The 576,716-nt window shown below is 42.9% G+C and overlaps 4 protein-coding genes across 14 annotated transcripts; 2 read left to right on the forward strand and 2 right to left on the reverse strand.

Annotated features, from left to right (window-relative positions):
* Positions 1–10,551: 10,551 nt before the first annotated feature.
* Positions 10,552–108,986, forward strand: STK24 (serine/threonine kinase 24). Of its 5 annotated transcripts, none has more exons than XM_059721113.1 (12): positions 14,487–14,586; positions 16,381–16,592; positions 29,573–29,803; positions 65,502–65,558; positions 69,761–69,869; positions 69,992–70,149; positions 81,502–81,687; positions 89,094–89,239; positions 95,528–95,651; positions 97,335–97,403; positions 99,642–99,770; positions 100,668–100,756. In XM_059721113.1, exons 2-11 carry the CDS (start codon positions 16,500–16,502, stop codon positions 99,747–99,749), a joined length of 1,281 nt encoding a protein of 426 aa, XP_059577096.1. In that variant the 5' UTR covers positions 14,487–14,586; positions 16,381–16,499; the 3' UTR covers positions 99,750–99,770; positions 100,668–100,756. The 5 variants fall into 5 exon arrangements, with proteins under 5 accessions (XP_006272698.1, XP_059577096.1, XP_059577097.1 ...); XM_059721114.1 differs by having other exon boundaries at positions 99,642–99,764; XM_059721112.1 differs by lacking the exon at positions 99,642–99,770 and adding an exon at positions 105,501–108,986 and having other exon boundaries at positions 14,491–14,586; positions 100,668–100,804.
* A 6,767-nt stretch (positions 108,987–115,753) lies between these two features.
* Positions 115,754–452,398, reverse strand: FARP1 (FERM, ARH/RhoGEF and pleckstrin domain protein 1). Of its 6 annotated transcripts, none has more exons than XM_019486931.2 (27): positions 452,334–452,398; positions 392,725–392,918; positions 215,673–215,777; positions 207,872–207,914; positions 206,350–206,428; positions 199,591–199,688; positions 193,655–193,769; positions 191,897–192,044; positions 189,325–189,420; positions 187,959–188,122; positions 185,726–185,794; positions 184,807–184,882; positions 182,128–182,368; positions 166,056–166,246; positions 162,816–162,905; positions 160,311–160,444; positions 137,983–138,064; positions 134,877–135,114; positions 131,272–131,402; positions 127,924–127,992; positions 124,871–124,960; positions 123,443–123,525; positions 123,010–123,122; positions 122,447–122,610; positions 119,218–119,325; positions 118,194–118,345; positions 115,754–117,389 (listed from the first exon to the last, which is right to left on the reverse strand). In XM_019486931.2, the coding sequence occupies exons 2-27, from the start codon at positions 392,893–392,895 to the stop codon at positions 117,308–117,310; spliced, it is 3,132 nt and encodes a 1,043-aa protein (XP_019342476.1). In that variant the 5' UTR covers positions 392,896–392,918; positions 452,334–452,398; the 3' UTR covers positions 115,754–117,307. The 6 variants fall into 6 exon arrangements, with proteins under 6 accessions (XP_019342476.1, XP_014455858.2, XP_059577094.1 ...); XM_014600372.3 differs by lacking the exon at positions 452,334–452,398 and adding an exon at positions 441,557–441,785; XM_059721111.1 differs by lacking the exon at positions 452,334–452,398 and having other exon boundaries at positions 166,056–166,243; positions 184,819–184,882.
* Positions 445,119–469,057, forward strand: LOC132249391 (rho-related protein racB-like). The gene is made up of 2 exons (XM_059724434.1): positions 445,119–445,354; positions 468,814–469,057. Exons 1-2 carry the CDS (start codon positions 445,119–445,121, stop codon positions 469,055–469,057), a joined length of 480 nt encoding a protein of 159 aa, XP_059580417.1.
* A 12,706-nt stretch (positions 469,058–481,763) lies between these two features.
* IPO5 (importin 5) lies at positions 481,764–559,238 on the reverse strand. Of its 2 annotated transcripts, XM_006272634.4 has the most exons (26): positions 559,001–559,235; positions 549,571–549,651; positions 543,416–543,608; positions 541,800–541,902; positions 541,384–541,480; positions 540,932–541,036; positions 530,154–530,276; positions 529,938–530,058; positions 526,122–526,209; positions 523,154–523,260; positions 520,291–520,415; positions 519,315–519,404; positions 519,059–519,232; positions 518,585–518,803; positions 516,968–517,051; positions 510,454–510,586; positions 510,240–510,361; positions 509,439–509,535; positions 507,368–507,540; positions 506,749–506,860; positions 505,743–505,798; positions 499,822–499,944; positions 499,167–499,386; positions 488,434–488,662; positions 484,207–484,348; positions 481,764–482,540 (listed from the first exon to the last, which is right to left on the reverse strand). In XM_006272634.4, exons 1-26 carry the CDS (start codon positions 559,091–559,093, stop codon positions 482,454–482,456), a joined length of 3,297 nt encoding a protein of 1,098 aa, XP_006272696.2. In that variant the 5' UTR covers positions 559,094–559,235; the 3' UTR covers positions 481,764–482,453. The 2 variants fall into 2 exon arrangements, 1 of the variants encoding a protein (XP_006272696.2); XR_009459215.1 differs by lacking the exons at positions 481,764–482,540; positions 484,207–484,348 and adding an exon at positions 492,200–492,331 and having other exon boundaries at positions 488,556–488,662; positions 559,001–559,238.
* Between the last annotated feature and the right edge of the window lie 17,478 nt (positions 559,239–576,716).

Below are 576,716 nucleotides of genomic sequence, written 5' to 3' on the forward strand. Positions count from 1 at the left end.
TAACATGGTACAAACCAAAAAAAAATAGTGTCATTCATAATGCATACAATTTAATTTTTAACTTCCAAATTATTATTTTTGGCCAGTATCCAGTCACTTGTAGGGCACGCTACTATTCAACTTATTCCTCATATGCAAAGACAGTCTCCAGACAAATGTTTTAGCTCTGAAATAAAACTTGTCAAGAGACATAGTTTTAGGTTGTAGTATCTCATTGGCATTACTGGGTCAACCTTAATGAATCCATTAGTAGGGGTATTTTGCTATCCTGTTGTGTACATATATACATTAGCTCTAGAAAATAACTGATATCCTCATGAAATGTGAGAAGAAAACTACTTTTTTGTTTGCTTTTGCATTTCTTGTGATGGGAGATGAGGAGAGAGGTTTATAAGAAAGAAAGTTTAATAAAAGCATGCTCTTGGAGGGGAAAAGGTGCTGAGCAGTCTAATCAGTCTCTCATGTTTCTTAATGGGTTCTAAGTCCTTATCCAATTTTAATTGTCTGCCTGGAATACTAAAATACTTTCAGGCACTTTATATTCTGCTCATTATTAATAACAAATGTACTGCAGTAGCTTTTTCTTTAATTTCCTGTTATATCCCAGTGTTCACCCATTATAATTCTCAGTGTTCATTTATCAGTGATTTTTTAAAGTAAATAAGGAACTAAATAAGAATCTAAACATAACACTTAAGAAAATATAACTATATGGATAAGATATATATGAGGCAGGATAGACTAAATCATATAGCATAAGCTGTTGTAAGCCCAAGGTCATTTCATCAAATGCTGTACAAGGACATGCACTGAGCAGTATGTGAGCACTATATAGGAGCATATAAAAATTCTGAACACTTTCTTTGTGAGACACACAGTCTAATTATCCATTTTTCTTCAACTTGCAGGATGACAATCTTTTTTTAATTGTAAGCTGTGTTTCTGCAATAGATAAGGTCAGTTTCTAACTAGGTGAATTGTTCTTCATGTCATAATGTAAACACTCAATGATCAATGTCATCGCAGAAGGTAGTGTGAGTCCTTTTGAGTCGTAGAGTCATAGAAAACTAGGGTTGGAAGGGACCTTGAGAGGTCGTCTAGTCCAGCCTTGTGCTCAAAGCAGGACCATCCCCAATTAAATCATCCCAGACAAAGCTTTGTCTAGCTGGGTTTTGAAAATCTTCAAGGATGGAGATTCTACCACCTCTCTGGGTAATGTGTTCCATTGTTTTACTACCCTCCTCGTGAGAAAATTCTTCCTAATATCATATCTAAACTTCCATTGCTGCAACTTGAGACTGTTGCTATTTGTTTTGTCATCCTTCACCACTGAGAACAATTTAGCTTCATCCTCTTTCAAACCCTCCTTCAAGTAGCTGAAGGCTGCTATTAGGTCCCCTCTCAGTCTCCTCTTCTCTAGACTAAATAAGCCCAGTTCCCTCAGTCTTTCCTCATAAGTCATGTGCCCCAGCCCCTCACCATTTTGTCACCCTTCGCTGGACTCTCCCCAATTTGTCCACATCCTTTCTGTAGTTGGGGCCCCAAAACTGAACCCATTACTCCAGATGTGGCCTCACCAGTGCTGTATAGAGGGGAATAATCACTTCCCTTGACCTACTGGCAATACACATACCAGTTCAGCCCAATATGCCTTCTTGGCAACAAGGGCATACTTCTGGCTCATATTTAGCTTACTGTCCACTGTAACCCCCAGGTCCTTTTCTGCAGAGCCATTGACCACCCAGTCAGACCCCAGCCTGTACCGGTGCATGGGATTGTTCCATCGTAAGTGCAGAACTTTGCAGTTATCCTTGTTAAACCTCATGTGATTTCTTTTTGCCCAACCCTCCAATTCGTCTAGGTCACTCCGAATCCTAGCCCTACCCTCCAGCATATTTACTACTCCTCCCACCTTGGTGTCATTTGCAAACTTGATGAGTGTGCACTCCATGCTGTCTTCCAGGTCATTGGTGAAGACATTGAACAAAACTGGCCCCAGGACCAACCCCTGGGGCACTTCACTTCATACCAGCTGCCAGCTAGACATCCAGCCATTGATTACTACTCTGTGAGCCCAATGCTCCATCCAGTTTTCTTTCCACCTTACAGTCCATTCATCAAGCTCATACTTCCTTAGCCTGCTTGGGACAATATTGTGGGAGACTGTATCAAAATCCTTGCTAAAAACTAAGTACACCATGTCCACTGGTCTCCCCACATCCACTGGGGAGTTTTGTGTAAAATTCCTCAGCCATTAATATGTGACATCAAATATGGTTACAGCAAGTGACAGTATCTGCTTGAAGTGTGATAAACAAAAGAAAGGCAATCATACACAAGCTTAATTGAGGTAAATAACTTCTCACTAAAAAAATAGCTAGGTTTCAGAAACAGGACAGGAGAAAATAGTTTTAACTTTGTGGATACCATCACAACAATACTCAGGGAAAGACACTAAATGCTGACCTGACTGGAAAAACACAACTTTTAGGTAGGACAAAGGTTGTTATTGGATTACACTAGCTTGGATCTGTTCAGCTTTCCTTCAGTATAGTAACAAAATGTCACAAGGACAGAAATCTTAAATAGTATAACAAGGATATACAAAGTTGCTTTATTAAAAATAAAACAAAGTTAATGGATAAAAATAAAGTGCACATAATTAAAGTCCACTCCTGTGGAATTTAGGAGTCCTGTAGGACAGCTCCCATGTCAGTGAAATGCTTCATCCCTTTTTGTCTCTGACAAATCAGAATAGAGAGGCATACATCCTTGCTGCCATTCTAAGTCATAAAAAAATTAATGCTAATGGATATAGAATCATAGAGAAGTAAGGCTGGAAGGGACCTCAAGAAATCATCTAGTCCAATGAAGGATTGAACCTGAGACCTCGGTGTTAGTATCATGCATCCTGTACCTCTTATTCTGGCCTTCTAAAGATAATACGGGACCACAGGCCATTTTGGGGGAAAATAGAGAAATGGAGGGGATAGCAAAATTGTGGGCAGACAAATCAAGGAAGTAGATGATGTCTATGCTAAGAGACTGATTTAGCAGCCTGACAAAAAGCAAACTTATGCAACCATTAGCTCTGAGCAGACTGCAGCACTATATAAACAATGCTACAGGTACTCCTCACTTAATGTCGTCCTGGTTAATGATGTTTCATTATTACATTGCTGATCTATTAGAGAACATACTCATTTAAAGTTGCACGATATTCGCTTATAACGTCGTTTGGTCGCCACCTGTTAGTTAGTAACTACTGTGAGGTAATTGGATTTGCTTAACATCGTTTTGCTTAAAGTCACGTTTTTCAAGAACGTCATTACGACTTTAAAGAAAGAGTAGCTGTATTTGGACTGAATGCCCAGCATTGTTAATCAGGATAGGATGGTCACAATTTCAGTTTTTGTTACACAGATAAGGAATGTAACAAATTAAAAGTTCCTTAAAGCTACTAGTATATAGGTTGATGCCAGTACTACTATTACAACTAATTAATTTCAGCTAGTTGGAGCTACACATTCCTGTTTCCCACAGACAGTTTTGGATTATTTCCAAGATTTAAGAAGATATTTTGAGTCACAGGCTGTTAGAATGATCATTGTGGGTGTGTCTACATGCCCCTACAGCGCTATTGTTACTGTGCCATGATTTAGTGCTTCTTTTTAGTACTAAATGATGGTGCAATAACAGCCCATACTGTGAAGTCCATGTAGCGCACAGTTACTTTTAGCCACTGCTGTGCCATAGCAACATGCTATACTGAGGGAGTATGTTGCTACGGTGACATAGTTGCGGCATCATGGTTTTTGCCTGCCAATGCTATGTCGCCGTAGTGTATTGCTATGGCAATGTAGTGTCTCATGTAGACGTGCCCTGTATGTCTTAATGATTGTCAAGTTCTTGTTGCTTGCTATAAGGGGATTATATGGGGAAAGGTAGGTACTTTATTATGTACGTAAAATATATTTATATAAGAAATATAAACATAGGATACCACAAGCTAGATCTTGGGGACCAGCTCTTCTGTTCTGTGTCCCCTGCAGTCTGTGGAGAAGACAAAGTAGCTTTCTCATGAAGGGATCAACATAGCTAGTTTGGCTCCAAGTAGTCTTAAAACTGTGCCAGCTATTACAGCTCCCAGTGTGGCAGCTGCTGAGTGCATTATGCATGAGCTTCCTTTCTCTTGCTATGCTTTAGTTTTAGGGTGGAGAATATTCAGAGTGGAGCATATACAACAATCTATTACTCACAGCCAAAGGAATCCCAGACAAGCTTGCTGAGCTGGCTTTCCATCTCATTTATGTTGCTGTAGCAACAAAGAGCAAATGGAACGGCAGCCAATATCTCTCGCTAGCAGAGAGGGAATCTACTGAAGGAGAGGCTATACTTAGGCCGGTAATAATACATATGTTAGTATGGAGGATATGGTGCAAGCTCACTGAGGTATGTTATCATCAGTAGGGATCCTGGTTTTCTCTGATTTAAAAAAATCCCCAATTTTCAGTTAAAAAAAGTAACCCCAAATCCAAAATGTTCTGTGATTTAAATGAAAAACCACTAATATGTAGATATAAGTATAGCAGTGTTTCATTTTAATCATAGGAAAATGTGGATTCGGGGTTACACTTTTAACTGAAAGTTGGGGATTTTTTTAAAATCAGAGACAACCAGGATCCCTGATCATTGGCACTGAAGTTGGCTGATGCAAAGGGGGTATAGAATAAAGTTGAAGTAGTTTTGTTTCTGCTTTTCCATGCTGTTAGTGAAGAAAAAGGTAAATGATGCTCCTGATTTATAATTTAACTCAGCCTCCTATATATATATTTTTCCCCCCTCCCTATATATATATATATTTCAAGGCTCTCCAGATTTTAGTAGTGGCAAGCATGTGTACCCTCAACATCTAATTTTAACTTTTTTTGTTCAATCTTTGATTACAAATTAACTTAGAGTAGAAATTGCATTAAACAATGTTCTTAATTTGATAGGAGGGTATACACTTTTGTATGGAACTCTGCCCATTTTGTTTATGATTATCAGTCATTTTTTCAAGCTAAGAAAAAATAGTGTGGGACCATAATCAACCTAAAATATGAACTGTTGAAACTTTCCAATTTTCCATAGCTAACTGGTAGACCATTTAATCAGCCTTGCAACTCATAAATTCAAGTGATCTATTTCTGACTTACCATTACATACTTGAAGAAAAACCATTCAGTCTTGTTCCATTTAACCAACTACAAATAAGATTATGAATAATTTTCTTAGTGTTTGAAACACACCATTTCATCTCATACTCCAATAACTCAAAAACAGCTCAACTGATTTTCCTTTAAGATCCAGATAAATTAAACTTTAGCCAGCGAGTAAAAGCAGGAATGTTCAGCAAGTAGTTTACTTTTTGAAAAGCTGTAAGTTCATTAAACTGCCTAGTCAACTAGCTATTGGACCATAGCTATAATATACTATTTGCTATAATGTGTAGGTCTGATTCTTGCCCCTACAAAAGCCAAAATAACATATTCTAGTAAGGCAGACAAGGTTCCTAGGGTGAATCTGATATCTTTTATTAGATCAACCCAAATAGTTGGAGAATAGTTGTTAAGCAAGCTTTCGGGTTCAAAAACCCATCATCAGGCTAAGGAAATTTCATCAGTTGGTGTGTGCTCTTCCTGGATGGAATGAAAAGTAAAGAAGCCAGCAGCTGGGCTGGTATGCATACAAGACAGGTAGTCAGTGAAAATGTAGATTTATCTAATAAAAGATATCAGATTCACCCTAGGAACCTTGTCTGCCTATGTTCTTAGACCAACACGGCTACAACCTACACCCCTGCATATTCTAGTAACACATTGTTGTTCATTAGGAGGGAGTCTACTGACATTAACAGAGTAAAACCAACCTAAAACAGATACAAGAGGAAAAGTGAGCCCATATGGAGCAGGGTCAGACCTACAGAATAATTTCTGTTGTGCAATTTTCAATTGATTTTCCAGAAACTACATATGATAGTCGAGACACTTTTAGCCCCATCCTTTTTAGCCTTATTTCATGTTACTGCTTACTCTTCTCTCAAGGACTTTTCTGTTATTTTCTCTTTCCACAGGCTATTTTTATCAAAAGTTAATACTTGCACTTGCCCTACTTTTTTACCATGATGATTAGATGTAAACTAATTTTGGGAAAACAGGAACACATTGTGGTTGCTATAATCTTTCTATGTTCTAGAATATTAATTTTAAATTATGTAAATTGCTGTGTATCATTTCACATCAAAATGAAATAACAACATTTAAAAAGTTACTTCTGGGTACATGCAGTATAAGACATAAAGTATGATGGCTTTGTTTTGGTTCCATGATCTTTAACTTTATTACTACACCTACTAAGTTTATTAATGGTTATAGTTCTCATGCATTATGCTCCTTAAATATTCTCCGTTTCCTCATCCAAAAAAGATAGTGAATTGTATCATATAGGGTATCTATACTTTTAATTTGCTGGGTATGTACAGCACAAGAATTGTGTTTATTTAGATGCTAAAAATATGTCACACATTTTTAACAGATAGCTACATTGACTATAGCTGCTTCTTTCTGAAAAACACTGGAAAATAGTGAGCAATGCAAGATTTTAGAAACATTTTTGACCTGGGCCAGGTCAATAACAAAAATCTCCTGTGTTTCTAAAAGCTAGCTTTAGAATTTTCTAGTTAACATTCTTCCTGTGTAACTTTTTCACACAAAACCAGCAACATTGCAGAGATTTTGGCTTTAAAGTGTTGGCTGGAGTCAAAAGGAAATGAGATCTAGAAGTCAACACAAAAGATGAGCTGGGTTTTTGCACCCTGGGCATACATCGAGGGAGCGATCTTGATCTCAAATAATGGTTGTTTGGTTTAAAAAAATTTAAAATAATCTCAAATGTCACTTGGGTTGAAATATTAGAATAGTTTATTGCCACAGAATGATTGCATTGCATTTAACAGAAACTTCTTCAAAACTTCCTTGAAATACAATATACAATATAGGTCAAGGTATGTTGTCCCTGGAATGGATTTAGAAATGGACAGAAAAAAATGGCACCAATGCACATAAACTTATACCAGTGGCGTAAAGGCTAAAGAGGTTTTACACATAATGTTTAGATTTGAGAGAGGTTTTATTCAAATTAATGCAGGTGTGGGTGTTTTTATTGTATTTATTTTTTAAACTGAAACTAAAACTAGTGGTGTTTAGCTTTTATTTTCCTATGATAGTTCCAGTCAGATTACAGCATTGTACTAGTACAGAGGTTCCCAAACTTTTTCTTATTGCGTACTCCTTTCCAGGTTTACCAGCTGCCCGTGTACCCCTATCAGCATACGTTTTATATTTTAATTCCTTAAATACCAATTATTATTATAATGAACTGTCATTACACTGTCATTATACAATGTCATTACACTGTCATTATGCATTAAATCTGTCATCACACAATTTTTCCCATGTACCCCCCGGAGATGTTTTGCATACCCCAGAGCTACGCATACCACAGTTTGGGAACCCTTGTAGTAGTGCATATGATAATGGGAATCGGCTATCAATAGCAGTGAGACTAAGTTACTTTTTTATTGCACACATTGAATGGAGTGCAAAAGCATTAAGAGTAGAAAAGATGATAAAAATGTAGCTTTTTTCAAGTTATTTCAGTTTTGATAAATTTGAGTAGATGTACAGCTTTGTCGGCCCTTTGTCAATTCTGTCTCCTTAGTTGTGTACTCTATCCACTGAATGCAGAAAGGTTCTTGTGGAAAAATCAGTGTGAAATCATTAGAACTATAGTGGAACACACACTCAGAAAACACAATAATTAAGGCTGAATAAGCAAATGCCAATCTGGCATTTCCTAAAGTTTGAGCATTTGACTTTTCAACTTATATGTTTCTGTTAACATTAGTGTTTTGTACTTGAATTCATATTTTTTATGGAAAAAGTAAAATGACACACAAATGTTACTAATATATCACTGTAATAGCCACCTTTTCCTTCCATTCCAAAATGTATTCTAAACAAGTTTTCTATCCTAAATTTTAATACCAGGGCACAGACTGTTACCACAAACAAAATCTAGCAAAGAGAAGTCTTCTTTTTGCTAGCTCTGATGTTATGGATTTCTGTGAAAAGAAGCCTGGCCTGGCTTGTGTGCACACTACTCTCCCCTTTACATCACCTTAGGGGATCTAATGGATGGATTCTAGAAGAAGGGATGAGATGCTCTGAACATGGGCTGGACTCAAGATGGACATGGGCTGGACTCAAGAGACCATGTGTGAGAAGATAGTCTGATCTGCTTGTTCCTGCCCTCTCCTTCCCCAAACATGCTGCTACACTTGCTTTGACAGGTTCCGGTTGCCAGTATTCCTTTGGTAGCAGCACACACCCAGCTCTCTACAATGTTTGCAATAAGCAAATAGTCTGGCATGCTGCTCAAAGCTTCCTGAGAAACACAGGCGAGGGGATGGAAATGGTGATTATTAATGTTTTATAATTACACTCACTCCAAATGGACTTTTCATGGGACAAGAAAAAGACAAATCTAACTTATCAGCATTCACTCTATCAAAATTCAAAGGACCAGTGCAAATAGTTGAAGTATTAGAGCTTTGTTAAGAAAAAAGAAACCATCCCCCAAAAGTACCAATCCTGCCCAGAATGCCATGCAATAGAGACCTGTTGTGCATACGCAGAATGCGAGCGCAATTAATACTTCTGATGTTTGTTACTAGCTAATTCATACTAGATTAAGTTAAAGATAGGAAAAGTGGGGCTTCTCTTTAGAAAAAATTAATACATGAGAAAAAATATACATGCCTTTTAAGTTTCTAAATATTTTTTCAAACTCCTGTGACCAGAACAAGACAGGCACAAAACATAGCGAAAAAAAGTTGTGGCATGTTTACTATGTGGTGCCCGGTTTGTTCTGAAAGCAGGTTAGACATGCGCTGTATAGACTAAGATAGATGTAGATGCAGATGTAGCATGAGATTTTGTGGGCGGAAGCTTACTTCATTAGATGCTTGTTCTGATTACCCCGATGAAGAATGTCTTGCGTTCGAAAGCTTGTCTAACTCTATCCCAGCTACACAGTTGGTCCAATAAAAGAGATCACTCCAAGAAATCCTCCCCTCACATAATTTCTGGACAATCCCGGCTACACCACTACTCTTACACAACCAAATGAATGCCTTGCATTTCAAAGCTTGTCTAAATCTATCCTCAACAGTGCAGTTCAGTCAATAAAAGATATTGCCCATAACAACCCTTGCTTTTTGCACAATCCAGGCCTGTCATGGCTACAATATCCCCTCAGCGCTACCAAGTAGCCTTTGCTGCTGGGCTTGTTTGTAATGGAGGGCTGATTTTGCCCACAGTGCACCCTCAGGCTGCCCTTGGCTTCGTGCTCAGTTGGATCGGTGACTGAGGGGGCCAGTTTACCAGGGGTTTGGGGATTCTCCATTACCTCTCAAAAGCCCCTTTGCGGGTGGCTTCTGTCTGATCTTTACAAGAAGGCTGCGTCTTAAGGCCTGCCAGTCCATAGGGGCTGTCGTGCCCGCATGCCATAGTCTTGTTCTCATGGCTGCTGTGCCCATGCGCCATGGTCTCCCTCAGCCAGTGGGCTCCATCTCCACCTGCTCAGCAAGGGCCTCTCCATCCGCCTGTTAGGCAGGGGCAGGGCGCCCAGTCCTCCCTGCCCTGCAGGCCTCCTTCCATTCATGCCAAGGGCCTTCCCTGGACTGGCTTCCCAACCCCACCAGGGCACAGGGGCAGTCATAAGTGCCCCCAGGGGGCTGGTCAGCCTCCTCTGGACCCACCCTCCAGCCTTCTTTAGTGGTCTTTGCCCCCAGATCCACCCCTCCCAGCCCTTTGTGTGCACAAAAGGAGGTTGTGAAGGGAGGTGAGGGGTACACCAGCCAAATACCCCTTATGGGGCAATGGGGGCACTACAAGGGCCCACACAGGGGTTGTTTGAGCATGGCTGTGTGGGGAGTACGTGTGTCCTGCTAAAAATATCTATCTAGCAGGACACACATGCTCCCCACAGGCCCGCCCAAGCAGTCCCTTCATGGGCCCTCATAATGCCCCCATCATGCCTTGGTGTATCATTTTAATCACGGAAAAATGTGGATTTTAGGTTACTTTTTGCAATCCCAAAATTAGGGATATTGTTTCAATCAGAAAAAAACAGGAGCCCTGTTTATTAGACAGGTACTGGGAGGGAGGGGGGGGCATCTCTTCCACCCCAAGACGGCGTCTTCCCGTGGGAGGGGGGCAGGGCTTCGGGTACCCCCAACCGCCGCCAAGGAACGGGGTCGCGTCACTACGCATGCGCTGCCCCAGCGGCCCCCCCCCCCCGGCTGCCCCCGCGCTCGGGAGAGGCGCGGACAGGGTCTGTCGGAGAGGTCACCCCTCCCGTGCTTCCACTCTGAATGATCTGGGAGCGGCGCCGGGCAGGTCTCGGGGGTGGGGCCTGGTGCAGCCGGCAGGTAGCAGGGGGCGGGGCGCGCGGCCGAAGCCGCGCCTCTCTCCCCTCCCCCTTCGGGCTGTTCTCGTGCTGCCGGCGGGGCCCGCGCGAGACCCGGAACGGCCGCGCCGCGCGGGGGATGGGGCGGGCGCCGCAGCGGCTGCAGCACCCGTGACCGCCCGACCCGGCCCGGCGGGGCGCGGGGCTGGACGATGAGCTGAGCGGAGCGGGACACCCGGAGCCGCCGCCGCCGCCATGGCGCACTCGCCGGTGCAGTCGGGCCTGCCGGGGATGCAGGTGAGTCCCACGGCTCCTCGGCCCGGCCTGGCCCAGTGAGCGGGGCAGGGTTTTCCCCGCAGGCAGGCGACCTAAGGAGAAGGAGGGGAATCGTGACCTTCAGGGCCTTCTTGTGGGGGGGTACGTCCGCCCAACGGCCCGCGGGGTCGAGCCCCGGCTTGGGCGAGCCCGCGTGACGTCACTGCTCCCGCTCCCCCGACGGGGTGGTGCTGCGGGGGATGCCTGCTCCTCCCCCTGCTCCTGCTTGGTCCCGGCTTCAGCTCGCCCAGATGTTTTTGTGCCTGTGTCTGTGTATCAAAGCTGGAAAGCCTGTAAGTCTGCACAACTAGATACTCTGTGTATGTATGTGTGTGTGTGGACACACACACACACACACACACACACATATTTATCTACATCTCTAAAAACATGGACAATTGGAAAGCCTACACACACCCCTCCCCCCATATGCATGTATGTATGTGTGTGTGTGTGTATATATTTATTTATTTATTTATTTATTTATTTATTTGTCTGGCTAAAAACGTGGATATCTGGAAAGTCAGTAAGGTGTGCATGTATGTTAGAAATCCTATAAGCCTACACAGATGCACATTAACACACCCAAAACATGGATAACTAGAAAGTCCTCCCCCACACATGAACATATGTGTTGTCTGTCTGCACCCCCCCCCCCCCAATATTTGTAGATTGTAAGGCTGGAAGGGACCTTGGAAGATCATTGGGTTCAGCCGCTTGCACCTGGCAGAAAAAATAACGGGGGCAAGGTAATTGTCTAGTCTCCTCTTGAAGAATTCCAGGGTAGGTGATTGCACCACTTACGGAGGGAGATTATTTCACAGTCTAGACACCCTGACTGGACACCTGGATATATACATATGTATACATACATATATACACATGCATGCATATGTATCTGGATCTAAGAACATGGATAGTTGGAAAGACAATAAAGTGTGCATATGTGTTTGTGGCTTTCCAGCTAGCCATGTTTTTAGGTATATACATGTTATATATTGGGGTGTGTGTGTGTGTGTGTGTGTGTGTGTGTGTGTGTGTGTGTTTACAGGCTACAGCTACTCAGTATCGTAGTTATGTTCTTGAAAAATGCGACTTTAAGTGAAACCGTGTTAACCGAATCCAGTTATGTCACAGTAGTTACCTACTAGCAGGTGGCGGCCAAGCAACGTTATAACCAAACATTGCACAACTTTAAACGAGTATGTTCTCTAACAGCTCAATAACATAGAAATGAAACAGCATTAACCAGGATGATGGTAAGTCAGGAGTACCCTGTATATGTGTGCGTGTATGCATATACACATGAACATGTATAGCTATATCTAAAAACATGTATTGGATAGCTGGAAGGCATATGTATCTCTCTTCTTTCCCCCCTGCAATATATTTAAAAACATAGCTGGAAAGCCTATAAAAACATGTATGTGTACATATATAGATATGTCTGTATCAGTGTGTGACTGTAGATTTTTATAGGTTTTCTAGCTATCCAGTATGTGTTTTTTCAGACACCAGAGGTTTGAAATTAAAACTTCACATTCATGTGTCCTTCACTGGTGACTATCTGGTCAATGTGGCAGTGTGAAAATAGATAAGAAGTAATAAAGAACACGTTAAAATAGTTTGTACAACATATGCATGGCAGGGTTTGTTTATTTTTTCTCTCTTTTTTTTTAACCCTTCAGATTGTGTCCCCTCACTCCAGTCCTCCTTATAAACTGGAGATCTCTCTTTGGGGCCAGCTTCTAGGCCTGAGTGTCCGTCCATCTCCTGTACATACCTTTGAAATCACTCGTTTTTTTAAAGGAACAGTTTTGTGGTTCAGTGTGTTTGATTTTCCCTTTTTTCCAGTAATAGAAGATGTAATGTGTACTATAGACTATTTGAATGTGATGGATGAAATGGGAATTCATAAAAGGCATAAGATAAATTTATTGTTTCATAAAAAACTGCAAATTTAAAGACAATGTTTCAGATTAGGCTCGTAGGATAAACACTTACATGAGCAAAATTATACATGTATGTATTATGCTTGATGTCAATGGTAAAATAAAGCTTTTGCTTTGTAGGTAAAGAGCTCTGGATAGTATAAAGGTGGTATTATGTGAAATAATAGAGACCCAGAAACTTGTACAGTCTCTGCCCACATGCTGTAAGTGTGAATTCCTAAATTGTAAAGCCTCAATTATAACATTTAATTTGTCATAGTAGCGGTTATCAAAATTACAGGCCATCTGCAAATACCATATTTACTCAAATATAAGATGATCTCTCAATAATTAGGTTCTATAGACGCTAAACTTATAAATTTGTTATAATTTTCCAGGTGTAGAATCTAATTATTGGAGGTCTGGCTTGAATTTGTTCCCCACCCTGTGCTGCAGCAGGGAAAATAGATCTTGGGGGTCAGATAGCTGGGTGCCTCACTCTGCTTCCTGTGAGTTTCTTCCTCTTGCACCTCTTTCCCCAGCCCCACATCAGGCCCTGCTCTCACTGAGTACTTGGAAGTACTCAGAAACCTCACCTCCCCAGGCAGAGAAAGGATCCGTGTGCTAATTAACCCTGACACAACTAGAACTAGGTGTTCTTGTTGGGAGTCCTGGGATCCTCCAAAATTTATGTGAAGTTGAGGCAGAAGGCAACATGGTTCAACTTCACCTTATGGAGGATAGGGCCATGCTAATATACAGCAAGCTGAGAGAGGGGGTGACAGGGAATCTGGGTGAACTGTTTGGGCCCTGTTTGGTGATGTTTGCCAGATATTTAAGGCTGGTGAAGAAACAGATAATTGGAAATGGGAAAGAAAGGGGCAACTCAGTTGTGGGAGTGAAGAGTAAAAAGCATGCAGTGTAGTGGCTCACCAAATACAGTCCCCATCAGTGCTGACTGTGCTCGGTGGGGCGCTAGTAAATGTTATTGAGATGGGTTGTGGTAACTCATCCTCAGCCTTTTTGGCTAAGTTCAAATATAGCATTTTTGGCACCAAAGGTCACGGCTGGCTCTGGCCCTCCTGGTGCCAGCCTGGTATTGCAGTACCTTTAAGCCCAGTGCCAGTTTCTTGTGGAGGGAACACACAACCACACGGTTCCCATGAGCATGTTTGTCCAATGTGGGCCATGTGTTTTATAGTCATGCTCAGTGTTGGCTGCATTTAATCAGCTTCATAGCTGGATTCCATTACTGAGCCTATACTGCTTTTGGCAGCAGTTCAGTGATAGGCAATATATTTAATGAGGTTTACTTGTATGTGAATGTAAGATGAGGGGCTTTTTTAAGCCTTGTCTTAAATATGGTAATTTGAGGGTGAAAAAAGGCATCTACTCACGTTTGAATGATTGATTATTTTTAAAGAAGGTAGGCTTATCTTTGGTTAAAAAATGTTGCTGATTTTTCCAAGGAGAAAAACGATGTGTTTTTCCTTTTTAAATAAATAATAAATTCATATACCTCATCTTCATATCATAATGCAAAGTTTTCCTTTTAAATAGAAAAGAGGTAGCAATCAGTTTATCTTAGTATAAGTTTGCTTTCTTTTAGAGGCAAAATTTTCTGGGTAGGGAATAATGTGTGGGGTTTTTTTTATTAAATGCTGTTTAGACATGATTTTTTAAGAACAGTACAAATATTTGTGTATATTATTTTTTAGATAATATTCTTCAGTTCACTTCTTAAACCAAGTACTTGGAAGTTAAGAAAAGCACAAACTGAAGTGGTATCTGTAAATGTCCCACTATTTGTTCCTGGGAACAGACCAAGGTTTGTTTTGGGATAACTACTTGAAATCCTCAGCTCCACTGCCCTCATACCAGACCTCACAAATACAGCAGGGGAGTCTCTGCCAGCTCGAGGTGTCCTCCCTTTGGATTGTGCAGACACTTTTAGGTCCCCCTTTCCATGGAATGGGCTAGCCTGGAATACCTGCCTGGTGATCACACTGTGCCACAGGCAGTCATTAAGGAGCAAAACAACAAAATAATTTATTATATAAAGGGTTCATCCGTCCTGCTAATTCTGCCAGCCCTGATTGCTGGGGACCTAGACTCTTCCAAGGCCTGAGAAAATTCAAAGACCGTAGCCATGTTACTGCCCCCCCCACCAAGCATAGTCCCAGTTTCTCATCCAGAATCCTCTGGAAACTTGGAAACTTTTCTCCCTGGGACATCTGGCATTCCTCTGGCTGATAGGCCATTTCTCTCAAGTGCCTTTGCTATAAAGGAGTTAATTTCTCCATTGTAGGCGGACAATGCCTTGGGTGCCAGACCCAATAACATTCTGCTTATGTCTGGGAGTGGCAGTTGTTTTTGCTTTAGTGTGTGTGCTTGCCATAGCACAGTAGAATCTACCTTTTTCCTCCTTAATTAGGCATTCCTAAGTTCCTCTTATTAAACCACATTCAAAATCAGAAAAGTACCTAAATACTTTCATCATGACACCCTATAAACCTCCAAACCAAAATGGTGTTTGTGACAGCAAGTCTGAGGGGAAAAAGGGAGTCCAGGAGAGCTGGATGTATTTTATGGAGACTGTATTAAGGCTGCAGAAACAAGCTTCCTGATGCAGTGGAAGAATGAGCAGTGCAAGCGGAGACCATCCCGGCTAGACAGCAGTCTCTTTAGTGAGTTGAAACTCAAAAAGGAATCCTATAAAAAGTGGAAACTTGGGCATGTTAGTAGGGAAGAGCATGTAGGGAGAAAATGAGGAAGGCCAGAGCATGATTAGAGATGCAGCTAGAGAGGGCAAATGAATGTCAATAGTAAGAGGAACACCAAAGGAAGTATAGGTCCCTTACTGAAGGCAATCCAGGTACAGATAATGCAGAGAAGTCTGAAGTGTGTGCATTTTCTCCCTACTCCCCCATAGTGCAGCTGCTACCATCTCTTCCTGCCACACAGGCAAAGCCCCCTTCTTCCCCAAAACACCACAGAAGCCCTATGATTCTGTGACCTTGTTTACTTGCTGTCCTACTTTGTGAAGACATTACCAGATGACAAACACAGCTGGCAGCAAAGATAGGAAAGGAGACAGCCTAGAGTAGCAGAAGACCAAGTTAAAGGTTACTTAGAGAAACTAGATCTTCTCAGGTTAGGTTTTTAGGACAGGACTAGGAGCAATGGTTTCAAACAGCAGCAGAAGAAAATTAGGTTGGAGATTAGGAAGAATTTTGCACTGTGGATGATCAGTCATTCAGATGGGGTTCCTATTGAAACCGTGGGCTCTTCATCCCTGAAAATTTCTAGAAGTTAGATGGACTTTTAGCTGAGTTGGTTTAGTTAGAGATGATCCTGCCTTGAGCAGGGGGCTGGATTAGATGACTTCATGAGATTGCTTCCAGCCCTACTTTTCTATGATCCTGTGTTCAGTGTATGAGGTTTTGAATTGGGTGGTGTTAGAACCGAGCACCCAAACTTGTCTGTTTTGGTTTAAGTGATTTTCTAGCACCATTGCAGAGTGGGAGCAGGGGAATTAAATGTTTCCAGGTGTCAATAAACTGCTTAAAGAATGACATCATCCTTTTTCTCCTTTTGACCCCATGCTGCATTAACTATGTAGGTACTGACTTTTGCAACAAATAGAGGTGCATCGATATGTTGGTCCTTATCTGATCAGCACTGATAAAGGGAAAATTGACATTATCGACAGTTCGCTTTTTTTGGCTGGGGTAGCCAATAATGCCACTGATAAATGCTGCCTGCTTACGCACAGCCACAGCATGCACACAGCCAGGAATGCAGCCTGGCAGCTTGGAGACCATCATCCAGCTGGTAAGTCTGTGGGAGGGAAGGGTTGTGGGGGAGCCAGTTTGAGGCCCCCATAGGAAGGGAGGGAGTGGGGCAGGGGCTGCTGGGAGGCGGCGGAGGATGGAGTGGAGCCATGGGTGGCACATTTTGGGGGTGGGGGTGGGAGGGCGACTTCCCACTGCTGTGCGCACCACCTGGGGAGGCATGGAGGCATGTGCCTTCTGGATTTGTGCATGGGGTGATGGCGTGCAGCCTGCTGGTAAGGACCAGGGGCTGTGTTGGCCTTTTCCCGCAGGGGTCTGGGTCGGGGCTGCACTTGGGAAGGGGTGGGCAGCAGCAGTGCCAGGAGGGGAGCTACGCTGGATTTTGGGGTGACTGTAGCCCACTCCGTAGCCCCTCCTCCCAGTGCTGCCCTCCCTGAGCACAGCTCTGGCCTACGCCTCCTGCCAGTAAGAGGCAGGCGCGGCCCCTGGCCATGAGCCCACAACAGGCAGCCTCTCCTCATCCCTGCACAAATTGGGGGGACACATGCCCCTCATACCTCGTCCCCCCTCATCACTGACTCCAAGATGAACATGGGCCGACAGTGCGAGGTCACAGTCGGCAGGGCTAACTGGACCTTATCGTGCATCCACAGGTGCATCTCAAGTAGGTCCAAGGAGGTGATCCTCCCCCTGTACGTGACGCTGGTCAGACCACAGCTGGAGTACTGTGTCCAGTTCTGGGCACCCCCTTCAAGAGGGATATGGACAACATTGAGAGGGTCCAGAGGAGGGCCACCCGCATGATCCAGGGACAGCTGGGCAGACCCTACAATGAGAGGCTACGGGACCTGAACCTGTTCAGCCTTCACAAGAGAAGGCTGAGCGGGGACCTGGTGACCGTTTATAAACTCACTGGGGGGGACCAGAAGGGTTTGGGGGAGACCTTGTTTCCCCTAGCGCCTCCCGGGATAACAAGGAATAACGGCCACAAGTTGTTGGAGAGTAGGTTTAGATTAGACATCTGTAAGAACTACTTCACAGTTAGGGCGGCTAGGATCTGGAACCAACTTCCAAGGGAAGTGGTGCTGGCTCCTACCCTGGGGGTCTTTAAGAAGAGGCTTGATGTCTACCTGGCTGGGGTCATTTGAGCCCATTTTTCTTCCTGCCCAGGCAGGGGGTCGAACTTGAAGATCTACAAGGTCCCTTCTGACCCTACTTCTATGATTCTATGATATAGCTTGTATGTATGGCTGGTAAGGGGGTATGAGCTAGAACTGGAGTAGGAGTGCAGGTTTGGCTTGAATGTGTATCTAATATACAGCAGATTCTGATTGACTCGTCTTCAAAATTAATCATCAGTATGCTTCTTTCTAGTCTCCTTCCTTTCTATTTATGTGGTTTTTGCACCTAGTGGGCTGAGAGAGCTTCTTTCTTACTTGCCTTTGGAAGTTTTGGGAGGCTTGTTCAGTAAAAAGTCCATAGGAATCTACTGAGTAAAGCCCTAGCAATTTTATCTTTGGAGCTGTACTCTATTGTAACTCAAGACCTTACATCAGGGGTCAGTAGTTTGAGAGTGGGGGTGCTGCTTGAACAGATCTTAGTGTTGAGTTTGGGCTGCTTCCACCCTAGTTCACACTGCTGCTGTCACTGCTCTCCCCCCACTGCCACAGTGCTGCTGCTACCATCTCTTCTTGCCACACAGGTGAAAGCCTCGTTCTCCCTCAAAACACCACTGAAGCCCCATGACACTGTGGGCCAGGTAAAATGGCTCCATGGGCCAGGCCTGCAGGTTCCAGGTTGGCGGCCCCCCCCTCCCCCCCTGCAGCTATATGGAAGCTGTTTATCTTGGTTTTGATTTCAGCAGCAAAATAAATATCTCAGCTATGTGGCAGCAGCGGTGCCAACTTTCACTGGCCAAAGGACAGTAGTACTGAGTAAGTAATGTGCTATGGGCAACACCAGATTCTTCTTTCCCTATCAACCTCAGTTTGAACTTCTTATTTTCCTGTGACAGCAAGCAGCATAGGTGGGTCTTGTGGATGATGTTGCTCATGAGCCAACTGTTGAACATCACAGTTGAACAGTCTGAATAGGGCTAACTGAATTTTTTTCAGGTCCTCTTCTCTCACTTCCAAAGGTATCAGGTTAAGTGATGTTTTTCATGTTTGCAGTTCTCTTCTTTTTCCAGAATTTAGAAACCAGGGAATTGAATTGGGCTTTCTCTTCCTGATTAATTATTCAGCAAAAGGTAACTATATAAAGCTGCATGTAGTGTTATAAAAGCAGGCCATAGCAGACTGCATTTAAAAATAAGCCTATAATTGTAGAAACAGAGAACAGAGTGGACTAATTCTTGGTGGGGGGGACAGCTCATTTGTAGTCACACATTTCTTAATCCCTGATGTAGTTTTAAATATGCTTTCCCTTTTAACCTGAAAAATTATAATCATCATTTAGTTTCTGCAGTCATGTGTTCCTGTTGTGGTTGTCTCCAACTTCCTGTTGCATTCCTCGTGTTTTGTGTACATCAAGGTTCTGGTTCTCAAAGCGACTCAGCATGGTGACATCTGGTTTGCGTGGAACTGAGGTCATTGAGGCTTGACATGGATACAAGGGTTCTGTCTTTATGAGTTTTTTGTATGATCAAGATCAAGGCAAACTGGGGAAGCGACTGTCTTTGATTGTACAGGCAACCCGCACTTAACACGGTTTTGCTTAGTGCTATTTCAGTATAGCACTCACTTTAAATGCATACCTGATTCGACTTAGCACTCTTCGAGTTTCGTTATAATGCTCTGGCACGTGGTGCTAGAGCAGCCAGCAGGCAGACGGGGTGCAGAGAAGCGGCAGTGGCAGGTGGGACAATGGGGAAATGGTGGCTGCAGGTGGGGAGATGAGTGGCAGCAGGAGTACGTGAATGTGAGGCATGGAGCCCCTGCTGGTGTCCTGGGGCTAGGGCAGCGGCTGTGGCAGTTAAGAGAAGTGGCAAGTGGTAGCAAGTGGTCAGGCAGGCGCGAGTGTGGGGCCTGTGCTGGTGCCGGGGGGGGGGGTGTGTGCAGAAGTGGCGGTGAGTGCCAGCGAGTTGGCCCTGAGCTACCAGGTAATGAAATATATTCATTTACATTAATTCCTGTGGGAAAATGGGTATTACTTAATGCTGTTCCGCTTAATGCTTGTTTTTTCTGGAACCAATTAAGAGCGCTAAGCAGGGGTTGCCTATATTTGTATTTATCCTAATTACTGGTCCTGGTAATGACTGGGTTTCTTTGGTGAACTATTAAATAGTTTCATAGTAGCTAGGGTCAGGAGGGACCTGAACAGATCATCTAGCCTGACCCCCTGCCACAGGCAGGAATGAATGCTGGGTTCCCAAGACCCCAGACAGGTGATTGTCTTGAATTTGCCCAAGGTAGGGGCGAGGACCACCTCCCTGGGAAGTTGGTTCTAGATTTTGGCAACCCTAACTGTAAAATATTGCCTTCTGATCTCTAACCTAAACCTATTCTCCATCAGCTTATTACCATTGTTCTTTGTCACCCCAGGTGGTGCTGGGAAGAAAAGAGCTCTGCCTATTTGCTGTTGATCCCCCCTGATGAGTTTGTAGGCAGCCACAAGGTTCCCCCTCAGCCTCCTCTTGCTGAGGCTGGACAGGTTCAGGTCCTTCAGTCTCTTCTCGTAGGGCCTGTCCTGCCCTCTCACCAAGCAGGTGGCCCTCCTCTGAACCCTCTCCAGGCTGGCCACATCCCTTTTGAAGTGCGGTGCCCAGTACTGGACGCAGTACTCCAACTGCGGCCTGACCAAAGTCACATAGAGGGGGAGTATCACCTCTCTGGACCGACTTCAGATGCGCCTTTGGATGCATGACAAGGTATGGCTGGCCTTGCTGGCTGCGGTCTGGCATTGGCGGCTCATGTTCATCTTGGAGTCAATAATGACTCCGAGATCCCTTTCCGCCTCTGTGCTTTCAAGAGGGGAACTCCCCAGCCTGTATATAGGCTGTGGATTCTTTCTCCCAAGGTGCAGCACCCTGCATTCGTCTATGTAGAACCCCATCCTGTTCTCGTCTGCCCACTTTTGTAGTCTGTCTAAATCTAGTTGCAGCCTCTCTCTCCCTTCAAGTGTGTCCACCTCGCCCCACAACTTAGTGTCATCAGCAGACTTGGACAGTGTGCTTTCCACCCCCTCATCCAAGTCGCTGATGAAGATGTTAAACAGTGCGGGCCCGAGGACCGAGCCTTGGGGTACCCCACTGCTCACATCTCGCCAGGTTGAGTACACCCGGTCCACCACTGCTCTCTGGGTGCATCCCATCAGCCAGTTTTTTACCCATCCAACTGTGTAGGCATCAATGCTACAGTCGCTTAATTTATTGATGAGAATGGGGTGAGAGACTGTCAAAGGCATTGTTGAAGTCTAGAAAGACTATGTCCACGGCGACACCATCATCCAAGGATTTAGTTACTTGGTCATAAAGGGCAGTCAGGTTGGTCAGGCAGGACCTGCCATTGATGAACCCATGCTGATTGCCTATGTCTAACGTATCTACTGGCAGTATATTTAATATTTTAAGTGTAGATGGAGACCAGTGCAGATGAAGAAAGATCATTTGTGTTATAAGATGAAGTTTTAGGTCAAATGTTGATGTGTGAATATTGTGAATTGCTGAATTCCACTAGGATTTTGTCTCTGGCTATCTAGCTCTTCATTTTACTTGTCATAAATAGTCTGTATTGGGTCTGTTATGTGACATTATATATTTATAGTGTGATGGCACAGGATGGCATAAGTGAAGCATGTTTTAAGGCCAAAACAATACATCTGGAGTAGGTGCTATACCTAATGCCTCAAGTCCAAAGTTTTCTAATACAGGCAGTCCTCGACTTGCAACGTTTTGAGTTACAACGTTTTGCACGTACAATATTTATCAATTGACACCCTGTTTCAACTTTATGATGTCAATTTTCACTTTACAATGCTTGATCTGATGCGACGCCATGCCAGCAAACAAGTTTGCTGCGTTGCTCATCTCCTTGGAGAACATCTGTCCAAACTTCTTTGGACACTTTCTTTAAGAAAGCAGACAAGACTCCAGAAAAACCTGCAGCCAAGTGTCCCGAGAAGACTCCAGCCAAGAACCTTTCAAAAAGTCCAACAAGAGCATTTCAAAAAGTCCAGCAAAATCACCTCAAAGAAGTCTTTCCAAATCAATATGATTGCTATTTACAATATAAATACATTAATGTAGCTATATTACTTCTCTATAATTGATCAAGTACAAAATTCTGGGGTATTTTTAGTGAAAATAGGGGCCTTGGTTCAGGAACCAATCTCCCATTTATAGCATTGTTTTTATAAGAAAATAGGTTCCGAATTACAATGTTTCGATGTAAGACGCGGTTTTCAAGAACCAACTGTGTCATAAGTCCGAGGACTGTGTGTACTCAATGCAACCAATATATTGCCATTCAGCTGTTTTCAGAAGGTCAGATTCATCACGTATCTCAGAAAGGATTTAATACAATTTTCTAATAGAAGCTGGGGTATGTAAACAATACCCATATCCCATCCCCTTTCTCAACGTCAGTTTGTGGGACCATCCTTCAAAAAAGGGGAATCGCCTCAAATAGAGGCCTTTTGATATAACAAAGGATGAAACTTCAGTAAGTTTGCCATTTTTTTCCAAGCTTGTTGGGAAAGAGATAAAGTAGAGCTTATGATGTTGATAATTGAAGGGAAAACATAAATGCCTGTTCAGTTTCCAGCCATTCAGGACAGTTATCAGTGATATTAATCATCTAGTACATAGCCTGACTTACTAAGAAAGCGTTGTGATATTGTCAAAGGTGTGGAAGATGAATGATATCAGCAGGGATCCTGGTTTTCTCTGATTAAAAAAATATTTCCCCAATTTTCCATTTAAAAAAAGGAACCCAAAATCTACATTAGTGGTATGGATCCACCACTATTAGGTATTTCATTTTAGTCACAGGAACATGTGGATTTTTGGATTTCTTTTTTTTAAACCAAAAATCAGGGATTTTTTTTAATCAGCGAAAACCAGGATCCCTGGACATCAGCCTTCACAACGTTGTGTGACAGTGAGTTTCACAAGTTTGGTGCCTGAACAAGAAATTCCTTTTCTTTGTGTTAAACCTGCTTCCTACTACTTTCATTGTATATTCCTTAGTTTGGTATTGTAAGAGATAGTAAATTCCTATTTACTTCCTCCGCAGTATTTGTTGTGTTAGACGTTTGTCATACTCCTCCTACAGTAGTTTTTTCTTTAAGCTCCAAAGGCCTAGCCTACTCAATCTCTCCTCAGAAGGGCAAAAAAGATTCCGTATGTATATCTTTTTCAACATGGTGGGACCAGAATTGAGCACAGTATTCTACCATTGATTTATACAATTGCATTATGATGTTTTCTGTTTTGTTTTCAGTTCCCTTTTTAATTCTGTTCCTAAAATTCTGTTTGCTGCCTTGACTGCTTTTGATATTTGGGATAATGTTTTCAGAGAACTGTTCATAATTTTAAATTTTTTTCCTTAAAAGCATGCAACTTCATCTGCCATTTTGTTGCCCATTTACTTAATTTTACAACATCTTTCTTCAGTTCTTCACAGTCAACTTTGTTTTTACCATCCTGAATAATTTGGTGTCTTCCCCAGATTTGACTGCTACACTTATATGTATCTTTTTCTAGAATGTTATGTTTAAAAGCAGTGACCTTGGGGGACTCCAGTGCTTACTTCCCTGTTGTAAGAACTGACCATTTATATCTAGTCTTTGTTTCTTGTCCTTTAGTCAGTCATTGATCCTACAAGTGATCCTTGCCTTCAGGGTCATGACACCACCTCTTAATTTCATTAACAGTTTTTGGTTTGGGGATTTATCAGAAGCCTTTTATTTTAAGCTAGATGCACTATATCCCCCGGATCACCCTGATCCTTAAATTTTGCTGATGCTCTCAAAGTGAAGCATCGTTATTGTGAGAAATGCCTTTCCAGTACAAACACCATGTTGACTCTTCCCCAACAAGTTCTATTCATCCATGTGATGGACTGTCCTGGGTTTTATCAGTTTGCCAGGATTTGCTTTGGAGGCTATTTAAATATTGGCATTACATTGGCTATCCTCTAGTCAATCTGGTACAGAGGCTGTTGTTAGCAAGAGGTTATATATATACTACTAAAATCAGTCAGTAGAATTGCCATTTTGAATTTGAGCTCTTTGAGGACTCTTGAGTGACTACCTTTTGGTTTTGATATTCCACAGCTTAATTTATCAGTTTCCTTCATAACCTCTATTGACAAATCAGTTTGTATCAGCTCTACTGATTTTGCCCCCTGGAAAGAGTGGCTTTGGTATGGAAATCTCCGTAATGGCTTTCATGGTGAAGATGGAAGCAGAGAACTTGCTGAGCTCTGCAATTACCTTATCCTCCTTGAGTGTTCTTTTTGTTCCTTGATTGACACTGAATCCTTGGCAGGCTTCCAGGTTCTAATGTATTTAACTTATTATCATCATGGTGGTTGTTTCATGTCTCTAGCAAGTTGCCTCTGAAATTCTTTTGTTGGCTTCTTTTAATAGTTTTACGTTTACCTTGGTGTGGGGCACAGCTGTACTGCTATCCAGCACATCCACAGGTTGGAGATAGTAGAATGACCTTTTAGGGAAGGTTAGCTGTGAAATAAGCAGGCATAACTCTGACTAATAAGCAGTCATGGACCAAGGAGCACCACCAGATGTGGTAAGGACGGCAGATGGCAATGGTTTTCCTCCTGAAAAGTCGCATGTATCTTTTGACGTTGCTGTGAGATATTAAGTACAAGTTGCCACTATATAATAAGCCTGCCCAGCCCCTAGCTATGGGTCTGCAAGTCCTCAGTGGCGGAGCAGTTGGAAGAAGATGTTAGAATCTCAATGGCTACAAAGGTAGACAAAGGCTGCAGTGGAACGAGATCCCCAGTTGTCTTGGTCTCCTTGCTGTTGGTCAAGGTCCCATTCTGTCAAGAGCTGCGTGGAAGCTGATGTGCAGCAGCTTCTCTACAAGAAAAATAGTCACACACAGGCATTTTCCATGCCAAGCCCTTTGACAACCAGCTAATGGTGACAGGAGTAGGATTGTGAGGTCTGAAAGCTCCTAGTCATGAACAGTCACAAAGGTGGCAGTTACAAAAATGTTGTCTAGCACTTGGATGAGACAGGAGTGCTATTTAACAGCTGTAACTGCGATTCAGTAGCCCTCTTCAGTATCTGCTCTGCTTACCCTACATAGGATACTAGAAGAAGGTGCCCTAAATATAACCTGTCTAATACTAGTATTCTGTATTTCTTCCTGACTGATCCCAGTGGATGTGGTTATCCACCTTTACTGCAGTCGACAAAAACAATGAAGACACCTTCATTTTTTGGACCTAGACCATCAGGACCTTCATGGATAACCCTAATAGTGAATGTCCAGAGCACTGCATTGCAATTGTGGCCTGAGAACTCAGACAGCGTAACATCAGTGTAGCTGCACTGAGTGATACCCAGTGAGTGGAAGATGGGCAGTTCAAAGAACATGGATGCAGCTATACCTTCTTCTGGAAGGATAAACAGGAAGGAGAATGCTGACTTCACACAATTGGTTTTACTATTAAGCATGAAGTGATAAACCAATTCAATGAGTTCCCTGTTGGAATTAATGAACACATCATGACTCTGTCTTAAACTGGTGGGGAGCCAATATTCCACTATTACCAGTGTGCATGCCCTTACTCTTGGTGCCACAGATGAACCAAGAAGGAATTCCATGCCAACTTTGACCCAAGTCCCTTCTGGCATTCTAGAAGGAGACAGACTTATTCTTCTCAGTGATTTCAGATTTGCCAGAGTCAGAAGTCAAATTTCAGAGTTTGGCTGGATTGATCTAGTTGGGGATGGTCCTGTTTTGAGCAGGGGTTTGGACTACATGACCTCCTGAGGTCGCTTCTTTCTGTGATTCTAAGGGGCTCTGATCTCTGGAATGGAGCCATCGACAAGGAGTAGGAAAGGTTAACTCTAGTGGCATCCTCCCCTAAATCAAATGCATGGAACATGGACTCACCATCACTAACACCCTGTTCTGCCAGAAAACAGGCTCAAGACATCATGGCAACATCCATGATCTAAGCATTGGCACCTGATTGACTATGTCATCATCCATGCCCACGATCACAAAGATGTCTGCATCACTCAAGCTATGCTAGGAAATGATGATTGCTGTACTTATCACCAACTCATCTGCTTGGTTAGGTCACTCAAACTGGCTCCCAAATGACAGCTGCAATAGAAGCAATGCTGATGGCAGATCAGTGTCAAAGGACTCAGGGACCCAAGCAAGTGAGACATCTTCTAGCAGTGACTTAACAAAAAAACAGTGAATTCCAGTCAGCAACAGTGGGAGAATGTCAGCAGCCTTTGGGGTGCTCTCAAGGCCAGTGTCATTTAGCGCCTTTGAAGAGACACTTGAATTCTGTACCAGGAAATGTCAAGACTGGTTTGATGAGAATGACTAGGAGATCCAAGAGTTGATTGATCGCAAGCACAAGGCCTTTTGTGCTTGACAAAATGACACCAACTACAAACAAAAGAAATTGAATTTCCAACAAGCCAAGGCAGAGGTCCGAAGGCAGACACATGAGATGAAGAACAAATGGTGGGAAGACGAGGCTAAGGAGATTCCACATCTGGCTGACATCCATAATATGCGTCCAAGCACTGAGGGACCAACCCCCTTGAAGCTTGAGATGCACCAGTACATCAGTCCATATCGTATTGGCATTGATAAAAGGAAAATTGACATTTTTGGCAATTGTCTTTTTTGACTGATGTGGCTGATTAACGTTGCCAATAAATGCCATATGCATTTGTGCAGCTGCAGCATGCACACGGCCAGGAGTGCAGCCTGGTAGCTTGGAGAGCAGCATGTGGCTGGTAAATCTGTGGAGGGAAGGGGTGTGAGTGCAGATTGAGGCCTCCCATGGTGAGGAAGGGAGTGGGGCAGGGGCAGATGCTGCTCAGCTTGGGTGGGGTGCAGGATGGAGCTGCGAATCATATAGGGGGTGTGGGGAGGTGGGGAAAGGGGTGTGGGGGGTATAGATTCAGGCTCCCTGCAGTGAGGGAGGGAATGGGACTGGAACAGGGGACGGCACTGCCCGGGCAGGGTATAGGACAAAGCTGCAGCTTGTCAGGGGGGTTTGCTCCTGCTGCTGTGCACATCCCCAGGGAAGGTTTGGGGGGCATGTGCCCCCGGGTTTGTGCGTGCAGTGAGGGCAGGCTGTATGCTCGGGGCTGGGGCTGCTCCAGCCTCTTCCCAGTGGCTGGGGTGGCCAGTGATGACACTGGGAGGGGGGCCTGCAGCCACCACAAAATTTGCTGTAGCCCCCCCCATAGTTCTCCCTCCCAGTGCTGCTGCTGCCTGCCCCACCCTGCCTGGCCTGAGCATAGCTGCTGGGAAGAGGCTGAAGCAGGCAGAGAATGTCATCATTGTCTCTCTGTCTGCTCCATGACAGTATGTGAGTGGTGGTTCTCAGTAATGGATCTATTATAGATCCCTTTGTAGTTAAAATGAGCATTAAGCTAGGCTGCCTCATTGCTCCAACACTTTTACAATATTCCTTGCCGCAAGGTTACATCTGATTATCAACCAGCTTCCAGCCAGAGCGGAGCTAAACTACCAAACGGATGGTAAGCTGTTTGACTTCAGCCAACTCCAAGCCAAAACCAAGACCTCCTCCACCAACAAGCTCTTAATGAACAGTCCCAGCTCCAATAATCCAGATCCACAGTGGAGAACATTGAGTATTTCCTGTACCTTGGAAGCCATCTCTTGCAAAAGGCTGACATCAACAAGGAAATCCAACATTACCTCAAATGTACATGTGCAGCCTTTGGATATCTGAAGAAACAGGTGTTTGAAGATTGCGATATCAGATCCAAAACCAAGTTAATGTTTTATCAAGCAGTTATGATCCCCCCCGCCCTTTTGCTGTATGGAGTTGAGACACTGTATAGGAAACGTCTAAACTTGTATGGAGCTGGACACCGTACAGGAGACATCTAAATTTGTTGGAGAAGTGCCATCAACGCTGCCTGTAGAACATTCTCTGAATCCAGTGGGAAGACAGATGCACCAGTGTTAGTTTCCTGCATGTAAACAACATGAGTTATTGGGGCAATGATCATCTGACATCAACTTCGCTGGACCGGCCATGTCATCTGGATGTCTGACTGCAGATTCCTGAAGCAAGTTTTATTTTCTAAGCTGAGCCAAGGTGTACGCTCAAGAGGAGGGCAGAGAAAGTGCTTCAGGGACGTCCTTAAGGCCAACTTAAAAAGGAAAAAAAGCAATATCATTGTCAACTTATGGGAGGCTATTGCCCAGGACTTCCCCAAATGGACAAAGAGTCTGCTGCAGGGATCTCAGTACTTTGAAACCTCAGGACAACAACAGGAGATGGAAAAGCAGGCGCAGTAGAAACAGCGTGTCTTGGAGCCACTGAAAAGTTCAGCATCACCCACCCCACACAAACGTGTCTGAGCTGCAGTAGAGTCTGTTGATCCCAGATAGGCCTCATCAGCCATCTTTGGACACAGATAAGACAAATAATGTGCGACTGCAAGGGATCGCCGAAGAGATATAGCTTGTTAGAGTTCATGTTTTATTCTGTGTTCCTCACTCAGTCAAAACTTCCATTTTTTTTTAATGGCATGTCTTTTGTCTTTATATATTCTCCTTTAACATTTATTCATACTGGTTCTGTTTTGGTTTGTGTACTCTTTTTGATCTGCAGTGTGAATTTCATTTGTTCTGCCAGTATAGTGTTAAACAATCATCTAGAATCTTAATCGCATGTCAGGCTTTTGTTTGAATGTAGCTGTATGTTCTGGTTGTTTGGAAGGCTTTTTTATGTCCTGTCCAGCCAAGCCCCCATTATCAGGAGTTCTTGATTTTTAACCCCTTTCACTTGCCATTTCGTGATTGGAAAGGACCTTTTGTAGTAATGATCATTATAGCAGGATCAGAGTGATAATGTTGGTCATATTTTTCAACCCTTTATTTGTGAAGAAGTGGTATAAATGTCTGTATACCAAAAATGAGAAACTAAGTAAAATTTGAAATTAAATGCGTGACAGTGGAAGATGCCAGAGGCAGAGTGGGCAAGCTGTTCTAAATAAGTTGACAACCACCCAATCTATGGCTGTTTATGTGCTGTCACTTGGAGTTGTTTCGAGCAGTGGTTGTGTCAGATGAGCAAGATTGCGTGATAGTAGCTTGATGGCCCTGCTTCATCTAGCAGGGGTTCTGTGCTTTCAAAGAAAAAAAGACTACTCCTGCTGGAAATCTGCTTTGGTTGTGAGGGGGTGGAGAAGGGTGCAGGAGTAACTTGGAGAGAACAGGATGGCTCCTGTCTGGGCTCCATAGTCAGAGAGGACTGGAGGAAAGAAAGGGCTTGCTTTCTCAACAGATGGAAATAACAGCATAGATTTAGAATACGAGATGGGAGCTGAATCTCTAAGAGGAGATGCCACTTGAAGGAAGTCAGCAAGACCCAGAGTTCTGTGGGGAAAAATATAAAACCCAGTAGTGGAATGAAGAAACTGCATTTGGGAAAATGCTTGTTTTGCTTTAAGTTGTCTTTTGAATTGTGATGTTGTTAACCAGATTCCGGGAAGGGATGTTTGAGACTCGGAGTCTGGGTTCAGTAATTGAATAAGAAGGGGAAACAGGAGCAGGAGCAGGGTCTGAAACCAGATTGGGTAAAACCCTACTGCAAGGATTGTGGTAATACGATCCAAATATAGGAAAAGGAGAGGATACCTGGAGTCTTTAAATTATGCAGGAAGAGTGGATTCATCGTAGAAAAGGTACAATACCATTATATGTAAGATTTTATAATAAACTGTATGAAATATTCTTTGATGTCTGAAAATTTTGACACTCATTTTAACTCTAGATGCATTGAGTATATTTCTATTTTTGTATTTTAACAGAGTTTAAAAGCAGATCCAGAAGAGCTGTTTACAAAACTGGAGAGAATTGGCAAGGGCTCTTTTGGTGAGGTTTTTAAAGGAATTGACAATCGGACTCAGAAAGTAGTTGCTATAAAAATAATTGATCTGGAAGAAGCAGAAGATGAAATAGAAGATATCCAGCAAGAAATCACAGTGCTGAGTCAGTGCGACAGTCCATACGTAACAAAATATTATGGATCCTATTTAAAGGTAAGAAAATTATTCCTATATCTCTCTCTATATTTTTAATAGTGAAAGATTTCATTCAGCCATGAAATTGTGGATGTTTGTAAGGACCACAATAGAATAACAGAATTCTAATTTAAAGGGGAAATGTTTTGATCCTTTTGATTTTAAAGACCAAATGAACCACTGTATTTTGTGGAGATCTTGTGGCAAGACTTTGGTTAAGAAGAAAGCAGTATATGTGTCTGTTTTGTCCCTTTACTTTAAAGGTAGAAGATAATTATTTTGTCTAATATTAATTTGTCAGCAGTGTTATATTATGGTGTTAACAAAAAGTAACCTGTTTATATCAAGTAAATATTATAAAGGTCATACTCTTGGACTTTAAGATTAGAACACATTGAAAATATCATTTAAAAAATAACACAATTTAAACTACTCTAACGGCTAGTACACTAAGTTTAACTAGTTTTGTTGGGCTTTAACTTGAAACAATATATTTTTAAGAACTAAGATGTATTTAGTTTTGGCTCCACTCTTGACCTGAGCATCTTGTCACAGTTCCCAATTTAGATATCTTTATATGTGGGATAATAGGTTCCATTCAGGTTTTGAATAGGGTACAACCTGAAAGTACAAGTTTTATTGAGCTGATCAACTTTTAGCCTGAATTTCTTTTCCTTGAATCAGCACTGAGCTGATTTATATGAGATGAGTTCTATGCTGCTAGATTCTTAAAAGAAGTAATACTTATTATGACTGGCATTCTTCATTCCTTATAAAAGGTAGCAAGCCACCTTGGAGATTTTGGCACTCTTTTGTCTGACTGTTACGTCTGCGTAGTTCACTCTTCTTGTCACTGAACTGCTTAAAGGAGGGCAGAGCTTTCATTAATGCCTTGAAAGATGGCTCAGAGGTTTTAAATCGTATAAAATACCTGAAGTACAACGTTCTATCCACTTCCTTCATCCTAGGAACTTCCTGCTTCATTTGTGAAGATATATTCTGAAAAATTAATTATTAACCCGTCTGAAGTCATTTGGTTGCAGAGTAAGAATGGGTTGCTCAGTGGATCAAGAAGACGCATGGCTAACCCTGCTAAGATAGTCCACTCTCTACATCCTGCTGTCTGGACTTAGCTGCCCAGGCAGCTTGAGAATGTGAGCTCTAGGGATATTGTAAGTAATATAAGATCTAATGTCATGTCTTTGCTGCCTTTGTGCAGACTTTCTTGAGAACAGATCTAAAGAACAGCAGGAAGGCTGTGAAGCACATGGCTGAACAAAATAAATGGTCTCATTTGTAGCTTTCTTTCTTTCTTTTTGGAATCTCTTGACCAAGGATTGTTGGTTACATGAAACATGACTTTTTAGAGAGGGCAAAAGCAACATTTCTTCTTAGAGTTTTTTCTTCTTAAAGTCTGACCTGTCTTTTCATAAAAATCAGTCTTGTATTCCAAGGGAAATGTTCCTCAGGAATTCTTAAGATCATTTCTTCCATTCCCCACCTAGACATTTCTCCTAGAGGCATAGTGGTGAATGTGCTTCTCAGAAGAGAAGACTGATAGCAGTAAACTAATTTTGTTTGATAGCAATGAATACATATGATTGAGTACAGTAATTTCAAAACCACATGGTTCCTTCCTAAGAAGAGGACAGTCCTTTTGAGAATTTAGGAACTAAGGAGGCAGGGTTGAGTGGCACCATATAAATCAATTCAGAGAGCAGCCACCCTGCCCTGCCTTCTGCTTTTTAATTGAATGTATTATTTATTGTGATAGACAGAGTCTCTATCTAAGACAGATTGAAAAAGATACAAGCAAGAGTCATGGGCCTCACTGGGGCATGTCTTATGTTTTTGTAGTAAATACATTTTTAAACATAAATCTAACTGCTATATCAGTACCAGAGGTGTCAGTATTCATGCAGGTCAAAGTAAGGCAGTAGAATGGGTGGGAGGAAAAGTGACTACAGGTATAAAAAAAAAAAAAAAAAAAAAAAAAAGGACCTGGGTAAAAGGAGAGGAGGATAAGTATAGGGTAGCCAGTGTGAGAGAGATGTGCAGCAATCAATGTCACTATAGCAATTAGGAGGGGGAATATATATTTCTTAGTTAAATGAGTGATATCAGGAGGCTGTGAAGGTAGTACTGACAACTGCCTCTGTTACCATTGCTCCGTATGTACATAAACTGCCAAAAGGTACTTAACCAAACATTATTTTCATTTGTGGTTAAAAGGCGAGCAACATATGAAATTACTTGAGTACATATCTAGTGGATTAAGATCTAGAGCACTGGTTCCCAAACTTTTGATACCTAGGGCACATGTTTTTTTTTCTGAACTACACCCAAAAATGTGCCTGTAAGTCTCAGGGTAATGTATGGGTGTGTGTTTTAGGCCCAGTTGCCTACTTACACATGGTTGAGCGTATGCAAGTCATTAGGCCTGTGTGAATAGGGAAGTATCTGATTCAAATTTGGCCGATTTTGGAGTATCGTGATTTGATTCGGATCGCTATCCTGATTCGATTTGGCCAAATCAACTTTGGAAGATTCGGCGCTGATTTGGACAGATTCGGTGATTTGGATTGGCCGGAGAGAGACAGGCACAGCTGGGCACCTGCAGAGTCTCCTGTGGCTCCTCCGGCTGTGCCTGCCTCTCTCTAGGCAGGGGTAGCTGCAGGAGAAGCCCCCATGGCTGCTCTTCCTGGCTCCAGCCTAGCCCCGGCACTTTAAAAAAAAAACACGCAGAAAACCCCTGTACTCACTGGCTGCAGAAGCAGCGATTGGGGCCTCTGGGTGTTCATGGCAGAGCCCCCCGCACAGTGTGGGGTAGTGGGGATTGCCCCCACCCGCCTGGTACCCGATTGAGGCATGCTACCTTGTTTGGGGCAGCCTCCCCGTGACATGGGTGCAGTGCAGCTTGTCAAGGTGCTGCATGCTTTCTGGGACCTAGGGCTGAGCATTGCTGGGCTCTGGTTGACACATGGAGATGCCTCAGCTCCCAGGTGAATAGAACCAGGGGCTTCCCCCTGGGAAGAGCTGGGGGAAGTGATCAGAGAGCTCCAGCTAAAAGCTGGAGCCGCCCCAGCTTCCAGGCAGAGTATGGTGCCCTGCCAAGCTGCACTGCACCCGCACCATGGGGCAGCTGCCATGAAGGTGCTAAGCAGGGGGTACAATCCCTGCTGCCCCACGCTGCGTGGGGTGGCTATGCCACAAGTATCCAGAGGCCTCAATAGCTGCTGCTGCAGCCAGTGAGTTTGGCTGGGGGGGGGCTTTTTTAAGTGCTGGAGGCTGGGCCAGGCGTGGGATGGGGCTAGACGGCAGCCATGGGGGTTTCTCCCACAGCTCCTCTGGCTGTTCCTGCCTCTTCCCCAGCTGTGGGGGCTATGCCCTGCTGCCACTTGCCCAGGTGGCGTGGGGGGGGGGGGAGGTGCGATGCAGGTGTAGCTTGCTCTGGGTGGCAGCAGGGCAGAGCCCCCACTCCCAGCGCTGCTGTGCCTACATCAGCACTGGGAGCTGGGGCTCTGCCCTGCCGCCACTTGCCAGCCAGCCAGCATGAGGGGGCACAGGATGTGGGCGTGGTAGCGCTGGGAGCAGGGGCTCTGCCCTGCTGCTACTGTCAGCTGCCTGTTTAGTTTATGGCTGAATCTCTGAATCGTCCGGATCTTTTTCCGAAGCTTTTCCAAATTGATTCGGCGCTTTTACTTGGTCTCCTGATTCAATTCGGATTTGGAGATTTGGTCCTAGAATTGGGCCAAATCTCCTCCAGATTGAATTGGCTACCGAAGCTTCCCACAGCCCTACAAGTCATGTATGTATATACATGACTGCTTGCCTTCCACCATGTATACCAGTGGTCTCCAACCTTTTTATGGTGAAGATCACTTTTTGGAAGTAAAGGGCACCCCAGGATCTATCGTGCCCTCCCTCTGCCCCACCCGACCCTGCCTCCTGCTCCATCCCTACCTTGTCCCATGCACCCCTGGACTGCAGAGTGTCCCAGACTGGGCTGGGGCCCGATCCCACATCTGTACTGCAGCTGTGCTGAGCTGCGCCCATCCAGTGGCCAGACGAACATGGCGTCAGGCCCCAGCCCCGGGCTGGCCAGGTCTGTGAGTCTCTGTAGTCCAGAGGTATGTTTTGGGGGGGGTGCTCCTGCTGCTGGGTGCAGCCTGCCAGAGGCCCTGGTGGCCTGTGCTCCCTAACCTGTGGTCCAGAGTCCCTGGGCGACTGTGCCTTCCCCCACCTATGCTCAGGATAATGTAGCTGCTGCTGCAGGCTGCCTGCTGCGTCCCGAGCACAGATGGGGGGGAATGGGCCCCCGGGGCCTCCACTGGGCAGCACCCAGTGGCGGGAGGGCCCCCCCCCTCCCCCCAATGCCTCTGCAAAACCAGATCTTCCCAGACCTGGCTGGGCTGGTACTGCCCCCACGTGAGCCCTACTGCTGATTGAGCCACGCCTGCGTGTGGCTAGCTGCAACAGGACTCAAGGCGCAGCAGCAGTCATCTCTGCCCCCACAGAGATGGGGCAGAACCCCCCCCCCCGCCCCCCTGCAGCTCTGGAGGAGTCCCCTGGGCTCCAATCGTCCTACCACCCGGATGGGGTGGGACCCTACTTACCTTCCCCGGCTCCTGGCTGGGTCGCATGGTCAGTCGCTTACTGCGGGGGCCTCGATCTGGGCCCTACCTTTTCCCTCCCCCACAGACTGACCTACTGGGGCTAGGGGCAGCAGATGTGTGCATGCCTGCGTGCCCTTCTGTCCCCTCCAGCCCAGGATTAACTCAGAGGTTCTGGGATCTACCTGTTAATCAGGATCCCCGGGTTGGTGACCACTGATGTATACTATGTGTGGCAACCAAAATTAAGGGATGTGAAGGATAACATATAAACTGTATGTATATTTGTACCAGTAATGCATTACCGGTTAACATTTAGCATGAGGCACAGGCTGGTGGGCTCTCGAGGATAATGAGCTAGATGGACTGGTGCTGTGGCTCAGTATGGCACTTCTTTTCTTTATGTCTGTGTGTGTGTATGTGCATATGTAGTGCTGTATCTATGAAGTTTCATACCTGGTAGGGTTGGAAGGGACCTGAGAAGATCATCAAGTCCGACCCCCTGCCATGGGCAGGAAAGAATGCTGGGGTCAAACAACCCCAGCTCGGTGGTTGTCTAGCCTCCTTTTGAAGACCCCCAGGGTAGGAGTGAGCACCACTTCCCTTGGAAGTTGGTTCCAGCTCCTAGCTGCCCTGACTGTGAAGTAGTGCCTCTTGATATCTAGCCTGAATCTACTCTCTGTCAATTTATGGCCATTATTCCTTGTTACTCCCGGTAATGCTTGAGGGAAACAGGTTACTCTCCCATAGCCTGCTGGTCCCCCTTGGCAAGTTTATAGATGGCCACCAGATCCCCTCTCAGCCTTCTCTTGTGGAGGCTGAACAGGTTTAGGTCCCGTAGCCTCTCCTCGTAGGGCCTGCCCTGCTGCCCCCTAATCATGCAAGTGGCCCTCCTCTATACCCTCTCAATCCTGCCCACATCCCTCCTTAAGTGCAGTGCCCAGAACTGGACACAGTACTCCAACTGTGGCCTGACCAATGTCGCATAGAGGGGGAGGATCACCTCCTTGGACCTGCTTGTGATGCATCTGGGGATGCATGACAAGGTGCGGTTAGCCTTCCTGACTGCGTCCTCACATTGGCGGCCCATGTTCATCTTGGAATCAGTAGTGACTCCAAGATCCTTCTCTGCCTCTGTGCTGATGAGAAGGGAGTTCCCCAGCCTGTAGGTATGCTGCCCTGCAGACTGAGCCCTGCAGAACCCCACTGCCCACATCCCCTTGCAGCTCAGACCACCCCACTTCTGTCCACTCCTAGTCCAGCCCTGCCACAGCAACCACACTGGGAAGAGGCAGGCACTACCCTTGCCAGCTGAACTGCCCTTTTGCAGGCTCAGCTGCACAAGGCGGGCAGCGGCACTAGGAGGGTTGGCTACAGGGTGGGCCACGGTGAATTTTACCTACCCTTGATCTATAGCATCTGCTTTTTCCGCCGTCAGAGAGAGGATACTGAGCTAGATGGAGCACTGGTCTGGCCCGGCCCAGTACAGCATCCGAACATCTGCTGGGAGGAGCAGTCAGCCAGGTCTGACTGCTCACATAGGTTCCTAGCCAAGTTACAGGACCTCCACCTAACCCAGGAGGTGCACAGTCCCACCAAGGGAAATGCCTTGTTGGACCTGGTTCTGGCCACAGGTGAGGGGACAGCGGGTTCTCAGCCACCTGGGTGATAGCGATCATCGCCTGCTGTAATTCACCATCCAGTGCAGGGTGTCAAAGGCCTGCAGCAAGACAGCAGCCCTGGACTTCAGGAGGGCCAATTTCAATGAGTTAAGGAGACTAGTTGGGGAGGCACTGAGGTCCCGGAGGGGAAGGGAGTTGGAAGTCTAAGAAGAGTGGTCATCCCTTAAGGAGATGATCCTCCAAGCCCAAAGGATGACAGTTGCAACACAGATCAAAGTGGGCAAGAGTGCTCAACAGCACTCATGGCTCATCAAAGGCATCCAGGAACATCTCAAAGCTAAAAAGGAGGCATACACCTGATGGAAGGGAGGGGCCATCACCAAGGAGGATTACACCTCCATTGCTCGAGACTGTAGCAGGGCTGTTAGGAAAGCTAAGGCAGAGACAGAACTGGGACTAGTGACCCAGATCAAAGATAACAAGAAGTCCTTTTTTAAATACACAGGAAGTAAAAAGAAGGTACCGGATAACGTGGGACCTCTACAGGACATGGTTGGGAATCTGGTGGTCGCAGATGACAAAGCTAACCTCTTTAACAAATTCTTTGCCTCCATTTTTCTGAGCAGGGACCGGGACATCCCCCCCACTGGGATCCCGAATGGACCCAAGGGAGGCGCATCCAGGCCCAGTGTCAGTGAGGACCTAGTCTGGGAACTTCTGGTGGGACTAGGCTTATTCAAATCAGCAGGTCCAGATGATCTCTACCCCAGGGTGCTGAGGGAATTGGCAGAGGTCATTGCGGGATGCCTGGTGCAGCTTTACAAGCACTTGTGGTGCTCTGGTGACATGCCAGAGAACTGGAAAAGGGCCAATGTGGTTCCCATTTTCAAAAAAGGGAGGAAGGAGGACCCAGGAAACTATAGGCCAGTTAGCCTTACCTCAATCCTGGGTAAGCTTTTTGAGAGAATTATCCTGGCGCATGTCCACGAGGGGCCAGCAGGGGAGATTATGCTTAGGGGCAACCAGCACGGGTTCATTAGAGGCATCTCCTGTCAGACCAACCTAATGGCCTTCTGTGACCAGGTTACAAAATCCTTAGACGCAGGGGTAGCAGTGGACGTAGTCTTTCTGGACTTTTAGGAAGGCCTTCGACACTGTCTCTCACCCCGTTCTCATTAAAAAACAAGGGGACTGTGGTGTCAACACCTACACAGTCAAATGGGTCACTAATTGGCTGGAGGGTCGCACCCAGAGAGTGGTGGTGGATGGGTCTTATTTGACTTGGAGGGATTCATAGATTCATAGATGTTAGGGTCGGAAGGGACCTCAATAGATCATCAAGTCCGACCCCCTGCATAAGCAGGAAAGAGTGCTGGGTCTAAATGACCCCAGCTAGATACTCGTCTAACCTCCTTTTGAAGACCCCCAGGGTAGGGGAGAGCACCACCTCCCTTGGGAGCCCATTCCAGACCTTGGCCACTTGAACTGTGAAGAAGTTCTTCCTAATGTCCAGTCTAAATCTGCTCTCTGCTAGCTTGTGGCCATTGTTTCTTGTAACCCCCGGGGGCGCCTTGGTGAATAAATCCTCACCAATTCCCTTCTGTGCCCCCGTGACGAACTTATAGGCAGCCACAAGGTCGCCTCTCAACCTTCTCTTGCGGAGGCTGAAAAGGTCCAGTTTCTCTAGTCTCTCCTCGTAGGGCTTGGTCTGCAGGCCCTTGACCATACGAGTTGCCCTTCGCTGTACCCTCTCCAGGTTATCCGCATCCTTCTTGAAGTGCGGCGCCCAGAATTGCACGCAGTACTCCAACTGCGGTCTGACCAACGCCCTATAGAGGGGAAGTATCACCTCCCTGGACCTATTTGTCATGCATCTGCTGATGCACGATAAAGTGCCATTGGCTTTTCTGATGGCTTCGTCACACTGCCGGCTCATGTTCATCTTGGAGTCCACTAGGACTCCAAGATCCCTTTCCACCTCCGTGCCACCCAGCAGATCATTCCCTAGGCTGTAGGTGTGCTGGACATTTTTCCTCCCTAGGTGCAGCACTTTGCATTTCTCCTTGTTGAACTGCATCCTGTTGTTTTCTGCCCACTTGTCCAGCCTATCCAGGTCTGCCTGCAGCTGTTCCCTGCCCTCCGGCGTGTCCACTTCTCCCCATAGCTTTGTGTCATCTGCAAACTTGGACAGAGTACATTTCACTCCCACGTCCAAGTCGCTGATGAAGACATTAAAGAGTATCGGTCCAAGGACCGAACCCTGCGGGACCCCACTACCCACACCCTTCCAGGTCGAGACCGACCCATCTACCACGAGTCTTTGGGTGCTCGCCTCAGAGCAGATGGTGGAGGAGCTGAGGTTGCAGTGCCTCAGGCCCCTCCCCCTCCATCTGCTCTGAGGTGCGCCTGCAGCTGCCTGCTGTATGAAGCTGATGCCAGGGCTCTGGGGTTCAGCGCAGCTGTTTGCAGCCTCCTGGCTGCAGCCCAGGCTCCAGGTAGCTGTTGCCACCCATGGAGCCTGAGCTGCTTGCAGCAGGGTTTGCATCTACCTGCTGGGAGCAGCCTGGCCTCCATGGCTGGTGACACCTGCCCAGAGCCTGGGCCAGTGGTGGCGTGCCAGGCAAAATGGCCTTGTGTGCCATACTCTGGCATGTGTGTTGGGGTTTGCCAGTCCCTGCTGTAACTCAACTGCATGTTATGGACTTGATGTAGGGATTACTGAAATTGTGACTTCTGTTACATAAGACATCTTACAGATGGTGACAACAATGACCCTCTCTGGTCTTAATGAATAGTGTTGGACTACTGAAGTATGATATAACTAGAACTAGACAAGATTGTAAAAGACAATTAAAAGCTTCTGTTGTTGCAGCATAAATTGGCCTGCTTAATGGATAGTACTGAAAGGTAAGAGGAAATCATTCTGGTGTCCACTGGCTGCTTTTGTAGAGAATCCTGTCTGAAGCTTTTGTTCTCTTTTGGACAGATTGGCCCTTAAAACTTTCTTCACTTCTGTTTCCTATGTGCTCAGTAGCTTTCTCTGCCTGTATGCATGCTCTTTGAAGTATACTTTAATAGGCAAGGACTCCTCTTAACTCTCAGACTTCATGCTGTGGAGTACTTCCAGAAACTTTTGCTTTACTGCTTGGAAATTTTAAGGAGTTATGTCTATCTTTGAGGAAGTCTGCAGAAAATTAATGTCTATAGTTCTAGTCAAATGGTCACCTTAAAAATAAGTTATTGAAATACAGAGAATTGAAAAAAGGTTGCATAACCTGTGAACTTTCTCTTTATAACCTCACTGGATAAGGAATTCTCACTTTACAGTAAAAAGAAAAGAAAATAACTTGCATCTCCAAAAGAGAGTGTTCTTCTGACAGTGAGCTGCCTAGGTTGAGCCTAGGTTTTCACTCCAAGTAATTTTGTGTCTTTAAGGTAGTGATTCTCAAGAAGGGTGCTCAAGGGTGCTGCCTAATGTTAGCACTGCTGGGTGTGCAAATATAAACACATGCTTCACAAGATAAATCCAGAGCTTTTAAATCAGAATCTATAGCAACAAAAACATTTCTGACCTGTTGTGATCCGAGTTCTTTGCAAAAGAAAAATTGCTTTGTTATTCTGTAGTCAAAAAATAAGTGAAAGCTAAGGGCTTACATTTTCTGAGGAGTGCCTTGAGACTACTGAAGGGGGGCCTTGAGTCTAAAAATGTTTGAGAGCCACTGCTTGAAGGTATCTGGTGCTGATTGCAGTGTTAAGAAGAGGTGATTTTTACACTAGGGTAACTGACAAGCCATTAGGTGCATCCCTTGTAGTATTTACTGTGAGGTAGGTAGGCAAAGCCTGCATATTATGCCCCCTTCTGCTTGTTGACTGTGCCTGGCTTATCTTAGAATGATAGGAAATTAGGGTTGGAAGGGACCTCAAGAAGTCTTCTAGTCCAACTCCCCGCTCAAAGCAGAACCATCCCCAGAAACTAACTTGTTGGAAAATTAAAATGCCTTATTCAGCTATGATTTTTACAGTAGGCTAGCTAATGACCAGTACTTACATCTAGGTAAAAACATAGATTTTTACCGTTGAGAATAGAAGCTTAGCATGACTATTGCTGTAAAGGAAAATTAAGCAAAAAAACCCAAACAAATCCCCAAATACATTGGCAAAGAGAGGCTTGTATCCCTCACCTAACTTTTTATAGTCATTGATCCAGAGAGGCTTGTATCCCTCACCTAACTTTTTATAGTCATTGATCCAGGTATAATAATTTTAATATCAGGGTGCATCCACATGCACACTTAACTGCTACGGTGTAAAGTGCCACAGTCTACACATGCAATGCTATTAGACCACAGCAAACTAATTTTTGCTACCTTAAGATAGTACTGTTGGGGAAAGTAGTTTCACCATAGTGGTGGCAAAAATAATTGCGCCTAAATGCATGTGTAATTGCTGACCTGAGCATAAATTGTGCCTGGTCAGCTCAGGAAGCAGAGGGTCAGACCCCTGACTGCTGCCTAGCTATATGGCTCCTCTCTTCGGGCATTCTCATGCCCCAGCCAGCCCCTCCACTGCTCAATGCCATGATCTGGAATCTGGGGCTGACTCCCTGAGCCTGTTGCCAGCCTGGGGCTGCTCTGACCTGGCTCAAATTGCTGCAGTCCTGGGTGCATGTGTAAATGTTGCACCTGGGAACATTTTTCTGTCATATTGCCTTAATAGCACATGTAGGTGCACTCAGGGTGAGGTTCCCTCAGCATTTCCACAATTTGGTGTCTAATTTAGTATGATGTTTGAGGGAGGGGGAGAAAGACTTGTCGGATAAAATAAGTTGTCTTGTCATTTAGCTCATGCCCTTCCATCTAGCTCCATTTTTTGTATGTTATATTCAAGTACTGTTTTTGATGAAACACAAGATGGGTGTCTAAACAGCTGAATCCCTCTGTTTTAAGGAGGATGATAATTGGAGATGATTAATTCTTTTTTTCTGACCTTTATTTCCATTTTGTCTTAATTGCAAAATTAGCTCGAGCTAGTTTAGCCTGGCTTAACCTAGCATAAATAGAGCATTTCCACTGCCAGGCATGTCAGTATTGTCACAGTGTCGCTGTACTGGCCTGTGTCCCTGGATGGATTTCTGGTGAGAGATCCTATGGTCCTTATCAGTGCATTTAACCAGGCTGCTCTAGTCTCAGGGTACACTTGATCCCTCTTGCTTAGCCTGGAATGTGGTAGCGATGGGCGTGAAATGATGTGGCAGTTATGTGAGAAAAGTACCTTAGTAAATGCAGGCAACCCCTGCTTAACAGTGTTTTGCTTATTGCTATTTCGCTATAGTGCTTATTTTACATTGATACCTGATTCCACTTAGTGCTCAGCGAGTTTTGTTATAACCCTCAGGGGCATCGTACAGCTGGCAGCAGGGAGCAGGTTTCACTTTTGGTTTCGTGTAATGCTATTCCGCTTAATGCTCGTTTTTTTGGTAACCAATTAAGAGTACTAAGTGGTGCTTGCCTTTACTGTACCTTACAAGTAGAATTACTTTATTCTTAATTCAGGTACTTCTGAAGGCAGAAATAAATAGCAAGAACTTTCAGTGAGAGTCAGTCTGCATATGACAGAATAATTCTTCTTTGCAACTGCTTCTTTCCTATCCAGTAGAAATACAAATACCACTTTAGGCATATTTTCCCAAATGTCTTACATCTTGCAACTTCTTGTAAACTTGCAGCACAGAAGGAGGATTTCTTGAAGGTAATTTCTGTTTCAATGCCATTGGAATGTAGCATAATTGGAGCAGACAGACAGACACAGGTTTCAAGCATAGTATGGAATAAGTTGGAAGTTAGAAGAGTATCGTCAAGGTGAGACTGTTGGTGAAGCAGCATCGTGGCAAGGAGTGCAGCCCCTGCCAGGCTGTCTCCATCAGTGGCATTCCCCGTGCAGCCCCTGCAGTCGTGCAGCACAGGAAGGAAGCCCTGGCCCCTGCTTCACTGTGGAGTCTTGGGACCTGTGTGCTGGGGGGGGAGGGGGGTTGGAAGGCAGCTGGCTCCAGCATGTAGGGCTACCCTCCTGTGCCGCATGAGTGCGGGGGCTGTTTGTGTGTAGAGGGGAGTGGTGGCCATAGAGACGGCCCAGCGGGGGCTGTGCTTCTTGCTGCGGTATGCAGTGCTGGCTGGAGCTGTGCACTGTTGGGCACCAGTGCCTGTACCAGGCACAAGCACCCAGAGCGCCCCCACCTGCTGCTGTGCTATGAGAGGAGTATGGGGTAGGCCACCCTCCCTCATACCCCACAAGTGTGACACACCCACACCCTGCCCCCACACACCCCCAACATGCCCTATCACACACAACTGCAACCCCTCTCTACCCCCCATGCCACCATACATCCCCCCCAATGTACACACGCACACACAATATACAAGACTAAGAATTTTTTTTTGAGTCATTATGTAATCATCCCTACATACACAATGCAAACGCAAATAAATGACCAATATTTTTTGTAATAAAATTGAAATATGTTATAGTAGGTATTTGAATTTTAGTTTATTTGGTTTTTTTTTTTCTGGTTCTAAGATGGCAACCCCCCAAAGGAGCATTTCTGTGGGCTAAGGATTTTTGGTGGCAAAGGTCAAGGGTTAGGGGCGGGACTTTTTTGGTCCTAAGATGACCAGGGGGTGTGGCAATTGTCAAAGGGTGGGGCTAGCCATGTGGCCCTCGAAAGCTCACCAAACCTCGCTGAGCAGCCCTCCACCTGAAATAATTGCCTGCCCCTGATATACAGAGCAGCTAGAGACCATAATCATGGAAATATTATGGATATATCAGGTAGATCATTAAGGGCTTGTGCTCCCTTTGGGTATTTTTGCATTACCCATATGTTATTAGTTAAACTGTCCCTTTTTAATTCAGATCTCAAGCTTCTCTAAACTCTAAATTCTTTTCTTTTAAAGAAATTGGGTCAGGTTCTATGCTGTATTTCCAGGAGGCAGCCTAAAGTTATCTTTATAGTTTCCTAATTTTAAGGTTCTGTGGGCATCAAAACCGCCACTGACATAATTTTGAGAGTCTAGCAAGGTGCTCTTAGTTAAGTCCCTTTCTCATTTAGATTTGCAGTGAAAACCAAAATGGTCACAGTAATAAGGTGCATCTCAGCTTTTCTGCAGGGAGAACTGTGTAATGTAAACAAGTGCTGACCATGACTTGTCCTTTGGCCCCTGGCATACTCTTTGCCTTTATATCATGATAGTCTTGAAGAATTTGAAAAGGTTATGCTGCCAATCTATTTGGTGCAAATTTTCTTCTCAGGAAGTCCCCAGATGATGTCTGGAGGGTAGTTCAATTTAAAAACTGTGAAGTTTAAATCATTTAATTCTATTGATGTACTTAAAGATAAATGGATTTTTATGGTAACTATGAAGAGTAGGTGTTTTGTGATTTATTTTTTTTTAAATAGAGCCTTGTCATTAAATAAGGCTTTTCTGGTTTTAGCTAACTAGAAGGATGCACTATGTACATACTTAAGTGATTGTTTAAGCAATAAATAATAAAGTTTACAGGCTTAATATATATTTATTCAGATTAATAATTCTTCACCATTTCATGCTAGAAATTATGCTAGAATATGTTGATGATCTGTCATATTGTATTAGATCAGTGTTTTACTCATTTTTGTTGAGCTACTTTTAAATTGAAATTGGAATTCAGTTAAAATGCAGAAACTAACTACATAGGAAAACTTTTCATTAGTTACATAAAATGTAGTGTTGTTTACATTAAAAAATATCAAAATAGTTTGCATTGTAAACCAACATTTATTAAATCAAGTAGCATCTATAGTTAATGAATTAAACTGTTCTGGTCACCCATGTTCTTCAAGCTTTTTATAGGTAGTAGATCTCAGCATCTCACTTCATTTTTATTTATAGATTAGAAGGAAACAAGCTTTCTTGCTTATTCAGCTCTCAATCTGTTTCTCAATTCTGAACTAAAAAGAAGAAAATATTTTCTCTGTACCCATCGAATAGATTACAGTTTGTTTATTAGTTCATTAAATTGGTTCCAGGTGCTTAGCCAGCAATTTCCCTCAGCTCAATCGTTTGCCTTTCAAGTTCACTATTCAAGATTTAAATAATATTTATTTTATGTATTTAAATTATTAAAAAATCATAATGGTATACACATTTGTTTTTAAAAGGATCAGTGTATATACATGATAAAATTAAGTTTACATAAACTTTTAAAAATGGATCTTTATCCAACTTGGCTGTCTACTTTCTTTCTATAAACCTAAAATCAGTGGATTATCTAAAAAACTAATGAGTCATGTCAGTGATGTCCTTTAAAAGTGGGTAAGGTTGAAATGGAATGTATTTAAAACTAATTAGGAAGGGCATGCATAATTGAATTGTGGGTGGAAGAAATCTAGTGTCCTCTAAGTGAATAGTGCTGCTGTGTAATATGCTCCATTATCATGGATAATGTAATAATGGTTCCTAGTCTTCCAGACTGTCATCAGGGTCTGAACTCAGTTCAGGATCTTCAGTTCTAAAGTACAAAACTTTATTACTTGAGTTAAGGGGTTAAGACTGCAAACTGTCAGCAGTACCATGTGGTTGTCTTCTGTTGACCAGCCAGTGATGGAATCTGGTAACACACTTGCAAGTTAGGATTTTTCAGTGATTGTTTCAATCCTGGCGTTGGAAAAATTACATCAGCAAGCTATTTTTTTCTTTAGTGGTAACATATGTACCCTTGATGCATTGCATTTCTGTACAACAGTTTCATCACTAGAGAATCTAAGTTGGGTATCTAATTTTTTTTATTGCCTTATAGCTTTAGCACATGTATATTTTAGGTGGGCTGAGTGGAGGTAATTGTAGCAGCAGGAAAAGGGGAAAAATATATTATTGCTTTACATGCATAAAATATTAGAGGGCTTGCTACAAACAGCCTGTGTATATTGCTGTTGACTCTGTATCTTCTTTAAGGTATACATTGCTACTTTATTAATGGGTTAAGAGGCTGCCAAAATATTAATTTAAAAAAAAAAAAAAAGAAAAAGAAAGAAAACCAGTTCCTTAATAGTGAGTGAGTTTATTTCTGTTTTTAGTCTTGTCTTTCTAAAACATTGAATGCTATGGACAGTTAGAAGGTTTTGAATGCAGTTTTTATAACTGGCCTTTCTAATCCCCCATTATAATCCAAATTGCTCTACCTGTGGTGCTGGAAAACATCATTGAGCTACCATGTAAATGCGGTGAGCAACAAGGAGAGAGAGAAGAAAATGAAATGGAGAGGGGAAGAAAGGGAGTAAAGCTATTTAGCTATTTCATTTTGATGAGTAAGCAATAGTAATAAAATAATGAAGTAATACCTTGGGAATACTGACTCTTTCTATCTCTCATCTACTTTATGGACCAACAATTAAAATGTGGGAGAAATGGGATGGTGAGATCTGAATTGACAACTTTTTAGCAATCATTGATGAGATGCAGTCAGTGTTGCACTTAAAAACTGAGTTTCTAACTTAGTGCTTTATGAATTGACACAACACTCGGTTGATGAATAGCAGAAAGGCTTGCTTTAATAACTACCAACAAGTTATAAAACTAAATGACAGTAAAGATTCTTTCCCAGTATAAAATAAGCTATTAGTTCTTAGTTGTATCTTAGCTTCATTGAGATTTTTACCCAATGCAGGCAGTAGGCAGTTCTTGTACAGCCTCAAAGCATGGGTCCTTCACTTGTTGGCTGGGTGGCAGGATGGCTTCTGGTCTGGACTGCCCACAGCTTGCTGACAAATCTTCTTAGTTCTTGTACTGTTTCTTCAAAGCATTTTTCTTGATGGTTGGTCAATTAAAGTCTGAACAAAGCAGGGAAGAAAAGGTTGGTCATCAATATCATAACGGTTAATTGCCTGGCCCCTGTTCTTGATTATCTAGGTGTCTGTTTCTGCAGCCTCTGCAATTATAGGTCAATCACAGATGGTGGGTCTTGAGTGTCAGACAGGACAGGATAGAGGTGTCACCAAGCTTGTTTGGGGGGGTTTGTTTATCAGTGGGGTACATTTGCATTAGCTGGTAACTTTAGACATGCACTGAATGGTTCAGAAATTTTTAACACCTTAGAGTAACATTGAATGCCAGTTTTCAGAAATGTGAGGATGTCGCATGCAGTGTATTCTCCCTATATTCAGTGCTCATTTTACAGATTTCTTTTGTGATGGATATTTAGTCTTTTGTTTTCTTTAGCCGCTAGGCCAATTGAAATGCATATGCAGTTTCCTTGCCTTCATTGGCTCATCTTTTCTTTAAAGGGCTTTCTTAGGTACACATATGTGATAAGCACATCAGGACTCTGCCAAAAATTTTAACCACTTTTATTCTTTTATGGCATGGGTCTGGTATTGGGTACCTCAAGCACTCCACTGTCTCGATGCCTAATGGTTTGTAAGCCATTAGCAGAGTTTGATTTTTCTTGTGGCAGTCTTTCTACAATATAGTCTTGCCCCAGCCACTGTTCTGCATTTTTATGAAAGAGATGCTGTCAAATCTTTTACAGTTTTCATATGCAGCAGTCAGGACAGTTTTCATAAGGAGGAAGCTCATCCGTTTGGAATGGTGTGCAAAGACACGTTTTATCAGTGTTAGTGTCTCAAGAACCAGATAGGTGTTAAAGATAAAGAGAAGCTGATGACTAATCAAAACGTAGACAAATGTTCTCGTAATAAAGGTTTTGGAAAGGAAAGCTTGGCTTGCTGTAAAGAGAGTAATGAAACTGAAAGCAACATGATCATAGTAGGTAAAAGGCAAAGCAGAGTCAAGAATGATGAGGTTGTGTATCTGGGATGTAGAAGAAATTATATATTCGGTTGTTAGAATGACAGGAGAGAGGGCTATTGGGTTAGTTTGTATGAGAAAAGTGGATGTATCGAGTATGGCAACATACAGGTACCACATCTCTGGGAGAATTGCCATTCTCCCAGTATAAATGAGGAACACACAAATATTAACTGAATTTCTCCTGGGTGGAAAATGCCCCTTCTGGGAGAAGATCTTCTAGGTTAAAGTTTTTCTCTCTCAAAAGTGAATACTTGCATGCTCCTCTCCTGGCCTAGCCTGCTCTGGTTTGGGAACGGAAGGAAGCAGCAACAACTGCTTCCTAACTCTTCCCCAAGGTGGAGACTTTTTGGGTTGGGGAAGGAACTGGGGAATTTGACTTGCTGCTCCCTTTCATTCCTTGTCCAGTCCAGGAAGGGAAGGCAGCAACAGGTGCTGTCTTGCCTCTTCTCTAAACTTGTCAGTCCCCAGTTTGGGGAAGGGTTGGGGGTGGAGGGAGGGAAGGCTGCCAGGGCAGCAGGGGTAGGGATTGCAAAGTCTGAGGGGCTGGGAATTGGTCTTGGGGAGGCTGTCCTCAAATGTGGTTTGTGATCCTGTGGCCTTGACATAACAGTGTATGCCTACCAGTTGTGAAGTTCTTCCTGGTAGAAATGAATGCTTGTATGCAGCCTATGTTTTCCATGTTGAGTTTAAACTGGGAGTAGGACATGAATAAAAAGATGTCAGAGAGAGGGAGAAAGATGAGATTTGAGGAGAGGGGGAGAAGTAATGTGAAACTTCCATTGTTTTCTTTATTTTTTTCCTTTTTAAGTTTGGAAGAGGTATAGTGGTTTTGAGGCAGTTAAAAATCATTATGGACATATGTCAGTCAACTGGAGTTTGTTTATTTGATTAAAGGTTTGTAGGACAAGTGGTTTTTTGATACAGAGTAGTATTAATCTCATGAACTTTTATTGGTGGACAGTTATAGAGGCTGGAAAGTCTCTTCAAATCAATAAAATCACAGCTTGCAATGGAGTCTTTAAAGCTCAGTTATTACACTCTACTTCTTTTAGAGTACAGTTCCTGTACTTTGTAAGGAAATTAACCTGATATTTGGATAGTTAGTCAACTGTTAAATAACTGTTCTGTTTCAGAATTCTTTTTGTGAGAGAGTATAAGCTGATTGCTTTGTACTTGAAGTGATTTGGCATATTACAAATTCCATTTTGAATATGGGGCTTGGTTGTCATCTTTGCTGTATATTGTCTCCACGTGAAGCTAAAACCCACAGAACAATTCTTGCAACCAGCACAGGTCTAACAAAAGTGATTCATTAAACTTTGAGCATTTATTTAAATAGGGCACACTTTAACAGAAAGATGCCCTTAATGGTAATCAGTTTTCAAAATCTGAACCCTCAGGGTAGGGTGGGCAGTAAGTAAGTAGTGGTTTTATTTTGGGGAACACTTTGATCACCTGATGTGACTTATCTCTAATATTTATTTGACAGTGGATTAGAGGTTATAAAACACAGAATCTCCTTACTACTACCCATTTTAGAGAGAGCAGAACACTAGCTCTGTGGGAAGAGGATGGTGGAGAAGATGGAGACATTCTAGAGAAGATGCCATGCACAGAGTAGGTTAGGGGGAATAGTGAGATCCTTGTTTCCTCTCACCAAAGGCTTTCATCTAAGCCAAAAGAACATTCTAAGAGAGGCAAGGAGAAGTACAGGTATCTTAATGTTTTGTCTTGATTTGTGCATTTCTTTTTCTGCATGAAGTAAAAAGTGATTGGTTTTGGAATCCTTATAAATAGGGGTGCAACGATAGAGATTTTTTGGGGCGATACTGAAGGCCAATTTTTAAAGATCCATATTGGCTGATACCGATCCAATTGCAGATTATGGCTTTGGCTGCGTGCATGCACAGTGCACTTCTCGGCGACATTATTGGCCACATCAGCCAAAAAAAAAGCCGATTGCTGATACTGTCAGTTTTCCTTATATCTGTGTTGATCTGATATGTATTGGGGCACCTCTATTTACAAATTTTGTGCATGTTTGCTTCCACTGTCGTATATTTATGAAGCGGTAAACTGCAAATATAAAGAGCTCATAAGTTTGAAGCTCTGAGAGTCAGGATGAAGCTTGAGAAAGCATGACCTTCTGGGAGTCGCTGCTTCAGGTGTCGAAGGCAGGTGGGTTGGAAGGTCCTATTTCTGTGAAAGGTATAATAGAGGGCCTGTACCCTGGATATGTTCTAAAGCAAGGATGGCTGTGGCACAAGTGACACGGGCAGCCTCCATGTGTGGCACCCAACAGATCAGGGAGGGGATAGGCAGCTCAGTAGTAGATAGGGCAGGAAGGAGAAGACGGAGTGAGAGATCAGGCAGGGAGCATGGTGCAGGAAGAAGCAAACAGATTGAGCAGAGGCAGGGGATTGGAGTTGCACTTGGGGAGGGTGCGGTGGGGCCAGCTTGTGGTATGCCTGACAGTAATGGTGGTCCTTACTGTTCTAGAGGAATAGAAAAGGATAGTCCTGGAATGTACTCAGACCAAAAAGTTTAAACATAGTAGGTCTAGCATGTTGGGACCTGATAGGAAGAGCTTTACCAGGATAGACACAGGGTAGACTTTTATCTGTTTTTCTTAGCAAGTGGTTCTGCAAGTTATGGTGCAACTGATTTATAGCCTAAAAAGAGACTGAGTTAAAAGAAATAATGATATGCTACTACTATAATTGCAGAGGATAATCAAAATGTAGTAGTGTTGAAAGATTTTTATCATTGTAGACTTGCTGCTGTGGCTAGATTAGGTTGTAGTGCTCATTGAAAGGGAATGTGTATAGAAATGAAAATGTCAGTGTTCAAACCCTGAAGAAGGTCAAGGATTAATAAAATATTGGCTAATAATTTTTTTTTTTAAATCATGAAAGGAAATTACTTGCGTATACTGTCCATCAAGGATTTTCTTAGGTTTAAACAATCCTATCACAGATGTTTGGTCATATGAGTTGCTGAAGTTTCCAACGTGGAATGCCTACTTCTTTTTCTCTTCCCTGAGTCTCTTCTCTGGTTCTGCCTTGGCTGCCCAACAGATACATTTTTTTTCTTTCTTTCTTTGTGGTTGAACGTGTTAGTTGGCTGACGAACCTTTACTGAAAAGGACATAAATGCGCCACATGCAAAACCACGATGATTTCTTTGATTGCAGGGACCTTTTGGCCAGCTGGCAGTAAGGACTTGTCTTTAGAAGAGAACCTTTGGGCTCGTCTGTATCTCCCTCCCCTCAAAGGGATGGCAGCCCGAGGACAGCTAGCATTCATCCTGACGCCAACAGACTTCAAAGGAGGTAAGCACCTCAGAATGCTCCCTAGACAAATACTTCTCATCAGTCCTGATCCCTGGCTTGATATTCTTTAGTTCAGCTTCTATTCACGGCTCTGTCATGAAAAATATTTGCTTAAATCTTTCCAGAATTCCCTGGGGCCTTCTCAGCTGGCTCCAGCCCCATTGAGCTTCGTGGAAGTACATTTCTTTGTGAACAAGCTTTGTCCATTCAACTTGGAATGTGCCCTCAAAGTAGGGGTAAAGAAATATACTTTCTGGGGTTTGTACTAAACTCAGACACAACATTTACTGTCCCCTCCCTTGTTATGTTTACATCTGGCCCAAAACTTCAGCCTATCTGCATTCGTGTTCTTTAGGGATCAAGGGAGGACAATTGTACTTATTTCCATCAGTTTTTTTGAAGGAAAGCTTTTTAAAGGATTTCTGGCTGACTGTCATTTATTTTCCATTTAATTCTTTCCATCCAAGTTAGAGAACATAGATTGCTAGAAAGCATTGTTCCAAAACAGGATCCTTCAGAAGCAGTGTGCACTGCATTTCATTGCCTTTGAGGGAAACATGTCCCTAAGGGAACTTTTATGCTTGTCAGTGATACAGCCTTGAGAAGAACTTGGCTCTTGATGCAGTGCAGCTGTTTACACCTACTCATGTATCCAGAATAAATGTTTAGCCTAGGGCTCAATTTAAAAGAAACATACGACTTGGATGTCAGGAATCTAAAACTAAAGATCTGATTTCCTTACTAGCAAATTATTTTTAGTTGATGCATCTGTGGACTTGTATCTATGTGGCTGGTGCCAGGGATAGTTTTGTAGTTAGAAGAATGCTCTTGAACGATAAAAGACTTTCTTTATAAGCCACCATTCCTGTTCTTCCCTTTAGATTTTTTTGGTGAGAAGTTGTATGTGGAATTGAGGGGCTGTTTGGAAATATTCTCTAAGTCCTTTTAAGAAAAATAGCCTTTGCTCCCATTCTGACTGAGATGAGGTTTCATTTCAGGTGATCCACAGGAAAGTTCAGCTATAGGTCTTGCTTTGGTTCTTATTCCAGAGAGCATCGCATGAAACAAACCAGGAACAAAGCCACATACCCTTCTCAAAAGAGGACTTAAGGGGGGAGGTTTTTCTTTCTTTATAGGAATCTTTGGGGATGGAGTGGGACTTTAATAATATAGTATAAATTGTATAATAGGTTTTAGTTTTTTAACCATTCTCATGGGTGAATGTGTCTAGAGCACATATTTGACAGTTGCAACTCTTAAGTTGTATTACTTGTTAACTCCTGTGTGAGACTGGGTAGCTCTTTTTGGTCTTGATTTTTTTTCCATCTGTGAAATGGGTATGCTTGTTAATTACCAGAAGTTAGCTGGTTGTATTTTCATGAAGCCATTTTTCCATCCTTTATAATAAAAAACAATGATATATAGCGTACTGAGGACTGTCACTTTCAGCTTTTTTTTTATTCTCATCCATTTCATTTGTAGGGCTTTACCGTCTGCATGCATACGACTTGTAGAGCTGAGCTTAAGCCCATTGAGCAACAAAGAGTTGCATCAGCTCACAACTGTCTTTCATATGTAAGCAAATACCATCTGTTCATTCGATTTCAATAACAACTGATAACTTGTGCATACCTCATTTTAGGAAACTTGAAAGTATACAGTTCCTGCCTTTGCTGATAACCTTCATATCAAGCAGATTTAATTTCTGTCTGCAGTTTCTCAGTAACCAGATCTTTTGTCATCTACATCTGTATTCACTGGTATTTTTCAAATTCTCAGGCCTCTATATTCAGCAAACTATATTCATAGCTTTTTCTGGGGAAAAAAATGAATTCTGTATTTATACATCATCAACAATTTTTAACTTGCAGAGATTTTACTACTTCTGTATTCTTTGTTTTAGATGCATAGTTGTTAATGTTGGCATAGGATCATAGGAATCCTGCACTTAAAAAACCCCCCAAAAAACAAACAAACAAAAAAAACATTTGAGACGGGTTTGGAGAATTGCCCTAGAGCTTGTGTTTTTCTCTTGTAGAGTTTTCCAGATGTGCCAAAAGGAGCAGCAGTAGTTTGAAAATGACACAGTTGACCCCAGTTTCTTACTCTTTCTCATGCAGGAGTGCTAGGCAGATGGATCATAGGCATGTTTCTTGGGTTTTCTGCTTATGAGATCATAGCAAGTGAAGGGGGAGAGCCACTTCTAACAGAAGTATTGAAAATATAAATCTTTTATGTAGGTTCTCCTGGATAGTCTTTTTCAAGCAGCACAGCATGTATAGAGGAGAAAGAGGATTTCACTTTAGTTTGTTTTTGTATTCTAAAATGAGGAAAATTAAAAACAGAAGAAAAGGGTTCTTGGGTTTCTGAAGTCGGGAATAGGTTGTGAACTTTAATTAGAGTTAAATCTAGTTGGTTGTTTGTTAGATCAGTTTTGATAGAGTACTGCAAAAAACCATCCTTTTTCCCTCTTGCAGCCTTCCCAGCTGATAATCATGTTTTCTAAGTGAACACGACAACTTTCTTAAGTACGGTCCTTCATATATATGAAATACTCTATTTTGGAATCACTATATTTCTGTTGAGGTTCTGTTATGAGAAACGGGCAGTTGCTAGTAAAGGTTTCTTGGCATCTTGTCTTGTTCCAACTATTTTTGTACGTCATAAACTTGTTCAAGTTCCAGAGCTAGTTTTCTAGGCTGAAAGTGGGTAGAGCTCCACAGTTCTTAGTTCCAATTCTTTCACAGAATTGTTCCTTTCACAGTACCTACAATCAGGACTTTTTTTTTTCAGGTCCTGCTCCAAAACATGGGTCTTCAGCCATGAGGTAGGGGAAATAAGTAGTAAGGAGCACTTTCAGGGGCAGTATTTATTCTGAAACTGCATCTTTAATAGCTGAGGCAGCTCAGGTGTCCAGACTCTTGTTTTCCCATGAAGGTCCTCTTGCTCTCTTGCAAGGCTAGCAATCCCTTTCCAGCCTCATCTGACCTGGATTCAAGGCATTTGATAAATTAAACTGGAGTATGATGAGGAAATGTTGCAAAATCATGGTCTTAGGTAGAGTATTTCCACCAAAGCTAGAATAACATTCATAAACATCATGGCCCCTTTTGAAAAACAAAACAAACTTACCTGAAGTAGAGTTGTATGTAACCACAAAAGGAAGATCCAGAGACTGCAAAATACTCACTAGGCCTGCTGTTATCACCAGCCTACTTTGTGGAAGACTTTTAAAACATTTTTGATACAAAACCTTAAAATAGATAAATATTAGTAAGTTCTAGATGAGCTATCCAGCACCTGAAGGGATGCATAGAAGGTTGGAACTTGGGTCACTTCTTTGAGGGGACTCTGGGATGTTTCCCTTTCCAGGAACTTTTCAAAGACATGTGGAGCTGGAGGTTCTCTGACTCTTGGCTTGTAACGAGCTCTTCAGTCTCCTGTTGTGCACAGAAAAGTGGTGTTGGCTCTAACACTGAGCTGCTTTAAGTCAGTTTATTTAAAAAAACTCAAATCAAACCATGTCCTTCCAAGCTGATGTTTCTACCTGGGTTTTTAAAAGTGGAGAACTAGCTTCTTCCTTAGAAAAGTAGTATGGATTGGCACCTGAAGATTTCTTGTCTGTTTTTTTTCCTTTCTCTTCTGTGAAGACCTTTGTAAAAGTCTGCAGGTTAAGAGCTACCTGCTATCAAAGAAAATGGACCTGAAACGGTTAAATCAATTTATTCCGTTCTAAAACATTAAGATAACAATCTTTTTATTTGTCCATAGTTTTATGAAGTAAAGTGGAATTCTTTTTTGCAAAAAAAAAGCATATTTTCCCGTGCATAGATTCTGGACCTTTTCTGAGATCTTTCACCGTGGACAAGACCATATTAAATGTCCTAGCCCTATTTAATTTTGCTTCATCAGCAACAATAAGTAAGAACTTAGTAGCAGCAGCATTGCTTTAGTTCAGAAAGACTGCAATATTTCTTACTTAAGTAACATGGTTGGGAGGTGGATCACTGATGATGACCACTCTTGTTGCAATGTCTCAGATAATTTTATGCCTCTCCTTGTGGATTCTTGTGCATCACTTTCATCATCTCTTCCACTTTTTCAGCACCCCAGAAAGGAAAGCTTATCGAAACCATAATAGAAAAATTATAGGCCTTTGGTTGCATAGGTCTTTGGAATTTTCTTAATTTAACAGGGCTAAGTGTCCTTGACTCGTTGTGACTGATGTGTTTTGTAATTCAAATTGGTTTTATGCTGGAGCTTTGTTGCAGACCTTTCTTTTCCTTTTTGATCATTCAGTGGGAACAGTAATTTGATCCTCTACTATATTCCATCCATTGGAACTGGAATTGGTTCCATTCTAGATGAGTTGCTTGAATTGTGGAGAGGGATCAGTTAAGCAATTTATGAATCCTTTGGTGATCTGCACAGATACCATTGACAAGGACTGAAAGCCTTAAATTCATCCTTTAAAATTGTCTGCTGGAAACATTAAATATTTGAGAATGGCATTTCAGTTGGTGGGAGCTATATGTTGTTTATTATGCACTGAGACTACTCCAGAGCTGATTTAATTTGAACCAACCATATGTCTACAGAATGTAAACAACCAAAGAAGTGACAAGGCATGAGTTCCTGAGACTTTGAAGTACTGTCAGAATAGTACATTTATCAGATATGTTAATATCCAAGCTGCCTCGTTAATCAGGGAACTGCTTTATCCTGGCAAAGGAGAGCTGTCCTCATGCGAATCTGTTGTTTTTGGGCAACTGTAGAAGTACATCTGTAGCTATCAAACAAACTGGGAATACTGTATAGCAAATTCTGTAACACTTTCAGAGATTCAGTAGGCAGTATGTCATGTCATGGGTGCTTTCACTCTGAAACAGACAGAAAGGCTCTAATACTCACTTTTTTGTCTGTCTTTTAGCCAGAGTCCTCTGACTCCCACTTAACACTGTTTCACGTAGTGCTATTTCACTATAATGCTCATTTGAAATTGATACGTGATTTCACTTAGTGCTGAACGAGCTTCATTTTAATGCTCGCGGTCACCATCTTGGGTCATTAAAAACAATTGCGGTCACCATCTTCAGTCGTCAGATACTTTTGCTTTTGCTCAACGCTCGTGTTGCTGAACGCTTGGTTTTTCAGCAGTTCGGGGCTGGCCTGTAGTCAGAGATACTAAAATTATCCTTCTGGTTTCTTTCTCCACTCTTCTGCCTCAGTGTTTATTTCTCTAATCCCAGCTGAGAAGAACTAGTACTGATGCACTTATCCTTGTACATCAGTTCTGTCCAACTACTGCCCAGTTTCAGACTTCATGTGTTTGAGCTAGTTAACGTGAGACTTTTTTTATGAACTACAAATCCTCATAATAGAGGATAATATTCTAAGCATGACACAGTCTGGGTTTTGGTCAGCACATGAGAAATGAAATCTCTTCTGTGGCATGGATAGATGATTTCCTTTTATCAAAAAATAGAGGACAAGTTATCCATCCCTATTCTCCTAGATTGTTTCTGCAGTGTGTGATAATCTTGACCGTGCAATTACTGTTGTTTCACTTGAGACAGGTGGCAGGGGTTCTAGGTAATGTGCTACAGTGGTTTGAGCTCTTCCTTGGGGGGATTAATATGACATTAATGGCACCTTCACCTTCAGCTTCCTCACTTTCGGACTTCACGAGTGGTCAGTTTTCTGTCTGATAGTTTATAACCTCTGTATGCAGCCACTAATTGAGTTCAGGTGACAGTCAAGTGCCAACAATATTCAGATGATACACAATATACCTGCTCTTCAGCATTATTCAGGCATACCACTACCACCAAGATGTCCTAGTACTAGGAGGTATTCAGCTAATGGATGAGGAACAGTTGGCAGAAACTAAACCCAAGCAGCACAAAAGCAATACTGTTGGGGAGGGGAGCATTTTGAAGTATTCATAGGATAATCTCCTTTTGATAATGGTCATAGTACTTCAAATTGTGTTTCTTTTAAAAAATTTAGCATGGATAGATAGTCCTGCTCCCCCATATAAAACCTCAGTGTCTTCACCCTCAGTAAATCTGCTGTAGGTCACTGCTTGTATGAGAGGAAGAGAGAGCGTTTTGATAGAATTATGTAGAATTGCCACCTTATGTCTTCTTAAGGCCCTACAGGCTTCACATACTCTTATAGGTGTAATTGTGTGTCAAGTACAGTAGATTTGTGAGGGTCTTTTCCCTTTTTTGATGGGAAGCTAGCGGGTATTTTAACATAATATGACTGCAGACTTATTTCATGCCACAATGTGATCTTACCCTGATGTCAACAATTGTGCATCCTGCCATACCACATCTACAGTGACACAATAGTAAGTTTATTAAAGATGTTTACTGGAGATAAGGCCATAAGCGTAGGGGTTGGCATAACTGTTGAGTTAAAATCAGAGCTCAGAATGTCAGACTTTGAGAAGTCTATAGATAATATTTCAACATAAATGTCTGATGGTAAGATCTGAAGTTTGGCTTCTGTGTGCAACTCGCCTTCAATCTTACCATTGGACATTTACTTAAATATTGTTTTTACTTGCATGACACGTGTATGCTTTCTCCCCTAATCATCCCTGCAGAATTGAGATGCGTCTCTTAAGTGGGGAAGCTGTTTTTTCTTTCCTGTAGTACAAGCAGAATAGGAGACTGCTAAAATGGCTGCCATTTCTCCTTGGGGCGGCAAACCAGCAGGGATAGAGCCCAGTCTTAACCTTCTCAAGCTGCTGGTCAGGCGGGAGCTTTTTGCTGAAGAACCACTGATCTGGCTGGCAGCGAGCTGCTACGTTTGGTCTCTATGATCTTTACAAGGCTGGTTTGGGATATTTCATTATTTACATAAACTTATATCAAGAATTATTTACAGTAAAGAATTTAGTCTTGCTACTGCCTTTGCATGGGTTTGGGACCTAGCCTTGTTGCTGTCCTGCCACACTAGGAAGTTTGTGCTGCTTCACTCAGAGTATATCCTGGGATCTCACACTTGTGGACGCTGCTTCCAGAGGAACTTTGTCACACAGCTGGCTATGACCGGAAGAAAAAAATCTCTACATTCTGCAGTCCAAAAACAAGGTGTCTTATATGGGGGTGTTGTCATAGTACAGCTTTCATAGCATCAAGGACAAAGAAATGTAGTTTTTGCTTCAGCGATGAGAATGAAATATTACAAGATTAGTAACAAATATGATTGAGAATTGCAGTGGAAATGGTTGTCCTAGGTGCTAGATGCTGAAAGCCTAGAAGTTGAGTTCTGATGATTAAAGAAGTTTGTGTTTCTTGTCAGGACTACACATGGATTCAGAACAAGCCTGGTGCCCCTGCCTTGTATTGAAGTATGCCTTAATACAGGGGTCGGCAACCCCTGGCATGCGTGCCAAGCATGGCACGTGAGGCCATTTTGCTTGGCATGCCACGGCCAGCCCCAGCTCTGGGTAGTTGCTGCCAGCGACGGAGCCTGGGCTGCTCCCAGCAGGGCTTGCAGCATCCCAGCTGTCTGCTGGCAGCAGGTCCCTAGAGCCGGGGCCGGCTGCAGCTGGGCAGCTCCAAACAGCTGTGCCAGGCTTCAGGCTCTGGCATCAGTTCCACACAGGCATGTGCACCTGCACATCGGAGCAGGTGGCGAGGGAGGGGCCTGAGGCAGCACAGCCCCAGTCTCTCCCCTGCTCCCAGCACAGCGGAGCCTGCCCCGAGGTGCCCATGCAGTTGCCGCCAGCACGGAGGTGATGCCGGAGCTGTGGAGCCCGGTGCAGCTGTTTGCAGCCTGCCCCCTGCTTGCTTGCTGTAGCTGCCCAGAGCCCGGGCTGACTACAAACAGCTGCACCGGGCTCCGGAACCCGCCCTCACATCTGTGCCAGGAGCAGGGGAGAGACTGGGGCTGCGCTGCCTCAGGCCCCTCCCTCACCACCCGCTCTGATGCGCGGGTGCACGCACCGGTGCGGAGCTGATGCCGGAGCCTGGCACAGCTGTTTGGAGCCTCCTGGCTGCAGCCGGCCCTGGCTCTGGGGAGCTGCTGCCAGCCAGGAGCCTGGGCTGCTCCCAGCAGACAGCTGGCATGCTGCAAGCCCTGCTGGGAGCAGCCTGGGCTCCAACAGCTACCCAGAGCCTGGGGGGGCAGGGGCAGTAGGGCTGGGGGGCACAGGGCGGCAGGGCTGGGGGCCAAGGGGCACAAGCAGGGCATCCTGCCATGTACCCCTTGCCCTAATTTTGTTTTTCTGCCATGCCGGCACTCTGGCACCTTCTGCGGTAGGCATTGTGGTGTTTTTCAGCACTCCGGCCAAAAAAGTTGTGTACCCGTCTTAATAAATAGCAACAGAAGAGTCCATCCATCAGTAGGCAGTCTTGTAAGATGCGACAATTCAACAGCCATTTTTAAGGAAGCCAAGACTTTGTTTCATTCTACAGTCCCTGTCGCATATAATTTTAGTTAAAGTAATTAATTCAAATATTTATTTAAAAAAAGACCCAGCCCTTTACACCAGATCTGCTTAACAGGGATGCAAGGTAAAAGGGGGAAATGTGTGTGAAAAACAACATGAAGAACAGGATAGAAATGAATTTGAGCACAGCTGTCTGAATGTAGGAGAGCATAGAGTATGTAGGAGAAACGTGATGGTGGGGGAAATGTATGCTGAGGAATTTGGGGACAGCAAGAGAGATGGAAAGGTGAAACTGGGAGGTTTGCACTGGGCTATCTGTATTGCCCTGGTGATTGTATTACCCTTACTTTTCATTGGGTCAGAAATTAGTTGAAGTGTCTTGCTTATTGTTCTTTTAGCTCTTCCTTGTGATTATCCAGCTGCTTTATCTTGCTTCAGAACATGAATCTGACCTATGGTACTTCTTAACTGGATATTTCTTAGGAGTATATCAGCAGTGAAAAGATTTAAATGTCAATATAATTAACTATTATTTAATTTCACAGATAATGTACTGTTGAAATGAACAGGAGCAATTCATACCTTTGAGCTGTTAATCAGATTTACAGGATTAAGAACACAAGAGTACCCTTGCAGCTCTGTTCCCAAAACACTGATTTCATTATAACCACAGACCTGGTTTTCTCTGGTTTAAAAAAAAAAAAAATCCTAATTTTTGGGTTAAAAAAGTAACCCAAGATTGACATTTTCCTATGATTTAAAATGAAACACCACTATACATATTTCTATATATTATAGTGATGTTTCATTTTAATCACGGGAAAATGTGGATTTTGGGTTACTTTTTTAAATCTGAAAATTTGGGATTTTTTTTATCAGAGAAAACAGCGATCCCAGATAACTGTGATTGCATGGGAATCACTGCTTTAACTCAAAGTCAGTCTCAGGAAATGAGAGGAACGATGAAACACTGTTAGCTTCAATTTTTTTTGTCCCCCTCCCCACCTTTAGCTAACCTGCAAGACTTGGTAGGACTTAAGGCCCTGGTGGATTTCATAGATTTCATAGACTTTAGGCCTGGAAGGGACCTCGGAAGATCATCAAGTCCAGCCCCCTGCCCAAAGGGCAGGAAGTCAGCTGGGGTCATAGGATCCCAGCAAGATAAGCATCCAGTTTGCTCTTGAAGGTGTTCAATGTAGGCACTTGAGCCACCTCCGGCGGCAGGCTGTTCCAGACCTTGGGGGCTCGGACAGTAAAGAAATTCTTCCTTATGTCCAGCCTGAAACGGTCTTGTAGTAGTTTATGACCATTCGACCTAGTCGTCATCCCTTGGGGCGCTCTGGTGAACAAACGTTCCCCCAGATACTGGTGGTCACCCCTGATAAACTTATAGGTGGCCATCATATCACCCCTGAGCCTGCGCTTTTCCGGGCTAAAGAGCCCCAGGGTGCTCAGCCTGTCATCGTAGGGTCTGCTTCCCTGACCTCTGACCATGCGTGTGGCTCTTCTCTGGACTCTCTCAAGCTTCTCCACATCCTTTTTGATTTGTGGAGCCCAAAACTGGATGCAGTACTCCAGCTGCGGCCTCACTAAGGCCGAGTACAGGGGGAGAATGACGTCCCGGGATTTGCTTGAGAAGCATCTATGGATGCAAGCCAGTGTTTTGGTCGCTTTACTAGCCACAGCATCGCACTGCAGGCTCATGTTCATCTTGTGGTCAATGATGACCCCCAAGCCTCTTTCTTCCTTAGTGCTAGCCAGCATAGCACTGCGGAGCCTATAAGGAATCTGCGGGTTTTTCTTCCCAAGGTGGAGAACCTTGCATTTATCGGCGTTGAATACCATCAGATTCTCATCCGCCCGCTTGCTGAGCCTGTCCAGGTCAGCCTGGATCACCCGCCTGTCTTTTGGTGTGGATGCTTTGCCCCAAAGTTTGGTGTCATCTGTGAACTTGGCCAGTCCGCTTCTGACTCCAGTGTCCACATCATTAATGAAGATGCTGAACAGTATGGGTCCAAGGACAGAGCCTTGGGGGACCCCACTGGTCACAGGACACCATGATGAGTGATTTCTATCAATTACTACTTTCTGGGTCCGACCACAGAACCAATTTTCCAGCCAGTGGATCGTGGAGGACCCAAGGCAACAATTGGCCAGTTTCTCCAAGAGGTGATTGTGGGAAACGAGATTGAAGGCTTTTTTGAAGTCAAGATATATGACATCAATCTATTCTCCCTTGTCTAGGTGATAGGTCACCTGGTCATAGAAGGAAATGAGATTGGTCAAGCAAGACCTACCTGCAACAAACCCGTGCTGGCTATCCCTTAAGATGTTGGTGTCGGCCAGTCCATTAAGGATGGCCTCTTTAATAAACTTTTCTAAGATCTTCCCCAGGATAGAAGTCAGGCTGATGGGCCTATAGTTAGCCGGATCCACTTTCCTCCCTTTCTTGAAGATAGGCACCACATTGGCCTTCTTCCAGTCTTCGGGCACTACACCAGAGCGCCAAGAGTTTTCAAAGATCCGTGCTAGAGGCTGGGCTATGATGCTCGCCAGCTCCTTGAGTACCCTGGGGTGAAGATTGTCAGGGCCGGGTGACTTGAAGGTATCCAGCTTCTCAAGATGTTCCTTCACGAAGTCAGCATTAATGGAGGGCAGGGGATCACCCTCAGCCGGACTTCCCTCTCGCATAGCGGGCATGGGCGTCCCATGGGACTGATGAAAGACCGACGCAAAGTGCCTATTTAATAGGTTGGCTTTTTCCTGGGCATCAGTTGTCAGTTTCCCCATCTGGTTCAGCAGGGGTCCACTGTTGCCCCTGCTTTTCCTCCGGCTCCTCACATATCTGAAAAAGGACTTTTTATTGTCCTTGATGCTCAAAGCTAGTTGGAGTTCAGTTGCAGCCTTGGCTTTCCTGGTCTGCTCCCTACAGGACCGGACCAGTGCAGAATAATCCTCCTTGGAGGTGACTCCCATCCTCCATCCTTTGTAGGCCTTTCTTTTTAGCCTCAGGAGGTATGCTAGGTCCCTGGAGAGCCAGGGGTGTTAGACTGATGGTGTGATTGGTGTGTTAGTTGTGCCATAAATATACATCATGACACGTGGTGCCATAAAATGGTAAGCCAGCCACAAAGATGTTCCGCATAAAATGGAACACACAATCTGGGACATCTTTGTGGCTGGTTGTATGGAGCCATGCATTGAATGTGTGGCATGTTCCAGACCTAAACCTGCCTCATCTGGATGCTGACAGTCAACTGATTGTCAGCATGGGGATGGGATAGACCCCATGGGCAAATCTCAGTCTAGAACAGGCCTTGGAGCCTCAGGGCTTCCTCTGACCTAGAAGGTTTGCTCTCTTGTCCAGCCACTCCTGTGGGTGGCTCATAGAGTCCTGCCCTTGGTATCAGGCTAGGTGTAGCACTGGTTCTTGGTTTGGGACCTGGGGTTGCCCTCTGCCAAGTCCTGATGATAAGGATTGCCACGATACAGCACTGGCATCTGGCAGTTTCTTGATTGGGGTCTGAAGAATTTCATGCCCCTTCCCCAAAATCGCATGACCTGTGTATACCTGGGGCACAGCAGGTTGCTTGATTTTTTGGGAGATGGGATATACAGTTGCTCAGAACCCAATCATGCATTTGCCTTAACATCTGCTATCAGTTTTAAGAAGAGTGAAAGAACTAAAGTGGAAAGGTCTGTTTAAGAGAGGTACTAGTTGGATAAAACTGGCATTGGACTGAGAAGCTGCACTTCAGGGCTGCCTTCTTCCTAAGTTACCATTTAAAGAGATGATTTGTTTAGAGCAGGGGTGTCAAACTCGTACCCTGGGCTGTATTTGAACCTCAGAACTTCTTGCATGTTAGATCCAGCCCCGGGCAGAAGGAAGCTGTGACAGCAAAGGCTGCTCTAGCTCTGACCCAGAGCATCTGGCAGTGGCTCCAGGTCTAGTGTGAGGCCTGTGGTCAGGGAGGTAGATCTGCCCATCTACGTGGCTGCATCAACTCTTTTTCTTCCTCTTGTCATCAGTTGCCATTTCGGGTGGGATCCAAGATGGTCTGGATGGCCAGATAGAGTGGTTCTGCAGGCTGGATGTTCGACACTGCTGGTTTAGAGCTTCTTTTTCCTCTAAGAGTTTTTGTTTCTGTTGTTTCATATAAATTATAATTTGGTTGTAAATATGGTATCTAATTGTTGTGTGCTCTTGTTTGCATTCCTTAAGAAAAGGAAAAATATTCAAAAGAAGTGGGTATGTGGTTTCATACCATTCTGTGTCTGGTTAAAAAGTGGGAGGATTGTGAAATTCCACATTGAGATAGGTAAAGATGTGGGGGACCTGACATCTGAGAAGGTGCTTTCAGGGTTCAGAAAAAAATACAGATGCATCTATCGCTGTAACTGTGACAACTACAAAAAAGGGCCAAATTGTAATCTCTCTAGATAACTACACTACACTACGTCTTGGTTTTTGTAGTATAATTCTTTGGGTGCTTGAATAAATGAAGATCCATGGGTACTTGGTGTCCTGGCTGTGGTCTTGAGATTTAAAACGAAGAAGCCTTTTATACCTTTTTACATGTTACACAGGGAGCGCCTGCCAGGGATAGCAGAAGAGTACGGGCAGCTCTGGGCTGAGTGTTGCAATAAAGCAGTGTCTGTTGCAATAAAGCAGCACAATTTGTTACTACTTTTTTTAATTCTCTCATTATTGTATGTGGTCTCTGAAGCGCGTCGTGTATAGAGGTGCACCGATACATCAGTCCAATATCGGATCGGCACTGATATAAAGAAAATTGACTGTATCGGAAATTGGTCTGATGCAGCCAATAAATGTCCTGTGCAAGCATGTAGACAGCGAGGAGCATAGCTTGGCAGCTTGGAGAGCTGTGTCCAGCTGGTAAATCTGTTGTGGTAGAACGGAGGGAAGGAGGGTGGGGGGGGCCCCCCACGGTGAGGGAGGGAGAGGGGCTTGGGCTAGGGCAGGCATTGCCCAGCAGGGGCAGGGTGGGCACAAGACGGAGCTGCAGCTTGTCCGGAGGGGAGAAGAGGGGTGACTCTTGCTGCTGCACATATCCTGGGAGGGCATGGCAGGGGGCAGTGTGCTCCCTGGAACTGCATGGGGTGGGGCGGGCTGTAGCCACAGGCTGGGGCTGTGCTGGGCTCTTCCCGGCAGGGGGGCTGGGCTGGCCCCTGGTAGCCCCTCTTCCAGTGCTGCTGCCACCTGCCCCTAGTGCAGCCCAGCCCAGCCTAGCCTGTACAGATCTGGGGGGCACACGACTTTCCCCCATGCCCTTCCAGGGTGCATGCAGCGGTGGGAGCTGCCTCCCCTCCCTGCGCCCCCTGGATGAGGTGCTTGTGGCTCTGTCCCATGCCCCGCCCCACCCCCACTCCTTTCCTCACTGCAGGGTCCTTCATCTGTGTCCCCCACCCCCAACGCTCTTTCCTTCCCTCCACCCATTCCACCACAACAGACTTACCATCTGGACACTGCTTCTCAAGCTGCACAGCTAGTATTGGAAATTGGATAGGTATTAACCGATATGCCTCCTTAAAAAATTGGCTATTGGTATCAGCCCCCAAAATCTCTATTGGTGCACCCCATTTGATATATGTAGGTTTCCAGTTTTACTATGGTATTTGTGGATTGATTGGTGCACAGAATTTGGTTGCAGTGGTGTTGTAGCTGTGATGGTTTGCAAATTGTCCTAAAATATATATATATAACCAAATAAGCCAAATATTTACAGAATTGAAGGCCTTGTTACTGTGTTAAAACCTGATAAATAATGGTGTTAAAACTTATATTTTGTAGTAAATGCATAGAGGATATGCAGTGGATTTATTATTTTGGTATAGCTCGTGTCAGGCTCTACTGTAGATTATTGCTTCTGTTGGTGTTTGATAGATAGTAAAATTTATATACAATTTATAATTAATTTGCAAGGGCTCCCTTTGTACAGGGATTGCAGAGAAATCGCTGCCTTTTCCTAAGTTGTATATCTGTGTAATATTTTTGGAGTGTGAGCTCTCTGTACTACCTCATGTGATCTGCTGCCCCTCCCTGGTGGGGTGGGGAAGTGCTGTTCCTCCAGGTATGGCAGTTTTGTCTTCCTAGAGGAGATGGACAAGACTTTTCATAGAAATATGTACATAAAATAGGAAACTGTTAATAAAATGGAATGAAGCTAGCTTATGTAGTCCTTTTCAAATAAATGAGGAGTAAGTATGCATCTTTTCTTCTTGAGGAAACATACTTTAGTGAAAATTATATACCATCTTGCAAATTAATAACTATCAATATGGGGGTAGAGGAATGGATATCCATCGAAAAGTAAGCGGGGGACAGAAAATGTATAAAAAAATAAAGTATTGTTGTTATTTGTTTTTGTTTTTTCTGTCATTATTTCTTTTTTAGAGAGATAATTAGCCATGTTAGCCTGAAGTCAGGCAGAAAGCAGGAGATGGTGGCACCTGAAAGATTAACTTGTTAACAGATTTGTCTTTAGGGTGCCACCTTGCCTTGCTTTTTGCCTATCTCTGTTATAGTAAAGGTTTAGTTGAATGAAGCAAGTAAGCAAAGAAACTTATGCTATTAATACTTTTTGAAAAGTGCAGTCCTGTCACCCCATGGCCACTTATCTGCTCCCACACCCTATCTGCACACCTATCTGCAGCAAAATACCCTATTAAGCGCATGGGGGTTGTTGTGGGAGCTGCCAGGGGTACGGCACAGTCGCAGATGCTGCTTGTCTGTGGGACTCTGGGGTGGACATTGCAGGGAGAGAAGAGGAGCAATCACTTACCTGTGACACTGCATCATCCTGGATCATGTGGTATCCCAGGATCCTGTGGCATCCTAGTTGAGACTCAATGTTCTAAGCATTTATTACTTATTTTTTCAGGATACAAAGTTATGGATAATAATGGAATATCTTGGTGGAGGCTCTGCTCTTGATCTAGTAAGTAAACTATGTAGGAATTTGTTAATGCAGTTGAAGCTGATTTAACAGTTGTCATCTCAGAAATACAGTATTTTCAATTTGCATGAAAAAGCAGCATGGCCATATGCCTTGAGAAACAAACAAACGCCCAAAATTATTTTTATGCAAAAAAATTCTCAGTAAGGTGGGGAGGAAAGTGTACATGCATGTATGAATTTCCAAGAAGTGATGTCAGGAATTAACATTCACATTAGAGGTTCACCGATATTGAGATATGATATTGGATTGGTACCGATAAGAGGGAAATTAACGTTATTGTCTGTTGGCTTTTTTCTTGGCCGGTGTAGCTGATAATGTTAACTGATAAATATAATATGCCTTCTGGCAGGGCCCCTGGATGCTGTGTGCGTGCGTGCAGCTGCACGCATGCATATGGCTAGGAATGCAGCCAGCAGTGTGGATAGCAGCACCTTGAGGGGAAGGGGTGGAGGGTGGGGCAGATCGGGGCCCCCAGGGTGAGGGAGGGGCTGGGGCTGGATGTACTGCCCAGCAAGGGCAATGGATGGGGGTTGGGGTGGGCAGCTTGTCTGGTGGGGGGGGTGTAGGGGGGGTGGCTACCCCAGCTGCATACAACCCCCAAGGGAGGCATGGGGTGCATGTATCCCCCAGATTTGTGCACAGGGCAGATGTGGGCTGCCCACTGTAAGCTCTGGGCTCTCTGCTCTGCTGCCTTTCACTTGGGTGCCTTGCACTGGCCATGTGCTCCCTGCCCACATGGCAGCAGTGAGGGCAGCGAGTTGTACCTCCCACTACTGGGTGGGCAGGGGACATGCAGCCAGTGCAGGACTCCTGGGGCAAAGGCAGCAAGGCGGAGAGCCTGGAGCCCACAGCCCACATCCACTTTTGCCCTGCTCAGCTCTGGTTAAAAGCATCCCTGCGCTTAAAAATGGTGGTGGTAGTGCTTGAACTAAAGCTCATTCGCTGATCTTTATTTCAGGCACCCCACTGCCATTTTTAACTGCCACAATGCTGATCCCCTGGATAAGATTCCTGCAGCCTTGTCCCACTCCTCACCTGGGTCCCATTCACCAACCTGGCTGGGCAGCGCCCCCAGCCCCTATCCCATTTCCTCCATCACTATGGCCTGCCCTTCTCCAAGCCCCTTCTCCTCCACAGACGTACCATATTTCATGGTGTGTAAGTCAAGTTTTGAAACCCAGTTTTTAACTCTTAACATTCAGCCTCTGCTTAAACAGCATATCGCTGTCCCCTGTGAGTGGTGCCAGGTTTGGTGATTGGCTGGTGCAGTCCAGGCAGCGCCGCTCACAGGGGATGGGGGCATGCCAGCTGAGCGCCTAGCCTGGCCCTGTCCACTGTGAGCCGTGCTGCCAAGTGCCAAGCCTAGCTGTGCCAGCCGAGCACTGAGCCCAGCACCGCTTGCAAGGGATGGGGCTGGCCTTGGCACTTGGCAGCACGAGCAGACAGAGCTAGGTTTGATGCTCAGCTGGTGCAGCCCCATCCCCTGTGAGTGACGCTGAGCTTCGTGCTTGGCCGGCACAGCCCAGGCAGCACTGCTCGCAGGGGACAGGGCCTCACCAGCTGAGCACTGAGCCCGTCCCCGTTCTTTGTGAGCGGTGCTGTGGCATGTGCCCACCCCCTGGGTGCGTGGCCCACAGAGAGGGTATGCAGAGGCTGGTATAAGTTCTGATCCAGTTTCTGATCCAAAAAGTTAGGTTGACTTGTACATCGGATCTACAAAATTCCTAACTTTTTGGATCAGAAAAATGGGGTTGATTTGTACACTGTGTTGACCTGTACACTGTGAAATACAATACCTGCAGGGAGATGCTCTCCATGCTGCCCAGCTGCCTTCCTGTAAATTGGTTTTTGGATTGGTAATGACTGATATGCCAAGTTAAATAATTGGCTATCAGCATTGGTTAAGGAAATCTTTATTGATACACCTCTAATTCACATGCAAGGAGGTTAGGTAACATGGGATGTTTGAAAAGAGATATGAAAACATTTTTATTTCAAAATATTGACTAATCAGAGAATATTGGTGACTAAAATTTGTTACTATTTGCTCACTTTGTGGTAGGCGTATAATTATGCCTAACTACATGATTAAAATAAATTAGATTGTCCCCCTTGTTTGTATCCTCACTGAGGTTTGAGTCGATGTAGAAACATAATTTTTTCTTCTTGGTGGTGGGGGGCTCATCTGTTAGAGACATACTGCTGGTGTTGAAAATGTCTTCCTATTTAAGGCATACATTTATTGTTAATAAAGGCAGTACAGCCTTTCAACTTGCTTTCTAATTCATAAAGAAAACAAGCCATCATCTAGCATACATTTTTAATATCTTAGTCTATAGTGAGATCTCATATTACTAAAATTGAATTATACAAGGTATATTAAAGTACACTTAGCAGTACTCTTTTTGAAATAGCAAAGAATTAAAACTTAACTACAGTTCACAAAGTACATATTAATATTATTTTGAAAGGTTACATCTCACTCATTAGTGAAGATTAGTTTTCCCTGTAAAGGATGTCTCTCTCAAAGGTTGTCCATTTGAGACTTCACATGAGGATTAAAATTCAGTTAGGAAAGAGAAACTCTTTTTAAAACTACAAGATTACTTAATGTTTACTGCTACATAATCAAGAAATTAGAGTTAGTTGGGAATTTTTTTTCCCCCACAAAAATATTTTGTTTTAGCAAAGCACAGATAAAATAATTTACTAGTTTAAATTTGTTGTTTGTGGGCAAATAATGTTGGCTTTCTGGAAGTGTGCCCTGTTTTGAGTTTACATTTAAACTTGAAGATGTTACTGCTGTTGTGTTAATGTCTGTGAACCACTGAAAGCATATAAGAAGGGCAGTAAAAATCTTTTGATGGTTCCCAGACTTTTTGTTCAGTACTCTTCCCATTTATTCATCGTTGCTTGCCAGTTTCTCTTTGGCTAGAAATAGCCCTTGCCCAATGAAGCCAGATCAGCTCTGATGGGATATGTCCCAGCACAGCTGATCCACTTAATTGGTTGAAACATGTGTTGCCCATTGTCCTCCTGTTTATCAGGTGGGGCAGTGTTTTCCTCACTTCCAGAGACAAGCTGTTGGCAATCTTTGGGGTTCTTAGATTGCTGGGGGTGTAACTTCAAGCAAGAAAAGCTGACTTTCCCTGCTTTCAGAGAAGTGCCTGGAAATCCCAGGGGCGTGTCTGAAAGTAGGAAAAGCTGGACGCTCCAGTGTGGTACACAGGCCCAGTGCTGGGGCCACGAATTCACAGTGGAGTGCCCTGGCTTTCCCTGCTTCCAGAGATGTGCCTGGGATGTCTGGGGTATGTCTTCAGAAGCAGAGAAAGTTGGGATTCCTTGCTTGCAGAAATGTGCCCCAACAGTCTCCATGACAAATGTCTGGAAACCGGGAAAGCTGGGTAGATGTTCCCTGAGTTTGAGGGACCCAGTCCTGGGTAGGAATTTGGGGCATGTAGGACTGGGCCCCTCTAACCAGGGAGTGCCTGCCTGGGATAGCAGAAGAGTGTGGGTAGCTCTGGGCTTCTGTGTTGCAATAAAGCAGCACAATTTGTTACCACTTTTTTGTCATGGCTTCATTGCGGCACAACAAAAGTACGGACATCTATTTGCTCTTGCTTTGTGCTGCCATATATCTCTAAACTGTGCCTTCTCCAATGTTAGCTAAATTGAAAAGTGATTACTTTGTCATATCATGCATAGAATATTTAAGCAGAGCCCTGCTAGAGCAAGAGCTCAGTTTCTAACATTCAAAAGGCAATCTGATGTGGGGTTGGGAGAATCATGGGGACACGTCTATCCTAACTTGGGAGCATTGTTTTTCTCTCAAAACCTAATGATTCAGATACGAAGAAGAGGTCTTCGGGCTAAATTTGTTCATGGTATTGGGTTACATTGTCATCAGCTAGTAAGCACACTTCTGTTTCCATGTGGCTATTTGCCTGTCACCCCATATAAAGAGTGGTAAAAGCAGATCCAAAATGTAGATAATGTATGTTAAGGAATAGGAGACAGAGAAAAATAGATCACACTTCATGTGTAAAACAGTAATTGACACCAAAATCAATTAAACATATTAACTTACTGATAAGCACATATCATGGCATTTTCATTTCTTCTTCTACTTCTATAACATCTTTAAAACTCGCAAGTTACAATTATTTTTATGTTTTTCCTAGTTAGAACCTGGTTCTCTTGATGAAACCCAGATTGCCACAATTTTAAGAGAGATACTTAAAGGACTTGATTACTTGCATTCAGAAAAGAAAATCCATAGAGATATTAAAGGTAAGTATTGCATTTTGTCAGTTTAAAAGAAAAAGAAGAAAAAAAGATAGTTTTGATGAAGTGTTCTAACAGAGTCAAAGAAAAGCTTTGAAACGTTTAACCCATATTTTTTCCTTTATTAGCTGCCAATGTATTGCTGTCTGAACAAGGAGAGGTAAAGTTAGCAGATTTTGGAGTAGCAGGACAACTAACAGATACACAAATAAAGAGAAATACCTTTGTGGGAACACCATTCTGGATGGCACCTGAAGTAATAAAACAGTCTGCATATGATTCAAAGGTAAGATTAAAGTAATTTTTTTCTACAGAGTTTTCTTTAGAATTTCATGGAGCAACACACCACCTGCCTAGAGCTGCCTCGAAGTAGATTTCCTGATGGGTTAATTATCTTTTAAAAGCCCTGGGACAAAGTGTTTGTCCTTGCTAGGGTAGATAAACGTATAATAGAGTATCTGAACATGTAATTTTCTCCCATTAAATTCACTAGATTGTGTGTAGTTGATAATTAATTTACTGTATGAGTAGCATATATATCAAGGTGTGGGTTGCTGATAACAGTAGCAGCCTGTAATTGTATAGTTCTGTTGCCATACACCAGGTGCATACACACATCACCTGTCAGGGCCTCCACTCATCACCCCTAAATCCATGTGGTCTGATGGTCAGGTTGACAGAACTGAATTGGCACTTATGTAGTTGTAAAACCGGAACACTATATGTAGTTATAATAGTAAGTCTCATAAGACATCTGTGAAATGAAAATTACTTGCTTGAAGAGTAAATAAAGAGATCTATATTTGTCAAGCCAACACTTCTCTGAAAACACAAGAATTAGCCAGCATATTTAGGACTAAATTTGATTATGTGTCATGCTATAGGTTATCACCGTAGGCAGTATTGCCTGCCAAGAATCAGAAGTAGATGGAGTACAACAGTGCCAATGCTTCTAAGAGGCAGTGCGTAGCAGAACACTGATATAGATGGTGCTTTGTAATTGTGATTCATGAAAGGATAGAACAAAGAAGATGGTGTTTGTGAATGTAGTCCTATGTAAAAAAGTAGAATTTTTGGTACAGATTTTGGCTTTGGAAACTAGTCACATTCCAATACTGGTCAATTTCATCAGGAGTGAAAGTGAAGATGTTCATCTGATCAAAAATAGCTGAGAGTAGGTACAGCAGTGGATTAAGTAGTACTCCTTGTATGGCATTACAATTTAGATGATTAGGTTTGGTTTTGTAGATGTTGCCATACTGATTGATGACATCAAAACAGATGTCATGCTGTGCAAATGCTCAGCACTGCTTTTAGATAAACTTAGGCCTGTCATCATTGGTAAAATGCAGAGTAAAAATCTACTGCTCTAAGCAGTTCTACCTGGAATTGTACTGCAGTCACTGCATGAATAAAAACCTGGATGTTAAATGGTATCCTGCAATAATGCCTGTGATCATCATCAGGGATCCGGGTTCTTCATTTGCTACAGAAAAAAACAGATTTTCTTGAGAAAATCACTTGTTTTTCTCCTTTAAAGGAGAAAAAGGAGATTTTCTCCTTAAAGGAGAAAAATGTGGGAAACCACAGGTTGACACACACGCGTGTATGTGGCAGTCAGGCAGTGTGGTAGAGAGCAGCTTCTGCAGCTTCCCGCAGGTGAGTCTATTGATCCAGCTCTGCCCTTCTTGCCAGCTCTTGTATCCGAATGAGCTGTCAGTCTCTGCTCTCTAACTTCCTATGTTCATTCCTTAAATCATTCCTTTCCTCTGCTGTTGCCTTTTGTATAACAGCTGTCTGCAGAGGTTCTGCAATCATCTGACTGTGGGTTTTTCAACTCTAGCCCAGTCTCTCATATCCTGTGCCTCCTTTTGAGACTGAATGGCTACTTCTCTAGCCCCTTCTTCAGCTTCCATCCAAAGAGCCCTAGACTTCTATGGACCCAAGGCCCTTACTGCTTACCAGAGACCCAGGTTTTCTCTGATTTAAAAAAAACAAACAACAACAACAAAAAACCCAGATTTTTTTAAAAATTAAAAACAGTAACCCAAAATCCACGTTTTCCATGATTGAAATGAAACACCACTAATATATAGATATCTATATAGCGGTGTTTCATTTTGATCATGGAAAAATGTGGATTTTGGGTTACTTTTTAAATTAAAAAATTGGGTATTTTTTTTTATATTGGGTGCTGTCATTGTGCAAAAAGGTAAATCTTTTTTCCAAAATGAAGCTCTCTTCCTCTTACCTAGAGGTCTGTCCTGCAAAAGGTTGCGACCCTTTAACTACAGGTAGGCAAAAATCCTGGGTCTCTGTATGAGACTGAGTATTATACGCATTCCCAACTGTTGTGTTAAACTTGCAGGTAAATAAATCATGCTTTGCATTGCCTGCACGCTCCACCAAACTGTTACATCCTCATGGTGCTAAAGAATCGCCAAAGCATAATCAACCCAGAGCCTAATGCAGAATGCGCCTCACAATTCAACTTAAATAAAATTTAATTCTATTAGTGTATTAATTGTATTAATAATTTCTACATAGAGAGAGAGAAAAAACCATTTAGTTCAATGTTCAACCACTCATCAATCCCAGGTATTACTCTACTTACAGAATAGGTGTCCAGTTCCTGAAAGTAGAGGGCGGTAATCTGTGGCTAATGGCTGTTTTTCAGTCCAGGTGTTGTTGGACAATGACACACTCAACTTCCTTGTTGTCCCGCTTTTATGTTTTTTCTTGTGGTGATTCTTTATTTCCAGGTACTGTTGATTGGTTTCCCTGTGATCATCATACATTTCATGTTCTTATCCTGTCAGCATATTCTTTGGTTCTAACAAACCCATCACACGCACACATCTTAATTTGGTCATGTCCTGGACTCCTAATTTGGTCTGTCCATCAAAATCAGAAATTCCAAAAGCTCTGCAATAGGGCACAGTCTAGTTGTTTCCCTCTTACCACCTTTCATTAACATATCCAATCATGTCATCCCTCTGTTTTAGTTGGTTAGTGCCACGCTCAGTTAATTTGAGCTAATAACAAGGCCTACGTTTCACACACATATATTGATAATGCTGGACCATAAGCTGCCTGTGAAAGTGACCTCAAGACTACCTGATAGTACAGACACAAGCAAAATGAAAAGTTCAAATAATAATGAGACTATACAGAAACTTAAGCAGTGGTTAAATAAGGCTGCATATAAAAGAAAAGTTCAAATAATACTATAATTCGCCACTCAAGCACATGCAACTAAAGCTAAATGTGACAAGCCATCCTCATGAGGGGCTGCATAGCCAAGGCATGGGAGAACCAGCAGGAGGGTATAGGTGATGCATAGGGGAGGGGGCAACTTTGCCCCCCCCCCTCCCCAATTGGTGTGCCCATGGCAGAGTATGGGGCTGTGGTCTGGCTGGACTGACAGGGGCAGGAGCCTCCTCTGCAGCCCAGTGGGTAGAACCTGGCCCTCAAGGTGTCATTTATGGTTGGGGACACTGCCCCACAGACCCCTGCCCCGCACACTGAGGCTGGGTCCGGGGGTGGGGCAGGTGGCAGTGAGTGAGGGGAACTGGCAGGGCTGGGGGGCACTGTTGCTTGTGAGTAAGGGGCACCAGCATATCAAGACTGTTTAACACCGCAAAGCAGCAGTGTGACAGCTGCAGCTGGACCCATGTCCTGGTGAGTGAAGGGGGTAAGGAGAACTCTGATTTTTTTCCTTCATTAAAACAAACAAACAAAATATAGGTATATAGAATTTATTTTGTTATAATGATTGAAGCACTGTTAAGCTTCCAAATTGCTTTAAAATTGTAAATATATCAATAAAATATTGTACTCAAGTGATTATTTTTATATAGATAGATATAGATAATCTATCTATCACTTGAATATATTAGTATTTAATTTTAATTGCAGAAAAATGTGGATATTAGGGTTTTAAATCAAACTTTGGGGGGCTTAAAAGGAGATTTTTGGATTTTTAAACAGAAGAAACTAGGATCCCTGGTGATAATTCAGCTAGGAATGAAATGTGAGAAATGCCATCAATATGCAAATGCAGTGCATCATGCAGTGCATCATACCTCAAGACCTAGTGGACAGCCAAGTAAAATTTCTGCTGCACATTGCCAGGCTAACTTTGGGTGGTTATATTGCCTTGTTGGAAACATTTTAGTACCCGATGGATCTGGCACAACTACTGATAGCTATTTGCAGGATATTTGGCTAGTGACCAGTAACTCTTGATTTTGAATTGATAACTGACCGACCATATAATTAGTGCAGTGTTAGGCTGTACCAGTCATAGCTGGTAATTGTGATAATAGTGAGTTGATGAGGCCATGAACACTGAAACTAATTAGAAGCTTCAGATTTCTCACTGGGATACTCAGCAGAGCTAGGGACAGAAGTTACACACAAACTGGTATAAATGATGAGAAACTGGTTGGGATCTGTAACACAACAGGTTCCAGGCGTAGACATTAGGTATAAGTGATTGGAAACTGGTCTATACTGGTGTTTTCCAACCAGTGTGCAGTGGCACACTGGTGTGTCATCAGACTTTACCAGATGTGCTGTGGGATCTTGGGGGGGCATGGCTACCAGTGGGGCATGGCTCCAGCTAGTGCTACCGCCACTACTCCGTGTTTTGCCATGCACCCCCCCAACTCCGCTCTGTGCTTGATCAGTGTGCAGTGGGATGAAAAAGGTTGGGAAACGCTGGTCTGTACCCATAGCAGAACAGAAGTTTGGCGTACAAAATCAATCTATACCCATAACAGAAGTTTGGCGTGTGCAAACTGGCTTAAAATGGTGGAACCTACTCTAGGATTTGTCCCTCCTCACCAAAGGATGAATGTATGTTCTATTCATAGAAGTTCACTGCACATAAACCACTTTCAAAATGGCCGTAACCTGTTTAAGATAAATTTGGATGGATTTAGTATCAGACTTAACTGAGTTAGGTTAAATTGGTTTATTGAACTATGTCCCAGACCCCTTCCAGGTTCAAACTAACTCATAGTCCCCCAGTATCCCAGGATGCTTTGCATCTCCCTGCAAATCCCTGCACCTCCCTTGCAGAGTGGTCAGATTAGTCTTGGCCCCGGCTGTTTGCTCTAATCGAACAGGAAGATGTGCTCTAGTGCCCCTTGGCTTCTGGTGTAGGCCACTTACAATTGCCAATTGCTCAAATCACAAGCGAGACCTTATGAGGGAGGATAAGGCAAGATGCTGTGTTTATTGATTAAGTGCTTAATATACACACACCCACCAATTTCTGTTCTGCGCTGGTGTACCTTACCAGTCTTATCAGTGCTTGGATCAACTTAGTGCCCAGCCAAGTTGATCACGAGTGGGAGCCGGGCTTCTGCTGGTCCATCTCGTCAGATGAGCCAGTGTTCCAGGATGACATGCAGAACAAGACCCAAAAGTGATATGTTTCGCCCCATCTTTTATAGCCTTGTCAATTCACCCAGTCCTCTGGGCTTTTGCTGGCTTATCATTGTTCTTTCTTGAAGGTTGATTGCTGTTGTTCTCTCACTGTTCTGGGGCGGATTCTTCTTGTTTGGTCTTTTATCTATCTGCATTCTTCAGCCAGTTGCCAGCTGATGTTTTCCTTTTCCACAAACGCACTGTCACCCGTACAGCATACAAAAGAGTAAAAGATCGAGCACTTCTGTCAAGCTACAGAACAATACAAAATGGAGTTTCTTAAGGCAATACAAAACTCAAGAAAATACATGAGATTAAAAGCAATAGGCAAAAAGTCTATTTGTATAACACTGGTACATCCCTCTGGCTGGGAGTATTCATCAGTAGACTGATGCTCCTAGCCCTTGGTGCACCAGGCACCTGGTTTGCTATTATCTGGTACAGGAGGAGCCTGGGATGCTGTTCCTAGGTTCTTCTTATACCAGCCATAGGGTGCATTTGGGATTTGATCCCAGAATTGTGCCTCTTGCCATGCATGTGTGGCTTGGCAGGAGGCACAGTTGTTGGGATCAGGGATCAGATCCTATTGTGCCTTTCATTGAATGTCTGTCAGTGACCAGAGTTTAGCTATAGAATCTTCATTTACTGAATTCACTACTGATTAGGTTATGTAGGAATTACATGATAATAAAGCTTGGCTTACTTTTAGCTTTATAGTTAACTTTTAAGCCTAAATCCACTTAGATGCATTGCATGATTTTCAGCTTGCAAAAAAGAACCTGTCTATAAAGAGTTTTTCTTTATTACATTACTTGTACAAGAAAGCTTGAGTAGGACTTGCATATGCTCCCTCTTCAAGAAACTGGGACTCAGACTACGTAAGAAAAATCACAAATGATCGCTAAACAAAGAATCTTTCATCGGTACAGTTGTAGATTTTCAGGTGGGCAGAGCCCACTTTTTTATGGTGACAATTTCTGAAAGTTCAATCAGCTATCTTGGACTTCAAAAGAACTCCAAATTCTTTTGAAATTCTTTAGTAACATTCTTCAGATAAACTGGCTTTGTGGCCTAGCTACATAATGCAATCCCTATGCTTGACTCGGTATAAGACCTCTGTAATATTGACTAGCAAAACATTTGTGCCAATTTCAGACACCAGGTTTTTTTTATTTACTTTTTAATTCTTGCCTGAGAAGTGTCCCCTCCATTGTGTCAAAGTTGTGAAAAGAGGAAGCTTTCAGCCAGTGAGGAGAGGAGGAGCTTATTCCACTTAACTGTGCAGGAAGCTGTGATGTTCTGAGATGGGTGCATTTATCACAGCATCTACTGCACGGCTCTGCATGTGGCAGTCTTAAGACAACTGAACAGGGATCAAAGAAAAATGTCATTTTAAGTGGCAAGGTATTGGTATAAAAAATATCAAGTCTCTTGATCCAACTTGGTCAGATGTGGTGCTAAGGTTATGGAACAATTGACTAAAAGAAACCTCATGGTTCTGTCAAAGTATCAGCTCTCAAAAAGCAACTTCCCTTCACCAGGAAGTTTTCTGGCACTGTGTGTAATGCCTATATATGGACACAGTATCCTACTGTAGCTGGTGGTGAGAGGAGTTGAGGGCGGCACATTCCTGACCCCCCACCCCAGTCAGTTACTTCTCAGGCTGCTGGCACCACAGCTGGCACAGGGGTTCTGGTGGTAGCAGCAGCAACAAGTCTTGCCAGCCTGCTCTGCCCTCTCATCCCACCTGCTAGACCACAGAGGCAACTCCTGCCCATGCCAGTTTGGCCAGGCTTACAGCCCCATGCCCACTGCAGGTGCACAAATATGAGGGGGCATGTGCCCTCCTATGCTCCCCTGACATGTTGCCTATGGTTGGACTCCTGCCCCGCAGGCCCCCCCCCTTTGCCCTGCACACTGAGGGGCTGGGGCCTAGGGGGCAGCAGGTCAGAAGTGAGAGGCACCACCAAGGCTGTGGGGTTCGGGGACTGTGCGTTGGGAGTGAGGGGAACCAGCATATCAAGGCTACTCAGCACCCTAAAGTAGCAGGGTGACAGCTGCAGCTGGACACATGTCCTGGTGAGCAGAGGAGGCATGGGGAGTTCTGATATTCCATGATAAACAAAATCAAATGCTAAAATATATAGGTAATAAGGATTTATTTTATTATAATGATTGAGGCACTGTTACACTTCCAAATTGCTTTAAAACTGTAAATATCAATAAAACATTGTGTTCAAGTGATACTTGTATATGTAATGGTGTTTCATTTAAATCATGGAAAAACACAGATTTTGGATTCTTTATCAGATCATTTTGGATTTTTAAACAGCCAATCGTGATCCCTGCTTATTATTATCTTTAGCTGATGTTCATGTAGCATCTGTTGGAGACAGCCTATCTTTCATGGTGGGGGGCGGAGCAGGGGAGCAAAGAAGTAGCTCCCTGTTGCCCCCTGGCTGGAGAGTTTGCCTTTGGGGTAATTTTGTTACTATCTAGCTAGGGGGAGGCTGTAACATTTGTATGTCCCACTTGCTACATTTTTGTGCAATGCATATTTCCCAGAAATTTGCAGAGCTAGAATTAAATGCTTGTCCCTTACCTCAGTCACTTGCCTTTGTCACCTTGAAAATAATTGAAAACACCAGTGGTTCCTAGCCGTTTTAGACTTGGGGTATCCCTCCATAACTTTTCTGAATTTAATTTTTGAAATGAAGGGTTTGCTTAATTTATTCATTTTTGAGTACAGAAAAATAGAGCAATTTTGGAAAGAACTGAGTAAGATCAAAAGTGTTTTTGACAATATGGATTTCTGTCTGAAATCTCTGACTTTATCTTGCAAATCTTGTACAACTGTTTGTACACCTAATAGTGCCGATATGGCTTGGCATGTTAAATCACCCTTCAAAGGATCTCGTGCTACCCCAGGATACTGCAGCTCTCTTTTTCAAGAGTCACTGGAGTATATGCAAGACTAGATGGTAATGGTGTTCACTCTAAAAGGTGGCAAAAAAGACTTAACCGTGCTTAAACTGTTGGTACGTATTCAAGTAATAGTATTGACTTCAGCAACTGTAACTTATCATATTTTCTCACGTATAACTTACCCCTAAATATATGTGCACTGCTTGGAAAGGCATTTTTTCAGAGTTTTGGCTACTCTGTGCCAGAGTTACCTCAGAGGCAGAGACAAAGCCGAATCTTCAGGCTTTTTCCCCTTACTTCTCACCTAAAGCTGAAACCCTTTTTACTGCTGAAAAACTGATCCCTGTGGTTGGTCCTATGATTTTGAATGGGACTAAAAAGTCTCCAAACTAGGGATGCAAACATTGTTCCCTTCCTCTTCCCCTCTTCCTCCTTCCCTTCCTTCCTTCCGCCTGCCCTGCTGCCTTCCTGTTCTTGCTGTGGCACTGAGCGGCTTCCCTTTCCTTCCTTCCCTGCCAGACAGTGCCCAGTCCTGTGCTAAACAATAACTTGTAAGCATAACTAGTTATTACTGGGCATATTGGTTAAATGATTCATTGGTTAATCTTTCACGAACTGAGTCCAAACCTGTGAAATAGAAGGAAAAATACTGGAGCAGCTAGTAGACAACAAAATTGTCCTAAGAACGGTTAACTTGGTTAGTGGAACACTAAGATGATTAAAAAGGAGAGATGATTAACACCCCTCTGTTCAGTGAAAAACAATAAGCCATTAAGTCGAGTAACTCTCTCAGCCACCTGGATAGTAGTGCCACAGCTGCAGCACTGTAGAGCAAGAATCAAAGCAGGGTGCTTCTATCCTGGGCAGAAAATCAGCTTCCCCACTTATACCTGCAAAACTGGGATGCATATGTTTTTTGGGTGAAAAAGTTTGTATTATATGTGAGAAAATAATTATTTTTTAAAACTTGTTTGTACCACCATTCACTGTGTTGGTTGTTGGATGTGAAAGTGTCATCAGCATCCCATGCCTCCTTGCCCCTGTGTAGAATTCATAACAGTAGTATTTAGGTATGAAGGCAATATTCTGTTTTCACTGAAGCCTATGTCTGGGAGTCCCCATGGTATTGTAGTTGTTATTGATGATCATAATCTACTTTTCATACAAATGATAAGGTTGAATTTGTAGATCTGGGGACAAGAAAAACATTTAAAATCTGTAGACTAAGCATATTTTAATATGTAAATTGTTATGAGGCAGTAAACACAGAATCCGGCAGTTTAATTGTTAGCCATTTTTCCTATCATGGCAATTCTTCCAAGTCCTTTTTTTGAAAGTTAGGAAAGCTGTGTTTTAAGTAGTACTGTATACATATAGAGTATTGTACACTAGTTTTTTGTGAGGTTCACTTGAGATTAGTTTCTGAATAATACTTTAAATTGTTGTCTTGACCTATGTGTTCAATCCTGACTGGAAACATCTCTAGTGAAGCCAGGCTGTCTGCTGGCAAGTAGTCTTGCAGTCCCCTAACTTGAGAAGTTGGGAGAATCATGTCTGCTGTCAGGAATCCTTGACTCTGGCATTCACTTCTGCTTCTCCGTAGTCTGGGTCTGGCTTCTCTTAATCTTCAGGGAGTGGTGCAAGTTGCATCTAATTATTTCAGAAACAGTGGTAGTAAATATATTGGCATTAGTATTAGTAGTGGACTCTTTCATGTGGTTGCGTTATCAGTTTTGTGCTTGTGATTATGGATCTATCATGTCACAACTTGTGTTATATTATGGGGTTTGCATTGAACTGCATCTTGCCTGGATATCTATATAAAGATTTTTGTTTTGCTGTGACTCTTAATTTTTTATGATATTGTCTCAAGTTTCCATGGGAATATAATTGCCACAAAATGCCACATTACAAGCTTAACTCTTATTAACCATAACATAAAATGAAATTCAGCTCTGTAGTATTTAGTACAACCATCGCATCTTTGCTCTTTTAAAGGACGGTGTTCCAAAATCAATCAGTTTACCCCATGTGATATATTCTCTAACTTGAATCAATTCTGGTGTCACATATGGGAAACATCGGTTGTAACATCAGCAGTAGTTTTAAGTAAAAGACTATTCAGTGACTTCAGTGATTTCAGTATGTTGTGCTTTTATGTATTACATGGAGAGTAGGAACATCATTCCAGTGAAGAGGTTGACGCTACCATATTTTCATTAAAAAAAACACCCCCCAAAAATAAGATTAGACATAATTTTGTGTTTTGTTCAAACTACTGTATTTACCTTAATCAAAGACTAGTTTGAATTTAAGACAGCCCCCAAATCATTAGATTCTAGATATGGAAAATACATAATTTGTTAAAATTTAGAATATAATTTTTGGAGGGTTGTGTTTTAAATGCATTGGCCCCCCGTGGCAGTGAGGCAAACAGTTGGGAGCGGAGGGGCAGCAAGCTGCAGAGAAGTCAAGTGGCTTGATCTCTGCTCCTTGCTGACTGTCCCCTTGTCACTTGCCCCACCTGCTGCTTGTCTCCCTTCAGTGCCCATATTCCCTGGCACCTGCCATAACCCCTGTCCTGCCCAGCCCCCCTTGCACCTTATGCCTTGCCACTTGTCCCCTCTCCACCACTTGCCTGCCCCTCTCCTCCCACTTGGTTCCTCCTCTGCCTGCCCCCCACCCCTCCGCTGCCACTGCTTGCCTTTCTATTGCAGCTCCGGTTCTGGTTGAGGCCCTGTTCCACCCTGGGACACGGAACATAGAGCACATGCTGTCTCTAGCCCCTGCCCAGCCATGCAGCCACAGTTGTGGTGACCCCAGACCCACAGGTGTCCAGAGCTGCTGCTGTTGCATGACCGGATTGGGGCCAGTCATCATATGTTCCAGGCCCTGGCCTGGAGCAGGGCTTCAGCTGCAACTGTGATGAAAAGATAAGTAGTGGTGGAGAGGCAGTAGCAGGGGGCTGGCTGCAGGTAGCAGAGGTATGGGGGAAGTAGAGGCTATGGGAGGCAGATGCTGGGCAGGTTAGCAACTGCCACTCCAACTCTGGACTGGTCTTAGGTTTGAATAAATACGGTACTCTGATCTGTGCTAGAAAACACAAAATGTATCTTGGAAGCAGGTACAGTGTAACCTACTGATTATTTGTGTGTATGTGATTTTATTTTTGTCAATCTGCTGTAAAAAAGGTTTGAAAGCAGTATTTGACTAGATAAATTTCTTTCTCTTCCCCCAACTCCACCTCATATATCTGTAAAGATTATTTATGTTACAGGCGGATATCTGGTCATTAGGTATAACAGCCATAGAACTTGCAAAAGGAGAACCACCTCATTCAGAGTTGCATCCAATGAAGGTTTTATTCCTCATTCCAAAGAACAATCCACCAACGTTGGAAGGAAACTTCAGCAAACCCCTCAAAGAATTTGTTGAGGCCTGCCTGAATAAGGAGCCAAGCTTTGTGAGTTTTAGAAATTGTATTTTGGTTTTCATACAGATTTCAACATGGTAAAGCACTTAAGCATTTTGAATGAAATCTTCAGAAAAAACTTTAAGCTCAGATTTAGAGTAGAAATCTTTACTTATAGCCAGAAAAAAAAGTGAATGAAAAAAGAGATATGTATTTTAAAGCAGAATTACTCTCTAGAGTGATGATGGTAATGCTAACTAAAGCAGCAAAGGCTTTGCTGCTAAAATGTACATACTATAGAGCTTAGAAGAGAATATAATCAGTCATTTAGAGATTTTTTTTTCCCTTTTCCATTTTTCTACAGTATATCCATGTATACCAAAGAGAACTTTCATCCTGAGAGAAACTTTCAGGTTGATTAGATTAAAAGCCTAAATCCAAATACAGCACCTTTTTAAATTTTTATATTTTTTTATTAGACACTAAATCTGTTTTTGCAAGTGAATTGGAAAGGTTATCTGTAAACTGCTGAATTCTTCTTTGCTTATCTTTTAGTCGTCATCACCACCCAAGCTTAGAGCCACGATGGGAGCTCTGATCACTCATGTGTTCGGTGTTTTTCTTTTTCCATTATCATGAAAACGTTTGCCTAAGCTATTGCAAATAATGAGTGGATTTTCAATTATTCGTGTTAACTTGGCTTTTAAGTAATTCAGTTTATTTGGTTAATGATTAGGAATCTTAAATGGCTCTCGCTGAGAAGGGGCCTATCTCATATAAAACTATTTTATTTGTTATGACTCACTTTGTTCACTTTTTTTTCCTGAGTGCCAAATGGTAATGTTGAATTTGTGTCATCGTTATTTTCTTGGTAACAGATTGACATCTGATACAGTGGGAAGATTGTGTGGAAAAACTGTTTATATTTGCTGTTAAGATCATAGGTGCCCAGCCCTGCATGGTTTCTTGTGCTGTTTTAGGACGTGAGAGCCTAATTGTAAGTTCAGGTAAAACAAGAAGCCTGGCATTGATTTGGTACCTATACCCATGATGGAGTCGAGCAAAAATTTGTGGGCCATAGAGGCATCTATATCTTTTGCAGAGGTATGGCTGGTCCTGATTCTTTGCCACCTCTCAATGAGGAAATATACTCCTCACCACTTCCAATATAATCCTTCTTACTGACATCAACCCAATTCTATTACATCTACTGTTCAAACATCCTCTACCATCAGGATTAGCGAACCAGTGAACATAGTGTAGAGGTCCCATTCAGAGTTCTGTCCCACCTAGTTTGGGAATGGTACTGGGAGCTCTGGTCTCAGCCAGATGCATCACATGGCTTTCTTAACCTTACTGCAGACACTGTCCTTGTGTAATCTTACTTCTGCACAGTCGAGTCGGTAAAAGAAGATAAAGCTCCCTGAGAACCTCCCTAGCTAGGCCCCTTCCACTGGCTGTAGGCTGACAAGACCAGAACGGAAAATATGAGGGTTGTTGTTCCTTTACAGTCGTCTTCCGAGGAATGTGCTTTACTGCAGGAGGTGATAATAACACATGCATTAAACCTGATGGTAGAGGATATTTTGAGCCTTTCAGGTTCTCCTTTCTCAAGCTGCAGAGATACTGGTCAGAATTCCCAGAACTAGTCACAGGACTATGACAAAACACAAATACCCTTCCTCCCACCTCAAAGCACACAGACAAAAAGGTATCGGGTGCTGCCAAAAGATTGAGTATTTTGATGCCTACCTAAATCAAGGTCCTTAAATGCAAGAGGAGTTTGAGCCCAGTATGAGCACCCATAAGGACAAAGAAATTGGATCTATTTTGATGAAAGGCATGATTATCAGACTTGTCACAGCTTCAGGTGATGAATTTTTTAAGTACAATTTTAACTGATCTAGGGCAAAACGATCCCTGTCCTTTAAAACAAATTCTACCGGATTCCAGGGATGAAATAAGAGGTACTAAGAAAAGGCGGATGGTCATGAATATTGGTGCTAGTTGTTGTAAGGTTGATGGCTGTAACAGGTGTGTCTCGAGGCTGGTTGTCACAACAGCCTGCTCACATGTCTGGGCAGTCTGCCCACCTATCTTGCCTGTCATGCCTTTGATGTAATGAATAAGTTATTTCTAGGCAAGAGGCTGCCCCTTTAATATCCTGATGTCTAGGGTTTATACATGACTCCTACCTCCCCTTTTTGTGTCTCAAGCCTCGCAGATGTTACTACTATCTATCTCTTCTGTGCCTCTCTGACGCTGGACTCTACACCCCTGTATCCATGCTTTGCTGGCACTAGATTCTCTGCACCCTCGTATCTGTGCTCCTCTGGCTCTAGGGCTTTCTGCACCCTTGTTTCTGAGTCCCTGTGGCGCTAGGGCTCTCTGTGCCCTTGTGTCTGCACCCCTCTGGCGTCCTCGTATCTGAGCCTTTCTGGCTCTAGGGCTCTCTGCACCCTTGTATCTATGCCTTTCTGGCGGTAGGGCTCTCCGCAGCTCCATAGCATCTCTCTCTGTGTGTGCCTGTCCCTAACTCTACCCAAAATCTGGGACCTTTTCTCAGGGCACTAATGAGACCTCCAAACCTCCCCTTATAGCCTCATCCTGGTTGTCTGGCATAAACAGAAATGAACAAAAGCCTCTAGGCTATAATGTAAGTATTATCAATAGCAACAGTACTATGCCCCCGTTAGGGGTCAAACGTACACCCTTAATACAGCATGCCACATAGCTTAAATACCTGGGAGGTTCCTAAAATCTCACAGCACTTGAGTAGCAAAGCAGGCAGCATTGGTTCTCAGGCAGCTTTCACATGCAGGAGTTCTTTCTCTGGTGGTTGCCAGAGAGAGAGTGCCTTGCTATCTTCAGCCCTAAGCATATATGTCCCAAAACCCTGCCATCATGTGACTCCTGCAGGTGTTACCCAATTACCTTCTTAAGCTGTTACTATGGCAACCCACAGCTGGGGAGCTCTGCTGGGTAGGCTGCTTCAGGAGCAGGCACATTTTAGTGCCCTGCTACAATGGCCAAAGCTGTTATTCTGTGATGGACATACCATGTAAACTACAGACCATGGTAGAGTACTTATTCTCTTAAAAAGACAGAATTCTTTGATTGGCAGACAAGTGAAGAAGCTCCCTGTTCTGAAGAACTTAAGAGCTGCACCAAAAATTTCTAGGGAGTTAAATATTGACTCCAGACATTGAAGTCTTAAAAGTATCAACCTCAACATGGATGAGGATGTATCAGCCATGAAAGAAGCCCAGGCATTCTAGGAGATGCCTGTCTCGTGGCCTTTCAGAGGCAGTCAACTTGACAAAAGTTTTGAGAGTTACAACAGAGCCAGTGGGAGATCTACACCTACCTTTTGGGATTTCCATTTGGCTTTTCGTAGCTTCCATAGTTGACAAATGGGAGACTGGATCTTACTGCCCAGAGTTGGTCTGAACAGTTCTATTAATTACCACCTCTTCTCCTGTCCCTTTTGAGAAGAGCCTTTTTATCAGTGAAAGTAGCTTGGTTTCTTCTGGGAGCTGTAGAGGAGGTGTTGTGGAAATACCTGAGAATATTGACATTTCCTTGTCCCAGATTTAAAAAAAAGTCTCTATTCTACCTGAGGCTGGAGGAGACCAGAAAATAAATCTATGACCTTAAATTCAAGTTGGTAACACTTGTTTCCAGTGTTCTATTTTTCCAGGCTCAAGGTTGGTTCATCAGGATGCCTGGTTTACATAATGAATACTTTTGTATAGCTATTCATCCTACTCACAAGAGAAGTTTCTAAGTTTTGTCAGTAAGCCTACCCACACCCAGGATAAAATACTGCTGTTTGGATTCTCCACAGCAATTAGCTGCTTTGTAAAAATGCCTACAGGTAGACTGGTAGTGCTTTCCTAGCACTTAAGAATTCTGTTTTGAACTGGACTTCTGTATCAGTCTAATTCTGCTGGTGGTGTAGTCATGAGGCTTTAGTAACATCTCTGAGGCCTGATAAGATTCTCATTTTGAAGCATCATTGATTCTCTTTTCAGCTGTCTGCAGATACAAAGAATGGTGCTGATTTGAATTTTTGCACATTGTTTTCCAAACTTTTGATAGCTGGGACACGCTTTTTTTTTCCAGATTAAAATTGGTTGCACATTTCACTCACTGATCTGTGGGTCCAAACACAGCATACAGGGCCAGCGCAGCTCAGGCCCAATTCCACCCATTTTTCATAGCACACTTCTGCTCTTGCAGCATACAGTGGCATCAGATTGCATCCAGGGCATGCTCTTGCGTTTGCAAATGTATTACATCAGCATTCTGTGTTCAGTGCTTCACCATGCCACTGATGTTTAACACCTGCACTAAACAGTATACCATACTTACCCAGAACCTGGCTGTCTCACTGGTTCTGAGACCAGTTTCCTTATTCCCAGAATGACTGCTTCTATGTGAAGGAATTGAGCTGTAATGCTGACCTCTCACACCCACAAGTTGTCCTGATTGACCTGATAGCATGAACAGACATAACACTTGAATATTTCCAAGTGTCACAGTTGGGGAATCGGCTCATAATTGTCCCTGGACACACACTGTTAAGGGCTCTAAGTAGAATCTTCACTTCTTAGGGCTTGCATTGCTGCCAGAATGCTGCCAAGAGGTGGTAGAGTACCCAGACAATTGTGCCTTTTGGGGTTCAGTGCCCAGAGTTTTCCCAGGTTTCCTCTAAAGGGGTTGCCAGGTATTGGGGGCCTGTGTGGGTCCCAGGGGTGTGCCCCCCACCAAGAACTTCCCAGCTTTTCTGACTGCTGACCTGGAAAGCTACCATGTCAGTTTTACCTCCCTACTACTGATCTTAGATAGTAGTGTCTCAGGCTCAATTGAGAGGGGTATGTCAAAGGGTTGGAGAGGTTGCCAGGTGTTTCCAGCTTCTGGTTTGCCCACTGCTGTTCTCCACCCAACTCACAGTTCATGTCTTAGTTTTTCTGAATGTCTCACCTGCATAGCCCATGCCTGTACTTGCTTGCATGCTACCTAACTGCATGTGGTGGTAACCAGACAGAGGGTGACTAGCTGTGTGTGGAGGCTTGGGTGTCTCTGCTTCTTCATACCAGGCACTGGTTGCTTTGGGACCTCCCACATTCTCTGCCTCATGTTGCAGTTTTAAAAGGACTTTCCCTAAAAAGCTGTGTAAGTACTTTGCATTGCCAGTACCTGCATAGAGACATGCATGCGGGGTGAAACTTATAGGGCAGGATTGGCTTCAAGAGTGTAGGACAGAGGGTGAGGATGGGTTAATTCACTTCATATTGGATATGGAGTTGATAGCCATTCTGTTCTATTAAGTGTGCATTGTGCAGTGGCTCTGTTTTTCTGTGTAAAGTGTATTCAGAATATAAGCGTTACTTCTTCCCACACCCTTAAAGCTTAAGCTCATATTTTTAGGGAGACAATCAACATGAGCTTACTGGTAGTGAGGCAGAAGTCAGGGTAGATTCACACCTTATAGACTAAGGGCCTTGTTTCATGGTAATTTTGGGTGACTCCTGGAGCTCTTCACACAAGCCAGGGGCAGGGGGTCGGACATGATGATCCATTGTGGTCCCTTCCCAACTCTACAATCTATGAATTAACACCTGAAACTAGTCTTAAACGATTGTTATGCTGCTCAAAGTTGTGTCCCGCCAGGGCAGAATTATCTTTTATCTACGTTATTTAGCTTATTTTACCCATCCTATTAACTCTCCATCTCCCAGCTTCATGTTCCAGCCCTGCTCCAGGTCTCATACCCCACCTAGAGCGGGGATAGAAGCTTGTCTTGGCTCACCAGCCCAGTAGTGGCAACTCAGCTGTAACAAACTCCTAGTAGGACTCCTACTTGTCAGCCCTCTAGTGGCAAGTCAGAGCTGTGTTGTAGGTGGTGGACAGTCAGAGAAGGTTTTTAGTCTTAAAATGTGTCTGTCTGTTCCAAACTCAAGCTAGCACTAACACCGATCAACATTTGAACAGCTTGAAGTGCAGTGTATAAAAGGCCCTAACTAAATCAGAGATGTATATCAAACTTTTGTAAGCAGTGGATTTACATAGTAAAGATGATCACTGTCATCATCTGATGAAGTCAGTAGACGGAAGATCATACGTTCAGATATAAAGATCTTATAAAGTTCATATCTTGTAAAGCTCAAACTAAAGATAATACGTTCAGATATGAGACTTTTACTACTTTTTCATTAATAAAACTCAAAAACTAAAGTTTTTTTTAAAACATTTTTGTTTGGTTGGTTTTTTGCGCTTCAAACTCCGCTGTCTTGACGTGTGGCAATATCTTCTCCTTTTGCCGGTATCCCAGATTTCTTGTTTGATGATAACGAGGAAGGATTTGGTATGGAACAGACCTTGAATTGATAAGGAGGCATCTGGTTCCTTAGTTTGAATATATTTTCACCTCCATATTCGATTTCTTCATTCTGATGATTTGGGGCATTGTTAGGAGCTAGTTTTCTGTGTGGTTACAGGTATGGAGTTTCAGGATGCAGTCTTTCACAAGGAGGGACAGTTGTTTGACAACTACAGAAAAAGGAAGTAACACTCTGATAATTCACAAGACCCATCTAAGGATATCTTCTTTTATTCTAGCTTTTTCTAAAAATATGAATTCTCTGCTAGGTTCCTAGAAAATAATTTATTTTTTAGAACTTGATTTATTTGCTGTTTTCTATGTTAATAAATAGCAAGATTTTAAAAACCAAGATAAAAAAGGGCTTTTAACTACATGAACTTGTAACAAACTTTCTTGGAGATATTTGAGTAAGCAAGGTTTTAGAAAATTATTAAAAATTGGTGCTTAAAAATAGCCTGTGGTGGTGGACCAACTTAATTATTTTAGGTATTTTTACCATCTTAATTATTATAGACTTTTGCATCCATTGAGCTTCAGGGATTCAGCTTTTACTTTGCAGTTAAATGCAGAAGATTTTTCTTAAGTAGCTCAGGGTCGAGAACCATCCAGAATAAAATTTCAAGATGCTGACTTAGAAAAGGTACTTTTATTAGAAAAACAAGTTATAGCAATTCCAACTGTTATACCAGGAAAAATTGTAAGCGTCTTTGAGATCTGTCCTGAGTGAACTGGCAGACTTTGATTCTGCTGCATCTCAGTGGAACTTAATTACATAAACCGCTTAAGCATCTTAAAGAATTTTACCCTAGACCTAGACATGATGGAATTCCTGCTGTTTTATAGTAGTGACCAAGATGTTCTCTGCCATCTAAGCTGTATTCTTTATCTGAATGCAGAGAAAGCTGAAGATGTACAAGTTATTAAGATTTCTCATTTTAATATTTGTCAGAAGTGTAACTCTTAGCCTGGGGAGAAAATGTTACAATAATCTTTGAGAGTCATCTCAACATGTTTCAGATGCAGTAAAAATTAGACTAGCTTACAGTTTACTTTTTTTTTATTTTTCAAGCGACCTACAGCCAAGGAGCTCTTGAAACACAAATTTATATTACGAAATGCAAAGAAAACATCTTACCTGACTGAGCTCATTGATAGACACAAGAGGTGGAAGTCTGAACAGAGTCATGACGACTCCAGCTCTGAAGACTCAGATGCGTAAGTTTTTGGAATCTCTGACATACGCATTGAAATTGCTTGAATGGGTGTAATAGGTTTTTCAAGAAATATTGTCAGCTATTTGAGCTACCAGTCATATAGATTTTTAGGAAGTGAGTGGGTGGGTGCTGAGTGGCAGCAGCGAACAGCACTTGCTGGGCAAGAAGCAAGTGGGTAGGTGCAGAGTAACATCAGCAAGCAGGTGGGCAGGCACAGTAGCAGCAGCGAGCGGTGCTTGCCGGGCGGGCAGCTTTGGAGCTCAGCTCTGTGCCCGCCCGCTCGTTTCCTACCTGGCAAGCACTGTAAGTAAGTGTCCCCAGGTGTGGAGTTTGAGCTCCTAGCTTGGCTCTAGGGTATCAGGCAGAGGTGGTGGGGAGGCAGGAACCTTGCTGGGGAAATCCTTAGATGCCTGCATGTCACTACAGTGTTGTATGAGTTGAGGTGGAAATTTAAGGGTGAATAATTTGGCTTTAAACCTTGACTTACAACTTGGCATATTTCACAGTATAACTGCTGTGTTCCGGTTTTGTATTTTTGGGGGAAGGAGAGAATTCATTAATTAAAGAATAGGTAATTCAAAATTTGAATTAAAAATTTGAATTCAAAATCTGTGTTGCCTGGGTGACTTCCCTGAGTTAATAATTTGTATTCCAAAAGCTAATTATATTTTATATATTCACAGTCAGTCTTTGTATCAGTGTATGAATATTCCTTGCTGAATGCTTTCTAGTGTTTGCTTAGTCTGGATTTTAATGTTGAGAGGGAGAGAGTACGTGAAAGCGGGTTTCCATTACGATCTTTGATGAACTGTTATACAATTTTTTTTTAGGATAATTTCTCTAGTCCCTTGTTAGTGGGTACATGTTTCATATATTTGTTGACAATTATTGTTCCTTTTTTTTGTCATTATTAAGCCATATAGTTTGTTTCATGTCTGTATCACTTCTTTGGCGATCCTAAGATTGCCACCAAATGAATTTTCATCATCACATTGGGCATCTAAGTCTGGAAGAAAATTCTGTTCCCTAGGGCAGAATCTCATAACTGTAGGACTATTCTTCCTCTTTCTGCAGTTCACTACACAGTTCTGATGTACCCCTGAATAGGTCCACCCTGTTGCACTGAATAAAGCAAGACTGCTTTAGAGAAAAAGTAGATTATAGAGGTGCATCAATACATTGGTCTCATATTGGATCGGCACCGATATAAGGAAAAATGACCATCAGCAATCGGCTTTTTTGGCTGATGTGGCCGATTAATGCCACTGATAGTGCCCCATGCATGCGCACAGCTGCAGTGCAGCATGCAGCTGGCGAGGAATGCAGCCCAGCAGTGTGGAGAGTAGCAGGGTCTGGCTGGTAAGTCTATTGTGAGAGAAGGGGCGTGGGTGGGGAGATTGAGGCCCCTGTGGTAGGGGAGGGAGTGGAGCTGGTGCTGGGGCAGTGGCAGGCACTGCATGGGTGGGGCGTGGGATAGAGCCATGAGTGGCTCATTTGGGGGCGCAGGGAGGGGGTGCGGCTCCCACCACTGCACACACCCTGGGAGGGCATAGGAGGCATGCGCCCCCGGATCTGCGTGTGGGGTGAGGGCAGGTTGCTGCTGCAGGCTGTGGCCAGGGTAGTGCTGTGCTCTTGGGCGGGGTGTGTTGCACTGGGGCTGTGCTTGGCGTGGGCAGCAGCACTGGGAGGGGGGTTGTGAGGCCTACAGAGAACTTGGGGGTGGCTGCAACTCCCATCCCCCGCCCATAACCTCCCTCCCAGTGCTGCCCCCACCTGCTGTGAGCAGGCTGGCCCAGTCCCCTGCCAGGAAGAGCCTAACACCAGCTCTGGTGCCAGCCCGCAGCAACAGCCCACGCTCGCCTTGTGCGCAGATCGGGGTCACGCCCCCCATGCCCTCCTGGGGAGTGCATAGTAGTGGGAGCTGGCCCCCCCCCAGCCCCCAACACACACCCCTTCTCTCTTCCTTCCCTTACAACAGACTTACCAGCCAGACACCACTCTCCAAGCTGCCCGGCTTAATATTGGAATCAGATTGGTATCAGCCAATATGGCTCGCTAAAAATTGGCCATCGGTATTGGCCCAAAAAATCTCTAAAGGTGCATGTCTAGTAGAATATGTTCTGTAATGATACTGTTATAATGCATATGTCCAAAAGGGTGCAGTTAAGGGTTGTACAGGCAATTCAGTATTCCTTAAGGTAGCTTTGTGTGTGTGGTAATCAGGAGATTTGGAGCCTCTATAGATCCCAGTCACTTGGATCCCAGTCACGGACAGAGCAACTTAAAGTAGTAATAGCGCGTCATCCTGCATGAAAGGAGGATGGGACACTTTGCCAGTGGGTTTCACTGATATTTGCTGACAGTAAGAATTACGAAATCGTGAAATCTTTGCTTTAGTGGGTATAGACCCCTCTGGTCTTTTTAGTCATCACTTCAGCCTCTCTGCCTGATTGCCTTCAACCTTGTCTTTGCTCCATTTCTGGTTCTTTATTTCAGTCTTGACTTCCTTGGTTTCTTATCCATTTTTTTGGCCCTGCAAGTCCTAATCATGCCCCCTGCCTCCTAGTTCAGTTGTTCTCTGTTCCCTACCTGACCTTTTGCCTCTCATTTTTTGTGCAGTGATCATTTACTTGGCCACATTACTTCTCTACATAGCGACTTTGCTTTGCAGCACAGGTATTCCAGCGAGTCACAATTTTCTTGAGAGCATCTGCCAAGAAGCTTTCTGGTTGTGCCACCCACTTCAGCACCATGACTTAGATTTGCCAGTGATGCAGAGATCCACACCCAGAGAGCCTTCTTCAAGGCTCTGATAATCACTTAGCACAAGATTGGGACTGTAAGGTGAATGTAGTAAGATTTCAAAGTCCAGTCTGTGCAAAGCCTTCCATTGTCATGGTGGAGAAGAACACCTTGGTTGAGCTTTCTCTGACACTTGGTCTGGCTTCAGGTGGTTTTGGAGAACATGGCAGTAAGCGTTTCTGTTGGTCATGACCCTGTGCTCCAGGAAAAGGACAAGGAGTGGTCTCATGTAATTCCAAAATAGGATGAGTAAAACTACCAGAGGATAGCTGGGCGTGGAATTTCTTGAGCAGTGGTGACCATACATAGTTCCACTGTGTGCTCTGCCTTTTGCTTTTGGGATCATAGTGGTGGACCCAGGTCTTGTCCCTGGTGACAGTGCGAGAAGGAACCCATCACCTTTTTTCTGTACATATTGCAGAAGCTAGGTGTGCACTTTTGTTGTTGTTTATCCAAGTCTTTCAGTTGCTTTGGCGCTCACTTTCTGATGATCACGCACGATTAATGTAGATACAGGTAGTGCTTATGCCCACTTCCTTCATTAGTTCAGAAATGCACATTCATCTGTTCACACAGCAGCCATGACCTTGATTAACAATGCTGTCATCTATTTGGGCTGTGTTCAGGCACTCTGCCAAGAGTTCATCCACTGTGGATGTACAGCTGTTTTTGTACTTCTCCACCCAGTCATAGATCTTCACAGATTATAAAAGGATGTTTAGACCACGGATTTCTTGGTCTTGTTTCCTTCCATTTCTGTCACTTTTTGCCTCCAGGATGAGACCATGGGTGCATTCAACAGTAACACCATTAGTGTTCCCTGCTGTTGTGTAGTTTCCGACTTTGTCACAGAGAAGCAATGTGGGCAGCCATTTTGCAGTTAGTTTCCGTAACGCATTTATATATGCTTCAAATATTCAGTTTATTCAGTTTTAAATATCTAGCTTTCTTTGCTGTCATCTTGTACTCCATACACAGAATGCAGTTTCTAAGAATACTTATTGTAGTCCTCGTTGGGTCTCAGCAGACCTCGCCAGGTCCAACTGTTGTTTATAGCAAAACTCCCAGTGATGAACAGTTCTTGGTAAATCCCATTCACAGTATACCTGGTTAAATGATAGGATGCAATGCTTGGAGTGTTTAAAAGAATTTTTACAGTTCTTTTCAAGAAGTTTTGGGTACCATATTGAACCCAGACTTGTGAATCTGATCCTGGACTTTCCTGATCTTGATTCCTTCCTAATCACTGACTGATGCCACTCTGACTAAACAGTTTTATAGACAGAATCTATTGTTCTTCTTTCAAATCCAAAATAATCTGACCAAAAATTAAGTAATTTACCTAGAACACATGGATTCTAGCCAAATAATGTCCACTTTTTTAAACTTCCTATTCCTGAATAAACTCATAGAGAAATCAACTAAAAGATGGCTACAAATTCATCTAACAGAAACTAATCCTCTAAAAACAGAACAGCCTAGATTTAGCCTGGCATGTGGAGTTGAAACCACTGTAGTGGGACTGATCTCTGTATATAAAATAACACAAGACAATTTATCTATTTGCATTCTCTTAGACCTCTCTGAAGTATTTAATCCTGTCAAGCATAAAATGCTGCTCATTTCACACAAGCAAAGTGATAGGAGTTTTGGTTAATGCTCAAAATAATTTGAATCTTAGAGGGATGCATGCAATTTCCTTATTTACAAGCATACTCGCACACTTCCCCCCCTTCAAAATCAGCCTTTCTTAGAGGGATGCATGCCATAAATAGTGACAGAAAATAGTGCTTTCAGGACAAGAACCCTTGCTTCTGGTGACCAACAAATATTAGTTTTCTTTCTGTTGCTTCAGGGTGGTTTTGGAGTATTGGAGCTTGTGATATCTGGCTTCATGTGTTTGGTATCCCACCAGGAAGTTAAAAGTAGACTTGATCTCTCTGCAGGTTGCTTGTTTGTGGGAGGTGACTTTTAATTTCATGCTTCAAAGGATCTACTTACTGCTGTGGAGTAGAGCTGTGTGAAGCTTCGGGTGCTGATTCGGTTTGGAGGAGATTGGGCCCGATTTGGCGGCCAAATCTCTGAATCAGAATCAAATCTGGAGACCAATAAAAAGGTCCAAATCAATTTGAAGCTCTATGAAAAAAAATGCCTGCACTCAATGGCTGCTGCCAGGTGGGGGGGGGGGTGATGCCCACTGCCCTGTGCTGCATCAGGGGTGGCTCTGCCACGAGCCCCCATCCCCCGCCCGCTCTCCCATCCTTGTGGATAGCTGCCCTGCCCAGCCCCAGCTCCTGGTTCTTAAAAAAACAAACAAAAAACCATGCCCTGCACTTGCCAGCTGCTGCAGCAGCCTCAGGGCTTCTGGGGGCTCGTGGCAGAGCCCCCCACACAGCGCGGGGCAGTGGTGAGCAGCAGGGATTGCCCCCAGCCTGGCAGGAGCCAGTGAGTGCGGGGTTTTTTTGTTTTGTTTTGTTTTTGTTTTGTTTTTTTAAGAGGTGGGAGATGGGGGCGGGGGATGGAGCCTGTTTAATTCAGAGATTCATCCAATTCGGCAGCGGCTGACTCTCCAAATCAGATTCAGCTGAATCAATTCTGGACAGTGATTTGAATCACCAAATTGAATCACTGTCCCTCAAATCAGCTGAATCCGAAGCAAAATACTAGCTGCTTCGCACAGGCCTACTGTTGGGGCCAGACAGAATTGATTTTTCATTACCTTGAATTCATTATTTAGTTTCTTTGGGGGTTTTCCCCCTTGAGCTTCCCCCGAAGCTTTGAACATGTTTGTAGCTAGATGTGGGAAATTGGCTTGGGTGTACTGGTACTCCCAAATAATACTGAGAAACCTCTCAGGGGCCTGGATTTGGTGTCAGAAAGGAATCTTTGCCCACACCAGATTAGCACAGACCACTGGGATTTTTGCCTTCCTTCTATAATGTAATATGTGGTCTACTCTCTGGGGTCATCTGAGCATATTTTACCTAACATATTCCCCGCCTTTTTAGTGACCTAAGCATTTAAGTGGCCCCTTTGTCTGTCCTGCTTTCTTTCTGTGGCACAATGCAACTTTTTTTTTATCAGTAATTCTGTCTGTCTTGTGTGTATTGGGAGAAATGGGGGTGACAGACAGAACTGTTTCAGCTTCCCTATTGTTTTACAGCCAGTGCAGAGCTCACCATTTCCCACTCTAAGTGCAGTAATCACTTCTTTGTTGTGTCACTCCCTTCTGTAATGTAAATACATAGCTGTGTATATTAATAAATATACTGTACTCAAACAGGACGGTTGGCTACATGCTTTTCTCTCCCTGGGGAAGAAGGAGAGAGAACAAATGTGACAGATGTTAATCTCAGTTCACTGGCCTGAGGAGTAGGCTATCTGAACTTTGTTCTCACGTGGAGGTTTTATGATTTGTCTGGCAGAGTAAGTCAATAAGAGTCAGTTTCTGAAAATTCTCTGTTTTTTTGGTTGTTTTTTTTTAAAGTGAAACAGATGGCCAGGCCTCAGGAAGCAGTGATTCAGGGGACTGGATTTTTACAATTAGAGAAAAGGATCCTAAGAGTCTGGAGAATGGAGCAGCCCAGCCACAAGAGCTAGAAAAAAATAAGGTAATTTATTAATGTTTGATATTAAGGGTACGTAGAAAGATATACATCTAAACACTGTATTGCCCAATGTCCAGCATATTTTTTGCTCTGTATTAGTGTTTTAGTTTTGGTTTGATTTTTTTTTTTCTATAAATAAGCATTAGATTTTTTTCATAACAACTGTACTATCAGTAACTCTCCACTTACAAACTTTGCACCTGCCAAGAAAATATGGAGTGGTTTATTCAGCTTTACTGTATGTTCTCCAGAAAACCTTTTTTCATAATGTACTTTTATCATTCTCAAGACAATTGTATTAATTGAATTATTCACAGAGAACATACTTCAAACCACATTGGTTTTGTAAATATGGACAATTGCAAAACAACTGATCTAATAATATTATTCATTATTAAAACAATAAGAGCTAAGCATGATATTCAAAAAAGAACTTAAGTTTTCTTCTGTACTCCAGAATTCATTTTATCCAGTGAATAATGAAAAATGCTTAGTGTGTTAGAACCAGATTCCAGGATTCCCTTTTTCTCTTGGCTACACTTTTACTCCCTCTTGCTTTTTTTGTCTCTGACATTATGGAGCTTGCAGTCCTTTTTGCATAGGGCCTAGCTTCAGCAACCCAGTGCAGTCTGTCCATCTATGGTTAGAGCACTCTTATGAAACATAGGAGTTGTTGATTTGAACATCTTCTGTGTGAAGAGGGCATAGAAACCATATTTCCACTTCATGGGTGAATGCCGTAACCAGTATCAGTTAGAGTATTCATAGAGCATTCACACATGGAGGGAGGGAAGGAGAGAGAGAGAGAGAGAGAGAGTGCATGTTTGTTTTTTTTTGTTAATGTTAGCCAGTTATCTGTACTGAAAGGGGTTACTTTGGCACTTAAGCCCAAGTGCAGGTTTTGTATGGTGAATCTCAGTGTCACACAGGCACCCAATTTAGGACTGAAGGTAGCTGCCTAAGCCTGGAGGAGAGGTGGAATTCCAGGCATTCCACTGTCTCCAGCACTTTCTGTTGGCCAGCTTAGTTGTCCATTTGCTTGCATCATAGTGCCTAACTGTTCCCATGTAAAGTAATAGGGAACTCAGGTGCTTGAATTGTCTGGTTTGAGCAACCTGCTTTCAAAGCGGGACACTTAACTTTTAGGTATGGGAACATAAAGTGCACACTCCTTAGTGCATGGCTGTCTAACTGGAGGCCTGTGAAGGGCTGGCATGCAGCTTGCAGGCCCTGATGGCCTCTTCCTGTGTTGTTGTGTGGAAAGGGGAGAGCCTAGGGGTTCACATGCTTGCATGGTGTGGGGCTGAGGGCTGTGTTCTGCTGTCACAGCTACCCACATGGCAGAGGCTGTGGGTGGCTGTGCACCACTAGCCCAGCCTGTACAGTGGGGGGATTTGTGGGGCGGGACTGCCACTGCAGCATGTGCTTCCTAGCCACACCAAAGATGGATAGCTCTTCCTCAGCAAATCTTGCCCTTAATATTTTAGCTCTTTGTATTTGTTTGCACATGTACATAATGGTGTTTTTGTTTTTATCAAGTCGGTTAGAGCAAATAATTTATGTTGAGCAACAATTGAAAGTACTGAGGATATTGGGATTGCTTGAAACTGCAATGCGAATTGCCTGTGTTTAATTGCAGTCATGTTACTGATTCTTCATCTTTTTTTCCCTTTCCACCTCCTAAAGGAAAAAAATATTCCAAAGCGGCCTTTGTCTCAGTGCTTATCTACAATTATATCTCCTTTATTTACAGAGGTAAGATAATATTTTGAAAATGTAATTATTTGTAAAATCATTTTGGCTCAGAGGAATGATGATGATACTCAGAGGAATGATAGTAATAAAAAAGTACATAAGTATATAACCAAAGTGTTCAACCTGGAGCACATCTGCCACAAGTAACACAGGCAGCCTCTGTGGCAAATGGGGGAGGGGACAGATAGCAGTGGCAGAAAGGACAGAAAGAAGAGCAGTATATCATGTGAGGAGCACAGAGCAGGAAGCAGAAAGGAGCAGTAGATTACATGGGGAACAGAAGGCAGAGCAGTATATTGTATAGGGCAAGGAGATCAGAGTGGCATTTAGAGGGAGTGGGGTTTAATTTGTGGCAAACCTGACGAAGGTTGGCCCCCACTGCTATAACCAGTCTAAAACAAATGGATTAATTTTCCTTATGGTCTAGCCATAGCATTCAGGTTTATTGGTACCTTTTATTTTTTCAGTTTGTTTTTTTGCTTACATTAGTGCTTGCTTCCCCAAAGTCACTGCATGAAAAAGATAACAAGGAGAGACAGTTAAGGAACAGTTAAAGTAATAAAGAGAGGAGTGTGTAAGGGGTGCAGTGTTCAGTCTTTCCTGTTATTGGGCCATTTTGCCCAACCTGGACTCAGGCTTCTCAGTCTTCTCAATTTAGGCTAGATTGACCAGGCCACCAGATGTTAGCAGTTTTTAATCCTTTAAGGTTCACTTTTAGAGAGGGAAAAATTCTAGATTTGTACTGGAATGTGGCAAAAATTTATAGAATTTTGCAAATATTCCATAGAATATTTATTTGTTGTTTTAAGTATATTAGAAGGCAAGGCACAGTGGTATGTAGAGACATTTCTTTTAAATAAGTTTGTAGAACTGTGCTCATATTAAAGCATGCTCTTCCCACCCTGTCTTTGCCATAATATAGGGACCATATTTTCTTCTAAACAATCCTTTTGGACTTTGCTGCTGTATTGTCTGTGTGGGTGTTACAAGAGTATTGCTCTATGAAAAGGAGTTCTGTTCCTGAGGAAGATCCTAAGAGTTTTCCATGCTACACAGCAGGGTTATTAAGCATAGTACGGCAGGACAAGCTTGCCTATCAGATGCAGTATAGCACAGTGGTCTTTGCTCATCAGGTCATTTGGACTCAGTGTGGAGTCAACCTGCCATCCAGCATTTTATTTCCTAATGGAAATGATGTTATTAGGACTGAATTTAGTAAGGGGATCATGTGCTTCTGTGAGTGAAGGACATTTCACTGTCCATATTGCTGTTAACAGACACCTTCTGTAATCCTCCATGCCTCTGTTTCAGGATCCTTGCAACTCTTCCCCTTCGCTACCTTTTGTTTAGAGGTGCACTGATAGAGATTTTGGGGACTGATACCAATAGCCAATTTTTAAGGAAGCGTATTGGCTGATACTGATCTAATTTCCAATACAGCTGTGTGCAGCTGGTAAGTCTGTTGTGGTAGATGGGGAGGGGGGAGGGAAGGGGTGTAGGCGGGGCAGATCAAAGCCTCTGTGGCGAAGGAGGAAGTGGGGTTGGGGCTGGGGTTGGCACTGCCCAGCCAGGGGAGGGCACGAGATGAAGCCACGGTTCATCCGGGAGTCGTGGGAAGTGGGGTAGGGCCCCTGCTGCTTTGTGCACCCCTGGAGGGCACCATGGGGAGGGAAGGGGGGGCTGGGGTGAGCTGCCCCTGCGGGCTTGGGGCCTGGCTCTTCCCAGCGCATGGGAGCTGCACTTGGGGTGGGCGGCGGTGGTGCTGAGAGGAGGCTTACGGGGGGGCGGGGGCCGCAGCCAACCCAAATTCTGGTTTAGTCTCCTCCCAGTGCTGCTGCCACCACCTGCCCTGAGTGCAGCCCCAGCCTGCAGCGGTATTTCCTCCCCCCCTGCACAAAGGTCCAGGGGCACACACTGCCCCGTGCCCTCCCAGGGTGCACGCAGTAGCGGGAGCCACCCCCCCCCCCTCCCCATGCCCCCCAGACAAGCTGTGGCTCTGTCCCCCACCCTGGCTGGGCAGCACTCAGCATGTTGATCTGCCCCCCATGCTCCTTCCCTTCCCCCTCCTCATCCACTACACCAGAATTACCAGTGGAGCGCAGGTCTCCAAGCTACCAGGCTGTGCTCCTTGCTGCCTACATGCTGCACTGTGGCTGTGTGCATGCATGGGCATTTATCGGCTAAATTATTGGCCACATCAGGTCAGTTTTTTGATACAATCAATTTTCTTTATATCAGTGCCAATCCGATGTCGGACCGATGTATTGGTGCACCTCTACTTTTGTTGAAGCCATTCCTGGACACCAACCCAAGAACAGTTTGAGGGGCATCGACAGCCACCAGTGAGAGAGAGGACATGTGGTAGGGGTGAGGCCATGCACTCGAAGGCAGCTCCCAGAGGCAGTTCCTGCCTGAGTTATAGGTGTAAGGGCCAGAGGTTAGAGTGTAGGTCTGTTAGTGGCGGGGGGCATAAGTTGTGTTGGCTATGAGAGAGCAGAGCAGTGTAGCTGGGCTGGTCTTGGCATTGGGGTAGTGGAAACTGCACCAGGGATTCTCACCAGAGCAAGCAGTTCATAAAACAGGTGTCCAACATGGGGAACAGCAGTCTGGGGGCAATGTGAAGGCTTAATGAAGGCTTGATTCCCAGGGACTGGGGATCTGGATCAGATGTACAACCAGACTCTGGACAACGGCACCCAGTTCTTATGTGGCTGATAGTCAGTCCCAGCCCTGGGACTGCGCCAGAATCTCAAACTGGCTCTAGTGCTATTCCATGCTGGGACTGACAGTCAGCTGATTGTTGGCCCGAGCTCTGGGACTGTACCATTCATGCCAGCTGCAGATACCCGGCTTTCAATTTCCCAGTGCAAATCAAAATCCCAGGCTTCCCCTGCACTGGCAAGTAGTAATGGGCATTGATCTCCAAAACCCCAAATCATGTGCCCTATTTTACACTTGTGCCAGGAGGTGCAGATGTTGGGATCAGGGATCAGATCCCATTTTGCTGTTAAATGAATGTGTGTGTCATGACTTTTGATAAAATTGCAAATGTGGCATTGCTGCTATTTAAACTATTTGCAACACATTCTTTAATAGGTTTTTTTAAATCTAAATAGCTGAAAAGAATGCTAATGGTGAAGTCTAGAGATTATTTTACTTCCTGTTGCATAATGGTTGTTTACCAGATCTGTAACTGTAACAAATATTTGCATTATTATATATACAAGTATTTTTCTTACTAATGAATGTATTTTGCCATTTTAGTTGAAAGAGAAAAGTCAGGCATGTGGTGGCAACATGGGATCCATAGAAGAACTGAGAGAAGCTATTTATTTAGCTGAGGAAGCTTGTCCAGGCATTTCAGATACGATGGTATCACAACTTGTACGGCGGCTTCAGAGGTAACAAAAAAGCATCATTGTATTTAGACATATGAAAAATTGCCTGGCTTATTTTGCAAGAGGCAAGGGTTTTTGTGAGTGATCTTTTATTGAACCAGCTGCATGGTTGGGATGGACTTAGACAAGCTTTTGAATGCAATCCATTCTTCAGGTCTTACTTTAATGAGCTTATTTTAAATGGGCTTCTTTAATATTTGTCAATGCATAAAACGATTAAAAGTATGGATTTCTGTTTAGTTCATTATAAAGTGTCTATAGATAGGAGTTGGCAACATCTTCCTGCTGTGGGTCAGAGATTGTGACCAGGTTCCTCTGCAGAAGGGTAAACACAGGCATGAGAAAGCAGCAGGGAGGGCTATGGAGGATGGTGTTGCAGAGGGAACAGAAGGAACGGTGCAGTTGCATGCCACAGTCTCTTCTCCCTGAGCTAGGTCAGACTTTCCTCAGCTGGATCCAACTTTTTTGCAGGCTGGCCCCTGCTCTTAACATTTCGTTGTTTAATAGCAAAGATTCTGGGTCTGTCAGGAACTTTAATTTTCCTGTCTTCACTGGATATATAGTCACTTTCATGCTGTAAATTGTCTCAGTGCCATCCTAGAAATAGAACAGCTGTCATGAGCTATTTAAAAATGGACTGTTTTGAAATGGTAGCTGTATGAAGCTGCTGACAGATTTGCACGAGGGATTAGTGGGCAGCATGTGTATATGTATAAAAGGCACTTAAATAATTGAAATCTCATGACTGTTTTGGTATTTCCTGTTGGAAAGGAAAAAGATCAAGGCATAAATTTAAATCCCTCTTTCTTCCCCTTCATTATGCTATGTAATGGAAGATTCCAAATTTCAAGATATCTACCCAATGGGAATAATATTGTATTCAAGTAAAATGGATAAGTTATGTTTTTGCCCGTTATTATTCAGGGTACAAAACATTTCCAACAATTTTTTTCCACAAAATTTTAGATCATAATTTTTCTGCTTCACAGTTTTGCATGCATGATCACTGAAGTAGTGTGACATTTAGGGGAAAGTTCAAACTACGTTAAAAGGTTTTGCCCACCTTCCCTTCTGTTGTGCAATAACTCTAAAAAATTTCATTCAGAAAATTCAAAGTGGTAATGTAAGGAGATTGCAACCAGTTACATGCCTTTTCCTAAGAATGTAAATACTTTTAAAAATTAAAAGCAATTTTAAAAAATAGAAGGGTTTTATGTGATATTTATTAATATCTCACATTTTTTGTTTTAATGAAATACTCCTCAGCATTCTGTTGTCTCTGGTTAAGGAATATTGTTCTTATGTCTCGTCTGGGACAGTGTTGTGATGTTAATTGTACAACTACACAAAAAATTAGGTTTTTAATATTAAAAAGGATTGCTGTTGGTGTCAATAACCATAGTTTCCTTGATGCTAGAATTGCCACAGCTGTTTGCTGCGTTTTTAATTCTTCCTTCATTGTATTTAAAACCAGTTCCTGCAAACGGTTAATCATGTAAATAGCCCTTACTTACATGAGCGACTGATGTAAAATACCACTTGTGATTAATGATTTGCAAATTGAGACCTTAGTGTATGCAGCTATCCAGTACCCTTTTTTTTATTTAATAACTCCCATCCCTGTTACCCGCAATGATTCTACATTTTTTGGTAGAAATGGAGAGTATTTCAAGAAACTTTGTGTTTAATATTAAAAGTGGAGTGTAGTAAAGAAAATGTTTTGATACTTTTTACGTGTGTTGCATTTGTTAAGAAGACGCTATCTTTGGCTGAACTTAAATTTGTAAATTGCGGTGAATAATTTAATAGTTTAAAATACATTGCGTAAAGTTTTATATTGTATAAAGGGGTCTCACAAAATAAAATTATGACTATTGTACAGAAATCCCCAGACATACTGATGATAACTCAATATCCATGGTTAAAATTATACATGTTGCTTTCATGTGTTTATGTGTAAGCACAGCTACTTTATATATGGTTGTAAAATTAAAAAACAATGGAAATTTTGTAATTTATGAAACTGCTTTTTAAAATCTAGAGTGAGCCTGTTCGTTGACTGGTGTATTTGGCTTTACTATTAAAGAACAAACATTTTTTCTAAAAAGATCAAAAACTCTGCCACCTATAGGTGCCATATTTAATGATCATGAAGAATGGATGATTTATATGCAGTTTTCTGTCTTGGGTACAGCACAAAATGAGTTAGTGAGAAACTAGTCTTTTTCAGGATGCCTCGACACTTGGAAATACTGTGTATAAATCATCTAGGGAAATGTATTTTTCACAGTTAAAGTACAAATACGGCTGTGTAGATATTTGTTTATATACCAGATTTGCACGCAGGAAGAATTTAAGTTGTGAATAACATTTTTAAAGTAGGTGTTTTACAGGAGGTACCATCTAGTCAGTTTGTCAAATATTGTAAGTTTGCCTAGAATTGTAAGAAACTAGTATTAAAAATATTATCTTACTGTGACAGTAAACACTTTGGATGAAGAAATGTATTTATATAGATCTCAAAATTGCTATGTAAATGTAATGGCACAAAATAAGTTTTGGGAACACACAGTATTCCTCAGTTATCAAAATTATAATTAATGCAATGAATTTTTAGTTAAATTAGCTTTTCTAAAAGATGAAGTTACCTGCCCCCCACCCTGGAATGACAGTTGAAAAGTCTTATCAGTATCTTATTTTAATTTAATTTAGTGTTCTAGTAGAGTAGATTGTTACTCGTACTCTTTGGATATTAAAAATTGAACCTGAGGAGTTGATCAAAATGTTTTATGAATTGTGTTCAGCTTTATAAAACTCCACAAAAATGTTTCTGTTAATAGGCTTTTTTTGAGCACATTCATGTGTCAGTTTTAGCTAGTATCAGACATTCCTCTCAAGAAGAGCAATGAAGGTGGAAGGAACGTATGGATTTGTGCATACTTATTTATGCTTTCAGCATAAAATAATCAGACCCTTTAATCAAGGGGGATGCCCTGAAAGGTTGCATGTTTTTTTTCCTACAAGTGTTAATGACACTAGCAGATGCCAGTATCTCTTGCCGTTTAAAAGATGGGACACTTGATCATAGAGGTCACAGAAATGTGGGGGTAGCAAGGATGTTAATTATCCATTCCCTTCTGCCAGGGCAGAGTAAGTATAAGCAGGGTACATCTACATGAGATGGTTACTGCAAAGTTGCCTAGTTAGCTCAACAGTAAAGCATCGTGTCTACATGAGGGGTGCTATTAGGCCAGAGTAAACTAATTGATTCCACTGTAGGATAGTACTGCCCAATGCAAGTACTGTTCTGCAGCAGTTTTCTCCACCGCAGTGCACATGTAGACAGTGACCGGGGCTGGCTGGAGCATGTGTGCTAGAGTGTGGGACACCCTTGTGCCCCAGCCAGCCCCTCCAAAGTGCATTGAGCTGGGGTGGAGCAGCAGGCTGACAGGCTGATGGGCATGTGTATATGCTGTGCCCAGGAGCAATGAACTCTGATGTGCACCAGAGTTTATTGCATGCAATTAATTTCATGTGTAGATGCACCCCCAGACTATCACTGAGAGAGGTTTTTAACCACGTCTGAAAAACCTCCAGTGAAATAGGTTGCACAAACTTAAGTGCTTAATGATTTTTTCTTTTTTGGGGGTAGAAAGTTTTTCCCTGTATGTCACCTAAATCTTCCTTGCTGCATATTAAGTTAATTTCTTCTTGTCCTTCTAAGTGCGCATAGAGAACAATCAATTGTAGTCCACTTTGTAGCAGGCTTTTATATACTGTGAGACCTCTATATCCTGTTCTCGTTCTTCATTTTTCTAAACTAAATAAATTCAGTTCTTTTCTTCCTTGTAGGAAAACTTCTAACCTGTTTGACTGAGGAGCATTAAGAAAAAACCAAAACAAATCCCAACACCTCTGGATTCTGATATTAAATATTCTTAGAGCAGTGGCGCTTAAACTTTTGGCCCTGTGGGCCAGATTGAGCCCCATGTGTCAGCATCAGGCCCCATGATGTCTGTTCAGTCCTGCATGCCTGGATAGGGCCCTGTGCAGCCTCAGCTGACCCTCATGTGCCTAGTGCCCCACACTGCTCTTGCCTTCTGGGTTCAGGACCCTGGTGCCCAGTGCTGCCCTACATGCTCAATCTATCATGCAGGGCCCAGAAATTTAGCAGCCTGGGAGCAGCGGCACCACTTCCCTGCCCCAAAATTTTTGGACCTGTGGGGAGCGCCATGGGCCAGATGATATGGCACTCAGGGATGAGCACCCTCGTTTTAGAATTTAGTGAAAGCTTACTGTGTTTAAACTGTTCATCCCCTCTGTCCCCTAAAACCCTTGTCTAGGCTCGGAAGTTTCCTGCCCCAGAACACCTTCAAGTGGTGGAGAGAATACATTGCCAAATAGGGTATTTAAAGGAAAAATAAAACTTGCCTGCAAATCTCAGGTTTCATTTTGATTATTTACCTATCAAGATGCTGAGCTTTGGGGCTATTGATATGTTTCTGAATAACAGGTGCAGTTTTAGAGCTATATTTGTATTATATTCATGTTTGTCTCAGGCTAATGGTGTGAGTTGTGTTTTAAAGGAATATTGCTCGACACAAACACACTTGAAGAGAGAAAAATGCTGCAAATTTTTAGTGGGTTATTTAGCAAGATTTCGAAAGTGACAAATAATTCTTTTTGTCGTCTTCTCTAGGTACTCACTAACTGGAGGAAGCAGTTCATCCCACTGAAATTTGGGTTTTTTTGAGTTTTTCTAAGACAACAGTGAGCCTGTCATGTCTGCATTGAAGAAGTGCTCTCTAATTTTGACCTACCCAAGTTAGTGGAGTGTTCTTCAGTGAATGGACCTTCTTGAATGTGCAACAACAAAAAGTCTCTCAGATAGTGTTGCTTTTCAGCTCCTTAAAGCTATAGTTTTTTAATTATATAATGCACATACTCCAGGGAGGTGTCTTTTGTTTTGTAAAATCTGAAATGTATATTAAGGTTTGTGATAAGGAAACTGAAGATATTGAGAAATCTCAGGTATCTTGCTTTAAGTGAACTCCTCTGGGAGATAGAAAAATGCTCTGTTGGATTTGTGTACAGATTTGTATATAGTGTTGCTTTTTTACTGAAACCCTTTCAACGTGCATAAGGAATCACTGTGTACAAAATGGCCAAATGCTTCTGTAGATAATGCTAGTGGGGTAAATATTTGACAGGCCATAACTGATTATCGCCTTGCCTTTATTACATGTACATTTTGAATTATGTGATAAGTGATTTTGGTTGATTTTGTATTTTGAAGGATTTGCCATTGAAAGATCGTTAATGCCGTATTATGAAATCTATCTGTACCTCAGCAGATGCAAAATTTCTTCCTGTCTGTCCTAACAAGTCTAAAGGTGATGTCCTGACTATGGTACTACTTTAGATTGTTTTAAATTTAGCACCTCTTTTCTCATGAAGCTTTAAATTATTGTTTTTATTTTTCCTACAGGATGAATGCTTTTATATTTTCAGTTTTAAATTGTGCCAATGCAAATTGAACCATATGTATTGTTCAACTTTAGTATATACTTGTGGAGCTTGTAGTGGAATCTAAATACCATATTTTCCATCGCAGTATGTTTGAATGCTCACACAAATAAATTTTATAACCTGCATTTATTTTGAAACATCTCTTTAAAATCTTGGCTTTGGGAGAGTGGCAAATGGTTTCCTAAAAGATATGGTTATTTTTATTATAAAATGAAATAGTCTTGGAAAATAAAAGAAAAAAAACCCTGCAAATTTATCAATGAAAAGAGAGCACAATCCTTACAGCATAAATCTATGCAATTAATATTGAAATTAGTAGGGGTTACTGATTTCAGGATTGAGCCTTATGTACTATGCGCACTATCCCATAACCAGTCTCCCTAAAGAAAAATACTTGAATTTTGATGAAGATTCTAAGCTAAAATCTGCAGCATTATAGTGGTAATTTCTAAATTAGTTTAAGTTTTTCAGTTTCGTTCAATGTAGTACTGTATGTATGTATTTAGTTGAGTGGCATTTCTTAATGGTGATGTGGTTTCTTATAGTCTATTCTACGAGGACAGAAATAAGTATTTTGTTTCCAGGATGGGCAGGGGAGGTAATATTTCTGTTTTAATTCAGAAATTTATAATATTCCATGTCAGGTGTGTGTGGTATAGTTGCTGTCAGATGTCTTATCTCTTCCCAGATTCACTTTAGAACTTGGAAGAATGAATTGTATAAATGAAAGAATTAAAGTATATAACCTAGGCTGGCAGGTGCAGTGTGTCTGTAGTAAAGTTGTATCAAAGTGATAAATAGGCTAGGCTTTATTTAAAAATAAAAGCACTTCTTTTTTCTTTTTTCTAAGCATAACTTTTTATTTACTTTTATTTTTTTTTAGAGGCTCAAAGACAGTAGTTTAAGGAGATTAAGTTCAACTCTTGCTGTTACATATCTCCAATTAGTATCTGAATCTTGGTGTAGTACAATAAGGAATTTACCTTTTAAATGCAGATGCAATGAAGCATTCTGCCATTTTATATATAGTGGAGGTTCTGCAGTATATGGAAATGGACTGAGGTCTTTGTAACTGAAGTTGACATGGAACCACTAAAACCTTCCCACTGTCATCTCTTAACGTAAGAAAGTCTTAACAAGTAAAATGAGGTAGCTGGGGGGGAAAAGCCTCTCCTCTTTTGACATGTGATGAGAGAGTCTATTGATGAAACAGTTTCATGTTAAAAGTTCTAAAGCAGAAACCTGTCAGAAAATTGTGCCATGTTTTGAAGGTGTATAGTTATTGATCAGTCCTTCAAAAAGTTGTACCTTTCCATTCTGAAAAAAATTAAGTTTGTTTTTTTTTTTAAAGGCCAGTTGGCTGAAAGCAAAAGGACTTGAATTCATTTATGGAATAGATAAGTATATTTTTATACGCAATACAAAGCTAATGCAGGAGAACCTTAAAAGCCATGATTCATACTTCCTTTGAATGTAGAAATCATTTGCTAGAGAAAAATGTTGGTGTTTAGAAATAAAATTTGTACCAGTAATAGTAAATATTTTTCATTTAGGGTAAGTTCGGTTTCAGTTGTTCTGAGCCTAACAAACAACACAATTTTAGTAATGCTTTCCGAATTTATTTTCAGCTTAAGAAAAACAATGTTAAAATGTTGTACTTTGTGTAAGAATTTCTGGTGTAGGTAATGCAGCTCTGTTTAAGAATCTCTTGAGTTCAATAAGAGTTTATTCCTGAAATTCCTTAGTAATGAGTTACCTTTTGCTCATAAAATCTTTTAAATAGAACTGCTCCCTTGTCAGGGGTTGTGAAGTTAGGCACTTAATAAAGTATAAAAACATTAACCAGACAAAAAAGCTTTCAACATTGAAAGATTTCGTCACTTTTGGCTCAGGTAGACATTATTTTTAGTTAGAAACAATTATTTCCTGTGAAGTTGCACTGTTGTAGTTTAGTAAAGTATAGTGGCATTAGTATCTTGCAAATTGCCTCTGGTGAATAAAGAAGCTCCCCTCCCTCCCATGTTATCAAGTATAATTTTGCTTCTTTGTAGCCCCAACATGTTTTTGTGAAAGGTCCTGAGTTGTAGTTGTAAAATCCCTGGTTAAGTTTTGTGATTTTTTTTTTTTATGTAGGTTTTTTTTTTCTTTTTTGTAAACACAATTCTGGTGTCAATTTGTAATACTTTTATATTTCATTCCTTAAGAAATACTGCTAACGTGTTTCAGCTATGAAAATGTCGAAGTTGGGAGATTATCCGGAAGTGTTTACAAGCACAAGTATAATGCTATTATTACTAAAGATCTCAGAAATAAATTATTTTTGTAATGCAGGGAGGTGGGGAAAACCTAAAATGTAGCACAAAGTGTGGGGGGAAGAGTTTTTCTGTCTTAATAAAATTCTAAGTGTATGCTGCATGTATGCTATTGCCCTGGGCTTATGCAGTAGTTCCATTGTACATGATTGGGTTTTTGCCCTCCTTCAGCATGAATTGACAAGTTCTGCTTACAGAGGACTACTAAAGGGTACAGTATTGTTTTCTGTAACATAATTGAATAATTATACCCCTGTATCTGAACTTTGCTTTTGTCATTCTACATCAAGGCATTGAACCCCGTGTATACTATATGACATAGAAATAAAGGAGGTGAAATTTGATGCTCTTTTGACATCTGTGTGGTTAGTAAAAAGAGATTTAGATATGTGATTAGTAACAAGGGATTTATATATGTGTTTATGAAAAATGTCTGGGCCTGTAGTGACCAGTCTTAGATAATGGTAAATAGAAAATGTAAACAAGAGGGATTTTCTCATGCAAAGAAGCATGTGTATATTCAATCGGATTTTTAAACATACTGAAACACTACCACTCATTTCAGTAATTACTTTATGATAAAACTAGGTTGTTAAGCATACATTTTATTGTGTAGAACTGAACGATTTTACTTGTTATAACTCAGCGAGTATGATGGAGAATTTTTGGGTTCTGTGGGTTAGTCTACACATAGTGATCCCAAATTAACAGAAGCTGTGATGTTGCCCTTTTTTAGGCAGAGGTGCAGCCATATGCGAGTATCTGTGAAGGTTTAAATAGGAATGGCTTTTTCCCCCCAGGGCAAGTTAAGTCAAACTAAAGTATACAATTGGTGTGTACTTGAATTGGTACAGCAAATTTGGCTGTATGCCAGGCTTTAATGGTATTTGTTTGAGTAGCTACATCCAAATACTTATACTCATAAAAAAAACTCTAATCTGGACACTGCTTGTACAGCTACCATTTTGCAAGTCCTTTCTTGTGTAGCAATTATGTCTGCATTGAGGATTGTATGGCATTACATTGGTACGAATTGGTGCTTTCTTTTGAACTTTTAAAGTTTTGTTCCCCCCCCCCCAGAAGAAGGTTGGTGTAAGGGGTTGGCTTGTTAGAAGATCAAAGTGAAGCTGCTAATATATTTCATATGCTTGCAATACTTTTCTAGTTTTCTCTTGAGTCTCCTCTGTAATTGTAGGCCTGTTGCCTGTATTTAGCCTTTGAAGACAGTGTTTCTTGTGACAGTTTTGTGTACAATCGGTGAACTAATACAGTTCATTCAGTGGTTTGTTCCTGATTTTGTTTTGGTGTTTCCAAAACAAAAGAGCTTAGAGCTTTCTTGCTTTCCTGAATGCCAGACTGTTGCTGACAAGTGACGTCCTCTCTGGTTCACTAAATATAAAATGTTCTCACCATTGGCTGACAAAGTGGGGTAGTGTGGTTTATCTGTGTATGCTTTAAAAAAAAAAGCCTCCTTCCTTGCCTGGTACATGGTCTATATTTTTAAGTTCAGGTATCTTAAAGTGAAAGGAGGGTAGAAATGAATTATTTCCACTACAGCTTTCCAATAACCAGTAAGTTTGTTTTATCCCTACCATTTTGTAAGATATTTGACTTTGAAAATCCTATCATCCTTTTCCCTGATTTGGCTACCAACACCTTGTTTTAAGTGACTGCCACCTTGAAAGCTGCATCTGACTTGTTTTTAGCAGCAACACTTAGTGGCTCAATTTATGCCTTTGGTAAGGAGGTAAGTCTGCCAAAACCTGTTCTGTATATGTTGTTTAATAATTTAATATAATGTAAAATATTTACTAATGTTTCAGCTGCCATAGCCTTTTTGTGATACTGGTTGAACCTAAAGAAAGAGAGAACTGGAAAAACAGGGCCAGTTGTTTTATTCTTACCTCTAGTGATATCAGTTTTGCTGCATATTTGAATAAGTTTCAAGCTGGTAAAATGGAAATGTAGAAATCGCACTGTGCACACCTACATATTTATTGATGTGCAGTAGTTACTGGACATTTAGTTTAGTACTTTCTTAATGAAGTACTAACTAAATGCACAGTAGCTTTGGCTGCTGCGCAGTAGTGCTGGCACACTGTTTTTTGTGGTGTTTACTATACTGTAACCTAATAACACTGCACAGTAGTGTATTAGTACGGTTTTTGATGGGTGCGCTAATGCACAGTATTATTAGGCTACTGCGCAGTAAGTGCCTTGTGTAGACATGGCCAATGACAAGAATACTAATTTTTAAACTTCTGTCATATATATATATGTGTGTGTATGTGTGTATAAGGAAACTAGGAAAACATTAGGCAGATCTGTATTGTGATGAAAAGTGATATGATATCTTAGCTACAGAGGCTGAGGGATAAAGCATTTTCTCTGAGTTGTCTTTCATTAAGTTCTAATTAGGTCCTTATTAAGGACCTCACTAAAAACTGAAGTACTTCCAGAAAGACTTAAAAGAACAGAAGTTTTGAACAACATGGGAAATATGAAATTTCACATAACTGGCCAGAATAAATTAATGCACATTAACAGAAATAATATAAACAAATGGGATATCTATTTATTTTTACTCCTGTAGAATAAAAAAATTGTAGTTGTTGCTGATATGGTTTAATCTGTAGCTTAGAGGCAAGTTTTGATGACTCAGTACCCAGTATTTTTTTAAATAAATGTGTGATACCAATAAAAATAAAAATGAAATATAATGCTGACAGGAGCAGTACAGTTTAGAAGTATTACCTTGTGGTAAGAGCTTTGAGAGATTAAAAAAATGACTAGTTTGGCAAATTTCTTTAAGGGTGTAAGACCTGTTAGGCCTTAAACTATCCACAGTTGAAAACCAATAAAAGAGAAATTCCACCTCAAAATTTCTACTGGGCATCATTTGATACTTGATGTCTGTAAATGTGAATGGCTGCATATTGTTAGCATGACTCTTTTCCACTGTATTGTCTGTGGTCCCTGGCAGATGTTACCCTTGAGATGCAGTTAACTAGTTAATCATGTCTTAAGTGGTAGCCTAGCCACGAATCCAAGCTATTAATGGAATGATAAAATAGGGAATAAGCCACAAAATTATTATACAAGCATATGTAATGTAATTCTGTGGTTGGTTCCCCTCATGGCTTAAATTGAATGAATGTGTGGCTGATATGCTTCAGTGGCTGGGAGTACTAGTCAGCTGATCAGTGCTTCCAGCCTTGGGAGTATGCAGGAGCCTCTTAAGACTGAGAGCACTGATCAGTGGACTGACACTGAGCCTATGGGCACACTGGCTATCCAGCATCATGATCTTGGGCTCTCCCTGCATTAGAAATAAGATGTTATTGGCTTCTGATCTCTGATCCACAATCGCCTCCTGCCATATATCTGTGGCATGTCCCAAGGCATGACTGTTGAGATTGTGGAGCAGATCTCCCTGAATGTCTGCCAGCAGCACTAGAGTGAACAGTTTTCTATCTCTGAGTCAGCTTGAATCTAACCTCTGTGATGCTGTATAAAACTAATCCTTTTGCTCTTGTTTGCCAGGTTTGTCTAGTCTGCTTTTAGTGATACTAAATTTTGTTTCTGCATTTGCCTCGAGAAACTGGTGATTTTTTATATTTGAAAATAAAATGTTTAGAGAATTAATTCATATACTTTACTTTGCCTTATCCCATAATAAACAGTGAAGAGAATGTTTTAAAGTGCAAATTTTAAAAGGAGAAAGTAACTGTAGAATGTTGGGCCTCCAGGGTAAGTACAGACGGTCAAAAAGCCTGAGGCTGAATCAGTTCAGTCTTTGCAGGTTAGTCTAAACTGCACAGATTCAATTGAAAAAAGTGAACAGACATTTACCTTTGATTCAGGAAGTGCAGCCACATCCCTGAAGTGGCTCAGGCCAGAAGCCAGGGATGCTAGAGCACAGCTCTCTAGCTGAGTGTTCACTTCCTCTTCCTGCTGGCCCTGAGGTCTCTGGGACTTGCAGTCCAGAATTACAGCAGCAGGACTCTACAGGGTTGCTCATCACTTCCTCTTTGTGCTTCCAGGTGCCTTTGGGATTCATAGTTCACAGTTGCAGCCAGCAGTACGTTTGAGCGGGGAAAGGGGTGTTTAGCAAACCCAGGCCCCAGGCAGGGTTTGCTTGGGGAGGACAGTCCTCCCCTGTAAACTGGGCTACATCCCCAGCCAGGCTTGCCCCTCCCCATCCTCTCATCAGCCAGTCCTCACTGCTGCAGCTACAGAGCAGTGGGGTGGGGCCAGCCTTGGTCTCTGGAGCAGACAGCTCAGCCCAGGGCCGTAAAGCTCACTGGGGGACTCTGATTTAACTTGAACCAGGAAGGGGTCTTGGGCAGACATTGTGTAAACTGGCTTGACCCAAATCAGTTAAGATTGATTAACTTATTTTGCTGGGATCCTATGAACCCAGCTGACTTCCTGCCCTTTGGGCAGGGGGCTGGACTCGATGATCTTCCGAGGTCCCTTCCAGCCCTAATGTCTATGAAATCTATGAAATACTACAGTCAGCCAAGTTTATCTTGAACCAGTTTCAGCCATTTTGAAATAGGTTTATGTGCACTGAACATCTGTTCTGTTACAGGTTTAAACCAGTTTCTGATCACTTGAACTGATTTATGTGTAACTTCTGGCCCTAGCCCCTGAGAACTCTGGACATTAAGGTAGTAAGTAGCTCACAGTTAAAGGATTTGAACTAAGAAAATAAAGGGATTCAACATAGTGACACTGTCTTCAGATGGAAAATGACGTGTGGTGGAAAGTGGAATATTTTTTAAAAGAAGCAGTAGGAAACCTACTTGCTATGTTTTCCCCCAATGCACAGTCAGTTATTTACTTTTTCATGCCTCTCTAAACCTTTGTTCATTTAAAATTAATTTTGGTGCAGTGGAGTAGCTTTATGCATTCCTTAGTGTGTTGGTATTTTGGTGCGTTGGAGTTGCTTTACAGATTCCTTTGTTGTGGGTCTGTAGTAAAGTCTTAGAAAAGGCCAGTCAGTATATATCACTAGTATTTAATGCTCCAAAGCTCATCACCATGGGTGCCTATACATGAGCGTGGAGGCCTGCAGTGTAAAGTAGTGATTATAGTACACTGGAGCAGACTTTATTAATCAAGTTTGCTGGAGTGTGGCGATTATTGTGCTGCACCAGCCTCCCATATCTTGTGTATCAGCATCCCCACCCTTAAAAATGGTGGCGGGGGTGTTTGTGGAATAAACTTTAGTTCAAATGCCCCTACCATTTTTAAGCCTGGGGATGCTGATGCATGACATGCTGCAGCACTTTAATTAGAGTAGCTCTCAGAGGACCCCCAGAGAACATGTAAAAGTGCCTGTTGTTTTTCTGAAGCTGTAGTCTGTTTAACTTTTTCTTGCAACTTATTCTCCTAAAAGTTTGTTCTTTAAATTTTTGTGAGTGAAGAGAGAAGGAAACCTTCAGAGTTGTGAATAAACTTTTCATACATTTTGTACATTGATTCTGGAATGGTGCTTCATACTCAGCTCAAAGCTTTATTTTACTCAGGAGTAACGGAACCAAGGAAAGAGCAGATGGTGCTCAAGATCCAGATAATGGCTCCCCCTCTGTGTTCCCCCCACTCCCAGACTTTGATTATGGAGTCCTACAGATTACAAGCCCATTGCCTCAATTTATGTATCTGAAGTAGGGAACACTTTTTTTCTGGGATAATAGGGTCTAATTTGAGTTAATTGCCATTCAAGCTGTTTGTGTAAAGGACCGTCTCAGCACCAAAGCCCCAGGACAGACCCCCAGCATCTGTTTTTAGCCTTAAGTAGTAAACAATCAAAATCTGGGGCAAAAGAGGAGTTGTGCAGCCCTTTTTATACATGTACTCCTTCCAAACTGCATTGCTGCTCAGTTGCCAGGGAGAACCCACAGCATGACAGGTTTATCTCTGGAATAACTGGAAAATAACTTGAATGAGCCATTATTAATTTACAGAGGGTACACAGTATTGTCCTGGGAAAAAGTGTTAGCATATTTTATCTTGACTATTTCACAGGTACTTCAAATGGGAGAATGAACTGGAACATCTGTGGAATCCCAGAAGAAAAGGGGTTCTCTGGGTGTAAACAGACTACATTTCTCCTACAGTGAGCATTAATAGCATAAGACATTCCCCCACAGGGTAGATAAAAATCCTTAATACGCTTCTAAAAATGTATGAGTTTATAACATAGGAGGAAAGTAAAATAAATGTTTTATACTTGCATGAAATCTGAAGTTGTTCTAACTTGGGGGGTATTCACTCAGCTGGCCAGATGAGTGGTACAAGGTTGTTCCTGTGGATCAGATCCTTCCTTCCACATACTGAATCTAGCACAGTTGGTGCCTGCTCCAGCTAGCCTAAGATGTGTGCTGCATGTGACAACCAGTCTGGGATGCACATTGTACCTATTCCAGGCAGTCTACATGGTGCCCTCCATGGACCAGCCAGGGTGGGTACTGTCTTTAGACAGTCTGGAGTGAGTATCATGTGCAGCACCCATCCTGGACCAGCTAGAACAGGGTTTGTGGGCCTTATGTGCAGGCCATACCATGGACAGCATGTGGTTCAACTCCAAACCATAGGGCAGCATTGCTGACCAAATGATGGGGCTCTGTGGCCTACATCTTTGACACCCTGTGCTAGCTAATGGTCTATATTATTAGTTAAAGAAATGTGTGTTGAAAAAAAGACTAATTCAGAATGCTTCTAACATTGTGAGTCTGTGGTGCTTTCTCGCTTGAACTAAGTTGACAGGCAAATAGTTGCAAAATACATAGCAAAAGTTAATACCAGTTTCTGAATATAGAGCTTGCAGAAGCCAAAGCAGATAAGCTTCAATTTCACTGCTTTTCTATCAGTGCATCTCATCTGAGGCTATTGGAACTTCAGTGCTTATGAAAATCCCACATTCTGTGTACAAGAGAGATACCCATAGGAGATTAAAGTTAGTCTCTCCTGTTTTTGAAAGCATTCTTGCATACACTTCACTGAAAGGCCAAATGGATTTTTCACTAGTAACACCAAGGCAGTTGGGGACTTCAGGAGCACCTGAATTTGCTAACCTTCTAAGGAAGAAAGACAAATGACAGCGTTTTATCATCTTGAAACTGAAGTATGCTTGATTGCATTGTGAGGTATTTTATTCCCTTTTGTTGTGAGAAATGCTAAACCATTTTATACATTGTGTAAGGGCATGTGATTAACAAATCCAGTAGCTAGACATTTAAAAATTGATGGTAGAATAATTTCTTCCCCCTCCCCTTTTCTTTGCGGTTCCCATATTTATATCCAGGCCTCTGTTGGCTTCATGATGGTAGTATTCCCCAAAAGGACCTCTGTAATCATGATAAATCTGTGTTTAGCTGGTTGAGTTTGTGTTTATATTTTCTGTATAATATAAATTTTCAGTAAGAAATGTATCTAAAAACAGCAAGGAAAAGCATCTGATCTGACTTAGTCTTCTAATTGGACCAGTAGATGATCCAAGAAAATGCCATTAGATAAAATATATAGATGAATATGCTAGGTGGAATAAATGCCTCAGACAGTGATTACATCCTGTTCTCTACATGTAAGTTAAAGTCCATAATTTTCTGAAATAGAAATAGTACCACTTTAGAGGAACTAACCTTCAGATAGTTTGCAGACCACTACAAATTGTTCAATACAAAATGAAACGTATAGGATACATGGATCATGAAAGTCTAGGGTAGAGCAGTACCATCGGTTTATAGTGTTTGAGTCCACTTTATCTACTAAAACACTCTACAACTTAATCACGAGTAGCTGTGGCTCATACAGCTTTTGTTAAGTTTGTAAAAACAAACAGCGGAATACCACCACAGCTTTTAATTTCTCCTTGTATACACCATTCACAGTACATTAATAGCCCAAATAATATTGCACTGGGTTATTTCTCATCTTGCAAGTAGTATTCACTCTTCAAAACCAACAAATGAACAATTTGGTCAACTGGCACCAAGGAAAAGGTTAAATACAAGTCTTACACAGTTTTATACCACATGAATTTGTAACCCTAAAATGACATGAGATTGGTGAGCCATGAACTGTTTTTGTTAAAGATAGAAAATTGGTATTTCCTTGATTATATGTAGAAAGATTGAAAAATGGCATCTGAAAATTACCTCATTACTGTCAGACTGCCTACTGTGCATATATTTATAGTCTACACTGGAAATCCATACATTTAAAAATCCAGCAGTTTACAGTTTAGCATGGTAAAAAATCTTTTTACTAAAAGAGGAGAAACAGGATTTGCCTCATTAGAGAAAATTTTCAGATTGTGAAATTACAAATTAGTTTGTGTCTTTTTCAGGTGCAACCTTTTGAGGCAAGAAAATTTCTTTTGGCACTCTAATAAGGACAATGTTTTAATACTGGCACAAGCTAGAAACAGCACACAGAATGACAAAATACAGGACAGGAAACTAACTGCTGCCACTGGGCTGATGGAGAAACTTAAGTTTAAACAGTTGCTGAGGGGATCATGAAGGTTGCTGTAAAACCATTTTTTGCTTTTAAACAAATGTAAGTTTTTACTAAAGTTAAGGGAGAGAATAAATTCAGATGTCCTCTAGAAAAGCAGCAGCTCGTGGGAACAATCAGTGTGGTGAGTGTTTAGCTGTCAATACACATGAGACTCTTTATGACTTAAAACACGAGTGCGTGAGGCAGAGCTGGTGGCACTTCGGATCACCTCCATCCACCTGTTTAGGGAAGATAAAGGCAAAATAAAATAAATAGCCAAGGAAGGCTTCCTTAAAAAATGCACTCTGAATGCATGCCATTAAGCTACAGTACATTATACATTTTTATTTTTATGGTCCACAGGAAGGTCTTGCCAATTAACACAAGTGGCTCCTGGCTTTATTTCTCATTTCCATCTTAAACAGATGAGGTTGGTTTTTTAAGAATCGGTAAGTTTCTCTGACCTCAGAAGTTCAACAGAAATAACAAAGAGCTTTTATTGTTAATGAACTAATTAAATATAAAGAAAAAAAAGAAAAGATTATTACCTAGTTTATACAAATTCATTTGAAATTTGGGGGATTAATTAGCAAGTAGGTGTTTTCACCTTTTTTTCTTTCATTTACAACCATTTAGTGAAATGCACAGATTATGTAATGTACACAATAAGGAGGCAGGACATTCCAACATGATGATAGTGTTCATAGGGGTGGGAGACTTGCCTTATCTTACTCCCAAATTGGGTAAGATACCCCCAACTAATTACTAAGTTTTGGGGGTAAATAATTGCTTTTGCTTACAATGTGTATGGTAGTTTCAGATATTTAACTTATTTCTGCCTCCAGTAGGTATATCATGTTATGTTTGCAGGACTGTACTGAATATGATGTTGTGTCCTTTTCTTAATCATCCTGAATGGAGTTTACTGCATTAATACACTGATTTTAGTTGACTGTTTTGATCCCTATCATCATGGCAAAGTCCTGGCACAAAGCCACCCTTTTTCTTTTAGCAGAAATCCATCCTGCAGAAAAACTACATACCTTTCAAATGTGTATTCACTTTCAGCCCTGAAGTAGTACACATGGGATTTGAAGTGTAGCTTAAAGACATAATCTTTGTGAATGTTCTCCGATTCAGAAGGCATGGTAAGTGAATACCCCAATAAGGGAAGGCAGGCTAAAGGATGATTGTCCTAAAACGGTTAAAAATGCTGTGAGATGAAGCCACAAATTTTGTAAACATGCATTTAAATACTTTACCCACATCTCCATGCCTGCAGGGAAAAAATGGAGTTTTTTTTATCTGCAGGTAATAATTCACAGCTCTTCCTGTAAGCACCAAACAACTCCTCCTTACTGTTACTAGTAGAGATCAAGATCTTCATAGTAAAAGGAACCTGAAGCTTTTGTGGTTTTGTTAGTGATCATTGTTAGTCATGTTTTATACTTCATATCCACAAAGCATGTTATAAAGAGAAAAGAAAACTTCAGCTCCTTTAGTGAGATTACTTTGGAATTCTTGTCTATATGACATTTCTCCCTTGGAGTTGTAAGTTGGCTTTAGTAAAATATCCTAGGCTCCTGTAATGAAGATTTTAATATATACAGTATTTTACAATTATGTTCCATTGTGCACCACTGTTCTCTTCCTTAACCTCTGTCCTTCCCCCTTCAAGTTACTTGGCATTCGTTGCCAAATGTAGATCTAAATATATACGTACAAAATAAACATCTTAAGCTCTTTTGGGGATTGGAATTTTTTTAGGGCACATACACTTAGAAACGTACAAACCAGTCAGGAGAATATGACTAACAGTTCAATAGGAACACCATTTGGCCTTAAGTTGTCAGATGAGTGTGAAGTAAACTATACTGCATATATTAATACTGGGAAATATTGGCCAACTTCATAGGTGGCATTACCAATCTTGCCTATGATGGCCCTTTAGAACATCTGGTTTTCCTTTCTGATGACACTAAGAACAGAACGTTGGTGAACAGAGAAGCCCCTGGCCTCTTCTCATACACAGTACATAGCTGTAAAAACCTGTGCACTTTTCTTTACCTGATGCGATTTGTAGAAGAACATACAGAAGTTGGTGAATACAACCCAGAGCTTCTGCCACCCGTTGCTGTTCTTGAATTTTCTCAAAAGGTTTCCAGAGAGCTGATTCTGAAATTGAGAGAATGATCAAAATGACTTAGTGGAATGTGCATAAGCTAACTGAGCAAGCTAATGGAAAGTAGCCAAGCCCCATGTAAAAAGAATGCTTACATTCTAGTTTAAATTAGTTTAATGTAGAAAGAACAAAAGAATAGGAAACTTTTAGAATCAGTGTCCTTCTCATTCTTTAAATGAGGCTTGCCTCTACTTTTATTTCTAAGAAAAAAAATGATCTGCTGTTACCTTGTTTTATGCAGAAACCTTTTCTGGGGGGTAGGAGAGCATAATGTATGTTCATCACTTCCAGTTACCTTTAAGCCAGTATACCAGCATTCTCTTAAATTAGCCAATTAATGGACTTTTTCTTCATTAATGCATTAAGCCTAGAGTATAAAGTAGTAATTATCTCTTTAACCTTTCCTTAAATCTTCACCTTTTTTTTATTTCCCCTTATTGGAAACGAGCTCTGAGAAATATCATACTTAAGCTGAAAACCTTATTTCACCTCTTTAGCTTTTATCTGCACTGCACAGATCTTAAACTAATAAAAAACTTGGCTTTTGTCAGCTTCTTAGGAGCCTGATTTTTTTTTGAGGAGGGTTGACCAATGGACTCCGCATTAGGCAATGGTGATTAGTGTATTTTTGTCCTTTGGAAGGCAGGAGGAGAAAGTCACTTGCTGAGGGTCATTTTACCATTCAAAGTTGTGCAAAGAACTGCATTGTCCTCAATGCTGAAAACAACTGCTGAATCTGCAGTAATGAACTCTTAATTCTACATGCAGAAAATGCAGTGAAGTATAAATTATATTAAGATAAAATATTCTTGATATTTGACTTATTTCAACAGTCAGTGTTGGGCTTAAAATTCAGTGTTAAATAATCCTAGTCTCTCTTTGTAGTTTGGATTGCTGTGTGCTCGGTCTAGATTACACACATGTATTCCTTGATTTTTAGGGGTTTTTTGTTACCTCATTACTCTGGAGAATATCATAAAAGGACAGGCTTTGCATTCGGTACCAGCAGACATATGAAATGGGAACAGGCCTCTGATCACTGATCAGTCCAGCAGGTAAGGAAGTACAGTCACTGACAGTGAAAGGATCTTCTACCAAAGGAACAACAGAGAGGGAGGAGAGACAAAGAAAATAAACAATAATGCTGAAATGAGCGCCACACACAGAACAATGTGATGTAACCTGCCAAGGATGGAACAGCTGTGGAACTGAAGATGTACATATATACTGTGGTATGTGCCTCTAGGTTGTTCAGCTTCCATTGCTTTACTGGGATCATGGGGAGGAGAAAGTAATCTAGGGTAGTGTTCGTCCTCAAATGCTAATTTTCTTTATTTTTATGCTAAAAGAAGGTTAGTATAGTAACTTTTTATTAAACTAGTTTTGAGAAATGGCCATATTTATACATTAAAGGGGGATGCCTATACTGTGGTCACAGAAGTAATGGATGTTGCACAGCACTGCAAAGTTAACTTTTCATTAACCAAGAAGCAGTGTTAAGTTACTACAGGGGTGGACCAGCCTGCAGCACAGATGCCACAAGTGGCATGGGTAGTCTCTGTGCATGGCACATAGCAAATTGGGGATGGGGCAGCCAGCACAGTGGCAGAGAGAAGAAAGCAAAGCATCAGGGCAGGCATAAAGCTGAATGAAAGCTGAGCAGCACATGGGAGAAAGGGATTGGAGTGATACTTGGGAAAGGTATGGGACTTATTTGTGGTGTGCCTGACAAAAATGTTGGCCCCCACTGAGTACTTGCTGAGCTCTGTGTTGCTGAAGTGACATTGCTATGGGTATATGAACTAGCTCATTTAATGGCATCTTGAGTGTCTCTACATGACATTTCAGTTCTGCAACCACAGTGTAGATGTGCCCCTGTAGATACGGGCAAAATTAACAAATACCTGGAAGCTACCATAAGTGTAAAATGCTAAAGGGTTTTCCCTACCCTCTGTTATATGGTCAACACTCTGTGGCATATCCTTAATATACAGTTACTGAAAACCCAAGGAAAGCAAGGTCACATGGATGAGATCAAAACCAAGCTTGTGAAGTTATACTCTAGGGGCATTTTCTAATTCAAGGACCTGACTCTCAAATTCTGACTTTGAAGACTCAGAAGTATTGAGATCACTGCTTATGGATACCTCCCATTCTTGTAAATTGAGAACTGGCTTAAGATAGCATTAAGATATAGAAAGTCCCTGCCCCTAATAAACATGATAGCTAAAGCGACCTAGAGGCATTTTCCAGTGAAATGTGTAGCCTAAGGGTGCCTTAAGGAAGCTAAACCAATTTAGAGTCTAATTAGATATTGCCTAACCCTTTTCTTATAGCACTATATGTTAATACTGAGGAAGTCAGAGCTCCTTACAATCTCTTTTGAAATATACTTTCCATTCTCAAGGAAGAACATCTAAACAGGAGCTAGACACAGAATTTCACACACTTCTTTAAAAACTCACTTAAAACTGGAAACAGGCTTATTTATATTTCAGCCATTATAAAAAAAGGAATAAGTTCTATATATCTAATACTGGGAATTTTTCTATCAAAATATTCATAGAATTGCTACTTTTATTTGAAATTGGTTTAGCTGCAATGCAGAAAATACAAGTGAAGAGTAAGGCAAATGAAACTAAACAGTGAACACACAATTTCCAGAAGAAAAAAGGCTGAAGTAAAGAAAGTGAATCAGTAGTACAGAAAGTCAAGACTCAGGCTGCAGTTGCCAGACAATAACCTTTAAGCCCTACTGTTGGCTCAATGCCTTAATATAAAGCAATGTTTAGAAGGGGGATTTTTTTGTTTTTATCTGGAAGTGCATTTAGACTTTCAAAATCAGTGAATGTTTCCTTTTAAAATACCAATTTTGTGAAAATAAATTACAGTTTAAAAAAAAGTTAAATTAATGAACAGTGCAGGCATAGGGGTGTTTTCAGTGTCATCTTTTGAGGGTAAAGGGGGCTCAGTGTACTTTGAGTTATGTCTGAAACCCTCAGAAAGAGAGGCATTGCATTTAATGCAATGTAGCCACCTAGCTGTAGGGCAAAAAGGAAATTGTCAATGAAGAAACCTCTGCAGCTGCAGCTCAAATTGTTCTGAGGCAGATACCTCCACAGCAATACTAAAGTCGATCATAGAAACACTGGTATTTCTGTGCCAGCAGACGTGCACCGTAGTGTTGCCACGGTGTGGTGACTGACGTTCCAGAGAGGTGCGGGATGCACTGAGATCGTCCTCTGATTCCTGGTCTACAGTAGTTTCATCAGGAGACTCTATGAAATGCAGGGAAAAAGCATCTTTCTTGCTCTATACAACATACATTATTGGCAAAGTTAAGCAAGGTTCAGCTCTGCTAAAAGGCATATGAAATCTGTGTAGCATTTGCAAAGGAACATTTTTACACAATCCAAGTGTTAGAGCATCCAACAGTCACTGAAGTATTTTAGTTTGGTTGTAAATCTGGGGGTGTGTTGCTCTGAGCTACAACTTCCTGAAGAAAGATGGGCACTGCTACAACTGGTTTGGAACATATGTTTTACAGTAACTTGAAAACATGGAAACATGTCTTTTAATAGGAAACAGAAGCACTTGATTTCAAGGAACATTCCTATGCCAATTAATTGCTTAATTTACTTTCACTAAGTAAGTCCTCCACTTTACCCTGTACTTACTGTTGCCTGGTGGGCTACTAGCCAGTAGTTCAGGTGCTGGACCATTGCTTTTTTCTGCCAGATCTATTGCCATCTGTATGTCTTCAGTCCACTTGTCCATTTCAGCCTGTGTGCTAAGGACAGAGATCAAAGTTTTATTTAGTTTAACTGAGGCTAGAAGCAACTTCAGAACTTAATCACAATTTAAGTTTGGCTTCTAAGCTATTGTCTTGTGTCTAAATAAGTAACTACTATTTGCTTTGGCTAAAAAAAAATCACAATCTGCACATATTATTTTAATTCACTTAGAGGGGGGTTATTCACGTTTTTAACCAGTCTATTGTACAAAATCATTCTGTACAAAGGTGCATTCTGTTGAGTGCTAATCAAAAGAAAATTCTGTCCAAATTGTGACTCTGCAGGTGACTTTTAATATATGGTTCCATGGCATTACCTTGCAGCAACAATGATGGATTGACGCTGACCTCGTAATGTCAGACAATGAGGAACTCCCCATTCTTCTTCACTCTCTTCTATCTAAGAGGCAAAAGTCCATATATTAGCAGAATGTATTAGGCATGCATTGAAGGAAGTAACTGATTACTGGATCCGATTACATGGATATGACTAGAAACTATAGCACAGGTTTATCAGTATGGAGGAAAGGAATAACCCCACAGACCTGTTCCTAAGTTGAGTAGAGAGAGAAAGGGAAAAGGTGGGCTGAGAGGCATGGAAAAGGCTACTGGAGAATTATGTTTCCTGCTACATCAGCATTAGAGCAAATACAGTCTTTTTTTGTTTAAAGTACAGTTTTTCTTCTTTCAGTTAGAACCCTGAAAACAGACACGGTTGAATTTCTGAAGAATATGTGCTGCATGTGTTCATCTGTGCTAGAGGAATACATTAGTGACAGGATTTCTGGAAATGGTAGACAAAACTTGGGATGTAATAGTAACACTAAGGAAACTGTAGTATGGTGTGCTCATGTTCTGCTCCAATGTCAGTAAAATCTAGACTTTCAGGATTAATGCAATCCCAAGGAGTGGCAGGAATTTAAAAACAAACCAAAAAGATGGCCACCTATAAGTTTATCAGGGGTGACCACCAGTATCTGGGGGAACGTTTGTTTACCAGAGCGCCCCAAGGGATGACGACTAGGTTGAACGGTCATAAACTACTACAAGACCGTTTCAGGCTGGACATAAGAATTTCTTTACTGTCCGAGCCTCCAAGGTCTGGAACAGCCTGCCACTGGAGGTGGTTCAAACGCCTATATTGAACACCTTCAAGAGCAAACTGGATGCTTATCTTGCTGGGATCCTATGACCCCAGCAGACTTCCTGCCCTTTGGGCAGGGGGCTGGACTCAATGATCTTCTGAGGTCCCTTCCAGCCCTAATGTCTATGAAAAAAAACCACCCCCTCTCTACAGTAGGTTTTGAAAGTACATTTAGAAAGAACAGTGCAAAGAGGACTGAGAAAATTAATGGAGGTAATATGCTGTGAAGCTGGCAGAAAATTCCTTAACCACTACTTTATGGTGAGATTCTACTGATTAGGCATAAGTGACTAGACTGTACTTTTCCTCATGGGTGTACAAGGGCTGAAAGACAAACAGGAGCCAAACGCGCCTACAGACTCTAGGACCCACTGGGCCTGGAATTTGCCTCTGGTTGGTTGGTGAGAGCAGTTTTTATCATGGACATACCATACTAAGAAACTGATGATGCCTGCTAATGCATCAGATCATAAAGCAACCTGCAGAAAGAGGTCCATCTCTACCAATGTGGGCTGCAAGTCAAAACATGACTCAAAATAAAAAGCTACATATCCCATTAATTCCCTGAGCCACTAACTTCCCACAGTAGTAGTGCACTTACTGTCATGCCATATAGTGGGAGCTGCCCATGGACTTTAAATTGATTTGATGCTGTCAGGCCTCTGCTTGTGTACAACAAAACATCATTAAACTGAAAAGCAAGAATGAACATATTGACTAACAAGTATAGTTAAAAAGCAAACATAGATAAGACAAGAGTCAAACAATATCAGAGAGCAGTTAGGTCCCTTGGAAGAAGCCTCTAATATGAACCTTGACTAACATCTGAATCCAAATACCAGCTCCCAGGCAATACTGCCAGCATCATGTTCCCAATATGGCCTTTCATTGCATGTGATCCTGAAGAACCTTCTTTTAAGTTCTCTGCTTTCTCTTCTGGGGGCCTCGGGCCTAGGGCTTGCTAGCTCCCAACTCCCCGAAGGCCCATAAACCATTGCACTGAACTGAGGAAGAATGTTTCTTGGCCTCACAGCATTGGGACAGTGTGCTTATTATCTTTACTCTGACAGAGCAGAGCAGAATGAACAATCAGTCCCTCTCACTGAAGACGGTGGACAGATCAGCCCAAAGGGCAGTTTTCCATTCAAGCCTGCTGTGGGCTCTTATTCTGGGGACTGAGGAGCTGGCTGGAAGAAGTACTCCTCTAGAACAGGGGTGTTGGGGGATGTTAAGTCCTACTATACTTAATAATTGTAACTTCCTATTTGGGACATTAACAATCAAGATGTGTGCCATGTGTGATTGTGGCATTGTTGCATGCTAGAGTGCAACTAGGGGAAGCTGAGTTACCTATAAAGTCTGCTTTAAAGGCTATATGCTCACCAAATTAACTAACTTAAACTATGTTTAAAAAAATGAAAACAATTTCTGTCATCTTCAGCCAAAGGGACAAGCTACAGCATAGGCCTTTGCATGTAGAAATAATTGTTATTCTTTACATTGATCAGCCACTAGAGGGAGACTTAACACACATTTTGCCAACAGGCTATATAACTGATAGAGATGAGTAGAATATTAAACTTTCTAATCCAGGCTCCAGAATGACAATCTTGTGCAGTGGTTAAAGATAGGATAGAAAAAAACCCTAATATGGCTCATTCAGTCTGAAAGGCAATGAGGCTGCCGGAGCAGTCAGACTAGAAACTTATGGCAGACTTCTGTTTTTCTGCTACATTGTAAGTTTTACTTGCACACCAAGATGCCCCATGTAGCTGTGCTTGTCCCTACCTTCCATGTGCAGATGCAATGCACTGTGGATTAGAGGAAATCTATTTATGATCTGTTGCTTAATCCCCCAAATTGTGGATAGCCAACCACCTCGACTAGGGACTCTGATGCTGAAATGACACCAGTTGAATTGCAGTGTCTACATTTTGTCCCCATATGCTAGTAGTATTTGTCCAGAACATGGAAGACCTATGAACCGCAGGGGGAGATTAGAACCCCATTCTCCATTTCACAAGACTGCATCCACATCATCAGGCTGGACTGTGAGCACCTTTCTGGCACAGAAATACCAGTCGTTAAAGAGCCTTGGGAGCAGGGGCCCAGAACCCAGGGTGTCTTTTCTTTAGGGCAGGATAGGACCTTCTTTTCTAGACCCTCAACTTGGGTTCCCTCACCTTTGCTATCCTTCTGTCCCTGTTATCTTCCTACTTTGTTGCCCACTCAGTTTGAGAAGAAATCTGATGTTCTGTTGGGGTATATGTCCTGAGGCTGAAGAGCCTAGTGCTTTTACCACTAGGCTGTTTAGAGAGGAGTAAGACTGTTAAGCTGTTGTCCCACCCCCATTTAACTGCTCACACCAAAAGTCTGAAGTTGCGTCCACCCAATGAAGTCGGGGGAAAATAAAATTCTGAGCAGATGCAGGAATAAATGGGTAGCCACAAGCCTCTAGTGAAACCAAAGATTTGTCTCTGGAAGTGTCCGAGCGCTACCCCTTGAAATAAACGGACAGGTTGTGTGGTCCCATTGAACTGGCTCATAGTTCTCATTCAAGTTGATGTGTGCTCTGTTGCATGCTTGACTGAAAAGGCAGCAAGACCAGTGCATTTTATTAGGCATTTCAGCTTTACTACATTAACTGGACTGGGACGAATATTTCTTGAAGACCCAAACCCAGAGGACAGGGGAAGCAGGTCTACTATTCAGGGGGGCCCAGATAGTCTTGTCTTGTAGAGCCAAAAAGAGGAAAAATAGTTGCCCTGAAAACACTGGAAGTGCTGGTGAGAGAGGGACTCACTGCTGTAACCTCAAAATGTAAAGGCAGGTACACACAGATGCCATTAACATGGAAAGGTGTCATCGGGATGGCACAGGACCAAAACTGGGAAATCATTAGAATGGTAGGAAATGAGGGTTGGAAAGGACCTGAGGAGGTCATCTAGTCCAACCGCTTGCTCAAAGCAGGACCGTACTCCAACTAGATCATCCCAGCCAAGGCTCTGTCTAGCTGGGTCTTAAAAACCTCCAGGGATGGAGATCTCACAACCTCTCTGGGTGCGTGCTTCTGCTAGCAAAAGTTCTGGCAGTGGACAGCAGCTGCCACTAAGCTGCTAGAGTTTTGTGTCCATTCACTTAATTCTGATGGCTCTGTGGAGGTCCACTGCAGCAACTCTGCCAGTGCTTCACTATCCTCCTTGTGAGGAAGTTTTTCCTAATTGTAACCTAAACTTCCCTTGCTGCAACTTGAGACTATAATGCCTGCATAGACCTGGCTCTAGACAGTGTATGTGCTAAAGCTGACAGGACAGCTTCCTTGAAGCTTTCCTGGACTTGCAAAAGGTTATTTTCTTCTTGTGGTGGGAGGAGTGGCTGCCATTCTACTTTTTGTTGCATGTGGCAAAATCACAGGGAGGCCAGGATACATTGCAAGTATCATCAAAATGAATAAATGATTTTGTTTTTATATGAGTTGCTTACAATGGTGGAAGAAGAAAGGGGTGGCTTTGGCTACAAGACTGATTTATTCTCAATAAGTAGCTCTGGGTCCTGTTATGAGATATATACTGTGTTCATTTAGAACAGATTATTTTAAAATGTGCAATTTATTCACAGTTCTAGTCTTCAATACCAACTGTTTTGGCTACTTACCAGGAAGAACATCCGCTGCTGTAAACCTTTTCCTGACAGCTTACTAAGACTGCCCAGTCTAATGAACTCCTGTAGAAACACACACAATAAAATGAGTACGTCATATACCCCTTTGCAAATATCTTGTTAAATGTCTTCAAGTATTTAGTCATGGTATTGACTCGGATCATGTTAATTACCAAGGCTTTGTCTACTACACATACTTGCTTCTACCAGCAAAAGTTCTGGCAGACAGCAGCTGCCAGCGAGCTGCTACAGTGTGTGCCCATTCACTTGTTTCTGATGGAGGTCCACTGCAGCATCTGTGCCAGAAGAGCATGAAATGCACCCACAGAAGGTACCAGAGTTGAAGAGAGTGCTGCAACCAGCATAAGGCACAGCAAGATCCACACATGCCTTCTGGCTGTGCAGTGGTGGCAGAAGGCATCTTTCACTTGGGAGAGATGGTGTAACTGCTGGCAAAAAAGTTCCACCCTAGAAAGTTGCAGTCTAGACTAGTCCCAAAGCTATTTTCATTCATTTTTCATCAAATACTTTCCTCAATGGCTTCTTTACAAGGTTCCTATTCAAAACTGCCCTTCTCTTCATAAATATTTAAGGTACTCAGTTACCTGCAGCAGTTTTATTCAATACCAAGGAATACATCATCAAAAGAAGAATCTTTTGCACCTAACACCAATTCCTCCAGACACCTCTTATCAGCTTTGGCTGTTAAGTGGCTGATTTAAAATGAACAGCCAGGTATGACAGAGGTATAGTGACTCTTTGCTGTACATGTAGAGTCAATAACCACAACAAAAGATGGGGCAAGATTTGACTGGCAATCTGAATTCACCAAGGTAAGCAGTACCACTCATTTTGTGTGACGTAATGCATTCATATAGCTCTAACTATTTTAAATTGTGCATGCTAGGAAAAAGAAAGCCCTCTTCACTAGAACTCAAGCTACCACAATGGGGTGTGGTTGGGGGGGGGTTAATTAGAGTGGCTCTTGGGAGCTGTAGTATCTGTGTAGTATCTGTACTGTAGTATGTAGTATAGATACCTGTAGTATCTCGTGTGTTCAGTGTCCCACATTTCAAAATGGTGGTGGGGTGCTATAACTAAAACTCATTCAACAAGCTTTAGTTAAAGTGCCCCTGCTTCCATTTTGAAACACGGGACGCTGAATATACGAGATGCTGCAGCACAACGATTAATTGAGTCTGCTCCAACACGTTCTAATCAGAATGTATTGGAGCACATGTAAAAGTGCCCTCAAAAGTCAATACCCATGTCACTTGGCTACATTGTGCATGCAAAGTAGCAGAACAGTCTGCAACATGGCAATAAACTAGCTAATGGAAGATTGCTCTGCCTAAGGAAACCTAGTTGACACAGGCTTTCTGGTATTAGTACATCCCTTCTGATGTTCAAGCATCAAGGGAGTATGGGGAAATTAAGGGAATATGACCAAAAGGTTCCTAAGCTATGATGATTCTTGTCTATCAGAATGGAAGCTACTGGCAGTCAGTAGCAAGTATGATTATTATTTAATATTTATAATGGACCTAAAGGATACAACCAGGCTAAGGTTCATTACACTAAGTGCTGCGCAGACACTAAAAATATCTCCTGTTAAGACAGCTCGACCCAGCCTGAGATCATGCTTTGCCATCACTAAATTAGAGTCTGTGATTCACAAATCAAGTGTCTGAGAAGTGCAGCACTGTATAGCCATTTCATAGACTACAACGAACAGCCACAGGCATTTGTGTTGCCCTACAGTATTAGGTTTTTAGTGCTAAGACTGAGCCCCAATCCAGGAATTAAGCATTTGAATTAACAGATTAGATGAAAGCTTGGAAGAAAGTAACTACTTGACCAAATCCCAGAGGGTAGGGTAGCACAGGAAGCTGTCCGGTTGAGGATGCAAAAGATCTCTCTTCATTGCCTGCCTCATGGCTTTGTCTTATTCAGTTGCAAGACAGTTCTGTATATAGACAGATGAAAACAGCAAAGTGGAACTGACGACTGCTCCATTTCAGGCTGCACAAGGAGTGGAATGTGTCAGGGACTTCCACAGAAAAGTAGAGATGAGCAGCAGAGTGTGCAGGACATTTGGAAGAAGGCAACCTGCTTCCTGTGAGATGTCAGCCATGAAACTGACTTATTCAGTGATATGCATAAAAGCAAGTACACTTTTTCAATGGAGACAAAGGTGCAACTCTAATTTTGTGCATAGGTAATACTGAGAAATACATGAACAGGAAAGCAGAGATAGAAGTGGGTACAGAACAGGAATATGAATAAACCAGGGACAGTAAAAAAAAAAAAGGGAATTAACTGCTCATGCTTTTATATTAACCTTGTTTATTTGAAAACATCTATGACACAATAGTGTCTCAAAAATGATCCTGTATTGCTACTTGTGGACTAAAGAGACTTCTGTGCTTAAGAAGAGAGCTCCCATTTCAGTGCTTGCCTATAAGGAAAAGATGAGTTTCTCCAGCACAAATGTCTTATTTTCCCCTCAAGCTAAATGTGTGCTTGAATTAGGGAATTTCAAAAAAATGCCAGCAACAAACAAGAGGAAACTTGCAATAGTTCAAGTGCAACTGCTGTGCCAAGCATCATGGTTTGGCTGTTTAAGCATTCCATTTCATGATTAAAATCTCTAGAAGTCACATCTGCATAGAAAATAGACCCTGTGACAATAAAGGGACTTTTCCCTTTTGAGCATAGCTTTCTATGGTGTCTAAGTTTTGCATTGGATTGACAGTCCTTGGGGAAGGAAAAAGATGCAAATTACATCTGGAACTACATAAGAAAATGCAAGACCACTAGGGTTAGCATCAGACTTGTGGTCCTTATCCAAATTGGTTCTTAAACAGAGTATTTCTAGAATCATATTTAAAGCAGTTCTAAAATGGTCTGAAGGTAGGGCATAGCAATTTTATAACTCACACAGAAGAAACAGATGTCTAGAACAGCGTTTCCCAACCTTTTTCATCACACGGCACACTTACATGGCCTCTCCCACCCCACTGCACACTGGCCAAATGCAGTTTGGGGGGGGGGGGGGCACAGTGTGGCAAGCGGCAAAAAGCCGGGGGGGGGGGGGGGGCAGGGGTGTGCATGAATGAACACAGAGTGTCTGGTGGCATGGTGCTTGAATCACTGGCTGAAGCCACGCTCCCCGTCTGGCTGGCTGGGGGCATGGTTCTAGCCCAAAGTGCCGCGGCACACCTGGACATGCCTGATGGTACACCAGTTCGGAAACGCTGGTCTAAAACATTATCTAGAGTTTGCTGATAAATTCAGAGCATGCACGAACGTGATACTGCCCATTAAATGTATATCACTTACCCTTCCTGGGATTACCAGATTATCAATGCCTATCAAATCTTTTTTCAGTTCATGCAGTTTCTGGAAGTTCTCCATCTTTATCATATTGCCATGGAGCTGAGCCACCATTTCAGAAACCTCAGCCAGAGCAGCTGGGTAAACAAAAAAAAATCTTTAAAAAGTTCTCATTAAGCTTATAAAATGGTATGCAATATTTATTATATCCATAGTATACAATTCCAGAATGGCACCCTCCCTCTAAGACTATATCATACATGTCTTGTCCAGAAAAACTCTAACTGGCTTAGGACTGCACAAAAACTCTGAAGGGTCTCTTACTGAGGATGGCAGCACTATAATAAAGGCAGTCTGTCATACCAGACAGGTGCCTCTTTTACCTTACTTCTGTCATTAAACAGTTTGGTTTTTTTTACCTAATGTTATTAAAGACTTTAAAACTATACTTCATAGTAGCAATCAGTTTTCAAGGAGAATCAAAACTTTGGGCCCTGATAAGACAACAAACATTTTAAAATAGTACCTGAGGGATCTAACTATCTGAGACGAATTTCCTTTTCCCATCATGGGAAGTGCACACTAGCTAGAATTCACCCTCCAGAAAGGGCTCAAGTACACTAAATAAACCAAAAAGCCAAAGAAAGCCATGAGAGGGGCCTAGATTTTGTATGGGCCCCTACATTAAAGATGCATTTAAACTTGTTTCTTGCAGCAAACACACTTTTTGCACTGATCAAGAGCCTGATTTAAAGAGCTGATACTATGTCCCTTAACAGAGCTCTTTCTTACCAGAGGCAGCAATCAGCAATATTTTTGCCATGTCATTATTTATACTGATATAACCAGAGTACATATATTTTATCCCATTAGAAACATTGTATTCATTAGCATTTCATATTATTACAGGATTAGTTTTAGGCTTTTCCTAAACTATTCCAGTTTCTGTATCTTTTATTCACTATCTATCTTCTATGCAGTTTATGAAACACATCTCTCCCATCACACCACATGGAGTTATGTCCATATTTGGGAGTGTAGGGAAATGGTTGCATGTTTTATTTATAATATCACAGACTGTTTGTAAATCAAGGATCTGTTAGTTTTGTCCTCACCTCCAGCAATGACATAAACAGCCTGTTCACTCTGAAAGTGTAGAACTGCTGCTGTGCTTTATTATTAGCCGTATGATGATGTTCTCTCCAAGAATGCCAGTATCAAATAATTAATGCTTTAATTGAAACTGTAATTGGGCACCTGACCTCATCAGATCATAAATGCTCAAAAGGGATTTCTACTGCTCAGGAAAAACAAAGGGATTTCTAAAGCTCCAGAAGCTCCAACCCATGAAGGGGCATAGTTGCATAAAGAAGAACGGAAGCAGATTTTAAGCCCCAAGTCCAAGAGTGCGATCCACAGGAGTTCTGGCTTCTCCACGTGAGGGACTCAAACTCACATCTCCAGTTGTTTGGTATTTTTCATCCAATGACTGTTTAATGCAAAATATGTCAAACTGCCCTAGCAGAAGGGATTGAGATCCTGGTTTCCTTACTTTCAAGGAAATGCCCTTATCACCTGGCTATAGTGTCATGCTGCTTTTTTCTTCATTGCACAGTGGTCCAGCTTCAAGCTTCACATCCCAGCTTAACCTGCAACTTGCTGGTTTGGGCACTCTCCTGGCACCCCTTCAGGCAGAACAAGGCTTAGAACCCAGATCCTCTCACAGCATGCACAAGTGTTTTAACCACTAGGCTACTTTGTAACATCTGGATACTACTTCATACAGATGACAGACTATAAAAACTATGCCTTGTATCTGAATCCCAAAGATGCTTGAGTTTTATAAGCCCATTGATAACATAGTGAATTATACTACCTTACAGTGTTTATATATTGCTCCCTCCTTCTTATACTCTGCTTTCTGCATGTCTTTTCACAGCATCTAATTAAGTGAACTTAAGGTTATGAAAGTTTGTGCTCTATATACATCTTATTTAATTACTCTATAAAGGTGCACATCTACCCTGCCTCCTGAGTTCAGACTAACATGGCTAACCACTTCTCTATATATTGCTACATCATAACTGTACAGTTCTACTAAAATCTTGGCCAAAATCTCTCCCAGAAGCCTCCATTGCTACTTGTAATGAAGGAACAAAAAACTGCGAGTGCTGATGAACTTCTGACTTGGGTTAATGTAAAATATATTAACTCTGTGAGGCAGGTACAGAAGCTAATTTCTGGGCTAGTGGATGCCCTCTAGCTTGGAAAGTTGCAGCTAACAGCAAGGTGTATAGTAGGGAACCTGAATCCTCCATTGCTAAGAACAACATCTTTCTCAGCACGTTAAACTTTCTCTGACACCTTCCAAGTACCACTGAGAAACTGGTTTGGACTGGTTTTCAGAGGCTTAGAGATTAAAGAGTATGCCAATATGCCTTGCCTTTTGCCTAGCAAATTCACCACTATAAAAGTTATGTCCTTAGTTGCTTACTTTGGGAACAGACTTTGGAAAATACAATTCAGTTTGATATTACTCTGTCTCGTGAGTGCAGGAAGAATGTCAGGAGGAAGCCTGGAAAGTAACTTATGCCTAGAATTTCCTTATGCTCCTTTCTTTCTGTTAAAGTGTGGAATCCTTAGTTTTTTTGCTAATAAAGCCCCTTTACGTTGACCTGAATGGCCTCTGAGTCATTCAATAAATAACTTGACAAAGAAGTGAATCTGGCAGGGTGTCTATGGGCTAATCAGCTGGATGTCTCTAAGCAACAGTTCATCGCCAAAGGGATATTAAGATGCCCAAATACTGGAGGGGACTTGGGACTATGAACCCAGTAATCACAAAGGCCATTAATTCAGGACTACAGGGAAACATGTAAATGTAGGAGAGGTGGTATTTCAGATATTCTCTTCAGCACCTCCTACGGGCCACTTGCAGCATCACCCCAGTCTATGACACCCAAGTGAACAGTGTAGGGAAGTCAGCTTTTAGATTCCTAACTTCCTAAATGTATTGAATAGGAAATATAGATGTGTTTCTTATTCAGTGCATTTAGGAAGTTAGGAATCTAAGAGCCTGCTTTGGGGTCTGTGGATTCCATCCTGAAGTAAGCTAATTAAATCCTTTGGTGAATTTGGCCCTCAGTGATCTAGAAGCACAAATCCCACTGATAAATCATGTGTCAGGGTGAGGAGAGGGAGGAGAAGAAATAAGGTCATGAGGAAGAAGTGACAAGAGCTGAATTCTGACATCAAGAGGATAGTTTCTTCAGATTTGCGAATATACCAGCAGCTGTGAGCTCCTGGACTGAACTGTGGAAACAGTAATGAAACAGCTGTGGAAACAGCAATGAAACAGGTCTGTGTCTGGAAAAACAATAGGTTACCTTATAATTAAAAACTGTATCATAATGGATAAGCAACAGGCCATATTCACGGTGATATTTCTTGACCTGGAGTCCTTGATTATGCAACCCTGAAGCTTTTTCAATGTGTTGTATTTAAATATAGGATTACTTGCACTACAACGTGCTGGTGGTTAGAAGAGGAACCATATGAGACCAGGGTGCTATTCCATTGTCCCACAACCTGGATTATTTGCCCTGACTCACCTCTGGAGTCCCTGAAGTCTGTGTGGTTTGGTGGGTAGTGTTTGCAGAGCCTCTCCATTATCTGCTTGTAGTGCATCAACCTATGCAAAGGCCTGAGAAGGAAGGTGTTGAGGGGCAGGTAGCAGACTTTCTGTAGTTCAAAGTCCCTGCACAAGGTCTCCAGCTTGCGAGAGTTCTTAATCCCATTCTCCAACTCCATCAAAATCTCATTGTGCTTCCGCAGGTGAATTGTCAGTTGCTTTTAGGCAGAGAGAAAGAAAAAAGCACGTATGGAAGAGGCATGAACAAGCACGAACAACCAAGTTTGTCCTAATACAAAATCTGTCTAATGCTGCCATAGCTTTTCCAAACAAAATCCCTGTCTCAGTGCAACACTTAGGCTTTGACATTACCCTACAAAAGAAGAAAGTAATTATTAAACTGAAAAATCTCACCCCATACACTTAATTTAACCCTTTGTTTGATGTCTTCTCCACTCTCACCCTCTCTGCATCCCCTGTAAAATAAATAAATCAAAACTAATAGATGCAGGGTCTAGCAGCAGCCCAGAAATTCAGGGTTCAATATCTTACATATCCTGAGATTATACACAAGAAAGAGCATGTGTCAAGGGGGATGAACAACACTGGAGTTAGGAAACGTATAGACTGGAATTTTCCAAAACAAATAAATAAATGGAGGGAGGAGGGGGGCACGCGCACAAAGGTACCTGACCGCATTAGGCCTGATTGACACAGCTCAGCTACGTAAAACTAAAATTTCATCTTTTGTTTATCTATTTATTAAAAAAAATTGACATCTGCAAAGTCTTGGGACAACCCCTTTCCTCACATACACACAGGTGCAATCCATATAGCAACAACCAGGTTACAATATTTCATACTTTCTGTGCCTGGATTATTTTTGTATCTACATTGTGCTAGATGGGCAACTCAAGTGCAGAGACAAGTGGTGGTATGAGTTACACATCTGTAAGTAATCAGAAGTGAATGCAACTTGCATGCTGTGTGGATAGGGCTGAAGCAACTTCATCTTAGCCAGCATAAGGCCCATCTGATTATAAGTATGACTTTCTTTAAAAAAAAGACTTTTATTGCAGTTTTATTTTGTACATTGAAGCGAATTATTTTGGCAATGAACAGAGATCATATGAGGGACAAAGCAAAGTCTAGAAACCAATAAATACGCTGTAGCAGAAAATGAGGGAAAACTGGACTCGTATGTATTGAACTGGCTTCAAAAAACAGGATGGCTTAATCTGAAGCTAATGTGCCGCTTGACAGATTTCCAATATACTCCCTCCCTCTGGTGATTTACTACATCTTTATACTTAAGATAGTTGTACTATAATTGAGCTAGTTTCTAGTACTTGCTTAGGCTATGGACATGTCATTCTGATAGGCAGTGAAACTGAGCCAGGAGGTACCCTTCTTAGCTCCTACAGAACCTGCCTGGCAGTTATTTACTACTCTTCACGTGTTCCCCATGTTAATTAAATGGAGTGTGTCAATTCAGAGGGCTTTCAGTAAAATGCAGCATAAGCGTGTAGATTTTAAACTGACTTTTCTGTTCCCTATTGATTTCTTTAAGCCAAACTGGGTTTTGATTTTTGGCTTTAGTGATGGTTGCTCTCAAAGGAAATGGAGCTGGATCCTCTAATGGAAAACAGAGGAAGGTGACTGTGACAGCATGCAAAGGGGTGAGAGCTACAGTGAAAGCTGCAATCTTTCTCTTGTGCAGTGTCACAGAAAGACCTGAGGGCATCAAAGAACAAACAATTTAAGGTTATAAGTTATCCGATACTGAAGCAGTTAGCTCTAAACGTAATTTTTAAGTTTACCATGAGGGTTCAGGTAAGAAAGCATGTAGGCAAAGAGTAACACTTATTGGGAATAATTAGCTGGTATTAAAAAGTGCATATCGCCATTTTTCTCTGAAGCATTAGAAACTGTCATGGGGAAATAAAGCAGTATTTTCCAAGTGTACTGAAGAAATGGTCATGATTGGTCTGTCAGTGATTAAACGGGTTAATAGTGGATTGCAAGGCAGGATTCCCATCCATATTAATAATGTAAAACCATGTTCTAGTGGCCTCATTGGTGTCTTGACAGACTTGTATATAACTCCATACTCTTTGTGGTAGGATTCAGTAGTATGTGACTTCCACTGCAGGCTCACACTGTACAACCAGCGCACTGAATGATCTTGTATGAGGCTCTAGCCAGCTTTTAACAGTTACAAGTTTTGCTTTCTCTTTTCAAAAATACTGAAGTTACATATCCCGTAATTTAAAAATAATACGTAAAATATATAAAAATATTTCAGTTCAATTTTGAATTACAGAAGAACAGAGCTTCCAAAACAATTTCATATCTAGGATCAGTTTCCAGAGAGCTAGGTTTGCAAATGTGTGCCTAATTGGAATATGTCATTGTATGGTTACTAACACTTCAAGTGTCTTGCAAGAGACATTTACATGCACAATTGTTTATTGCGATTCCTCAATCTCATATCTGCACATAGAAATGGTGATCTCATTTTGAGCAAGGACAGGTGAACAATTATACTACATTAAATGCACTGCATTAAAGTCTTCTGACTTACTGCTTGATAGTACAAATCAACTGATCAGTGTCCTCCCTCCCACCCTGCATGAAGCTAAACTTCAGTGATCTGCTCTTGTATGAAGCATGTAGTAAATGAATGCAATTTAACTTTCACTGTTGGTGGGATAAAATGGAGAGACAAAACAGAGTAGATTCAGCTGAAGTGTTGTAAGTCCTTCCTCCACCCCAATCTTTTGAAGCAGTATGTTTGCTTTGCCTATTCATGCTCTTTGTTCCCCTATTTGAAAGTTCAAGTAGTTTGAAAATCCTCCTGAGTGTGTGGGTTTATTGCACCTGTGATAATTAAAAATCAAAGGGCTTGCAACTCTCAGACTTCCATTCAGAGAAAACAGAAATTAATTTACTTTAATTGACAAATTGTTGTTAATAAAGTTCACACCACATGATAAAAGCACCATGAATTACACCATTATATTAAAGTGAAAAGTACTTTGATTATAATCCATGCCAAAGCTGAATGGTTATAGGATCATTCCTACCTTCATACTCTGAATGTTCTTTAACATAACATCACCAATTCTTTGGTAATCTCCTTTAATATGAGCATTAGAGCGCCCTTCCCTGTCAACAACAAAAACATGATAAACTTCAGTTACTCAACTTAACTGCAGAATCATTTACAGGGAATTAATAAAAGAGGAACTCAATAGTTCATTTCTTTCAAAATCCTAAAGCTCTATGTTCCCCAATCTATGAACTCGTAAAGAAGCTTCTTAATGTACAGCTAATTCCCAAGAAGAATACATTCTTCTTCAAAATTGGAATGTCTGAATAACAATACAGAGGCCCTGCATCTTATAAAACCTTTATAAGGCTTTTAAGGAAAACTGACATTTTAAAACTATAAACAAGGAACCTTGGGGAGTAGGAAGAGAAATAAGGAAAACTTCAGAAACATTGCTGCAATATATTGACTCAGAAGAAAGATTTTGTTAAGAGCAACAAGTGCATCCCATAACAGGGAACACTGGTTGGCTCATTCTAAAAATGCCTCTATTGTCTGAAGGGGAAACAAAGTTTGTCAAGCATCTGGGTTGAGTTGAGTGGTGTCATATGCTTACAGGGAAGATTCTATTTGGTCTATCACTCTTGGCAGTTAAAGAAAGAATACAGCTTTCTCCATTCAGTACTGTTCCTTCCCCACCAACCAGTCAAACTGGAATTCCCATAACAAGTGTTAATGTATTTTGCAGTGGGCACTCAGCTTCAGAAAACCCTAACTTCTAAAGAGATAAGATTCATTTACTTTTAAATACATGTGTAAGAGATGTATGTGTGTAGGGGAGAGGGCTGACAGGAGAATTAAAAGGTAACAGAATTCACCTCCAACCCCAAAATAAGCTCAATTATTATTATACAGGCAGTCCTCGACTTACAACATTTCGAGTTACAACATCTTGCACTTGCAACATTTATAAATTGACACCATTTCAACTTTATGATGTCAGTTTCAACTTACAACGCTTGATCCAATACGATGCCACATCAGCGAACAAGTTTGCTGCGTCACTCATCTTCCTGGAGAACATCTGTCCAAACTTCCTTGGACACTTTCTTTAAGAAAGCAGACAAGACTCCGGAAAAACCTGCAGCCAAGACTCCTGAGAAGACTCCAGCCAAAGACCCTTCAAAAAGTCCAACCAAGAGCCTTTCCAAAAGTCCAGCAAAATCACCTCAAAGAAGTCCTTCCAAATCAATACGATTGCTATTTACAATATAAATACATTAATGTAGCTATATTACTCATGTATAATTGATCGAGTACAAAATTCTAGGGTATTTTTGGTGAAAATAGGGTATTGGGCCTTGGTTCAGAAACCAATCCCCCATTTATAGCATTGTTTTTAATAAGAAAACTGGTTCCAAGTTGCAACGTTTCGACTTAAGACACAGTTTTCAGGAACCAATTGTGTCCTAAGTCCGAGGACTGCCTGTATATAATATGCTCCCTGATCCATATACATAGCCATAAGAAATGCCATCTTTTTTCACATACAATGCACTCTCGTCTCCATGAGTTACGATTTTGAAAAGAGCTAAAGAACCTCTAGGACTGTGGAACAGGAGGGCGGAGAGACCAGGAGCAGCTTGCAGAAAACAAAATTGTCTTAAGAAAGGTTAGCTTAATTAGTGGAACATCAAAACTATTCAAAAGGATAAAAGATCATTAATGCCCGTGATGAACAATGGGCCATTAAGTTAACTGACTCCTTTAGTTATCTGAACAGTAATGCCATAGCTACTGCCTGGTGGAGCAGGAATCAAAGCTGGGTGCTTTATCCTGATCAGAAAATCAGTCCCCCCATTTAATAGTATACACACAGAAATTTTAAGGGACTGATTTTTGGAGGAAAGGTTCATGTTGTATGCAAGAAAATACAGTATATCACATGGGGAAACAGGAAAAAATGAATGACTTTAAGATTCCAACTGTTATTAGATTGTTCATATAGTAGTTTGAGTTGAGTGTCTTAAACAGACAACAAGCACAGGGGGCTGCCCTGACCATTCATCTTCAGCTCGTCAATATCTCCCCTTGGCCTGGATTGAGTATAGCATGTTCCCACATCGCACCCTTGATTTTTAAATTCTGATTAAAGTACAACCCATAAGTACTGGAAGCCAAATCCAGTCCTGAACATGCATGACTCCACTGAAGAAGTGCACCTAGGTAGCAATGGCCTGAAATGTAACCAATTAAGATCTTCATCAGACTTCTGCTTTCACACTAATGCATGCATTGCTTTTAATTCCTCAGCAGCAATTTACCTCCTGCAAACACATCCAGATTTTCACTTTAGGAATATTCTATTTGCATGAAAGTATGAATAAATGTAGGCCAGATGGTAAATCTTTGCATTCATTAGCAAAATGTTTGTGTTAATTGTACAGAAATTCTATAATCCCTGAATTATACAAGATGCACCTGTATGTAAGGGCTATATCCTCCCAGGTAAGACAGGTGGAGTATTGATGTTTCAGAATCTACACACTTTTATAGGAATATACAAATATTTAAGCACATCTTGCTTGTAAACATGTCTGTGGTTAACACCTTGTGCATTCTTTTCTAACGCAACAAGGAGGGTGTAGCACAATGAAAAAAAAGTAACATCCTCCAGTTTATCCCAGAGCAGACAAAATGGCTAAGAACCCACAAACAAAGGATGATGAAATAGTTTCAAGTTCACCCAGAGTGACACTGAATGCTTTCCGGTGGTTTCATATGCTGCTTCTAATGATTTCCTATTGTATTAAGTTTCCTCAACAATATATTCAGTAAGCACTTATGTGCCTATCAAAGCAGAACAAACATAGATCCCAACTACAAATTCTGTTTTTCTGAAAGCAGAAGCTACCCTTGGATAAGAAACAGGAGGTAAGTTTTTGTATAAATGTAATTTCTAATAAACCCTGCCAGTTTGGCAGGGCAAGAGGTTAAATAACCAGCTTGCCATTCCTTCTGCCTACTCAAAATGTGTCGAAGACATCTGGTAGACTGGCCTGTATTAAAAAGATATCAAAGGTACACAGAAAATCACAGTTTCGAAATTACCCAAAGTACAAAAAGAAATATAGCTTGTCTCTCTGCTGCGCTTTCGCTAGTGAAGCCCATTTCTTCTTTACAGGAAGTACTTTGTTCTGTCCCTTCCCTCTCTCTGGCAACACTCCCCACTGAAAATTCCCCTGAATTATAAATAAAACTCCTGCCACTGACACCCTTAGTCAAAAGGGATGCATATTAAACTGGTTTCCATTAAAAGCCAAAAAGAATTGAAGTAGCTGGTCTGTAGTGACACCAATGCACAGACAACATTCAACAAGCTTGAAAGTGCAATGCCTTATAGTTGTACATCAACTTTCAGAATCTGAAAAAAAAAGAAGAAAACCACTGCCAGCAGTGATATGGGGGTTGAGTGACCGTCAGCAGAAGAACTTGGACATTATATTCATTCTCCTCCCTGACTTTTCAACACTGTTCAAACTCCTTTTATTTTTCTGCATCCAATGAAGACCAAGACCCCAGAGAGGTGATCATCCAACCTCCTCTTGAATGTGCCCAAGGTCGGGACAAGGACCACTTCCCTGGGAAGTTGGTTCCAGATTTTGGCCACCCTAACTGTAAAATATTGCCTTCTGATCTCTAACCTAAACCTATTCTCCATCAGCTTATTACCATTGCTCCTTGTCACCGCAGGTGCTGCTGGGGAGAAAAGGGCTCTACCTATTTGCTGTTGATCTCCCCTGATGAGCTTGTAGGCAGCCACCAGGTCCCCCCTCTGCCTCCTCTTGCTGAGGCTGGACAGGTTCAGGTCCTTCAGTCTCTCCTCATAGGGCCTGTCCTGCTGCCCTCTCACCAAGCGGATGGCCCTCCTCTGAACCCTCTCCAGGCTGGCCACATCCCTCCTAAAGGGTGCCCAGTACTGGATGCAGTACTCCAACTGCGGCCTGACCAAAGTCGCATAGAGGGGGAGTATCACCTCTCTGGACCGACTTCAGATGCACCTTTGGATGCATGACAAGGTATGGCTGGCCTTGCTGGGTGTGGTCTGGCATTGGTGGCTCGTGCATCTTGGGAGTCAATAATGACTTCAAGATCCCTTTCCACCTCTGTGCTTTCAAGAGTGGAGCTCCCCAGCCTGTATGTATGCTGTGGATTCCTTCTCCCAAGGTGCAGCACCCTGCAATTGTCTACATTGAACCCCATCCTATTCTCATCTGCCCACTTTTGCAGTCTGTCTAAATCTATTTGCAGCCTCTCTCTCCCTTCAAGTGTGTCACCTCGCCCCACATCTTAGTGTCATCAGCAAACTTGGACAGCATGCTTTCCACTCCCTTGTCCAAGTCGCTGATGAAGATGTTAAACAGTGCGGGCCCGAGGACCAAGCCCTGGGGTACCCCACTGCTCACATCTCGCCAGGTTGAGTACACTCCGTCCACCACTACTCTCTGGGTGCACCCCATCAGCCAATTTTTTACCCATCCAACTGTATAGACATCAATGCCACAGTCTCTTAATTTATTGATGAAGATGGGGTGAGAGACAGGGTCAAAGGCCTTGTTAAAGTCTAGAAAGACTATGTCCACGGCGACACCATCATCCAAGGATTTAGTTACTTGGTCAAAAAAGGCAATCAGGTTGCTCAGGCAGGACCTGCCTTTGATGAACCCATGCTAATTGCAGTGCAGAAAACAGTCTAGGCTGTAACTGGTTTCCCCACTAGAACAGGCAAAACCTTAGGTTATTCCAAAACCTGATAGAGTAGGCAAACAAGATGGCCCGATGGCCAGCCACTAACCCTGACCCTTCTTTCTCTGTGAAGCATCTTCCATTAACGCCCCCCCCAACTGCTTTCATATGAAAAATGAACTTCTCATCAACTGCATACCTAAAGACAACACAGCACTTCACAGGTCCAACCAGGTGTGTATGGAGACACTATATCTCTACGTTCCCCACTCCTGTTGGAAGCCACAACTATTGCTTCCGCCGAGCTGGGCGGGATGCCTCTTTACAGCCCTGTCTGTCAGGACAGTGTCTGGGGGCCAAAGAGGAACGTGTCTTACTCAAAGGTGAGGGTAGGGAAATAAGACTACAGTGACTCAAGCCTTGGAGTTGGCCATGAGCCCCTCCACCTCTCTGTCCTACCCCCTGCCTTGAATGTGAATGGGGATTTAGATGCCCTGCCCTTCTGTGGGACTGAGCACCTCCCCTAACTTCTGTTTGAGCTGAAATACAACAGATGTATACAGCCCCTGTACACCAGGCCCAGATTTCAGGGAAGAGGCTGCATCTCCACTTTCAAAGCCCTTGTGCCTCTAGCTCATGCTAGCACTCCTCCTTCTGATCTTGTCTTGCTAGGTGCATGCAGTGCCATGGAGGACAGAGTAGTGTATGAAGGGCTTGAAGTGGGGCAGTGGGAAGAGAGAAGAAAGGGACTGATAAGAGCAATGGATATAATGGAGGTAATACTGGGACTGTACTGACGCAGAACAGGAAATAGTAGTGAGGAAGTACAGCTCTGTCCCCACAAGTGTTCCCAATAGTTATTCCACCTTTCTCTGTTTCCTCCTTTCAAAAATGTTCCCAATGACTCATGTCAGGGGTGAGCAAAATGCAGCCCATGGGCCAGATGCGGCCTGCCAGGCCATTCTATCCAGCCCACAGGGCCCCTAAAAATTTAGAAAATTATATTCATCGGCCCCTGGCTGCCTGTCATGTGGCCCTCGATGGCTTGCCAAAACTCTGTAAGTGGCCCTCCGCCCAAAACAACTGCCTGCCCCGTCAATGCTAATCCTCACACCTTCTTGCATCTCTCCCCTGCTTCCCATCCAAGTAGACCCACATGGCGAGGAGGGGAAACAGGGCTGTTCTGATCAGGCTGGAGTGGAACTGAGGTTTCTTCACCTCACACGGGGTGAGGAGATGATATAAGGCAGGGGAAGGGACTGAAAAGCAGCCTGCATGTTCTAGAGCCAGCTAATCATTTCCAAGAAGCCCTAGGCAGGTGGGGAGGAGAGCTGGGATGTGATATAAGAGGATGCTGAGAAAACATTTTTAAAGAGACAATGGTAATTGGATTCTCCAAAATTTTGTGAAGACAGAACTGAAGTTGCCTAGGGGGGCCTCAGGGTTTTCTTTAACTGAGTTTGGCTACACTCAAACCAACAAATACAAAATTCACATCTCGCCCCATGGGACAACCTTACCTTTGGGGTCTTTGAGCAATGCTCCAACACAAGCTGGTACTCTACCCTCACAGGTGCTACAAAACACTGCAGGACAAGGTCAAACACGTACTTTACCCTAACATAGCATTTGAATTTAGGTCAGAGGTAGAAAATAGGAGTTACCTACAACTGGCCTACACACAAACATGGAGCTCACTCCACATGACCACCTTAAACTCACTAAACAATATCACTGCTTCTGAGTACCTGGCTCCCCATTGTTCACTTCATTCCCTGCCACAAGCTCTGGTGCATCCATTCGCCTCTGGTCCAAAATGGCAGGCAGGTGAGGAGAAGCCCAGCTACTGGCTGTGCAACTCAGCTCTACTTGGGCTCCTTGCTTACAGCACTGACCAGCAGGCTCAGACTCTCTGTGGCTTTGTTTCTGCATGTGAGGAAAGCCTGGCTCCCAGACTTGGAGAGAGGGGGGAAATGATATGTGACAAGCCCAGGAAATCTGATCTTTAAATCATTTAGCCAGTATGATATTAAATTATTTCAGCTCAGTCAGACAAAGGGTTTGTCAGGGGGCTAATCTGCCTGTGCTAGGGGGGAAGTGTGGAGCGGGGAGGAGGCACACAGCTATAAAAGCAGGAAAAGCAGTTGTAAAAACAGGGAGCATTTGTACACATGCTTGCGCCACAGCACCAGGCACTTTTAAAAGCGCCCAGCGCTGCAGGGCATACAGTTGTATAAGCGGCGAAATGTGCATCCGCGCTGAGAATATGGTGTGGTGGACTTTTGAACAAAAATGCCACAAAGGTGTTTTAGTTCAAAAGTGCACCGCCGCCATTTTCTGAATGCAGACACGCATTTCGCCGCTTATACAACTGCATGCAACACAGCACAGTGTGCGTCAGCTCGTGTGTGGAGCAGACGTGATTAATCGAATCTGCTCCAACCCACCATATCTCCAGGGCATCGTGGGACAAAAAGTATGTGTATAAATGCCCAGGGACACTAAGTGAGATTTGAACCAAAAGCATTCCTGGTTCTCAGAGACAGAGAGAGAGAGGAGAAAGAGAAAGAACAACATTATCAGAGTGCATGCCTGCTTGCAAATATCATAATAGGAATCTGTCCCTTTTGTTCTGTGTTTGCACAGGGCCCAATGCAACAGAGTGCTGGTCCATCCCCAGGGGTCATGAGGTCTGCTCAATATAAAGATCAAAAACAACAATAAATGAACCATCCCCATCAGTGTTTCCCTCACTTGTCTGATCTCAGTGAAATGAGTTTTGGGCAAGGAGAGGAGTGTACTACATTGGGCGTGGGGGCAACTGAGAAGAAAAAACAAAATTACCAAAGGCAGCAGGCTGAGGGGAAGGTGTGTACAAGCAAAAGAGTCCACCCTGGTGTTTTGCCCTTCCACCCAAACAAGCAACACAGAGGATATGAAATAAATAAAATCTAAGACAAGATGCCTTGTGGGGCCTTGTTACTCTGAGGAAGAAGAGGATGCTCGTTTCCTGTGCATCAATGACCGACCTGTTCTGTTTGCTCTCGGTGTTCATGACACCTGGGGTCTCTCTCCCAATGACAAGATCTAGAGTTCTTAACTCAGGACCTGTGTTCATAAGTCTCCAGTGCCCTAGTGCCCACTCCAGCTCCCCAGTGTGTTGACAGATGATCTTCTGGGAACTACCACTGCTGCTGCCCACCTCTGCCCAGCAGCCTCTGGCTTTTCCCTTCATGCTCTGAGCAGTGCACTCTGCTGAAGGCAGATGGGTGGATGCAGGGCCACGCTTTTTAGGCAAGTTTGCCTCCTAGGTCCCAGGACCAACAAAGGGTCACAAGGGCAGATGGCACCAGTTGCCAGCCTACAAGACCCTGGAAGAGCAGCCGTGGTGGTGGGGACCACCTTTGTTCCTTCAGGTACAGAGTGGGGTCAGGAAGAGGGCAGATGGTGCAAAAATCAGGGCACAGAAGGGTGAGGTCCTTCCTCACTGCCCTCCCCTGGTACCAGCTGAATTAATGGGTTCTCAATGTTTTTACCCTCAGGCCTCACTCCATATATTTCCTGAATTTAGAGTAGCTCAATGATTCTCAACCAGGGTGTTGCTAAATTAAACAAAAAAATGAAGGGATGCTTTAAGGTTAAAAAGCTTGAGAACCACTGAAGTAGGAGTCACTGGCTCCCCACACTCAATGTGCCTCAAGGCTGACAACAGGTTATGTACATGACTAAAGCCTTTGATAGGAGATGTTATGTACGTGAGCTATAACACAATGTAAGCACTCTTTCTGCCCAAACAGTGGGGAAGGATATGTCAAGGTGTCTGCAACAAGCCTGAGGAACAACTGGCATCAAGGATTTTCCTGGTTAATCCCTTCCTTCCTTTAAAGCAGAATTTTGGAAGCAAAGGACACATTTTATTTCCATGCAAGCAGGCTGAGATTTTCAAAGCTGCCTAGGAGGTTTAGATGTGCCCTTTAACTTGCTTAGGTAGCTGTGCATTCAAATGCCATAAGCCGCTTTCCACATCTCAGCCTTAAAGTCTACACAGAAAAAAAAAACATTTAAAGGGAACCTGAATTTTCAGAACATATTCTCCAAATATTTAGCTTGTAACTAAAAAGGACAAAGATGCACTCGCTCTGTGGAATAATCTGTCCAACGGTGTGTATAGAAATGTGGTCCTCAACCTGCAAGGTCAACCAACTCTTCTACTGGCTCTGGCCATTCATTTATTTTATGCTGCAGTTTCATGGTTGTAAAGCTCTTAGCAGAAAGAAAAATAAGGGAGGAAATTTATGCCATGTTAATCAGTTGGGTTTTTTTCACATCACACAATATTCACAAATTTCACTCAACACTGACTGACAGTAGTAATCTGGGAAGATAATAAAACAGGAGGTGGAGACTGCCTTGCTATACCTGATAAGGAATACAACATGGGCACCATATTATATGATGCTAAAAATGGCCAGCATATCCTATTTATAGCTACCGCGGAGGCAGCTATGCTTTGCTTGTGAATTCTGTCAGCAACTCAGCGTTTCACTTAGCTCATACTGCTCAATGGAAGGAAATCTATAACAAACCTGTACTTTCTCAAGCTGCCAGGGAATGCTATATTGCAAGTGAATACAAGTTTACTGAATAAAATAAACCAGAAAAAACACCCCTCTCCTTAACTCAGGTTTCCTTCAAGGTCAATTTAAAACTCAGTCACAATACTTAGAGGAACAAAGTTTGTAGTGTATTGTCTACAATAAAGTCACCTGCAGTTGACCTATAAAATGTTACAAGCTTGGGGATAATACCTCCCTCTGGGCTACTATAGTTTGCCAAAAAGACAACCAGCAAGACCTACTTCTATACAAGCTCTCAAGTTAATTTTTTCTTCTTTTTTTACTGAACGATTGTGTTTCTTCAAAGTTCTCTGTTAAAACTGCCCTCTAAATTCAACGCCAAAACCTAGCAGGCTTGAAGTGTGAGGTGATTAGATAAATATAAAGCAAATCAAAAACAGGATGATCAACACTCATCTTGTTGTGCTATAACAAAAATAGTATCAGGGTTCCTTTCATCATCTTTTCACCCCACTCTGACCTGCCCCGTATAGCACTCACTACCCTTCCAGACAAACAGAATGAGACAGTACGTCTTTCTAGAGGTAACCCTTCCACCACTAATTGTGGCTTGAGAGTGCCAATTATGCTGCTACCTCTGCTCTAGGCAGCCTGGTCCCTGCTGCTTACGCAACAGGGACATTTCATGCCAAAAGGGTTTCAAAGAATAGAATAGGGAATGCTACTGAAACACCCCTGGCATGGAATACTGGGGTTCCCTCTTGCTTCCTTTTTCTGAATTGTAATGTTTGTAATTATTATAGGCAAAGTGGGCCAACTTCAATGGGCAAGATGAGAGGCTGCTTCTTCCTTAGGACAATCTCTAGTTTGGTGGTCAGGGCATTCTCCTGGAAGGTGAGAGATGTGGGTTTGAACCCCCACAGCCTGAGGAAGGCCTAGAAACCAAATCTCTCTGGGAGATATGCTAATCAGGAAGGACCAGCATATCTACCTGCATCTAAGTGCAATACCATTCCACCCTGTTCCAGTCCCTGAAAATCCAGTAAAACATCTACTTTAGTAAGACGACATCATCATCTGACCTGTGTGACTGAATCACAAAAAAAGCAGTCAGGGGGATGGGAATCAAGGAAGAGGAACCATTCAACTTCTGTATCAACAGGTTTTCAGACACTTGAATAGGCTGGAATAGAATTGCACTTTGATGCCTAAGTCCACTTAGATGCCTATTAAGTGGAAGAGTATCATAAAACAGAGTGTCCCTACCTCCCCCAGCTCCAAGAATTGCATGGCTCCTCTTCTGTTTTTCAAAAGGAAAAGTTAGGTATCATTCTGTGAACACTGTTCACATATAGGGACAGCCCAGTATTTTGTGTTTAAATGCTGAACTTGGGCAGGATTTAAGATGCACTCCTTCCCTTCCATATTTCATACTGGCTAGTGCAGGCAGCTCTCCACTCAGCACACTGGCTGTTGTGAATCCCATCGTGAGGTGGCTAATGCTCCCAAGAAACATACAGGGAGATTGGGTGACAAACTCAAGGATGTGAATCCCAGTCTGGGAGCTAGGAGTCACAGTGCTGAGCATCCCAATGTCTAAACCTCCATTGGATAGAGTCCCAAGTCTCTTTGCAAGTCACTGGGTGCATCTACACATGAAATTAGCATGTAGCAATAAGCTCCAGTGCAGATTGCGCCAGAGTTTATTGCTCCCGGGGACAGCATTTACATGTGCACCCGGGACTGCAGCACACTGAGCAAGGATGGAGCAGCCCTGACTGGTAAGGGGCCCCAGAAGTCAGCCTGCCATCCCAGGGTTACTCCTCCCCAGCCCAATGTGCTGCAGAGGGGCTGGTTGGGGCATGAGGGTGCTACAGTGCAGGCCTAGCCAGCAAGCAGCCCCCACACTGTAGCACCCTGATGTTCCAGCCAGCTCAGGTCACTGTCTACACATGCGTTTCAGTGCACTTAACTACTCCGCTGTAGGGTAGTACTTGTCCCAGACAGTACTATCTTACAGTGGAGTTAATTAGTTTACTGATCCCTAATAGAGGTGCACATGTAGATGGTGGCACTTTATTGTGGAGATAATTAGTCAGCTCTGCAGTAAAGTGCACGTGTAGATGCACCCACTGGGACTTTGAGTTAGTTCTGGTGACTTTCAGTGAGAGGTTGATCTCCAAAAGTACCTATGTAAGTTTTGTACATGGGATATGGGCACTTTGGAAGACTTTCCCCAGAGCCTCTTGCAGGTTGGTATTTGCCACAGCAAAGGGAAGTGCCATTTCCATTCATATGTCCCACTGCAGGCATGGCTACACTGTTAGCTTCAGTTAAGCAGCACTAATGGGCCCTGTGAAGATTAGCAAGACTTGCAGATGTTCTTTTGAGAAACCTAGCTCTCTTTAGCAATACCACAACGCAATCAGGAGAGCTGGTTGAATTACTATGCTCCTATTTGTAAGCCAGACAGGTTTGCCTTTGGAGCTAATGTACAATGTTTAATAGGCTATTCATTCTAGTCACGGTAGCATTTCTCAGCTATGAGACAGGTATGTTTAGTTCATCTTCTCAGGTTTCCCTGAGTGCTTTGGATTGCAGGTTTCTGAATGAGCTTGGAGAAGTTTTGACAGTGAAAATTCATAAATATGCACTTTTTTCTGTCTCATTTACAGACTATAATAAAATGCGCTAGATGACTGCAGAGGACACTGTTATATGTCCTGATGGGATACTGGCAGCTTAATGAACAATTAAGCAATGAGTAATTATTTCTGCATTTGGGATTTAATGCCACACAAGTACTTATTAGAGAGTCTGAATCCTGACTTCACACATAGGCTAGGGAGGAATAGCTTTAGATCCTTTTAATAAATCTAAGCAGACTGATCTTGTCATGGAGCAGCTAGCAGCCTGGTTCCTATTCCAAATACACTTTTGAGCCTGCAGCTTGCTCCCCCAGCACTGGCTGATGTGGCTGAGAAACGCATTCTTAAGAATGGGCAGATAAAAAGCTCTCAGAGCTCAGCATCAAAGGGGAGGGACCTTGAAAGACTGAGAAGGAAATAGGAGATACCCACAACCCAAGAATGTTACCAGAGGGCTCTTCACTAGAACACTAACCCTTCGAATGGGATGACTGTCCTAACATTGTCCTGGATCCCCTAGTTTAAATCCCAGCAGGGCTGGCAGGGCCTTTCCTCATTTCAAGGCAAACCAAATGTTACATTCGCTAGTTGGCTACAGGAAACCTTAGAGCTCAGGATTGCTCCACTGCCTGGCGGCTAATGGGATGAATCACACTCCTAAACTGTCCCCCCACAAACATCTAGAGTTGAGGAGGAACGCAAGTGGCAGAGGGCCAGTCATGACATCTTTTATGCTAATCAAGGGCATTACCTGCTACATCAGGGCAGTTTTCTGTTACATTAGGGTCACTGGGCTAGCACCAAGGAGAGACAGTCATGGACCCAGAACTGGCCACTTTAAGCATCACTAGTTATATATGTAAGACTAGAGATATATATGTAAGACAGGGTGTTCTATATAGCTTCCAAGGATGGCTCCCTCCAAGGAGCTGTGCAATTTGCAACACCTGCAAAAGTGCTCAGCACAACATTCCCCCTCTACTGGGAAAGGGGTGAATACATTGCTCTGTCTCCTCATCTGGATGCTAGAAAACCAAGAGAAGATTTCCTACTTCCTCCTCATTCACCTGCTTTCTTGGGCAAGGGGACAGTTCTATACACTTCCTTTTCCCCCTCCCTTACTCTTACTTTTCTCTAGTAAGGAGTTATTTGCACTCCTACTTCAGTGCCCTATGCCCCTTTTCCTCTTGGGGTAATAAGACGGTCAGATTCATTTTTTCAGAGCGTGTCCAGCATCCCAAGGACACTACAGGGGAAGTGAATAGTGATCGTGGCATGACTCAGGAGAAAGAGGTAGTTAGCTGTGTTAGTCTGAAGACAGCAGAAGGCAGGGTAGAGATATACTTAATAGACTGGATCAGACACACAATCTTTTGTAAGCAATAGCTTACTTCATCAAATGCTAGGGAAGCAGCAGCAGAGGCTCTTCTTTGGTCCTTCACTGTCACTGTAAGTAGACAATTTCCCTGCACCTCCCTTCCTTCCCCAGGGAGAGAACCATCAGCAGGGAATTCAACTTTGGTCCCTGATTCTCCCTAGGACTTTCTGAAGCTGCACAGTAGGAGCTATAGGAATTGGGTCAGTTTTGACCCTGACAGGAAGGTGGGTATGAAATGGATCAAATTCTTGAGTACTGCATTTGGTTGCTGGGACTGCTACCTGTTCCTCTCTTGGGAAGGAAACATCCTTGTTTTCCACAGGGAATGGACAGGGGCTTATTTCAAGCCAAGGTGCAAGGGATATAAAAATGACATGCCATGAATGCGCCAAAGTCCTGCCAGATCTTAAAATTGCATCTCTGAATGGTTCAAGTCATTAGGGAAGCCTACAACAAATGCACAGGTTAGGGAGGCATATTCAGGCAGTTAATAAACCCTGGAACAAAAGCCAAAAATGCTTTTAAAAAATGCATCTGTTTCAGGCCTCTTTGAGCCAAACCATAATAGCTTGGGGATCTCTTTGTAAACCAAAAAAACCAGGCAGAGATAACAACCTTTTGTAAGTGATTGTTAGCAGCCGTCTTTTCAGATCATAATTGAAATGAATCAGCTTTGGCCTGGTCCAAATCCAGAAAGGACTGGGAATGAGCTTCCCAAACACTACAAGGAGGTTTAGAAAGACAAACAAAACTAATCTCTAAGTGGAGCAGAGGGAATGAATTACACTTATCTCTCAGTTAATAAAATCCAATCTCCTACCCTCTAGGGAAAAATGTATTACACACCCAGGGAGGTTTCTCTTCCCTGTAGAGCTCTCATAACACACCTGAGTAGCTAACACTGTTTCAAAACAATAAAAAGAGAACAGCATTAAAAAAACCAAAACATAACAAAACAAAAAACTCAAACCTGGAGTCTCAGGTCCTTACATAAAATTCACACAGAGAAGTTGGTATCGAATGAGGAAATTCTGTGTTGTGAAAGAAAGAAGAGTCATCCCCACAAACCACAAATTATTTTTTTTCCTTTTCAGCTAATCTAGGTCCTTTTGACAGATTAGCATTCAACTGAGAGTGGGTAAAGAGAGAAAATGTAACACTACAATGACTAAAGGAGACAACTGTCCAGATCACAGAGTAAACTGGCCAAAAGCAGTCACTCTAATACTGAACTTATTCAATGTTTACTGCAAAGAAAAGGGGGCGGAGGGTGATTCCATGCTAGAGGGCTCCCTAGCTCAGGAGTGAGCTGGTATATCCAAACTACTGGTAGTAACTGATCCTCTTTAATACTGGACTCCCCTGTGAATCACCAGGTTCGATAAAAACAGGTATACCTGAATGAGAAGAACTATACAATGTACTTTATTGTAGATCAGCAGGCAACCTCTGCAGGCCCTTGGTCTGTCTCATAAATAGCTAGCTGCTCTCTGAGGGATCATTTCCCAATTCCCAGCTCTCTCAGTCTCCTATTAGGAAGCATCTTTAAATTCTAACTTCCATCACTATAGTTAGGACAATTAAGGAAGTATGGGCTGGATGGACTGTAAGGTGGATAGACAACTGGCTGAGCATCGGGCTCAGGGAGTAGTAATCAATGGCTCCATGTCTAGTTAGCAGCCGGTATCAAGTGGAGTGCCCCAGGGGCCAGTCAATGTCAATTGTTCAATGTCTTCATCAAAGACCTAAAAGATGGTAGCCTCACCAAGTCTGTAGATGACACCAAGCAGGGGGGAGTAGTAGATATGCTGGAGGATAGGGATATTATTCAAAGTGACCTAGACAATTTGGAGGATTGGGCTAAAAGGAATCTCATGAGGTCCAACAAGGACAAGTGCAAAGTCCTGCACTTACGATGGAACAATCCCATGCACTGGTACAGGCTGGGGTCTGACTGGCTGGGCAGCAGCTCTGCAGAAAAGGACCTGGGGGTTACAGTGGACAATAAGTTAATATGAGTCAGGAATGTGTGCCCTTGTTGCCAAGAAGGCTAATGGTATACTGGCATTGGTAGGTATGTTGCGAGTAAGTCAAGGGAACTGATTATCAGAGATCCTGGTTTTCTCTTGTTTGAAAAAAAATCCCCAATTTTCAGTTAAAAAAAAAAAAAAAAAAAGGTAACTTCAACTCTACATTTTTCCATGATTAAAATGAAACATCACTATACACACATTAGTAGTGTTTCATTTAAATTGTGGGAAAATGTGGATTTGGGGTTACTTTTTTTAATTGGGGGATTTTTTTAAATCAGAGAAAACCAGGATCCCTGGTTATTATTTCTCTCTATTCACGCTGGTGAGGCTATATCTGGAATAGTGCGTTCAGTTTTGGGCCCTCCCATTACAAAAAGGATATGGAGATATTGGAGAGAGTCCAGTAGAGGGCAACAAAAATGGTGAGGGGGCTGGAGGACATGACTTATAAGGAGAGACTGAGGGAACTGGGCTTACTTAGTCTAGAGAAGAGGAGACTGAAATGGGACTTAATAGCAGCCTTCAACTACCTGAAGTGGGGTTTGAAAGAGGATGGAGCTAGACTGTTCTCAGTGGTGGCAGATAACAGAACAAGGAGCAATGGTCTCAAGTTGTGGCAAAGGAAGTTTAGGTTAGATATTAGGAAAAATTCTCTCACTAGGAGGGTAGTAAAATATTGGAACAGGTTACCTAGAGAGGTGGTGGAATCTCCTTCCTTGGAGGTTTTCAAGATCCAGCTAGACAAAGCTTTGGCTGGGATGATCTAGTTGGGGATGGTCCTGCTTTGAGCAGGGGGTTGAACTAGATGACCTCCTGAGATCCCTTCCAACTCTATGATTCTATAAATTGGAGACATAACCCATGGCTCTTTGTGCAGCAATAACATGGACAGTTCTATGTTCCTTTCCCAGTAAATTGTGGGAGAGTCTGTTATCTTTCTGGACACACAGGGAGCATTGGGTACTATCAGCACCTGAGTGATTTTGCTCACACTGTCACCACTAACTGGCCGGGTAATCAGCCTGAGTGAATGCAAAATTTTGGCTCCTCCCATGACCCTAGACCAGGGCTGGGCAAAATGTGATCTGCGGGCCAGATGCAGCCCGCCAGGCCATTCTATCCAGCTCGCGAGGCCCCTAAAAATTTAGAAAATTAATAGTTATCTGCCCCTGGCTGCCTGTCATGTGGCCCTTGATGGCTTGCCAAAAGTCAGAAAGTTGCCCTCCACCTGAAATAATTGCCTACCCCTGCCCTAGACAGTCTGGGTTCAAAGTATCACTGAAGTGAAGCACGGGGTGTGTGTGTGCATGCGTGTGTGCATGAAAGCTAGAGAGACACGCGTGTGCACACACACATGCACAAAGATAAACAGACAGATGGGGGGGGGGGGGTGTTGTCTCTAATGTGTTACTAACACTCCACTAATTCTGTAGTGAAGATATAAGAGTGGGGAGGATAGTCAGGGAAGGATTAAGGCCAAAGACCAGGAGCCAACATGTCTGCATTCTCTTTCAAGCTGTACTGCAGACTCCCTGCCTGACTAAGTGATAAGGTAAAACATTATCTTTGATTTTGGGTGCCTCCATTTTTATTTTCTACTCTGAGATATTATAGCTCAACTTCAAGCCCCATGGCTTTGGTTTGAGGTTGCAAATAATGAAGAGTTGTGAAAAGCAGGTCCAGTGTTATCTCAAGCTGTGAGAAGAACAAATCCATACCTCTGACATTGTGAATAACTATAAAACAGTTATCTGAAGTGACTGCAACTGATGTAGGGATACCTTTAAATTGACTAGCTTAGGTGCTACTCCCAGCATCTTCATGGTAGTACAGCCTAACCATCTGAGTATTTGTACAACTTCTTGGGCAGGTTTTGCAGCCTGGACTCCCACAGCTATGCTGCTAGCAGTACCCATTCTAAGTATTTTATAGCTAACTCACAACACAGCAGCCACTGCTATCTGACCTACATTATGCCCCTGAAGAACCATGTGTCCTTACCTTCTGCTGCCATCATCATACTTCCCTACTTCTTACTCACCAAAGTGCTGAAGATGTTCTTCATCTAGTTCACTGTAAGCACTATTAGGCGTATCTTATTTGCCTGCAGCTTTCCTTCCACAGCTGGCATTCTACAAGCAACAGTACGTCAAAACCAGTGCCTTGAGAAAACTGTCAGCTGTGCAACCTAACTACATTTTTTCCTCTTCATATATTCAATCTTTCAGACCTGCTCATTTTGTCATTACATCCAGTAGTGGCTAAATTATGAACCAAGGAGAAGTTGGAAAATGTAAGACTTGCACCATGCTTTAAGAAAGGCTTTAAGAAAAGAGTGGGGCAAAAACAATCCTCAGCTGCTTACATATTTACAGTAATTTATCATGATATGAACTAAGGGCAATGATGCTTTTCCTCCTCCACTTTTTTCTCTATGGCACTGATATAGGGAGAACTCTTGATGCTGACTGCAAGCACTGGGGTTTAGGGATCTAAAACAGCTGAGATTCCTGAATAGATTTTGAGCTTTTATTCCTCAACATTTACAGATCAGAAGGCCTATCAAAGCCTTATTCACAATTTCTGAACCTTCCAAGCAGTTAAAAAAATATTCTTTCCACAGTCTGTTTTTTCTAAAAAGTTACCAGATCTATCTCCGCTGCCTTTCATCTTAAAAAGTAAGATTAGCTTGAATCACACAGCATGAACTAGGTTTATTTGACAATTAGTTCCTCTTAGCATTATTCTATCTATTCTGTCTCTGTGAGAGGGTCTGTTATATTCCTTCCTAAAGCAGTTCTCAAACACTACCTGCACAGGATGATCTGCTACCGCCTGTACCCAGAAACAATTTACAGCAGCAAACTAAGTTTTAAATATTTTGCTTAAGTTTTTGAAGCCTTCCTTCAATGCAATGTGCCAGAAGGAGCATTTCAGAACATGACGTAACTTACCTTCACTGCAATTCTTCAGCATGTGCCATTCACATCCATCCTGGATGCATAAGATTTTGAGAAGAATATTGAAAAATGGATTTGCTGGTTAGGTGGAACTCTCTGACCGAGTCTGGCAGAATCTTAGGTGTATCTTAAGGATAAAACTTTTCTGGCCAAAACTGTATGGGAGACAGAGGGCTCCTTTAAGGCTTGAGTCTCCTCCCACTCTTCTTGCAAGGGTGATTAGAAGGCTGTCTCCATTGACAAATGCAGTAGAATACTTGATAGCATTGGTTTAATAGTTAACCCTACCAGGCTGAAATAATGAGGTTGATGTCCCCTGGCTCTCTTACAAGGAACAATATTTTGGTTAGAACTTTTCCAAATCTGGCACCCTGGGACGGGGTAAAAAAGGTCTGGCTTTGGCACTGGTGGCCACTTTAAATGGATTGAGCTGAAGCACAGGTTGCTCTGCTTCTCAGGCATCACAGTCTCCAACAGTATTAGGAGATTTTCAACTACAGAAGGAACAGAATCTTGCCCATGTCCCTAGGTAAGTCTGCCTCACAAAGTTTTTCCTGCTGTTGATCATGAAATAATAAAGAGCAGAAAATATGCCTCGGGCCTCCTGGATCCTCCCACTATCCAGACCACAGCCCATTTTTGAGGAGGAAGGGGTGAGGGGAGGAGCCAGTAAGCAGAAGCTGGATGAGGAAGCAGGACCACAGAGATCCCAGATGCAGTAGCAGCAGGAGCAATGGGGGAAGGGGTCCTCAGTGGGGAGTTTGCAGTCTGCAAATGAACTGCCTGTAGGATTTGTATAGGCCACTCAGGCAGCCTTGGCTTGTATGAAACTGCTATAAAGGGGGGTACAGTTTCACCTGCAACTCAGTGTCAAACCAGAGACATCAAGTGTGGGTCTCCATGGCCCTAATCTGAGGCCAGTTCTATTCAAGATTTTCACTGATGACTCCGAGGGCAAAGAACCGAGTTCACACTTAGTACATGTGACAGAATTAGGAATTAAGGTGATGAGGTTACATTGGAAAAATTGTTTGAAATAAACAGGGTGAAACTCAATAAAGAAAATACAAAGACGGACCAATCAAAAGCACAAACACAAAATGGGGAAAGAATGAGTCAGCTGCAGTACTGGAGAAAAGGACCAGAGGGTTGATTTCAAGCTGAATATGAATAGTAACATTACCTACAGAGGCTCTGAAGCCTCCATACCCAGAAAATGTTAAGTGCAGTTTAGACATGTTTCTTGAAGGCAAAGGAGGAGTTAAAGGGGCTCTGATCCAAGTGTCTGCAGGCTCCTTGGACTATTCTGGGGACAACAGAACTCTCAAGGCCACAGGTGTTTCAGAAAGGAAAACTGGTGCACCTCCATCTTAACAAGCCCTTCGTGCATTGTAGGAGTCATCTGAACATTTTCCTGGGATGTGGGATTCTCCCGGGGAGTGGATGCACTCGAATGCCCAACATTAGCCAGAACTGTCCTGTTATGAGAGAGGTGACTTGAAACCAAATGATCTTGGGGGCATAATTCTGGGTCCAAACTTAGCTTCTTTATTATATATATATATATATATATATATATATATATATATATATATATATATAAAAAAAAAAGTTTTCCAGTAGGCAACAAGGTAAAACTGACATGCTGTTTAGTAAAACTTTCTCAAGTTGCTAGAGCAACCACGGAAAAATTTTCCAGTAGCTTGAAGCAGACAGCAAGAAGCTCTGTCAAGTTTCAAGGAGCTGAGAAGATGAGAGGAACTGAGACAAACTAAGTGTATTCATCCTTTATGCCCTCAGTGAGAAGCAGAAAGTCTATGCAGGTTGCATGGGAACTGCTGGCCAAAAAAATCCCTGAGTTTGGGTGCAGGTACACTGACAGTGGAGGGTATTTATGGGCTCTCTCTCTATGGGGAACTAAGGGAATCCAAACTAGCATTCAATGATTTTAGAAATATAGTAAACCTTTTATATCTGACAATCAAAACATGATTACAAAATCAGTCACATGAGGGCTTATGACACTTTCTAGCACCAAATGCACTCTGTTGGCCTGGCATCCATCATTTTCAAGGTATGCTGTTAGTACAGTGTAATCCAGCTGTGGGAAGACTGATAGCCATACAGATATTTGGCATGCACAGTAAAAACTCTGCTCAGAAGCAGATGTTTGTTTCAAGAGGTGCTTTCTGAACTGGCATCTAAATATATAGGGCCAGACTCATTTTCCTTCTCCACAATTCTTTGTTATTTTTTTCAATGCTTTTCTTATGACAAGTCTGACACATTCTAGATGCCAGAAGTACAAAAGTATACTATGCCACAGAAAAGGAAGATTTTTACATGATGTGCAGAGCTAAATATGTCTCAGACATAGGATCATGTCAAGTAACTCTCCAAAGTTTCAGCTGAGAAGCCTGATGAGTTATTAAATGGAATAATTTACTGGGTATGTAAAGACATGTTGATATTCAGTTTCTCTGCAAGAGTAATTTAGACCCCCGATCCCCATCCCTCAATAATTTTTTTATTTTAAAATGGTCCATGCAACAGAAAACAATGCAGTTTTGTAAAAAGTTGGCTGGTGAACATATTCAGTTCTCTAAGAAAAGATATTGCCCATAGCACAAAAATTACCATGCAGTTTAACAGCCTTTAACAGACAGCCTCTGTTAAAGAAGATCAAGGATTTTTAGGAATGTTGCAGATTAAAACACAGGTATACTGCAGAACTGCGTGCAGTGAGTTTGCACAACATTAGTCCATTCCATTCATCTTAAGCTGCCATCTATGGCTATAGTCTTTTACTTCCACAAGACTCAGTCATGCTAAGATTATGTTTGCTTTTGTCTGCTTTTGATTAATTGAATAAATATTACATTGATTAGCATTCATCAAATCTGACTGTAAAATTCCAAGGTCTCCTTTCCCTTCATATTCCACTCACTCTTTTCTAATTGAGAAGGAACAGGTGGGCTCTTTCCCCTTTCAATGACAAAACCGCAGCCAACAACTCTTCATGGGAATGTAATCAGCTCAAAGATATAGGGCAGCAGCTTTTCATCCCAGGAAGATCTCCATGGTCAGAACAATGACTTAGAACTCTGTCAGTAAAGAGTTACTCTTTGGATAATCATTTCTCAGAACCAGCACTGTTCCATTGGACAAATATAGCTATCTCTATATATCTAGCAGATAGATAGATAGATAGATAGATAGATAGATAGATAGATAGATAGATAGATAGATAGATAGATAGATAGATAGATAGATAGATAGATAGATATAGGGTCTATATATATATATATAGAGAGAGAGAGAGAGAGAGAGAGAGAGAGAGAGAGAGAGAGATCGATCTATATATATATATATAGAGAGAGAGAGAGAGAGAGACCTACATATAGCTATAGTTATATATCTCTATATCTCTCTCTCTCTATATATATAGCTCTCGCTCTCTCTCTCTAGCTATAGCCCTATCTCTATAGAGATATTGTATAATCATCCATTCCTAATCCTGTGAAGCGGATTGCTTTTAAGAACAATAATGTCTCTTCTAGATCTACAGCTGTCCTTATATCCTGCTAATGACAGATCAGATGTGCTTTAGAGCAGACAACTACTTTATAGAATTCCTAATTATCATCCTGATCAGGCTGCTACTTACTCAGAAGGGTATAGGATATGGTCCTACATCTCCCTCCTTACTGGTCAAGACTTGTTCATTGCACTTATATCAGAAAAGGTACTATACAGAAACAATGACATTAGAAACCAAGAAGTTTTACCAGTTCGTAGGATCTAATTTCAATGTGGGTGTAGTCCATTAAAAATCTGAATTACAAAAGCTATGAACTGAATTAGCACAAAGTGGGTCTTCTTTATATATACTCTGTTAACAAACAATTGTTTGATCCATCCATATGAACCATGACAATGAACCCTTACGGAGCAAAAGTTACAGCAGTGAAACATGGAAAACATTTAATTGTGTAAAGTAATAGCCATAAACAGACTTACCACAGAGCAAGTCTCTGCTCAATTTCCTTGAAAAAACTGGTATGAAATTTGTGCAAAGGTTCAAAGTTGGAAAATATGAGATTTTTCAGTGTTTCCGGCATACAGTCATCCTTACTCACTGCACTCTGAAACCACTAGAAACAGAGAACAATGTTATAAAAGAAGATCAGGGGCACAGATGGTTGTGTAGTGTGTATTTGTACTTTACTTACACAAAGTGACCCAACCTAGCTGCCTTTGGCAGTACTGAAGGTTGGCTTGGATCCAGAATAGTACTTACACCGATAAGACTTAAACCACATGTATACATTCTGTTTCTACCAGGAGAATTGCTGCTTTCCCAGGAGAAACCACAAGTATATAGACCAGTGGTTCTCAACCTTTTTAGACCAAGGTGCCCCTCAACAGACTCAACACACCCAACCATAACTTTTGTGCATTGAGTAGCATCCTGTTTCAAAAACTAATTTATTACAGTGCTTACGTTGTTGCAGATGGGCCAGGTAGTGTGGGGAGGGGAATGGCCAGGCAGGGATTGAGCCTGAGCCCAAGCCTGCGTTAATCTGCTTATCCCTTCACACCTGGCTTTTCTCAGACCTCACAGCATGCTTCCAGGGGTCCTGCAGCACCCCAGAGTGCCTCAACCCCCTGGCTGAGGAACACTGGTACAGATATTCCAGCTTTTTCACCCAGAGCAAAAATGGTGGTTCTGGGAAAAAATAACCTGACAGCAACAAGATATAAATCACTCCTGGGAGAGTTTGTCCCAGGAGAATGAGCATCTGCACACTTAATGAAACTTATCTCCTTCCAGGGACCAGGAGGAGTGGAGTTACATGGAGTGGCTTCAGTTGTGAGACTGCACTGCTCTAGTTACCCCAAGGACAGGAGGGAGGACTAGAGCAGCCCATGCTTTCCTCAGACCAGAATCACTCTAGACATGTCTGTTGGTGCACCCACTGCACAGACACCTCTGCATAGCATATAAATTAAATAAATGGTTTAAGTGAACAATTGCATTTGTCTGTGCTCTGATCACGGTAACAAGCCTTAAAGAGGTACAAACACTTAAGCAGAAGCTGAGCACATGAGAAGTGCCAACATCTGAACCACATTATTTCAGTACAAATTACTCAAGATGCTTCAATTGTTGTAATTCAGAAGTGTCAAAGATCTGGCCCATAGGCCAGATCAAGCCAAGGGAGCCTGTGGGTCTTGGACTACCCATACTCTATGTGGTGTATGGAGCTGATCTGGCATGCAATGCACATGGCGTGCAAGGCTGGTCCAAGGTGTAGGCTGTGCACTGCATGTGGTACCTGTACCAGATCATCCCTGCATATTGGATCTGAAACTAGCCCAAAGTGGGCCCACACACCAACCCCATGCACCAAAGCCAGCGTGGAGCGCTGCTCTAGCCACAAGCAGTGCGCACCCTGGACTTGGCAAATAGCAATTATTTTCATGACTTGAATGACTGTTATCTGCGAGTGTCTTATGCTATATACACAATTTGATGACATGACTCCCTCCTTCAGTCATCACTGTACACCAGCTAGTTTTGACTGACCTTCAGAGGCTCCTAGAGGCTGTTTCAAATAAAAGTAGTAAATAGCTTAATTTTAATTTATTATAATTTTATGTTGGTCCAGGTCCAGAATATAGGGGATCTACCATCCCACCCAACTCTGTTCTTCCAGCAAGAACAGCTAAGGCAAGAAAAAAAATGGTGCTCTTGCTGCAATTACACTTAAAACTTTTGTTACAGCAGCTTTCAGTGGGTCATTAGAGGTTATCATTTCAGGCCATATCTTGCTTGCCCTACTTATGGAAAAAATGCATTTAAATTAATAAAAGAAGCTAATAAATCAATAGGAATATGTGTAGAGGTGGAGTGAATTTTTGTTCTTATTCTAAAAGGTTACAGCATAACAGGCTATTTAGCAAATTTTCTTTAGCTGCTTACAGAAAAAATAGAAAAATTCTAATAGGCGCTAGAACTTCTCCCAGATTTAACAAAGGCAATGAAATCTGTAGGGGAAAAAAAAAAAGTATAAATCCCCAGGAGAGTCCATTACTAAACATTTCTGTGACCTTCCAATTAAAGCCATAGGGTTTTAAAGTAAAAGAAAGTAACTGTATTGTGTTTTAAGTTCCTACATTTGGAATTATGTCATGGTATACAGCATGGCAAATTTCTACCTTCTGCCTCTTCTGTAATTTTTTAAACTCCCTCTTCCCTGGGACTATATGCCTTGTGTACTAGACAAAATGTACAATGCTTATCTTGCTGGGATCCTTTGACCCTAGCTGACTTCCTGTCCCTGGGGCAGGGGGCTGGACTTGATGATCCCTTCCAGCCCTAATGTCAATGAAATCTATGAAAAAAAATCATTCCAGAAAAATGAGACTGCCTTAGAACATGTGGGAGCAGATAGGGAAGACCAAATACTGTAGCTGACTATACAACCATGGGGTTCATAAGTAATGCTAAAGTAAACATACCGATGTGATGACTTCGAGGTCCTTAAGGTACGTTCGTTCAGTGGTGGCTACTTCTTTAGCAATAAAGTAAGCTTTGTCAGCTGGACACCTCTGAAAAGTGAATAAAACAGAACGTTTTGATGAACTATTATAGGGCTGTAACTTGCAGCTAAAAAAAAAGGCTGCAGGCAACGTTCATCAGGACACCAGGATGTCATTAGTGAGCCTTGCTTGTGATTGTTCTGACTTATTTGCACAGTCCTAAAAAAATTACTGAAGAATATCCTTGCAAACATAAAAGAATAAGCTACTTTTTTAGGAATTCTAGAATGACTTTTTTTTCTTTACTAACACAGTTATTTCCAAGGACCAGTTATTTCTGCTGTGCTTCTTAGCATATTTCACATTTCCAGAGCAGGCCATATTTTGAAGCTCAGGCAGAAAGGCATGTAGCAATTTGAGCCCACTATGACATATTTTAACAAATAGAAAGCACGCATTCATCACAGAGAACTGATGTCACTTATATATTAGTGCTCATATGTCAATGCTTTCCTTGTTGTCATAAAAATCCACTGCAGAATACTGTCTACAATTCCAAATTTAGGGGTTTTTTCCCCCAATGGGATGGGAAGATTGTGGGTTAAGGGCTGTAGGAAAAGGCAAAATGTAGAATTCAAACTTCAAAGAAATTCTTTGCAGAGTTTCATAACAGGTAAAATTAGTAGCATCATCAATGGAGAAATCTAGCTTAGAGCACCTCTGGGCCAACAGCTTATTTTCAAAAGGTCACATTGCCGGTCAGAGCTTCTGTGCCTTGTTTTGCTCCCTTTTTTTGCTCCAGTGGCTAAAAGGAAAGGAAATTTAGTAATGGGAGCAAATGTAGTAATTTGTGTTAGTAGGAGCATTGCCAGCAGATTGAGGGAAGTGATTATTCCCTTCTATTCAGCACTGGTGAGGCCACATCTGGAGTACTGTGTCCAGTTTTGCTCCTCCCACTACAGAAAGGATATGGACAAATTGGAGTGAGTCCAGCACAGGGCAACAAAAATGGTTAGGGGGCTGGGGCACATGATTTATGAGGAGAGGCTGAGGGAATCTGTCTTATTTAGTCTGGAAAAGAGAAGACTGAGGAGGGATTTAATAGCAGCCTTCACATACCTCAAGTATGGTTACAAAGAGGATGGAGGCTAGACCAGGGGTGGGCAAACTGGTGAATTCAGCCAGCAGCCAAACTCCATTTCCCAGCAGCCCCTACCTGTGTCACTACAGCCAGTTTTCATGGTGACCTCAACAGCGACAGGTCTGAGACAGCACGGGGCCAAGGTTTCCAAGGAAACCGGCTCCAGCTGTGCTGGCAGGGCACCTGGCTGGGCGGGGAGCTGCTTCAGGGATTGGGCCAGGATCTTATGGCAGAGACAGCGTGCTCTGAAGCTGAAGCGGAGCCATGATATGCTGCCTGCATGCCCCTGCCTGGGGTATGCAGGCAGCAGATCACAGTTTTGCCCCAGCTCCAGATCACACTGTCATCGCTGCAAGATCCTGGCCCTGGAGCAGCTCCCTACCCTGCCATGTGTCCTGACAGCGCTGCTGGGCCTGGTTTCCATGAAAACCTGGCCCCACGCTGTCACAGCCCTGCTGCTGCAGAAGTCTCCATGGAAACCAGTCGCAGCAATACGGGTAGGGGCTGCTGGGAAATGGAATCTGCCACAGGCCTGATCTGACCCCGGGCTGGACTTTGCCCACCCCTGAGCTAGACTGTTCTCAGTGGTGACAGATAACAGAAGAAAGAGTAATAGTCTCAAGTTGCAGGAAGGGAAGTTTAGGTTAGGTATTAGGAAAAACTCTCTCACTAGGAGGGTAGTAAAACACTGGAACAGGTTACCCAGAGAGGTGGTGGAAGCTCCATCCTTGGAGGTTTTTAAGATCTGGGTAGACAACGCCTTGGCTGGAATGATATAATTGGGGATGGTCCTGCTTTGAGCAGGGGGTTGGACTCATTAGATGACCTCCTGAGGTCCCTTCCAACTCTAATTTTCTATGATTATATGAAAACATTTACAAATCTCTTAGTCCTTGCTTCTCTCCTAACAGCCTTTGCTATGGAAGATTTTCCATAGGCAGGGATAGAGTTCACTGCTGTTGGACCCTCCCTACTCAGTACATGATCTTGAGGCAACCACTGCTAGCTGGCATAAGCTAGAGCAGTCACTAGGCTGCCTTAATCTGGGATAGGGTAAAGAAACAGGAGCTGGTTCCCAATTTCTCTTCCTTTCTCCCTTCCTCCTACATGCCCTTTAGGTAACTATGTGGGTGAGAAACCATCTTTTCTTGAACACACCAGGTGATCAAGCAGAGCAAATGTGCTCTTCCTAAGACTGTCATAGTTCATCAAAGAAGCAGGTAGTGGCCACATCAGAGTTTATCTACCCTCCCTTGCAATGCAACAGGTGGCCAGCAAGGGAAACAGTGTAGGCTGAGCAAGTAATGGGAAAGGCAGGTGTTTAGAACATGCCTGGCTCAGGCTAGGGTAGTTCCTGTAAGGGTAGGGAAAATCCAAGGGTGCCTGGGGTGGGGCAGAGAACATACCCTCAGTTTAACAAATTCATAGGATGTGGCTCATGGAGAGCTTTTTGTAGTTCCTTAGCAAATACACCGTTAAGGAAGTCGGCATGGAGGGCTGTAGCTTGGGCAGCCTGGCTCACCTTCACTAATGTCACTTTGATTCCCGTTACCATGTCAGGCAAACTCTTGTTACAGTCAAGTTGAGCACTTTATGAAAAAAGACCATTACAAACTCTCTCTAAAACACACTTGGTTTATAATCTTGAACCTTATTAAAATAGACTTGCAGAGCCACAGCCAAAGGCCTTTGAAACCAAATGGCCTCTGACTTCCATGGATTTTTGATTAGGCTGCAATGAAGCAAATTATTCTGTGGCTCAATTCTTTCCCATTGAAAACAATGGGAGTTTTGCCAATGGCTTCAAACAGAGCAAGAGGATGCTGTTGGACAGCCTACAAGTTATGGTTGGATACACCAGACAATAAGATAAATGATTGCTCTCAGGCTTTTTGTGAGTACTAGTGCATTTTCAATATTAGCTCTTTGCCCCTCTCATGAAAAAAATCCTTTGCTGTTCACTCAAATGAAGGGAGGGGGGCAGGGAGAGTTGCAGGGGTCTGGCTGCTAGCCTCAAGCCATGCTTCCAGCAATCTAAACAATGTCCAGAGGAACAGGGTGAATTCAACCATAAATACCTTTCTCCTGACCTCTTCCTCATCATCAGTCCTTATGCCTGATGGGTCATTCAGCAATGGGCTGATCAGTGGAGAGGACTGCTTGGCATCAGGGCTCAGGTTTGGAGATAATGATGTATTTGCCAGTGGCGGTCCTCCTTGGGAATTGATGGAAAGCTCTGAAAGGTGAGGGCTGCCAGTCAGAGAGCCTGCTAAAGAAACAATACAATAAAAGTCACCGTTAGGACAGGATCTCTCTGGGCAGTTTAAAAAAAAGTTAGAATCTTACAAAGCACAGGGTGGAAAATTAGGTACGGCAAGAGGCCAGATCCTTGTCTGGTATAAATGGGCCTAACTTCACTGAACTCAATGGAGCTACTTCTGTTTGTATCAACTGGAGAATCTGGTCCAGTGTTCTCTTAGTTAATAAAACTAGGAGAACTAGGTGAATTATAGCTCCTGTGAAACCAGCGTGATCAGAGTGCATGTACTTCAGCTGTATACATTTCAGACTAACCATCACATTTATGATGTGTTCTTTGCCACAGTAATTCACTCCAAGAAAAAGGATGCATAGATTAGATCAGTTTTCTTGGTTTTACTATTAATTTAAAATATAATAGACAAAATACGTGAGCTGTTCTATGACTGCTGCACTCCCTCCTACACCAGGATACCCAACTAAGCAAATCACCGACAGTACTTCATTGGGAACTACAGAAGACTAATTAGAACAAATGCATCTAAAGGGAGTCTAGGAAAAAACAAAAACAAAACAAAATCCAAAAAACCAACCCCCCTCCTCCCAGGATTTTCTTAGGAGTTATTGTACTATATAACATCAGTCACATCTAACACAGAGTGGGAAAACTACTACTTCCCCACCTCTATACACAACAGGAGTACATACATTACACGTTGCAGGATCATTCCATGCTCCTCTGATTGTTTGGGATGGAAACACTAGCATTATGTTTACACATAAAAGCATTATTTTTAATGCACAAAGCAAGACAATTTTAGATTACCACAGTTATAAAAAGCCTTTTGTATAGTAAAAAATATATAGTTAATCACACATTTGTGGGTTATGATATATTACATTAAATAATGTTGGAATTAGCGTTTTGTCTATTGGAAGGCAGCCAGGGTGCTGACTGTGCAAATGAAACAGCCTGCCAAAAATCTTTGTGTCATCCCAATTAAGCTAAAGAAATGTCATTGAATGTTAAACCTGATATAGCTAAGTTGGATCTCTGAGACGACAGAATGTTTAAAACCCATATTGTTTTGTTTTGGCTTCACACTTTAAAACCTTCAACAGAGAACCTAACAAGCTATCAATTACAAAGGTTAATACACTGGTAAAAGTTGAAATAAATGTTTGCCTGTTTATGTATTTAAGGTCAGACTTTTTATTGTGAGCACATTTATGTATTTTCTAGGGTATATTACTTAACTGTCTATTCTTGTTACTACAACACAACTGAGACATTCTGGTGAATAAAGGCAGTGATGCATAAATACCAATGGGAGGAGTGCAAATATTTCTTTTCTGGGAGGCCTCATTGCAAAAATATTTTCCCCCCATCCTAGCAGATTTTGTATTTCTCACTGCTTTAAGAATAAAATCAATTAAGAAGTTATTGGTTTGTGTAACCATGGCATTTATGAACTCCATTGTACAGTAAAGCCAAACTAGTATTTGTCTTAAATAAGGATTTATATTTTTATCATTATAGCTGGCAACAATTAACCCATAGTTCCATACTAAGTCATTGCTCTGTGAAATCTCAGAGAAAAGCCACAGCTTGTTATACAAATGTCAATTTTATTGACACTAGCACACAACTGTATACAATGCTTTCAAAAGAAATGGAATTCATCATATAGAAATAGTGAAACAGATTAATAGTGAATTTGTAGGTCAAAAGTACTACACTACACTTTATAAAGACATAAGAAAAGTGATATCACCTCACATGTGAAAACAGAGAAATTCTGGCACTGTCTGTCACATGACAGGGAATAGACCATTTGCACCTGTATGAGAATTTCTCAGGTGTTGTGTTCTAGAAATTGAACACCACCTATATCTGAGATATAGCTAAGGCCCTACTCTGATGTCCAGGAAATCTACATGAAACTTAACTTTACCAGTGCTTCAAACTATAAAATATCAGATGAAACAATCAACTAAAAATACTCAATTTATATTTGGGGTCATAAACTTGTCAGAAGTATTATCACTGATGATTTGCCAAGTGGTGCACAACTTTGTGCATGTTCTCCCATCAGTAACAGGAAAAAACCCTGCTTTTCAGACATTGTTTTGCTTGTTAATTTTGCAATGAAGTAAAATGCTACATTCTCCTTCAGGAGCCAGTGCAAGCATTAATGATGACCACACCCAAATCCAAACACTACCACTTACAGACAAGAGCTCAATTATTCTAATGATTTCTCATTGTACATGTTAAATGACAACTGCAAATTAAAACTAATCACAAGAGAGTGATTATTGCATGAAAGTGCACGAAACCTTGGTGTTGCATTAACGAGTACTGAATTCTGATTAGTACATGTGCAGATTGACACAAGAACTCAAGTGCTAGAATTTGCTTTTGCCAAAGAAAGAAAGAAGCTGACTAGCTATGCTGTGAGAAACCAAATAGACTGTGAAGTGAAAATGAAGATCATCACCACTCTTCAGTGTGCGCCAGGGTCTCGTTACCATACTTCAGTATTTGCAAGAAGAGGTTTTAGAAATTTGCATTTTATATATGAAGGACCATATGAAATATGGTTAAACAACTGTCTCCCTTTTCCTTATTTTTTCACAAATTATAAATAACCTACATTAGTTAAAAGACGTTCTTTCAGCATATCTGCTTACCTCTTGATAATGCAAGTGTATATTCAGATATACTTTACTTACACATTATGTGTTGGAAAACAAATAGAGAAGCAGAAAGCAGAAGGAACAATGTTATTTAAAAGTAGAAAATGTACTTTTAAAGAACACGTACAAAAATTGCTTATATCACATGAAAAGTTAATGGACTTAATGAAAAATTAGGCTTGCATCAATCATCAGGGAGCCAGTGAAGCTTGTGTTATGTCCAAAGTTATGAGGCTAGCTTCAAATTTTGCCAGTTGTATATAATTTTCTCATAGTTTTTATTTAATGGGACTTGAATTAGGAACTTGGATTCATTCTTCAGATGTAAGGAAGCCATATGTAGAACTGACAGCTGCTCAAGAGAGCAGTCAATTAGGTTACTCCAGAACATTCATGGGTTCTCTAGTCTCTAGATTACTGTTAACACTGTCCACAGTCAGGACAGCCCTGGTCTCAAGAACAGCATCTCTAGTCTGGATAACATTTAGGCAACTGAGCAAGCACTATTCTAGTAAGTGCACAGTGGTACATAAGTTCTTTTCTCAACAGGGGAGTGACCTATTAAATTACAGTTACAGCAAATTACAAATTACAGCAAATGCACTTGTTTTTTCAGAATTGTCATCGCATGTCCAAAAAGCCAGTCAGTACCAAAAATATTCTGGTTGCTTTCTTAATGGTGTCGATGAAGCTTGGTTCGAGACACCTAATGAAATTACTGGGGTTGGGGAAGGGGAAGATGTCAAAATGAAAATAAACCTCAACTGAAAGTTAATACGAGTAATTCATGTAAGGTCACCGGGATACTAAAGGCTTATGAAACCTGAGGACAAGATGATATAATAGGTTAATGTACTAGCTTTGCATTTACCTCAACTGCCCCTCAACACCTTGCATACATAAGCAAAATTAAGTTGCTGGTCACAATCGAGTAAGTCAGTGGATGCGTTCCATGTTCACTTCAGAACATACACCACAATCCACTACCTTTCTTTTAAGAGAGGCCTGCTAGCTGAACAGAAGTGTGATAAATTGGAGCTAGAATACATAACTGACGGAAGGGGAAGTGACAGATACAATATATGGTTTCAGTGAGGGCTCAGTTTCCTTTTCATAAGATCAAAAAACAATTTTAGAAAACCAGCATAAAGATGCTCCCAACCAGGCACACAGAACAAATATTTAGGAACATTTTCCTTCCTGTTGGTCCCTTCTCAAGAGTAAAAGGCCTAACTCTTTTACTCTGCCTGGTCCCTGTGTGAACAGTACAGGCAGGGCAGGGCAGGGCAAAATGCAGAGAACTCTCCTGTCCTTCTCACTTAGCATGCCTGCACTAGAGAGATTTAAATATGTAGCCATAACCCAGAAAAAGTGGAAAGTTTACTACCAAAAAGTCATGAAACTGTGTGATACATAGGATTTATTTCATCTGGAAATAATTCTCCCCCAGACATCCCATCTTCTGAAAATGGGTGAAGAAACTATCGCCATCTAGAGCTGTGCATGTACTTCAACTAAAATGGAACATCCAGCTGCTAAATAGTCTGGTTTCCGGAGCCACTGAGGGAACTGCAGTGGAATCTGATTTACGCTCTGCTGCATAATACAGAAGATGTAAAATTGTACAATTATGAAAACCGATTAATTTTATATTGACTAGAATTAAATTTAAAAAAATTCCAGGCAAGCTTCATGAAAAACTGCAACCTATCTACTCCTTCAAAGATATTATTCAAAGTTACTTTATTTAAGAGGTTTAGAGGCCAATTTTTTAACAGAAAAGTCACTCTCACTGTAACATTCCCCACTTATTTGTTTGTAAACCCTGATCTCAAACTCATTTAAAGACAGAAGGAATTTTTTCATTTACTACAATCTGGAAGTCAAACCATGTTCTATCCATCCCTTGTATTAGTGATCATTGAAGTTATACAGATTCCCTAATCAGAATTTATCAGATAGGGCCATCATTGTAATAAAGGCAGGATAAAATCTAGCTCACTCTTCCAGAGCTGTATTGGCTGTGCACTATTAGCCATTCTGAAATCAGTCTAGGAAGCAGATAAGGCTTAACCACATATACAGAAGAAATACAATGAATAAGAATATATCCATTTTGCATATGGACTTTTCTGGCAGCAGTTTAAAGTATAGAATTAAACATGAATGAAAAAAAAAGCCTTTTCTAACTGCCGCAACTAGCAGGTTACAGTACTGCTGTGAAATTCTCAAGGACTTTGGAGGAAGGGCCCATTCCGTCTCTAATAGTGACAATCCCACTGACTTCAACAAGAGCAGGATCAGGACAGATAGGACTACCAGTTTGTGAGACTCTTCCTCTTCCCATTAACAATTGTGGCATTTGTAAACAAAGTTTCTCTAATAAACACAGTGCATCAGAATACAAGAAAGCAGCTATGCATAATCAGAAGTTCATATGCAAATGACTGAATCCAATCGCAATGAATTTGGAAAAAGGAGGGAAAAAGACTTTAGAAAAAGAGGTGATGTCATACATAACCAATAATCTGTCTTGCTTTGAAAAATGAAAGAGAGGGAAAGAAAAATTTGCTTCAACTTCACAGCTTCAAAATGTATGCCCATGGCAGCAGCAGTAGCGAGTGATTTGGGAAAATGGTGCATCATACCCATAAACAAATTATCTCATATTCAGGACAAAGCATCAGCCAGCATTTGGACAGAACAGTTAAACCAATGACAGTTTTACAGCAAAATACCAATTAGAATGAGTAAAAGCCTTCAGTACAGGTAAAAAAAAAAAAAAAAAAAAAAAAATGAATTCCATGCATACACAGTTAAATGAGTTTGGCTTCACATGCTTATAAAGTTACCAAGCACAGTGTTGGTTTAGTAGTCAGCAACCCCTCCAGTTGTACAAGTCCATGCTTTATTGATATACTGTAGTATTAGACAGTGGCGAGTGTGAAATCAGACAGTAACTGCTGTTGGCCTACATCAGGACATACTCCAAAAATGACTGTTACAAACTAAGGGATACAAAGTCATGAGACATTCCTTGTCTAGTTTTTACCTTTCCATTTTTACATAAAAGACAGAAATAGAACAGTCCCTAGGGAACACTTGCACAGAGAGAGAATGTTAGTTTTTAAAAAATGCATGTGAAACAACATTAAAATAAAGTAAGCTACGCATTTTAGTGCCTCCAGACTGCATGTAAGCTCATGCCACAGATACTGTCCATTTCAACAAGACATCTCCCCAAGACTTCAGTGATCCTGCTTAAAAACAATTGCATATAACTGGATTATTTTTTAAGCGCAACCTGCATTGGGAAATAAAGGGCAGGTGAGCATAGTACATTCAGTGTGGACCAAATATTCATAGTGAAGGTCACCTTTTTGCCTTCACTTCTGTTTCCTAATGTGCTGTGGCTTCTAATGTGGAAACTCACAGCCCAACCTGGAGATCTTGTAACCTCCAGCTATGGAAAAAGGAGTGTCCTCAGAGAACAGGATCACTGTAATAGGAGGAAATAGGTATTCCCAGTACAAATAGGTATTTCTGCAGTAAAAGGACATTGAGACAGTGCTCCAAACAATGCAAGGAACAGAAGATACACCATGCTTTGAGGATAAAGACAGAACATTGAAAAGGCTTTTCCTCCCAGAGAGGTACATGCTGACAAAACAGTGCATACAATGAAACAAAAAAAATGCTTCTCTTTAAACGTTATTAAACAAATGACAAAAATGAGAATGAAGTCCCCAGCATTTTTATTTAAAAAAAATAATTTTGTCTGTTAAGACTTCTGTTTAAAAAGATAGATATATATATATATATATTGATATGCACATACAGAAATCAGGAAAGGATTGGATGAGTGAAATACTGCGAAGTGTGTGAAATATTGTTAGTGACTGAAGTAAATTACTCAGCAGGAAAGGGGAAAAATAGGTAATTCAGTTAATCAAAAGTTCCTGGGGGTATTTTTTAAGTGCTAACTGGAAAAGCAACAGGCTTGAGCTCTGACATTCACTGAACTAAGACAGACCTAACCTTTAATCTCTTCATAAATCATCACAGGCCAAATGACAACTGTTTTCTTGTTACAAACAAAATTTGAAGCATTCAAAAGGAAAGTACTAACCTAATTTAATCTCTCACCTCGTGAAAGTATTAATGGGCCATCATCTCTTGTTTGATCAATGACAGCTTCAATATTACCAACAAGAGAGCTAGCTTTTGCTAGGATAAGCGATGAGATTCAAGGTTCTTGGGGAATCTAACATTTAAAACAAATCTTTCCCTTCTAAAGCAAAACTACAACTTTGAAGTATTTACCATTATGTCAGGTGTGTACAGAGATTTTTGTCTTTACTCTTCTATTGCAACACCATCCTTATTTACATTTGCCCTTGCAGAGAACACACTTCTGAACATCCAGCTCAGCTAGGCCCAAAAAACTTTTCACGCTTCATAACATTAAAAAAAAAAAGTGCTGAATGCTTTTAATAAAAACACAAAACAAGACCAGCCCCTCTGAGAATCCCACAAGGTTTAAAGAAGAAAACAGGGGAATGGGATAGAGAACAAAACACTCAGCGGCCGGTTGGTTAAAATTTGAACAGAAGTCCTGGGATTTCAGGGGCACAGAGAACAGTCTGGTGGGAAGGTAGGGTGCCGTGGTATGCCAGGCAGCTCTGCCTACCTGCTGGACTGCACCCATGCCCCTGCTTGCTGGCTTCTGCCACTGCCTGGAGTAGCGTCAGTGACTTTGCCAGTGGGTGGGGAGGGGAGAGCAGTGACCTAGATGTCCCAAATTTCTTTATGGTCACCTATATATAAGTAACCTAAAATAAATGTTGTATATATCATGCCTTTGATTTTAAGCAGATGGTACAGCTATATAATTATCTATGGCATAATACAACCTTACTGTAGGAAAGAAGATTGTAGGAGATGCCCTCATTCAGGGTACGCAGAAAGTAAAGACAAGTCTCTCTCATCAATTTGTCAACAAGCAGCGTTCCTGTCTTGTTATATATGCCTAATGTTATGCTTCCCAAAGTATATTTCATCTACACATTTACTGAAGTGGGCAAGATGCCCTCAGCTTAAATTCCTGGTCAATATCTTTTTCCCTATTTGACCCAAGACCCATGGGGAAAAAATGTCCCTGGTGTAACGTCACAAGGCCAATGGAACAACTACTCCAGGAATGATTTCAGTCTCCATATCTAGTTATGGAACTATAGCTGTCTACTTCACTATAATCTCTTGGCTTCTCTGCTGGTACCTGCAACATAGGAAAGCCATTTGCAGTTAGAAATCCAAAACACTAGCTTAATTTTTGAGAAACTGATAAGTAAAATAACTGGATGAAAGGCCAGGTCCTCCTATCACTTGTGAATCCAATACCTTTTGTCTACATGTTTTAACTAGAGGTGAGCAACTTGCTCTCTTATGTTTAGTAAAGGTTCAAGTTCTACAATGCACAAATGCACACGTATATCAGGGACTTTCCCCATTCTGTGTCAGTGTACGGCATTAAACGGAATCGAAGTTACACAAAGAAGTGTTATTTTTTTTAAAAGAGGATCATTAGAAACTAGAGGTGACACCTTTAATTTAGGTGTAATTCAATGCAGAACTAACTTTTCTTTCACTTATCCCAATTTTGACCAATAATGACCATCCCTAATTTATGTGGTATATAAGCCATGTGCTGATTCATTGTGTAGGGACAACTATCACAACTATCATTACTTCACATATATAGATAACTCAGGAAACAATGGAAATACTGTTCAGCCTTAGGATTAAAAATTATAATTGTATTGTGAAGTCAGTTTTGGATATTGGCATGACTACCCATTACAACAAATGGAAACAGTGTTACGCATACATAACTTCTAGAAGAACTGGTCAAACTATTTGTTGAAAAACACTTATTGCTGAGATTTGACTTTTTCTGACAGGAATTGTCTTTGAAATGGTCACAAGTTGTACAAATTATGATCAAGTAGTTCATGAGATTTGAGTGCATGGGTTTCCATGAATATTTGAGAGTGCTGTTATGAGCAACCAACATTCACAAGTCAGCACATCAGATTGGTCATTTAAGTCAGGTGCTACTAGTTACTCTTTCTGTGTAGCTAAAGAATTCACTAAGGTGCTGAAATTTCTCAGGTTGGCAGTGGAAAGCACTTTACAGAGACAAAAAGGAAGTATACAGGGCTAGAAAACTATAAATATGTTTAAATATAGTTATCAATTCCTAGCATTTTTCTCTCCAACAAAAAGTGAGAGGCCCTGGCAAAGGTTGCACTTAAGAGGCATTTAGTTTGTTAATTGTGTCTTAAATAGTAGACTGATCACACATTCAGGGAATTAATGGTGTCACAAAAAGAGAAATATACCACAAAAATATTCCTCGAAAAATATGTAATATTTTTGTGGCTGGTTTCCATCGTACCTTAAGTTGAACATATGGAAGGGTTAGGACTGCAACAGGGTCTCCAATGAACCCCAGTATGTTCTCCATTAGCAGCCAATTGGTAGATTGTTGCCTTGCTCTACGACTCAAAACGGGGACCACGTTGTGACTCAAACTAGTCCTGGTATGGTTCTCAGATCTGGCCAATGATCAACTGATTGGTGGCCAGCTCTGATGACTGCACTGGAACCAGTTCAAACCCTGATCCAGCCCTAAACCAGCCAATAACCAGCTGACTGCCCACCAGCTCTGGAGACTGAACCGGGGCTAGTTTGATCCCCAGTGCAGTGCTGGAGCCAGCCAAAAATAAGATGATTGTCAGGCACCCAGCTTTCAACTTGCCAGTTCAGGCAAGTAGTAATGGTGCAATTGGGATCTGATCCCTGATCCCAAAACCATGCATCCTGCTATGTACATGTAGCATGGCAGGAAGTGCATTGTCCCTGTTGGACTCAGGGATCAGATATCATTACACCTTTAAACGACATCAGTCAGTGGCTTTATATATTAGTATATATGGGAGCTGGAATTAAAATGGCTGCACACTTTACCATGGAAGAGGAGAAGCTATATATCAGATTTACAGCCATCCAACATATTTTACATTCAGCTTTCTCTTGGCATGTTCTCACCAAAGAACTGCATGGAGAGAGAGAAGTCAGCCAAGCACTTGTGGCATGAATATTGCTCCAAAATAATGGTGTTTGGGCAGCAACTTTTATTTGTGCCAGAATCATCTATGATGTAGAAAAACCCAGCTACGCAAATATTCACCAAAATGTGGAAAAGAATGGGCACTTTCAAGCAAATCACTTGAAAGTGCATTAATCAAAATTTTTGCTTTGCTTTTACACTTACATTTATGCTGACAAATACCTTTCTACTTTCAAAATAAATTGTTATACTCTTCTGATCTTATTTCACATCTCATTTAAACTTAAGAAAGGTTATGATTCTTCTGTGTTAAGTTTCCTGAGTTATGGAAACACACCTCTTCATATTGACTGTCTTCAGTCAATTTTCCATTCAACCCTTGCTCCACAAACTAAGTGGAACCCACACACAAATATATACGTGTTCAGTCAGTTGTATGTTCAGTTACTAAGAGGGATCTGCAGCAGTTCCCTTCATGTAATTTATATTTGAGATGCATTTTAACTTTTAATGGGCTGATAAACATTAAGAAGATATAACCACCATGTCTCAGCAGAAGCAGCAGGAGACTGTTGTCTCATTTCAGGATGGCATCCTAAGAATGCTCTCCCGCATCTTATACAGTGAATACTTATCTGGAAGGTATAGAATATGGACCAATTTAAACCAAACACAGGGCAGCCTTGACTATCCTGACTCTCAATACTCTATAAATCATGCTACCCTAAGCAAGCTAACAGCTCTTTCATCTATGCACATTACATTACATTTGCTTTAATTAGCCAATTGTATTCAATTCCACCCAGGCCACTCAGGTATTGCAAATGCAGATATGGAAAGAAACTAAGGAACAGTGCTCCCAGAAGTACACAGCATGTGAAACTATAAGGGACATGGAGAGAGCTGAAAACTCGCTGCAGGGCTTTTTCTAGTAAACAATTGTAATGAATGACTGAGTCTTTGGACTCAGTCCAAAGGATTGCTAAGGATTTAAGAGTAACAAACTAGACATTAGGACCCCCATGGCCTGTTACCACCTCTGCTGTGCTACTCAAGCTGACTCACTGGGTAAATCACTGCGTCTTTGTGCTTCTACATTCCCTTCTTTAAAGTACGCCTAATAATACTTGCATTCCTCATGGGGACTTAAAGCTTACCTTAGTCTTGAAAATAAAAGTGAAAAGTATTGACATGAAAAGTTTAAGTATAAAGGAACCATGAGCAATTAATATTGGAGAAATCCCAGACCCCACTGAATTAAGTGAGAGGAATTAAACCATTTACTGTTACAAAAAAATAATATGTAATGGAATCAGGCCAGGGATTTGCTGAGAACACAGCCCATGGCTGATGTGGACATTAATCAATGTCTGCCAAGATTAACTTAGGTTGACCAATTTGTCTCTAAGCATTTTGTGTAAAGAACAACAAAAATTCTTCTATTTTACATTATTTTCAGTCTCTTACCCTCAGGCCCCCAAAAACGTACAGCTCTTTTCCTCAAGGGTCCTTTATATACCTATCACACCAACAGATTGTCTGATTTTAAGTGAGAATGTTAACTTAGACACAGTTCTGTTGTTTGAATTCCTGGCAAATCCCCAGATATAAAACGTGTCTGATGGAAGGATTTGGCCCGCAGAATGTATTTAATTAAATGCTTGTCTAATGGTATAAAATGCACTTCAGTGGCAGAAGACTGATGCAGAATGATTTGTTTTAAATTAAGTGACTTCCTATGGAATTAATTAAAGCTATTTTTTCATAATAAAAGAATTCTTTGTATATGTATTTTTAAAACTAGATATATAGTACTGACCCTGCAAAAGCACCAGATAAAAGGAAACAATTGGAGATGAATGTTGTTTTCCAAGATTTTTGTTCTCTGGGAATAACTTTTAATGAAAAGGGGAAAGGGCAGGAGGGCGGGGGCCTGGGGACAGGATGGGTACATAAAACCCACAGATGTTTTATTAGCTACTGAGCTAGTTCTTAAGCTGCCAGACTTTTATTCTTTTTTTTACCTCCATGATATAAAATATTAAGTCTATTACCCTTGCAGATATTTCAAAACAGCAAAAGTAGGCCATTAAGGTAGCATTTATGACCAAGTGAAATAATATACTTATCATAAATATTACTTGTATATAAAGCTATGATTCTGTTGTGGCAGCCATAGAAAATGGAAATGGGTGTTTGTGCCTGAAAGCTAGCAAAGAACAATTTTTTCAACTATTTAGTTGGTCTAATAAAAGATATCACAACTGAAAGAAACTCAGTGACTTTCATGACATACTGTCTCAGAGAAAAGAGCACATAAGGCCAAATAGATGTAGTTCAGTCAGGGAATTGGGGCATGACTCCTCCAAACTTCAGTAACCAGGGGGCACACCTTGCCAGTGTGGAAATGATACAGTAACTGTTTAGCAGTGGTAAGGAAACAGAATGCATTCTTGGTAACTTTTGTAAAAATATTGTGCCGTACCCACCTCTCCCATAAATTTGACAAAAAAATTACCATGACAAAAATCTTATTTTGTAAGCTCTGATGTTTGTTAAACTTCAAACATCAACTGAAACATAACTACGTGAATCTAACTGCAAACTAGCTACTTTTTTGTCAATGAGGAAACTGACTCCAGTTCCACCTTAGGAATTCATTACTTGATCCTTAAATTTACTGGCTACCAAAGCAACTGCCTTATTTATTTTTACTTTACAGTACAACATTATATTATCAGAAAACCAACAAGAAACTCATGCACATGCTATCCACTTCTAAACATTCTTCTAAAATGGGTTTCATTTACCTACATTTAAATATTTAGAAGTTGAAGGCAGTCATTTTACAGATATTCTAAGTTCAAAATGCAGACAACCTTCTTTAAGAGAATGACATACAAGCAAGTTTTCTCTCATTACAAGCAGTCTCAAGTTTCTAGATTAAAATCTTCAACAACGGAGCAACAGGTATAAGCACTCCTTGTCATGAAGTCTTTATAACGTCACTGTTTAAAGAAATGCTTCAATGTCCTTTATGCTCAAAGCTAAGGTATCTATTTCACTGAAAAAAAAAATTTAAACCCCAAAGAATCTGGACAGGTAAAACTCCTTATATACATGAGGGTATACTGAACAGCAAAAAAAAGTGACATACAGAGCAAGAAAAATCTAAATTATTGTAAATTACTATCTATTAAAGTATCATTCAGAAAATGGACAGATGAAGCAGCTATACCAAATCAGAAGAAGGTGGGACTTCCTACTTTTATGAGTGCACATCAGCTGATCTGTTTTAACTCTCTCAGGTACCTGCTCTACTGTGCAGTAAGGGGAAAATCAAAACAGGCTTCAAATAATTCATCTCCAACTGAAACAGCTGTTAAATCAAGGTGAGTTAGTTTTCATTTACTGTGGAAGAGGGTGGACACATGAAACAGTTAAAGGAGATCAGCCTGATGCACAAGAAGCACCCCTACCTTTTTAACTAGTATAGCCATTTCCTCTGGCTACACCTGGGGTCATATTCAAGACTTCTTAAAATATGTTTTGACCAAGGCATTAGAAAATGATACAAATGTTTCTTGTTTCCCTTGTTCAGATAAAAAAGGAAACCCTAATGAGTTTCTGAAAATTTAAAATGTTCTAGACTAAAAAAGTCCTGTTATTGGTTCATCTATATTTAAGTGAGTAGACGGATATTTGTCAACTGCACAGTTCAGCCAATGCTCCCAATGACTCTGCCAAAATGAACTGATTTCAATATTTAATTTCTTTCCTTTACAACAGCATTTAGTGGGAAGGCTAAGGCCATTGGTGGGGTGAAGGGCACCTCTTGTAGCATGGCTATAATTATGTCAGGACACCTTCTGCATAGTTAGCCTTTTTTCAGTACTCGCTTAAGTAAACTACTGGAATTATTTTCAGATAGGTTTTCAAATTCTATACATTTAACTTGTTGGACGAAAATGTTTACAGAATTACCCTCCCTTTTTCTGTACAAACATTAAAATACTACAGTATATACAATACAATGCTTCTGAAGGCAAGCAGTCCGGTAGGAGTCTGACTCCATGAAGATAAGGTTCTTGGTCCCTGTCAAAGACTGAAAAGTGGATGAGGTGGCACTATGAAAATCAACAACCCACCACGAAACAATTAGGTTCTGCTCAGGCAAACATTTTTTCCTGCTCAGAGAAAAAGATCCCTCAAAACTGTCATGCAATATTTATGAGAAAATAAGAAAAAAGTGCAAACAACTGAAACAACAAATACATTTTTGTTAAATTCTATTAAAGAATGTAATTATTGCCTTTCAGACAAGGCCATACACTTCTTAGCACAGATTTCATCTAAGCTTTTCACTTACACAATATCTTCAGCCTCTTCCTTTCATTCAGAAGGAGGACAGCTGAAGTCCAAGAATCAATAAACAATAATCTATTTAATCCTCTAAATACAAAGCCAGTGCTGCAATAGTTCCAGTATATGACTATTTTGTCCGTTTAACTCATCAATTCAAATGTGTTATGAAGATGAGTAAAATAAAGTAATTCTTGATTAAAAAAAAGTTTCTTTCAGATTATTCAAGCTGTCAACAAGACCCAGTCTTGAATACCAAGCTTCCTGCATTTGGCCTGAAGCTTAATTTCATCCTTAATGCTGCTAGGCACTGAAGAACTACTCTCCTTACACAGGAGAGGAGCAAAAAAAATAATTTGACTTGTATAAAAGAGCATAATATGCCTATTGTAATTTCATTTATATTTTTCAAAATGACTAGTAAATTGTCACAAAAACTACTACAACCACCTAAATGTGATTTGCTATAAATAACAGTCGTACCTATAAATTTTTTCCTAATCATAAGCTACTACACAAAGATAACCAAATCAATAATGATTCTTCTCCTGCTGTCCTTCAGAGAAGATATATCACTGGTTTAGGCTTCAATGCAACCTATTATTTTTACTGTACATCTTGCATCACAGTATACATGGTCAAAATCTAAAACTGGAATGGGGTCCCAGGCTCCTAACAGCTCAAGACATGCATACCATCCTCAACACTGAGACCGACAGACACATCCTCTTCCACCTCCTCATCCAGCTGAAGGCTTCCAAGAGAGTACTTATTTCTAGGAATAGGAGAGGAGCTCAGCACAATGGGATTTCCAAACACAAGGGGATCAGTAAAAGGGTTCATTATTTCTGAGTCTGAATCACTAGATTCTGTTCCACTGCTGGTGGAGCCCTCCATCATCTGGATGGCAGCCGTATGATCTATCATGCCACTAACATATAAAGATTGCATGATTGAACTCTGCTTTGACTGTCCAGTAGCTGACACACCGTTTGCCATGGTTTTGCCTTCTAAAGAGGTCATTTTAACCAGCTCACCTTTATAATATCTCTCTGACCTGTACTCCTGATCTGGTGTTAAGGACATCTGGCTCAGGATAAATGGGTCTGTTTCTGATTTATTATGAACAGTGTGGATTTTTTGATAGTGAGGCCTTTGCAAGCCTGAAGAACATCTATTATATCCTTGGCAGTTACAAGCATGACTATGCTCCTTCCCCTCCTCACTCCTCACCCTTCTGTCATGCCCATTTTCTGAGCCATAGCCCTGATAGCCAGTTCTATTCAAACTCATGTTAGGACTAGACCCCTTGCTACTGGGAGGCAGTGGAGTGGCCAATGGGCTACGACTATCTGGACCCCTGAACAATTCATCAACCAGTGAGCTGTGCCTTGGCATTTTGGGGCTTCCACCAAGATAGAAGGACATATTAGCTGGGTTATCATGAACATACTCTTCAAGGATATTTTGGGAAGTCTTTATAGAGGTGGAGGAATCCCTATACCTAGTCCTATTACAATTTTCATCTCTATAGAGAATATAGGCACCGCTGGTCAAATCACCCTCATAGTTGTCATTTGTTTGGGAATGTGACCGGGTTATTTGTCCTCTCAGAAGGTCATACTCGCTATCTACATCACTGCAGTCAATGAAAGGAATGGAAGTGCTGCTTCCACGAGCAGCCCTGGATGCTGGACCTGTGCTTGGTTGCTGCGACTGAGTTCTATTCTGCTGTGTCCTATCCTTAATGATCTCCTCTTCTTCCTCCATTGTTGCCATCACCACTCCATCCACCCTTCTGCCTTCCTTAGGACTCTTCCTCAAGGATGGGCTTCTGCGCTGCTCAGCATCTTCTGCTGACACTTTTAGTTCCTTCCCTTGCTGGCAGCTCTGCACTGCTGGGGCATCAGCATCATCTCCAAATGTAAAGCTAGAGCTCTGGAAAGAAAAAGGGGAAAGGATATAGAGAAAGGAGGGGGGTTGGTCAGAAAGGGGTGTGTGGGGAGAAAAATCAGTGATTGCTTCTGGCAGAACACCAGAATCCTGTCCTAGGCCTTGGAGCAGCCACATCATGTTCTCTTGACAGCAAGAGCTGTTAACATATGCTTTAATAAATGTGGAAGTCTCTGATCTTGAAGAGCAGATGATGGGCTGAAAGGGACTTGAGCTAAGCACAGGGAAAAGAAAGGAAATACATGGTGACAACTTACAAAACTGCCTGCATGTTTAGGAGGACATAATGGCACAGGGGAATGACCAGGTGTGTAAACAGACCAACAGACTCATGTGCCCCATGGAGAAGCCAGAGTGACAAACAGAATGGAATATCAATTATGGTAAATTCTCTGTATCCTATTTGCATACATGAAAAGAGTCTCAGAGGGATCTTTTGGGCAATCCAGCATTCACTTGATGGAACTGTACTTTCAATTAGTTGCAGGATTGCTTCTCTCTAAGCAAAGAGCATGTGTCAAGTACTTTGCCCCCTCTAACTGAACTGGTCTTAGAAATGTGAACCTTTATTTTGAATGAAACAAATTGTAGCATGATTTCACTGAGGCACTTTGCAGCAAGAATATGGTGCTAGAGAAAAATTTTAAACTGAAGGGAGCTCTGGTGGAATTTTTTGGGCCACTTAAAATATATTATCCAGGTAGAATCATAGAAAATTAGGGTTGGAAAGGACCTCAGGAGGTCATCTAATTCAACCCCCTACTCAAAGCACGATCATCCCCAACTAGGTAATTCCAGCCAGGGCTTTGTGGAGCTGGGCCTTAAAACCCTCCAAGGATGGAAATTCCACCACCCCTCTAGGTAATCCGTTCCAGTGCTTCACCTAGTGAAACAGCTTTTCCTAATACCCAACCTAAACTTCCCTTGCTGCAACTTGAGATAATTGCTCCTTGTTCTGTCATCTGCCACCACTGAGAACAGTCTAGCTTCATTCTTTTTGGAACCCCCCCCCCCTTCAGGTCGTTAAAGGCTGCTATTAAATCCCACTTCAGTCTTCTCTGCTGCAGACTAAATAAGCCCACTTCCCTCAGCCTGTCCTCGTAAGTCATGTCCCTCAGCCCCCTCACCATTTTTGTTGCCATCTGCTGGACTCTCTCCAATTCGTCTACGTTCTTTCTGTAGTGGGGGACCCAAAACTGGGCACCACAGCTGAGAGATGCTCAACCTTTAGCCCACAGGCCAAATCCAGCCAGTGGAGCCATGGCACTCAGCCTGTGGGACTCCCCATGGGTTGAGAAATTTGGCAGTGGGGAGCAGTGGCAATTAATATGGCCTCCCCTGCTGCCAAATTTCTAAGCCTCACTTGGCAGGTCAGAACCAGGCTATGCTCTCTTCCCCTGCATGGATGTGTCAGGCCAGCCCACGACCCCTCCTCCCAACCTCCCAACATGGCCAGATCAGGGCTGGGCCACACCCCCTTCCTCCTGCACAGCTGGGTTGGGCTGGGCCATGCCCCCATCCATCTGCATGGCTAGATCAGGGCTGAGCTGTGCCCTTTCTCCTGTGTGGCTGGCTCAGGGCCAAGTCAAACCCCCACCCCCCATGCAGCTGGATTGGGGCTGGGTCATGCTGCGCCTCCCCTCAACCCTCCATGGGACTGGAATCCCTTCGCCCACATGGCTGGATCGGGGCTGAGCTGCCCCCTGCCTCCCTCCATATGGCTGGATGGGCACTACTGGTGAGATCTGTTCCATGTATGGATGAAGCACTGCCCATCTGGCCTGCTGGGCAAAAAGGTTGAGCACCACTAATGTAGATCAAACCCATCATTTTTGCTTTGAATAGCAGCTGTTTATCATCAACATAGATGGGACCAAAGCTTGTTATCTGCCAAAGAGAACGATTTAAGAGTTTTTAACTAGATTTCCCCTAAGGAAATTTGTTTCTTCCTTTCCTGTCAACACAACAAAACATCTTGTCATGAATATCTGAAACTCCTCTAACAGCTATCTCTGAAAAACTTCTCCTTTTAGTCAGCTGCAACCTGGAAACCTGCCAATGGCAACAGCACATTGTGCCAGCAGTTCTCAAGTGTTTATGGAACTGTACCGTTTATCAGATGAAGAGCTCCATGGCACCCCTTCTATTCATTCATGAGCACTGTGACCCAACAGGGAGATGAAGTTGCTCCCAAAAGCAGTATTGCAGATCTTTTTTCCACACTGTGGGTTAGTGCACTGAATGCTAAATGAGCAAGTTAGAATTTGGAATCCCTGTACTAAGGGTTTCCTAATAATCTTTAACATGGGTTCTATATAAAAGAAAAGGTATGTCCCTGTAATACTGAATCATTAATTACAGGAGGGCAACCTAAGGGGAAAGGCTTAAAATGCATCTCATGGGATTTCATCTGTATCACTGACTTGTTTTGGCACCTCTGAATGCTGTTCTGAAGGCTGGGCAGTCAGGCTCCTGATGGAACGAATCTTGCTGTGTTTCCTGGGAGAAATCACATTAAGAAGTTAAAGCCATGTAAAGCTTTTCATAAATAACCAAGTGCAGACACTTCCTCAATAACAAAAGCTCCAAATGGCAGCTTTCATAAATGCTTGCCCTGAAATGGGTTCATGATCCTTCTTTTTGTACAAGGGAAATAAAGCGTGTGTTACATAAATACCAGTAAAGAGCAGATAGAGCTCTGAGGCAGATATCTTCCATTACCAGAACTTGAGTCATAACTGAAGCTGTGGCCAGGCTCATCTTGCATTTCAACTGTGACTTTAAACTCACCATGACCAAGCTGAGATGACAGACAGAACTGTCACTAGTAAGTTAGAAATCTTCCTTTGAGCATTACCAATGAACAAATGCTTGGCTAGGTTTGCCTCAATATTACTCAACCACTTTATTCTCAGGCTTACGTTCTTATTAAAAGAGAACCCATTCCTATTTTTGGAGACTAATGGTGTGCTTCACCAAAGGAGATGAAAATCAGCATGCAACGGGGGAAGTCCCCTCGCCACAGGATAAGAAACATGGAAAAATATCCAATCCATTAACAGACTTACAAGTACAGAGCAACTACAACAGTTGGACTAGGTTTCACAGGGCTGGCTGTTAAACCACAGTTTAATTAAGGGTAACCTTGGGGTTGCTTTAACTTATACAGATGGCAGTGGCTCCTAAAGGAATATTATGGCAGCAGTGACTTGTTAAAACAGCCCAAAGGGACTTTGGCTGGGCCAGCATCAGGGTCCCCCTGTCTTTCCAGTCTGGATTACTATTCTCAAATTCAAAGGCATTTAAAACATTGATTACATCACATTGATTATCTCTCCTCACCTTTCAAACTGCACTTTCTTGTGTCCTCCTTCTTTAACATAGTCAAGAACCTGCTTCTGAGTCCGGCCACTGGAACAGAACCACAGTTAAACTGTTAAACCCCCAATATTGTGTTTGCTAATGTTTAATTTGACTAGCACTCAGCAAATAAATATTTTTTATTGAAAGAATGCAATGAACAGTATTGTCTATCCATGGATAAAATGTCACTCGCATCTTTTTACCATGAAGATGCCTTTCTAGAGTAGTTCAATGCTTACGTTTAACAATGTACCCTTCATACTGAATTATGTTACTAAAAGGTTACCAAAGGCAGAGAGAGAAATTTCAACTTTCCTCTTGCAAATAAAACATGGCAGGATGCCTTCTGAGGGTTAAACTGCAGTATTACCTCAATAAAATGGTGTCAATAAACATTGGTAATGAGGACTGAAGGGAAAATAGTTGAAATATACATCAACATTCAATTTTTGGTCTTAAAGACATTAACCTACAGGTACAAACACATTTGGTAAGAATTCAGTCTGGGAGTAACTTCAGGTCTTCCTTCTATGTTCCATGAAAAAATTACTAATGTCAATCACTTATATTGTGCAAGGATAGGAACACCAGAGGAAAAGGAAAGCAATAAGAATTTGCTCCCAAACAGAAATATCTATCCTATGTCTGGAGAATGCTCAGTAGGAAATAAAAGCCTCCATAACTGGTATGAGCTATAAACTGGCCAGCTGAGGCAAGGTTGGTCTCTTTCCTGGAATGCTCTCAGCAGACATCAGAGTGAGAGACATGGAAAACAGGAGAGCTCACCCATGCTGAATGTACTTGCATTTTTCCCATTCACTTTTGTAAATCCAATAGTTTATGCAGATGTGTACCTACTCATGGAGATGGTCCTTCCACCTCAACTTCTCTACTGTTCAGACAAGAGAGAGTTGGAACAGATTGAAGAGGACATGATTTTATACTTGTATAAGGCATATCTAATTTTGCCCTTGCTTTGAAGAAGACCTAACAAAATGCAGATTGTAGGAAATCAGAACTAAATCAGAACATGGTTGGTGACACATTGGCTTTACTAATATCAAGTCCATATCTAAACTTGAAAAGGGTGGCCAGCAGAGCTATACTGATAACTCTTCCTAGTGTAGATACAGTTTATTCTTGCAAGGAGTGCTTTGTTGGCAGATCGTATACCAGTTTTCTAAACAAAATACTCTGTATTGGCAAAAGGACTTTTTTGGTAATAAAGCTGCATCTATATGATTTTTGCCAGCATAAAAAACAGAAAGTCACAACCATAACCAATATTACTATGCAAGTTGGCTTAACACACAGGTGGTTCACTGGGCTAATGGTTTTATGTCCACTAAGTGACGCAGACTGAAAAACTACAGCTGGTATTAGCAGTGAACTGACAAGGATGTCTATTTCAAAACTGGTATTAGCAAGAAAACTGATGAGACCATCAGATTCTGGAAAAATAGCAGGTGTACTTTAGATGGTGCAAGTGATGTCTTTTTGTTGAAACCTTAAGGGATGGCAAATAGCTAGCAAAATTCACCCAATAAAAGTGGTTGCCTGCATTAGCTGCAGGCATTTTAAGTAGTGATGATGACTGTACAAACAAAAGTCTTAAGTGGACACCTGGCCTAAGAGGAAACTCCTGTCCCTTTTAACCACAGTCTCCACCTTCTCACTGGAATCAAGGTTTCTGCTGAATAGGGGTGGATTTGTTAGGCTTCAGGGAAACCATGCAAGGAAAACCTGAAAATCTTGTGTGCTGTAGAACAAGGCTCATTCCTTGGGAGCTCAAGGGACACTATTAAGAAGGCAGAGAAGTAAATAGCAGTACTGTTGGTGGGGTCTGTCCAGTGCACAGATTGTCTGTTGAGTGAAACAAATGCACTGGACTATATTAACTTGTCACTTTCCCATACACCCTTGAACAGTTAACATTGCATAAGCTACTATATATAAGACATTTAGGATTTTATTCCATAGCCTTGTTCATGCTACTCTAGTGGGACAGAAGACAGGATCTAGATCCACCTTATAAACCAAATAAATGAGAGCTGCATAAGCTTCCATGGTTGGACAGGTAGTTTAGACATTATAGTGCCACAGTCTGCAGTGTGGAGGAGGAAAGAAACATTAATTAGGTGAGATTAGAATAAGAACCATGTGATATGATTTGAATGGCAGCAGGGGACAGATAAGAAAAATCAAGTCTTACCTGAACCTAAATGATGAACCTCTAGAAAAGAGAACAGGTTTAGGCTTTGGTTTGGGCTCCTCAAAAAGTCTGAAAAAGGCATGATGTTCTACACAGATCTTCCAGAAAGACTTGCAGAAGTCCCGACTAGCCATCAGAAACTCCAAGGTGTCCTGGAATGAACTCTTCAAGAGAAGAGAGCATGAATAACTGAGTGAGTTAATGTGGGAGAAATACACACTGTATTTACACACTGATGGACCAGAAGTTATGTTGCAAATTTTCCTTGCTTATTGAGTCCATCCTCCCATCTTGAAAACTCTCCACAGACTCTTCACAGGACTATAACATAACAACTGCCTAAATTTTCTCTCGCTGCCTCATGTATCATAGCTAAGGCAAGGCTCCTCAAATTATTCGCAAAATGCTGTTTATATTAAGTCAGAATATTCCAATTTATTGCCAATTTATATTTCTCTCTTCATTCCAATTGATATTTATACCTGCTGACATTTCACCTTTCTACAGCATCCAGCCAGGAAGAAACAAATGGATTTCACAAAACAGCATCATCATTCATATTTTTTTGAAGCACAGCATATGACTAAGACATACAAACATGATTTGTAGTGACTTTTCTGAAATATTGTTTAATGGGAATATCTTGTAAAAAGTCCTTCAAGTAGATTAACACATCCTTCCTCCTTTGCCAAGAAGCCTTTAATAATTTCTGCTTCCCTACTCCTGCACCCTATACCAAAACCTTGAGTTTGATCCAATATCAGCTTCAGAACATTTGTTTAGTTCTGTATTCCAGGAGAAGTGGTACGACGTATTCTCAGAACTGAGAGACCCATCACTCATTAACTCCAGAATGGGAGAATCTGCTGAACTGAAGATTCTTCCCCGCTTGCAGGCAGGCAAAGACATCTATCCCTATTCTAGGGCCACTGAACATCACAGTTGTGTATCATAGTAGTAGTGCATTGCCCCCACAGTTTAACTTAACGTTAATAATTCAAAGTGGGCACAAAACTGACAGCCCCAGCTTTAAAAGGAAGCTGTGTATCATGTTTTTAGCACTGGCTTTTGGATCAGTATGTTAAGTAAATTTGGCATCATATAAAATCTTTGCCCATTTGTTAATCTTGTTCAAGGCTTTTCAGTTCTTATGTCCTCTGTTGAGGCTGCCCATGACAGATGCCAGTTTTAATGCTGACATGACGGAACAAGTTATAAAAGCACTAGCACCAAGGTGAATGAATGCAAGCAATTATTACAAAATGTCTACTTATGAGCCAAGAAACTAAACCTCATATTTTACTCGTGTGTAGCAATTCACCAAAGAACCCATCCCAGCATTCCTTCAATCCTACCATGGACTTACATTCACATCAGGCCGCAGTTTGATAAGAAAACGCTTTCTCTTGAAGCTGAGCTTCCGAACCTTGGCCCAGTTGAAGGCATTGATCTTGGTGTGACCCTGAAGAGAAGTGCAATCATGTTGCAGATTAAAAGAAGAGTCTGTCTATTGCAGCAAATAACCAGAAGACAAACCTAACAGTTAAGGAAAGCCTTCTATATGTTCTATATTTAAAATGTAGTTCATTTGCAATTGTGATATTACTAATCATTTAGACACCAACCCTGCAAACACATATACACATTCCTAACTATAAGCACATAAGTTACGGTCACCAAAGTCAAGTATTAAAGTTAAAGGCACACATGTTTATGGGGCTTGGATGCTTTTTACTGTGGAAGTGACAAGAAACAACTATACTAGGGACTGCACAAATTCAGATAAAATAGTCCCTACCCAGATGTTATAATATAATCTTAAGTGTTTTTTTAATTTTTTTTACAAATATCTTTCCAGCTCCCTCCCTTTTTATCTGATGAGTAAAATCAATACCCCTTTAAAAACCTTTTCTTTCTATGAAAAAAAACCTTAAGCATGCAGTCTCAGCATTAATCCTTTCTCCAAGTAAAAGATATAAAAGGAAACTACTTGACAGTGTTTATTTGAAGAGCTCAGGAGCAACGCAGCAAGTCCAAGAAAGAGACTCCTGTTAAGAAAACACTTTCTGAATATTAATTAGGGTCTCACAGATTAGCAAGCAACAGACTCCCTCAATTAAATGATGCCAAAAGTGAAAGAAGATTTAAAATATTAGTCATTTCAATTTACTAATGAAGAATTCATGAATGTGCCTATAACCCAGTTTAGGAGTTGCCAAAAGCAGCTTTTATTGGAGTCCTAATTAATTATACAAACCCAGACTGCTCTGCAGTTCCTACATCAGACACAGCTACAAATATTGATACACTGTGATGATTTTTGTTAGATCAGCCTGGCTCTCTATGACTTTCATAATTACCTCTGTTAGAAAATTCAATGGCACAGCCAAGGGCTTCTAAATACTTTATAGACAACCATAACTCAACTTTGATGCGTTTTATGAATGAAACTTTATCATCTCTTTTTTATTTTCAAATCTCATTTTTCTCAATTACAGCCTTTGTCCTGTAAAGACAACTGCCTGCCCAAACTCTTATGCCTACATAGAGGCAATGGACTACAACAAGTCAGGTGACTCCAATGGCATCTCCCTCCCAGTGAAGTTGTACATAAGCTCAGTAATAAGCGCTGTAGCCAATAGAAGCTGAGAGTTCTCAGTACCTTGCAGCATCAACCTCCCTGGCCTTGAACTGGCAACTAGATCTGCTTGGATGGATCCTACCACTTGGCAAGAACCAGTGAAGGCAGTAATGTTTTGCATAGATGCTGGGCATAGGATCAGGGCCTTGTTCTGAAAACTTCCTATTCCTTTAAAATATAACCCAGGAAGATAGGGAGGGAAGGGGTATGCAATTACTTCAACATACATGAATTTTTAACCACTTTCCTCCAGTTTTTATTTTAAGATGTGCTTTTAGTTGTATGGGTTTACAGGTAGGCCATTTTCACTTGTGGGAGTTTCTGGTGAAATTAATTTTTCACTTCCAAACCAAGTCTATTGGAAAGCTGAATCAAAGCTTGCTTAGGGCTGGTAGGTGGAATTTTTTTTTTTTTAAAGTAAGATTTTTTTTTTTAAATCAGAGTGAACTTTTAATGCAAAATCTTTTCAGCGATTGAAAACAGAAATGTTAAAGCAGAGTACGCAGAGGCAGGGTCAGACATTTTGGGCAGTGTGTAAGCAAACCTAACTCTTTCTGTAATGAGACCAAGGTAAACCAGCTGATTATCTGTCCCTTTGTGATCATTACAGAGCTTGGTTTATTAATCACCTCATGAGAGGCTGATGGAGGAAAGTCAGGACTGAAAGCTGAATATGAAGTTTCAGTAAATGCATTTTTAAACCCAACTTGCATGGAAGCAAGGGTTGGGGGTGCCGAGGGGAGAGAAAAACCTTTTTACTGAGAGGAGGATTGCTGGATTGGACAAAGGGAGAATGAAGAGCCTGTTGAGGAGCAATCACAGTTGGCTCTAGGTTTTGTGAAGCCTTATAGGAAGCAATACTATGGGAGAGTTCCATCCTCTTCTCACCTATTCCTGAATCTCTTCCTCCCCACCTCCACCTGTACACACTCAATACTCTCACTCCTAGTTCATGCTTGCCTGATCCATGCCTTGTTTCTCATTTGGGGTGGCCTGTTTCCTCAGCTATATGGATCAGGGTAGTGAGGACTTATAGACCCTATGGACCTTTTAAGATGTAGGTGAAATCTTATGCAACTGTCTATGCCTAATACCAGCCCTGGACACTAATTTGGAGATGCCCTGACATTTTAATGGCTCTCAATTCCTTTTAGCTTTCATCTGCCATAAAGATAGATGGAAACTGGACTCAGCTGGACACATTTCCTATATAGGCAACACCTTAATCACCATGAACATAATAGGTGTTTCAGCAGGTCTAATGTAAAGACTGAAGCCATGATCAGAGTGGCCTAACCTGAAACACCAGAATGCCTGTGTTGGCAACTGCCAGGTTGATCTTTGTTCCTTCCCTGTCCTTTGCTGGATGCAATCGAATTCCATACATCTCCAGCCGACGGGCAATCTCTAGCAACTGGAAATCTGATTCTGCTGGTGTCTGTCCCCTGCAGAAACAAAAGCCAGGAAACCTAATCCTTATTAATTTGTGATCATGGGACCAAAAAAACATTTTATTAGATAGTACCCATCTGCCCCTTTCATTTTACCTAACTTCCAGCAACTACAAAAATAGGTCTAGCATCAGGTATAGTAGTCAAAAAAGCAACATTTCTTAAAAGGAACTCTTAGTGCCTCAATTTTTGCATGCCCAACTTCAGATACTGTAAAGGATTTTGACTGTTTCAAAAATGCTGAGGCTTCTTAAAATAAGACAGATTTGGAAGAGCTTCAGTATGAGAAGCAGTTCCTCCTGGAACTATTTAGCACATCTGCAGTTGAACAGGCAGATCTCAGATTGGCCTCCTCAGTCATCCACAGACTCACAAATTACTTCCTATTTGCTGGAAAACTGTCATCCTCATATCGAGAGACTACCAACGACCAATACAAAACCAATTCCCACTTAAAATACAAGTAAGTATACGTGGAGAAGTCTGGGCATCAGAATTTTAGCAATCATACCCCTGCTTGGTTTTTTTTAAGATAAAGAACATACTATAAATAAAAATGTTTCAGTTTTAATCAAACACTCTTGCTGGTGAACTCAGAAGCCAGCCAACCAGAGTATATAACCTCAAAACCACAGACAGACTTATATACCTCAGCCAAAAGAATTGTAACCTTCAAACATTACACTGTGAAAAGACACAGACGTTATTGTGTACACAAGTCAGTTTTGTTATTTGCTTGTCCATATCTTCAACCGTTACGTTTAAATTCTGTATAATTTATATGAACATGACCATAGATCGTATTGCGAAAAGAATTCATAAAAATGAAAGATGATGGGAATAGTATAGCATATAACTGATTGAGAAGAAAAAATGTGGAAAGGGGTAAACAAAACACAGAGGACACTAATGTAAATTAATGTACATTTTTGGGTCCCATAAACATTCATTTCTTCATTATTAAATCATGCAGCAGTCCTGGTTGAGGTAACTGCTCATATAAAAAACAAAGTCATGACAACTACCCAGACTGCTTAGTTCAAATGCAGCAATGTCCGTTTTGAACAGCGTGAAAAGCAGCAATGTGTGTCCTTCAGTCTTTACGGGTTCCTTCCAAACCAAACCAAACCAAACCAAACCAAACCAAACCAAACCAAACCAAACCAAACCAAACCAAACCCTTACTTCAATTTCTAATAAGATTTTATATTCTATTTGCAGAATCTCTCAGAGTTCCCCTCAAGATTCTAAAAGAAGCCCTCTCCTCCTGGAAGGTGAAAAGGCTGTAATTCCATGTCCTTGAAATCAATGAGATTATTGACAATCACCTGCATGACAAGGGTCATCATTTGTAATCATATCTGTATATATTAAATCAGCAGTGGAGTGTTTTGTATAAATCAGGCTCTGAAAATAAGTGAATGCTTGAATGAAAAATCAGACCTGACTGACACTCCTGTACATTGATAGTACAAATAAAAAAGGAAGCTAAGGAAAAATTCATAGGCCTGTAAGTCATCTATAGATAAAGCCTATTATAAATTTACAGCTAGAATTACACTGGATGCAAAGGAAGCCAACAAGAAAAAAAAGCTGGGACTTACATATGATTCAGGTGGAATTCCATAATTTTGTCTTCTAGTGCTTCTTGCTGAGGTATATACTTGTTCTTTGCTAAGTGTTCACGATCTATGGTTTCATCGAAATCCCCAATCTCAGCTAGAGAGAATGCAGGGGAGGGGGAGGAAGAGGAAATCAAAAGATATATAGTCGGATAAACCAAAAGAAAGATAACTAGAAACATGGCAGAGAAATAAAAATACATTTGTTCAAAACTTCAGCATGAGTTTTTATAAGGCATATTTTTTAAGTAATTTTCCAGATACGCCTTTCTTGTCTTCTTTATGAGTAAGTGGAACAGTGAGAGGTGGCTCAGTAGGTAGAATATACACTTGCACAGATGAAATATTCACAAAGCTATGTTGGCTTGGGTATAAATCAGAGGCTGGCATGTAAGATACACCACCACCTTGGTGAACATTCTGGTGGAATAGATCCATTTTGTTGCTTTCACTGTGGCACTCAATACAACTTCATTTGCTCCAGAACAATGATCTCTCCAGAACTCCACTTTAAAGCCCCTTCCAATTATGTACTATGGCAGGGTTGTCCAACTTCTAAGCCCCTGGGGGAGGGGGCGCATGCTGTGGGTGCTACACACCATACAGGCTATATCAGGCAAGGCATGGGCCACTGAGCAACCTGCCCAGTGAATGTTCCTCTACCCTGCTTGCTACATGGCTATATTCACACAGGCACTCCCTCCACTGCTGTACCACATGAGCACAACCCCTCTCCATGCACAGCCCTGGATTCACCCTCAGCTCCCCATGTACTGGTCTAACCCCTGGGTGGAGGCAAGAAGCAACAGGTGGAGGAGAAAGAGGGAACCCAGAGACTGTCTGCTGTTGCAGCTTGAGCAATAGGGGAGTGGTGGCTCAGCAAGGAGCCTGAGGGCCACAACTTCAACTCTCACAGGTAACACATAGCCCATGCCAAGGGCTGTAAGTTGGACAGCCCTGCATTATGGCAAATTTTAAAAATAATTGTTTTAATTCTTTGATTAAATACAGTCATACAGAGCATCCTGCACAATTATGAAGCTTTATCCCTGATGGACTGTAAAATAAGAAAGGCACGTGTGATGCTCCTTTCCCTGCCTTTCTAATGCATTCCTGTGAACTGAGTTTAATAATTTTCCCATATAAAGTTGCTGCCATCTGCTACACTTGTTTCAGTAATAATAAGCATGAAAGCTTGCTAAATAACATACCTTCCAGCCCTGTCATATTACCACATTAAGTGGGACGCCACTTTGCTTTTTCTTTTTGAAATCTACTTATGGGAATCAGACAAAATATTTAATAGCATAATGCTTCCTTCTTTATTGTAACTTACTGACAAGCTTCTGAAGGCATTGCTATTGGTTACTTCATTAAATTATATCCCCCCAGCTCATTCTGGTCCCAATGTTCTAGGAAGAACAATACTTTGAAGGCTGTAATTGTTCTGTCCAGCCCGTGTGAATGAGCACTGACAGACCCCAGTTCCCACACTTTATTTTTTTATCAATGCACTAAATTAAAATCCAGAGAACATATGCAAACAATTAATACATTCTACAGCTTTCTTAAATCATACACTTTCTTGATACTTCCAGAGCTCAGAAGTGAAAAGAATTAATAAATTAAAATATTATTTTTCACCCATGAGCTTCAATGCCCTTTCTGCATAGTTTTCCTCAGTTCCTATTTTCTAAATTTCAGGAGACCCAAAGTATTGCTGCCTTACTATTGTATCACTGACTTCTATCACGTTCACTATATCTGTCTTTTCTAAATTCACTTCAAAATTGTCCTCTTGGCATTAAAATTGTTGTCTCCTAACTTGTGCTCACCTTCATAAGCTGTTTTTTAATATGTGAGCTAATGTTATAGCAACTCATTTGCTGCTGTCATGTTTTTATATTAAGAGCAGGCTGTAACATCAGTATAACCCACAGATTTACCACTCAGAAAAAGATTACTGAAAACAGGCAGCCACCATGCAAAGACCTATTCTGCACAACAGCTGGAAGAATACAGTAATCTTCTGCTTCCTTACCTCTTCCCAATTTTATATCATTATTATCACCACCTGTTTAATTTTATTTATTATTCTAAATAATAGTCTCACCCCAATTTAAACTTAATCTCCTTTTGCTTCCCATTTGTACCCTCTCTCCTCAGACTCCCCATAGCTGGGGGCATTTCCATATCTAACTGAAACTTTCTCTCTCCTTATGTTCTCTCTAGCCCCTGACTTTGAAGAGCTCTGGTTTTCAATATACTACAACGGGAGCCAGAGTTTTACTAATAACAGAGTGTTTAAAGTCAGAAGATCAGGACCATTAGACCACTTAGTCTGACCTCCTGTGCATCATGAACCATTACATTTCACTCAGGTATCTTTATATTAGGCCAATCAAATGGATTAGACTAAAGCATTTGAGTCCTTGGGGAACTAAACTGCTGTACTAAAGGCAGAGAAAAGGAGAGAGATTTAGGATGTCTTTACACATGTTCTGGGATTGGGGTGGAGGGTGTTTTAATTAGAGCGTATAGGTGCCCTTATGTTTCAGCAAGCCTGGGACCCTGGCTATGGCAAGGAATTATTTAGGTGAAATATTCTCAGGAGGTCCTAGCAGGAAATCCATGCACCACACTGCAGAAGGTAGCAAAAAACCCCTATGTCAAATCCAGTCTGAGCTCAAAATTCCATCAAAGGAGCAATGAGGCGATTATTTTAACCCGAACCTTGGGGAACAGACTTAACCGTCAAAAATCCAATCCAGAGGACTCTCTGCACTGCCTCAAAGTGAGCGGGGGATGGAGAGGGAGTCTATCTTGCAGGAATCCTGCTTCTCCTCTAACCAGTCTTTGATGATTCAGAAGAAGGTTAAAACAAAACAAAACAAAGGACATAATTAGGGATCTACTCACTCTGTGATTTTTGCAGAAACTCCTAGAAAAAGACATTTTTTGCAATCACTGTGAAAATTGTCCTTCCCCATGATTTTGCGTGGAATTGCCAGAAAAACAAAAAAATTATAAAAATAAAATGTTTGCTCCCCAGTGGGAGCCAGCAGCCGCTGTGGCCTGGCTGCACAGCCTGCTGGGGAAGGGAAAGCTGCTAGCATGAAGGAGAGCAATCAAGATGGCAACCGCCCCCTACTCTGCTGATTAGCCAAGAGGGCAGACTTTTATAGGGGACTGTCCCACTCTGCCAATCAGCAGCAAGGGGTGTACTGCATGAAAGGCAGCCCTCTCAGTCAATCAGTGGCGAGGGGCAAGGCTGCTGTGGCCCCTCAGCCAATCAGCAGCAGGAGGGAAGGGGTGACAGGGTGGGGTGGGGGGGCTTACTACAAAAGTAATTTTTACTTCTCCTGCAACGCACTTTAAGTAGATCCCTATATATAATGAATGAACTGTAGAGTGAGGTGGCTGGAGGGGAACCTTTTCAGGAGACTGGCCAAAGCCCAGAAACACAGGATTTGCTTGTTGTCTCAGGGCAGAGTTACAAGCATGATGAGTATACTGAGTGTCAGAGCTCCTGTTCTCTTCATGGCCCACAAAAGGAGGGACTGAACATGGGAATTCAAACACCAGAAGTCTAACAGTGCAGACAGAAATGCATCTCCTAGCTAAAACAGGATGATTTCTCCAAAGTGCTCTGAGTTGCAGCGTTACCCCAGACCAAACAGACATTCACTGTTGGCTCCAGGGGGAGGGGACTCTCCCTGGGGGCTGGGAGCCTGCAGCCAGGTTCCCATAGTAATGGCTAGGCTCTCTGCCAGTGCTCACTGTTTTCAGAATGGGAGGGGGAAAGGCAGCAGAGAGAGCTCTTTCTTGGGGCTCCCCACCTGGTGCTGAAAGATGGAGTGGGTGAATAGGAGTCCCCCCCACCTCAGGGGGCTCCAATACACCCACCCCACCCTTGGGGGGGGCTGAACAACCCTAGACTTAACTCTCTCTGGTCCCTTTCCCCCCTCCCATTCTGCAAACAGGGACAGGCTGGGAGCTCTGCAAGCACAAGTTACAAAAGATGCTACGTTTTGGAACATCTTTATCTGATACCTCATTCAATGAAGGGTCAGATTTTCACTTGATTGGCCATTTTTTAAGTTGTTTGCAGCCATGCACTTGTGTTTGGCCACGGCTATAAACTACTTTTCGTGGCCAGATCAGGTGAAAACTGTCACTTCTGTCTGCACCCTGCAGGTTCCATTCTGACGGTTAGCCCTTACCTTTGAACCTCCAGGTAGTAACACTTCTCCCAAAATGGAACTAATCATATCCTTTGTAAAGGCTTCTACTCTCATTTTAAAGACTTCAAAAATGGTGAGTCTTAATTACCCACAATGCTATGAAACTGCAATTCATTTTGAAGTTAAATTCAGTTTCCAGTAACTGGGCTTTTTTACTGTTTTACTAGCAAGACTGAAAAGCTCTCAGCATATCTCCTTTCTTGTAGAAGTAACCACGTACAGTGATCAAGTCACCATTTTATCTCCTCTTTGATACAATGAATAGAATTCAGCCCTTCAAGCTTTATATTGTAAGGCTAGTTTTCCACATCCTTCAGCACTGAATCCCATTTGTGGTTTTCCCAATGCTGTTTATAGAGAAGGCAAGATCTTGTCCCTACCTCTACTTGATATTCCCCTTTTTCCAAAGGTCAAATTAGCCCTATTTGCCACAGCAAGTTAAGGCAATTATCTGTGCTCAGACTGAGACACTTTCCAGCTCCTTACAACTTTCAGGGAAGAGCAAGTAAAAATGACAGGAAAAGAAAAATGTTTGTTCATTTCTGTTATGATTTTGCTGAGTCCCATTTATGAAAAAGCTGAGCTGAGTTTTTTTTCAAAAAAACCAAGCAAACCCCCCCAAAACATTCAGCTATACACCATGACACAGGTTGCTCATTTTATTTATTTACAGTTTGTCTTTTGCTACTGATTAATCACATAGGCTGGTGGAGGCCAAAGCAAAGAGAACTGTTGGTATCTGCTTATAGATTAAAGATTGATAAGGGATGAAAAACCCCTACCACCAAACAGACCATTTCTGACACTGGATAGTGGGATTTATCTGTTCCTGACAAAAAAGGACTTTGACAGCCTTTGTTTGCTGAGTAACTGTCTGTCTGTCAGCACTGAAGTAGAATATGTGGTGCTGGAGTTTACAATGGCTATTCAAAGTAGTGATCTACTATGACTAAACAATTTTGGCAAAGACTATATATGCTTCAAAGTGGATTTTCACAACATTATTCTAGATAGGGATATCCATAAATTCTTGAAATGGAAAAATGTGTTCTCTTTTACGTGATTTGGAGGATAAAAGTAACCCTGACAGGCTGATATAAATGTATGTATGATCCAAGTGAGCACATTTTTATTGCTCATATTTCTGGATAAAAGCAAGTTAAAATCTATTGACTGTCTCCCTTCCCTCACCTCCCCTAATAAAAATCTCAGGGCTATGACTTAAGTCTGACATTCTAAATGAGTTTATTTACTGTGCTTCAGACAGTATACAGACCTCCAGGAATCATATGGTCCAATGACACAATACTATATTAAATGTAAATGATAAAACACAAAAGTAATTAATTTGAGAAATTCAATGCATTTGCCATTTCTCTGCAGAAACTGTTCCTCAGAAGCCCCTGCCAGGTTGTTAAGCATAGCTTTTTGAAAACATAGCTTCAAAGGTCCAGAATGTTTCTAATGACCCATTCTCTTCACTTGAAAGAGTAAAGCTGATAAACTACATAAAAAATACATAATACAACACAGTGCACAGAAGCTCTCACATGGGTTTTTCTATGTCATATTGCTTAATATGCTGCAGATATGTTCAGCCTAACAAACTTCCTTCTACTCACCACTCCTTTATCACATACTTTTTTTTCCAAGCAGGAAAGGAATAGAACTTACACTGTACAATGTGTGAGACTAAGAGTGCAGTGCTGGTATCGTTACATGTTAGCCTGCCCTGTGCCAGGTCCTGCTTCACTTGCAATGCAAATAGGTACCTATGAACAAAGAAGCAAACCAAGAGTTACACAAGGCATAAAGAGAGGGGAAAAGAAGCAGTAAAATGCTGACCCAGTGTTTGGCAACAGGTTGCCCACCCTTGTCATGTCGCCCACCCTTGTCAGAATCTGTAATAGTGACTTGAAGTTTTTGAGTTTAGTGGCTGAATGAAACAAAACATTGTGTTACAGTTAGAGGTGCACTGATATGATATGGACCAATGTATAGACACCAATAAAAGGAAACTTGACATTATCGGCAATCAGCTTTTTTTAGCTGATGTGGCTGATAATGTCGCTGATAAATGTTGTGCGCAGCTGCAGCATGCACACAGCCAGTCCAGCAGCTTGGATAGCAGCATCTGGCTGGTAAGTGTTGGGGGGAAAGGGATGGGGGGTAGACCAAGGGAGGGAGGGAGTGGGGCTGGGCAGAGGCAGGCACTGTCCAGTTGGGGCGGGGCATGAGATGGAGCTGCAAGTGGAGCTTCCAGGGGGCATGGAGGGGACGCCTCCTGCAGCTGCATGCACCTCAGGCTGGCATGGGGGTCATGTGCCCCTGAAGCTGCGTGCAGGGCAAGGGCAGGCTGCCTCTGTGCGTTGGGGCTGAGGACAGTACTGGGCTATTCCCAGCAGGGTGGCTGGGCCAGGGCTGCACTCAGGGCAGGCAGCAGTAGTGCTGGAAGGGATGGCTATGGGGGGCTACAGCTATCCCAAAATTTGCTGTAGCCCCCTCAAGCCCCCTCCCAGCACTAAAACTGCCCACCCTCAGCACATCCCTGGCCTAACCCCTCTCCCTCCCCTCCCCCACCCTGGAAAGAGCCCAGCACTGCCCCCGGACCTAGCCCGCAGCAGTAGCCCACACTGGCAGCCTGCCCTCACCCCATGCACAGATCCAGGGGACACATGCCTCCCCTGGGGTGTACACAGCAGCAGGAGATGCATCCTCCCACCCCTCGCCCCCCAGACAAGCCGCTCATGGCTCTGTCCCATGCCCTGCCCCAGCTGGGCAGCACCTGTCCCAGTCCCAGACCCACTCCCTCCTAAACCATAGGAGGCCTTGATCTGTCCCCCCACACCCTTTCCCTCCAAACAGACTTACCAGCCCGATGCCAATCAGCAATGGGATCAGTATCGGCCAGTATGGCTCGTTAATAATCTGCCATTGGTACTGACCCATAAAAATCTTTATCGGTACACCCCTAGTTACAGTTGTCAGGATTTTAAATACCCCCCCCCCCTTTTTTTACATAGCCAAGATATGCTATATTTATTTTATGAACTAATAAGCAGGGATCCTACTTTACTCTGATAAAAAGAAATCTGAAATTCTCTGCTTTAAAAAAAACTCTAAAAATCCATATTTTTCCATGATTCAACAAAATGCCACTATATATTATTTGGACTGATATGGCATTGTGTTTTAATCATGGAAAATGTGGATTTTGGAGGGGTTTTAAAGCAGAGAATTTTGGATTTTTTTTTTAACCAAAGAAAACCAGGATCCCTGCTAATAAGCACTGGAAGTGAAATGACAGTGCAGCTACAATGTGATAACCATTATGAGTGCTGACAGATGTGGAACTCCCCAGCCCCTCTCCCCTCCAAACGGTGCTTTACTGGAAGAGGAAGCAAATTAGTTCAACCTGACTTCCTAGCATCTCTATAGATCAGGTTCTTCAGCGGGGCTTTTTGGTGCTTTTATCTAAAGCTGATTCAATCGGCTATTATATTCACAACATTGCCATGATTTAGGTAAGTTCTATTATCCTCATTCAATAGATAGGAAATTGATGGGCAAAGAGACTAAAGATAAATAGGAATTTGAGGACTAAATAGGTGCCTAACTTCCCACTGATATTTCAATGGGAATTGAGGTTACTCAGCACCATATAGGATCAGGCCCTAAAGTGCAGCTTTAATTGAAAATCAGGAACCAGAAGTTTGGCTTTCTTCCTTTTGTTAGTGATTGGTCTCAATCTCTTACCCATCTTTAGGTACCCTGCCACCCCCACATCATTTCCTTTTCAATAGCACATATCTTGTACAATCATGGACTTATTCAAATCAAATTTTCTGGGATCTCTGGCTTTGCATTCTGGAATGCCATGAGATGCCCACAGGTCAGATATTTAGAATGGATGGCTCAGGAGCAAGCCCCCAGTACCTGTTTTGGCTCTTCTGGTTGGTGAATGGGGCTAGGCATCTTACTCTTGATCTTCTCCTAAATGTTCTATTAGTTCTTTGAATATTACACGTATAAGCAGTCCAGGGAGGATTTCATAGATACACCACTGGCCCTTAAAGAAGTGTGCAATTTGGTTGAGACTTACTTTTCTCTGAATTAGAATTAGCAAATTAATTGACAAGACTTTGTTACAGCAATCTAGGATTTTAATTATACAGTAAGTTTTTGCTGCAAGTTTCTAGGGGTTTGGCATTTTCTTTAATAGGAAACCATCACTCATCTCTAGGGAGCTAGCTTAGATAAAACTGGTAATAAAAGAAAGTGCTATTGTGTTTTATGGTTATCGTCTCATATGTGCCTTGGAGAGTAGTGTGTGCTACAAATGTTGACTATTATTTAATAGCAATGATCGCTATTATTTAATAAATAGATAAACAGAGAAAGAACATTACAAAAGTAAAGTGAATTACCATATCTACCTGAATCCAAAACAACTTTGCATTTAAGACGACCCCCCAATAATTAGATTCTATACATGAAAAATGTATACATTTGTTATGATTTTCCATATACAGAATCTAATTATTGGAGGGTCATTTTAAATTCAGGCCACCTGCCCCTCCCTCCCACCCCACTGCTGCACCAGGGAAAGCAGCAGCATGGGGCAGGTGGGTGGGGGGACGACAGGTGGCCTGACTACCGCCCCTTAACCCATTACTCGTCTCCCCTCCATCCCTGTAGCTGCCCCCCGCAATAACCTCTGCCTCCTTTCCTACAATCTTGCCCCACCTGCACCTGCCCCTTGCTGCAGCCTGTGCCATGCCACCAATCCTCTGAAGCCTCTGAGCCCTGTGGTACCTGCTCCTGGGACTCTAGAGATGCTGCCACTGCTACTACTGATGTGTGGCTGGGCTGCAGCTGCAATGGGGTCGAAGCCATGACTGCTGGTAAGCAGCAGGGGGGAGGAGGGAGGGGAAGGCTGTGGTGGGGGGGCATATGTGGGTGGGAAGGCTTCTCTGACTCTGACACTGACCCGCCCTCACCCCACTCTGCCTTCTAATCAAATCCCAGATGAGGGGATTCCTCCCATGTTGAACAAGGAAAACAAAACTCATCTTGGATTTAAGCAAATACAGTAAATAAATGAAATAGGATGAAGGGTTGAAAAACAGGAGTCAGTCAAAGCCATTTCTGTTAGGCAAGGCATACAAACTATTATAACAGTGCACATAGCAAACCAAGAGCCAGTTTCGGTCATAACAATAAAGAAAACTGAAGATGTTTACATTCTTGCTAAAGCTCCATTTTTTTTGCTCTTCTCCCTACCATACTCCTGGATTCTAGAGTATTATGTAATTTTTCATACAAATTAAGTTGTTTTGTACCACTATTTATAATACTACTTTTTGTATGTGAGCTTTTTGGCAGGATGGCAACTCCAGCTCCCATGCATTTCAAGATACTACCAGCATCAAAGATAAACAATGAATTTAGCAGACAACTGGTCTCAGTTCACCATAACAGCTAGAACTATCAGCATATTTTAATATGTAGATATTTCCAAACAATTTTACTTTACATCATGCAGAAAAGATTTTATCACAAGAAAGTTCACACATAATATTGTATTCATCAGGAAAAAAAATGGATGACTGTTCCCAGGTGAAGGTGTTTATCAGCACTGACCTAGTAGCCAACACAGTGATCATGCAGGTTTGGTTTGACTTTCCCAAGTTATGTACTCAAGCCCAGTGAAGAGCTGGAAAACAGAATTATTCCCAAGACACACATTCTGGTTTGATTACCAGCACCCAGATCTGAATAGCATTAGCTGCAACTGGGTTTTAACAACTCAACAAGATGATAACATTTAGGAACAAACAGCTTCAGAAAGGATGACATGAAAGGGAAGGAAGGTAGAGAGAATGAACAATGAAACTTATGTTCTTAATAACCCAGCTAGTTTAACAGGTCTCAATATGCTGTACCAAACTTAGCGACCTAGGGGCTAAAAAAAATCACCCTGCACTGCTAGCATCGCGCAGTAATGGCTGTTACAATGGTGCTAGTCAGCACCATTCCTGGCAGGCCCAGGTGAACTTCTGGGCCCCCTTCGCCAGAGATGATGATAATAATAATTTAAAAATTACCATTTTTGGGCTCCCTTTCTGTTCAGGCCTCGGGAGGCTGCCCAGTTTGCCCATGCCTGTGTCTGGCCCTGGTGCCTATACAGCTGTTGCAACGGCAGTAACAACAGCACTATAGGGGCATGTGTAGACGCTCCCAGTGGGTGTATCTACATGTGATGTGCTCTTTGCTGCAGAGTAGACTCATTAGTTTTGCAGTAAAGAGTCACAGTCTAAACATGTGCCAGTATTAAGGCACACTAGATTTACTCTGCCATAAGATAGTACTGGTGGGGAGAGTACTATCCTATGGGGGAGTACTTACATGAGATCAGACACACATGTAGACTGTGACAGGGGCTGGCTGGGGCACGAGGGTACTAAAGTGTAAGGGCTACCTGCCAGCTAGCCAGCCCCACACTGTAGCACTCCTGTACTTCATCCAGCCCCTCCACTGCCCAATGGTGCCACCCAGAGGCCAGGGCTGACCCCCTGGGCCCCTTGCCAGCCTGGGGCTGCTCTGCCCTGGCTCAACATGCTATAATCCTAGGTGAACATGTAAACACTGTGCCCGGGAACAGCTGACTCCGTCATGAACTCCACCAGAGTTTATTGCATCAAACTAATTACATGTGTAGATGTACCCTGTAGGCATGACAGCTAGTACATGTGATGTAACTTTTTCTATCTGTACATGCATTTTGTTTTAAAATCAATGTTGCATCCTCCTGTTTCCTAGCAGTGCTGAAATCCATTTGGGGGGGGGGGGGGGGAATTCAGACATTCCCAAACTGGTCAAATCTATGCAAACTTAATTTTAGTGATATTCTTCCCCCAGGCATGATGTGTTCTCTGCCTCTTCAAGCAATTACACTGTACAACTTACACCTTACCATTCACATGCTGCTCTCTATGTACACTTTAATGTTCAAGACTCTTAGCCTGCAAATGTAAACTCTAGCAAGAAATCCATTAGCATACAGAACCATGTCTCTAGGTACAGAAAGATCAACTAAATCAATTTACAGTACACGTTCTAAGCAACTGAATATTCAGTTTGATATATACAGAGATGTTAAATTCTTTGCTAGCAACACAATATTAGGAGTTCTCATTTAGCCAGTCTGTCAAATATTTCTAGACTTCCTTTCAAATAAATTCTCCCCTCCTCCCAAGTCTCCAATTTCATGGCCAGGAAAAGGGATTAATAATTTTTTTCTGCTCCACTATATAGGTACCAAAATAAAACAAGCCAGAGATAAATATAACAGATCTCTTTGCAGAGAAACAGAAAATTGGACATGTGTATACATTAGATTATGCCAATACTAGCAGGGTTCCTTGGAAAACAGAATTTTAGTCCTGTGGGAAAGTTTAATATTTCTGCATTTTTTTTTGTTTTAAATTAGAATAAGTTGAAATATGAAAACCAAAGAATATCAATGCTTTTGAGAGAAAAAAACTACATAAAAGCCATTTTGTTATGTGCTGTAGTCAAAGTAATTTTTTTCATTCAAACTGGTAAATTCCAATTGCAAACCCTGGTTTAAATTAAACTGTGTTCGATTAACCCCCCACTGTATCCTTATAGATGCATACACATGCATATACATAAAAACATATACACATATATGTGTGTGTATGTTATATATACAAAACATACACACAGATACATAAAACACACTTGTCTTGATATAAAGAGTAGGAAGATTAAAATAAAATTAAATCACCACTTCAAGGAGTGCTGAAAATTGGCACATATCTAGGGCACAAAATTTAGCCAGAAATTGCTCCCCCATCCCCAATACACAAGCATTTTCTCAGATACCTTGTTGGACTCCTACTCAGGCTTCTCACAGGTCCTTCTCAAAAGTGACACTCTCATCTTTGTGAATCTGAGAAGATGCTGTCAACAGAAATGTGTGCCCAGCTACTGCACTTGGCTGCCTCAGACTAAGTAGTCTTGTCTGAAGTGGTGGGTTACAGTCCCACACGATGCTCCTAAGGAAGTCTCTAGTTGGTCTTCTCACTCCATTATCCAGGTCAACAAATGTTTGAGAGGAATTTCCCTCCCTTGGTGCTGCTCCCTAGAAACTTCTTGTTGCATTGAAATATATGAAACAAGGGTTTTATAATGATCCCAAACCAAGGGAGGCAACCATAGGCTCTTACCTCTCCTGAGGCCCCTTACTGAGAGCACTGTAGCGTCTTGTATCTTTATTACTCAGGTCCATACAAGAACACAGGGTGTGCAAATGGTACTCAGAGGTCTACTTCTTTCCCAAGCACAGTAGCTTCCCATATCATCCTCTTCTACCCATTAATGAATTAAAATTACAGGAACACCAACCTTGTCAGTTCTTCCTGCAGCTGAGCATGATCAGGTGGGAAGAATTTTACTACAAATTTTACAACAATGTGTTTAGGTCCTATGGGAAAGAGCAAAGAAAAGTCATTAAATATTCATGACCACTTGCCTCCCTGTTATCAGATATAAATTGATTATTAATAAAGTCTGTAGCAGGGGTTCCCAAACTATGCATATCCCTGGGGGTATGCAAAACAACTCTGAGGGGTACTCAGATTTAATTTTCATTATACTAATAATTGGCATTTCAGGAGTTAAAATATAAAACATGTGCTAGCAGGTGTGTGCAGGCAGCTGGTCAATCTGGAAAGGGGTATGCAATAAGAAAAAGTTTTGGAACCTGTGGTTTATAATAATGCACGCTTACCTTTTACCACTGCTTTTTTTCCTAAGTTTCTCAAATTACTTTATAATAAACATGATTTAATGCAACATAAAAGAACTTTGATGTTTAAATGTCCATTCTGCTTTTTTAATTGCAGGTCATTGTAATAATGAAAAAGAAACACTGTAATAATGGAAACCCCTGGTGCACTGTACCTTATTTACAGCATCATTAGCCTAAATAATATGGGTTAGAACATTCAAAGTTCTTTCACCTGCACCCCTACCAATGTCATATGCTTAAACCCGTTTGCCCTCTGCTGTCTAGACTGGACAGATGGTGCAATCCCTATGTGAAAGAATGAAGGGGCACTAATCTGACATCAAGTTCAAAAACATAAGAAAAGTCTTTGGCAAAGCACTTTAATCTTCCTGGATGTTTGTTCCATTGCTGAACTCAGAGTAGCTGTTCTTATACAGCAAAACTTTAAAAATTGACTCAAACATGACACTGAAGAAAAAAAAAAATCACCTGCAGGCTGGACTAAACAGGGACTACAGATTCTTACCCCATTATTTGGATGAACTTTTGTGACTCCTTTGTCATTACGGGTTTATAACAAACTGCAGCACTGCCCCCGCCCCTCCCCATCCTCCTCCCCTTCCATTTTTTTTTTATGTATAAATCACTCTCTCTGTTTGATAGCTTGCTCTATGCAAATCCTTCCATAGCAACTGATGAAATGAGCTCTGACTCGCAACAATTTATACATCTCTGATTTAGTTAGTCTACAATGTGCATCTCTAACCTGCATGACTTCAGACTAACATGGCTAACTACCACTCTCTGGTACCTGCCTCACCTGGCAAAAATCAGTCACTGCCTGACCTCTTCAATGGGCTAGGAGCAGCCCCTTGATACGACAGAGGGAAAACCATGAATGACAGAGGAAAAACACTGAGATACAGAAAGATAATTGCTATAATTTTGGTTTTATAGAAATGACCAGTATGAACATAATTCAATAGCACACAATATAGAAAGAAATAGCTAAGGGAAAAATCCCCCATACAATCTAGAAAATTAGAAAAGCAGTGATTTCAGTTGAGAGAGCCTCACTTCATCTAATTTCACTTATTTTTGGATTGATACAGTAAATAACATGCAGCAAGCACTTACTTCTAATCTGCTTCATAATGGGCTTCAAAAGGTCCAGCCACACCTAGAAAACAAAAGAAGTGGGGGGCATTATAATCTTAAATGAACTGGTGTTACAGCAGTAGCTTTCTCAGTTACACTACTAAATTAAACCTGGGTTATTTTCCCAGCCTGTTTGTGATCATACTCTCTTCAGTTTTCCATAATGGATTTTCTTCCTCCAGTTTTTTGTTTAGATACCTAATGTATACCTACAGACTAGATAACCTAATGGACTATTACTGTGGTTCAGCTTTAGAAGCAGTACAAATTCACAAATAGAGAAAAACATCACAGTCCTTAGATGAAGGCAATTTCCCCCTCACTTATCTTAGATTTTAATACAATTAAAGAGAGCCTGTGACAGAGGGTCTGGGGTTCTGCCAATAATTCATGCTTTTATGGGCAGAGAAAATTGATAAAGAGGAATTAAAAAATAGGTCTATGCTGTGAGCAAAACAGATGGAAGAGGAGATCTCTGTCAGGAGGGCCCGAGCCATCTTCTATTGCTGAAAATAATGGAAATGCAAAAATAAACTCTGCATCACTTGAATTAGCCTAAACCAGGACTGTCCAACTGGCAGCTGGCAAACACTTGACATGTGCCCCATGGGCACCAGCAGCCAGCTCTCTCACTGCTGTGTAATGGGAAAGGGCCTGGAGCTCTGTGCACCGTCTGTGAGTGGGGGCAGGAGAACCGTGTGCTGCCAGCGGAGCCCATGTAGGAAGAAGAGAAGTTCCGGTGTTGGGGGTGAAGGGGGAGAGGTGTCCTGCTGCATGTGGCTCATGCAGTGTTTGGCTCAGGGGAAGACCAGGGAAACAGCGATGTAACGAGACAAAAATAGTCCTGGTATCACAGCCTCTGAATGCCACGCTTCCAACTTAGTCAGTCTTCTACAGAAACAATGAGTTGACCTCTTGGGAGGGCAATGGACACTAACATCCGGAACTTGGATAATGGAGGAAAGCAGTTCCTCGAGGATAAGAGTGTAGGGAATTTTGCTCAAAGGAGGGCAAGACAAGGGATTTTGTTCTACAGCTGAGAAACATTTTACCTTTGCTCCATATGGAAAGCCTACTTTTATATTTGCAAAGTAATCAAATACTGTATTTTAAATACCTTGTTTTATTTTCTCTTTTTAATGTGTCATGTTTTAAGGAAATTTCTGTTGTGTGGGTGCTTCCCACAGGACCTCAAAGACTTTGAAGTCCTCCTCTAGCACAAGGAGGTGATAAAAGGATGTTTAAGAATTAATACTTCACTCCAGAGTTTCAACCACAAAGGTGGGGAGAGAAGTGACCTCTCCCAGTGAGGGGACATACAAAAAGCTACAGAGGGAAGCACGCAGAAGTAGAAGTCAAATAACTAATAGAGGGGTGTACATGGCATGGCATAGCAGACATCTCACAGTCCTTAGATGTAACAATGTATTTTGCTATCCCATTAAACTGCAGGTACCATACACCTTGTAGACACTTGGGAGCTGCCAAAGGAATGGTACACAGTCTTCAAATGGAGTATGAAACAATTTAGAAGCCATAAAAACTGCTCAAAAGAGCAAATTAACCATATTTTCCTCTAGGAAAAATATATTTTTAAACTGAACACACAAAGCTGACCTTGAGTTGCTTTTAATTATGTCCCAGACAAACTAAGAATATCCATACTATAGAATCATTGCCCCAGGAACCAGACAGACACAGTCAAATGCTTCTGTTAAAATTGTTCCCAATGCTATCTATTATTTTCATAGTTATTACGGAGTTGAAATAGCTAGTTGGATATACCATTATTCTAATGTCCTATATTTGGTTACTTCTACATTCACTAAAAAAGTTTCTCTGTGGAATGAAATTTCTCATGCTTTCCAACCCCAAATAGTAACTATCTTGAAGGTCTGAAGAAAATCGATTTGGTTATCTGTTATCTAAGAGTGGGAAATGGTGTTTTTCATATATTTAGAAACTAGCTCTGACATTTCTGGCACTCTGATTACTCCAAGTCTTTTGTTTGAGAAGTTAAAATTTGGCAGGAACATAATCCTCAGTGAAGAATGTGTGCTTTGCCAAGTTTATTCTTTGCCAAGAATAAAACTGAATGAGAAATAGCCAAGCTCACAGGATCTAAGCATCATATAGAAAACTATTTTGCAATATTTGTTTTCATTTAGTTTGTGATTTAGCCCCTTGTAAAGCATGGTGCCCATTGTAAGGCATAACTGCAATACCCCAGCAGTGGGAGGTTCAGAGTACCATCACTCTTTCCTCAGTTTGCCTTTGTTCTAAGACAGAAGGTGGTTGCTTGCTGGCTTGGGCAAAGCTTACTAGCATATTGTGAAAAGGGAATAAGATCAAAACTGCATTCAACAACTTGGAATCAGCCTTTGTTCCTCCCATCCCCCAGAATAATGAGATTAGCCTAAAAATCAGGAGATTAAAATAGGAATATGGCAGATGGGCCGGGCAGACTCCACTGCGGTGCCAGCGGCCTCTCTGTGCTTGGGGCAAGCCCCCTCGTGGCAGAAGGGGGCTTATTCAGGAACTCTGCCAGCCTGCAGGGAGCTCATGCAAAACTGCAAAATCTGCAGGTTTCTCGGGTAAAATGAGAAATCCGCATTTGCCTCCAGTAAAGGTAAAATCCACGGTTTACTCTGTTTTTCTGTGAGAAAAAGAAAACTGAGATCCATGATTAAAGACACTTGATAGGAAGGAGGAGTCAGCAACACTTTCACTTATTCTTTGCCCCTTAGCTTTTGAGAAGAAGGTGTAGCAGATCATGTTCATATCCTACACAAGCAGCAGTGATCTATATAAACCATACTGTGTGGTGGAAACCTTAGGCCACCTTTCCTTGAATGTCTGTTTGGACAAATGACAGTCTTGTATTTTTCAAACAGTACTATGTTATATAGTTTGCCAGGCATTTGAATGCATGAGTGTGTTCTGGAATTCTGCACACTGAATTAAACAGAACAATGATGACATGACCCATTGCACATATGATGACATTCATACATATATGCTCAGGAAATTTATTTCTCTCATATTACAAGATATTTGGAAGAGAACTGAACTGTATGTAAATAATATAAATTTAGTGCATACAAGCACATTTTTTAGACAAGAAAATGAAATGCACATTCTATAATGTTTGATGGATGAATCCTAAATTACAAGCAACTTTTAAAAAAAATGCAGCAATCAAGAACGTCCAAGTTTTGGTTCAAACAGCAGTTTTCAACTTATCCACACTTAATGTAGATATTATGATGTAAAAATAGGAATAAATTAATGCATACAGTTATAACAGTTAATGCAGTTTTGTAGTAAAGGTTTCATTAACATCAACTCCCCTGCCTCTGGGCTTTAGGGAATTAACTATAAGAAGGAATTCCTGCAGACTCCATCAACAACCCTCCTGTTTGTTCTGTTTCTCACCCCACTCCAGCCTTCTGCAGAACCATTACAGATTGTAGGCAGGGCGAACCCATGCTCTGAAGTCTTACAGAGAATGTGGATACATTCTTAGATGCCTGATTGGGGTGACTCCCTCCATCTTGAGGGTCACACTCATCATGAGATCTGGGGTGGAAGGGAATTTCCCTTCAAGTCAGATTGGCAGGGATGCTGGGGTATTTTTCACCTTCCCACGCTGAGGCTTGTGTGCTAGGAGGATCTGGGCGTATCTCACGTAGGGTCTGTACAAACATTACATTTCAACCAGTGGAGCTACAGTTGAACTGCCATGTGTACAAGCATTCAAAGAATTTCAATTGCTTTAAAAATGGCTCATGTCATGGAAATCACCATGTTACACCAGGTTGAAGGGCTAATTGATTGAGGTGCAAGCATCTGAGTGAATGCAATCCCAATCAATTGTAAGCACTATGCTGATATCTACAATCCCTTGGTGCATTGGTTGAAACCACCACTCAGAAGAGGGAAATTGTAATTCGGGCTGCACTTTAGTGCTGCAGCCAAAAACACAGCAAGCCCCTCCCTGTCAGTGTGAGGGCCAGAGAAAACCCAACCCCTCCCTACAGCACCTGGCAACTTCATGCCACAGGAGACACTGCTCTTTGACCAGTCATTTAAATGCTCTGGGACACTGCAGTTAAGGCAAGCATGGCCAGCTGGGGAAGGCCTGGCCATTTAAATGCCCCAGGAAACTCTAGGGTTAGGGGAAGTATGGCCAGCCAAGAAGCAGTCCGTCACAGTTGCCTGGGATTAGTACATGGAGACACCTGGCTGAGGACAGGCAGCAGCATGGGCAGTCTGCACTGCACAAGCCCAAAATAATAAATATGTACACAAGTTACCATCGGCTGGTGCTCCAACTGATCGCACAAAATGGGTGAGCTTGAGGGCTAGGCAGACATTAAAAAAGCAGGAGACTAAATTGAGTCAATCTTTGCAGGTTAGTCTAACCTGCTTAGATTGAACCAATTTGCAAGTGAATAGACGTTCACTTTTAACTCAGGAAATGCAGGCATGTGTCTGTAGTGGCTCAGGCCAGAAGCCAGGGGGTGCTGGAGCAGCTCTCGGCTTCAGGGAAGCTGCGCTGGGGGGTGTGGCTAGCCCCAGCAGCACCCTCAAATGAACTGGTCAGGGAGGGAGTTTAATTTCCCCACCCCGTCCCACCGGCATGGACCTGAGCCAGGATCCACCTGGCACCCCTTTGCTGCTGCAGGGACGGGGGTGTGGCCAGACCCTGGCCGGCATGGCCCCCTGAGGCAAAGGGAGCCTGGAGGGGTTCTTTTCCCCCCCTCTGCCCCCAATGGACAATAGCTGGAGTCTGCCAGACCCCACCGCCGCCTCTACTGATTGCTCCCTGTGTGGGATGAGTGGCAGAATAAGTTCCTTCCCTGCCCCCTCCACCAGACACTAGAGGGAGGGAGAAATAACCCTTCTCCCAGCTTCCTTCACCTAAGGGGGCATGCCAGCCTGCCTCTGGTCACACCCCTGCTGCTGGAGTGGCGAGGGGGGAGCAACCATCACGGGGCAGCAGCCCCTGTCATAGTTTCCTGGGAGTACAAGCCTCTTCCCAGTGGGGGGCTGCACTGCGGGCAGAAGTGGGGTGGGCAGAGCTGTTGCACCAAGCATTGACCCTGAGATAGTGCAGATTCATTTGGAAGGACTGGATGCGTTTAAGTCGACAGGCCCAGATGAGCTCCATCCGAGGGTACTGAAGATACTGGCTGATGTCATTGCACAGCCACCAGCGAGTATATTTGAGCACTTGTGGCACACGGGCCAGGTCCCAGAGGACTGGAAAAGGGCCAATGTGGTCCCTATTTTCAAGAAGGGGAGGAAGGAGGATTCAAGCAACTACAGGCCAGTCAGTCTCCCCTCCATCCTTGGTAAAGTCTTCGAAAAGATTATTAAGGCTCATATATGTGAGAGCCCAGCAGGAAAAATTATGCTGAGGGGAAACCAGCACGGGTTCATAGCAGGTAGATCATGCCTGACAAATCTAGTCTTTTTATGACCAGGTTACAAAACACCTGGACGCAGGAGTAGTGGTAAACATCGTTTACTTAGACTTCAGAAAGACCTTCGATACGGTATCCCACCCCATACTGGTGAACAAATTAAGAGGCTGTGACTTGGATGATTACACAGTCCGGTGGGTAGCAAATTGGCTATAGGGTCCTACCCAGAGAGTGGTGGTGGATGGGTCGGTATTGACCTGGAAGGACGTAGGTAGTGGGGTCCCGCAGGGCTCGGTCCTTGGACTAATACTCTTCAATGTCTTCATCAGTGACTTGGACGAGGGAGTGAAGTGTACTCTGTCCAAGTTTATGGATGATAGAAAACCGTGGGGAGAAGTGGACACACTGGAGGGCAGGGAACAACTACAGGCAGACCTGCACAGGTTGGACAAGTGGGCAGAAAACAATAGAATGTGATTTAACAAGGAGAAATGCAAAGTGCTGCACCTGGGGAGGAAAAATGTCCAGCACACCTACTGCCTAGGAAATGACCTGCTCAGCAGCACAGAAGTGGAAAAGAGATCTCAGAGTCCTAGCAGACTCCAAGATCAACATGAGTCATCAGTGTGACGAAGCCATCAGCAAAGCTAATTGCACTTTATTGTGCATCAGCAGATGAACGACAAACAGATCCAAGAAGGTGATACTTCACCTCTATCGGGCGCTGGTCAGACCGCAGTTGGAATACTGTGTGCAGTTTTGGGTGCCGCACTTCAAGAGGGATGTGGATAACCTGGAGAGGGTCCAGAGAAGGGCCACTTGTATGGTTAACGGCTTGCAAGCCAAGCCCTACGAGGAGAGACTAGGGCACCTGGACCTCTTCAGCCTCCGCAAGAAAAGGTTGAGAGGCGACCTTGTGGCTGCCTATAAATTCATCATGGGGGCACAGAAGGAAATTGGTGAGGTTCTACTCACCAAGGTGCCCCTGGGGGTTACAAGAAATAATGGCCATAAGCTAGCAGAAAGCAGATTTAGACTGGACATTAGGAAGAACTTCTTCACAGTTAGAGTGGCCAAAATCTGGAATGGGCTCCCAAGGAGGTGGTGCTCTCACCTACCCTGGGGGTCTTCAAGAGGAGGTTAGATAGGCATCTGGCTGGGGTCATCTGAACCCAGCACACTTTCCTGCCTATGCAGGGGGTTGGACTCGATGATCTATTGAGGTCCCTTCTGACCCTAACATCTATGAATCTATGTCCTCTGTGGTGAAAGATGACAGAACAAGGAGCAATGGCCTCAAGTTGCAACAGGTTAGATTAGGACAAACTGTCTCATCCGGAGAATAACAAACCACTGGAATAGGTTACCCAGCGAAGTTGTAGAATCCCCATCCTTAGAGGTTTTTAAGACCTGGCTAGATAAAGCCTTGGTTGGGATAATATAGTTAGGGATGGTCCTGCTTTGAGCAGGAGGTTGGACTACATGACCCCCTGAGGTTCCCTTTCAACCCGAATGATTATTTTCTATTTTGCCCTCAATAATTAGCACAGAAAGCAATGACCACTAATCATCAGTTTTATTGCCTAGAAAAATGTGTACAAAGAGAGCAGATTATCGTAGCAATATATAAACCCTTTATTTTTCCCCTCTAAATCAAGAACTGCTGCCCTTGCCCTAACATATATTCATTCAAGTTTACAGGGTATTAGTACAGAATTCACCAAATTCACCAAATAGGTGCAAAATTCATGCACTGGTCACAGGATCCAAGTAACTAGAACATGGTTTCCTGGGCCACAATGACACCATTAAATTTATGGCAAAATGTAACGGTTTAAAATGAAAAAGGGTGTGCAGGTACTCTTGCCTTCCCTCCCACCCATTGTAGTCAGCCACAACCCAAAAGACTGATGTAACACTTGATTCCTGCAGATGCTAGTTTTTCAGGTCCAACATTTCACATGTAACATGCTAACCCTGTACCAGATAAAAGAGTGTCCTATAAGCAAACAAGCTCATTAGACAGAAAAGCTGGTGTTTATGGAATTGTATCACCATTTTGTATCAGGGTTGGAATGTTGTAGCCTTGATGGTCCAGGACATGTACAAAAGGTGAAGAATTTTTGAGATATCTTTTACTGGACCAAGCTTTTGGCCATCAAGAGCCCTTTCTCAGGTTGCCTATTACATTTCTGCAGCACCAGCAGCACAACTCCATTTTCAGAATTTTTTAAAATTTAAAATCCATATTTAAAAGCATTTTCTGAATAAGAGGGAAGGGGAAGGAGACACTATAGCATATATGAAATACAGAGGAGAAAGCAAGTCAGCCACAATACTTTTTCACATACCATCATCTTTCTATGATCCGGAAACTCAAGGCCAAAATAGTCGCCTTCAACAAGGTTCAGGTGACTGCAAACGGCATCGTGCAGAACCTTCCCTGGAGCTCTTTGCTACAAAAATAAACAACAAAGAGTTAGACATGGCATGCTGACACAAGAAGCTCTAATAAAAAAAAAAAAAAGAAAAGAGCAGTCACATTAAGCACTTGTACAGCAAGCAGCATATTTGCCAAACAATTTACAAAACTAATAACCAATGTTCCAATAACCCAGGTGGTGGTGATCATTATTATATTAATTTTTATGGACCAAGAAACTAACCATTGAACTCTAATTGGTCCTTCAATATTTACAATCTAAACCAAGGGTCAGGAATGGGCTGCATGTGGCCCACAGAATGGTCTAATTTGGCATATGGGATCAGTGGCATACACCTGCTGCCCATCCCCTCTACAGTGCTTTCTTCTGCTGTGCAGTCTGTTGCTCTGCCACATCTGCTTTTCTCACTGCAAAGGGGATGGAGAACAGTAGTGAGAATAAGCACAGGCAGCTGGCTTGCTGGAGGGGGGGAAAGCTGGGAGACTTGTGACCTGCAGTGGGGACTGAGTTGCAAAAAGTAGCCTGCACCAGCAAGAGGCTGCCAACCACTGATCTAAAAAATCCCTAGGCTATCCACCAACCTCTCTCTTTCTCTAGCTCAATGAATATTTTATTATTTGTATAAAGTGTAATAGCACCAGTGAGAGATGGGTAGCTAGGTCATGCTCCTGAAGCAAACAGAACAGTGACTTGAACCCAGGCCTCTCATGTACCAGGTAAACATGATAACCTGGGCTAGTACCTAACCTGGAGTGGTGCAGTCAGTCACTGCCTCTCTCAACATTTTTCATGAGAATGTGAAAGAAATGCCTAAACCATGAAGCTCTAATCCTGCAACAGATTTCTTGCTTTTGGGCCAGGCCTAATTATAAAGCACCTTTGCAATTGCAGATGTCAGTTTAAAAGCATGCTTTTAAAAGTAAATATCCTGTAGCATGTTGCATGCTACAGAAATATAAAATCTTTCCCTAAGATAGGCAAGACCTACTTGTCACCACAACAAGGCTCTGTCACCTGAAGGCACAAAATAGAATGTCGAGAACCTAAGAAATCATTCGTTTTAGGGAACAGGTGGAAGAGAAATGCCACTTCTTTCAAATTCCTCTCTCCAGAAACCCGTTGAACTGGTTTCTGGTTGACAAGCATTCAGATCTACTCCAGCCATTCTAAGGCACCAGGAAACTGAGATCATATTACATGGTTGTGTTAAACTATTTATTAACGTCAGCAAGAGCAAACAATGGTCATTTAAATACCATGACTTAAATGACGACAAAACGCCAGCAGGAAAAGGGTGAATAGGGGTATTGGTTGGTTTTTTTAAAATTACATTTGTCAGAGCCCATCTAGTAACCAGTCTACAAAATAATTAATCTTACATGAAATCAAAGTGAATTGGGAGTGGTGGGGGAAGAGGAAAAGTTAGTGTTTCTAGTGAGTATTTGGGATCAGATGCAAGTAACACCATGTGCTATTTGTAAGTAGAAATATCAGAACACATTCACTTCAGAGTATTGCACCTCATTAAACAGAAATATTTATGATGACAAACTAAAAACTTTAGTTTCTATGCATGCAATAAGTAAAATCCAAATATTTTTCTGCATTCCCATATCAAAAGATAAACAGACATCCAAACTGCAGTCTTAATGAACAAAGTAATTCCAGATACCTCTTAATTGTAAATCTCAGTAAAGACCAAATATATTAGGTTGACTAGGGCACCTACACACATGCAGGGAGGCTGCTCTGATGCGCTCTAATGACAGTGTATTGGAGCAGACACAATTAATTGAGTCTGCTAGAACGTGGTAATTACCATTCAACAAGCTTTAGTTAAAGTGCCCCTGCAGCCATTTTTCAGCACAGGGATGCTGATACACATGATGCTCTGGGCACTTTAATTAGAGCAGCTCTTGGAGCCGCTTTAATTAAAGCCCACCCCCCCCCCCTCACTCCCAGAGCATGTGTATAAACGTCCATAGATTTTGTGTAAGATTTATATTTAGTTTATGTTAAAACAAGAATTGCCAATAGAAGCAATTCAGATTTTGTGGGTCTTTGTTTCCAAATTCAGCTCAGGCCTTCTCTTAGTCAAGGCAGTTTTTAAAAACATGTGGCATCTTTAATGGCATCTGCACACTAAGTTGCCCAAGAAGACTGCTTTCACCTAAACACTCTGCACTACCAGAGAAAGGGATATTGTGAATCCTCACGCCAAATGGATTATTCATGTTTACATGCATTCATCAAAAATCCAATAAGAATGGATCTGACCAAGGGATCAGTCAAACTTTATAGCTCCTCCAAGGAAGGGGGAGCCTGCAAACACAGGGATTTATGACAAATTGTGTAAAGAAATGACACAGGCCACCTGCACTGACCACACAGAACAAGGCGGACACAGCTGAACTGGCATGTCTGATCTCAGGCAATGATTAAAATCAGCTGAGAGTTTTCACATAGATTACTGATAATGTGACACACATTTAGCCAGATCAGAGTAAAGAATTTATGTCACTGTGCATTTTCTGTAGTGCGTCTCATTGTGTTTTCAAGTATCTGTATGTAAACATATTTCTAAGAGGAAGACAAAGCCTGGCAGTTTATTCATAGTAAGCATTCTGTGTATAAAATCTGCCAAGATTTAAAGTCTTCTGATTTTCCTGATCTCACTAGAGATGGGGAAGTGGAGAAGTAGACTGATACCAAAAACTCAGGAGCAAAACAAGTAGCTACCATATTTACTTGATTATAAGACAAGGCGTTTTCTATAATTATCATCTGGAAAAAAACTCCTGGTCTTATATTCACACTAGCCAATTGCCTGTCAGGAATGACAGTGGGCAGGGGAGAGGGGGGAGCGGAGTGGAGTGGAGTGGGCAGGGTTGAATCCCTGTGCCCCGCCCATCCGGGTCCACTCCTCCCTTCCCTCCTGCTGCTTGGGGTCTGGGCCCATTCCCTCCCTCCCCGCTGCAGCGGGGAGGGGATGGGAGGAGTGGGTCCAGGCCTGATGGTGGGGAGAAGCCGGGCTACCACGGTGTGGGGGGAAGCAGTGGGCTCAGAGCCAATGTGGAGGAGGGGGGTGGGAGAGGAGTGGGCCTGGGCCTGAGTGGAGGAGGAGGCCCGCACCTCTTCTCCCCCAGCCGTTGCTACATTGGGCCAGACCCACTGCTCCCCCCCCCCACCATGGCAGGCCCGCTCCTCCCCTGCTTTGGGTCTGAGCTCAATCCTTCCCTTCCCCCACCACCACAGAGCTCCCACTCTTTCCCTCCCTGCGTCAGGCCTGCTCCTCTTCCCACCGCTGCTGGGTTGGCCCTGGAGGCGGCAACGATGGAAGGGGGAGGGGTGGGCTGAGGGCAGTGCCAGTGACCTCACCCCCCACGGTATCCTGACCTTGTGCTGCTGTCACTGTCACCTCCAAGGAGCAAGGGGGGGAGCTGAGGCCAGCTCTGGTGGCCTCGCCCCCACCCTCTGCTTCATCGTTGCCACCTGCAGGTAGCAGGGCAGGAGGGCGAGGCCAGCTGGCCTTGCCCCCTGCTCCATCCTCTGTGTCCCCACCATCATGGTAGCATTTGCCACCCATCCAAACACTTCTTTGCACTCAGATTGGCTATTTGTCAACATGACAGACAGACAGACAGATAGATTAAGGCTTTTATAATATTAAAATACAAGGAAGCCTCATTAAATACATTGTCTATTATTAAACTGCTGCCAAAAGCAGCATATGCTCAGTAACAGAAACCAGGTATGAAGCTGATTAAATGCAGCAAACACTGAACACGACTACAAAACACAGCCCATATTCGGCAAACTAACTTTTTTTTTGTTGCCAAAATGTTAATTTCTATAAATGATATAAAGCTATGAGAACCTACCACAAGGATAAGTTAGTACAGCCCAACTCAACAAGACATATGGCAATATCCATTGCACTTAGTCCTCCCTCAATGCCAACTTTTTCAAGTCATGGTGAGCTATAACACTGAATATATTTCTACTTCCTCTTCACTCTAACAGCTGAGATGTGCCTTTCTTTCCAATTTCCAATGATTTCTACATCTTTAACAGCCTTACATATCTGTCAAACATGACCAAATGGGGCCCCAAACAGTTCAACCAGGATTCCCTCTCTTACCCCTGCCCTCAGGCTGTCTAATATGATTAGTGTGGCCCCACCCTCCTAAACCTACTCCTCTCTATTTGAAATGTGTTGGGTTCGTTTCGGCCTTGTTTTTAAAGGCAGTGCTGCTTATTTTTCTCGCAAGACTTGGCAACATTACTCCAAGCCCCGCTCCCTGTGGGCAGCAGCACCAGGGTGTGGAGGGGGGTCTTGACTGGCTCATGAGTTTGTTTGCCTAGGGCCCACTAAAGGGTTAATCCAGGGAAGGCATGCAGGTCCTTAGCATGTTTACATACAGACAGACAGTTGTATGGGGAGAGGTGACACAATATCCACTCATATGTGGCACACACACATCATTGTATAGGAAAGTAGTTGCATAATGACTGAATGGAATTCTTATTGCTCCCTTCTGAGGTAGCTTTTAGTTGCACCTAAATGACGTTACAGTTTTACTGCAGTGAAAACAAGCTTCATGATACCAGGCTATACATCCTTATTGTTTAATGCATTTTGAATTGGCTTTTTATTTAGTGCTGTGAAATTGCATTTTAAAAAACACTTTACATTTTCAGCGACTGTCAGGCCACTAAATACTGAATTATGAATAATGTGCATAACCCCATTTAGCTGCAAGCTATGAAGGTACTAAATCAAAGTAGGTTGCATTACATTAAGCATTTAATATTCTTTATGCCTGCTGGTTATTTCCATTTTATACAATTCACTCACTCGCTAAAAAAAGAAAAAAAACCCCTCTTTGAACAATAAGCACATTTATACTTCTTTCAATGGGTAATGCTTCATGTCTTTAATAGGTCTAACATTTCTTTAGCATTAAAGGAGTTTGCCAGTCAGTAAAGAGATGCTCTCTCTCTTTCTCTTGGTTGTAATGATTTGGAGCATTCTTTAGCACAATCTTTAATAAGGAAGTTGTTAGCAGGAAAGTATTTAGTATTGTTTGCAAAACCAGTGATTTTCCAGACTATGGGGAGATTCCCTGGAGAAATGGAATTTTCTTTTTCATTTCAATGTAACACAATTACTTCAGTAGCCTAGCTGCCAAAAAATTTATCTGATTAGTCCACTGCAATTTTAACAATATTTTATCCACCAAATGAAATCAATCTCAGATCAAAATGTACTTTACACCACAAGTTTTCTAAGATTATTGATATTTTTTGTGAGATTACTGAATCCCTTGATTTTTAGTTAACCAAATCCTATACAACAAAATTTCTAAGCAACAGTTTGGAAGATAGAAGATCAGTTTCTGTCTTTATCATAGGTAAGCACTACTTTGAAATTAGAACTGAAAGGACTTGGATATTAATTTTTCCTTTCTCAAAATACAACACAAATGGAAGCCAGATCCTGCCATTAAAATAATAATTAAAAAGCATCTGCACTTTTCTGTGATGTGGGCCATAGAAAAGGTCTGTTACTGGGCATGCTCACTATTGTTTTAGTGCCATTTCCATCTATCTGAGCAGATGATTCTACAGCTGCTCTTGAATTAGCATGCTGTCAAACAGTCAAGACCGTTTCTGAGAAGAACGGCTTTTTGACCAAAAAAAGCAAGTAGTCTTTCAACTGAAACAGGGAAAGGTACTTAGCTCTGTTATGTCTGAAGTCAGGCAGAAGGCAGGGCAGGAGCACCTTAGAAGCTAACTGGTTCAGAGAGACATGGGGGCTAGAGACAGACATTAGTCTAATTTGGCTGGGCTAGATCAGTTTTGTAACCAGACAGACACCCTAGAAATGCAGGCATATGCCTGCAGTGCCTCAGGCTACAAGCTGGGAGTGCTAGAGCAGACCTCCCTTACAAAGGGCTGAACTGAGGAGGGTGTGGCCAGGCCCCAGCAGGATGCTGTGATTAGGGAGGGGTCCTCCCCTTGATAACAGAGTATTTATCAGCTCTCTTATCAGCATTTAACATCCCATAAGAAAACAAAGCCTCTCTCATTACAAGCTCTTCTTAAACAGCTTTTTTCCAAAGGAAGGAATGCAGGGATATTACCAGCTGAGCTGTTGATTAGCTCCAAAAACCCCTAAGCAGACAGTATCCTATCTGTTTTATACAGCATTAGCTAGCATACCACATGCTGGCTACAGTCTGTGCTATGGGAGAGAGAAGGAAGGGATCTCTGCTTAAGCAGCAAGTGGTGAGGGTGGGGAGAGGGGTGCAAGGGGAAGCCAGCAGATCCTGCTGTGCCTGCAAGTCTCTACTAGAGCTGCAACCAGGGAGCAGAGGGGAGGGGCCAGCCCTGCTATGGACCAGAGGGCCCCACCCAGCTCATTGAGCATGCCAGGATGCTGGAAGCATCTGGTTTAGCTTAAACCAGCAAAGGGTCTGGGACAGACATTGCATAAACCAGTTTGAGCCAAATCAGCTAAGTCTGATACTACATTCAACCTGGTTTGGTTTACCCATATAGGCTAGGTCCAAGAGGTGCCTTGAGTCTGAGGTGTGCCTGGAGTCTAATGAGGCTGAAAACCACTGGTCTAGTCACTGCATAGGCTCTTAAGAAGTTGCAGCCCTACCTGTTTGGGTGACATGTTACTGTGTACACCAGGGCTAGGGAAAGAAATTACATATAAACTGGTATACTGATCAGACACTGGTTCGGACCTGTAACACAGAAGAAGTTCAGTGCAAATCGACTGCTTTCAAAATGGCCAAAACTGATTTGAGATAAACCTGGATGGGTATAGCATCAGACTTATCTAATTTAGGTTAAAACAGTTTATTGAACTTCTGCCCCAGATCCCCTCCAGATTCAAGTTAACTCACAGTCCCCCAGCATCCCAGGATGCTTTGCAGCTCTCCTTCAAACCTCCCCCCAGCCTGCAGAGTGGGCAGGCTAGACTTGGCCCAAGCTGTCTGCTTCAGCAGAGCAGGAAGCCTTGGTTTAGCACGTCCTGGCTTCTGGCTTGGGCCACTGCAGGCATATGGCTGCATTTCCAGAATCAAAAATGCATGTCTGCTCTCTTGCTTATAGGTTCAATCTATGTATCTTAGACTATTCTGCAAAGATTGAATCAATCCAGCCTTGGGCTTTTTGACTGTTTGCACTTAGCTCAGGAGTTGGCAACATTTTAAAAACAGTTGCTCAGCCCTAAAACAGGCTGCACTTGCAGCCCAGACTCTTCCCTTGCTGTACTACTGTCACCACAAGGTATACTTAGAGAGGCTAGACAAGGTGGGGACTCAGGGCAGGGTCCCAAGCAAATACTCCCGGTGCAGGGTAGAGAAGGAGGAGGGCAATCTGTGTTTAGAAGAATGAGGCAAAGGATGCCATGACAAGTGAAAGACGGGCATGTTTCTCTGTGAATTGTTTCCAAAGGTCAGGGAGGAAACAATGGAGCTCAGGCTAATGGATCTCAGGGTATGGGTTGAGCAAGGAGAGGAGGATCCAGGTAGTCAATCAAAGACTGTGGTGCTGGTGTCATCAGGAAGCCTTTGGCTTCCATGACCACAGCCTGCTCTTCGGCGAGACAGGCAGTGAGCTGCTGGGAAGAGATGGTTTCCACCTCTCCCCCCTGGGGAGAAGGATCTTCTCAGCCAGACTGGCTGACCTGCTCCACCGAGCTTTAAGCTAAGCCTGCTGGGGGATGGAGGGACTACTGCCACTGCTGGCCCACTGAGCAACCCTTGCAAAGCCAACAGGCCAAGGCACTTAAGGGAGCCCACCCCTGCCCCAGCCCTGGTACAATCTGTGGGCACGGCAAGAGCCCCCAAGGGGACACCTGCCTGCCTGTACACAAACGCCAGGAGCTTGGGGAATAAGCAGGAGGAACTCGTCCTCCTGCTTAACACATATAATTATGACATCATAGGGATAACGGAGACCTGGTGGGACTCCACCCATGACTGGACCACAGGTATAGATGGCTATACCTTGTACAGGAGAGATCAAATAGACAAAAGGGGTGGGGGTGTAGCTCTCTATGTTAAGGAAAGCTACACGTCCCTACAAGCTGATGTTGGTGACCAGGGTGGACAACTGGAGACCCTCTGGGTTAAAATCTGTAGGGAACACAGCACAGGGGACACAACGGTGGGATTCTACTACAGACCTCCCACCCAAAGTCAAGAGCTTGATCAGGAGTTTGCCCGGGAACTGACTGAGGCTGCATGCTCCAGGACCATGGTTGTCATGGGAGACTTCAATTACCCAGACATCTCGTGGGAGGATCACTCAGCAAAATCCAAGCGGTTGCAAAGCTTCCTATCATGTGTGGATAACCTCTACCTGACTCAAGAAGTCTACGGGCTGAGAGGTAAAGCGCTGCTCGACCTGGTACTGGCTACTGGGGATGACCTAATCAGTGACCTAGTGATCAATGGGAAACTGGGTGACAGCGACCACGAGCTGATCACTTTCACCATCCGCCGTAAAGCTGGCAAGTCAGTCAGCAACACTGAAGTCCTTGACTTCAGGAAAGCTGACTTTGACAAACTCAGGAGGCTTGTCAGTGTGGCTCTAAGGGACCACGACCCCAGGAAGAGTGGTTGCTTCTCAAGGGAGCAATCCTCAATGCACAAGTTAATTCTATTCCATCTTGGAGGAAAGGCAGCAAGAAGGCACAGCAGCTCCCCTGGCTCTCCAGGGATCTAACAGACCTCCTGATGCTAAAAAGAAAGGCCTACAAAGGATGGGATTTACCTCCAAGGTGGAATATTCTGCACTGGTTCGGTCCTGCAGGGAGCAAACCAGGAAAGCCAAGGCTGCAACTGAACTCCAACTAGCTTTGAGCATCAAGGACAATAAAAAGTCCTTTTTTAGATATGTGGGGAGCCGGAGGAAAAGCAAGGGCAACATTGGACCCCTGCTAAAACAGATGGGAGAACTGACAACTGATGCCCAGGAAAAAGCCTACCTATTAAATGGCAGACAAGGTTCCTTGGGTGAATTTGATATCTTTTATTAGACCAACCCAAATAGTTGGAGAATAGCTATTAAGCAAGCTTTCGGGTTCAAAAACCCTTCATCAGGCTAAGGAAGTTTCAGCAGTTGGTGTGTGCTCTTCCTGGATGGAATGAAAAGTAAAGAAGCCAGAGGCTGGGCTGGGCTGGGGAGTCAGTTACCAGGCAGATTATAATGTATCAAAAATCCAATGTCTATGTTTAGTCCATGATCTCTAGTATCCAGGAGGTTGATGAAATGGAGCTCATAGGCTCGTCTCTGGGAAGTGTTGTGTAAGTTTCCCTTGAGGATCAGGACTGAGAGATTGGAGGGAGAGTGGCCCTCCTGTGAGAAATGTGCCCCCCCACCGGTAATTGGGTATTTCTGTCTTTGATAGATTTCTGGTGTGTGTTCATTCTGGTGCGCAGTTGTTGTTTGGTTTCTCCTACATATTTTCCAACAGGGCACTTGGTGCATTGGATGAGGTATATTACATTTCTGGAGGTGCAGCTGTAAGATTCAGGGATGCTGATGGCTCTGTTGTGGGGTGTAGTAATAGTGGGGGTGGTGTGGATGTGTTGGCAGCTTTTGCATTTCTTGTCATGGCACGGTCTGGATCCTTTTGATGTGTTCTGGGCTTGAGGAAGTTTGCTTCTGGTGATGAGGTTGGCGAGGTTCGGTGCTTGTTTGAAGGCTAGGATGGGTGGCTCTGAGAAGATCTTTTTAAGAATAGGGTCTCTTTCTAGCATGGGTTTCAATTGTTTGAGGATCTTCCGTACAGGTTCAAGGGAGGGGTGACACGTCATAATAATAATTATAATCTGCCTGGTAACTGACTCCCCAGCCCAGCCCAGCCTCTGGCTTCTTTACTTTTCATTCCATCCAGGAAGAGCGCACACCAACTGCTGAAACTTCCTTAGCCTGACGAAGGGTTTTTGAACCCGAAAGCTTGCTTAATAACTATTCTCCAACTATTTGGGTTGGTCTAATAAAATATATCAAATTCACCCAAGGAACCTTGTCTGCCTATGTCCTTAGACCAACACGGCTACAACCTAAACCCCTGCAACCTATTAAATGGGTACTTTGCGTTGGTCTTTCATCAGTCCCATGGGATGCCCATGCCCGTTATGGGACAGGGAGGTTCAGGTGAGGGAGATTCCTTGCCCTCCATCAATGCAGACCTCGTAAAGGAACACCTTGAGAGGCTGGATACCTTCAAGTCAGCTGGCCCTGACAATCTACACCCCAGGGTACTCAAGGAGCTTGCGAGCATCATAGCCCAGCTTCTGGCACAGACCTTGAGAACTGCTGGTGCTCTGGTGCAGTGCCTGAAGACTAGAAGCAGGCCAATGTGGTGCCTATCTTCAAGAAAGGGAGGAAAGTGGATCCAGCAAACTATAGGCCCATCAGCCTGACTTCTATCCCGGGGAAGATCTTAGAAAAGTTTATTAAAGAGGCCATCCTTAATGGACTGGCTGATGCCAACATCCTGAGGGATAGCCAGCACGGGTTTCTAGCAGGTAGGTCTTGCTTGACCAATCTCATTTCCTTCTGTCACCTGGACAAGGGAGAAGAGATTGATGTCATATATCTTGACTTCAAAAAAGCCTTCGATCTGGTATCCCATGATCACCTCTTGGTGAAACTGGCCAATTGTGGCCTTGGGTCCACCACGATCTGCTGGCTGGGGAATTGGCTCCGTGGTCAGACCCAGAGAGTGGTAATTGATGGAAGTTAATCGTCATGGTACCCTGTGACCAGTGGGGTCCCCCAAGGCTCTGTCCTTGGACCCATATTGTTCAACATATTCGTTAACGATGTGGACATTGGAGTCAGAAGAGGACTGGTCAAGTTCGCCAATGACACCAAACTTTGAGGCAAAGCATCCACACCTGAAGACAGGAGAGCGATCCAGGCTGACCTGGACAGGCTCAGCAAATCGGCGGATGAGAACCTGATGGTGTTCAACACTGAAAAATGCAAGGCTCTCCACCTTGGGAGGAAAAACCTGCAGCACCCTTAGAGGTTCGGCAGTGCTACGCTGGCTAGTACTAAGGAAGAAAGAGACTTGGGGGTCATGATTGACCACAAGATGAACATGAGCCTACAATGTGATCCTGCAGCTATTAAAGCGACCAAAACGCTGGCTTGCATCCATAGATGCTTCTCAAGCAAATCCCGGGACATCATTCTCCCCTTGTACTCAGCCTTGGTGAGGTCGCAGCTGGAGTACTGCATCCAGTTTTGGGCCCCACAATTCAAAAAGGATGTGGAGAAGCTTGAGAGAGTCCAGAGAAGAGCCACGCGCATGATCAGAGGTCAGGAAAACAGACAGGATGAGATCTATGAGGCTCTTTAGCCTGGAAAAGCACAGGCTCAGGGGTGACCTGATAGCCACCTATAAATTTATCAGGGGTGACCATCAGTATCTGGGGGAACGTTTGTTCACCAGAGTGCCCCAAGGGACGAGGAGGTCGATCGGTTATAAACTCCTGAAAGACTGTTTCAGGCTGGACAACCCCCAAGGTCTGGAATAGCCTGCCATCGGAGGTGGTTCAAGCACCTACATTGAACACATTCAAGAATAAATTGGATGCTTATCTTGTTGGGATCCTATGACCCCAGCTGACTTCCTGCCCTTCGGGCGGGGGGCTGGACTCGATGATCTTCCGAGGTCCCTTCCAGCCCTAGTGTCTATGAAATCTGAAACTGATGCAATGGGTGCCAAATTCAGGCTGAATAGTTAGGTCACTCTGTGTGGTGAAATGGAACAGCACCACACAAGATATTAGAACTGCTGGAGGCCAGGGATAAGATACTCTTAAATACTAAACAGGTGTACTTGATCTCAGCAGAACACTGGTGCTAAAGACTTCAGTGCAGGTCAGAAATCAGGGGAAGAACTGGAAGGGAATTTGAGGAGTAATTTGGGTACATGCCTTTATTATGTTAAGACTCCAAAGAGTTTGATTTTCAAAACTTAAGGGTCCATGCCAAGACTTCAGGGTCAGAGTGCTTTCCTGGGACCTGTACAGAGCCACAAAGTCTTGGAGTTTGAGAATGTCTGCTTCCCCAGACAGGAGTCTTCCCCAGAACTGTCTCTAGGCCTCACTGGAAGACTTCTCTGGCACCCACAGTGAAAATAGCCCCTGGCAGGGCCTACATGCAGCTGAGTCCCAAGCTCTGGGATCTGAAGCCAACCCTATAGATTTACCCAGGAAGTGAACTTGAAGTCTAGCATCATAGGAAACAAATTGTAGCAGGCTTGCCTTTTGGAGCTTGGGTTGAGTCTCAGGCTTGAGAGTCTGCTGTTTTGATTGGTTGAGACCATCCACCAATCAGGAGGCAGCAAAAGGAGTGAAGGCATGCCCCTTTTCTGAGGGGAAGGGAAAGGAGCTCCCCCACCCCCAGACCTGATTGTAGACTGCAACACTGTCAGGTCTGGAAGACTTCAGGGGCAGGGCCCTGAAGAGAATAAAAGGAGCTGCATGCCTGGCATGAGGGAGATGCATTGGGGAAGGAGAAGAGAGAAGAGCGGGGCTTAGAAGAGCTGAGAAGAGCTACTCGGCAGGGTGAAGCAGCAGCCCAGAAGCACCCCTGAAGACTTCAGTTGGCAGAGAACAGCAGACGGCTCCAGTGGCTAGGCTGTCAGTGCATAGCACGGTGCATGACATCCAGACCCTGGGAGCTGCGTGAAGTGGCTCAGGTCTGCAGCCTCTGGTGTGTGGCCAGAGACACGGTGGACAGGCCAGTGCACAGAGCAGGATCTTTGGAGCACTTGGGTCCACTGCATGGAGGGTCCAGGAGCGCACCGAGCCCCAGTGCTGCAAGAGGCTGCCTGGGCCTCCAACCCATAGCAAAATGTTGAGTCCAGGGAGCAAGACAGTGCTTGAGCTACTAAGCCAGCAGACAGGGATGAACCAGAGGCTTCAGAAGCTCTGCATAGTGGAGCCTCATTCCAGGGGACAGTGACCCCCTGAAGCCCACCACAGGTGAGACAGCAGCTTGGCACAGAAGACAAGGGTCACTCTCTAGGACTGGGAGCCATGAGCTGCAGGGAAAAAGGATTCCCACAGGGGAGGGGGAGTCCCCCATGGTTAGTAAAGGGCTCCTGGAAATGGAGGTCCTGCTGGGAGGGCCCCCCTGAAGTTACCAGCTTCCTTGAAGGGTTTGGGAAAAGGCCCAAGGGGCATTGGGGTTTCCCCTTGGGATTAAGTTTATCTTTGAGGTTCTTGCACCATAAGTGGTGCGATGTCATGCCTTATATTTTGTGAACTCTCATGTTTGTAAATTAGGAGATGAGTAGAGTCTTAAATTTGTAACTTTGACTAGAACTCTGCTGGGACTCCCTTTCGCTATCATTCACCTGTTGTTTATTTGTATTTACTTGTGGCTTATTTATTGTTCACCTATACTTGCCTATAGTTTATCTCTTGGTTATCTATGTTTATTTTGGGGTTTATCTGTTTTAGATCAGATACTTACCTGTGACTTACCTGTATCTGGAGCACTGGTATAAAGTTTTATAGCATTTACCCGGAGAGTATTGTTTATGTTATTTGTTTAGATACTAGATATATATATATATATATATATCTATATATATCGTGTGTGTGTGTATGTGTGTATAATACACACACACAATATCATATATAGTATATACATACATTGTATATATGTTTATATCCATGTTTCTTTTTCTTGTGATACCTTAATGTAAATACATTTATACATAGTTAAGTCCCCTGACTGTCCTGGCCTGGTTCTATGGGGACAGAGGGAAACTGAGCAGTCTGCAGTTCCCCCACAGCACACCTGCCAGCTAACAATTCCCTTTAATTGAAGAAGGGGAGTATATACCCAAGTATACTGGGCTACCAATAATTTCCTGATGGCACCCTTCCAAAGGATAAGATACTCCTAAATACTAAACAGGTTGCATGTACCCATCCATAGCAGGCTTGTCTGTTGCAGAAGACAGAGCTTGAAAGCAGAAGTGGGAGAAGTCATGCCAATGGTCCAGGAAAAAATCTGGCAACAGAAAAGGGAAAATGGCACCTCACTTAGCTAGAGAAGTCATGTGGCATAAGTCAAAAGAATGCACATCCCACCATGGATATGCATGCACCTTGAGCACTTTAGCTTGGAGGGTTTTTGTTTTTTGGGTTTTTTTAATCCTTGAACAATATGTTTGTGGCCTGTTTCCATGCTCTGAACTCAGGCATATATGTGCAGTTCCTGCTCCCTGGTCCTTTCAGCCTTCTTGGCTCAAAGAGAGAGAAAACATAGAAACCAAGTTAAAACTGGTTTAAAAGAAATAGAAAAAAGGTGGGTTTTGAAAATTGCATACACACAATCTGAACAGACTAGAAAAGCTCCATCTTGAGCCAAGAAGGCTGAAAGGACCAGGGAGCAGGAACTGCACATATATGCCTGAGTTCAGAGCATGGAAACAGGCCACAAACATATTGTTCAAGGATTAAAAAAACCCAAAAAACAAAAACCCTCCAAGCTAAAGTGCTCAAGGTGCATGCATATCCATGGTGGGATGTGCATATGTACAAGTAATTGGGGGAAAAAAAGAAAGACATTCTTTTTCCACCCTACTTTCAATTCCTACTCCCAACTTCAAGTTCACTAGAAAGTCAACCCTGAAGTTCAGGTGAAAATTCGGTGCTTAGTAGAGGGGGAGTATTTCTCTTGCTGAATAATCCTTGTCATTTGCTAGTATGGAAAAAAAAAATGTAGTAAAGCTAATTTAAAGTTGCATGATTAGGATATTTCCAATAGTGTTTGATTAAACATGTTTTTTTTTTCTTATAACAGAGGAAGAGCCAATATAAAATTCAGCTTTATTAAATCCTCAAATAATATATATATTAGGGATGCTTCATTTTAATCACGGAAAAATGTGTATTTGGGGTTACTTTTTTTAAACCGAAAATTGGGTTGTTTTTTTTTAAATCAGAGAAATGGGAATCCCTGGTAATTAAGCACTGGAAGACATTACTGAATGAGACTGTAGAATCTGTCACTGGAAATGCACATTAAATTAAAAGTTGTCTGGAATCAAGGTCTTGGACTAGATGACTTCCAAATTTGCCCTTTAGCCCTATTTTGGTGATTCCATGAAATCTTTTAATCAACTGTTTAAAACTACAAATTTTGCACACCAAATATACCACCAGTTGGAGCAGATGGGGAGATAAAAATTCCAGTTGGAATCTCTTGCCACTACTGATCATTTATTTGTTTTAAAGAGTTAAAAAAAGTAAATGTAGCCTAAACGGTAAAATATTAGAGTGCACATATAATAATAAAAATTACTATAAAAACACCATCTTACTCTAGGAATCTGTGGTGATAAATGCCTACTTTATTAGAAAGACAAAAAAATACTTTTTGTTTTTATTTTTGGCTGTTCTTTACTCCTGTTAACACCGCAGAACTGACAAATTTCTTGAATAGTGGCTGGATTGTTTTCTATCACATTCAACAACATCAGAATGGCTAAATGCCAACTTCAGAACCTTTATTATGAATGATGATGACATGCAAGAAGGAAAGAATCCATCTTGAATTACATATCCTAGAATAAGTTTGCATGGTTGAGAGAATAAAACAGTGGTTTACTTGTAAGCTGGAATAATCTGATATGCAAATCACTGAGTGAGAAACATGGAATACAAGAATTCTATCTTACACAGTTGTGCTTTACTGAAACCAGGTCTAGCCTACAAAGTTTGCCAGCACAATTATGTCAGCAAGGAGCAAGGAAAAGGAGAAAGGGGCAAAAAAAACCCAGCCAACACAATGATGATAACAAAACTGTTGGTGTGTTGGTGAAGGCTGAGGCCAGGTACAGACATTTAGGTTCTACCAGGAGAATTGACATTCTCCCAGTAGAAACCAAAAGTATACAAATGTTAAGCTTTTTCTCCCTGAGTAAAAACAGCTGTTCAGGCAAAAAAAATAACATGACAACAATCAGAGCAGGGGTAGGCAATGTTTTTTGGCCGGCGTGCCAAAAAACCACAATGTCTACCTTGGAAGGTGCTAGAGTCTCGGCATGCCAAAAAAACAAAATGAGGGAAGGGGGTACATGGGAGGATGCACAGCACATTAGTATAATTAATAATCATAAACGTTGCCTTTTTATGGTAAATATGAGATTCTCTAAAAATTGTAAACCTGGTGACAATAAACAAAACTTCAGTGCACTGCCACTCCGGGTCACACACGCTGTGCTCCCGGCCCTGTTGCCCTACCCTGGGCCCTCTGGAGTGTAGCGTGTGCAACCTGGAGCAGCAATGCACAGAGGGGCTATACAGGGAAGGAAGCTGCCTTCTGTTGCAAGCTCCACAATGCTCTGGTCACACTTCCCCTGTGCGCACACGGGCAGCGCAGTCAGCAGCACAAGGTTGTGCCCCTCACTTCTGCCCCCACATGCAGGGGAAGTGTGGTCAGGGCAGCAGGGACCTCAGAGCAGCAAACAGCTTTCGTGTGCCTCCTCACTGTGCCCTGCCATGCCAGGTTCTACACACTGCTCGCCAGATATGGCGGGAGAGGGCAGCAGGGTGGGGAGGATAGCTAGCACCTGCTGCCTGCCCAGGGCTGTGGCTGTGAGGTGGCCAGGGCTGGGGCAGGGGTAGGGGCCAGAGGCAGGGAGGCAGCAGCTGTTTACAGCCTCCTGGCTGCAGTTGGCCCAGGCTCTGGGGTAGCTGCTGCCAGCCATGGTGCCCAGGCTGCTTGCAGCAGGGCTTATATCCTCCCAGCTGCCTGCTGGGAGCAACTCAGGCCCTGTGGCTATCAGCAGCTACCCAGAACCAGGGCAGGCTGCAGCTGGGAGGCTGCAAACAACTTTTGGCTCCCCGCCCTGGCCCCGGCTGTCTCTTGGCCCTGGGTTCCAGGAAGGCAGCAGGTGCCGGCACTGTGCCCATTGGCCAGGGCGGGCACGAAGCAACTGTTTGCAGCCTCCCGACTGCAGCCGGCTCAGGCTCTGGGGTAGCTGCTGCCAGCCATGGTGCTCGGGCTGCTTGCAGCAGGGCTTGCGGTCTCCCAGCCACCTGCTGGGAGCAACCCAGGCTCTGTGGCTGGCAGTAGCTGCCTAGAGCCCAGGCTGGTGGTTGCATGCCAAGCAAAATGGCCTTGCATTGCATGCTCGGCATGCGTGCTGGGGGTTGCTGACCCCTGAACCAGAGTTTCTCCCAGGAGACTGAATGTCTGTACTTTATCTGGCTTAACTCCTCCTACGGAGCAGGAGGAGTGGAGCGGGGGCAAAGGTTCCCATGCCTTTCTGAAACCAGGATCACTCCAGTCTTGAGAAGGCATGGGGGGCAGCTGCTCCACACCCCATAGATCAGGGGTTGAGAGGGGATGCAACCATTGCTGTCTTCCTCATTCCCAAACTGGACACTTCCTGGTTTTGGAAAGAGACAGGGGGCTTTGCTGGCTCCTGCTGGCTTCCCCTTTCTGCCCTTGCTGTGCAGCAGGGCAGCAATTTAAGACCTGGTTTCTGGGAGCAGGGCTATGCGAGTCTCCCCAACCCTGCTCCTGATGTTACCCCTTTGCTGCCCCATCACCCAGCTAAGCAGTAGGGTTATGATTTACTTGGCCTTCTCCAGGTTACTCGGCCTTGATAAGGCTGCAGCTGGAGCACCACATCTAATTCTGGGATCCACAATTCAGAAAGGATGTGGAGAAGCTTGAAAGAATCCAGAGGAGAGCCACACATATAGTTTCATAGTAGCTAGGGTCAGAAGGGACCTGAACAGATCATCTAGCCTGACCCCCTGCTACAGGCAGGAATGAATGCTGGGTTCACAAGACCCCAGACAGGTGATCATCCAACCTCCTCTTGAATTTGCCCAAGGTAGGGGTGAGGACCCCTTCCCTGGGAAGTTGGTTCCAGATTTTGGCCACCCTATCTGTAAAATATTGCCTTCTGATCTCTAACCTAAACCTATTCTCCATCAGCTTATTACCATTGCTCCTTGTCACCCCAGGTGGTGCTGGGGAGAAAAGGGCTCTACCTATTTGCTGTTGATCTCCCCTGATGAGCTTGTAGGCAGCCACCAGGTCCCCCTTCAGCCTCCTCTTGCTGAGGCTGAACAGGTTCAGGTCCTTCAGTCTCTCCTTATACGGCCTGTCCTGCTACCCTCTCACCAAGCAGGTGGCCCTCCTCTGAACCCTTTCCAGGCTGGCCACATCCCTTTTGAAGTGCGGCACCCAGTACTGGACGCAGTACTCCAACTGCGATCTGACCAAAGTCGCATAGAGGGGGAGTATCACCTCTCTGGACCAGCTTGAGATGCACCTTTGGATGCATGACAAGGTATGGCTGGCCTTGCTGGCTGCAGTCTGGCATTGGTGGCTCATGTTCATCTTGGAGTCAAGATCCCTTTCCACCTCTGTGCTTTCAGGAGGGGAGCTCCCCAGCCTGTATGTATGCTGTGGAATCCTTCTCCCAAGGTGCAGCACCCTGCATTTGTCTATGTTGAACCCCATCCTATTCTCGTCTGCCCAGTTTTGTAGTCTGCCTAAATCTAGTTGCAGCCTCTCTCTCCCTTCAAGTGTGTCCACCTTGCCCCACATCTTAGTGTCATCAGCAAATTTGGACAGCGTGTTTTCCACCCCCTTGTCCAAGTCGCTGATGAAGATGTTAAACAGTGAGGGCCCAAGGACCAAGCCCTGGGGTACCCCACTGCTCACATCTCACCAGTTTGAGTACAACCCGTCCACCACTACTCTCTGGGTGCGCCCTGTCAGCCAATTTTTTACCCATCCAACTGTGTAGGCATCAATGCCACAGTCGCTTAATTTATTGACATTGATGAGGATGGGGTGAGAGACAGTGTAAAAGGCCTTGTTAAAGTCTAGAAAGACTACGTCCATGGTGACACCATCATCCAAGGATTTGGTTACATGGTCATAAAAGGCAATCAGGTTGGTCAGGCAGGACCTGCCTTTGATGAACCTCTGCTGATTGCCCCATATGATCAGAGGACAAGAGAACAGGCCTTATGAGGAGAGGCTGTGAGCTATAGGACTATTCAGCCTGGAGAAGCGAAGCCTCAGGGGTGACTTGGTGGCAGCCTATAAGTATATAAGGGGTGTCAGGAACTGGGAGAATGTCTGTTCACCAGGGTACCCCAAGGGAAGATGAAGTCTAATGGTCACAAACTGCTAGAAGACCATTTTAGACTGGACATAAGGAAAAACTTCTTTACTGTTTGAGTCTCCAGAGTCTGGAATAGACTCCCCCCCAGAAGTGGTGCAGGCACCGCCTCTGGATACCTTTAAGAAATGCTTGAATGCTTATCTTACTGGGGTGATCTGACCCTAGTTGACTTCCTGTCCCTTGGGCAGGGGGATAGACCAGATGATCTTGTGAGGTCCCTTCCAGCCCTAATGTCTATGAAATCTATTAAAAAGTCAGCAGCAAATGGCAAGGGGAAACTGAGTTGGGCTGGGGAAAGCCTCTGCATGTCCAGTTCCTGGCCCTCTGCTCCCATTATTCAGCTGAGCAGCAGGGAGCAAGGGGAAACCACAGGGGCTGGCTGAGACCTGGACATGTGGAGGTTTTCCTTGGCCCAGCTCCTAGTTCCTAATCCCTCTCGTTTCTCCTTGTACTCCATACCACCCAGCTGACATGAAGCTATGCTGGGTGAGGTTTGGGAGCCTTGCCACCATAACAAAATGTCCCCACCTCACTCTGCATGCTCTGTATCAGCACAGAGCAGTGCAAGTTGAGACAGGTTATGGTGCCCCAGCTGCAAGGTTCCCATGTTGCAACTCCTGTGGCTCAAGGATTGGATCCTTAAGTCACCTCAAAACCCACCAGTAAGCCATGGTAGAGATCATCCTCAAATTGAGGGACTGCTCATGGCGGCAAGGTTCCCAGAGCCTTGCCACACTGGCCGAGTGCTCCTCACTTCTCTGCACAGTCCTCCGGGTCAGTCCAGAGAAGTGCAAGAAGTGGGGCTATTCTCCTGCAGCGGAGAACCAGGAGGGTCCCCACCATAGGAGAATGCCTGCCCTGTCCCCACCCCAAGCTGACTGGTGGGACGGTGGTGCATTTTCCCAGGAACAGAACCTTTTTGGGAATGTCTGTGAGGGGAGAGGGCAGGCTGTTAATCAACGCACTCCCCTAAGAGTGGGGTTGTCCAGGGAGCAGGCCTTTAGTGTTCCCTGGATGGACAGCGTGCTTGTGATGCTCTCCAGTAATGGCGCTGGAGGAACATCTCTACAGCCAACTCCCAGACTGTTTTTCTACAGGAAGAAATTTCTTCTAGTAGAAACAAGTGTCTGTACACAGCCACAGCTATGCCAATGGAATATTTTTTGTCAGTTTAGTTTACATTGTCTGGAGACATGGTGCAAGTAAAAGGCAGAAAAATTCCTTCTGTTGTTGTATATTGCATTGGTGCTAGGGGATTCCACATGTATAGTTATATTCCAGTAAAATGACAAGCAGAGCCCATGGTTTAACTGCACCAAGTGATTTGTGGAGACTGCTTTTGGAAAGTTTAGCTGAAGGAAATAGAGTACGTGTTTGCAAAAACTAAACAAGAGATGGCTGAGAGTTTGAAACAACCTAATTTTTAATAAGCTCTTTTTCAGGAAAGTTAAACTACCAAAGTACAATCCTGTAAGTGAACATATACCTGTTGAACAAATGCTGTCATTGTTTTTCCTCCTCATGTGCAAATACTGAATGATTCTAACCCCCTGCCCTCAGTGCTATTTAGCAGCACACTGTGCTCCTTGTTTCCTCAGAAGAGCTAAAGCTTAGGTTCAGAACACTCATTAAAAATACTTCAGATTGAATTTCATAGTCCACAACTTTCTGAAGAGGAATATAATGGCACCATTCAGACTGCTCAGTGTAATTCAGCTACGCAGCAGCTACTGTGTAATTATGGATGGAAACCCCAATCTTCATGCACCCCCCTCCAATGATTCCAGGGAAAAAACCTCTGGGCACATTTTTTTTGGATTTTAATACTAGTTAATATTTGACAAAACGTGTAAAAGAAAAATCACACCCTTATTATTACTGGATACTTTGTAGCTCCTGACCCATTTTCTCTGCCTGCCTGATTTTTCTTTTTATTTTGTTCAGCTACAAAACAGCTCTTTACTAAAATAAAATTAATACACAATTCTAAAAGCATCAAAAGCAAAAACAAAAGCTTGTGACATAGTTTGAGATTTAAAATGACTATTTGTAGGATAACTATGCTGAGCATTATTCACTAACTATACAACTAGGTTAGAAGTACACAGAAAAGTAGGAGTGATAATTGTCTGTATATAATTTGCTTTCTAATCTACTCTTTTGTGTTTGGCTATATTATACCCTCAGAAAAATCCTATGGAATCCTATGAATGAAAGAACTTTGCACAAAGCAGAAAATGAAAAGGGTAAAAAATGAATCTACTGAACACAGCCAAATCAGAACAATATTCAATAGTCACTGGATAAACTTCCAAAATCCATCATACACATGATTTTTGAAGAAAACTGAAACATACATGCTTTTGTTTTAGTTGATTATTTAATTATATAAATTACTAAAGCCAAGGAGATGCTTAGGATATCTGCTTTCTGTCAGCTAAAGAAAGGCCTCAAGTATCAAAGGAAAACAACATCATGTTATTATCCCAACTGTGTTTTCACAGACTCTGAAATATGATTTGAATAGCTTATATTTTGTTTTCTCTACCATACTATTCTAAGGGTATGTTTTAAGAATGGCATAAGGCATTGGTTACTGTGATCTGAGCTTTGGGTAAAGTACTGAATAAAAGACTTTAGATGCAAATGCTATATGCATTTACAAGCCATTTGATCTAAACAGAAAACTACCAACAAACATGACATCAAAAAACAGAGCATATCTTGTTTTAGATATCAGTTTGGGATCAGATTAAAATTAATCTCAAGCAACAGTCTTTGTGTAATGTAAGTCAAGATGCTTCAAAAGAGAAATAATGTTCAAAGATCAGCCGTCTTAAATTATGTTGTAAAAGCAGGCTTTTTCTTAATAACTCTTCTAAAAGAATAACCTTCCCAAGAATCATAGCCATTTTTTAAATAATTTCCTTTAGGAACACTCTAAAGTCTTTATTTACTTAACTTTAACAGAAACATACAATTCTGGGAGATGTTTTGATTAGGCTTAACATGCAATTGCTCTTACTGAAGAAAACCTTGTAATCCCTTAAATATTTAAAGATGGCATACACTTCTTCAGAGATGTACATTTGCAGATATAATGCATATAAATGCAACTGTAATCATAACAACTTCCTGATAACTAGTTATGTGACTACATAAATGGTTCACATACAAAACAGAAAGATGATTTAATACTAGAACTGACTATTAATGATATTTAAGTACAAAAATAATAGTAAATATAAATAAATTAGCTTTTTATCAATACTTAAGAAACTTGTAAGAAAGACTAAAGACACCTCTCCAAGGACTATAAAGAGGAGAACACCATGATTAACAATTAAAGGCTCCCTTTAGAATTAAGTTTAAAAATACCATTTTGATAACTGAAAAACCCATCATTCATTCATCCATATATATGAGAATGATATAAAAGTGTTGAAAAGTAATTTAAAACTAAATGTTATCACCTACTGCCCCTGACATAACTTACAGGAGTATTTCAGAAATGATCTTCATCTTTATTTGCTTAAATTGTAAGGCCAGCCCACCATCCTAATGAAAGGATGACTGCAGCTAGTTTTTTAATTCATCCAGGCCCCGAAAGAGGTGCTCCCTCCTCTTCCTCCTTTGAAATTACAGAAAAATATAAAACTCTCTCAAATTGAGCAAAAGCAAGAGCCTGCTCCTATCTCTGTCCCAACAGCAATACTCTTACCTGATATCAATTATTCATCTCACCTTCCCAAGAAAGCAGCAGCTGCAAGAGAGCTAAGCAGCAGGATAAAATCTGTCAGTTCAGCTTGGCTTCTGCAGCATTCTAACCAAGGAGTTTGCCAAAGCAATGCCAAGGGATTAAATACAATTTTTCTTGTAATGATTTTATGGTATGCTGTAACCAGATCATTATTAAAGATAATAAAAAATTCTACTCTTAAATACAAGATCATTTAAAAGACTATATTCTCACAGAGGAGACATAATTTACATTTAGGAAAGAGGCAGGATTATTTGGAAATTAAAATTAGTAATATTTATCGATCCACTTATTTGAAGAACACTCCTGGACTGGATTCTTTAGTAACCAATGCAAAGAGCTTATTTGGTTTCATAATATTTAGGAAAGACTGCTCATCATTGCCCACTTATAAACTATTTAAATAGCTCATGGATTTGTCTACCTGTAAATGTAATCTGGTTGCCCATGTTATTTATGATACACTGAAACATGATTCACTATTAACTGAATACTGGGGAAGAGAAGACTGAGGGGAGACTTAGTGGCCATCTATAAGTATGTAAGGGGTGAATATCAGGAGCTGGGAGAAAAACTGTTTGCTAGGGTACCCCAGGGGAGGACAAGGAGCAATGGCCATAAACTGTTAAGAGGATGGTTTCAGGTTGTATGCAAGGAAGAACTTCTTTATGGTAAGGGTGACCAGAATCTGGAATAGACTTCCCTAGGAGGTGGTGCAGTCTCCAACCTAGGAAGTCTTCAAGAGGAGACTGGACAGACACCTTGCTGGGATCATTTGATCTCAGCAGTATTCTTGCCCAGAACAGGGGGGTTGGACTTGATATTTACACCTCTATCCTCAGAAAACCTTTGAAAAAATTATTAAGGATCACATCTGTGGGAGTCCAGAGGGAAAAGCAATGCTAAAGGGCAACCAGCACGGATTCATAGCAGGTAGATCCTGCTTGACTAACTTTGTTTCTTTTTATGACCAGGTCATAAAATACTTAAGTGCAGAAATCGAGGTACATGTCATCTACTTGGATTTTAAGAAGGCGTTCAATATGGTATCCCATTCTATTCTCACAGACAAACTCAGAGGCTGTGAAGTAGATGATTACATGGTCAGGCGGGTGGCAAATTGGCTTAAGGGTCGCACCCAGAGAGTGGTGGTGGATGGGTCAGTATAGACCTGGAAAGATGTGGGCAGTGAAGTCCCACAAGGCTTGGTCCTTGGACCAGTGCTGTTCAACATCTTCATCAGTGACTTGGATGATGGCATGGAAAGCACCCTGTCCAAATTCACAGATGATACCAAACTATGGGGTAAAGTTAACACACTAGTGGGTAGGAAACGAATCCAAGAGGATCTAGACAGGTTGGAAAAGTGGTCAGAACAGAATAGGATGCAGTTCAGTAAGGACAAGTGCAAGGTGCTGCACCTAGGGAGAAGGAATCACCAGCTTGCTTACGGGCTAGGGGAGGACCTTCTCAGCAGCACAGCAGCAGAAAGGGATCTCGGAGTCATAGCTGACTCCAAGATGAACATGAGTTGTCAATGTGACGAAGCAATCAGTAAAGCCAACCACACCTTATCATGCATTATCAGGTGCATGACAAACAGGTCCAGAGAGGTGATACTTCCCCTTTATGCGGCATTGGTCAGGCTGCAGTTGGAGCATTGCATCCAGTTTTGGGCACCACACTTCAAGAGGGATGTGGACAACCTCAAGAGGGTTCAGAGGAGGGCCACTTGTATGGTTAGGGGCCTTCAGGCAAAGCCCTACAAGGAGAAATTGAGGGCTCTGGATCTCTTCAGCATCCGCAAGAGAGCGGGGATCTTGTGGCTGCCTACAAATTCATCTGGGGGGTGGGGAGGGGCAGGGAGGGCAGCAAGGAATAGGAGATGCTCTGTTTACCAGAGCACCTCTTGGAGTAACTAGGAACAACAGCCACAAACTGATGGAAAGCAGATTTAGGTTAGACATCAAGAACTTCTTTACAATAAGGGCTGCCAGAATCTGGAATGGGCTTGCAAGGGAGGTGGTTCTCTCCCCTACCTTGGGGGTCTTTAAGAGGAGGCTGGACACGCACCTGGCTGGGGTCATCTGACCCCAGCACTCTTTCTGGCCCAGGGCAGGGGGTCAGACTCGATGATCTGCTGAGGTCCCTTTTGATCTAAACATCTATGAATCTATGAATGGTTTCCTTAAACCCAGAGATTCCTGGTTAGAGTGTCTTACCCCTCCGTTCAGGGTCATACCGACCACCACATTTGGGGTCAGGAATGAATTTTACCCAACGGTAAGTCAGATACAGACTGTATGTGTGGGGAGAAGTGCCTTCCTCTGCAGAGAGGGATATGACCCTCTTCCTTGGATCTCTCGAGCGTATTTTAACAAACCTTGTATTGGCCACCATTGCCCTCCTGCTTTACCTATGGCAAGTTAAGGCCACATGCTTTGTGGTTGTGTGGCAGAGTTGCCTGTGTAGTTTCAGTAATAAATTAGACTAGGATTTGCTTGGGATGGTTTGGATAGGGATGATCCTGCCTCTGGCAGGAGGTTGGACTAAATGACCTTTTGTGGTCCCTCCCAGCCCTGCTTTTCTAAGATTCTAAGAACTTTAGACTGTTGAACATAATCGATGAAAGGAAACTAGACTCAATCATATTATATTCAGCAGAAATGTTCAGATCAAAGGAAAAGCTTCAGTTATCCTTTAGAAATGAAACAATAGCTTTAGGAAGCTTAAGGCCAAATCCTAGTCCCACTGAAATGGGCCCAAGATTTGTCCCTGTTCCTATCTTCCAATGTACTGACTACCTGTACCAGAGGCATTCTGCATCTTTTTGGAGGAATGCAGCCATTTCCAGGGGGAGTGAAGACAGCTTACAATGTTTTTCTGCCACTTAAGGGACTACAAAGGCAATCCTTATGAAAAGACCGTTACTGAGCAACTGCTGTCAGAAAAATGAGGAGAATCAAAACAAGAAAAATGCCAACATTTGAGTTTTATTTGCAGCCTGCTGGGTAAATTATTAAAATTGGAACCAAAAAATGAAACAACACAAAGCTGCCTGTGCAGTGTCCACACATTTATAATTACAAAGAGTTGGTGTAATCAATGGAAAGAAAAAATTTAATTAAAGCCAACTGTGATATGAAATACTTTTGCCTTTTCCATCTCCAAATATTTGTATCTCCAGATCAGTAAAGAACTTGAAAATAACATTTCTACTTCTACCAAGAAAAAGAAAACCCCTCCCCCAGACATTACTTTTTTCACCAGTAATGTTAACAGAATGGAAAATATCCATAGCGCCTGATGCATGCAATTGCTCAGGGGCCATTCATAGGCCTTCTTCAACAAACATACACAGCCAAAGGCAAAATCTGCCTACTATTATTTTTAGAAAAAAAATCTATACTTTACTAAACAGCCAGCCTTCCATAGGGGAAAAAAAAAGCATAAAATGAACTTTAACATTTTACATTGTTACTAAGTGGTTTGGAAATATTTTTAAGCATTTAATTTAGGCCATTAAGCACAGTTACTATTAGCCAAGGGCCCTCATGAAACAAAAGATCTTAAAAATATATACAACTATGCTTTAACTGCTTTATTTTAAGTCATTGTGGTTACTGTCAGAGAAAGCCATAAAGTCAAGCAAGCAAGCAGAGTTTTGTTTTCTTTGGGTAGACTGCCTAGGGCTGTTCGAAGTTGACAACAAAAGCATGAAATGATATTTAAAATCCTGGTGGCTTTGTTGCTTGCTTTGTGAGAGAAAGTTCTATCAGAATGCTTCACATTATCCCATTTCTACCTTCAAAATCCTCTTCAAAATTTTGTATAACAACATGATTATTATGACTGCACATTAGGATTCTGAGATTCACCTTCAGAAATAAAAATGTTACACTGTAGTTTGCAAAAAGTTACACATTAGAAACCTTATCCTGCAACTGTATCCACTACAGTAATGCTCTGTGCCACGTGGAAACCTGCTATCTTCAATAGTGCTTAACATGTAAGCACAGATCAGTGCAGCAGATCCAACTGATGAATCAAGACTTACTGCTGTTACCAAATCCTTTTAGATCACATGCACCAAACTTATTTCTAATACAAAAATTGTAGGCATGCATTTTAAATTCAAAATGACCATCTGATGCATTCAGTCTCCCTTGCAAGAACCTGCACTTGCTATTTTTTTTTAAAAAAAAGCATCCATAGTTTTTGATATCTCTCAAAATTAGCCACAGGCTGGGGAACCCCAAAAATGAAATCACACCAAATTAGTGACTAACATAGGTGGAGGGAGAAAAAATGATTTGGGGGAGCTGAGTGTGTGTGCACATGAACGTGTTCCCCACCGCCCGCAGGAGAGTCAGTGGCGTTGGGAAGGAGAAAGGGCCATGGCAGGGGGGCAGATCAAGGTCCCAGTAGTGAGGGAGGGAGCAGGGCACAGGCAGAAGCAAGGGCTGGGGTGAGTTGGGCCTTGGCCATACCAGGTGGTGGGACAAATGAAGAAATGAAGGGCCAGGGGGCACATGTTCCCCTGATCTGTGTGAGGGATGGAGACAGCTGCCTCTGCACACTGAGCTTTGAGCCCTGTGATGCCATGTGCATCCCGCCACCAGGTGGGCAGAGGGAACAATGCAGTCCAGTGGCGGCAGGCATATGGCGTCGCATCGCTCCCGGGGCAGCTGCAGCAGCGAGCAAAGCGCACTATGCAGCAGCAGCCAACTCCACTCTGCGCACAGATCGGGGTGGGGGCAGGGCTTGTCCCACTATCTGGCCTGGCCGGGCCCCCCCACACCCCCCAACTCCTGCTTGTGCCTCACTCCATCCTTCACTGCTGGGGCCTTGATCTGCCCTGCCCCCATGGCGGTGAAGGAAGGCTGGGGCTGGGGTCGGCCCTGCACAGCCAGGGTGGGGCACGGGATGGAGCCACTGTAAATACTGCACAGTAAGCCTATGGGGGGGGGAGGGGGAGCAGATTTGCTCCTACCGTGCTCTGTTCCCCTGCAGCAGCTAGGGGGAACTCCAGACTCCGCTGGGTGCTAGCCCAGGGGCTGGCAGGGAGCACAGGGCCAGGAGGCTCCTGGCCCTGTACACATTAGGAGGCATCCTGATGTGCATGGGGACAGGCCCTGTGCCCAGCAGGGTTTCCCCACAAAGCCCAAGGCTGGCCAGGTCCTGTCCTAGTGTCGGGCAGATCCCAGCCAGCTCTGGACTGCACAGAGACTACTCTGTGCAGCCCAGGGCTGGCCGGAATCTGTCCCTGTCTGGTGCAGGTCCCAGGCAACTCCAGGCTTCACAGAGACTGCTCTGCACAGCCTGGGGCTAGCTGGACTGGCCCTTCCCCCACATCTGTTTCCCAGTCCCATTCCCTGATTAGGAGATCAGGCCATGGGCCTGGGAAGAGTCCCTGCCCCCCTGCTATTTCCCAGCCCCATGCCATCACTGCTAGCTGCTCCACTGGTAGCTCCCCAATCCTGGTGCTTCTCAGCTCCCTGCTCCCGTGGGAAGTAAGAAACCCCACAGTGCTGGGATTGGAGGGGGAGAGGGGGAGGGGCAGAGAGGGACCTGGTCCCTGTGCTGATCAGCTCAGTTCCTGGGGGAGCTGGGAGCTGAGTAGTGCCAGGACCAGGTTTCCTGCTGGTGTGGCTGCCCAGGAGCATACTTGCTCCTGGTCAGCATCTACATGCATGCTACTGTGCAGTATCTACTAACTAGTACTAGGTAGTACTGACAGGTACTAACTGTACAGTAGACTAATTTAATGCACAGTAGTTTATTAGCATGATGCTTGACTGCACAGAAGATTCGTCTACTGCACAGTAAAGCAGTAAAGCATATCATGTAGACACACCTTCTAAAAAGAACATCTTGCATTTGAAAGCTTGTCCAACTCTAGCCCAACTATGCAGTTAGTCCAATAAAAGATATCACCCTAAGACATCCTTGCCTCTTGACAGATCATTTGAAAGAATTTGAGTTTCAACCTGAAAAAGAATTTGGAAACTTAGAGCAAGTGAAGCAATGCAGCCATGTGGAAGAACCATGGGCCACTAAAAGTGATCTGACTGCACAATTAAATAAAAGGACAGTTAGCCATGGAAGTCTTCAAACCTCCACCTACCCTTTTGATATCAAGCAATATAGCAGAGAACTAGAGGACATTTGGACAAAGGTTTGAGTGGTACCTAACAACTGCTAGGGCAGAAGATAAAAATGACAAACTCAAATAATTTATCTTCTTGCAAATTCTAAGGGAGGAAAGCCCTGGCTGTTTATAACATTTACCTTTGAAAAAGGTCAACATATTAAATTAAATAAAATATTGTCTAAATCAGAGGAATTTTGCATGCCAAAAAATAATGAGACTCTTGAAAGACACAAATTTCCTATGTACAGATAAACAACAGAACAAAGTTTAGATCAGTATTTTATTGAACTAAAAGGACCTTTTGGGAACTTGACAGAATGTCTGATTATAAATAGGATTATGTGTGGTATTGCAGACACTGCATTAAAAGAAAGACTTGTCCCTAGAAAAAGAGTGTTTAAATGTGCAGGGCAGCAGAAACCGAAGGCCCAGGCTGCAGACCTAAAAACACCAAAAAAGGGTTGTCCATGCAGAAGGCATGAAAGAATGTGGACAGAAGAATTCTATATAACAGTAAATATGGTAGCATCAAACAAAATCAATGACGGGCTGAATTTTGCCAGTGAAAGTACAAAGAACAATGATTTAATTCGAATTGGAACTGGAGCTAAGATTAATATTTTTACAAGAGCACGAATGTAGGAAATTAATACTGACCAAACATAACAAAAAAAAAAAATAAAAATAAATCCACCAAACATCAAAATAACTAGCTATTTAGGAACAAATAGACCAGTGAAAGGGATGTGCATTGTTGGCATCCAATATAAAAACAGAGTATACAAACTCCCATTCATTGTGGTACTTAGAGGTGACAGCACTTTTGGATTTGGCAGCTTGTGAGAAAGCAAATCTAGTCAAGTGTGCACTTGCAATACAAGAACACAATACAATACAACAGTTACGCTTCCTGATGATCCTCTTGGCCGTCACAGTGCAGATCTGGACTATCTTCTTAGGAAGAAATCAGTTGTTCCAGAACATCAGAAGCAACATATCCTCGTGGGGAAAAAAATGTACTTACGGACACCAATGCAAATGCCATCATGCAGAAAGAGGAAATCATCTTTAACAATCTGTAGGTAATGAACTTTATGCCAGAAGAACAACTGCAAATAGTGCAAGTCATTCAGATCCCAATATAATGGGATAAGTCTATCAAGACTTGAAGGAAAAGATTTCCTTAAAACAAATCAGAAATTGAATCCAATACTTTGTCTGTCTGAAAAAGAAAATGAAACCTCCCAAAAGCACACTTGTTAAAAGGTGATAGGAAAGTGAGTGGTAAAGATTTACTTTAGAGTGAAGTGCTAGTAACCTCTGTAAATGGGTATTAATTGCTTTTGGTGTTGATTGATTTTTTAAATTAGTGTTATGAGGGAAGAAGAAATGATAAAAGTTATAATTTAGTTATGGCTCCATAATTTAGAAGATAAAAACTCCCTCAGGGAGTAACCAGTTAGAGACAGACAACAGGTCTGCAGATGCGTACAGTTCCACAAATTAAAGTGTGTTGTTCTTTTCATTCATGTATGCCTGTATCTATTTAATCTGGTGAACACTAGAAAGGCAGAAGGTCATACTGTCTTTATCTTAATCTGAAAAAAGGTTTTTTGTTATAACACCTGCAGGAACAAGTTAGCTAGCACATTCTAACACACTAGTGTCAGCAACATAGCATAGATTTAAAATGTAGGCTGTCTGGACCCTATACTATTTTGAATACCGTATATTTACTTGAATACAAGATGAGGTTTCCCCCCTAGTCAGCCAGGGGGAAAAAAGCCCCTTGTCTCATAACTGCATACAAGGAAATCTCACTCGGTACACTGTCTACTATTACACTGCTGCCAAAAGCAGCATGTGCTCCGCAATGGAAACCAACTATGAAGCTAATTACATGCAGCCAACACTGTGTATGACTATACAATACATAACCCATATTAGGCAACATGCTGACAGGGAACCTTTTTTTATTATTAAACTCAACAAGTTATTTTAACCACCTCCCCAAAAACCTCTTATACATATTTACAAACATCGAACATTATATCATTTAACAAAGCCTCACAACATGTTAACGCTTCTTCATCTCTTAACAGTTTACAACAGGGGTGGGCAATTATTTTGGGTGGAGGGCCACTTAAGTTTTGGTGAGCTGTTGGGGGCTGCATAGGTAGCCCCACCCCTTGACAACTGTCCCACCCTCTGGTAGCCACATTGGGACCTGAAGTCTTGCCCCTTAACCCCTGACCTTTGCCACCAGCACTCCCTCCCCTTGCCTTCCCCCCATCAAATACTCTTTTTGGGAGGGGAGGTTGCCATCTTAGAACCACAGAAAAACCAAGTCATACACTAGAAATCGAACACCTACCATAATATATTTTAATTTTATTACAAACAATATTTGTCATGACTTGTGTTTGTGTACTGTATATAGAAGGGATTGCATAAGAACTCAAAAATAAAGTCTCACTCTTTTAAATTGTGTGTCTATGATGAGGTGTAGGGTGTGACTGGGGGTTGGAGGGTGTATGGTGGGATGTGGTGGTGTTTGGTGGGGGGAGGGTTGTGAGAGGGTATGGCCGTGTAGGGGGGCATAGGGTATGTTGGGGTCTACGTATGTGTTGGTGGAGGTTGTGGGGGTAGGCCATATACTCCAGAATTTATTTGTACACATTAATCGCACATGTAGATGTGCCCAGTTTGTATTACATATAACTAGGTGCCAAAGTGCTGCTTAAAAGTCTGTTGATGGAACCTGTGCTAAAACTAGCAGAAGCTTAAAAAAACCCAGAATATGCATTAATTCTGGATGACCTGAGTATACGTATACTGCAGTATAACCTCATATATCTGGCATGCTCAGGACCAAGCACCTGCCAGAAGTTTGAACATTCTGGATTTTTAAAACCAGAGTGGTGGCCGGTCACGGAGCAGGGGTTGAGCAGGGGGGAAGGTAGCAGCGGCCGGTCCTGGAGCAGCAGCCACTCGCAGAGTGGGGTGGTGGGTGGTGGTGGTAGCTGCCACGTGCAAGCTTCCCCCTCTGCATCCTGGAGTGGGGGCGGGGGTCCCAGAAAAGCAGCTGCACACAGAGCAGTGGCACAGGGTGGTGGCTGGTGGTGGTAGCTGCCACGCGCAAGTTTCTGCCTCCGCATCCAGCAGTAGTGTATTTTTAAAAAGTGCCGGATTTTTGAGAATTCCAGATTTTTTATAATCAGATTTATGAGGTTATACTGCATATGCAAATTGATACAGCCATGTTTAATTTCAAGGTTATTGTTTACAAGTTTGCTCCTCATTTCCATGTGCTCAGAGAGAGCAGGGTCTGTCTTCTAATCAGGGATGTCTTCTATTCAAGTAAATATGACAGCAGTTTCTAGATCAAATACAGTTTAATATCAACTTTTCATTAAATATTACCTACTGATATAATTTCAGATTGAGAGGCTGGTATGTTGAAAGGGATATTTTTGAAGGTAAAGAATTAGACACCTAACTCCCACTGCCTTTCAGCAGAAGTTGGGCACCTACTTAGCTGCCTTTGAAAAACCCTCCCATAAACTCTCTATATGTATTCATCACTCCTGCCCCTTAGATAGTAGTAATTGGCAGGCTGGACACATGCTGCAGGCTGTATTTTGCCCACCAGGACTGGTCCTGGTCTCAAGTAAGCAACAGGGAGGGAGGAAGAGCAGGGGACTGTAGGATACTGTTATGAGGAAGGTCTCTCAGACCTGTACAGATGTTAAAATTTGTGATAGTTTCCCAGGACAAAGCTGTTGCTGGCTTGAAACAACACTCCCTCCTCCTCCCCCGGTTGGCCATTTTTTTTAAAGGAACAAACGGCATGAATATGTGGCTGCTTGCTTTTGTCCTACTAAACTCACAAATAAAATGTAACAAAAGTAACGTCTGTATAAACCCTCAGTCTCAGAAAAGTCTTTCCCTGTTCTACAGTAATTTTGTTTAAAACTCTTTAGAAATTGAATCTCAGCCATGTACCTAGTTAAAGGGAGATAATGGCTAAAGAGACAAATAATCTTGGATAATTTCAAACATGCCAGATATTCTCCTTTCCAAGTTTCAAATGCTTAGCATTTTACCAGTCCAGTGACAATTCAGTGACCTGCAGCTGTCCAAAATGTGATCAAGAATCCAAGTTGGAGCTCACACAAGGAACTGGAGCTGATTTATGCTCAGGTTCAAATCTACATTTTTAACTCTTATAACAGGAAAGTTAAAAACAGAACAAAAACAACCCACCACACAGAGACTATAAAATGCCTCTTAACACTCAGGTGCCTGAAACTGGGGAGATTAACCACTTTCTTCAGGAACTATTGGTTCTCAATGGGAGGGAGAGGAATGAGACCTTGCCACATTTTCAAAATGCTGCTGCTAAGCAAAAACAGCATAATTACTTACTACCTCCACAATAGTTATGTGATGTTCCAGGTTGGTGGAGGGTTGTGTGTCGTGAACTGTTTTAGCAGAGTTCTTCAATGAAGAATGTTTATTATCAAGAAAAGAAAAACACAAATGTACTAGGAATACACTCATATGGGGACTTGCCATCTTGAACTTTTCCTGAGCCCGATAAAGAGTGCATGAGTCCAAAAGCTTGCAGAAAAAAAAGAATTTTTTTCTCGCAATTTCTCCGTTGGTCTAATAAAAGGTATCATTTTGGAACCAAGAGTTCTAGATTTTTGCATTTCTTTTTGGGAATATGCTAAAACACAAGCAACATTAAAAAGAACACACATGCTCAAACCTATTTCCTTTATTCCTAAACATATCACTTTGCCTTCAAAGAAATAAGACTTTTCCAAATTCACTGTCTACCTCAAAAGAGGAGTGAATAAATTATTTGGGCCTATTAAAAAAATTCAAAGTGTATTTGCAAATACACTCAGACCACTGTTGCCAGTCATTAAATTTAATCCAGGAAGTGCAGCCTCCAACAAAGTAAAATACATTATAAATAAACTATTTGCTTACATTGAGTCTCTTAGGCCCATATAAACAAAGACTTAATAGAGGTTGCAAAGGACTCTGCCACAGTTGAGCTATCTCTGTTGTCCACTACAAGATCTTCAACCATAAATACTTTAGAAGTCTTACATATAGTGACCATTATTTAGCAAGTTTATTATAAGCTGGTTCCATCTTTGGTAGTTGCTGAACCACTTGGAGATTCTAGGCAAGGAGCCTTGGCAGCAGTAGCAATCTGAAAATCTACTATTACCAATTGTCAAAAGGTTAGTACTTATCTAATCACCTGATTACAGGGTAACAACATAATTCCAATTTATAAGTGAATTTAGTGCTCATGAAAGAGGCCATATCATAATGAAGGCAGCTGAAGTCCTGGAAAGTCAGAGCACTATTTCCAACAACACAAATGTCTTCATTCTGCCTTTCCAAGATACAGTCCTATTTTCCAAGGGAGAATCATTATTCTAATCATATACTATGGCTGCATATACATGTTCAAATAATCAGGGAGAATGCTCCCCATTTTTTTCTCCCGGTAGAAAAGCTTATTTGGAGACCCCTGAACAGACATTTCAGGTGCTGACCAAAGTGATATTTGTTCCTCGGCCCCCTAAACGCGCTCTACAGCCATGCCCTGACAGAAGTGCACGGCTGAAGAGTGCTTTAGAAGTGTGTGACAAATTAACACTCATTTAATGAGCATTCAGATGAAAGCTGTTTGTCCCTGTGTGAGAGCAAGGCTGGGCTGCTTCAGCCTAGCCCTGTCTCCAGTGCTGTCTTCAGGATGGGAGGGAGAAGGCATGGGAGAGCTCAGCCTGCACTTGAGGGGGGAGGGCAGGTGGACTGGAACCCCCTCCCACCTCAGGGGGCCTCCTATCCCCCCCTCCCCCTCAAGTGCAGGCTGGGCAAATCCCAGACTAGAGCTCTCTCCTCTGCCTTCTTCCTCCTCCCATCCTAAAGACAGCACTGGAGCTGGTGGGGATGGGAGGGGAGGGCTAGGGAAGAGAAGCTGTAGACACACAGGCGCTCTCTGCTGGATTGGCTCCGAAGTGGAGCTTGATTCCCTCCCCCACAATCAAACAGTGAAACCCTGGGTCAGGGGGTTTGCTGTAACTCATGATACTTTCTGTAAAGTGCCATGAGTTTCAGCAGGGAGCTGCACATCTGTCAGCACCCTTGAATATTGAGCCTTTGAAGAGCAGAGAGCTTGCAATGCTGACACTACACAGCCAGGAGGCCCCTGTGCACACATCTCAGTGTGCTCTGCAGGCTCCTTCAGTCTGCCTGGCAGACTCAGCTCTGTCAGTGCACAGAGCACCCCTGACAGACTAACCCAGCCTGCCTGTCTCCCTGCAACACAATGTGTGGATTATGAATGGGGCATGTTCTGTTCTCTGCTTGGCTGGATCAGCAGAGTCCAGCAAGCCACACACTATCTCCCTGGGGGGTGGGAGCAAGGCACCATGGGATGATAAAGAACTGTGTTATGGTTTCTCTCAGAAGAGAACATTTTTTGTCCTAGGAGGAACTCTCCTGGGAGTGTTTTAACCCTGGTTGTTCCCAGGTTATTTTTCTCCTGATGCAGCCATTTTTACCTTGGGAGAAAAATCCTGAACAGATGTAAACTCATGATTTCCCCTGGGAGAGCAGCTTTCCTAGGGGACACTGATTGTCTGTACATGGCTTATGTTCATTCTGTCCTGTCCTGTTGATAATGTCAATTGCACTGCAGACACCTTTCTGCTAAGAACTAAGATTATCAGTGTATCATTTAATAAAAGTCATGCAATGGCATTAGATCTCCCATTATTACCAACTTGGGCAAATTTAAACTTATGACACAGAGGCCAACATTAGTAAAACAGTATCTCAATCTCAACCATCCAGGATACTGGACATGTATTTGAGAAAAGACTTGATAAGGCTTCAAATGCATTTGTACAAAGTCTGCATAACATAAAAGCAACCTCAGGTAACAAACTTAAATTTTTTTTTCAGGTAACTGAAATTACTTATTTTGTGTTAAAAGTAGTACCTAAACCAAAACTTGGACTCCAAAAATGCAAGTTTAGGCTTCCAACTTACCAGAGCCAAGTTTCAAAACTAGGCTCTTGAAATATGACAGACAGAAACTGAGTTCAAGATAAAAATAATCTACAATGGTTAAATATGACAGTCATTGGAGGATATCTAGGAACTGATGTCAGCTGAATATTCACACTAGCTACCTTCTTACTTTCCAGACATCTTTAGTCACAAAGTGAAAGTATCATGCAAATACTTAGTTTGCACAAAACAGTCAGTAACACTGAGAAATATTAGGATTTCTTTGGGCTTCATGGGATGTAACAGTAATGCAATTATTACTCTATAGCATTGCAATTAATTAGTAAAATATTTATCTATTTTGTATTCTTAATAATTGATAACCTTAGACTAAAGAATAGTTAACAGACTTCAGCAGTTGTTCAGAGACAACTATACCATAAATTGTTTTTTCTTATTGCAATTCATTTAGATAAAATAAGTATTTGATAAATAGGATGTAATGAGTGTGTGTGTGTGTGTGTGTGTATTTTCCCCCTACATTGTCATTAAATCACTTTGCATGCTAATGTAATGCCTTATTTTTAATTAATTCATTAACTCACTAATCACAGACATGCAACTACTAGTGTCCTAATGTTATCTTCTCTAGACTACATTGCTTTTAGTGACCATTATTACAACTAAACGATTCAAGTTAAAATTTTAATACACAAATTTAAGTCAGAACTGCTGCAGAAATGAACATGCCAATACAACAAACAGTATACTTGAAAAAAAAGTACACTAAACAATTTAAGAGAGTTTGAGATGGTAAGAAAAAAAGTTGAGCACAAACCCAATGGTTTAATAGATAAATGAGATAAGCTTGTCATTGACTTCTGTGAAATGGTTAGCTTCCATAAGCAAAGATTAGGAAAGTAAGCAGGCCCATCATTAAAAATAGGCACCAATTGTTTAGGTATACAGCCAACTGCAAACATACAGGACAGACAACAAAGGGAATCTGCAACACAAATATTGTCTCATTTAAAAGAAAAACTAATAGCACCAACATCATGCCAAGCCCATGATTCACTGTGAATCTCTTGTATTTTCCTTTTGGAGAGCATGTGAGAATCTCTGCCTTAATTTAAAACAAACAAACAAACAAAAACAACAACTTCCTCCTAACTCTTTAGGTTGAAGAGACAGCCTCAAGAATGTGAATTTTACATTTTTATTTACTAGAAAGTAAATAAAAATGAACTTAGTGAATGAACCAAACATCTATTATTTTTAAAATCTCATTATTCTTAAGCCAATTTTTAGAGTTTAACTTTTGAACGCTTAAGTTGGCAATAATGATGAATAGAGAAAAGAAACCTGGAAAGCAGCTCACATTAGTACCACACTGGCATTGAAGACCCTGAAATGCAAGTCGAGGCATCCCATGTTAGACATTCATGTCTGAAATGATACTACTCAGATCTTTTATTTTTTGTTCTGAGCTGTGAACCGATCAGACTTGGGCCACAGCTGCCTGGTTGCTATAAAACTCTTCCTCTCAATCTGCTGTCCCAGTCTATATTTTTGAGTTGCTCTAGCCTTTCTGATCGTATCCCCTTCCATGATCCCCTGATACTTTCCAGCTTTGTCTGTTTTTCATTCTCCTAAAAGTTCTTAATTTGTGAGCCAAAAGTCAATAAATAAAAAATAAACATTCTCCAAACAAGATGTTGGCATACTGTACAAGATTAGGGACCAAACATTGCTCAGGAAGGGAAGCAGTCCATAAAACTCCCAGTGCTAAAGGCACAAACTTTTCTTGTCAGGAAGAATGTCTTCGTATAAACTTGTTCAGTGAGTAACAATGATCCTGATTGGAGCCTCAGGGCACATGTTAAATAATACTGAAGTCAATAGGAACCTCAGATATGAATTGGAGAGAGTGACATTAACTAGTCACTTTATTTATCCCTTAACACAGGGGTTCCCAAACTGTGGTATGAGTACTTCTGGGGTTATGCAAGACATTTCTGGGGAGGGTTATGTGGGAGAAATAGTGTAACGGCAGATTTAATTTTCATTATAATAGTAATTGGCATTTAAGGAGTTAAAGTATAAAACATATGCTGATAGGGGTACACAGGCAGCTGGTGAATCTGGAAGGAGGTATGCGCTAAGTTTGAGAACCTCTGCCCTGGGGTTATAAATACACTGAATTCTTTTAAACTCCAAGAATCAAGCAATTTTCTTGAAAGAGTAAAGAGTTTGCACAGAGTATTATGAGAGCTATTTTACAATAAGCAACCTGGTTGTCAAAAATATAATCTGGTTCCTTTTTTTGTTCAATGGCAACATTCATACTTAAATTAACTATTCAGATTCTTACATTGCAATAATATATGAAGACATTTACTAACTACAATTTGAATAACAAGTTAATATTTAAGTTGAGAGTTGTTATTTAACCTTGGTGAAAAGATCAAAGGCATGCATTATCTGTAGACAGTGGGTTTGGGTTTTTCCTCCCACCCTCTTTACATGTAAGCAGATAGGAACTTCAACCACAGCTGTCTAGACCTGGTTGCTAAAGACTGTTTCCTGCTTTCCTTCAATCTGGCCACAGAGTTTTTCAGCTGTTCTGGCCTCTATGGTTTAATGGTCTCAGAATTCTGCTTTTCACTGATATTTTTCCAGCCTTAATTGTTCCAGCTCTTCATACCATCTGCTGCATCTGACATAACACAAAAATCAAGAGCATCTTTAGAGACTACAAGCACTGATACACAAGATGCAACCACCTTCTTTTTCTGGCAACTTGAGAGCACTGCTGTCTCAGAGAGAGTAAGATTGTCCCTAAAGTTACACTGACTGCACTATGCACTGCATTATACATGGAGTCCAACTTAGTGAATCTCAGTTGGGGTGTTGCAGCACCCTGGGGTGCTGCGAGATCCTTTTAAAGGTGCCATGGAATACTGTGCGATATTAGCATTGCTAGGTATACAAACACCTATATGATTCACAAGATTAATCCAGAAATTTCAAATAGGAATCCATAGTGTCAAAAACATTCTAACCTGCTATGGTCTTCTTCAGTTCTCTGAAACAGACACATTGCTCTATTTTTTCCCCATGGTCAAGAAATGAGGGACAGTTCAGCTGCCATTTTCCAAGGGGTACTTTGAGTCTAAAAAGGTTGTGAATCGCTAATCTAAATGCACTGAACATGGTTACATATTCCAAGGAATGAATGGCCAAGAGTTCAGGCATCCTCATTTTTTTGCATTCACCAAATATCACAATTTGCTTTCTGTTTTTAAATTCATGAAATGCACATGCATCATATTGAAAGTTCTGCATAAAACGTATGTTTGATTAAATTAAGTTTGAGGTCTGTATCAAATGGCAGAGGATCCATTACTAGCCCATGCCAATTTTAATCTGAATTTAAGGAACACCCATTCGCAAACAGATGTACCAAGTAATAAACACCCATAAACACAAAGGATATTATAGTCAGTTCTGGAAAACCTATATCTTTTCAGGTCAGGAAGAAGTCTTGAAAAGTTATACCTCTGTATATATCAGCGCAACAGGGGTAATCTAAGATCCTATATTCACAGCCTACTGTTGTGGTTCAGTGGTTGAATCCTTGTCTGCCATGTGGGAGACTGGTGTTTGATTCCTGGATACACACATAACTACAGCCATCAAGGCTCTGGACATCCCTCACTCCTCCATAGGCATATGCACTGAAGGTCCTGGTGACCTCTCATGCATACACCATGATCCAGAAGGACTGACAGTTGCCTACTATATTCTCAAATAGCAGTCTTAATAATTTGCTTCTCCTACAGATGACCTGGATTTTAGTACTTGTTCCTTCTGTTAAGTGCAGTAACCACTACTATAAATCATTCCATAACAAAGAATTAGAGACAAAGGTCTCACAAGCTAATTTAACTCAATAGGAACATGTATCCTACACCCCTTAACACACATAAGTGACACAAGTTTTGCTTTCAGCATTTTGAGGTGCAGTTTCACAGAAACCCCTGTATCACTCTGCCTGAAACCTGGCAGGCCTCCCTCATGCCTGCACAAGGGGCTATGTATGTGGCAGGACAGGGTGGCTATTTAATGCCCCGCTCTCAAAGCTGGAGGTGGCAATTTAGTTTCTCACCAGTCAGCAGGGGAAAAACATCTCCATGCTGAGCTCCCGTGCCAGGAAGAACTTGGAAGTATAAGGGCTAGGGCTATATGGGGAGGAGGTGGCCCCATATCATGCTGGGCATGACCTTAAATTGCACCCTGCCAGGGTAGGGAGGCCTGGGTGGCACTGCCAGTGGTGTGGCAGCCCCAGGAAATGCCAGGACCGCAAACCTCCCTGGTGAAAGGCAGATAGGAGCAGGAGGAACCTGATAACCTCCAGCCACCGCACAGTCCGGCTGGGAAAGGCCAGACCTGCAAGATCTTTGAGAGGCCTGAGGCTTACTGGTTGCAGTGGAGTTGAAAGTGAGAACAGGGACCATTTTCACCCCGCTGCGCCTTAACACACACACAAAGTCACATGTGTCATGAGTTTTGCTTGTCAGCACCTTGAGGTGCAGTTTCCCAGAAACCCCAATGCCTATCTCCTTGAAACTTGCCAGGCCTCATGCTTTCAGAAGAAGCTACCGTCTCTGCTGTTTTCATCTAAATCTCCCTTAACACACACACACAACAGTTTTACTTTCAGCAGCTTGAGGTGCATTTTTCCAGAAACACCTGCACCTAGCTCTTTCAAACTTGGCAGGCTTCATGCCCTCAGAAGGAGCTACCAGCCCAACTGTTTTCAACCAAATCTGCCAAAAAATGACCAAGTGAAAGGTATTTCAATGATTCTCCATTATAGTCTATGGCTGAATTTCCGAATCTCTCTGAATCAACGCCGAATTTTCCGAAGCCAATTCAGCCGAATCGATTTGGAACAGTGATCCAAATTGAATCACTGTTCTCTGAATCAGCCGAATCCAAATCTGAATCGAATACTTCCCTATTCGCACAGGCCTACCCTTTATCCACTAAAACTCTTGTAATTTGATACTTATTACTAACTTCTTGCATATGCTGTAGATGTAGAAGATGCTACTGTAAAAACATTCAGAACTGCCAGCTTTTCCAATGCATCAGTCACTTTGTCCATTGCCTTATGCAGAACTGTTGCTGTCTGTTTTGGGAAATTGTCACTAACCTTAAGCATACACAGAAAGCTTGAATATTTTATTGTTAAACAATGTTGCACCATGAGTAATAGCATGATATATGAATGCACTGCATTATCGCAAGTGCATGAATTTTGTTTATAAATTACTCATAAATAACTTTTTCATAACAAACTCTCATACTTGAAATATCTCTACAGCTGTGTTAGCTAATTATGTCTGCAATCCAATTGATGAGAATTCAAATCCCTGTCCATAAAAAAGATCCAGCAATTTTAATAATGGTTCCAACTCCAAGGATGGAAGATAAATGTTTAAGTGCATTAATATCTGTTCTCTGTCCAGTATAAACAGAAAAATTCCAATATGTCCAGAAGAAAAATCAGCTACCATCTTTAAAAAATCCTTAATCTATACAAAGCATAACAACCTTTAATTCTGACACTGATATTTTAAAAATACAGTAAATTTAGCTGTACTGGGTTAGGAGTCAGTTTTAAAATAATGGAACAAAATATATGAACTTTTCAGTTAATTTTTTAAGAATCCATTTTTCCTTTAAGGTAAACATAAGCCTTTTTAGCAGCATTTAGCTGTAGCCTTAAAAATATTAAATTTGTGTCTGTAATCAAAACAATTAGTATGCAAACATTCTTCAGTCCTGAGGCTTAGTGGTGTAGCACATAAATTGTTCTCTTAAAAAAAATCTAACCTTCAGCAACATATAGGTGTGCTACACATTTTTAAAACATATATTGGGTTTTTGAAACATGCATAATTGTTTTAAAGCACCAGAGTACTTGTTTTCCATAAGCATTTCAACATTCCCATGACTACTGCCTCTGTACCCAGCAGCATTTCCTTTTTTAGCATGCTTAGCAGGCAGGCAAGTAAGTATGATACACCTCAGCCTCTCTCAATAGTGTCTGAAGCCTTCATTCCCTTAAAACCTGTGATGACTGTTCGTAACCTCTGTGGTGTGAGACCTAGTTCAAATCAAAAGGCCATCAGTGAATACCAATCTTGATTTTTGTTCTCATTTAAATTTGTACATTAGGCATTTTCTTGCAGCCTCTGATGAACATTAGAGGGAACAAAGGTATATTTAATCCAGTGTGTTCCAGTCTCACACAAAGTTGCTGTGAGATGGTCTTGTTAAAGCACAGGAGAGGGGTTCGATTTCCAGCTTTGCTACAGCAAGTATATGTCATTTTCCCTTTATCTCTACATCAGAAATAATGCATTTTGCACCAATAAAAAGTATCTTCTATCTGAAACTCACAAAATATTATTGTATCAATTAGAAGTATGAATATTGTTGTATTGACATCTTTGCTGTAGCACCCATTGAAATAGACAAAAGCCCATGGGGAAGCCACAATGCAAAAATTGTTATGGCACAACAGACTTCAAAGACAAACACAGAGGGAAAGCTATGAACAGGCACTGCCACAGACTTAAAACTGTTCAAAGAGAGTAGGGTGCTAACTTCTGTAACCTGATGATATACCAACCTGGGCATGACTATGGTTATAAGCAAAATGAGATAGGAAACAGACAATAGTACAGTCAATTATTCAAGTAGGTAAAATGCTTTTGAATCCAAGCTGGCAGTGACTTCCTCCTTCGACTCATAGAACCATAGAGAAGTAGGGCTGGAAGGGACCTGAACAGGTCACCTAGTCCAATCCCCTGCCTCCCTCATGTGATTTGTTCTAGAAGTATTTTATGCTCAACTCTGACAGGTTTTCGTTTCTTTTCCCCCTTTAACTAAACATAGATTTCTACCAGGTCAAAGGCAGAATCAAAATCCAAAAGTATCTCGCATTTAAGATCTGTATCACTACCTAATTCATCTTCCTAATGGATAATAAAATTAACAACAGTGATTGGACTAACTTGCTACTCAATTAGCCATATCACAAGAAGAAAAAAAAATATTACTGTTGCTGTTAAATACCTCACTGAGATGTATTCAGGTCATACAGACATGGTGCAAAGACACCAGTAAGAAATATTATGCAACTAGGAACACAAGCATTTCACTGGGGACAATTCAGAGCCTGTTAGATACTAAATTGTCCAGTTTTCCTTCAGTATTTCACTAAACGGCCCCCAAAAGTGAATTAACACATTTATTTTCCATATATCAATTATGGGAATGGTACACTAGAGACGATTAAATCCACCCTCCTATGTGCCATGGAGAGAGTAAAAACATGACACTGTAGAAAGGAAAAGCACAATGTTACAGATGATGTGAACGTTTCCTTCTAATCTCTGGGTATGAACAATTTATATTTGTGGAGGCTTCAAAAGGGGATCCTGCTTTATCCAGGTTCAAAATTAGCTATTTAGCTATAATTTTATTACTACAGAATCATGTACAGAGAACTGTAACTACATAAAAGCTGTTCTGAGCTCTTGAGCCACAGCTCCTCTTCCCCTTTTGAGCTAGGAACAGATATTACACATAAACTGGTTTAAATGATCAGAAGCTAGTTTAAACCTGTAACAGAACAGATGTTCAGTGCACATAAACCAGCTTGAAAATGTCTGAAAACAGTTTGAGATAAACCTGGTTGGATGTAGTATCAGACTTAACTGATTTGGATCAAACCGATTTATTCAATGTCTGTCCCAGACCCCTTGCTGGTTTAAGATAAACCAGACTTCCCCACAGAGGCGACCCGAGCAGGGTGTGGGGCCCGGGGCAAATCAGCCCATGAAGGGGCCCGCCCTTGCTCCGATCCCAGACCCAAAGAAGCTGCCACCACCATTGGTGGTGGAGGAGATGGGTGGGGGGGGTAGCAAATGGCTGGATGTGGAGCCACCACTCTGCCCAGCTCCGCAGGGCCTGGAGCGGTCACCCTGATTCGCATCCCCCTAGGGATGACCCTGCTCCCCCAGCATCCTGGCATGCTCTCTGGGCTCAGCAGGGCTCTCTGCTGCACAGCAGGGCTGGCCCCTCCCCTCTGCTCCCTGGCTGGAGCTCTGGCAGAGACTGGAGGTACAGCAGGGTCTGCCTGGCTTCCCCCTGCCCTACCCAGCCCTCACTGCTCAAGCAGGAATCCTGCCCACTGTCCCTCCCATCTCCCACAGCACAGACCCCAGCCCCACGGACCCTAGGTATGCAGTATGCTAGTTAATGCCAAGAGGTATCTCTGTGTGCGTGTCTCCAATTTCACTGGGACAGGCAGACAAAACTGAGTGCTAGACTTTAGGAAAGCTGATCTCAATGCACTCAGGCGATTAGTCAAGGAAGCACTGCAGAGTAGGAGTTTTGATGGGAAGGGAGCCCAAGAAGGGTGGCTGTGCCTAAAGGAAAAGATCCTTCGGGCACAAAGCATGACGATCCCCGAGCGAGGCAAAAGAGGGAAAGGGGCCAGGAGACTTCCAGGGCTGACCAGAGAAATCCAGGGCAGCCTAAGGGCCAAAAGGGGAGCACATAAAAAGTGGAAACAGGGTGAGATCACTAAAGATGAATATACCTCCTCTGCTCGTGCTTTTAGGGAGGCAGTTAGGCGGGCCAAGGCTACCATGGAGCTGAGGATGGCAACCCAAGTAAAGGACAACAAGAAATTGTTTTTTAGATATATTGGGAGTAAAGGGAAGGCCCAGGGAGGAATAGGACCGCTGCTAAATGGGCAGAAACAATTGGTGACAGACAGGGGGGACAAGGCTGAACTCCTCAATGAATTCTTTGCCTCAGTGTTCCTAAGCGAGGGACATGACAAGTCTCTCACTGGGGTTGTAGAGAGGCAGCAGCAAGGCGCCAGACTTCCATACGTAGATCCTGAGGTGGTGCAGAGTCACTTGGAAGAACTGGATGCCTTTAAGTCGGCAGGCCCGGATGGGCTCCATCCGAGGGTGCTGAAGGCACTGGCCGACGTCATTGCAGAGCCACTAGTGGGAATATTCGAACGCTCGTGGCGCACGGGCCAAATCCCAGAAGACTGGAAAAGGGCTAACGTGGTCCCCATTTTCAAAAAGGGGAGGAAGGAGGACCCGGGCAATTATAGGCCGGTCAGTCTCACCTCCATCCTTGGTAAAGTCTTTGAAAAAATTATCAAGGCTCACATTTGTGAGAGCCCGGCAGGGCAAATTATGCTGAGGGGAAACCAGCACGGGTTTGTGGCGGGCAGATCGTGCCTGACCAAACTAGTCTCTTTCTATGACCAGGTTACGAAACGCCTGGACACAGGAGGAGGGGTGGATGTTGTATACTTAGACTTCAGGAAGGCCTTCGATACGGTATCCCACCCCATACTGGTGAACAAGCTAAGAGGCTGTGATGTGGATGACTGCACGGTCCGGTGGGTGGCAAATTGGCTAGAGGGTCGCACCCAAAGAGTCGTGGTAGATGGGTCGGTCTCGACCTGGAAGGGTGTGGGCAGTGGGGTCCCGCAGGGCTCGGTCCTTGGACCGATACTCTTTAATGTCTTCATCAGCGACTTGGACGAGGGAGTCAAATGTACTCTGTCCAAGTTTGCAGACGACACAAAGCTATGGGGAGAAGTGGACACGCCGGAGGGCAGGGAACAGCTGCAGGCAGACCTGGACAGGTTGGACAAGTGGGCAGAAAACAACAGGATGCAGTTCAACAAGGAGAAATGCAAAGTGCTGCACCTAGGGAGGAAAAATGTCCAGCACACCTACAGCCTAGGGAATGACCTGCTGGGTGGCACAGAGGTGGAAAGGGATCTTGGAGTCCTAGTGGACTCCAAGATGAACATGAGCCGGCAGTGTGACGAAGCCATCAGAAAAGCCAATGGCACTTTATCGTGCATCAGCAGATGCATGACGAATAGGTCCAGGGAGGTGATACTTCCCCTCTATAGGGCATTGGTCAGACCGCAGTTGGAGTACTGCGTGCAATTCTGGGCGCCACACTTCAAGAAGGATGCGGATAACCTGGAGAGGGTACAGAGAAGGGCAACTCGTATGGTCAAGGGCCTGCAGACCAAGCCCTACAAGGAGAGACTAGAGAACCTGGACCTTTTCAGCCTCCGCAAGAGAAGGTTGAGAGGTGACCTTGTGGCTGCCTTTAAGTTCATCACGGGGGCACAGAAGGGAATTGGTGAGGATTTATTCACCAAGGCGCCCCCGGGGGTTACAAGAAACAATGGCCACAAGCTAGCAGAGAGCAGATTCAGATTGGACATTAGGAAGAACTTCTTCACAGTTCGAGTGGCCAAGGTCTGGAACGGGCTCCCAAGGGAGGTGGTGCTCTCCCCTACCCTGGGGGTCTTCAAGAGGAGGTTAGATGAGTATCTAGCTGGGGTCATCTAGACCCAGCACTCTTTCCTGCTTATGCAGGGGGTTGGACTTGATGATCTATTGAGGTCCCTTCCGACCCTAACATCTATGAACCTATGAAAACAATGACTGCTTAGGGCTTTTCAGAGCTAATCAACAGTTCAGCTGTTAAGCTGTTTAAAAAGAGTTTGAACCAATAGAAAGAGGCCGTTGTTTTGCTGATAAGGTGATAAACACTGTTATCATCCTCCTGCTGGCTTGCTTGCCTGTCAGTTTGCTGCAGACAGTATAAAGAAGCAGGGAGGGAGATTAAAAAGCTCCTATCATCAGCAGATGCATGTACTGCACCCCTCCCCCGTTTGCCTCAGAGTGCTAGCAGAGGTCTGGGGTCTGGCAACACTCCCAACCCTTGAGCAGCCATCAGGGAAAAGCCTGGAACCTTGCAGGCAGACCTCCCTAATCAGAGCATCCTGCCAGGCCTGGCCACACCCCCCTCAGGTCAGTGCTCTGAAAGGGAAAGGAGGGCTGCTCTAGTGCCTCCCGGCTTCTAGCCTGAGCCACTGCAGGCATGTGCCTGAATTTCCTCAGTCCTGAGAGAATGTCTGTCCAGTTACAAGACAGTTCAGCCTAGCCAGGTTAGACCAACCTGCAAAGATTGAAACAATTCAGGCTCAGGCTTTTTGAATGCCTGTCCCTAGCCTTGAAGTACTCTTGTTCCTACCCTATTTTATGGAGACAATTAAAAAGAAACAAGTTGTTCTTTTATTTAATAATAAAATATATGCCTGGCAATGCCGGATACTTTAACAAATCAATCTCTGGATATTCTAAGATGAACCTCAAACATAACCATGATATAATCAAACTTTTCTTATTCTGTTGCAAAATAGATTAAATATACCCTGAACTGAAGTGTTTCTATTTTAGGAATGGCTTTTAAAATATCTACACTTTTGTCACCACCCTTCACCAGCTATTTGCCTTTCTGACTTGGTTTGGTCTGATAATACTGATGGCAACTTAATAGCACAGGACTTCTTAGACCAGGGTCTCTGGCCCCTACCCTAAGAAACCCAGAGTTTCTCTTTTTTTCTGGAGACATCTGTATGGAATTACCCATGCAACAATACAGACAGAGAGTGTAGAAAAGAAAGTTTGCTTAACATTTACAATTTTACGATTTACATTTCTCACAGGCGAAAATAATAGTATTTTCAACTTCATTACAGAGTCCAAAAAAAAGAGGCTAAATCTATACATCTACTGAAATTGCTGTCTTCTCATTGAGCCCTTTGGTCAGTCTACAGAGATTTTTTTTTATCAGGACCTCTCTTTCCAAGCCCTTTGGTCAGTCTACCAAGATCTTTCTTATTAAAATCTTTGGGGTCAGCTTTCCTGACCAGACATGTGTCTTGATTCTAAATAGGCAGACAAGGTTCCTTGGGTGAATTTGATATCTTTTATTAGACCAACCCAAATGGTTGGAGAATAGTTATTAAGCAAGCTTTCGGGTTCAAAAACCCTTCGTCAGGCTAAGGAAGCTTCAGCAGTTGGTGTGTGCTCTTCCTGGATGGAATGAAAAGAGAATTGATTCTAAATAGTTTTTTCCATTTAATCTCTCTCTCTCTCCCCTCCCCTCCCCTTTCCCTCTCACATACACATAGGTTTGGGGTTCACTAGTTTTTCTGAGAGCTAGGCCAGTTGAATTTATAAAGACCCTAAACACCAACCTTTCAAAAGCTTAACCTGCTTTCAGCACTGCACCACATAGGCCAGTTTGCACATTTCTGCCAGATCCACAGACAGATTCTGTAATGTCCTTTCAAACAGGTACATCAGCAAAATTCCCCTCACTTCCAGTTGTGTACTGTAAATCAGGGAGAGAGTTTGAGACCCTGGGTCACAGTTTTGCATTGCGCCTTCCTTCAATGAAGTGTATCATAAGAATTTGCTTTTTGAATTCTGGAGGCTATGCCATGGTAGCAAATTCACTTGCAGCTAAGCAAGACAGTCTCCACTTGTTTTCTAAGCAGCACGTGGGAATTTGACCTTACTGATGTGTTGCTCTTCACAACAGAATAAGAGTAGGTGGAGATGGGAAGAGATAGTAAACTAGCAACTAGTTTTATATTACAACAACTTTATATTGCAACTCTGGTTCTTGCTCGGTACGATTCATCTTGTTATTTATTCAGTTAAAATTAAAATACCTAATCCTTCAAGGTGCTGTAACCACCCTTGAGTAACCACCCTTCAGCACCTGAAAGTTATTCTGGACAAAGCAATTGTTAAATAGGGATTCCACTTTTCCTGGCACTTTCTAGACTGACAATTAAACCGATCAGATAGGCCAGTGGTTTTCAACATTTTTTCACTTGCGGACCCCTAGAAAATTTCAAATGAAGGTGTGGACCACTTTGAATTATAAGTGTGGCTATTCATATAGTTCTGATTGATCATAGTCATCTTTTGCAGACCTCTTAGACACAGTCTGCAGATCCCCAGGGGTCCACAGACCACAGGTTGAAAACCACTGAGTTAGGCCAAGAGATACAGTTCACCTCTTCAATTTAAAAAGAGAAAACTGTTTTGTGCTATTTATTCTAAATTCTTAATTGGCCTCCTGCTTGGAGTTCATTTCTGCTTGCTTCTACTCTGTCTTGCTTTCGTTTCTATTTTCCATTAGACCTTCCTTCCTTTCTAGTATGGGATTATGGTGCATTGCCTTCTATTTCACGTGTCCTCTGGAAACTCGCCCCCGTTACCCCTGGCTCTCCATAAGCTTCTCAACCTCTTTTGATGGTTACAAGAAATAGAGTCCTACCTGTCCGTAATGTCTTCCACTATTCGGAGTAATTCTGCATAGGAAGTTAATGATCTGTGACCACTAAAGCAAAAGCTTGCACACACACAGAACTGACCAAAGCCCAACAGCTATATCAAAATGCTACTTCTCCTTTTATATCTTCTCACAGTTCCCCTCATTTCTTAATCTACTTGCACCCAAGGCAAATACTCATACATCTCTTCAACTTTATCTCTATGCATCACTCATGTTTACTGAGAGGATGGAAAAATGTGCCAGATACTTAATAAACTAACGATGTAGTGTCATATTGGCAACATGAAGGCAAGAAGCCAAAAGCTTCCTCCCCATTAAGAGGGATTCTTGCATGGAGTCCTACCATGGTGCTGTCCCTGGCATTAACAACTCAAGATTTTAGCACAAATCTCCCAATTTTGGTAAGTGCTCTTGATCACATAACTGGGAACCAGGGCTTAAAGTAAAAAAGATCTCATATTTTAATCCAAGAGAGAGTCAAGTTTCAAGCACTCATGGTTGCAAAGAAAAGTTCCCATACTCTAAAGGTGCATAGAAAAGCAAGGGCAAAGAACCCATCTCACTTTTTATTCCTGACATCATATGGAAACAAACCAGCTCCAGCCTTTATTTAAAAAATCTTTTACTGAAAAATCCTTCACTTCAGGTTAACCCATTGTGTGCACACTGATCCTGACCTAGCAAAAAAAAACAACCAACAAAATTAAACAGTCAGCCCAAAGGAAAGCTGGGAGGCCTAAACAAAATATCATAAAATAAACAACTTGCAAGTTAAACAGGCACTGCCAAGAAAAAGTTTATTACAAGGAAGGGAGTGGGGGGGGGGGGAAGACTGGTTAGAAAACTGACACCTACACACAAGTGTTGTTTCAAAGCTTTTAGTAAGTCTCACAAGGCAGAACAATAGAAGCACTGTACTCATAACCAGCTCAATCTGTTGCAGTCAGAAGAATGTGCCCTCATCTCTTACAGTGAGTATATTTTTCATTTATATTTGGAGTAGGAGTCTGACGCGACAAAAGCCTTACTGCACGGGCCTTATGCATCATGTCCCTTCCCTGTGTTGGAGAAAGAAGAGGGCATGGCTTATACTGAGTGCAAATGGAAAGAGCAGATATGGCTATAGCCAGTGATGTATTTCAAAACATGCCAACATGCCACGGCGTTCTGATTGAGAATCACTATGCTAGAGAGCTGTGCTGTTCCTGCAACAGTCCTCTAGCATCCTGGTAACACCTAGGCAGTGAGAGCTGTTTAGGACAAATATGTTGTCAAGTATGCCACTGTCCCATTCAACGAAGAGGCATAAATTTTATATGATATTTGGTTTCTTTTCTTCCTATCATAGCTAGGTCAGTTATGTAAAGGGAAAAAACCCCTCAAAACATTCCCCCCCCCCCCAACTAATCAACAGCCTAATTGGCACAGATAAGCTAGCAAAAATCCTAATATAAATGCATTATGCCTTATTCCATTCATGAAACTGGTGTCAACTTTACTGGCAGAAGGTTATTTTGCTAGCATAAATTTCATCTTCACTGTCAATATAATTATAAACCAGCAACCCTTTTTGACAAGCCTCAGCTTACCACTAACGCTTTGGCTAGGGACAGAAACTACACATAAACTGGTATAAGTGATCAGAAACTGGTTCAAACCTGTAACAGAACAGAAGTTCAGTGCACACAAACCATTTTCAAAATGGCCAAAAACAGTTTAAGATGAATCTGAATGGATGCAGCATCAAACTTAACTGATTCAGGTTAAATCAGTTTATTGAAATTCTGTTCCAGATCCCCTCTAGATTCATGTTAACTCACAGTTTCCCAGCATCCCAGGATGCTCTGCACCTCCCCTGGAAACCCCCACTCACAGGGTGGGTAGGCTACCTTTGGCCCAAGCTGTCTGCTCCAGCCAAGCAGGGAGGCATGCTCTAGTGCCCCCCACCTTCTGGCCTCAGGCACTGCAGGCATAGGTCTACATTTCTGGAATCAAAGTGGATATCTGTTCACTTGCTTATCAGTTCAATCTACTCAGCTTAGACTAACCTGCAAAGACTGAATCAATTCAGTCTTGGGCCTTCTGACTGTCTGTACTTAGCCTCCATGTCCTATACATCCTATCAGTGATTCCACCCAAATAAAAACTTGAAAGATACCCAGGATACTGAGAATTCCACAGTTTGGTCAGTCTGGGTCACTTATTTGCCTTGTTCTCTCCATGAATAAAAGATATTCATACCCCTGTGTTTGGTTCTCTACACTGTCTGTTGCACAGAAGGAAGCTAAAAGGTTCAAGGCATTACTGTTTTCCTGGATGAGGTCAAAATGCACAAACTTACAGGTATAAGGGATTCCTTCTTTATTTATACACACACGCATACACACACACTCTTCCTTAACGTTTGCATGGATTTTTTTTTAGGGTAAATAAGAGAGGGGGGACATCTACTTAGTCTTCAGTAAAGCCTTTGACTCTGTCTCTCATGGGATTCTCTCTAACAAACTGGAGAGTACTGGGCTGGACCAGTCTACAGTGAGGTGGGTGGACAACTGGCTCAGAGGCCGATCCCAGACAGTGGTGATTGATGGGATGGCCTCATCCTGGAGGGCCGTCTCCAGTGGGGTCTCCCAGGGATTGGTGCTCAGACTCGTATTATTCAATATATTCATTAATGATTTTGATGAAGGAGTAGAAAGCACAATGATGAAGTTTACAGATGATACCAAGCTGTGGGGAAACGCGGGCACACCAGAGGATAAGGCAAAGATCCAGGAAGACCTTGACAGACTGGACTTATGGGTGAAATGAAATCGGATGAGGTTTACCAGTGAGAAGTGCAAGGTCCTTCACCTGGGTACGAAGAACCCTCACCACAATTATACAATGGGTGGTGGCCTATTGCTGGCACAACATCTGTATGAGACCTGGAGGTCACAATCGACTGGAAGATGAATATGACCCAACAGTGTGATAAGGCTGCCAAAAGGGTCAATAAAATTCTAGTGTGCATCAGCCACTGTGTGGCCAATAAATCCAGGGAGGTACTCCTCCCTCTCTATTTAGCATTGGTGAGGCCTCAGCTAGAGTACTGTGCCCAGTTCTGGGCACCACACTGCAAGAAGGACACACATAAGCTCAAGAGGGTACAAAGAAGGGTCACCTGTTTGATTAAGGGCATGGAGGGCAGACCTTATGAGGAGAGACTATGGGAATTGGGCCTGTTCAGCCTGAGAAAGAGAAGGCTGAGAGGTGACTTTATAGCTGCCTACAAGTACCTCAGGGAGGAGCATCAAGAACTAGGAGAGCAACTATTCAGGAGGGCACCTCAAGGGAGGATGAGGACCAATGTGCATAAACTAATAGAGGGTAAATTCAGATTGGATACAAGGAAAAACTTCTTCTCTGTTAAGGGTCACCAGACTCTAGAATATGCTTCCAGCAGAGGTGGTGCAGTCACCCTCCTTGGAGGTGTTCAGATGAGGCTGGACAGGCACCTTGCCGAGGTTATCTGAGCCCAATACTTCCTGTCCATGGCAAAGGAACGGACTTGATGATCATACAGGTCCCTTCTGGTTCTATGATTCTATGAATTTTAATTTAGTTCATGAAAATGAGTGTTTTAAAAATAGGACTGTAGAACAGCAATACCATTCTTGGATAATGGAACACAATTAGGTCAAAACCACTTGAAAAGGGCTTAAATGAATATACTGAAGACAGCTATTTTCATAAATATGCATTGTCATCTGCTTTAGGGTTTGCCTGCAGAACTGTTTGGCTCAAATTCTTTAAGTAAGTACTTTGCCTATACATATTCACATAAAGTCATCCTGAGGACATCTTCCTTAGCTCTGCAACAGTCTTTTGGATGGCAAGTTCAAATTTTCAGCAAATTGATTGAATCAACTCATTATTAGAGCTGTGAGTTAAGCATAATGTATTTCTTTATGTGCCAAAAGGCTGTGGCATTTAAGCTCCCACCTGAGAACAGACGCACACTGTGGACTACGTGCCCAGATTTTCATTATCATAACTGCATGACTATGAATCTAATGTGAAATGTGCAAGGAAAAGAATTATTAGAGCAAGCACCTGAAAGAGCTTTACCATACTCTTTTATGCCTCTGTTTTACTTTTTGTCTGACATCTGGTTCATTTGGTGTTTTTTTTACCCTTAAATAAGATTTTTACTAGGCTTTTGTATTGTTAACCAATTACAAATATCAAAATTATTGTCATAATATAGAAAGAAAATGCACTGTACATCATATACTAAAGTACAATAAAAACATTCTACTGTATGAGAATTCTAATTCGGTACACAGAAAAGTTGGACTCTTGGGTTAGGGTTGGCATGCAAATACTGATCTACAACTACTTCTATACTAACACATGGAACAGTATAAGGATTGGGATAAAAATATTCTTCAGATTTAGTCTTCCAGTCTTAAAATAAAGAGACTTATGAATCATTCATATAAGTTCCTGGGCAGTTAAAAAAATTAAACACAATATTTGCAGAAAAAAGTTGCTTACATAGTAACTGAGTCTATATTATTTATAGCATCCAAAAAAAGAGGTTGTCCAGGATAGAAACCACAGGTTGTTGAAATGGTAAACAGATACAAGTCCCATGGTAGAGTCATATATTTTTAAGATCAGAAAGGATAATTATGATCTTGCAGTCTGAACCCTTAAAAATAAACAAAATATTGTCAAGTGATTTCTGGAGCAAATTCATAGCTTATGAAACAGCTAGACTCTATCTTTTAGAAAAGCCATCCAATCTCAATGTAGGGCCTTCCAGTGGCAAAGAATCCATTACTTCTCTAGGTAAAGTTTCCCAGTGTTTAATAACTGACAGTTTAATAGATTCACAGATGTTAGGGCCGGAAGGGACCTCAATAGATCATTGAGTCCGACCCCTGCATAGGCAGGAAAGAGTGCTGGGTTCAGATGACCCCAGCCAGATGCCCATCTAACCACCTCTTGAAGACCCCCAGGGTAGGGGAGAGCACCACCTCCCTTGGGAGCCCATTCCAGATTTTGGCCACTCTAACTGTGAAGAAGTTCTTCCTAATGTCCAGTCTAAATCTGCTTTCTGCTAGCTTATGGCTATTATTTCTTGTGACCCCCAGGGGTGCCTTGGTGAGTAGAGCCTCACCAATTGCCTTCTGCACTCCCATGATGAATTTATAGGTAGCCACAACGTCACCTCTCAACCTTCTGTTGTGGAGGCTGAAGAGGTCCAGTTAAAATACTGTATCCTGTTTCTAGTATGAAATTGTCTAGCATCAGCTTTTAGTTCCTGCAAATACTCTGCATATAACCCAGTATCAACACAGGAAAAAAAAAATCTTTCAGTTTAAGCTCTCTAGCACAGTGATTCTCAACCAGAATGCCGTAGCATGTTGGAATGTCTAAAGATTCTTTAAAAGGTGCCATGAGCCACCACATGTTAATGCTGTTAGGTGTACAAATATTATTCACAAGTTGAACCCAGACATTTCAAATAGGAATCCATTATGTTAAAAACATTCTGACCTGTTTTGGTCTTTCTGAGTTCTTTGCAACAGAATAACTGTTCTATTATTTTTTGTATGGTAAAAAAAAAAAATGAGTGAAAACTAGGAGGTGGCATTTTCTAAAGGGTGCCTCAAGCCTAGTGAGCAGTGTAGTGGTGTAGGGCACATATTGAGGGCCCAGTGTGGGGAGGCAGGACGCATATTCTGGTAACAGTAGATGGAGGGGGCAGCCCCTACCTCTCAGATGTACAGCTTGATACAGTGCTGCAGTGATGGGTTTCTGTGGTGGACAGGGACAGCACATGGCTTCCCCCACTACAGCAGAGAGTCCTGGTAGGAGGGAAGGGGCATGGGGAATCCTGACATCCTGGACAGGTATCCTTGTCATATAGGAGGGGTGTCTTGAGTCTGAAAAAGGTTGCAAACCACTGCTCTAGCATCAGAGCAACAAATATAGTTAATACATCAGGTAATGCAGCCTCTACTGCTCAATATATTATGGAAACCTCTTCATATAGGCTAAGTACAGATAGTCAAAAAGCTCGAGGTTGAATCAATTCAGGCTTTGCAAGCTAGTCTAAGATTCAGAGATTAAACTGAGAAATACCTGGACAGATATTTGCTTTTGATTCAGGAAATGCAGCCACATGCCTGCAGTGGCTTAAGCCAAGACCAGTGGGCACTAGAGCACAGCTCTCTGGCATGTAGCCAGCATGAGCTGTGCATTTCTATCCTTTTCCTGCTGCCCCGAGGCCTCTGGGATTTGCAGTTCAGAATCAAAGCAGCAGGACACTGCAGGATTGCTCATCACTCCCTCTTCCTGCTTCCAGGTGCCTCTGGGATTTGTAATCCACAGTCGTAGACAACAGTAAGTATTTAGCAGAGCAGGGCATCTCTGTGCTCAGAGGAAGAAAAGTTTAACCCCCCTCCCTGGCCCCTGCCAGGGTTTGTGGGGGTGGGGAAAGGGGGAGGGGCAGTCCCAGTCCCCTCCCCCACCCCAACCCTTCTCTGCTGGAGCAGATGAGACAGCCAGCCCAGGGCTGGAAAGCATTCTGGGATGCTGGGGGAATGCGATTTAACTTGAACCAGGAAGGGGTCTGGGAAAGAAGTTTCATAAACTGGTTTGACCCAAATGAGTTAAGTCTGATACTGCATTCAACCAGGTTTATTTTGAAACTGGTTTATGTGCACTGAACTTCTGTTCTGTTACAGGTTTAAAAACCAGTTTCTGATCACTTAAACTAGTTTATGTCAGACTTCTGTCCCTTGACAGAGTTGGCCACTGTTCTTTAGGGTTGTGCGAAGCTTCGATCCCTAATTCGATTCAGCAGAGATTTGGCCCGATTCGTTGGCCGAACCTCCAAATCCGAATCAAATCAGGAGACCCTTTAATCTCTCTGAATCGAATTGGAAAGATTTGGAGATTCAGACATACCAAATTTAGCAGGCAGCTCATGAATGCTGCGATGCTGGGGTAGATGGAGTATCCCACAGGAATGGGGTGGGGGAAGGATCCCCAGAAGTAGACCAGAAGTGGTGCTTGGCAGCAGACCCGGAAGTGGACCAGAAGGACTTCTGGTCCACTTCCAGGACTGGAAGTATTTCCGGTCCACTTCCAGGTTCACCGCCAAGCATGCAGGGGGTCCCTGTGCTCCTGTAGGACACCCCATCCGCCCCAGCACTGCAGCATTCATGAGCCGTGCCTGGTACCTCAAGGTATGTAGAAAAAATATTTAAAGCTGTGTCTATGGCCGAATCGCTGATTCTCTGAATCAGCATTGAATCTTCAGATTCGGATATGGCCAAATCAAATCGGGGACACTGATCCAAATCAACGATTTGGGCTGAATCCGAATCCAAATTGAATACGGCCCATTTCACAAACCCCTATTGTTCTTTTATGTACATGGGGTCAGTGCTGCCAAATCTAACTTCCAGGGCTACATGTTTTTGAACTTCTATCCCATCTCTTCTTTTTACCCTAACAATAGAAGGATTTATAGATGTCCTGCATGCTGTGCAATACAGCACACTGACAAAGTAAAGCAAGCATGTTTCAAGGATTATTTGCAAAGGTAAACATAGGTAAACCTGCTGACAGAAAACCAAACTGAAGCTCATAAAACAAGATGGGATATAACCGTCAGATAAGGTGAGCTGTTCTATCCTTGACACATTCCATTATTTCTAGGTCTTGCAATGGAAGTGAGAGATAAAGGTGTGATATTATCTACTGTAAAAATGGAACACTTTACAGAAGGGGAGGATGAAAAGGCAACGATAATGAAGTTTCACTAGAAATATTTTTAAATGATACCATTTTGGAAGTAACAGAACTGATTCAAATTATTGCTTATCCAAAATAAACAGAAGTTGCTCCAGAGTGACAAACTCAAGTCGGCTGCAGTCCAAAGGGAAACATTTATTGTATCACATCAATATGTGACAGAGACTGGGACAAAAAGAGAATGCTTCAGTAAACACAAAAAAAGGTGCAGGCTGGGCTTTTTGCCAAACGTCCACTGCTTCATGGATTAATTAAGTGAAATTGTCTCCTTTCTGTTAAAACACCTGCAACAGCAGTTTTATCAAACCTATAAACAGTTAATAACCCGCCAGAACAAAGGTCATAAAACAAAAGTTAGGATCATCAACCACTTAAATGGATTTCCAAGAGTGATTTATAATGGCAGTATATACACACATAACAAAAGCACCGTCTGATTAGCAGCGTTCCAGTTGCTGATAACCCACATTCTGCCAGAGTTTAATGGGGGAGGAACACATCCACAAGGCAAGCATGTTGTAACCCTGTCAATAAATACAGACTTCCTTTCCAAACTCTAACTTCAAAGCTGAGTTTAGCTTTCCTTGGAATTAGAATCATAGCAATTTATCTTCAACTTTATTCAGCTGTTGTCAATTTTACAATCAGAACCTTAACTTGTAATTACAACCATTCAACTGCTGTAAAATGAGAAGGAGGGAAACTTCTTTATTTATGCCCTAATACTGACTGCAGCATGGATTTTCAATAATTCAGACACATGAAAAGTAAATGTCTTTTAAGAACTACTCTCCTTCAACACTAAGATATGTTTTAAAAACTTAGATACTACATGTAAGAAGAAGGAAGGGTAAAATGCTCACATTTATGATACTCCCAGGGCATCTAGACTAGCACCAAATATTAATCAACTGAGATTTGAACACAATTCTAATGAAGAGAGAATGCATCTCAAAACAATGAAGGCATCTCAAAGCATGCATTCTGAACCCAGTTGCATTACTTGGTATGGTCCATGAAAAAGCAGCAGCAACTGAGTGAGCATCAGGCAACTACATCCATTGCACTGACTGCTCTACTTTATCATTACTATAGGGAACCAGTTCTCTGAAATTGCCAGTCACTGGAGACTTCCCCCATTTTTTTCTCTTTTTAAGTGAACTGTAGTAATGGCAAAAGGTGACAGAATAACACTGTTTAAGCAAAGTAGCCAATAAGCCTGAGAACGAGTGACATGTCAAGTGCACTAACAGCAAAGTAACAAACTGTAAATAATTAACAAGCAGCATTATACCAGATAAAGTAAATGAGAAACCAAAAGCCCCACTAAGAGAATGTTCCAAGAGCCAAAGGCTAACCAAGGTATGTACTGCACCTTTCATAACAGATTGTGTAAAATAAAAACTCCAGATGATCTAGAACCAAATTGGTATGAAAAACGAAACACAAATGAGCTAAAAATGTTTTGTTACTGAAGCAACTAAAACACTGGAAGTTTGTCTTTTAAAGAGACAAAGCCTGCGTACTCGAACCCAAGAACATGAGCTTTCTGTAGCATTGAAAAAGCTCATCAGGGAAAATGTCTAAGAAAGTATGAGCCTTCTACACTGGAAAAAGAAAGAGCAAATGGGGAGTGTGATCTATGTGAATGTGTTGAGTGCACGTGTGAATCTAAAGTTTCCTTCCATTTAATCCGTTAATGGCAATAAATGTATAATTTTACTTTATGTTTACAATATATTCTGTTCTTGATCCTCTGGCAGCACAGTTTCCTTAATTAAATCAACCTGAAGAATTGCTTTAACTCTGAGTTAAAGGGGGCAGGCAACTGTGGGCCAGGGGCATGGGTAGCAGTTGGGGGAGGCAATAGACTGCCGCATCCCAGTCCTGCCCCACAGCCCAGGGGCGTGAGCAGTGACTGGTCTGCAGCAGCCCACCCCAAGCGCCCAACGCTGCCGCAAGCAGGCAGCAGGTGACAAGTGCCTCACCTCACCCTGCAATGCAGGGATTAAGCCTCCGCTTCCCAACAGGCTACTGGGGTCTGGCCATGCCCCCCGCTCCTGTCGCAGGAACAGCGAGTGAGTGAGCAGGTTTGGGGGGGCAGCAGACCCCTGGCAGGGACTGCTTTCCCCCTCTGCCTCCCCACCAGGGCACACCCTGGCTAGGGTCCCTGAAGGCCAGGTTGGGGGTTTAAACCCCTCCCAATCATACTCAGGCCTGCCGGGGCCTGGCCACACCCCCCCAGCTCAGTTTCCTTCCAGACAAGGATTCATAGATGTTAGGGTCGGAAGGGACCTCAATAGATCATCGAGTCCGACCCCCTGCATAAGCAGGAAAGAGTGCTGGGTTTAGATGATCCCAGCTAGATACTCATCTAACCTCCTCTTGAAGACCCCCAGGGTAGGGGAGAGCACCACCTCCCTTGGGAGCCCGTTCCAGACCTTGGCTACTCTAACTGTGAATAAGTTCTTCCTAATGTCCAGTCTAAATCTGCTCTCAGCTAGCTTATGGCCATTATTTCTTGTAATCCCCAGGGGCGCCTTGGTGAGTAAAGCCTTACCAGTTCCCTTCTGTGCCCCCATGATGAATTTATAGGCAGCCACAAGGTCGCCTCTTAACCTTCTCTTGCAGAGGCTGAAGAGGTCCAGATGCCCTAGTCTCTTCTCATAGGGCTTGGCCTGCAAGCCGTTAACCATACAAGTGGCCCTTCTCTGGACCCTCTCCAGGTTATCCACATCCCTCTTGAAGTCCGGCGCCCAAAACTGCACGCAGTATTCCAACTGTGGTCTGACCAGCGCCCGATACAGGGGAAGTATCACCTTCTTGGTTCTGTTCGTCATGCATCTGCTGATGCACGATAAAGTGCCATTAGCTTTACTGATGACTTCATCACACTGACAACTCATGTTCATCTTGGAGTCCATTAGGACTCCAAGATCCCTTTCCGCTTCCATGCCACCAAGCAAGTCATTTCCTAGGCAGTAGGTATGCTGGACATTTTTCCTCCCTAGGTGCAGCACTTTGCATTTCTCCCTGTTGAATTGCATTCTGTTGTTTTGTGCCCATATGTCCAACCTGTCCAGCTCTGCTTCCAGCTGTTCCCTGCCCTGTGGTGTGTCCACTTTTTCCCACAGTTTTGTGTCATCCGCAAACTTGGACAGAGTACACTTCATTCCCTCGTCCAAGTTACTGATGAAGATATTGAAGAGTATCGGTCCAAGCACCGAGCCCTGTGGGACCCCACTACCCACACACCCTTTCAGGTCGATACCAACCCATCCACTACGACTCTCTGGGTACGACCCTCTAGCCAATTCGCCACCCACCGGACCATGCAGTCATCCAAGTCACAGCCTCTTAACTTGTTCACCAGTATGGTGTGGGATACCGTATAGAAGGCCTTCCTGAAGTCTAAGTAAACGACGTCTACCCCTACTCCTGCATCCAAGTGTTTTGTAACCTGGTCATAAAAACAGACTAGATTAGTCAGGCATGATCTACCTGCTATGAACCCGTGCTGGTTTCCCCTCAGCATAATTTTTCCTGCCGGGCTCTTGCAAATGTGAGCCTTGATAATTTTTTCAAAGACTTTGCCAAGGATGGAGGTGAGACTGACTGGCCTATAGTTGCCCGGGTCCTCCTTCCTCCCCTTCTTGAAAATGGGGACAATGGCCCTTTTCCAGTCCTCCGGGACCTGGCCCATGCGCCATGAGTGTTCAAATATTCCCACCAGTGGCTGTGCAATGATGTCAGCCAGTGCCTTCAGTACCCTTGGATGGAGCTCATCCAGGCCTGCCGACTTAAACACATCCAGTTCCTCCAAGTGCCTCTGCACCATCTCAGGGTCTACGCTTGGTAGTCTGGCGCCCTGCTGCTGCCTCTCTACAATCCCAGTGAGAGACTTGTCTTGCCCCTTGCTTAGGAACACTGAGGCAAAGAACTCATTGAGGAGTTCAGCCTTGTCCCCCCTATCCGTCACCAATTGCTTATGCCCATCTAGTAGGGGCCCTATTCCACCCTGGGCCTTCCTTTTACTCCCTATATATCTAAAAAAACAACTTTTTGTTATCCTTAACTTGGGATGCCATCCTCAGCTCCATGGTAGCTTTGGCCTGTCTAACTGCCTCCCTACAAGTGCGAGCAGAGGAGGTATACTCCTCTTTAGTAGTCTCTCCCCGTTTCCACTTTTTATATGCCCCCCTTTTTGCCCGTAGGCTGCTCTGGGTTTCACTGGTCAGCCAAGGAAGCCTCTTGGCCCCTTTCCCCCTTTTTCCCCGCATTGGGATCGTCTCCCTCTGCGCCTGAAGGATCATTTCCTTAAGGCACAGCCACCCTTCCTGGGCTCCCATCTCTTCAAAACTCTTACTCTGCAGTGCACCCTTGGCTATCTCTTCAAAACTCTTACTCTGCAGTGCGTCCTTGACTAGTGCCCCCTGGCTTCTGGACTTGCTCAAGTGCCCCCTGGCTTCTGGCTTGAGCCACTGCAGGCATGTGGCTATATTTCCAGAATGAAAAGTGAAGGTCTATTCACTTGCAAATCAGTTCAGTCCGTGCAGGTTAGACTAACCTGCAAAGATTGAATCAATTGAGGCTTGGGCTTTTTGTATGTCTGTACCTATCCTTGGAGCTTATGATAGCACCCTGGAAGACTGGCCTACATACACAGAGCAACTGAAGCTGTATTTTGAAGTGAATGAGATCCCCCCCCCCTTCCAAAAATATGTAACTGTATTACTGAGTTTGATGGGAGGAAAATTCACCCATCAGCCTGCTCACCCCAGAAATACCAGCAAGCACAGTTTTAAAGAATGAGGCTGCTGACAGATGTGAAAAAACAAAACAAAACAACACCACACTTTACCAGAAGCAGCAACACATTAGTTTGACCCAGTTTTGCGGTGTCTGTATAGATTGGGTGCTTCAGCGGAGCTTTTTGGCACTTTTATCTAAAGCTGATTCAATTGGCTATTAGATAAAAGTGCCAAAAAGGCCTCGCTGAAGTGCCCAAGCTATACAGACACTGGGTAAGCCAGGTCCAACAGCATGGCCTGGGCTCAGTGCAGGTGCTCACTGAGTTTAAACTAAAGTGCCAGGGGTTTGGGGGTGGGGTGGGGGGGAGGGGTTTATGTCTGTAAGCAGCGTTAGTGAAAACTGTCCAAGACCATCTGGCACCCAAGCCATTGATTATTGCAGAAAAGTACAGGTTCCATAAGAAAAATCAACTTGAAGGTAAATCTATTTCCCCTTTAGTGACAAAGTGACAGAAATGGTCAGAACACGGCAATTTTAAGGATGGACTTAATGAGGTCTCAGAGACAGACGTGTGTGTGGGTGACATCGTAAAGCCATACAAAGGAAGTTCTTAACAGAGGAAGACCTTACAGCAGCACAGAACATAGAAACACTGAGAAGTCTGTTTGCAAAAACAGGATTGCCAGGACAAGTTGTAACTGAAAACGGTCCACAATATAGTTCAGATGAGTTTCAAAGCTTCATGAAGAAAAATAACATACCACCCAGGCACAAATGGGCTGACTGAATGATTTGCACAGTCTTTTAAAAATACCTTGCTCTCCCTGACGAAAGAGGAGGGGGTCAGAACAGCAGAGAATGGTCTGCTTTTTGCTAGCATACTGGAATGCAGCACACGTTACAAGAAATGAGATGCCAGCAATGCTGTTTACAGGCCAGAGTCTCAGGCCAAGGCTGGACTTATTAAAATCAGACTTGCAGCAACATGTTAGTGTGCAGGCTGGGCCCTGAGCCCGCCCTCGTTGCCATGCGCGGCGGTGATTCCGATCCCATTCTGGCCGCCATGGGCAAGCCGGGGGCGAACCGGGGTCGTACCAGACCCATCTCCGGTGCACGCGGGCTGTGGCCGTCAGCCTGGGCACGCGGGGTGGGAGAAAACCGCGAAACGGCTTGCGCACGTGAGTTAGAATTAGTCACGGAGGTGCAACGGTTGATTGAAAAGATTGTTTACTTACACCCAAAGATGGTATCGGTGTAGGCTGGATAAGTTTCCAGGCACAGCTCTCGATTGAACCCTCGTTGGAGGATTCTGACAAAACGATTGCTCCCACGGAGTTTGCTAGGCTCCGCGGGTCTGGTTAAGTTGGGTTCGAAAAGTTTCCCCGGAGTTATTCAGGCTCCGCGGGTCCGATAAGTTTTCCCCGGAGTTTGCTAGGCTCCGCAGGGTCCGAAATTACAGGAAAGGGATACATCTAGGATTGCGCTCGGCGACAGGGAGAGGCGAGAAGCGAAAGCTCCGTGGGCTCGGTTCTATTGCCTCTCTTGCCTGCTTAGGGGGGGCGCGTCGGGTCCGCGAGGGTCCACAGCGCTTGGAGTTCTTCACACAGAATATCTCTCTCTCCTCCCTCCTCCGGCTTGGGTGGAAACTACCCAAGCCTTTTGTACGGCTAGCAAGCCAATCGCTAGCCGCCACATGTGCCTAAATTAGGAGTCGGCCAATAACATGGCGCAGACCCTAATACAAATGGTGGGAACTTCTTTACAGCGTGTATCACTATGATGCAAAAGAGATGCACACTGCAAAGAAGCTGCAATTCGACGGAAAATCCCCCGTTGCACCAGAGCTCTCTCTAGCAGCAGAGAGCTCTACCATGCAAAGAAAGCGACAAATTTGGCGGGAAATAATTTAGCAGTGCCGAAGCGCACACACAAACAAAAAATCACAACTTTGGGTTGTGACAGTTAGAAATCACCAGATAAGTTAGGCCATGACAAGGGGAACAGGGGCCCCTCAGCAGCTACACACAAGGCAAAGAGTATTGGCACAGGATTACCAAGGAATTAGGAATGGCAGTCTGTGGTTGAGAACAGTGTTCTGCATTTTCAGTTTTTACCAAATTTCACCAATAAATTGCCTGATTTTTTTTATTGAAGTTATTCAGTTTTATAATTGAAATGCCCAGTGCCACGCTGGAAATGCATAAAAATTCCCATAAACATTAAAATAACATAGTAGCTGGTGCAGTATGTTCTCAGTGATGCTAACAAGGTAATTGATGTCACCCAGAAAGAACACTCATGCCACACAAGAGACTTGCAGTCTGTGCATTATGTCACTGTGTCATTTCAAAAGGGGGGGGATGAGATGTGAAATACAGGAATGTGTGGAATATGCACGTATGAATCTAAAGTTATTTTCTGTTCAATCTGCCAATAGTAGTGAATGAATAGTTTTACTTTATGTTTATAATATATTCCATGCTTGCTAGTCTGGCAGCATTCTTTCCCAGACTCATGGCTGGAGTAATTTATTTCTGGTGTCTTTGGACAAACATATTACCTCCTTTTATAACAGACATCCAGATGACATGTTAAATCCTTACCAGATCACAGATAAAAAAGAAGCAGAGACACAAAAGGGAAACCTAAGAATAGTCTACATCTAAATAATGAGTTTGAGAAGAATTTTTTTCTAAAATACATGAAACAGCCTGGAAGATATGACTGCAACAATTTGAGAACAAAACTAGAACAGAGATATTAAAATATACATTATCATATAATAATGGTGTCAGAAGCCACAATAAATCAGGTAAAAGTAACAGATGACAGAACCTGATAACTACCTTAAACTTTTGTTCAGTGGTTTGTTCAGGAGCATCAAGTCGTAAGAAAGAGTAGGTCAGATCACCAGCCTTAGTTCCATGCATCCAGAATTTCAAGAAGTCACCCCCAAAAGCCTTCTCCCTCCATCCAGGAAAAACATATGGGCTGGAGCCTTCCACATGATTTCTCCAGGACAGCATCAAAGAAGCTGTTCAGACCTCTTTAAAGTGGAGGCCAACAACAGTTAGTAATTGCCATCTAGGCTAAATACAGACTGTCAAAAAGCTCAAGGCTGAATCAATTCAGTCTTTGCAGGTTAGTCTAAGATGCAGAAATTAAACTGAGAAACAACTGGACATGCATTTACTTTTGATTCAGGAAATGCAGCCACATGCCTGCAGTGGTTCAGGCCAGAAGCTGAGGGGCACTAGAGCACAGTTCTCTGGCACATAGCCAGCATGGGATGTGTGTTTATTTCCTCTTCCTGCTGTCCCTGAGGACTCTGGGATTTGCCATCCACAATCACATCAGCAGGACTCTGCAGGGTTGCTCATCACTTCCTCTTTCTGCTTCCAGGTACCTCTAGGATTTGTAGTCCACAGTTGCAGCCAGCAGTAAGTTTCAGTAAGTTTAGCAGCAGGGCAGCTCTGTACTTGGGGGAAGGTGGGTTTAACCCCCCTCCCTGGCCCCAGACCCCAGCCAGCATTGGCCTGGTTGGGGGGGGGGCGAGCAGTCCCTTTCTCCCCTCCTCCACCCCTCCCCAGCCCTTCTCTGCTGGAGCAGACAGCAAGCCCAGCAAAGCCCAAAGCATGCTGGAGGACTGTGATTTAACTTAAACCAGGAAGGGGTTTGAGACAGAAGTTTCATAAACTGGTTGACCCAAATCAGTTGTGATTTTTACACGGGCACTCTGAGAAAAAATGTTGTAGGTCTGCTTCAGTATCAGTAACAGTAGTATTCCAGACATACTCAAAATATGCTTGGGGCTGGACAAAAATAAAGGACAACAAGTCCTGTGCTAAAAATCATACCATCTGAAATGATGAAGAGAAAAGAGCAGTGCTACATAGCTGAATCCCTGGCTTTATTTCATAAAGAAGAGTCTTGCAGATCTGTTTAAAATCACCCAGGTTTTAAACTAGTAATTACCTAAGAATGTAAGATGTCATAAAAAGGAACAAAAATCTTATACGCTGAGAACTAAAGTACAACATGGATTAACAGAAAATATTTCTATTTGCAAGCTAATCAACCTCCTGGCATTACTTATTGAATGCTCAGTCACATAGAAATATGATCAGAAGTGCCCTATATAGCAATAATACATACAATCACACGCTTTGTACAATTTTAGAAGCTAGAAACTTAAAAAAATGAAAAAATGAACAGCAGTATGAGGTAAACGTCCTTCTAAAGCAAAGACCTTCTAAAAGAAACAAGCCCAGAATGCTTGGAGAAAATGGCTGAAACTAGGAATAAAAAAGAAAGGTTTATAAAGCTTTATTACATTAGAACAGCCTGAAAAACACACTTCTAGGAACTTAAGAGACAGTACAGCTGTTTCTTTGTATCATAACCATTTGAAGCAGTTGTGCTCAGTTGAAAATGTCAAGTCCTAGGCAGCAACATTTCATTCTTATTCTCACAAGTCTTAGGCAGTCTGGTAATTATTTATCCTATATGCTTGCCTAAGGTAAAAAATGGCAATGAGTTCACCTGATCTTCTGTCCAAACTAGACATTGATCTACCACCATGATAAAACATCAATAACCCAATAAGTACTGAAGTAAGGGGAATAGTCTGGTTTAATTCTCTGCATTAATGAGTAGTTTGAAGAAAACAAAGTACCTACATATTAAAGCTATTTGCCCCCTAAAATAGCTTATGTAGGCAGACCCTTATGACTAGAGACCCACCAACATCAAGAGGTCTCTGTAATATTAATGTAGCCTGACAAACTGGCATAAACCTACTTATGTGATATCTATAAAAACAAATAAACCTCTAGTGTAGATGCAGTTATACTGGCAAAAGTGTCCTTTTGTTGATAGAGCTTATACTGTTAGGGGAAACTGGTGCAACTATGCTACCCAAAACACTTTCTACTAGGATGGCTGATGGTGTGGCTCTAGGCCTCATCACACACACAGGCAGATGTGCTGAATGAAAAAAGGCAGACAAGGTTCTTTGGGTAAATGAGATATATGAGATATTGATGAGATATCTGCCTGAAGAACAGGTGATTGTGTCAAAAGCTTGCAAATAACAATTTTTCCAACTATTTAGTTGGTCTAATAAAAGATATCACATTTACCCAAAGATCCTTGTGTGCATATGTCCTTAGACCAACACTGTTGCAACCAATAACCCTGAATGAAAAAAAGCCTTTCAACATAGTCACATTATAAACAAGAACTTACCTTACCTATTGCGATCAGAAATTACAGGACAATATAATACACACTGTTGAGAGACTACAAGGAATGTTCTTGTGAATATAAACCTGTTAACATTCCAAAACCAAGGACTGTAACATTATGTGCTAAAATGTCAGCAATCTGAATGTATGACTCATTCCCAAACAACTTCAGGACCTCCTTGGGTTCATTTGTGATTCTCATCTCCCGGGAAGCAGGATTCTTCGACATTTCAATAACTTTGCTAATCACAAGATCATAGCTAGCAGACAGAATGAAGAGATACATGTCTGAAACAAAAACAGAGCCAAAGGGGGCTGATTTTAGCCTCTAAGAAGATAAGTACTTACTCACTCAAAAATATAGATGTACATGTGCAAATCCCTAATTGGTACAAACCTGGCCTGAACAAAAGCAGGCATTGAAGCACATGCAAGTACCACGAGGAATCTGGGTACACAAATTAGGTATGAATTAGTGTGTTCTCAAATGTATACTTTCTCAGAGCTGAAAATCTGGTTTAGCACATTCACCTTTTAGCCTAAAGAAAATTCCTCTAATTCATACCACAAACTTTACTACTTTGTCCTCATGACGTTGGGCTGTTGTATAACACCACCTCTCCCTTCTCCTCCCTGCTTCTCCCCACTAGAAGTGTTTAAATAGCTACAGGATGGAAGAAAGCTTTGTCAATCTTGGGTCATAAGTCAATTGGAGTGCCACTATGAGTTTTCTTCCACTGTCCTATTAATCTGGACAGACCACATCTGTGTGTGTGAAGGAATATTTAAATTATACAGTTTTAATTCTTGAATTGTCCATCAAAACTGCAAGTAAAAGAGCATTAGAGGGGTTTTTTCGGTTTGTCTTTAAAACTTCTGCCATGTGCGTCACACAGCAGCCGCAAGAATAGCTGACCATGTTGGTCTTGGTACCATGCCAGATCATATTCAAACCTGTGGCATTAGGATGATTAGATTCACATCATATCAACCTTCCAAATCTTCAGTGCCCTTGTGGATAACTCTTGAAGGAATCATGTACATATCACTATTATATATATATTCATCTTTCATAGGATTAATAAAGTGAAAAGTAGTACAAAGTGATAATAAGACTAATTTTAAGCACATTTTTGCTTTTTAACTGAGACCAAATAAGCAACTGAGTTACTTAAGCAGAAAATCATCAAACAATGAGTTGCAGTCAATATGCTTAAATGAAGGCCCTACTTGAGTAAGTCCATTTAAAGCAGCACTAATGGTTTTAAAAATCAGAGTCTTGTGTACTGCTTATAATGTATACCAGAATGGTAGTGATCTAAATGTCTGATGACCTGAGATTGCCTTTAATACCACACACATTTTCTTCTGTACAATGTCTGCATGATTAGTTTTTATTGCTGCAGATCATGCTGCTTTTCCTCAGATAATAAGCTTTCAAAAAATGAATAGAATTTCAACTCACATGGGGAAACTAGGAAGGTTTCCTGCTGAATGTAGGGATATAAAGCATAAATTTCTGAATAACTGATGTCCAGAGCTGTCAGCACAAGGGCATATAAAACCGACAGTCAATGTTTTTAAGGTTGCCAGAGGCCTGAAAGTGTCCTACGTGCGCTTTCTGCCATTAGTGGCTTCTCTCACGTAGGGCGTAGATGGCCTGCAGATTGGAATACAGCCTTGCAATAAATAGGATGTTGTGATTGAGCAGAATTGATTACAGATAAAATGCTTCTTCCCCTTCCCAGCAGTTAGAGATGGGAGTAGAGCTTCAAATTCATCCTGTCATCCAAGTATCTGATAAAAGGGTATCCCCAAATCTCATCCTCATGTGCTACATCTATCTATGGCTGCAAAGCTGAAAGGAGTAAGTCAATTTTTTTTCCAGCCCTGTTTTCTCATAAGTTTAAATATGTGCATTGTGGCATCTAAGGGTTAGGCCATTTTATGACGCAAATTTTTAAAAATAGTATAATAAAAATTATTAACTAATTTCTTAAAGGATCTGATCAATATTATGAGGAGGGTGAACAAAAGCAAGTAGGTATTCAACTCTAAAAGTGCAACAAACTTACTATTTTTGTGAAACCCAGGTATGCTGCACTTGCAAGGAAAGCTCACTGCCCAGCATGTAAGGCGTGGTACTACTTTTGAGTAACAAGACCTCTGTTAAGAGATGCTTCACTGTTGTGCCCAATATTAACACTGGGAAACAGACTTGCAAACACATGTCTGAGCCTGAATGATCCTATGCTCCCTCTAATCCCACTTGAAGTCAACAGGAAGTTGAAGGCATATGGCATCCTGCAAGAATAGGCTCAGTGGAACACAGCAGAAATTTCACATATGCTACACTTCAGCTGGAGAATACTGAGATGAAGGAAACAATAGAAGGAAAAGCAAAGATTAATTTACATGAGGACTCCTTTGTTGTCAGGAAAGGAGCTTTATAAATAGAGACCATGCTATCTTAAAGAAGTTCAGTAAATTGACTTACCACATAGGCTAGGATAGGAAGGGGGCTGAGAAAAGTTTTTATAGAGGTTTAGACGATATCAAGATCCTCTCTTGAAATCGATATCAGTAAAAATAAGTTGTCTGTCTACATATGGTTCCACCATTGATATCAGCTTCACTATCCCATGCATTCATTTTTCTCAACTGCTCCAGCATCTTTAACCACAAACATTCATCTCTGGCCAAAAAAGTCTGGGTTTGTCTGCAAGGATACTACCCCCTCCTCACTTAGTTCCCCTCAAAAATCCACTTGCAGCATGATGCTCATCTTCAGATGGACAACATCTTCTGCTATTTCAAATGGCATAAACTAACAAATTGGGCAGCCACAGGTTCATTTCTAGAAAACATGAAGTTTATTTTAAAAGGGACAGGACCTTCCTTTGAAAGAGAAACTTATCAAAGATGGAAATTCCCAACACAAAGAGTGTCAACTGATTTCTTCTAGGGTTTTACATTTATCATATTTACTCAAATACAAGATGAGGTTCCCCCCCCAGTTGGCATGGGGAAAAAACAGCTCCTCATCCTATACTTGCATACAAGGAAATCTCACTATATACACTGTCTATCATTAAATTGCTTCCAAGAGCAAAACTTGCTCAGCAACTGAAGCCAACTACAGTAAAAGCTTTGTTATCCAGCATGAGTGAGGTAAGGAGGGTGCCAGTTATCCAATAATTCTGGTTATCTGAGAGTTATGCTGGCCCAAGCCTGCAATGGCAGCTTGTAATACTGCCATGCCCTGCGCAGATCCCTTCCCCATCTCCCACCCCTTCCTTCACAAACTTTCCTATCTGGGTGGGGCATGCACATGTGTGTGCACTCAGTCCCTCCCCTCCCCCCCCATTTTTTCTCCCTCCACCTATGCAGATATCAATTAGAAGGGCTCCCAGCAGGTCCTCTTCTGGCAGCGTCACTAACTAAAGTGAACACCTGAAATACTTGATGTGCATTCTGGATAGACTTGGCAAAGATTCCAGTTGCTAAAGTGAGGATTTGTGTTGGGGGAATATTAGAAATTCCATTTAATAGAGTATTCCAGTTAGTAAAATGCTGGTTAACACAGCTTTTACTGTTTAAAGTAGATTAAATACAGCCAACACTAAGCGTGACTATAAAACGCATGACCCATATGGTGAAAAAGAGAGAGAGAAACACACAGAGACCCTTAAAAATGGGCAGTTGCTCTCCCTAGAAAAATGGGTAGTTGCTTCCCCAGGGGGAACAAGCACCAGGTTTGGAGATACTGCAATACCAAGCCAACAGGCACCCGGAAACCATAACAAGCATTGATACCTTCCCTTAGTGCCAAAAACACTGATGGGAACCTGCTACAAAGATAAATTATTATAGCCCATATAAATAATACATATTATAGTGCCCATTAACTACAGTTCCCCTCATTGCTGATTCTTTTTCAAGTCATGGTGATCCACTACTGTGCATATATTTTTATTTCCTCTTCACTCCCACAGCTGAGCTGCACCTTTCTTTCCCATTTCCAATGATTCCTATTTCTTCAACAGCCTTAAATGCCTGGCAAACATCACCAAATGGGGCTCCAAGCAGTTCACTGAGAACCCTCTTGTCAGCATCTCGTTCAGCCTAGTGCATATGATTAGCGTGGCCCCATCTTCCATGAGGTGAAGCTGGTCCAGGTTGCCCTGTACCTCATCTGCATATAAATTTTTGGAGGACCCCAGGACTAGTTACAAGAACACCTTGTTCCAGTCACGAGCAGGGGCCAGAACCAGGTCAAGCAGCGCTTTACCTCTCGTTGGCCCATCGACTTCTTGCATCAGATACAGCTCAGCCCTGCATGAAAGAAAGCTTTGCGACTGCTCGGATTTGGCCGAGTGCTCTTCCCATGAGATGTCTGGGTAGTTGAAGTCTCCCATCACAACCATGCACTGGGAGCATGCAGCCTCAGCCAATTCCCTGGTGAACTCCTGGTCAAGCTCTTGATCCAAAGTCAGAGGTCTGTAGTAGACTCCTACCATTGTGTCCCCTGTGCCGTGTTTCCCACGGACTTTAACTCAGAGCGTCTCTAGTCATCCACCCTGGGCGCCAATGTCGGCTTGCAGGGACACATAGCTCTCCTTGACATAGAGAGCTACACCCCCGCCCCTTTTGCCCGCTCAATCCCTCCTGTACAAGGCACAGCCATTTATACCTGCGGTCCAGCCATGGGTGGAGTCCCACCAGGTCTCTGCTATCCCTAGAGTAGTTCAGGACAACTACTGTGACATTGGCGGGTGTACATGGCAACCATCATGAGCCCATAGACCATGGAACCTTATGATTCTACAAGGTCCTGAAATGCTGCCGGGACATACAAACTGCACAATGAGACCCCTGCAATGCTGGAGAACAACTGCAAGATGCAAGAGGTGGTAAGGGCAAGTCATATCGTATTGCTTGTGGCCCTACTACTTGGTGACACCTGCCAGGCTGTGGGGAAGCAAGTCTTCCACAAAAACCTGCAGAAGGAACACAGAGACTGGAACTAGCAGACAGTCCACCAGGCACTGCTCGTGCAGGCATGGTTACACAGCCTGGGGTAAAAAGGCCCATCCAACTGGCCCAGGTAATCCTGCTAAGGGGAGGCAGAAATAATCAACCACCTCTTCTGGGACTGCCCATATGCCAGAGAGGTGTGGAAGAGAGTTTGTGTACTCCTAGTGGTGACAGGGTTCATAACCCTGACCAGAGGCACAGTTCTATACAGGCACTTGACAAAGCAGCAAGAGGCTCCAACAGCCTGCTTTGACCAATTCATCTCCTGTTTCAGAAATGCTCTGTGGAAGACCTCACAGTTGAGGACTGTATTAGAGTGGGCCTGAGTGAGATATACTGGTACTACAGGAAGACAGTAGAAGAGGATGGGAAAGAGATAGGAGACTGGCATAGACTTTTCAGAGGGGAGCCTTCTGAATGAGGATGATTATTTGACGATTACGATGACCATGACAAGTGAAAAGGCTGATCAAACAGGAGGGGGGAGTTGGGAGAGAGGAAAGGGGAGGGGACTGAGGTACTCCTTTGTGTAACTGTGATGGTTTCAAGGGGCAGTTATGGATGCACAGATGCATAGGAACGCAGGAGTGCAGGTGTGCAGCGTGGTCTTTGTAATAGGATTAAGAATAGCATAACTGTAAAAGTGTGTTTTGGACTGTCAAGTGAACCACAGCTGTAACAAGACAGTTTATTAGAGGTACAGATATCTAGATAGCTGTAGATCTAAATCCAGATCTAGATAGAAATAAATATTTTAAAAAGCATAGTTTTTATTACATACAAGTAGGTGCTAAAGTCCTGTTCAAAAGTGAGTTTATGGAGTACCTGTATTATTGTCCAATTATCCAATTATTGAGAGAGGTCGTCTTATAATCAGGGCCATCTTCTATTTGTGTAAATATAGTATTTTGCCTTCATCTCCTATGAACTTGGAGGAAGCAGAACTGCTCCAGTGTCCTGCCTGCATAAACAGGTGGGTTTGGTTTCACCTTAGGGTCAGGACAGTGGAGCTGAATCTTCATGTTCATGATTAGCAGGAAAGTGAAATTAAGGTGCAAATTGAAGATGTAAATTGAACTAATGCTCTCTCTTTTCCTATATTACATCTGTCTTGAGCTTTCCATCAGCTGTGACTGTTCTTGTTTCTAAGGAAAAAACCAGAAGGATAATTTCCAAAACCAAAGAATTCAATTATGTAAACATGTCCAGTTATTGGTCACATGCCTGTCTCCTTTCCCTCTCCCTCCAACCCAGTACTGAAGCCAGTTTATTGCTGCGAGGTTTGGCAAAATAGGATTTTCTGGCACAGCAAGTGGTGATAGAGGGAAACAAACTTTTTTGCAACTTTCATAGATTTACCTTGTTTCAAAGAGCCTATTATGGAAAGTTACACTATACAAGATCTCTGGTCTGATTATATCAAGTGGATATTATACAAGATTCCTGTGCTGGAAAGTGGGAGGGCAAGATTAAAACCCAGATTAAAACTAAGATTTGGACTGAGTCTTCTATGCCGTAGAAGCATATGCTGTAGAAGTATCACAAATGCAACCACTACTGCAACTGCTACAGCTTGGAAAATAAAAGTAAAATCCAACAACGTATTGACAGATAAATTCTATTGCTTTCCAAATTGGGAGATGGATCGTGTAGCAGGATACTCCTGATATGGAGATCATACAGGCAAACATGAGAAGGAACAAAGGAGGGAAGTCAATGACAGCATGAACAAAAGGCACAAGTTCCAAAGCTGGGGACTTCCAATGAGACTTTTCCATCCATGTCTCTGTACACAAACACAAAGCAACCTTACTTTAAAAAATGGTGACTATCCACAAATTACAGTGAAGCCAATGGGAGCTGCAGATTTAGAATCAGATTATTCTGAAAAAAGCGGGGATATTTAGTTGTGTCTCTAAATTCACATTTTAAAAAACATTTGGCCTCAGCCTGTTGTCTCTATGAAAACCAAGCAAACAGAGGGACAACATTGACAGGATCAGTACATGATGCAATCTTCACATCAGGGGAATCTTATTCTCTACATCTGTGGCTCACATAATTTAATCCCTATGTGGGAATCATTTTGAACACTTCAATTCACCAGTCTAGCTGTGAGGTCAGAATACAGGCCCTTCAGCAGTACGGCCTCATCCACAGAACAAAAAGCAAGAAATGGGAACTGTAGTTTCTCATCCACATAGGAAATTCAGTGATGCACCTATTACCCCCCCATCTTAAAGAGTAAATGTGATGCTGACTCTCCTGGTATCAGCACTCATTGCTGACCCATAGCAGGGGCTCATGACATTTACATTACACCAATGCTATATTATTAAGTAGTGGTTTGTCTTATTTAAAAATGTTATTGGGTTAAAGCAGAGTGCCCTTGTACCCTGGTGTGCCCTGAGATCCTTTCCAGGGTAGTGTGGAATGCCACACAATGTTAGCGTTATTAGGTATGCAAACATGATTTACAAGGTAAACCCAGAGATTTCAAATGGGAATCCATAGTGTTAATTTAAAAAATTGCCCTGTTGTGGTCTTTCTGAGATCTCTGCAAGAATTGCTCTATTACCATATTTTCTCACATAAAACATGTGCTTTCCCCCACCCTAAATCATAACCCTAATATGCAGGTATGTGTATTATGTGGGGAAGCTGATTTTCTTACCAGGGCAGAAGCACCCCCTGCTTTGATACCTGCTCCATAGTGGTCAGCTGTGGTATTACTATTCAGGTAGCTGAAGGAGTCTTAGTGACTCACCGTTAACACCCCAGAGGTATTAAGGACCGTCTCTCCTTTCTAATGGTTTTGATGCTCCACTAATTAAGTTAATCTTTCTTCGCCCATTTTTTCTGTCTGCTCACTTGCAAATTCAAAAGGTTTGGAGACTCGTTAGCTATTTTCAAAAACACAGATCCACCCATGGAGACTAGTCTTCAGCAGCAGCTAGGATTTCAGCTTCACTTAAGTAGGAAAGGGAGAGTGAGTCAGCTGAAGATTATGCTCTGTCCCCTGTGCAGCCATAACTCTGAAAAACCATTTTTTCTTCATTATGCCTTTTAAAACAAGATGAGCATTATATTCTGGGGTGTGTTCTTTGTGAGAAAATAGGTTATGTTTCTGTAGTCAGAAGTGAAAACTAAGTCCTGGCATTTTCCAAGAGATGCCTTGAGTCTAAATAGGTTGAGAACCACTGGGTTAAGCTAACAAGGACACTAAAGATATGTCTGCCCTCCAGTGCTACAGAGCAACATGGAAATAACTGAGCTATGTCAGGTACCAGAAGTAGTCTCACTATGGCAACATGGAACTCCATGTGCAAGCTAAATATACTTGCCAAGAAGCAGGGTAATGTCATGAACACAGGGGTTTATGGGGCATCTTGTATGGTTTCTTGAGTTTGTTTTACTGATAAGGCATATATGTAGTCTCAACACACAGGTAACATCAAGCTGCATTTAGCCATATCATCCTTCTGCTTATATATCCTGTGATATTAGACAAAAAATGTATTTCTTATATGTTATAATATGGCCAGGATTGTATAATATGATAATGACTTGCAATTAGTAAACAATAAGCTTCTCTGACATCTAGGAAAGGCTCTAATCCTAAGTGGCTGAAGAGCAAAAGTGGTTTGGAATTAGCATTTGACTGGAGTCCTTTACTTGTCACTTCTGTGAACCTGCTCCTGGTCCAAGAGCCAGGCTCTGCTGGACAACAGTGAATTTACACTTTAAAATAAAGGACTCTACAAATAACACCTGGCTAGTCAAACTATTGGGGGAAACAAGTGAGAGACAGTATTATTAGGATATTGGATTCTTATGTCTGAAAGGACATACTCTTCTGGTCTTAGACTAGGATTTTTTCTGAACTGGTCAACAGGCACCTCTGCATAGTGTGGGCCTCCCAAGAATCCAAGGAATGACATGTGAATAGTGGGATAAGCAACTGTATTTAAGTCTACTTCAAATGGTTTTGTCTTTATTTTTCCCAGGTACAGGGGAAGCTGGAGTCCCTCAGGCCAGAAACTGAGTAAAGCAGCTGACAGGAGAGCTTGCAAGAGGTTCTGGCAGGGGAGTCAGAGATAGAAACTGCTTTTTAACCTGTTGAAGCTGGCTAGGGTCTGTATCCTTGGATTTAAGATGCAGGGTAAGTTCAAGTTATTGTTCTGACATTTCCTTTTGCTTGTTTTTTTAATTCTTATATCTCTATTTGTATCTCAGCATATGACGGCTGGTTTCTTATGCTTGTTCTTGGGGTTTTTTAAATAATAAATCCTTTTGTTATCTATTTACCCGCTTATTGTCAGTGTTAACCATGATTCCAGAGCAATCGACCATACAGACTGGCTCATTCCACAGAAAGGGGAAGCCCCTTTTCTGATGTACATGACTGGACAAATGTGATTCTTCTGGCTGGCAAAATCCCCTCTGTTACGAGCTGGCAAGGCCTGAGTGAGACAGGTAAGGCTGAAGCACTACAGGCTAAGAGCTGGCCCCTGGCACATCTCAACTGGTTCTCAATGGCCAAGCAATGGTAGGGAGGGGTTTGGGGAAGAATGTTTTCACCCTACAGGTGTGGTCTCAGAGGTGCATTCAGGCTGCATCTAGAGTTGGAGCACATCACAGATAAACTAGCTGACACAGATCTCTTTGTTGCTGTAGAGTAATTCTGAGGTAGTCTGGGTACCTTTACAGTACGGAACAGTCTAATTTGCTAACTGGCTAATCAGGGGATTCCTAATAGCATAAAAGAATAAAATGCTTATATAAAAGCAGATGTCCTAAACATGTGCAAATTCAAATTGTGGAGAGATCCCATAATGACAAATTCTTCTATTTTCCTATGATTTTCTACTAGACTAAATCATGGGTAATCTTTAACCGTTACCTTGAGGGCCAAGGGTTAAGTGAATCAGTAAACTCAAATACATTATTATTTCTGAGAATAGATTGACGGAAGATTATGGTGCTAAAACTGAATACAATTAAAAATACCACTTACTTTCCTTTATGAAAAACAGCCACCAACTCTGATGTGGTAATAACACTTTCTGAATCATTCACTTATTTAATATGTAATTATGGTCCACATTTAATATTGATCCCTAGCTGTCTGTCTAAGTGGCTGGGACTGCTGCCTATTCCTGTAGGCTAGGGACAGACATTCAAAAAGCCTGAGCCTGAATTAGTTCAGTCTTTGCAGGTTAGTCTAACCTGGCTAATCTGAATTGGTCTGTAACTGCACAGATATCCCCTCTGGACTGAAAAAGTGCAGGTACATGCCTGCACTGGCTCAGACTAGAAGCTGGAGGGTGCCACAGCAGCCCTCCCTTCCACAGGGCTGAGCTGAGTGGGGTATGGCCAGGGCCTGGCAGGACACTCTAGTTAGGGAGGGGTTCCCACCACTCCTGAGCAGCCCAGCAGGGAATTGATAACACAGTGTTTATCACCCCATTAAGAAAACAACAGAGGGACATTTCCAGCTACCTGTTGCTTCTGCCTTTCTCTCCTGTGCCATTGCATGGACCACAGCCAGCATGTTGTCTGCTAGCTAATGCTGAGAGGTGTCTGTGTAAGGCAGAGGGTAGATTGCTTAGCAGGGAGTAGAGAGGGGGAGGGGGCAGGGGGAGTAGGAGAAAGCCAGGCAGGCACCTGCAGTCTATGCCAGAGCTGCAGCCAGGAAACAGAGGGGAGGGGCCAGCTCTGCTGGGCTGGAGCAGAGAACAGAGCCCCACCCAGAGTTGCAAAGCATCAGACTCCCCCAGCATCCCAGATTAATTGAAACCAGGAAGGAGTCTGAGATAGACATTGCATAAACCAGTTTGAGCCAAATCAGTTAAGTCTGATACTATATTCAACCAGGTTCATCTCAAACCAGTTTCAACCATTTTCAAACTGGCTGATGTGCACTGAACATCTGTTCATCAACCAGTTTCTCATCACTTCAAAAGCTTTATGTGCAATGTCTGTCCCTAGCTGTAGTATCTGAGCATCTTCCATATGGAAGAGATGGACAATCATAACATTTATTTTTTTCTTTTTTTTGGAAGGGTGGCGTTTAAGCTGCAGTCCAGAATTTGTCTTCAGTGAGGTCTTCAAGTTTCCTAATTTTAAATATGAGGTATCATGCAAGACATCCCATTGGCTGAATGAACTCATACAGCTAGGTGAATAAGATTTTTCACTGGTTATATGTGATGTCTTTCCATATTTGAAAAGCCAGCCCTGTGGCTGTCACTTCCCAATTGCTAGGAGCATTTTACACATGGAAAACTTTTCATTCACCTCGTGTACGGTTAGTTTAACACAAATGTATATGTCAGCACTGCCTGTTTTTATTTCATACAACTTGTATGATTTTCTCCAACTTCTGGTATCGAATAGGAGAGTGGTGTCTTTCAAAGCACTTCTAAATAGAGATAGGTAGGTTCCTACAAATTCACTGGCCCCAGCAGCCAATTACATGTCTGTAACATGGTTGGGGCCCCAAATTTCATGGCTATATCATAGCCAGGGCCTTCATTTTGAAGGCTGTGCCAGGTGAGCAGTATCATCTGGGTGGCCCCTACCCTAGGACGTGAGGCTCTGGCTTCAGCTCCTGGCTGCTGGAGCCCCAGCACTCTGCATGGGGCTGAGCCCCATTCACTCGTGTCAGAGCAGCCCACGCCATGCTCCCACCATGCTCCCGCCAGTGCCAAAAGCCAGGCCAGGTGCTGCTGTGTGCTCCCCCCACCACCACTTCCAGTTCCAGGATCTGGAGCCAGGCCCCCATGTTCCTGCTGGGAGTGGCACAGCACGGTGCAGCAAGAGGTAGAGGAGGAGCTGCTACTGGAGGACGGGGACACAGAGCAGTACCCGGCTGGCTGCAGCCGCACCAGGAACAGCCCACTGGAAGCTGGTCCTGCCCCTGCTGCACCGTGCCATGTCACGCTGTTCCGGGTGGGCAAACAGCTTCAGCCAGGTGGCTCCTGCCACAGTGCTGGGGCTCTGGCTTCAGCTCCTTGCTACTTTCCCATGATCTGGAGCCAGAGTCCCATGTCTTGAAGCAGAAGCAGGAGCAGCTTCCAACAGGCTGTCCCCAGGGCAGCTGCAGCCAGCCAGGCACTGCTCTGCATTCCAGCAGTAGCTCCTCCTTTCGCTCCTGCTGCACCACACCATGCCACTACCAGCAGGCACGTAAGGGTTCAGCTCCAGATCCTGGAACTGAAGGCAGGGGGCGCACAGCAGCACCTGGACAGGCTGTGGGCACCAGTGGGAGCATGGTGCAGGCTGCTTCGCCATGACCAGGTAGGGCTTGGCCCCAGGCAGAATGCTGCAGGAGCAGTGTGAACTCTACTACCCGGGGGGGCTCTGTTGCATGTGCCCTCTGCCCTCCTCCCTCCCTTCACCCACAGCAGGCTCCCAGGACCTAGCAACCAGGAAGCCCCCCTCCATACACACACATGCCCTCCCCCAAAACCCCAGAAGGCAGGGGCACTCTCTCTCCCTCCCCACCCCGCACTCCCCCCCCCCCCCCCAAAGGGGAATTTTGGCAGGCTTTTCCTGCTCCCCCCTCACCTTCTGGAGACAGAGACTGGAACTTTTCCTGACTCTCTCCTCCTCCCCACCCCCTTCAGGAGATGGGCAACCTTCCCATCTTTGCTCCCTTCCCCCCTCCCCAATCTTTTAGGAGACAGCTTTTTGCTGGTTCATTGCTGGCTTTTTTAACATAGCTGGTTCCCTGCGCTTTTTCACGGGGAACCAGCTATTTCATGGGAGATTGACAATTACACAATTTCTGTGAAATCCATGAAATTGTGCATTTGGTAGGCCCCTAGAGATAGGATAACAATGTTGTAGTAAGTCTTTTTTAGTGGATTCTAAGCTATTAGGGTTATAGCTTCTCTCGCATTAGGAGGGAGAGTTTTAATTATGTTTTGCCTAGAAAACCATTCCATACACTCTCCTCTTAGCTCCAGGGAAGTACACTAAGTACTCGCTATCATAATCTAAGGTCTTGTAATGATAAGCATATGGAAATGGCAAAAGCTTTCCATTTACTTTTAACCTGTCACAAACAGAACCATAGATAAGATGCAGTGTTTATTTATGTCACAGGGACCACAGGATGCAATGAATTAAGCTCTTCATACACTGTTCCCTGTTAAAGTTATACATTTTCACCTGTAAAAACCACACATTTGACCACACAGTGATTTCTGAGCTGCCACATTTGTTCCCTATACTTAAAAGTTCAACAAATGAAATAGGCCATGCTATTCATTCTTAAATTCCATTAAATCAAGGCACACTGTAAAGGCTAGTAAAGGCTAGTCTGATCATCTGGATTAAGGTAAAACATTAATTAAAGTTTAAACAGCCAGTTCTGAATACCTATTCTAAAAAACTCCATGCCATTCAGAAGGGAACCTACAGGCCAAGGTTGGGGTTTAAATCCCTCCTCAGTCCTACGTGCCCAGGCCTGGCCCCGACCCAGCTCAGCTTCCCTGTCAAAGCAAAGGGCTGCTTTAGTGCCCCCGGGGTTCTGGGCTACTGCAGGCATGTGCCTGCATTTCCTGAATGAAAGGGGAACATCTATCCACTTGCAAACCAGTTCAATCTCTGCAGGTTAGACAAACCTGAAAATATTAAATCAATTCAGACTTGGGCTTTTTGAATATCTGTTCCTAGCCCAGGTTCACTCTATCCTGTCATATATCCCTTCCAGGACCTTATGCAGCTCCATCTTGAAATAAATTAGGTTCCTTGCCCCCACTGTTGTATGGAAAGCCATTCCTGGGCTTTATGCCTCTGACTGTTAGAAACCTTTAATTACTTTCCAAAGCAAGCTCATTCACTGCCCACTTATGCTCATTTTGATACTTTACCAGCGTTGTCCCTTGACTTAAATAGCTCTTTGCCCACCTAGACACTTAATCGCAAACTCCTAAACATTTACATGATAACAAAACAATATCCCATATCCCCTCCCAACCTTCCTTCTGTTAAGTTAAAGAAATAAAACCCTTTTGGTCTCCTCTGGAAGCCAGTGCTCCCCATTTTCTAATCAACCTAGCAGCTTTTCTGTGCATCTGTTCCACTATGAATTGGCTTTTTTTGAACACAGACGACCTGAACTGTACACAATATTCTAGATGAGGTCTTTATGTCCTTGTGCAAGGTACTGAAACTGTTCTGGAACCTTGCACAGCACTGAAGTTAATTAATGGGCTTGTACTTGCCCAGATGTTCCCTTCCCAACCCTTTTTGAACACAAAGGGTGTATCGAGACTAGCGTGCATGTGCATTTTCCCGGAGACAAACAGCAGAGGTACTGCTGCTAACTGCCCCTGGGGAATGCCCTCTTGTGCACAACAAACTGCCCTGGGTGGGGTAGGGGAGGCTGAGGCTAACACCTGGGCTGGCCCCAGCAGCCTTACCTGGGGTCCTGGGGGCTTCTCCAGGCTGCTGCAGCAGTGGTGATCTGGGCACGTGGAGCATGGCTCTGGCTGGCCAGGCTCCGGTTTCAGGTGCTGCACACTGCCAGCTATGTGCACTGCCCCACTTGAAACTGAACTTTTTTTAACTCGTTTTTTTTTTTTTTGGGGGGGGGGGGGGGTTTGTTTGTTTGGGTTTTTTTTAGATACCAGGATTTTCCAGCATCTAACTGTGGGTCCGCGCTGCAAATATGCAGTGCAAAGAACCTTTTCATGTGTGCCATATGAGTTTTGCAGTGCCTCTAAAGCAGGGGTGGGCAAAATGGCTGATACAGCCAGCAGCCAGACTCCGTTTCCCAGCAGCCCCTGCTCACGTGGCTGTGACTGATTTCCATGGAGACCCTAGTAGCGCCCGCGCTGTGAAAGTGTGGGGCCAGGGTTTCACCGGCCCCAGCAGCACTGGCAGGGCATGTGGCTGGGTGGGGAGCTGCTCTGGGGCCGGGTTCTTGCAGTCATGACAGCATGGTCCAGAGCTGGGGCAGAGCCGTGATCCACTGCCTGCATGACTCTGCCCAGGAAATGTGGACAGTGGATCACAGCTCTGCCTTGACTCTAGACCACACTGTCACCACCACAAGATCCCAGCCCCGGAGCAGCTCCATGCCTAGCAATACGCCCTGGCAGCGTTGTTGGGGCCAATCTCCATGGAAAACCTGGCCCTGCAATGTCACAGCCTCACTGCTCCTGGAGTCTCCATGGAAACCAGCTGCAGTGACACAGGTAGGGTCAGCTGGGAAATGGAGTCTGCTGCAGGCCAGACTGTGCCCACCCCTGCTCTAATCTTTGAGGTGCTGCAAAGTGCATGCGACTCATCTGCACATGCCCAAATAGTACAGTCCCCACCCCTGGATTGATGGTATTCAATAAAAATCCTGCTACTGGACTTGTGATTCCATGTTCCAGTTATTTCAATATTCTGGAATGGAGACTGTCCAAGTGGGCCCACATGTTTTGCTTCCTTCTCAGAAATAGGTGCGCTACCATTATCCTCGTATACCTGGCTTTGAGCAATCAAAACCCAGAGTTATTGATTATTTTCATTATGATGCATGTATAATGTCTGGTATTGAACTCAGCAGCTGAAATTTTCTGTGCATCCACACACACAAGATTCTGTAGCACAGAATCTAACAAAGTAATAACAAAAGTAGAAGTATAAACAAGAGAGGTATAAATCCTGTAGCAGCTTTTCTAAAACTACTTGCTTTATCTGCATCAGAGCAGTGACTGAAAAGTAAACAGAACCTCAAGTTGTGCAACACCTGGCACTGCTTCCCTTCCTCCCACACCGCATGCATAAACTGTGCCACTCTGTACCTGTTTAAAAGAGCTTTGTGTATTTAAAAACATTAAGATAGAAACTTGTGACCTGAGACAGAAGGCAACAGCAGGCTACCCTGAAACCCTTGGGCTACCTATCTGGGTTTTTTCATGCAAAAATGGGGATGACTGATCAGGTGGCAGTTAAGGCTATTGATCATTTACAGACTCAAAAATGCTTCTGTGATGAGAGTCTTTAATAGCCAGTCACAGTAACTCTCACTTTGTGCGGATACAAAATGCAGGGGTGTTGGAAAATGAGAACCACAAGAGTCATCATTTCTTTCTTTATTGCTTTATGCAGTGCCACAAAAACCCAGGCCCTCTTCTATGATGCTCAAGGCAATGGTTTACTTTCAATGTACAGTATGAGATTTTACAATCCTATATGACCTACTAGGACTTCCCTCCCCCCCCGCCAATCTCCAATCTATAACCTGCTAGTTAAACAGAAACTAAGGGCTGAAAAAAGAAAGCATTTGCAGAAAAGTAAGGCAGATTGCACATTAGGGTTTTTTTATTTGTTTAGTTCAATACTAGTAACCATGGAAAATCATTTTATTTACTGTTTAAGCATTTGACATTATTACTGTATGGATCTCTCTTTTTGGTTTGCTCAGATATTTTCTGAACTGGCCCCTGCAAAATTTGCGCATTTAGGATGAAATTTTCATCTGTGCACAAAGCCTTTGCATGACTTAGGTCACATATGGAGAAGTGATACAGTGCAGAGGCTTCTAGTTGGTTCTCTGCACAGACGTGAGCTTCACCATAAGGGCCAGCCTGTCCTATACTGCAAAACCTGTGGCCACAGGGGGCTCTGCAGCTAAGGGGCCCCCTGCATCCGGCCACTTGCCACTCCTCCAGCTTCATGTCTTGCTGCTTGCCAGCCCTCCCCACCCCTCCCACCAGCTTCTTCAGCCATTCGCCACTCCCTCCCCGCCACCACTGGCTTCACATTTGGCCACTCGACATCCCCCCTCCCCCCGCTGCTACCAGTGGCTTCTTTGGGGGAGGGGGCCCCAAAACCATTTCTTGCAGGGGGCCCCAAAAAATTGTGGGCCAGCCCTGTTCACCATGTTACACGTGCAATATTGTATATATTATTTAAGCAGCCATTTTAAAAGTTTGGTTCTAAAGAGCTGTTACAAACTGAAGCTGCACTGAGGGTGAGGTTACATGTTATAATAAGACCATATTAAGGGTATTTCAAATGGGAGTGTCTTGCACGTTAAGGCACTTTAATAAGTACCAGGTGTCCTCGAAGCATTTTAAAGTTACGCCACTTTGGGCAAGGATTATCTTTGAATCGTGCTACCTAGCTCAAGTTACCTTAACTTCTGGTTGCTCCACTGAGATAAACAGACCAATTTGAAGTCCTCCAGCATCCCAGGAGGCAACATTCCCAGCATGGGCTAGCTGTCTTCTGGGACTCAATGAATCTGGACTGATGGCTGGGGACAGCAGGGCAGGGAGCTGCCAGGCAGTTGCAGATGGGCCCAGCAGTTCCACACGCACCCAAACTGAACCACAGCCACCCTCACCAGCCTTGGCAGCTTCTTGCCCATGAGGAGCTGCCAGATAGTAACTGGGCAGAGCTGGTAACTTGGCAGCTTCTTGCCCTGCCCCCACAAGGAGCTGCCAGATAGTAACTGGGCAGAGCTGGTGGGTGAGAGGGCAACCATGGGGCCAGCAGAGATGTGTGGGATGGATTAGGGTACACAGGGGTGTCATAGGTTGTAGAGAGCCTGGGAGCAGGAAGAGACAGTAACCATCTCCCTCCTCCCCTGCTACTCTGAGCCCAGCCCCCTGGTGTACCTCCCAGCCCAGGAGCAAACAGGGAGAAGGACCACTGCTGCTCCCTGAACTGAGCTCAGCCCCTAAGGCAGGACAGGAGTTGCAGGTGATTGGAGAACTGGGAGTTTGAGGATAGCAAGGGGTCTCGGGGTGGCAGGTGAGTGGGAAGCTGGGGTGAGGAGGGACCTGATCCAGGCCTCCAGGACCTGATTTGAGCCACCAATGAGGGCAGTGGCTTCCAATCCAGGCCAGCAAGAGGGCTATCTGGGCTAGTGGTGGTCCTGTCCTGGAGCCTATGCTGCTGCTAGAGAGCTGGCAAGCAGGGTAGATATGGAACAGACTTGGCAATGCCTAGCTATGTTCCTGCTTACCAGTCCTCTAGCAGCAGATCAGAACTGTGCACATCAGAGAGGGTATTAACCTCAAATATGCAACTGCTCACAGTGCATGCTATCTTTCACACAGCCTAACATTCCCTAGAGTTAGCATGTGCTAATTGTAACACATTAACCAAATGAGAAAAAAAAAAGCAAACCTCAAAAAACAGCTTCATATTGTATCAGTAGATATAACATCCTGACCAATGTATTTCACATAGTGCCTAATACATCTTAGTGTTATAAAAATTTGCTTCCTGTAGTAATTTCATAGAGTTCATAGACATTAGAGCTGGAAGGGACCTTGTAAGATCATTGGATCCAGTCCCCTGCCCAAGGGGGAGGAAGTCAGCTAGGGTCAAAGGATCCCAGCAAGATAAGCATCCATATGTTTCTTGAAAACGTCCAGAGTAGGTGCTTGCACTACCTCTGGGGGGAGTTTGTTCCAGGCCTTGGGGGCTTGGACAGCGAAAAAGTTTTTTCTTATGTCCAGCCTAAAATGGTCTTGCAGGAGTTTGTGACCGTTGCACCTTGTCATCCCCTGAGATGCTCTGGTGAACAAGTGTTCCCCCAGATCCTGATGCACACCCCTTATGTACTTAGAGGCTGCCACCAGGCCACCCCTGAGCATTCACTTCCCTAGGCTGAAGAGTCCTATAGCTCGCAGACTCTCTTCATAAGGCCTGTTCTCATGGCCTGATCATACACATGGCTCTCCTCTGGACTCTTTCAAACTTCTCCACATCCTTCCTAAATTGCGGAGCCCAGAATTACTCCAGCTACGGCTTCACCAAGGCCAAGTACAGTGGGAGGATGACATCCTGGGTCTTGCTCAAGATGCATCGGTAGATGAGAGCCAAAGTTTTGTTTGCTTTGCCAGATGCGGTATCGCATTGGTGGCTCATGTTCATCGTGGTCAATCAAGACCACCAAGTCTCTTTTGGTGATGGTGCTAGCTTATAGGCTTGTTGAGCCTATAAGCATGATGCGGGTTTTTATTCTCGAGGCGGAGCACCTTGCATTTCTCCATACTGAATGCCATCAGGTTTTCATCTGCCCACCTTGCAAGCCCATCGAGATCAGCCTGGATCACCAGCCTATCCTCAAGCATGGAGACTCTTCCCCAAAGTTTGGTGTCATCAGTGAACTTGGCCAGTCTGCTTTTGACACCAGTGTCCAGATCGTTTATGAAGACATTAAAGAGTACAGGTCCAAGAACAGAGCCTGGGGGGATACCACTAGTCACTGAGAGCCATGTTCATTCAGTTCTGTCAACTACCACTCTCTGGGTCCGACCTCGAAGCCAGTTTTCCAGCCAGACTGTGGAGTAGTTGAGGCCGCAGTTGCCCAATTTTTGCATGAGGACATCATGGGACACCAGGTCAAAGGCTTTGTTAAAGTCCAAATATATGACATTAACCTCTTCCCTCTTGTCCAGGTAATACGTCACCTGGTCATAGAAGGAAATGAGATTGGTCAAGCAAGACCTACCCACAACAAACCCATGTTGTCTATCCCTCAGAATGTTGCCTTCTGTTAGCCTGTCAAGAATGGTTTCTTTGATAATTTTTTCCAAAATCTTCCCAGGAACTGAGGTCAAGCTAATTGGCCTGTAGTTTCCTGGGTCTTCTTTCCTCCATTTCTTGAAGATGGGCACCCCACTGGCCCTCTTCTAAATTTCAGGTACTTAACCTGAGTGCCACGAGTTCTCGGATATCCTCACTAGCGGCTGCGCTATAATGTCTGCCAGTTCCTTCAGCACTCTTGGGTGCAACTTATCCGGACCAGCTGATTATTTTTAATATTGTACACTACAGGTTATTTCAAGGTTATTTTTAAAATTGCGGCACCTTATTGCCAAACTGGATCGATGCTCAATAATTAATTGCAAAGATAATGAGACAGACAACCCAGAACTCTTTGCTCGCTATTTGTTCAAAACAAAGGATTCTGTTAGAGAATCTATTTATAATTAAAATCATTCCCTGTGAAGAAATGACTGAAGCTTCTCTAGTTCATGTGCAATGTGGTGGTGGTTTCTTCTACTAATTATGCCTTTGCAAGAGCAGAGAACTTCCCTTAAATGGCTATAGCATGATTCCTGATTCTAGAATAGCTCCTCCCATGGACACACCTTTCTAAAACAAAAATAAAAATCACTACATTATAAAATGTTTATTCCATTCATAAAGTTTAGTGCAAGTAAAGTGGCAGAGTCTGGCCATTTTAAAGTACAGACTTTGTTTCCATACTGTCCAGTTCACTATGCAAAATAATTGAAGAATACAAAAAGAAACATACAAACACACAGTTCAAAGAAAAACAACGAGGTTGTTTGTTTCATTCTACTGTAAACACATATAATAATGTAGTTAGTGAGAGACAGTTCTTGCAATGTAGGAGCCACCTACTGTACATGAAACCCCTAAAAACTGGACTACAGTAGGCTGCACATCTGGACAAAGGCAGAATTTGTCCCTGTATGCCTCTACATGGACTACACTGAATTTGGATCAGAAAACAATTGAATAACAAGCAATAACAAGCAATGTGTACCACTTTGCTTTAGGAAGAGCCTAGTATTGAAGTAGTACTGGAATAGCAATTTGCCCACAGCAAATTACCAAGTTCCTAAAGCAAGGAGTGAATTATGGCTCACAGAGCACAATGCATTCCCTAGGATGCTTCTAGGGTTGCTCAGCAACACACTGTCCTTGGGACACTAAAGTTAGTGGGCTAGATTATATAAGACTACCTTTGGCATAAGGTTCTATTGAGCAAGCAATGTGGATGGATGGAGTGAAAGAAACTAGGCAGCTCTTAGAAGATGCCTAAAACAGACCTCACACGTTGTTCTTTTTTTCTGAGCATTTTTTTTACCTTTACTGAAGGTTATTTTCAGCACTCCAAGGCAGAATTCATTCTCTAAAGTTACAGTAAGCCTGTATGAGCATGAAAAAGTCACAGAACAAGGCTAGTTTCATTTAAATGTATTTTAAGTTGAGAAGGAATCAAGAAACAAAGCATTTTTATGCAGAGAGAAAAGTTTCAGAACTCTGCCAACCTGGTGTTCGACCTTCTCTCGGAGAAAATGGTGCCCAGCTTTCATAGAGTAGTCATAATAAAATTTGTTTTTCAATCTGTCGAACTAGCTGCTAAGTATGCTGTTTTGAATGGATTCAATGTCTTGCATTTGAAAGCTTGTCTGACTCTATCCCAGCTATACTGTTGGTCCAATAAAAGTTATATCACCCTAAGAAAACCTTACTTCTCTCAGAGACACTTTTCTGTCTTTGTGGATAATTCAGTCCTTCCATGACAACATTTAAATACTTGAGAACCAGACTGGAAATTATGGACATATAGCAAAACAGCTAGTTACATAAATTATATATACAGTTAATTTATAAATGTATATAAAATGAATAGACTGCTGTAAATATAAGGCCAGACTTTTGGTTGATATAATCCAGAACAACCTCAGAGTTATTTGGTACAAAACAGCATCTAATAGGCACATTCAGGTGATAACAGATTCAGAGGTACCTGGGCATAGGAAATGCAGATCATTGTTAACACAAGTATGAAATGTGTACATAAAAAATAGTAGGGGTATTTTTGCCTTCTGTCAATCAGGTTGCTTTACTTTTGTTTTGATGAGACCTGGATAATCCTGAGAAGCAAAGGTCTTACTCTGTTGACAGCCCCAGATGCTAGGAAAGGGGTAGAGGAAGAAAAAGATATTTAAAAAAAGTTTGCCTTTTTAATAAGAATGATAAATGGTATGAATCTTAACTGAAGGTTTGTGAAGTATATTGTTTAGCTACTGGGTTTCAATTAATGCTGTTATTTTAGGCAGATCAACACTGACCATTTACGTTACACAAACATTATCATTATAAGGAGTCATTTCCAAATGCTTACAAGCTTTGCCAGGCAACTTTTAACTTTTTGAGCTGAAACATGGTGTGCTTCTTTGTTCAGTGTGAGTTCAAAGTTCACTGGGTATTTCAGCCATTACTGAGAATGACAGGGGAAGGGAGGACCCACTCTCACTGCTACATTTAAAAAAACCCAAAAAACTCCAGCACATCAGAAAACTTCAGTGATATTCTTGAAAAGCCTGCTGTTTTTCGTTAGGTAAATAAACGCAGATTTGGGAGCCTAATTTGAGAAATTCAAGTTTGCAAATGTTGGCCCAAACACCTAAGCAATCCTGAGACACAACTGCCCTGCCCAACATAATAAAGCAGCTAAGTCTATCATTCTAGAAGCTGACAAAATATGCCGACTGTGCATCAGCCTTGTTATTTACAGTAGAATGCCAGCATATGGTTGCCCCCCACCAAGCCTCAATTAATTACTAAATGTTGCTTAGTTTCCTTGACTTGTATTCCTAAATGGTTTTAAAAGATGCCTAGTGAAGCTGAAGTTGGAGCATGAGTTTATATACAAATAAGCAGAGAGACAGTTGTACATGAATATATATTACCATAAATCTCAGAGAAAGTCCATAATAAGTGCATTTAGAAATAAATGTACTTCAGAGTAAAAGCCAACTCAAGAAAGAAATGCTGTTTGTGCCATTAAGGGGTACGTGGCAACATGTACAACATTCTTTTCTTTCTTGAGCAGATTTTTGTTCTGAAGTACCTTCCTCTCTAAATTCACTTGTGGTCTTTCTGTGAGGGCTAATGATAATTTGGTCTCATCTGAGCCTTGCAGTAATAAATGTTGACAGCCCCAGATGCTAGGTCCTTGGTGAGAGCATCTGTTTGTTTATTCAGGATTAAGTTAAACTACTTAGCCTCTAGGACAGTAATTCTACCTCTCCTATAGACCTTCTTAAGTGTACTAAACAGAATAATAAAAAAACATATATTGCTGGGAGTTCAATTAAGAGTTAGATTCCAAAAGATTTATTAAGCTTTTATATTTAATTTACTTCGGGGGGGGGTGAAAATAAACTCACGGAGTCCCCAAAATTAAATATTAATCAATACATTATGGAGCCTGAAAAGAGAAAATAAGGGGATTGTGAGGTAAGGCTGCTCTTTATCCTGAATTTGTCACATCATGCCTTCACGTTGCAGCAGTCTCAGACCATTCATTCCTTCTCCAACTGGAGCTGTGGTGAAATATGTTGCCCAATTTGGTTTCAGGTATTTAAAGAGTAGACTAGAAAGCTTTAATTAATGTTTTCTCACTTCTGTTGATTTACACTGACTCCCCAATTTATTTTCATTTTCATATTATGGTTTGAAGATTTTAAAACAACTCCCCTTTTTGTTAATGAAAATTTTTAATTCCTAATGCTGTAATATATGGCAAGAGACTCAGTGATCAGACTTCTAAACATAATTCCTCCTCCTTTCTCCACTCATCTCATAAATAGGGACCTACTTAATTCATGATTTTGCAGAAACCATGAAATTCATGACTGTCTGCAAAATCAACTTTACAAAACCACCTTCATAAAAACAAAATGCTGGCTCCCCCATGGCAGCTGCCCCTTCTTCCCTTCAACTCTGCCCTTCCCCCTTGCTCCCCACCTCCCCAGGACCTCTTCACCAATCAGTGGTGAAGGGCTGGGCCACTGGGAAATACCTGTGAAATGGGCTCTTAGTGCCACAAAATTCCTTTGTCTCATCAACAATTAAGTAGGTCCCTACTCATAACACTGTTGCTATATATTGGCAACATATACTCACATACCATACTAGGACCCTAAGCTGCCAGCTGTCAATACATAGCAAGACTATGCAATACCTATTAAGGGGATGAACAGTAAAATACATTGTTGAGGAGGGAACTTTAAAGTCTTCTACTAGACCTTGCAAATTAAATGATAGTTATAGATTGAAAAGTGAGACTAAAAAAATGGCATCCTGAGCTTCCATTTGTTCTCTCAAGAGACTTCCAATTCAAGTTTTCTCAGTTTATAAGACTAATGAAGCCAGTTTCTCTGTAAGAGCCACTGCTGATAAGTACAACTGGGAATTGATTGCCAAGTTCTGTTCTCTTTGGTTTGTACATCATCATCATACTGGTGATGACCATGATCTGGCATGTGCCTCCATATGGACACATGGTAGCTACAGAGGCTGCTCTACGATTGGGGCTTTAGTTATTAAATGATGGTAGAAATTCAGAAAAGAATCCTGCTTGCTAGTTCAGATGCACTGCTTCTGCAAAGCCAGCAGAGACAAAACTTGCAAGCATATGCAAAAGTTGGCAAGATTGGAGTCCAGCTGATCCAAAACAGAGAGAAAAAAACTGCAGTACAAGGGCAGTCAATAAGTCTGACTACTCATGTCTAAAAGTTGCACATGCATGCACACACTGAGAGCTTGAGGGCCTAGGCTGAAATTATTAAACACGACTGGATGTTCTCCACACAATTTCCATTACAGGCAGCTCAGAAATATAGACATGTGTGTTTGGAGTGTGCACCGCTATACGCAGGAGTAGATCCAGAGTGGAAGCAGAAGCAAACATCCTCCCCTCCCCAACCTATCACTCCTGCTTTCTCTGTGGTCCTGGGGGTGGGAAAAGCTGCAGAGTTGCTTCTGCTTGCCCCTGCTGGGCTGCATGACAGATGGGCTCAACTAGGGATGGGGAAAGTGGCAACAGCACAGTGGGAAAGTAGTTTCTCCTTTCCTGTCCAGTCCCCCAGGAGCAGGTACGGGCAGGGGGAACCCGCGCACATCACTGCTGCCACTGTCTAGTCCCCATCCCCAGCTAAACCCAGCCCCCAGCTGGGGTGGGCAGAAATGGCTTTTGAGTTTCACCTACCCCCAGGACAGAGGGGAAAACAACAGTGGCAGATGGGGGAGGGACCAAAGGCGGGGGGGGGGGGAAACACTAAAGAGAATGGAGGGGGGATTTTCACATGGTTTAGTGACTTTAAGAAGTCCTTGGAAGCTCCTGAGTCACTCATGCGGGGGGGGGGGGGAGGAGGGGGGGGTGTGAAGAAGGAGACTAGGAGCAGGGAGGACCAGCCCCCTTTGGGAAATCCTGGATCTGCCCCTGGCTATACGTGTGCGTGTTTATTTAAACAGGAAACAAAAGGTGTGCCTGTATGACAGAGACACGTCCATGCTAATATTGAGCCAGTCAGTACAAGTACTATCACTAAGAAAGATGCATCCACATGGTCAAACCAACCAACCAGAGTACATACCAACTGACTGCCCCAAAGTCTGTGCCACCATGTTGTCACCATCATCAGTCCCTGTGTTAGCACAGTGGTCGGGAAGTGGGACCAGGAGAAGCAGCAGTAGCAGACACCTCAGACCCAGGCTGGGCCATTCCAGTCTGCCCCTGGAAAACACTGCTGGCTTCAAGCACAGCTATAGACGCAGAGATCTGCTAACAGTGACATCTGACAGTGCTTCTGCTGTTTCAACATGGACACACATGGTGGCTTCCATGTTCCTAAAGTTAATTCCAGGCTGTAGTTTTGCGAGGCTTGAGTTCTGGTAATCGGAGCATTTGCTGCTGTTTGCATGAACAGGACAATATCTATCACTCAAAGGGACTTGAGGCATTAAGTCTTTGGTATAAAATCCTCAGATTGGCAATAGGTCCTAGTATACAAGGCAGATCCTGACCCATCATCACTTTCACCTTCTCATGTGGGGTGTGTCAGTCCCACAAGCAAAGAGGTGACTGAAGATTACCCCTTCCCTGCCAAATGCAACCAAAGCCCCAGCTTCACAGGTCTGATCTAATGGCTCTGTGGCCTGGATCCAGCCCCCAGGCCATTGGTTGCTGATCCCTGTTCTAAGTTTAATTTCTGTGGCTGAAGATCCTTCTAGAGAGCTTTAACCAGGAGAGTCCCACCTCAAGCACCTATAGCTGTGGAGATGCAACCTAGAGTGCCTGTTCAGCTCTCAGACAGTCCTAGGCCAGAGCTATTCAGAAAGCAACTGCAGACAGGAGCTCACTGGCACAGGCAGAAACCTGAGTTTTTCCAGGTGAAAACACCACAAGTGGCATCCCAACCCTCCTTGGAGGCAGGGCTCTGAAACAGGGAAGGAAAGAGGAACCTATTGAGGTACCACTGCTAGGTGACATTGTGGATTCAGAAGTATGACAGTGTGGTGCCACCTGTGCAGGATGCAGCACAGCATTTCCCCAGCAAGTTCACAAAACAAAAATTATTGCAGGAAAAACATGAAATTTGGTAGCATAACTGACAAGTCCTAACAGGAATAAACTATTCTACTTTGTTTCTATACATAAAGAGCATTTGGCTTTTAAATTTGAAAAAGAGGTGACAGCATATGAAGCACGAAATAGATTGCAATCTCCGTAAACCAGGATGGCTGTTAGAAAGTTATCAGATTGGCAACAAAGGAGACTATTGTTCAGTGTAAAATTACCTCACCCTAGCATTGCACTTGACAAAAGAACACTGCTTCCCATTGCAAAGAGACACTGAGGCAATATTTTTATCCATTTATATGGCTTGCTATGAGAGAATGAGGGAAGAGACAAACATACAGGAAAAGCAATTTTCGGAAGTTTTAAAGATTGGAACATGTGCTGGACTTACATAACCAGGTGGGAAATTCTCAAATAGCTATACTACAGCTCCAAATTTACAGTAAATATCCAGAAAAGAAGAGAACGAGAGCATATTTTTTTCTTATAAATAATACATTTAATTACAGCCGCCCAACAACACTGCGCAATAACATGGAAACATTTACAATTACAACCCAAAGCCTGAACTTCAGCAAATAAATAGAACAACTTGTATTCAGATGCAGTGTAAATTTAAAATGCTCAGAAATTCATTACTGTTTGTTGGCTCTTATGTTTAGAAGTGCAAAGTACTGGAAGAGTCAGAAGCAGCTTTCATTATCCAATGCACCAAGTTATTTTGGAATTTCAGTAATTAATTTTTCTGGTCCTATTTTTAACAGTAAAAACATTACTCTAAATATGCACATTTACAGGTGACCTCACTGACACAGTTTTGTGACTTTTCTACTTTTTGTTAATACATTATACACTTATAAAACCCTATGAATTTCTGGGAGCCTAGAATTTCCATTTCAAAGGGTCATTGGCACCATTCAGGATGAAGCCATTGACTGCTTTTCCCAGGAGTTTCCCAGGGCTGCACGTTTTTCCACTGGAAAAAAGGGCTAAATGGATGGAAAAGCAAGGCATTGTTCTTAGACATGAAAGCCACTTACTAGATGAGTTTTTCTTTTCCCCTCCAGTAGTACTCCTGATAGCTACTTCATTAGACCCCCAAAAATCTGTTCAGGCACTGCATGCACTGAATTCAGACATCTTCCAATGGAAAATACTTTTCTAGGTGTTTTTTGTGATGAGGGCCATTCATATTTTTCAGTGAAGTGCCTGGAGCCTTTATGATAAGATATTACACTAAGGCATAGTTTCAGGTGGAAAGAGAAAATATAAATGCTTGACTGCTACATCCTTCTTTTGCATTATTCTATCTACTTTGACAGAGAAGGCAGAAATGGTTTAAAAATCATAGTTAAAAGTATCCTTACAAAATCTATAAATGTGAGCCTTTGAAGAAATAAAATGCCATCACCATATAATAATATCTGGATAAAGACCTTAATGTAAAAAAATAAAATCTTTCCTTGATTTGAAAATAGTTTTTTGGAAACCAACCAAAAAGTCCCGAAGCAATCATCAGTTGAGAAAAAAGCACCAGTTATTTCCAGCTCTGAGAGGTGGGGATGCAGATGCAACAAACAGCAAGGCAAGCCTCACAGGCAAGATGAGGTAAAGGGAAGAAAGTTTCCTGCATCTAACTCAGGGAGAAGCAGTCAGGTTTCCACTCCTAAACAGACCCCAGCACGCTTCTCACTTCCCTCCAACAAATCCCTTTATGCCATATCCAGCCCCATCTAAGACTGCTCGATTCTACCAGAGACATATCTGAAATATTCCTCATTTTAGGCAATGTCATTCACTTTAATCTTCAAATTACTTCTATTCCACACAAGTTTGGTGTTCTCTAGTTTTTCACTGTTGAAAATAAATAATTGTGAACTAGAAGTTATAAAGAATATTACATGCATTAAAGGAAGGAATCCATTAAGACCTGAAGTTTCTTGCATGGAAAATTTTGTAGGCGTTTCCACCGGTTCTCTTCTACGCATTGATCTCTGATTTTAGGCTCTTGGCAAGCTGCGAGAGATGCATGCAGAGTGGTACCTGAAAGGGTAGATGCCTTGTAATAGCCTAGGTGGCCATTATTCTTTCAGCCCCAATAGTATCATGAGTCTATACATTTGTGGGAGAGGAAGTCAAACAGATCTGAATCAAAGGCATTTTGGATACCCTATCTTATATTTAATAGTGTCTGAATTGTCACAATAATATTTAAATGCAGTTCTGTGTCAAGTATTTTTTTTAATTATGTGTAAAAGCTTGGGGAAAAGTAATGAAATAAGCAAGATCTGAGTAGGTGTTAATGAAAAGAAAGTGATACCAGAATCTTGTCATCTAGGGACTAACTGCTTTAAGAGCATAACCATTCAGTAACCTTGCTGAACAGCAGCTTTCATTAGCAGTGATTGGTAAATGTTCCTTTCACCAGTCTTTCTTATTTAGGTTCCATGCACTGATGATAGTCACATAACTGCATGTTTTTACTCAAATGGGTTTAATTCCAATATTGAGAAACTGTCTCTGCTGTGGCACAGCTTGTCAAATTATAGTCCCTTAAATGTCTCATTCAGAGGGAAAAAGAAAACAAGAAATAATGAATTCCCATACTTAAAAAAAGAAAAAGAAAAGGAAAGAGTAGCCAGAGTGAAGGGGACATGCACTAAGTTTGGGGTAGGTGGGTGGGGTTGTGTGGCTCTCTCCAGACGTTACATGTATCATGCAATTATCAGCTTAATTGTGCAACTAATTTAGACCAGCTACATATGCAAATTAATTATCACACTATAAAAAGTCCAATCAGCTATATAGTTGAAGCCAGAAAATATGACATAGCTTTATAGCTGGTTTCTATCCAGCTTTAATTTACATGTGTAGCAGGGTCTCCCCCTGCAGCTAGGAGCCCCATCAGCTGACAGGGCCCCCAGCCACAGGCATGCACTATGTGTTGCCAGGGCTAGGAGTCCTCCAGGGCATTTTTACACATACTCTTGGGGGTGGGGGAAGGGAGAGTGCTTTAATTTAAAGCGCCACCACATCACCTGTATTAGTGTTCCCCACAGTTAAAAATAGTGGCAGGGGCACTTGAACTAAAGTTCATTTTATGAGCTATAGTTCAAATGCTCCTGTTGCCATTTTTAAGCACAGGCATGCTGCTGATGCACGAGACGCAGGAGGCTGCTGGACTGCCGCAACTGCTGCACTTCAGCAGACTTTTCTGCTCCAACATGCTGGAATTCCAACATGCGAGAGCAGCCTCTGCACTCGTATATGGGTGCCCCGAGTCCACAGCTGGGAGGTCTTTCAACTCCAGCAGTGCTCATGGGTGCTGCTGGGACCCAGAGCCCAGATGCAGGACTCTAGCGATGCAGGACTCTAGCTCCCATTAGTTGTGGGATGTTGCCACAGCTGCGAGTCGTATCAGCTATGGGACCTGCAGCTGTGGATATTTTCTACTTGCCAGTGCAGGGGCAGCTTGTGGTGGCAACAAGATGTGATAGGCAGGGATCCTGGTTTTCTCCGATTAAAAAAAATCCCCAATTTTTGGTTAAAAAAAAGTAACCCCAAATCCACATTTTTTCATGATTAAAATGAAACATCACTATATATGTATATTAATGGTGTTTCATTTAAATCATGGAAAAATGTGGATCTGGGGTTACTTTTTTTTTAAACCAAAAATTGTGAGTGAAAACCAGGATCCCTGGTGATAGGATCTCATGCTAGAGTCCACAATCATGCCTCCTGCCATTTACGTGTGGTAGGGCCCAGGAGGCATGATTGTGTGGATTATGCATCAGATCCTATCACATCTTCACCTGAGTGTCTAGAAAGGCCCTATGTGTGTATACGTGCACACATCTAAAATTGCAAGGTAAAATTAACAAATCGTTCTTAAGGTCCTTATGCTGTTAAACAGTATATATTGCATTTAAATAGTGAATCAATTCTAGGTACATATAATTTTTCAAAAAGTTCTGTACTCTCCTGAGCTATAGACTGTGATATGGTTGGCGCCATGGTAACTATGAGCATATATATGCCTTAAAGAAAATTCAAGCCTTCTTGGATTCATGTGCACTATTGCCACAAATTGCTATCTAACCTTCCCCCTGTGCTGCCCAAGAACAACTCCTTTATACAACTTTAGGAGCTGTCATTCTTTAAAGGCAGAGAATGACTTGGAAGAAGAATGATCCAGTGGATACAGCCCTGAACCGGGAATCAGGACAGCTGGTTTCGACTTCTACACTTGCTGAGTAACAGAAGGCAGATTACTGCCTTAGCTTCTCTATGTATAAAATTGAAACTATGTTTCTCTCTATAAACTGGTTTGAAATTTGTGGATGAAAGGACTAACTGGCGGTGCTGCAAGTGAGGAGTCAACAAGCAGCTGAGCTGCGCTGCCACCATTTGGAAGCAGCTCTGATCTAGCACAGAAAAGCACTTGGCAACAGGTAAGAAGGAGGCTGCAGTAGGCAATGGGTCTACTTCTGGAAAGAGAACAGGAAAAAAGAGTGAACAAGCAAGAGAGTGAAGAAGAGAAATAAAAGCATGATTACTTTAGAGCCAGTAAAATAAATTTAAAATTATACAGCTGAAGCCAATGACTTAGCTTCTTTTAAAAGAAGCTTTAAATCACCAATGGTAGAATCCTTAGAGGAAAATCTTCCTCTAGTAGGGTGTAAATATCACTTGTTAAAAGAGATAAGGCATCACCCCCTGTACACCATGCCAAGCCCACAACTCAGTAACTCAAGCAATCCCCTTTTGAAATGCCCTCACTCTTTACCCTAGAGCATTTTAAATAAGGTTGAGCCCTGTCATCAGACAAGTGATAATCACTCCCCAAAAGTTAAAATAAATTACGAATCAGTCTAACCCCCCATACCTATTTTTAGTGCCTTCAACAAACAATGCAGAAGCCACCATGATGATGGGATAACATACTTTTCTATAGTGCCTTTAATCCAAGACTCTTGAAGCCCTAGTAATGCTAAATCTCATAAAATGTATGTGAAGGAAGGCAGATATTTTCTCTTTGAATGGACAGGGCATCTGAGGCACTCACTGAAAAAAGTCTTCAGTTACACAAGTCAGTAAATGAAGCCAGTTGCACTACCCAAAACTCCAGTTTGTCTCCTGCTCCAACCATGTTCCTTCTGTCTACATAGGCAAATGGTAAATAATTATTCCAGTACTTACACTGGGGAAAGGCCATGTGCTAGTATATGGGAGAAAGCTTTTTATGGGGAAGAAAGAAGAAAAAATAAAAAAAGGCATCACTTTAGTTTCATTTCCTGGTTTCAAGTGACCACCAGCCTCTATTGTACAGTTCACTCCTCAGTACAAAGAAGGTATCGATTAGCATGTCAGTGGAGCAGGCACACAGTGTAACTGGTCAGACAGAAGGCCTAGCAGAACTTCCAAGTGCTGCAAATACCACCATTTGATCACCAAAATAGTCCAATAATCAACACTTTGAGTATTGTGCCCAGTCTGTGTCATCCCATTTTAAGGAGGATACAACGTAACTGGAGACAATCCAGAGGTAAATGACATACATAGCTGATAAAGGGGTTGAAAGGTAAAGCCTATGAGGAAAGGTTGAGAGAACTAAATATATTTAGTTTGGAGAAAAGAAGATTAGAAGGAAGTGGGACGTGAAAGCAGTTTTCATAAAAGGCTGTCAAAAAAAAATGCAGAAAAAGTGTTCTTCCTTGGCACAGCAGGCAGGATATACAGCAATGAACGTAAACTACAGCAAAACAGGTTTACATCAAATCTCCAAAGACATCAGTAGAACAGTAGGACTATGACATTGGAACAAGATGCTTAAGGAAGTTATGGTGTCTCTTTCACTGGAGGTTTTCAAGAGCATTTGTCTGAGATGGTTTAGGAACAACGAATGCTGCATCAGCACAACTGACTGGGCTAGATGCCCCTATGATTTAACATTGAAATCCGGCAAAAAAGTCAAGCCATTGTTTTTCTTAAATGTTGGTACTTTAAATTAACTTTATGACAATATTTTCCAGGCTGCTCTTCTAAATCTGTAGAGCTATAGAGCAAAAAGAGTCATTTTAGTAGAATTGATAACCCCAGGCTTAGATATTCCACTTGCAATTTACTTTGTAGAGTATATCCATGAAGTATATCCATATTGTCAAAGGCCATTTGTAGATGTGCTCACCATTTCCTAAATTGTGTTAGCTGATTCGCATCACACAGTTCAAATTAAATTTCAATTCCTATTAAGGGTTCAAACATGATCATTGACCATCAGCCCCTTAGTAGACCCAATGTGCATAACAGGCCGCTGTTTATGGGCTTATGCTCTTAGCATTTGCAGTTGGAGGTAATTAGGAGGTGATCATAAGCCTGTTTAGGCAGACATAACTCTTGGGGTAGAGGCAATATCTTTTATTAGACCAACTAAATACTGGCAAAAAAACCCACATTTTTTTCCACTATTTAGTTGGCCTAATAAAAGATATTGCCTCTACCCCAAGAGTTTTGTCTGCCTATGCCTTTAGACAGACAGAGTTACAACCAATAAGCCTATTTAAATGCTGTTACATTGTTGCAAACCTACTAACAGTATCAGGGCTAGGGACAGAAGTTACACAAACCAGTTTAAGTGATCAGAAACTGGCTTAAATATGTAACAGAACAGATGCTCAGTGCACATATACCAGTTTCAAAATGGCTGAAACCAGTTTGAGATAAACCTGGTTGAATGCAGTACCAGACTTAACTAATTGAGATCAAACCGGTTTATGGAACTTCTGTCCCAAACCCCTTTCTGGTTTAAGGTAAATCAGAGTCCCCCAGCATCCCAGCATGCCCTGCAGCCCTAGGCTGTGCTGTGTTGTGGTATCTGCTCCAGAGAGCAGGGCTAGCCCTGCCCCTCTGCTCTCTAGCCAGAGCAGGGGTGGAGGCATGGCCAGACACCAGCCGGCATTGACCACGAAGGCAAAGGGGGCAGGGAAAGGGTTTATTCCCTCCTCCCCCCCTCAGGAGACCCCAACCAGGGTCTGCCTGGCCAGGGCGGAGAAGCCCCTGTCAGACATTCTTGTCCCTCTCCCCCCACTGCTGGAGTGGTAGAGGGGCGTGGCTAGCCCTGGCAGCAGCCTCAAGAAAATGGGGGGAATAGAAAGGGGTTTAATTCCCCCCTCCCTCTCCTCTCCCACTGGTATGGACACCAGCCAGGGTCTGCCTGGCTTTTCCCCTCTGCTTGTGGCTCAGCACAGCCTGGGACCCCCAGGGCCTCCTTCCCAGCAAGGGGGTGATGCCACTGTGGCTTCCCACCCCTGGGGCTGTGGTTTTGCTTGGGGCAGCCCAGGAGCAAAGGCCAGATTGGGGGGAGGGAGGGAAACAAAGTGGCCCTAAACCCAGGTGGGGACATGCACAGAGGGACTGTGGTGGCAGCTCCATCCTGGATATGAGCCCCGCCCAGCAGAGGGACCCAGGCTGGGGAAGGGAAAGGGCTAGGAAGGAGCCTGAGGGCTTTGGCCCTAGTCCAGGGTAGAGCCAAGCTGAGCATGCAGCTGGGGGAGCAGCTCCTGCCCGGCAGCCCTTTCTACCCACTGGAGAGCAACACCCAGGCTGGCCCCAAATCCCTCAGTGGCATGCACAGTGTGAGCTTGTCCCCTCAGCGCTATTACCTGTGTCCCCCGGGCTGCTGCGCACTGAGCTGGGAACTCGCTGCTGATTCTTCCCTTACCTGGTGGCTGCGGTGCCACGTACCAGGTGCGGGGCGCTACCCCTCTGGCTTCCCCACCTCCATCAGGGGGCCCACCCTGCCTGTACCGGTAGTCCCTGCCTGTGCTGCCAAACTGCAGTCAGCCATCAGGTGGGCAGATGGTAGTGGAAAAGCCATAGAGGTACATGGGGCTGTGCTGCGCTGCCAGCGCTGGGTAGGGGAAGTCAGCAGTGCATACCCAGCTTGGCACCCAGAGGCCAGTAATAGTGCTTGGGGCTGAGGGGATAAACCCATGCCATGCAAGCTACTGCAGGAGCTGGGGCCAGCTTGGGCACTACTCACCAGTGGGAAGAATGGGCCACCAGGCAGAAGCTGCTCCCCCAGCTGCATGCTCAACTTGGCTTGGCTCTGCCCTGGGCTAGGACCAACACATTTGAGCCCCTTTCTTGGCCCTGCCCCCCAGCCTGGGTCCCTCTGCTCAGCGGGACTTAGGTCCAGAATGGAGCTGCTGCTGTCACAATCCCTCTGTGTGTCCCCACCTTGGCTTGGGACTGTTTTGTTCTCTTTCCTCCCCCAGTCTGGACTTTGCTCCTGATCTACCCCTAGCAAAACCCTGGCCCTGGCAGCAGGGAAGGCACAGTGGGAGGGGGGCTCTAGGGATCCCAGGCTATGCTGAGCCATGAGCAGGGTGGGGAAAGCAGGGCAGATCGCGGCTGGGATCCCTGCAGGCCAAAGTGGGGGTTTAAACCCTTCCCCAGTCACATACAGTCTGCTGGGGCCTAGCCATGCCACCCTCCCCCCAGCTCAGCTTTCCCCCAGCCTGAAGAGAAGGGAGGGCTTGCTCTAAGCGCTCTCCCCACCCCCACACCCCTTCTATCCTGAGACGCTGCAAGAATCTGGCTGCATTTCCTGAATCAAAAGTGAATGTCTATTCATTTGCAAATTGGTTCAATCTATACAGGGTAGAGCAATCTGCAAAGATTGAGTCAATTCAAGGGGTGGGGGGTGGAGCTGAATGTTTGTACTTAGTCCTAAAGTGCTGTTCCAGAAGCCATAATGGGTGCAATTGACCTGAGTGTTATGACCATCTCAGCCAACCTGTTGCATGTGTGTGGGGTGGGGTGCAAGGGAATTTGTTCCCTTCTTCACAGACCAGTAGCCTGCATGCTTAGGCAGGCCTGAAGGCTTAGTCAGGATACTGATGCTTAGTCAGTGAAGTGTTGTTGGCACAACTGACTTTGTAAAGGGGTTGCTTTGCATCTGATAGCCTCTGTTGTGTTGTAAAAACCCAACTGAGTTTCCCTTGCTGGGGACTGATATTTGCTATGCTTATCTGCCCAGTTTCTAAGTACTTTTTTTTCCCTGAAAGCTACTCTCTTTATCCATGTTAATTAATACAGTCTAAATTGCCTAGTTCAGACTGCCTTAGTTTGCATTAATTTTAATCTTCGTTCAATGAGGATCAGTTAATTCAGACTGGAGCAAATTTTAATTCAGACTACAGATGTGTATAGTGATGGCTATAGTCCAGAATAAACCTAGAAAAATTTAATGTCTATAAATGGCCAAAGATACTAAATAGGGAACAAGAAATCATTAATGTTTCCATTAGAACTCCAGTAGACACATAGTACAGGAGCACGTGTAACCTGTCTCCAATATATCTATATGAAATGTCTTTTTCATTAATCCCATAATAGGCAGAACCTGGAAAGGGAAAATTGACTTCCTAAGAGGTGTTTTGATTTTAACCACAACTCCTTAGAAGGACCAGAAAGAGGCAAAATTACGTTTATACCTTTATGTTATACACAGAAACCTACAAAGGATTTTTTTTCACCCAAAACAAAATAAATAAAAGTATGTGTGACTGATTATTTTGCATTAAAAGTTTCAGTATTGTTGTATTCCGTTATCTCTTGTGGAAATCTTTCCGGGCAACTGAAAACCTGAGGAAGGCTATCTGGTATCCAAAAGCTCATCTATGTTTATCCCAACCATTCACTTGTTCCAATAAAAGAAGTCACCCACAAAAATCTCCCTCTCTATTTCCTGGATGATCAAGACTACAACATCACTACACTACTACCACAACTCAAGATAGTCCTTTAACAGCTTCACTTTCAGAACCCTTGAGGAACAATGCCAAAAGGATTAGGTCTCACTGTCGATTCTGTGCTGAGCCAAGGAAACTGGTTTGACCAGTTTGCTGGTGGCAAAAGGCTACTAGCACTTGGCATACTGCAACTGAAGAGAATCTTGGGCAGTCTGTAAAAGGATACTCTCTCTCTCTTATGGTAGAAATTAATTCAGTGTATTCATACTTATGGGTCAGGCAACAATAAAAAAATCTTTAGCCATATTAATATTCCACTACAACATTCTAACTATATACGATAAAGGATGTTGTACATGTAATGAAAGGTTGAAAATAAAGTTTTGTGTATTTCTCAGTTATTGAAATGACTTTAAATGGAGGAGAAAAATTGGCAGGGTAAGCAGAATGCTTCCAACCATTGCAACGTATGGTCCAATTTTTAAATAGTTCAACACAGCCAACCACCTATGTAAGTTCTTCTATCTTCATGGTGTCTAAAAATAAATGACAACCTCTAGGTCAAAACTTCCACGATAACTAACGATCTAGTAGGCTGAGAACTCTCTTCTCACCCTAAGCCATCCACTCTTCCAGCTGGTCATTAGCAGACAGGAAATTCCAGATGAGGAGGCTACTACTATTTAAATAACCTTATGTGTTTTAAGGAAATACTTAGATTGCTTCTGACTTAATCCTGCCTGTAACCATTTTAAACCTTGTGAGCTGGCTCCTATACGCTTTACTCAGGCAAAATTCCCACAGAGGTCATTGGGAATTTGTCTGCACAGACCATGAGACTTCAAGCCCACATAACCAGAACATTTTGTGTTGTTAGACTTGAAGAAAAATAGTTACTCCATTTAATTTTTCTTCAAATAAGCCAATTCTGTCCTGGCATCCAATTTTTGCTCACTATAAAAAACTATCTTTAGTTTCAATCTAAAATTCTCTCCTGCCTTCTTAAAAAAGGAAAAATGCAACTTTTATCTTAATAACTACAAGATAAAAGCAGTAAATTTAGAACTAAAAGAAAACAGCATTTTTCTTACAAGCTTTGGCTCAGTTCTGCTTCCAAGAAAAGAGAATATCATTATCAAGCATCAGTTACTACTTTTTTTTAAAGAGAGTCTTTTCATAGAGAAAGAGCCCCCCCCCCCCCCCCCAAAAAAAAAACCCCAAACCCTCACTTACAGACTAAACTTTAAAACCTCTGCTGAAGAAGGTGTTTCACTTTTCACACAGGTTTAATGCAAAACCTGAAAATTCTCTACTTAGCTGTTTCCTTGCCCACATGCAGCTCTTTTCCTCCCAACCAGAAAGTTTCCAAACTGTTCCAGAACACAATCAGAGCAGGGAGTCTTTGCTCTTAATCCAACTCTCAAACATGATTAAATTAGATTTCAGGGATTTATACACACAGCTGAAACATAGATCAGACTTATCTAAAGACGGGTACGTGTGTTCAAGGAATCCAAGTGTGGCTGTAATTTCAGTATGAAGATTATATTTTACTTAATGCTTTTGCAAGAGAAAAAAAATCCCTTCAGCCTCAACAACTAAAGAGGTCTTGCCTTGTATAATGAATCCAGTATGTCATACTTCACTGAGAGGAGCTCTCAGAGGCATCCTTAGGCTTTGAGTGGCCAGGTAACAACTCAGTGAGATGGCAGCTGAGTGAACCTAAATAATAAGTGGTTGGATATGAGCAGAGGCAGTAGGTGAGGAGTGGCAAGTGCTTATAATTTTTCAGAGAACAGCTGTATGGGCTGCAAACTGTATATGTTCATGGAAGTGGTCAGCTCATTCAACTAGCATGATTATTTAAGTTGTAAAATAAGACAAATGAATGGGCTATACTGACTGGGGAGGCTGGGTACAGGAAGAAGAGAAGAATGATTTGCTCATGGTATAAGAAAGTCAGAAAGCAAGTGGCTAGTGAACAATAAAGTCTGCCCACAGAATAAGATAGCCTGTTCTGAGTGGCAGCTAGGTACTGATTTGTGAATGGAGATGGTGACTGACAGGAAGTGGGAATTAATAAACAAACAGTATTCAAAATCACAGATCTGGCACCGAAAAGGAAGTTATCTATAAGACCTCTTGAAGTAACAGAGCCCCTGGGCACTAATAGGTTTGCATAAATCAAATATTATTTCTTATTTCTGCTGTAAAGGACCATTTTTGAATGATCCAAAGCAGTTTAATAATTCAATGTGAAAAATTGTGCAATAATCCTATTTATCAGTTTCACAATTTTACAGTTTTCTTGCTTGTATATATCTGATTTCACATAAGGCAGGTGCTTGAGCACTGAGTGTTGCTTTACAGAATGGCATTGTGCTCTAATATACGAAAACATCAATTGAAGGAAATCTCCTCAGGGAGGATGAAACTCACACCTCCTGCATCTCCACATTTATCTGCTTTGCAGCTGGTAAACTTCTGTTTATTAAGTTTACTTGCAGGGATATTTGCAGGGTGACAAAGACCTCCACAACAGTTCTGTCTTTAGAGATCTGCCCAACTCCTTAATTAAGATGAGAATAGATCAGATCAGAGTCATGCCCCACAGTTGCCTCACATGTGTGCTTCCATATTCAGTTGTCAGGTAATATCCACTAAAAATATTTGCCACCTATGTGTAAAGCTCTCAATAGCCATTCAGGATAAGGCAATCGTTTCTCAGAACTCAAAATCAAACCAGCAGACAGAGAGAGATTAGGGGAAGGGAACAATAAGCAATTTAACTGATAATTTATTGCAAGCAGTACAGCAGAATGGATCTTGCCCAGGTACAAACATTATACTTTTACCGGTATAAGTGATGGGAAACTGGTCTACTATACCTGTAACAGAACAGAAGTTTGGCACACAAAAAGGGTTTAAAAAAGGTGGAACTTGGCCTAAAATTTGCCCCCCCACCTAGGATGAATGTGTGTTCTGTTCACTACTGATCTAAACTATGCTACTTACAGAAAACCATGCAACTTGTATGGATTCCAGCTTGGGCTTTTTGAAGGTCTGTACCTAGCCTAAGAGAAACTTAAAACACAGATTAGCCAGGATCCCTCTGAATGAACTCTGGAGACTGCAATGCACAGAGGGGACTGTGCCTAAGCAAGCATGAGTGACTGTTTGAAAATTTGCTAAATAGATAAATGGTGGTGGAGGAGGTGAAATATGTCATGAGAGACTTGGAAACGATCCACCTGATTGACTGAGATATTGATTTTCATTTAGTGTTTTCTTAAAGAGTGAGAGCCCAATCTGCCTTTATATGGGCAGCATTAGACTGAGACAAAACCAATAATTGAGGCGGAGGTGGAGGGGCTGTTGTTACTGACAAAATGAGTAAGTGGGGGGAAGGGGAGTGCGGGGGTTGTTATTACTGAATTTCTTTCTTATCTCTGCCTAGTCTCCTAAAAAAAACCCCAAACAGACAAAAAAACAAAAAACCCCAGCTCATACAGGAACTCTGAGTACAAGAGACTTTTATTTCTCTCTGATACGGATAAAAAGAAGGGGTGGCCTGTGCCTCAGTGCATATCTCCTGGTTGAGACCAGTTTGCTGGGTATCATTCACCATGATTCTCTTGGTCAAAACAGTCACAAGGAGCATACCAGTATACATAAAGAATTATTTATCAGGGGTCCAGGAGTATACAATGTGCAGTCCTTTCCTATCCAGAAGATAATTCTCCCTCAGCAAGTCCATCTTTTCTTGAGATGCTGTTGACAGGATCTCTCTTCTTCAGTATATGCATCAAAAGCAGTGATAATGGATTTATTATTATTGTAACATATTATGTAGACTGTTTTATTTAAAAGCAGCTCCTGGGCATTGTGGCCTGACAGAGAGATGTTCTCTTTGGCATAAAAAGAACTCTCTCATGTATTCTGATCATTCTGTGCATTGGAGTTAATTACCATTAAAGGGTCATCTTCTGTAGCAGTATCATCACTAACATTTTTTAACCAAAGTTACGATCAGATGGATCATTATTTTGTCGGTTCAGTAAATCAGGTGACTCTGGACCTATAGGTTTAAAACATCCTCTCAGTTTTGAGGATCCAGAATTGAGAAATAATTTTGTTTCTTAGCAGTTGTTAGGGTGTTGCATGCATCAGTGTTTGGTGGCAATGCTAAGTTGGGATTTCTGTCTTGTATTTGTGCAGCTAATGAGACAACCCTATTTTTTAGTGGGTGCCACTAAAAAATAGGGAAAATAGGGAAAATTTCTTTCCCCTCTGTTTTGACTGTTCATTTTGTTCTCAGACATCAATATCAAAGCTTCCAGAAATTCCATAATTGGAATGTTATTTGAATATAATATTTTTATTTCTACCAGCTCTGTTTATGTAATTTGCAACTTTATGCCATCACTTCTTTTCAAAACATAATTTTACATAAGGTTCATATGTACAAACAAGTTATGGGAATAACGTGGTTAAAACACAACTGTGGTGCCACCAAATGCAGGAACAGAAGAACAAAGCAGCACACGTGGAAGAGCCGTCACATAAGAGGCTTCCCACAACCTTTCTAGCAAGTTATTATCCCTGTAAAGTTGCTCACACAGATGGCACCAATATTTGATCTGGCTCATAATCTACCAGTGGTCACTAATCTTGTCTGCTTTCCACTTGCTTGGTTGATTTTACTTTGCATTGGCTTTGCATTATACCTACAAAATTACTAAACTGGATGAAACTGACAGTGACTTGAAGCAGTAAAACAGTTCTCATATATAAAAAAAAAAAAAAGCAAAAAAAAGGGAATTTCTGTTGTCTTCTGCTATTCATTCTTAAGACTCAAAAATGCTGATCCTGAAATTATGTTCAGACAAGCAAAGCTCCTCCCTTCCCCCCCTCCAAAAAGTGGGACAGTTATTTTATCTACTAAGCTCTAAATACATTATTTTAAAAGTTGCAACCAGTAACTTATGACATTCCCAGAAGAACCAAGAAATAGCAGGTATTTTCCTTATTAGTAGTACAATGTGCCACCCTCCACCCTTTTTACTTTTCAGTACAAAGAAATCAACTTCTAATACATCAATTCAAGGTCTGCATTTATGCAGTTTCTACTGTTAATCTCTAGGAAACCTCCACTGAAACATCCTGATGTGAAAGGTTAACTTAATAGATCCTTGTTCCAAGATGACAATAGAAACTGCAGGGTCTGGCTTTACTTTTCATGAAATGGAGGCTAGTTCTAGTCATTGTACTATATATAAGCTAACCTATATCTCAGTCCAGCCTTTGTGTCCAGATTGCTTGACTATAATAGGCTAGAGGAGGTGACAAGCAGTTGGAAAACGTGATTCAGTACAGCAAATCCTGTCAACAGTCAATCCAATCTAGTGGAAGAAAAAAAAAAAAAGCAGAATCTTCAACCATCCCCAATAATGTTCCAACCCTATTGTGTGCAATTATATATTAGGTTTGTGGTCTGAGGGGATATAAATTTCTTCTCAACCTCTTTAGGATTATTATTTATGACCTGAAGTATATTTGTCTTAATTTAATTATCCTTGTCTTAGCTGTCAAAAATTATCCAGTTTTTAAAAACACAGCTACAATATTTTAGTTCCTCAACCTCCTGCAGTAATGAATCCCCTAGTTCAGTATGAATAGTAGAAATCTGTCAGATAAGTTCTGTGGGCTCTGACTGATGCTTCCTTCAAACTGGCAATATGTTAACATGCTGTGAGGGCAAGGATTTGAATAATGGCATTAAATGTAAGTAGGGGCTATTGATAGCTTCAAAACTGCTTGCATGTATGAACTGGTTATACTGACTGGTTTCCAGGTATGAAGCAGAAACCTTACAGAGAGTCAAAAGAACCACAGATGAGGGATGCTCTCATTTGATACATGGAGGGAAAACAAATAAGTGCAGTCTACATCATAAAATTTACTCTAATTCGTAAGTAGTTGTGGCCTTAAGACAAACATTTCCCCCCAATAATAGTAATAACAACAGCTTTTCTCTGGTATGTGTCCATAAAACACAGTACATAATGGAAAATCATTGTACTAAGTATTGCAAACGCATAAGGTTCCTTCATGTACCAACTATGGGATGTTCAGAAATAGCTTTAATTACTGAGAGAAATGCTAGTCTACGCTGTTAAACCTTCATCTATAATCCCTCTTCTCCTCAATCCCATGTTACCCACTGATATTTCACCTTGTTTATATTCTGCTAGCACTAGGTTGAGTTTTGTAAGAAATTGAATAGACTCATCAGTATGTCCTCAGTGTTCTACAGTTGTTTGTCGAGGTATCTATCTTTTTTCTATGACATCAACATTTTATTATGATAAGGAACTGATACTTTTTTGGCATTCATAAATGGGTTTTCCCTGACTCCTCTTCTGGAGTGATACATGAACATCCCTTTATAAGAAAAGGAAACGTTTGTCAGAAAGTATAGATTCGTTTTATACATGCTGAAGTAATAGATGGATCACTAGCCTTTTTTCATCCCTCGCTCCCTATGAAACAAACAGGTAAACATGCAATTTGATATGCGCATTCCTTGAATCCAAGATACAGTTAGAATTAACTAGAGCAATTTAAAAAATAATTGCTAAAGCATGATTAGTATTCATGTGTGTAATTGCTATGTTGAATAGTAATTAAAGTTGCTTTAAGAACAACACAAGCAAGGCTATATCTAAAAATATTCTTATCTCCAATCCATTTCAAGGCCTCTCTTGCACTGAAAAGGCCACTTTTTTATTCTTTTTAGAACTACATTTGCTTAGATTTCACTACCATAGGCACACATGAAATGATAATTTCCTCAGGGTAGGAGAGATAGGTGCTCCATTGTACATGACACATATGCATAGAAATAAGGCCTGCCTTGGTATCGCAGGTTAATCCTTAGTTCTTGCCTAGCCATCATGCCTTTTGCTGTATCCAGCACCCTTAAGAACCATAAATTAGTTTGTATATTGCCAAGAAAATTATTTTAATGAGACAAGAGTTCCCAAGCCTTTAGGTAATTAAAAAGTTACATACGCAGGTGAATTTTCAGATATTTTTGACATGGATAAAAAGGAAAGGGAGAAAGAAAAACTAACAAATATTCACTGAAGAGCACACACAAAAAAAACCCTACCAGCATCAGTTTTCCCACTCTTTCCTCATTCTCTTCCACAACTGTTCTTTTCATCTACATGAAGAGTAGGTACCCCAGCTATTTCCCATATCTTGTACCTGGGCCTTTCATCCCTGTTAGGAGCTAGCTGCCTACTGGCTGCAAAAGAGCGAGGAACCAGCACGGGCCATGAGGCAGTATGGAGAGACATTGTGGTTCTCAGAATAAAACATCTTTCCAGATACCAGAGCCCATATCCCCACTGACATTCAAGTGCATAATCATCAAGGCTCCTGGTTTTCTCTGATTTAAAAAAAAAAACTCCACCCAATTTTCAGATTAAAAAAAAGCAACCCAAAATCCACATTTTGATCATGGAAAACTGGATTTTGAGTTACTTTTTTAAATCTGAAATTGAGGGGGGGGGGTTCAGAGAAGGGGGAGCAGAGTCCCTTTATTTTGGGTCCCAGAGCCCAACCCAGCATCCTCTTCTTCCTACGCTTCCTACTCACCAGCTTCCCTATCAGTCTCCACTCCCAGGAAAACAACAAAGCAGTACAGGAACTGCTCCAGTACAGAAACTGCTAAATGTTTTTCTGAAGGTGAAGGTAGGAGAGGGAGAAGCAGAGAGCTTACCAGCAATACAAGTTGCAGGTACCTTGCTGGGAGAGCAGTTTCCCATTTCAGGTTAGAGGTGAAACCTTGTACCATTCAAGCCATACAAAGACTCTCACCAGCTAAAAAGGATGACTTTACCACAATCCTTTCAGAGTTAAAGTCAGAAGCACTCCTAAGCTACCTTCCCAAAAAAATAGTTCATTTTGCACAGGCAGTGGTGTAACTAAGCAGGGAGTGATAGTGGTAGCTGCCCTGGGTCCTGACTTGGTGGGACAAGCAAGGAAAAAAAGTGGCTGATCCCAACAGCTGCTCATACACAGTTGCGAACCGTAAGTCACCACTTCCTCTTTGCCCTGCCCATGCAGCCATGTCCCTGTGCTGCTTTGGACAGGGACCAAACAAAATGCCTAACCCACCAGGAGCCCAGGGGACCAAACCTGAATCCAGCGCTTGCTGCCAGACAAAAATCCCCTGAAAGAAATGCTTAAAACAAAGTATCACCGATTTCTCCACCATAAAAATCTTAGACTACCTACTTGTGTAATTTATTTTAAGTTTGTGATAGCAGAGATCCTAAAGCAGGGGTCGGCAACATTTTTGGGCAGAGTGCCAAAAAACCATGTAATGTCTATTTTTATGATATTGGTGTGCCAGACACAGATGGTGGGAGAGCTGTGAGGGGTCCAATCCTTTTTGTGGCAGTGCAGCCTCCTTCCCCACCATCCGCATCAAGGCGCACATGCACCTGCCACTGGCAACAAACTGGGCTGGAGCTCCACAGATTCAGATGCAGCTGCTTGCAGCCTGCTGGCAGCCCAGGCTTTGGGCAGGCCCCTGCTGCCCACTTCAGAGCCCAGGCTGCTCACAGGAAGCAGCAGTAAGGCTGCAAGCAGCTGCACCAGGGCCCATGGAGCCACGGCCTGGCTGGTTGCTGGAGGCGTGTGCACGTGTGCCTCATGGTGGACAGTGGGGAAGTGACCGGGGCTGCACTGCCATAAGAAAGATTGGACCCTGTGCAACTTCCCTGCCATCCGCGAAGCAAAATGTCTTCACATGCCATGCTCTGGCATGCGTGCTGGGGGTTGCTGGCCCCTGTCCTAAAGGCAGAGCAGAGATGCACCTTATAGACTATCTAAATCAGAGATGCATAAGCTTTTGATGCTGTCAGCATCTGATGAAGTGAGCTCAGGCTAATTTAATTAGCCTGTAAAGTGCAACTCTACCCTGCCTGACTTGAGACTAATGCAACTAACCACATTTCAGAGAGATCCTAAAATATTTCTCTCCTTTCTCTATTCCCAATCTCTGCCCCCACAAAAGCTATGCCCAGCTTTTTCATCATAGCATGGTGAAGAACAACTGGCATTTCAATTTAATTTTAATTTAAATGTTCCATGTCTTAATGCACTTATAGATCAATTCTTTAAAACTTATAAAACTATGCATCTAATGCACCCAGAGTTTAGAAGAAATGCAGAGAATAAAGATAATTAATAAAAAAAAGCATCCATTTCTTTAAATAAATTTAACATGCTTGAAACTTCAGGCATGTTACAACCTTCATTAAGTTGCAAGTGACACGGCAGAGTAATGTAAAATCAGCTTTAGTCAGAAAACATGACCTGATTTTCTGCATTCCAAACTATTAGTATTTTCCTTATGTTTCCGTTACAAAGTAACAAGCTCTCCTTTAAATGTAATGGATACACTATCTTACTGAAGACTTCCAAGCAGTGGCTTGTTTAGGCTTTTAAAAATTTAAGAGTTCATCTGCCATCCAAGGATACTGTTGTTTTGATTTTCTGGGCTTCCACAAACAAAAGGATTCCTTTGAGAATTCCCTCAGTAAAGGAGAATTTACGGACTCGAACTTAAACTGGGATCTCCATTTGTGATGGAAATGTTTGTGTAATTTTTTCCCTAATTAGACAGATAAACATAGCTATATAGCATTTAATTCAGGAAAAGGAAAAAGAAAGAAGAGGTTGCAGAGGTCTATCAGGATGTAACATTTTTGTTTTTGCAAACAGCCTGTAGGGAGTGTTACACCCTGTAAGCAGGTTGCTTAACTGGCTGGCTTCTGCAGACGGGTTTGTTCCCTGAGGAGCTGCTCAGCCAGTCCTCCCAAGCAAAACACAGCCTTTTAAACAAACAGACAAACATCAAGTCCTTCTGCCCTGTCAGGACAGGAGGAGAGGAGCCCCCTTTGCTCTGGCCCCTCCCTGAGCATGCTGTTCTGTTCACAGTTCTTGCTGTCCTCTGCTCACTCTTCTGGGATCTTTTAAGGCTCCCAGCTGGGCACTCCCTGCTTATCCAAATGCCCCCAGATAGGGTTTCTTAGCAGAGCTGACTGTTCCTTCTTAAAAGGACAAACCACCCTGTACGCAGCCCAAAAATTTTTTTGGAAATTAATACAGAACAGATTTTTACCTATGATAGGTTTAAGATCTTAAACTGCATCACAGCCAAAAATAATAATTTCTACAGGATCCTATTCCCATGTATTAAAATAAGTACAACTATTAAGATTATTCATAACAGTGCTATGTAAATGATTCTTAATATCAAACTTCCTTTTATAAAATGGAAAGGAACTTAGTCAATTTATTTTTAATTTAATTCAAAATTTGGTTGTTTTGAAATTTTCCTCAAATGAATATTTAAGAGGCTATCCATTTAACAGCATTATTCAAATAATAGTGCATTTTACAATAAATATTCATAAAGTTAAATCTCCCAGGTACTGTTACAATACTGTCATCCTCAATCATACTGCTGTCTCAAAAAAACTATTCTATGTTGTCATGCCATGTCAAAAATAATCTGCTTCTAGTATCTGTGACTAGCAGTATTTATCTTTACCCAGTTTATGTGTAACCACAATCACACACGGAGGTGACTGGTGCCTCCTGAGTCTGGGGGGAGGGGGTACAGTTTGTGGGCGGGCCCAAAGCTGCGGACTGGAAGCAGCTGGCTCAGCAAACTACGGACCCCTGGCCGGAACACAGGTAAAGCTACCTCCACCACCAGGGCGGGGGAAGGCCAAACCTCACCCACGGCTGTGCAGGCCCTATGGGAGGAGGTGTGGCCTCTCTGCCCAGCTCTGCAGGCCATGGTTTGCCATCTTGAGTGTTGCCAAGTTGGGGGCCAATCTTGGGGGGGGGGGGGGGAAGGGGCCACATTCCCCTCCTACCAGTCACCTGTGATCACACATTTCTGAACCTGTGGATCTCGAACACTTCATGGCAATAAATATTCCAGCTTCTTCATTGGGAGATATTTGACTCCCATAATTTATAAGCACATGACTGAACAGTGAGGTTTAATACACCTTCACGGGTTCAAAAGGATGTAAATTTTTCAGAATAGGTTTAGAAAGGACCCAGTCCTCAAATCTCTTAGAGAGAGAAAGGCACTGGTGTGTTCTTATTTGTCATCATTTAACTGCTAGAATTCCATAATCCACAACATGCCTTAACCCACATGTTATATCTTAGTGGTTTCCTACTGCTTAAATTTAGGCCCAGTTTCTTCAACTACTTATGTGTATAGTTAACTGTGTGCATATGTGTAGTCCTGTAGCTTCAAAGGATCTATTTGCATGCAATAATTAAGTAGATGAGTTAATCTTCGCAGAATTAACTTGGAGATGCTTTTAATCAACAATACAGACTTTCCTTCAACCTTGTACATTCAGGGTTTGGGGTACATTGGAATCTACTGACATTATCTCGATATGGAATATTTAAGTATTTCTTATGGGAATTAGAGCCTCATTCTTGATTATCCTTAGAGGCAACCCCCGCTTAATGCTGTTTTGTTTAGCACTGTTTCACTACAGCGCTCATTTTATATTGATACCTGATTCCACTTAGTGCAAGTTTCATTATAATGCTCACGGGAAGCATACAGCTGGCACTGAAACTGACACTAATCCTGGTAGCCCTGATTCTGGTGATTTTGGTGGCTTTAGAAAGTGAAAAGTAAAAGTGAAAGTTGGTTTCACTTAATGCCTGTTTTTTCAGGAACCAATTAAGAGCACTAAGTGGGGGTTGCCTGCATTTCTTTTCTTTAAATTTAGGTCATTTCAGACTTCAAGTACTTTCTGTCATGATTTCAGACTTTTAAGTGCTGGCCAAGGTACTTCCTTTCCCTTCTCTCAAGAATAAAATAGAAATAAAATTGATACTCAACACCTACAAGCTCCTTAAACTTACTTTCACAAAGAAGTATCATCATAAAGAAATTCTGGTCATGTTTTCTGCAGAGATAAGAAGGAACTAGGTGTATTCATATCTGGCCCTGGGACAATCCACCAGGGACTCAGAAAGACTTTTATGGGTCCCCTGCCTTGCATTCAGCAAACGTCTGTCAAATCTGGGTTTGTTTTGGATGCACACTGCAGGTTTAACAAATCAACATTTTCCAATGAAATTTAGTTGCACTGGAAAACTTCCAAACAGATTGAGCAGAATCGCAAAAATAGCAACAGCTGCAGCAGCAAGTTGTTAAGTCCATGTTTTTGCAGCCGTATCACAAAAATCTTACACAGAGCAAGTTTTCATTATGTGGTAATAAGAATGCTTGAGACTTGTATACATTAAAATTAATTTCTCCCCTGCTGCTGCAATACGACTCCTAATATTTCTGCTGGCGACATAACTCCTGAAAGCAAATGATACTTAGTGGACAAGCTGCAGAAAACCCCTGTTAGATAAGCCCCCCAAACTTCTGTAGAATATTAGAGCATTAAAGATAGGGTGACCATATCCATCCATCCTGGATTTCTTTCTGGTTAAAGAAATCCAGGATGGGGTAAGGGAATCTGGGACAGGGGGCACTGCCATCACGTGTGTGCATACACCCCTCTCCCCCAGCTGATGGCAGGGCAGGACAGTGCAGAGGCCCATGGCCAAGCACCATCCTGCTTGCTTAGGGGTTGTACCCAGCTGGGAGCAGCTCTTCTCCCTTGCCACCAGCATCCGACTGGGCCTTGGCAGTGCCCACAGCAGCAGGGCACAAGGCTGCTGGCAGCCACCCTGGCTCACCTCACACAGGGCTCCCTGGTCCCCCGGCCCACCCAGGCAGGAGGAACAGTGCCCAGCCTGCCCTTCACCCCCAGCCACTGCTAAGTAGAAGCTGAGCTGGGTACTGTGGGTGGCAGCAGTCTCTGCCTGCAGCAGCTGAATCTGAGACTTTTGCTTTAATTTACACCAACCAGCCAGGACAGACTACAAAATCCGGGACTGTCCCAGCCAATCTGGGACACATGGTTACCCTAACTAAAGATGCAAAGGAAGAAATATGGGAATGGGTATGGTCCTTTAAGGCACTGAAAACAGATTCACCTCCAAAAGATTGTTAGGAAATAAAGGTATTCTCAGGCTTAATCATATGCCACTTCAGTGCCTAGAAATACATTTGCAAGCAAGTAGATGTGGTATCTTTTATTAGTCTAACTGAGTTGTTGGAAAAAAAGTTCTTGGCAAGCTGTCGGGTACAGTCATCCTTCTTCAGGCATAGGGGTAGAGATAGGTGGCACTTTTGAAAGAGCCGTCTGGATACCACGTTAAGATTTGCCGCAGTACAAAAAGAAAATCCCCCAAAATGGCACACCATTAGTTATGACATATCACCCTTCCCTGAAACCTACACAGAACATCCTCAAACAATTACAACCCATACTAGAAGAAGACACCTCTCTTAAAGAGATCTTTCTAGAACCACTCATCCTAGCCTTTAAACAAGCACTGAATCGTGCTAAGCTCCTCACCAGAAGCAAACTCCCTATGACCTAAAACACACCAATTGGATCCAGACCATGCCAGGGGAAGAAATGAAAAGCCTGCCAACACATCTCTACCACCCCCACAATAACAGAACCATTACCATTCCTGGATCTTACAGCTGCAACTCCAGAAATAGTTTCATAGCTGGTAGGGTCAGAAGGGACCTGAGCAGATCATCAAGTTCGACTCCCTGCCATGGGAAGGAAAGAATGCTGCGGTCAAACAACCTTGGCAAGGTGTCTATCTTCCTTTTGAAGACCCCCAGGGTAGGAGCGAGCACCACTTCCCTTGGAAGTTGGTTCTAGCTCCTAGCTGCCCTGACTGTGAAGTAGTGCCTCCTGATATCTAGCCTGAATCTACTCTCAGTCAACTTATGGCCATTATTCCTTGTTACTCCCAGTAGTGCTCGGGCGAACAGGGACTCTTCTATTGCCTGCTGGTCTCCCTTGGCCAGTTTATAGGCGGCCACCAGATCCTCTCTCAACGTTCTCTTGTGCAGGCTGAACAGGTTCATGTCTCGTAGCCTCTCCTCATAGGACCTGCCCTACTAACCCCGATCATGCGAGTGGCCCTCCTCTGGACCCTCTCCATGTTGTCCACATCCCTCCTGAAGTGTGGCACCCAGAACTGGACACAATACTCCAACTGCGGCCTGACCAATGTCATACAGAAGGGGAGGATCACCTCCTTGGACCTGCTCGTGATGCATCTGTGGATGCATGACAAGGTGTGGTTAGCCTTACTGACTGCGTCCCCACATTGGCAGCCCATGTTCATCTTGGAATCAATAGCGACTCCAAGATCCTTTTCTGCCTCTGTGCTGATGAGAAGGCATTTCCCCAGCCTGTGGGTATGCTGCTGGTTCTCTCCCTAGGTCCAGTACCCTGGCACTTGTCACTACTGAATCCCATCTTATTCTCATCCGCCCACCCCTGTAACCTGTCCAGATCCAATTGCAGCCTGTCCCTCCCTTCTAGCATGCCCACTTCTGCCCACATCTTAGTGTCATCTGTGAATTTGAACAAGGTGCTTTTCACCCCCTCGTCCAAGTCGCTGATGAAAATGTTGAATAGTGTGGACCCATGGACCAAGCCCTGGGGGACCCCACTGCCCACATCCCTCCAGATCGAAAATGACCCATCCACCACCACTCTCTGGGTGCGGCCCTCCAGCCAATTGGCAACCCATCTGACTGTGTAGGCAACGACACCACGATCTCCTAATTTTTTAACGAGAATGGGGTGAGAGACAGTGTTGAAGACCTTCCTAAAGTCCAGAAAGATGTTATATCTCTCATCCAGTCCACCAAATGCCCTGATGGAAAATACAAAGGAGAAACCAAACAACAACTGCGCACCAGAATGAACGCACACCAAAAATCTATCAAAGACAAGAATACCCGACTACTTGTGGGGGCACGCTTCTCACAGGACAATCACTCCCCCTCCTATCTCTCAGTTCTAATCCTCAAAGGGAATTTACAAAACATCTTCTGTAGATGAGCCGATGAACTTCACTTGATAAATGTACTGGATACTAAAAATCATGGACTCAGTATAGACATTGGTTTTATGATGCATTACAACCTGCCTGACATCTGATTCACCAGGTACCTGCCTGACCCGACCTCTTACATTCTTAATTTCCCCCACCTTTTCTCCCTTCCCCTTCCCTACTTTTCTGCCCTTTGTCTCCCTGATTTCCTATAATTTCCTTCTTCAGTGAGAGCTTCTTTCTTACCTTGTATTATTACCACTAGTGTTTCCCTTTGACCCTTTTCCCCCTGGTTCTTCCCCCTCCCCTTCCCTACTTTACGTTTTGTTGTTCCTTTTTAAAATCTATTTGTATTTTCACTACATCCTCTCACACTTTGAGCTTCTCTCATTCCTGTTTTCCTGATCTTCAACTATTTCCCTTTTCACTAACAGCCTTGTTTCTACCTTGTAGTCTATCACTGCAATATCTCCCTTTAGCTTTTTTCCCCCTGCTTTCTTCCCTCTCCCCTCTCTGCTTTACCTTTTGACTTTCTAATTTCTATCTATTTACATTCTCACTGACATCCTGCCATACTTTTAGCTTCTCTCATTTCTTGGAGTCTTAGAACAGCAGACTCCCTATGCCTGAAGAAGGGTGATTGAGCCTGAAAGCTTGCGAAGAACTTTTTTCCAGCTACTCAGTTAGTCTAATAAAAGATATCATATCTACTCAACGAACCTGGCCTGCATATGTCTTTAGACCAACACAGCTAGACCAACCAAAAACCCACCTAGAAATACACTTCACAGCTGCAATAAGGTTGCTGAGGGAATTGGTGGAGGTCACAGCAGGGCCCCTGGCATGGCTGTATGAGTGCTCGTGGTGCTCTTGTCAGGTCCCACAGGACTGGAAAAGGGCCAATGTAGTCCCCATTTACAAGCAGGGGAGAAAGGAGGACCCAGGTAACTATAAGCCAGTTAGTCTCACCTTGGCCCTTGGGAAGACCTTTAAGAAAATTATCAAGGAGTACATCTGTGGGGGCCCAGCATGGGAGGTAATACTCAGGGGCAACCAACACGGGTTCATAGCAGGCAGATCCTGCCTAACTTTGTTTCCTTTTACAATCAGATCACAAAGTTCTTGGATGGGGGCATTGAGGTGGATGTCATCTACCTGGACTTCAAGAAGGCCTTTGACACTGTTTCTCACCCCATGCTCATAAAAAAAAAAAACTAGACGACTGCAGCATTGATGCCTACATAGTCAGATGGGTGGCAAATTGGCTTGATGGTTGCACCCAGAGAGTGGTGGTGGACAGGTCATTTTTGACCTGGAGGGATGTAGGCAGTGGAGTCCCCCAGGGCTTGGTCCTCAGGCCTGTGCTATTCAACATCTTTATCAGCGACTTGGAGATGGGCATGGAAAGCACGCTGTCCAAATCTGTTGATGACACAAAGATGTGGGGAGAAGTGGGCACACTGGAGGGGAGGGACAGAATCCAACTAGATCTAGGCAGGTTACAGAGGTGGGCAGATGAGAATAGAATGGAATTCAGTGCAGACAAGTGCAAGGTACTGCATCTAGGGAAGAGGAACCAGCAACACACCTATAGGCTGGGGAACACCCTTCTCAACAACAGTGGCCAAAAGGGATCTTGGAGTATTGTTAACTCCAGGATGGACATGAGCCGCCAATGCGAGGAAGCAGTCAGTAAGGCTAACTGTACCTTGTCATGCATCTACAGATGCATCACAAGCAGGTCCAGGGAGGTGATCCTTCCCCTCTCTGCAGCGCTGGTCAGGCCACAGTTGGAGTACTGCATCCAGTTCTGGGTGCCGCACTTCAAGAGGGATGTAGTAACCTTGAGAGGGTCCAGAGGAGGGCCACTCACATGGTCAGGGGGCAGCAGGCCAGGCCCTACAAAGATAGACTGAAGGGCCTGAATCAATTTAGCCTCCACAACAGAAGACTGACAGGGGATCTGGTGGCCATCTACAAACTCACCAGAGGGGACCAGCGGAAAATAGATGAGGCTCTGTTGCCCTGGGCACCACCTGGGATAACAAGCCACAAATTGATTGAGAGTAGGTTCAGGCTTAATATCAGGAGGCATTACTTTACAGTTAGGACTGCCAGGCTCTGGAATGGGCTCCCAAGAGAGGTGGTGCTCTCCCCTACCATGGGGGTCCTCAAGAGGTGGCTGGATAGATATCTGGCTGGGGTATTATGATCCCAGCACTCGTTCCTGCCCAGGACAGGGGGTCGGACTTGATGATCTGTTCAGGTCCCTTCCAACTCTTGAAACTATTACATGATGATAGTTACTCAAGATCAAACCTGTTCCTACTGACATCATTGAGGAAAATACCCAGGCTAAGGCTAAGATAAGATGAAACTTTATATTTCCCTCTCCCTGCCCCTCCCCCTTGAAAATTTAAGTTTAGCTCCAACCCATAACATCTTTAATAATGGAAAAAAACATTCTTGAAAGCCCTCAAGAGCCCAGTATATGGCAAAAAGTCATGGAAGTGACTTGCTGGCTTTCTCTATAAATGTATCCTCAGTAGTATTCTGTAATACTACTATCCTCCAAGGAGAATTTACACTGAATTCTTTGAAATATAAAGAGTGATTTTTAGGGAGTTTTGGGGGAGGTTAAAGAGGAAATTGTGGGACAATATTTTGCACAAAATTAAGATTGAAAAACTACAAAAAAAGAGACTCAGATAATGTTGATTGCAGACTCTAAAAAGAACTTTAACATTAAAGATGACTCACATAATAGAGTTTAGTTTGTTTGTCATACTGGTCATGGAATCTGATTATAAACTGTATGCTAAGGAAAACTTATGTTTCCATTTGTTTTTTATACCATAGAAAAGCAAGTGACTCTGAAAGTTCTTAGTTAATTTATTTGACATACTTTTTCCTTATAATTCTTCTAATATCAACCATCTACATCTCTGCATTATACACGGAGTACCTGTGGCTAGCTTTGTTCCTCATTCTAAAATGGACCCCCTTTCCCATTTCCTGCTTCATGAGTTTCTAAACTCAATCTCAGTGTGAAATCATTCACCAGCTGGATCTCCAGCTGATCCCTGCACTAACTTTTCTCCCATATCTATATCCCTTTTGGCTTAAAAAGATATTAAACATTGCCTTACTTGTTTTTAACTCTACAGTTTGATGCATTATAAATATTTATCCAGAATTCAGCTTATCTTCAGACATTCCTCTCCCAAAGTAATTCATTTGTAGGAATGTTAAAATACTAAAAACACTGAAGTCAACTGTCTTCTTCCTACTTGCACAGAAAGAGCAGGAGCAATTCCATGCAAACACTAGATAGGCAGTTTCTTTTATAATGAAATTTGTGCCAATGGAGCAAGAGGATATTTCCTTTCTTAGTGTGAAATACATTTGTAAATAAACATATAACCAGATACTTTGTGATATGTAGTATCTGGAATGGAAGGGTGTGTTTTTAATTAAGTCTCTCAAAGATATTTTTTGTGATTCCTACTACATGGGCCCATTTGGGGTCAAGTGATTGCAAAACTCCCTATATTTAATGAACCATTTAAACTCCTTATAATATGAAGCATTTAAACTCTTAAAGTCTACTAGGAAATGAAAAGTGATTAACTTTCCCACAAAAAAGGGTATGAAACCAGGTCCTTGACTACTACTCCAGTCTCTTTGGTTCCATCCAAAACGTGACCTTCAGTAACCTAACTTTGCTGTCCTATAATAACTGAACTGCTGATGAGAACTGGTATCTTCTGCAGTCAAAGAGGAATTGGTGTAAAAAACAGATTAGCTGTACCTGAGGCCCCAAAACATTTGCCATTTGCTAGCACTGCTCTCACAGTTGCTGTCAGCAATGGGTTAGTGGTACAGTGCTAATGAAGCCTCTATGTTCCACTTCAACTTTGATCTTCATTCCTTCTCCACTAAAACTTCAAAGAGCTTCTAAGACTAATTGACCCAATCCAGTTTATCTCGTCTCACCATCTCCTTGTAGGAGGGGTGAAGAGAGGTTAGAGAAAGCGTCCATAGCTAGCAGCTAGAGACCTGCAAGCAGCACATGCAGCTTTACTTCTGCTTTTCCCTGGCAGAGGCTTAAGCAGCAGAAACTGCTATTACCATGTTTCTCAATTACAGTACATACTCCCATTTGCAACTGAGTGCAAATTTAAACTAAAATAGTTTTCATCCACATATACCCCTTCATCCTGACATATAGTGTATTAAAGCACTCAAACTCTCATAAATTGAGAAATCCGCAAATTAAAAGGCTGCCTGTACCTCCTGAACTTAGGCCTCCCCTTGTGCACAATGAACTCTGATTACACAAGTACCTGTTCCTTTTTTTGCAATCCCTTACAGCAATGGATGATTGTCTTCCTTGATTGTCTTATCTGTATCTCAAGATGGCTGACAAAGCCAACAGAGTCTACTGCAGCTTGGACATGTGTTTCCATGTGGGGTGAGTGGCGCTGGATTCTTGATTTGGTCTGTCACATGCTGTTTCTGCCACGCCCACTTATTCATCGCCTGTTGTTGTCGGGAGGTTTCAAAGTACTGAAATCCTTGCAGCAGACTCTTCCTCCATTTGGGGCAGTCCTGGGTGACAGTCTCCCACAAGTTGTTTTCTGTACATTGTCCATGTCTCAGCTCCGTATAGCAAGGTGGAGATTATGACGGCTTGATAAACCATGAGCTTGGTTGTTGATCTGATGTTGCGATCTTTGAACACCCATTTCTTCAGCTATCCAAAGGCTGCACTTGCACATTTGAGGCAATGTTCGATCTCTTTGTCGATGTCAGCTACACAGCTCTGTGATTCTCAACTGGGGTACCATGAAATTTAGAAAAGTTATGGAAGGGAATCTTGAAGCTAAAAAGGTTGAGAAACACTGAACTAGCTGGTGCCAAGGGAGGGCAGTAGGAGCAGGATGTTGTCCCACTGTGCCCTGCTCTTTCTACAACCTTCCCTCTTGCTGCCCCGGTCTGTACCTGAAGGGGGCAAGGGCAGCCCCAGCACTTCCAGACTCTCACATGCCAGTGACTGAACCACCTGCCCTTGTGGTACCTCCCACTGGGAGCATGGGAGGATGAGCTGGGCTGAAAAGTGGAGCTCTACAGCCTCATGTACACTCATCTACCTGTCTGCCATGGTAGAGCACACTGCTCAGAGTGTGGGGGTGGCTGGCATAAGGGCTGGAAGGGGATGGGGGAGGGTAGCAGTCCCCAGAGGAGCAGCTGTGGGCACCACTAGCCTGCAGGATGCTGGGATAAGCATGGATCACTGGATGGATGGAAAAAAGGCACAGGGCATTGGATGGATATACCATCTTGCACAGGGGCCAGGTGCTGTGGCACCCTTAAAGGGATCTCATGGCACCCCAGCATGCTGTAGCATCCTGACTGAGAATCACTGTTTAAAGATATAAAACACTATGAGATAACACTAAGGATCTCTGAAAAAAACCCACAAACACACAAAAATCAAGTGCAAATTCATTACTTTTTGTAAAGCTCTTGGAAACCACTGTGATTAGAGCCATAGAAAAGCTCATGAGAAGGTTAATTCCATCTTCAGAGCAAGGTCTGAATAGCATGCAGTCCATAAGGTCTACAGGCACACACTGAACAAGGAGAAAACAAAACGTTGAATAGCTTATTCATTAAGTGAGCACAATCATCCTGTGCTATAAATGCAGCAGATGTTCTGTAGAAAAAATTGTATGCAATTAATTAAAAACTGTATCATAATGTGCACATAAAGGGACCCTATTGCCTGGTCAACCTTTATTCTGGCCTTAACTTTAAGTATGTTCTTTTAGCATGGTACTTATGTGTAGTTTTTTCCAAGTGGGGGAAAAAAGGGAAAAAGTAAAAAATCTGTCAACAGATTGTATGGATAGTTGCTGATAGCAAGTGACTCATACACTTAGTAAATTTAGGCTGCATTTTTTGGCAAGTATGCTCCAGGTTCTTCTGCCCATTTCCACTATCTCTTTCCATGTGTCCTGGTCCTATATCGTTCCTACACACAGCTGAGTAATCCACTACCATTTTTTCTGCCTAAATAGTTCCACTCTCCACTCTTGGGGTTCCTCATCCCAGTCCCCAGTCTTCCTGCACAGCAAGCCTCAATCTCCCACTCTGGACTAAGGTCTCCTACATTTCTAACAGTCTCCTGACAACGCATTCCCATTCTCAGGCCCCATTTGATCATCTGATGTCTCTCATTGCCAGCCTTCAGTTCTTTTCCTCCAATATTTCCAATGCGTCTCAGTTCTAATCACCATCCTCGGCTAATCTGTGTTCCCTCACTGCCCAGCTCTGCATCCTGGTTTCCTTGCCCAGCCAGCCTCATTAACTTGGCTGCTCCTCAAATCTAGCTTCCTAACACACTGGCTCTCTGGCTCCATATCTAAGCTTCATCTCCTTTTACACCGTTTTTTTTTAGCTCCTATACGTTCGGTTACCCCTGCAGCTCCCAGCCCAGCCTTTTATCCCCTGAAGTCACAATCTTCCTCCACCCCTAATTCCTAGACTTTCTCTCTGCCTAACCAATCTAAGACCAAGACTGTAGGGTCCCAGTTTTCCTCTGGTCTCCAAACTCCAGTTTCTTGTTTAAATCAATTCCTACTGTGCCATTCACAAAACCAGCTTTTGTCCTCTCTGCATTGTACTCAGGTAGCTTCCTCCTCCACACAGGTTGGGCCCAGTATAAGTGAGGTACGTCACTGAGAACTGAGACATGAAAGAGGCTCTGCTCTCAGTTCAGGTGCCTGAATCCAGCCAGGCCCAAAGCAGCCAGGGTTGCAAGTGCAAAGAAAGTCTGGCTCAGTGCAGCCTACAGCTTGCCACCCACTGCACCTGGAATCACAAGGAATTCAGCTACTAAAATCTAGTGAGTCTCTGAGCCAGTGCAAACTATGCATTTGTCAAAAGCTTATAAAGTTAGCCAAACTCAGGAGAGTTTTTTACAGTGCGAGTATAAAAGCACGGTGGTGCGAGATATTATAAAACAAAAATCTACCAGCTTTTTCTTTGAGCTCGTTTTGGTTTTAACCCCTCACCCTTCCACAAAAAAAACAAAAACAAAAACAAAAACAAACTGGAAAAACACTAGTTCACCCTCTGTTAAATGATTTTTGTTGAGATTTTTCCAAAATTTCTCAGCCTGAGGCAGGTGACTATGATCAAAAACATTCAGTCCAAACAGTTCAAGTTTGGTGACATTGTAAACAACCAAAACACAATGTTTCATAATGGGAAGTACTAGGCAACCTTAAATTTAAGGAAATGCTACTATCCCCACCTATAATGTGGGTACAACCCTCTATGCAGACACTCCTACGACGAGTCCCTTTTCTACTGGGGAAGGGTATGAGCTAAAGCCAAAAAAAAAAAGGGCCACTGTTACCAAAATAGGAGCGTTTATACAGTGTGCGCCTGGAACTATCAGGATAAACTATACCTGTACAATTAGTACTATTTTCCCCATGCAGACAAGCTCCAAGGCAGATAGCACAGTAAAGCTGACCCTCCTATGACCTTGTCAGCAGTGGTCTGACTCCTTCCAACCCCCTTTCTCCTTGTTCCTTCCCCCCTTTGCCTCCCCTATTCCCCATCCCCCAGCCACAGATAGGAAAAGTGAATGGAGAAAAGAACTCAGTGAAAGCCTCCTCTCCTGGAGACTGGAAACAAAAGGCAGCAGCTGAAACCTGCACAAGAAAGTCAGGGGGGACTCACAGGGGGGCTCTTGCCAGTGGAAGGAAAAGTTAAGGACCTGCTTGCACATCTTGTACATGTGCTTAAGTCTGAATTCTCAAAAGACTGCAGGTCACTTATTTTTTACATTCTAATTTATGATATGTGAAATCTCCAGGACTAGCAATTTTGAGTATGGTTTCTAATAAGCAATTCATTTGGTAACAAATCTTGCTATTAGAATGAATCCCCCCCCCCCCCTTTTCTAATATTGCAATTTGCATTTGTATTTCATGTTTGCTGCTGTGTATGATATGAACATTCAAACGCTGTTAAGAAACACAACACTACTGTGGGCAACTCCATGTGCGCACACAGAGCTCTACTGATATTTGCCTACATAGATTAAAAGCAGAATATGATCTTTGTTTGCAGCACTTAAGTTGCATTTTCTTAGACTTTGTCAATACAAACAGTTAAAGCAGTTGAAATTACAGAGCTCTGTAACTGACTGCTATTATCTGTGCCTTCTGGCTATTCTACTTTATTCTAAGGAGAAGCTGAACTGCTGTACCTTTGAACGTGTATTTTTCAGTTTTAAAAGGGAGAGAGTTTTAGGCTTGATATAAATGTAGAGGCATGGGCAAACAGGAAAAGTTACAGAAATATAAGCTGATGCAGGCTCCTGAACTATAAGTCCCCCTGCCAATCATAATGGTTTACTGTTACTACGTCAGTCCTCAACTCTGGAAGCATCTAATTTACAACAGAACCAGTCTGTTACAGATGAGGCAGTTCTGAGTACAGTGGCAGACCAGACCCAAGAGACTGAAAAAGATGCAACTTTGTGTTAGCAAACTCCTCTCTCATTCCAAAACAAGGCAGGGAGATCTAGAGCTTCAGACACTGTTACATGGGCAAATGTTGAAAGGACATGCGCCTAATACGTCTGCAACAGAAGCTCAATTTCCTAGTTGTATAATTAGGAACATAAACCCTTCTGTTGACTGCTGCTACTTTTTAAAAATAATACTTTAAAAGATTAGATTCCTCTTACTACAGACCTAAAACTCATTCTAGAGGCAAGAGAAAAATGTAGCTGATAACGATTGTGATTAAAATTAAAATTGCATTCAGCTCTCCTTTTCATATTGGATTCCTAATACTCTAACCCAGGATTAATCTGTGACAAGTTTCAGTTTTTTCATGAGCTTATTTGAAGCTGCTAGTCAATGAGCAGTTGTAAGAACATGTAAAAAAATGCACACTGTATTTATGATTCCCTCTGCATTTGCGATTCCCTCTGGGTTGAATGTTTTGGAGTTTCCTTTCAAAACATCTAGTTGGCAGGCTCACCAAAACGAGAAATCCAATGCACTATTGAGTAGCTGACATTACCAATATGGTGTTTAATACAGAGCACTCACTGAAAGGTTGGCAAACTTGCATAAACAAACATAGTCTCTAATTCTGCTTTTGCTTAAACCAGAGAATTGTAAAGTGTTTCACGGTCCTTTTAACAATAATTGGCTTCCTTACTTCATGGAATACTCAGACAAGGCTATTTAATATTGACTGATATTTGTCGAGAGGAACAATCACAATGGGAATTTAGCTCTGCTTATATTCCTACAGCCCATTCATTGTACCACATGTATCATTTACTATATTCAAGACAACTTTCTCTAAAATGCTTGGACATGCATGGGAAAAATAATAGTTTAGTGATTATGTATAATTTATCTAGGACAGGGATTGGAAACCGCTGGCACGTGTACCAGAGCATGGCATCCAAAGGCATTTTGCTTGGCATGTGCACCTTGGGGCAGACAGCAAGGAAGTGACCAGGGCTGCGTTGCCACAAAGACTTGGCTCTTTGCAGCTCCCCCAGCACCTGCCCCTGCCACAACAACATCTTACAAGTTGAGGTTCTGGGTGTTTTTGGCACTCTGCCCAAAAACGTTGCTGACCCCCACTCTAGGAAGTTACATCCTTGACATGTCATTTCCTAGAGCCATTGTAGCTGAAGACAATTAAATCTAACTACATATAAGTTAACTATGGTTTCCAGTTCTCAAATAGGAGGTGGGTAAGAAGGAATAAAAACTTCCTCAATCATAAGGAAAGGTTTCAAACAAGACGATGATGGTGTGTGCAGAAAAGAGAATGATGTATTTAAGTTAGTAATTATTTCTAATCAATATTGTTTGAACACTCTGGCTTTCAGACTAAAGACCATGGGGGTTAAAGATCCTATCTTTCAGGTACAACTGCTAGTTAGACTAATTAAAAGGCAAGATTGATTTCTTTAAAGGAAACTTAATTTGAATGATTTGGTTGAGAAAACACACATAATTACATTACTGATAGAGTCAATGGTACTAGAACTTATGAATTTCAGTAGAGAAATCAAAAGTATACTGGAAAGAAGAGAATTTGTATTACTGTGTGTTTAGTATAATTTTTTTCAAAAATCAGAAGCTCTTTAAAAACATGGAATAAAATTTAATTAACCCCCCCCCCCCGCTAATTTTATTAAGTTGGCCTCTAGATAGGTGTATTGGAATATAATTTGTATAGAAAACATTAAGGAATTTGTATAGAAAACCTTTGTGTTCTTATACAAAATTTGCTTATTAGATGACAGAAACACTTAGCTAATACGAAGTAGGCCATTTATCTTTTAGCTGATGTGCAAACAATTTGTGTATTTTTTCCAGAGCTGCCACAAGGTTCCCTCTTCAGCAACTCCAATTTTTCGCTTTCATGTAAGTACAAAAGTTAGCTAACAAACCAACAAAACCTGAACCAGAGCATTTTCAAAGCTGGTTGTCAAGACAGACAAGTACTTCTATCATTTTTTATCCTGAAAGCATAACTTTGCACTTGGACCCCTTTCCTCTGAATTTCTACTATTTCTCCTCCAGCTAAAGAGATGAAAATCAAGAATGACTGCTTATTACCAGTGATAACTGTGTAACAGCTGTCCATAGTTTCAGGAGGAGAAAGGGAGAGACACAGGAACTGACAGAAGTAAGCTTCTGTGGTATCTGGGAATGATTCTCAGTGGAGAATTTGTGAAGCCGTACTTTGGTGTCATTTTACTTGCAGGGTTGGGTTTTTTTTGTTCATTCATGCAAATAACTGAACATCCTGCCTACATTTACTGGATCAACTGGTTATTGAACTATACTTAAAGCAATCTACCTTTATTTCAAACTTTGAAGCTTTGATTTTAATCTTCAAGATTTTATGTAGGAATAGGCTGCAAGTCAGTTATGAAGCCAGCTGAAAGGTCAAGCTGATCCCTGTGGGACCACAGCCCAGAAGAGGAGAAATTGTTAATTTGGCAAAAGACAGAACCACCTGTATGAAACTAGACATTCTGGTTCTTCATGTGTTATATATTGTGCTGTATTTCCAGGCAGTGGTTTAGCGTGTTCTACGTATACTCTCTCATGCAGAAAAAACTGAAGATAGATCCTATTGGTGTTCCCATAGAGACTAAAAAATTGAGAAAGAACTCAGGAATTATGGAGGAAAAACATGTTTAACCATTGCATCTGTTTTCTGATAAGTTACAGCAGGCAGCTACTAAGGGAAACTACAAAATCCTTGAATCCTTAAGCTTTATAATAGAGCTAAATTTGCTCTTTTCTTTTAGATAGTAATGCTCTTGCAGTTGCAAGGTGGTGGCAATGGAGGATGATGGGAACTATGAACAACTGAGTTGGAAGCTCCTAATCTACAGAATCATAAGGTTGTGCACCAGTGAATTGCTAGAGAATGGTATAGGGGCCAAAGATCAGCAAATATTCTCCTCCCATCTCCATTCTAGGTCAAATCATTGAACTTTCTTTTGTACTTTGCATTAGCCCTCAGTTTTGGCCTCATTTAACGTAGTTACATTTACTGATCAATTCCTATCCCAACTGGACACAGGTCAATCTCAGAAAACTGAGAACGTGGGAAGTTGAACGAATTGCCATATTTGGCATCAGGGAGGAATTTTACCCCATGGTCAGATTGGTACGGATTGCAGGGGTTTTTGCCTTCCCTTGTAGCAGAAGGCATAGCCCTCTTCCTTGGCGCACACAAACTTATTTTAATAACAAGACACTGATCACTTTTATTCTCCTACTTTACCTGTGGCATGTTAGATTGTTGTGTCTTGTGGTTGTGTTAGGATTGATCATGTAGTTTTGCTAACAGGTTAGACCAGGGGTGGGCAATTATTTCAGATTGAGGGCCACTTAATGAGTTTTGGTGAGGTGTTGAGGGCTGCAAGAGTAGTCCACTTAACAGGTGCCCTTAACAGGTGCCCCACCCCCACCCTCGTCACCATCTTGTGGACACAAGTCCTGCCCCCTAACCCCTGACCTTTGCCATCAGAGGTCTCTCCCCTTGCCCAAGAAGTATTTCTTTTGGGGGGGGTTTGCTTGTGTATTGCGTGGAGAGGTAGGAGGGTGTGTGTGGTTGGGGGGTGTGGGATGTGTGGGACTGCTGGGTGTGTGGGGGGGTATGGGGTGCATGTGGGGTGTGGGTATGGTGCAGGTTAGGTATGTGTGGGGTGCATGTGTGGATGTGTGTCAGGGTGTGGGATATGTGGTTGGGGTGTGTGAGATTGTTGGATGTGCATGTGGGTATGGTGGGGGTGGGATGTGAGGGGCTGTGTGTGGGTATGTGTATGGGTGTGGCATGTGTGTGGGTATGGTGAGGGTGTGTGGGGGTTGAGGTGTTAGGTTTGTGGATGTGTGTTGTGGATGTGTGTGGGGGGGGTGTAGGTGGTGTGTGTGGACATGGTATGGTGTGTGGGAGAGTATGATGGGGGTGTGTTAGGGGGCATGGGTGGGTTGGGTGTGCATGTGTGGGGGGCTTCCCCCCCCCCGTGATGTGGTTAAGCCCAGTGGCAGCAGGCAGGCAGGGGGAGGGGGAATCCGTGCTGCCTGTCTGGCTTGCAGCGCACTTGCAAAGGGAAGGAAAGCAGCTGTTGCCAGCAGGCAGCAAGAGAAGCCCCTGGGAGAAGGGAGAGGGGGACAGAAAGCCAACTCTCTTGGTCTGTCCCACACCTGCCTGCTGAGGCTGCAGCAGAGACAGTGCTGGCTCCTGCCACTGCTGCTGCTTCCACCCCATGTGCCTGCCTGGTGGGGCTGCACCAAGCTCATGCTGGCTCTTGCTGTTGCTCCTGCCCCACCTGCCTGTCCAGCGGGACTGAACCAAGCCCATGGTGGCTCCTGCTGCTGCTCCTGCTCCCACCTCACCTGACTGTCCCATGCCTCCCCAGCAGGGCTTTGTGAGCAGCCAAACTCCTTCATCTTCCTCCCTCCATCCACATGCTCTCCTGCCCAGCAAGAGAGCTGCAGGCAGAACCCACCCTGCTCCCCTCCCTACCTGCTGCCTGGAGCATTGCTGCAAGGACAGGAGGAGTTGCTAGAGACCAGAGGAGCCCAGGAGTTCCCTGGGCAGCGGCAGCAGCACCCCTGCCCAGCAGCTGTGTCTGCTGGCCAAGCGCTAGTGCGCTGACGGAGAAGGCTGGGACTGCAGCACACGCTGACCCAGGTGGGAGCAGGTGGGACTTGGCTCCATGCAGAGTGCAGCAGGGACGGACACCGTCCAGGCTGGATACAATGAATTGGTGAATGCCTGCTTGCGAGCCAGATCCAATTGGCTGGCAAGCTGAATCCAGCCAGTGGGATATATTTTGCCTACCCCTGTGTTAGACCAGGAAAACAACCTACAGCCTGCAGAACCATAAAGTCTGGTCCATACGGCTCTCCATGGGTAGGAAAACTGGGCAGAAAGGAGTGGTGGAAGCTCGACACAGCTGGCTTCAGCTGTACCTGGGCCACTGCAGCAATGGGGGATCAGGGCGGGGCCCTGCCCCTACACATCCAGATTGGACCAGAATGCTCTCTGTCTGGAACAGAGCCACTCCATGCCACCCCCTCCCCTTCTATGGGTCCAGATGGGGGCTGCCCTGCCCCCCATCTGGACCAAGATCAGGCTGCTCCTCCCTCCTCTTCCTCCCATTCACCCAGACTGATCAGGGCTGCTCTGCCCCGCCCCCATCCCAGATGGACAGATCAAGGTCAGGGTGCACAATACACTATGGTCAGATCTGGCCTGCGGAGGGACCTGGCACTGCCGATCCAGCCCATGGAGCAAAAAAGTTAGACAATTGACTTGTATAGGATGATTTGAATAAAAATCCTACCTTTGGCAGGGGCTGGGTTAGAGAACCTCTGGAGGTCACTTCCAGGCCTACTTCTCTATGATTCTGATTCCTCAAAAATGCCCTCAGCAGTGATCAAAGTGGTGGCTGCCTGGGTTTTTAGCAGTATGTGGTTTAGCCTTTCTCTGAGAAAGGCTAATCAATACTGTGCTTTAATCACTGGTAGCCAGTTATCCATTCCAGTACTCGCAGAGCAAAACTAGCATTAGCAACCACAGAGAAATGTTGCAGAGGAAAGAAAGCTAGTATTGACCAGTTTTAGGGTCACAAAATGGCCTCCCAGGCTATATTTGCTACCTGAAGAAGATATACTCTAGTCAGGGATGACAGATCATACAGGATTTCTTATTTACCAGCTTTATTTCTCTTTCACCCCAGGTAACATAGGGGAATTTATTATAGAAGTATTTTATGCAACTTCTACACAATTTATTTTTTGTTTAATGTCTGTGAGACATAAAAAGATGCTGTGGCTGGAGAAGTTATTGAAGTTGACTGAAGAATAAACAGGAGTAGATGAATGCATAAAAACAAAGATGCTGATTACATTCAAATACAGTAATTCAGAAAGAAAGAAAACAAAATGCATGATAATTTTCTCTAAATATATTTCAAAGTTTTCTATGAAATTACATAGAAACTAATGGATATTTACAAAATAACATGTACTTTTTTTCTAATGTCCTATAAAATGCCACCTTCGTTTCACTAAATCAAAACAATCTTACTTTGCTTTCTGTCTTACAAAACAAGAGTCAAAATTTGAGTCTGTGTGAATCAAACTGGAAAGAATTTTCTAATCTAGGAAGGCTGGTGAAACATTTTTCAAAAAAATATATCGCTCTGAAGAAATGAGAGATTACAGTTTCAGTGTATATGTATAGATAACATTTAAAACAAAAATATTTTGTAAAATCAACACACTGAAAAAAATCCACAGAAACGTCTCTGACAGCTTAGATACCTTTCAAACTCCTAGTCACTGCAGATTTTCTAATATTGCAACAGTAGATTTCTGCATGTCTTTGAAAATGTAAAACAGTGTGCAAATATCAGTAGTATAGCAACTTTTGCTTGCAGATGGCCTAAAACCTTGAAAAAGACAGGGTGTCTTTAAGAATATAGCTTGTAACATAGACGATTCCAAGGATCATTGCTCAAAGTTGAAGCAATTAGTCTCAAGAAGCCTCTAGCTAGAGAGGTGCCTCCCCCCCCCCCCCCCCGCCTTCTCTCTCCCTCCTTCTCCAAATAAGGACAAATGCCATATGTCTTAGTAAGCTTGAAAAAAATCCCCAGAGCAGAGGCTCTTGGTTTATTACCTGCCCTGGTATGGAGGCACTGACCTCTGGGGAATTCCACAAAGTGGTTGTGCTATCCCCTCCCCTGCCTAGGCCAAAGGTCTGCCTCCATGCTCCAGTAAGAAGTGAGATACCGTACACAAAAGTATTCACTTACCTTTACAATATGAAGTGAATTATATGGGAAATAAAGAAGCAGACAGGGCTGATTAAAATGGACAAAAGGGAAAAAACAAAAACTATTTCCCCCAATGGTGTTCCATAAGTTAACATTAGTAACACTTACGTTAACCATCAGTGTTACCTATAACTATAAAGTAGGCACAATAATTTCAGACAGAAGTGTGATTTTTTTTTAAGTTAATTGGGTCTCTAAAGGCAAGCCCAGTTTGAGGAAAATCCATTCCATCAGGGACATTTAATGAGAGCAAATCTAAAAACTTTTCATTTGCTTAAATCAGTATAAACTATGGCCAAGAACACTGCACAGTCTCAGACATAGGCAACAACTCTGAATATTCATAAGGCAGGTCCTCCTTCCTGCCAGCGGCAGGGGGTCGGACACGATGATCCATTGTGGTCTCTTCCGACTCTACAATCTATGAAAAAGGGAGAGGGAAAGACCTACTCTTGAGGATAAGGCCTGGGCTGTGATTCGGGAGATCTGGGTTCCAGTTCCCACCACAGCAACAGACATTAGGTATCTTTTGGACAAATCACTTGTCCCAATTTCAGTTAAATTTGACAGAAGTATTGCAAGGATATATAACTATTTGTGAGTCACTTAGATATTATCATGATGGAGCCATATGGGTTAAATAGATTTAAATAAGTTTTTAAATTTAACACATTTTTCTTCTCACTGAGGTTTAAAAATGAAGACCAGTCTGAAAATTTAGGTATAATGCACCACATTTAATGTACTCTGTTTATTTCATATTCCATTAATTAATTCAAGTTATGTTTGAAAGTACTATTTATGGGCCAACTACAAGTTGCATTTTCAACCTTAATTTTGTATTTTCTGACTTCTTATTCTTTCAGTCTTGATGTTGCATTATGCTAGCTTTTCACATGGAATAAATAAAAGATGCAACTACAGCCAGCTGGTTACACATTCAAATTAATTCAATCCTGATATAAATAGACTCAACATGAAAACATAATTCATAAAATGCTGAGAATTCAGTATCCTAGTTCACTGCTGGGATTAATTTCTTTTCTACAGACTGGTTGTCTGGAGAATACCCATAATGCAGTAAATGAAAACATATGTATGTGTTACTGCCAACAGTGGGAATACATGAAATCTAACTAATGGATACTCAAAAAACAGAAACACGGAGGAAAACTGATGGTTTAGGCAGCCATTGGAATAGAACACGAGCCACTTAACAAGGAATTCTGGTTTGTAGCTCTAGTTTCCCTTCACTTTAAAGTAAAATTGTTATTTCAGTTGGATCTTAAATCGTGCTTTATTTGATTTCCACACAGAAACAGCCCCAAAATAGCCACATTTTGTAATAGGACTCTCTGATTATGAATTGAGGTCACAAAGGCGGGTGGGGGAGGGAACAAGACTTTGCTCTGCACTTGTTTACTAGGAGAAAAATGTAATATTCAGTATATGAATACAATATTTCTGTGAACATTTTAAAATAAAAAGATTGAAAAATACAGGAATTGTTTGACTTTAAAATTTGTTTCAATTAATCTTGAAACTTAACTGTATTCAAGCAGTTCACTTCATAAATACATCAAGAGACTTTGATCCAGTATCGTTAACTTTTTAGATGCAGCTAGGCTTTTTTTTAAATAGACTGTATTTGAATGTACCAAATATGCTTAAAAACTTTAGTTTTCAATAAACCGTATCATAAAACCGATCATTCCCATTAACATTGGACTGTTGCAAGATTGGGGGGGGTTGGAATTTTTGGTGCATTTTATCTTCCCTAAATGTTTTACAATTTCTTCACATTTACTCTGTGACATCCACATTGAACCTGCCATTCAAGGAGAATTTAGATTTATAAATGTTATTATCAGGTACCAAGCTAGGAGAGAAGAAGGACTGAGCTGAGCACTGAGTGTTATGAGATGTTGCCGATTCCATCTATTCCGTTGCATGCTTTAAAAACGGCAACAATCATCAACTGTCTTACCAGGTCAAGGTTAATGTGACAAAAATAATCAATGAAGTTAGTTACCCAGCATTTCTGACCTGCTAAAATTAATTATCTGGAATGTTTGCAACTGAACTCTTGAAGCGACGCTACTTGGGGCCTCGGATATACAATTTCCCTTGTGAGAGGGCACTTGTATTGTTACACAACATTACATTCTTGCTAGTTGAAAATGATGGAAGTGCTTGGAAAAGCAAGCATCTGAGTAAACAGCCTAATGAAGCAGGGAGTGGACATTTAATAATTACCTCCCAAACCACTGGGCAAGAGAGAGAAGCTCCAAAGCTACTAGAGCTCCCCAGATTCAATCCTTAACTCCCAACACTCAGGTTTACCTGTTCTGAGTTCTTGTCATAGTGGGGTAAGGTGACACACAGTAACATGGAAGCAATTAAGGATCCACACCAATTTTTCTGAACGTCTTTACTTATATTTTTTAAAAAGCACGTCAGTGATCACAAGTGAATGAAAGGTTTAATTTTTAACATCAGACTTTCAACTGTCACAATTCCTCAGGTATGAGAGAGGAAGATTTTGCAGCTAAAGCCCTCATCTGGGATCCAAGAGATACCAGTTCCATTCCCCATCTCTACCACAGACTGCCTGTGTGACACTTGATCAAATCCCTTCATCACGTGCCTCAGTTACTCATTTGCAAAAGATAAGTTTCCTGTCTCCCACTTTATCACTCTTGTCTACTTAGATCAGTAGTTCTCACCCTTTTTGGACTTGAAGCACTTCTCACTAGCTTTGAGACACCCCTCCATAACTTTTGAAATTGGGTGCCACTCACTTCACAAAACTAATATTACAGTGCTTACCTCCTTGCAGAGGGGTCAGGAGGTGGGAGACTGTCCAGACAGGGATAAGCCTGAACCTATACATATCTGCTTATCTCCTCATACCTCACTTATCTCCTTAGACCCTGAGGCACACTTCAAAGGATCTGATGGCACCCTGGTTGAGAATCACCAATTTAGATTATCAACTCTCTTATGTGACTGGACCTGAGATTCACGTGAGTGCCAAACCCTTTCAAAATACCAATAATTGATAACATTTAAAATGTAAGCAATTGTTTTTATCCTAACATTTTAATCTGTGCGGTGGCTATATTTTATCAACTTGGCAGTGTTTATAAAACCGTAGTAACACCAAAAAGGGCTGTCACTTCAGTCATCATTTTTTCCTTCAACAAAGATGCTAGTTTAAAGATGTGAAATCTAACAGGATGTGTTAATCCTCTCAATCGACTTATGTCAGGGAATAAATTTCTTTCCTTTTCACTGAAGAAAAAAACTGGCAGGGAGAGAAATGCAGAGGAGGATACATCTTCCTTGTGGCAGATTTATTTTATGCAAGTGTGTGAACTTCAAGATAGACAAAACCCAAGCACAGAGAGAGGTTCATGTTACGAACATGGACAGGCATTATATTTGTGCCAGAAAAAAAGCCATTCCCCTGGCACAAAAAGAGAACATACAGCCATTCAAGGAATTTGTTACAGAAGAGAACAGGCTTCTCTATAAGAAGTTAGATCAGATAATAGAGGTGCCAATATAAAGAAATATAGATCAATATAAAGAAATCCAATAATGGATCGGCACCAATATAAAGAAAATGTACTGTATCAGAAATTGGCCATATCAAGCTGATAATTTGGCTGATAAACAGCCTGTGCATGCACGCAGCTGTAGCATAGCGCAGCACAGGCAGCAAGGAGCACAGTCCGGCAGTATAGAGAGCTGCCTCCAGCTGGCAAGTCTGGTGTGGTGGAAAGAGAGGGGGCGAAGGGAAAGGGAAGGGGCATGGGAGGGGACAGATCAAGGCACTTGCCATGAGGGAGGTGTGGGGCTGAGGCAGGCACAAGATGATGCCACGGCTTGTCCAAAGGGCACAGCGGGGAGCAGCTCCCGCTGCTATGCACTGCTCGGCTGGGAGACACTGGTTTGGTAGCTCATCCAGCACTTGCCTGCTCTTGTGGTGGCTCCCACTGCTCCTCCCGCCACTTGTCCAGGAGGGCATGGGGGAAGGGGGGGAGGGCTTGTGCCCCCAGATCTGCACAGGGTGGGGTGGGGTGGGACGGACTGGGGCTGGGGCTGCACCAAGCTCTTCCTGGCAGGGCAGGGCTGCACTGGGAAGGGGACTGCAGCCACAAATTCAAAGTCCCTTCCTAGCGCAGCCCTGCCCTGCTGGGAAGAACTTGGTGCAGACCCAGTCCCAGCCTGCCCTGCACAGATCCAGGGGCACACGCCCCCGCTCCCCCCAGACGAGCTGCCGGAGCAGCGGCTCCCAGCTGAGTGGTGGGAGCCACTCCCCCCTTCCTCCCTGCACCCTCTGGATGCTGTGCTTGCCCAGCCCTGGCAGCACTTGTCCCAGCCCCTGCCCCTGTTCCCCCATGCCTCTGGCTATGGCAAACCCTATTGACAACCTGTCTCCTTTTTAGGCAGGGAACAGGGCAAGCTGTCAATCAGTGACCTTCCCTAAGGACAGGGCTGACCCAAGGAGCAACCCTCTAGGCTAGGGACAGACATTACACATAAACAGGTTTAAGTGATCAGAAACTGGTTTAAACCTGTAACAGAACAGATGTTCAGTGCACATAAACCAGTTTGAAAAAGGCTGAGACGGGTTTGAGATAAACCTGGTTGAATGTAGCATCAGACTTAGCTGATTTGGCTCAAACCAGTTTATGCAATGTCTGTCCCATACCCCTTGCTGATTTAAGATAAACCAGACACCCCCAGCATCCTGGCATGCTCTCTGGGCTGGTCAGGGCTCTCTACTCTATCAGGGCTGGCCTCTGCCCTCTGCTCCCTGGCTGGAGCTCCAGCAGAGACTTGCAGGCACAGCAGAGTCTACCTGGCTTTCCCATGCCCTATCCCATGCCTCACTGCTCAAGCAGGAATCCCTCCCTCCCTCCCATCTCCCACAGCAGGGACCCCAGCCTCACGGACCCAATTTCACTGAGACAGGCAGACAGAACAGTGACTGCTTAGGGCTGTCTGGAGCTAATCAACAGGTCAGCTGGTAAGCTGTTTAAGAAGAGTCTGAAGTAACGGAGAGAGGCTATTGTTTTGCTGATCAGGTGATAATCACTCTTATCAGCAGGGATCTGGGTTTTCTGTTTCCCACGGGAAAACAGAGTAAACAGTGGATTTTGCCTTTTACCAGAGCCAAACACAGATTTTTCATTTTACTAGAGAAACCCATGGATTTTGCTATTTTGCAATGAGCTCCCTGCAGGTTGGCAGAGTTACAGCCTGCAGAAAGCTGGGAGGGAGAGGGAGAAAGGCAGAAAGATAGGGGCTGCCACGTACATAGACATGCACACGGTCTCAGGCAGCCTGCAGAGCATTTCCAGCAGGTAAATAGGAGCAGGAAGGAAAGGGGGATTGAGGCCCCTGTAGGGAGGGAGCTGGGCAGGGCTGGGGCTGCTACCCAGCTGGGTGGGGCTTGGGGCTGCAATATGTGGCTGTAGGGCCCCAGCAGGGAGAAGGATGGGGCCACAGATGGCTCGTCCAGAGGAGGGGGAGGGACAGTTCCCTGCTGTTGCATGCACTTCTGGGGGGCAGGGGGAACCCCCCCCCAGATCTCTACCCCTCAAAGCAGCGGCAGGCACTGGAGCCAAGGCAGCGGGGGGGCTCGCTTGCACTGGTAAGGAATCCCCACACAGTCCCGCTGTCCCCAGCTCTGTTGGGTCACACCCACTGGCTCTGGAGGTCCCAGGGAGGGAAGTAAGGCGAGAGCTCGAGCCTGCAGCCTGTGCCTGTCCCGGGTATAGATCTGGGGGACATGGGTCTCCCCTGCCCCCCCCCGGAGTGTGCGTGGCAGTGGGGAACTGTCCCTCCCCTCCTCTCCCCTTTCCCGGACCAGCCACCCGTGGCCCTGTCCTGCTCCCAGCTGGGGCCTTGGAGCCATGTATTGTGGCCTCAGGCCTCAAGCCCCACCTGGATGGGCAGCAACCTCAGCCTGCGCCTGCCCCGGGTACAGATCTGAGGAGCGCGGGTCCCCTTTATCCCCTAGGAGTGTACGCTGCAGCGGGGAGCTGCTCCGATCAAGCCTGCAGTGGGGGGGGGAAGGGAGCAGGGGCAGGGGGCTGTGGACCTGGGTCCATACCCATCAGCTGGGGGCCCCCTCCAGCAGGGCTGGGGGAGCAGAGGCTGTGGGTGGGGGGCAGGGGGTACCAGCAAGGCTGTGGGTGGGGAGTGAGGGGCACCAGCAGGGCTATGGGGTGGGGCTTGAATTTTAATCATGGATTTTGGGGGGTTTAGCAGAGAATTTGTGTTTTTTTAGTAGAAAATTTGTGATTTATTTATTTATTTATTTATATCAGGGAAAACCAGGATCCCCGATTATCAGTCACCTGCTGGCTCACTTGCCTGTCAGTTTGCTGCAGACAGTATAAAGAAGTAAGGGGGGGGGGGAGAGATTGAAAAGCTCCGTATCATCAACAGATGCATGCACCGCACACACCCTCTTGCCTCAGAGTGCTAGCAGGGGTCTGGGGGTTGACAACACTCCTGCCCCTTGAACAGTGAGCAGGGAAAAGCCTAGGACTGTGCAGGCAGACCTCCCTTATCAGAGGTCCTGCGAGGGCCTGGTCGTGCCCCTCCTCATCTCAGCACTATGCAAGGGAAGGGAGAGCTGATCTAGCACCCCCTGGCCTCTAACTGGAGCCACTGCAAGCATGTGACTGAATTTCCTCAGTCCAGAGAGAATGTCTGTCCAGTTAGAAACCTGTTCAGCCTAGCAAGGTTAGACTAACCTGCAAAGATTGAATCAATTCAGGCTCAGGCTTTTTGAATGTCTGTCCCTAGCCCTAGTGTCTCCTGGCTAGAGAGCTTTCCTGTGTAGCTCTCGAGCTAGGGGTGTGGAACATAAGCATGCTCCAGCTCCCAGGCTATTTTACTAGCAGTAGGAGTTTCACTGAAATTCTTACTACTAGAAATGAATGCCTGTCCACAGCTCATACCTATGGCTACTGACTTCAGATGCAGCTCAATTAGTGTGGGCAACAGGTATTTTACTAAGTGAGAGCCATAACATTTATATGTAATGTAGCTGAAGAGATTGTTTGTGCATATTGGCCCAGGTTCACTCACTTGTATAAGCATCTCCCTGCAGCAGCCCCACCTTGCCTACTGAACGCAGGGGCAGGACTTCTTGACAAAGAACAGTTAAGCTCAGCCAACAGAGTCCATCTCAAATCTACAGCATCCATGTGCCACCCTCATTAACCTAGAACAGCTCTTCTCCTCTATGACAAAGGAGTTGCAAGAGCTTATCTTCTCTGCAGCACTCCCTTCATGCAAGGAGAGATTTGACTGCTAGTGTGCTCTGGCAGGAAATGGGGCAACTGATTTGTAAGTATAATTAAAAAATGAATCTAGTATTAACTTCTTGTTGCACCTTCTCTCCTAACACCAGCATCTCATTCTGACACGTGTTGCCCAAGAGATGCCAGACGTGGGACCTGGTATATTAGCTTTTCAGAAAAGAAGTCAGTAAAGGAAAATCCATTAACAGTCCTGTAGTGCACTACCTTGTTTTATTTACACATCTACACCAATCCTGGAACAGAGATTGTGAAAGAACAATCTGCTTGTTCAGAAATCTCAGGAGCTACTATTTCATTTCCAGAGAACAGCTCTGCTTTAGGAAGTCACAGAATCATAGAAAATGAGGGTTGGAAGGGACTTCAGGTGGTCATCTAGTCCAACCCCCTGCTCAAAGCAGGATCATCCCCAACTACATCATCCAAACTAAAACTTTGTCCAGCCAGGTCTTAAAAACCTCCAAGGATGGAGATTCCACAACCTCCTTAGGTCACCTGCTCCCGTGTTTTACTACCCTTCTAGTGAGAAAATTTGTCCTAATGTCTAACCTAACCTTCCCTTGCTGCAACTTGAGACCATCGCTCCTTGTTCTGTCAAATGACTAAGCACAAAGCCAAACAGACCATAAAGTCTCCTACTGTTTATACAGCTCTTTACGCCTCTACACAGAACGCTGTATAATAAAAAATGACTAAAGTACATCTACCCATGATCTAAGATTTGTTCACGCTATAAGAAAAATAATTGGCAGATTGCATATGTCCACTGTGTGACTTCTGGCAACTGAATGAATTTATTGTTCTAGCTGGTGGCACTGCTGCATAAGTGAATATAATTCACACAATAAGTATTATGAATATATTTTCACAATAAGTGAAAATAATTAATCAGTGAATACAGTAAATTAATCTAAACAAAAGGTTAAACAAAACACATCAAGACCTTGCAGAACAATGGAAGGGACAATTCTGAAGATTACTGAAGAGAGGTGTATCCCAGATTTTTCAGACCATTTCTTCCTGTATGTCTGGCCTTTCAGCTTACAGCAAGTAATATAGTCTCTGCATGCTTTACCTCTGAAGACTTGTCTTGGGAATTTACAATAATCTAATTATGCTGGTGAAACCACTAGACACAATGGATTTATATAAGCAAGCTTGCTCCAGCAAAACTTGCTCCAAGCATTGATAAAGTACAGAGTATCTATATGGAGTGTTTCCAGTGGTCTACCTACACAAAGCAGTAAAGACACATCTTATATTACAATCTGGATGCACTACTGAAAGATCTGAGCACTTCCACTTAAATCTTTTTATTCCTTTATTACCAGTCTAAGCATCAACATGGAAGACTGCACTGCTCTTAAATAATTAGCTCCCAAAGCGTGGTCTGCAGGTAGCATCATCCTTACCTTTTTCAATCAAAAGCTTGATAAGGGTGCACAGTGCTGAAGTTCTGCTACAAATTCTGAGGGTTTTCTGTCACCTGTTGTTCCCAAAATTACTGGACCACTCTTGGAAATTAGAGAGTCTGTTCCACTTAGAAAGGGGTGGGAGGTGGGGAGCAAATGGAGTTAGAGGCAGAGCCACCAGGGCTAGAAACAGAGCTGGACATCAGACAGTGCACGGGGATCATCAGAAAAATCGGTGCAGCTCCACTGATGAGGTACCAAGGACTGATATGGATGATGTTTCTGTTGCTCTCTTCGGGCAAGGTTAGATAACTATGGCTAACAGTGACAGTGACTGAACAATGTTTTCACTTTTACCTCTACTGGTAGAGATGAACAGGAGTAGTAATTACGGGGAAGAGCAGTGATGGAAAAAAATTAAGTGTAGGGACCCTCCACTCCTAAATGGAGTAAAGAGGACAATATATATAGTATCATGGGATCACTGGAATATAGGACTGAAATGGACCTCAGAAGGCAATCTAATCCAGCTCCTTGCTCAAGGCAGGAACATCCCTGACTAAACCATCCCAGCCAAAAGTCTGTCTAACCTGCTCTTGAAAACTCCCAAGAATGGCAGGTCCACTATTTCTTTTGGTAGCGTGTTCCAATGCTTGATCATCAGGGACCCTGGTTTTTTCAGATTAAAAAAAAAATCCCCAATTTTTGGGTTAAAAAAAGTAACCCCAAATCCACATTTTTCCATGATTAAAATGAAACACCACTATAATAATGGAAAAAATGTGGATTTGGCATTACTTTTTTAACCCAAAAATTGGGAATTGTTTTTGTTTTTTTTAATCAGAGAAAACTAGGACCCTTGTTGATCACCCTCATAGTCAGAACATTTCTCCTAATCTTCAGCCTAAATTTTCCCTGCTGAAGCTTGAGGCCTTTGCTCCTAATCCTTTCCTCTACAGCCACAGAGGAAAGCCCATCTTCATCTTCTCTATAATCACCTTTCAGGTACAGGATGGCTATTATCAAATCAGCCTTCTCCAGGCTAAATAACTCTAGTTCTTCAGCCTTTCCTCATATGTTTTGACTTTGAGGCCCCTAATCATTTATGTTGCCCTGCACTGGACTCTTCCTAAACTGTACGTGTCCTTCTTGAAGTAGGGGGCCCAAGACTACACACAACACTACAGGTGAGGCCTCACCAGTGCTGAATAGAGCAGAAGAATCACTTCTCTTGATTTGCAAGCGATGCTCCTGTTAATACAACACATTGTTGGCTTTTTTCTAACAGGAGCACACTGTCAGCCCAAATTCATCTTATGGTGTACTGTAACCCCCAGGCCCTTCTCTGCAAAAATGCAGCCTAGTCAGTCAGACTGTGATTAGACTGGCTGGTCTGTAATTCCCTGGATACTCCTTCTTCCCTTTCTTAAATATGGGCACTGTATTTTACCTTTTCTAATCATCCGGTACCTCACCTGTCCTCCACGAGTTCTCAGAGGACAGTCAATGGCTCTGAAATTACCTCAGTCAACTCCTTCATTACCCTTTATATATTCAGAATATAAAGAGTCTAATTCAGTACCCTTCAGTATGCTTCAGTACTCATAGTATATAAAACACCTACTGAACTTCAAAGGATAAAGCAGACCTGATAACTGTATCCTTATATTTTGTTTTCTCAAGAATTTTCAGGTGGGGGGGGAGGGTGTCTGTCTTTGTTATTTTATTTACATTTCTATAAGCCTACCAAAAAGAGCAAAACAATGAGCTTCCTCCACAAAGGGAAATTAAACAAAGACAAATCTAGAGTTTATGCTGAAAGTCAGTCCATAATTCTCCTTCCTGTGACATGTGTTGCATCCTATGTTGTTTAGCTAACAAGACTTCTGTCTTAACTTTGAATCTCCTTGGCTTTTTATGCATTTGACTCAGGCTACAGTCCTACATTGTGAGAACATTTAGATGTTTTCTCTTTTCGAAGGAGACAAGGGCTACAAGCCAAGTCCAAGAAGAAAAAGCAGACTAAACAGTGCCCCTGGGCTGCATCAGTGTAATAGCTGTACAGAACTCAAATGATAAGTAATTGGGAGATTGGGAGATCCTCAAAATGATCCTTCCAACCTTATGATTCTATTATTCTAATGCTCATTAAGTTCCTTGTTACTCCACAGTTACACCATAAGTGGCCTTATCCATATTTCTGCCACAGCAAACCCTTATGTGTATCAACTCATACATAGCTTGGTTTTTGTATTTAAGAAACAAACAGGTCTGCCATCTAGATACAGCCTTGCAACCTAAAAACAGCAAACTGATTTACATGGAAATTACAAAATATTTCACAGCTGAGGTCTCTCTAAAGTGCACAATCCCCACACTATCTAGGCTTTCTCAATATGCTGGGTTAATGATGGCCCATCCCTAGTACATTTACAATCCATGTGTGTATAGGAATGTAGGGGACCAAGATGAATAGAAGTACATTTCCTTTTTCATTGCATCAGGAAACCCAGCCACCCTGGAATAATCTAAATAAATCAACTCTTCAGGTCACTGGTGCAAGTTCTCACTGTTTTAAATATTCTAATATTCTCAGTTAGCAACAGAGAAAGAAAATACTGTTTTCCCTGTTTCTCGCCAAGCTTCTGCAAGGATTCCAGTTTTTCAAAGGAATTATCCATAGCAATTGTCATTTCAATCACATACAGCCATTACAAATGCCTACTGACTTCTGAACTGGCAATTCCAACATGTAATAAATCACATTTTTACTCCTCAGTGATGTGGAACTGGAACCAAACAGTGTAGGCAACTTAGTGATAGGAGAAGGGTGCTGAGATTTTAATGAGCTCACCTTTCTTTCTCTCTTTTTTTAAAGACACTAGGACAAGCCCATCAACTTGCAGATCTAAATTTATTTATAAATAAGTCACAACAGAGCTACCCAATTCTCTGACACAGATAGAGAACTTCAAATTTCAGTGCCAGTTATCCAGTATTTCTTGAGATGCAAATGTTTTTCTACCCCTTTCCAAGAGGAAGAGTCCTACATAACTGGCCAAGGCCAAGATTCTGTCTGCACTCCTCCGTTTTTCCCATGCGGCTGACAGGAGTTTGAAAATAACGAGCACTGCATTCCTATTCAGTCTCATGTAGCAGCTCCATTGTGGGAAAAGAGCTAGTACACAAGACAACGGACAAAACTGGGATTCTAGTTAAATTTCCTTTTTCAGCAGAAGACATTGAAAGTCTGACAACACACACACATACACAGAATAAAAATTGGAGCATTCAAGGGCCCTGGTTCTCAGCAGCTGGAGAAATTCTTAACAAGGTGCAAATTAAACCCCTACCCAACGAAAAAGAAAAGGATGGGAGGGAAAAAGTGGGTGCTTGTTCTTTTTTCTTTTTTTCTTTTTTTAAATAAAGCAATTAATATTCAAACTCATGTGACTTATTTAAAATTTTCTGTCCCTCAGGGTTTCAACTTTAAAACACTAGACTGCTTGACATCAAATAGCTAAAGCACAGCTTTTATAGAATATGGACTAATTTCCTTCAAATTGAAACCAAAAACTTCATGATGTTCTATGCAAGTCTGCAAACACAGCTACCCCACTACAAGGCAGGCAATCTCTTTTTGATGCATTACTTGTTTTATGAGAATGGAAAACATTCAAGCATCTAAAATATTCACTGTGAAGATGTGGATTCTACAGTTAGGATTTCAACCCTTAAGTTTGTTACCTTGTGTGTTCGCATAAGATTAGCATTGTTTGATTGATGCTCCCCAGATTCGTCCTCCATCCCCCCCACATACACGTATGTCAAAAATCACACTTTTTACATGTAGATTTGTACCCTCAAGCAGTTACGAGTCTAACAACGGCTGAAATTTCTTCAAGTTGCTAGGAGAAGCCTGATCTGTGCTCTTTTCCTCTCTTTTGGATAACTGAAAAAGCACAGCATGTTTTCAGTCCTAATTGGTTAACCTTTGCCCATAGAGTTCTGCCAGTAATTGGATGGAAGTTGATTTGTAAGCAAAGAAAAATACACTTCACTTCCAGGAAGCCAGAAGAACTTTCAAGTTAATTTCAATATAAAATTAAAATAACAGTTTTATTTGACTACATTCTGCTACATTTGCACTCCAGCCAAGGATTTTTTTTTTACATTATTTTGTAAACTGTGACCATATTATGTACTAATGAAAGTTAGAGACCGTTGTAAGAATGATTTGAGAGAAATACAGGATCCTCCAACAATGTACATGTCCTACTTTACTATTGCTAGACTTGGGTAGATGTTTAATGAAGTCTCTGGTAATTTTGAGACATGAACAAATGGAGATTAAGACAGAGCTACGATACAGAGTTTCATATGTAACCCAAGTCATGATCTTAACCAATCCACTTAGAGCTGAAAGAATAACCACAATCAAAACACATACATTTGATTTACTTACAATTAGCATACAAAGAACAACTCATTTTACTTTGGTGTCAGTTATCTATCCTCCCTCCCCCTCCTTCCAAACTAGCAACCAAGTATCTTAGTATGTCTTCTTCCAAAAGGCCTTTATAAATACAACTCTAGCAGTTTTGCTGGAGTATGATACGGACACTGATTAGGGTTTAGACAAATGTATACATCTTCAGTAACTAGACGACAGCCTTGGATATTGAAGATTAGTATAACAGCACGTTAAAATAAAACATGCTGCATTTACCTAATGTGTAATATATGTATTTGTGTCTACTTAAGCAGTTACATTTTGGCTACAAAAACCTTCAAAATAAATATAATTAGGTTATAAAAAATCCAGATACGAATTTTCATGTACAATCCTTTAATGTTAGGGAAAAGTCTGTTAGAAGTGCATTCCATGATGCTGTGCAAGTCACTAAACAGTACCCAGAAACACAGCATTTTACTCTGGGTTAAGCTCATGAATCTTGGAGGATCCAAACCAGAGTAGTAATCAGCATACAGCTGCTATAGCATGCTAATGAAAACAGCTTAGCAAGCCACTGCTCAAAACTGCTTAGCTTTATGTACCAGCAAATTCTCTTCAGCTTAACAAAGTCATCATCATCTTGCATCACCACTGCCATCATCATCTTGCTTTTTGATTTGCAGAAATAGAATGGACACCTGTCCTCTCTTCTTCCCTCTAGAGTTATCACAGCATTCTCACCAATTGCCACCACATCCAGTCCACTGGCACCCAATCTAGCAGTAAATCACAAAGCTAATTTACCACTATGAACCTCTGTATCAGAGGTTGGCAACCTTTGGCTCATAGGCAAGACGTGGTCTGTGAAGGGGTTGAATCTGGCAGGTATTAGGTGATATGTGTCTGTGCAGTTCTCAGCCACAAGCTGCCTATTACCTCCACAGTACCCACCCCCCTTTGCGGCAGGCCTCCCTGCTCTGTGTCAAGGGCTGCTCTCTTGCTCTAGTACTGCTGCCTCTACTTACCCACACTGTCAAAATTGATGCTCTCCATTGCTATTGGCAATTGGAATCAGCAGCCCTCAGTGGCAAGGGTAAGCAAAGGTTGCAGTCAGGGGGCAAGAGAGAGTCTTCAGCAGAGCACAGGAGGTCTGAGGCATTGTAGAGGGAAATCAGTATCCTGAGGCAGTCACAAGCAGTGGCTTGCTGTTCTCAAAGGTTGCCAACTCCTATTCTGTATCGCCTAGAAATACTCCTCTACGCATCTCATTCCACCATGTGCAACCAGGAAACACATCTGCCCACAAACAAGAATGTGATACTCTGTAAGTTGCTGCAATCACCCATGGTCAAAGAGTCAGCAATTTATTGCATTCCTATTTAATGATAATTATCATGCATGTAATGTGCGCGCAGTGGAACAAAAGTTTTATCATGATTCATGTAAGGGATGTTATGACAGCACATGAATTAATTAATTGTGCAAGATGATAAATTTTCAATATTTTAACAACTACCAACGAACAGACCTGTTTAAGCACATCAAGTAAAGTTCTGAATGCATTTAACTCTATCCAAAATTAAAACCCATTACAAACTAAGAAAAAAACCCAAAGCATTGTATGTAGCCCAGTTTGTGTTTTCAAGGTCAAAGTACTGTATATTTAGGGTGTTCAAAAACATTCTCTGCATCGCGGGGTAGTAGAAGAGCTAATAAAAGGGCATGCCCCTAGTGGACAAGAAGGTGCAAAGAATCACCCAACTTCCAGTGTTAACTTCGTAGTCTGTAGCACATCATGCCTAGAAAGCAAGGTGTTCTGGGTGCTGCTGCAGTGAGAGGTGGAGGTAACAGAGGTAGAGGAGCTGTAGGGCACGCATAGGCTAGGGGCATAAATCCTTGTCGAGAGAGCTAGTATGCTGTCCAGGAATCTCGTTGGCTTCTCCATCATCCCCAGCAGTTTTGTCTGTAAGGTTCTACTCACTTCCTGGTTCTTCTCACCTACTTGTCAATTTTCAGAAAACCCACTCTTTAGTCCTCCATCTTTTTTATGCCTTTCTTTCATTAGAACAAGAATTCTTGACTGCCCCCCCCCTTTTTTTTTTTTTTTGCCTTGTGACATAGAATGAACAAGTCTTCATTTAGCACTAGCAGGTCTGTCTGTGGTCAATGCAACAAGTTAAGCGTCCCCTGTGTCTCGCTTCTGGCAGCCCCAAGCAGGACCCCTTGCAGGCTAGAATGCTGCTTGTCTGCAAGGGGAAACCCACCATTTCCCAAGGGAACCCAGGCATCCAGGGGTCCCGGCCACATTTATTGGAAAACATTATTGGGTACAACAGGCAAAAAAAGCTGATAGCCAATAATGTAATTTTTCCTTTTTATTGGTGTTGATCTGATATGCAACTGATATATTGGTGCACCTCTAGTAAGCATTAGAAAACTGTTTTTTGTTTTTTAAACCTAATAAATGAAAGATTGGGAAGTCCTTTTGTATTTAAAAAAAACCATGGTATTTCTCGATTTTGTAAAAATGACGCATCAGAATTTTAAACAATAAAACAACGACGTATGGGTCATTTTGAAAAAGGTACTGATAATTAAGCGAAACATAACTGTTTCGCTTGCTAGCAATGTCTGAGCACACAAATCCTTAAATTGTCTCCAAGCTCTCAGGCCCTTGGAAGGTAATTATTTAGATAAAGTCAGCCTTTATATTCTTTCCAGTTGGTGGCTGAGGCAGATCTGAAATGTGTGTGAATGTTTGTGTTTTAACTAGCCAAACTATTTAAAGCTAAAAAGAACGTTGTCAGTCTGTCTTCCCCCTGCCCCAGCAAACTCAGCTGGCTTTTTGCCGGCTCCTCCTCTGGTCATGAGGGAGAATAAGTACATCCTGCTGGATCAGCCAGCTGGCTACCTTCTCCTGTCTGTGGCTTAATATACTTCCATAAAGTATTCAGCTGTTGCTGGATGAGAGACAGAGTACTCTGTAGTGCCTTCCTTAAGCAGTTCTCCCTCCTTACTGCAAAACATGGCATGCTAGCAGAACTATGTAGGCTAACTAGATGGCAAAACCATTTGCAAAAGGAAATAAATAAGGATGAGGGGAAACTTCTCATGCCAATTTAAGCTTCCTTGTTTGAGCTCCAAACCATGTTGCCTAATTTGCTTCAGACTTCGTCAAATGTAAATGATTTTCAAAATAAGCAGTTAAGGAAAGAACCTCACTCAAAGCCTGGGAGCATCTGCTCAGATTCACATTCTTTTACATGTGCTTGGGTAAGCGTATCTACCTTGTCTTCACATTTTCTCCCCACTCACAGATCAAATTTGGCAAGTTTTCAGAGAACCAAAGCCTTGTAGAAATGTTTCCACTGGTTAAGGAGAAAGCAGCTAAGCAATGGTTTTTTGGTCAAATTCAGATTTGTTTTTGAACAAATGCTTTCTCTCCTCAGTGCTGGCTACCCAAGCAGCACAGCACAGAGAAACTGAAAATGAAAGTGATAATGAGCAGAACAACGGTTGTCAATTCTCCCAGTATTTTTATGAGTCCGGCAGATGCAAGATGTTCCTGTTTTCCACTTAATTTCAGACCTGCCTGTGGGAAATCTCCCTCTGGAGGTAGGGCAGGCAGCCAATCAGGCCTGCTGCAGACAGCAGAAACGTGTCCACCTAATCTGGCACGGTTCTCACACTAGGAAAAAGCAGGAGAAATAGCTGTTTGAAAAAAAATCATGATAATTTTTGGGACCCAGGCTCTTGAGTTCTTGAGAAACAACAATACTCAAGAGCAAAACTGATATTAGCAATATGCATTCTCAGTTGAAGAGAAATGCAAGAACCTTACAGCACAACTACTGAATGGAAAACTGAACCTTTTAAAGCCACTTCCTTAAACTGAATGCATTATAGCATAAGTAAGGAAATGTCTACATAATGTAAGATGTTTTATCACTCTTATTACTAGTACATTAGAATTAACTAAGAAAAGATTAGTCACTTCCCATTATGTGCACTGTAACTTTGCTGAGGCTGTTCTTCTGAGCAATCAGAATTTTATTGCTACTAAAAATATTTCATGGTGATTGGTGGGTATAGACGCAAGCAAGCCACATTTGGAAGTGCTGGTTTCAGTACAGTTCTCAGTCCAGATGGATCACATTAATAAATGTAAGATTTACATTTTTGTGCTTCTGACAAATAAAGAGGAAATCTGGCCATTTCTAATGTTCTCCATGATACAGTATAAGCACCGCAGAGAATGCGACCTCTTCCAGCTGTATCAGCGGGTGCTGGCCACCTAAGATGACAAGAGAGCAGAACTATTTTAGGCTACCTGTCCCTGGCTCAGGCAGTGAGACTGTATGACCTTATAATACATACACTTCATCTCCTCACCAACTGCACTGCCGCACAGAGCGCCCTCTGTGGAGAGTCCTCAGTCCTAGAACTGCTCAGGGGTGGATCCAGGGGGGGCATGGAATTGCTATGCCTACTTTTTGTGTTGCACTGCACTACAGGAACCTCTGGGAACTTTTTTAAGTCCTCAAAGCAGGTGAAAATTCTCTCTTCCTTCTGCTTGGGCAGGAGGCATGTCCTCTTCCTGCCCCTTTACCCGCTCCACTGCTGTCGCAGGGGTGGGGAAGTACCAGAGCCCTTTCTGCCTGCTGCGCAAGGGCTGACCTCAGCTGGGGATGGGGAATGATGGCAGCAGTGACGGAGGAGGGCATTCCCCTTTTCCATGGCTGCTCTGGGCAGAGTAGGGGAGAACTACTCTCCTGCCATGCTGTTGCTGCTCTTCCCTCCCTAGCTGACCCCAGCTACACTTCACTCAGCCCTGCTGGCTCTGGAGCCTCCCCACCCCTGAGCAGTGGAGAAAGTAGCAGAGGCAGGCAGGGGAGTTTGGGGAGGAGGAGGAAGAAGAGGGAAGGGGTGAGCCTCTGGATGGGAAGGGAAAGGGAGATTTGCATTTGCTTTAGGGACTTAAAGTCTGCCCACACTGGTGAGGGCAGAGGAGGCTAAGAGCAGGGTGTGCAGCCACTCTTACAGTGTGGGTTGCTGCTCCCACACCCCCACCTTGGGAAATCCTGGATCCACCCCTGAACTTGCTCCCCACATCAACCTCCCAGATCTAGTATTGGCAACTGTGGTGCAGCAGAGGGTGCATAATGTAAGTGTCTCTTATTTAGTCAAGCACTTATTAGCTAAGGGTTTGAAAGGGAAGCAAATCTTATGAATAACTCTGTGGAAGTCGATTTTGTTTGTAGATGATACTAAATCATTTGAGAAGGAGAATATATTATGGTTGCCCACTAGGGGAAACATTCATTTTTATTGATAACAATGTGCTCAGAGCTGGAGAAATGAATTCATATCTTAGCAAACAAAGATAAAAGAAAATGAAGAGGCATGTGAGAATGATGGGGCCATAATTTCACCATGGATCTATTTTTTAAAGTATCAATGGAATACTAGGCACATTGCAGATGGAGAAAGGCAAGGGGTAGGATATTTAAAAAGACATTAAAAGGAGTTAAAGTACCCAAATCCCTCTATATTTGGGGCAACCTATTTTCTTAGTCTTGCTTGATAATTCCAGCCATGGCCCCTGGCCATGGAAAAAGTGCATGTAAATAGGGGCAAAACCTCGTAGTTCTGTCTTACAGAATTCCACAATTTTAAATTTTCTAGTATTTCTGATTTCTGGTGATAGTAAGTAACAAAAGCACAACTTGAACAGCAGTGCAATCAGGCAAAGGATGACCTTGTAGTTACAAGCAGATTGAGGGGGAGAGAAGTTTCAGAAAAATCTGGGCTTGGTTTCTAAATCTGCCATTGATTTCTTGTATGACCTTGGTAGGGGAGAGAAAAATTGCAACCAGTTTGTGGCTCAGTTTCCTCTACTGACTCAGAACAGTGTTGTGATACTTAGCTTTCTAACATTTATAAGGATTTTCCTATCATCAGATCACATATGTTAGAGAAACATTGAGCAATAAAGAATGAGCAGGTTTTGCTCTTCACGCAATCCTAGATGAATTTCTTACACAAATCTTTCACACTCTTGGCTTTCCTTCAGAATCCCAAATGTCCCCACTCTCCTTCCCACTCTTGGTGGCATTTCCTTCTCTCTTCTCCTCCTCCCCCACCACAACGCCACTTTCCTTAGCACCTAACTCTCCCAGAGCAGCCTTGTCCTTCCACTCAGCAGACCTTGCTCTTCAACTATAGCTGTACCAGCCACTCAGGGTGGAAACAGACATCACCTGATGTCTCATTTGTGCCACTATAATTTTGATACCTCTTTGTTGTGCTACATGAAATCAGTGGCACAACAAAAAGATAGTTATAGACTCTTTTGCTTGATTACAAATAATAACAGTATGCCTATTACCTCTGTCATGCTTTCCCTGGTCAGCCAGACCTGTGCCCCAGGTCTGGTTAGGCAGAGAAAACCCCAGTGTCCCCATGCCAGGTGCAGCTGAACAGGGAAAGTAGGGATTTCCCCACCCAGCCAGATGAGGTGCCTTTCGCCCAGTGGAGTGAATCAGCTGTGTCATGATACACAGTGGTACAGCTAATCCGCTTCATTCGGCAATGTCTATTACTGAAGGAATGCAGGAATGTTAGTCATTAAAGTGACATTAGCTCCATGAATCTAAGTGGCCCATTTCTGTGCTGTGTTTTTAAGAACAGTTCAAGTTATAAAGAGCCTGAACCTGGCAACACTGAAGAGCCTTGTGAACTAAAAACTCAAAAAACCCAGAAAACTGCAGAAAGGGCAACAAGGCATAATCACATAAAAGTGCCCAAACCACCATAAGCACACCAATTTCAAAACTTACCCATCACCATATTAAAAAAATTCCTCCATGCATTTTCAGCCACACCCAAGAACTGGTTTACACTGGATATAAGCACATTTTAAGGATGAAAGCCTTTTAAAGTAACCATCCTTCAGAAAAGGATTTCCTCCTAAAACTATAATACAGAACAGAAAAGTCAATGCTATACCACTCTCACATGCTTCAGTTGTTCAATGCCATAATATTTAAGATATTAGAGTAAAATGAAGAGTGGAAAAATCATGTATACAGTGGTAACAGGAGTCATACAAGTATCTGGGCATGTCACACTCCAGTGTGTCACAACCCAATTATAGCAGTGCCCATGCCACAAGCAAGAGATACTATTCAAAGCATTTTCATTCTGCACTAGGTTAACTAAGGGTTAACAAAATGACAGTAACAGCCTTCTTTGCTGTGCATGCCAACAAGAGATTTATAGCTGCGCCACTAACAGAAATGAAACTTTAACCTTCTGTGCTTTACATAAATCATTATAATTGGTCAGAGTGATACAGGGAGTAGCCCTGAAATAAAACCCTGGTGGAGAACGCTATATAATTGGCAATTCTAATTAAATTTATGATGTGGCGAAATACAATTGGCTATTATACAAATAAAACCCGCTTGGACTTCCGCAAAGTCGGAGACCTCCGTACACACCTTGGAGACCTCTGAACATACGTGTCAGAGTAATTAGACAATTTGATCACTTGTCTAAGTTCCTCCGTCTTCGACCCAATCTCAGACGTAAATCAACGACTGCCAGCCCGACCATTTCTGCCCGAACACTTATACAGACCGACCTAACGAACTCTAAGCTGTAACTAACCAAGTATCTGACCTCCGTCATTCACCACCTTGATGGCGTAAGTAAACAATCTTGCTTTTCAACCGATAAGCGTCTGTGCCTAATTCCACTCCAAGCTTCACAAGTACCCGCCTGACGGGCCCCTTAAGGCCTTGAACCCCTCGCTGCAGTGCACAGCAGCGACACAGTGGATTTATCCCCAAAACGTACTGAGGTAGCAAAGTAAAATTATCCTAATTTTCCACCAATGGAGGACTGAGGCACAAATAATGCAAGTGAACTGTCCAAAGTCACACTTGAAGTCTACAGCAGAGGGGGGGAAAGCTATTCATCTCCTAAAACAGATAACATGTGCCAGGAGAGTAACAAGAATACCAACAACGATTTTTTTTCCTGTTCATTTTTTCCTTCATTGAGAATAGTGTTTACAAGAAGGAAAAACTTCTTTTCTATACGAGTAATTAGAATCTGGAACGCGCTTCCAGCGGAGGTGGTGTAGTCACCATCTCTGGTGGTCTTTAAGAGGAGGCTGAACAAATACATTGTTGAGCTCGTTTGAGCCCAATTACCAGACCTGATGGTCTTGTAGGTCCCCTTTTGGTCCTTCTTTCTATGATTTTATGATTTAGTAACTCAAAATTAGCATTGCTAGATTTGATAGTATTTTACAGTTTGTGTGAATTAGCTTGTCCATTGTAAGCTACTGTAGTCCTATTTGTTTAATTGCTTTAGCACAAGTTTCTAAATGCTGCCCAAACACACACTATAGCTTATACTTTTACCTTGTCTCCTTTTCCATTATGGTAGTTACAGATAAGACATTCACAGAAAATGGCTAATTCCATCGAATAAACTTTCATAAATTATTTAAAAGTTTTTAAAGCCTATTTTACCCCTTTTACCAAGGTGGTTGAAAAGGATTAAGGACTGTGCTTTCCTCCTCCCTTGCATCATCCCAGGGAGAAGCAACTTTACAAGAAAGTAAAAAAAAACAAAGTTACTTCATCTTGGGATTTTTTGGAATTAAAAAAAAAAAATTTACAAAAATAAACTATGAATGAAGAACTTCCTTTTTTCAGTCAGGTATATTTGAAACGTACCATCAATACCTATAGTCAGAGTTTTCCACTTTAATAAACTTTTTTGGATTCAAGGCATTCCTCAGTAGACCTGAGGCACCCCTTGGAAAATGCTATCTTTAATTTTTCAGTAGTCAAAACACAAGTAAAAGTGAAGAGAGAAATTCTTCTGTTGCAAATAATTCAAAAAGATCACAACAGATCTAAATGTTTTTAACACTATGGATTCCTATGTAAAAACTGAGGGTTTAACTTGCGTATCATGTCTGCACTGTGCATCACCCTGATGCATCTTGAAAAAATCTCAAGGCACATCAGGGTGCTAGGGCACCCTGGTTGAGAATTACTGCTTTAAAGATTATAAGAAATAGCATATTAACTTCATAACTAAATATTTTCTGGAAGACAGGATCAAACACTGACTTCTTTCCCTATCTCCAAATGTGACTGAATTTGGAGAATGTCTCTGTCTTTCAGATAACAGATGCTACCATGCCATATTATCTAAGTCCTAAATACATATAGAAGCCATATAAATGATAGACAGTAGAACCCTAGTGCAACAAACATTATATTAGTGATCATATGGAAAGAGATGGAAAAAGAATATGCAATTACTGTACTGGGTTCTGTGTATGTTAATGGAACAAAAAGATTAATTATTCCTAATCCTGTTTCTCAACTTCTTTAATGGGTAAAATCCAGTTGGACGTGGCACAGAAGTTTAAAGATTTAGCAGTTTCACTCCTGGCAGGAATCCATACAAGATTCTTCTTCTTCTTCTTTAATAGAAACCTCACTTTGGAAGTCTGATACCTTATACAAGGGATGCATGCCACTCAAGCTTTCCTGTGCAGCCTACTCTTGAGGCTGTCAAAATGACTAAGCAAAACATATTGTGCCTGAAACACTAAGCCTAACAAAATATGTTTTCTCTCATTTTAATTTTGTTTTTGGCAGCTGCTATGATCTTTCAGACAGACATACACTATTTCTTCCACATGACAAAAATGCACAACCCTGAAACCATTTCATGATTAAAGATATTGTGCACTTTTAAAATGAATGCTGCCTAATTTCTTTTACTAGCATGGAGACTGGCTGTATAAATAGCTGTTTGCTAGTGAACAGAAACCTGAAGCTTTTCACTGTAAAGTTGCCAGCCCTGTACGTTAAGGTCATCTTAAACTGATAACTCTGAACTTCAATTAAACCTGTCAAGGAAAATTGAAAAGCTTGAAAGGCTTTGCTACAAATTCCAACTAATGCTTCCCAAGTTCTTCCAGTGGAAGGGAAGGTTCTTAAATTGTTTCTGTGGAAAACAGTTTTGTTGGCCAACTTTCCTGTCCCAATGTTTGTCCTTGGAGTACAGAGGTGTTGCTTAATTAAATTTAGAATATCTAAGAATATAAAACCTTTTGCTACATTCTTTTTGACTATATTGTGGATTGAGCTCTAGCACAGAAACTATTTGGTAAACTTCCTTTTATTGCTTATGAGAATTATTATTTAAGTTTCGGTGTGGGGCCATACATCCTTCCTCTACACTAGGGGTGGCCAACCTGAGACATGAGTGCCACAAGTGGCACAGGCATCATGTTTAAGGCATGTAGCAGATCAGGGAGAGGGCAAGCAGACTGGGCAGAAAGCAGAGCAGCAAATCAGGCAAGGGAATGGGATACGAGTGGTACTTCAGGAGGAGGGCATGGGCTTGATTTAGGGAAGCCTGCCAAAAAGGTTGGCCCCCATTGCTCTATACTAGTTTAAGATCCTTTTTATTTTACCCAAACAGAAGTTAATAAATCTTTTAAAACTCACTCCAGTTTAGCCAGATTGTGGCTCCAGATAATTATAAGTAAATAGGAGTTACTCAAGGATCTGGTGGTGCTCCCAAGGGAGGTGGTGCTGTCCCCTATTTTGGGGGGTCTTCAAGAGGAGGTTGGATAGATATCTGGCTAGGGTATTATGATCCCAGCACTCATTCCTGCCCAGGGCAGGGGGTCAGACTTGATGATCTGTTCAGGTCCCATCTGACCCTAGAAAGTATGAAACTATAAGGATCATATCCTCAAATGGTATAACCAGGTTTTGTTCCTGTGGAACTATGCTAACATCCATGGGCTGAGGATGTGTTCACATGTGTTAGTAAGGGAAAAAGAAGGGTTTTCTCCCAATGTGAGATATCTTCAGGATAAATGTATTTTGTTCTGTCAAAATGTGCTGGTGAAGGAACTGGAGAGTTCTATAACTTTTTAAGTACCATGAAGAGCTAAAAGTTGAAAGTCTTGCAGCACACAGAGAAGTAGATACAGTAAGAGAAGAGCAAGAACTACTGAGTTTTAAGGAAAGGGCTGGAGAACAGGAAGAAATCAATCAGTGCACTACTATCTGAAAATGAAGTACTACATAAATCTTAAGTCAGGCAGAAGGAAGGGTAGAGATATACTTTCTAGACCAGGGTGGCAATTATTTTGGGCAGAGGGCTGCTTACTGAGTTTTGGCAAACCATCGAGGGCCACATGATAGGCAGCCAGGGACAGATAAATATTAATTTTCTAAATTTTTTAGGGGCCCTGCAGGCCAGATAGAATGGCCTCATGGTCCGCAACCAGCCCCTGGGCTGCATTTTGCCCATCCATGTTCTAGACTACCTGTATTAGAGATGCATAAGCTTTCAGAGATGCCTAAGCACTCTGATTTAGTTAGTCAATAAAGTGCATCTCCTCCCTGCCAACCGCACTACATGCAAACATTCCTGCAAGAACTCTCTTTCATGCATGCGTGCATCCCCCTACCCCCCCAAGGCAGGATGAGCTGCCGAATGAATAGTACTCATAATGGCCTATAACCCATTGTCAGGCAGATAAAAAACAGGTTCAGAAAGAACAATACGGTCGATGCTGTGGAGTAGAGAGAGAGCATAGTCACAACTACAGGGAATTCACAGATAGAAAAGGCTTAAGTACAGAACTGCAAATTAGAAGGGAAGGCAACAGTGGAATAAGTGGGGGAAAATGTGTTTGCTACCATTTTCTCTGCTATAAAATTTTACACTGCATGAATAATTGTATTTGCCAGCAGGCCATCAAAAAGCAAACTGGCACCGAGTCATAACCCAACATTTGCTATTTGTATTCTGGCAGCGATATGTTTGTACAATTCAATCAATCAAGGGCTTCGTGTTCTTGGTGGAGGAAGGGGAATCACACGCATGTGCACGAGCACACAGTAGGCTATTTCTATTTTTTTCCTGTTAGTATACACTGAACTATCTTGTACTCAGCACATACCTGATGTATAACTTTTTATTCAAAAACAGACTTAGCTACAACTAAATTCAGTGTGTAAGTCTTGCTCTAGTCTGTCTGAACATTTACAGCTGTTTTACTTTACCAACCCAACCCAAACCAACCAGCTGCTCCTCCATGCATTACAATTAGAGGGCAATCCTTGATGAAGGTCGAGCATTTTCCCTACCTGGGTGGCTACCTTTCCCAAAAAGTAAATAGAGATGCCAATATTCAGCACTGGATAAAATCTGCTTTTGGACATCTCCAAAAGCATCTTCAATAATCATGAAATTAGGACCCAAACCAAACTTCTCATCTAGCAAGCTGTTGTCACCCCTAACCAGTTGCACAAGTGTGAACCTTGGACAAAATATCAGAAACATATGAAAACTTTGGAATGTAACCATCCACTACATCTTCAGAAAATCCTCCATATCAACTGGAAAGATTAGAAAAATGAATGTCAGAATTCTGGCTCAAGCAAACACCACCAGCATTGAACCCAAGTTTATGGCACCAGCTCTGTTGGACACAACATAAAAATGCCTGACAACCAGCTTCCAAAACAGGTCCTATACTCCCTACAGTCATAACTCTAGAGGTGGGCAAAATAAGAGATTCAAGGACATCTTGAAGGCCAATCTGAAGAAATATAATATTAACATCAAAATCTGGCAGACTCAAGCACTCAATCATCCCCAGTTACACCATAATGTATGACAAGGCATCAATCATTTTAAGCAAACTTACCTCACTGCAGTGGTAGATAGACAAGAAAGACAAAGGAAAATAGCTGTGACCTGACATCACAAGGATTTACTCCCCCTTCCCAGAACTATTTGCCATATCTGCAAACATGCAGACCTCAGATCAGCCTCCTCAGTCACCTACAGACTCACTGATGACATCTCTATTTACTATGAGGAAGACTATCATCCTCATATCAAGGCACTGCAGCTGCCAAGGACAGCTGTTTTACAGAGAACCATAGTATAAATCATTTGGAAGCAACAGTTAATTGCCCATTTATGTAACAATTAGGATTACCATAAGTCCAGGTTTTCCCAGACTTGTCCTCTTTTTTGGCCCCCTGTCCTCATGTCCGAGCAGGTTTTTAAAATGCAAGCAAATGTCCAGGTTTCCTGGAGACTAGCAGCTTGGCTGCTTGGGGCTGGGAGCAGCGGGCAAGGCGACTGACTTTTGGGGGTCATACACTTTACTCATGTGCCCAGCAAGCTGCTCCCAGGTAAGAGACTGTGTGTGGGCACGTGTGTGCACGCATGCGTGCAGAGGCGACCCGAGCAGTGGGGAGGGGCTACCATGTGGCTGTGGCTGGACGTGAAGCCAGTGGCAGTGCAGAGTGCCACGGCCACTCTGCCTGGCTCCGCAGTACCCTCCGATGTGTAGGGCCTGGGAAAGTCACCCCAATTCACCCCCTGACTCCAGGAATGGCCCTGCGCATGTGTATACACATGCATGCAGGAGCTGCATGGGGCAACAGGGCTTGGCGGGCAGGGGGCTGCAGGTCAGGAGCGAGGGGCACTGGCAGAGCTGGGGGGGCAGTGGCTTGAGGGTCAGGAGTGAGGGACACTGGCAGGACAGGGGGAGCAGAGGGCTGTGTATCAGGAGTGAAGGGCACCAGGAGGGCTGGGGGCTTAGAAGTGAGGGGCAGAAGCGAGGCACTGGCATATTCACTACCCCTTCCCACAAACATATACCCCTCCCCTCTTCCCTCCACAGGTGTTCTCTTTTTTGATGCTGGAAATATGGTAACCCTACAATTGTAACCTGGGTCTCCTGACAGGTTACAATGTTCTGTCTATAGTGCAGACACAACCTTATAGGTAAACTGTCAATGTACACATTCTCTTTGAATTTTTTTTAAACCTGATGCACATTGACAGCATGCCCTTCAGCTGTATTTACATAATAAAGGAAACTCCATTATAATGAATTTTCCAATATGGTTGTGATTGTATAGCTTATTGCAAGCTGACTAGATTTCATGTTGATATAACCGGACAGCTCAGGTATGCTGTGGACAGTCCGTCCCATCTGCAGAGCTTGAAAATACAGCTGAGGTCTTGATTAGACCACAAAACAGGAAATCCCATTTTTATTCAAATTAGACAAGGCTTTAGTGTTCTGAACTCAATACCTGCTTCTCTGCACAGCCCCATGGGATACTAGATTGCATATACTCAATGAAGTAAGGAATGAGAACACCAGCAAAGAAAAGGTATGACGAGCTGGGGGACAGAGATTAGGGGGAAAGAAGGGAATTGAGACCCTGCCAGGATCGCCAGGTCTACTTGCACACTGCCAAGACAGCAGCTATTTCTGTTCTTCAGGAGGAAGCCAAACCAAGGAAAGTACAAACAGGTAGGCATGCGTGCATGCATGCAAGCAGCAAAGGTGGCATTGCTAGGTGTCACAACAAGTACTTCTGCCCCAGCCAGGAAACAGCCCATGCAGTGGAAGAGGCAAAGGCAATAGCCAAAAAGGGACACCAGAAAAAGCACTAGAATTTGAAATTGAGAACTATTACTTTTAATAGTATTCCTTGATACCCCACGGATCGACAAGCTACTGACATGTTTTGGTGGTTATTAGAAGAGTCAACCAGCAGAGCTCCACAAAGGCCCAAGAGCAGCATGGGGCTTCTACCAAGCCATAGCAGGTTGGTATCACAATGGAAAGCCTGGGATCCTGCATTCATTATGTTCTTGCTCTAAGGCCTGAGAGAGGCAGAGTGAACTTTAACATGTTAGAAGTCTTAGAATCATAGAAAATGAGGGTTGGAAGGGACCTCAGGAGATCATCTAGTCCAACCCCCTGCTCAAAGCAGGACCGTCCCCAATGAGATCATTCCAGCCAGGGCTTTGTCAGGACCTTAAAAACCTCCAAGGATGGAGATTCCACCACTTCCCTATGTAACCGTTTCTAGTGCCTTACCACGCTCCTAGTGAGAAAGTTTTTCTTAATATCCATCTTAAACCTCCCATCCTGCTCCTCGTTCTGTCATCTGTCACCACTGAGAACAGTCTAGCTCCATCACACTGAGAACAGTCTAGTCTTCATTGTTCTCAGTGGTGGCAGATGACAGAAAAGGGAACAATGGTTTCATGTTGCAGTAAGGAAAGTTTAGGTTAGATAATAGGAAAAACTCTCTCACTGGGAGCATAATGAAGCACTGGAATAGATTATCAAGAAAGCTGGTGGAATCTCCATCCTTGGAGGTTTTTAAGACCCAGCTAGATAAAGCTTTGGCTGGGATGATATAATTGGGGATGGTCCTACTTTTAGTCGGGGCCTGGACTAGATGTCCTCCTGAGGTCCCTTCTAACTGTCATTTTCTATGATTCACACAAGCCTGTGTTCCTGATAGACAGTCCACATCTATGTTATGGCTATATATACCACAAACTTAAGTCAAAGATTAGGTCAATTGCACTTTAGATATAGGAAAGAAGCTAATTCCCCCCAGAAGTTTGCTCTGATCACTGATTATTCAGGCCCCACCTACATGCACATTCAAAACTGACCACACCTTTCCCCTCAGAATTTAGAGAGAAGCTCAATACTTCATTAAATTGCATGACCCCAGAAGAGCCCAAAGTAAATATGTGGTATTCAGGTGCCTCATCAGGGGCAACATTAGCAGGCATCATGCCTCCTGTTGGCTTGAAAATGGAATTTAAAGGTCTGTTTTTTGGGAATTGGCTTATAGGTATAGGTATATGCATTGTAAGGGTTCAAGATGGGCAGCAGAGGTTCATTGATTTTTAAAGAGCCTGGGTTTCTCACACACACAGTTCCATATAGCCCTGGAAGCAGACAGGTAGTCTAGCACGACAAGTCCAACGGATGGACACAGCCTGAGAATTGAGTGGGGCATGCCATAACACAAGATCCCAGCCTTCAAGGCAGACAGGTTGTGTAACACAACAAGGACACAGCCTGGGAACCAAGGAAGTATGTACCATACTGTCCCATAACACAAGATAAGCGATACCAGCTACAAGGCCCCAGAGCAGCAGCGGGGCTGAGTTTTGGGGGAACAGACCAAATTAGGAGAAGGCCCGGAAGGCTACATGGATGTGTGACCACAGAGAGACAGCCAATCAGAGATAGCCATGGATGAAGATTCATCAAGGGAGAAGGAGAGACTTGAGATTAACAAAGCGTCCCTCCCTGTCCCTCTCTCTATTCCTCCTGGTCCCTTCCTTTGTCCCATCCCTCCCTGTCCTCATCTTGCTCTCTGAAAGGGGTCCCCATTCCTGTCCCCTGAGGCCACCATGGACTGAGGGCATACCAGCAGCCCATCTCATGCACCCCACTGGAGGGAGGCTGTAGGCCTCGGCATCCCACCTCCAGACTGCTGACACTTAAGAGACAGCCTCAGAGTGGAGCCTGCATCCTAACCAGATGTACTTTGACTGATGACAGCCCTAGGATTGGTAGATATAGAATTGTTTGTTTGTATTGTTGTTTTTTTGTTATCATTCTGTATCAATAAACTTGCCTATTATCAACTGGCAGGTGTTGTGGTTAGTCTGAGGGTTGTGCTCGCCTGGAACAAAGGTATAGGGCTAGGTCCAAATCCAGTGCCAACATCTCCGAGGCACAATTCCCACCCCCCCAGCCTCCCTACTGTAACTGAGTGGAGAAGAGGAATGAATATGTAAATGATGTACAGCATTTTCATGACTTCTGTTCAGCCAGCTAGCTAGCTCTGCCAGAAGCAGAACCAGAAATTTACACAGGAATTAAAGCAAGAAAAACAGAAGGCAAGGGAAGCAGACAGGACTGTGCAGTCCCTCCAGCTCTCCCTGGCCTAGGGAAGATGCATCTTCCCAAAACTCTAGTGAGAATCCCCTCCCCTGCCCCTATCCTCAATTGTTGCCACTTAATCCTCACTCCTTCCATTTGTCTTTGAGGGGGAGGACAGAGGAGCCCACACCATGTATTCCCCCAATTGTGGTCACACATGCCATTTCATAGCTACACAAGGTGGGAATGAAGGAGGAATCCATATTACTCATGAAACTGACAGGGTGTCACAGAGCACTGGGGTGCCCTGCTCCCAAAGAGGGGAAAACTGCTAGGGAAGAAGCCCTAGCAGGAAATAAGGAGCCCAGCTGTGGGCTGCCGGGGCAACCAGGGAAGGTCAGCTGACCAGAAGGGGCAGGGCCTGACTCCCTTATAAACCCTAGGGGCTGGGGCTAGAGGCAGTTCCCTGCCAGCTGCCAAAGAGGAAGGAGCTCTCTGCCCTGGGAGAGAGGGGAAACCTGATACAGGAGCTGCATCCAACATTGCTGAGAGTTAAAGGGTCATTGGTAGGACCAAAAGTTGTTTGGGCCAGTTGGCTTCTGTTTGTTATAGCTGAAGGGCTTGCGTTTATGTTGTTGTTTGTGACCGGTGGTTTGGGAGAGGCTATTAGGGGTTGGAGGAGGCCTCATAGGGAACTCACAGAGGAGTGTGAGGACCCCAGTGCCCGTGAGGGCGCAGTGTTTGGGGTGTATAGACCCCAGCCCTAGAGAAGGGCAGTTGAGAATGGGGTGTCTCAGTAATGCCCCCTCTCTGGCAGTGAGGGCCTGGTGAGCCCCAGAGAGGGGGCATTACTGAGACGCCCCAGTGAGGGCCTGGTGAGCCCCAGAGAGGGGGCGGCATTACTGAGACGCCCAGTGCGGGCATGTTGAGCCCAGAGAGGGCGGTCTGACAGAGAAGGCCCCAAGAGGGGGCAGCAGTATTGAGGAGCGCCCTGAGAGGGGGCAAAAGCCCCAGAGAAGGGGGCAGTTACCGAGAAGCCCCAGTGCAGGCATGGTGAGCCCCAGAGAGGGGGCGGCACTACCGGGGAGCCCCAGAGAGGGGGCAGTTGCTGAGAAGCCCCAGAGGAGGGGGCATTATTGGGGAGCCCCAGAGAGGGGAAGGCGTAACTGAGGAGGCTCAGAGGACAAAAAGGGCATAATTAGAAACATCTATTCCATCGGCGAGGTGTGGACTGTGGTGTAGGGGAGGAAACGGAGCCGTAGATAGCGCCCCCTGGCAGTGGGGCAGTACAAGGGCAGCCTCCTGCTAATTAACACCAATTCATTAATTAACAACAAGGCATGGCAGGCGAGTAGGTGGGCGGTTGCCCCAGGAACAGGTGCGTGGGCCACGTTTAGGTCGGCCCAGATTGCATGAAGCCCTGTGTGACAGGTACACAATCTAGGTGCTAACATGTAAGAATTTACATGGAATTATGGTGACTATTAATGTTCCTTATTTTGAACAGGGACTTAACAGATGATGATAAAGAATGATCAACCAAAGGAATATTTTATCCAGCCATACACTGGTGACTTGAGTATAATGGAACTCAGAAGTGAAACTATCCTGTATCTCATATTGCAACACCTCATTTTAAGGTAACACAGGCTGGGAAAACAGGCAATTTGAGAGGTTTTTCCAATTATAAACTATCATTAATAACAATATTGCATGTGGGTCTCAGATTTTTTTAAAGGTATATCCCTCTTATCTTAAAATATCTGAAGCTGTTGTATTTACTGCTGTATTCTCACTTCATCATTCCTCCTAGATAATGCTCTGATAAAGAAAATTAGCAGTTTAACAGCCTTTTGCCTCAGGTTATGAACTCAACATTTTCTCTTCATTTCTGAACAGTACATTAATACTTAAAACAAATTACTAAAAATCCGTACCTTTCAAGGACAATCTAATTATCATCCAGCTAACGTGGGTGCTTATTGAAGTCTCTGCTATGAATTTTCTGTTGAAAATTGTAACCACTGTATTTTCAGGTTTAAAAAAAAAAAAAAATTTCCTCCTCTCAAAATTCTGGAAGACATGGGTCATGCTGTTTTGACAAGCAGTGAATATTTAAATGCCCTACATTCAATGGGAATAGTTTGCCAGTGATGACAATTTCAGTCAGGAGAAGAGAATAAAGACTTAGATTGATGAATAACTGACATTTGACCTGCTGTTCATTTCCTAAACTAGAATCAAATGCAATACACACAAAACTGTTGAAGCTAGCTGAGAAGCACAAATCATTGGTCTGTGTTTTCCACAGTGCTTCCCAGCTAATGCTTTTTAAAAAATTTCTTATTCACTGAGAAACTCTAATAGTAATAATCTGTCTACTGATGAGAGAGGTGACCTGGTAGGGTAAAGTAATTACCATAACCCATAAAGGTTACAGAAAAACATTTATTTCCCCTAAGGTGTTTAGGAATTGTGGCTACAAGTTTTGTGTTTAAATGGGTAATGTGGGTCCTTGTGTGAATTCAGTGAAAGGCACATACATCTTGTCTAAGAACAGCCTCAGTACAAACCAGCTGACACAATCTTACAGATGTTGGGTGTGTCTGCATTCTGCCTAAAGCAGAAATAAGAGAAACTTGAAAGGTCCTAATTTCCTTACACAGACCAGGTTAAAAAGAAGCCACTTACAAGTCTGCACGTTAAGGTACTATTTTTAGTGTGGAAAGGTTTCACCTTAGACCTCAGAATTACTTGGGATCTGAATGCACCCACTGTGCTCAGACAGCTTGTGACGCTTTACAATGGCGGTACGCAAGACTAGAATGACTTTACTAGCCTGTTTAAAAACATGGCTGCAGTGGCTGCCACCCACACAGACTTCAGCTGTGTCTTCCTCCATGGGAGCAAAGCAGCTGCTTAAAAGGAACTTTGCCAATTAAATTCTGGCCTACTGAAATCTGTCACCATTAATGTTCACACTGTCTGGAAAAAGTGGTACAAAACTGATCCCAGGTTACAGAATAAGGGCATGTCTACACTGTCATAACCCAATTAAGCAGTGCCCATGCCACTATTCAAAGCAGTCTCATTTCTGCACTAGGTTAACTAAGGGTTAACAAAATGATAGTAACAGCCTTCTTTGCTCTGCGTGTCAGCGAAAAGAGATTTATAACTGCACCACTAACAGAAATGAAACTTCAACCTTCTGTGCTTTACATAAATCATTATAATTGGTCAGAGCAAAAAGGGAGTAGCCCTACAACAACACCCTAGCGAAACCGCTATATAATTGGCGATTCTAATTAAATTTATGACGTGGCGAAAACCAATTGGCTATTACACAAATAAAACCCGTTTTTTACTGCTGCGAAGTCGGAGACCTCCGTACACACCTTGGAGACCTCTGAACATACATGTCAGAGTAATTAGACAATTTGATCACTTGTCTAAGTTCCCCCGTCTTCGACCCAATCTCAGACGTAAATCAACGACTGCCAGCCCGACCATTTCTGCCCGAACACTTATGCAGACCGACCTAACAAACTCTAAGCTGTAACTAACCAAGTATCTGACCTCCATCATTCACCACCTTGATGGTGTAAGTAAACAATCTTGCTTTTCAACCGATAAGCGTCTCTGCCTAATTCCACTCCAAGCTTCACAAGTACCCGCCTGACGGGCCCCTTAAGGCCTTGAACCCCTCGCTGCAGTGCACAGCAGCGACATACACCACAGCAGCAGTGGATCCCAGGGGGGTCCCGAGCCTACCCAGAGTACAATCATCAAGGCAAGGGATTTTATCTGGCCTGTGTCAGGTCCTTCAGCCCTGCCTGGCCCAGGCACAGGGGGGCAGCCTGGGCCATGGTTATCGTCACGCACACAGTGGGATAGGGTGGTGTGGTGGCTGGACTCCGCTTCCCAGCAGCCCCAGCAGAGGCAGCTCCTTCTGGCTGCTGCTGCCAGTGTTGCCACCACCAGTCCCAGCTCTGCTGCCCAGGCATCCTGGCTCATCCACCTTGCACCCACTGCTGGTGATGCTGGACAGAATGGGTGGGTGGGGTATCCAAGGAAACAGGCCCAGGACCCCTGCAAGCAGGACACGCTTGGCTGGGTGGATGGGATGGTGCCACGGGCAGGTGAGGAGGGCCATCCGAGACTGGGATGAGCAGAAGGAGCCAGGACTGCAGGCAGTCAGAGTGGAGTCGAGGCCCAAGGCAGAGCCACGATCCCCTCATAGTGATACTGCACTGGGCCCTGGCTCCACAATCCTGCTCCCCACCCATCCCACTTCCGAACACTGCTCTCCACTCACGGCCCCATCCCATCTGCTTTGCTGAGTGCACACTGCCCATGGGGGTCCTGGGCCAGTCTCCTTGGAGACCCCCTGCCCATTCCATTGGGCACCCCTGGTGGTGGGTAAGGAGTGGACAGGCCTGGACCTGAGCCAGGTACAATTAATTGTCCCCTGCTGGACCCGGTCAGCACCCACTCTTGCCTGCAACGGTTCAACAAAACTCCCTTAGTGGCCCTCCAAATAATTGCCCAGCCCTGTGCTACAGGGTGCTCCTTCTGCATTTGCTCAAGTCCTCTGCTTCTGATGTGCTTGAGACTCATTGCGGAGGGATGTGCTGGAGCATCTTCACTGGTATAGTTCTCGATGCGCAGCACATGAGCAAGGCATCTTGTCCAAGTGGGACACTGTCACTGCCCTGTTAACGTTCTCTAGGAGTCTGGATCCTGAATTATGCCGGTAACAAGCAGCTCCTACCAATGAGTTGTGGGGTCTAGGCAACTGGTAGGAATGTGGATACCAGTAATTCCTTAGTGAAGTAAAATACCTTTTCACTTATGAGTTATGCACTCAAATCTAAGCCAATCTGGCAGAAACTAAAAGTAGTTATGAACTAACAAGAGCCAAGCACAATATGTAAAATGACTTGACAGCTTCATTCCTTTTTAGATTTGGTCTTTTCATTGGTTCAAAAGGTTAAGACTTGTAAGGCGAGACTCAGGAAGAATTGAAGTGCCTAAACCCACAAAACCCAACCTCACTGCTGAGATGCCCTTAAGACACTTGAGCTTTCACCCATCAAGTTTCCTCAGTGCTGCTATTGTGTATGCCCAGAACTCCTGTCATCTTGGCAGAACAGACTGGCTCAACAACACTTTTGGTCTAAGCTTGCATCAAAAACTAGCTGTTCCTGCACTCAGTAACTGAACTGAGGGGGGACAACCAGGGCAGCAGATCTGGGCACCACCTTTGTGTGTGTGTGGGTTGGAGGGGGCAAAAATACAACTGTTGCCATAGCAGTAGCTGACTGCATTGCTGCAGTTGGCAGACCAGGGGCTAGCACTGTCCCGGGTACCACATGGCTGCCCTAGGAATGGTGCTAGGCTACTGTGCCCCTGCCTATACCTAAAATCCCCCCAGTGGCCTAATCTGGCAGTCATGCTTAGACCATATGCTAACACTGCCAGCACTGACCTCAGCAGAAAACGCAGCAGTCACAGCCACTTCATTCAAGAATAGCGGCTAAAGGATGAAGCATTTCTGCTGCTGCTGTGCACCTTTTTTAGAATAGCCAGAAAGAACCCAGGTCTTCCTCTATGTTCTCTACACTCATAGGGGATTCAAACACACATCTCACTCCTCTCAGGGGAGGGCCCTAACTACCAGGTTGTAGGTGAGACTGGGTCGGGGGCTTTTTCTCCTACCATTCTTGTTCCACACTGCTCCACTGTGCAAAAAGGAATCCAAGATTCAAGGGGCCAGAGAGTGATTAAGAGAAAGCATGACTCCTTTAGCCTGTCAATAAGGGCGCTCCCCTGCATGGATAGGAACTAGGATTTTGGTTCATGCTGCTATGATTATTTCTGTAGTCCTGCATGGGTAGGACTAGAGCTGGGGACTGCCCCAGCCCAGCTGAGTGTCCTTACCACTGGGCTACTGGAGTTTGCATCTGGTTTCATGAACACCATTTTGTGGTCTATACAGCAATAGTTTCAACAGAGGGGATTCATGGCATCTCTGCCTCCATCTAGCCTATAGCTTGACTGCTATAGCACTCTCCTGAAGGTAAGAACAGAGAGTTTGAACCTTCTTAGACTGAGGAGGGAAAAGAACCAAGGTCTCCTAACTCTCCCCATCCTTTAAAAGAAGAGAATGGGACATCTTCTGTTTCTAACAGGGGCACATAAGACTAGATGGGAGTTTCAGCCTGTGAATCCAAGTCCCACATAACAGGAGGACTGTTGAGAGGATTCCAGTGTTTCAGACATATGCCTCTTTTTGCCTTAGCCATTTACTTCCCCTGCCCCCAGTCAGGATGGCAGGGTTGTGAATCCCATCCCAGGCACGTAGCTCTCTTGATACCTTGTATAGAGCACACTGGTGCCTGGCTCAGGGCTGGGGATATTATTTCTTAGGCTAGGCATCTAAAAGCTTTTCATGGTAACCCTCGGCCCTGACCTGTCCTGGTCTCCCTTGTGGATCTAGCCATAGTTTCTCAGGTCCTTCTATCTGGCATCTTCCACAAACTCTAATAGTATTCAGAAGGGAAAAAATAAAGATTAGTTTGGCCAGATAACAGACAATACTGAATATATGTAAGTAGTCTGACAACTTTTTGCATGTTTAGTTGCCAGAAAGGAGGAATGAGTCATTTAGGTTCACAGTCTGCTGTAAACATTTAGGGAAGCTTTAAATGAAAAAAGAGTCAGACTAGCTGAAAAAAGGCATCATTACTTCCTTTAAAATAATTCAAATCTCTCCTTTGGTATTAAAAAGGAGAGCAAGAGAGAGAATTCAAGAGAAACAATGACTTTCTGCAGTGCATCATGATCACTATTCCATTTCAATCAGTGACAGTAATCCATGCAATATAATATGATCAGTGACAGGCAATCATATCTGCTACTGACAAACCTGGCTCAATTAACTGAATTGCCAAAGCAGTGTAATAAAAGAATCAATTGCATCCTCAGGTGGGGTGCGTGCGCGCATGTGCGTGCGTATGTATGTGCGCATGCGTGTGCAAGATGCATAGTGCAGTCAGTTTTGGCTTACAGTAGTTTTTAAGCAAATGACCTTGAACTGAACAACTTGAACTCACTGTAAGTATCAATAATACATGAGGACACCACACTTCTTTTTTGAAGTATTTTTGAAGAATAGGCTCTTCAGTAGGTGCTGCAACCCATTCTTTTTAGGATTCTCTAATTACATCATTTCTTTGGACTGAATTAAAACATTGATTTATTTGGCTATAAGCAAAACAAGCAAAAAACCCATATATAATTTCTCAAGCAGTTATACCATACTCTCATTTAAGTTGGGCATATTGTGCCTCAATGCATGTATTCATTCTGTATATATGAAAATATGCAACTCATGCAAGGGCTGGGTAGAGCACAGGTGGGGACTCTCAATGCTCTCTTGCAATTCTCATCACATTGCAATCTTGCCTGGAATTCTCATGAAAGATATAGAAATGCTGAATTTCATGAGTCTAGTAGACTACCACAAGCAATACTTTAAAATGCTTGAGGTCCAGGATTGCAAGTACAAAGGTGGGAAATTTTTTTTCCCTATTTCACATCCATCATCTACATTAGGGATGAACATTATTACCCAAAGTTACTTAATGTATTAATTCCATGAACTAATCATAAGTTGACCGAATATTATTTGAAACAAATTAAAGGTGAACATTAAACCAGTATTAGCAACAGCTAATCAAGTATAATATATTTGATTGCCACAAAAATGTGACACCAAGCTGGAAGTTCTACTAGCTCACATTAAATCAGAATAATAGAAATCAGAAAGCAAATAGAAAAAAAAAAAAATCAATTCTCCTGTAAGGCTCACAGGCAATCTGCCACCAGAGTAAACAATGGCTAGCAACTGCTACCAGTGAACAATCATTAACTGAAAACCTGGACCCTGATTTTCAGAGGTAGGAGCTAACTATGGCTCCCACTACAGTTAATGCTTCTGAGGCAGAAGCAGGATTAGGAACCAAGCAAGCTGTGCAGAAAATGCAAAAGTAGGGAGTCAACAAGCTGAATTACAAAGTAGCATCTATCAGATCCCAGACATTTAGTGCCATAAACAAGTTTAAAGAGGGGAAGAAAACATCTTCTGATCATTCATTTTTTCCAGAAAGAGAACAAAGAATACAGCTACTCCTCACTTAACATCGTAGTTATATTCTTGAAAAATGCGACTAAGTGAAACGATGTGAAACAAATCCAATTATATCACAGTAGTTACCTACTAGCAGGTGGCAGCCAAACAAGGTTATAAGTAAACATTGTGCAACTTATGAGTATGTTCTCTAATAGATCAGCGATGTAATAACGAAACAACATTAACCGGATGATGTTAAGTGAGAAGGAGTACCTGTACTGAACTTTAAGGGGGGGGGGGGGGGGATTATCTACTTTTTCATTTCAATCTAGGCATTTGATTTATTTTCTCAACAGAATGAGAAAAAAAATCATAATTTTGCCTAAATTTGTAGCAGATGGTCACAATAAACATTTCAATAAATTGTTCTGAAAGTAGCAGTGCATATTTTCCCCCCAAGCATCTGCGTTTGCTAATATGCCACCATGTAACTGACTAACTGGGCTAGTAACTCAGTTTAGCTTCTTATTAACGACCCATCCCATCTGTTAAAACTTTACCAGGGTTTTTAAAGGCACATAGTTTGCCTCAAAACTTCCTGACAGCAATTAGAATGTAAGCTATTCTGCTGCTTTTTTTTTATTTTATTTTTTTTACATTTTATTTCCAGAAACCAAACTATTGCTTTCTTTTTCAACTCTTTTACCTCTTACCAAGGCAGCCTGAAAAAATGAGGTAGGGATAAGTGGGGAAACCAGCTGTTCTCCTTGCCATTTGATGACATACAACAGAAATTCAAAAAGCTTAAAGGTGTTCTGTTTCAGGGGAAAGAGGAATTCTGCATACACAGCTTTTTTAACATTAAATGAAAAATTTCTAATATTGTCAGCCCATTTCATTCAACATCTTCCTTGGGGGGACAGAAAGTAGAGAGAGACCTAACAATTACAGGTATCAAACAATACCCATATAAAGGTGCTAGAAGGATGCAAAATGTAACAATTAAATCGTAACAGCTGGTGGGCATTGTCTCGGCCAGGCTGAACTGACTCGAGGTGATTCAAAATTTACCCGTTCGTCAGGGCGGGCTGGTGAATAGAGAGGCTGACAAGCTTAATGGTTGCAAAAAACTTTACTTACGTCGTGGGTGGCTGCGACGGAAACGGTTCGGTCGTCTGGACAACAATGCGAGTTGCTCCAGGGGGCGAGGCCAATGCCAGTAAATTCGTCCGTAATTCAAGCCGGCGGGAAAAGGGTACATCTGGGACTGCGTTCGGCGACGGGAAGAAGGATCGATAGGTGATCAGTCTATCGATCAGCTAGCCGCAAGTCGGATCTCTAAGAGGCACTCTGCAGCGTGCTCAAAGCTCTTCGACTTGGGCGGAAGTCGCGCTAATTTTTAAACGGCCAGCAAGCCAATTACCGGCCGCCACGTGTGAATAATTTAGCACTAGCCAATTGCGGGGCACAAATTTGCATCCGAATGGCGGGAACTCTTTGCACCGTGCATTTCTGTGCTGCAAAGAGAATGCATCCTGCAAAGACAGCTGCAAAGTGGCGGGAACTCTCTCCTGCACGCGGGTTCTTTATGCCGCAAAGACCCTCGCTGTGCAAGAGGCTCTCGTGTGTCAAGAAAATTCCATAGTGCCGAGGCACCAAACTCACTGGGTTATGACAGGCATATCCAAACAATAACTCCCCTTGTCCTCTAATAGGTTATGAGGTATGGCTGTCCATAGCAAGAGGTGTATATTGGCAGATTTCTCCACTCTTAGCTCAGAGAGGAGGCGGCAAGTTGAATCTTTAAACCAAACAAACCTCTAGCAACAGCAAGGAAGAAAGGAAAAAAAAGAAAAAAAACAAAACAGAAAAAGGTCATATTTATTCTATACCTTTCCCAGACTCCAGAGGTTTTGGAGTTTCCTTCATGATTATTAATTCTAGAACCTGCTCCTCCTGCCTCTCAGTTTTTCATGGCAGCAGCAAATTGAATTGACTCTTTGAAGATTTACATTGAAGATTTATTGCTGGCTAGACTAGAAACCAACCAAAAGCCTGTCAGATTGTTATTTGGAAAAACTGAACAGCAGAACTACCAAACTTATCCATCTGTAGACTCAGGAATTCTGCTTTACATTGATTACCACTAGATTCACATTTAGATTACTTTCACAACTATAAGAGTTATAAGAGTTAATTCTCTAAAATGGAAGTGTGTTGCAGATCTTAGAAATGCAAAACTCTAGAACTCTTGGTTCAGAGAAGATACCTTTTATTAGACCAACTTGCAGAACTTAGGTGCTTAGCTTCTCAGAGCTCACTAAAGGTCAGAGAAAAAGAGAGAGTGTGCACTTATGTCCTTCATGGTTTTTATTCTCTACCTGCGTGCTTTTCCCATTTTTTTAAAAAGTGGTCCTACTTACAGTATCTACGTTACTTTGGTAAACTAGAAAGCTGGTTTTAGATTTAATAGGAAAATGGCTTTTCCAACAGGAACAAATACCTCAATTTTGATCCAGTAAATATTTTTTATCAGTATGAAGGAAAACATTAATGAGTCTTACATACAAAGTAAAAAAATATACATTATATTTTTATAAGTGATGTAGTGTGTCTGAAATCAGTTTGAATACATAAAAACAATTTGGAATGTACATAGATAGGACTAAAAATGCATACATCTTCAAAGAAAGAGACCAAAAACTCAGTTTATAGAGGAATTGCAGCTAGTGGTCTATCTATATGGGACAGTATAAATAGATATGATTATTTTATATACGAAGACCTTTGATACTTCCTACAAAAGGGCTTGCATGCTAAAGTCCTAAAAGATCTATGATCCCTCAAGCTCCTCTGTATATATCAGCTCTATTACAGTCCAAAGGGGCCTTGTGCAATTGCATGGGGTTGATTGACTAGATGTTTTTGCAAAATTAGAACCTCCAAATGCACGTTTTGAAGCAATCTGTATAGAAAGGTGCATGAAGTTAGCTCTTCCAAATGTCACTGAAGGTCAGAGAGCACAGACTGGTTATGTTTCCTGCTTGTGTGTCTTCTAAAACTGTAGCTAGAAAAAATACTGTTTTTCAACAAAAATTGCTGGAAGGAAAGTTAGCGTTGTAAAGGCTTAACCTGCTTAGTAATTAGCCAGGTTTGGCTCTGAACTGTCCTTTGAAAAAAGGGTTTCATTTCAAGATAGTGCTTAATAAGCATATACCCACATCACAAATGAGGTAAGGTTTCTCAGAATGCATCTATTTTTGTTTTAAAAGGCTGTTTGTTCTAAGGACTAGATACAGGAATACTATCCCATGAAGTTAAAAAGTGCATTCCTGGAGTGATGGAGAAGTTTCCATATTGATGAGAAAAATGTACATTTATATTGCTCCTTAGATTTTAAATGCATCTTCTTTGTACTGAAAATATCACCTAGCACAATCAATGAGTTGCTCAACATCAAATATATAAAGATGAGGAATTTAATTTTACTTATCAGTTCTGTTCACAATTACTGATGGTAGACGGCTTTCCAAAATAGAAGATACTCAAACCAAAACAAATGCATTTAACATCCAGTCAGACTAGAAAAAAACAAAAACACTAAAAGCTTGTATGCAACTAAGAGACAGATCTTCCACAGTGTGAATGTCTGAGTGAGTGGATTAGTTTTCCTAATCTGTCTTCGCCACTTATGACATAAGGGTAAACATGTTACTTTTTTACAGTGAACTGGCCACATAGAGATCACAAAGTACTTTCTGAAGCTGGTAAATCCCCATTTTACAGATATAAAAACTGAGCCAGAAGTTAAAGGAATGTCCACGGTCACAAAGAACATCAGTGACAAAGCATAACTAAAGTCTATAACATGCATACTGAACCATGTGACCTCTGAAAAAATGCATATATTCTGGCTTCCTTTCTCTGCCAGAAAAACAATATCAAGAGACTTAAATAGTAATATCAAAAGACTTAAATAATAAATTCACTGGGTCCATAAAACCTCACTGGAGTTGTTAAAACTACTACTCAAGAGTTACTGATTCTTACACATCATTAAGGACCTACCCAATTTACAGGGGCTGCCTCCATATTTTGAGGTCCTGGCAGTGTCTTGTGCCATTTTCATGGTGGAGCATGGTGGGTCCCTGAAAGTCCTGCACCTCCCCGGAGCTTGAGAGATGGCCACCTATCAATCTCTGGGGAGGTGCAGGACTTCCAGGGCCCCATAGCCAGAGTAGAGGGGAAAATGTCTCACCCTCCCCCCCGCATACTTCAGAATGCCAGGCTGCCTCTCTTTGTAGCTCCCCCAATCCACCCCCCCATTTTCCTGCTTTTTTGTGGTCCCTGTGCTTTTTCATAGGGACCTACCAAATTCATGGTTTCTACAAAAATTGTGTAATCATGAATTTGGTAGGTTGCCTACACAAAATCAGTCAGATGCAAAGAAAAGCTGGTGTGTTCAAATCAAATCTAGGATTACTTCTTTTGCACACATGCACAAAATCATGGGTTATTGCAATATCTTATTTAGGAAGCACATGCTGAGAAACATGCCAAATCACATAGTGCATGCAAAGGAAACTTGATTTAGGATTACACCAATCCTTGTATTTACACCTAAAGGTAATAAAACTTTTGATTCTGGGGTGTGAGGGGGAGGAATTTGTTATTTTTAGGAAAAATTTAAATTCACAAGTCAGTTGTTGCTTTTTAAGTCACCAATGCTAGGAGGTATGAAGAAATTGTGAGTAGACAGCTGAAATTCAGGTGTACAAAAAGCAAGATACATTGTAAAAATAAATAAATAAATAAATACATAAATCACATGGTGCTCGTGAAAACACTACCTAGCAGAACAGTATTTTCCTTCACTTTCTAAATGTCTTCAACTGTTTAAGGAGCTATTCAATCAAAAAGTAATGTCTCCACTCTACTGTTTCACATTCTTCTACCACATTCTCATACAGGTAATGGGGATATGACAGCAACAGTCTTCACAACGGCCAGAGCCAATTAGCCAATAAAGAATAGCTAAGTCAGAGCATTTGGAGATCCACATGTGCACTTTTAGTAGTCCCTAAACAAATCAATACTGTTTCAAACTCTTACCGGAACTTCAAAGATTTCCTGCGTATCATCCAGCATCTGGATTTTGATAGAGACAAGCTTTCCAGGTGGTGTCGGAGGCAGTTTCTGTCCATGCTCCAACGTACTGATCCCAGCATTTTCCTGAGCTCCTAACCGGGATCCTGCAGTTGGTCTCTGCTCTGTTTCACCCATGTTTAAAGAAACGTTTCTTATGTCTAACAGAGGAAGAAAGGCAGAGGAAACAGAAAAACCTTATCATTTACAGCCAAAAATAGCATTTCCATTTTAATTAGCATTGTACAAGCTAAACGTCTATTTTATGGGGCAAACTTTCAAACTTCGTGCTTTAGACCCAAGCTAAACTGATCTATAGGAACAAAGGAGGTTCTTAGCAATTTGCCCCTTGCCATATGAGGATGGATAGACCTACAGAAAGAAAAGTTTCTGTGAATTACAGAAATGTCTGTGCTCTTAAGAATCAGACTGCCAAGCAGCAACAGCTGCTCCAAAACATGGATGTTGGCATGACCCCAGGGTTAAGGTCAAGAGCTGTGGGAATTGGACCACTGCAGAGTTAGAATGGTAGCACTTGTTCTGACAAGCAAAAATTGCTGTGACACAGCCAATAAAGTTTCCACTTTGATCTTCCCCAGAACCCTGGACATGGAAGCAAAGACAACAGAAGGAAGAAGCCAACCACATCCCTCTGAGGACACCTACGGCCAGCATCTGCTGGCTCATATAATGCACTACAGACGTGGGTACAAAAGTTTACAGGGCTTCTTATTTCCGTTTAAAAGGCAGAAAAGTCTAGCTCTTGAGTTCCTGTTCATGTTCTGCATTCATCCACAACAGTCAGCTTCTACTATACAACAGTTCTGTCCTAGAAAGAGAAGTGCCAGGATGATATATATGGTCCAACTTAATTTTTCATCAGCAACTGGCACAACTTTGAATCTTCCCATTTAATTCAAGGATCATTAGTTTTATTTATCAAACCTCATACATCCTCCTAGATTTTTTTTCTCACACGTTCCCTTTGTCTTGTGATATCCTCACAAGATTTCTGATGGAGTCTGCTACTACTGTCTATTTGTCTAGCTTGATAATTGCATTTCCATTCCTCATGTGCTGATCAATGATTGTTAACAAGCGTGTAGCAAACAAGAGGAATGGAAATGTAACTTTCCAGCTGAACAAACATACAGCAGCAAATCCAATCACTCTCTGGTTTTTCACTTTCAGGTCTGCCTGTGGGAGAAACATCAAGAAGTAACTACCACTTGTATACCAGCACATGTTGCCAGTGCTGAAAGAACACTGAAAAGCAAATGGAACATGAAATAAGATACCAACTCCTCTGTAATGGCAGAATTATAACATTCTCCTTTAAACAGAGTACACCATTTTTTCCACATCATATTTCCAAATATTTAAATCCTACTCTTGGGGGAATGAAAGGGGGTAGGATATTTTTCCCTTTCCAAATAAAACTCTTAAGTGCTGACCTGGAAATTTAAATTAAGAGCAAAAACAACCCCAGGTTCCACACCCCCCCACCCCCACCCCATTAGGCATTACAGCTCTAGTACATAAAAATAGGAGGAAAGATCAAGGTGATATTAATATGACATTTAACTAAGTCATATATTAAGAATTTGTGGGTTTTTTTATTGTGGTTAATTATTTACCACTTAGAAATGTCCCACAAACATTAAACAAGTGAGTTTTCATGAAATAGGAAATGCAAAATAAGGAAGATACAAGCTAGAGAAGTGGTGCTTCCACCATAAGAAGCAGGTGGACAAAGTGAGTTTAGAAAAAAGAGAGACAGACAATGCTACGTGGTAAGAGACCAGATGCATCTATAAATTAACTGGACTTAAATTCTGGCACGTACGTAGTATGGACATCAACATATCACGCTCCTGCAGTACTGAATAGACAGGGTCACATCTGACCAGTCCCTTCCCATTACCAGACTGGGAATACTGTCCTACCCAAGAACACCGGCCCAATATTTTGTGTGCCAGTTCATTCCAACCTTGTTATCTTTAAATCACTAAGTCCTATTGACAATATTAACAGAGAATATAGGACATTTACATCATTAGCACTGCTGTGAGCCAGGCAGTTTTTAAACATATGTAGAGAGGTAATATATTTATCAAAACCTAAATTACGAAAGAACTGATACAGAGCAGATTAGAAGAGCCACCATTCAAATAACCAACATATGGAAATATTCCACAGCGTGAACCCTTTTGCAGATTATCTATGATTGGGTGAAATGATGGCCCACAAATGCATGCCAATATTGCTCAGTAAAACACAGGAAAAAGGGCCAAATTTAGAAACCAAAATAAATATTAAGGAAGAGGATGAAAAATGCAAGGCAAACCACTTCTTGTACAGGGCTAAAGATTTATATTACTATTTAATAATATAGGAACCACTGTCAACACATATTGCAGGTACCTATTACACTTGCACACTTCATTTTGGAAGCTGAGACATGAGATACTGGCTACTGTAACTTCATGCAATAATTTTGTTATGACATTAAAACCAAACCAGATTTTTTTTAAAGCTACATCTATCTAATAATTATTAGTATATGCTGCATTGAATATTTTCCCCCTGAGGCTCACTAGCCTTCTTAAGCAATTTATTGTGCCTTGATTCAAGAGGTGTGTTATGATTCCCCTCACTAAAACACTCATGTAGCAGTCTACCAAGCTGCCTGCCTTTTTGTAAATTTCAGTCCAAAAAATAAAGAAAAATCAAACCCCTTCAAAACAGTATTAAGCAAAAGGTTTGGAATTAGGAAACCTAGTCATCCTGGTACAGAAAATGAAACAATTTTCTAGTATAGAATGAATCTAGGGAACCCTTAAAATATCTTACTGTAATTAAGACAGGCCCGATGGCAGAACGATTCCCAGGGAAGGAAGGAGCTGTGAAAAAGCTGCAGCCACCATAGTTCCAGCAGAAGCTGATCAAAAATAGGTACTCCAATATCACAGTTATCCAATATCAAGTTAAGCAGGCAACATTAATGATAATGTACCTGTAAAATACCACCACCAGTCTAAAAATCCTATATACTTGGAAAATAAAAATCAACAAGTTGGAAGGAATTCAAAGAAGAGTAATAAATATAAATTGGTTCTGTACGGTTCTCTACTTATGGAGCAAAAACTACGCCCAGATGTAGTGCTTGACCAAACACTAAGAAGAGGGGAGGTTAACATTAACTTGAAAATATTTCCATGGTGTATACATCGAAGACAGCAAATTGCTTGGAGTATTACAAAAGAGTAAAACTAGAAGTAGAAACCTGAAAAGAAAAAATTAGGCTGAATGTTAGAGATCCAATTTCTGCCACGCAATAACAGTACGTTTTACTAATAAATACTTGGTACAGACACTCAGAAAGCCCAACGTGGGATCAATCTAAGTTACGCAGTTCTCTGTAAGCAGCATAGTTCAGATCAATAGCGAACAGAACACACAGGGCACTGACGAACGTGCAGCTCCACACTAATTTATGGCATTTTGCAGGAAGTGCCATGAATTACAGCATGTTCCCCCTGACCCAACAGATGTTCGCTGTTTGATCTGGGGATTGGGCTCCAGTTTGGAGCAGTTGGATGTCTGTAGTCTCTCTCCCCTAGCCCCGCCCTTCCCTCTCAGCTCCAGTGCTGTCTTCAGAAGGTGGGGGGGGGGGAGGGAGCTTTGTCTGGGGTTTGCCCAGCCTGCGCTGGAGGATGGGGCAGGTGGACTGGAGCCCCCCCACCTCGGCTCCAATCTATCCCTCCACTATCCAGCACGGGCTAGGCAAACCCCAGACAGAACTCCCTCCCCTCCGTCCAATTCTGAAGACAGCGCTGGGGGCAGGGTGGGGCGGAGATAAGCTGTATCAGCCCAGCCTTGCTCCAGGTGCACACTGATTGACATTAATGAAGGCACTCCACTTTGGAGCACCTTCCTCTGAGCCCTCACGTAATGTAATGAGAGTTCAGGCTGTCATGCCATTGGGCACTTTTAAAGTGCCCTGTGCCCATGTACTTCTGCAAGGGTACAGCTGCAGAGAGCTTTCAAGTGGCCATTCATGCAACATATGTAACTTCTGTCGGCACCCATATTCACCCTGTGGTGGTGTGGGACAAATCTTAGACCAGGTTCCGTCATTTTTAAACCAGTCTGTGTGTGCTGAGCTTCTGTTCTGTTATGAGCATAAACCAGTTTTTTGCCAAAACTTCTGGTCTGTTATGGGAAGAGACTGGTTTCTGATCAGTTACACTGGTAAAGCGTAACGCCTGTACCTGACCAAAAAGAGCAGATTATCCTTTTGAAACCAATGAAAAAATTCCTAATATTTCAGTCATACACATCATATGAACAATTGGAGTTCATATTCAAGTAACACCAAGCGGGCACTACACTTCAGGAGAGATGTGGATGGCATTGAGAGGGTCCAGAGGAGGGCCACTCACATGATCAGGGGGCAGCGAGGCCGGCCCTATGAGCGGAGGCTACGGGACCTGAACCTGTTCAGCCTCCACAAGAGAAGGCTGAGAGGGGATCTGGTGGCCGTCTACAAACTGGCCAAGGGGGACCAGCAGGCTATGGGAGAGTTCTTGTTCCCCCCGAGCACTACCAGGAGTAACAAGGAATAACGGCCATAAATTGACAGAGAGTAGATTCAGGCTAGATATCAGGAGGCACTACTTCACAGTCAGGACGGCTAGGATCTGGAACCAACTTCCAAGGGAAGTAGTGCTTGCTCCTACCCTGGGGGTCTTCAAAAGGAGGCTAGATAATCACCTAGCTGGGGTCGTCTGACCCCAGCATTCTTTCCTGCCCATGGCAGGGGGTCAGACTTGATGATCTGCTGAGGTCCCTTCTGACCCTACCAGCTATGAAACTATTCATGATTAAAAACTTCAGTTAAATTTGTTAAAATAAACCAATGCAAACCACATACCCACATGCAATACTTGCTCAATGACAAAGTACAATTGTGGATGTATGTGTAATTGGAGATTATAAACACAGTGAGAGAGAACCCATGATGTAATTCAACACAATGCATATCGTTAGAAGTCACAGTGATGAGTGGCAAATTTTCAAGCCATGCCAAATGAAATGACTAAATCAGCCATGTTATCTGGAAAGAGAAGACTAGAAAAAGAGGAATAATCAACACCCATTTCTTGAGCTATAGTCACCCCTTTGCCATACAGGACATCTGCTTAGGATATTCAGACTTGACAGAATTATACTTTATTTTTACAATAAAAATAAACACTCTTTGGGAGGGGAGGTTTGCAAAGCGACAGGTTGAGTAGAACAGCTGTTTTATTTTAACAGCTTTTAAATAAAGCTTTATCAAAAATGTTGAGGATTTTTAGAAGCTCTTAAAGAATGTCAGGTTTTGGGGCGGGGGGGCGCAGGGGAGGGGAGGGGGTTACAACAATAAGGGTAAAAGAAAAAATCTAAATCATGAATAAAAGTCTTTGTACTACATTATATATTATTCCAAAGTTATCTTCATGTGTGCCTAAGGCTGCATGAAGGTCCCTAAATAAAAACAGTTAACATTTGATCATTAACAGAAGACTAGCACCTTGTGTGGAAGCAGTAAAATATGCTATTACAATTTGAAAACAGAGGGGAAAATTGATTTACAACTTGTTTGAACACATAAGAATTAAATTTAAACTTTCCTAATTGAAAATGAAGACTGGTCTTTCAATAAAGAAATATTTAGTCTGGGAGCAAAGTACTTATTATTTGCCTAAGTGCATGCAGCAAAAAAATAAGACAGGCTGCCAGATTAGTTCACAGGCTCATAGGAAAACAGGGCTGGAAGGGACCTCACAAGGTCAGTCTAGTTCCCTGATCAAGGTAGGAGCATCCCTGACTAAACCATCCCAGCCAAGTATCTATCTAGCCTGCTCTTGAAAACCTCAAAGGATGGAGATTTCCCCTGCTGCAGCTTGAGGCTACTTCTCCTCCTCCTTTTCCTACAGCCAGAGGAAAACCCATCTTCATCTCTCCATAATCACCCTTCAGGTATAGGAAGGCTGTTATCAAATCAATCTTCTCTTTTCCAAGCTAAATAACCCTAGTTCTTCAGCCTTTCCTCATACGTCTCAACTTTGTGGCCCCTAATAATTTATGATGCCCTAAATGGCTCATGTCTTCCTTGAAATGGGGGGCCCAAAACTGGATACAACAGTCCAGGTGAACCCTTCACCAGTGCTGAAGAGAAAAGAATCACCTCCCTTGATTTGCAACTGACCTTCCTGTTTATACAACCTAGTACATGGTTGGCTTCCCCCCCCCCCCCCCCCCCAACAAGAGCACTTGAGTTTAGTTATCACTCCAGGGGAAAAAAAGTTCTAGGATTCCCCTCCTACTTAGGTTGGCATAAAAGAACAGGCTGTTGTCACAACCCTTCTGGACCTATTAAAAACTTTCAGGTTGAGAAGCCCACTACAGTTGCTATCAATATATATGCTGTTAAAATAAGCCAATTCTTTCATGCCTCTCACCAGCTGTGTAGGGTGAAAATATTAAAAGCTGCAAGAATGACAGTTAGGATCTGGTGAATTGGGCATCTGTTTGAAGTGCTCAGATTTGATGTTTCTACATATTTGTCCTTAAAGACCCAAAAAGTTTACCCCTAGAAATTTTCTGTGCCAAAAGATAATTTCAGTCCTTCAATCAGAATTGTTTTCTGCTCCAAGTTCCACAGCTGACCATTTCACCTGCTACAAACCCTCAAAGTATTCTCCTTTGACCAATGCTGTAGCAGAGGGGGGAAGGGAAGCAGGGGGAAGCAGCAGCGTGGCCATCCCAGGTACCAAAGTGAAGGGGTGCCAACAGGCACTACCCAGCCGAGGCGCAGTGCGGGACGGAGCCAAAAGCTGCTCATTTGGGGGGCGCCAGGATGGGGGGAGGTCAGCTGTGTGCACTATTGGGCAAGCATGGGGAGGCCTGTGCCCTCCAGATCTGCATGCAGGGCAAGGGTGGGCTGCTGCTGCGGGCTTGTGCCAGGCACCAAACTTCCTTGCTATGGCACTGCCTTTGACAACAGAAACCACAGCAACAATGAACTAAATTTCCCCACGACCTTGTCTGTCTTGATCTCCTCAAGACAGTGACTCCCAGCCAGAGCACTGTGATACCCTAGAGTGCCATGAGATCCTTTTAACGCCACAAGGTGATGTTCAATATTAGCACTGTTAGGTGTGCAAACGCCTACACAATTCACAAGAGACATCCACAGATTTCAAATACAGATCCATAGCATAAAAAAAAAAACCATTCTGGAACCTGCTGAAGTCCTTTGCAACAAAATAATTGCCGAGTTATTTTTCCAGTCAAAAAATGAGTAAAAAGCTACGAGCTAGCAATTTCCAAGGACTCTCTTGAGCCTAGTGAGTGGAGCCTTTAATTTTAGAAAAGTTGAGAACCACTGCCTTAAGAATAACCCTAACTCATGTTACCGTGATTCAGCTGCTGCAGTATGTTTTGAAAGGGTGACAGTGAAATGATAAAAAGTCTAACATCTTTAGTGGATAACCTCAAAATAGATCACAGTAACCTCAAGACCATCACAAGAGTATAAATTTATCATCAGTTTCCTGAACTTAAAAAAACTGCCCTTCAAAGGAAGTTCAAGCTACTCAGCATATAGTCTATTCTGAGATCCAAATATATTTATATTTATATATATTTAGAGAGAGAGAGAGTGAGCGCGCGCGTTTTGATGTAATACATAGTAGAATGAAAAGTATCTAATCTAAAATTGTTGATATAGAATTTAAATAATCTATATTCACACCTACATGTTCTAAATTCATGCCATTCAGTTTTAATTTAAAACTCTTACATCTTTATTACCCACCAGTTTTAAAGCTTTTTTTGCAATTCTTGAATGTTAATCATTCTTTAATGCTATCATCTCAAATTCCAAATCTACAACTGTAGATTAACAGCAAGTAAAAAGATTTCTATCCTACCCTAACCTGATGTTCTCTCTTCCACAGCTATATAAGCTATATAAATGCCTTTGAATCTATCAAGTGCAGTAAAACATGCATTTCTGAGCTGCTTCACAATTGCTTCTTTGAAGTATTTCACACCATGAGTGTCAATATAGTTTTACCTACCAGCTGGTAATTTTCATCTGCAAGTGCACAGGGTACTTCAAAATATTTATTTCTTTGATTTCTCTCTTGCCCTTCCCAAAAGAGGCTTTTGTAATTTACAATAAATACATTAAAAAAATATATCAATTATAAAACTGGATAATAAAAATATGTAAAGGAATGCACCCCCCCTCCAACTTAACCCTACCTGACGACTGTGTGTTCAAATAAAAAAATCCTATAGGGCTTTCAGAAAAGCTCCAGGGCTAGGCTGTACAACTAAAATTGTTCAATGGCTGTGTAAACAATGTTAAACCGGGGGTGGTATTCTGTTTCTTTCTGGCTAAGGGGCCAGTTTTTGGTCATCTATGTGGCATTTTTGGCACTTACACATAGGAAGGGATTCTACTGCTGGGCACATAGCCCAGCTGCACACACAGAGATCTGTGTGGGGTCCTATTTTGCTCAATACTTCCATCAATGTTGAGGGACACAGTGAAATCTCTAAGTTTGCGGATGATACCAAAATTATTCTGGGTAGTCAAGTCCCAAGCTGATGGAAAAAAGCTTCAGAAAGATTTTGCCAAAGCAAAAAAATGGCAGATGAACTTCAGTATTGACAAGTGCAAAGTAATGCACCTGGGGAAAAATAGCCTCAACTATATATACTGGGTTCTGAACTAACTGTTACGACTCAGGAAAGAGACCTCAGAGTCATTGGAGATAGTTTTAAAAAACATCAGCTCAATGTGCCATGGCGACCAAAGAAGCCAATAAAATGTTGTGCATCATTAAGAAGGAAATTGAAAACAAAACGGAGAACATCATCATGCCACTATACAAATCCATGGTGCACCCACATAGAATCATAGAAAATTAGGGCTGGAAGGGATCTCAAGGGTTCATCTCGTCCAACCCCCTGCTTAAAGAAGGATCATCCCCAACTAAATCATCTCAGCCAAGGCTTTTGTCAAACTGGGCCTTAAAAACCTCCAAAGACAGAGATTATACCAGCTCTCTAGGTAACTTATTTGAGTGCTTCACCACCCTCCTAGAAAGAAAGTTTTTCCTAATATCCAATCTAAACTTCACTTGCTTGAATACAGTGTGCAGTTCTGGTCCCCACATCTAGTAGCATTTGAAAAGATAAAGAGAAGGACAACAAAAATGATCAGGGGCATGAAGCAATTGCTATATTAGGAGAGACTAAAAAAGATAGGACTCTTCGATTTGGAAAAGAAAAGGCTGAGGTTTGTGACATGTCTGCTTACATACTTTGTTATACAAGGTCCCTGATGTTAGAAATGCTCTCCCACTCCACCTCCCCCACTCAGACAGAGCAAGTTCTTTCAGCACAGTTCATTAAGGAGTACATCCCAATTTCTACATTGCTGTAATGGAGGAAAGGCTTTAATTTTACGAGACTATACACTCGTGGTTTTCCAAGCTTTTTTCCCCCATTCTGCTGCCGAATCCTTTTGTGCTTTCTGTTTAAACAACCAATCTGAAAACACTTTTAGAGCAGTTCAAAGTTACTGATATCCTGTACCTGTATTTTGTTCTTGAAGCTATGATAGTTAATTTAATAACAGAACTATTATTTATCTCTCAAGTAATAAAAACTATGAAAGTTTAAAGAGTAAACAATAGATCACAGCTGATAACATGTAATTCATTTTAAAAAGACCCATTAAGAAATTCAAAAGAAGAGCTTCTTATTAAATACACACCAAAACAGTTTTAGCACTCTGCAAGAATGGTCAAAACTGTAACAAACACCATGCTAAGCAGTATTGCTACTTTATATCTAAAAATGTACAGAAGACATTACCATTGGAGCTGCAATGGATATCCAAAAGAGAGATAATTAAAAGTTCCTAGTCTCACATTTCCAGTCACAGTACAGATTCATAATCAACTGGATGACCACGAGTAACCTTGATTTACTGTGTGAAAGCAAAACTGCAGGTTAATAAAGTCTCAAAAAAGTTTTTCAGTTCACTATTTACATCAAAGGTTATCAACTAGGGTACCATCCATGGCTTGAGATTTTTTCAAGTGTGTTCTAGGGTGCCAGGCAGTGTTAGTGTTATTAAGGGTACAAACATGATTCACAAGATAAACCCAGAGATTTCAAACAGGAATTCATAGTGTTAAAAATATTCTGACCTGTTGTAGTCTTCATGAGTTCTTTGCAAAAGAATTGGTCTATTATTTTTCTGTAGTCAAAACACATGACAACTAAGAGCTGGCATTTTCCCAGGGGTGCCTTGTATAGCAATGGGTGTCTTGAGTCTGATTGAGACTCACTGATATATATGAACATCTTTTGATGCAATTAGAAGCTTTTTCCAAAATCTTTCATGAAATCTTTCTGCAGAAAGAAAGCTGTTCACCAGCTGGAATGTTCCATGCTCATTCACTCATAAGTCCTCATATGAAAGACAAGGAGAATGTGCTTAAAGAGAGCAATCTTATTTCCTTCCAGGTCTAACAGAATTGCAGAAAGTATTCAAATACTAAAATCCTAGACTAAAAGCATAATTCAGATACTTTCCAGGAAATAAAAACATGTCAAAAGCATACAAATGATACAAACAGTTGAAAAAAATGATACAAAAAGCAACAGTTGAAAAAAAGTCCAATATAGCATATTTACTTGCATGCCACATGCAACTTTCCCCCATAAATTAGCCATCCAAAGTTGGGGTGTATGTTTTAAGCAAGGAATACAATTTCTGCTCCAGAACAGAGGCACTGTAATAGCTGCTGGGGCCTGTGTCCCCTTCACTTCCCTATGGAAAAAGGGCAGAGTCCAAGTCTCAAGTCACTTATTCTCTTGCGAACTCTGCAGCTCAAGCTTTAACTGTCACAGCCTTTGTTGAATAGGCAGCATCTTTCATGTGAGCAGCTAAAGGCTGGTGTCAATTCGGCAGTGGCTGGGATGGGGTTAAAGCCCAAGCTGTGGAGTTTGCAAGCAGAGAAGGAGTGATGCTGACAAGTAGACTCTGGGTGCTTGTACACAGACTGGGGGTTTAAGTCCCCCTAAATTGAAACTGTGGGTTTTAAAAACTCACTGTCAATTAAGGGAGCACTAAACCCCTGTTGTGTACACACAGGTGAGGGGACACGATCTTTTTTTTTTCCCCCCCAACATACCTGCCTCTCCAGGGGGCATGCTGCTGGAGGGCTGAGCAGACTCTGAGCTGCATGGGGCCCAATGCCTCCCTCTGCAGCAGCAGTGCCCCCAAGGCGGCACCTGTTTGATACCACTCAGCCCAAGTGGTCCCAGGGGGCACCACCACTGTGGGGGGAAGCACCAGGCCCTGCGCAGCTCAGGGGCTATGTGACTTGGCAGCAGCTCATGCAGGCAGGCTCGACTGAGGGGGAAGAAAAAAAAAAGTGGCAAGGAGCCTAATTTTTTTTTTTTTCCCTCCCAGAGGCTACCTGCCTGCCTGAGTTGCAAGGGGCGCTGCCTCCATGGTGGCAGCACCCCCTGAGACTTCCTGGACCAGGTGCCAGCAGGTGGATGCTACCTGAAGGGTGCCGCCACCGCAGAGGGAAGGACCAGGGTCCCCTGCAGCTCAGGGACTGCTAGACCTGCCAGCAGCTTGCTTTCCCCACCCCTCCATGGAAGAGGCAGGTAGGCTCCAATGCCCTGTGCACTGTCCCCACCGCCTTCCCACCACCTGGGACCCTTGCTATGTTACAAAGTAATTTAAAGCGGAATATACTGCGAGTGTGTAAATAGCAACGCCATTAAAGTGGTGCAAAATGGCATCTAAGCCACTTTAAAAGCCAATTTTGTTGAGTATACAAAGGCCCTCTGTCCCTGTCTATATAACCTGCATTCAGCCCTTACTCTATAAAAATATTTTTTTTCTTCATTCAGCCTTTCTGAAGGTAAGCATCTTATTCGGGGCCTGTGATAGGCAAGAAAATGTAGTAATTCTGTTTTGGAAAAAGAATAGTTTAAAATTCATCTTGCTGTTCTGAATTGTAAATTACTGCATAAATGTCTTAGATTAGGAATTCTTTTTTTTCGTGATGTTACAAAATTACAAAAGCATAAAGGAAAGAGTCTAATCAAACACTGCAACAGAACGGTAAACTTTTTGTCATAAGTTTGACATAAGGCCTACACTTACATCACACTGGAAAACAAAATGGGAAGAATAGGATCATTTAACATTATGTATCCTGGGAAGATGTCCTTTGAATGTGTGAAATCTACAGCAAATGAATTTCCCACCTGCTCTGTGGACTGCAAACAGAGTTCCACAAAACTTATGTAAACAATATATTTTAGCATTATATAAGGAAGGCTACATTTACAGCCAAAGTAGGATTTCCATAATATATATTAAAGTCCCTACCTTAACTGAACAAGAATGTCTGAGACTTAATAAAAAATATTTTTGGAAACAAAATTTTAATCAAACAATCAACAGAAATGGGTGTAGAGGGAAAAATGTTTACTCGGATACTTTCAAAGCCATTATTTCCTAGATAACAAAAAAAATTCAAATTGGGCATTGACATGGTCCTCGTTTTTAGGAGTACCAACTACACCTACTCACTTTTTAAAAAATTGCTTTATATATCACCAGTAATAGCAGGAGTGGGCAAAAAGCCCACCAGGCCATTCTATCCAGCTCACAAGGCCTCTCTTTAAAACAATTATTACCGGCCTGCAGCTGCCCCTCTGAAGGCGGGAGGTGCGGGCTTTCAGAGATTGTGTGCCAACAGACCAGGTGGACTCTGTGCCTCCACCTCTACTAGGGTGACCACCTTTTTGAAATGTAAAGGCAGGACACAGTCCTGGCAGCCCCAAGCAGCCCCTTGCAGGCTGGAACACTGCCAGCCTCCAAGGGGAAACCTGGATCCCTGCATGATGCTGCGAATCCAGGACAGATGCTCTCCTGGAGTCATGCAGCCCAGGACCAGGAATGGATGATCCCACTGCTGGACTGTCCCACCCAATTAGGGACTAGTGGCCACCTTAACCTCCATGGGGATCCTAGCACTCCAGCTGGGAACCCCACTTGGAGGCACAGAGTGCAATGGCACACAACTAGATAGCTGGTGAGTGGGGAAGGGTGCTCCATGTGGACGCATAGAGCCACCCTGGCTCACAGCTCCCACCTGCACTGCCAAAAGCCCCACATGCAGGCATGGAGCCAGCCTGGTCTGGTTTGAAGGCATGCACCAGCAGGCCAGCTCTGTGGTGCTACATGCAGCTTCCAGGATTCAGCTAGAGCAGTGCGCTGCCAGGGGACTCTGCTTGCTTCGGGCCACTAGCATCCTGAGAGCCCGCTGCTTCCAGCAGTGGGGGCTGTGTGCCATAGGGGAGGGAGAGGTGGGGGCATGTGGCAGGGGAGTCCCACACCCAGCCACAGACCCCACACCCAAATCCCCTCCACAGATACTGCATCCACCCACACATCCCCTTTCACAAGCCCCCCAACACCCACCTCCCCTCAAAACCCACACCCCTTCACAAACCCCACAAATCCCCCCACAATATACAAGAGTAGGACTATTTTGAGTTATTATATAATTACCTCTATATAGTCTATGCAAATACATGTAAATCAGGCCAAAATAACATTTTAATTTTATTAATAAAAATATATAATAGATGTTTGATTTTTAGTATATGATTTGGTTTTTTTCCCAGTTCCAACATGGCCCTTCCTCCTCCAAAAGAAGTACTTCTGGGAGCAAGGGGAGTGAGGTCCAGTGGCAAAGGTCAGGGGTTAGGGATGGGACTTCCAGTCCCAAGATGGTGATCAGTGGGTAGGACACCTGTCAAGAGGTGGGGCTACCTTTGCAGCCCTTGACAGCTCACCAAAAGTCATTAAGCAGACCTCCAGCCAAAATAATTGCTCACCCCTGAGTTATAGCCACTTACAAAGTAACTTTGTAGCTAGCATTACTGAAATATTGGTCAATTTGTAACAATCAAGAAGAGCAATTACTTGAATCCAAAATCAGATTCAATGAAGTTGTGCAAGTAGGACTTTTTCCCCCTCCTCACAAGAGCCAAAGACTAAGTATAAACCTAGAGTAAGATTTTCCAAACCCTTATGACTAGGAATGTATGCCTTACATACATGGGTAGGTCTATATGAGATGCTAGAAGCACAGTAGAACAACTCTACTGTGTATTAGCATGTCACAGTGAAAGCCGTGCTAATGCATTAATGTGAAGTAGAATTAGTGCGGTGCTTATCAGCATCACATAAAAGACATGCTCTGGCACTACTGAGCATCAGCGCTGATTATGGTGCATTAAGTTGGTACCTCTGGTGAGCAGCCAACAATGGTGAAAGAACAGGTTAGGGACTATTAAAAAAGTTGGACATATACAAGCCCATGGGGCCAGACAGGATGCACCCAAGGGTGCTGAGGGAGTTGGCTGATGTGATTGCAGAGCCATTGGTCATCATCTTTGAAAACTCATGTCTATCAGGAGAGGTCCCGGATGATTGGAAAAGGGCAAAAATAGTGGCTCATATTTAAGAAAAGGAAAAAGGAGGACCCAGGAAACTACAGACCAGTCAGCCTCACCTCAGTCCCTGGAAAAACCATGAAGCAGATTCTCAAGGAATCCATTTCTAAGCACTTGGAGAAGGTAATTAGGAACAGTCAGCATGGATTCACCAGAGGTAAGTCACGACTGACCAACATGATTGCCTTCTATGATGAGATGTCTGGCTCTGTGGATTTAAGAGGAGGCTTGATAATTACCTAGCTGGTATCATATGAGCCCAGTATTCATTCACTCCTGCCCAGGTCAGGGGGTCGGACTTGATGATCTACTTAGGTCCCTTCCAACCCTACATCTATGAATCTATGATCCGGGGAGACTGGTAGATGTGGTTTACCTTGATTTTAGCAAGGCTTTTGATACGGTCTCCCACAATAACCTCGCAGGCAAGCTAAGGAACTATGGGCTAGATGAATGGACTGTAAGGTGGATAGAAAACTGGCTGAAGCACTGGGCTGAGAGGGTAGTAATCAATGGTTGAATGTCTAGTTGGCAGCCAGTATCGACTGGAGTGCCTCAGGGGTTGGTCCTGAGGCAGTTTTGTTTAATATCTTCATCAACAACTTGAAAGATAGGATAGAGCATAGGCAATGCATACGGGGGCACGGGAGGCTTGTGCCCCCCCTGAAATTGGCTGCTGTCAAAGCCACTGCCAGCTTCTGCAGGCAGTCACAGCCCCCCCTTTGCTGTCAACACGACTGCCGGAGGATGCAGGCAGTCCCTGCTCGCCACTGCCGACACCACAGACAGCAGCTGTGGGCCATCGCCACTTGCTACCCATCACAGCTGCTGACACCGCCACAGCCGCTTGTGGGCAGTCCCCACTCAGCCCACCCTTGCTGACAATGGACTGCTGCTAAGGGACTGACAACCACCCCCTTCCTCCTGTTTGAAAATGACATTCCTGACTTTTCAAGAATTCATATCCTCCATCCAATAAGTGAATTTGGTGAACAGCTGTAATGAGATCATATGAAGATGGGATAATATATTGCGGTCAAGGGGTAATTAAGATCTTTCCTTTTTCACATGTGGTGAAATAAAGTATTGTACATGTCATCTAAGATCAGGGCTATACTAAAACAGAGGTGACCAAACTGCAGCTCAGGACCTGCATGCGGCTCACTAGCACACTATATGTGGCTCACAGAAAACTGGCCGAAGCCCTGCCCACTTCTCCCAGGACTGCCAGCTCAGGTGCTGGTCAGGGGCTGCAGCTGCACTGCTTACCCTGGGGCACACTCCCTGCGGGGAAACTGGAGTAGCTCCAGGTCGCTCAAAATGCCCCTGCACCTCCAACTGCTCTCTGGCTCTTGAACTTTCATGGAGGCTCGGATGTGGCTGCCAGGGTGAGAAATTCTGGCCACCTCTATACTAAAAGTTTAGGTAAGAGTGGGGTGGGGGACAGAGGGAAAGCAAGAGAGCTTGTGTTGAGGGAAAGGAAGGTGGGGGAAGAGTCCAAATATAAATGCAATTATATTTAAAAAGTCTGCTTTTGCCCATATTAGTTTATTGTATTCTGGAAACTTCTATGAACTATACTGATAAAGAATACTATTGCTACGATAAAGATAGTTTAGCTACATTAACAAACATTTTCTAGGGTAGAAGACAGCAAAGAATACAGGTTTCCCTCGCTTTATCCTGGTTGTATATGTATGAATTCACTCTTATGTGATGACCCTTTTTATACCAAAAATTTGTTATATGCGAGGAAAATACACTCTTATGCAATTGGTGTGGTGAAAGCCCACAGTCAGCTGCTTTGTGCGGTGCACTGTGGGAGTGACATGCACCAAAATACAGTCTCCTATATTTGTGTGTGGATCTGTGCTCCTCGCTTGTTGTCTGTGACACGTGTTTCTGTAGTTGCTGTCCCCATTACGATAGTGCCCTGTGCTTGTGTGTACTGTCTGCTGTTGGTGAGTACCAAAATGGTCTTGTAAAAGTGGTAGAAATGGGTCTGGGGATCTGTACAGTTGAGGTCCTGGAACATATCCCTATTGGTTACACTGTAAAGTGGGTTCCCTTTATGCGAATTCAAGTTATGCACTGTTTTCCAGGAATGCATGTACAGCATAAAGCAAGGGAAATCTGTATAGATCCCCTGCCGTCACAAATATCATCTTTATGGATGCTGTTAAATGTAAAGACCTGACTATTCTAGGACCTCAAAGAGCAAGTTGATATACATGCATCATATATATGTATGGTATCAGCATGGTGTGACAACTATGGGAAAGATGGAAAAATATAATCTCTCTTGTTCTAGTCACTTTTCTTCACATTCCTTTCTTGTAAGCACTGCAAAACTACTATCAGAGCTGCTTGTCATCTGGCACTGATTTCTTTAAAAAGGTCAACTGTAGTTACATTTATTACAGCTTTACTTGAATATAGCTTTGTAACTTCACTTGAATTCAGTGGAATCAGACTTATAAAAAATAATCAAGGTTTTTGAATCATGAAATCAAGATGTAGAGTTGCCAATGAATGATCAAACAATAGAAACACAGATTGCAAGACTTCAAACAGAATGAGAACTTGAAACTTTAACTGGCATCTTCATTATATATAAATTTTCTTATGAGAAAGTGCAAAATACCATGGCAGATAACATTCAAGTATTAGGATTATGTGAAAGCTCAGCATGGATCTCAATTAATTTTTAGATTGTAAACTTAAAACTATTCCCTACCTCCCCCTCCTAAACAGTATTGGAATCCTGGTGAATATTAAATGGCATCCTGCAATAATATTTTTCATCTAAACTTGAACTGTGATTTTTACTTCTATTATGAATAGAAACAATTATACAGGCAGTATGAGAAAGTTCAAAATGTATTCCAATATATAAAAAAGAAAAGCTAAAAGCAAGTCAAATTTACTGCTTGATGCCAAAAATTAGTTTCATATCTGTGTTCAAAGCTTCCTTAGTCAAATGTTAGGGATCCAAATCACCTTTATATTTAAATTCTATGTTACTGAAGACACGTAGGTTGGGTCCAGACAAGCATGTCCCTGCAGTATGTGGCATAGCACACCCATCTGTGGTGCTACACACCATACATGCTACACATACAGGTATCCCCCCCTTAAATTTGAAGCACAGGGGGATTTTTTTTGATACTGGGAGATCCTGGTGTCAAAACCAAGAAAAAGTGGGGCAACGCACATGGTGGCAGCACGAGCGACTCAAAACTGGAGCCTAGCTGGCCATAGCCATACTCTGGCTGCTGACCAGGCTCTACACACTGGACTCTCTCTTTCTGGTCTCATAGACCTCAAGGGCCTGTAACTGCCTAACTACTGCCTTACATCTCTCCTCCTATCTTGTATAATCTCCTTTTGGTCTACCTGGAGGTCTGATATTCACCTCAGCTGCCAAAATCTGCCCCTCATGCCTTCTCTCATCAGTTCTCTCAATATGCCCTGCCCATTTCATTCTGCATGCTCTTATCTTGCTTAAGAACTCAGGTCTTTTGTAAAGGTCCACAAGTTCTTGTGTATGTTGTTTCCTCCATACTCCATTGTCTTATACAGCACCAAATATTTTTCTTAGCACTTTGTTTACAAACACTTGCACCTTTTCTCCATTTGCCTCTGTCAGGGCCCAAGATTCACATCCATATAAAAGGAAAGATTTATCAATTGACTATAATTTGTTGTATAAAGCTAGATTTTAAGATTTCTTGAGATTTTCCTTTATGCTATTATTTTATCCAGGGTCAGCAGGCAAAAATTAGCACTGTAAATACTTGAAATTCTTTTAATCTCAAGATTAAGGTTCCAAATATCCACTACTTTCCCAAATGGAGACACTTAGCACCCAAAATTTCCCCATGGAACTTAGCATTTTCTAGTACTTTGAATATTTAACCATAGCTGGACTGATCTCAGTTGTACCTCAGTGCTCTCAACACTTCTTTAATGAGAACTCAGGTCTCAAACTGGGCACCCAGGAAGTGAGGCACACACTGTCAGTGTCATGTTTGAAAAGTGACATCTTGGCATCAAACAAAGTTTCTGTAAAAGGCAGGAATTAAATCTAATTCTTCAAAGCATAAGACCATTTTTTATCCTCCTAAAATCCACTTCATTGGCTTCCATAGAAAACTGAGGCCCAAATCCTACAAACAGCCCCCTATCTTATATAGCCCCAATCATCTTCAGAACAGGTCAAACCTATGCAAAGTGGTACGTGGCTATGACATGTAAGAAAACTGTATTATACTCCATGCGCATAAGAAGGCATGATTAAGATTTCACAGACACCAGTAATTATAACGTTTTCTAAGTTTTTAATGTTTCACTTTTCAATCATCAGATATTCTTTAAATTCATTTTTGTATGTAGTAGCGTTAAAGTGATATTGCTGCTGTGACAGCACAGGAAATATGCAAGGCAAGGATTTTTGTGGGCAATACAAAACAAATCAGCTGCAGGGTTGAGACAGATTTAGACAAGTTTCTGAATGCAGTGTATCAGAATCGAAAACTTGTCTAAGTCTATCCCAATCCCACACTTGGTCCAATACAAGCTATTACTCACAAAAATCCTTTCATCTCACTTTGTGTATGGTATTTATGTTTATTGTATACAATATATTGTACATAATCCAATATATAGACAATATAATACTTTAAATATATAATATGCTGTGACTTCTAGAATGAACATGAAAAGGAAAATTAATAACAATATGGTGGATATTAATTTGAATGGCACAGACGATCTTGCATCTAATTTTATACTTCCTGAATATGAACACTTTGCTTTGGACAAAGACAGTAGCTTGGATATTTGTTGCTATGATTTGTTAACATGGTATTTAACCAGCTGTAAAGTTTGATTATAAAGAAGAAAAGTTATCAAAGTGTGTTGGCATTTGCTGCTTTTGATCAGAAGAGAAGCACGTGATTCTCACATAGCGTGAGCATACAAAATCTAGTTTGGGCAGTGAAGTTCTCTGAGCAACTTAAGGGAGTGCTGTCACTATGGGCACTGATTGTACTGCCATTGTCATGTGATCGGCCCCCTGAAGTGCTCTACAGCTGTGCCCTGACAGAAGTACATATAGCTGCAGAGCACTTTAAAAGTGCCCGATTGCATGATGATCTGAACTCTCATTACGTGAGGGTTCAAACGAAGGTGCTCCAAAGCAGAGCACCTTCTTTAACTTCTGTCAGTGCACAGGGGAGCAGAGCTGGGCTGATGCTGTTTTCAGAATGGGAGGTGGGAAGGGAGGAGAAAAAATTCCATCTGGGGTTTGCCCTGACTGCACTGGAGGGTGGGGCAGGTAGATTGGAGGTCCCCCCCCTTCCCTGAGGCAGAGGGGCTCCAATCCATCTGCCCCAGCCTCCAGCATAGGCTGGGCAAATTCCACACAGAGCTCCTGCCCCTCCCTTCCCATTCTGAAGACAGTACCAGAGCTGGAAGAGGGAGGGAAGGGGGTGGGGGGACAGGGCTAAGGGAGACAGGCTGCAGATACACAGCCACTCCAAACTGGAGCTTGATCCCCCAGACCCCTGGGCCAAACAGCAAACATCTGTTGGGTCAGGGGGATTGCTGTAACTCATTGCGCTTCCTGTGACATGTCAAATTACAATGGGGAGCTGTGCATCTGTCAACACCCTATAACACATTTAGGAAAAAGCTACACTGTGCTAGTTTTGGATGTTTCACTGAGGAACAACCTTATCATTGAACCAAACTCTCTAGATACATAGCCTAATATAGCTTTTTCCTGATGGGTCTCTTAGCAGAAGTTTTCATGCACTTTTTAGACTGCACATGAAAAAAAAAAAAAAGGAAAAGAATTACCCACTCTATCCTGCACTAACTTCTTCAGGTAGGATTCAGAGCTCTCTCATTTCCAAGGAACAAGCAACAATCATTCTAATTCACTCACAAAAACTTCATGGGCATGGCCAATTACAAAACATTCTGTAATCAAATCAAAACCATTCCCTAATGAATGCCTTACCTCAGCAGCACTTCTCCCTGTAGCCAAAAAAGTTAGTCATGGCTCTGATGTCAAAAACAGCAGCAGTTGGAGAAAGGATAGGAAAACGCTAGTGCTAGCAAAAGAACATATGAAAGCCAAGTGTTTTATTCAAAATGGTATACGCTGAATCTTAACCTTAGTCACAAAAGATGCCAGCAGAATCTACTCATTTTTGACAGCCTCTAAAGCCTCACTTCAGAATTTGTCCAGTTTCCAAATGGCTCAGTCAACTCAGAATACCATCGTTGTCCTCTAGAATTCACTTCCTCTGGTTGCAAGAAACTATCAGCTGACTGCACTAAGTAAACATGCATGTGGAGAACACCAGGAACTGCATTCTGAACATAGGCCCTGTAATACAACACTCGCCCCTTCTCAGATTTTGGCCCATTTATTCAACAGGAAGCAATGCAGGAAATCCAAGCTCCCACCTGTAATTCTGATCCATGCCCTTCTTGTCTGGGGAGAGAGGTCTAAGAGCATCTGGGACTCCCACTAGCAAAAACAGTCAGTCAACACATTTTTCTTTTTTGAAGAGGGAAAAAAAAAAAAACTACCACCCATCATAATGACAGCAACAGTGCAGCCAGTACTCAACACAACCAGTGTTTAACCCTGTTTTCTACAAGTATGTCTACAGTAGAGATTGCAGAATGGTGTAAATACACCCAAGCAAGCTAGCTTAGATAGTGCATATAGACATATGCATTTCAAAAAGGGCAGCAGATGTAATGCAGTGCAGGAATGAGCCAAGAACAATACAGAAATAGCAAATCCACTCCAACTTTAATATTACTTCATCCAGAGTTAAAGTTGGAGAGGTTTGGCTAGATGTTTCATTTCCAGAACGTATAGGTTTCCCTTGCTTTATCCTGTACATGTGTTCCTGGAAAACAGCGCATAACTTGAATTCGCATAAAGGGAACCCACTTTACAATGTAACCAATAGGGATATGTTCCAATACCTCAACTGTACTAACCCTCCCACCCATTTCTACCACTTTTACAAGACAATTTTTGTACTTTCCAACAGCAGACTGTGTGCACGAACACAGGACACTGTCATAATGGGGATGGCAACTATAGAAACACGTGTCGCAGACAACGAGCAAGGATCACAGATCCATACAGGAGACTACATTTTGGTGCATGTCACTCCCACAGCGCACTACACAAAGCAGCTGACTCTGGGTTTCCATCACACAGATTGCATAAGAGTGAAATTACATCACATATAACAAATTTTTGGTATAAAAAGGGTCATTGCATAAGAGCGAATTCACACATACAGAACCTGCATAAAGCAAGGGAAACCTGTAACAGCCACTGTCCTTTTGAAATGTTCCTCTTTTGAAACAGCTCTGCATGTATGTATGTCCACACCCAAAAGGTAAAAACATTGTTATGACATCCCAGAACTCAGTGTGGACTGCAAAACCCACTTGAAAAGCAGGGCATCCAGACTGCTACCAGTAAACAAGCTAGGTCAGGCTTACCTACGCTAGATACACTAAGTGATCATTTAAGTATGGTAGTCGTTCTCAAGCTAAGCTACACTAAGAAAAGTCTACAGTTTCAGACAGCAATTGTCAATAACCTGGTTCTTCCCCAGACAGATTTAAAGTCAGCACATGGAAGAGTGCAAACATATGCACAAGCTCATTTAGACTGCACTTACAGACCATATGTTAATTTCAACATGGCAGGATCTCACTAGAATTTGGGTACTGCCAATTATGAATTTATGCCATGCTGCCCTCAGTAAGTAGCAGAAACACACCAAGGCAGTTCCCCTGGTTTTACCCCATGCCCAGAGTATAGCAATGAACAGCTGCTTCTCTGCCACTAGAGCACTTCTGTAGAGGTTTAAGGGTCCATCTTCTTTTATACGTAACTTCCAAACCGTCCCCTCCATCCAAAAAAACCCCAACCAAAACAAACAAACAAAAAAACCCACAGTGCAAGGTATTTTATCTTTAAATTCCTCCAATTTTGCCCAATCTACCCGAGGGACCATTTAACTCCCCATAATCATTGCAACACGTAGACAACTACAGGTTTCCCTCGCATTATGCAGTTGGTACATATGTTCCTGGAAAACTGTGCATAAATCAAATTTGCATAAAGGGAACTCAGTTTATAAGGTAACAAATAGGGAAATGTTCCCATGGCGGTGAGGCAGGAAGGGAGTGAGGCTGGGGCTAGGGAAGGGATGCAGCGCAGCCCAGGGGCTGTGGGCAGGTGGCGTCAGCCACTCCCAAGGGTGCAGCAGGGAGCAAAGCGGGGGAAACTGTCACTGGGTGTGGGGTGGTGGGGCACGGCTTTTGCTGCTACGCACACCCCAGGAGGGCTCGGGCTGAGGGGCTGCACCAGGCTCTTCCCAGGGGGTGCATACCCCCAGATCTGCATGCAGGAGAGCAGGCTGCTGCTGCAGGCTGGGGCTGGCAGTGGCACTGGGCTTTTCCTGGTGCTTGGGGCAGGTGGCAGCCTGCTCTCCTCCCACACGCAGATCTGGGGGCACACACTCCCCAGGAAGAGCCCAGCGCAGCCCCCCCCAGCCCGTAGTCCTCCCAGAGTGCACAAAGCAGTAATAGCCACACCTCACACCCCTACCCTGCACCCACTGACTGTTTCCCTGGCAGCTGGCATCAGCTGTTCCTGGGGCTATTGCAGCAGAGGCTGGGGTGAGTGAAAACAAGCAGAGCCTGGGGGGCATAGGGCATGGCACAACTGTCTGCACTTACCCCAGCCCCTGGTGCAGTGGCCCTGGGAGCAGCCAATGGCAGCTTACCAGCACCATGGCACAGTGCAGAGCAGGGAATAGGGCATGTGGGGACAAGCAGAGCCCCAGGGGGTTCAGGGAATGGCGCAACTCAGAGGCTGCAGGCAGCTGGCATTGGCTGTTCCTGGGGCCACTCCAACAGGGACTGGATTGAGTGGGGCCCAGCCCCATGGCCCTTTCCCCTCCCCTCCCAGACTTACCTGCTTGGGGGGTAGGGGGGAAGTCCCCTATACCATTCGCATAAGAGTGAATTTACCTTGCATATAACAAATGTTGGTTATAATAAAGGTCATCACATAAGAGCAAATTTGCATATACAGAACCTGCATAAAGTGAGGGAAACCTGTACATTTCACTGGAAGAACACAACTAGATGAAAAGGACAGAAAAGCTGGGGGTAGTCTTCTCGGCAAATAGCCCAAATCTCTGGAAGTCAGTCCTGAGGACTGCTATGAATCTTGCCTCATTCAGGACTAAAATGTAAAAAATTCCTTTGATCCAGCAGTCCTTCACTAAATTCACAGTAAAAATATACACAAGCACAGGCAAAAGGACATTTCAACTGGGTTACAAAGCTGAAAAAAGTGAAATTGTTTCACTGTATAACTTTAGAATATGTTTCACAACCTGATACATTAACTAGGAAGTTCACACCCTTGTCCTCATAGAAGATGCGGACAAAGTTGAGCATCGTTTGATCCAGAAACTATAAATGGCATCACTGGCAGGCTGCTGAGCATATCGGCTGAAGTACAGACATTTAGGGGCATTAGGGAGAAGTTAAATTATATCAAAATGGCTGCCTGATATCAGCTAAGTCAGGCTGAGGAGGTTAGGAGGGGAGCTGGGAGGTCTGGCAGGCTGAAGAGGATTGGAGGTTTGCCATGAAATGGGGGGAGGCACGACCCCTGATGGGTGGGAGGCCGGTGCAACCTGTGGGTGGAGTGGGCAGGTGAGGGCAGGGGCAAGGCAACCATGACCCATGGGTGGGGTTCCCCCTTGTGGGCCTACACCCCCCGTCCCTCCCTCCACTGGGACTTACTTGCTCAGCTCTGACAGCAGCAATCACCAATAAAAGCAGCTGTACCTGGAGTAGCTTGTGGTATGGGGGTTGACAGGACTGGTTGGTTGGTGGAAGGGTGGAATACGGGATTGGGATGGGCCAAAAATTAGCCCAACACGGGGGAGGGGGGGGTGAAGGGGGTTAAAAGAGTAGACCCAAGGCTGGGGCCAGTGGTTTCATTTTCCCAAGCCCTGGGGTGGGCTGGGAAACTATACAGAAGTTCCATGCACCAGTTTGACCTAAATCAAGTAAGTCTGGTATTACATAGAACCAGATTTATCTTAAACCAGGTTCTGTAAATTTTAAACCAATTTGTGTGCATAGAACTTCTGTACAGTTCCAGGTTTTGACCGACTACTGATCACTGAGACTGGGTCTATAAGTGTAAAGTCAACATAAGGATGAGCTAAGTTTAAATTGGGCAGCCACTTTGAATCTGATTTAACTCCACAAATGTCTGTACTTAGCCATTGGGGTTTGCTATTTAATAAAACAGCACCTGTAGTTAAGTACATCAGAAGTGATCAACTATTCCCAACCTGAAAACAAGTAAGAAAGATGGATTATTATGAATCTGATGAGCAACAGGAAAGCAAAGCCACAATCTACAACAGAACCTATCCCTAGACCATCACAGGCACTCAAATCCACCTGGGATTAAAAAGCACTTGTTTTCTCAATTGCCTCATTAACAATACACATGATTTGAAATTCAGCAGGAATTGACAATACTTCAGCAACAAGAGATAGTGAGCTAAAGATTGGTGGACCTGTGTGTAATTATGAAATATAGCACTTCATTAACAAGAAATATACTAATATTGATCAATTTGGACATCCTATGTACTGTGAGAAAAGTCAATCTTGCATTAACATGCTGCTTTGTTTTGCAGGAGTATTTATAGAAGGATGTTTTAACTCCAGAACCTAGAGTTAGAGAGAGAGAAAAAAACCTTTCTTAGTCTTCTTTAGAGAATTGTGCCTTTGAAAAAAAAAAATGTGGTTTGAAGTTTGGTTAATTTACTTATATAAAAAGAAAGCAACTCCAGCTTCTCTCCCTATCCCCCCTTGGAAGTATCCTTACATTAGATGTAATGTGCATCTTAGGGAGACAAACACTAGTTAAAAGACTCAAGTTTAAGGTATCTGACACATCTATTTACTGTAATCTAAAGCTTCTTACAGAAACAAGATAAGGAAGCAATAGTAACTAATCCTGTGCGCTAAGTGTACTTCCTCTGCTTTGTGAAAAAGCATACTTCCACCCTTTTTTGCCATTTGAATAAGATTAAAATCTGTCCACAGATGATAATTTATAGCACTTCCTGAAAGGTCAGGAAAAGTATTTCATTCTGGGGACTACTTTAAACTTAACAACATAGGCAAACACCTTTAAATTGAGCAGAGAGAAAACTCATTCCATCTTCTCACATTGTGGAAGATATCAAATAGACCCTGATTTTAAGTCCTCTGCCATGCAGGCTCAACTTGCTGCCAGCCTATGTATGTTTCGAGGATTGAGAAGGATCCTGTAAAACTCAAGAAGTGTCTATTCAGGTCCTGCTTCCAAAACAGCTGTGTCTGGTATATGGAGGAGTGGAACAGAAAATATCTCTCTCAAGGGCAATTAATTAAATGCATAGTTTGATAAATATATGGTCTTTTAACAGACCAACATCCAAATACATTTTGATATTGCACACTACACGCACTTCATGCCTATAAGGCTGCCCAGTAAGTCTATAAAACTGTCAGTCAGCAAGTGATATTAAATAAATATTTTTAAAATTTTTCAGATTGTTTTCTAATGATTTCAGCCTTCTGAGGCTTTTTTCCTTGCATCTAGCACAGAGTAATGGTACAATCTTTAGCCCCACTGTACTTACGTACATCATGCAAATGGTACCAGTATCTAGGCATTGCTAAGCAACCCACTGTACTTCAGAAATTGATTCGAGGAAGGGAAGCTGATATGGGAGCTGATGAAAAAAGGAGAAGCTGCATAATTCTGGTTGTGGAAATCTCACCCAAACAGTCCAGTTCTTATATGTAATCTGGGAAAGTGCAAGTAAAAAAACGTTCAAGAAAAAAGTGCAAACAAAGAAACACACAGCACAAAACATGCCCACTCACATAGGAGGGAGGAGGAAAAGGGAGAGAGAGACGCACACAAGTAGAGAAGAAGGGTGAAAAAAAGAGACTGCTAATAAAAATTCCAGAAATTCACAGACTAGAACAATGTATGTGTGAAATCTTTCCCATCCAGGTGGAGAACTGGAGGGAAGCATTGGGTGGGGGAACTAAGCACAGACATGGGTTTAGTCTTACAAATGGAAAACATGCACAAGTCAAAATCATACCCACAATAGATTTTGGCAAGAAATACTGTATAATGAAATGCAGAAAGTCTAGGGAACCAGTCAGAGGTGGATCCAGAAAGGGTGCAGTAGCACAAATGCAGTTCCCTTTCATTTGATGCTGCAGGAGCAGCTGCTGGGGCAAAAGCAGGAAATATGCAAAGCAATTAAGAATTCAACCCCCGCCCCACCTTTAACCTCCATGCTCAGAGGAATGTCCCTTGTCCCTCCTCCACCCACCACTGCTGCTCTGATGCCGCTCTTGGCTTGCTCCAGCCGGGCTCTGTCAGGAACCAGGCTCAGCTAGGGGACAGGGACAGCAACAGCAGGTCAGTTTCTCCTCCCTATCGGGACTCTGAGGTGTTCCTTGACAACCTGGAAGCAGGCTTAGGGAGGGAGACCCACTCAGCCTCTGCCACCACTGCCCCCAGCTCACCATGCAGCCCAGTTGGAGCAGGGTAGGAATGGCCCTACAGCTCCCCACACCATGACCCTGAGTCAACCAGGGAACACAGGGACAGTTTAAATGGTAAGTCAGGGAAGGAGAAATGGGAGATGAGGGACGGAACATGCCTTTGGGCATGGAGGGGAGGACTGAGAGGAGGAAGAGAGGATTCTTATCTGATTTGGGTGTTTAAAAAAAAAAAAAAAGTCCCTCTCTGCTGCTCCCACAGGGCAGTAATGCAGCCACCCCTGCAGTGTTGGTCATGACTCCTGCACCCCCCTTGACAAAATCTTGAATCTGCCCCTAGAACCAGTTATCATTAAACATTTAAATTTGATTTGGTTTTCTTTATATTTTAATTGCATCTAAACTCTTTAGAACAATGTATATGCTTTGTGTATGATCTTCAAAATTTTTTGTAGAATAGTGTCTCTATCCAACTAAATGGTCTGATTTAAAAAAAAAAATCTTGCTTTTGTAACTCTCTCCATCTATTTTCTCTCTTACAATAGGAACTTTTCCCTAGTGAAAAGTGTGTTACAGAACACTTTGAAAACATTCCTTTTAAACCCCCCCCGAAAAAACACACATTCAGCTACATCTTCCATGGCAGTATCATGCAACAGTCTTTTAATGCAGAGGTTGTTTGTCACTGCTGGGTATGACAGACAGGCAGGCAGGCAGGCAGTGTATTGGTAGGAGGTTCTCATAGCATACAGCACTGCAAACCTGCAGCTGTAGACAGACCCTAGGTGTGAAATTATTTATTCAATAAACTTGCAAGTAACTTCTATACCATGACTCTTACACTTATAGTCAACTTTTCATACCTCATCTTAAGTAGCGGTAGTTGTTTAGGACAGATCTGAAGCCTTTCAAGTGCCTAACAGCCCATTGGGCTAGTGTGGGTAGAGAAGCCAGTTTGTGTGGCTTGAAGGAAGGAAGTGATGCAGCTGTCTTCACATTTAGCCACCTTTGATGCCCCAGCCCAAATTAAGAGGTACACATTTACAAGTTGGGTCAATGCTGGCACAAGTCCTGAGTGGAACTCAAGTTCTAGCTTACTGAGACATGGCAAGACACCTTAACTGCTAGGCCACATCGAGCCACAGGTAGGACACAGAACCATGCAAAATTGGACAGCTATAGCTGGAACAGATAGGGCAACACTCACGAGTTTTCAGAGACCGCAAGTGGGAAGAACTGCCAAGTATACAAATCTCAAGCATGATATGCAGCCCTGATGTTTGAAGGCTGGTTCTCTTCTAGAGCCTGCCCTTCCTCTCCACCTTCGTATGGGTCTCCCCACAAGCCCACTAGGCAAGGAGTCACCTCCTGAATATGCATGTTTTCATTACCTAACCATGGACCTGCTGTGCATCAGCTTCCTGCCTGTGACACTATAGTGGGTAATCCTTAGTTTTATTTGCACTAGGGGAACATAAAGGCAGAAAAATCTATTATACAATGTCTTGGTGCCAAGAGCCTCACTAAGGCTAAACTTTGCCAAATTCCCTCCCTTCTGCCCCATACCCATTTTAGGTGGCAGAGCTGAATCATGTAGCTATGTTAACGGATGTCAAAGTCACCCAATAAAATGCAAAGCTCAGAAGAGGGAAGCAGGTGACTGGTAGCAGCAAAAGGGGTAAAGAGGGAGGTGCTGCTGCCATCAGTGGCTTCTAAGTCATAAAAAAACAGTTTCATTCCTGCAGGAGCTGTGCAGCTCCCCACCGCTATGCACAACCCTCAGGGAAGGCTGGGGGGGGGGGGGGTATGTGCTCACCCAGATTTGTGCGCAGGGTGGAGTAAGGCTGCCCACTGTGGGCTCAGGGCCAGGGTCTGTGCCAGCCTCTTCCCAGCAGAGGGCTGGGCTTTGAGGGGGATGGGCTCAGCTGTGGTAAGGTGGGCAGTGGTGGCATTGCGGGGGGTGGCTATAATCCCCCAAATCCCATCCCTCCCCCTAAGCCCCACCCTGCTTGGGGCACTCCACTCTGCTGCTTTTCCCTCAGGAGCCCTGATTTAGTCTATGTCCCACAATCAGCTGTAACTTTAGAAAAAGCTTTTATCTCTACAATCTACCTTCCAAAGACAAGGTGCATGTTTTATTTGGAGAAATGTGGTATGCAAGAAAATACAGAATGGGAACGTGTGTATATGCCACTCATTCATTTTATTTTTGGTGCCATATAAAACTCAATAACTGCTCAGAGCCGAGGTGTCCCAACAGATCTAATTCATTTTGTGCTGCTGATTCAACTGACCAGCATTCCCTCCGTATAACAACCAGATCTTACAAAAGCCTCTTAAAGGTACAGATCCCTACTGCTTCTACTGTGTCAACTAAGAAAAAAGGAGGAGTATTTAACTGCTCTTTCATTTACCCTGATTAGAAGACAGCTATCACTGCCACTATCTTCAGTGTTGTTTGTAACAGACCACAGATCCAAGACATCTCCTGGGAACCAACCTATTTCCAGTATAACAATACCTTCCAGATTTGTTCACAGGAGAAAGAACTGCATAGTTTTGCTTTAAATACTACTAAATCAAGTTAACAGAAACATGTGCAAAGTAATAGGAGGCAGTAGAACAAAAAGAATAAAGGGAAAACCTGCCTTGGATTGCAAAAAAGACTGACAAATGCTGAAAACCAGCCACAAGTCCAGACCAGTGCAACGCGGAAAATGAAAGCACAACTCTTTTTAAGGGCCAGAGTGTAAGCCAGGTGAACTCAAGAATCAAGTCCTCAGTCTTCTGGGAGGTAGGAAGGTCAGCTTATAGTTTCCAGACACTGCATGCAAAAAAAGGCCTCTCCAGCCTCTGAAATTCTAATAAAGTTCAGGAGGAGATAGGGGTCTGAAACTCCTTATATGCTTTATTGTAAAAGGTTTCTAAAACAGCAGCCTGATCTGAGCATATTCCTTACTATTGCAACTTCCACTTTGTAAGGAAAAAGAGGAATTAAAATAAAAACAACAAACAAACCCAAACATAGATTAAAAGACTGTATATGTTTCCTGGCTGAGTGACCCCCCCTAAGCCAGGGGGCTGTGGAGGGAAAATCAGATAAACCTTCTTCCAAGTCCTTCTATTCTCTCTCTCGATGGCATTCACATGAAATGGCAGAGGCTTCCACATTTACATGCATAAGGCTGAAAAATTGCCTATTTTAAGATCCCATAAATTAGCATGTAGAAATTTTTCAGGGAGAACAGAATAGTGCTCATATGAGGCAAGCATGCACTCATGCATCTGAGCCTCAGACACTCGCTACATTTCAGGAGTTGTTGGTTTTCCCAACCTAAAAGCTATAGAAATACATCATCAGGCTTCATTTTAGAGATAGGATGCTTTCCTTTAGTATCAGAAGTAGTTGTAAAATAGCTTTTCATTTCTCAGTGTATTCAATTTGACATGTAAGCAACAAAGTTTTTTTCCAGTCTTCCTGAACTTCTATCTTCAGCTTATTTGGAGAAAGTTAAAAGCTATAGGTCAACATGCATATTACACTATTTTAATGAGATTTAAAAAAGGAAAACCCCACAGCTTTCAGGACTATTTAAAAAGCATTTCTAATGGATCTTATAGACAGAATGGGTGACAGCCAGATCTCATGATTTAGGTAAGTAAGCACTAAACTCAAAGATTTTTAGTCTTGCTTTCCCAATTTTTCTCAAAAAAGGTTTATCATCATCACTTGGCATAACCATTTAAACATGTTTATTTACAGCAAAATATAGCCTTTACAACATAATAAAATTAGTGGTGCACCGATAGAGATTTTTGGGGCTGATACCTATAGCTGATTTTTAAGGAGGAAAAATCAGCCAATACCGATGCGATTTCTGATACCAGCCAGGCAGCTTGAAGAGCTGCGTGCAGCTGGTAAGTCTGGTGTGATGGAAGGGGAGGGGGAAGGTGGGAGGAAAGGGGTGGGGGGGAACAGATCAAAGCCCCCGTGGTAAGGGAGGAGTGGGGTTGGGGCTGGGACAAGCACTGCCCAGCTGGGGTGGGGCAGGTGTGGGACAGAGCCGTGGTTCGTCGGGGGGGGGGGGGTGTACAGACAGGATGATGCTGACAGCTCTCCCCACTGTGCGCTGCTTGTGCAGGAACTGCTGCTTTGGCAGCTCACCTGGTGGTTCCCGCCGCTGCTCCCGCCACTCATCCAGGAGGGGCGCATGCCCCCAGATCTGCTCGGGGCCAAGGCTGTCCCAACCTCTTCCTGGCAGGGAAGGGCTGGGCTTGGGCCAGGCAGCAGTCATGCTGGGACTGGAGGGATGGGAGGGGGCTGCAGCCACCCCAAAATTTACCGTAGCACCCCCGCATCCCCTCAGTCCTGGCACCACTGCTGCCTGCCCCAAGCCCAGCCCCAACCCGCCAGGAAGAGCTTGGCACAGCCCCGCCCCCCCCATATCCAGGGGCACATCCCCCCCCCATGCCCTCCCGCACAAGCAGTGGGAGCCATTGGGTGAGTGCTGGACGAGCCGCTGGACCAGCAGCTTCCACATGAGCAGCATGCAACAGCAGGAGCCCCCCCATCTCTGCGCCCTTGGGATTAGCCACAGCTGTCCTGCACCTGCCCTGCCCTGTCCCAGCCAGGCAGCGCTTACACAAGCCCCTGCTCCACTCCTCCCTAACTGCGGAGGCCTTGATTTGCCTCCTTCCATCCCTTCCGTCTCCCCCTCCCCTCCCCTCTCCCCTTCTACCACATGAGACTTACCATCTGCATGCAGCTCTTCAAGCTGCCCGGCTACGCTCCTCACCACCTACATGCTCTGCTGCAGCTGTGCACGTTCACGGGCCACTTATCAGCCAAATTATTGGTCATATAATGCCGATTTTCAATACAATTTTCTTTACATTGGTGCCGATTCAATATTGGACCAATGTAGCAGTGATCCTCTAAATACAGTGTTCTTTTTGCCAACTAGGAATGTACACTGATCTTTACACATGTATTTATGCAATTACCATATTTTCTCCAATATAAGACAAGGTTTCTGCTCCCCTTCCCCTCCCCCAACCATGGAGGAAAAAAGCTCTTCATCTCACATTTGCATACATGGAAACCTCATTAAATATACTGTCTATCATTAAACTGCTGCCAAAAGCGTGTTTATAGAGTATCTGTGATAAAACATGCAGCAATGTCAAGGTAAAATGTATCAATTCTGGATTAACTATGTCTAGGGTACCCATAGTAATATGCCTATATGCAAATCACTACAGGCAGGTTTATTTCAAAGTCTGTGTTTTCAAATTTGTCCCTTACTTCCATGTGCTCAGGGAGAGCAGGATCTGCCAGTAAGCAGAGGGGAAAGGGCTGCAGGGGGAAGAAGTTGGGGGGGGGCAGAGATCAAAGGGGCTACCTGACCCCCCTAGATATATTTTCCCTGCTGCAGTTACTCAGGAGAACAAATTCAATGCAAACCTCCAATAATTAGATTCTATACCTGGAAAGTGATAGCAAATTTATAAATTTTCTATATATAGAATCTAATTATGGGGGCCTCTTATATTTGAGTAAGTACGGTATAAAGGTGAGTGCTAATTTATTCTTTTTATGTCTACTGTGTTAGAGAGTAGCAAACAACACTTTTCTTATTTACCAAATGATAATTTCATTCCTGATTTGGGTCTAGCTACATTTGGAAAGAACCTGGAATTAATTTTAGAACTGTGCAAAACATTTCAAGATTGTTTATTTGATAAAGCCACATTAAGGGGGAAAGGTTTAATCAAAATATGCATTGGTCTTCAAACCACTTTTTTCTTCTTAAAAGAAAGAAGTGATTTTAATTTGTGATCTGGCAGACTATTTTCTGTTGCCATGGACCAAATTTTCTGACATTTTTGTAGCCTAGGATATCTGACCTTCTTAGCACTCACCAACTACCAAAACCTCTCTGATTAGGTGCCTAAAACTATCAAGGTTTTGGAGTTAGTAAATCCCATTTTATGCCACTTTATTTTAATTCTTAGGTTGGTGAAGGAAAATAAGATTTTCTGCCTTTCAATCTTGGGAGTTGGGTTCTTAACTTTTGAATGAGTTAGTTCAAATGAAGAAACTATTCTTTCTATATTTTCCATTTAAACTGAAACCACAAATAATAACGGCAAAAGCTTTCTGTACATCAAAAACTGAAAGTGCTTAAACTTGGAAAAATAAGTAATAGTATTGACTCCATTGTGAGAAGATGAAAAGAGATACTTAAAGCAGTACATAATATTATGACACCCTGTCATAACTTGAGTTGACCTCAGAAGTTAGGGTGCTCCTCCAATCTTCTACGTAAGTAAAAAAGCAGCATCTTTTAACCTATTTAAGTTTGAGGGGGGGCTAATTCCTGCAATACATCTTGTTCATTTAAATTAGTTTAAAAAAAATAGTAAGGCCTTAACATAAATTATTCTGTTAAAATTAAATTGGAAAGTTTTATGTTTAGAAGCAGTATCAGTTTATATAAAACTTTTGCTAAAATGATACAGCAGAATTAACAAAAAACATATAATAACAATTACATGATGTGTGGTCATTGGTAAAAGCATACAACAAAATTACATATTCCACTAATTTAAACAAAAGTAAAATCAAACATGATGACAAAAATAAATAAAATGAAGCAATATAAAATCAAATAGAATACATATTTAGAAGAAAAAAAGAGTAGCAAACTCAAGTAACATTAGTTAGTTGAAAAAAAGTTCTAATCTCCTTATTTAAACCAATGTTTATTCATTTTAGTGGCAGCACATTTACAGCTGTGCGCTCATGCTGTACTATACATGATCTATACAGCAACTGTTTTCCACATTGTCATTTTCAGGTTATGCCCATTTGGGGGGCATTATTCAAAACAGTGAAGTAACAGTATTTCCAGCTTCTATGCAACATACCCTTCCAGAGATTACATACCAAGATTTAAGCTCTCTCTCATTTCCCTTTGAAGAAAAACACATCCAAGTAAGCCAACTTTCCTACCGTAGAAACGTATAAAATCTCCTTGCAGTTGCCTCCCCAATTACCAATCCCAAAACAGGCTCCAGAGAGTTGCATTTACAGGGACTCCAAACAGATGCATTAATCACTGCAAGTGCAGGACCTAAATCTAAACCTTAGATTAGCAGATGCCTTCCAGGAACATCCTATAAAAGGTCACTACCAGCATCCAGGGCTCACCTTCAATGCAATCAGTCCAACAGCTATTTCCCCAGTTTGCTTCCATAGGTCCTGTTCTTTATTTTCATCATCCTGACACGCCATTCCCCATCCCAGCTATCTTGCCTTCCCTTCTCTTTGGCTGCGATCTCCTCACTTCAGAATTCACACCAGCAAGTTAAAATAAGTTTGCTAGCAGAACCACAGAGGATAACATGCACACATAAAGGATATCAACAATCAATTTAGTATCACCTCATTCTAATTTGTTCCCCTTGCTAATGCAGCAATAATTCCTCCATAACAAAGCATTGTGGATACCATTATTATTTAACCTATTTCTAAATTTAGATGGCAAGTTTATCGGAGACAACAACCATGTCTTATCTGTCTGCCAAGGTCCCAGCACAGTGGGGAGGTAGGTATGTACGAAAAATGCTATATTTTAAAGAGCTTTTCCAAACTCACCAGATGAGAAAAACTAGGACTTTGCTCCAACGGAAGACAATGCAACACAAAAAAAAATTACTTATGACTATGTAGCCCTTTAAGTCAGGGTTGTCCAACTTCAGAGTGGCTGGGGGCCACACACTACATACCAGAGGTCAGGGGCTGCTGCACATCACACAGGAGTCCTGATATATGCAGCCCCCTGCCTCTCAAGCAGTATCAACCCTCCCCAAACTCCAGCTGCTACACCACATGGAGAAGCCCCCACCACCACCACTGCATGAGCAGCACAAGACACCCACCTGCAGTGGCTGTCATGCAAACAGTGCAAGCCCCCCACCCAGCCCTTTTGCTGACACTAGTGCTGCCTTGACTTTTCAAGTTAATGAGACTTTCTGCTATGCCCCTGAGACTGGCCACTACTACAGCTGCAGGAGCAACCCGGGAAGAGGAAGCTTGGCAGAAGCCTGCAGGCCATGTATTAACCCTGCGTGGGCCAGATGTGGCTTATGGGCTGTCAGCTGGACAGCCTCGCTTAAGTGATTCTCCACTTAAGAGAACATAAAAGAACTTGTTTCTTTTAAACATGAGGCACAGGGAGCCATCTACAGTATTTCTATTCCTGCAAGAAAACAAAACGTTGCTGCAACCTCCAGTATACAGAGGCTGAATCAAACTTATCGCATCTTCTGCAAAAACAAGATACCATTTAGACAGCTCTCTCAATGGATTAATTGCTTTCAAAGTTGCACAAAATTTAAATGGGGAGCAGCAAATCTCAGTCAGTAATAAACAGGAATCTGAAATGGTGGATCGTGGTTTTTGTCTAACTCCCAAGACATTTCCAGGCGCAAGATCTTTGCTCTTGCTCAAAGTTTTTTAAACAAACTCTGGCTTGTTTGAAAGTTCTCAAAAGATCACATTGGTACAAAAAAGGCAAACAAACAAACAAAATGCACTCTCTGTAAAGAATGCTCTGCGAAACAAATCTTGAAACTTCAGTCTAATAAAACGTAACCTCTTACAAAATACAATTCCTGTCTTGCCTGCACATCTGACGCCATTTCCATTTCTGGCTTTCGTATGCTCAGGCCATTACAATAATAACTATGATCACCTCTATATTCTCCAAACAAGAAGTCATCCTAGATTTACTCCTTACTAATAGGAAGAAATTGAATGAGAATGTGGCAATAAAAAGCCCCATGGAGCAATTAACCAGCAACCACATTAACTCAAAAGAGCAAGTAAGAGCTCAAAGAGTACTAAACTTTCAAAAAAAAGCAAATTTGAGAATTAAAAAAAAATGAATACGATGTCAAGGGAAAGCGCACTGAAGACACAAATACAAAAAAGCTTGATAATCCAAAGAAATATACTTGTCTAACAATTATTCTGGGATGGTGAAAACCCACACACACAAAAATGAGCACATGAAGGTAGGCATATAACATAAATATCTGTAGGTCCCTTCTCCTTCCCCTTCCCCCCACAAGCAACCCCCAATAGGAAACAGAAGTAAAGCTTTCATAAAAGACCTGAGGAATTCCAGGGCAGATTAGTAAGGAGATGGGAGGAGACACACATGATAACAGAATCCACAAATATTTGAAGGATGTAAGTACCAACTAGGGTGTGGAATTTTAAGTTGTAGGACAATGTATTTAAAGAGTGTTAGAAAGAAATAGAATTCAGCCTAACTCAACAGTAGGGAAAAAAAATCCCATGAGATCCAATATTATAGAATATTTTTTTAATAGACTCACTGGCAATTATATTGCTTAGAATACTTTAAAGAAGCTTGAACAAGAGAGTAGGAACTGTAGGGAATTATTTCTGTTTTGGTAAGGGGAACAAATTTGAATAGGTGATACGAACTGAATTTACAAAAGATAAATTAAGATTCAATGACTCTGGCCTATGCCTGCAGGCATCCAAACTCCTCCATGCTAAGAAAAAAAGACTCTACAAATTTCTATATTTCATGACTACTAAATGAAGTCTCAAGAGTTTATCGGGGCAAAATATAGTTGTCCTGAAGATAAGGATAAAAGACTCACATTAACAGAACAGATAGTTTAGAGTTCAAAGTAACAAAAAGCACATCACCTTATAAATAGTTGTGAAAAGGCAATGCAGAAGGACTCTTTCTAATGCAAAGTGGCTGAAAGAATGAGGGGTACTGGCAACTCATTTATTTATTTATCTGAAGGCTTTGATGTTAAAAAGGATCCTTTATGTATTTATTTAAATCAAGGGACACTTCCAACAAGATTCAGGGTTTTAAACAGATGCATCAGTAATTAAAGGATACATAAGGATTGACTTTTTTTTTTATTAGATTGTGTTCAAAATGAAATACTTCAACAAATCCAAGAAGATTACTTTCCAATATTGGGCTTGCCATCTTCAATCCTTCTAAATTGCATGCAGAGAAGAGCATACTTTAAGCCCAGATGCAATTTGTAAGTCACCATAAAATAATTTTGCCAAGAGAAAAAGAAGGATCTCCCTCATGGATTTTCATCTCGCCACCACTGTTGGGTATGAAAAAAAGCTGGAGGGCCAAAGTATAGAAAGCATTCTCTGAAATTATCGCAAGCTTAAATTTTTGTTACAGGGGTGTAGGTTGTAGCCATGTTGGTCTAAGGACATAGGCAGACAAGGTTCTTGAATTAAAGCAGCTCCAAGAGCCGCTCTAATTAATGCATCTGCAGTGTCTCACATATTCAGTGTCTCATGGTCCGCAATGGCAGTGTGGGGCACTTTAACTAATGCTCATTCCACAAGCTTTAGTTAAAGTATCCCTGCTGCCATTCTGAAGCATGGGGATGCTGAATACAAGAGACACAGAGGCTGCTGGAGCGCTCTAATTAGCAAGCTCCAGCAGACAATTAATCAAATCTGCTCCGATGTACCGTAATTACAGCATGTTGGAGCAGCATCCCCACACATCGACAGACACCCTAAAATGCCAGTATACAAACCAATGAATATACTTCAAGTAAAAGAGATACTAATCACACAAGAAACCAATGTAAGAGTTGGAAGAAGATCAAGTAATTCTGATGACATACACAGGTACTGGTAGGAATAGCATGTGTCATATCAAGAGAAGTCCTTACCTATGTTAACGCTATGTTCAAAGTAAGAGTGAAGTTTTTATAGGTATTGTCTCATGTTATTTAAAAAAGGAAAAACTAATCACCTCACATTCAGGCATAGTTGGCTATTAAACATATTTTTCAGAAATCATAAATAATAAGTAATGGTTGTCACCCAGAAATACAAACAAATGCATATGGCATGCTGGTAAGTTTTGATTTTTGAGAGAAGCAGAATCATGGAACCTTAATATACACCACTCTCCCTTCTCCCCACTCAAACTCAACTTTGTGTAGGAGTCAGACAAAATAGAAATATACATTTCAGCAAATTGTAGGAGGGAGGGAAGAAGGATGAAGACATGCATACAAAAAAGGATTACAGTTCCATTACATGCTGGCTAATTATATTATAAGTAATCCCCAACACACTTTTCAAAACTCAAAAGGGCAAGATTTCATTTTTGGTTTTCAGTTGCGACTGTCAGTTTTTATTCCTGAAAGAAGGCTGTGTGAAACAACCCCACAGGACACAGGGCTTCACAGGTTGATTTAGGGATTATAGCCACTCACAGTGCAACATTGTATTAGGCATCATTAATCCAGCCCTCAAGGATGAGTTGTGTAAGGTACTCAGTACACCTAAAAACAGAAGAACAGCTTAAAGTAAGTCCAGGTTAAAAAAAAAAATACAGCTAACAAAGTCATTACAGGCTGTTTTGCCTATTATAAAGCACATAGAATGTGTCATTAAATAACAGATCTATTGCATTAGCATTCAAAGGATTGATTTAATATTCTCTTTATTATACAACAAATTTAAAAATAGAAATCATTTCTTTCAGTGCACTAAAACACTGATGCAGAATAATATCTTAGCTATACTGGAAACAACAGTCGGAGGAGTGAACTGTTCGGCATGTGACTGGTTATTAAAGAAGGAAAAACTGAGTGCTCCACACAGTACTAAGGCAATGTTTCTATCATTTAACAAACTATGTGCACATAAAATATAATCCTCAAAACAATGAACCCAAACTATTGATATTCCTTTCTCCAGTCTCCAAGAGCATGAAGAATTTGATTAAACTTCCACAACAGAGGAAGACTAAACAAATACTGTAAATTAAACAAAACTATGCTGATCTGCTGATGATCTAGTTGCAATTACTTCCAACTGATTTGAGTCTTTATTGTCTCCTCAAGCTTTAAACCTCCTAGAAAAGGGTCATGCCTTCCTGGAGGAATACCAAAGAAATAGTTGTGAAACTTGCCTTCAATTGATAGAGAAGTGATCAAACTAACTTTTCTTCCAAGCTATATTTATAAAGAATCTTTGTGAGGGAGTCTACTACAGAAACATGACTATTCTGAGATTTGTCATTCACAAACATGTTAATGCTCAGATGTAATCTGATCATTAGTCAAAATGCATACTAATTGTAAGTGATTACAGCATATTTTCTTTCACACAAATTAGCCTTTTGGGGGAAATTTCAGGAAAAATTTTCCCCAATTAGCATCATGTAAAACTCCTGAGCATTTCATGGCTTTTAACTATTTTGAAGGTGAGCCAGATAATCATTGCACTACATGAGACAGCACAAGGAAGCAGTTTTGCTGCAATGTACCAACGTCCCTTTATTATCATTCACATATTCTAAGGGAAAACAGAAGCAGATTCTTAACCCACTGTGAAGATTTTGTTTTGTAAGACAATCCTGGGGTTACTTGTAGATTTTCAAGTATCCTCCTAAGATTTAATAAATTATATCAGCTCTGATTAAAGTTTAAGATACTAATTTCATTAAAATAATCCTGATTTTACTTGTAAGGGCTCTTTCTCTGACTTGTTTTCCCCCCATCTCTGCAAACCAGTATAGCTGGTGGCAAATCACATTTCATTTACTAAGTGGAAACAGTATTCAGGTAACTTGTTTTTAAAGTTTACTGCAACCTTTATTTGTATTACGTGAGCTTGCCATATAGGTCTTGGGTGGATAGGTCTAATTTTTAAAACCATTTTAACTTTTCATGAAGAACTGGATGTATAGCCAGCTTTTCCCTTTCATGGCTCGTGTTCACATCTGCAATTGCACACACTAAGGTATTTTTAAATCTAATGTAACTTTTGACATAGAGAAGGGTAAAGAAATAGAACATATGAATTCTTCCTCAGGGATTCTTCTCTGCTACATGAATATCTTGTGATGACAGTGAGTATCCTTAAAATTTTGTTGAGTCAGGAATTGTCCTGTTTAGAATATTTTTAGTTTCAGAATTTGACATTAATTCTTACAGATATCCTTCCTTACCTAGAGATCAAGACATATGTCTATCATCTCCATGTTATTTTTACATGACAGTGGAAAGAAAATATATTCCTACTATTTTTCTCCAATAGAATGTTTACTCAATAATTTTTACTTGTGCACTTGAACTACTCTACTTTTGTATATTCTGTTTTTTCCCCTCCCTCCATCAAGTCACTATTCTGTTCTCATTACATTATACTTTCAATGGGTTATTTAAGGACAGATATATTTTCATACCCACTCCAGCTCACTCCTACTTTGGAGGGAAGGGCAACTGTAGGGTTGCTGCTAATGGGAATCTTTCCGCTGTGGTCAGCAGGAGACTGTAAACCAGGCCCTTTTGAGTCTAAAGTTAAAAGCACTGCTTTGTACAGTTTCAGTTCTATTAAGAGCATAGTTGAATTCTCTTTCTGGACCCAGAAAGAAGGGAACAAGACTAATTCCAGCTCCCAGTATAAAGGAAAATAATTTAAACTTCTCTACTTGAGACACTATGGTGATGTAACTTGTCACTACAGCGACATAACGTTGGCAGGCAAGAACCAATGACACCACCACTACTGCGCAATAGGGTTGGAAATTAACTGTGCAGCACCTGGACTCCATAGTACTGGCAGTTACTGTGCAGTCAGGCACACGTGTAGATGCACCCTCACCCTTGCAGCAGGATTCTGGCAAATTTGCAACCTACTGCTTGAAATGCAGCCTATACCCGAGTAAACAAAGAGTAAAGGAGCAAACCCACTCTACTCCTATTAAATACATGCTCTGCATTTACAGATTGAAGCAGCTTTATTTTGCTGGTTTTTCCCAGTAGAGAACAACCTTGGCTAGTTGCTGTTCCTCCAGAGCCTTTTTAATTCCCAGTGTGGAAGTAAGGGTCGATCTACACCATAGGTTTTAGTGAACGCAAGCTTACTTTATCAGATACTCTGAAAGAACATGTGCTGAGCAGTACATCAAATAGAGAGAGTGATCTAAATACTTAAGATAGGGTTGGGACTAAAAGTGAGTTAAAAGTCAGGAAAGGGATTCCTAGTGCCTCACTGCTGATAGAAACTTCTCAGGCATTTTAACTAGTACTTTGGCACATGTTCATTCTATTAAAGGAGGAAATGCTCCTTTTCACCATTTCCTTAGTTTGGGTTCAATAAATGGTCTATACCCCATTTAAAGAAATTAGTCCAGGTGAAGTTACTCAAAGTGGCTGCACTGGAGCAAAGCTTAATGTAGACAATCTGCTCTGGTTCTGGTGTAATTTGACACACTGCTAAATAAAGATGAATTGATGCTGAGGGCCTAGATGGGTTCTCCCCAGGCAACTACATTAGATGCAGATTTATTTACTGTCAGCAAGGCCTTTGGTGCAGCTTTGGTAATTCTGGGTCCAGTTTCCCATCACAGAGGAAAATTAAGTCATTTACAGTAAAACTCTGGGATCCCAAAGCCCTCTCCAGTATACTATCATTATCTCAAGTTTTTTCCATGCAAAGTCAGCTTCCAATTTATTTGTTTTAGTCAAACTGATCCCTTCTGTGTTTGTTCAATTTGTGGCTGGTTTCCAAATGTAAATTTATTATTACATGCAGGACTGTGAACCAAGCTTCCTTGAAGTGGCTTTCACAATTTTTTTGTTTTTAACTTTCAAATGACAGAGTCACTTGACTATTCTCTCTCTCAACACATTAGCACCCCATCTGTTTTGTCCCTTTCCCCCTAAATTACTGTTGAGACATTTTTAGGATATGTTCTTTGCTGGGTTCAGGGAAAAGGACATGAAGAGTTCCTCTTCTCATTTTTCAGATGACTATCTGCCATTCAAGACCCCTGCACCTACCCTTTTAATGTTTAAAAACATGCTCTTTTAATGTTTTTTCCATTATATTAGTTTTCACAGGATTCAAGGTTGTGCTAAAAGTTTCACAAATGACAGAGAAAAAAAAAGTCCTGACCCAAAGCACTTACAATCCTCACTTATACCAGTGAAGCTTACTAACCCAAAGACTAGATGGTACAAATAAAGGGTTATTATCAACACAGACACAGTTATCTTGGTGGTTCAGTTTAGAATTGAAGTGTTATAGATTCACTTATAGGAACTGCAAAAGATTAATTTTCAGGAGGGATTTAAATGAAAATAAACTAAGGGCTTGTTGACTATTAGGCTCCAAACAGAAAGGGTTGAAAGCTTTAACTTTATGTGATGCCAATATTCCCATAGGCTTCCATGAGACTACTCAGTTTATAAAAAGTATGCACATGCATAAGTTTTTGATAGGTAAGAAGCCCCGCTTTCTCTCACTTCACATACTGTTATTTTAAAAATTACAATGAAGGCTTGAAACAATCCCTCAGTGACACACAGGAAACTCTCCTGTTAGGAAAAAATGGCTCTAACTTGCACAGAATGTAAGATTCCATTTTAAATTTGTACAGGTGCTTTAGTTAAATAAACTAGTTTTGTCTTTGGCTTCATATTTGAGAACAATATCCTCAGCTGAGCATGAACTGAACCAGCGCTGTTCTTCTTGAACCTAAAGACCGATGCTGCGGTTATGTAGGAGTGACTATGGAGTCAATTCAGTTTTCATTGCTGCTATTCAGAACCCAGGGGATAGCAAGGAAACTAACAAAAACAAACCAATTTCACTGTGAAGCTTTGAGTAACAAAAGGGACTAGAGCTATTTATTCATGGAGGACCCACACACAGACAAAGAGAATGGATCACAGGAAAAACTACATTCTTGTCCCTTCTAATATGCCCGCAGAAAAGGGAGTGGGGTAGTATTTCAGGTTTTCAGACATGGCAGACCAGAAGCTACAAAACATGGAATCTGGCAAAAAGTGTAACACCTTCTTTGCCCTGAGGAGCTACCTTTTTATCTATTGCTTGTGGAGATTGCCTCTCTCCTCATTTTTTCCATTTAATTTTTCCAGCTAATAAGTTGGAATAATAAGTTATCCTCCAGATAATTAGAAATTGATTGGCTAAGTCAGAAAATAGAGGAGAGGTGTTTAAAAAGAGAGAATGGAGTTGGTGAAAAGCAGAGAGAGAACAGAAGTGAGAAGGTGAGCAACACAATATAGGGGGAAAAGTGGGGGAAAGGTGGAGAAAGAGAGAAATACCCCCAGCAAATTATAAACTCTTAATGCAGCACAACGCACCAGGCAGCTCCAATTCTCAGTGGGGTTTCTGGACACTGTTGTAGTATAAGGAAGTAAATAATGCAGGAAAAGAAAGTGTCATCTAATATAAGAAAGGAAGGAGTAGAGCCGTGTTATGGAGACAAGAGGTAACTAGATGGCAGCACAGTAATCTTACGTTTTTAAGCGTTTACATAAACAATGTTACAGCAATATTACAGCTTGGCATTTATCAGATTTAAGCTATTGAATATTTCAGTTTTGCCACTGAAACTCAGGGTTTCCACTTCCAACACCGGCCCCAGAAACAGGTACCCTTAACCACCAGTCTGTGTTATACGAACTTTGCTCTCACCCTCCCTGGTCCAAAATGAATCATTCTCTATGGAAAGTGGAACACCTCCAACAGGAGGGGAGCTAGTTTAGCAAGAGAAATACTCCTTCCATCAGCAGAATTACATTTATACCAAGGGATCTGGCTGCTTTAGCAATGCCACTGTGCTTACAGTGTACAGTCTGCTACACTGGAGCACAGGTGGTATTAAACTTTCTTTAAAGAACAAAGGATAAAGGAGAACACTTACTTTGTTTTATGAAAAAAATTCTGTTCAATAATTGCACCATGATTCATACAGTTTATGACCCTAATCCATTTCAGAATAGAATAAAGTACATTAAAACAAATTAATGAACAGCGTATTTGCCATTTAAATTAATTTTACACTGAAACCCTGAAATACCAACTCAGACTTATCCCTGATTTGTTCCCTATGCAACACTGTATGCAGATTTAAGTTACTTAGAAATAGCTTATCTTTAACTTGATAATGTAGATATATATTCTCTAGTTGTATAGATCAATAGACTACCAAATTAAAAGATTGTATTGTGGCTGCAACCATAATAAAACATTATACTGTTTCTAGCAGTGATACTTTGTTACAGAGACCACAAATTTAACTAGTCAGTACAACAGGTCTGTTAATGAGGCAAACTTCCTCTGTGGAAATACCCTGTGCCTGAAGAAGTGTCTTTGGGAGTTATCTATTTCCAAAAGAGCTAAGCAGGTGATGTGTAAACTTCTTTTTCTGCATTATCAGCCAATGAGAAAATAAGTCTGAAAAGGCAATTTAAAAATCATGATAAGAGATTAGACACATCTGTCAAATTGAAAGTAATTGAGTTTAATAATGCACATGGTCTTTTAATGTACTTTCACTATGCTAATTTCAGTGACCCCACAAGCTCCACTCATTTACTTTGGCCTCAAAGTCAACAACATTTGGAGGAAAAACATCATTGGTAGAAATAGTAACCTTTTATATATTTTTTCTACCAATGATCATTTCACTTGCAAGTATTCCTCAAAATATAATAAAGTAAAAAATGCCTACTTTTCTGAGGTCTGTAATACAACATTCTGAAATTTGGAAACTTCCAGGTTTGTCTTTGGTTCCTTCAATTCTGTCATGTTTAGACCCTCATTAATCTCATTCTACTGTACAGGATTCATTAACACTGATTTTCACACATTTTGAGCCCCCAAAAGTCCAAATGATGTCAAGAAATGCAATTTTTCAGATGTGCTGTACATCCTCTGCAAGAGCCATCAAATTTAGCTCAGATCTCATTTTATTTAGGTATTTGCCGTCCCAATGTCCTTTCTGAAATTTAAATTTAAAATTTTGGTATCAGACAATGTAACTATACTTTCTAAACACTCATAAATTCCTCAAACAAACCTATTGCATTTTAATTTCCATAGCCTTTAATCAGCTTGATTTTATTACAGACAAGGTCAAAAATCCGATATCCTGTGACTAAACCTACACAATAGAGCACCCATGTTTGATGAAGGGTGACCTAATTGTCCAATTCATCTATATTTCCACAGGCCAAGTTACTGACATTTTGCACAAATTTAAAGCTGACTGAGCCTGATGACCTTTGTAAGTGCCAATAATTAGTCCCTCTATGCCTACTTTACTACTAGAGAAGCAAAGCTCGCCTTTAGTCCCATCTTAATTCAACAGTCTCTTTACAAACCTTAAATGTCAGAAACTGCTAAACACATACAAACTCAGAAAAATACAATCCTTGACTTTTCAGTGAACTGAATCTACCATATTCCACAGACAATTTATGCTCTTGAAATCTGTGTTTGAGAAAGCCAAGGACGGCCTTTTAAAAGTACATTATTGCCAACTTAAACAAGAAGCAGCATAATAAGCAAGGTGCCTCTACAATCTGGTGGACACAACTTCAGTAAGCAGCATTTTCACCTTGCTTTTCTTCAAAAAGAAAGAAACTCGAGAGAGAGACTGATGTAGACCAAGGAAGAGAAGAGACAGACACATACATACATGCCTTAACTTAAAAAAACCTCTGAATTTATATATCAATATAGCCAGGAAGGTAGGGGATGGCAATCAATTCTTGAATAGAAGGTTACTTAGAACAAAAACATTAATTAAATCAAGTTTTAATCAGCAAATAAATGTAGTAAATGTTTTCTACGTAGACATAAAATGTCCTAATATTGTATTTTCAAATCCAAGATTCAAAAGATTTATTCATAAGATAAACCCAGAAATTTCAAATAGAAATCCTGAGTGTTAAATCCATTCTGCCCTGCTGTGTGGCCTTTCTGCAACCTTTGCAACAGTAAAACTACTCTATTATTTTTCCTTTAGTCAAAAATGAGTATACTGGCATTCTCGAAAGAATGCCTTGAGTCTAACAAGTTTGAGAACCACTGCTCTAGCAATTCACTCTTAGAAACCTGGGATCCCATCTAAGAAGTGCCTTAAGTTTTAAGGTCTGAGTTAGCTCTTATTTTGTGTTGCACAATAAAACCACTGTTTTAATATCCCATAATCAGGAGACAGACAGTAATTGAATGGTAAGGAAATGTAAAATCAGAGGAACAGTGTAGTAAAGCTTGCATGATTTATTAACAGCCAGCATTAATATCAGTCTTGAGACTGTCTCCCTTCCCTCCCTAAACAAAGTGAATGGTTTTAGGAACAAGATATAAGTTAAAACAGGCTTGCTAAGTAGCCTAATTTCCTAAATGGAAGTTTGTTATTTTATTTGTTTGAAGTAAAGTGAATCTGACCTAACAACAAGAGGGTGGAAATTACTTGTTAGCTCTATACCTGTATTTATACAATTAAGCTTTTGCTTAAATTCCCACACTATATTTTATTAATTTCTATTAAACCTATGAATCCATGAAAAGTACTTTGTTTCCTGTTGTCTCCAGTTGGTGTACTCTTCTTTGGTCATTTCTCGGTAACAAAATTACAAAGAAATTGGTAAGTGGCAGCCTGTTTTTAAACCTTAATTTTTCATTGCACAACCATTAAAGGGAATATTTCAAATTGAAATGTTGCAAATTTAAAAACTAGCTAAAATAATTGTCGGATACTATATCAGCTTTCCAGTCCCCTTCCAATAGTTGTTGTTTTAAAGTTGCACGTTCTTACTTAAGTGCTCTCTCCATTTTCATTTGTTTGCTTGCAGAGCTGGCACAGCCAGACAAAAATTGGGGAAAATAAACTGACCACGTAAAAGATATTTTAAAACATACAAAATAATATATGGTCTTCTCATTTTTCCTATTATGGTAATATTTGTCATTAGTTATCATCGTCATCATCCATATCTCTTTTGTCATAAAAAATAAGACTAAAAGCAGGAGAATAAGATGTATTTGGAGAGAGAAAGTGTTCAAACTTTCAAAGGAAGTCTGTCAGCATGTTAATGTCTTAAATTGCATCGATGTAACTTGGTCTTAACAGTTCCCCTCAGCCTTCTGCTATTTTTCAAAGGTATATTAAAAAAAAAAAAAAAGTGGATGATGGGATATGGAAGCAAACTTATCAGATCCTAAAGTAAAGATGTAAATTGAAGTTTTTATTTACAAATACAAAGCCAAAAATATTAAGCAGCACAGTAATTTAATATAGATAAACTATATCTTGCCTAAACAAGAAGAGAACACTCAGTGACAAGCCAGGCCAGAACAGAGGGACAAAGAAAGTTGCTGCCTAACCACAGCCTCCCAATGCACCCACATCTGGAAAATGAGGGTTCAGCGCACACTCTGCAATACTCTGTCTTGGTGACAGCAAATGTAGTCTTCTTCGTTTTAAGTTAATCAGGTGAGGACTTCACCTTTGGTATGAAACCAAGGTGTGCCCCACAGTTCAAGAGCTCTCATCCATGCTTTCTAACTGGCTGAACAGACCCAGACAAGTTTCATCTGTCTACTGGTATTCTGACATGAGCATCTGACTTGAAACGTATTGGTGTCTGGACGCGATCTACTTGGGGCTGGTTCTGCTTTGAGCAGGGAGTTGGACTAATGACCTCCTTGAGGTCCCTACTAACCCTCATTCTCTAGGACTCTGATCTGTTAGAGCAGGCAAGATGTATTCAACAAAATACAACGCTCAGAGGCTTGCTTTTCTGGGTGGTTGCAGAATTTCCTTTGCATTGGATCCACTCCAACACCCCCTGCCCCCTGCAAAGACACACTGGAAACAACACGAGAAGAAAAAAGCCGTGTACCTGAAGGAAGAAAAATAACAATAAACCTGCCAAACAGCAGTACCATTCCCTCAGTGGTTCTCTCCCTGTGCAGGGAGGACCAGTGGATGGGGAGGCAAGTGTGTAAAGGAGTCCAGGGCTGGGGAAAACCACGCCAGTCCTTCGCCCTGCTGCAGCAGTGACACAGGACAGCAGAGACCTGCCAAACTCCTCTGAGTTGGCGGCTGCTGTGGCCTTGCCTCCAGAGGCAGGCGGGGGAAGACCCCCTGCCCGGAGACCCTCCCATCTTTTATCACTGTTTTTTTTTAAACTCCTGGATCCAAACCCTGCTCCGCTTCCTGCAGCCCTTCCCCCCCCGGGGCAGGCGACTGCCCTCCGAGCACAGCCGGGCCCACAGTGTGGGGGCGGGCACGGCCAAACTTTTCTGCCCGCCTCCCAGAGCAAACCTGTGCCAGGAGGGAGAGGCGATTAGCCCGTGCTCGGGCTCACGGCGGGGGGGCGCGCACACCACAGACCGCGCTGACACACCTACGTAGCCATCTACCCCCCGCCTCCACCCCGTCACCCCTACTGACCCCGCCATCCACCCCTAATGCCCCCATATGCCCTCATTCACCCACAATGACCCCCTTCCTCCCACCCCTACCGCCCCCCACCTACCACTCCCCCCCGCCCGACGGCCCCGAGGCAGAGGCGGGGCCGGCGGCTGCCCCGGGTGCTCCCCGCGCCCCATTGTTCCCCGGGCGGCTCCTACCGTGCGCGGGGCCGGGGCTGGCGGAGCTCCAGGCCATCAAAGGCTCGGCGGGGCGGCGGCGGGGAGCGGGCAGGGAGCGGCCGGCGGCGCTGCCATGCCCGCCTCGCTGCTGCCTCGGCACGGAGAGAAGGAGGGAGGGAGGAGGAAGCCGAGCCCCGCACCGCTACCGCCGCCGCTGCTACTGCTGCTGCTGCAGCCCGGGGGAGCGGGAGCGGGACCGAGCCGCGCCGCCCCTGAGCAGGGGGAGCCGCCGGCGGGAGCGGGAGGAGCGAGAAGCGGCGGAGGCCCACAGCCCCCTCCAGCGGCCGCCGCCGCGTCCTGCCGCCCCGCCCGCCTCTCCTCTCCCCTCCCCCCCACGGCCGCGGGGCGGGCACCTTCCGTCGCTGCTGCCGCCGCTCCGGGGCCGGGCATAGGGGACTTGCTTTGGGGGTGGCAGCAAGGAAGGGGTTAAATGGGGCTGGGGGGAGGGGAAGAGGCGGCAAGGAAGGGGTTACAGGGGGCTGCGGAGGCGGACTTGACTTGGGGCGGCAGGGAATGGGGTTAAATTGGGGAGGGGATGGGAGGCGTACTTGTCTTGGGAGGCAGCAGGGAAGGGGTTAAGTGGGGCGCGCTTGGGGAAGGCAGCAGGGAAGGGGTTAAACCAGGATTCATTGGAGCTGTGGTAACAAAGAGCAGGGCTGAGGCTGAGGGGACCCTGCGGGACCTGGGAGTCCGATTCAGGGCTGTTCCCACTGCCAGGTCGGGGAGCGCCCCCCACGGTGCCTGCTTAGCTTGGCAGCAGCTCTGGCTGCGGGAACCCCACTCCCCACCCCTCTGCTTCCCTGGCTGATATTGCAGGTAGAGCAGCTCCTGTTCAGTCCAGGCTGCCTAGTTAGTCCCTGCTGGAAGGAGGGCCCCGTGTGCCCTGGGTCTCTGCCAAATCCCAGAGCCTGTGGCAACAGGAGGCAGCTCTCCTCAGCAGGAACTGGAGTCCTCCAGATCTGTTGCCTCAGCTGATCTCCACCAGTCCAGGACCCCAGGAAAAGCCCCAGTTTTTAACACCAGGAGGATGCCTGCTTCAAAACATGAACAGATAAACACCCAATTTATCAGAGGGCGTGTGTCCCCACTCCATCATTTCCTAAGTGCCTGTCCGGATTTGTCACAGGCTCTACGGAAACAGGAGAGGATAGATGGAGAGGTAATAGGTGCACATTTTCCAGTTAGTCAGAGTATAACCTACTTCTTTCTCCCTCATTAAACAACCTCCACGGAGCCATAAAATTAAACTAGTAGCAGCAATTGAAGCTTCCAAAGGGACTGGAGCGAGCTCTTGTGGAGAGGCCTCTGCTCTAGCTTCTGAGCTGAGAAGAGAAAGTCAGGTCCAGGTGTGCCTGTCAACATCACAGGTGTTAGATGTGGAGTAAACTTTGGCAGAAGAAGCTCTTAGGGGCACCTGGTACTTGCCAACCTCCCAGGAAATTGCAAATCTTCAGGCAAAGAGCATAATCCAGGTGGATGGCCTCTGCATTGAGGCAGGCTTCTTTTTGGGATGTTTTCCACCTTTTATTCTGATCATAGATTCATAGATGCTAGGGTCGGAAGGGACCTCAATAGATCATCGAGTCCGACCCCCTCCTTCAAGAGGAGGTTCAGATGACCCCAGCTAGATACTCATCTAACCTCCTCTTGAAGACCCCCCAGGGTAGGGGAGAGCACCACCTCCCTTGGGAGCCCGTTCCAGACCTTGGCCACTCGAACTGTGAAGCAGTTCTTCCTAATGTCCAGTCTAAATCTGCCCTCTGCTAGCTTGTGGCCATTATTTCTTGTAACCCCCGGGGGCGCCTTGGTGAATAAAACCTCACCAATTCCCTTCTGTGCTCCTGTGATGAATTTATAGGCAGCCACAAGGTTGCCTCTCAACCTTCTCTTGCAGAGGCTGAAGAGGTCCAGGTGCCCCAGTCTCTCCTCATAGGGCTTGGCCTGCAAGCCCTTAACCATACAAGTGGCCCTTCTCTGGAACCTCTCCAGGTTATCCACATCCCTCTTGAAGTGCAGCGCCCAAAACTGCACGCAGTATTCCAACTGCGGTCTGACCAGCGCCCGATAGAGGGGAAGTATCACCTCCTTGGATCTGTTTGTCATGCATCTGCTGATGCACGATAAAGTGCCATTAGCTTTTCCGATGGCTTCATCATACTGACGACTCATGTTCATCTTGGAGTCCACTAGGACTCCAAGATCCCTTTCCGCTTCCGTTCCACCAAGCAGGTCATTCCCTAGGCAGTAGGTATGCTGGACATTTTTCCTCCCTAGGTGCAACACTTTGCATTTCTCCTTGTTGAATTGCATTCTGTTGTTTTCCGCCCATATGTCCAACCTGTCCAGGTCTGCTTGTAGTTGTTCCCTGCCCTCCGGCATGTCCATTTCTCCCCACAGTTTTGTGTCATCTGCAAACTTGGACAGAGTACACTCCACTCCCTCGTCCAAGTTGCTGATGAAGATATTGAAGAGTATCGGTCCTAGAACCGAGTCCTGCGAGACCCCACTGCCCACACCCTTCCAGGTCGATACCAACCCATCCACTACGACTCTCTGGGTGCGACCCTCTAGCCAATTTGCCACCCACCGGACTGTGTAGTCATCCAAGTCACAGCCTCTTAATTTGTTTACCAGTATGGTGTGGGATACTGTATCGAAGGCCTTCCTGAAGTCTAAGTATACAACATCAACCCCTACTCCTGCATCCAGGCGTTTTGTAACCTGGTCATAAAAAGAGACTAGATTAGTCAGGCATGATCTACCTGCAACGAACCCGTGCTGGTTTCCCCTCAGCATAATTTGTCCTGCCGGGCTCTCGCAAATGTGAGCCTTGATAATTTTTTTGAAGACTTTGCCTAGGATGGAGGTGAGACTGACTGGCCTATTGTTGCCCGGGTCCTCCTTCCTCCACTTCTTGAAAATGGGGACCATACTGGCCCTTTTCCAGTCCTCTGGGACCTGGCCTGTGCGCCACGAGCGTTCAAATATTACCGCCAGTGGCTGTGCAATGATGTCAGCCAGTGGCTTCAGTACCCTCGGATGGAGCTCATCCGGGCCTGCCGACTTAAAGGCATCCAGTTCCTCCAAGTGACTCTGCACCATCTCAGGGTCTATGCATGGCAGTCTGGTGCCTTGCTGCTGCCTCTCTACAATCCCAGTGAGAGTCTTGTCCTGCCCCTCACTTAGGAACACCGAGGCAAAGAACTTGTTGACGAGTTCAGCCTTGTCCCCCCTGTCCGTCACCAATTGCTTCTGCCCATTTAGTAGGGGTCCTATTCCACCCTGGGCCTTCCTTTTACTCCCTATATATCTAAAAAAACAATTTTTTGTTATCTTTTACTTGGGATGCCATCCTCAGCTCCATGGTAGCTTTGGCCCATCTAACTGCCTCCCTACAAGTGCGAGCAGAGGAGGTATACTTCTCTTTGGTAATCTCTTTGGGTGGTGGCTGCTGCCTTGTCGCCCCTTGCGGGCGCACAGGACAGAGGCAGCCGAGGCCGGGCGCACAGTCCCTCGGGCTCCTCGCTTCGCCGCCGCCCCGATGCAGGCCATCAAGTGTGTGGTGGTGGGAGACGGTGCTGTAGGTAAAACATGCCTACTCATCAGTTACACAACCAGTGCTTTTCCTGGAGAATACATCCCCACTGTCTTTGACAACTACTCTGCTAATGTAATGGTCGATGGAAAACCAGTGAACCTGGGTTTAAGGAATATAGCTGGACAAGAGGACTATGACAGATTACGTCCATTATCATATCATGACTGTGTTGCACATATGTAAGTCAATGGGAAAAATGCTATTTGGCCTGAAATTTCACTTGTGTGTCCAGCAAGGAAGATGGTGGAACCAAAAAGGACCATCTTATATCATCAACAGATTTGAGGGCCCAGATTTTCAAGTCTGTTGAGGACCTATACTTCCCCATCGTTCCTACCACTTCTTCCTTTGTCTTCACAGTGATTCTCCTTTTGTTACTGGTTTTTCATCAGCTGCCTCTTCGCAACCCCTGTTCCTCAAACACTCAACTCCTGTGTGCTTTGAACAGACTTCCTTCTGCACAGCCAGTCTGAATGAACAAAGTAGCAGGGACATGACAGTCTGAGGCAAGGGACTGGGCCCTGCAGGTAAACTAGGGCTGCAGCAGAAGACTAGTAGTGATGCTTCTAGCTTCTGGGAGCGTGGGTGACTGGTGCCTCCTGAATCTGGGGGGGCACCCACAGAAGCCAGCGGCGGTGTTGGTGGCAGGGATGGCCCTGCCAGGGGGAGCATGTGCCCCCCCTATCAGTCACCTATGGCTGGGACAGAAAGTAAGAGCTGTTTCTCACTCCTCTTGAAGAAGTACAGAGGAGACAAACAATGCTTACTTGGCAGCTCTTCAAAAAGATTTCCACAACTTCCCTCCAGAAGGATGGAGACTGGAAGAGAAAGACCATCAGGAACCTCTTTTCCCTTAGAATGAGACAGGTGGGAGGACTGAGGTAAAGGCTGCAAGAGTGCAAGGCACAGAAAAGGGAATAGATGGAAGTGAAAAATGTTGTTATTTTAATAAGATTACAAGTAAACAAGAGTGAGCAAGGTGTAAAACCTACTTTTCAATAAAGCTTACTGCCAAAAAAATCAATGGTCATAAAACAAATGGCCTACACTTACAAAGTCACTCTCCTTCTCCCTACCAGAAAAAAAACCTCTCCACTTTTGAGCCTTTTTAACATGCTCTACTGCATTGAAATATTATGAGGATAAGCATACTAAGAAAACTTGAGACAGATAAAGTGAAACATGAGCCAGCTGGCATATTTCATTATTACTCTAGTTCTGGACTTTCCAGTTTTTAGACAGCGAGGGACTGTGCATGCACTTTGGCCCTGCAAACTGCACCAGTGGAGATCACATGCAGGCTGCACCAGTGCAAACCATGGGCCCCCTGGGCAGTATGCCATGTGGGCATACCATGCTGCACCACATGTCCACGTGGGCATCCTCCCTGCTTCCCATGTTGTGCTACACCACCCCCTGAGCTGAAGGAAGGAAGGGGAGCCCAGAGACACACCTTATGCTCCCTCTGCAAAAGCTCTTTTCAAAGGGCTATTGAAAAAAGCCAGAATGATGGGAACTGGGTAATGGTTAGATGGGAGCCTGGAGGCCCTGGGTGAACTTTTAGTATCAGACCCCTCTTCACCAGAGACAACGATAATAATAATTATTATAATTTTCATCATTTTTGGGTCCCCTTTCTATCCAGGTCCTGGGTGGCCGCCTGGTTCACCCATGCCTGTGTCTAGCCCTGGCTGCAACTTAACCCCTCATGGGCTGCATGCAGTCCTTGAATTGCTAGTTGGACAGCCTTGCTCTAGGTCATCAATTTAAAACCAGAAATACCTTTGGTGTTATGACTATGAAGATTAACATGAGCAGAAGTATGCCAAAATATGGCACCTGTATTTGTTTTCGCAGTCAGAATTTGTAAAGAATCTTCAGAAGTTTGAGGGACTATGCAAAGAATTTACCAGGGCATTTTAGGGGGCATCTATACTGCAAGTGAAAGATGCAGATGAAGCTTATGCAGGATGTTCTTGAGCTAGCCTCCCAGTGCCTGGGTCACCAATAGGAGCAGTAAAAGTTCTGAAGATCACAATATGCCCCTGTTAAACCCAAACTAGCCCAGCATAGGTTAGGATAACCTTTAGGGCACTCTAACTTGTGCCTGGCTGTTTACAGGATTGCTCTGGTTGCTGCAAATGAACAACTACAGCCTTTTCCTGGGAACCCCACTGGCCCAACCTCTTTGAAAAGAGCTTTTGCAGAGAGAGCATAAAGCTGTTACACAGATTCTAGGGTCACATCCAGACATGCACTTTCCCCTAGGAGAATTGCTATCCTCCCAGGAGAAACCATGAATGTACTCATGTTCAAGATTTTTCCCCCAGAACAAAAATGGCTACTCCAGGAGAAAAATAACCTGGGAACAACCAGAGTTAAATCATTCCCCAAAGAGTTTTTTCCCCAAGAAAGGGGAGAACAGTATGTTGTGCTGATTACGTCCATTTTTGAGCCCTACATTTCAAGGAGGGTGTGGACAGTTTGGACAGTCCAGCACAAGGGAACAAAAATGATTAGGGGCTTTGGAGGCAAGACTTATGAGGAAAGGCTGAAAGAACTAGGCTGATTTAGCCTGGAGAAGAGAAAACTGATGAGGGATTTGATAACTGTCTTCATATGCCTGGAGGGTGATTATAGAGAGGATGGAGATGGGCTTTTCTCTGTGGCTGTAGGAGGGACGGGACTAGGACAATGGTTGCAAGATGCAAAGGAAATTTAGGTTGGAGATTAGGAAAAACTTCCTGACTGTGAAGGTGATCAGGTATTGGAGCAGGCTACCTAGAGAAGTTGATGAATCTTCATCCTTGGAAACTTTCAAAGGCAGATTATACAGACACTTGGCTGGATGGTTATTCAGGGATGTTTCTACCTTGAGCAGGGGGCTGGACTAGATGACCTTGTGATGTCCCTTTCAGCTCTACTCTCCTATGATCAGGTGATCTCTACTACTGCTGCTCAAGGTCAATCAGAACTCATCTCTCAGGCACAGTTATAGGTATGTTCTTCACTTTCTTTTCATTACATCCATTTTCATCCTAACTTTTAAGAGCATTGTTTATCTATAGATTGGTAAAAAAATATTTTGTTTAGACTCAGCTTGGGTGTCTGTAAAAAATTAAAAGTAAAACCCCAATTTACTACATAGATGACAATGTTTTAATTGCACATTAAACATATATCCAGTTTTGTAGTCGAGAATCTTCTGAACAGTTTTGTGATCTGCTTTCAAAATCATATATATAATCTCATACACAATATTGCAAAAATTGGAGCCCATGCCCCCACTATAGTTTCTACCTGTGTTTTTTATTTTTCTCCCTGCTCTTATATAAGAAATCCTGTGACATTCACCCTACTCTTTAGTGGTTTAGCCCATTTTCTTTTTTATGGGTTTCCTTGAGAAATTAAAAAAATCATTTATGGTTGTTCCAAAGTTATTTGACCTATCCGTTCTTCCATGAATTGCTTTAGATTGGTGTTAGAACCATATCTAATTGTGAAATTCCTTTTCAGATGGACCATGCTTATCCTTCCTGTGTATAGAAGGACATATTCATCAGTAAACAAAGTTTTATGTCAGTTTTTTCCAGAAGATTTACATATATTTTAGACATATCTACTGGTTACAAATATGGGTTAAATGTTACAGTTGAATCCAGGCCCTACTGATGTCAGTCCTAGTTTTGCCATTGGCACAGACTTTGACCCCTGTGTGCATTATAACTGAGTACAGTTTAATTCTGATTATATTTTCAAGCATTTGTAAAACCTTTTTCCTAAGGTACTTTTAAAACATCTGGCTATAAAACAAGTCCATTGTTTTGAAGAGGCATCCAAGAAAGCTCTGGAGCACTGTAAAATGCATAAACCTTAAATCTATAATCTTGCAATTAACAGAGTAAGAACTGTCAAGCTGACAAAATTCAAAAGGAGGTAGCTGTCAGTGGGCAAACACCATGTGGGGATCCACAGAAGATGATTCAACATTTTTATCTGTGATTTGGAAGATATAAAATTATTGCTGATTAAATTTGTGGATGTCATAAAAGATTGGTGGAGAGGCAAATAATGAGGAAAACAGTGTTTATACAGAAAGATCTGGAAGATAATCTAGGCTCATGTGAATACAATGCATTTTAATATAAGAAGGGGGGAGGAAGGGAGGGGAAGCAAACCATACGTGTAGAATAAGAGATTTTATCCTAGCAAGTAAAAGTAGTGAAAAGTACTTGAGTGTCTTAATAGTCAAGCATTTGAACGTGAGGCCTCAGTGTGATGCAGTGGCAAAAAAGGCTATTACTTGTTAGAAAGGTCCAAAGATAATCAAGAAAAGAAAGAGCAAAGGTGGCTAAAATGTAGGGAGGGAATTTTAATACCATACATAGCCTTAAGACTGATTCTGGAAAACTACATCCAGTTCTAGCATTCACATTAAAAAAAAAAAAAAGTATATTGACTAGAAAGTGCAGAAGAGTCACAAAAATAAAGAGTGTCTTACAAAAAAAGAGACTTATGCTAAACAGAACGAGAGGTGACAATTATGAGGAGTAAGTAACTTCACAAGGTGAAAGTACCAAATAGTAAAGGAGTCCTTATCGTAGCAGAAAAAGGCATAACTAGAACTAATGGCCAGCAGATAAAACAAGACAAATGCATATTAGAAGTACAGCGCACATGTTTAAACAGTGAAGGTGATTACAAGGAAGTGGTGGAGTCTCTATTTAGGGCTGTCTCCAGACCAAGACTGAATGTCTTTCTAGAAGGAATTTTAGTCAACCATATTATTCTTCCCAAAACAGGAATAATGGGGTGAAACTATGGCCTGTGTTATCTAGGACAGTATTTCTCAACCTTTTATGTACCAGGACCCATTTTTAAACATCAATGGCCAGCCTCAACGCAGTGCCCCTCACCCCCACCCCACTACCCCCAGGACCCAGCCCCTCAGTGTGTGGGGCAGGGAGGGTGGGTGTGTGGGGCAGGGCAAGCAGCCCCTTGCAGGCTGGAACTCTGCCAACCTGCAAGGGAAAAGCCATGGTTTCCCATGTTTTTCTCCTTTAAAGGAGAATCAATTTTTAAAGTTTGCTGATCCGTTTTTTAAGTTTGTTCGCAACCCTTTCACAAGATCTTGCAACACACTTTTGGGTCACAACCCACAGGTTGAGAAATACTGATCTAGGAAATCAGACTGGATGCTCAAATGGTCCCTTCTGGCCTTAGAGTCTATGGCTCCCAGCAGATGTTACATTTGTCATGGGTTAAATGTGAGTATTGTGCAACAAATTGTGACATGCTAACTGGTCATACATTAATTTATTGTGGGATACCTGTCAATTAGCTTGTCATGAGCATTTTAAATTACCTTCTAAATGGTTGATTATCTGGTTGATCTGAGATTTTTATCCAGGGATAAACTGGTTTAACATCCAGCATGTTACAATTTGTCACCTGATATTCGCATAAAACATGCAAATTAAAGTCTCTGAGGGGCCTATGCCTCTTTTGTAATCAGTTATGTCAGAAAAGTATAGTTCATGCCTTTTCCTTTCTTAGGATATGAGAAGCTCTTGGTATTGGTTTAGCAGAAACCTATGTATTTCATCAATGTCTTCTTTTCTATTGATTCTTTTTCATAAAAATTCCACAAATTTTTGCCTTGAAGCTTAAAGCTTTGTTTTAAAAGATAATTTCAAGCTATTATCAGTGCTAGAATTATCAACACATTTTTTTGTAAATGTGGTTTGGAGCTCTATTTTCCTCACTTTGAAGATGTGATTAGTTCTAGTTTTAGTCCTTTATATATAACCCACAATCCTCTCTCCTTGTTCAAGTTACAAAAGCATGACATGATGCTCCATTCAATTCTTTTAAAATCTTTCATCTTTCTCTTATGTTTCAGTTAAAGTCTCCCTGCATGCATGCTTCCACAGCCTTTGTTGGATTTTACTTATTGTGTATTTCTATATGCATCTTCCAATAATGTTATTGTGCTCACCTATGTTAAAGAGTGTTTCCCACAGAACTAGCTCCTTGATGACATTTCCTAATGCAGAAGCAAGGCATATTTCCATCTTCCTTTCATGCTCCAATGCAGTGTCACATTTACCAGAAATAATTCCAGCTCTTAGAGTTTATACATAAATTTACACATTAAAATGTCACAAGTAGGACAGGTCTTAACTTTTTGGCAAAAAGCAAGCAAGCTAATTTTTATTTCTCATACTTTAACCTGGGGCCCCTCTAGCAAGAGAATTGCTAATCCACCATTCAAGAAGTCATTTTAAATGTTTATGACAAACTGATTGACAGATTTTACTCAACAAGTAAGTGCTATTCCTTGGAGGATAGATTGTTTAATTAACAACAGCAGTTTTTCAAAAAAACCAAAGTAACTAATTTTTGTATAAGAGATGTTCTTAAGATTGCCCTCCAATCTTTATGTTAAGTGGAAACAGTAGCAGATTAACTGTGGAATTGGCAGGGTGCTTCCATTATACTGTCAAAGCCATTTTTCCTCTGAAGGGTTAACATGCATTTTCACACAAGCAAGATGTTTCTGCTCAAAATGATCATGAGTAAATACTTAATATATCAGTTATCCCTAATGTTTTGGGATTAAAAAAAATCCAGTTGAGATTAATGGATCAGTTCATGTTGTTTATGACCCATTGTATCAAATTTTTACCTGCTTTCAATCAAAGATAAAATAATTATATTTTTAGATTAAAGCCTTGATTCTAGATCATCAATTTATCAATAAAAATATCAGTTGTAGCAATGTAGTAAATTAACAAAAACATAGTTTATGAAATTGAATGTGTTACAGGATAGATGTATGGGTTTTGATATCATGAATACAAAGAATTAAGAACAGTAGAGAGAGAAAAAACTCAGAAGCTCATCAACTTGTTTTTCCCTAAATGTCCATTTGATTTTCCACATTCAAGGTTTCCTCCAGAAACTACAGACACATTTTATATATTGCAAATACTGTAAATCCAAATAGTGATAGAATGCTTGTAAAATATATGCTAAAAGGATTAACATAATTTGTGATTTGCCAACAATTAATTAAAGCATCTAATATTTCAATTTAGCATTTTCAATAGCTATGTAAACAGCAGTCAAAATAGATTTCATATGCATAGAACTTACCACATTGTACACTGTAAATTATTCCTATTTTTCAAACAAGGAAACCATCTCCAGTCAGATCTAAAAGAGACTGCAGTACTGAAAGAGAAAAAATGTAATGTGTATAGCCAAAGATGACAAAGATCATGTAAAGTTGACAGCTTTTCTTCAAAAAGTTCCCATGAAGTTGTCAATGAAACTATACACACTTGTTTAGCCTGACTTCCATCCCTTGTATATATGGGCTGAGTGCTTGCCAATCTATACCTCTGGGTGTCCTATTTAGTCTCTAATTAATAGGCCTAGGTACTTTCCCATCTGGTGTAGATATTAGACTTGCTTGCTTGTAGTACTTCAGCCCATACTTATAATTTTAAAATATGGATATTTTGAACATTGCTTAAATCTCTAGATGCCTTGGTGTGTTTCATGAGAAGTAAATTGGAGAACTTCTTGTTCTGAAACTTCTTAGCTTTCTGAGATGCAAAACACATTGTCATCTGAAGCCATTGTTGATAGCCATTGCCCTAATCTTAAATTTTCTCTATCATGTGATCACATAAGTTTTCATTATTAAGCTTCTTTGTCATTAATTTTACCATTTAGTTAATTTTATATATTTTTTTTTACACTGAAGAGAAAGACAAAAAAAAAAATCAAGTCCTGATTATGTTTTATGTTCCTAGTGTTTGTTCCCAGTTTCCTCAGTTTTTCAAAAAAAACCCTGTGTGGTTCTCCAGTACATGGAATATATACATATCACATAACAAATATCTGCTTGTTCTTTCAGTGTTTCTGGTTTCCATAGGTCTTCACATCTTAGTATTTAGTTGTACAACTTTCCAAGTCATAAATATTCTAAACAAGAAATTCACTATTTGCTCTCCTAATGATTTACAGCAAATAACCACTTCTATTTTAGAATTAATCTCCATGATACAAGTTCTGAAGATTTCTTACTTCTCTTTAATAAGAATTTTCAGTAAAAAAAATAAATAATAGATAAATAAATAAAACTACCTTATTTTAAAACAGTAGGCTTCCATCTGAACATCAAAGCATAACAGATAAATTAAGCACAATACACTCCATTTAAATGGGACATGGTTAAATCAGGATAGTTACCAAGAGATAAATTTATGCCCAGTAATTCTTAAGAGCTGAGCGCACTGGCTATAAATAATCATTTCCCATAATAGGAATATCATTCTGTTTCTTTGTTTGTTCTAACCATTTCCCCTCTTAACTATACTGTTTGCAGAGGCTGGTTAGTTCATCCATGCATGTTCAGCTTTATTCTCTACTAGCTAATTGCCCATCAAGAATGATGGATTTCAGGGAGTGTTTACATGGCCCTGTCTCTTGCCTCCCGCTCATCCTTCGGGGCTGGCCATGTAAAGACTCCCTCCACTGCCACCGCCACCTCCTCCAGCCTTTGGTGCAGGGACTGCCCCCCTCCTGTCTCCACCTCTTCCAGCAGAACAGCGGAGCTTCCCTCCACCTCAAGCGGTGGTGGCCACAGTGGCGGCTCCCTCCCCCTGCCCGCTCACCTGCCTGCCTCTGCCTCCACCTCCTCCTGTGGAACAGCGGGGCTTCCCTCCGCCTTAGGTGGTGGCTCCCTCCCACCCACCTGCCCTCTTCCTCTCACAGAGCTGCGAGGCTTCCCTCTGCCCGAGGAGGCGGTGGTGGCAGCAGCTCCTCCCTTCCCCCGCATTTACCTGCCCACCTCCATCTCCGCCTCCTCCTGCAGAGCAGCGGGGCTCTCACGTCCCTGCCTGAGGCAACGGAGCCCCCCAGACAATCACCGCCGGCCCTCTCGGCAGTGCATGTGCAATTGCCCTAAAGCATTACGGACAGACAGACACACAGACTAAACCCTTTACTATATTAGACTACTCACTGTAATATTAGTGACAGTCCTGTGTACTACCACACCAATATACAACTTTAGGAATGTTGTACATATAAATGAGGAAGATAATTAGGAGACATTAAAAGAAACAGTCAAAAACATAAAAGGCCTGCAAGCAGTCTGGAAATGGTTTACAAACACCATATTAGAGAGGAAAAAGTGTAAAATATATACCAGAAATCAAAAAGGGAACAAACTGGTCTGAGGGAATACCTGTGTGGTTTAACAAGAGCTATGGAGGCCATCCAAAGCTAAAAGGCATCATTAAAAAAATGCACAGTTAAATCTCCAAGCTTGCAGATAATACTAAATTATTCTGGGTAGTCAAGTCCCAAACTGAGAGAGGAGCAGCAGAAAGATCTCACAAAACTAAATAAGTAGGCAAAAAAAAATGACAGGTGGACTTCAAATGTCAACAAGTGCAAGGTGATGCTTGTGGGGGAAAAATAACCTCCATTAAACATACACAGGACTGGGTTATGAACTAGATGTTACAACTTGGGAAAGAGATCTTCGAGTGTTTGCAGATAGTTCTCTAAAAACATTAGCTCCATGTGCAGCAGCAACCAAAACAAGCTTTTAAAATATTGGGCATCATTAAGAATGGAATTGAAAACAAAATGGAAAATATGACACTACACAAATCCGTGATGTGTCCATACTGAATTGTGCGTGCAGTTCTGGTCTCGCATCTCAAAAAAGATGTAGTAGAATTAGAAAAGGTATAGAGAAGTTGCCATACTAGGAGACTAAAAAAGTCAGGACTTTTCTGTTTGGAAAAGAGAAGGCTGAGTGGGAATATGATAGAGAGCTATAAAATCATGAAGGGTTTGTACAAAGTGAATAGGGAACTGTTATTCACCAATGCTGGTTGCAGATGTGGAAATCCCCCCACCAACTGGTGCTTTACTTTAAACTTAGCACAGTCCCACGCTGAGCCCAGAGCATGGCCAGAAGAGGCAGGTAGTGCGTTAGTTGGGTCCGGCTTTCCCAACACCTGTAGAGATCCAGTGCTTTAGTGAGGCTTTTTAAGCGCTTTTATCTAATAGCTGATTCAATCAGCCTTAGCCACAGATGCCAAAAAGCTCTGCTGAAGTGCCGGATCTATACAGATGCTGAGGAGCTGCGTTGAAGTAACTCTCTGCTGCTTGATTTTTCCCCCCACCCCACATCTGTCAGTGCCCTAAGTCCCAGAATACTAGAACTAGGGGACACCTGCTGAAATAAGCAGGAGACAGGTTTGGAAAAAGTACTGTACTTTTTCCAAAGCATGTAGTTAACTTGTAGACCTTCCTACTACAGGAGGTTGTAGAAGTAGATAGGAAAGACAGGCTCAAAAGAGACTAGACAGGTTCATAGAAGATAGATCCTTTAATAGCTATTACATCAGGGGTGTCAAAGATGCAGCCCATAGGATGGATTCAGCCCACAGAGCTGTATCATCCAGACTCTGGTGCTGCCCATGGGTTTCAGAGGCTAAAAACAGATAACTGACTTGATTTGCATTTGAGCATTTTGTCTCAAACTCCAGACCTTATGGACAGAAAAGCCAATTGTTCCACACTGAGGACCTGTCAATTATTTAAATTAACACTTTGCCACAGAATAATCATGGCTAATTTGCCTTAATTGCCATTTAAGCCTTGTGTGTAAATGACTGTGTTGAGTCTTCATGGGAGTCATAACCTAGCCTAATAAGGGCTGCATTAAACCAGCTGACCCACAAGCAGTAACTGGCCCTGCTCATGGTGCCTACTATAGCTCATGTCCCAGAGCAGCACAGCCCCACCGTGGGGGTTCTGGGGCCATCCAGCACTCTCCTGGAGCAGCCAAAGCAGAGCTGGGCTGCACATGGCACCTACTCCAACAGCTCCAGGAACATGCAGGATCTGGAATGCTGGTCTAGTCTGTGGGTCCAGTTTGGACTGTGGACTGGCTCTGCACCAGTCACCCAGACCATGGGGCCAGATGAGTTTGACACCCCTGCATTAAACAGAACAGTTGGAAAAGTTGCCTCTGGCACATGCAAACTAATGATGGCTCATGCAGATTCTTAACTGACATACAGGACCTCCATCTAACCCAGGAGGTACACAGCCCCACCAGGGGAGACGCCTTGTTGGATTTGGTCCTGGCCACGGGCGATGACCTGGTATGGGGTCTGCAGGTGCTTGACCACCTGGGCAATAGCGATCATTGTCTGCTGGAATTCATCATCCAGCACAAGGTGGCAAAAGCCTCCAGCAAGTCAGCAGCCCTCAACTTTAGGAGGGCGGACTTTAACGAGGTAAGAAAACTAGTGGGGGAAGCACTGAGGTCCCAGGGCAGGAGGCAGTTGAGTGTCCAGGAGTGGTCGTTCCTTAAGGAGACGATCCTTCAAGCTCAAAGGGAAGTAATCCCTACATGAGTCAAAGGGGGCAAGAGGGCGCAAAGGCCCCCATGGCTCACCAAAAGCATCCAGGAACGTCTCCAAACAAAAAAGGAGGCGTACACCCGTTGGAAGGGAGGGGGCATCACAAGAGAAGGCTAAACCTCGGTAGCTCGGGGATGTAGGGGGGCAGTCAGAAAGGCCAAGGCGGAAATGGAGCTGGGACTAGCAACCCAGATCAAAGACAACAAGAAGTTCTTTTTAAATATATAGGGGGGCAAAAGAAGGTGCCAGGTAATGTGGGCCCTCTGCAGGACACGCTAGGAAATCTGGTCATGTCACCTGATGGTAAAGCTGACATATTCAGCAATTTCTTTGCCTCCGTATTTCTGAGGAGGGACCCGGATATCTCCCCCACTGGCACCCCCAAGGGCCCTGTGGGTGGCACACCCAGGCCTAGGGTTAATGAGGACCTTGTCAGGGAACTTCTGGAGGGACTAGATGTATTTAAATCCACAGGTCCTGATGATCTCCACCGCAGAGTGCTGAAGGAACTAGCAGGGGTCATTGAGGAACCTCTGGCACAGCTCTATGAGCACACATGGTGCTTGGGCAATGTGCCAGAGGACTGGAAAAGGGCCAACGTGGTCCCCATCTTCAAAAAAGGGAGGAAGGAGGACCCAGGAAACTATAGGCTCATGAGTCTTACCTCGGTCCTGGGGAAGCTTTTTGAAAGAATTATCCTGGCACATGTCCAGGAAAGGCCAGCAGGGGAGGTTATGCTCAGGGGCAACCAGCATGGGTTCATTAGGGACAGGTCTTGTCAAACCAACCTGGTTGCCTTCTATGACCAGGTCACCAAGTCCTTGGATGCAGGTGTTGCAGTGGATATAGTCTTTCTGGACTTTAGGAAGGCCTTTGACACAGTCTCTCACCCCATTTTCAGTAAGAAACTAGGAGACAGTTGTGTTGATGCCCACATGGTCAGATGGGTCACTAACTGGCTGGAGGGCCGCACCCAGAGGGTGGTGGTGGATGGGTCTTATTCGACCTGGAGGGATGTGGGCAGTGGGGTTCCCAAAGGCTCGGTCCTTGGGCCTGCACTATTCAACAACTTCATCAGTGACTTGGGTGAAGGGGTAGAAAGCACCCTGTTCAGATTCGCAGATGACACTAAGATGTGGGGTGAAGTGGGTACACTAATAGGAAGAAACAGACTGCAAGCAGATCTAGACAGGTTACAGGGGTGGGCCGATGAGAACAGGATGGGGTTCAACACTGACAAGTGCAGGGTAATGCACCTGGGGAGGAGGAATCAGCGGCATACCTACAGGCTGGGGAACTCCCTTCTCGCCAGTGTCGAGACAGAAAAGGATCTTGGAGTCATCACTGATGCCATAATGAACATGGGCTGACAGTGTGGGGACGCGGTCAGGAAGGCCGACCATACCTTGTGCATCCACAGATGCATCTCAAGCAGGTCCAAGGAGGTGATCCTCCCCCTCTATGCAGCACTGGTCAGGCCACAGCTGGAGTACTGCATCCAGTTCTGAGCACCGCACTTCAGGAGGGATGTGGCCAATATGGAGAGGGTCCAAAGGAGGGCCACCCACATAATCAGGGGTCAGCAGGGCAGACCCTACGAGGAGAGGCTGAGGGACCTGAACCTGTTCAGCCTCCAAAAGAGAAGGCTAAGAGGGATCTAGTGGCAGTCTACAAACTGGTCAAGGGGGACCAGCAGGCTTTGGGAGAGTCCCTGTTCCCCCCCGAGCTCTCCTGGGAGTTACAAGAAACAATGGACACAAGCTAGTGGAGGGCAGTTTCAGGCTAGACATTAGGAGGCGCTATTTCACTGTCAGGGCGGCTAGGACCTGGAACCAACTTCCAAAAGAAGTGGTGCTGGCTCCTACCTTGGGGGGTCTTTAAAAAAAGGTTGGATAAACATATGGCCGGGGTTGTTTGACCCCAGTACTCTTTCCTGCCATGGCAGGGGGTTGGACTACATGATCTCCTCATGTCCCTTCCTACCCTAATGTAGCAGAAAGCCCCCTTTTCCTTTTGCCTGCATTTGCTCTCCTCTCTTTGGATGTTTCTCTTTTTCTACCTTTTCTTCCTTCCTCTCTTTCACTTTAAGATAAGGAATTGTGTTTTAAAATTTGTATGTGTGCATTTTGTAACTCCCCTTGCATTTTGGTATTTTTATCTATTTGTGTGCCATGGCATTTGTAGCTTATATTTTATACTCCTCACCTTTCAATTTTCAACTAAATGTGTTTAGTTTCATAAGTAAGTTATACATTGTAATAATGTTAACAAGGGCAGGAATCAAACTGCCCTTCTCTGTATCAGGCTGGCCCCTGAAAGAGCGAGTGAATCAGTGATTGAATGTGTAACATGGAAGCAGGCAGCAATTAACACCTGGAAGCTGCAGATCAGCCAAGGGAAGAACTCAATAGAAGACAATGTAACAACCAGGAAATCTCTAAACCTCACTGATCAAGGGCTAGAAGCCCTGGCCTGAGTTAATCAATGCAGGGAACCAACTTTTGGGCTGAATATCTCCAGATCGACCACTCCCAGAGCCCTATTCTAAATTCATCAACCGACTCCCAAACCTGCATGTACATGCGGACGACCCCTGGGGCTGACAGATGCTGTCCAGTAGCCACCGAGGGGGGGGGAAGTCCCACGAGGGTCAACGACCCCTGGATTGGGCAAACCTGAAAACTGGGGAGTCACCAAAGTCTGCCAAGGACAGATAAAAGGCAGTGAAAAGTGACCCTCAGTGGCGCCCTCTTGATCTCGATCTCCAACTCGACCAGACCTGTCCAGCCAGAAGGACCAGCCGGCGACCCCCTTCTGGAGGATAACACCACGCTGAAAGAAGCCTCGACTGGCCATCGACGGCAGACTCCAGCGCTTGTAGGATAGGTATACCTGACTCTGTAGCTTGCTACTGTGTGTGTGTGTATGTGTGTGCATGTGTGTGCATGTGTGTGTGTGGGGACCAGCCCCAAGGTTTATGATTACAGTGTTTCAATCCGCCTAATAAACTAGAATTTTAAGGATCCCGAGTTGGACATTTGTAGCCAACATTATCAACTATGAAACTGAAACTATGATGGTGGATGCCAGGGAAGGTAATGACCCCTCTAGATCAAGGGAGCTCAACCATTTGAATCTGGAATGGGCTTCCAAGGGAGGTGGTGCTCTCCCCTACTGTGGGGGTCTTTAAGAGGAGACTGGACAAGCACCGGGCTGGGGTCATATGACCCCAGTGCTCTTTCCTGCTCAGGGCAGGGGGTCAGACTTGATGATCTATTGAGGTCCCTTCTGACCCTAACAACTATGAAACCTCCAGTGCACAGGCCAAATCCAGCCTGTGGACTTGTGTCATCCAGCTGACAGGACTCCTCATGGGTCTAAAAATGTAGCAGCATGGGACCAGTGAACTGTTAGTTGCTGATCTCCTGCTGCCAAATTTCTGGACCCAGGGGGAGCCCCACAGGCTGTATAGCATGGCCCTGTGCCCAGGGCTGGGGTGGCAGGGAGACTGACCCTGGCACCTTGGGCTGGGCTGAGGCAACATGGGGCCCAATCCAAGTGCCAGCCTCAAATGGGATCCAGCCTGTGGACTGGCTCCATGCCATTCACCTGGCCCACAGGGCCAAAAGGTTGAGCACTACTGTTCTAGAGCTACCAGATTCACTGCTCTCCCTTTAAAGCATCCACACCTACCGCTCCTAGAGACAGGATACTGAGCTAGAGGGAACATTGGGTATGATCTAGTATAGCACTTCTTGTGTTCTTATTATAGACCCCACATGGCTGAATTATTTCCTACTGTGGTATCTTAGAGGCAAGTGCAATCCCAATATTTCAGGGCAAAAGTAATTCCTCCATGCAGCCTGTCTAGTAATAGGCTGTGTTAATATTAAAATGATGTCATCTTGTAATCAGGGAGCCTACATATCTTAATTGAGTGCTCTGCTCTCTACAGAAGTTTAAAATAATTCTTTGAGTAAAATACTTACTGTAAACCAGTAGTTAAGATCTGTTATTCTTTGAATACCTGAAAAATTCCTGAACCCTTTTAAACAGAGTTTCTGTTCTCAAAGTAGACAAGAAGGGTAGCATGCTATGCTTTTATTAGATTATGACTTATTTGTAGACTTGTAGAAAACACAAATGTGCTAGACGCTGTTAATACAGAAATGTATTATTTTCCCCCTATGGACAGCTACTTGGTCTCTCGAACATGTATGGCATTAATGTTAGGGTAAGAATGTACTCTCTGTGTGAAATTACTGTTTGTACCCCAGTAGACTCAAAAGGTGCTTAAATCAGGATAAATGTTCAATTGTATATACACAGAATTGGCAGTCCTCTCTCCCAAAGTTTATCATCTAAATAGAGAAGGGTGACAGAAATAGCCATCAGGATGATTGGCAGTAGACACCAATTAGTTTTTTTATGGATTTAAAAAAAAACAAAATATAATTATAGATGGCATTACCAGGAGAAAGGGAGGCATTGATAGGGGTATGGCAGTAGGATTAGAAGGATAGAATAGGATAAAGGATAGAAAAAATAGGAGTTACACCAGGGAGACCAAGGGATACATGGGAGGGATTGGAGAAAACCTACAAAAAAAAGAGAGAGAGAAAGCATGTTCAAAATCAAATTAAAGAAACAGTCATTAGGTAGTTCCAAAAGTTCAGCTGATGCAATTATTTTTACCACTCAGTGGTTGTGTGCACAACCTTTTCTGGGAAAAAAGACTGTTTGGGCTCCCTGGGCCTTACTCAATACAGTCTGACACCCTTGTTTATATTCCTATACCTAGGGCTCTGGTGTTGGAGAATACAATAGGAACCTACCCTTACAAAAACAGCAGCAGCAGCCACAGCAATGTTAAGAGTGCAGGTTTCCCTTGCTTTATGCTGTACATATATTCCTGGAAAACGGCGCATAACTCGAATTCATTTAAAGGGAACCCACTTTACAATGTAACGAATAGGTATACGTTCCAAGACCTTGACTGCTCTGACCCCCAGCCCCATTTTTGCCACTTTTACAAGACCATTTTGATACTCTCCAACAGGAGACAGTGCACAAAAGCTCAGGGCACTATCATAATGGGAACGGCAACTACAGAAACATGTTGCAGACAAGGAGCACAGATCCACACAGCTGACTATATTTTGGTGTGCATCACTCCTACAATGCACAGCACAAAACAGCTGACTGCAGGCTTCCACTATAGCAATCGCATAAAAGTGAATTTACCTCACATATAGTGAACTTTTTATATAAAAACAGTCACTGCATGAGAGTGAATTTGCACGTACAGAACCCACATAAAAGTGAGGCAAACCTGTAGTTGTTGTTTCCTTTCCTATGCATCTCTTTCCCCAATTTTAAGGGGTTTTTTCCCCCTCAATCTTCATATACTTTTTAACAGTTCTCTTCTGTATGTCATATATAGTCATAAATGTTTACCAAAAGTCTTTTACAGTGGTTGTTTTCCTGTCAGGCTGCTCTCTGCATCCTGCTAAACTATATCCTCTTTTTACTTTTTTGCTGACATGGGTTATAAAAAGCTCACCCTAAACTGTGACTCATTTACTTTGCTTTTAGTTAGTGGCATTAGTTAAGACACAAAATGATGTTGCTTATGCTGAGCACTTTCCTGTGGTGGCTTTCAAGCCGACCTCTCCTCCCCCCCCACACAATAAAAAAAAAGCCCAACAAAAAATGAAGAGGAACACTTGCACACCGTGATTACAGTATTAATTCAAAAGTCAAGCTAAGGAGTTGGCGGGGCCAGGGGGAGGAATGAGATGAAATGCTATGATTTTTTGAGTTGTAAAGCCCAGATTGCATATTGCTTTCAAGCTTAATCAATTTTTTTTGTACTGACATCTACATTTTCAATGTGGGTTGCTCCCCTCGACTACCTGTTGGGCAGATGAATGCAGAATGAAAAGCAAATTCCTCTTCACCTAACAGATACTTGGCGGAATCACTGCTACTGCACTACTACTAGCAGGGCTCCAGTAAGATGATTGAATTTTGAACTCTTGCTGGACATTTTGAAATTTTTTTCCCAGGGAGTTCAAATCAGGGCTGTCACTTCTTGGCCCCTCAGGCTTTGTTAGACTAGGGGAAAAGATTAATTTCAGGTTAGACTTAATTGACACAAACTCACTATTTGACCTATATTACCTAGTGGAGATTAAAGATAACCCATTAACCTTGGCATAACAATTTATCTTTCATTTGTGTGGTATATTATAAGCAGTCAAAGATGTTAATGAAGTCTGGTCAAGAAAAAAGGCCACGTGTAAGTCAGATAAGACCCATCATTAGAGTGGTCCTAGACACTATGACTTCTATACATGTGCAGGGAGGCTGCTCTGATGCACTGTAATTACTTGACTAATTGAGTCTGTTGGAGCGTGGTAATTACCGTGCTCCAGGAAACTCCAGCATCATGTGTATCAGTGTCCCCATGCTGGAAAATGGTGGCAGGGATCTTTAAATGAACTCATTTGATGGTCTGTAGTTCAAAGTGCCCCGCCACCACTTTTCAGCACAGGGATGCACACTTTTAATTCATGCAGCTCTTGGAGCTGTGCTAATTAAAATGTCCCCCATGCCACAAAAGCAAATCAAATATTGTAGCATATAAATTGATTGAATACATTGACAAGACATATCAACTTACAGTGATACTAGCAGAATTCACATTTGGGGGGAGGGGAAAGGAGGGAAGGAAAGGGGTCTAATCTAGTCAATACATCCACTTTTCATAGTGCTTTTCTATAATCAATTATTCATTCCCCTATACAGGTACCTGTATAGGCATCTCTGAAGCAGATAAAAGCCACAGCTCAACTTTGATGCAAAAATTCTATGTGTACTCTATCAGAAAACTTAATTTACTTTAGTTTTCTTTTTTCCTATCTTGCTTTTTCCTTCTCTTCTGAATGGAGATAATCAAAGGACAAGTTTGTTTAACACAAATGTGTGACATTCTAATATTCAGTTCTACCATCACCATCTACTGGCCAGAAGAAACTATACCTGGATAGCAAGACATAATAAAATGTTCTTTTACCAGTCTAGTATAGCTGTACTCTGCCTGGGCTCAATGTTGTTTGTCTATTCTGGAAAATGTCTTATTTTGCTTCCTTCAGGAATATCAATTCCTGAAGACTTTTTTAAAAATATGTTTAAAACAGATATTCCAACAAACAAATCCTTAAAATTTGTGGAATAAAATATATTGCCTTGGGATATTTGATTAGCAATGACCTTATGAAAATAGGTGAATCAGGCTGGTTTTGTTACTTCACACAAGTTCAGATATTAAGGAAATATTCTATATTCCAAGTTTTTGACTTAGTGATCCTGTTTATCAGAGCAAAATGTTTTATTCAAAGTTTTTTAGATTTCATAAATCAGGTATTAAAAACCATGTATGAACTGAATAATGAGACTTTATATCAATATACCAGTAACATTAATTCAAGGTTATAAACAACCACCTATTAAGAGAAAACTTTGTATTGCAGCTTATATTACTGCACAAAATTCTGGGTTTACATGAAATGTGTCAAACCAGCTGGTATTAAAATATTTCAGTCCCTATCTTGAAAAAGTAGTGGCGTCTATTTAATGAGAGCTGCTGAGAAATAATTTAAACTCTCCCCACAACTCCTCTCCGTCAGAAAGATCTGGCCAGGTCAGTCAGTCAGTATAGCATGCTATACGCATGGAGGGATGCAAGTGGCTTTTCACCTCAGGACTATTTTAATTTATAACAATGGATATTTTCATATCCATGACCCCCACTCCCTACCCACCCCTGCCCAAGGAATCAGTCTGCATCATTCCCACTTTAGACTATCCCAACCAGGTTTGCTATGAAAGCCTGGGATTCCATTACACTTAAGGTATTCCTCAGCTGTTGCTTGAAGACAGCTCTGAAGTGCGCTCATCATGTTGAGAGAAACACAATCAAGATTTTTAAAAAGTAAGGGATCCAGCCCAAGGAATCTGTCAATAGAATACTGTTATGCTCTGTCAGATAATGATAAATACCAGTAAGTTAAACTAGATTTCATAGACATTAGGGCTGGAAGGGACCTCGGAAGATCATCGAGTCCAGCCCCCTGCCCAAAAGGCAGGAAGTCAGCTGGGGTCATAGGATCCCAGCAAGATAAGCATCCAGTTTGCTCTTGAAGGTGTTCAATGTAGGCGCTTGAACCATCTCCGGTGGCAGGCTGTTCCAGACCTTGGGGGCTCGGACAGTAAAGAAATTCTTCCTTATGTCTAGCCTGAAACGGTCTTGCAGTAGTTTATGACCATTCGACCTAGTCATCATCCCTTGGGGCGCTCTGGTGAACAAACGTTCCCCCAGATACTGATGGTCACCCCTGATAAACTTGTAGGTGGCCATCAGATCACCCCTGAGCCTGCGCTTTTCCAGGCTAAAGAGCCCCAGGGCTCTCAGCCTGTCATCGTAGGGTCTGCTTCCCTGACCTCTGATCATGCGTGTGGCTCTTCTCTGGACTCTCTCAAGCTTCTCCACATCCTTTTTGAATTGTGGAGCCCAAAACTGGACTCAGTACTCCAGCTGCGGCCTCACTAAGACTGAGTATAAGGGGAGAATGACGTCCCAGGATTTGCTTGAGAAGCATCTATGGATGCAAGCCAGCGTTTTGGTCGCTTTACTAGCCGCAGCATCGCATTGTAGGCTCATGTTCATCTTGTGGTCAATGATGACCCCCAAGTCTGCTACTAGATCAAGTTTTACCATATTATTCACAGGCCTAAATGAGCAGAGAGCAATGCTCAACTGGAAGTGACATTGATTGCAAGATTTAGTAATGAGGCAACAAAAACTATCTGGATATATCTGAATTCCAAAATGTCAGCAAAATGGTAACAAGTAAGAGATATTATACTGTTCCTCATCCTCAGTTATGCATATTTAATTTTAATGTGGGTGGGCTCTTAAACTCAAAGCAATTTTGAAAATATTGGTCAAAATAAAGAATAATATTATCTCAACATTTCAAGTCTATTATTTCAAGTACAACAGATCCATAGGATTAATAAAACAGACCTATCTGACAAAATAATTACTTGCTTTTTAGCAGTAGTAAAAACAGCAGATACTTGTAATGCCATAGCAATTTTTTAAATTCATGTCCCTATATATTCACCACTTTTTCTGTTTGTAGCCAAACTTGAATAACATGGCCATTCAAGCCAAGCTTGAATGACAAGGATGTCCGGGAATGCCTGGTTGCCAAAAAGGCGGTGTATACCCAGTGAAGGGGGGGGGGAGGGGGGGGCGGCTATCTCCAAAGAGGAGTATACCTCCACTGCTCAGGCCTGTAGGGGGGCTGTTAGGAAAGCTAAGGCGGACATAGAGCTAGGACTAGCATCCAAGATCAAAGATAATAAAAAGTCCTTTTTCAAATATATAGGGAGGATGAAGAAGGCGCCGGGAAATGTGGGGCCCCTGCAAGATACACTGGGCAATCTGGTGGTTGCACCAGGGGAGAAGGCAGACCTCTTTAACAAATTCTTCACCTCTGTTTTCTTGTGCAGGGACCGGGACTCCCCCACCGTGATTCAAGACGGACTCGAGGGGAACGCCTCAAGACCTAAGGTTGAGGAGGACCGGGTTAGAGAGCTTCTGGAGGGAGTGGATGTGTTCAAATCAGCAGGTCCAGATGCTCTCCACCCCAGGGTGCTGAGGGAGCTAGCAGGGGTTATTGCAGGGCCCTTGGCACAGCTTTATGAGCGCTCGTGGTGCTCGGGCCAGGTGCCAGATGATTGGAGGATAGCCAATCTGGTCCCCATCTTTAAGAAAGGGAGGAGGGAGGACCCGGGCAACTATAGGCCCGTCAGTCTTACCTCAATCCTGGGGAAACTCTTTGAGAAGATCATCAAGGAGCACATCTGTGATGGGCCAGCATCGGGGATGATGCTCAAGGGCAACCAACACGGTTTCATTAGGGGCAGGTCATGTCAGACCAACCTGATTGCCTTTTACAATCAGGTTACAAAAGCATTGGATGCAGGTGTCGCCATGGATGTAGTCTTTCTGGACTTCAGCAAGGCCTTTGACAGTGTCAACCACCCCATCCTCATTAAAAAACTAGGCAACTGTGGCATCGATGCCTACAGAGTCAGATGGATTGCAAATTGGCTGAAGGGTCGTACTCAGAGGGTGGTGGTGGATGGGTCATATTCGGCCTGGGGGGAAGTGGGCAGCGGAGTCCCCCAGGGCGCAGTCCTTGGGCCCGCACTGTTCAATTTCTTTATCAGTGATTTGGACGATGGGGTGAAAAGCAACCTGTTCAAATTTGCCAAAATTTGGGGTGAGGTGGGCACGTTAGCAGGGAGGGAAAGACTGCAGCAAGACCTGGATAGGTTGTAGGGGTGGGCTAACAAAAACAGGATGCGTTTCAATAGTGACAAGTGCAGGGTGCTGCACTTGGGCAGTAGTAACCAGCAGCACACTTATAAGATGGGAAACTCCCTTCTTGAGAGCACGGAGGCAGAAAGGGATCTTGGAGTCATCACTGACTCCAAGATGAACATGGGCCGACAATGCGAGGTCACGGTCGGCAGGGCTAACCGGACCCTATCGTGCATCCACAGGTGCATCTCAAGTAGGTCCAAGGAGGTGATCCTCCCCCTCTACGTGACACTGGTCAGGCCACAGCTGGAGTACTGCGCCCAGTTCTGGGCACCCCACTTCAAGAGTGATGTGGACAACATTGAGAGGGTCCAGAGGAGGGCCACCCGCATGATCCGGGGACAGCAGGGCAAACCCTACCATGAGAGTCTACAGGACCTGAACCTGTTCAGCCTTGACAAGAGAAGGCTGAGGGGGGACCTGGTGACCGTCTGTAAACTCACTGGGGGGGGACCAGAAGGGTTTGGGGGCGACCTTGGAGTGCCCCCCGAGGTAACAAGGAATAACAGCCACAAGTTGTTGGAGAGTAGGTTTAGATTAGACATCCGTAAGAACTACTTCACAGTTAGGGTGGCTAGGATCTGGAACCAACTTCCAAGGGAAGTGGTGCTGGCTCCTACCCTGGGGGTCTTTAAGAAGTGGCTTGATGCCTACCTGACTAGGGTCATTTGAGCCATTTTCTTCCTGCCTAGGCAGGGGGTCAGACTTGAAGATCTACAAGGTCCCTTCTGACCCTACTTCTATGATTCTATGACACATCCTGGCTTGCTTTTAAAGAAAGAATTGTCCCAAAATGGGTAACTAAATGCCTCTATTTTGTGTCTGCACCAATGAGACTACTTCAGGGTTATAACCCAGAGGGATGTCCCAGAGTTGCATCAGAAATACATTTCTGGGTTTTGTGCATACCAGCAGAGAGGGGTGTGAGCACAGCATGCTCAAATATTGGAAGGATGCAAGTGTATATAAAATGAAGTTACTTGCCTCACAGAAACTGAATGAAGTTCAAGGTGTACTACTGTACATATGCGCAACCTCCTGCAGGTGTGCATGTGTTTTGTGTGGTTAAAATAAAAGCCATTTTTTAACCAGCAGAATGCATCATAGGTACATGTCCTTGATGCTATACAACAGGAACAGAGGGGGTGAATGTACTTGCCTCTTCAAATTTCCTTTCAAATACATAGATCCCAATATCTGAGACTCCAAAAAGAGACGATGGAGTGTGGGTTCTGGAATGTGTTCTGGAGAGTGCTCGTGCCCCCCCAGACTCGGGAGGCACCAGTTGCCCATGTTGTGCAGAGAACAATCTGTGCAACAAGGCACTTCTCATTTTAGACAATGTACCAGGACATCCTACCATACTTGATGACCTCAGTGACAGTGTAAAAGTTGTTTTCCTGGCTCCCCAGTACCACCTCTATTTTACAACTGATGGAGCAGGGAGCAATTGCTGCCGTTAAGGCTTATTACAGAAGGTAAACATTTGCCCAGGCAGTCAAGGCTACAGCTGGAGAGGGTGCTCTGACCCTAAAAGAATTTTGAAGGACTATAATATCTGAAAGGCAATAGATAAAATTTCAAGTGCCTGGGATGAAGTTGCTTCCAAAACAATGAATGGTGTCTGGTGAAAGCTTTGGGAAGACTGTGTCCAGGATTCCCAAGGGTTTGAGGAACCAATGGTGACAATTTAGGACAATGTTGTTGAGCTTGGAAGGAAAATTGGATTTGATGAACTTGAACCAGAGGACATTCATGAGTTGATCGATTCCAACAGGGAGGAATTGAGCAATGAGGACCTCATTCAAATAGAACAGCAGAGAAGCCATGAAGAGGAGGAAGATGCTGAGGAAGATGTTCAGCCAGCAAGGGCCTTAACCAGCAAAGGCATAGCTGAAGTTTTTAAACATTTTGAAGCTTTTCTTTCCTACTTTGAAGAGAATGACCCTGACAAGCCCTAAGAGCAAAAACTGAAGGTGGAAGTGAACCTGTACATACAGTTCATTACTTTATTTTGTAATTTTATACATTATTTAAAAGTTCAAGGTGTTAAATAAACCATTTACATACATTTAGGTGTCTGAATTAAGTGATTTTATAGTACAAGTGGGGAGCCCTGGGAATGAATTGTATTTATTTACATTCATTCCTATGGGAAAGTGGGTTTTGCTTAATGCTGTTCTGCTTAGCGCTTGTTTTTTCCTGAACCAATTAAGAGTGCTAAGCGGGGGTTGCCTGTATACAATGAATTGACCGGTCAATTGACAATATTAGATAGGTCAATTGACCGGCTTGCCAACTCTATAAAAAATAAATAAAAACTTTCTTTTTTGAGTGCTTGCCTATATGTGCATTCTACTATGGGTGACACTGAAGTACAGACCAAATTTGGGATCTCAGAACTGCTTTGCAGAATGCAGCATCAGCTCTGAAGACCAGAAATTGTATAATGCCTCATGCATGTGTGAGCAAAGCTCCAAGTTGCTGCTTTTACAGAGGTCTGGGATGGATGCACTTTTCAGAAAATGTACTTTTCACTTTGCAGCTAGTGTTGCTTAAGCTCTGGTGGAGTGTAGTCTGCATAGTCAGGTCAATCCTCTTTCACACAAATTCATGCCTCTCAGCAGAGAGATTGCTTTGCATTCCATCCTCTCTATTATGGTAACAAAAGTCAGGATTATATGAATGGTTTTGTCCTTTGTAAGTAAAAGGATATTTCATGTCTTATGACCAGGGATCCTGGTTTTCTCTGATAAAAAATATCCCCAATTTTCATATTAAAAAAGTAACTCAAAATCCAAATTTTTCTACGATTAAAATTAAAATGTAGATTTTGGGTTACTTTTTTTAAATCTGAAAATTGGGGATTTTTTTTAAATCAGAGAAAGCAAGTATCCCTGCTTATGACCAGGATGCAGGGACTAATGTGGAAACGAATATTGGTTTGGGATTTTCACCTGAATGAACAACTTTCAGTGGGAACTAAAGGAGTCTCCTTAGGATAGCTTCCCCAATAACAGGCAGTGGAGAGGAGATTCTGTATTGGATTTCTGTTACCTTTCTTGCTGAGACAACAGGGATCCAAAAAACTCTTTGCTGACAAATACAGCAGGGAACACAAAGCCCTGTATAAATGGCTAAGGCAAGGCTGTCCTACTCCTTAGCAGCTGACGGATGTATTCACCATGCAAGCCATTGCCTTGAATGGTAGGCCAATAGCTGCTACAATAACTACTTAGATCCCACATGATCAGTTATCATATTGAAAGGAAGACCTTTCAGAAATGTCAATACAGTGGGATAGGAAAACAGTTGACTAGTGGATGGTAAGCCAAGACCATTGCTAGGTACTTCTTGCCCAAACTTAGAGACAGACTACTCCAAGTCCAAAAGCTTGTACAAGATGGCAAATATCTAGATTTCATACAGTAATGGAAGTTCTATATTCTTTCACACCAAGGAAAAAAATCTCATCCACTCAGGGCTGGCCTGTCCTATCCTGCAAAATCTGCGGTTGCAAGGGGCCCTGCAGCCAAGGGGCCCCCTGTGTTTAGCCACTTGTCCCCCATCCACCCCCCCGCAGCTGCTGCCGATTTCACATCCAGCCGCTCGCCACTCCTCCCACCCTGCCACTGCCCCTGGCTTCTTTGGCCTCTTGCCTCCCTCCCCCACTGCCAACGTCAGCTTCTTCATGTCAGGGGACCCCAAAACTATATTTTGCAGGGGACCCCAAAAAGTTGTAGGCCAGACCTGCATCCACTTTATCAAAATAAGCATGTCTCAGATGTCCCTGCTAACCAGTCATGAACCAGTGAAGAGCAAGACTACTCTACACTTGAGCAGCATCAAACATCAAGGCTGTGACAGGAGAAATTTCAGTTCAAGGAGAAGGATCCTCTCTTCTTCCTTAGATAAAAGATATGGGAACAAAGTAATGATTTTGGATTATCAGATAAGAGATGTAGAACATCCAAAAATAAAAAAAAAGCGGAAGTCATTGCCATGCATATCTAGTCTGGCTCTACAGCTAGTTAGATGAATCAGTAGGAAGACATATACCTTTGTCCACAAGATCAAAAAAAAGCAGCATTGAATGGGGATCCTGTAGTCGGTTAGGCCTCTCCTGGGGTGAAATGACTGGGATGTCACAGTTTTTATTTTAAAAGGTCTCAAGTGATTTAGTGGATCAGTAGTAGAACAAAGAGGGTTGCAGGACTGTTTTTTTAAGTGGCCTGACTATTGCATGTTGGGCTTCTTTTCTGGGTATAAATGGCTAAGGCAGGGCTGTCCTACTCCTTAACAGTTGAAAGATGTATGCACCCTGCAAGCTTCTGCACTACGTGGCTCCATCCTAACCCCTTCTCCTACCATATAGGTTGTCCTGGCCATGCAAATCCCAGTGGCATGAAGCAGAAGCTAAAGGAGAAGGGATCCCCAAAACTCTGGTTGTTGCCATGGTAGGGGCAGTGGTGGCAACACTAGCAGCAGCTGGAGGGATGGAGGAGTGACATCCTTCATGGTTTGGATGCAGCCTGAGGGCTGCTAGTTTGAAAGCTCTTGGTCTAAGAAATGGTATGACAACCTAGAGTGAACAACTCCCTCCCCTCAGATGGTGGTTCCTGATCCTCCAAGAGAAAGACAACTTCTGCCTTTGAATGTAAGGTTGTCTGTAAGCCAACTTTAACATTTTATTGTCTCTCAAGACTGGCAAACTCCTCTCTAGAGTCAGGTAACAAAGTTGTCTAGGAAGGCAAGCCTCTAGTAAAACAAGAAATTGTAATCTTGACAGCAGGGTCTGAAAATTTAACTTTAAACTGCAGAATAATTTTTATGGCTTATTAAAAACTTTACCCCTTGTTTTTGAGAGTGGTTTTGCACTGATGGGATATGTTATTTGGCATCATCAGTACTAGACAGGGTAGGAATTCCTATTTCTTTTCTATCTATAATAAAGTGGGAACTGCATGGCTAGAGTCTTTCAGACTGTAAGAGCTACCATAGTGGGTCGACCAAACAATCAAATTCAATATCCTGTCTCTAACAGGGAAGACCCTGGCTTATACCTACCTTGAGTATGCAAGGCTGAAGCCCATCTACTGCCCTTTGGAAACCTGCTATTGAGGTTCTGGCTGCACTTCCCTCCCTGCCACCCCTTGCAAAGTATCTGCACAGAGTCTTGTTACCTTTTAGTCAGTCTCTTCCCGGCTCTGATTAAGCTCTCCATTTACCAATACCAGGAAAGTTGTGCTGGCTAGGGGGGAGGGAGGAGTCAGGAAATCCCATGCGACTGTGGGGTGGTCTTCTTTTTACTTGTCTGTGCACATCGCCAGGGAGAGTTTCACTAGGCAGCATCCACAGCTCCTTAGATGTTTGAGAGGCTGTGGGCATTACCTGATGCTCTCGGCACAGTTTTCCCTCTAGGAACCATAGTTATAAACCCATGACCTGTGCTCCTTTTCTTGAGAATTTATTTATTTTTCATTTGTTTCAACAAGTCAATTGTTATATAGTTCATAGCCTCCCTCTAACAACTGAGGGGGACTTGTCTTTACTAGCAGGTCTAGGCCCACCACACTTACTAGCAAATAGGCTGTCTTTAACATTAGCAAGTAGCAGATAAGAAATGAGAGCATAAGGCAAGTAATTAGACCCTTCTATTCTGCACTGGTGAGGCCAAATCTGGAGTACTGTGTCCAGGTTTGGGCCCTTCACTACAGAAAGGATGTGGAGAAATTGGAGAGTCCAGCAGAAGGCAACAAAAATGGTTAGGGGACTGGGGCACATGACTTATGAGGAGAGACTGAGGGAGCTGGGCTTTTTTCGTCTGAAGAAGAAAAGACCGGGCGGGGGGGGGGGGATTTGATAGCAGCCTTAAACTACCTGAAAGGTGGTTCCAAAGAGGATGGATCTATACTGGTCTCAGTGGTGGCAGATGACAGAAAAAGGAGCAAAGGTCTCAAGTTGCAACAAGGGAAGTTTAGGTTGGATATTAGGAAAAACTCTCCCTAGGAGGGTGGTGAAGCACCAGAAAGGGTTACCTAGAGGGGTGGTGGAATCTCTACCCTTGAAGGTTTTTAAAGCCTAGCTCAACAAAGCCTGGGCTGGAATGATCTAGTTGGGGTGGTCCTGCTTTGAGCAGGGGGTTGGACTAGATGACCTCCTGAGGTCCCTTCCAATCTTCATTGTCTATGATTCTAAGTTAGAGTGATTCACACTGTCATACATTCTCAGTTACCAATAGTCATAAGTTTAAGATGTTCAAATGATAACATTATATTCTTGACTGCTGTGTTCAATAAACCCTGACAGATCTTTCCCCCGCACGTTTTTCTAATCCCTTTTTGACCTCGGTTATATACTAGGGGCCTCTACATCATCTTGTGCCAATGATTTCCACAAGTTAATTGTCCATTATGTAAAAAGTACTTCCTTTTAATTTTAAATCAGGTACCTGGTAATTTAACTGGGTGGCACCTGTTCTTGTATTGAGACATAGTGAATAGAAGTTTCCTATTTCATGCCCCCAGACCATTTGTAGTTGTATAGATCTATCATGTCCCCTCCTTTCTAAAATGAAGTGTCTTTTTCAGTCTCTCTTCATATGGAAGCTGTTCCATGCCCTGGTTCCCTTTTTTGCTCTTCTCCATCTTTTCAAATATATTAACTTTAAGATGGAGTGACCAGAAATGCACACAGTATTCTAGATGTAGATGCACTATGGATTTGGCAAGGTCTGTTACTACCCCACTTGTAGGCAAGGCCACAGTTCTTGAAGCTGAGTGAAGAATTATCTAGCAGCTCTTGCAGCTTGTGGATTAGTTACTCAGCTTCCAGAGGTACCTAGCAAAGCAGCAACCACTTCTTTTCTTTCTGTCTTTAAACCCTCTGAAATGATCCAATAACGAAGCACCCATGGAACAGTCATTTTGTTCAGGGAAGAGGAACAGATAAAAAGAGAGACCATCTCAAAATAGAACAGAAATGGCTCTGATCTCTTTCTGTTTTTTCTGAGAAGTGTTGTCCATATGCAATTAAAAAAAAAAAAAGTTTTGCTAGAAAGCTCTCTTTTATTCAGAAGACAACTGGACTTCATTTTATGTGCATCCCATGTAACCTTTTCTAGAACTTAAGTCTTGAAATATACCTCCTAAAAAGAGCGATTCCTGAAAATAGGCACTTCAAGTACCTATACAGACTGGGGGAGGGGGGGGGAACACCCCCAAAAACAAAAACTTATGTATCAGATAAATGTGCAATTTGAAAAAGTCCTTCATGTCCTATAAAACCAGACACTAGGCCCTCGGTTTACAAAACTATGGACCTCAAACCCCAGTATCTCAGATGCTACCAGCTGCAAGAAGTTTACAAGTCAGTGGTATTTCAGACTCTAAAAAAGTCAGTTTACAGAAACTAAAACTAGTAAGTTTTTGTTCTTTGAACAAGCTATTCATATTCTTTTCTAGCTTTTGTGAATAAGGTCTTATCTTATATAGTTTCTGATGAAGCTTGGAAACATCTTGGCAACAGTGATTCAGCACTAGCATATGGCCCATCATAAACCCCAGGTTCTTCTCTGTAGTACTGCATATGCCTAGCCAGTCATTCCTATCTATATTTGTACATGCAATTTTTCCATCCTAAGTGCAGGACTTGGCACTTGCCCTTTTTGAATTTCATGTAATTTATATGAAATATTGTTTTCTAGCTTCCTGCTGTGGATAAAAACATCCCTTTGATCAGAGACAAGCAGGCTCACTCTAGTGCCGTCATCCATATAGAAGCCATGGGAGGTGGGGAGGGTGTAAGTCCAGGTAAAGTATCCTCATTCCATTCTGGGTGAGCAAGCTCAAGAGTAGGGGGAGTGTCCTGTGACTCCTCACCATCACTGAGGCGAGGTGATGCTACCAGAGCTACTTCAGCCAGGCTAGAGCCAATAAAAATCAATGGTGCAAAATCTGAACTTGACTTTAAAAAGTATGCACAGGATTAGAGGGTGAGCATAGGAAGGCATCCAGGAGGATTCTTTAGCACAAGATGATAAAAACAGACAGGGAGCCAGAACTCAGCCCATCTCCCACCCCCTTCCTCCAGCAGAAGTACCAGCATCTCTTGTGACATTCAAAAGGTAAAACAGGTGACATTCTGGCTATCAACAGTTTGCAAAATAATTTGAAGGATGCCTTTGAGATTTTTCACTCAGATGCAAAGATGCACATCTACTGAAATTGTCTGCTCTAATGTTCTGAAGGTTTGGAAGATGTACTAATTTCTTAGGTGGACTGCTTACCTGCATAGGATGACAGATCTTATATCCCTCTGTTGATATAAAGCGCTGTGGTGGTACTGTCTGTCATGACCTTGACATGTCATCCCTGGGTTTGTGATTTAAAAAAGCCTAGCATGCTCTCTCTGCAAGGCTCTAGGTTCTAGAACACCGTTTCATCTCCTTGAAAGATCATAGTCCTTGCAGTTGAAGGTTGTCAACAAATGGTTCCTACACAACTGCAATCAAACAGCTGGAAGGATAGGAATGGGGCCACCATTTCAGAGAGGATCTAAGTAGCATGGGAACAATCACTTTTCTGTCCAAGGATGACATGACAGACAGGTGTCAAGACTGCATGCATTTAAGGCATAGTCTGATATGTGATGTTCCAAAGGCCATGTGGCCTAGAATTGACAAATTCTTACTGACATGGCCAGCAAGATAAAAATTCAGTAGGGACTGAAATTAATCCTGGAGGAAGTAGCTCAAGGAAGTAGGTTTGAGGCAACTCAAGAGAGGACTCTAAGGTCACTTTTATGAATTCCAGTCTCTGAACAGGAATCAGACCTGTACACCAACAGGCACAATCCCTACAACAGATGCTATGAAAACTTTTTGACACTTACTTGGAATATTTTTCTTTTACAAGCAAATTATCAAGTTTGGGTGGGGGGAGGAGGGACGTAGTACACTGCTTCATTGTTCCTCCTGAGATAGGTCTCTTAACAACTTTAAGAATCTTTCACTATGAGGCCATTTGTGTCGTGGCCTAACTCAAGAACTCCGGATGGAAATATTTCCCATGAGAGGGCATGATAGCAACATGGAAGTAAGTACTCTGCAGGTTAAGAGAGGCAAAGCAGACTTCTCTTACCGCAGAGACCATATGACAGTGGCTAAGCATTACTGTACTATCTTGAAGCTGCAAAAAACAACCACCACCACCAGCAACCAACCAGTGTTGAGCTTAACTCGAGATGGGATACCACTCCCCTAACATCTTGGAGCAGGAACTGGAAACACTGTGGAAGGCCTTTTCCCTGAGATTCAAAAGATTTCCCTCTATTGTTCTTAAGGCTAGCAGGGATGTTCTCTCTCATTGAAGCCACAGCCAGGCATTTTGGCACTTGGTGCAGGTCATGCAGAATGCCCCCTATGAACTATTATGAAACAAATTCCATTTGATTTGGCATCCCCCGCTATGTAAGGGTTCCTGGTGCCAGTATATGGTTGGCACTGCCCTTGCTGTGGTACTGGTTGAAACATTTTAAGAAAGGTCTATGAAAAAAGGTATGCGAAAGTAGAGCAATAAGCTGTAAAAAAGGTATAACTAGCCATGATGGTCTTTAGAATAAAAATGATCTGGGCCCATGCTTACAGAAAACAGACCAGATGGTTGTTGAAGAGATGAGGATGGCAAAACCTGGGGCAGTGGAATATATCTTTTACCTGTACCATTATGTTTTGCCTGGCTGTGGAAGGATGCCAAAAAAAAAAAATGCAGTCATGGAATCACAGAAAAAAAAGATAGAAGGGAACTCAAAAGAGGCTATCTAGTCCAACCCCCATACTTAAGGCAGGATCATCTTAGTCACAGGTAGGGGCTAAATTTTAACTAGGCATGCCACAAATTAAGCCCCACACCCTCCAAGTGCCACTCTGATCCCCCTCCCCAATCTGTTGCTGTTTTCTGCTCTTTACCCTATCTGTTGCTGTGCTGCTTGGCACCCCCAATCTGTCATGCCTCACATAGAGGCTGCCTGTGCTACTTTGGATACTTGCGCCACAGGTTGACCACCCTTCATTTAAAACTATCCCAAATCAGATGTTTTGATTAAACTGCATTTAAAAATCTGACAATTTTTACTGGTAATGTTCCAAAATTTACATAGTTAGAAAGTTGTTCATACCTTAAATCTCATTTCTTGCAATTTAAGCCAATTACCTCTTATCCTGTGCCTTGTGGACATGCAGAACAGATAGCCATGCTCCAGTATATTTGCAGGTATCAAAATTGACAGACCTGTTTGTAATTCTGAGTCCTCCGTTCTCCTAGTTCCTTCTCTTCTGCAGGTGTTTTTTAAGGGTTGGTTGAGCATTATATTTGAACTTTTCAAATCATTTGGAATCTCAACAGACACAGGCTCTGCAATCACTTTAGTCAATTCTTCAAGTATTGGGGGGCGGATCATATCAGGCTCTGCTGATTTAAAGTTATTTAAGTCAATTTCTAACTTGTTCTTTTCCTTTTCACATGTCGAGGACCTACCCTCTTGTTGTTCGTTAATTGTGCTAGTCATCTCTCAGTTGACCTTTGTTGTGAGGTTTTTTTTTTTTTATTTTTAAAACTTGCTTCAGCTTTCTCTACATTGTTCATTATTAACTTTTCCTTTTCACTCTGTAAAGGGCCTACACACATTTTGCCTATTAATTCTGATGTGTTTATAAAGTGCTCTTGCTACATTAGCAAGGGACATGAACTATTTTAATTTGTGCCTTGACCTCCCTAATTTTGTCTTTAGCTGCCTGTGATTATACTCTCTATAAAAATAAATATGGCTAGAGTACAGATTTTCATTAAGTTTCAAGTCACAGGCTCATGATTTAGCCTAGCAAGTCTTTGGATTAAGGTAGCATGCTTTTGTGTCCTTTACAGAATGTCTTTAGGGACTAACAAACGCAAGGCCTCTTTTTACTTACCTTCAACAGGACCCTACCTAGCATTTCCAAGTCTGGTTAAGTCTGCTTTTCCGATTGTCGATTCTTTTTTTTTTCCCCCTTTATTGATGAAGAATCCTTCCTCTCAAGGAAGCACTTCCCCCCCTCCCCCACCCCACTTATTTACAGACTGCTGAAGACACCAAGATAGGCACACGTGCACCCTCTGTGGAAATATGAAGAGCTAACTCATGTACACCAAAGAAGAAAATGCCCTTACAGAGCATGCAGCAGTTGCCAATAAAGCTACAAAGACCCTCCTGAAGTTTTATTTTTTGAAGCAGGGTATTTGGGTAAAACCTAGTTATGAGGTCCTTTACGTTTAGATCATGGTGGTGCGACCCTGGAGAAGCAGCATTGGAACAGGCTGCCTAGGGAAACTGTGGACTTTCTATTGTTGGAAATTTAAGAGCAAGGTAGACAGACACTGCGATGGCCACAATGGTTTAGTCAAGGATGATCCTGCCTCAAGCAGGAGGCTGGACTAGATATGACCTTGTGAGGCCCCTTCCAGCCCTACTTTCCTGTGATCCTAAGAGCAAGTGAATGTGAGTCCAGGGCTTGCTAACCAGACCAAACCTTTTCACTAAGTCTCCTACTCATCCCTAATAAGCAGCATGAACGGGATACAGCAGCAAAATTAAAAAAGACACAGGAGCAGAATCTAACTCCTCACAGTACGTGATGTGATTAGACCTGAAGTAATTGTGACATACCCCAAAGAAATTCTGCAAGGGTAGTCAAACTTAAGTTACATATACTTAATAGGGTCCATAAGTTCTTGTAGATAAATTAAATGGGTGATCAACTAGCTAAAAACAAATCATGACAGATCTTCCATTGCTGCAGCCCTTGGAGCTCCTTTAAAGACAAAGAAACTCTTTTGCTGACTCAGATCTGGCCTCCTGTACTACATTGGGGAAAAAGGAAAAGCAGCGTCTTAAATTCCACTACTCAAAACCGTGCAAAATCTGCTCTGAACTCTTATAGATTAAAAAGAAGTTTGTTAACTTTTGCAAGATCTGCTTTAAAACTTAGAGTACAGAAAAAGAACTAGCACTTTTTAGTCATGTTTTTTGCACTCTGTCAGAAAAAGAATCTGGGCTAAAGATAAAAGTAATGCATAAAACCTGCAGTCTCACAGGAAAGTATGAAATGCTCTTATTGTTTATAGTAAGATATTAGCCCCAAATACTCAAATTAACATAAAAATCTGATGATCCATTTTGGTAGCCTTATTTGTATTTTTTTAAGACAAAATAGTAGATTTTTCTGCAATTGGCCATTTTCTAGAGTTGTGGATATATGAACTCCTGCAAAATAAATCAGGTGTACTTAAAAGATGAAAACAGGAATTACTGTACTTGAAAAGAATGGCATGTAAAATAGGGATGGCATGAAAAAATTACTCTAGTGACAAACTAAGTATATCTGCACTGAACTGTATACACTGCATAGTGTAACTATTGATTTGCATTTCAAGAAAGCATCTTAAAGCTTAAGACTGAAACAGCAGTTTGTCAGGAGACAGAGTTTAAATTCTGAATTGGGTTAGAATATTCTAAGACAATTCTGTACTTTGATGCATTATATATTAAGCAGTTTTAGACTGCTTATAAAGTCTATGTTTTAAACACACAGTAATAAAGATCGTGTCAGGGTCTTGTTGGATAGTAATTTTGGGCAACTCCTACTGCTCTTAGCCCCTGGATTGTCCACATACTAACACCTGAAACTAGTTTTAAGCACTTGAGACACTTACATATGCTCTGGGGGAAGGCGAGGAGGGAAGAGGGCAGGCTGGCACTTTAATTAGAGTTCTGAGAGCCGCTCTAATTAAAAGTGCTGCTGCAGCTCATGTATGTGTCCCTGCACTTCAAAATGTGGCAGGGGAGCTTGAATTAAAGCTTGTTTGACAAGTTTTAGTTCAAGCACCCCCCAGTGCCATTTTTAAGTGCAGGGATACTGATACACGAGACGCAGGAGGCTGCTGGAATGCGGTAATTGCCATGTGCCAGCAGACTTCGTTGAGTCTGCCCCAACATGCTGGAATTCCAGAGCAGCCTCTGCGCTCATATATAGGCGCCCTTGTTTCACAGCTCAAAGTTATGCCTCTCCAAGGCAGGATCATCTCTGATCTACAGGGATCCTGGTTCTCTAAAACAAACAAACAAACAAACAAACAAACAAACAAACAAACAAACCCCACAACCCAATTTTCAGATTAAAAAAAGTAACCCAAAATCCACATTTTTCCATGATTAAATTGAAACACCACTAATATACATCTAGTTATCTACCTATATATGGTAGTATTTCATTTCAATCATGGAAAAATATGGATTTTGGGTTACTTTTTTTAAATCTGAAAATTGGGGATTTTATTTTTAAATCAGAGAAAACCAGGATCTCTGATCTACATTATCCAACTTGTGTTACACTAAAGCTGCAGCCACAGTTACTCTAGGTTACACCTTAGTGTAACCACCCCATCTATACCCCCTTCTTTGCTGGCCCAGATCAAGGCCACTGCCCTCCCCCACTTTCCTAGCACCCCAGATTCCCACTCACTACCCACCCCCTCTCATTTACTTGTGGCTGCCCACACTATCTGTCCCAGGGGAGCTAGCAAGGAAGGGTTAACTTGCCCCCTGGTCCCCACAGCTGCTGCTGCTTTCTGGGCCTGAACAGAAGCAACATGACAGCAGCAGTAGCTGGCAGGCAGGTAGGTTAACTCTTCCCCTGCTTGCTCCCCTGGGACAGACAGCACAGGCAGCCACAAGTAATGTCTGGGGGTGGGTGGGGTGGGGTGTGCAGCAGGAGTGAACTCAGAGGCAATGGGGGAAGAGCCCTGGGGCAGGAGGGGCCTGGAATGAAGGGGGAAATTCTTTGTCCTCCAGGCCCCTCCTGGCCCGAAATGCGTCTGCTTCAAACCTGAGCTACCACTAAACACCCATCAACATTTCTGTGGCTCACAGTGTAAGGTGTAACAAGGCCCTAAATGAGTAGACAGCTATTTTGTTATAAAACTAAGAAAAAGTACTCCATTTCACCTTAACACATCATACCTTTATGTTTTAAGAGACTGCAGCAAAAAACCACTTAACGAAAAATCTTTAATTCTTAAGTTAATTTCTGATTTGTTTCATATTTATATTTTTTTGGAAAACTGTTAATACAAACTGTAAAGTGTTCACACAGAGGTTTAAATAAGATTATTTAGAAAAGTTGCGCATCTCAAAATAGTTTAAATAATATTTTGCTAATATGACAAACCAAAAAGACATGCATTTCCTTCGTTCAGAATCAGCTACCAATTATATTTTCACAACTATAGTAGTGATTGAAATGTTCCATTTGGCCAACTTTTTTTGTACATTTGCACCTCAAACAGCATTAACCAACTTTCTATAAGTTATTGATATGCAATTGCATTCAACTTTAAACAATATATAGTCAAGATATGCAAGATTCCCGTACCAAGAGGCATGTCATTAAGTTTGACTTCTACATAGCATTATCAGTTCTTTTGACTCAGAAGTGGTTAAAATCCAAACCAGAATAAATGAAGTTAGAGCTAGATAATACTGTATAGGGGAAATTCTGCGTAAATTTAAACTAGCAAAGTTTGTTCTTGCATCTCTTCACTGGAGCAAATTAAATGAATAAAAACCACACAGCAGTGAACTTTTACACAAGCTTCTTATTGTATTTCAACGTCATTTATTGAGGAGTGAATGAGATACTGTCAGACATGCCAAAGACACTTCACATTCAAGGGCTGGAAGCTGAACAGCTTTCCTCATTGAGTCACTACGTAAGCCTTTTTTAGAAACTGAAAGGGACATCAATGAGGTCTTCATGCTTGATGTTTTTATCTTCGATTTTTCATCTTTTGATCTACTAGTTTGCTGGGCAGAAGGGCATTTTCTACCCTACAAAAAAAAACAACAAACCTCACACTCCAATTAATACAGTTAACACTAGATGTATAGAAATGTTTTCATCTGTTATAATGTACATCTACTGCTGAATAACAGGTCTTAAAGCTGTTTCTTAATCCATGAAGTCTAATGAGAAAATTCAACTTGTTTCCCTTTCACCATCATATGGATGGCTTATACCGTTAGAAAAATACTCTTCAGTGCTATTGTAGGGTTTACAGGGAGCTTCTTCAGCATTGTGGGAAAGAAACCGATTTAAACACCATTCTGAAAGAGTGCTTCTTCCTGCTGCCACTGCCTGTAGGTTGTAGAAAAATGGCCTACATACACTACAGTTCTCTTTTGCTCAAAAAAGAAAACAAAGAAACCTAAACAATAGGGTAAACGTTTATTTGGAGTTATTTTCTTGCAGATGATAATTAAGGCCCTTCAAGCAGAATTCAGGAGCTCCTGTATGGCTGCCTGTTGGTCTGCATTCAGCTGTGATATGCATTCAGTCCACAATCCTCCAGAGGTCTAAAAAAAAAAAAAAAAACACAAAAGGATTTCTTTAATGAATACAGGCTGGAAAAAAGTTATATTCAGGACCTAATTTTGCAGCATTCAATGCTCATCAAGTTATAGTCTGTTCAACTTATTTCTAAGTATAAGTCCTTGGCTATACAAACGTGTACTGACAAAACACACTAATGTTCGTTTTGTTTTGTTCCGAAAGCACTACAGACAAGACCTTAGTACTTGGGTCTGAACCTCCTAGAGACTCCCTAGAACTAAAAAGGAATCAAGTCAAAGCAGGCTAGACTCCATTTTTTATTCTTCTGAAGTTAATTAACTACAGTTTGACCATTCACTCATGCTCCTGCAAACAGAACTGCATGGTACTTTTTTTTCCTTTTTATTAAGTGGAGGGGTATCCCTAGCCATAGTTTCTCACCTTTGATACTGTTGTATTGTGTGCTATTTTTGTTTTTTCCAACTACAGTGAAATTACTTTTAATGAATCTACAACATTTTGAAGGTATTACACCTTTCATAATAGAGGAATAATAAACAAGTGAAATGTTTATGCATCACTACTGCCAACAGAAACCCGGGAGCAGGGGACAGCTTGCCCCAGAAATAGACTATAAAAAAAGTCTTCCAGATTATAGGCTTAAATCTCAACTGTTGCAAAAGCAAATGTAGAGATTTTAAATGCATTTAAAACCACAAAAGTTTGTGGTCTTAAATCTGATATATTTTATCAGATTACACTGAAAACCTTAAGTCATTTTACATCACTGTCTGAAGGATAGGGCAAATGTAAGTGTAAAGATAGTGCACCAAGATTCACAGTAATCTATAAACAATGACAATTTAATGCATGAAAGCATTTAATTACTTTTGGTATGATCAGGCATTCTGTATTAGCACTTTGAAATTGACAGTGAAAAGCTCAGTATTTGCAGGTAAGAATTTTCCGTCTTTATGAAGTCAAAATAGCTAGATAACATGGAAACAGTTCACATTTGTTGCCTCAAGCAGCTGAAGTTTATCTCTTTCTCATTATTCTGTACTTTTCTCCAGCTTCCATAGGCAGGTGGCAACTTCATCCATTTTATTTTAGAGATGAAACATTTATTATGCATTTATAGCAGGCATAAGACATTAAAATGTTAGAATAAAGGCAGAAGGTACTTTAAAGGAAAAGTAATGAAATTAGTAAAAAGCTCAAGTCTTTCTAAAAATTTGTGTCATTTGTTTTTAAATGAAAGCAGTGTTCTTCTACCTTTCAGAATTATGGAAAAAAAAGGCTTTGAAGAACTATAATCAAATGCTGCCCAATGCAAGGCCTCTTTACACACATACTTTATAGTTTATGGAATAAACTAATCATTTTGGCTGCTCTTCTCTGTACCTTTTCCAATTCTATTACATCCTTTTTGAGATGCAAATACTTAAAACAAAAAACAAAAAAAAAAAAAAAAAAAAATCAATCAAAAGACAACCTCTATTCAACTATCACGGCTATCCAGTTTAAACTGGATTTCATTGAATTAAACAATTTGGAAAACTCCTTCTGCATAAATCATTTACTGGAGCATCATTTTTATTATGAAGACTAGCCCCGAATACTCTGTTAACAATTCAGTTGCTTCTGAAAACACATTAGAGTTATTCCCCTGAATAAATTTACATTTACCTGCACTTGGCGAACAACATTAGCCAATCGTTTGGTACACGGATCTTCATGTTTAATAGCTTCATGAATTTCACCATCCGCAATTATACCAAATATTCTTGGAAGATTAGAGTTGTTGGGACCAAGGACAACTGTGTTGTTACTGTTAGAGATAAAAAAATATGTATACATATATATATTTTCAAATAAGCAAGGATTCAGTATATTCTTGTCTATGGAAGGAAATCATCTTTTCCCATTAAGAACGAGCAAATTAAAGCTGAACATTACATAACAATTATTCTATGTTTTGTTAATGGAAAAAATGTCATGTACTTTGTTTAGATGATTCCCCAAACCTATTTTGTATTTTTATACTGATACATTTCATAGATTTCATAGACATTAGGGCTGGAAGGGACCTTGTGAGATCGGGTCCAGCCCCCTGCCCAAGGGGTAGGAAGTCAGCTAGGGTTAGATCACCCCAACAAGATAAGCATCCAAGTATTTCTTAAAGGTATCCAGAGGAGGTGTTTGCACTGCTTCTGGGGGAAATCTATTCCAGACTCTAGAGACTAGGACTGTAAATAAGTTTTTCCTTATGTCCAGTCTAAAACAGGTCTTCTAGTAGTCTGTGACTGATAGACCTCGTCTTCCCTTGGTGTGCCCTGGTGAACAGATGTTCTCCCAGTTCCTCATGCACACCCCTTATATACTAACAGGCTGCCACCAAGTCACCCCTGAGCCTTCACTTATCCAAGCTGAATGTGCATCTACAGATCCAGATGGGTTTCCTGCTTCAAATTTATCAGTTTTAAGAAGTTTTTGGACCTAAGCATGAGTATTACTGTATTCTGTTACAAGCTCTACTCACCTTGGTAAAATTTCAAACAAGAGACCCTCTCTTTCAGTAATAAGAAGATTTTCAGTCCCAATTAAAGTAACGGTTTTCAGTGTTAAGTATGAGGTGACTGGGAAATGCTACTTCATTCCCTTCTCTTTTTTTTTTTGCTCCCTCCTGAAGAGCAAGCTTAAGGTTGTAGTTGATGCATGATGTAAAATCAGCAGTGTACATTTGGCCTTTATAACACTTGAAGGGCTTCTGTTTACCACCATGTAATCTGAATTCAGATCTATTAGTTTTGGCTTGAGATATTTTATTTTATTACACAAACGTGATTTTGTCCTCTGTGCAATACCACAGAATCAAAGAATCACAGAGAAGTAGGGCTGGAAAGGATCTCCAAAGGTCATCAGGTCCAACCCCCTGCCTGAGCTAGGATCATCCTTGTCCAAACCATTATACACAATCCTAATCTAAAGCAAGGGTGGGAAATTATTTGGGCTGAAGGGCCACACAAGGGAGTTCTGATGAGCTACTGTGGGCCAAGTCAGCATGAGGTGGTCCAATAAGATGAACTGGAAGCATTATGACAAATCTTTGCATTTCTTAAAAGGACCTGCTCCCCAGAGTCACATGAACAGCCAATCAATGCCATTTTTCCTCTGAAGTCTTCATTAGTTTGGATTGAGATATACCACAAAACAAGTCCTTTAAAAATAGAGCAGTCTATAATAACAAAGTGGGTCAAGGAAACTGTATAGAGGAAGAGAGATACATAAGAGAAAAAAGCAGCTAATGGGGTGGTATCCATGTTGATACTTTTTTTCCTAGTTAACCATTCACCAGGAAACACACCAATGACAGATTTATTTTTCAGTTTCAAATTTTGGTCCACATTAAATACTATTAGACTTTAAATATTAAGTAAGCTTTAGTTTGTCTCATCCCATTCTTCTCCATGAAACTAACCAGGAAGAGAAAGACAAGAGTTAAACTGCTAGGTACACCTCTTTAAAAAAAGGTCACTTCCCACTACCATAGGAATTTCTTCACTAACACGCATCAGGTACTAAGGGTCCAAAGACATACTGGGTGAGTCTATTGAGCAGTAAATGTCTCTTGTAGACAAAGTTAGCTGCTCAGTAAATGTCTCCGCGTCTACATGAATGCTCCTGATAGGCTGGAGTAAACTAAATTTACTCCATAGTACTCACTGCCGGCCAACCCCACACATGCTGCCAGCTAGCCCTAAACTGAAGCACCCTTGTGCCTCAGCCAGCCCCTCTGCAGTACGTTAAGCCAGGGGGAGCAGAACCAGGTGGGCAGGAAGCCCGTTTCATTAATTGCACAGGTAGATGTGTCCACTGTGGGGATAAATTACTTTCAACATCTCTAGAACAGTATGTATAGGGACATACAAGAAGACAGTTGGACTAGGGACAGATATTACACAAACTGGTTTAAACCTGTAACAGAACACAAATTCAGTGCACATAAACCAGTTTGAAAATGGCTGAAACCGGTTTGAGATAAACCTGGTTGAACGCAGTATCAGACTCAACTGATTTGGGTCAAACCTGTTTATGAAATATCTGTTTCATACCCCTTCCTGGTTTAAGTTAAACCCCAGCATCCCAACATGCTCTCTGAGAGGGGTAGGGCTCTCTGCTCCAGAAAGCTGGGCTGGCCCCTGCCCTGTTCCCTGGCTGCAGTTCTAGTGGAGACTGCACATACAGGAGGGTCTGCCTGGCTTCCTCCTGCTCCCCCCCCCTCCCCTCACCACGCCCTGATAAAGCAGGGAGTACTCCCTCCCCTCTGCCTTACACAGACACCTCTTAGCGTTAGCTAGCATACAACATGCTGGCTACAGTCTGCGCTGTGGCTAACAGGACAAAGGCAGATAGGACTGTGTCGGTTTAGGGCTTTTTGGGGCTAATCAACAGGTAGTTGATCATGTCCCTCTGTTACTTCCTTGGAAAAGCTGTTTAAGAAGAGCTTGAACTAATGGAGAGAGGCTTTGTTTTCTTAATGAGCTGATAAACATTGAATTAGCAACTCCCTGCTGGGCTGCTGGGGAGGGGGGGAAGCGGGGAGGGCACCCCCCCTCTCTAATTGGAGCATCCTGTGGGGGCCTGGCCATGCCCCACCTCAGCTCAGCACTGTAGAAGGGAAGGGAAGGGAAGGGATGTTTTAGTGCTCCCCAGCTTCTAGCCTGAGCTATTGCAGGCATGTGCCTGCATTTTTTCAGTCCAGAGGGGATGTCTGTGTGGTTACAAACCAATTTAGCCTAGACTAACCTGCAAAGATTGAATCAATTCAAGCTCAGGCTTTTTGAATGTCTGTCCCTAGTCTTACTGTGGACCAGCAAACATGCTTATATCCTGGCCCACTAGGACTTGTTTTTCCATTCCCCAGATAAGATAAAAACCTTTAAAAATAAAAAAAGTTTAGAAAAACTGTGGGGCTTCTACAGAAGAGCATTAGTGTCTTTGAAGGGGGGAGGGGTGCAGTTTATTTTCAATTAAAGTAAATAATCTGACCAGAACAAAATGGATGTTCTTTTGTTTTAAGACCACATGCAGCTCAAGGATCCAGATCACAGCATATTTGAATACAAGTATGTTTGGTCCAGAGATTACATGAAACAAAATTAATGAAAAAATTCTGCCAAGTTTTTGATTACATCAGAAGATGAGATTCAGTAATAGATGGTAAATGTATTGCTAGCCTTATGTTAAGCAGTAAAGATCACAGCTGCTTAGCAGCCTTTGAAAGATTTTCTAACATATCATGCAGTAGTCAAAACTTTCAAGAGATTTCTGGGGTTTCTGGTGGTTTTATAGAGACTTTCCCCATGACTAGACAGACAGATCTGTACTGGCTGTATGGGACAATGGGAAAAAATCTAAGTAGTATCAGAATTCCTGGTTTCAGGATAGGATTTCAGCAATTGTACCATCCACTGCAGAACGCTGTTACTAGAGACATTACATCATTCAGTAAAATGGGACTGTTTGGACTATCTACTTATTTATTCAATAGCTGCTGTGAAGCTTCAGAGTGCTTGAAACCAAAAACAATTTTTTATTCTTGAATGTGTTTTGGAGGGCTGGGGGGGGGGGGGGAAGGAATGTTGCACATGAAAGGAAAGCTGTCAGTGCTGTAACAAAGCAACACACACAAAGCGATCACATGAAAAGATCCCTTGGAATTTTCTTAAAAACTGTCCTGCTGGAACAACTTCATCCCAATGTCTGCGTGTACATTTCTTGAATAAGATAAGTGACTTCGAACAATAACAGTTTGCTATGGAATGTGAAACACTAGAGAAATTCCTTAATTGAAAATAAATGCAAACATAACCAAAAGTACATTTACTTTATGCATAAAATACATTATCTTACCTCTCAATTAAGTCACATAGATAATTGAAAGTATGAACAGCTTCTTCTTTGTCTTCATGCAGTGGAAGCCATGATAACCAATGTGGCAGGACTTCTTCAACATTTACACAATCAGGCTTGAATTTCATGATCTTTCCTACTGCCGAAATGCAGTTCTCTGTTGCATTTACATTCTCTTTGGTTTTGGCATCTGGTGACTGAATAACTCTCACCAGCAATGGAAGCGCCTCTGTAATTGTGCAACATAATAAAATAATTAACGGGGAGCCAAGTTAAATGGTTGCATTTTTTAGCAAAAGTATACATTCTACTTTAACTGCAGTACCTGTGGGAAACTTAATACCACAATTAAACTTGGGGGACTCCACTGGAAAGTTGTGGACAGTGCAGTCCCCCAAGGCTCAGTCCTTGGACCTGTGCTAATCAATGTCTTCATAACCGACTTGGATGAGGGCATGGAGAGCACTCTGTCCAAATCTGCGGATGACACAAAATTATGTGGTAGACACACTAGTGGGAAGGGATCAAATCCAGGCAGACCTGGACAGGTTTGAAAAGTGGGCAGAAAAGAATAGGATGCAGTTCAACAAAGACAAGTGCAAAGTGTTGCATCTAGGGAGAAGGAATCACCAACATACCTATAGGCTAGGGGATGACCTTCTCAGCAGCACAGAGGCAGAAAGGGATCTCAGAGTCATAGTTGACTCCAAGATGAATATAGGCCATCAATGTGACGGAGTAATCAGTAAAGCTAACAGCACTCTATCATTCATTAGCAGGTGCATCATGAACAGGTCCAAGGAGGTGATACTTCCCCTTTATGCAGCATTGGTCAGGCCGCAGTTGGAGTACTGTGTCCAGTTCTGGGCGCGACACTTCAAAAGGGATAACCTTGAGAGGGTCCAGAGGAGGACCACTTGTGTGGTTAGGGACCTGCAGGTAAGGCCCTATGAGGAGAGATTGAGGGATCTGGATCTCTTCAGCCTCCGCAAGAGAAGGCTGAGAGGGGATCTTGTGGCCATTTACAAACTCACTGGGGAGGGGGGGGGCTGTGCACAAGAAATTGGAGATGCTCTGTTTACCAGGGCACCCCTTGGAATAACCAGGAACAATGGCCACAAACAGACAGAGAGCAGATTTAGGTTGAACATCAGGAAGAACTTCTTTATGGTAAACGTTGCCAGAATCTGGATGGGCTCCAAGGGAGGGTGGTGCTCCCCCACACCTTGGGGGTCTTTAAGAGAAGCCTGGACAAGCATCTAGCTGGGGTCATATGACCCCAGCACTCCCCCCTGCCCTGGGCAGGGGGTCGGACTCGATGATCTACTGAGGTCCCTTCTGACCCTAACAACTATGAAACTAGTTTAAAAAAAGATAAAATTAAATAAAAAAAGCAACCGTTAGAAGTTTCATCCAGGCAGGTCTCTTTGTCATTTGTAATTTTATAATCAACATCTTTTTTAAAAGCTTTATTCTCTACCTTCATTTAAAAAGGGCAAGATTGCTTACTCTAGAGAAACAGGGAAATAGACAAACGTGAAAAGTTAAAAATAGTGAAAAAAAAAATCTCCATAATCTTTCATTTACAGGAGCATTAATTGTAATAATAGGGAACAGATTAAGTTAATTTTCTTTTCTTTTTTTAACTCAATACAACAAATTTCAAATACATACTTACAATTATATTCACATTCGCTATGTTATACGTAAATATTAGGGGTGTGTGAAACGGGCTGTATTCTACTCTGATTAGGCCCAAATTGGGGAAAGCGATTTAATTCGTTGATTCGGACCTCTGTCCCCAATTCAATTTGGCTGAATCTTAGGATTTGATGTGGATTCAGAGAACCAGCGATTCGGCCAGACACAGCTTTAAATGTTTTTTCTACATACCTTGAAGTACCAGGCATGGCTTGTGAACGCTGTGATGCTGGGGCAGGTGTAGCATCCCACAGGAGTGGGCCCCCCCGCCCATGCTCGGTGGCAAACCCGGAAGTGGACCGGAAGTACTTCCAGTCCACTTCTGGGTCCACCACCAAGGACGTGGGGGCCCCCCTGCATGCCCCAGCTTGGCGATTGGCCCTGGGGGGACCCTGGGTACCCTCCCAGACCAAAGAGGCACCAGTCACCAAGCCGGGGGGGGGGGGGGGGGGGGTTTGGGTCCTCCAGAGCGCTCCCCAGCAGACCCGGAAGTAGACCAGAAGTGCTTCTGGTTCACTTCCAGGTCTGCTGCTGAGCATGCTGAGGACCCCTGCCCCCCCATGCTCCTGTGGGGTGCTCCATCTACCCCACCATCTCAGCATTCATGAGTTGCCTACTACCTTGAGGTAAGTAGAAAAAAAACCATTTAAAGCTGTGTCTACGTCCGAATTGCCAAATCTTTCCGCATGGATTTGGAGAATTCCGATTTGATTCAGAGAGATTAAAGGGTCTCCTGATTCGATTCGGATTTGGAGATTTGGCCACTGAATCAGGCTGAATCAAATCAGGGACTGAAGCTTCACGCAACCCTAGTAAATACGTGTAAGCACTACATAACATATGCCAAGGCTCTCCAAAAGGCCAGATTAAACAAGGCTGCTACAACTACTTTGTTTAAAAGTAGGGCTGTCCAACTTCTGAGCAGCTGTATGGAAAGTGGGCTCATGACATCAACCTGTTAATACTGCCTCCATCTGGTCTGAATGCTAGACTTGTGCAGGCCAAGCTGCTGTTATCATAGTCACCGAATCCAAGTCTTGTCAGAGTTTAACTCAAGCCAGTTCACATGAATAGAATCAAATATGAAGCCATGTAGATCTGGTATTCAGGAAATAAGGAAGCACTTGATAAAGAAGCTGGGTTTGAATTCCCTCAAGAGCAGAACAGTGTATTTTTTTCCCCTCACACATACATCTATTCTTGGACACCTCATTTTAGGGTGACCCTATAGAAATCTGGGACACTGCTGCCCCCACCCTGCTCTTCCAAGTCAGCAGGCAGAGGCAGGGGTGGGGCAGTGTGGTGCACTGGGCAGGCAGGAAGACAGTGGTGTCTACCTGCCTTCCCAGCACAGTGTCACTCCATTTCTCTGCTGGACTTCACCCTGTATCCCTGCATTTCTGAGACACATTTTAATTCTCACCAACTGGCTGGGACTGGCCTTCAAAATCTGGGACTATCCTGGCTAAACTGGGATTTACGGTCACTCTACCTCATGTGCCAAAATTGTTCTGTGTGATTAAACCTCAGCCATCTAGACCAAGTATAGAAGCATTCATCACTAATGGCTCTGTAGGTTGAGATGGAGTAAGGGTTCTCATCTTCATATCCATGAGGTGCTTACTTGCCAGAATTATTTCAATCATCCCTACCTTGAATAAAATGAAGTTCAACATACTGTGTGAAAAAGACTACGTGACCCATGAGTCCCAAGCATTCCCTTACAAATTAATGATAACCTGTGGTGATCTGAAACCTCTCCTGTAAAAAGGTATAATATTGCTCTTATGTTCTTGGCATAAATCCAATATCTTTTATTAGACCAACTAAAATAGCTGGAAAAATTTTTCTTTGCAAGCTTTCAGGTACAAACACCCTTCTTCAGGCAGAGGGAGTGTCTGAAGTTGTTTTGTGCTCTTTCTGGAGAGAAAAGCCAGTATGTAAGAATACAGGTCAATGAAAATGCAAGCGTGTGGCAGTGAGGGTCAGAGGCAGGTGAGAGAGGTGGGGGAAAGAAATGGTGACCTGGAGACAGAATGTAGCTGGTAAACTGTAGAGAGGTTACCTGGGGTATCAGATGGTAGGCAGGCTATAATGTGCCATAAATCCAGTGTCTATATTTAGTCCATGATTTTTTGTATCCAGTAGGTTGAAGTGAAGTTCCTGGGCTGATCTGCAAAAGGCATTTTGCAAATTCCTTTGAGGATTGGAGAGAGAGAGAGAGAGAGAGAGAGAGAGAGAGAGCGGTTATCTTGTGAGAAATGTGCACTGACAAGTATGGGTATTTGTCTTCGATAGATTTTCGGTATGCTCTCTCCAATCTCTCAGTTCTAATCCTCAAAGGCCTCTCTCTCATCCAGGAAGAACACAAAACAACTGCAGACGCTCCCTGTGCCCGAAGGATGTTTGTACCTGAAAGCTTGCAAAGAAAAAAATTTCCAACTATTTTAGTTGGTCTAAGATATCAGATTTACCCAAAGAACCTTGTCTACCAATGTCATTAGACCAATATGGCTACAACCAATACCCCTGAAATATTGCTCTTATGAATTTTCCACACCCGGGGGGGGGGGGGTGGGGTGGGGTGGGGAAGGGAAGAGAAGGAAATCATTGTTAGAAAAGTCACATTTTACTGGTTCAATCAAGCATAGTAAAGAGCTGTTGTTGCTATGGTCACAGTTCTGGTACCACAGATGATCCTCCAGTTTCATTGACAAATCTTTTTCTAATGGGCATACACAAATAAGTAACTGTACACCTTGCCACAAACAAGACAAACAAGAAAGCAACAACAGGCAAAGCAAGTTGATCGGCAAGGCTTCTCACCAACACGGGTGGAAAGAAGGAACTGGAGGATGGCTAGATCTGCTGTGCCTTTTAATGCCTGTCAATAGGTGGCACAAGGAGATCCAGGACAAAAGGGAGCCTTAACAGGCGCTTTTAAAAGAAATGCAACTGCAGCTATATGGGACTTGTCCCACAAGTGCATTTATGTGGACAACAGGCTTGAGAGAAGCCAGTGCACCAGATGCTTCCCTACCATCTTCTTTTTAATCAGAGCCAAGTGTGAAGCAAGTAAGAATTTGCTAGAGCAGTGGTTTTCAACCTGTGGTCTGTGGACCCCTGGGGGTACACAAGCTATATGAGGAAAGGCTAAGGTACCTGGGACTCTTCAGCCTGAGGAAGAAAAGGCTGCGAGGGGACTTGGTAGCAACTAACAGCTACACTAGGGGAGTACATCGAAGGCTCGGCAAGCAACTGTTCACCAGGGCACCTGAGGGGAAACCAGGAGTAATGGCCATAAACTCCTGGAAGATCGATGCAGGCTCAACATTAGGAAAAACTTCACAGTCAGGGTGTCCAGACTGTTGAATAAGCTCCCTCCAGAGGTGGTGCAATCACCTACCCTGGAAATCTTCAAGAGACTAGACAGTCACCTTGCTGGGGTCACCTGACCCCCAGTTATCTTTCCTGCTTGGTGCAGGGGGCTGGACCTGATGATCTTCCGAGCTCTCTTCTGGCCTTACAATCTATAAATCAGCTGGGTACAAAACTAAAAATGTACTGGTTTAGATCCAGAAATCTCTTCCCTCATCTCTCTCCTTCAAATGCCTGAAGGTACTACTAACTGTGTTCAGATTTTGTTCTGTAAAGATATTCAGAAGTTTGTTCTCATTTACCATTGCTGAAAAATGTCATTAAACTATGAAGCAATAGTCACAATGACAGTGTCAGTTTTGGACAGGATACCAAAGCTTTCATCTCAGTGGTGCCCAACCTTTTCACCCTGAAGGTCAGAAGGGCAGTGCCAGGTCTATAAAATGGGCCAGATCTAGCTGGTCCATTTTATATTTCCAGATCTGGTCCGTTAAGCCTGACCCTGATCTGTCCACCTGGGGTGGAAAGGGAGGGGTGGGAAGTGGCCTGGCTTCAACTAGGATGCATGGGAGGAAGGGGAGCCTGATGCACATATCATTATATAGTACTCCATGGGGAGAGGAGTGCCTTTTTCACACAAAAGGCCAGAGGCAAAGGCAATCTTAATCTCAGAGAGGATTTTGAGAGGACAAAATTTAACTAACCTTGCTTGTAACAAAGCCACGTTTCCAGTTTCTAGGAATTAGAATTTTGAAGTGGATGAGCCACATCAAGACAATAAGGGATGAGGGTTTTCCGTTTGCTGTGGAAAAAGGCAGATTTTCTCCTTTAAAAGAGAAAAACCTGGGAAACTGTGGGCTTCTCCTTGCAGACTGGCAGAGTTTCAAGGGGCTGCTAAGGGCTGGGGGCAGCGGAACTCAAGAGGGCGCCACATGCACATATGCATGCACACACACATGTGGCAGCCATGCAGTGTGGGGGAAAGCAGCTTCCTCCAGGTTAAGTCGGGGGGGGGGCACAGGTGACATGGGTGAGGGTTGGGGGGGCACATGCCCCGCCATATTTCTGCACCCAGTGGGTGTGGGTCTGCAGCCAGGCCAGACCAGACCAGACCAGCTCCAGGGAGGAGCTGCCTCTAGGAGGCAGCATCTGGTGTGGGAGGGAGCGCTGTGCCATGACCGCCAAGGTGAGGCACCCCTTGCAGCAGCAGGGGGCACACTCCACGTTGCCACACCTCACCTTGGCAGCCATGGTATCACAGCACATTTTCTTGAACTGAGTCCTACCCACTGGACTGTGGAGGCAGCTCCTGCCTAGAGCTGATCTGGCCAGACTTCAGCCCCACTGTGGGTGCAGAAAAATCAGCTGGAGGGAGGCGTGTGCCCTCCCCACCCCCCTGATGCATCACGCATCATTTGCGGCCCCCCCACATCCCCGATGAGTCACCTGTGATCCCATCCCCCTTCCCCACACATTGTGGGAGCTGGGGCTTGGGAGGGGCAGGGAACCGGCATATCAGGGTTGCTCAGTGCCACAAAGCAGCAGGGGAGGGAGAATGGATGATGACAGATGCAGCTGGACCCATGTTCTGGTGAGCGAAGGGGGCAGGGGGAGCTCTGATTTTCCAAGATAAAACAAAGCAAAAAATATTCAAATACCAAAATATATAGGTGTTTAGAATTTATTTATTATAATGACTGAGGCACTGTTAGGGTTCCAAACTGCTTTAAAAAATGTAATCATAACAAAAAAAAATTGCGTTCAATTGCTACCTATTTTTATATTATATATATATATTTTAATATTATAAAAGTCTTAAACCTGTCTGTGTCTGTCCATAACACTTTATTCGCGCTCTGACTGGCTGACTGAAACAGACAACCAGAGTGTGAATAAGCATTTAGACATAAGATGGCGGCATGGCAGAGCGCTGCCATGATGGCGGGGACATAGGGGACAGAGCCGGGGGGGAGGGGGGAGACAGCTGGCCTCGGCCCCCTCCCCCAGAGGTGGCAGCAATGGAGTGGACAGAACTGGGGGGGTACAAGGCCAGCACTGCTGGCCTTGCTCCCACTGCTCGGCAGGTGGCAATGGAGCAGGGAGGGGTAAAGCCACTAGAGCTGGCCCCGCCCCTCCCCCCTTGCTCCTTGGAGTTGGGGGGGGGTGTGAAGCGGGGGTCAGGACACCGCAGGTGGGAACGAGGCCACAGGTGCTGGCTGCAGCCTGCCCCTCCCCCGTTCTATTGTTGCCACCTGCAGGGCTGACAGCAGTGGTGAGGGGAGGGGAGAAGCAGACCTCCTCCCCTGCCTTGGCCCTGAGCCCACTCTTCTTGTCCCCTGCCACCTTGGTAGCCTGGCTTCTCCCCACCCTTGGGCTCATTATCCTTCGCATAAGGCCCAGGCCTACTCCCCCGCTGCTCTGATGCGGTGGGGAAGAGGGGGAGCAGGCCCAGACCCCAAGCAGCAGGAGGCAAGGGGGCAGCTCTGTCCCTGTCTCCCCCACCGGTCATTCTTTGGCAGAAAAATGTGGATTGTGTGTTTTAAAATCAGAGAATTTGGGATTTGTGGTTTTTTTTTTGTTTTTTTTTTTTGTAAATCAGAGAAATCGGGTTTTTGAAACAGAAACCCAGGATTCCCGGTGATAATATCTTATCCATTATACCCTGGAATGGTTCAAGTTTAAATACAAAACACAAAAAAGTTAAGTGAAATATATCCCTTAAGCTGTACCCAACAGTACTATTTGCTGTTGTTAGGCCATTGATATTTACGTATTTTTTACTAAGACCCAAAATTAACATTCTACCAGAGTGTGTGGGTATTGAGCTCTCTCTCATTGAATCTGTTTCAGTCTGTAGCTGCAGATTTTATGAAACAGATTTCTATTTAGGAACATGTTGCAAAGGGAGAACAGTTCCTTGGACCACACGATGGCACAACTATTTACTGTATGTACCCACATGCAAGGGAATCCCAAATTTAAGACAACTCCTCAATAATTAGATTTTATACATGAAAAGTTTCAGTTTCCTATAATTTTCCATGTGTAGAATCTAATTACAGTAAAAGCTCTGTTATCTGGCATCCCCTGAGAATGGGGGATGCCTGATAATAAAATATGCCAGTTAATTGAATGGCCCGGGCTGCTGCTTCTTTTGCCAGGTCTGGGGCGTTCCTCTGCCCCTCACGCCACATTGTCACCCCTCCTGCAGGCCCTGCACAGCCTGTTACGCCCCCGGCCCATGGAGGCTCGGCAGCACAGGCTGCTTTGCCCCAGCCTGTAGGGGCCTGGAGAAACGGGAAGTGCCGTGGTGGGCACTTCTGGTTTCACTTCATCTTACAAGCCGGCATGCTGGTTAATTGAGCCTGCCGGCTTGTAAGATGCCAGTTAACATAACTTTTACTGTATTATCATTATCGTTAGAGCGTCATCTTGGCTATATTTCCCACAACCCTTCAACTGCTACAGCAGGGAAAGCAGTGGCAGGGAGGCAGGTAGTAAGGGGGAAGTCAAGCAGCTTTATCACTGTTTGGCCCTGCTGCCTGCTCCTATGCTGTCTTTGCCCCAAGGCTACAGGTTAGGATGGGCAGGTACATGGGGGGGGGGGGGGTGTATGTGGAGAAGTAATGGCACAGGGGGAGTAATGGCTCCAACAGAAGCCATTCCTCCCACTGCCTCATACCCAAATCCAAGATGGGGGGGGGGGGGAGGGGCTTCTCTTGGGATTCAAGTAAATACAGTATGATGATGATAATGATATTATTCTGGCTTTCTTTGGAACTTAGTTCTTCTCCTATATTAAAGACTGTTGTCATCATAACTGGTCAACTAAAGTTGTTTTCTTTCAGCCTAATTTCCTTGTTCCTTTAATCCTATATCTTTGGTCAAGTACTCGAAAATCCACTTTCACTTCCACTAGCCTCTGTGACACTTATTAGGCTCTCCCACATTCCAGTCTTTGGTCTGTTTGGATCCTCAAATAACCAAACTAAAACCAGTTGCTCCATGTGGATAATCTGTCCCACCTCTACATATAACTCCAAGAGTCACAATAAGAACAAAGCCTAGACTGAACTTCAGGAAGATACTGACTGAAAGTACAAGGGCTAAAAACAGAGACTTCCCACACTGAAATCTACAGTGATAATCACATTCTTAAGCCAAACACTGTTGGGTATAGCTTAATAAGGATAGATTTATTTTAGTTACAGTATTTTCATCTTAAAAAAAGTTCTAGTGTATTTAATTTTAAAATTGTATCTAAGCACACCACAGAGTAACTAATGCTAGATGTATGCTGTACATTAAACTAAAGTATATAAATGATAGAGGCCAACTCAAACTTAAGAACAAGACTGTTTGCAGTGGAAACAAGTGAACCACCAGTAGGGATCAGCTTTCAAAGACAGGATCCAAACCAGTAGCAGGTTGACAGTATAAGATAAGCTTTCCTAAATAAATATTTCCATCATTGGTTTGTGGCAGCATACAACACATTCTAGCAGAGTTCCAAAAACAGGGAGGTACATCAAACTGGGCTCATGGTAGAGGTGATATCTTTTATTAGACCAACAAGATTTTTGCAAAAAAATTCTTTAATTGCAAGCATTCGGGCACAAACACCCTTCATCAGACACTGGAGAAAAGATTGTAAAAGTTCTCCTGGGTAGAAATGAAAGTTCATATTTCATAGGACTTCACAGAGGAGTCAACAGATGGAAAATTTCTCAGTTCTGATTCCTACTTGCATTTACATGAATCTTGGGATAAGGTATGTCTGATCTGTCAGTCTCACAATACTTGGAAGTGACAGAAAAAGGTGAGACAAGGCAGTTTTATATATGTTTCTGTAGCAAGTAGGAAGTGTCAGTGGTAAGCTGTGTCCTTTGAATAAAACGAATATAAAATCATGTTGTAACTTTCTAGAGTACTGAAATATTTGTTGTCAATTCTCATTTGTTCAACCACATGGCTTTCTGATGCAACACCAATGAATTAGCAGTTTACCTAATTTAAGTACCATATTTTCAACTGTTTTGTTGCAAGAGTGACTCAAGCACTAAAAACAAGTAGAAAAACACCAGGCCCCATATTGTGGGGGACACTTAAGGAATCTAAATTAATGTTACCAGCTCTGTTGTAAAGACCAGAAGGTAAACTATGTAGCAAATGAAAAACTCGTCAAAAAATGCAGCTAGAGCTTTGGAAATACCAGATGTTCTGGGGAAATACAACTCCAGTGACTTAAAGATTCCTGACCTCCCCACTTGGGGAAAACACAAGCTACTTTTGAACACCTCTATTTTTCTATACAAATTATTATAGCCCTCCAAAGCAAATGGCTTACTTTTACCTTTATAGAGATGTACTGACATGCTACTATTGTATACAAATCAGATATTTTGCTCAGTACAAATAAAAAAAAATACTTAAAATAAATTCTTTTATCAATTAAAATGAGGATTGCAAACAAACTGACAAACAGCAAGATAAATTTGAACACCTTAAATAATTTAAGCCGTCATAACACTCAAAACAAATATTGGTATTTTATTCCATCACCATTAACCATCTATTAATGCTGAGCTAGTATTTCTGGTAATATCAGTCTTGTGGTTCACTATTTATAGAAGACAATTCATAAACATACATACCTGTGCAAAAAGGACGGTAGCTGTCTCCACCAAACTGTGCCATAACTCCAACACCATAAGCAGCTGCTTGCCTAACCTCTGGGCTGTTGTCACATACTGACTGTAGCATTGGCCTCAGGAAATATTCAGCATATTTGAATGAGGAGGGACTGCAGTGCTCTACAACGTCATCAAAAATGCATAATCCCCACTGTCTGTCAGGCCATGGCCTATGTGGACACTGGATCAAGAAAAAAAAGTTAAGATTTAGACTACTCTAGAACATATCTTCATTTCAATTGTCATGATTTGTCTACAAATGAATAAGTAATTTTATCTAGCCTAATGTTTATAGTAGTCAAACCTATCAAGTCCCATACCATGTGCTACAGTGACATAGACACATTTGGATATTAAGCAGTAATTATTCCCTTAGAATTGCCTAGCTACACTGACTGCAATGCTACAAACAAATCATAGTAACTGAGGGTAACAGTGAACATAAATTGGAGGAAAGATGCTCAAACCACATCGTTCTACAGCTCTCATGCCTAACCTTTCCATTATAAGCTCATTGATTCTTTGTCTTCTTCCGTGAAATCCCACCCTCCTTCTCTGCAATGGGCAATATAATCTCTGACATGAGATTTAAATTAAAAGAATTTAACATACTTACAATTAAGTTGACTATTAGGGGTAACAGCTGTTCAAACCATGGCAGCACCTTCTCCCTGTAGCTACTGAATATTGAGTGCAAAATATCTGATACTTTAGTCAGAATATAAACATCGCTGTCATCCTGGTTGGAAAAGATAACAGAATCAGAAGTACCATTATTGATTAGGGTTCTTTAATATTAACATTGCAAAATTGCTAAATTAAAGCAAGTTGATGAAATGACATTTCCTAGTAACTTAAATTTGAAGAGGGCTGTTTTACAATTCTTGATTCAGTATCCAAGCTGATACCACTTAAGTATTCAACTACATCAGCCCAAAAAGGTTCTTTTCAGAAGCAGAGTGAATATACTGTGACACTGACCAATACAAAGAGGTTGTTTTCCTATGCATCCTTTTTACATGAAGGGTGGGTCCCTTTCTTACAGTTACTGATTCCTCCAATTTCTTCCACCCCCACTTATGTGGCACTACTCATCACTTCAGCATTTCCACTCCTCCTCCTTTCCCACTATTGTTGTACTTGTAATTAGCATCTCTTAATTCCTTCATATGCAAGGGTAAAGGGCCAAATTCTTGGGCTAGAACAACAAGTGGGATTTACCTGCACACAATTGAAAAATTGATTCCTAGGAAAAAAAGCATTAGCACAAATATGACCTTGGGTCTCCTTGTTAACAGGCTCTGTTGTTAACAGGATTGAGCTACTTGGATCATTGCTTTATTCCTACTAGGCACATTACAAGTCACAGGAAGGGAGAGAGAGAGAGATTCCTGTTACTTGCATCTTATGGCCATTAGTAAGCCATTATTTTCACAAATCAGACACGACAAGGAAATAAGGATTTTAAAGCTGAAACATTCAGTCTACATTTGTATTGCCGTTGTGTATACTAGGCCCAGAGTTTTTTTTTAACTTTTGCACTCTTATTTCAAAGAAACAGAAGATTTAAAAGTTAACATTCTAAGTAAGACCGATTCTGAAATGAAATGACATGACTTAAACTGAAAGCTTATGATAAGATCATGGGAAAAACAATTTAACATACCAGTTTGTTTTTCCTAGATGGCAATATTCTATATTATTCTCACATAGGTAGATATCAGTAATTCCTGGTCATTTATAACTTGTACTTTGCTTCAAGGCAATCTAATAGATACATGACATCAGACTATTCCCTATAAACAAAAATCCTTCCCTAGTAATTTCACTCAAAACCAAGAACGGCTTTGTACAATAATAGAGGGAGGTAATTAGCTGCGTTAGTCTGAAGTCAGGCAGAAGTCAGTCAGGTAGATATACACCTTAGACTAACTAAGTAAAATTATAGTATAGAGCACAAGCTTCCATGAACTTCTAACTTCTTCAGATGCTGTTCTTCTTCAGAGGCTGCTCTATGCTTGTCCTTTCACAGCTTCTGATGAAGTGAACTCAAGTTCGCTAAAGTTTATGCAATAAATGTCTCGTAGATGTGCCCACGTGTTGTATGTATGGATGTATGTATGTATGCATAGAACCCCATACATACATACATACATACATACATACATACATGTCATGAACTTCAGAGAACTCGGTGCTATGGGTCCACAAAATATTCCAGCTTGTGTTCCACTTGATTCCCAAAGAACAATTTCATGGCTCTAAATTATAAAGGGGCAAGAATTTATACACTGCTTAGTGGGTATGTCTACATTAGATATTTACTGCAGACTTGCCTCATTAGCTCCACAATAAATGTCTCAGCGTCTACACATGTGGCCCTACTGGGCCACAGGAAATTAATAAACTCAGCAGCAGGCTAGTGCTTGTATTAATGTACCTATAGATGCTGATGTAGCTGGCTGGGGCACAAGGGTACTTCACTATAGTAGCTGCCTTCTGGCTAGCACTGCACTGAAGTACCTTCATGCCCCAGCCAGCCCCTCTGCATCAAGCTAAGCCATGTCAGAGCAGCCCTGGGTTGGCAGGCTGATCCCTGGATCCCTGGGATCAGGTGGGGCTGCTCCAAACTGGCTCAACATGCTGCACTCCTGGGTGTATGTGCAAACACTGAGCCTGGGAGCAATAAACTCTGGTGCTCTATGTGCTAGAGATTATTGCTATGCATTAAATATGCAAGTGTAGATACACCCAGTTTGTGTTTTTGGTAGCTTATAGTGCCCAACTGTGATATTTAACATAACTGTAAAACACAAAAATTGTGGTATGTTAGATTATGCCCAATAATAAGAACAATAAGAGACAATGCAAGGTTCAATGGTCTTGTTTCTTTTTCCCCAGGCACTATTTGCTGCTTGGAAATTTTCATTTGGGCTAAGGAGCATATCTAGACCTCACAAAGTCCCCCTGCTTAGCATTCCAATGTAAATCCACAAACACAAGTCCAGGAAGTCTTTTGGTAGTAAAGTCAACCCCAAAGTAAGAATAAATATTCAAAGCATTTAAGAAATTTGATACAATATCCCCACTTCAAGATGGAACAAGTCGAAGTTAGAATTCACCAGAAGTCCTTAAGATGTCATTTATGGAGATGGCTATACATGTCCAAGAAATAATGTTTTGCTCTACATTGTGAGATTAGATCTAAGCTATCATGAACCCATGGAAAACCTTTATGTAATTAAGAGGGAAAAATATCAAGACTGCTTACACATGCAAAACCCCCCCAAAAACAGCACTTTACTTTTAGCTTGATTCAAAAATCCCACACCAAGCATAGTGCATGCCCTAAAGAAGCATCACATCAATTTGACCCAGCTCGCCCAATGCCTGTTTAGATTGTGCGTTTCAGTGAGGCTTTTTGGTGCTTTTATCCAATAGCTGATTGAATTAGCTATTAGATAAAAGCACCAAAAAGCCCTGCTGAAACACACAATTTATACACGTTGGGTGAGCCAGGTCAAACTGACAAGCTCTCTCTTCTGGTAAAGCACTGTTTCTCCCCACCACCCATGTCTGTCAGCAGCCAAAAAGGGCAGCCTACAGGAGGGGTGGGCAAAATATGGCCCATGGGCCGCATCCGGCCACCAAGGACATTCTATCTGGCCCACAGGGCCCCCCCCAAAATGTAGAAAATTAATATTTCTGTCACTTTTGACAGGAACCAAGGGCAGTAGACCCAGGGGAAGCCCGGTGGGCTCCAACAACAGCGGGGCCCACCTGGCCCCGCTCCCCAGCTGGGTTTCTGGGCTGGAAGCACATGGCTGCCCTGTCGTGGGAAGCTCAGGTAAGTGGCAGGGACCCCGGGCAGGGAAGGAGTGCAGGGGAGGGGGAAGCAGCCACTCCCTGCCCCACCCAGTGCCCCACGCTGCAGCCACTTGCAGCCCACATGGAGCTGCCTCTGCTCGCTCCGGACAGCCCCACATCGGCTGCGAGCGCCTTCAGAGTGGGGCACCAGGCGAGGGTGGGGGAGGGCCCGCTTCCCCCCCCCACGCTCAGCTTTTCCCTGGGCTCCTTCCCTGCACAGAGAAAAGCAGCCCCTCGCTCACTGCATGGCTGGTGCCGTGTGCTGCAGGTGCTCGCAACCCACATGGGGCTGTCCGGAGCAGGCACAGGCAGCCCCAGGCAGGATGCGAGTGGCTGCAGTGTGGGGCGCTGGCCATGGGGCGGGGAGGGGCTGCTTTCCCCACCCCACTGAGCTCAGCACCACTTTGTAACCTGGCCCCACTGCCAGGCTGGCAGTGGGGAGGGTTACAAGGTGGTGCTGAGTGTGGGGAAAAGTGGCCCCTCGCCTGACCCATGGCCAACGCCCCGCGCTGCAGCCACTTGCAGCCTGCCTGGGGCTGCCTGTGCCTGCTCCAGGTAGCCCTGCATGGTCTGTGAGTGCCTGCAGCAGGGAGCACCGGCCATGGGGCAGGTGAGGGGTCTCTTTTCCCCACGCTCAGCACCAGCTTCTTCCTTGCTGGCGAGCAGGGGGTCGGGGCTGTGTGCTGCCCTCCCGCCTGTACCACAGGGCTGGGGGGCACTGGGAGTGAGCGGGCAGGGAGCTAGTGGGAGCACAGGGCCTGCACTGGTGTCCATGGGCCAGTGCTGGTGGGACCCAGAGCAGGGTGGCAGGAGTGCAGGGTCCCAGCTGGTGGGGGTTCTATGGAGCCAGGCCAGCTCCCCACTCTCCCTGCTGGTGCAGCCCAGCCTGGCTCCACAGACCCCTGCCAGCCTGCGCCCTGCTCTGGGCCCCACTGGTGCTGGCCCTGGGACATTGGTCCCAAGACATTGGGACACTGGTTCCAAGACGGTGACCGGGGGTGGGGCACCTGTCAAGGGGCAGGGCTACCCATGTGGCCCTCGACAGCCTGCCAAAACTGGGTAAGTGGCCCTCTGCTGAAAATCAATTGCCCGCCCCGGCCTACAGGCTCACTTAGTAAGTGAGACTGAAAAAAAGTCTCTTTTTCTTTCATGACATTGCCTCCTCATACTAAGAAGCCAAGATTTGTCTTTGGAAGACACACTTCTGAAAGGAGTACTTGACTTTTGGGAGATTGGCTCCCATCTCAAATTCCCCATCATCTAGGAGGCCACATAGGTCAATAAAGACATGAAACTACAACTGTGAAAAGTTAAGATACAGAGTATGGGTATGCCTACACCTACACTGCATTCAGCAGGATAATTTACCCTGAACAGAACTGCACATTACCATATCTAAAGCTGCTTTTGGTACCTGAACTAGCTCATTTGAGCCTTACTTGGGTTTCCACACTGCACTGAAAGAGAATGTAAACTAAGAGGATCTGAAGCCAGTCCAACAAGTTTGTTTTGGTTAAATTGTAAGAGAATAGAGAAAAACCTGTATATACTGGGAATTAAGAGGAACTCTCACAAGCACCAACCTCTCTAATCTCTCTGCTCACTACAGTAAGTCCTAATGTTTGAAGTGCATCTGATGCCAAAATATGGAGAGGATTACTGTATATGCTAGTATCAAGATGCATCAAAGCCAAAATAGGCATAACTGGAAAAAAGTTCTAACGTTGACCAAAAAACATGAATGAAATAAACAATACCAAAACATCAACTCATTTCTCTAAATTCTAGAACAAAGGAGCAAGATTTGTTTTTTTGTTGTGTTTCCAAATTTTGACATTGTTAGTACCATGCCTCTTGCTTCTGCTGCTCCTTTGGGAAGAGGCCAGAGCTTCCTAGTACGGAGAAACTAATGATGACTATCTTAATTTTGTTTACAAGAGCTTGACACTGAGGAAATACTGCCTCCTCACCACCTTCAAGCAGGAAAGCATTGGGAATTCAAGGTCCTACTTCTGTCAGATCTGAAGTGCTCTAAGTGAGCAGGTCTGTGAGGTGAAGGGCCATTAAATACCAGCAGTGCTGGGTACTAGATACCAAGTTTAGCCAACTAGTGTCCAGATTCTTCTTCTATAATTAGCCTGATATTCTACCTGGTCCTTTGCAATTCTAGTCTTTAATATAGAAATCTAGTGAAGGCATCTAACAGATCCATAGCTTAAAGTTTTTAAAAGTCAAGTCATGTGCCCAAAAAGCATTAAAAAAAAACCAAACAAACAAAAAAACAGACCAGCTGTGCACAATGTTTAGAGTGGAAAAACTGAAATAAGAATTGCTTTAAAAATATTTCAGAAAAAGCATTTGGAATTAAACAAACACCCCAGACAAGGAATAGCTATGCTCAAAAACCTCTTCCTTTAGTAGTTGGGACAGGCCTTTTATTATCTTTGGGTTCCAGCACATACTTTAGTTCAATGGATGCACCTTATTTAGAAACTTCAAGGACACATGCTAAAGGTGCACTTCATCCAATGAAGGACTGTTCTCAAAAGATTTGTTTCAAATCAAGTTTGTTATTGTACTATAGCTTGTTTCCACATAGTCATTGCTCTGTCGTATTTAGTGTGCAAAAGAAAGACGACGTACAGAATAGAAACCCCCCCAAAACCTTACTTCATCTTGCAATGACTCTTCAACTTGCTCATCGTAGTCTTCATCTTGCCTTTTCACTAAAAAGAAAGAACGTTGACTTATTACACTATGCTACAGGAGTAGTTCTTAAAGAAAAGAAAAACCCTGCAAACTGAAGTAGGAAAGGAGTACAGAAGCCAGGAATAGCTGCAAATTTGTACACAACGTTTTTTGAATGAGGTTGAGGGAAAAGAATAATATGTTGAACCTATTTCAGGTTAGTAACGTGTCTGCACCAAGTGCAGGGGGGCTGGACCCGGTGATTTGTAAGGTCCCCTAACATCTATGAAACTATGGTTCCCACTGCCTTCACCTGTGACCAGCCTGTGTGCCTCCAGTGGCCACTGTCACCCCCTTCCACTTCCTACATACACAGCTGCTTCCCCCAGGGGTCTGAAAATCTACCCCCAGATACTTTGTATGGTGCTTGGCAGGGCAGAACACCTTTCCCTTCAATGGTCTCAGGGGTACCCTGCCTGCTTCTGCCTGCCTTGCCACCATATGAAATCCTTAAGGTAAATGCTAAGAAATAAAGTTAGTTTTTGAAATAGGCCGCCGCTACTAAAATTCAGACCATGTGGAAGGTTGCCTCAAGTCTAAAAAAGGTTGAGAACCACTTGTCTAGGATAAATGAGCATTCCTAATCCCCAAGAAAAAAAGGATACAAAGATTGCTTTACAGACAGAGGGGGACTGGAAGTTTTTCATGGTTTTTTAAGGTCAGGAGTAATCATTACGATCAACCATTAAATAAATGGTTAAATAAAATCAACCATTCTTCATTAAAAGACTTAAAAAAGATAGAGAATGAATTATATCCCATTAGGTTATTTCAAAGGCAAATTACTAATGTTACCTTAAGTCAAAATCACTGTACATTTTATTTCCAGTCCCTGGATCTCAAAACAATATTTGTTTCTCAAAAAGAATTCTGCTTTAAAAACACTCTGGAAATCTTATTCTAGTGGTGGAAGATGACATTAACTTACCCTGTCTTAATTCTTGATTTTTAAAGTGCTCTTCTAGTTTTCCTTTCAATATTCCTCCAAGCTCTTCAAAGTGTTCATTATTAAGGCATCCATCTCCCATAACCTCAATGCACTAGAGGAATAAAATTTGTGAAAAAAAACCTTTGAAACTACACATTACAAATAAAGTAGCAATAAAGTTCTACCATGCTTAAAACCATAAATGTTTTACTTCAGCTTGCCCCTGGAAAAAGAAATAAAAGATTCAAAATATTTTATATTCAATTCTAAAATTAAGGGCAATTTTCATTTAGCATGTTGGAACCATAAGAAGGTGTGCAGTGGATTGAATATTGAATTTTGTTCAATAAAAATTCAATATTCAACATTTTAGGCTGATACTTTAACTGTGAGAATAAAAATGCGACCTAATCCAAGAAACTAGACTTTGTTTATAATATTAGATCGATAGTCCTTTGATTAATTATTTAAAAAGAGCAAAGATTCTGTTGTCAAAATATCAGGCAAATGTAGCTAAATATTTCTGCTATTTAAGCTTACTGAAACTACTAGATACCATTATTAATACTGAAAAAAATATACAAGCTATCACTGATAATGATATCTAGAAAAAGGTTACCTTTGCAAATGAATGCATTATTTCTGAGAGTACATCTGAATCTGGTTCTGTCCCAATGGCCTTGATAAGGGCATCACACATGAAATGCCACATCTGTGTGAGGTATTCTGGCCCACGAACTCTAGCACATTCAAGTAGCAAGGGCATTGATTCTGCTGCCGCCACACGAACACGTTTAATTTATTAAGGAAATAGTGGTTCACTGAGACCAAAACAATGAAGCTTTTATGACCTGACCTAAGCATCAGACAACATGCAACCAACTTTCGATCTGAAACTACAATTGGTCCCCTCAACTCCACTGCATAACTGGCTGCACATTAAAGTCAAAGATTAAATACAAAAAACCCCAAAAGGTTAGGCATATAAAAGTTGTAACCTATTTATAATTTAAGAGTAAAAAAAGCAATTCAAGAATTTGCATGACTTGTTGCCTCATACTGCAACTTTTACAATTTTGGCAGATTTTTAAAAGATAAAATTAAATTAAATGTCTGAGATGTCTTTGACTATCAAGCCGTATTTGCCAAAAAAAAATATGGGAGCTCTGTGAAATATTAAGAACCCCTGCCGTGGTTGTAGCCCTTGAGTCAACTGGGTAGAGTACATGGCAAAGTAGACATTATAAGCAGTAGAAAGCAGAACTTTAGTAAATGTGTTAAATTTATATTTAACAGACAAAATATTACTTTGACTGTGCAATCTGAATAAACCTTTGAGGTACATGCACCTACATTAAGTAGGGAAACTGTGAAAGCTGTCAAACTAAAATGAATAAAAAGCTAACAAAGCAGTACTTTTTGGACATTCTTTTACCCCATTTACATCTTGATGATGTTCCACAACCATATGATAACTATTTTCCAGCTGATGAAGGCTGGACACTAAAACACTGTCAGTTCAAACTATTATATTAGCTGGGCAAATTATATGTAGCATAACTTCCTAATATTGCACAGGTAAAGCATAAGAATCACCAACATGCCACACTGAGGGCTCACTGGCTGGGCAGCAGCTCTGCAGACAAGGACCTGGGGGTTACAGTGGACAGTAAGCTGAAACTGAGCAAGCAGCGTACCTTTGTTGCCAAGAAGACTAACAGCATATTGGGCTACATTGGTAGGATTGTTGCCAGCAGATTGAGGGAAGTGATTCTTCCCCTCTATTCAGCACTGGTGAGGCCACATCTGGAATACTGTATTCAGTTTTGGGCCCCCCCACTACAGAAAGGGTGTGGACCAATTGGACAGAGTACAGTGGAGGGCAACAAAAATGGTGAGGGGCCGGGGCACGTGACTTGTGAGGAGAGGCGGAGGGAACAAGGCTTAGTCTAGAGAAGAGAAGACTAAGGGGGGGGAAGAGGAGCATTTAATAACAGCCTTCAAATACCTGAAGGGGGGTTCGAAAGAGGATGGAGCTAGACTATTCAGTGGTGACAGATGACGTAACAAGAAGCAATGGTCTCAAGTTGCAGCAAGGGAAGTTTAGGTTAGATATTAGGAAGAATTTTTTCACCAGGAGGGTGGGTAGTAAAACACCGAAACAGGTTACCCAGATAGGTGGTGCAATCTCCATCCTTAGAGGTTTTCAAGACCCGGCTAGACAAAGCTTTGGCTGGGATGATCTAGTTGGGGTGGTCCTGCTTTGAGCAGGGGGTTGGACTAGATGACCTCTTGAGGACCCTTCCAACCCCTAATTACTATGATTCTATGCCCACACCCAAAGGACAACTTTGCTGTTCTTTTAGAGTACCAATTATTGCTGAGCTGACCTACTGAAAGCCTTGTTTGAAGGTACGTTTAACAAGCCTGAATCCATGGTTCAGGAATCCCAGCTGACTTCCTGCCTATGGTGCAGGGGCTGGACCCGATGAGCTCGTGAGATACCTTCCAGCCCCCAATGTCTATGAAATCTATGAAATGCGGAAAAAAGCTCTCTATTAAATCAGAATTAGTGTAAAAAAACATAAAACACTGTAAAACAACTGTTTCAAATTCATAGGAAGAAGTCAGCATTGTTTTTGAAGGTTTTTAAAACTGCAAATACATATTTAAGTTCATTGATAGGATATCATCATGGAAATAGAACTTCAACAAAGGAACCATGAGTTTTACTACTTGTTCTGTATACTCCACAAATCCTTCCTTTAATTCCTTAGCATAGCAAACCTGAAATACAAAAAGGTACTAATCATTATCATCATCACTTTAGGCAAAACTACCACTAAGATTTTTAAATTATGAAATGATTGGTAAGAAACTGATGTGGTGAGAGTTTACTGGTGCAGATGTGATAGTGGATTTACTTGCTTCCTAACTGTAGTAATTGGAAAGCAGGCACCAATTTAAAAGCCTGTTCTGCCATCTACCAAATTCTTTTGCAAGTTTAGCCTAAAATATTTAAAGCTTTATTTATTTTTTTAAGGTTACTTTTACTTAGAACCATCTGAAAAGGACACTCCAAAAGGTCACTTCTAGCAAAAATTAAGACCAAAATGAATTTACTTTTTTAGAAATCTATTGCACAGGGTTTAAAAAAAAAATACAGTAAAGAAAAGTCTACATGAACAATCCCCTGAAGAATTCTGAAACTCAACTGCAGCAGTATGAACACAAACAAGAAGCACCCCCCCCACCAAATACTTTATTAGATTCTTATCAGTAAGATGAACCAATGAATGGTTTAGCCCCCACAACCTCACCTTGGCAAAAAGTAACCCCTCCAAAAAACAAACAAACAAACAAACAACCCACTCCCAGTACAGTATGTGCAGATTTTATATCTGAACATCATGTCTGACAGTAGATAATTACTATTTTAATTCTACAGGAAGACGGTACATGTAGCTGACTAGAATTTCTCTAGTACTCACCAGCATCTGGCATGCAGTAGCTTTTTCTTCAAGGCCTGCAGTTTTAATTCCAAAACTTTGTTGATCTCCTAAGTTAACAAATTCCCAACCATCATCATCACTCATATTTTCCATATCTTGTGCTGGTGTGGAAAGAAAAAATTAAAATTAGTTGTTGCACGACTTCTAAATAGTCTGGTCCCTCCCCCCCAAAAAGGCACTAGTTGAAACTTACTGTCTAGAAGAGCTACTTCAGGTTTAATTGATGCAGTCTTCATTAAAGGCCCCATGACAACAGGAAGGTACTGCTGAAATTCTTTACCCAGAATCTTGCACATTCTAGCCCACGCAGAGATCATATATGATATCTATAAAATGAAGGCAGAGTTTTCACCTTTCAACATGTATTAGAACAAGAGGGAACAAAATGAACTATTATACTCTGCATTACATAACACTAATCCTGGTTATAAGTCTGTTGGACTGAAAAAGCGTTCAACACAAAGAAAATCTGATTCTACCTGCAGGCTGTTTTTTCAAAGCATGGCTACTATTAGCACTTACGTCTGTCTGCGTTCACTCACATGAAGGTATTAGCAAAATGCTGTTTCTTACCCTTATAAGTTCCAAATATGGTGGCTCTAGTAAAGGTGATATTTCTGAAGTAGAACCCCTCAAACCCCTAGTTTCCTTCAAATAGGAACATGTAATTTGTAAAGTTAGGGTGATTTACTGAACTTTATGAAATATTAAATGAATTAAGGGATGGTTCACTGAAGTTTTTTTTTTGCAGAGCAGCAATTTCTCATTCACCACAACAAAAAGGATCTGAAAGGCTCTCAAATGTATAGAATTTAATTAATCTTATGAATCAAACACCTTGAGTTATAAAGGAAAAGGTTGCACACTTTCAAATTTATTGATGGAAAAGCCAAAAGTACTTTTACAAATTAAGACTAGCTGCCACCCTTCATTTGAAAGTGTTCTGTAAAATTACTTGAGTGCAGTCACAACAGTAGTGGCCTTCCCCCTGAAACCAGGCATCTCACTGTCCAGCAAATAAACTTGTAGGTTTCATCAGCTATTATTTTGGTCACACAGATGCAAGAGGCCACAGAAGCCAACAGAAAGCTGAGAAGAAAGCCAAGGAAAAAACCAGAGCAAACACTAAAAACACAGTCCTCAGAAAGTCTAAGAGCTTTTGGGCCAAGATTGATTGAAAGAGGAATTTTGAACTGTGGGTAGAAATATTGCTTTTTGTTCATATCCTGCTGCAGTGAGGGAAATAGGATACCATCCATATTTTTGTAAATGGACAGGATTGCAAAGGACTCCAATTCCATCCAAAACCAATACTATTTTATGCCCCACCTCACCCAACTGAAATAACCTGAACTAATCAAATTTTTGGCTTCCCCTTCAGATTAGAAACATTAATACCTTTTAAACCATCACTGACAAGTAAAAAGCAATTTACACGTAGTACTGACAGACACAAAGCAAAAGTAGAGGTTTCCTTCAGTAACTGATACAACATTCTTGTAAAGAAACTTGTGTCTTGTGTTGAAAATTTCAACCTTTATCTCATTAAACAGAAAATTATGCAAATTCCATGCCATGCATATTAACTATTTTGCCCCCTGGTTTGTTTGTAATATCACTCCTTTCCAATTCAACCACAAATGATTTTTGATAAAGGTGGGCTTCTGAGGTAATACAGTTTGTGTTTACATGCACAAGCTAGCCTGGCAAATACAAGCAAGCAGACTAAGGAACTTGAACCCTAATTCTTGATTGTTAGTATCTGGAAACTGAAGTCAGTTTTTATTCTGTTGAAAATAATTTTCACAGGGTTTGCCCAGAACTGCTTGACAGAACAGATCCACATATGTGGAAAAGTCCTCCAAACTATTAGGTACATCAACCATTTTTTAAAAATCCAAACAGCGGTAAGAGCTCAACTTCAAGAAATTGAATTAAAATAGATACAAAAGATAGACGTTTACAATTTCTGTACTTTCCTGATACCAGAAGACACAGCACTAGTGAGCAAGATTCAGTCTTATGATTCTGTCACGTTTTAGACCTGACCTGTTCTACAAAAAAAAGCTGAATGAAGACTACTGAAAGTTATGTGAAGTGTAATTGTGCTTTGAAGCTCTGCAACTACCTTATTTCACCATAGAAGCAGCACATGATAGTCCTTGCTAGATTTAGCAACTTTGAAACTAAAAACTGTAGGTTATTCTTGCAGGTTTTTTTCTAGAAGCATGGACTTAAAGGGAAATTGAATCTTGAGAACAGTTCTCAATGGTTACAAACCTCTTTGCCAATAAAAAGGTTGAAAAAAGCCTGGTGAACAATTATTTTAGACTTTTGCCTTTTGGCCTTAAGAACTTTAGCATAGATACTGATTATGCCACCCAATGAACCTTCAAGATTTAATTTCCTTTTAAGTCCATGCTCAATTATGGATTCTATATATGTAATTATAGAATTATTAGATTCTATACATGTAAAATATGTAAATTTGTTAGATTCTGTACCTGGAAAATTATATCAGAAGGTTGTCTTGAATTTGTTCCCCCACTACTACAGAAAGGAAAGAAGTGGCTGGGGGTGGGACAGACAGTCCTCCCTTGCCCTGCCACCCTCAATTCTTCCCTCTGCAGTCTTCCTGCCCTACCTAGCACCTGTAGCCTCCACTCCCCAGTCTCTGCCTCTAGCTCTGCCAACTCCCTGCCTCTCCCCCCACTCTCCGCCTCTCCCCAGTGTCTGCCTTTTCCCCCACCACATCGATATTACAACTATCAAAGTCAAGGAAGATGTTGCAGTAATGTGGATACAGAAGGACAAGAACTTGGGCCAAGGGGTTTAATTTCACAATTAAAGAAATAAGAAAGATTATACTATAGACTGCCAAAGATTTAGAGGTCTGAGTTTAAGACAAGGCCTAGCTCATCAGTTTGAGGGACTGAATAACAATGGTATGTTGTGACCAAGGAAGAAGGTACAGAACTCATTGCTACACATTCCTAGATTTCAGTCTGGACAGGAGATGTTTGGTGTAGCAAAAGAGGTCTGCAGGTCATCAGCATAAATATACTCCTTGACTTTCTGTTTGAAGATTAGATTAGCAAAATGCAGGATACAGAAATTGAAGAAAAACAAAACAGAGGAAGGTCTACTGAATCAAAGGGCCCCTTGGGACTCGGAGCGGGGGGGCAGCAAAGGCACCAGTCGCAGGGCTCAAGTGCCTATATACTAATGCTAGGAGCATGGGAAACAAGCAGGATGAACTAGCGCTCCTGCTTGCACTAAATACCTATGACTTAGTGGGGCTAACGGAAACCTGGTGAGATTCATCCCATGACTGGGCGGTACATATTGAGGGCTACAGATTGTACAGAAAGGACAGGGTGGGGAAGAAAGGGGGAGGGGTTGCGCTCTATGTCAGCGAGCAATAGACATCAACCCTCATCAAGACAGAATCCAAGGATGAGGAAGTAGAAGGATTGTGGGTTAGGCTACATGGGGGGCAAGGAGAAAGGGATTTGGTGGTAGGGGTCTGCTACAGACCCCCACATCAAGGGGAAGAAAGAGATTCGGGGCTTCTGAGGCAAATATGTAGGAGACCATAAAAGCTAAAGAGGCGGTAGTCATGGGGGACCTAAACTACCTGAACATCTGCTGGGAGTCACAGACAGCAAAGTCCCACCGCTCACGCAGGTTTCTAACCTGTGTACAGGACCTCCACCTGACACAGGAGGTACACGGTCCCACTAGGGGGAATGCCATACTGAATCTGGTATTGGTAACGGGAGATGACATGGTAGCGGACCTCCAGATCGGTAGCCATCTGCGGGACAGTGATCACCTGATAACAGAATTCACCATAAGACGGCAAGTGGGTAAGGTAACTAGTAGGGTGAAAGTGCTAGACTTTAGGAAAGCTGATTTCAATGAACTCAGGCGATTAGTCAAGGACGCACTGCAGAGTAGGAGATTTGAAGAGATGGAAGCCCAAGAAGGGTGGCTGTGCCTTAAGGAAACGATCCTTCGGGCACAAAGCAAGACGATCCCTGAGCGAGGCAAAAGAGGGAAAGGGGCCAGGAGGCTTCCCTGGCTGACCAGAGAAATCCAGGGCAGCCTAAGGGCCAAAAGGGGAGCACATAAAAAGTGGAAACAGGGAGAGATCACCAAAGATGAATATACCTCCTCTGCTCGTGCTTGTAGGGAGGCAGTTAGATGGGCCAAAGCTATCATGGAGCTGAGGATGGCAACCCAAGTAAAAGACAACAAGAAATTGTTTTTTAGATATATAGGGAGTAAAAGGAAGGCCCAGGGAGGAATAGGACCCCTGCTAAATGGGCAGAAACAATTGGTGACGGACAGGGGGGACAAAGCTGAACTCCTCAATGAGTTCTTTGCCTCAGTGTTCCTAAGTGAGGGGCACGACAAGTCTCTCACTGGGTTGTAGAGAGGCAGCAGCAAGGCGCCAGACTTCCATGCGTAGACCCTGAAATGGTGCAGAGTCATTTGGAAGAACTGGATGCCTTTAAGTCAGCAGGCCCGGATGAGCTCCATCCAAGGGTGCTGAAGGCACTGGCTGACATCATTGCAGAGCCACTGGCGGGAATATTTGAAAGCTCGTGGCGCACAAGCCAAGTCCCGGAGGACTGGAAAAGGGCCAATGTGGTCCCTATTTTCAAAAAGGGGAGGAAGGAGGACCCGGGCAACTATAGACCTGTCAGTCTCACCTCCATCCTTGGCAAAGTCTTTGAAAAAATTATCAAGGCTCACATTTGTGAGAGCCCGGCAGGACAAATTATGCTGAGGGGAAATCAGCACGGGTTCGTGGCAGGCAGATCGTGCCTGATCAATCTAGTTTCTTTTTATGACCAGGTTACGAAACGCCTGGACACAGGAGGAGGGGTGGATGTCGTATACTTAGACTTCAGGAAGGCCTTCGATACGGTATCTCACCCCATACTGGTGAACAAGTTAAGAGGCTGTGACTTGGATGACTACACAGTCTGGTGGGTGGCGAATTGGCTGGAGGGTCGCACCCAGAGAGTCATGGTGGATGGGTCGGTTTCGACCTGGAAGGGTGTGGGCAGTGGGGTCCCGCAGGGCTCGGTCCTTGGACCGATACTCTTTAATGTCTTCATCAGTGACTTGGACAAGGGAGTGAAATGTACTCTGTCCAAGTTTGCAGATGACACAAAGCTATGGGGAGAGGTGGACATGCCGGAGGGCAGGGAACAGCTGCAAGCAGATCTGGACAGGTTGGACAAGTGGGCAGAAAACAACAGAATGCAGTTCAACAAGGAGAAATGCAAAGTGCTGTACCTAGGGAGGAAGAATGTCCAGCACACCTACAGCCTAGGGAATGACCTGCTGGGTAGCACAGAAGTGGAAAGGGATCTTGGAGTCCTAGTGGACTCCAAGATGAACATGAGTCGGCAGTGTGACGAAGCCATCAAAAAAGCCAATGGCACTTTATCGTGCATCAGCAGATGCATGACGAATAGGTCCAAGGAGGTGATACTTCCCCTCTATCGGGCGCTGGTCAGACCGCAGTTGGAGTACTGCATGCAATTCTGGGCACCGCACTTCAAGAGGGATGCGGATAACCTGGAGAGGGTCCAGAGAAGGGCCACTTGTATGGTTAAGGGCCTGCAGACCAAGCCCTACGAGGAGAGACTAGAGAACCTGGACCTTTTCAGCCTCCGCAAGAGAAGGTTGAGAGGCAACCTTGTGGCTGCCTATAAGTTCATCACGGGGGCACAGAAGGGAATTGGTGAGTATTTATTCACCAAGGCGCCCCCGGGGGTTACAAGAAATAATGGCCACAAGCTAGCAGAGAGCAGATTTAGACTGGACATTAGGAAGAACTTCTTCACAGTTCGAGTGGCCAGGGTCTGGAACGGGCTCCTAAGGGAGGTGGTGCTCTCCCCTACCCTGGGGGTCTTCAAGAGGAGGTTAGATGAGCATCTAGCTGGGGTCATCTAGACCCAGCACTCTTTCCTGCTTATGCAGGGGGTCGGACTCGATGATCTATTGAGGTCCCTTCCGACCCTAACATCTATGAATCTATGAATCCCCACAAAAATGGTCAGAATCCTTTGAAGAACATGCTAAAATGACTGGCTAAAGAAATAAGGATCAGTAAAGACCTGAAACCCAAGAGACCACAATTTTCAAGAGTGAGACTGCATTATAGGTGACAGAGATGAGGAAAACGGGGACTGATTTTGAGGCAGCTCAGAGGCTTTGACAAAAGCAATTTCACTTGCACTAAAAACTGATGGTCAGAGGCTTCCATCATCCAAGCTGGCCTGGAGAGTATCTAGGATAGAACTGGAGAATAAGAACTCTAGGACGTTAGTTATAAAACAGAAAATACAATGATCTTAAGAATGAGAAGGAGAAAGGAGATGGAAAAGGTGGAGATGCAAGTGGGATCAAGAGTGGAACTTTTTCTTCTTTAAGATAAGAAAAAAACTGAAATATGTTTTTGTAGTGAGGATGAAGAACTAGAGGACAGTGAGATTAAAGACAGCAATGGAAAGGTAAAGAGATGCAGGATAGGGTCAACTGGGGGAAGGTATGGATTTAAGAACTAGTTTTATTTATACAACACAACACAACTACAAAAAAAAACATTGAACTAAAGCAAGGAACACTTGCAATGCTAGGCAACAACAAAAACAGAAGTTAAAAAAAGTGAGCATCTTCTGACATACCTGAGGGTCGTCATCTTCCAGATCACTAAAATCTGTCTGTGTTTTCAACAAGAGCTGCATCACATCTGATGCATCCTGCATAAACTAGAAGTAAAAGGCATGCATATATTAAATGTCAAATCTAATAACATTTATTTCAAGTTCAGGAACATTCTTTGAATGACTAGCTATTAAAAAAAAGTAGCAACTTAAAAGCATACCATATTGTCCTTGAGACTTACTAACTTAGGCTTACATTCTAAGAGAATAAATGTGCCAGTCTCTCATTTGCATACCTCTGCAAAAGTAGCTTGAGAGATACAGGTAGCATTTCTGTAGCTCTTATTCCTGAAGTAATTTAAGTTTTATTTATTGGATAAAACACAAAATGTATCATATTTATCAGTTAAAACACAAAAAGGATCTGGGGATTCAAGCTTTCCAGAACAGTTTAATTTTACCATGGAATACGCTGTCAAAAGCACTAGTGAATAAACAATTGAGGGTCATGTCAAAGTAAGATTACACAATAAATAACACGTGGACAATTATTCACCCAATGCTAATACCCATAAAAATGCCCATAAAAATGAACAGCCTGTCAGACACTAGTTTGTTTTAAACTCTGTCACATGTACAGTTTGTCATACAGAAAGGCTGGTGATTTACCAATCTATCCTCTGACTGAGAAAGATGATCAGCAGTTTCACATTGACATGCAAAAAGGAAAAGCCATGGAAAGAAGAGGGGAGGCAGAATTAAGGAACTACAAACCTGCCTCCTGGATCAGTCCCAGACTGCATTCTTAATTGGATTTTGGCTCAGGACAGAATTCAATAAGTCATTATTTGTATTACTCAAATGCTAGGATGTTTGAATGGGACTGAAGTTTTATTAATCTGCATGTCAAATTCAAAGGCTTAAAAAACAGAAGCACCTTATACCTATAAAAATGAGAGACTGCACTTTACTGCTGCTTCTACCCACTTACAGATTTTTTAGAACTCATGACCCACAATTCTATTCCAATGAAAAGTTTAAAGACTCATATTGCCCATCTCTGCCCCTTCGTCAAGTATCACCAGTACTATTTCGACTGAAAAATAAAATGACAAAACAGACCAAAAGTTACAGCAAATTGCAAATGGCAAGAGTACTACCATATCCAAGTTTAGGGAAGTTTGGTTTTGACATGCTTGCTTTATACAATTCTAAGCTTCATATGAAATTTAAAGCAGCAATATTAAAATATAAAAGTGGAATGATCTTGTCTTTTTAACAACCATGGATTAGTATGGTACCAAGTAGGCCAAATCTCACGTCAACATATGTATTTAGACTGAAGGAATAGCTTTTAAAGTCACTATACACACCCACCTACACTCCCGCCCACTCCTTTTAAATAGAAGTTTTAAACACAAGGTGGTAACTTTGGAAAAAGAAATACAGAATAGTAGTAACAGAAAGACAAAGTAGTGAGGCATAGCTAATTTAAATAGTATACATCCATCCAATTAAAAAGGAAATTGCCATCTGCTGTTCAATTAGTTTAAATTTCCGTCAATCAAATTAGGAAAATTCAACACACTGTTAGATCTTCATAACTGCATAGCACAATCTTACAAACCTCAAACTTACCTTTTCTTTACCAACTGCAAGGCCAATCAGGCTGATGCATTCAATAGTTTTTCCTCTTAGAAGTCTAAGTTCCTTCTGTACAGCATTCTCAACAATGTGTTTCAGAGAGGGCATAAACAAATCATAGTAAGGAACAAACTTCTCTTCTGCTGTATCTGCAACTGATGCAATGGAAGTCACTACTTGTTCCAAAACCAGCTTAGTGCCTTTCTGTATCAACTTGAAGGGGAGGGAAAAAACAAAACAAAAAACGTTTAAAAGACATTTCCTTGCAAACAATTCTTGAAAAACATTTTTGGATGGGATACATGCCTTGCGCAGAATATAATAATTCAGATAAAATGTAATTCCGTTTTTGATAAAATAGCTGGTATTAAATATTCACTGAACACCAGTTTGTTTTACAGGAGTCAAGAACTCTACTCTCTATTAGTTCAGGGATTTTGACAAAAATATCCAAATCATGAAGCATACCTCCTGCAACTTTATCACCATGGTGGAATGAAGATGCTTCACCAGATTATCCAAATATGGAATAAGTAACGATTTGGGACAATCTTCAGTAAAATTAATGAGTGCAGCAGCTGCATGAGCCTGAACACGTTGGTTGCCTTGGTCTTCCATGGTTTGCAAAAGAGCTGCAATTACCTGAAACAGAAAGATTCAGGTTCAAACACAACAAGTTTTTCAAACAGACCAATGCTGTTATGTTGGGTGGCTGATTACTTGCCTTTTCATGGAATTTCTTTTGGAAGCCAGGTGCAAAGTCAGTAGCCATTTGTCCAATTGCATTACAGGCTGCATATCGTACTCTCGGATGCTGAAACAAAAATTCCCCTCAAATACTTAGCATACAGAGAAGAACAAGTAAAAGAGACTATTCTGATGAATAGGTTAGAGGTAGACGGATGAGACTAGGATGGAATTCAATGCAGAAGGAACCAGCAACACACCTATAGGCTGGGGAACACCCTTCTTGTCAACACAGTGGCAAAAAGGAACCTTGGAGTTGTTGGTGACTCCAGGATGAACATGAGCTGCCAATGTGAGGAAGTGGTCAGTAAGGCTAACCGCACCTTGACACGCATCTACAGATGCATCACAAGCAGGTCCAGGGAGGTGATCCTTCCCTTCTATGTGGCGTTGGTCAGGTTGCAGTTGGAGTACTGCGTCCAGTTTTGGGCGCTGCACTTCAAAAGGGATGTGACTAGCATTGAGAGGGTCCAGAGAAGGGCCACTTGCCTGGTCAAGGTGCAGCAGGGCAGGCCCTATGAAAAGAGGCTAAAGGGCCTGAACCTATTCAGCCTCCACAAGAGCAGGCTGAGAGGGGATCTGGTGGCCATTTACAAACTCACTGGGGGGGGGGGGGGGGACCAACAGGAATTGGGGGAAGGCTCTGTTCCCCTTGCCACCACCAGGGGTTACTAGGAATAATGGTCACAAATTGTTAGAGAGAAGGTTCAGGCTGGACATCAGGAGGCATTACTTTACCATTAGCCAGGCTCTGGAATAGACTCCCAAGAGAGGTGGTGCTCTCCCTTGCTTTGGGGGGTCTTCAAGAGGAGGCTGGATAGATATTTGGCTGGGGTGTTATGACCCCAGCACTCGTTCCTGCCCAGGGCAGGGGGTTGGTTAGACCAAATGATCTGCTGGTCCCTTCTGACCCTAAGTACTATGAAACTATGAATTAACTGTATTATACTTACAGGATCCTGGAGGAAAAGCAAAACAAAGTTAACTATCTCATTTAGAATTCCCTCCATCTGTTGATGGCAGCCTTCGCCAATGGCTGACAAAGCCATCAAGCCAGCATGCCTATATTTCCAATCAGCTAGAAAAGATGAGAAAACAAGGTATTACTCATTTTAGAAAGTGATGAGGCAGAAAACAGACTTATTTAAGCAACCAGTGAAAAACCAGAACATAGGATCAGATACTTAACCCAGGATTCCCTTGAACACCTCCCCACCCACATGCAGTCCTTTTCTCTGCTGGATTAAGGAACTGAAACAGCCTGAACTAGTCATGTTATGCCTCCAGGGCTAAACGCCTGGGACTGCATTTTTGTTAAAAAGAAAAAAATCCCTAAGTTAGAAAACAATGACTATTCTGTTAAAAGACCATCACGTATTTTAATCCAACATCATAAATTTTAAATTTGGCAGAGATTATCAGATTTTTTTTAAAGGTGAAAACCTCAAGTAAAATATACTTTTGGAAGAGTAACTTTGGGCTTGCTTAAAAAAAAGCCTAATCAGCTTGATACATTTTTCTTTTAACATCCTTCCTTTAGAGTGGGAGAATATGCAAATTGTGCATACTGTGTCACAGCTGAGCTGTTATCCACAAATGTCCTTTCCTATGCTAGGATAGAACTAGGAGGGTAGCAAAACAGGGTTCTCCCCACCCCCTCCATATACTCTGGATAGATTTTAAACTGGAATATCCATTTCTTATCACTTCATCTTACATATCTCCAATGTATTTAGACTGTCTTTTCTCTAAATCACAGCAAACAAAAGGATGATACAGCACCACCTTAATCTCCAGCAATAGCGTAATCGTTTACAAAAAGCCCAAGTTTTCATTTGCTAACCAGTCAAATATAGAATCATTACAGAAAAGAGAAGATAGTTCAGTAGGTTCAGGCTGTACCACCTCCTTCCTACTTAATTACTATTAGCATGCATGCCAGACATTAAATCAGTGATATAAATGATACCACTGATAAATTCATGGATGACACCAAGCTGGGGGGTGTAGTACATGCACTGGAGGGTAGGGCTAGGACAAAGACTGGGCCACAAGAAATCTCATGGGCTGCATCCACATGAGCATGGATGATTGGTTCCCTGGGGACAACTAGCAGCAGGACACTTTGGGCCGCCGCTAGTTGTCCCTGGGGAATGTCTGTGCCACATGATCTCTGGCACTTGGCAGGTTACCCTGGATTGGGTAGGGGAGGCTGGGCCAACATTGACTGGGGTGCCACTCAGTTTGGCTGGCAGCTGGAGCGTGGCTCTGGGTGGCCAAGCTCCAGTTTTGGGTGGCATGCACTGTTCCCGAGTGCACTGCCCTGCTTTTTTGTATCCAGGGGTCAAAACCCACTCTGTGCTGCTTCTAAATGTGCAGTATGTGGCACCACAAACGTGTGCTCATCTGGATGCAGCCTGAAGTTCAAGTGCAAAGTCCTGTATACTGGGCTGCATTAGCAGGAGCATTGCTGACAGATTGAGGGAAGTAATTATTCCTCTCTACTTGAGACTGGTGAGACCACATCTGGAGTACTGTGTCCAGTTTTGGGGTCACTATTGTAAGGATATGGACAAGTTGGAGAGAGCCCAGCACAGGGCAACAAAAATGGTGAGGGGGCTGAGGGACATGACTTACAAGGAGAAGCTGAGAGAACTGGGCTTATTTAGTCTACAGAAGAGAAGTCTAAGATGGGATTTGATAGCAGCCTTCAACTACCTGAAGGGTGGTGCCGAAAAGGTTGGAGCTAAACCAATTTTCAGTGGTGACAGATGACAGAACAAGGAGCAATGGTCTCCAACTGCAGCAAGGGAAGTTTAGGCTTCATATTAGAAAAAACTCTTTCACTAGGAGGGTGGTGAAGCACTGGAAGGGGTTACCTAGGGAGGTGGCAGAATCTTTGTTCTTGGAGATTTTTAAAGGCCTGGCTTGACAAAGCCCTGGCTGGAATGATCTAATTGGAGATGGTCTTGCTTTGAGCAGGGGGTTGGACTAGAATACATGACTGCCTGAGGTCCCTTTCAACTGTAATTTTCTATGACTCTATATACTTATTAATGGACTAGTTAAAAAAAAATTAACCCTGTTCCATTTAACATTAAAAAAAAAAAAGACAGCAACTTAGCTGAATTATACAGCTATAGGAATATGCACAAGTAAATATTACATGAGTTGGACACGTCTAACCAGCCTCCACTCTACTGGTCCCCTTTAAAGCAATTAAAGTTACACCTATCCATAGTTTCAGGTCTCTAATGCATATTCAACCTGTCATCTTAGGAAGGGGGACAGGTGTCAGAGTCAATTATTACTAATTATAATTTGCAATATACAAGAAAGAGAAATCTACGCTGATATGCAATTAATGCTCCAGAAGGGGCACAGACGGATATAAATTTGAAATGTTTCCAAGTAAAATGTACTTAAAAACATTAAGTTTCACCTAGGGGACACCCACCCTGTGCCTCCCTCACCAGAATTTGTTAACATGAGGCACTAGAGCAGGGTGCAGTTCCACTCGCAGCTCCCTCATCCCCTGCTCTTCAGGGACAAGAGGGAGAGGGAAGGGTAGAGGTATTTCAGTACATAATAAAGGAGCCTCTACGTTTAACTTTCCATGACTGACCAAAATGTTATCACATTTGACACACACACACACGCGTGCTTTTCTAAACCATCCTGAGCAGAGAATAAACGTAGTCTAACAGGATTTCTCTCTTATTATACTTTTAGATTACAGCACAGTGTAAAGTAGCTGAACAGAAAGCTTAAATAGCCAATCCAAAATAACTTATATTGAGGGACAAAAATACTTACGGTTCTGGAGCATTTGCATAATATGTTCCTTAATCATAGGCAGAACAAGTTTCCCTCCAAGGCCACATGCCATTCTGTCCAATGCACTTTCACCAGCAACTGCATTGCTAAGTTAATTAAAAAAATAAATCATATTTAGTTCAGAGTAGAGCAAAGGTTCCAACAATCAGAAACTGCCTTTAGTACCAAGTTTTACTTCCTCATTTTTGCCCTACGCATGAAGGACTCAGGCAAGTAGATGAATCTAAAAAGGCATAAATACTGGGGCTGTGCGAAGCTTCACTGGCTGTTTTGTTTTGATGCTGTTTTGACTCATTTAGAGCTCGAAACAGTAAAATTGAAATGAAACAAAGGGCTTTGAAACAGCCTCGAAACAAAACAACGCCAGTCCAAATGTTTTGAAACTTTTGAACAGTTTTGAATTTTGAAGCAGCCAGCCAGGTGGTGGGAGGCAGGGGAGAGCCAGGGCTGGCTGCACTTCAAGTGACTCCGTGTAGCCCCATGTGGCTTAGCCTGGTGGGGACCGCAGCCCTTTTCCACACCTCCTGCCGCTGGGCCAAGCTCCGTGGGGCTGGCAAAGCTGATTGGAGCACAGAACTGGCTCTGCCCGTCTCCCGCTGCCAGGCTGCGCTCCGATCAGCTCTGCCAGCCCCACAGAGCTCAGCCCAGTGGCAGGAGGTGGGCAGAGCCGAGGCTGCGCTCTGCCTCCCACCCCTGGGTTGAGTTCCATACGGCTGTGAGCCACTGGGAGCTGGCCTTGTGGCTAGAGGCAGACTGCAGCCCAGTGCTTCGCTTAGCTTCCTCCCACCAGTCTCAGTTCCCCAGCGCTTCGAGGAGCTGGGAGCTGAGCCTGGAGGTGCTTCCCCATACCAGGCTCAGTTCCCCAGTGCTGCGAGCCAGCCTCCTGTTATCTGGCAGGCAGATCGGGGGCTTGCCCACACCTCAGGGAGGGCTGTGGGGCTCTGCTGGACTCCTCCCAGGTGTGCAGGTCCTCGATCTGCCTGCCAGATGACAGGAGGCTGCTCCTGCCACCTGGGACAGATGCTGGGTACAGATAGTTAGATAGGTACTGCTGCTGGCCCCCAATAGCAGGAGCAGCCTACTGTGATCTGGCAGGCAGATCGGGGGCTCACCCACCCCCGGGAGGGCTGCTTGGACTCCTCCTGGGGGTGTAGTCCTTTGCTACAAAACCTTGCTGACCCCTGCACTAAGGGAAGGCTGAATAATTCCACTTGAATTAAGGCAGAATAGTCAGAATCAGATTCTTTTCAACTATTGTGCTGGAAGCCACTGAACTGATTACAAAAAAACAATGGAGGTTAGTCATATGGCCTCAACAAAGTTGTGAAAAAAGTCTTTGGCAACACTGCATTCCTACTCTCATAACAAGTCTGTATCCCTAAAGCATATGTTTAAGCCAAGATAGCCATCAGTTGAAGAATGTTGTGGCCACATAAAATGTCTTATTACTGCACTTCAAGCTAAATCACTCCCCCACCTGTAGCTTCAGGATGAAAATTTGTCCTTTGAAGAGCACCCACCTCAAAGGCTTCTTAGAACCTGGAGGGTAAACCTGTCTGTTTTGTCCTATTTTATGCTGAGCTAGAGTGAATAGGCAGAACTCTCAATGAAACCTATACCTCCAACTTAAAAATGGAAGCCATGTCACATTTTGTGAGGAGGAAGAAGAAAGTAAGAAATCTAAGTAAGTCTATGATGTATTATAAATCAAACCTAACCACTGATAAGGAAAATCTTGGTGAATTTCAGATTGAGGAGGGAGAATGATGATAGAAGAAAGAGGCAGGCCCACAGAGAACTGTGGAAAAGTGAGAAGTGTGAAAAAGAGTGAAAGGTTTGTACAATGAAGAATTATTTTTTTAAATAAGCATAGAAAGTTGCTCCTTTGTATGGCTGTTTTTGCACCAGCAGAGCAGATTCCTCAGTAAGGTCAGGAAAGTTGCATAGACCTCAATTTAATGGGCTTCTCTTTGGTTTGATATTTATTAGACAAACTTAGATCATTGGAAACTGTAGATTATAAATAGATTCAACAATTATATCAGTGTCAAAGGATATTGATTCAAGGCATAAGATGCAACTGCTCTTTCTCCAAATGATTCTTTAGCCATAAAAGCGCAGCATTCAATGTTAAAGTTAAGGTCATTTTGCTGGCTTGTACTGCTACAGGATCAGGCACACATACCACAAATCATAACACCTAATGCATACTCCTGGGCAGCATCTCTCCTGATTTCTTTTTCATAATCTTCCTCTTCAGATTTTCTTCCTCATTCTCACCTATGCAAACTTGTGGGGAAGTGTAATGTCTTCTAGGACAAACGGTTTTGAACTACAAGTTTATACAATTCTAACAGAACTCATACTTGACTATAGGAGCTCCAAAGGATGAGATGGAAAAAGCCTGGAACTTCAAATAAATAACTACTGCAGAGCAGAATTCCCTTGCTTTAAATCTATTTGCTTTTTGATTCCATGCTGTTTTACCAACAAAAGATCAATCAAATATAGGTTCCAGGGGTTGGGGGGTGGGTGGGAAGAGGCGTTTTAATTAGAGTGGCTCCAAGAGTTAGCTTTGGCATTCACGCTGCTTCCAAACACCTTGCTAAAGTCTTAACACTACTTCCACTGAAGTCTTTCCAGGAACACTGATCCTGCTCCCAAACTCGCTCCTTCCAAGTTTGTACTGTATTTAATTCTAAAACTTGAATTATATTCAGTTAGTTATGGTACAAATCTATACCACAAGGATTCTATTTTCTCTTGTGCTAGCTCTCTTGTATGAATCTATCTATGTAAAAATAAAGCCTCTGGGTGCTGTGAGATGGAGAATGATGGATAGGAAGCATGAAAGATGCAAACGACTGCACGACCCGCCTTGCAAACACCCAGGTCACTGGGGTGCTGCATGTTTTATTTCCATAAAGACAGCTGGTTTGGCAGTTACCTGTCAAAATCATCATCCTCAAGCTCATCTGCATTTGCCCAATCTTCGTCTTCTTCCAAGTCAACCATCATTGCTAACATCTGAGGAACTAAAAAGATCAATAAATTGATTAACATTTTTTAGTGTGTTACTTCCAGTAGGTTCCCCAATTAGAAAACCATTTAGGTTTACTTCAATGCTATGCAGTTTCAAAACTGAAACAACAGTAACTTATGCTTGTAGTTTTAAATGGTCTGAGAAGAAACTCTTTTGAACATTTTGCTTTGAAAGCAATAAAAAGTCTTTTCACCAGAAGTCAGCTTTATTCCACCGTAATCCTTCTGAAAGACAGATATTTAAAAAGCCATGATTCCACTGTTAAAAGACAGCGTATCTATTTGAAAAAGTTTAGCAATATTTTTCAGACTTGTCATTAGAGATTGCTGCTGGTGGGGGCTATGGAAAACGCGAAACTGGGTGAGCTCTAAGAAGGCCCCTGCCTATGGCCACTGAGACCAGGCTGGCTGTGGCAGGCAGCTGGGAGGCTGCAAGCAGCTGTACTGAGGTCCAGAGAGCTCTGGCCTGTTTCACTGCACATGTGCACCTGTTGCTGGCACTGATCCAGGCTGGGGCTCCATGGACCATGGTGCAGCTGCCTGCAGCTTCCCTGCTGCCTGCCACAGCCAGCCCAGAACCCCAGTGCAGCTGCTTGTAGCCTCCTTGGTTGAGGATGGCCCAAGACTGTGGCTTAACTACCCTGATTAAGCACAGGAGCCATTAATGCATGCTTAATAATTTGTGGATTAATGGCTTCCCCAGGCTTAATCAGGGTAATTAAGCTGCGTTTTTGGGCCATCTGGCAATGTGTGGGGAGGGGCAGGACTACCGGACCTCCTTTGCCAGAGCTGTTGGGGGGCCCTGCCCTGCCATGCTCAGCCTGTGAAAATGGTGGCTGGCCCTGGGATTTGCCCACAAAACTGACCAGACACTTTCTCAAGTTTGGTAGACCCCTACTTACGGTGCTGAAGAAAAAAGTGATATAACTCAATGTGCTAGTTGGAGTTTAAATCATGAAGAATTTCACACCCAGGTATACTGTATTATTGCAGTCCAGGGGTGTCAAACATACAGCCCACGGGGCTCCTAGTTGGCCTGGGAATTCCAAGGCAGGGCAAGCAAGGGGTAGTATCTATTACTGAATCGGGGGCTATGAGGACTCACTGGGCCATCGTTCAGTAGCAAGGAATGAGCAATGGCTATGCCAACAGAGTGCTGCTTGCCCTGTTGCCTCAAGGCATGGATCCGACCTGGGAGGGAGGACAGTGAATTTGATACCCTGTCGTGGTCCAAAAAGGACGTGATGGTCCCCTGGCACAGACAGGGCTAGGTCACTATCCAGGTCAGACTCCTGGACAACTAGAGGTGTCAGAAAACACTACCTGCCACTGCTGTTACGCAACAACTTATTATTGAATCTAGAAGTGCTCTAAATATGGGCTGAATTAACCAAAAGATTATACCATAACTTCAAAATCCTCAAGGCATTATTTGCCCAAGATAACATCTTGTCTACCAATAAAGAAGTTGGTGTTGTCCAAGTGCCAGAAACCACTATGGAAGAACCTAAATTTTCTGTTTCAGAAACATAACAGCCAAGAGATGCTTTTCAAGTGTATAAGGGTAAATATACATACGTAGTACTGGGTTGCTTTTGCTGATAAGTGTTCAAATCTGGTCAAGCTAAGAGGCACAAAGGCTCAAGATCCCCAAATCCATGTATGCTTTGAAAAAAGGAGAAGTGACCCTACTGAATGTTCTAGATCAGTGGTCTCCAACCTTTTTAAGTAGGAGATCACTTTTGGAATTTTAAAAGCAACCCAAGATCTATGGTATACCTATTGCATGCATGCACCCAGCTCCCCTAGCCCAGGATCGACTAAAAGAGGCTCCCCGATCGACCAATCGATCAGGATTGACCGGTTGGGGACCACTCTTCTAGATCAAGGGGTCAGCAACTTGTGACCTGTGAGCCAGATTGGGTCCAGCCTGCAAATGTCTGATCCAGTCCATGTTTTACTAACAGCTTGCCAGTGCCCTATTGCTACCCAATTGTCTGATCTGGCCTATGTTCCATGTTCTACTCACAGCTGTCTGATCCCTTGCTGACACTCCAGCATTCCTACTCTGCAGAGAGGATTGCTATTAGCCTCTACTGCAAGCCTCCACTCATGGGTGCTGCCAAATTACGTAGTACAAAATCTGCCACACATTTTTCACTAGAGGCTGCATTACAGTGGCAAGAGAGCAGCCTTCAGCATAGAGCATGGATGACAGAATATCAGCAGCCTGTAGTGGCAGTTGGGTCTAAAGCGGTGCACCTCATTAGTAAGGGTTGCCAAGAATGATCTAGATCATTCAAGTCAAGTGAACCTAGTTTAACAAAAATTCCAAAAACCACTACTATGAAAGGCCTGCTTTTTAATCCACATTATGTAGAGACACTTGGTATCTTAGATACACAGGTTAAGTTAGGAAAAAAAACAAAACCAAGGTTGGCTTTCTTTTTCACTTTATTGAAACGGATTGATAGCCATCAATTAGCTGCAAGCATAAAATAGTCTAGACTACAAAAACAGGAAATATCAGATTGCCTTTAGGGAACTTCCAGGGACTTTGCAAGAAGTACGTTCACCTATCAGAGTGAAAATAAAAGGAAATCATTCTGAGAGCACCACTTGCTCATCTCAGTGCCCTATCCACTGACAAAAAAGATCTGAGACAATGCAGGTATATGTATGCACACACAGAGAATAGTACTGTGGCTGTGTTGTCCAGCTGAGTGTTATATTTAGCGTCTACAAATGCGCTCCAATTTCCATAGGAAAAATGGCACGGTAACTGCCCTGAAGTTTGCAGTCTAGATTTTAGTATTTCAGATTTAAACTAAAGCTTATATAATAAGCACCTAAATAAAGTTGCCTGACTTTCAAATACAACATTAGTATTTAAAAGGACTGAATATTTATTTAAAGCCGATTGGGAAATCTGAATTCCATAGGAGTCACAAGCTATTCACACCTTTGAAGAGTCAGGATATTTTTTTAGGAACCTAAATACAGTAAAACCTCTGTTATCCAGCATCCCCTGGGAATGGGGGATGCTGGATAACAAATATGCTGGTTAATTGAGCGGCCTGGGCCGCTGCTTCTCCTGCTGCATCTGGGGCATCCTGCTGCCCCTCCCACTGGCCCTGCAGGACAGGAAGGCAGGTCCCGCATAGCCTATTATGCCCCCAGGCTGTGGGGGCTCGGCAGCACAGGCTGTGGGGGCTCGGAGAAACCGAAAGTGCCACGGCGGGCACTTTGGTTTCACATTCTTACAAGTCGGCATGCCGGTTAACAAAGCACACTGGCTTGTAAAATGCTGGTTAACAACGCATTTACTGTATCTACCTTTTGTACGCGTGACTTCAGTATAATATAGGTATACAATTTTGGAAGTCTCAGCTCGATCAAATAACAGCTAAAACTACACAAAATGTTTTCCCAGGATTACTTTCCCAGCATTTTCCCTCGTTACTACTGGAATATTATGAAATTGCAAGTTATTAGTATTTTCACAATCAAATGGGAAAGACAAATAGGCCAAGCAGTCATAAATATAATGTGGCCTTCCTAGAAAGAATTTTGAGAATCCTTAATTCAGGGACAGGGTATAAATAAACATTTAACAATACCAAAAATCAAAACAAGATTGTGCTATTTAACACATTATGCATTAAAATAAACAATGTAAAAATGAGGCAAAATATTTAATAAAAAGGAATATTTTACTTACTAGCTTGTGCAACGATGCTAGTATGTCTTCTCAGCATAGCAGCGGCAGTCTCTGAGAGAGTCACTATTACTTCAAGTGCCAACTGCCGCTGCATGTTACTGAGGCTAGCGTCAGCACACAACTGCAATCCAGAAGATTAATGCAGATGATTAGACCAAAAGTTTATTAGCAAGTGGCATTCTACAGTTATAATAGCTTATAAATTTTCAAATTTACCTTCAGACTTAGTTGTAAGGTAGGTTCTAGGTGTGGGCGCAAATATTTTGGAACAGTATCTGCAATCTCTACAAGGGACTTGAGGACTGAGTCATCGCTTTGGTAGCAAGAATCATTTACAGCCTATGAAGAAATTAAAATTAAATTAACATATTTTGCTCTAAACTCATGCTATCAACACCAGATTATGAAAAGTCCCCACTTGTTGTCCAAAAGTTAATTCAACCCCATTACATTCCTTAAAATTTAGGGGTCACTCTCCCCTTGTTTAACTGGTTTCCTTTGGTGTTAGTGCGAGTCCATGCAACAGCCAGTCAGAGGCACGTTTAACTTAGTAAAACGTATGCATAGCCAAGTTAATAGTGCCCAAATGCTAAAAGAGAAAACATGCATTTACTTTGACAGGTATAATTTCAGAAAACATTTTTTGTACTTCACAATTCAGTATTTTTCTTAACTTAATTTAAAGCTAATCTGCGAAGCAAAGCAAAGTTCATACCCATTTTGCTTCTTTATGTTATATACATAAAGTACTGGTAAAACTCTGCACCTTTTATAAATAAAAGTATCCTTAAAACTTGGTATTCCTAGTTTTCTTATCTTCCCAATTTTCTGCCAGGGAACTTTAGAAACTATGGAAATGGAGTGGATTGTTTTGTCCCTGCCTGCCCTCCCCCCCACCTTTTTCTTTTTTTTAAAGACAGGGGAAGAATCTGGTAAAAAAAAATAAAAAAAAAAAATAAAAAAAAATTAAACTGTGTTCTCAACTACCTAACTCATCTTAATACTTTTTAAAATCAACTAAAACTTCCTTGAGGATTGTCTGAAATGCATATGGGGGAGTTGGGAATAATTCCCTCAAGGTCTGATCTTTTTCCAATTAAAGGCTGAAATAGTATGATTTTATAGGTTCCAGTGCGGAATAGTATGTAACAACTAAGAGGCCACAATTGGAGGGAGTTTTCTTTTTGTATTGTACTAGGTTATTACAGGGTAATCGTGTGGCTCATACAAAGATGTGATCTTGAGAAAAGTATTCCTACTCCCCCACTCCTGGCCCAGAAGCACACACTTCTCTAATCAATAGACTCCAAATGGGACACCTCCAAATCCTGCCTCAACAACAAATGTAAAACTTATCAAGATATCTCCAACACAACGGCGAACACACCTCACAATAAAACTATCAAAATCCACAGATCCTACACATATACTACATTGTTATGTGCACCTCATCCAATGCATCAGAAGCCCCCATTGAAACCACGTTGGTGAAACAAGACAGGAACTATGCACCCAAATGAACTTTTTCAGAAACAAAAAGACAGACAACAACATTATTCATTGAACCACTTCCTTTGACCTTACAATCCTCATGTTCAAAAGGAATTTACAAAGTATGTTGGGAAGATGGGCATGGAAACAGAAATTCGTAACTATACTGGGAAGTCAAAAATTTGCTCTTAACACAGAGTGGCTTTATGACTCATTACAGTAACCTTGCAAATACTGCCAATCATCTCCCTGCACTTCACAGGCCAGGGGTTCCCTTTTTTTAGACCGTGGACCAGCAAACTGATGACAGGCAGACTGTGGAGTGGCAGTTGAACCTTTTTTATTCTGGACTTCCGGTCCGGCAGCCAACCCTTCACAGCCTGGTACTGGGCTGCAGCCCAGCGATTGGGAACCTCTGTCATTGGCAATAACGATCCCCATCTTGAATGTTTTTTGTCACTAAACAGATCACCTATTCTACTTCACATATGTCTTATAACAGCTCCTGGATCACCTCTCCACTCCTAGTTCATTGTCCTCCAAACTAAGGGTGTCAAATTCACCACAGGCCATGGGCATGATCTGGCCTGCAGGGTCTCCTCTCCCATCAGATCTGTGGAACCAGCAGTAGCTGCAGTGGTCTGGGTCCAGTGCCAGCAGGGGAAGGGAGCAAATGGAGGCTGTATATGCACAGCAGTGACTTGTCCACCTACCATCTATGACCATGCACCCCCAGTGGCCACACTCCCCTACATTCTGGCAACACACCACATTGCCTGTGGAACAGTTTTGCAGGCAGAGTCCAGGCCCCAGGCTGTATGTTTGACACCCTTGATTCAAAAAGATTGTCTGCATTTGCATGGAGCCTTTCCTAGAGTTTTTAGCTCAGCCTGCATCTGCTTCTCCTTCAGACTCAAGGAAGAACATCAAATGCGAGAAAGCTGGTTGAACAGCTCTAACTACACAGTTGGTCCAATAAAAGATACCACAAAAATATTTGCCTCTTGAATCCTTTCACTTAACATGGAAGGCTAATGTCAGAACACTGCAGAGAAACTCGGCTCAAATACAGACTAAAAGTCAAGAAAGGTCATTCCTATATAAATCTGTACTGTGCCATTGACTCTGTTTAATAGCTGCTGAAAGATGGCAGGGGAAGGGGAGAGCGAGTCCTATTTACTCACATTTATAATAGGTGTACAATAGTGCAACACAAAAGTTACTATTTTTAAGTCTGGGTATCTGAAGTTATATGTCCAAATTTACAGTGGCCATTAAATACAAGTAGCTTATTTTTCACAAGTAATAAGGACCCATATGGAATATAAGTCAGCTGGCATTCCAGATGCTTTGCTTCTGTTAAAAGTTAGGCTCCTGTATTCAGATGCACATACTAAGAATTCAGGAGTTTAAGTATGGAGACTTGAAAAATTTAGTCTAAAGGGCCTAGCTAGTCAGCTGGAATGTGATTCAGCATATTGACACAAGGTTTTAAGTTCTATTGATTTGATATTCCAACCCTTCTTACTAGTCAATTAATAGAATCAACCTTAACAGTGTAAAAATTCTTTCCCCAACTGACTCTAAATGTCACCCACAACTACTCTAAAATTTCCTATTTATAACCTAGTACTTCTGTTGCAATGGTCACAAAATCCATCCCTTTCCATAAACCATGCTCTAAAACAGGGATGTCCAGCTTACCCAGTCGAGATCTGGGTGATAGGGGTCAGCCCAGGCTGGATCCAGAGGCCAGCAGCAGCTATGGCCAGTCTGGGATCAGGCAGAGGAACAAGTCCTGTGGACACAGGACAAGCAAGCGCTGTACCCGTGTAGCCCTTGCTTGCTCCCCTGCCACCAATGCCCATGTGCATTGGGGTTCAAGAACCCTGAATTTTGTGACGAGTCATACCCCACTAGCCATTTCCCCCAACCTCCAATAGTCTGATGGACTACTGGCAAATTCATGCTAGACACCCCTACTCTAGAACCATACTCTTCTATTAAAACTGTTTCTATCCCTTAGATAGAAAAGAAAACCTTGAAAACATGAATAAAGAGGCAATCAATATTTTCGTCACATATTCAAGCAGTCTGAAATAGAAGCTCTGAGGTATAAACAGGATGCATCAAAATGGGTCATTAGATCAAAAACCTAAAAGTGACAAAATGTATTAACATTAACTATTTAAACATTGTAGCTTAATGTTAATACATTTTGCTGTTTAACTGTTAAACATTGTAGCATAGGATCATAAGAAAGCAGGGCAGGAAGGCATCCTCACAAGGTGATCTAGTTAAAACCCTGCTGAAGGTAGGACCATTCATAACTAAACCATCCCAGCCAAGTGTTTAACCTAATTTTGAAAGTTTCCAAGCACGGAGATTCCACAGCTTCTCTAGGTAGCTTGATTACCTTTATAGGCAGAAAGTTTCTTATAATCTCCAATTTAAATTTCTTCTGCTGCAGCTTGAGGCCGTTGCTCCTAGTCCTAGAAAAGCCCTCTCCATCCTCTCTGTAACTGCCCTTTAATTATTTGAAGATGTATCAAATCCCACCTCAGTCTTCTCTTCTCTAGGCCAAATATCTAGTTTTTAGAGCCTTTTCTCATGTATCTCAAACTCACTTTGTCCCTGGATTGTATGTTATCATTCAATATCCATCACTATCTTTTGGACAGTGCAAAACTCCGTAGTGAAAGTTAACACCGACCTATTGGCAACTGATGCTAGGTAAAAAGTGAAAATAGTGAATTCAACTTTAAAGCAGTTGCATGCATATGAAATAGTACTTGTTTTCATATTTACTTAATTTAAAAAACTTCAGTTTCTCATTTAAATGAAGGTACTGGAGAATGCAAGGATCTTAGTACAATTTCAATTCAGCTTGCTGTGGAACAGAGATTATACTTATAGTTCCCACTCCCATAAACTAGTTACCTGAACGTTCCTATAAAACTAAACCCTACAGTTTGAATAGCCTAAAAACAAACTAGGGCTGTTATCACAAGCACAATATTTCTAGATTCCTTTAAGAGCTTAAAACAGAAGCCTAGCAGAGCTCTAATCTTCTTTACTTCCAGTCTGCTTCATTTTCAGGAAGACTACTATAAAGAGCTTTATATTAGAACTCCAGCAGTTGAGCATCTCTTCCAAAGGGAATCTAATATAGCCTCAGATGCCAGGTGAATTTGTTCTGAACCCTTAAAAGTCTAGCTCCAATTAATCTAGCAATTCAGAGATTAAGATCAAAGACCCCACTATAACATTTGTTCTGACCTGTTGTGTCATTGGGCTATCACCAAGCTACCGGTCTTCAAGCCAATAACTGATATAATCAAAATGCATCTTTGCAGAAAAAAAAAAAATCTACCACTTGTCAGCATGTTTCAATTATGAAGAACATTGCAGTCTAACCCACATCTATAAATCAGAAAAGTTGTCTAACACATGGAACAGGCAGTTAATCCTTCTGACCCACCTCAATTGCTGTCCCTGCTATATTATTAGAAGCCTTGAAACTTACTAGGTTCTGCCATTTTTTAAGGCTCCTCCTTAAAGGGAAGGGGCTCTGCATAAATTTGTAAGGAGCCTAAATGAGGTTCAGCTGAAAACAAGCTGTATAAATAATATATAGCTGAAAACAAGCTGTTCCAAAGAACTAGGCATAATATATCTGCTTAGGCAGCACATTTAATACTAAAATCCATGGATCTGATAAACAACTGCTTGAAAAGTAGCCTTACCTGTGGATATATTGAGTAGTTTAAGCTTTATTTTTAATTTGAACAGTTTAGTTTCAGTTTCCGGCCACTGGTTCTTGTTATGCCTGTCTCCAAAAGGTACTGACACCTGGATAATTTTTTTCCAACCCAATTGTGGCACTTTTCTACACCCTCTCCAATGTGTCAACATCTTGTTAACATGTTAACACCAGGACTGGATCAAATACTCCAGCACATGACTCCAAAAAAGCTTTTTCGTACTGGTAAGGCCTCAGCTGAAGTATGATGTCCAGTTTTGGGCCTCATACTTCAGGACAGATGTGGATAGATAAGAAAGAACCCAAAGGAGAGCAACAAAACTAGCTAGAAGCCTGAGAAACATGACTTATGAGGGAAGACTCAAAGAACTAGGATTAATCAGTTTGGAGAAGACTGAGGGGGGATTTTATAACAATATTCAAATACCTGAAGGATGATTATAAAGCAGATGGAGATTGACTATTCTCTGTGACCATGGGATACAGGAGTAGGCCTCAAACTGCAGCAGAGGAAATATAGGTTGGAGATTCGAAGAAACTTTGACCATGAGGGTGGTTAAACATCAGAACTGGCTAAAGTCGTGGAATCTCCATCCCTAGAAATTTTCAACAGCAGGTTAGACAGACACTTGGCTGGGATGGTTTAATCAGGGATGCTCCTGCCTTCAGCAGGCAGCTGGACTAGATAACCTCATGAGGTCCTTTCTAACCCTATTTTCCTATGAACAATGCACCATAGAGACCTAAAACATCACCTCCTTAATTCCCAACTCATTACTTTTCTGTTTATGCAGCCAGGTATGACAAATCTTTCCTAAAGTGGTATATCAGGAACTGTAGTTTGTACACTATAACACATTTTTCTAGAGAAAGCTTCTATCTTTGGTCTTTAATTATACTATATTAATAAAGATATTAGGCCCAGTCAATTAATCTATACCATTACCCTGTCAATCTTTATCATCATCCATAAATAAGCAGCAGTAAAATTTATTTTTCCAGGTAACAGGAAAGAGTACCAAACAATGCGTCTAGGACAAAACTGCAGAAACACTTCATTTTACAATTCCCTATTAACAGCTGATTTCAACTCAGCCAATTTTAGTGCACTTAACTCAGGGGTAGGCAAGGCTTTTTGGTCGGAGTGCCGAAAACCCCCACAATGCCTACCTTGAAAGGTGCTGGAGCGCTGGCATGCCAGAAAAACAAGATGAGGGCAGGGGGTACATGGCAGGATGCCCTGCATGTGCCCCTTGCCCCCCACCCAAAGCCCCTGCCCCCTGCCCTGCACCCCCCATCCAAAGCCCCTGCCCCGCCAGCCCTGCTGCCTCGTGCTCCCCAGCCCGGGCTCTGTGGCTGGCAGCAGCTACACAGAGCTGGGGCCGGCAGCAGCCAGGAGGCCGCAAAAAACTGTGCCGGGCTCTGGAGCCCAGGCATCAGCTCCATACCAGCGCATGCACCTGCATGGTCGGAGCGGGCAGTGGCAGAGGGGCCTAAGGCAGCACAACCCTGGTCTCTCCCCCATTCTTGGCACAGAGCTGGTGACTGGGCTCTGGAGCCCAGTACAGCTGTTTGTTGCCAGTCTTGGCTCTGGGTAGCTGCAGCAAGCAGGCTGCAAACAGCTGTGCCGGGCTCCACAGCTCTGTGCTGGTGGCAACTGCGCGTGCACCTCGGGGAGGGCTGTGCTGCCCCACAGCCCGTCCGGAGGTACATGAACAGTCACCGCCAGCATGGAGCTGATGTCAGAGTTGTGGAGCCCGGCACAGCTGTTTGTAGCCTCCTGGCTGCAACCAACCCCAGCTCTGGGTAGCTGCTGCCAGCTGGGAGTCTGGTCTGCTCCCAACAGACATCTGAGATGCTACAAGCCCTGCTGGGAGCAGCCTGGGCTCCAGCAGCTACCCAGAGCTGTGGCATGCTGAGCAAAAATGGCCTCACATGCCATGTGCCAGGTGTTGCCAACCCCTGACTTAACTACTTAATACTGGGGTGTTTTAAAGCAGAAATTAATTGGATACCAAGTAAAATGCCTTGCAGATCTTTACATACACTGCATTACTTGAAGTTAAAACTTTTCTCATTAAGAAAAAAACAACACAAAAATAAAAGACACCCCATCTCCCAAATTAGGGTGGAAAGACCTGCCCCCCCCCATAAAGTCATATCAACTAGCATTACAGTTGCATCTTTTAACTCTCTGTTCACTGACTACCATATGATAATCAGGTTTTTCATGTTATTGCTGAGGACTGATTTCAGACTAGTCAACCTCTAATTATATTTATATTTTCTGACCCTATTTATTTATTCACCAATACATCAATATTAAAAGCCATCCAACCTTCTGCAACGTCTCTGCTATCTTTAAATTTATTAGCAGGGTAGATCTCACCAACATCTTTAAATCCTTGTTTCAAGCTATCCAGACTTCCCGATTTAAGAATGTTGATTTACTCATTACAATTTTATCAATCCCTTCCACTAACACAATTAAAAGAACTCTTCTATTCAGACATACCAGGAAAGGCTCTGAAACTTAATTTTCCCTTTAGAAAGGTACCATTATAATTTAAAACAGCGAGTTATAAAATGACACACTTCATGTGGTGTGTATACATATACATAAAAATCTAAAGATACACACACACACACACACACACATACATATATATATACATACACACACACACACACACACACACACACACTGTGTATTTTTTTTTTTTTTTTTTTTTTTTACACAATTTGTTATATTTATGTAAGCCAGTTCAGTCTTGGAACCTATTATTTAATCAGTTGTTTTCAAAAGAAGAGACGGACACAGCCATATTCATAGATGTTAGGGTCGGAAGGGACCTCAAAAGATCATCAAGTCCGACCCCCTGCATAGGCAGGAAAGAGTGCTGGGTCTGGATGATCCCAGCTAGATGGTTATCTAACCTCCTCTTGAAGACCCCCAGGGTAGGGGAGAGCACCACCTCCCTTGGGAGCCCGTTCCAGACCTTGGCCACTCGAACTGTGAAGAAGTTCCTCCAAATGTCCAATCTAAATCTGCTCTCTGCTAGCTTGTGGCCATTACTTCTTGTAACCCCCGGGGGGCGCCTTGGTGAATAAATACTCACCAATTCCCTTCTGTGCCCCCGTGAGGAACTTATAGGCAGCCACAAGGTCGCCTCTCAACCTTCTCTTGCGGAGCTGAAAAGGTCCAGTTTCTCTAGTCTCTCATTGTAGGGCTTGGTCTGCAGGCCCTTAACCATACGAGTGGCCCTTCTCTGGACCCTCTCCAGGTTATCCGCATCCCTCTTGAATTGTGGCGCCCAGAATTGCACGCAGTACTCCAACTGCGGTCTGACCAGCGCCCAATAGAGGGGAAGTATCACCTCCTTGGACCTATTCGTCATGCATCTGCTGATGCACTATAAAGTGCCATTGGCTTTTCTGATTGCTTCCTCACACTGCCAACTCATGTTCATCTTGGAGTCCACTAGGACTCCAGATCCCTTTCCACTTCTGTGCTACCCAGCAGGTCATTCCCTAGGCTGTAGGTGTGCTGGACATTTTTCCTCCCTAGGTGCAGCACTTTGCATTTCTCCTTGTTGAACTGTGAATAACTGTGTGAATAGTATCGAACTGTTCGAATAACTTTGTTATTCGAACACTTTGATAAAACAATTGAACAATCTTGAACAATTTGATAAAATTGGAAGAGGTTCAGGAGAAAAAAAAATAAGACCTAAACCTCCCAGAAACAGTTCTCATAACTGCCATAGAAAATGGAACCAGGGGTTTTGGTTGGGTAGAAAATGGAAACGATTCAGACTACTAGAGGCATTTACAAACTAACTGCTTATCCAGAACCAACATGCAGTATTTCCTCAAATACAACCCAGCCCAATCAACTACATGGTAAATCAGAAGCCCTTTGGCTTTGGACTAATATCACACAATTTGTACTATAATCTCGTACAAAAATGTTGCTTAAAAGTGCGTTTATTAAGTACCTGCACTAAAACTTTCATCAGTTTGGTTTTTTTTTTTTGAAAAAAGGTGAAATGCATCAATTCCAGATGAAACAAGTCTATGGGTACCTGTGGCAATTTCCCTACATACAAATTACTACAGCTATGTTTATTTCAAGGTCAGTGATTTTAAATTTATCCTTCACTTCCATGTGCTCAGGGAGAGCTTGGTGTCACAGTAAAGTGGGGTAAGGGGGAGGGAGAGAAGGAGGCGGGGACAGAGGACAACCTGATCCTCTAGATTTATCTTCCCTGCCGTAGCCGTGGGCAGGGGACAAATTCAAAAGGCAAATGTGCAATAATTAGATTCTATAACTAGAAAATCATAACAATTTTTCCAGGTACAGAATCTAATTATTAAGGGTTTCATAGACATTCAGGGTAGAAGGGACCCCAGAGGATCATTGAGTCCAGCCCCCTGCCCAGGGGCAGGAAGTCAGCAGGGATCGTAGGATCCCAGCAAGATAAGCATCCAAAAGTGTCTTGAAGGCGTTCAAAGTGGGTGCTTGAACCACCTCCAGCGGCAGTCTATTCCAAACCTTGGAGGCTCGGACAGTAAAGAAGTTCTTATGTCCAGCCTGAAACGGTCCTGAAGGAGTTTGTGACCATTCGATCTCGTCATCCCTTGGGGCGCTCTGGTGAACAGACGTTCCCCCAGATCCTGTTGAACACCCCTAATAAACTTATAGGTGGCCACCAGATCGCCTGAGCCTGCATTTTTCCAGGCTAAAGCACCCCATTAGCTCTCAGCCTGTCATCATAAGGTCTGTCTTCCTGACCTCTGATCATGCGCGTGGCTCTCCTCTGCAATCTCTCAAGCTTCTCCACATCCGTTTTGAATTGTGGAGCCCAAAACTGGACGCAGAACTCCAGCTGCGGCCTCACCAAGGCCGAGTACAATGGGAGAATGACGTCTGGGATTTGGTTGAGAAGCATCTATGCAAGCCAGCATTTTGCTCGCTTTACTAGCCGCAACATCACATTGAAGGCTCATGTTCATCTTGTGGTCAATCATGACCCCCAAGTCCCTTTCATCTGTAGTGCTAACCAGCATAGCACTGCTGAACCTATAAGCATGCTGCAGGTGTTCCCTCCCAAGGTGGAGAACCTTGCATTTTTCGGTGTTAAACACCATCAGGTTCTCGTCTGCCCATTTCATGAGCCTGTCAAGATCTGCCTGGATCACCCTCCTGTCCTCAGGTGTAGATGCTTTACTCCAGAGTTTGGTATCGTTGGCAAACTTGGCCAGCCCGCTTCTGACACTACGGTCTACATCATTGATGAAGGTGTTAAAAAGTAAGGGCCCTAGGACAGAGCCCTGAGGGACCCCACTGGTCACAGTGCACCACGACAATTGACTTCCATCAACCACCACCCTCTGGGTCCTGCCGCGGAGCCAGTTCCCCAGCCAGCAGATCGCAGTGAAGTCAAGGCCAGTTAGCCAGTTTTGCCAAGAGGTGATCATAGGATACCAGATCGAAGGCTTTTTTATAGTCAAGATATAGGACATCAATCTCTTTCCCCCTTGCCCAGGTGATAGGTCACCTGGTCGTAAAAGGAAATAAGATTGGTCAAGCAAGACCCAGATGCAACAAACCCGTGCCGGGTATCCCTCAGGATACCCAGCATGGGTACATCTTCTATTCAGGGTTCCAGAAGACCTTATATTTGAGTAAATACAATAAGCAGTGAGGCTATGAGGCCCCTTCTGCGTTCTCTCTTACCTGCAAGATTCCCGGTAGTAAGTCTGCAAAGTGTTTAAGAAGAGGCAGATTGTGTTCATTAGCAAGTACAAATGCAGCTGCGGCCCGAGCAGACAGCATCCTGATCTAAAAAGAGGGGGAAGAAGTTTAAATTTAGAGTAACAAGATAGATATTTGGGCATGTTTATGTTTGACAGTGTTTCTAAACTAAATGCGAATACTTGTCACAGTAGAGCTAAAATAAGAATGACTAAGCTTTAGCTTTTCTTTGCATGGAAATCAGAAAAAAAGATTAAAGGTAAAGTTTTCACAAACAATCAAAGTAATAGGCCAAGTAACTAGCCAGAGATTGCTAAGGAAGCCTATGACAACAGGGAATTGAACCTACACCCCCAGTCTCCCAAGCTAGCAACCCTAATCATCATACCACCAGTCCTTATGCTTATTTTGTCTTTTTAGAGGCAACAAATTACCGTTGGATGGTCCTGATCTTGCATGCACTGAACCAACATCCGTTTAATGACCTCCAAATAGTGTTGCTGCTGATTCCCAAAAATCCCAGGAAAGTTCCTAAAGACAGTTAAAAACAAAACAAAACAAAACAAAACCAAAAACAAAGATTTGTAAAACTGATTTTAAGCCATTTGCAGGCCCAGGGGAAGGGACTGGGAGAAAACAGACTACAAATGGAATTTTAGGTAGTACTGAAGAAGTCAAGATCAAAATGCCACCTGTTTTCTGAAAGCTAATTAAAATATCATATTTCATAATAAAAAGAAAAAAGCACAGAACAGCTAGTTATAGCTAGACAGTTTCTCTTCTCTTGCACTTGTTAAATACTTGATTTAGCTAAATGCTGAAGTACACTAACTGAAATCCTGAAGTTTACCAGAAAATATGCAGAGCAGCCTCACGCAGTCCCATATTCTGAGAGCTGACAGAGTCAAATAGGAATTTCAGACCTTCTGGCCACTGGTTGTTGCCATCTTCATCTAGGAAAAGAAAAAAAAAGTTTCCAGTATAAACAAAAATATGCTGGCTTTTTCCCCACAAATGCAGTTTTGGGAGATGTTACATATGAAGGTAACAGCATTGTTATTACTATAATTGCTTCTAGATGTACACCTTTCCAAGTAATTCCAGCCAGTTACATAGAAGATTTAAGACAATAAAAGAAAATATTCCAGAAAGGTAAGAAAAGTATAACTAAAGAAGCAGAGGAGGCATTTGGACAAAAGATTTCTCTATTCACTTATAAAATTATCCACAGATTAAGTTCCAAAGCTGTTCTACAACACTATTTTCTAGTACACCCAGATCAACTGTACAAGATTTAAGAAAATCCTATTTAACTCCAAATAAGTTAATGGAAGATGAAGTACGACAGATACATATTAGGGGTGCTCCAGCAGAGATTTTGGAGGCCGATACCAATAGCTGATTTTTAAGGAGGCATATCAGCTGATACAGATCTGATTTCTGATATAGCTGTGTGTAGCTGTTAAGTCTGTTGTGGTGAAAGGAGGGGGGAAGGAAGGGGCGTGGGGGCACAGATCAATGCCCCCCCCCGCAGTGAGGGAGGAGTGGGGCTGGGCCTGGGGTAGGCATTGCCCAGCCAGGGTGGGGCAGGGGATGGAGCCACAGCTCATCCAGGGGCACAGGAAGGGGGTAGCAGCTCCCATTGTTGCGTGCCAGTGGTCCTGGAGTGGCTTGTCCGGCGACTCCTGCCACTCATCTGGGAGGACATGGGGGTAGAGGGAGGTATGCCTCTGGATCTGCACAGGATGGGGTAGGCTGGGCGGGCTGCAGCTGTGGGATGCGCTGTGGTCGGAGCAGGCACCAGTGGTGCTGAGAGCACGGCCTCTGGCCCCAGCCTGTAGCTGCAGCCCACCTAGCTCGCCCAATGCAGATCTGGGGGCACATGCCCCCGTGCCCTCCCAGACAAGGAGCAGCAGGAGCCGCCTCTCCCCTCCCCACACCCCCTGGACAAACCCCAACTGTCTCGTGCCCGCCCTGCCCTGGCTGGTCAGCGCCTATCCCAGCCCCACTCCTCACCATGGGGACACTGATCTGCCCCCCCCCTCCCCATCCTCTTTCACCACAAAGGACTTAGCCCAGCAGCTTGGAGAGCCGCCTCCAGCTGTGCTGCTTGCTGCTCTTGAGCGCTGTGTTGCGGCTGTGCGCGCACATGGGCATTTAATCAGCCAAATTAGGTCAATTTCTGATATAGTCAATTTTTTTATATTGGTGCCGATCTGGTATTGGACTGAGGTATCAGTGTACCTCTAATCTATATCTATTTAACACACACACACACACTTTTAAAAGCTGCAATATTATTATAAGTGTGTAAACATTTTTATAGACTTATTTTTTTTTTCTTTCCTGATCATTTGGGTAGATACAGCAACAAAATGCTAGGGTCTACATTAAAGCAGGAAACAAAATACAAACAGAATCTTGCATAGCGATAACATGTACATGCAAGTCATGGTACACACATACCTATTAAATTCCTGGCCAGCTCAGCAACGATATCACAGATTTTTTTCCTCATACCAGACTGGGTTTCCATCTGAATAATCAATAGCAATTCACTTTTGATGGCAATCTGGACATCAGGCGGAAGAGCTGGATAGACTTCTTCAAACGCAGAAGACAAGAGACGTCGTAGAAGGACAGCTGCCATTTGTCTAGCCTATTAGAATTGCATACATTTCAATGCTTTATTGAGAAAACACTTGAACAAACAAGACATTATAGTCCTATCCTAACAGATTACTACACTTTCATACATAACTATGCATTTGATTTCGGAAAGGAGACATGAAAGTGACCTAATTAATCTAAAAGAGATGCCGTTAGGTACTGATGCTTCCCTGAATCCCCTTGTGCATATTTGTAGCTTTTAGTCCCATGATTATTTTTTACAGTGCTTGCATTCCATGTTACTGCATGAACAAACTAGGCACAAAAAAGGGTAAGTGACTAATCAGAGTCAAATCTATGCATTTCAAAGTACTTTAAAGTCCTCTGTCTCCTTTGCTGGGGAGCCTCGTTCCTATGCTCACCAGCCTGGCCAGAACTGCCAGGCACAGGTTTTTGACAATCAGCTTGATGGTTGGCTTGGTCCAGACAGCCCTGCTCTCCAGCTGGACCTGGAGCCATCCAAGCCAGGGCTGACAATCAGTTGATTTCCAGGTCATCATACTGGGGATTTCATCTGGGGTCTGGACTGGATCAGGACCCATTTATCAGCAGATTGTTGGCTCCATCCCCAGAACCCACCGGAGCCAGTTCAAGGTCCCCACTGTGTTCCTGGAAGTCAGAGCTGATGGCTGGCACCTGCTGAACCTACAGACTATTTTCAAAATACTAGCGCAGGGAAAGCCCATGACTACGATCTTAGGATCTCCCTGCACTGACAAACAGTAATGGCACAACTAGAATTTGATCCCTGATCCCATGGGATTGATCGGGCCTGATCAGTGGGATCCCATTATGCCATTAAATGAATGTATACCAGGAAGTTAGTCAGAAGACGGAATTAAAATGATCTTTCTTTAAATCACTGAATATTTAAGTATCACTGAATATTTTAATTTTAATAATTGGCATGAAGTCTTAAGTACTATGACTTTTTGGAGCTGAATCCTCCTCTGTTGCTTTGAGGCAAGACTAAGGACAGACTGTTTTAGAACCATTTTTAAAAACTGCTCCAGACTTGACCATTTCCATCATTTCTGAAGAGAATGCCATATATTTCTTTGAGGGTACTTTTTCTTCTCCTCCTTTGCTAATATAATTCACGTGTTTGAGATTTAGTGAACAGGAAAAGGATCCATGTTTCTCAAAGAGATTCTGTAAGTATGTAAACATACTGGCATTTGATTTAAGGTTAAACAAAGTAAACCTAAAGCCTGTTCTTTTTAATTATTATATTTTTGCTGAAATAACTGTACTCTTTCTTGAATTAATGCAGGAAAAAAAAAAAGACTTCAGATGGAGGAGAGCCCCCACCCCTGTCAATTGATATATACCTATAATGGAGTGCTGTCTTAATGTATCAATATTTTTCATAGCTCTTTTTTTTTTTTTTTTTTTTTAAAGAACGAAAACCTAAGTGTTATCCTCCAAACTGCAAAGCACCATGGTAAAACTCACTACAATCCTCTATACCCCCTTGCTTGCAAATATATCAAAATATAAATTCAAATGAATACTTGAATTTATATAGTATTGCATGACCTTTAGAGGTGCAGACAACAGGCCCAAAAATTATGAAGGAACCAAGGTTAATATCCTGAAAAGTAAAAACAATTTGTCTAAGATTGTTAGAGACATCCCTATCTTTAGGTATGTACTATGACTAGGCTTAGCAGAATTTAATTTTTGTTTTTTAAATCTTATTGACAGATATCAATGTTTAATTTTTAAGCATTTATTTTGATTTTTATCTATTTAAATTTTGTGCAATCCTGAAAATTGTCTGCCCTCACACCCCAATGACAAAAAAAAAAAAAAAAGTAACTACTGTAGAATTTGTCAGCTGAGCAGCAATCAGTCCTGGCTCTGCTCACCCATAGCTCCCTCGTGTTTTGTCACATCCTCTTCCTTTGTTCCCAGTCCCCTGGGGTTTCTGGGATTTGTAGTCCAAACTACAGTCAGCATGGTTTTGTAGGTCTGCTTCCCCTGCCATTATATACTCCATCAGCCATCATATTTCTTATGTCCCCTTTCTATAAGTTTTGATTATTAATGATAGAAATATCTTCTCATTGGTCTGAGGCAAAATGGACATTTATCAATGTTTACCAATAATTGAATCTTGCTAAGCCAAACTATGGCTCAGAATTTAGATACGTATACACTTCTACATCAACCTTTATATCTGCGGAAATAAGAAGCAGGAGACAAACACTACATAGATGAACGTGCCTTGAATGCAGAGTAGGAGAAATCTGTAGTAAAAATAGGGTAGAAGTCATCTGTCCACTTTGTGCCTGGGTAAGACACAGGGACAGATGATTCCATGCTTCCTAACCTACTGGCAAAATACAGTAAAAGTACCCATTGCAAGCAGCTACTCTCAGATAGTTGCCTGTCTGTCCATTCAGGATCCTGGTATCATTTAAACCAGTGTATAAAAGTTACATTAATTAAACTAGTGTAGATGTGTCAAGTTCTAGCCTTGACATCTATATGAAATTACCAATAATAAACAAAAATTGGTTGAAGAAATTTTATAATTTACTAAACAATTTACAACAATATTGTAAAAGGAACCTCAAATACCCCAAGAAACAATAGAAAAGCTATACATTTCTTCACAGGTGGCAGAATTACTCCCAAAAGATCTACAGGACTAAGGGCTCAATGGCTTTGGGATTTGAGGAAGCAGATTTTTTTAGTATGTAATTTCCCATTGTGCATATCTAATTTTATTAATAAAATGCTAAAGTATATTATGGTGAAAATGGAGCCAGAGATACTAAGACAAAGACACCTAGATTTGATAAGGAGCTATTCATAAAGAACCTTACTTTATAAATAAGCTATTACTCTCACTTTACAGTGAGAAAAACTGAAGCATAAGGAGCAAAACGACTTACTCAGGGTGATCCTGTTGTCAGTAATGAACTAAGAAACCCTGAGGTCTCAAGTGCCAGTTCATGTTCTACCCCATACTAGTTCAGATAAGATACTATGTACATGGGTGCTATGGGACTCCTGTAATATAATTAGTGAGTTACTATATTACTCACTCATTTGTGCAAAAAGGCAGAATCCACTCCAGATACAGACAGGAACTACTTTCATGAGGGTCTGCTGAGAACCCCAAAGAGGGTGTATATTTCATAACTCCATCCATGTTCTGAAAAGGAAAACATCCATAGAATCCATAACTGGATCTACTGGCTCCATAGGCAGGATTATGACATAGATCCTGCCTGAAGAGCAAGTTTTCATAGATTATGGTTTCAACAGGTAGGAAATTGCACTCTTAGAGACAGAATGCACAACAAGGAGGATGAGTTATGAAATATTCAGCCCCAACCCTGTAAGGAGTTAGCAATTATCTATAGCAGCAGAATCAAACTTTAAAAAGGAAACTGGCACACTCATACATTGGGTGGGGAGGGGCAATGGGGACAGGAGTAGGGTGAACCTGAGTACATTTGATAGTGTGCACATTGTAAAGTAGAAGACCCTTTAAATAAACATCTACTATGAAAAGAAAAATCAAGACAATTTTTTAAAACATAAAATGAAAAATAAATATGGATTTTGTAAGAAACTGAATTTAAAAGAAAGTCTGCAGATAAAAAAAATTCAGATATCCTTCCAAGAATGATGCAGCACTTTTTCATTATCAGATTAATTTTAATTTTCTAGCTATAATTTGTGTTTAAAAGTTAAACACCTAAAAATTACAATTTAACAGTTATAGAAACATGTGTTTCACTATAAAGTTTGAACAATAAAACTACTGCCTAAAACTATTCCTAGATCAGAAATGTTCACCTCTTAATGGTTTCTCTCTTCAAAGCTCTGCACAAATGTTTATTAATCTTCAAAAACCCCTTAGAGCAGCAATTCTTATTTTGCAGGTAGAGAAAAGCTCTATGACTTGCTCAAAGCTATATAACAAGTCAATGGAGCAATTCCACATATCCTGCAATTCAAAAACACCGATTTTTTTGCCAAAATACAGCTCATTGCCATCTGTTCTAAAAACAACATGGAGAATACAGTCAAGTGTGATTTCTTTGGTGTCAACTCAGAGTATAAGCAACATAATGTTTCTACCAATTCCTGCATGAGTCCAGGGACCAAGTCAACATCAAGAATGGGACTGCAAGGTACCATACTGCTTCTGACTTTTATACATTTATATTAGAGGTACTAGTTTTCAGAACTGTGGAATCACATCCTGAGTCAACTACTTTAAGCAAACCCAGCTTAAGAACCCACACTCTTACACAGCTAACTGCTAACAATCCTGTGGGAACTTGTTAATAGAAGGTGTTTGGCACTTTGAAGAGTATCAGTATTATTAAATATTGTTGCTGGACTTCAAAGCTATGCCCCCCATCTCATCCTGTCCCCCTCCTTCAACATTAATGAAGTGCATTATAGCCTGACCAGAGGGGAACAGTGCTTTTGTATTTCTCTTCCGGTATTTAGCCTTGTTGGAGGCTAAATTGGATAGTAAGAATTTTCCAACTTTGAGTGTGGTCATATACTGGAAGAGATTACCTAGAAAGCAGAATCACATGACACCCTGAAGTCCCTTTTAGTCTTGTTTTGCTATGATTAATAAGGGGTTCTAAAACTATAGATCCTCTCATAATTCAATAATATAAAACTTTCCAATTAAAAGTTTTAGGATTTGAAAAATAATAAAACCCCCCAAACTTTCCCATTTCTAAAAGGATTTTGAGTTGCTTGATAGTCTGATTGATCCGTAGCTTTCTATCCAACTGAATGCGAAAGGAAGAGTAGTTCTTAAACTTTGTAACATTTGAATTGCGAACTAGTTTGGCAACATGCTAGAACTTTTAAATGGGAATACCTAAGGAATACATTTTGTAAGCTTTCCACATTTACTATACAGATCAGTTTCAATAGCGCTATGGCTGCTCTACAATTTGTGTAATAATGTCAGGGTTTCATTAAGTACAGCAAATGTCTCATTAGGGCACAAAATACATATGAATTAAAAGTTAAATGATCAAATCATAGCTTTATGACACCACAGCAATATACATGTATTATATATTAATGTAATAAATATTATGAATAAAGCTTTAATAGGAAAAGGACACACAATTTGACAACTTATGTTGGAAACAAAGTTGGTATGAACAGTCACTGTAATACTGACCTAAAACAAAGAGTAACTAGAAAACTCAAACCTAACATCTGACAAAAAATTTAATTGTATATAAAAACTAGGGGTGCACCAATAAAGATTTTTTTGGGCTGATATTGATCCGATATGCAGCCTGGCAGCTTGGAGAACGGCATTTGGCTAGTAAATCCGTTGGGGAGAAGGGGCGTGGGGGTGGGAAGGGGCAGACCGAGGCCCCCACGGTGAGGTGGCACCCCATGACGGCAGTGCACAGGACCAGAGCTAGCAGCTCACCTAGGGGGGCCTGGAGGAGTGGCTCTTGTTGCTACATGCACCCCCAGGCAGGCACCCCTCCCGCCCCCTGGAAGAGTTGCCGGCTCCATCCTGTGCCCCACCCCACCCTAGCTGAGTAGTACCTGCCTTAGCCCCACTCCCTCCCTCACAGCAGGGGCCTCAATCTGACCCCCCACACCTCTTTCCTCCCTCCAACAGATTTATTGGCCAGACACTGCTCTCCAAGCTGCCAGGCTGCACTCCACACGTGGCATTTACCAGTGACTCTATCAGCCACATCAGCCAAAAAGAAGCCCACTGCCAACAATGTCAATTTTTCCTTTTATTGGTGCCGATACGATACGGACGAATGTACCGGCGCACTTCTAACAAAAACTTCCTTACACTGAAACACCTGAGAATAAAAAAATCCATCCCTTCAAGTGTGCTATAAATATAGGATGACTCTGTTCTAAACACCTTGCACAGTCTTCAGAGGTTTTTGTAAAATAAAAATATTCTTAAAGCATACCTCCTCAGCAGCAGCAGTATTCCGGATTGCTTGTAAAAGGAATGTGATCTTAGACTGGCCTGGAATATTCTCATATGTTTCCTACATGAGAAAAGAATGGAGATTATTGCAAAGAAGTTATGTATGAAACATAAATGTTGTTATGAAGCACCTCCAAGCTATTCTACTTGCATACCACTGTAAATTGGACAAAAATACACCTCAAGGAGTACTATTTTGAAATGTTATAATATTCATTGTAAAATGTTTGTCATGTTTCATAGTTATTTAAGTCTTGGCAATATGAAGCTAGACTTCATGAGCACTGTCAAGAAACTGGCCTTAAAAATAGCTTCTTGTAAATGAATTTTATAGGTCTGATTCTTAGCTATGAAAGAAAGTCTTTGAAGTAAAATTAAGACTTAACACCAAATATCAAACTTTTATAGCCAAAGTGACCCAGTTATGCATCTGCAATCAGCTTCAAAGGGAAGAACTGCTCATGTATAAAACTATATTGCATATACATGTTTGTTTTTTTAAAATAAAAAGCTAAAACCCCCTCTCAAACACTTACCCCATTTTTCTACTCATCAGTACCAACAAGGTTCATACAGCTGAATACCAGACATGCTTAACAATAATAAAAAAATCCCTCTCTCTCTAAATACAAACATGCCCATATTTTCATCCTCAAAAAAAAAAAAAATCTGCTTTTTACTTCACCCGTCCAACTCATTTTTGAGTCCTATGTTTCTCCTTCTATTCACACCAACTCAAGCAAGCCAACTACAAAAATACAGACTTCAAATTCATCTCCCTGTCAATCTGGCTTCAGATCGCCGTATTAACAGATCTTACCAATGACTAACAAACTAAGCTCCTCATGGCCAAATTTTAGTTCACTTTTTTTTTTTGTACATGTTCTCCCCAACTTTGCCAGCGACACTTTCTGGAAAGTTTGTCTTCTCCCATGACTCCTTTAGGGGGCCACTGTACTTGTTTTAGTGGATCCTCTTCCCCTTAAGGCATACATTTCTTACTGGGCCCAGGTCTTGGAATCCCTCCTCTAACTTCATACCTTTTCTAGATGGCAACACTGTATCCATATATGCATCTTCAACAACTATTTTTACATCAAGGACTCACAACTTAACTGGCTAGCCATATCTTCCCTCTGTGCAATCCAGACATCTCAGGATAGGTACATAAGCATCTGAACAAGTCCTTTCTCCTATGATCCTATCTGACATCACTAGCACCCTGTTTATTCAGGCAAGAAAACTTGGGCGTTTTAGACTCCTTCTCCTATAACCTTATAAACCCAAACTGCCTTTAGCTCTAACCACTTGATTTATAACCATTTCTAAAATCTCATTTCTTTTTCCTACCCATACTTGCTGGAAATCTTGTTCCCACCTTGTTAAGGGATACTGCATCACCTTCTCATTCATCTTCCAACATTCAAACATTTTCATTCAATACAACACACAGCTAAGATCCTCAGGTTTACCCATTTTACGCCACTCTTCCATGCAGCTAGGATCCCTTCACCAATTGACTTTCTGCTGCAAATTGAAACTTCTTGTCCTTGATCGCTTGGCCTTGAATTAATGCCACCCCCTCAAGTCCAATCTTCTTATCCATTCTGCCTTCCATATCAATGCCAGTTTTAACCATATTCACACAGTCTCACATAATTTCTAACACAATGAATGTCTTCTCTGAACTGAATTGTAATCTTAGTACCGGCTCCAAGTTTCTACTTAAATCCTTAGAAGTTAACAAAAAAAGGGAAAAAAAATGAGAAGGTGCAATTGCAAAGGAGCCCACAAAAATTAGATACATCTTTAGCTTACTTGTGCCTTACCCTTCATTGTAGGGATGTAAATGGTTAAACATTTAACTGTTTACATATTGAAAACTGGTAATACTTCACTGGTTATCATTTAGGGAAGGGTGGGGAACAAGCTGGCAGGGAGAAGGGAAGCAGCACTCTGTCCCTGAAGGTGGCAGAACAGGCAGGAGAGAGGGAGGAGGGGAGAGGCAGAGAGAGAGGGGACTAGTACCCAGGGCAGTGGGGAAACAGCAGGGGAGCCACAAAGGGCCCAATCCTTCTTGTGGTAGTGCAACCCCAACCCCTTCCCCACCGTTTGTCCTGAGATGCGTGCATATCCACTGCTGGCAACGGGCCAGGAGGGAGCTCCACGGACCCCAGTACAGCCACTTGCCACCCCAGCCCCCAGGCAGTTACCTGCCGGCAGCATCAGGCACCAAAGGACTTTCCTAGCCAGCTGCTGCCACCCAGAACACAAGTGAGTATGGGCAGGGGCTGGCCGCTGGTAGATGCACGTTATTGGTTAACTGTTTAACTGATAGCATATGGGGAATTCAAACAGGTACTTAATCAGTATTTACATCCCTACTTCATAGTACTAGTTCTTTTAACATTTCCATATTTAGCCAGTGTCCAGTATACTGATGGTACTAAATTTTAGCGCATTTAATCATTAACACATAGAATAATATATACATTTACATACATGCAATAATTATCATATTATTTTAGAATTCATCTTTGCCACCATTTTAATTAAAACATAGTACATTAAAAATATAACTAACAATCAAAGTATGCTATCAGAAAAAAGTGCACACACCATAGTATTAGGTGTAAACTACAATACAAGATGTAAGAAGAAACACTATTATGGCTTTCAAGCCCTAAACTCCACACTCCAGTAGCCACTGAAAATGGATAAAAAAAAGGGAAGGCACTAATGTTAGCAGGTTGTTTTGAGTTAACCATGTAGGTGTCACAGAGGATTATAGTTTTCTTCACAACTGTTGAATACACATTGAAACTGCACCTCTTTGAATGAGTAACTTCAAAATCCAGCTACAGTGACCTCTTAACATTTCAGTATTAAAGCCCTTGTTCAATAGCTAATTTTTAATGTTCAGTAGGAATACAGTATAATCCCTAATGACTGGTAAAGCCAATGCACAGGTGACCAAGTTCTGCATATTAGGGGTAAACATATATTAAAATGTGGATAATACATTAAAGTGTTCTTTAAATTTAACATTAGCTATTTAATCCTCAACTTTCCACTCTCGCCAGTACTCCTGATTTTACAGATAAGGAAATGCAGGTATAGCAAGCCAAGTGACTTGCCCAAAGCAGCAAAGCAAATCACTTGCATCCAAAGCTGAGACTAGCACTCAAACACGCTAATTTGTTAGTTTATAACAAATAATTATAAAGTGTATGGTGGTATTAGCAAGTGTATGGACAGTCTTCCATGACTGTCTTATCTGGATGCCCAAAGATGACTGATGAGGTCTATCTGGAATCGACAGATTCTACAGTAGCTCAATCATGTGTTTCCATATGGGGTTGGTGGCGCTGGATTCTTGATTTGGTCTATGACACGCTGTTTCTGCCACGCTTGCTTTTCCTTCTCCTGCTGTTGTTATGAAGTTTCAAAGTACTGAGATCTCTACAGCAGACTCTTCCACCACTTGAGGCGGTCCTGGGCAATAGACTACTAGGGACTGACATCGACATTGCAGTTTATTAAGTTGATCTTGAGGATGAACCCTCAAGAGCTTTCTCTGCCCTCTTAAGCGTACACCTTGGCTGAGCCAAGAGAATAAAACTTGCTTCAGCAGTATGGAGTTGGCATCTGGATGACATGGTCAGTAGGGATGTGTGAAATGGCTGTTTCGATTCGATCATTTTGGAGGGACAGTAATTAGTTTCGGATCACTGTTCCGCTTTGATTTGGCCAAATCTGCGTTTCGATGCTGTTTCGGTGATTTGGCCATAGGCTATAATATGCATTCTAGTGATTCCCCATAACTTTGTCATTTCTTGCCCAAGTCATATGAAAGCTGCAGGGATGGTAGCCCCTTCTAAGGGCATGAAGCATGTCAGGTTTCAAGGAGATAGGTGCAGCGGTTTCTCTGAAGCTGCATCTCAAACTATTCAAAAGCAAAACTCATATCACTTGCCGGCAGCGGCAGCATGCTGTTATCCCACACGCAGATCTGGGGGCCAGCGCCCACTGGGAGGGCTGCAGGACTGCAACAGACTCCTCTCGGGGGAACGAGTCCCTGGATCTGCATGTGGGATAGCAGGCTGCCATCCCTCCCCCAGAGCACTAGAATTGGAAGGGACCTCAGGGACAGATCGCAGACACTGGCCAGCTACAGATTATTGATATCAGAGCGGTACCCCCTCCCCCCACTTCTTAGTTTGTTTCCCTGCGAGCCCAGCTCCGAAATTTTCCAAAATGTTTTGGATGGTTTCGTTTCGTTTCAGAGATGTTTTGGAGCCTGCTGTTTTGTTTTAGATTCAGCGTTTCAGGCACCAAAACGAAACGGCTGCTGAAGTTTTGCACAGCTCTAATGGCCAGCCCAACAAAGTTTATGTCTGATGTTCACTGCCTCAGTACTGCTGCTGCTTGCTTGAAGGAGAACACTAAAGTTGGTGTATCAGTCTTCCCACTGGATATGGAGGATCTTCTGCAGGTAGCATGGATTGTACTTCTCCAATAACTTTAGCTACCTCCTGCATGCTATCCATGTCTTAACTCCATAAAAGCAAGGTGGAGGTTACAACTGCTTGATAAACCATGAGCTTGGTTTCAGACCCGATGTCGCGATCTGAGAACACCTGTGTCTTCAGGCATCCAAAGGAGCTGCACTTGCACATTTGAGGCAATGTTGGAGGGGTTGGTCCTGGGGCTGGTTTTGTTCAATATCTTAATTAGTGACCCGGAAGATGGAAAAGAGTGCACCCTTAGCAAGTCTGCAGATAGCACCAAGCTGGAGGTGGAGTAGTAGATATGCTGGATGGTAGGGCTAGGACTCAGAGACCTGGACAAATTGGATGACTGGACCAAATCTCATGAGGTTCATTAAGGACAAGAGTGAAGTCCTACACTTAGAATGGAACAATCCCATACACTGCTACAACCTGGGGACCAACTGGTTAAGCAGCAGCTCTGCAGAGAAGGACCTGGAGGTTACAATGGACAATAAGCTGAATGAGCCAACAGTGTGCCCTTGTTGCCAAGAAGGCTAACAACACACTCGGCTGCATTAGTAGGAGTATTGCCAGAAGATCAAAGGAAGTAATTATTCCCCTCTAATAGGCACTGGTGAGGCCACATCTGGAGTACGGTCCAATTTTGGGCCCCCACTATAGAAAGGATGAGGACAAACTGGAAAGAATATAGCAGAGGGAAGTAAAAAATGGTTAGCAGGCTGGGACATGTGACTTCTGAGGAGAGATTGAAGGAACTGGGCTCATTTAGTCTAGAGAAGATAAAGTCCGATTTAATAGCAGCCTACAGCTACCTGGAAGGTGTTTCCAAAGAGGATGGAGCTAGATTATTCTCAGTGGCAGCAAATGCCAGAACAAGGAGCAATGTCTCGAGTTGCAGCAAGGCCAGTTTAGGTTACATATTAGGAAAAATTCTCTCAGTAGGAGGGTAGTAAAATACTGGAACAGGCTACCTAGAGAGATTATGGAATCTCTATCCTTGGACGTTTTTAAAACCTGGCTAGACAAAGCTTTGGCTGGGATGATCTAGTGGGGCTGGTTCTGTTCTGAGCAGAGGGTTGGACAAAATGACCTCCTGAGTTCCCTTCCAACTTTAATTTTCTATGATTCTATGTCAGCCCTCTGCAAGAGATGGCTTCTGAGGTACAGGAAATACTTGAGGCTCTCCAGAGTTTCACTGTGGATCTGGATTACCAGAAGTAGAGACTGCTCATTAGGAGCTGGTTGGTGGAAGACTTTAGTCTTCTGAATGTTAAACGTCAGTTCTATTTTCTTGTATGCCTTGGTAAAGATGTGGATGATTGCCTGAATATCTGCTTCCGAGCGAGCACACACCACAGCATCATCAGTGTACTGGAGCTCCGTGACTGAGGTTGGGGTTGTCTTCATTTTGGCTCAGTGTTAGCTGAGGTTAAACAGCTTACCATTCATTTGGCAATTTAGCTCCACTCTGGCTGGAAGCTTGTTGGTGGTCAAATGTAGCATCATGGCAACAAATACTGAGAAGAGTATTGGAGCAATGATGCAGCCTTACTAAACTCCGGTTTTAACCTCCAAGGGATCTGTGATAGATCCATTACCGAGAACCACCGCTTGCATATTTGCACCTTACATAGAACTGCAAGTCTTTTGTGCCAACTTCCTTATCAACTCCAAGGACACCTTACTGGCTAAGTTCCGCAGAAATAAATTCCAAGTGATCATAAGAGAATTAAACATTGCTTTAATTTGTGTGTTCATTTGAAACTGCTAACTTTTCAGGAGTTCTGGAATTTAAGAGCAAAAGTTACATTGGAGTTCACAATGCCAAAGATTTGTATACTTGTGCACAGGCTATAAATATGCCTCTATTTAAAAAAAGACTCTACAATTTCATGGCTATAAGTACAGGCTGGGGGCTGACTGGCTGGGTATCAGCTCTGTAGAAAAGGATGTGGGGGTTACAGTGGACAAGAAGCCAAATATGAGTCAACAATGAGCCTTTGTTGCCAAGAAGGCCAACGGCATAGTAAACTGCATCGGTAGGAGTGCTGCCAGGAGGTCAAGGGAAGCGATTATTCTCCTCTATTCAGTACTGGAGAGGCCACATGTGCAGTATTGTGTTCAGTTTGGGGCCCCCCACTACAGAAAGAATGTGGACAAATTGGAGAGTCCAGCGGAGGGCAACAAAAATGGTGAGGGGGCTGGGGAACATGACTTATGAGGAAAGGCTGAGGGAACTGGGCTTATTTAGTCTTGAGGATACTGAGGGGACTTAACAGCAGCCTTCAACTACCTGAAGGGGGCTTCGAAAGAGGACAGAGGATGGAGCTACACTGTTCTCAGTGGTGGCAGATGACAGAACAAGGAGCAATGGTTTCAAGTTGCAGCAAGAGAAGTTTAGGTTCGATATTAGGAAAAATGTTCTCACCAGGATGGTAGTAAAACACTGGAGCAGGTTACCTAGAGATGGTGGAATCTCCATCCTAGCAAGTTTCTAAGACCCAGCTAGGCAAAGCTTTGGCTGGGATGATCTAGATGGGGAGGGTCCTGCTCTGAGCAGAAGGTTGGACTAGATGACCTCCTGAGGTCCCTTCCAACCCTAATTTTCTGTGATTCTAAATATTAGACTTATCAGCTTTAAATGTCATTGCTTTTGGAAATTCAGTATGCCATAGCAGCAGATATGTTGCTTCACAACAAAGTTACACCGTACCACAAAAATTTGAAGAGATAGGATGTGTACAAACATTTGGAAGAACGAAGAAAATTCTCCTTGTTTTGTACTCCTGGTAGAAAAACCTATTGAGAGAGCACTGCACAAATGTTACAAGGGCCTGGTAGATGCCACTATGCAGCCAGGGTTCCCCTCCGCATTCATCCAATGTACTTTGTATCTCCTCCGCGTGCTAGACAGCTTACAGCAACCAAGCACACAGGTCAGTGTTGACTGGCTACCTACCCCAAGGGACCATGCCTGCAAGGAACTTCTGCCCACAATAACCTCCTCCCTCTCACCATTCCTTTTAATCGTAAGGCTTTGGAGCAGGAGACCCATAACATATCTGCTGTCTTTTAACTAGCAATCCTGTTGATCTTTCTTTCAGCAGCCCACAATGGATTCGTACCTCTCTGGTACCAGCCAACAGACCCAGTTCTAGTGAAGGTCAGGTGAGTCTGGACAGGGTCAGGTGCTACCAGGGCAGGTGTTGTTGCGCCAGGTTCAGGTGCTGCTGGATAGACTCCCCTGTCTACTCAGGATGGCAGGACACACAGCCGCACAGCCTCGGCTGCAAACAAGGGTCCGGGCTTTCCCATTACAGGAAAAGCTTTGTCATCTGGCACCCATGGGGAATGGCACGGTAGCTGATAACCAAATGTGCCGGTTATGTGCGAGGCCTGAACAGGCGTCTTTGCTTGTTTGGGCCACCACCTCTCCCACCGCGTGTGTGCTGGGGGACAGGGAGGGGGACCCTGCGCAAGCCGCAATGCCCCAGGCATGGGGGATCGGCAGCGCAGGCTGCTTTGTCCTGGGCCGTGGGGGTTTGGCGAAACCGAAACTGTCTGAACTTAACTGAAAAACGTTGAGATTTAGTTACCCTTTTAGGAAAGAAATCATATGTTTAAGGAGACATTCTTACAAAATTAAAAAGAAAATAAAAAATAAAAATTGATGAGGAAGTACATTTGGATGTTTATTTTTCTCTCTGAGAAGAGAACTGTGTTTCTTGTACCTAAAACCCAATGCACATTAACCTCTTCACCTATTTCTATTACGTATGGGTTTTATTAATCAAACCTGTTGTTTGTTATATATAAGACAGCATGAATCTCTCAATACTATAGCTTAACAGTAACAGAATTTGTTCAACAGGATAGTATTCACTTCAAGTAAATAATTTCAGTGCGACTGCCTGCCACATGTGAACAATTCTGAACTTCAATTTGCTTTTAATATGGGTGGGGTGGGAAAGGGAAGATCCTAGCCCAAGTTCCCACCATGGTACTGAGAAGAGTATTTTCATACAATTATCCCTTAGGAAAGAATGTGCTGAACTCTGCTGACCGCTGAAGGTATGCCAGCCATAAAAGGCCCAGCACCAGCCATCCAATGGGAAGGCACAATACACCAGACACTGGTATTTAATTCAATGGGAGCGAGATTCCCCACTAGGCTCCACAATAGAAACTTAAGCACTATTCAGGGGAGGGCAGAGGGGTGCGAATTAACCTAGCTTATTACAGCAAAAATGCTATGTAATGAGTAACATGTCTGAAAAGTTTTTGCTGATGCCAGAGAAAGCCCTTTAGATGGAAAGTGCTTCGTTTCAGAGGATTTCACTGCTGCTGTCTCTGAGCGGATCAGAAATGGGAGGGAGGGGAGCAGGCAGGAGTTGATCCCATCCTCACCGGGAGGGCATGACACACACACACAAAAAAAGTTGAGACGATCTCAAGTACGCGGCTCCCCCGGGGCGGGGCGGGGCAGGGCAGGCATGCACGTACACTGCCCCAGGCCCCGCCGCGCGCGTCACCCGCCCTCTGCCCGCGGGGTCAGCGGCTTCCTGCTCCATGGCGCAGCCCGCCCCGCCATGCCGCGCCGGCGGCCCTCCCGCCGCGGCTCAGTCACGCTGCTTTGTTGGGGGCGGGGAGCAGGGCAGGGCCCCAGAGAGGGGCCGCCCCTGGCCCGGGGGAGCCGGTAGCCTGCGAGACCCCCGAAGAGTGACCCCCTCCTGCCCCCGCGGGGTAGCTGCCGTTGGAACGCGAACGCGCCCCGGAGCTAACGGCTGTAACGGTTATAACAGCTGCAACGGCCTCCCTCCCCCGCCGGCCACTCGCACGTGGGGCGGCCGCGGCGGGCCCTGGGGAGGCTGACAGGCCGGCGCGGGGGCCCGTTACCTCGGCCTGCTTCCGGACCGCGTTGTCCGGGCTGAGCAGGTTGCCCAGGAGAAGGTAGAACTGCTGCTGCTCCTGTTCTGCCGCCGCCGCCATGGCTGCTTTTGCTGCGTGAGGGAAGGCGCGAGCGAGGCCGGCCCGGCGGGGAGGCCACACAAGAGCCGCCGGCCTTGCACCGCGCGAAAGGAGGTGGAGTTCTCGCCGCCGCGCTCTTGTCCCTGCTCCCCTCACCGCCGGGCCCGGCCGCCCGCCTCGCGCCCTCCCATTGGCTTCCGGGCGGGGCCGGCTGCTTCGCTGATTGGCTGCCGGGCCCAGGCCAGCCGCCGATTGGACGGAGCCAACAAGAGAAGCCGCCTCTGACTGGCCCCTTTCTTGGCTTTCCTCATTGGGCCGCCGACCGAGGCCAGCTGAGTCCTCATTGGCGGGAATCTCTGACAGGCCCGCGGGCATTGGCCAGCGGCGCGGTCGGGTGGTACAAGGGGGCGGGCGCGGCAGGAAGAGCGAAAGGCGTCGGGGCGGGGGAGGGGAGGGGAGGGGAGGGAAAGCGCGGGAGATCGCAGGGCCCCTCCTACCTAGGCGGACCCCGTGAGGGGACAGAAGCGCCTTGTGACGATCCTGCTCACGTCACAGAGTGGAACGTGACGGAATGGGGCAGCTGGTGGTTGGCGCTGCCTGGGGGCAGCCTCTGCACGGCAGCGCCTGCAGTTTACGGCACTGCGATGTGATGCGGGGAACATTTCTGCTGCAGCTCTGCTATTTTAGGGGGCCTTGAATTGGAGGCAGCGCTAGCACCCTTAACCATTCATGCTGTGACTGATACCCTAATGGGACCTTAATCACTGCCTCGCTGTCATGTAGAGGGACCATGAGATAAACACACCCCAAAAAGGCCTGAAATAGCTCAGTTAATGGTTGCAGGGGTGTTGGTTGTAGCTGTGTTGGTCTCTAACGACACAGGCAGGCAAGGTTCTTTCGGTAAATCCAATACAGGCAGCCCTCAGATTTAGGACACAATTGGTTCCTGAAAACCACCTCTTAAGTTGAAACGTTGTAACTCGGAACCAGTTTTCCCATAGGAACAATGTTATAAACGAGGGATTGGTTCCTTTACCAGGTTTGACAGCTGTTTCCAGCCGGTAAGTCTGTTGGGGAGTGGGGCAGATCAATGCCCCTCTAGCGAGGGAGGGATTAGGGCTGGGTTAGGACAGGCTGGGGTAAGGGCTGGCCAGCTGGGGCGTGGAGGGGGTGGGCAGCTCCTGCTGCTCTGTGCCACCGTTCTGGGAGCTGCTTGTCTGGTGGTTCCTCTGGTGGCTCTCGCTGTTGCTCCTGCTGCCGGTCTGGGAGGGCACGGTGGGGTGTGTGCCCCCGGATCTGCGTGGGGCCGAGGTTGTGCCAAGCTGTGCTCCATGCGGGCGGTGGAAGGTACTGGGAGTGGGGGTTATGCCCTCTTGGTGCTTACCCAGATGGGGCAGAGCCGCTGCGTTGCCTACGCGCAGCAGCTGGAGCTGTCTCAGCCTCCCTGTGCCTCCTGAATGAGCTGTGGCTTCACCTCGGCCCACCCCGGCTTGGTGAGCAGCGTCAGGGCATGGAGGGGCATGTGCCCTCGGATTGGGGTGGGGCAGGGCAGACGGCGGAGCGGGAGCTGTGCGAGGCCTGCAGCCACCCTAAAATTTCCTATAGCCCCTGCCACCCACCCAGAACGCAGCTTGGTGCAGCCTCAGCCCCTCCCACCCTGCGCAGATCCGGGGGCATACACCAGCCCCCCTTACCCTACTACCACTTGCCTAGCTGGGGTGGGGTGGGGTGGGGCAGGGCCAGGATGGCTGGCTGCTGCACACCACTTGTCCGGAGGCAATGTAGCAGCTCTGCCCCTCCCTGCTCTGGCTGGGTGAGCAGTGGGAGGGCATAGCACCCACTCCCAGCACCTTCCGCTGCCAGCCCAGAGCATAGCCTGGCACAGCCCTGGCCCTGCCCGCCCCACGCAGATCCGGGGGACATGCCTTCTCCATTCCCTCCCGGACTGGCAAGACACACGGGCAGAAGCTGCCCCACCCTCTCCCCACACCCTCCTGCCCGCTGGACAGCCCCTGTCCTGTCCCAACTCCAATCCCTTCCTCGCTGTGGAGGCATGTATCTGCCTGTCATGCCCCACCACAACAGGCTTACCAGCTGGAGGCAACTGTGTCCAGAGTTGTAAAGTCAAAACCCCATTGGAACCTCAAACCAATGTCATAATTTATAAAGGTCATAAGTGATGTTTGTCCTAACTCAAACAGTTGTATGTTGAGGACTGCCTGTTTCTTTTATTAGACCAACTCAAATAGTTGAAAAAACTGGACCAAAATCTTGCAAAGATGAATTTTTCCAACTATTTGAGTTGGGCTAATAAAAAGTATCAGATTTACTGAAAGAACCTTGTAATTTAATTGTATCACTGGGCCCCTCTACATGTTCATTAATGTCCCTTAGTTAACTGCGCACAGTTAGATTAGTACCTCTAATAAGAGGTACTAACTGAACATGGAGTAACAAGTTACTGTGCAGTAGCTCCAGCGCATGGTTTTTTAGTGATGCTTACTGCACATTGACCTAATAACCAAGAATCCTGGTTTTCTCTCATTAAAAAAATTCCGTATTTTCAGATTTAAAAAAGTAACCCAAAATCCACATTTTTCCGTGATTAAAATGAACCACCACTATATGTATATCTATATATTAGTGGTGTTTCATTTTAATCATGGGGAACATGTAGATTTTGGGTTACTTTTTCAAATCTGAAAATTGGGGATTTTTTTTAATCAGAGAAAATCAGGATCCCTGAGAATAACTCTGCAGTAGGCTATTAGCATGGTTAACCACTATGCTACTGTGCAGTGTTATTAGGTTAATGCACAGTAAGCGACTCGTGTAGATGCGCCCACTGCGTGGTTTCAGTCTCAACATTGCTGTAATAAACCCAGTTTATTACAACCCCCCCCCCACTTTTAACAATTACAACAGCAGGAACCACTCTTTTTCATTATTCTGATTAAAGACACTGACTACCCTATTATACAAATCCTCTAATAATGAACTTTTCTCTTGCTTTCCATAGGAGTTCTTAGAACAAGGTTGGTCCCCTATATGTTTTTGCCCTAACTGAAAAGCTTTGAAAAGATTTTTTTTGAAGGTGCTTCATGACTGACTTGTTCTCCAGCCCCCTAAAATAATACATTTCTAGATCATCAGAACCTTCAAGTTTTTCAAATTAAAAGCAGTCTAAAACTGTAAAGTTATAATAAGCAGTAGAGTATTTCAGGAGGATTTGCAAATACTAGTTATCGCAGAAATAAAACAAAGGGCCACAGAGAGATTAAGAACAAAAACAGAAACAACAAAAGGAGACTTAGTTTGGAAAATTATAAAATAGCAAATCTGGAGAAAAGTAACCCCCAGCACAGCTTTTCAGTGGGAAGGCTAAGGCTGGAAAACAGCAATGTTGACAAACACTGATGAGTTAATACTGGACACCAAATCAGATCTGAGTTTGTAAAGGGTTACCATAGCACAGGGCTGTCCAACTTCTGAGTGGCCATGGACCACAGGGCCCCTGTCCGTATACCATATGGGCTGCATTCCCCTAAACTGCATGCCACATAGGCCACATGCTGTGCCATGCTGTGCATGCCCCCCACTGCACCATGGGCATGTACATCCTCTCGCTATGCCAACTCCCCTGTGCCCTGAATGCTGTATCATGTGGGTCCCTCCTGCTGAATCATACAGGGGGCATCCTGACATGGGCAACTGCTGCCTCTTGAGTTGGGGGGGGAGGGGCACGTGCCACCCTGCCACCAGTGAGCGACAGGGGGGCCCCTGGTACCCAATCATGCTGACTGGGGGGCAGGTGTCCCCTGTGGCTGATTGCACTGACTGGGGGTTCCCCCACGGCCGATCGCACTGACCAGAGGGGGGGTCCCTGCGGCCAGTCAGCACAATCGGCTGCCGGGGACCCCCCCGTTACCCCCTGTCAGCGAATGGCCGATCTCACTCACCAAAAAGTGGCTGCTCTTGCTGGCGGCATTTCCCGAAGTTGTGTGGCCACTTTTACTGGCTGTCCCGCTCCCTGGCTGGTGCTCCCAGGGGGGGCCACCAGCGCTCCCGCCTTCCCCCCTGCCTGGTGCCTAAACAGGAAGCACAGCCAGACAGGGGGTGCACCAGTGCTCTCAGAGGGTGCATGTACACCTCCATGCACCCCCTACGTGTTGCCACTGCATCCTGCTGTACAGTGCTGGCACCTCATGTTGTACCACACAAGGTGCTTGGATTCCTCCCAAGGCATCTGGCTGTCAGCTCCCTTGGTTCTGCACCAAGAGTGACGTCAGGCAGTAGATGCTGGAGAAGAGAGAGGGAGTCCAGAGACACAAGGGGCAGCAGATGTCAGAGTGGTGGGAGTAGCAGTACCCAGACTGGGAGCCCTGGGGCAGCATGTTAACTCCTTGGAGGCACAAGTGGCCTGCAAACCACCAATTGGACAACCCTATGGTAGCAAAAATGGGCAAATTCAGTTTTTCTGGAATGTGAAGGTTATAATTACTGCTCCAGTTTAGAGTTCCAATATAGACTTTGTTCTCTTCACAGTATACTCAGGCAGCTTTCTCCTCCAAGCTACTTGTGTGTAGAAGGTGGTCACCGAGATAAATGTCTGCATAGCACCAGGGTGGATTGATTTAAATCAAGGTGATATAAATCATTGATTTAAAACACCAAGAGAAAACCCTGGCTTAAATCATTGATTTAAATCAAATTTCCCACTGATACTTTTTTCACATTCCGACTTACGTGTGTCTCGCATTCCAACTTACGCGTGTGTGCCCGCCTCTGCTCCAGAAGGCGTTCCTGGGCTGCTTTTGCTCGGGTGGCTGACTGGGTCTGCCCCAGTCCTGCGGGCGGCCCCCAGAGGGTGCCCCGGGTGACGGTGGCAGACCCCCGAAACTCACCAGCCACAGCCTTAACTGGACCCTCAGTGGTGGGGGTCCCCCTCGCCGCAGCCTCCAGTGCCGTCACGCCTTTGGCGGGCACTCACGGGGCTCCAACCTCCCCTACACCCCGGCCAACGCCACCTTCGGTTGTGGGTCTCTCAGTTTCTTCTAACCGACCCCGCCTTGTCTCTTCCCTTGTCCCTGACCAGCTTGACTCGATGTCTTAAGCTGGACTCTGGTCCGAGGACTACGAGACCCGAGGTCCTGTTGCCCCTGCGGGCTTCCTCCCTGGCTTCCCTGCCGGCTCTCTCACCGGTTCCTTCACCGGTGTCCCTGCTGGCTCTCTCTCCGGTTCCTTCACCGGCGTCCCTGCCGGCTCTCCCACCGGTTCCTTCACCGGCGTCCCTACCGGCTCTTCCACCGGCTCCGCAGCCAGTTCCCTCCCCAGCTCTCCTACCGGCTCTCTCGTCGGCTCCGCAGCTGGCGTTCTCGTAGATGCGGCTCTTGCCGCTTTCGCTGCTCCTGGCGCTGCTGCAGCTTTCCCTACCCAAGGCAGAGAAAACCCGTGGGTGCCCGCTTATGACCTCGGGCTTCCCCGCGGGCTCCGTGGTCTCCTGCAGCCTCCTTCCTGTGCTCCCAGGGCCGCACTTTATTCCCACCGGGTGGCGTCTCTCGCTGACATCACCCGGTCTCAGTGGGATGTGAGCGCGGCTAACAAAACGCACGGGTGGTTTCCCGGTGTGCGCTCCTCTGCTGTCCTCGGCTCCTGCAAGGGGTAAATAAGTACTTCCTTTTTCTTTGGTTTTGGGCCGGAGTTTCCCTATAGCCCCGGTGTCCCTGGGACAGTGTGTCTCACATTTACGTGATTTTTTTATTAGGGTCTGGACTGGAAAATGCCCCTCGAGAGGCGCATCATTCGCGTATATATACGAACGCTCACGAGATTCACATATATACGCAAACTCCTCACAAGATTTGCAGGCAGAATCAAGTGGAGCTGTGCTGCCATTGTGCCACCATTGTGGTAGCGGCATTTCAAGATGCATCGGTGAGACGCTAGACACACCTCCTAAAGGTGATTCCACTGAGAAAAGGGGAGAAAAAGCTATGACTAAGGTATGTCTGGGGTATGCAGTAATATTCTATTATTTCCTATGGGGAAAGTCGTCCTGACCTATACGAATTCGACTAGGGAGTACTGCACCTTGGTTGCAGTCAGGAAGGCCAAGGCGGAGATGGAACTGGGACTAGCTACCCAGATCAAGGACAACAAGAAGTTCTTTTTTAAATACATGGGTAAACAGAAGGTACCGGGTAACGGGGGGCTGCTGCAAGACACGCTAGGAAATCTGGTCGTCGCACCTGATGACAAAGCTAACCTATTTAACAATTTCTTTTACTCCATTTTCCTGAGCAGGGATAGGGTCACCCCCCCCACCTGGACCCCCATAGGCCCCAGGGGAGGCGCACCGAGGCCTAGGGTCAGTGAGGATCTAGTCGGGGAACTTTTGGAGGGACTGGATGTATTTAAATCATCTGGGCCTGACAATTTCCACCCCAGAGTGCTGAGGGAATTAGCAGAGGTCATAGCGGGACCCCTGGCACGGCTTTAGGAGCATTCGTGGTGCTCTGGTGTGGTGCTAGAGGACTGGAAAAGGGCCAGTGTGGTTCCCATTTTCAAAAAAGGGAAGGAAGGAGGACCCAGGAAACTATAGGCCAGTTAGCCTTACCTCGATCCTGGGTAAGCTTTTTGAGAGAATTATCCTGGCGCGTGTCCACGAGGGGCCAGCAGGGGAGATTATGCTTAGGGGCAACCAGCACGGGTTCATTAGAGGCATCTCCTGTCAGACCAACCTGGTGGCCTTCTGTGACTGGGTTACAAAATCCTTAGACGCAGGGGTAGCAGTGGATGTAGTCTTTCTGGACTTTTAGGAAGGCCTTCGACACTGTCTCTCACCTCGTTCTCATTAAAAAACAAGGGGACTGTGGCGTCAACACCTACACAGTCAAATGGGTCACTAACTGTCTGGAGGGTCGCACCCAGAGAGTGGTGGTGGATGGGTCTTATTCGACCTGGAGGGATGTGGGCAGTGGGGTTCTGCAGGGCTCAGTCCTTGGGTCTGCACTATTCAACATCTTCATCAACGACTTGGATGAGAGGGTAAAAAGCACCTTGTTCAAATTTGCAGATGACACTAAGATGTGGGGGAAAGTGGGCATGCTAGAAGGGAGGAATAGGCTGCAATCGGATTTAGACAGGTTACGGGGTGGGCCGATGAGAACAGGATGGGGTTCAACACTGACAAGTGCAGGGTAATGCACCTGGGGAGGAGGAACCAGCAGCAGACCTACAAGCTGGGGAACTCCCTTCTCATCAGTACAGAGGCAGAAAAGGATCTTGGAGTCATTATTGATGCCAAATTGAACATGGGCCAACAGTGTGGGGACGTGGTCAGGAAAGCCAACCATACCTTGTCATGCATCCATAGATGCATCTCAAGCAGGTCCAAGGAAGTGATCCTCCTTCTCTATGTGACACTGGTTAGGCCGCAGTTGGAGTACTGAGTCCAGTTCTGGGTGCTGCACTTCATTAGGGATGTAGACAACATGGAGAGGGTCCAGAGGAAGGCCATTCGCATGGTCAGGGGTCAGCAGGGCAGGCCCTACGAGGAGAGGATAAGGGACCTGAACCTGTTCAGCCTCCACAAGAGAAGGCTGAGGGGGGATCTAGTGGCTGTTTACAAACTAGTCAGAGGGGACCAGCAGGCAATGGGGGAGTCCCTGTTCCCCTGAGCACTACCAGGAGTGACTAGAAATAATGGTCACATGCTGGCAGAGGGTAGATTCAGACTAGACATCAGGAGGCACTACTTCACTGTCAGGGCGGCTAGGATCTGGAACCAACTTCCAAGAGAAGTAGTGCTGGCTCCTGCCCTGGGGATCTTTAAGAGGAGCCTAGACGAACACCTTGCTGGGGTCGTTTGACCCCAGTACTCTTTCCTGCCATGGCAGGGGGTCGGACTTGATGATCTACTCAGGTCCCTTCTGACCCTACCAACTGAAACTGAAACAATGACTTACACGAAATTCCCCTGGAACACAATACTCGTGTAAGTGGGGAGTCTACTGTATTTCTTAAACAATGGCGCAAATCTGATCACTAAAACATGTTAATTTACAACTCAATACAGCATTTTACAACATCTGCCCTTAAACTCTTTTTTTTTTAAATATTCAAATTTTATTAACTCTAGCAGACAAGTCGTCACAACACTAAACGTATGCTGTCCTTAAAACTTCTACAACTAGATCTCATCTTCCCCACTCCCACTGTCATTTTTATTCATAGACTGAAACAGAAATACAACTTTTCCTGCTTTTTCAACTTCCAGTTGATTTCTTAGCTTTGAGTGAATAATACCAAATTATGAAAATATTCTCTCTGTGCCTGCAGAGGAAGCTACTGCTGTGAAAAGTTGGCTTAGAAACTGAAGGAACTCTGTTTCAAGGTGCCTGGCTAATGATTTCCACCAGTTCAGGAGAGTGACTTTGTTTAAAACATCATCAGTAAACATGTCCTGTTTAAATGTTTCCCCTCCAGCCCTGAAATTTATTATGACTGGCATAACAGGATTGATTTTGAGAAGATGATGCCATTGGCAGCATCATCTTCAGAAGTTAGGCATCTACCTTTATATCTGGGGTTGAGAATGTTCACAAGAAAATGAGATGGAGTTAGTGCTTGATCCATTTGCTTCTTTATTGCCTGCAGTTTTACTTTCTGGTTAGGTATTTCTTTCTTCAGTGTCTCTTGAAGTGCCTTCCAAATTTCAGCAGCATCAGCAATGCAGCAACAATCTCTCTGAAGTTTGTTTAAGGCTGTGGATATAGGCTTTAGTATACTGAGCATATCCTCTACATTCCTCTTTAATCCAATGTTAGATACTTCGGATGAGATACGTCCATCTATTTTATCATGGTTTTCTTCACAATTTTTTAATGAGAATAGGCCAGTTCTTAATAAATTGTTCAAAACAATCAACCACAGAATTCCATTGAACATCTTGAGGGAGAATTTTGTGATTTCAACAACATTTTCTTTGATTTCTGGAGAAGTACTTAAGTCTTTGGCTAAAAGATGCATTAAATAGGCACTGCAGCCATATGTTATTAAGGAGCATCTTTCCGTTTCTTCTTCTAAGTATCTTCTCATCTTTTCCACACTTGCAGCATTGTCTGTGACAAAACTGTGCACGTGACAGTTGAATTTTTGTTCATAGTTTATTACAGCTTTCACTGCCACTTCTTTTAAATATTCTGCTGTGTGGGCATTTTCCAATGTATCTATTGTTTCTGAAAGATATGCAACCCCATCTTCTGTTGTCACACAGGCACATATTACTGGATCATTGTGTACATTGCTCCACCCATCAAGTCTTAAACTGGCAAATTTCCCCTCAGTATTTCTTGCACACTGTTCAAGTTCCTTCTCATACACTGTATCTAGTAACCTTCCACCAATGTCTGTTCAACCAGGTGGAGTGTAGCTTGGTCGTAAGGACTCAACCATGTCAATGAAGTGTTTGTTGTTAACAATGCGAAAAGGAGAATTTGTGTTATAAATGAACTAAGCAATCTTTTCATCTATGGTATCGTGCTGGTATTTGCTGGTCCCTACTACAAACCCATCCATGGTGGTGGTTTTACTGGGTGATTGAAATCTTTTGCTTGCTACTGATACTTTGTTGTTTGAAATATGTTTAGTTGCAGCACTGCTGCTAAAAGTACCAACAGATGACTCTGAAGTTGTTGCAGATAGACAGTCAAAGTCTCTTATGCTTAAATGGGATCCTGAAACAAAAATTATTTTTGAATAGTCATTCTTCTCTGTTCTTCTCACTCTATTATTCAGTTAATCGTTTACATTTTTTTTTCAGCAAGGATGCAGATCCAATTCCAAATGACCAAAAAAGCTAAGACTGATTGCACTTAGAGTATGCTTAATTTTGGAGTAAGCCCCATTGAACTCACTGGCACTTCTGTTTTTTGAGAAAACAAGTGTAGGATGGTGTGGCGGCGGGGCCTGCCCTTAGGGGCCAGAAGTGCTGGGGACAGACCCTGACGCTTCCAGAGGAGGGCCCAGGGACCCTGGCACCACAGAAAACTTACCTGGGAGGCAAGCTGAGATGGGGAAGGAGATGTGTGAGTTGGTGCTGCACTGGCTCTTTAAGCAGCTGTCAATCAAGCTGGGTGGCGGCCAGCTGATGATGTCAGCTGTGACCACTGCCGCTGGAGATTTAAAAACCCTGGCAGAAGTCAGGTGCAGGGGAGAAGACAGGAGGCAGGACACCAGGCATGCCGTGGCATTACCCTGTTGAGCAGACAACCCCCATAACTCTGCCCTGCTGCAAATGAGTGAGGGCAAGAGTAGGAAGCCAGCCAAGTCTTCACAACCCTTAGCCCCTGGGGTAGAGGCCCATGGCCAGCTGACCCCTACAGGGCACGTGACGGGCATAACCCACTCCACCCCTGTGGTAGGCACCGTAGATGCAGGTGCAATGTAGTGATGGAGTCGGACCAAGGAGGAAGAGGGAAGGGCAGGCTGAAACTCCAAGCCTGTGCTCCCAGCAGAGGCCGATGAGGTGGAGACTCATTGTGGGGGCATTTGATGAGCCGAAGCCAGGAGTTGGCGTGGCAACACGACGTTCCTCACAGTTGGTGAGTGGAAGGGGTGTAGGGGAGGTGGAGCCCCAGGAGCAACTGTGGTGACCCAGTGAGTATTCCTGTCTCTGGGTCAGGGGAGGAACACCACTGAACCCCTCCTTTCAGTTACAATTCCATCAAGTCATGGCAGGTGAGTCAGGGACCCGGCCCAGGGAGTGGGAAAATACTCACAGCACCAACTGGGGACACCACAGATAGTGTTCCCTTGGGAAAGCTGAGTTATGCTGAAGTAAAATAGGGAATAGACTTATGGCATCACCATTATAGTCTGGGGCCATGATGTTCCAAAATAAGGGGCATGCATTATGTAATATAAGAAAATGACACCCAATGGCAACTGGTAACTCTAGATTTCTCTTACTGCAGCTTTCTATACTGTAAACTTGGGTGATAGATTCTAAACCTAGTTAACTAATTAAACAAGCCATAAGGATTAGCTAAGCTAACCTTTTTTTTCTAGCACCATCCAACATAGCAAACAGCTTAGGAATTGACTTGTTAATTCACACTTATACTAAAAGGCATAGAGAGAGTCTTGAAGAATGATGTGTTGCAAAGTGAATGATTTAAATTACTAACCAGCTGATCCACATTGTTCTTCAGACAATATCCACATTGTTAGGGACATATCCACATCTTCATCCACATCATTTTATCCCAATAAGCAGTTTTCATTATGATGTTTCATTCTTGCAACTAGTCCCTGAATCACTGCTTACACTTGACATGTTTTCCTTTTTTACCCAGGGAAGGAATTTCTTCAAAATATTCCCAGATAGGGTCTCTTTTATGTCCAGAAGCCATGACAGTTTTTCTGTGGCAAAAGTGTGGGGAAATATAGGAAGCTGTGTGTGTGCTATTGAATAATGTCTTCCCTTTTTCTTTCCAGTCCATTCCACTTTTCCTTTCTACTCTGCCTCTGTCCTTTCCTATATTGTCTCTCTGTCTTTAAGATAGTGTCTTAACTAACTCCTCTGCCTTGCTTGGCCCAGCTCAACCACCACATAAACACAGAACAACAATCCTATCCAACCTGTCTTTGCACATGTGACTTTAGTCTGCTGAGAAACATAAACTGAAAGCCCAGCACTTTCAAGAAGAACGGGCTGGTAGTTAGGCTTGACAGACAGACTAGAGCCATTTTCATTAGATGAAAAACTGAAATGAATGCCCATGTTTGATTGGTAAGTAACTCAATGGGTGTGTGTGAGACAGAGCCATTAATTCATTTTTATGAGACTATAAGTATAGGTTTAGCATGTTTGTGATGAGATTTAATTGTAACTGTTATTTTTTAAACGAGAGAAATTTAGTATTTTATTGATGATTAAAAAGAAAATCTGATTTAAATTAAAAAAAAAATCCAATTTGTTTAATTAAAAATAAATAAATAATTGAGTTTTGTGCACCCTGCACAGCACTAGTAGCATGTCCTGGCTGAACTGTTCCCAAGCACAACCTGTCTACCTGTTCTCACATGCACACTTCAAACTAAGAAGCACAGTGCTAAATGTAGTGATAGAAGTTATTATTTAGAGATCCTCCCTATCTAAGGAGACAGAAGAAGTTGGTAATTGGGAGACAATTTGTCAGTTAAGTAGCTACTGAGTCAGAGACAGAGGGTCTGCAGAAGTTATCTAATGTGTTGTTATCACCAGGGATCCAGGTTTTTCATTTATCACAGAAAAATGCGGTAAAACACAACCCAGATTTTCTCATTTTAAGGAGAAAAAGCCGGCTTTTCTCATTTTAAGGGGAAAAAACCCAGATTTCACCCTTAAAGGCAGGGTTCCAGCCTGCAAGGGGCTGGTGGGGAGTGGGAGGAAGGTAGTCAGGCAGGGAGCACCATATGCATATGTGCACTCTCACAGCTCCCTGTAGGTAAATCAGGGATGGGGGAGGGGGTGCGATTGAGGCCTCCACAGTGAGGGAAGGAGTTGGGCAGGGTTGGGGCTGAGGCTGCTGCCCAGCTGGGGTGGTGTGTGGGTCTTGTGGCCTGCGGCCATGTGCAGCTGCAGGGACTAAGCAGGGAGGGTAATGGAGCTGTGGGTGGCAGGGGTGCTGGGTACCCACCATAGTGTGCACTCCCTGGGGGGCATATGCCCACCCAGATTTGTGTGCAAGGTTAGGGTGGGATGCCCACTGTGGGCTGGGGGCTCCCCAGCTTGCTGCCCTCCCCCTGGGCCTCCACGGCCCAGTGCGTGAGACCTGTTGTGGCAGGGCAGAGTGGGGTCCAGTGGGGAGGCTCAGTGCTGCCACTGGGAGCCCTGTGCTGTCATGGCAAGGTGACCCCTGCCCACTCAGCAGCAGTGAGGGTGGTGACATAGAGTTGTGCCCCCTGCAGGTGCTGGGTGGGCAGGGAGTGCTGCACCATCGCAGCACAGGGCTCCCAGCAGTGGCACTGAGCCTCCCTACCCTGCTTTGCCCTCCTGCACCATGTCCTGCCTGCAAGGCAGGGAGCCCCAAACCCACAGCCGCCAGCCCGCATTCACCTTCACCCCTACACCCACGATCTCTGCTTCGCCTGTGCCACGTGTAGGGGAGGGGAAGTCAGGCTCTGTGCTCTGCTTGGTCTTCAGCAGCCACTGCCTCCCATGGGTGGCAGCTGGGGCTTGGGCGCTGCTGGGAAGGGTAGGAGGCTGTGGATCCAGGTCTCTGGCTCTATATCCCTGGTAGCTGTGGGCCCTCTGGCAGAGATGGGGGCTGTGGGTGGGGAGTGAGGGGCACCAGCAGGGCCAGGGAGCTTTGCATGGGGAATAACACCAGGAGCATGGGGAGCAAGCAGGAAGAGCTAGCTCTCCTATTCTCCATTGTGCATTATGATCTAGTAAGGATTACAGAGACCTCACGGGACTCCTCACATGACTGGATCATAGCTATAGAGGGCAACACCCTGCATAGAAGGGACCAGGTGCAGAAGAAAGGTGGAGGCATTGCTGTCTCTGTGAAAGAGAAGTACATTTCCTTGGAGGCTGACATTGGCTCCAAAAATGGACAGCTTGAAACCCTCTGGGTCAAGTTGGGGGGGTGGGGGTAGGAAGAGAGACCTGTAGGTGTATACTACAGACCACCAAACCAGAGGGATGAACTTGATCTGGAGTTTACATGAGAATTGATTGAGGCTGCATGTACACGTGACATGGTCATCATGGGCGATTTTAATTATCCATGCATCTCCTAGGAGGAACACTCGGCTCAGTTGGATCAGTCACAGTCCTTCCGGACCTGTGTTGAGGAACTCTTCCTGACTCAGGAGGTACATGGGACAACCAGAGGTGATGCTTTGGGCAGGACTTAGTCTGTGCAACAGTGACCATGAAACCATCATATTCACTGTCCGATGTAAGGCAGACAAATCAGATAGCAAGATTGAGGTCTTGGACTTCAAAAATGCAAATTTCAACAAGCTTAGGTCACTACCAGAGCAAGTGCTGCAGGACCAGGGACCGAAGGCGAAAGGTGTGCATGAAGAGTGGTTGTTCCTTAAGGACATGATCCTTGAAACACAAAGGAAGTCTACTCCCATGAAGAGAAAAGGTAACAGAAGGGCTAGAAGCCCTCTTGGCTAAACAGGGACATCACGGTCCTCTTAAGAAAGAAGAAAGAGGCTTATAAACAATGGAAGCTCGGGGCATGCCCCAAGGAGGCCTGCATTTGCAGGGAACAGATAAGACAGGTTAAAGTAGTGACTGAACTTAGAGTAGTAATGGGAATCAAGGACAATAAGAAGCCCTTCTTTAAGTACATAGGGAAGAGGAAGAAAAGAAATGGGAACATGAGGCCATTGCTCAACAACTCAGGAGAGCTGGTTACCAGTACCCAGGAGAAAGCTAAGCTCCAGAATGACTAAATTGCCTCAGTTTTTCACCAGACCAAGGGGAAAACTACACCAGGTAGAGTAGAGGATGAGCACAGTAGGAATAATCACCTTCCTACTATTGCTGTAGAATTGGTGTATGACCAATTAAAAAAATAGATGTATACAAGTCAGCGGGACTGGATGATCTTCATCCAAGAGTGCTGAAGGAGCTGGCTGAAGTCATTGAGAAACCCCTGGCGAAACTATTCCACAGCTTGTGCTCTGGCGAAGTCCCTGAGGACTGGAAGAGGGCCAATGTGGTGCCCATCCACAAGAAGGCAGGAGGGAGAACCCGGGTAACTATAGGCCAATTAGCCTAACTTCCATCTTAGGGAAAATCCTAGAAAAGTTCATCAAGGAGTCTATCTGTGATAAGCTTACGGAAGGTAAGATTCTGAATGATAGCCAGCATGGCTTTGTTGTGGGCAGGTCTTGCCTTACCAACCTCATCTCTTTTTATGACCAGGTAACTTGTCACATGGACATGAAAGAGCAGGTTGAAATTGTATACCTTGACTATCAAAAGGCCTTTGATCTAGTCTCCCACAAAGTCCTTGTGAGAAAATTGGAGTATTGTGGGCTTAATTCCAAGACAGGTGGGTGAGAAACTGGCTGCAGGATAGAACCCAGAGAATTGCAGTGAATGGACTTGTGTCATTCTGGTGAGAAGTGGGTGGCAGTGTCCACAGGGGTTGGTGCTTGGTCAAGTACTTTTCAACGATTTGGATGTGGGGGTGAAGAGCTCATTGGCCAAGTTTGCGGACAACATCAAATTGTGAGGGAGTGTGGTCACACTTGAAGATAGGCTACAGATACAGGCAGACCTAGACAGGTTAGCAAGTTGAGTGGATCAGAACCTGATGCAGTTCAATGTCGAGAAATGTAAAGTGCTCCACCTCGGGATGAGCAACCCTCAACACACGTACAGGCGTGGTGGCACCAAACTGACTAGCACCATAAATGAAAGGGACCTGGGGGTAATAATAGACCACAGTATGAATATGAGTCGGCAGTGTGATGCTGTAGCCAGTAGGGTAAATAATACTCTGGCATGCATTAATCGATGCATCTCCAGCAAAACCAAGGATGTGATTCTTCTGCTTACCTTACATTATTCAGCCATGCAGAAAAATTCATTTTGCTCTTTGTGATAGACAAGGCAGATTTAGCAAGAAGGGAAACCTTAAAAATGATACAGAAAATCAAGGAATGGGTAAATTCCATAGTTATTGTGGAACTCTACAGTTGTGGAGAAAAATAATGGCCAGTTACATATGTGCCTAGATCTGAGGCACCTCAATAAGGGTATCCGATGAGAACATTTTGAATGGCCAAATAGAGAAGAGCTTACGGCCCAAGTAGCAAATGCATGATTTTTCATTAAACTGAATGCCTCCTCAGGATTTTGGCAGTTGAAGATCACAAGGTAAAGCTCTAAATCAGGCATTTCATACTTGCTGCAGAACTCAAGCCAGATCCAGACTGCAGGGCCTTCTCCCAGGCCAGATCCACAGGGCTAGCAGTGACTGTTATGGGGTTGCTTTTGGGAAATACCATGAGTCTGGGGCTGGGTAACAATGCGGGTCTGGGGGCATGTGGTAGTGCAGGGCTGTGTTAAGGTGTCAACTGTGGGGCTGTGACCAGGCATCAGTGTGGAGTCAGGGATGTGTGGTGTTGTGGGGGCTCTGGCTGGGTGACAGTGTGGAGCTGGGGGTGTGTGGTGGCTCAGGGCTCAGACTGGGCAGCAGCCTGCATCCAGAAGCATGCTGCAGCTTGGGGCTGGAGCTGGGTGGTAGCATGAGGCAGAAAGCTTGCAGTAGCATAGGGCAGTAGCAGTGCAAAACAGGGGGTTACAGTGGTGCCACGTTGCATCTGTGTAGTAGTGCAGGGCTGGAGATGTGGGATGGTGGTGGGCTGCATTTGCTGCTGATGGCCATGTCTGTTAAGTTCCAGGGACCCCAAAATTTGCAGCAGGCCATGCCTCCCAACTTCCAGTGGTGCACCAGACAACAAACAGGACAGATGAAATGGTTGAATGGCTGAGATCTGGCCCCTGGGCCATATGCTTGACACCCTGCTCAAAATTAGGTCCATTTAATGTTTCCTTTGGAAGGCACATTTTATGAGTCTAGCTTTCAGTATTGTCTCTGCTCCTGCAGTGCATCATAAAACCATATACTTGATTTATGGGTATATTTTTGGTGTGGACACCTCTATGAAATATATTAACATCTAGGAGTCCACCAAAGAAGAACATGAACACAGGCTTTGGGAAGCGTTGGAGGCTGCTAGAGCTGCAAATTTGAAATTGAATAGAGTGAAGTGCATGCTGGGTACCTCTGAACTGACATTTATAGGGGATATCATTTCTGCCAAGGGAATGAAAGACAAGATAAAAATTAAAGCCACTGAAATGATGCTATGTCCCCAGTCAAAAAAAGAAGTGCAACAGTTTCTTGGAATGGTACATTTTCTGGGCAAATTCATACTGAATTTACCAGCAAAACCAACATAATTGCGGATACTTCTCAGAAATAAAAATGAATAGTGCTGAAATATGAAACAGGAGGAATCCTACCTTGCTTTGAAGTAACAGCTGATTCAAAAGCCAGCATGCACATTTCATACACTTGGAAAATGTATAAAAATGTTGTCAGATGCATGACTGCCTGGCATTGGTGCAGCGATTTTGCAAAAATGTAATGATTGGTAACCAGTGGCCTATGTTTCCAAATTGATGCCTGAGGTAAAAACCCAATATGCACAGATTGAGGAGCATGGGCCAAAAAAAAAAGTTTTTTTACCTAATCCTGCTGCCTGAAATGGCTGAACAAAAACAACATTTCCCAGAAGTAGATACCCTTTATGGAAAATTTCAGTACAAGATTGAAGTCTTGTAAACTTACAGTCAACCTAACAGCAGGATTGAGCAATCCACATACTAGTAAGTGGTGAAATCACCAAGCCTGTCATATAGTGTACTTGCCTTATAATGACTTATCTTCATAATTACCTCATTTTCCTGCTTAATTTTGTCTTTCACCCACTAAATTTCATTTTTGCCCATGGTTCTTAGGGTTTGTCAGACTTAGACTATTGAGTCATACTGACACCAAGCACTCTTTTTTCACTATTTCTTCTCAAGGTAGAAACAGATGTTACCTTTCATCACCTT

The sequence above is a fragment of the Alligator mississippiensis genome, chromosome 1 (genome assembly GCF_030867095.1).
Source record: "Alligator mississippiensis isolate rAllMis1 chromosome 1, rAllMis1, whole genome shotgun sequence".
NCBI lineage: Eukaryota > Metazoa > Chordata > Crocodylia > Alligatoridae > Alligator > Alligator mississippiensis.

What these genes read in the sequence shown, in the direction of transcription:
- LOC132249391 (XM_059724434.1), top strand. Translation starts at nt 445,119, where the DNA reads ATGCAGGCCATCAAGTGTGTGGTGGTGGGAGACGGTGCTGTAGGTAAA. An exon ending in CATGACTGTGTTGCACATAT is followed by an intron (nt 445,355 to 468,813) that starts GTAAGTCAATGG and finishes TGAGCTTGGAAG; the next exon opens with GAAAATTGGATTTGATGAAC.
- IPO5 (XM_006272634.4), bottom strand. Translation starts at nt 559,093, where the DNA reads ATGGCGGCGGCGGCAGAACAGGAGCAGCAGCAGTTCTACCTTCTCCTG. An exon ending in TATGCAAATGCTCCAGAACC is followed by an intron (nt 520,416 to 523,153) that starts GTAAGTATTTTT and finishes CATCTTTTCTAG; the next exon opens with CTGATTGGAAATATAGGCAT. An exon ending in ATGTTGTTCGCCAAGTGCAG is followed by an intron (nt 482,541 to 484,206) that starts GTAAATGTAAAT and finishes TTTTTTTTTTAG; the next exon opens with ACCTCTGGAGGATTGTGGAC.
- STK24 (XM_059721112.1), top strand. Translation starts at nt 16,500, where the DNA reads ATGCCACTGATAAATGCTGCCTGCTTACGCACAGCCACAGCATGCACA. An exon ending in AGCTCTGAAGACTCAGATGC is followed by an intron (nt 89,240 to 95,527) that starts GTAAGTTTTTGG and finishes TTTTTTTTAAAG; the next exon opens with TGAAACAGATGGCCAGGCCT. An exon ending in CTTGTACGGCGGCTTCAGAG is followed by an intron (nt 100,805 to 105,500) that starts GTAACAAAAAAG and finishes CGTCTTCTCTAG; the next exon opens with GTACTCACTAACTGGAGGAA.
- FARP1 (XM_014600372.3), bottom strand. Translation starts at nt 441,593, where the DNA reads ATGGCCTGGAGCTCCGCCAGCCCCGGCCCCGCGCACG. An exon ending in CAGGCATTCTGGTGTTTCAG is followed by an intron (nt 189,421 to 191,896) that starts GTTAGGCCACTC and finishes ACTTCTCTTCAG; the next exon opens with GGTCACACCAAGATCAATGC. An exon ending in ATTCAGAGGTGCCAAAACAA is followed by an intron (nt 182,369 to 184,806) that starts GTCAGTGATACA and finishes TTTTCTTTCCAG; the next exon opens with AGCTCTAGCTTTACATTTGG.